Below are 576,716 nucleotides of genomic sequence, written 5' to 3' on the forward strand. Positions count from 1 at the left end.
GTCTATGCGTCTTTTAAACACCTCCAGGGATGGTGACTCCACCACTTCCCTGGGCAGCCTGTTCCCATGCCTGACAACCCTTTCCATGAAGAAATTTTTCCTGATATCCAATCTGAACCTTCCCTGGTGCATCTTGAGGCCATTTCCTCTCATCCTTATACTGGAGGTAACATACACATGAATATAATGAGTCAGCCTGAGTCCTTTATTACAGAAGAAATACGTAGTGGCTCTTCTAGGAACCACTGCTTACAGGTTTATTGACGATTAGTTACATCTCCTAGGGGAAAAAGAGACAGGTAGGGCTGCATATGGTGGAAAAACATTGTTCAACAATTACACAATTAAACTGTAGTGTGGACTCAGCAGTCCCTCAAAGCTATTTTATGCTTGTAGATCATTACCTGGAAGTGAACTTCCAGGACTCCTGGAGAACATCACAGAGAGAAGGCAAATTGCACAGTAGATTTACGACAAGAACAAATGTATGCATTTGTGCTGCACCCTGTGAAACCGATGGATTATGGCAGAACAGCAGGGCTGTAGGAGTCATTTGCTAGTGAAAAATGTGCAGAGCTGGTTTAAGCCTTTCAAAGTACAAAAGGGAACAAGAATTCAAGCTCAAGCATGACAGTTACCATATGCTGGGGGTTTTTGTATATTTTTTCTAAAAAATACAGGGCGGAGGTGGGGAGTTGGGGTGGGAAGAACATACCAATTAGGTATAGATCATTCTTATTTGCACTTATGGAAGTCTGCAAAGAACTTCTGCCTATCCTTTGAGCTCAAGTCACCTCCAGAACAACCCTGATACTCCAGAAACCATTGTTATCTCTGTCTGTCCTACTGCTCACCCAGGGAGGCTGCTAATGCTCAAATGATCGGTATAGTTGCCCTTCTATCTTTACCATCCTGCAGAATAGGGCAAGGGGAATATGCTGTAGATGGTCCAGTTCAGTGTTACCAAGTGCATTTGGTGAAAAACTTGAAGCCCCATCCCTGCATGGTATCGGACCTCCTTCTTATCAGGAGGTGGCACTGTATAAAAGATGGTGCTAATTCTCACAATCCAGCCTTGGTGAGCAATTCTTTTAGAGGTGACAGGGTCACTTTCCCAAGGAAACCTGAGGTATCCCTTTCTGTAGCCAAAACAATGTTCTGCATTTGCATAGCTTGCTGCATTTCACCATCCTATCTGACAATTTTTGCTCACTGTAAGGTGTATCTGCATATGATCTGTTCTTAGTTTACTTGTACTAATAGAATTCAATGGGAAAGGTCTGTTACTTCTCTGAAAAACCTACATTTACACAATTGGTCAATGGGCGAAAATTTCATTTAGAAGGAACAGAAACACATAGGACAGCAAAATAAGGACTAAGAGAGTAATCGCCCTTTTACATTACTACTATGGATTTGAGAAATGAAGAATAAGTTATTTGGTAGGGTAATGTAAAATGGAAATGAAAAATCATAATGAAAATTTTGTGTCTCGACTATAGTCACTCTGTTAGTGCATCTATCAAAAATTATTCACAACAAATGACAAAACAAGTGGAACTGTCCCTGCTTATGTATAACTATTATGTTTTATAGTTCATACACCTGATACATTGAAACACATACTGGGTTTTCAGATTCTTCAGTGACACTGATAAATATGTGTGTGTATATATATATACACACACACATATATATATCACAGAATCACAGGATGTCAGGGATTGGAAGGGACCTCAAAAGATCATCTAGTCCCATCCCTCTGATGGAGCAGAAACACCTAGATGAGGTTACACAGGAATGTGTCCAGGCAGGTTTTGAATGTCTTCAGAGAAGGAGATATATATATATCTATCTCATATATACACATGTATATATGTACACACATGTACATACATATAGATGTACATACTTAAGTATGTACACATATATAGATATAGAAAAACACAGACACAACATTGCACTTGTAATTTTTTTGCCTTTGTAAAGTATGGGTAAAAATATCAGTTAAACACGTCATACCAAGCATATACATTTTCACTTAAAAATTCCTATGAAGTCGCTTTACTCAAAACTGTTTTCATTATCATTTTTCTGTGAAATTCACTTTCTTCTGATTCTTGAAGTTAGTATTCAGGTTGAAATACAAAGCATTCTGAATGAAAGACAAAGCTTGGATCTCACCAAGAGCTTGCATGAATTCTGGGCCAGTGAAATCACACCTCTTGAATATTCATGTCCTCAGGGGCTGTGTGTGCCTTGGTATTGAATAGCATCCACAAGTACTTGATTTGCTACTCTCTTTAGAGTCCGTGACATGTTGAAGACACTTGGTCATTGAAACTTCCCTGACTCCCCGCTCCTTGTCAGAGGACCACTGATTAACAACCTAGAGGAAAGATTTATCTACAAAACTTCAGTTTTCATAATACTGACTCTCAACCCGTTCCTCAAGGCTTGGCAAGAAACATATTCCAGTCCAGAGACTATCAGATAAATTTAGGATTTGTGTACCACGACAAAAATTCATATTCTCATCATGATTTCTGCTGCTAAGAGCAAGTACTGGAGATGCTGAGAAGGATTTGCCTCGCTGATTGTCTGTATGAAATGAATTTAAAGATAGTAGTTCCAATTATAGTAGCTTATGAAACTGAGCAGCACCAGACTGTCAATGTCTCTAAAGAAAGCAGACGATGAAATACTTGCTGACATCCAGTAGACTGCCATGGTGGCAATCTAATGCCATAGTTTAATGGTTTAAATGGTGCAGTTTAGTGGTAACAGACAGCAATGGTGGCAGTCCAAGGTGGCCTTAAGGTTGTTTCTGTAAATGCCTGGCTTCAATGCATCCTGATCCAGGTATTCGAGTGAGTGTGAGTATGGTGGATAATCAATATGCTTCATTCCTGTCAAAGTCACCCAGATAACTTTTTAAGAGGAAAACGCATGTTGATTGTAGCTGCATGTGAACAGCCATTAAAATATTGAAAGCAAAGTTACAGAGGATAACTGTCTGATCCAACCATCAGACAAGGACCTCAACTCACATTGTCATGGTCAAGTACTCCATCCATAACTTAAACCACTGCACCCAGGGTCGTGATGATTCTCTGCATTACTACTATGGATAAGGACTGCTCTCTGCACATCACAAAATCACAAGCAAAACAATCAACTGGAAGGACATTAGCTACTTGTAGACAAAATAATTTGCTTACTATACTGCTAAGACAATAGTTCAGAAAGCTTCTTATCTCTTTCTGACTGCAGCCTGGCTATCTTATTCCAGAGCCAAAAACAGATGACACAAGTGTCTCCTTGTATTGTCTGCTGCCTGGCACATGCCTTTTACCAGACTTCAAAGTTCAGGGGCATCTTCTGTCTTATCTACAAGAGTGTCAATATGAAAAACTGTCAAGGGAGACATGTGATCTGGGCCACTGACCTTTGAAAGAATTATACTTTGAATTTGACCATTAGTCACACTGTGAGCTCGGACAAGCAATAAAGCAATGATTGGTTGATGCAGCAAGTGTTCATTTATTTGCACCACCATGAAAGAAACATCAGTTTGTGCAGAAACAAACCAGCATGTGAGCATGAAAGGAAATGATTTACCTTAAAGCTGCTGTGGTTCTTCTAGATGTCATCCATATGGAGTTCATGGTTCATCCTCTGTGCTCACTTTCTTGTCCCCTCCACCACCTTCAGATCAGAATCATGAAGGAACAAAGAACCGATGGATCTCACTGCTTTCTCCTTTGTGTGAAAGCACAAAGAGGCATGGAGCACACAGCCAGCACGTACTAGCTTAAAGGCTCCTCTGTCATGCACAGGACATGCACGGGCATCTACCATAGCATCATCCTGGACCTTGATGCTTGCTAGGTCAGTGCTGGCTTTTTCCAGGGGAAGAATAAGATTAAACAGTTGGGTATGGGAGTCACTCTGCGAGGGCAAAAGAAATTGGGAAAGAAAGAAAGAAAACACTGTCAAAAGAGTAAAGGATGAGGAGACAGGGGTTTTGCAATTTGATGGATGACTCATTTTATTTGGTCCTGCATCCTGCTGATACTCTCCCATTCAAAATTTATAGTGGAAGTTCTTCATCAGTACCTCTTTTCAACACTACCAACACTAGTTATAAAGTTCATAAAATCCTAATCTTTTAGTCAGTCTTCCTTGTTCACCACCATTTCTGCTTCCTGGAGGGCAAAAAACAAGCCTATGAGTCTGCCTTACACAATTTTCTTACTCTTTGGAGTTTGTGTACTCTAATTCTTCTTTTTTTTTCTTTTTTTTTGGTCTTTGAGCTGACATGAGGGTCAGTCGTATGATTCCTGTTTCTGTTTTCTTTTTCCAGCTGTTCCACACATGACAGAAATGACTCATATGAAGGACCATAAAGATGTACTTGTGGTTTGCTAAGAAGAAATCTGCAAATCACCTTTCCACTTCTTTTTTTTTTTTCAGCTTGCTGTTTTTAAAAGGAATTCATTGATTCTCCTGCCTCACTGGCACATTGGGAAACCAATGGGTCCAGTTTCTCCATGTGAGTAGAACACCAAACTACACCAAATCTTTCTAAAGTCTTATCCATATAATCCTGGTCATCATCTGTACCATGGAAGCATGCAGAGAACAGAATCAGTGAATTTTGAGGCTGTCATGGAAGAAACTGGGACTCAATTGCTAGCCCTTCAGTAAATGAAACAGTTAGGAAGTGTGATACTCTTTATCTGTCTCTGAATGTGCTGGACTCAAGCTTTCAGCTGGCATTAATTTCTTCTTGATATCGGGTGCTATTGTCAGTTACTGACGCATTTAGACAGCAAAGAATAAATATCTTTTTATTTGTTAATGAGCTTGCCAGCATGACATAAGGGCTCGTTTGTGAAAACTAAGATTTCTCTATTTGTCTCTAAAATGTGTTTTTGAGTTCTAGAGGACAGAACTGTAATTCTATAATCCTTTTATATTTTGTCATCTTAGGAGCTGCTGGTATATCTTATATTTATGGACATCTTATAGTGAATAAACTATACATTACATTGCAAAAAAACCCAAAAAACAACCCACAGTGTTCTGCCAGTGTCAGAGCCACAGTGAAAAAGAGACAAACTAGGGGAAAAGCAAACATCTGAGGATGGAAATGCTCCTGGTATACCATGGATGGTGACATAGGAAAAAATGTCTTTTTTTCCTCTATGATTACATACAACTTTATTTTCTTTAGTGTTACAGGTAAAGTTCACACTCCAACACAGAAATTATGGGCTGACTTTTTCAGGAAGAAGATTGTGTTCTAGGGCTATCAGCTTATTAGAATTACATTCCCTCGTGCTTCACTTTTTCTCTCTACTGAATGTCAGGGTCTGGTCTTTGGTGGACAAGTGACTTGCTAGACTATGGTTCCCTCTTCCCCCTCCCTCCTTTCTCTCCAGCCCTGCGATATGTGAATGGTACCAAGCTGCTTTTCAAAATCTGCTCTGCTTTGCGGTTACACATATAGGACATTTGCTGGAAGTCTTTAATCATAGAGGCCACAAGAAACAAGTTTTTGAAAAATAGGCACGTTATATTTGTTCATTAACATGTTTTATATGAGAACAATGTTCTTCACTTAAGAACTTTCAAGTTGCAAAGTAAATACTTTGGCATTGAATTAAGGCTGTTCAACCTTCTGCTTCTTTCCTTTTCCCTTCATACCATGCCTGTGGGAAATAATTTCCTTGCGTTCAAAATGGTACAATCCTAGTCCATGATGACAAATTATTTTTCTTATAGGAACATACCTCATTTGGTACATGGTCAGATAGAACTGAGTGATTGTGCAGCTATTCAACAGATTACTTTCTCCTTGCTTAGCATTAAGCCCCAAGGTCTATTAACACCTCCAGCCAAACCCTAGTAAAAGGACCATTATAATTTCTCCCAGGGGTTATCGCTGGCAGTCATTCCTACAGTGTCTTAGTGAATCATCAGCACATTCTGGCCTAATTTAAGATTACACGTTAATGTATTGTGACTACTTAATGTTACACAGTCCCATTGATTTGGAGTGCAGCTGTGAGTGCTGCAGCACTTTCACATGTCAGTCTCCTTAGATGAGGTCCTCAGAAAATTAAGAATACAAATTTGCAACTATCTATGAAAAATTGGCTTAAGTGACTTACACAACAGATTCCTGTGATATGAGGTAAGTAAGACTGAGTTACTTGGTGACATATTTATCTTTTACAAAAAATTAAAAAATAATGATCTTGAGATTAGTCAAACCCTTTCTCCATTCATCTATTCACCTGCCTGCCTCTCCACCCTGACAACATGTGAACCTGCTGGGCAGTTTCAGCCGAATTTCACCGAAGGTCGGGGATGTCAAATATAAATTAATGCTCTTAAGATTGTGCACACTCAGGCAGAAGCAAGGACCCAGAATGGTTTCAGACATAACATGCTTAGGCAAACAGAGAAGTTACAGATGATGAAGAAGTAGGGAAAGGGGTTTAAGGAATGGAAAATGGGAACTGGAAAATAGGTTTTATTAGCTCTGTAGTTCATGAAAAGATTTATTTTTCTACCAACTTATTTATTTTTCTATGGACTTATATACCTCCTCAGTTTTTTAGTCAGGGCCTCTCTTTTTTATTAATCTCCTTCACTACACAACTGTAATTGACTCCTAAGAAAGTGTAGGAAAAAAAAAAAGTAATTGATTATATGTTTAAAGACTACACCAGAACATATACACCTCAGCAGGAAAGGTTTGGATAGCAAATTAAACCTGCACAAGGCTGCCTTAATTCAGGAATTTCCTACCTTATACGTGTTTGATGCTTGAACCTTAAAAACCTTGCTTTTAATAAGGTGTTTTGCAAATCTAATCTTTACACATACACAGATGGGAGCTGCAGGACTAAGAGTGCGTGCAAAGAATTTCAGACTGCAATATTGTTCCTGTGACTGAGGGTTTGAAATAAAGAGTTCTTGACATTGTCTTATTAGTGAATTGCTCAATCTGACATATTTTATATTCATAGTTCAACTGCATTATTTGAAAGCAGGAAACAATTACTGAATTTGCTTTTAGAAATGCTTAAGTGATAGCAGGATGTGCAAAGTATGACAGCTTTTTCATGTTGATGCAGCTGGGTCCCAAGTTTAAAATATTATTTATTTTATGGATTTCAAAAAACACATTTAATGCCTTGCATCTTGAAAGAACTGAACAGACAGGCTTTCATTGATTTCAACACACTGACTTACAGATAGCAAAAGGGTAACAAAGTTCTATTTGTGCAGGTTTTTCTCTAGTATTCCTTGTTATTACAGGAAAAAAAATCAGACTTAAAATTATAATTTCCTCACATTCAGGAACTAGATTATAATCGACTGAAGAAAAAAAAAAAGCCCACAAGGTATCTGTAGTTAATTGGTGTTATAATATATAAGCTCAATGAGAAAGACACTACTGTAAGCAGGATGCCTAAGCTGCACATACCAAATACACTTGTACTAAGGCATGTTTTAATTACACATACATTTGTGCTTGTCTTTCTCTCCATATATGTGTATGTACACACCTAGTCATATATGGAGATTAATTAGGAAAAAAGCCATTCTGGGGGAAGAAGATTTCTAAGGTCCTAGATCAACGTTGAAGGCAAATACAGACACTCTCAGGCTCTCACAGACTGTGATGCTCTAGGCTCCCAGGGTCCAGGTCACCATGATGAATTTGGCATATGCTAATGTAGGTCTGGAAGCCTAAGGTAGAAATTTGCATCTGTGCATGACTAGGGCAGGAATTAAAAAGATACTGAGAGGATGATATAAAGAAAAGAAGAAATAAAATGGTGGTGCAGAAAGTACACAAATGGATCAGATGGAGCTTTTGCAAAGTAAATTACCTTGGATATATTGGAGATACTTTACTGAGTTAACATGTGTTAACGTGTTACAATTCAAGACCTAACTTGTGGCCGAGGTTTTGAGACAATCTGATGACACAGGGAATGAAAACATCATCATTCAGTGGCAATAAAATCGTGTGCGCCTGAGAGGTTTTCTCTCTCCTGTGATGCCTGCACTCCAGGATTTAGCTAGGAAAGGCTGGTTTGAAAAGCTTAGTAAGCATCACAGAGGAATTCATGCCCTAAATCTCCCAGCAGCTTTGGCCTTGCTTCCTGCAACCAGGAACCCTACTCAGAAGTGCTTTCCATCTCTTGAGAAATAAGGTTTTGCTGCTCTGTTTTCCCACTACCAGAAACCAACATAATATGGGAAGGAATACCACAGGAATTGCAGACAATATTTCCTTATTTGCTTAAAGGGAATAACTGACAAAGGAAAGGAAAAGTTGTGAATGGAAGTGACATATCAAGGCATTCACTTAAACATTTGATGGCTTTAACCTTCTGTGAAATTCCAGATGGGGTTTTGAAAGCAAGTGAGTCTGCTGCCTGCAGCCAGGTCAGTACTTCACCATTTCTAATGAGGTGGCATCACTCAACCAGACAAAAATAGACTGTTCCTCCACAGAATCTAACAGCTAAGCAAAATCTGCAGGAGTTCCTTATAGTTCATAAATACAGTCAGGCTACAAACCCATGACTTAAAGGCCTTTAAAATCACTGATTATTTGGGTATCTCCTGTGATAAACTGTCACACAATTTAATTATCTTCTGCAGTATCAATTTAGTGTGATCCCTTGAGACATGCCATTGAACTCTGTGTTCACACTGAGCAAAGGGTTCGATGATATCCTCTTTGGCTCTTTGGACACAGAGGGGAGGCATGTTCATCGGTCGCACACCCCATTGAAGTACCAGATACAAGTGGTCATCTTTGGCAACTTGTCCTTGATGCTGGTTTTTGGCATCTTTGCCAGCTAGAGGCCCTGTGCCCCACCAAAGAGCAGAAACCAAGTTGGGAGAGAGCAGAGGAAGCCCCCAGGCACTTGCAAGAGCCAAGCTTGCTTCAATCCCAGCAGGACACTTGCTCTGCCTGCTCTGTGCCTTCTTTCTTGATGCACCCCCATGTCCCTGCCCGGAAATCAGTTTCCAAAGGGCGAATGCTTCTACCTCATTGCATTGTATAACCCTCTGGGAGTTATGGAAAGAGGCTAGGAAAACATTCAGAGATACTTTCACTTAAGCAAGGCTTCGTTCCCATACATTCACAAAGACTGGGCTCCTCTTGTTTGATTCTGTGGCAAAGTTGCAACATTGGTACACAACAGCCTCTGTAAATTTTGTGATGATGGAAGCTCAGAAAAGTCTGTGCAAGACCGTAAGAATAGCACATGGTTTCACTGGAGATTAAAGAAAAGCTGAACAAAAAAAAAACCCACCCCCACATTAACCCTTAGTTCTATAACAGGTGGAGGGAAAACCATAAAGTGAGCATACTTAACAGCAGAACGCCTGGGACTGTTAATCCAGGACAGAAAAAGAGAAACCGCAAACTTTTCCTGTTGTGGAAGTGTTTACGAAGAAACTCTACATTAAGCAGGCCAAACTTTGCAACAGTTTGGCTCCAGACCTAGTGATGCAGCTCAGTTATCTCTGCTTATCACAGGGTATGTTGTTTTGAAAGAGGCATCCTGTTTTTCTGAGGTCCTCGCCTTGCCCAAGGTTGTCCTTTAATCCTGTAGTGCAGGTTAATTCTGCCTGGCTGAAGGGTAGCACACCAGCAGCACACAGGGTTTGGGCTGGGCACCCAGGCCCTGCACATGCCCTTGCTTTTGCCATAAATTACACAGACTCCTGCTGGGTTTTTTAAGAAGACCTGATTCTCCTCATAAGGGGAGCAAAGCAAACGCTCACATGCGGGAAAAGTCATTAAAGGCAACAAAGTCAGCAGGAGCCCAACAAAAAGGTTTTCACCTTTCCAAAATTCAAACACCAGATCCCTGGAAACAATCAAACAACACTCAAAGTAGTGATGCTGAGCAAGTTTCCAAACAGCTCTGGGACTCAAGAAAGCAGATGCATACAGGGAGATGTATATATGAGGTCTGCACAGTCAGCACCACCTTGCTCCCTTGCTTGAATTCCTGCAAAGGAAATTCTTTTTCCAGTACACTTTAAGAGAGCCAATGGTTTTGTGGATAATCCATTAAATTACTGTTATTAATATTACTAATATTATTATCTTTAAAGACCCTCTCATCCAAGCTTTATCTCATATCTTACCTGTCTTTTAGAAAATTATTTAAGTTTGCTGCATTCCATCTGTCTGAATTGCAGCTTGCTCAAGTGCATAAGGAATATGGCAAGGAGAAAAATCATTTATGTGAAGAAAGTAGTAAATTACTCCATTGATGTGTTCTGTTTTATAGACTTTTCACTGCCAATCAGTGTCACAGCTTTTGATCTCTTTTTCTGAACAAGTGCACATTATTTCATGCAGTTCAACTGATTTTTGGCCTGGCAGCACTCTGTAAATAAAGCTGTCCCTTGTCAAACAGTTAACTTCTTTCCCTTTGCACATCCCCTCTGAATATTGCCAGAGAAACAACGAGCCACCGTCAGTGGTTATTGGCCCAGACAGGCACCAGACGGCAATCTGACCATCTCCATTTCATGTCAATGCAAAACGCAGCTGGAGAATAAGAAGCGCATTTGTAGCCTGGGAGCCATCTCAATGCGGAGCAAGGTTCACAGTATCCTCCTCTGGAGCCTTTGGGCAGGAGGCAAACTCTGATTACTTGGTGCAAAGCTGAGTTATTTTGAAATATCAGGACTGAAGAAGGATTTGTCGTTGTGGGGTTTTTGTGTTAAAAAAAAAATAAAGTAGCTCAGTGCAGAACAATCTGATGTAAAAGCAGCAGCATCATCACACTGGCACTGATTTTATCTGCAGTGCCCTTTGAGCATTTTGTTGCAATTTTTCCTAGCTAGTCATTTCCACAAAGCTTCCTGTTCAGCTAATGAAGACATAACCATATATTAATAAGCTGTTGGAGACCCTTTCCACTTACAGACAGGGCTCTTGAATCTCTGAAGCAGCCCCTGTTGCACCCGAGACCTCTGTTTATGCAGACTGCCCTAGTCTGACAAAGGCTGTGCTGAAAACAGGAGATTGTTGTGTCCCTCCAGAGAGAAAGAGAAAAATAAAAGCAGCATTCAACCAGGACTTCCTCAAGAGGGTCTTGCTTGAGTGAAATCATGCTGGAAACTTGTAAAAGCTTTGCAGTGTCCTACCCAGCTGGGAAATGCTCTCACTGCACAAGGGACAACATAGTTCTTTCATGCTGCACAGCAACATTCACATTTTTCCAGCTCACTGATTCTGATATGCAGACATGGGTAAAGACAGAGTGGAGAAGAAAGACATTTCAGCCCTTCCCTCCAGGCTTTTAGCTCTAAGACAATATTATCCAGTGATTAAGTTACTGCTATCCAGACCCAGCTGTTATTTTTGGATATGCCCTTTTCCAGGTTTCTGACATCAGAGAGTTACTAAAATTCAATGTACCTCAGTTCCCTCATCCATAAAACAGGTGTGAAAAATGCTTTTAAATATGAGAGCAAAACATTTTTTAAATGCTGGGATATTTTCCTATGAATGACTCTGTGGAAAGGTAAATTATTTCTGTCTTACAAGCTACCATTATCTTGTTAAGTGGACCTGTTATCTCTTCAAATACATGACAGAATTTTGTTGTGACTGGCTAAACAGTTTTTACTGTGTCTGCCAGGAAACCTGGTATCAACAGCTATATTAGCTTCTTGGATCCAACTAAACCATCAAAAACCACTCTTATCATACATGTCCGCACATGGAATTACCCAGCAATGATAGATTATTTTTTTTCTCCTCAAAACAATTCCACATAGAAGCATGTCCTTAAGGTTCACATCTTCCACTGAAATCAATCCACAATATAAGATCAAGCCCTAGTAAACAGCTTAGAGGCACTTTGCAGATTGATTTGCTCAGCCAAGCTGTAATTTAATCTAATATAAAGAAATGTTCTGTCCCATCTCGATTCACACAGCTCCAGAGGGATGTCACAAGAAAACACTGTCCTCTTTGGAAGAAAAATGGAAAAGATAATCCATTTTATTACTTCCCAGTTTCTGTCTCTGACTCAAATTTCCCCCCAGTTCTACAGAGAGAATCAATTGGAGCGCAGACTCACCCCTGCAGTGGTGGATTAATAGTATCCCTGGAAAGGGAATAGGAACTTGGACAGTACCTGAAGGAACTGTCCCTATAATGCAAATACAACCCTGACCTGGAGGGATGAAGCCGGAAGATCTGCTGAACTCCGTCAGCTGATTAACACATGAAATATTCTCATGTTATTTTATGATTTATGATGGCTGATTTGAGTAAAAAACAAAACTGCACCAAGCATGAAGAAAATTCAAAGCTTCTGTAGAACATAGGAATGCAGGAATGATGGTGATAGTCACTAAAAGAAAAATAGCACCATTTAAATATGCCTTGCAAAGGTAGATGAACAAACAAATGCCCCTTCACTACATAAGCTATCAACATCTTTTTCCTCAAGAGTTTCTCCTTAAATTGGTCATGGTTAACAGTTCAAAGTACTATGAGAATTGTCTTTATTTCTCCTTATGATGAGTAAAACTTTGTACTTCTGCCCAGAGTGAGATAAAACCAGTCAAACTGGGGATTTCTGCATTTATTTCAGTCAATATTATTCCAAAAGCAGAGAAAAGGGATGAAAATTGCAAGCATCATTAGAGAAACTGAATGTTTCCATAGTTTGCAGACTATTTAAGACATACCTGGCTGAACTTTTGGACTATAGCACCAAGTTAAATCACACTCTTTATGTCTATATGACCAGTGGTTTCAGGTGAGGAAGGATGTAGAAGAATTTTATGAAGAAGTGTAGCAGATACATAAGAAATAAGACAATCCTAGGATGTAATAATATTGTAGGAATTGCTGTAGAATAATTTAGAAGTGTAATTGGCAGAGGTATTACCTTACCTGGTCAGCAAGGTGAAGTTACGTATTCAGTTATAAGCTAAAATCAATACATGCACAGAGAAATCATAAGGTATATCTTTAAAAAATACAAGGGTAACATACATGGCAAAAAAGATAAAGGAAGCATCTTGGAAACTGAGATTTAGGTGCACTTGCATCGGATGCATTATTTACCCATGAACCGTGTCACAACACTGCTTGATATTGTTGCTCCAGAATATTACTTGGTTCTGGCAAATTTATGCAGAAATTAATAAGCTTTATAAGTAAATATTTGCATTTTAAAAAATCCAATAGATAACCTTTTCTAATCCAGTCTGCCTCCATACCCATAATCTCTTTTCTGGTTTACCAGAAGCGAAGAGAAATGAGAGAGCCTGCCAAGGCTTAACTTGCATGGCAGAACCCTTGTAAGTCTGCCAGCATCAGCCTTGTAGGAAAAGGCTTGTTCTGGCCACATCTGGGGGAGGTCCGCTCCCATATGGACTGGATGGTAGCAGCTCCAGCGCTTACTAAATGCATTAGTTTGCAGTCCCTAGGGCTGCTCCACCAAACAAAGGAGTAAGCTCTGTTTAGAAGAAGCTGGCAAGCACCACAAGCTGATACATCCAAGGTTTCCTGGCCCTTGTGGTCAGGAGCACAGAGGTCAGCAAAGCAGGGTTTGGCTGCCAGCATTAGTCTCCTTCTCGTTTTCAGGAACTGTTTGAGTCTCCTTCATAATGAAACTTTAATTTCAGGTTCTTAGAAAAATACCAACGCCTTCACCACCAACAAGAAAGATATTCCAAAAAAGGACGCTGAAGGTATTTCAGCAGCACAGCAATATGTCTGTGGCATAGCTCAGCTCTGCCTCAGCCTGTGGCATCCAGAACGTGTCTGGTTTTATCTGTTATTTTTCCAAAGCTTGTTCCTTGGCTTCCTCAGCCATCACAGCCTTATATTTACACAGCTGCCTCTGAAGCTGTAAGTCAGCAGCAGCGATTGTTGCATAAACAAGTGGAACATGTGGATCTTGCCAAATATCACTTACCCCAGTTTTCTTCCTCCTTCTTAAGCAGTTTATGTTTTGGCACTAACAGGCTTCCTGAAAATTAAAAAGATAGTGCTTTCCACTGTGTTTCATGTATAATGCATATGTGTTTTGGCAGGGAAAAAAAATACTGAATAGTTTTAGGATGGGAGAAAATATAAATATGAGAAGTTTCAGTGTAATGCAAAAAAAGTTATTGCCACATCAAAACCAGCACTCAGGAGAAGCACATCCTGCTAGGTGAGGCTTATTAATGCAGACTAACACATTGGGGTCAGAATCAGCAGTCATGTTTGCTTTTCTCTCTCCTTCAATCATAACCCACCATGCTCAGGTTATCAGAATGGCAAAACAGCTTTTCACACCTTAAGAATGCATTTTGTTACTTTTTCAGTAGCATTTTGATTATCAATTGACTTTCAGCATAAGGGACAACTGACTAACCTCCAACATGTTTGGTTTTTATTTTTCTTCATAACACTAATTGTGATAAAATAATTTATGATGCTGATTCCTCTGAAGGTGGAATATAGTCCCTACATGCCAAATGAATGTTGTACAACAGGGAACATCACACTGAGTATGAGAGAGAGATCAGGATGAAGAGATACTTGTATTCTGAAAGTTAAAGGGTTTCAAAGTTACAGATGTTGCTATAAATAGATCAATATCCTGCATTACTAGAAACTTCAGAGGAGCCTGTTTCACAGTACTTCACTCCTCATAGATCAGGTTAGATAGAATTGTACTGAGTTCAATAACAGAAGAGGTGTGTTATTAAACACAAGAAATAGTAGATAATCATTTAGCAGCATTCAAACCATGGACTCCACAGAGTAATTTAGGCTGGGAGAGACCAGTTGAAGCCAGGTTGCCCAGGGCCAGGTCCTCTAATGCCCCCACAGAGGGGCAAACCTCTCTGGGCACCACTGCCAGTGCAGGATCACCCTCAGGGTGAAACATTTTTCTTTATATCTGACTGCAATGTCCTTTGTTATAACTTGTGCCTGCTGCCTCTCCTGTCACTGTGCACCTTCAAGAGAAGTCTGACTCCATCTTCTCTATGTCCTCATGTCCAGCATGGGTATACAACAGGAAGATCGCCCCATTGCTTTCTCTTCCTTAGGCTAAACAAACCCCATTTTCTGGGTAAACCCATTCAGCAGTTTCTAGTGTTGAAGGCATTAATTCTTTGACTGCAAAAGGTGTTGAGACAGACTATTTGCAAAGGTTGAGCATGAAGAAATAGTGTGCCAGGAGAAATGAGGCTCATAAGGAACCAACCCCACCTCAGTCTCACCACTTCATTTAGCAAATGATCATGGGCTTTGTCAGTTACAGTTTATGCCAACTGACCTGAGCCCATCCCAACAAAACCACTGCAGCTGGAAGCAGCCTTCCTGCAATCCCACTACCTTTTTATTACAGCCTCACTATGCCACACAATGCTGAATTTGGGTCAGGGTCAGTGTGTGGGTGGAAAAATTGAAGGACCAAGTAGCAGTACCTGCTGCAGGAAGAGATGTCAGCTCTGCAGCATTCTGTCTTGGGTGATGAGGTATTGAAAAAACCTGCTGTCACACCATGACCATGAAGTACTGCAGCATTGTCAGGAATGGAAACATTTAGGTCTTAGTCAGATCTGGCAGCCTGAAGCTGCTGGGAGGCCCAGCTGCATCCCACAGATCCTGCCTGCCCATTTGGCACCACTGCACACCTTGCCTGCAGCAGGAGGGGCTGATGGCTGCTGACACCTTGCTCCAAGGAAGTGCTTGGGTCAGGATGCTGTTGGATTCAGCACTTGCCACATACCTCTCCTCCATGTGTGCTTACAGATCCTGGAACAATAAGATCCCTCCCACGCCAGGCAGCACTGGGTCAGGTGCGGATGCCCCAAACCTCACATCTTCACATTCTGGGGCTCTGGGTGCAGCAGCAGACACTGCTGGGCAAGGGGGTGCCCTGGGACTGGAGTATTCAGCAGCAGCATCTCCTGCAGGTTGCCACAGGTCCAAGAGAAGATTGGTGACTTTCACAGGTTAGCAAACTGATTTGCAAAGCAATTTTTCACTTTATTTTTTACCATCTTCCCCATGAGTCCTAAAATAGTGTTTTTCTTTTGCTTCCACTGCAGACCAAGCAACAGTCTGCATGCAGGTGGCTTGCAAGAGCATCCCAGGTCTGGCTGCTGGGCTGATGCAGGAGCTCCACAGAGGCTGTTTGTGGATGTGAGGCAAAAACAAAAAAAAGAAAGTGCCTTAAAAATCCTTCACAATAGATTACAATCCAGGAGAGAGCCAGCATGTTCCTCAGACCCCACTGTGAATTTTGTTACAATGAGAGTGGTAACACACTGGCCCAGGTTGCCCAGAGAGCTGGTAGATGCCCCATCCCTGAAGACATTCCAGGCCAGGCTGGACGGGACTCTGAGCAACCTGATCTAGTTGAAGATGTCCCTGCTCATGGCAGGAGGGTTGGACTGGATGAACTTTGAAGGTCCCTTCCAGCCCAAACTATTCTATGATTCTAATTTGCAGAGCTGCTGTCAAGGAAAGTGTCATACTAGAAAGTACCCCTTCAGCACAAGGATCCAGATGGGTGCAGACTGAGCCATCATATGTATCAAACAGGGCAGCCACATTTCATTTTTCCTGCTAGCAATCATTCTGAGAAGAAAAGCAAAGCAATCTAACAGTAGGGAATCTCTCTAATTAAGGTCTCCCAGATTGCCCTGAAGGATTAAGCAGGAAGAGCTGTCACTGAGCTAGGAGAAGGTTGTGAAACATGAAGACAGACTTTCGGATGTCAGGGCCAGCAGGTTCAATAGGGATTGATAGAAGCCCACTCTCTGCAAAATACCTGTACAAAAAAACCCCCCAACCATTAGCAATGAAGAGCAATGACAGTGCTATTCTTTGAAGAACTAGAGTTTCATGTAAACCTTAGCAAATCTTGTTTTGCCTGATTAAAAAAACCCCAAACTTTTACTACTGGATTTTTATTTTAGATGCTTTCAGTTAACTACACTGCCACCATCTGTAGCCAGAATAATACCTTGGGTCTCTTTGCAGTTAGATCCTTTTCAGCCAAGGCCAAATGAAACTTCAGCCTTTGAATGCACCTGGAATGGTAAGAGGCTGTTGTAGCCAACAATAGTTGCTTCCTAGAGGTGCTGAAAGGATTTAGGAAGATGTTCCCTTGCTTTGAACTTAGACCAGGTGGTGATAACTGAATTAACATTATTTTAAAGAGTACCATCCTTATCACATCCTTAGGAACTAATTTTTCTGTAATCAGTCTCAAGTTCCAAATTAGAATATTCCTATAGTCAATTTATGCAGGTAATTTTCCATAATTATTATTATCAGTGACACAAAGTAAGTCTAGTGCATGCATTTTCAATTTTCATAAAGAGAAACTGCAAACCTAAGTTTTCTAATGCAGGTCAAGACTTGTGGTATTTCCTGAACTTCCTTTGACTTCTTACTTTTAACTCGAGCCAGAAAGTCCAGTACAATATATCCTGTGCTGCTGAAGAGTAATTATATCACTCACACTAACCCATAAGGGGGTCAGACTTCATTAATTCTAATCTATTTTACACAGATGTTAAAGCAAATTAATTTTCAAGTTTAAATAAGATACAGGTTTTAAATATATATTAGCAATATCTAAGAAACCAAGGAAGGTAGTACTACTCTTACTGAACCTATACCCATGGGACTTTGGCAGATGAAGAATCAGACCACTTCACTTCTTCTTGAGATATATGGCCCAGATTCAGTGGTGTCTTACATGACCGATATGTGAAACCCAGACATTTGTCATCCCTAAGTATGTTGTTTACAAAATTCACAACTTCATAAAGATAGTGATTATTTAATATTTTATTTCAGTGATGCTCTAAGTCCTTACAAATGGTACACTTCTACCACAGTAAAAATTGAAAGAGTTCTTAAAATGCTTGCTTTCCCTCATTTTTAGAAAACACTGGAATTTTTGGACAGTTATGGTAGGATTAAACAAGTTGACCAGAAATTATAGACAGCTGTTGTCATTGTAAGGAAACACACTTATTCTGGTGTCACTTACGAATATTTATACTGGAGGGAAAAAGATGGGCTTTTAAAAACATTGGAAGAACCATAGCTGGATGGAGGTTTCTGCATGACTCACCTTATTTGCCAGATCAACATGTGTTAATAATATATTACAGTGACACACCTGAACAGAATGTCTCTAGCTGAGCCACAATACCACAGGATTTCTCCCAAAAAATCAACTGAGAAAACCATGAAGAGTGCCCAGTCAGAGTGTACAAGGAGTAAGAATATGCTGCTTTGACAGGATTTATTTTATAGTTATGGCACTGCATTTTTCTTGCCTGAAGCAGATGGTATCCTTGAATGAGGTAGTGAAACTGCCCTGGCAGATATCCTTACCAATAAACAGTATTAATTAAATATTATTTAAAAGAAGTTTCATAGTGCTATTAAAAGTATTTTAAAGATGAATAAGCAAGAAGCTCAGTCCTGCAACTCATTGCACACTGGGATCTCAAACAAACAAATATCTAAATGTGAGCTATACAAGGCTATGTAGTACTTGAAGCTGTCTGGTAAATACAAAAGTGTTTTATTAGGCACAGTCCAGAGTACTTATCTTATTTGTAATCTTGAAATGTAAAGCAAACAGTGGAAATGAAATATATTGTTAGCAAAAAAATAATGAGAACAGAAGCATGCCATTTCTCAGTAAAAAAAAAAAATTATTTAAAAGGCATATTTATGTGTAATAAAGAAGCCAAAACCAACTGTCCAATGTGTGTCCCATATATTCCTACGTATTTTGTGTTTCATTTAGCATTCCATTTTTTTTTTTGCTTTTGTCTGCAAAACATGCTTCAATTAAAGGAACTTTTGCCTATATCATGTCTAAAGAACACCCTAGTGAAACATTCTTTTGAGGTATTATACTCATAGGAGAATCTGCATTTGCATCACATTTTGGAGCACAGTTAAGCTATTAGATTTCAAGTTATATTTCAATATATCTTGGAGATTTAAAGAGGTAAATCATACATAGGTTATCACAGGTAAATAATTACATAGGTTAGTCATGCTGGTTGAGAGTGAAAACCAATGACAGGACAAGTCCTAGTGTCAACACTTCCTAAGGAAATGCAGGTGTGCGTAAAGAGGGAAGACAGACATGCCCTTTTTTGCTCTCATTATTAACACTGAGCATTAAAAATATAATGCAATAGTAGCCACATAATCCAAATATTTATCCCATGAGGAAAAAGTAGATTTATCTACTAAACTCTCCATTACTAATAAAAACTTCAAACTACTCACGTAAGTAAATGTTTCTTGTAAACAGTGGACTTGAGTCCTTTTCAGCAGGAATGCAGTCATTTCAACTGTCTGCTGCTTTGAATAGAAAGAAAACCCAAAGAATTTAAAATGAGGATAAGTTAATATGCAGCATTTGTAAGATCTTGCCGATTCACTGTTTGCATCCTTATTGCCTCTAAAGCAAACAGGAAAAACTTCAGCTCAGGGGTAAAAAGCATGTACCTAACACTTTTTTTTTCAGCTATACAAAGCAAAGAATACCATTATTACATTGCCCAAATATTTCTCATTTTGAAGTGATGATGCTTTATTGTTCCTGGAAGACTTCTGCAATGCTGATTTTGAAGGATATAATAAGTTATTTCAGTGACAATTGGCAGCAGAGTTTTGAAAAAAGTCTATCCAGAGCAATTGAGTGAAACATGAGATTTCGGTGTTTTATAGCTTTGTTCTATTTTAGATCATGACACAATAGAACAAGAGAAAATACAGTGAGAGGTTCGGCTGTCCCAGCCTCATGGCCTAGGAACCAGCTGTTGCCTTTGAGGAGGGAAAGCCCCTTGCCTCCTTTGAAAAGTTAGTGCTTGGGAGTGCTGTTAACATACACAATGCCCATCTACCTCTTCAAATTCAAGGGCAATGAAACTATTTTGTAGTTGCAAGCTCTCAGGCTGGGCAAGAGCCTTACTCTTGGTGCCTGAATTCACCAGCTTCCATACTTCACCTTCTCCAGAAGTTGCATTTGCCTTATTACTGGGGGGAAGCACACTGCCAGCCTCTCCATTGCAGATGGGATTTGGGGCTCTCCAAGCTTCAGGGGAGATCCTGTCTATCTCCCTTCCCTCTTCTCTGATGCTGATGTCTTTCTCCACTTGGCAGCACAGCTCCTGAAGGACAGAGGGCCACCTTTCCTGGCTACTCCCTGCAGCCTGGGACACTTACAGGGCTATATGCACCATCAGATAAACTCACTCTGCATTGAAGCCTCTACCCCACCATCAACAGGTGCCAGAGGAACTACTCTATGGCATGCTACCACCATGTCTGAGACTGTCACAGCAGCACAAATTCACCAGAATCCACCTTCTTTGTACCCTTCTGTATAAACTGCTGATTGTGCTCTGGGAGCTTAGAATCATAGAATGTCCTGAGCTGGAAGGGACCCACAAGGATCATGGAATTCAACTCCTGTACCTGCACAGGACAACCCCACAGGTCACACCATGTGTCTGAGGGCGTTGTCTAGTCTCTTCTTGAACACTGTCAGGCTTGGGGCTGTGACACCTCCCTGGGGAGCCTGTTCCAGTGCTCCACCACCCTCTGGGGGGAGAACTTTTTCCTAATATCCAGCCTAAACCTCCCCTGGCACATCTTCCTGCCATTCCCTCAGATTCTGATATTGACCACTAAAGAGAAGAGATCAGCACCTGCCCCTCCTCCTCCCCTTGTGAGGAAGCTGTAGCCCCATGAGGTCTCCCCTCAGTCTGCTCTTCTCCAGGCTGAGCAAACCTAGTGATTTTAGCTGCTTCTCAATACAGCTTCCCCTCTAAACCCTTCACCAACTTCATGGCCCTCTTCTAGACCCTCTCCAGTAGCTTTATATCCTTTTTATCCTGTGGCGCCCAGAACTGCACACAGTGCTCCAGGTGAGGCCACACCAGTGCAGAGCAGGACAATCACCTTTCTCACCTGACTGGCAACGCTGTGCTTGATGCACCCCAGGACACACTGTTCGCTCATGTAAACTGCACCCATATAGGACCCACCTGAGCAACTGCTAAAAGGGTGCTTGACCCTCCCTAACTGGGTGCAGGTGTAGTAAAGGTTCTGTACACATGGGAGAAGGGCAGCTGATCACATTCATTAGAAGCTGTTGGAGCAGCTCCCCTTGCCTCGTTCATGTATGGTAGCAGCAGATATCCTTGAGTTTCTTAAAGAGTTCCCAGGCACTTCCTGATGATCTTGGACCTTGTCACCAGAAGGTCAAGAAGCTCCCAGAGCTGAACCTAAAGACTGCTTCACAAAATGCTGCATCTGTTGTCTGCTTCTGTTAGTGGTATTCTCACAATATCCATTTCATAATATTCTGCCCTAGTTTCTTTTAAAACCACATAGGGGACAATGGGTCCGTAAAATTATGTGATTTACAAAACATGAAAAATCATTGGGAGACATTTTTCACAGAAGGTCAAGCTCAGTCTGTAGCCGCCTCTCACTTTAGCCAGGTCTAGATGTTGCAGCACATCATGAAATACTTTCACTTCTTCTATTTCAACTTTAAAATACCACTTCAGATGCTGAAACTGGAAGATTAAACCTCCGTTTGGTATCATGATTTATGGTAACAGTGGATGTTTGGGTAAGCCAGCCCTCATCCAGTCTTTAATCCTACTAAATTCTTGATGTCCACACTGTGCTATGGCAATGAATTTTCTACAGAAAAAAAGACAACATTTGCTAGGACTCATTTCACTTACACCTGATGTTATCATGTGAGGATCTCTGCTACTGAAAATGCAAAATCTGGGTTTTATATTGACACTTCACTTAATACAGGCCTTAAAATGAAAATGACACTCAATCCCACAGGCCTTGAACACAGCCCTGCTTTTGTGGATCAGTATTGAGTCTCATTAAAGGGCAACTCTGACCCTTAGCTCAATAATGTAGCTTCCTTCTGCTGTTGTTCTGATTCAATGAGTATGAAAGGTGCCACTTCCTACTTCATCAACATTAGGCACAAGGAAATATGGTTTATAGTGCAATAGTCAAGTTAGTTATAAAAATTAATAGATACTTCTGCTCAAGTTCACTACTCTGTTCCACCCCGGCTGGAATGAAACTCATAAAACTTAAAATGCACTTGAGGGAAGGCTTTCACACCTTCATTGCTTGATGTTGTTTCATGAATCATTATGCTGTTATTTCAGCCAATCTGATGACCACTGGGGCATGACACAGTATTATTAAAACAGGAAATTTCAGGTCCAGCACTCAGTTTCCTGTTGACATCATTCACATGATGCAGGGACTTTTTCTGCGTTTTGCATATTTTCCAGTAGAATATTGATAATGAGAACCAATCAGTGGCTGACAGTGAATGCTAAGACCCCCATGATGCTAAAAAGATAGTAGCTTTTGAATAGGTAACCTGTTTCTGGAGGAGGGGAGCAAGGAGACTCAAGGTGTGATGTTTGGCAGAGAGCAGAAATGCTTCTGGCACTAGATAAAGCTACATCACATTTGCCAATTCATATTTTAGGATTCTCTCTGTATTTGCCTACAACCAGCAACACACTTCATGTTACTTTGTCTAACATCTTCACATCAAGACACTGTTTAATGATTGAAGTGGCACTGGGAAAGAAGCATCAGAAGACATTAGAAGATCACACATCACACCAATTTAATGCATTACAGGCCAAATCAATTGTGATGGATGGAACTTCAAATAATAATCTGATTACAGAGGGACAAAACCAAGAAGCACCCAGGGGATTCTACAATGTGGAAAAGTGGCAGATTCGATCTGAAATTAATCTTAACTAGATAATCAGTTTTGTATTCTGGATTTGCATGCAAAAAGATGACTGACAAAAATATATGTCATCCCAAGGGCTATTACAGGAGACAGGGATAGAAACCTTCTCTTCCCTGGTAAGCATCCATGTTGCCATTCATTTCCAAAGGGCTTGCACACACCAAGACTAAATTTGGCTTTATAGTTTTTCCATTCTCAAGGGCACATTCCTGCTGTAGTCCATGGGTTTTGACTGTTTCAGAAGGTTATTATGAGCTCTTTGCAGGGCAGCAGTCTAAATCCTCTGTCCTGTAGAGAAACCATACATGTTATTAAACTTTGGTTAGTTTGTTACTGATTGAGAAGTATACTGACCCTAGCAGTGCCTATTTTCCACTGTAATTTTTATTATTTGGATACATGCTATTATGTATGCATACAGTGATGTTATCTACACTAATATGTTTCAGATATTTTACTTTGAATGTCATAAGCACATAAAATCAGTTAATTCCTTCCATATTATGAATGCAGAATACTGATTGCTAAGCTATTAGTAATATGCACTCAGAGTACATACCACACTGATTCTGAAGGACCCACAATCGAATGTTGAATAATTCACAAAATTTGACAAAATGCAAATAAGGTGACTGACATGATATCGGAATGCTGGATTCCTGGAGGAATACAAAGGAGGTATTAGTATTTTGTTCCTCTTGTAGAAAAATTACTTGTGAGACTATGATTTAATTCATTTCAATTTTTATTAAAAGCCTTTTAAATACTCTGACCCATTGCATATGACAGCTAAAACTAATTTGCAAGTGCAGCTAGGCTTCCCTGACAGTGAGACAAAGTACAAAACATTGTTAAGAGAGAAATTAAGGGTGGAATTACATATATACTTAAATTTATAGTACATATGTTTCAGAATATTCTATTATAAATGTACCCCAGTGACATCAGTCCAAATTTTGCACCTATGGAAACTGCAGTTCCCTGCTTCTGACTTCGTATGCCCCAGATCTCTGCAGATGGGTTTGGGTCAGGTGTGCCTTGCATTACTATTATACTTGATATTAGGCAGCCTCCCCTTATCCCTCCCTGTTTACTCCTTCAGGGTTACAAACACTGTCATGCAGAGATGTAGACTTTCACAGAATCACAGACTGTCAGGGATTGGAAGGGACCTCGAAAGATCATCTAGTCCAATCCACCCGCTGGAGCATGAACACCTAGATGAGGTTACACAGGAATGTGCCCAGGCGGGTTTTGAATGTCTCCAGAGAAGTAGACTCCACAACTCCCCTGGGCAGCCTGTTCCAGTGCTCTGTCACCTTCACTGTGAAGAAGTTTCTTCTCATATTTAAGTGGAACCTTCCATGTTCCAGTTTGTACCCATTGCCCCTTGTCTTACCATTGGCTGTCACCGAGAAGAGCCTGGCTCCATCCTCGTGACACTCACCCTTTACAGATTTATAAACATGAATGAGGTCAACCCTTAGTCTCCTCTTTTCCAAGCTAAAGAGACCCAGCTCCCTCAGCCTTTCCTCATAAGGGAGATGCTCCACTCCCTTAATCATCTTTGTTGCCCTGCCCTGGACCCTCTCCAGCAGTTCCCTGTCCTTCTTGAACTGAGGGGCCCAGAACTGGACACAATATTCCAGATGGGGTCTCACCAGGGCAGAGCAGAGGGGAAGGAGAACCTCTCTCAACCTACTAACCACCCCCCTTCTAATACACCCCAGGATGCCATTGGCCTTCCTGGCCACAAGGGCATAGTGCTGGCTCATGGTCATCCTGCTGTCCACCAGGACCCCCAGGTCCCTTTCCCCTACACTGCTCTCCAACAGGTCATTCCCCAACTTATACTGGAACCTGGGGTTGTTCCTGCCCAGATGCCAGACTCTACATTTGTTATATTTCATTAAATTTTTCCCCGCCCAACCCTCCAGCCTGTCGACGTCTTGCTGGATGGCAGCACAGCCAGTTTGAGTTTAGGGAACTGGAAGACTGGTCTTCCCTTGGTGGAGGCAAGGTGGAGAGAGCAACAATTTGGGGAGGGAAAGCTTCTTGCAGACTATTGCAGAGCCAAACATCAGCACATCCCTCTCATTTTGCAATACTTAGTGTAGTGCAGCAAGCCAGGCCTAGACTCAGATGGATGCTTACTCATTAGCATGTGTTTATCCAAGGGTATTTCTTGAAGTTTAAGATTTTATTTGATGGACTAGGGCCTTAAAATGTTGTTGGAGCTCTCAGGGGTTTTCTTATGCTCTATGTTAAAAAAAATAGCAATAACTCAGCCAGCAGCTGAGATTTTGGAATGTCTAATATATATATATAAATTCTAAAATATTTAAGTTCCAATGTATATCAAATTCAGCTTTGGAAAGCTCTAGTACAGCAAATTTCAACCTGAAAGCTTTAAAAAGTACTTGTTATTTGCAAATTATCTAAAATCCACATGCAAAAACACACTGATGGAAATTAGCACAAACAGTAAAGTCAGGATTCAGACACCAGCTGTTGAAGGTTTCTTGCTGCTCACATATAACACTTATTTAGAGATGACGAATCAGGTTTTATGTGACCATTTCCAGAGCCCAGATCCTGCTCAGGGTTTGAGACTGTGCCATGCCTAGGTTATAGTTACCCAGATTTCTCACCTTCTCTCTCCTTCCCTCCTCTGGTCTATGCTCTCAGTCTTAGTTTGAGCTCATTTACTTTTCTAATGTTTCTTTCTGGGCACTGCTGGCAGCTTCTAGCAGTGACCTCTCTCATCCTGCATTTTCTACATTTCACTATAAGCTTTTTCTGTTAGCAAAATCTATTCTTGCCCCTTTAGCTCTCATGTCACACACGTACCAAGCTGGCGATCCAAGCCCAGTTCTTTGTGAGCTTGTCCTGTCCTTTTTGAAGGTGGTCAAAACATGCTGACAAAACGCAATGCAAGAAGGACTTCTGCCTGACCTCTTCAGTGACACACAGAGCTCTGTAGTCTCCCACAATGTCAAGTTAGTCCCTCTTATGTCACCTCTGTATACTGGGGTCAAATAAAGTAACGGCTTTGCATCAAGTTCATTGTAGGATATTAAACCTTCACAGCATCTTATTGGCTGTTACACAACATGATCTCTTCACACCCACTTACTTTGTGGCAGCGTTTGTCTGCAAGCAAGCCTATTCACAATAGCTGGCAGCATCACACCGCTTCCAAGACCTGAACCAATTCAACTCAGGACTGATCTGTGCACTCAACAAAGCACCCTGTCCTGACACGCACACAGAATCCACAACCCTTTTCAAGAAATGAGAGGAAGAATACAGACAGGCAACTCGGCAGCAGTACTGGCACTATGCTCATAAGCTACTTGATGTTCAGTATGCACTAGATTAAAACCTGCCTCGGTCATCACATTCTACCATGGGTATTAGTTTTAAATAAAAATAGAATTGATGGGAAATTTTTGCTCTTGATAAAATCAGGCATTCCTTTGCATTAAATTCTGCCTCACAAAGAGAGGTAGTCTCTCTATTATTTGTCTAATAAAATATATTATTTGTTTAATAAAAAGGAATGTTAAGATTTATCTGTTAGTGGTTTGCTAAACATCTCATTCATTTTGGTTTGCACATTGAAGCCTTGGGATGAGGGTGCTGATATTTTTTAATACCTGCCAGTCCCCAGGGAAGCTGGAAAAGGTTAAAAATTTATTGCAGGCACTCTGAATACACTAATGTCTTGCAGACAGAACTGGCATTGATCCTTTCCCCTCTCCCGGTAAATCTCCCACAGATGAGAGTAGCTATTTTATTTCCATTGTGCAAGCAGAGCTCCTTGAAGAGAAATAAAATCCTTCCAACTTGGAACATACTGCTCAGAGCAGAGTTAGATTTCAGTTACACAACGACTGATTATTTCTATCTTAGCAATATCTGGGGCAAAGAAATTGTGTCTTCAAGAGCATCAGCTCTAGGTGAGCAGAAAAAGAACTGACAACATGGAGATGTCAGCAGAAGCATGCAAGGCATTTATTTATCTGGGCACAGGGAGAGCTGGAGTAGCAGCAAAAAAGCAGGTTTTTTTTTTAGTCAGAGAAAAAAAAAGTGGAGAGTGTTCAACTAGGAAGCACTTTAATTTATATGAATATAAGGAACAACTCAGTATAAAGACAGGAATTTTATTATGATAGTGAAAATAAGTGAGGAGCCAAATATTCCAAAGTATTTCTGATGCTTCCTTTAGTAGAGCATGTATTGAAAAAGAAATGTGTTGATTCAATTTCAGGATTAGACAAATATTTCTTATGAGTGCACGGCACAACTCAGTTCTAGCTTGTGAAACACTAGATTAAAATGGCACATACTGCTATCAATATAGGTTTATAAAGATGCTACAAAATCTCTTGCACTGTAGTATCTGCCATTGAAAAGTATGGGATAGTTCCATTTAGTTTCAAATCTGGCCCTTAGAGATGTACACTCTCAGCTCTTGTGAAAATTAATGGAAAGACTGCACAAAATCTGGCTTCACAGCACACCCCTTTATGAACTCTGCTTCTGAAGCATTTCTATATTGCTTTGATTTACAGAAGTATGTGCTACAGTTGCACCTATAGGTCCCATCTAGTCTTGGGAGCCCTTTGAGCTGGGTGTCCTTCAGGTTTGCAACTGGAGAATCTTTGTCAAGTCCTACTCCAGTTTGTTGCTCTCCCTAGCCCACAGAGAGGGAGCCAGAAAGTCAAAAGATATCCTGTGACATTCTCCATTTCCATGTAAACAAACTTAATTAAGACATAAACAGCTTTGAGCTAAATGGTATATGAATTTACATTATAAGTATAGACTTGTAAGCAAATTCCTTTTGAAAGAATTTGGCTGGCTAGACTCCAGCAACATCCTTTTACAAGAAGATGGGGTAGAAACGCAAATGAAGACTAGTGTAACACAACCTACAAAGATGTGTGCCCCGGTCCCAGGAGTGGTGGTGTCTTCATACAACTGCTTGTTCTTCTGGGCAGCTAATAAAAGCCAGTGACTTGCTATTAGTATATCTTTACCAGAATTTTGTTATCAAATATTGAGCTGATCTTGTCAGTAGTCTTTTTATGCATAAATCACAAATCCTATTTTATGTGACCATTTTAAGGGGAACACACCCACTATCAGGTACATACATGACGAATTCAATCAGCACATGTACAAGCAGTAAAGCTCAACTTCAGCCCTGCATACCACAGTGCAGAAAGCAGCTGCATGAGGAAGGCAGAATGAAAGAATATGGACGGTGGTTGCATGAATTCTGCAATCCAGAAGCCTCAGAATGAAAATCTGCATGAGAGCGGTAGTCTGACTGGGCTGACCTAGGACAGTCTGGTTGCAGCCATGGCCTGGAGTTACCTTCCTGACTAATCGGCACTTTGCTTGCATAGGACTTGTTTGTGAAATGTCTCTGCATGTAAGGCCGAGCTCTCTCACCTACATTTCTTCCCCAAAGAACAATACTCCTTGCACTAAAGGTTGCGTAAATGAACATTTAAACACATTAAAAAGTGCACTGGAATCACATGGGAAATTCAGGAATTTTTTTCTTTCTTGTACTCCTTTTTCCTATGAAAAGGCTCTTTTTCTTTATGGTCAGATTTCTTGTTACCTTCAAACACTCTCCCAGTTCTCTGCACCTCACTGATTGCCACATCCGCAAAACTTTCACCATTTTTATTAATGGAAGTGATGATGAGGTTGGGAACTGACTTGCAGGCTGCAAGTGAACTTAAAAGTTCAGTTGCTTTTTTAAAGCAAGAACAGCTAAAGCACTAGAAAACCCTGGATAAGAGACAGCTCTGCTCTGTTTAAGGGAGGATTATTGTGGTTTAATTTAAACCGCTCCCTTAATCAAATTGACAGAAGCTTGCTTGATATCTATTTAAGTTTCCATATTATTTTCTCTCTTGTTTAATTAAATCCATTTTGAATTATGCTTTAAGGAAAACCTGCACAACTCAGTACGTACACAAGCTCTTGGATGGTATTACCAAGATCACATTTGGAAATGGTACAGCTCATTAGCTTTGCTGGCTCCCACACAGTTCAGGGCAGTTTGAATTTCCTGCCAATTCAATGGTATTATTTAGCTTGTATTTAAAAGCTCGTGTTTCCTTTTGACCCATAATGGTCAGCAAGCACAAGCACTGAAGGGCCTGGTCTTTCATCAGCGTCTGCGAGAGGAGAAGAGCTCTGAGACATTGGATGAGTGCAGTGCATTGCATTTTGCTTTCTTTTACTGCTGTTTTGCAGAACAGAGGGAAGAGACAATGTGAGCTTTTGTACAAAAGTGAGGTGACCTTTCCAAGTTACATGTGGGATCTGCTGCTGTTTCTATAGAGACCAAATGCATTAACCTGAGTCAAGTGGGAATGCCTGAGGCTCATTGAAAGGGATATCGTTTCTCAGAGAAAGCTGGAAGATTTAAGTAAAAGGGTTGATTCATGTGTTTTACTTTTTAAACAAAGGGAAGCTGCATTTAAACTTCCTCAATTGGATGTCTGAGCGAAGACACACTTTTTGTGCCTGGTTTCAGCTTCCATTTTCCAACTTGCGTTAGCCTTACCAAAAGCTGTCCTACTTCAGGGTCCCAAATGTTGCTTTGGCTGAGTAAGACTATGAGAATTGGTTTTGAACTGGCGAAAGATGCTTCTTGCTTGGTCAGCGAATCCACAAAAATACTCTAAGATGCTCTTTAGTTTGTCCATCCTGCATCCTTGAACTCATAAACCGAACCCAAATCTCCACTCAAGGCAGCTCCTATGACCTTCAGACCTAAACTCATTTCATTTCAATACTCAGAACTAGTGCACAGAATGAAATACTTTTGATGATGTGTAAGAAAGATTTTTTTAAACAGAAGTCTACAGAGATCAGTTACATTCCTTTTCCGGGAGCAGACAAGAAAAGAGAATGACAAATTTCTACACTAGCTAAAAAAAAATCAACTATTTTCACTTATTTAAGGTGGTAGGACTATTTAATTTGCAGGTGGGCGGACATGAATCATGTCACAAGTACTGCTTGCTGTCATCTGTGTAGATACATATTGTCTGATCACACAAGGAAATTCAGCTTCTCTCTATGCGACCGAGGAGTTCTCTTTTTTTGGTAGGGGAACAGAGGGTAAAGCTAGGATTTTCTCCAAATACACATTTCTACTTAGTCCAACATGTACATTTGGTAAAACAAAACTTGCTCTGTGGAAAATCATCCCCCATCCCTTCCAGTGGTTTCCACTCTGCATATTTGGGAGTCTGAAAACAGAGGGATTTGTTTAGAGATTTTTCTCTTTTAATCTCTTAGGCACGCACTCACCCTTGGCTTTGGGAAGAGGGGTATGTCTGCTGGGCTGTAGGAGTTAAATAAAGTAACAGTGAATACCAGCTCATTAAAAACAACCAACCAACCACAACAACCAATCAACAAACCAACCAAGCAAAAAACAACAAAAAACCCTACCATAGTTAGAAAATGGCAGTTTAGAAGCTGATTTAAAGGTTAATTTGACAAATGTTGCATAGGAGAAAACCATGTTACTTACAAATAGGAAAAATTCTAATTATCATCCATGAAAAATAAATACTGCGATTAGTTTGAACTGTGTTGAACCTTTGACTACTTTAAGGGAAATGTTATTCAAAAAGGCAGCCAATGCATAAACAGCTTTTCATCTTTTACCTAGCTTGGCTGGCTTTTAGATCAAACAAGTTGGATCAAAGTTTGTTTCTATAAAGTCCCCTTTAGATGCAAGAGTCCCAGAAGTACTTTATAAAATGGCCCTTTGAGAAATGTAATATCTATCAGGTAATAAGTTAGAAGTGCAGAATTTAGCAGAATAAAGAGAGATGCTGGATATCAGCAACAAAATAATTGGTTTTGTTATCTCAAATGCAAAATTAAATATTTCTAAATGGCTTTCATTTTTCATTCTGCTCACCAATCACATAACACATACAAAATGCTGCTGCAAGGGCCTGAACACTCTATTGATCTTAACAATTTCAATGGCACCGCTCACTGCTGTGTGTTTGCATTCCTGGAATGCTTAATGGCCAATTTTAGGATGCCCTTCAAGCGATCATCTAGTTGTACAGCCCAAGGGTGAAGGTTGTGTCTCAAAGACAACTCACTTAAAGTATCTTGCTCTTCATGCTTGCTGGCTTGTTGCAGATAGGAAACAGAGATTGTCTGCTGCCTCCTCTGATTGTAGTAGGTCATGGAGCAAGAGCATGGGGAGAGGAGGAGAGCACTGACAAGGAGCAGAAAAGCTTTCTAAATTGGAGCTGTTCTGATTCGACACTCTGTGGGTATGTGTTCTTTGATAAGGGTTAAACTTTTTATAAAAGGCATTCACGTGGGTTCTTGTGGGTGCTTTGTGTGCCTGAACAATACAATACCTCCAGATAAATAAAAGAGCATTAGTTTTGAACACAATCCTGGTTGATCCAGTGCAATAGCACATGCATATGAATAGACTGAAAATATTGACATAGAGAGATGGAAAAGGTTAAGTCAATGTTTGCTCGATGCTGCAATCCACAAGTCATTTTTAGTGCAGCAAATTCCGTGATTCCTGAGCAGGAAGTAAACAAAAAGGTCAAAGCAATTAACAGGTAAGTTAGGTGAGCTCAGTCCGTGCCCGAACAGGTACAGCACAGCACACTGCTTGTTCCAGGCTGTTGGTCGGTTGGCAACCTCTTACTGCCCATAGCTTTGCAGCTGTGTGTGTTTTCCTCCCTTGCAGAGGGTGCGAAGTCCATCCTTACTTAGGGGTGTGTGACAGCCAGCACGGGCATGAAGGCTCTGCTGGGAAGCAAGGAACAGAGGGATGTACATTTGTGGGGGTTGTGTTTTATCGAAATAAGGAGCCACTCCTGTTCATATTGGCAATGAATATATTGATTTCTATAGGAGCAGGACTGGGAGCTGCAGGAGTCATCAATCTTGTTAGAGAGTATTGAGCAGGAGTAAAATACATGCTCAGTTCGGTCTGTATATTTTTCATTTGCCATAGCAATGTATCACTGGATAACGTATATCTATAGGAATTGATCTGACTGCCAGAATCTGTAACTAAGGACAAGTAGTGCACTTCAGGAAGGTGGAATCAAGCAGGCAGAAGAGTGGCAGGTCTTTGAGTTTTCCTGGCTAACAGCAAGCAGAGACAGTTACCTGGCCGCACCCCAGTCTGTCTCGCTGCTGCAAACTGCACCATCTGTACCACCTCATGCTAGGCAGCAGCGAAGCAGTTAATGTGACTTTTATGGGAAAGATATGAGCTCCTTGCAAGCCTAGGTAAGTAAGTCAATATTGCAAAGCAAACTCCATAAAGAACCCCAGGTTCTCTGGCAGAGAACCTTCATTAAAGCAGTAAGCGAAGCAGTATGTTTATTTCCCAGGGGTCAACCACTTACACCTTAAACTTTCAAAAATGAAATTTATTCCCTGTATTCCAAAAGACATTCTACATAGCAGTGCGCTTTGGGGATTACAAAATCAAATTCTCTGACATTTTCCTGAAATTTCTGTGATAAAAAGGAGGGCGGAAGGATCCTGTTGTTAGAGCTAGTAAAAATCTCAAGGACAATAGACTGTCCCACAGTGCAAGAGCTCTCTTTTTGAACATCTGGGCTACGCTTGGCTGAGTTGGGATACCTGCAGGAAGAAATCAACACTCCAGCAATGTCTGGAAGTATAGATGGCTTCCAGAGAAAAAGAGCTAAAGCCTCAGATTGGAGCTCCTCAAAACTCTACATTCAGCTGCAGGTATTTTTCAGATGAGGCTTATTTCTATCAGAAGTCTCTACCACACGTTAATGTGAATTTGCAGACACAAATGTGGGCAGTTAAAGCAGCATGTGGCAACTGGAAGAAGTCTTGAGTGAATGAATACAGTTTAGGACTCATGGCAAAAAAAAATTGCTAACCTGAGGCTCTTCAACCTTGAGATAAGAAGATGGAAAGGGAGCATGATAAAATCAAAGTGCATAGCAGACTGCTGCAAAAGAAGTAGCATCTTTATTTTCTTGGCAGACAGGACAAGAAAGAATGTGTTTAAACTGTAGGAAGATTCAGGTCAGGCACTAGCAAAATAAACTTTCTAGAAGCAACACATGGAAGCACCGGAGTAGCTTCATTTGAGAGCTCTTGAGATCTTCTTAGCTGGAGGTACTGAGGTTCTAGACCAATTTGGTGACCCACATATAGCTGACATTATCTTGGGAGGAGGTCAGACCAGCCTGCTTCTTGAAGCCTCTTCACCACTGCTTCTTTTGCTCAGGGTCAGGAAAACGCTACCATAGAGCAGGCCAGTTCAGAGGAACTTCACAGAAGACGCAGGATGGACAATGTTTACTCTGGCAGAGCAGTCTGCCCAGTCATTTGCTTTACTTGTGCCACAAGAGGTGGCACTCAAGACCCCTTGCAGTGTGCTTTTTTTCTCGTGCACAATTTCTGTGATACTAAATAATATTGGAGAGGCTTTTATACATTTTGTCAACTACATTCTTAATCATAAAACATGACAGCATGAAGCACCACTTATATGAGGGTAGGAAATTTTAAAATTGAAAATAAATTTCCAAGTCGAGGCTCACGGAAGTCAAAGGAGAATTGTAGACCAAAACAAACACACAAAATGCATATTAATGTCTACCTATATAAATGACTCTTACAGAAAGCAACTTTGTTCATGCCACATATTTGAGGTGCTTCAGTAAATCTTAGAAATATGCCTCAGAACACTGAAAGTAATGCACAAAATGTACAAAGTTGTATTGTTTTCCCTGGCATGAGCTGCATTTGAGATTTTATTAACAGCTGGTGTTACCTCATTTATCAATCTTTTGTCATGTTCTGTTCTCATATTATTCTAACTTGAAGTACAAAAAAAATGTTGTGGTTTTGTTTGTTTGGGGTTTTTGTTTGGGTTTTTTTTTTTTGTTTTCTTTTTTCTGTCTGTTTGGTTTAATCACTTATATGTAACAGATATCAGACCACAAGGAAGGCAAGTAGAATGAAAGAGCTAAAGCAGTGCCTGTTAGATATGTGCAAGCCTATAAAATAGCTCACCTGGAGGTAAACCAAAATACTGGATACGAAAAGCATTTCTTTTTGTAGTTCCTCAAGAAACAGACTTAAGAAACTAAACATGTTAGACATTTCATAAAGTACTCTCTCTGTGCTCAGACTATTGAACTGACTGGCTAAGATGAAAAGGAGAATTAATTAGAATTAGTCCTAGTAGGAACAAGGAAACTGTTGGAAACTGATCAAATTCGTGCAGGAGAAAGGAAAAGGCTGTTTCATTACCCGCCTCCAAAAAAAAAAAAAAAAAGGAAGAATAAACATTTTTTGATCTTGAAATCAACTGATCCAAAGCAATTTGCACCTGACCAGATGCGGAGTATTTATTCAACAGCCTTGAATGTAATGTAATGTAGAAACACCTAAGCTAACTTGAGTCAAGCTGGGTAAAAGAGAGCAGTGCAAATTAGCTGGAACAGACTTCCATTTTGACATGATTAGACTGCTTTCAGCGCTTAAGATAAACTGTTTTAAGCTACCTCAAACCTTTTCACACTGTAGTAGCACAAACTTCTCGGTTCTGCTCTTTTGCTGCAGAAAGTTGTACTGTGGTTGAAGACAAAAGGCGGAAAATAACTGAATGTTAAGTTGGACTGAAGTATTTTTTTCATTTTTCAACTCCCCAGAAAAGTGTTTCGTGTTTAAAAACCTTATACTTGACTTTTAGTTTTATGTTTCCAATAGATTTGCGTTTTTTTCTCACCATTTTACATGTCTAAGTACAACATTCTTTTGAAACAAAATGAGGGGAGAGGTTTGCTGAAACAATTTGAGTTTGGTGGTGATTTGTGCAGACTTTTGATTGATCTAATTTTTCAGTAGTTAACATTTTAGTTTAAAATTATCTGCTCTGCCTCATCAGCATTTTCAGTGTATTTAACTAAAAACTCCCCTTAGTTACCCATGTGCATCTGCTTACCTGCATCACAGTGTAGTCTTCATATCAAAATGGCATTTGACCATCGTGTGGTCCTGCTAACATACTTCTGACCAAAGAGCATGAGAAAATTACACATCCCTGCCTTGCTCTTTTCCCACAGCACTGTGCTCAGGGAATGTCCCAAGTGATTGCAGACTGTAAGACATGCATCCACTTAAAAGATTTCCATCCTAAGCAGACATAAAACAAAATATAATCTCCCTCTGCACTATCAAGGGACATCTTACGTGTCCTACACTATCTAAGAAATAATCAGTTTGTCCGTTCTCTTTCTGAGAGGGAAGAAGTTAAAAAAAAAAAAAAATGAAAAAAGAAAGAATTCAAGATCTTGGAAATTTTTATAGAGAGGTAAACTTTGATAATAAGGGACACATGATACAAACTGACAGAACAGGTTCTACCTAAAGAAGAAGAAACAACCATGGGATTCAGGAAAGGTGAAAACTGGTGCCTTAGATCAGTGTCTTCAAACTAGCAACCACTGAAAAGGCTATGACCAAAAACCTTTCTGGGGTAACATGAAATATATACTACTAAATCCTATCCCAAGCAGTGCTTTGCAATGTTGAGATTTAGATGGCAGAATAGTTTGTTTAATTAATTAGAAAATAGGTATTATCCCTAGGAGTCATTGTAATTTCAGCCCCCTTTTTAAACTATTTTGACTTCCCCATACTTAGACAATTCAACATAGTCAAGATAGCTTTTTATGTCTAAAGATACATATTTGGTCTGGGTGCTATTTAATGTGCTCCAAAGAGCAAAGATATTCCTCTGAAGCTGCCCATCAGACAAAAGCACGTTACCACACGTGAATAGAGGAAAACAGTTTCAGGACTGTAAGCAGAGATTTTAAAACATAATTAAAGGGAAAGAGCTCAATAGCATGCACCTCTGATCATATCACAATTACCCTGGGGACATTTACAGTGCCTTGAAAAGCAGCACAGAGGTACATAAGAAAAACCAACACAGCTCAAGGAGAATAAGGCAGTTGGTCTTTTAAAAACAATTTGAACTGCTTTCAGGAACTGTGCAAGCATAGAAGGAGCCCACCAAGTTTGGTTAATAGAATACCCAGTTATTCCTTGAAGGTAATTCATGCTTACAGTAATAAACCATCCCTTCCTTCTCATATTAGCTAGGTTGCAAATGACTGTAAGAAATGAGCCAAGGGAATATTGCCGAAACAAATCAATGAGCAATACTTGTCACCAAGCAAGGCAGACAGTGCCATGTGAGGGCACAGGCTGCATTAAAATATTTGCCAGTTTTTTAGACAGGCTATTATCACCTCAGTCTTTTGTAGGCCTCTGATGTGTAATGTCATATTCACACCAAACACGTTCTCTCTCACTTCTGCATTTGCCATTTTAACCGCATTTCTCTAATTGAGTTATTTTGATGGGGTTAGCAAGCCACTTTAACACAGCAGCTACGGCAGTTCACCTGAAAGAGATGAGGGTCGGTGGGGTCAGAGAAGCAGCCAGACAAGTTAATCATCCTCTGAATATGAAAATGAGAGAGGAAGGAAGCAGTTTATTCTGTGCAAATAAAGACCTTTTGTGAGAGTAGCTGACTGAGCTCCACAGAGCTTGTTCACCATAGAAAGTGAACAGTAAAAGGATTTTGGGGAGCCAAAGGCACATGCCATACTGCTGATAGAAGTCAGAACTGGATAAGTATGTCTTACCAGAAATAAGTGCCCCAAAGAGAAAGAAGCCTGTTACGTATGGATATCCCTGGAGGTGAACACTCAATGTCTTTTTTCCCTTAACATGCCTAGCAGGCTCTGGAAGAAGCTTTTAGGACTCTTTTTAGCGAGTGAGGAACCTCTTTTTCACACCCTCAGGCTCACTTATTCACACCACAACTTCAATGGCACCACCTGAGCACAGCAACAGCATCACCCAAGTCACCACAAGTGTTTCATGAGTACATCTTAAAAGGAGAGGGAAGAGGCAGGATGAGGGAAGAAGGAAAAGCTTGGACTTCTCTGCCTGTTACCCCAGGAGTACCAGTTTGCAGCTTACCACAGACTTAGTGGATTTTTTCTTAATCATATAGTGTTATCTTGGCCATTACAATGCAGACCAGAGACCTTCAACCAGCTGATGAGAGAAGGAACTGCAGAGAGTTATGCTCTTTTGTGCTGGTTTGACTGAAAATGAGTTAATTTTCTTCATGCAGTTAGAAACCTTTCTTTTTTTTATAGCTGGCACAGTCATTATCTGGACTTAGTTTGAGAACAAAAGATACCACCCCAGCACAGAGTTAATGTTTTTAATTGCTCTGGTCTGAGAGCCAAGGACGTTCTGAGCTCTGCCCACAGGTGTGAGGCATCGAGGAGGCGGGGCATGGATGGGGCAGAGCTTGACTGACATCCAGACCGATCGGTAAGAGTATTCCATCCCATTAGCATCATGCTTGTATGTAAGGAGAGTGGGGCTTTCTGGTTTTCTCTTGCTCTCTGGGGTATTCTCGCTCTTGCTCTTAGGCGCTTTCTCTCAAGCCGGGGGAGTTCCGTTCAGGATATTTAGTTTGGCCTTTTGCTGTTTTGCAGAGGCCTCTCAGCCCTTCTGCCTTTTTCTACTCTTTTCTCTCTGGGATTGGTGTTGGGGCCATGTGCTGTTTCCTCGGACTGGTTGCTCAGCGTGTTCATGAGGAATTGCCTTGAATATCTTTTATTTCTATTTTTATATATATATATATATATATATATATATTTACTAGTAGTGTATTAGTATTTTGTTATTTTATTAAACTGTGTTTATCCAAGTTTCGCCCTTCCCTTTTGATTCTCTCCCCTGCTGTGGGGGAAGGAGGAGAGGGTGAGTGAGTGGTTATCGTGGTTGTATTGCTAGCTTGGGTTAAACCATAGCATCTTGTAAACACAGATTATTCCGTCTCTGGTGTGTTGCTTGAACTCCAAATAGTCTTCCAAGGTAAGGCAAAACACCAGTAACAAAAGTGCATTTTATATGGAAGACTAAAAGTCTTCCCATGAAAGATAAAATTGTACGTGTTCAATGCTAGCATTTATGTTACTGTTCCAAAAAGCACAAAGGCAGAAATGTTTAGACATTAAATTGTCAGTCTCTGGGGTAGGGCTGTACTTTCCATATATGTTTGTTGTGCCTAGTGTAATTAATACCTCTACTACTGAGGTACTTCTAATGCTTCACAATGTGTGACCAAACACCAAATAAAGCATTTTTTTAATATCTAAAAATAGAGGAATTATTTGCTTCTCCACCAGCAACTCTGAGAGTGGACACACAAATAGCCAAGCTAGTTATATGTAATTGCTGCCTAATGTTTAAAGATTAAAAATCAGATAAAATCTCATGCAGCTTTCCATTGCTGTAGTCTGCATACACCCACTGTACTTGTGAGCACAGAAAATCAGAACTATTCTCTTAAGATAGAGCAATTCCCTACCTGAACAGTACTCATCTGTCTGTGTTCATGTTGAAAAATCTCTGAAAATCTCTCTGACACATATTTTCCTGCAAGCACTGAAATATCCAAGTCACTCTGAAGCTAGTGGGTGTTAGGAACCTAAAAGGCTTGAGAGATTTGAGTCTTAATGTTCGGTGAATTCTTTCTACCTTCTTTAGCACCGAGGTCCTTCATGCAGAAGGCTGAATACTGGTTGCAAATACTCTGTGACAGTTACTGAAAATATGGGACCTTTGAAAGGCATCCTAAAATGAAGCTACGCTGCGCAATACTAATATACCAAATACATTACTCATCACCGCTTCCGGGCTGTTTAATTATGGGACTGAAGGAGGCTATTGCCTGAGTCCTTCATACAGATCTGCCAGCATCCTTTAAGGATGAGGCTCAACTGTACATGATAGGGTGGATAATACATCTTTTGTTGCTATGTGGGTAAGCATAATAACTGAAACTATTTAGAGAATAATTGGTGTACTCTATTTTAAAAGGAAATAATCTGGTTTCCAAGGGGACTAACTATGAGGCCTAAAGCCTGTAGTTTATCTCAGTGTAGGAATGGGATCATTATGGAGGAAAACAGAGCACCCATCCAATTCAATTACCCCAATTGTATTACGAATGTAAAAGAGGAAATTGTATGTATCCCAAAAAGGAACATTTCCCATTCTTTCCCTTCCACCCCACTTGGAACCTACCCTGGAAGCACTTGGTCTCCTGCAGACTACAATGGGGCTTTTGTGCTCAGAAAACTTGCAAGGTTTGTTCCTTGCAGATTACCCAGCTACCTCTTAAACCCTTCTTCTTCCTAAATGATCAACACGCTGGAGCTTGTCAGGTTGTATTCATCCACCAGGTAAAGTGCCGCACCTACAACTTCTTGCTGGTATTTATGCAATCAGCAAAAATGTAATTGAAAAAAACAGTGCTTGGAAGGGCCAAAACTTTTCCCAAGTATAGCTTTTCCCAGGTATAATTCAACTGTTGTAAGATTTCATCTCTTTTTTGGGAAAAATATTTCTTGGAACTTCTAACTAAAAAATGTTAGGGGTTAGGAAGAGGGCAGGAACCATGTTACCCACTCCAGAAGCTTTTATTTGATATTTTGATATTACTGTGTTGCTCTCTTGTTCTGACTGGACTGACATCCCCACATGACAAGGAGGTTATGCAATCTCAACAGCTGATCAGCATATAGATACTGAAAATACTGCAGTGGGAAATGAACTGCTGAGGTTCTGCTCATGAGGGAGCTTGCAAAAGGCTGGAATATTCTGCCTGACCCAGCAGAACTACCTGCCCTGCTGCTGAGCTGGTGTTTAACCACTGCAACCATCAGCTCTGTTACACTGATTTGAAGCATTTTATTGGGCCAGGTTGTCTGCTAGTAGAATCTATTGTAAAGGTGTATCTTTCTCCTCAGCAATATTTTTACCTTCTCCCACCTTGTTAACAAGTTTCCTTCCCTCTTCTTCAGTCATCTGGAGTCTTCAGTAACTTGGATCCTGTTTTAGTTCTGTGTGCTGGCTGCATGTGCCTGTGACCAAATCAAATTAATCAGATGCCATTAAAAATGAATGCATCTGAGCCTATTTTGCTATTCTTCTTGAAATAGGGTCCTATATCTGGGCCCAGTATGCTGGATTACTGAACTTTGATCAGTATGCCTTAGAAATACTTCAGCAGTCCTGTTGTCTCACCCAGAAAGCATGCTCAGAGGGCAGAACAAGCACATTTTAGGGTGATTTATTGCATGTAGAGAATAGCATGAAGTGTCAGACATCCATGATATTTGTACTGACCTAACTGTGTAAATGAACTTACTTTTTTTACAGAGGGTTGTGAAGATATGACCATAAGAAGAGAAAAAAATACATTCTAGGCTGTTTAGTACATTATTTGGTTCTAAATTATTCAGAGCTTCTAAGTAGTGACCTAGTAGCACAGGTTTGATGTTTGGCTCTTTTTTATTCTGAAAATTTTGAGTTCAGTGCAGTCTTAATAATCTGTGCTTGCTCACTGGGAAGGAATGGATGGACCAATTCATCAGAATAAGTCCATAAATCAGTATGGTAGCTGGAAAAGCTCTCTGCAAATCCTGTACATTACTGCAGATGGGACTGACAGCATGATGATCTACTGCCAGTGGCTCTGGTAGGTGATCAAAATGAGCATTCATCAAGAGGGCCACATCTAATTTTGAATGCACTTCCACTGCACTCTAGTGCCATCCCACCGAGGCCGGACAGCTGTTGCTGCCTGAGCCAGCCAAGGAAACCCTACTTTGCACTACAGTCACAGCAGTGACTTCAGTTTTCAGTTTGAAAATAGGTGGAATAAACGAGAGTCCACTGACCCTCCTGTTTTGCAACCCTTTGCAGGTACAGATTATTATGAAATAGATATTATAAAGATTCTTCTTTTACTTGCATTTTGAAAAACATGGATTGGGAGCTGATGGACAACCACTGCTTGAGCAGCCTTCCCCACAAACTGTTTCCTCTTCATGCTCTGCCAGTTGGGCCCATCCCTGTAGAAACATTCAGATCCTCATACATTATAGATTTTTAGCAGGAATTATGCATCGTGCAGCTGGGCCTCACTGTACATTTGTCTGGTGCAGAGTTCTTCCATAACACGGAGTTTGTTTTAGGAGTATGGGATTCCAGGATGCTCTGGATGCCATCGGAACCAGTTCAAAATGCAGATAACAGCCATTCAACAAACCTCCACACACCTCCATTTCTCTATGCCTTCCACAGAGACTTACCATGTGTGACTGAAAGGCAGTGAGCCCACTACAATGAGTGAGTGCACTATGAACAGTAAGCAACTGAGCTCCACATATGTACTTAGGTTAAACTATCAGCTTTCCCAGAGGGGGAAACAAAAGTCATAGAGCAAGTGAACAACAATGGCAGTGAGTCCAGTACAATGCTTGTTTTTTAGTCAGTGATGTCTGTGTCTCAGTTCCAGGGGAAATAAACTCAAATATGAATATAGATTCCCGGGAAAAGAGTTTTCTATTAGAAAGATTTCCAGTGCAGTTTTAACAGACCCCAACAAACACAAGGCTTGTTCTATTGCAGATGAAGCATTGCTTAAGAAAAAACAAGAGTTCTTAAACCACACAGTTCTTGACAGCACCACTTAGAATAGGAAATATCACAATGTAGCCGAACAACAGCTCAGTGAAAGTTGCCTTTTAAGCAGCAACTAGTAAATGCCAGGGGCAAGGGTACAAAGCAGCTCGTTAGCAGCTCAAGTGCACTCCAGCCACTTCTTTCTGTCTTTCTCACAACAGGAGGCAATTTTAGACTGCAGAGCACAGATGTGTCTGGCAGATACATCCTTCTTCCTGCATCTTAAATAAGTGTCTCAGAGATTGCGAGCCATTAATTTCATCAAAAACAGGCACTCAAATAGGATTAGAAAACACATAACAACAAAAATCACCTAAGAATTGTCGCTAGCTCTAAGAACAAATGGACACCTCCTGCAGTGAAAAAAACACCATCTACTACTGCTGTTATTACTTGGGCTCCTAGAACAAAGGCCAAAGGAATCCATTATCTACGTATTTCTAGCTCACCTTTTTTTTTTTTTTTTTTTTTGACCAAATGCCAACATCAGGTGCATTCCCTTAAATATTTTATTTATCGACACTACAATGTATGTTCAGGTATGCCATCATGGTGGTAACTAATGTAGTAATTTTGCACTTTTGTGATTATTTTTGATTGGTGAATGAAGTGAGCACAGCTTCTTCTCCCTCATTTCCCTGTGCTCAGGCTGGTATCCCATAGCCAAGTCCTTCCCATCTGCCAAAGCAAAAGCTAGGAAATATTTCACCCAGGAGTGAGTGGCCTGAACCTCACTGCTTCACAGGCAGGGATTTTCCTCCCATCTCTCCAGGTCACTTAAAATGGAGTCCAGCAGAAGCGATACGAAAACATTACATACCACAGAGTACACAAATCATCTAAATATTCCAATAAACAATCAGTTCAAATGTAATAGAGCTGCTGAGACTGGGAAAAATTATTACCTCTATCTGTTGTTTTTGGAGACTGGGGCATGGGTCAGTTTTAATGAGTCATTTGCACAAGGTTGCACATGAAGGCACTGCCCGGGTGGGAGCTTTCAAGTTCTGTGTCTAGGACTTGGAGTCCATTATAAATTACCCTCTGACTGTACTTTTTGTGCATCATACATAGTGGGTAGGCATCAGATAAACTTAAGATAAACAAATAGTGTTTCCCAATATGACTCCGGAAAACGAGATTAGCCTTTGACTGAATCTCTGCACAAGGATTAAAACCAGGGCTTGAAAATTATGAAACCCAAGTTTTGTTCCTGACTCTGTCACTGACTGATCGTACGATCCTGAGAAAGTTGTTCATTTGCTCTACGACTTTTGTTTCCCCCTCTGGGAAAGCTGATACTTTAACCTAAGTACATATGTGGAGCTCAGTTGCTTACTGTTCGTAGTCCACTTTGACATAAGCATACAAAAAGCACTTTGAAAGTGGACATTATAAGTGCTGACTGTAATATTTTCAATGTTTTCAAATTCAAGTGAAAAAAAGCATTTTTCAACTACCCTTCAATTTATCACTGTTATCAGAGCTGAGGAAAAGGTTTTCTCTGCACTCCATTTCTGAGAACACACTGAGTCTGTGCCAATCAGGAAAAGCCTTATTTTTCTTGAGCACAAATTTATTCTTCCATCTTCTTCCTGCCAAAACAACTTGTGTCCTGTTTTATGACACATAGCAGTCAAATCCCATTCTAAACACAGACCTGGATCCACCCACAACGTGAAATGTAGCACTCATACAGCAAAACCAAGTTAACCTCTTGCGCACACTTACTCAACACAACTCTGAATCATTTTGCATCCTGAAAACCACCTCTTTGAGGGGGAAAAAAAGAAGTTATGTGACCAAAATCTATGTTAATTCACTAACTTCTGTGCAGAACCTCTCACACAGATCTTATATCAAATCAGTCCTAGCTGGCTTTAATACTTGTGCTGCATCAAAGCTCATATGGTATTTGATATAATTTACTTACTGCTTTCAGTGTAAGCTGCTTTCCAACTTATTTCTTTTAAATGAACTGTTGCTTTAATGCTGTAAATATTCAGCAAACATCAATATTATGGCCAGCACAATGCGGTTCAGTGTAGCAGTGCCAGGTTTTCATTGACTGCTACTTGTATGTGCCAGTTTTAAGACAGGCTTTTAATAAGCTCAAAATATGTTCATGGGATTGGTCTCAAAATGTCTCTAGTGGAATAATCAAGCTTGTAAGAGGCTCCAAAGAAAAACAATTTTATTCAAAGAATTCAAGCTCAAACACTCAGTCAAAACAATTCCTGCCTTAGCCTCATTAAGCAGGTCTCAAGCTGAATGTCCAGATGACAAAGGCAGCTCTGAAGGGCTGCTTAGGGCTTCCCCCAGCCCTGCCATAGGGGCCTTGGCAGATATTGCATTGCCTCTCTGTGGGGAGACTTCAGGCTGCTGCCAAGTCCTGGTCCCCAAGGCCATCAGCATGTTGATTGCTCCCCAAGACTCCACTGCAATCAGGGATCCCTGTCTACTTCCAAGAACTCTGATCAGCCATGTCTCACAAGCTGAATGCAGTCCACCCTGCCCACCAGCTCCTGCTACTATCCCACATGTTAACTATAGATGGCATCTTCATCTTAGGCTTTGGCTGTCCAAAAACCTCAGCTACCCCCAAAACCCTGGGCAGCTACCACCCACTGATGCAGGGCTGAAAAGCATTGGTGCAAGGGAAGGTCACCAGATACTGGGTCCTGTGGGACACCAGCCTTCAGCCTGAAGGACCCAGGCAGCAGCAGAAGGCCATTGCCTGCAGGAATCATAAAGAGGAAGAAAAGGAGACACAGGTAAAGGCAGTATGAGCAAGAGCAGAATAAGGCACCCAATTTGGATGAAAAGTACTAAAGCAAAATAATGTGGCACTTAAGGAGAAGCAATTTGGGAGGTGGAATGCAAAGGTGAACATGGTTGAGGCTTTCCTTTGTCTCTTGATGTCAAACACAAAGAGCTGCTCTGTACTAGAAACCCATTGTTTTTGTTATAGTGCAGCAATTCTGCAAATGAGAATTGAGTCAAGCCTGGAGCTTTCTGGGAAGAAAAAAAAAGAACAGAAATAGAACAAAGAAAAGCAAAAGAACAAATGGAGGATACTGTTTTCAACTGGGAACTGTGATTGTTACAGTATACTAGGACCTTGGACACTGTGAGTGAAGCTTTAAAGCCAGTGCGATGATCTGACTGCCCTAATGGTGCATATACTAGAGGAGAATCTGAGAAAAATGTATTTTGCCAAAATAGAAAGGAAATAACAACACAGCAGTTGTCATTTTGCAGACTTACAAGTTGATTTTAAAGACTCTAGACTAAAACTAAATCTTTAAAGTTAATCTTTCCAGACCTTAAGTCAAGAAAACAGATCAGAACTAAGACCTGAACTCACCTAGGGAGAAATGCTATATTTTCCTTTACAACATTTTCCACACAGACCAGAATAAAGGCAACAACATGTTCTGGAAACCCCTCTTGCAAAATGTGAACCCTTGTCTGAAGTTCAAATATAAGCACATTTCCCTACCTCGTCTTCACCATCCAGCACATTTCAAGAGCAATGATTCTCACTTTAGAATTAGTGCTCTGCCTTCTCTTAGCAACTCAGACATGTTCCCAGGGGAACATTTATTTGGCCTGTGGCAAAGAGACATTCCTCAGTGCAGTTCAAGCTGGGATAACTCACATGTAAATGAATAGAACAAACTTAAGTCTTTCTTTTTTTAACAGAAAGGATGCAAACCCAGGAAAAAAAAAAAAAAAACAAACCTGCTATTTACGCAGCCTTTCTATGACGTGGTTAGGTTAATTTTAGATTCTGGAGGTGGTGCTGTTTTTGTTATGTATTTTTAAAGCCCCATCACCACACAAACATTGATTTTATCACATATCATACCATTATGTCATTTTGTCATTGCAAAGTTAAGAATGTGAGCTTGAGAGGGATGCGTACAAGTCCACACAGTCTACAGAAGGCTCTGGAAATGAATCCAGGTCTCCTGAGTCTCAATCAAATACTTTGTCATAAGATTACCTTTCATCTAGTTTAGATTTTTCGCTTTACTTGTACAGAGACACCAGCACCAAATTTGCACAGAAATAAGACAGAGTCTGAGGGAATGAAGCAAGTGTCAGACCATTTCCCAGAGTAGTCACTGTCCTTTTTGTCACAGGACAATTAATGTGTAACTTTGAAGTTCTGGAAGAAGACCCAGTCTGTTCCTCTTTGTTCCTCTCCCACTCTTCAAAAAACAAACTGTGTCCTTTAGCCTTGAATGTTTAAGACTAAACTCCCACTTTAAGCACATACACAGGAATAAGCTCTTGCTTCTGCATACATCAAAATCCTGATGCTCCTGCTGAAAAGGAGATAACCACTTTGGAGAATGAATCAATCAATTGAATGATCTTCTCTGGGACCTAAAATATGTAGTTAGAAATTGTTTGTTCAGGTGTTTGTTTTTCTCAAGTATTTCTGGCTTTGCTTGAGACTAAAACTCACAATGTCCAATATAGATCAGAGACAGCCTTTTTCTCTCTAAAGATAACATGAATTCTTTGAATGATTGACAGGCTATACAAAACTGATCATGATTTCTCCACAAGACTGACTGCTCAGTGAGCTGTCAGATATTATGCAGCTGTAGAACAAAAAAGTGTGTTATTTGCTGGAATCGAAATATCAATTAGATCCTGTAATAAGTTAATTCATATCTTTAATGAAGAATGATACTTTCCTTTGATGTGCAGGAAAGAAAGTGCCCTGAGTATCAAAAATGTTTGCTAAGTTTGCTGCAGAACGCAGTTGCTCTTTCTCTCCCCTTTTTGAAGTATTTTGCTTAAAGGGGGCTGAAGCTTTTGAACTGAAAAATGTTCACTGAGCTTAATGCCTCCTGTCAGACTATATGCATCTGCCTCCCTGAATAACACAAAATAGAAATCAAACTGGAAAATACAGAAGTTCTTGCATGGTCTTTGTTTTATTTATTAATCTCAGAGAAAAAGAATGGACCAAGAAAAAGGACATGAGGTCATTTCTCTCTGTTAAATGGATTTCAATTTAAATACAAGTCTGAGTTGAGGCTCAATTCCTTCTCCCACTTTCCCTGTCAACTTTCAGTGCACCTGTAGTCACAGCAGCTCCTTTGGTCTCAGAGCCAAAGGATGGCAGGCTATGGTTGAAACACACAGAGGCAGTGGATAAGCTGAAATGTTTCATGATTGAAAAGGACATTGTTTGGCTAAAATGCTGGCCATGCCTGACAAACAACTATGAACAAATAGTTATAATAATTAACTATGAGGGACTTACAGTCAAGGTGCAACTCTGGAATGTGCTCTGGTATTCTGCTGACAGGTGTAAAAGGAACTTGATATAACATCAGGTATATTAGACTAAGTAGGATTTTGATTGCTATATTTTCTTCATGATCAACTCAAGATCCTCAGCTGTGGATGAAAACCAAAGCCTAGAGTTAGTTTAACTGGACTGATGAAGACAAATTCCCAAGTCTGTATGCTGGAGATCTCCAAGATCTGATTTAAATTCACATATCTTGATTTAGATGCATCTAAAGAACAAAGCAGGCTTGGTTCACAAGGTCTGTGGAGCAGGTCTTCAGCACGACTAATCAATGCCCTTGCCAACAGAGAGCTTAACAAACAACCACTCCCAAAACACAAGAGGCCATTTGCTGTTCTTTCAAGCTTCTCTCTATTGTCTACTTCACATCTCAGTAGCCAGGAAAGAAAGGATGGAGCAGTGGTTAGGAGAATAACCTAGGACTCTTCAGACCTCTGTTCAGTTTGCTATTTTACTGCTCCATGAACTCAGGTAAAAAATGGAAGGAGAAACCTACTACGACTATTGGCTTTAGTCCCAGGCAACTAGGCGATCACATGTGCAATGCAAAGGGCAAACACCATCTCCTTCAAAACATAGTTTAAAACACCTTATAGGAAATGTAAGATTACTCACAGAAAAACGACCCAAAAGAAAGTGTGCTTCAGGAAGAAGGATCAGGTCTACCCTGGTACGTATCATAGAGAATAAAATCTACTTATTTCACAGAGGTGCATCCAGAAGAAGAGGCAAGACGTGACAGTGAAGTCTCAGCAAAAAGAAGTAGCTGAATTAGAGAGCAATGGTTATTCACCAAAAAGTTCTAGCTGAATGACCCCAGTTCTGTACTTAATGCAATTGGTATGTCACTAAAGTAATGAAACCATTCTAGGGATAATTTTGCTTTTAAAATTTAGCTTGTGTTCAGCTAAAAGAATTGTGGCACATAACTGGTTTGGTTCTTGGCTGTTATTTAGTACAGTGGTCTATGCTTTTTTAAGAATTCTTAGCATTAGATTTACAACTTGGGCTTAAAATTGGAAGGATCAAGCCAAGACGCTTTTTCTGGGGCCCTAAAATTCCCTACTCATTTTTTTGGAAGGGTAAGCCATTAACACAGAGCTACTAACAGTGATTAGTAAACCATCCTTGTAGAGAAATAAAAGTATCAATTATATCAGCCACTTTCCAGTTCTCTTTTAGCACATAAAAAATAATCTTTAATATGATGAAAACTACAGCCCATGCCTAAAGCTCTTTAAATGATTCAAAACAAATGTGTCATAATTTGCCTTCCATAATCTTTTTCTTTGCCTTTTTCTCATGCACAAAAGGCTAAAGCCATTTCCTTCTGTTTGAAGAATTTCGTTCTCTGAAACGCATTTTCCTGCAATGCAGTAGGCCTTTAATGAAACAAATAGGATTAGGCCACTGGAGGAACAGTTTATCCTGATTTTTTAAAATCTAAATCTAATATTGTTTGAATGATGATGGCCCTTTTTCATTAATCCTAGTCCAAGTCCTAGTTCTGAACTTTCTGTTGAAGTACATTGTATAACAATAGGGCAGTGCTATGGGTTACTAGAATATTTCTGCTACTTATAACAGAAAATTTAGTCAGGCTAACACTCCGTAATCCTTTCCATACAAATATGTACATTAGAGAAAGAATATTTTGGGCTGTCCCTCCCCAGCAATCTCCAGTTAGGCTAAAATGGCCTCTGCATCCAGACTTAAGAGCCACAGGCAAGTCTGGGTAGGCAGCCTGCAGCACAGCCACTGTGTAAAACCAGGGCATTAGAAACCTCACAACACAAACCAGGTCATCCCGGTAACTGTGTGATTCTGCCAAGAAAACTGTTTCTGAACTGGAGGCAGCTCCCAGCTCGGTTATGCTGGTCAAGGTTGCATCTCATCTTTTCCCCACTTCTGTAAGCAGATACAACCTGCCAGAATAGTTCTGCTAGCCTGAGCTGGAGCAGTTTGATGTGGAAAACCATCACAACTGACACTGAAGGGACAAACAAAGACGTAATCTCTGTGGCAGTGAGCACAGAAACCTGCCTTTGCTATGCCCAAATTCAGTGCTGCCAATTCTTCTTCTCAACTATGCTGGCTCTTCCTTCTCAACTAAAAAAATATTAAGCCAAAAATTTCCCCGTGTATCCTGTAAACAATACAGTGAAGAAAGGCTCACGTAACAATTTCCTTCCTGGTCTCTTCCAACCCGAATCATGCGGTAAATGAGGCTTCCAAACACGTTGTGCCCTTCGGCTGATGCCAGATCTTTGGTATAGTCATCACTCCCAATCTGCACAGGATACATTCTGTGCTGCAGTTCAGCAGTTGTCACGAACGATTCTGCTGCTCCCCCAGATATTTCCAAGCCACTACATGCAATCCTGGCTGTGCTTCTCCCTTCTGGCTCCCAAAGGGGCAGCATTTGAATAGCCAAAGTATCTGCTCTGCCTTTGGAAAAAAACTTTGAGAGTTCTTCAACAGTCTTTTTATGCCTTTCTCTATGGAGGAAAAAAAAAAAAAAAAAAAAAGGATCACCGCAATATAGCACAGAGAAGAGATAATGCAGGACTACAGTGATTTTCTCCAGCCCATCACAACATCCAGCTTCCCTGCTGTGCCCTATATATCATATGACAAGCATTTTCCCTTGCTAAGGGAGAGGCATTTAACTGGATGTGTACATGAGGGAAACTGCACAACTGTGAAGCCATCTCTCAGGGAATCATTTTGTTTAGTGGGTTAAATCCAGCTCTGTTACAGCTAAATTTGGATCCAATTCTGAACAGGTGTTGCACTTTCTTTTGAGAGGTCTTTATAGCCTAGTGGACATGAAGTGCACTCAGTGGTCTTTTTGGGGGCAGAGGGTGCAAGCTGCAGTGTGGGGGATGGATTCCTCATTACTCCCCTTAGCTATGGCCACAGGTATGCCCACACACAGCACTTCCCTCCTGCTCCGTGAACTCCACTCACCCCAAGCCAACCCACCCCAAGTGAGCAGTGCCAACCAGCTCGCATAGCTCTCATCATGCCAGACATCTACTGCACTGGTTGAATATCCTCCAAACACTTTTGTCTTTATCCCGCCTCTCTTTTTTGCTTATGTCTTTTGAAAAGATTGTATCCTAAGTCAGATTTTCTGCTTAACCAGCTGCATACTATACATGTGTATTACAGCCCATCAACCCTACAGCCCAGTTTCCTGTTTTCATCCAAGTTCACAGTCTTTGTGACTTCACATTCCAGAGACACACAGCTCTGCCACATCTCACTGTTCTTTCCATTCTACTCTCAGTCCTCACCCTTCCTTCCCTTACTTCACAGCACTTTGTCTCCACCTAGCAATCCTCTGCCTTTTCTCATGCCATTTTATGGCCCTGATCAGCATTTGCTTCTTTACCTGAGCTTTGTTTCCCACCTGATTCAGTGCTGCCCTTTCCCATGATTGCACCTTACAATTAATGATTGGCTTATGTCTGTCTCATTCTCAACACAAGACTCTCAGTTCGCACAGCTCATCCTCCTACAATACTGGTAGCACCTATGGCATTATATAAATAATCCAAATGGGCACGGTATCATGTAAGCTATGTCATACAGCCTGGACCATGGCCAGAGTACAGATGGAGATTTCTATTCGTGGCATCAGTCCTCTTCCTGTTTCCCTGTTTTTAGTGTATTCTTTTTCTGCAGATTCTGAGAATAATTGGTGTTCTTCTAGAGCCCAGCTCCTGCTTATTTTCCACAGTGACTCAAAAGACAGAGGCGTTTTCCTTGGCTTCCCATTTCCTCAATCTTTTGTGCATCAACAAAAAGACTGTAAGGAATACCTTGCAATTAGCCCTTCATCAGATGCACTCATCTGTTGAGAGCACTCAGCACCGAGCCAGTCTTCTGCAGGTGGATAACTTAATGCCTCCTCTTACCACTTTTATTTATCCCAAGTTAATTGCCAGAAGTGGCAAGCTTTTAGCATTCTGCATTGAATTCATGATCATACAAATACTTAAGATGATGGATTGTGTGGCTATGACAGCTACCAGTAAACTAGAGATGGAACAGCAATTCTCAGAGCCAAAAACAAGAGCACTTGAAAAAGCTGGTGCAAACAGGATGTAGAAAAATACCTGAAGTTGATACACATTCAGCAGCTGGTCACAGACGGTCTTGTTTAGACTTCTTAGATCCATCTTAATGCCATAAGGCCTTTGCAGAAATTTCTACCCACTCTCATTTTTACACCTAGTGGGAACAATGGCTCACATGTAAAGTGAAGTACATCCTGCTGTCACTAGCACGTTTTCATCACTGTAGTCACTGGGTCCTGAGAATAGCATTGTGCGGTGTCTGCATGACAGAGCAGAGTGTGACAGCTTTGCATACGAGTTGTTTTTCAGTCTAGCTCTAGAGCAAAACAGGGATGGAGACTTTTACCTTCTCCTAACAGAAGATCTAATCATAACCATACTGGCACTGTGAACCACAATGATAGGTGAGCATATCTTGTGCAAGTCACTGTGAAAACAAAAGCAATTCCACTTCCAAAGAGCCAACAGTCTGAAGCCTTCATCCAACAGTCACATTGCCCTTGAAGTCAAATGGTTGGCCCAGCCTTCCATAAGGCTCTATACTGTTGTAGATTAGCAGGATGGAGCCCAGAAAAAAACAGGTGGGTATTACTGATTAGCGCTCCTCACTAATCTGTTAATTCCTTATAGATACCAGCAGATGCATGTGTTGTGAGGAAAGACACAAGTGCTAGAGCAGTGCTGCTGGGAGGCACCGACCCGTTGGGCTTTGCGCAAGAGGAGCTTTACAGGAGGTGTCGCATCTATGCATAGACTGCGTTGACTTTCTCAGCAAGCTCTTCCTAACAATGTTTCTGGTGCATATACTGTTGTGAGAAGCCAGCTGGCTGCCATCTGAGAGCAGATGCCAAGTGGCTGTCAGATTGTCATCTTGAGTTTTAGTATTCAACTCGTCTTTCTGTGAATTGGCTTTTGGCCTTTTTCTCCCTGGGAAGAGTTGTGCTTGAGCCAAACAACCTCACATTTATCTCCTGTAAAATAAATGAAAGTATGAGTCACTATTGCTGCTGGTGAAACAATTTATAATTCAGAATTTCAGTGCTTTAAGTGCTTTTCCCACTTTTTTTTTTTCCCAGTTACATAACTTTCCCCCTGCAGTTCCTGAAAGAAATCTCAGAAAAACACGTAACAGCCACTTCAGACAGTTTACTCACTCAATCTGTCCATTATGTAATTAATTAGAAAAGCTGAGAGAAATATAGTTTTTCAGTTTCTGAGCTCCTGATGATCACATTTTAAGTTTTAATAAAAAGGCTGTTTGCATATGGTCTTCAGTATAGTGCTGGTCAGTCTTGGATAAATGTCACCAGTTTATCCAAAGATGTAAGACAAAAATAAATGAAAACTAACTGAAAAATTCTCAAAATTGTACAGCAAGAATCTCTGGAAAAATTTTTCCGTAAGTAGTGATCCAAAAGATGCAACTTCAAGTAGCCTTAAAGGATTCCTGCTTTTAACAGAAGCACTTCATAGGCATTCTTTAGGAATGAAATAATTTTCAGATGTGTCATGGCAAGCAATTTAACTCACTGACCTTGTGGGAAAATAATACGCCTAAGTGTTCTGGAGACCAGAAAAGAAAGAAGTTGTTATTGCCATTGAAGCAAGAAAGTATCTGCTGGGAAGGTACATAAGTAGAAGAAGCATGTTTTCCATAAAAAATACTGCCTAAAAAATGTGCAAGGGCCCAGCAAAGAGATAGTTCTAATGAACTTCTGCCATCATGCAAGATTTCCATTCTGTGTTATTATTTGACCACTTGAAACCAGTTATACTTGTGTGAAATCATCTCGTCAACACAGAAGTGCTATACAGGATGTATATTTGTTGTATCATTTCTAATTCTGCTAAAAAAGTAAAACAGGGTTTTTTTTTTGTACTTCAGGCATTCACGTTTAACTTCTGACAATAAATATTATTGATGCTTATCCAATGACACAAATATAAGCCTCTGCTTGTTCACTAATGGACTGAAATGGCACTAGGACTGTGACCAAAACCAAAGGGCTCTCAAATAGCTGCCCCAAAGGATGGGAATCAAACAGTGCATGTTCTTAAGCCCCAAATAAAGCACGAGCCGGAGCATTAACCAAATGGTAAAGAGCACAACCAGATGCATACATATCTGTACATTTTTGTTTAAGAGTTACCTGGGATTAGTTTCACAGGTACATTTTAGTTCTCATGGGTGTAATTGTCAGAACAAGAGTGAGATGTTATTTCACATTTCCTGGCTTAGGAATAGATGAGAACCTGTCTGCACCACTCCAGTCTGCAGGAAGGTCTCCAATAAATTGGAACGTTCTCCTTTTTTTTTTTTCTTTTCTTTTCTTTTTCCCCAGTGGAAAGAGGATAGGACCAAGGAAACTGAAAGAAGGAAAGATGTTTCATATATTCTGAATTTACAGAAACAGGTTTTAAGCACAAGAATCAGAGCAAAGTGAAATGCATCTTGCAACACCCAATCAAAAGATCACAAAAATGTTAAAGGACTTGAAAGGTCTAATACAGAAACATCACATTGGTCTGTGCTGCCAGCTCCCACAGAACTAAGCTGGTGATGAGGAAATGCATTTATTTTTAGGTCTTTTCAAGAAGAAGAGGGCTGATGTCCTGACACAGCAATAAACCTTGGGATGCTGCCAGCACTTGGCACAGTAATCCTTTCTGTATAGCTCACGTGGTGAGAAATGCTGGCTTGGGTGAAGAACTCTTGATGTCATTTTGGTAACAGCAGTAGGAAATTAAAATTTTAAAGCAGGGAAAGCATATGAAAGAAAAACACAACAACCAAAGCAGCAGCATGCTATTTCCTGGTATCACTGTCGGGGCTGTCAAATGTTGGAGGCCCCTAACATAGATATTGTTCAGTATTTGTTGCATGTCCTGAACTGTCACAGAATTTCTTGAGGTCTCTAAGTAATAATGTTCTCTCACTTGAAAGAACCACATTGCAGCAAAATCAGGCACCCTTTCCTTCACCACCAAGCTTCTAGTAAGTTTGCAGTTCCAGGAATTTGCAATAACACCAATGAAGAAATCAAAGCTTTTTAAACCACAGTTGGGATTAGAGGTATTGCTGCAGTGACACTGGAAAGCAGATGTCTAAATTACTGTGCTTGAGAGCATGAAAAGCCAGACAGGAGAAAGTGCAAGCAGCAGCGCCGCACCCCTTCCAGTACCCAGCCAAACTGGGTTTTAGGAGAAAGCAGAAGATGAGAACAAAGAAGACATCAGCTACTGCAATGGGAAGAAGAGATACAAGGGAGAGGGAGGGGAGCCCCAGGTACGCATCTCATTGGCTCTCAACGGCTCATCATCTTAATTTTGCATCTTATTACACACCTTTGGCAGGTTAATAAAATGAAAACAATATAATTATTAAGAACAGAAAGAGCCAGCACTGCCAGAAGTGGCAGCGGCTCCCCAGAGATCTCAGCAGGGCCCATCCCACCATCCGAACCCGGGAGGCAGGCAGGCCTGGGGGCACCAGTGGCAGCCACAGCCCGGGGCATCCAACACCTCACTGCGGGCAGGAATAGGCCAAGCCCAGGCTGGGATGTGGCCCATGGCCAGGTAGGGCAGGGCTGTGGGGAGCTGGAGACTGGCCCTGCTGCAGCAGTGCTGGGACAGGGACCGACAGCTCCAGGCAGCTGAGGTGGGGTCCTGGGCTGTGGCAGGGTAGAGGGAGCCCAATGGGGCTGGGGAGGGACATTGGGGCTGTTGGTGCCCTTGGCTCTCTCACAGTTAAATTTGTACTTCTACCAAGTTTCTAATTCATTGTTTCTAATCTTCTCGTGTTGTTTTCCTCCAGGTTTCTCTGTCTTATCTTAAAATCATTGTATTTGATGGGAAGCTTGTGTCATTTGACCAGGCTTGTTGAAATGAACATTCCTCATGAAAATTTTATTTTGGTGAGTATGTGAAATGATAAAGTGTTTTCAAAAGAAGGAATCTTTAAAAAAAAATAACACAGGGGGAAAAAAAAATCTGTTTTAAATAGCAATCTTTGAAATATCCTCAATTTTTAAAAATTCACTTTGGCCTGTAAGGAAGTACATAGAACAGTGGAAGAGAAAAATCTCCCCGTGGTTGGTCTCCAGAAGTTAGAGCAGTATTCCCATTAAACAGTGAAATGGGACATAAGAGACGTGAAGAGCTCTAAGACTGTTTTAGTTCTGGTCTGTCCAGATGTCTGAAGGTCTTGCAAAGAGGGAGAGGGAACTGGGCAGCTCTTTCCCACAGGGATGCTGAGCTGTGAGGTGAAGAAGGATTCTTCTGCCAGCAATGACCAAATGGTCCTCCAAGCGATGGAGGATGTGCCTGAGGCTGTGTCCAGGCTCTTTACCTCATCAATGGCTCTGGCACACAGTCAGGGCAAGCTCAGGGACCTCTGTTGGGCACTCCCTTGCTTGGGCCACTTTGTCCTTCACAGCTTCCCTTGTGTCACTGCTAACCCTGGCTGCTGTGGCCACAACCCATTTGCTTTCCCATGCCATGAGACTTGGTCCTCTGCTCCTCCTCTGCTGCCAAAGGCATGCACAAACACTGCTTCATTTTGAGGGATGTTGCAGCCACATGTGACTGTGATGACTGTGCTGACCAATGAAGTGCTAAGAGGAGATCTGGATCTCCCTGGATGCCCCCCAGGTAGAGCCCCTCTACCTCAGGAGGACTGTGGTACTACTGTCACCCCAGAGGTATGTTTATCCATGCTGCTGACACTCCTGTCCCTCTTTACAGCCTCCAGTGTGTGGTTGAAACCAGCCCACCCTGGCACCACCAACCAGGCAGCATCATACCAGAGCTCCTTGGCCACTGAGGGGAGATGCTGGTTAGGTCAGACTGGGACAGGAACTCCCCAGTAGGTCTCTGCACTGGAGAGATATCAGACCAACACTGGGGCTGACTGGAGACCAAGTCACTGACTGAAACTGTGTGTGTGGCTGGAGCACTTACTGGTGAAGACTGAGGCAAAAAAGTCGAGTACCTCAGCCTTCTCCATATCCCAGGTAACCAGCTCTCCTGTTTCCTTCCAGAGAGGGCTCACATTTTCCCTAGTCTTCCTTTTATCAATGATGTACCCATAGAAGCTTTTCTTGTTGCTCTTGATGTCCCTGGCCAGATATAATTCTATCAGGGCTTTAGCTTTCCTAACCTGACTCCTGGCTGCTCAGACAAGTTCTCTGTATTCCTCCCAGGCTACCTGTGCTTGTTTCCACCCTCTGTAGGTTTCCTTTTTGTGTTTGCATTTGTCCGGGAGCTCCTTGTTCATCCATGCAGGCCTCCAGGCATTTTTGTCTGAGTTCCTCTTTGTTGGGATTTATCATTCAGCTTGGAAGAGATGATCCTTGAATATTATTCTGCTTTCTTGTGCCCCTCTTCCCTCCAAGGCTTTGTCCCATGGTACTGTACCAAGTAGATCCCTGAAGAGGCTGAAGTCTGCTCTCCTGAAGTCTCCTGAAGTGTAGCGACCTTCTTGGGCACGCTCCTTGCTGCCCTAAGGATCTTGAACTCTACCATTCCATGGTCATTGTAGCCAAGGCTGCCCCTGAGCTTCACGTTCCCCACCAGCCCCTCCTTGTTGCTGAGAACAAGGTCCAGCATATCACCTCTCTTCATTGGCTCCTCTATCACCTGGAGAAGGAACCTTCTAGATTGCTTATACCCTACTGTGTTGTCCCTCCAGCAGATATCGGGGTGGTTGAATTTCCCCACGAGGACCAGGGCTTGTGAATATGAGGCTGCTCCTATTTGTCTATAGTGGATCTCATCCACTCATTCTTCCTGGTTGGGTGGCCTGTAGCTGTCCCCTCTGTAATGTCACTTGTCCCTGCTCTCCCTTAATCCTGACCTATAGGCTCTCAGTCGGCTCCTCATCCACCTACAGGCAGAGTTCCATGCACTCCAGCTGGTCATTGACATACAAGGTAACACCCCCTCTTCATCTGCCCTGCCTGTCCTTCCAAAAGAGCCTGCATCCTTCCATTCCAATGGTCCAGCCATAGGAGCCATCCCAACATGTCTCCGTGGTGCCAATAAGATCATAGGCCTGCAGGCGTGCCCATGTCTCTAACTCGTCTTATTTATTCCCCGTGCTACATGTATTTGCATAGAGGTATTTATGTTGGGCCCCCAATGAATGTACTTTGCAAGAAGGAAGAACAAATTATTTCCCCGTAATGGCTACTTGGGGATTATGAGAACAGCCTGAAAATATTCAGAGCGTGTAAAAAACCAAAGCTGCAAAAGATTTTTTTTTAATAAAATTAATGAGATGAAGCTGAGCAAAGAGAAAATATACATCGGATTAAACTGCAAAATAATCTCCTGGTGGAAGCAGTTGGAAGAATCATTAGCCGAAATCATTTAAAGTAAGACAAGGCAAAGCAATGAGTGGAGCGATGATCTTTGTGGCCACAGAGCACCTCGCTAAACAGTAAATGAAATATCCTTGTATTGTCATTTCAGTTGCTCTTTTGGAACTGGTGTCGTGGTCTATACTTCACTCGAACCACAAATGCCCATTATATGCTCATTTGGAAAGGAGGAGGCTGGGTTAGCTGGAATAAGAGTAGAAGGACCTGCAAATGCAGATCTTGCTTCATGCAGAACCATAGAGCAGCCATGAGGGGCACTTCAGAGGCTTTTCACAGACATGAAGTATTTCCTTGTCACTTAGTAGCTTCAAGGCACAAGGGCCTCTTTCAGGTGTCACAAAGTCCACTTTCCTCAGATGTGGCTGTCAAGCTTGCTGGAAAAGACAGATTCAGAGGATATCAAACAGAGACACCAGCTGTTAGATAAGATAATACTCCTGAACTGTCAATGGAAAATAACTTCCTACAACATTGCTCAACAGCCCTGTCTAGTCATTTCAGGTAATTGAAGTGATGAGGTTTCCACTGTTTCTCCAGTGAAACTTTTCTAGTGAATATATTCCCTGTAAAAATTGGTCCTAATACTGATCCCAAGTTCTCCTTTGCTCAAATTTACTAATCAACCCCCAATTAAAGTTCTTTATGTGACACAGTTGTCTGATTAACATCGCTGTTATGTAATTGGAGTAATTGAAACAACTGATGCAAAGTGGATAAGGACATTGTGTTATCCTGTTTCTGATAGTCATCTCCTGATGCACTGCAGTGTTTTCAGGCCCCTCCTGGAATGACCGTAGGCAAGAACTACCAGAAAGATTTTACGAGAACATCTCTCTGGCTACCACCTCAACAGCATCTAAGATGCAGATGCATCTCAACAAGTGCTTCGTGCTATCAGGTGACCAAGATATATGAGATAGATAGCAGGCAATTAAAATTCAAACAGTTTATGAGTGGGAATACTGGTACTGCTACATAAATCACTTTAGGGAAAAAAAAAAAAAAGTTATTATTGAAGGGAACAGCAACCCTGTATAGTTAAGCAAACCATAGACTCCAGGGTTACTCTGAGAAGACAGATTGCTGAAATCAGTGTTTTTCAACATTAACCTTTTCCTCCTAGAAAGGTCAGTTCATGCCTCTATTTCACTGAAAATGGGAGCTTAAGTGCTAAAATTAATGCATCTTATGAGCAATGACCCCAAGAGAGGGTCTGTCAAAGCTGTAACAGCATAAAACAAGTGGATTTGTGTGTTTTCTCAGTCTGCCACATGCAGCTTTTACAGTCACTAGTATAATGCCCTTTTGGAAATCCCTTGGTGATAGCACATTTCATTTGTTCTACATTTAGGTTACCACTTCTGAACAACTAATACAGGGGCAAAGGAGCTTTGGTTTTTTAGCTACGGAAGCAAGCAGAGATGTTATGGTACTACAGGGCAGCTCACAACGCATCTCCGCACCTGATTCTTACAGCAGCATCATAGGTTTCTGGAGATAAACAAAGACAGCAGATTGAAAACTTTTTATTCTGAGATGTTTGCTTAAGTCTTGAAACATATTTTCAACTTTTAATAAGCATTTCCCCATATAAGTGTCCTACTAGGCAGATAATCCCTTGTTACGTTACCTAGCAAGGGTCTTATTTTATGTCATTAGCGTACTGCTCCTATTAACAGCATTAAAATTCAACAAACATCACCAAGATTTGCCAACCACGATGTATTCAAATATTGTGCTCTATGGCCTTTGTGTTTTTGCACACATAAGAGGCTATGCTTTAAAATGTAGCCTTAGATTATGATGCTTGAAAACTACTCACCCTTTTATAAAATATTCCATCTCATGATATAAAGACCCTCTCAGAGAAATGTTCCCCTGTGAAGTGTAAGTTAATCTTACAGGTGTACTAGACACTGAAATCACCAGCTGTGAGGTTCTAAGCTTTCAATTATCCCACTCCATTGGACTTTTTTGGCTTTCTAAACTAAGCCCTCTCTCTGAGACACAAGGCAGCATAAAAAGTTGAAACGGCATGGGATGTGCAGGCTCAGGAGCACACTGATATCATCATGGTGCCATCCTCCCCCCTGCTGAAGCAAGTGCTTTCACTCTGTTCTCTCCAATATCTCAGAGGGGCCCATGAGATTTCTTGATAGTTTTTTTGACTCATCTAAAAGGTTACATCTTTGGAGTTAAAATTAGAAACCAAACCTTTTAGCAAGCACGTATTACCTTTGCCACTTGTGAGCTAGGTTACCCTTTGAAAAGTATGCTTAAGAAATAGGTATACTTTCAGTAAGCTACTCATCTCCTAGATTCTGTAAGGGTCCATGTAAATCTCAGCTCTTTCTACAAGTACCAGAAGACAGTAGGTGATAAAGAGAGAAGGACATTTCCAACAACAGCAAGCCTACACTTCAAAGTTCCTGTTATCTGCAGAAAAAAAATCCTGGGCTTATTAGAGCTACTGGAAAAATTTGAGGTGAAAGTGACAAAGGCTGCTCATCAGGAAGAGTGGGTAACCTGAAGTCCTTGGGATTTCTCCCCCAGTGAAAACATGGAAAGCAGTTTTCATCCATGGTGCCCTGCAGACAGACCAAAGAATCTCCACATACAAGAGGAAGCTGCTCTGTGAACTCTGACTGCTTCTCATGAGTGATGACAACAAGAACAAGAGCTGAACCTTCACCCGTATTTGAAATTACAGCAGCATATCCCTTTTGACATAACTTGTTTAAAGATAATGCCTTCTCAAAGAATCTGCCAACTGCACACAAGATAATTTTTTCGTGAAAAAAATTGTACATGCAGTAGCTGGCAAAAGTTTAATAATTCTGAGTTCTCACTGGACAAGTAAACTAAATAATTCAAGGCATTTTCACAACTACTAAACAGAATTTATGAGTCTAGATTGCTGATCTCACATATGGTTAAGGGAAATCTGCACCAGTCCATATCATTATCACCTTCAATTCTAACTGTCTTATAGTTACAGCAGTTTGGGAATGTTCAGTGTGAAAATTAAGTTCCTTACAAAAGCAGAGCTGGTGAGATTCCAGTTTTACACTTGATTCTTTGATTTTCAGTCATTGCTGCCTTTATTTCTAATAATCTCACATTAGAGAATCACCAAAGGAATCTAGAGGCAACTGGAAAACCACCATGCTGAGCACTGTAGATAGCTAGAGACAGTCGTTGCTCCAAGAAGCAAGAAAACACCAGGAAGCTTTTAAAAGGTAAGAAAACAGTCACTGTTTAAGAATATTTTTCAGAGCTGGAGTGTCGATAGATTATGTATTATATCTACTGGGGCTGCATGATCTTCAATTAACAAGGTTACAGTAAAATGAGTCCTAGTATCACCACTTTTGGGATAATGCAGCGTGAAATCATGGGGGGAAAAAGGCAACAATGCAATTGCTAACAAACAGCATGTAAGTATTGGAAAATACGCACAAAATATGAGTGATGATTATCAAAGACCTATAAAAATAACCTAGAGAAAACTCAGGGGGCAATAACTTCAATCTATAAATACCTTCAAAATATAAATATAAATGAAGTAAGGGAATTAATTCAATCTCAGTAAATGTTGAGACACAGAAGCAAGCTAACAAAGAGCTGAGATTAAGCTCAGAGTGTATTTCTGAATGCTAAAAGCAGCTGGAGTCTGAAAAAGACTATCAAAGTAATACTCAAAGATATATTAGGTGAGGCATTAGTAGGAGGAAATGCAGGCAGGGCACTATCTTGCAAAGAGCACAAAGAACAGCTGGCTGATCAAGCAACCTTTCTAGCTTTCACACCCATCTGGTGTCAGGCATGGCCTGAATGGATTTTCAGCCCTTGGGACAGGTGTTTACAGCACTCCGGCTCCTCCATGTGACAGTAATATAGCAACTGGAGGGCAAAGAAACACAGTGGTATCAAACTAGACATGAAACAAGACCCTTTGGAACTCAAAAGACAAACAAAATCCAAATTAACTTGGGGAGTTTATGAAAGCTTTTAGGTCAGCTTCACCCCAGAGCATTAAGGCTTTTGTCTTTTCTTGTGTTGAGGGGAAGCTTGTCAAGTACTGATGTGGCCCATTACTATTCTCATATGGAGATGCTGTCCTTGAAAACCTTGGCTCCTAGGATATGCAAATCAAAATGCAGCTCTGCATGTGGGACTGGCAGTCCCCTGGGCCTGCCTGCAGGTTTTTCCTGAAGGTACCTTATTCTGTGTATGTTACTCGGGGCTAAAGGACACTGGGGGTCCCAATGTAGCATTTGGTTGGGGGAAGAGTGTAACTATCCTCTGGGTTTCTGTAGAGGTTCCCTAGTAATGACAGTTACAGTCTGGTCAGAAGGAAGTTCAGCCTTTAACCTTGTATGGATAAAACGGCATGAAAGTGCTGTTAATGCAACAGCCCACATTAGGTAAGCACATAGTTGTGGTGTTCCATAGTATTTCAGCCTCATTCATTTGAATTTTAATTTCTTGTTTAGATGCAGGCCTAAAAATGCCTGTTAATATCTATGCAAAAATGGGCACATGACTACTACTATAGGACCATTAATTTGTTACTGATTTGTTCCTTTTTTTTACATCTATATTAGCAACTGCACCCTTGCAGGAAGAATTGTCACATGTAATGCATTTTATTGTCTTGGCTACTGAATCCTGACTAGTGACATTATTTTAGATGTGTTACTGATGAACAGTTTTTGTGCAGTGCAAAATGCCAGAGTTGATACAACAGTTGCTCTCAGTCCAGCCAATTGCTTCTAGCATCTTGAATTATTTCCTGAAGACTAAGTCTATTTTAAAGGCTTTGGATCTTTTAAAGCCCAACTAACTACAAACAGCGTAGAAGAAGGAATAATTCTCCCAGTTAAGCCTCCCACAGAGACTGTTCTCTGTGCCAGTGTACAGATGAATAGGCTTTGAATGCTAATTGTAACACTGTGTGTACTCTTCCTGAGCTAATCAGCTCACAGGGTACAGAAAAGCATCTTCTATTATCAATTCCATTCCACCACACAAACCATCCTGAAATGCTTTTCCAATAGCTAATTTAGAGACCTCCTGTTGGCTTAGTTCAGGCTGTGGAAGGTTTGTAAACAAGCTGTGCTATTCAAGAGGAATTTGCTCTCCCTCAGTGTCTGTCTCACTTTCTCTGTCTTGCCTAAAGTATTAGGAGCTAATGGAAATAGTTGCCCAAGAGTGGGAAGCAGAGCATGTTAATACCTACTGGCAAAAGCACAAGTTCAATGTCTCAAGAGGTTTCATGTGCCACAGACTGGAAAACTCTGGCAGATCTAAGTAACAGTGTATCATTTGCTTTACCAAGTAGAAAAAAACCCAAACAACAGTGCAAAAAAAATTTCTCCTTTTGATAGTGGAGTAGTTTTAACCATTATAAGTTAAATACAAATTCGGGGTTGTCCCTCACATTGGAATTAAATATTGTATATATGATCAAAGTGAGAAGTGATAACCTTCAGATATAAAACCTCTGCCGAGAACTTCTCCAACGTGAACTGCAGACAGCATTAATAAGCTGAATGCTAAGAGCTTCCCCACACCATGTATGGCTGCTTAGATCTGTGTTGAATGTGTAAAGAAGTACTGCTAAAACTGAGCATTTTCTATTGGTACAAGTGACTAGAACAGCAATGTGGTGAAGACATTTTCAGACTAGGTATTCTCTGCTTTTATATCCCCAGTGAATGTACTCTTAATCTGTTCAGAAGTCTGGTTTGTTTAAAAAAAAAAAAAGCCTTCTAATGTTTCTGGCACTGCTCTGTTTTAAATCTTTGGGAAAAGAGAATTCAGACTGACTGTGGAGAAACGGGCTTTCTTTGTAAGCTAAAATGTGTGGAATAGCTGGTAGCAGTCTTTGGGGGGAAAGAAATCCAACTACTCACTGCCTGGGAAAAAAAAACAAAAACAAAAACAAAAAACAAGCAAATCAACAAACAAAACACCCCAAAAAACCCCACACGAAACAACTAAACCAAAACACACCACACCAAAGCACCACAACCCAAAAGAGAACTCCTTATTTGAGATGAAGGGAGTTTTGTAATTCAATATTATTCTTACTAACTAATAAAGATTTTAGTGCAGCACAAATGGACTTTCAGAGACCCTTTGTAATTGTTCCTCCTTGCTGAAAGTTCATTTGATCCTATTGTGTTCATATTCCACTGTAACAGGTTGTGCACTATTCTGAACTGCACCAGGGAGCTGCTGCTGTTATTATACACACCACAATCTGGTGTGGGAAGCTATTTGTAAGCCATTAAAAATCCACATTGAGTTGAAGTGTAGGCATACATTTTCCTGCCACAGAATTAAGATGCAAAACAAGGGCTTTGTCTTCAGATAAACCATTCATGAAATCCCCAGTTTATGTGGAAAACTGAAAGAAGAAAATTACTTAATGATCTGGTCTCTCTTACAACTGAAAACACATTTATGAAAGTGACTTAATTCTTCAGCCACACTGTAACCTTTTTTGTTCAGCACTGGAACCACATTTTTTAAAGGGCTTAATATCGTTCATGACCAACTTTTGAAATGGGAAGTGCAGACCAAACTCCCCTTCTGCTGAACTTGGTAGCAGAATCCTATTTCTTCAGCCAGCATGCGAATAACTGTGGTTCCCACTGGCAGTAAGAGTACCTCAGGAAATACTATTCATGTCTCACATAAGTGACCCCTTTGTTTCTCATCCGCATTTACCATGTATGTCACAGCAGCTTCTTACACAATACAAGCAAAGAGTCTAAAGAGTGTTTTAGAACTGCATGAAAACAGCATCTTGTCTTCAATTCAGACAAGGATCTTTTACCTGTGTTTCCTTTGGCTTTTTCTCATTAGCTAGGAGATTAAAATCTCCAGCATCTCATAGCTCATTATTAATACATAGTCATCCTCTGCTGCTCAAAAGTGAGATGGAGAGACTGACAGCAGGACCTTGAGACAGAAGCCTGATTATACAAACCCTATACATAGACAATTCCTAGTGACTGCATAGAAGAAAGGACCAGTTACAGTTATTACCCATATTTGTTAGGGCCCAGCAGTGTGTGGTGCTCTACAAGGCAAACACTGCCCTAATTTATCCTGAAGAACAACAGATGTCAAAAGACTCCTTTGAAAATACAGAGAAAGTGACAACTTACAATGTTTTCATCCATTTTATTTTTTGTGTTCTACTTTTTCTCGTATCATTAAAGGGCCTGTAAATAATAATAGAATGATGAGGGCAGGCTAGTGACAACAGCTCTGACAAAAGACGCTTTGAGGAAGAATCTGAATGAGAAAAAGGAGATACCCAAAGACTGCAAGATAATGTAGCATCAAGCAAGAGTGTGGGAGAGCAAGTGAGCCGAGCACCAGAGTTGGCACTGATGACTACACAAAAGGAACCAAAGTCAGAGATTTGGCTTGCTGAAGTGTTGGGATGAAGCATTTGATCATGGAAGAGAGAGTGGGAAGATTCACTGAGATAAAAACGTTATTTGATTGTCAGGCCAGAGATGGTGGTTGCAGGAGCTGCGTTTCTGACAGGCCAGCAGGGAACAAAGAGGATATGTAGAGGGTGGGGAAAGGTTAAAGGTTATAATTGAAAGATATTCAAGATGAAAGACAATAGGATTATTATGGTATTACATTTAAGGACACGGAACATTAAAATGAATTTAAGAAGGAGCCACCAGACAGATGAAGGAGAGGAAGGAAGTAATTCAGTCATGATGGCACGCATCACTGGAGAAGAAAACAGATCAGGAAAAGGCCAGGAACAAAAGCTATTAGGAGAAAAGAGGGTAAGTTGATGGAAAAAATTTGTGACAGGGCCTTTCCATCCTCATATTCAAGTCAGTAGCAGTTGTGACATTTGGAGAAAGAATGGCAACAAGAAGGCTTAGGGAAGGAAATTGAAGTCTCAAAGAGGGATTTGATGGGCGCAGTGAGACTTCTGCTTAAGAAAGATTTGAAAAGACTCTTGGAAATAATTCAGTATAGACAGTCCCTCTGGCTCCTGAAATGCCCTTTCAAGACATTCAGCAGTCGAAGAAGCAGAAGCAAGATGTGACCTGTGGTTGGGTGTACATCACTCAAGTGCAAAGGAAATAATTACAAAGTAGAGCCTAAAGAATTAACTTGAGCACCTGTGAAAGCAAAAGAAGGAGCAGGTGATAAGGAGACCTGGAGCTGCAGAGACACTAGACATGTCAATAACTTAGGGGACACCGCAGAACGGACAAGGAATGTGGAAAGGCCCAAGGAGCACTAAAAGAACAAAGGGTGGTGACCACTGAAAATTTTGACAATGAACGGTTGGATAAGGCACAGTTAGGCATTTGTTTTCCATTCAGTTTTTTTGGCAAAGGAAGACACCTCTGGTGGTCAAACATGCTCAGTGTTCTTGGTAAGGAAGAAGATTCCACATTGACAACATCCACAACTCTGAATTACAAGAAAAAAAGGAAAGATTGTGGAGGTGAAGGCAGTCTACAAAGCTGTATTAAACCAGACATAAGGATGAATATAGACATAGATAAATATTCTGGTATTTTAGCTGAGAGGCTAAGTGGTTAATCTCTTCCTTTCCATTTTGCAGACTTTGACAAGAATCAGCACTTGCTCAAAGTAACTAAGCATCAGTATTATATGTAAACAAAATATAAGTTCATGCATTTGTTTAGATTCGTTCCTTATTTGATCACTTAAAATGCTTCCTTGATATAATCTACAGAGTAGTATTTAGCAGACGACATCTTGCCTGAAATCTGTAAGTGTGGGATCCAGTAATTATAATATCTCAGCTACTTCAACCTGTGGTTTCTGGACCTCTCAGGAGACTTGGATTACTTCTAAGAAGTCTGCAAAAGCAAGTCTAGAATGAGTACCTTCAGATTTCCTGTACAGGGTCTGTATCTCCAGTGAGAAATTTTAAGGAATCCGTAAATTATAAAAGAATGTCCAACTACATAGTAGTTTGAAGTTCCTTCTCTCCCCAGATCATGTGGTTGACCTTGAGAAATATTACAGAAAGGAAATCATGCATGCAATAGATTCCCCTCTTCTTGAATTTTACAAAGATTTTCCTTCTCTCCCTTCTGCCCCCAAGGGCATTCCATATTACACGGTGTTTCGAAAAGATGGACCCAATTTGAAATCACTGCATCTCTGCAATCACAAACTGCCCATGAATAATACACTGCTTCAAAGCTGAGTAGGTTGCATGGGACCCCAAGACTTGGCACAACACTCATTAACTCATTAAACCGTTTGCAAATTTTTGTGTAATTGTAATATATTGCCAACATGAAACATGTTGCTTTGAAACTGGGTCCATCTTTTTGAAACACGCTCTATTTAGAAAGTGCTTGTTCAAAGACAGATTAATCTTTATATAAAATCCTAAGGATGAGATGTATGTCTGAGGTCTGTCCATTATTCTACAAATAGACCACAGGCTGTACTTACATGTAGTCAACTGACTCAATTTTTAATAATGAGACTATCTCATAGGATAAAGGAAGGATTTACGTTTTACCAGCCAAAATAATGGGCAATTACTCCTTTTTCTTTCCAAAAGTTCCAGATTTATCAGCATTTATCCTAGTCCTTTATAGAATTCTCTCACTTCAGTAACTCCAAGGTTGGCTTTGACACAAAATGAACTGAAAGAGGACACTGGGATTTGCTTTCAGAAAAGAGGAAGGTTACCTTAACTATACCAATTAGTGATCTAGTACCTCCTTTATTTTAAAATTATTTGTTTGCTTAATAAGAAGGTTAGAGGAAGAAGGTATGCAGATACATTGTTTCACATCAAGGGATATATTTCAGATCACCCTGTAAGTTACCTTTCTCCACTTAGAGTAACTTTCCCTCTTGGTTCCCTGTTCCTCATGGTAACATCCTGCTAAAGACAGACAATACCCATTATTTCCTGCAGTCCTTAATCTGTATCTGTTACCTACAGAGACTTCAGTTGACTGTGTCTCAAAGGAGGGCTTTTTAACATGGGCTAATATTTGAGCATGTTTGCAGATGCAGGATGGGTCATACCACTTTTGTAGATCCTACCATTTATGTATATACCACTGTATATGTTTGCTGTCTAATGCAAGAGTGCAATGGAACTTCACTTACGCATGACAAACTTCTCCCTTGTTTGACCTTTCGCTCTTGTTCTCCAACGGCAGTGTTGGCAACCGACCTGCAATACCCAACCTCTGCAAAGGGAAAAAAATATATATATTGGTAGTCTGAGAACCATAATAAAACCTGGAGTTTTCACTTGACTGTTCATTTCTACATGGTATTCTACAAGCAAGCAGGAGCTCACTCTTGTTGCTTCAAGCCAAGCAGAAGCCATTAGTGTCTCAGCAGGACATACTCTGTGCTGACTGTCTCGCCATTGAATCTATACAACTGCTACAGGTGTTCCAGGCTGAGCAAAGGGAGTTGTTCCTGCCTTCAAAACACGAGAGAAGTACATTCCTTTTGTTCTTGGGCAGAATTACTGTATCCTTGTTTCTCTGATTATCAGAAAAGGATATATACTTAATTTTGAGAAATTTGAGAAAAAACTTCTTCTCAGTAAGGGTGACAGAGCACTGGAACAGGCTGCCCAGGGGGGTTGTGGAGTCTCCTTCTCTGGAGACATTCAAAACCCGCCTGGACATGTTCCTGTGCGACCCCACCTAGGCGTTCCTGCTCCAGCAGGGGGATTGGACTAGATGATCTTTTGAGGTCCCTTCCAATCCCAAACATACTGTGATACTGTGATACTGTGATATACTACTTTTCCTCAGAGTAGTTAGGAAAAACAAATACTGATAAGTTATTTTAAAAAATAATATGTATTTCAAGATAGAGCTAGATCTTTTTATTATGCCATGCAGTTTTCCTTTTTATTTCCATAGTTAATATTCTTACTTTATACTCCAAACTTAGGTCAGTCTTTGAGCATAAACTTATTGGTCTTTCTTCTTAAAATAAACAGCAATAGGGGTCAGCAAACACAGGTGTATAACCTTTGCTGAGGAACATACAACTTGCTGTACACTCTTAACAAACAAGAGGGATTTGCCCAAATGCCTATCAAGCAACACTGGGTCGTACAAAACAATTATATAGCCTCTAATCATAAAGAGCTCTCTGAATCTATGATTTTGACCTTAATAAACATTTATAGGAAATATGGATAAGTAGGAGCCAAGATGAAGTGGATGGATTGACATTAAAGGGAAGAAAGGGGTCATATTTAATGTAGTTCACGTAGTTGCTCCACTTATAACTTCAAATGGTATCACCTTTTTATCATCTAGTCACTTAGAGGTAAAAATAAAATTCCTGTTTTGATTTTGTATGATAGACTATACATCTATCATATCTTTGTCACACGGTACAAAACAGCTTCCCAGTGACACTCTGCAGTAACTTATTTCTGCTTTTATTTCCACTTGCAATAAAGTTTCTAATATCAGCAAAATTTATTCTAGATTATAAGACTATGCAAATATCTATATAAATAAAGTGTAGCACTTTGATTCCTGGCAGTTGGCCAGTATAGCCCTCCATGTAAATAAGTCTGGCTATTTCTATTTTAGTCACTCATGGTTATGCCTCTCTCCTGGACTATCAAGTTAGATCACCTTTCACTGCACGTTTCTTTGTGTGGGCCAAAGTCTAGAATGGAGCTGCACTTACAGACGATACAATATGTAAATGATATGCACTGCAATTAAATAAATGTCCATTCTTCTGAGAGAGGTCCATTTAGGAATGCCCTGCTGGCTTTAGAAAAGGATTGTAGTTCAGATTCCTGATAGAAACAATAAATTAACTGTGTGAGTGGTAAAGTTAGCTGGAGGAACTAACACAGAAGATTTGTTCAGTGACATAAATTAGGACTCAAAATTATCTCAACAGTTTACATAACATTTGCTGTGCATGAATCCATTGCCTGTGGTGTTTAATATTGCATGTACGATTTGGCAGATCCAGTGCAACTTTAGAGTGAAGCAAGGACACAGCAGATGACAACCCTCCATGAATAAAAAAGAAAAAGTGACAGCTGTGTTTGCCTATTACAGATGTAGTGAAATGGATCTGGGGTTTAGTAATTATTCATTTATCTGCATGGGGGATTGTTTTGTCTGTTTTGAAGATTTTGGTTTGGGGTTTTTATCTAGTTATGATTTTGCACATAGGTCACTTTTGCCTAAGTAAGAACCTAATATTTGTAATGTAATGAGTGCATCACTTCATGTTTTGGAGTCCAGTGCCAATTGCTTCTTGTAACACAGCTATAGTAGCAAGGAACAATTTGAGACATTGATACAGTTCAAATCAAAATAAGAACGGTTATAATCTTGCAGATAAAAGGGCACTCAAAAATATATGTGTGTTTTGTCCAGGTGATTGTAACTCTCTGCGTTCATTATGACAGATTTTAAATACTTGAACTGAAGAACCTAAATATGCCCCATCACCCTAGACAGAAATCTATGGTTAGAAAAGCACCTTGCCAGAGAACATTTCAGAGCTTCCATTCCACCCTGCTACACCCTTGCCAAGAGGACTCAAGGAAGCTCTTCAGCAAGTGAAAGACTTGCAAAGGGTGTCCTTTGATAATCAGCACATTACAGAGACTATTTTTGTTCTGTGCAGTCTTCAAAAAACATTTCAAACACTGAGATCTATAGTTCTGCTTCCTGCTATGTTTAGTGCCATCAGCAAAACCCGCCCCAAAATATTAGAAAATGAAACCTCAAACTAAGCAACCCTCCCCAAAGGATCTGGGTCAAGAACTTTCTTGTTCCCAAGTAGCAACTTTGTCCTGACTGCAGGGTAGCAGGCGGGAAAAAAGCTCTATATGCAATCCATCCATCTAACACAGCAATGGAAATATGATTTCTGGAAGTCCCAGAAGGTGCAGATATGGCATATGGCCATGCACTAGCCCCTTTGAGCACTTCTTACCATCAGTGAAAACAGGGTTAGTTAAACACACTCTGCCGAAGAAATAAACAGTATTTTCTATTCAAGTACCTGAGCAGCAAGCAGCCAGTTATATTAGTGCTGAAGGAGGAGTCTAAGGTTTAATTTCCAGGAAGGTTGCCTGTATAACAGCAGCTATGTCAGAGGAGTAATATCTAGTTTATACAATAAAATATCCTTGCACTATTAAGCACACAAAGACTGCAAATCAAAATTAATTACAAGTGTGTCTTGGCTGCATAGAGACAGAAATGCTGTATCCCAGTGCAGAAGCAAGAAAAGCCAACCAGGGCACTGATAAACATTTAATAGGAATTTATATTTTTAAATGCATGGAGTGCATCACTGGGAGGGGCAGCATCTAGCAGCTTTCCCCTCCATTTGCAGTACTTTTGTTACTGAGACCAAAATAAATGTTTCACTACTGTATTTTTTTAACAAAAAGCTATAGGGCATTTTCATAGGTGAGGATTACAACTACCTTTTGGCTTTCCCCATCTTATTCCAGGCTACAAATAGACTGACCTTGTCACTATGAGTGCCCTTTGCCCTCCTCCTACTCCTAACTGTTTATCTAACCATGACAACATTTTGGGATAGCATCATCAAACGGCTTGGATACATTTCACTGTGATTTAACTTGTCATAGTCTTTCAGTGAAAGCATTTGTTATTACAGACCCTGATAATGGCACCCTAGGTATAATACCCTATTGCAGAAGATCTGCGTTAAACATTATGAATTCCAAAATAGTTACCTCCTCTGGAACAAAATCATTAAGCTGAGTAGCCTGACTTAATTAGACTTAAATGTCATCAGTGATTCACTCTGTTTTAATAAACTCATCTGTTTTCATGTCACTTCTGTAATTTATGTCATAAAAAGCCAGTCATGTCATTCCAATGCCCTAGGAGCACAGTTAGAAACTATCTGAAAATCTTTCAGGGCTGCCTTATGGAAGGTTTCATGCCACTGTAACAGACACAAACAGTGTCTGTGAAGGTAAAGCCCTTTCAGGAAAAGGCATCACAGAAAACTTTGTGGCTACTGAAAAATTTAAAGCAACAACATTAAAAAAAAGAGCACAAGTGCATTGGAGGAGGAGCTCTGTTGAGAAATCTTCACTATAGAGCTCTGAAGGTGAGTAGAGTAAGAAGAAGAAAACATAAGGAAATGGGTGTTTATGGGAAAAATATTTCAAAATGGTAAGTCTCGAAATTTGCCTGGCAGCGTAGCAGGTTCACTGTCTTCCCCAGTTCTTTTGGAAAGAAGTGCTGGACCTGTATGTCAGAGCCAAAGAACAGGCTTTCTTCAACACATACACTTTATTCTCCCTGACCTTTCACTATACATGGACATTAAAGTTGCTGCGTAAAGGTACTACACGCATTCAGTTCACTGGCAATTTAAAAGCCAATAAATGACTTACTGATACATTCCAAGTACACTTTTACCTGTGAGAGGGCAAGAAAGAAGCTGTGGTAAGGATTTCACTTCTGTGCATTGAATTGAGTAGTGCACAGATAACCATCCTAAACGGAATTTAAATACTCTGGAACTGCATGTGATAACCTCCAGTGCTCCAGAAAGCATCATTTTTCTGAGAATACAGTACCATCCGTCCTACCCCTGCCTCCCCTCCACCCCACCCCCCCAAAAAAACCACAAAAAAACCCAAACAACTAAAGATATTCACCTTTGATGATGGACAGGGGCCAGAACATACATATACAACTATAGGTTACCTAAGTTTCATAACTGGACAGGAAGCCTGTCTCAATTTACTTCAAAGCACAGCTGAGAGTAAACAGGTATGCTAATGAAGAAATCAAATATGTTACTCATTTACCAGCTCCCAGAGGAGCCTTAATAGCAGAAGTTGATTACACATGCAGCAGCAAGAAGGTCCTACACGTGATTAAACACATTTGTGGGTACAGCACTCCTTTTTGTGCTTGAAGCAAACAGCTCAGGCAATATATAGCCAAAATGAATTGTAATGCATCTCCTGGTTAGATTAACAGGACCAAATGCTCACCCTGGTTGGTGGTATTTCTATAATAATTAAAGACTGAAATGCACTACTTGATATCATCTGCGATTAAAGAAAAGAGCATACAAATACACTAGGTATATTTTGTTTGTTTGTTCTTTTTCCTTTACAAATATTGAACAGATTTGTGTGCATGAGTTAGTGATGATTGGATATTGCTGAAACTGTGTTTGCTTTCCATTTTGTTTGAAGCAGCTCCACTGGAACCAGGTTTGTTTATTTACCTGGTGTTGGACAAATAATCTCTGACACGGAGTTATCAGGGATTCATGCTCACATCTCTTATTGGAAACTCCATTCTCATAATTGTTGCTGTAAGCAGGACAACACAAGAGGTGGTTTTGCCTCCAGGCTATTTAAGCTGAGCCTGGTATCAGCCATGTTTTATTACAACCTGGAAGACTGGGATCCCTTTGATTGTACATACTAAGACTTACAGTTTCTTTTCCTTTTTTTTTTTTTTTCCCCAGTTTCTCATACCCTCACACACACAGAGTACATTTAAAGGAATATGTTGATCTTAATGACCTCTCAAAATTTATCCTGGGGCTAATCAGAGGCTTGCTGTGTTATGCTGGCTAAATCTATCATGGTATTGAATAATTCACAGCCTGCCTTAAAGGCTTCAGACTGGGTGATTTACCCCATATTAATGTGATGCTTTTGCATTTTAATAGGCTTATGTTAATATTTTACAAAATGATAAAGCATGCTTCTGAACTCTCCAGTGACAAGGGATGATGGTATGAACCACATAATTCTAGCAAAGGACAGCCAATAACATCAGATTTATGAGTGTTGCTACAGCATCTGTCATAAGCTTGGGCCAGACCAAACCATTTCGTTGAGTCTTACCCCTATTCTGATTGCACAAGTGGCTTTTCCCAACCTGTCTGACACTTTAATGAAAGTAGTCAGGCATAAGACAAAAGGTAGGGTGCTCCAAAAGCAGAAGTAAGCTTTCCAAAACTGTTTCAGTGCAGAGGTTTTATGTCCCTTTGAGAAAAGACCTAGAAGAGAACAAAAAGCTTTTCATCGCTCTGAGGCTGGGATTTCAGAGAGCAGTGCTCATGAGCGGGGTCATATTTTTCCATTTGAAAGGGAGACAGCCTGTCAGCAGAGCTCAATGTGTTAGGCACATGTTGGGTGTTGAGAATTGTAAAATGCAGGCCGGGTGATGTGAAAACCCACACCCCTTCCCTCCAGCTGTACCGTACCTCTCCATCTCAGCTGCTCAACAGGTCATACATGTGCTTTTACTAGCCTCTCAAGAGAACAAATAAGTGGGATTTGTATCTTAAAATCTACTTATGTGCTTGCTGTGAGAAGGGAGTTGAACAGAGAGGGACGAAGCTACAAGGTCTCTTCAGTATCTGCTTTGTATACTTCACTGGTAATGGTAAATGGTGTCCTTGTAACTACATAGATTGGAAACAAAAGGGCAAATAGTTCAGTCCTGGACCTTCTGGTAGATGGCAAGGTGACCAATGAACTTCAGTTCTGCTAAATGCAGCCTAATACATATGGGAGGGAGAGGGCAGCTGAACTGCTCATCCATCTGACATTGGTCAACTCAGGCTTTTGAGAATGGGGCTTGCTGACAGCTTGCGTGCAGGACGGTGGATTTCCATCTTCACACAGGGAAAGGCAAGAGAAGAGACAAAGACATGGGAAGAAGGAATGGACAACAGTACAGAAACATAACATATACCAGAATGTGAGGCATTATCTGGATCACAGTCTGAAATACCATTTCTGGTCACTGATAGGCAAAAAAATGGAGCTTACTGAATTAAAAAGTATTTTTTTTGTTCCAAAAAGCAAAAAAAACCACCCATGCTTTCATTTTCCTTATGTGACCTTGTGTTTCTTAATTCTTCTGACAGGAAGAAGACGGCTGCATTTAACAGAGTACGCCATCTTTTAATAGAAATGTGAAGATCTTGGATGCTTATAAGCTCACCTAGCAAAAAGAAAATTCTTTTTTACCTTGTGTTTCCTGACTTGAAGTAGAGACCTAAGCCTGCACTTCACATACTCCAACCCAGTTCCTCAAATGCCAAGATAAAGAAGCCATCTCTAGCATAATGAATATGCAATGCACTATGGAACATCTGCTGTTGGTTTTTAAATGGACTGTGAGCAATTATGGAATTCACCTGGGATATAAGAAACCCAGGTTTTCATTCAGTGTTAATTTAGACAATAGTGATAGCCTCTGGCTTACTGGTTGTTCTGAGGTGGGTCTACTTGTTTCCAGAAAATTCATTCTGCACCTGAGAGATTTTCATGACAGTTAGAATGTTTTGTTAGGACATGTCAACATTAAAAGCAGCAGCAAAAATGTCCACCAGTTCTTCTGAACACCTCCAAAAAGATATTAGAGTTATTTTTTCACACCACATGCAAATTAACTGCAGAGACTGTGGATACAGTTCAAAAAACAATGACATAAAAAGTGACTGAACACTGGTAATACACAGGCTGGAAGAAACATGAACTGTATGCTTGGTAGTTTAAGCCAATCTTTGGTACCAGGTATTGTTATAGAAGGAGATGGAACAACTTATCCTTGACGCCATCTCAAGGCATATCAAGGATAAGAGTGTCATTAGGGGCAGTCAGCATGGCTTCCCCAAGGGGAAGTCATGCCTAACCAACCTCATAGCCTTTTATGAGGACATAACCAGGTGGATAGATGATGGCAAAGAAGTGGATGTGGTCTATCTTTATTTCAGTAAAGCCTCTGACATGGTCTCCCACAGCATCCTCACAGCTAAAATGAGGAAGTGTGGACTGGATGATCAGGTAGTGAGGTGAACTGTGAATGGCTGAAGGAAAGAATCCAGAGAGTTGCAGTCAATGGGGCGGAGTCTAGTTGGAGGTCTGTATCTAGTGGAGTCCCTCAAGGGTCAGTACTGGAACAAGTACTATTCAATATATTAATCAACAACTTGGATGAGGGAACAGAGTGACTGTCAGCAGGTTTGCTGATGACACAAAGCTGGGAGGAGTGGCTGACACACCAGAAGGCTGTGCTGCCATCCAGCAGGACCTGGACAGGCTGGAGAGTTGGGCGGGGAAAAATTTAATGAAATATAACAAGGGCAAGTGTAGAGTCCTGCATCTGGGCAGGAACAACCCCAGGTTCCAGTATTATTTGGGGAATGACCGGTTGGAGAGCAGTGTAGGGGAAAGGGACCTGGGGGTCCTGGTGGACAGTAGGATGACCATGAGCCAGCACTGTGCCCCTTGTGGCCAGGAAGGACAATGGCATCCTGGGGTGTATTAGAAAGGAGGGGGTTAGTAGATCGAGAGAGGTTCTCCTCCTCCTCTACTCTGCCCTGGTGAGACCATATCTGGAATATTGTGTCCAGTTCTGGGCCCCTCAGTTCAAGAAGGACAGGGAACTGCTGGAGAGAGTCCAGCGCAGAGCAACAAAGATGATGAAGGGAGTGGAACATCTCCCTTATGAGGAAAGGCTGAGGGAGCTGGGTCCCTTTAGCTTGGAAAAGAGGAGACTGGGGGATGACCTTATTCATGTTTATAAATATGTAAAGGATGAGTGTCACGAGGATGGAGCCAGGCTTTTCTCAGTGACAACTAGTGATAAGACAAGGGGCAATGGGTACAAACTGGAACACAGGAGGATCCACTTAAATATGAGAAGAAACTTCTTCTCAGTGAGGGTGACAGAGCACTGGAACAGGCTGCCCAGGGGGGCTGTGGAGTCTCCTTCTCTGGAGACATTCAAAACCCACCTGGACACATTCCTGTGTAAACTCATCTAGGTGTTCATGCTCCGGTGGCGGAATTGTTGAGGTCCCTTCCAATCCCTGACATTCTGTGATTCTGTGATTATCCTATTACTGCTTATTTAGGGTTTTGAGAATCTCCACGGGAGCATCTGGTGCAGTCATACAAGAAACTGAAGTATGAGGCTGTGTTGGTTTTTATGTTCTTCTATATTTACAGGGTGTGCAAAACTTAAATACAAGCTGTGAACATTCGGAACTTTAGAGAATTAAGTCACGCATGTGGTTGTGGGTGATTGAGAATGTTACATACATACCTGAGTTTAAATATCTAAATTTGAAGATGTTGGCTGTAATATACATCTATCACTGTACTCAAGTGCCCACAGGACCATTCAGGTTCAATGCCATGCTGATTCACAGAAAAGAACCAAAACCAGCCTCAGCAGAGGTGCTATTCCATCTCCCAAGCTCTGAGGAGGATCTGTGTATGACATTCTTGATGGATGTAATCTAACCAAGTCTTTAAAACTTCCAAAACAAGCAACTCCATAACAACATAAGGCAATTCATTTTCAGTGCTTCACAACTAAAATGATGGCAATTTTTAACCAAAGCCCAGTTTACATCTCTCTGACTGTAATTCAGGCCTACAAGTTATATTCACAAAAGATATGGAGAGTAGATGGCATCATCCTCTCCCTCTCCCTCCCCTCCCCTGCAGAGCCGTTCCTAACAAACAGATCTATACTGTGCTTATGTAGCCGATTCTTCTTGTGTAAGAGTAGAACCTTTCTTCAGCCTTACTCAACTGCATCCCACTTTTTCAAGTTACTCTATGGTTTGTCAAGATCTTTCCAAAATCTCATATTTTCTCCAGTTGTGCAGGCCCATGACAAAATCCTCTATAGCAACATGGACACCTCATAAATGCTAGGATGAAATAAAAGTCTTCAGAGTCAAGTCTGCACTTTTTTAGAAACTGCAGTCAAACGAGCACAAAATTGAAATCTAGAAACAGATTTTTTTCATTCTTTTGCTTGTTAAGTACTTGTTTATTACAGTTAACAATCTTAAAAAAAAAAAAAAGTCAAACATTCAAGCATTCATCTCACTCTCAAATCAAACTGAGTTAATATCAGGAGTAGATGACATTTATTTCTGTTTTAGCACCAGTCAATTTAAACATCAGTCATACAAGAACAGATTTACAGCTGAAATGAGTTGCCTTTTCAGAATAAATAAAGCAGGAAGCCTGTTATTTTCTCACTCAATCTTTTGCATATAGTCTATGTGTAAGTATAACCCCTATATTTCAAGGTCTGCAGAATATAAATGCATCCATATCTTGCAAAAGAAGCCATGAAACTTACTCTCAAGATACTGATTATTCTGGAGCATGAGTCATTTGGGAGTGTATCAGATAATAACCTGCAGTAGGGAGTAATTTTGGGGGAACAAATTTTATTCCATAGTCCAAAGTCTTTTTTAACTTTTCTAATATCAGTCTTTATGGAACTATCTCTTCTCCTCATGGTAAATACAGTTGTATGGTGTTACCTAACGAATCTGTTTGACTTTGGAAAAAACTCATCTATTTCTCTGCACTTAGACAGGAAATTACAGCAGAACCAGTTCTTTCCCTGAAAATTTACGTATTTCTGGAGTGCAGCCATTGCATATAATTGCTATAATTTGGTCACTCATGAATCCTCTCCACCAAGTTGCACAGAAAGTGTGTTATACATTTCAGATAGATTGTCATGTATTAGTGAATAGCAACCATATTTCTGAAAGAAAAATCAGAACAATGGGAATTCAGGAACATAAGTGAAAATGTTCCTACTGGATCTTGTGCTCCTCACTGATCAGAACATGAGCAAGAACTTCTGTGTGTCTTTACAAGTTCTCTTCAAGGCTAAGAATATATTTGGTGTCCCCATATTATGGAAGATTCTTAACACTCTTCTGTCTTGCAGGACTTTTCAGCTCTTCAAGACTTAAATTAGAGATGCTGTATAAGTGGAAAGCATGACGATTGCAGGTTTTTCTGTATCTCAACAATGATTGCTTATTACTACTCTTCACACAATTTCTTAGCCAAAGCACTTGATGGTCTCATTCAATCATCTATATAGTAAAATCCTTTATTTACAAAAATAAAAGACTTGTCCTGATTAAATTGTCTCTCTTTAAACGAAGACAAACAATTTTCACTGTGGGTCTTCAACACTTAGCTGAAATATAACCAAACAGATGTCAAGAAATGGTAAGAAGCATCTTAAGAAGCTGCTTAAATTATGAGTGGCTTTCTGTAGTTTTCAGATTTGCATCATTCCTCATTCTGAGTGGCAACAGAATGGAGACTTATTCTTGTTGCATGGACATGTTGTAACCGATCTATTTTTCACAGAGTTCTGCAAAGGAAAAATGACTAATTAATTAATTACAAGTTTTATGGAAGACAATTTCTAAAACAGAATCATCAATTATTGCAACTACATTGCTCCACATCATTGCCTGAGAATCTGAAGAGACCTTGTTCTACAAGAAGCCTTTCAGCTGTAACACCCTTGAATAGTTGGGATAGTCAGGTATGTATGCTCTGTCTTACACAGAGGAGTTGAAACCATGCCTGGCATTTTTAACTGATACCACAAAGCAAAAAAAAATAATGATAATGGTTTCTAACACCCTCTGAGTAGCCACTTCAGGGAAGGGATTGTTTTTGTGCTTATAGGACAGCTAATAAAACAGGCCCACAATTTAATTAAAATGTCAAAGACCTTTTAAAATTGAGATAACAAAAAAAATAACTGCTATAGTAATGCATTTAACAGAACCAGCCTGCAAACCCCGAAGAACCTGGCTAGAATGCCTGAGCCAGTACAGAGCATGTGATAATTAATTTCTTATGTATGCCAATGTCACTCTAGGACTTAGAGCAAATCTTCTTGCTGCAGCTTTAGCTCAGTATTTTTTTATCTATTCACCATGGTCAGAGAGAACAGATCATTCTTTTTTCTTTCTGAAGCAGCCTTTTATGTACTTGAAGACTGTTAATTCAACTCTGTTCAGTCTTCTGTTTTTCACTCTTAGTAATACCAATTTACTCAGTCTTTCTTTGAAGGTCATATGTTGTAGGCTTCTGCTCATTCTTATTGCTATCCCCCAATACACATCTAAAGTGTTAGGTTTTTTCTTGAAGTGCAATGCTATCTTCTTGACCTGTCAGGTCTGCAGCATACTGTTAAGTACAGAAGGTTTCCAGAACGCTGATAAAACACATCCTGTTAAAAAGCTGAGCAGCAAATAAGAAACTAGAGGAATAGTAGTCCATAGCAATGCCTAGAGCACTGTTTGCTAATGTTAAGATAATCGTAAGTGCATGCTTGTGTAAGAACTGGCAGGTAAACATCCTGTCAGCTATGAACAATTTCGAACCTTCTGGGGGAAGTGGAGATAAGAAACCAACACTCCTGTCCCAAAAGCTGACTTCAAATTCCGTTTAATGAGTAGATCACATGTCTCCAGTACTGCACCAATTCACTACCCAGTATAATGAAACGAGTCAGCCTGTCACATCTTCCTACTCCTAATGCTGTCAGAAAGTTGCAACAGCTTAAGTAGTTCAGGAAAAGGTCTCCTGCTGCTGCTGTATCCAAATCTTAACCCATTTAGAATCCATGTGTTACAGAATAAGAGTACAAACTGAAGGCTTCCTACCAGTATTTCAGTTAATAACAGAGAGAATGACTTATTTGCCAGACAAGAAATTGTGAAACAAGTTTAACAAGACAAAATGTGCCTGGAGAAGGTTAATAAAAGCCATTCCAGAGAGACTGCAAGTAATTTTGTAAAGAACATTGTTGATTGCATGCCTACTGGACGAGTTAGCAAAAGATGGCTGAGGAGAGGAAATGAACATAAGATTGAGAGTGGTTTCTACACATTTGAAAAAAAAAAGTCACACTGGAAAACCAGCACGCCAGTCTGCTTTCAAATATGTAATCAGTGCATTTTGGTTTGTTGACGATAGGGAGGTAAGTGGAAAGCCATGATCAAGTTAGCACAAGTGACTGTGAAGTGATTAATACTTAAGATACCTGAGGCAGCGTAACTAGAAGTGCAAGATGTAATTAAGAAAATAAGGAACATGAACAGCAGTACTCTTCGCACCTGGTGAGAAAGAGCACATTGTTGACATGGTGGGATAGCTACAGGTGGGAAGTGGGAAGTGCATGAGAGGTAGTGACAAAATATAAGAATTTGTAGGGCTCTTCTGCAGAAGACCTGATTTTCAAAGGTGCTTTCAAGTTATGAGTACATGACCCTATAAGTCAATTGGAGAAGGTGGGGGATGAAATTTTGTTCCTAATTACAAATGTTAATGGTAGCAAATGGGAACTCACTAGTTGTTCAGAGTGTGACTGCTCTATTATAAGGGTCTACTTTAAGACTATGTTAGGTAGTTCTCTTGTCTTAAAAATGAATTAGCAATAGACTTTAACTTCTCTCATACTTCACAACTTAGGCAGATGTTTATTGAAGTATATGTAAATAAATTAGAATAATGAGCACATTTAATTAGGAACCTAAATTGTCCAAGAAGTTATATCCTGATCTGCATAGAACATGAACCAAACACAAGGAACAGTTCATGTGTAACACTTATCTATGCATGAAATGATGCAATGTATATATCACTCCCAAGTAACATTTGGAGTTCCATACACACTGCATCTCTACAGTTCCGCTTCAGTTTTGCTTGCCTTGCAGTTAACAAGTTATTATTAAATAACAAATTCAATAACAAAAAATCCCACAAATGCCTGCTTAGATGTTTATTTTAGAAGAAAAGGCTGTCTTTTTTTTTTTTTTTTCCATTTATAAAGTATTAAGCAACAACCTCGATAGAGCAGTGGCCACTGCTTTCATGTCAGGGATTAGTGGCATTTAGTAAGGTCTCCAGACAGCAAACTGTCTGAGAAAATTGCTGGTATAATACAGTCACCTTCAGCAGTGCTTCCACTACCACCTCAATTAGCCACCATCTCAACTATCTCTCACATGTATTCTAGCGTCTGACAAGCAAGCAGCCCTGAAGCATGTATCACAGTTGACACTTTCTCTTTCATTTTCCAAATAACATTTAGACCTATGTGTGACAGAATAAGATGTTGTGGATGTTTCCTTCTCAGGAAAAGCATTACATGCTCAGAGGAACAAAAATATCCATGAGAAACCATGAAACCTTTATCCTTAATACCGATCTCTCAGCCTTGACCACACAGCAAATCGTGCTCCCATTTGCTGCAGAGCACATATCAGCTCGGGGGCAAGAAACATGTACTTCTTGGAAAAACATCTTCTGGGCATGCAATGGGTGCTCTATTCCCACAGCACTTCTAAGCACCTACGAGAAATGAAGCTTTTTTGTTTGTACCTATGGGAAGATCTTATCGACACTACATGCTCTACTGTGGAAGCAGAAACTAACCTGTATGGTCTAATCCTCTTCTGAGTAAATCAAAATAACAACATTCAGCTCTAATCCTTTTACAACTCAGAATGAAATAAGTTATATTGCAGCAAAACCAAGCAAAGATGTTGGAGTGAGGAAACTGCGTATGACTTTTTGATCTCGAGAGCTGCTATACTGTGTGACTGGGTAAAGAAGCAGGGAATTTCAGGAAACAAAGGCTAAGATAAAGGAAATCAGACAGCAAGTGAATGTCACTACTTTTTGTTTTATTTCAATGTGGAAATTTAAATCCATGACTTCCTGGGCTGCGGATTAAAAGGTTACAGAAGATGCAGATAATCTTTCACACAGAGCACGTTGGAGACTTGGTATTCACTCTTCAGTATTTGACATGGCAGTTTTAATCCTCATGTTAGCTCCTGGGAACTATCTAACCAAAGGCAAATAGCCAGCTTGTCTCTTAATGAGCACCTGGATAACAATTTACAGTAACCTTAGGTTCATGTGGAAGGGATGGGGCTTAAAGTGTGTATGCTGCTTTCTGGTTGGGATGCTGCTTTCAGTTTGGGACATAGAAGATTTAAATAAATTTTACTGAATGAAATTAAACAATTGTTTTTAGCCCTCTACAAAATCAGTTGAATAAGTTCAGCATAATCAGATAACTTCCCCAATCAATCATATAATAGAAATGATTTTTCTGCTTAGCTAAATCTGCATTTATATGTTCCAGGTACCAACCTCAGCAGTAAATAGGTATTATTTTCCTACAACAAAAATGACCATTTTCATTTTGTATGTATCAAAACATCTTTTTCAATATTTTTAGAATACACTAGTGTCAACTTCTCTTAACCGATAATTATTTCATACAAGAAATACTTTCACATGTCAATGTAACTTAGCCTATAACTCCTATAAACTAGTATGAACATCCTAAAAATAAAAATATTTAGTTCCCACTTCTTCAAAATCAGCTTTAAAAATCACTCTCCATAAAGATCTTCAATACTGGATTTGGGGCTCTATTCAGACTCAATAAATAAATCAAAACCTTATTCTCAGTCTACCACCATTGAAAGTAAAGAAACATAAACTGGATGGTAACTGAGTCTTTTTTATAGGAAATACAAAAACATACCTTGATTTTGCTAGATACAGTATGGCTGCAGATGTGTGGCTTGCACTACTAGAGAAATAAAAACTCTAGGTCTTGCCTAACAAGGTAATTTATCCAGCAGCTGTACATAGGTTAGAAAGGAGAGGCCTTGGTTTTCTACCTTTCTTTGAGGATATATCACACACACAGAATCACACAGAATCACAGAATGTTAGGGATTGGAAGGGACCTTGAAAGATCATCTAGTCTCATCCCCCTGCTGGAGCATGAACACCTAGATGAGGTTACACAGGAAGGCGTCCAGGCAGGTTTTGAATGTCTCCAGAGAAGGAGACTCCACAACCTCCCTGGGCAGCCTGTTCCAGTGCTCTGGCACCCTTACTGAGAAGAAGTTTCTTCTCAAATTTAAGTGGAACCTTTTGTGTTCCAGTTTTTACCCATTACCCCTTGTCCTGTCATTGGTTGTCACCGAGAAGAGCCTGGCTCCATCCTCCTGACGCTTACCCTTTATATATCTGTAAACATTAATGAGGTCACCCCTCAGTCTCCTCTTTTCCAAGCTAAAGAGACCCAGCTCCCTCAGCCTTTCCTCATAAGGGAGATGCTCCACTCCCTTAATCATCTTTGTTGCCCTGTGCTGGACCCTCTCCAGCAGTTCCCTGTCCTTCTTGAACTGAGGGGCCCAGAACTGGACACAATATTCCAGATGGGGTCTCACCAGGGCAGATTAGAGGAGGAGGAGAACCTCTCTCAACCTACTAACCACCCGCCTTGTAATACACCCCAGGATGCCATTGGCCTTCCTGGCCACAAGGGCACAGTGCTGGCTCATGGTCATCCTGTTGTCCACCAGGACCTCCAGGTCCCTTTCCCCTACACTGCTCTCCAACAGGTCATTCCCCAACTTATACTGGACCCTGGGGTTGTTCCTGCCCAGATGTAAGACTCTGCACTTGCCCTTGCTATACTTCATTAAATTTTTCCCTGCCCAACTCTCCAGCCTGTCCAGGTCCCGCTGGATGGCAGCACAGCCTTCTGGCGTGTCAGACACTCCTCCCAGCTTCGTGTCATCAGCAAACTTGCTGACAGTCACTCTATTCCCTCATCCAAGTAACTGATGAATGTATTGAATAATATAGGCCCCAGTACTGACCCTTGAGGGACTCCACTAGATACAGGCCTCCAACTAGACTCCGGCCCATTGACCACGACCTCACTACCCGATCATCCAGATCCTACCCCTGACACCGTCTGGTTGGTATGTGTTGGATTCTATGGGGTCTCCAATGCATTTTCTCTGGACAGCAGTGGCCCCAAGAACTAACATGCTCATAAACCCCTCTGTTATGAGCATATTTTACCACTAGATTTATAAGCAAGACTTGAAACTGATTTGTATGAAAAAAATGAAAGTACAGAGCAGCTACTAGTTAGCTGAAACCAGAAAGACTTTTCACCAAGCAACATTCATAGCGTAATCCCCACCCACTTCAGGAAGCTGAAATTCAGCAAGGAGATAGTAAGAGTTATCAGAAATCTGTATTTACATCCAAAGCCACTGAAATTACATTCTTGCTGCCTTTATAATAAGAATCAAGTAAGCCAAAAATGAAACTGTGTGCATAAAAGTTTTCCTATGAACCTCAGAGTTGGTGACTACAATTCATAATCACTAATCGCTTCTTTAGTGTATGCCTGTATCCTTTTAAGGACTAAGGGTAACAACAGTTTCTAAAATTTCTTGCATTCTATTTTTTTCACCAGATTAGCAAGTGCAAGACATCTCTCTCATTTTAATTGGTCAAACAGCAGAACATGAAGACTCATCACCAAATACTTTTTCCAGACTTCTGCTTACTTAAAGTAGGGTTAAGAAACAGAAGGAAAATTAAGTCAGAGGAGGGGGAATATGAAGCAATGTTTAATGCCTGTGGCATTATTTTAGTGGTGAATGTTAAGTGATGCTTCAAACAGATCATAGTTGAGCAGACAGAAAAGGAAAATACCATTTTGTCTGTGAAGTTCTCAGAAAGATGAACCTGTCAAGAGGTAGAGAAATAGGTCACATGAAAGTTAATGGAAAGTAATAAATGGCATACATTGTGCCACAATGCTTCATCTCAATTAAAAGTTCACATGCTGAATGCCATTTGAATTGACAGATACCCAGCTCTTATCAGCTTGCTTATTTATAGTCTTTGCATTTATAAAGGCTGTTGTTTATTCCACTGGGTAGCCTCTAGAATCCTCCTGTTGCATTTCTTAGTCAAAAATAATTGAAGTGTAATGTAGTAAAAGGCCAGGATTCACAGGAAAAGGTTTCATGGGAGGATGTTTCTCTATTACAGATGTTCAGGTGCTTCAGAATAAACTGATGTTAGAGAAAGACTGGATTTTTCCTTCTAGCAGTCTGGCACTTGACTGACATGAACTAACCATTGCTCTTTGACCATAGCAATGTCATCACTTCAAGAGGCAGCTCCAACACCCCTTTATAGCAGCTCAAGACCAAAAAAGACTGCTTTGGAAGGCAATATAGGGAACACATCATACCTGCACCCCAGCTTCCCACACAGAGGAGTGATGAGAATAATGAATTTGCTGAAAGGGCTATAATATGCTAATGGGTGGGTTACAGCTTTATCCTTGCATTACTGTGTTGCAAGAGGTGGAAAATAGTTTATAGAGATTACTTGAGCCACTTGTAGATGAGACAAAGCTTTGTAGCTTTTCTACCGGAGGAATGCCTTAAAGCTGAACATGAGACACAGATACCATAGGTGCTACTAAAATCAGGAATACGACTGCGGCATTCTGAGGAGGGAAAAAGTTAGGCATCAGAAGGGTGCACTTTCTGAGTTGTATGTGAACTCTCATTCTCTCTAGGTCAGATGTCTGACTTAGACCTCCACACTTCAGTACTTCACCTCCCTTAGGTTAAGTACTACACCACTCTTAGGTTAAGCACTTCACAAAACTCACTCATTTCAGGGTGACGGTGGGAGACATTGTCTAAATAATAGGTTGCTCAGGGAACAAGAGCTGTGGTGTGTAGCCTTCCTTCCATGCCAGGATCCCAGTCATGTTTCCTCCAACTCCACAGTAAATGCCTGCATTGTATGAGAGGTGGGGAGAGGAACTTTAACTTGCCATGTTACAGCTGCACCTCTGAGCTGCCTCAACTACCAGGGGCAGCCAGCAAGAGGGAGCACAACATTGCTGGAATGGTCCACCACCATATGGTGAGAGAGATGAATATGGATCTCTGTTTTGTGATGAATTAATGGATGGGTGCCAGAGTGCCACAAGCACACCAAATACAACAGAAACACACAGGGTGTTTGGTGGCTTTACTGACTGAGAGCAGAGCTGAGACAGGTATTAATAATTTCCTTGTTCAGACTGGGAGATGGGTGTGCATGTACAGGAGCCTAAACATGCGCACCAAACACTTCCACTGCCAAAATGTGTGCAGGTGTTCCAGGCATGGTGGGAGGTTGGACAACATGGGAGACATTCAGTGTAGCCTTATCTGGGGGGACATGGTGCAGCTCAGTGGCTAAGAGCAAAATGAAACCCAAGAGATTCATCAGTGAAAGAAAAATAAACTCATAGTGCCGTGGCTCCAGTTTACAATAGATCCAAGATCTGCCAGGAATAGGTTTTTTCCTCTATTTTCACCTCTTACGACTTGTACAATTGCACAAGTACACAGACTTTTTTTTCATCGTTCATCTACAAATGAAAAGGAGAACTGCTCATCTTTAGCTTACAAACACTTAAATGTGCACTGCTACCATGCAAAACAAAACATCAGTGTTTGTGATTTGAAAACTATCATACCTGTATCTGAAGGTCTGACATTGAATTAGCTGCTTACATTTAACTCTTCCAAGCTGTTTATGTTCTAAGGGCCTGAACACGAAGGATTTTGCCCCTAATTCTTTCTGTTTCTTGCTTGTTCAGCATAGTTGTGAAACTGAGCACTTTTGGTAGTTGTCTCCTCTCCTCACCCAAAGCTTTAAGCTTATTCTGCTGTCAAAAGCCTGAAAAAGAATGCATCGAGGGTTATTTTGAAAACACTTCTAAGTGGAATTTGTGTTCAGTTTAAGTACTGCCTACGATACACGTAATAAAATAGAAAAATGCTTTGGAAAGCCCTGATTGAATGTGCATGTCAGGTGCTGCTCTGCTAGCCTAATGCAATTTGGTTTTGATATAATGTAATGGAGCACAGTGATGAAAGACAGCAGTCCTAATAAGGCTTCTCTTTTCACAGATTATTTCTTTTTGGCTGCTGATGCAGGTGCCTCTCTATCCCTCTCTCTTTCAGAACAAGTAATCTCAAAATAATTAGCTAAGACAAATTTTCTTTGTGTCATAATTAAATGAAATCTAAGTAACAGACTATTACTTTTATATTGCAAAACCATAGAGGCAAATTTTCAACTAGTATATACTGGCAGCACAGATATAAGCTGAATAAAGGAAAAACTACAGCAGCAATAACTTTACTCACAGGAAAGCAATGGACTAATGGGACCCGACTGCCCTGTAGGTGCTCAGAATAGAGCTGGCTGCGTTCCACGCTGTTTTAGTCCTCTGCTCTTTAGCATCTATGCAAATCAGATTGTGCTGTGACTTGTATAAGGTGGATTAATGTTCAAAAGAGAACCATATGAAGCTACCAAATTCACTTCTGTGCGATTCTGGTTTTGAACACAGGGTTCTGGGGTGAAAGGCTAATGTATTAACTCATTGTGTCGAGCACGTCCTCATTATGAAGAAGTTAAAGTTAATACACTCAATTTCCTACATTTTTAGGGATCTGATGCTTTCAGGGACTTTTTTCTCCTCATGCTAATTGTACTATCTGCATCTTTTATCTAATTTAACATGTAGTTTGTGTCAAAAAATTCCTTTGAGCAAAACAACAATCAGGCTTTCATGAAATCACAGATCATCTAGGAAGCATGGAAAGTAAACTGTGGCAGAATAGAAGAGGATGCTATTCTTAGTCCCAGTGGGCAGCAAAGCTAAGCAAATGAGAGTTACCCGCTGAATTGAGTACATTCACTCTTGGGAGAAAAATGCTTTTTCAGTTCAGAAGTGTACGCAATTATCCTCTTTCTCTCCTACCACATGCATATACATCTGGCACTAATTCTGGCCTTTACAGGATGCTTTTTATGTCACTATGGAGGAAAAAAAAAAAAAATAATAAAAAGAAGAAGCTGTAAATGTCCTGAACAAACACTCCTGGCATAAAAGTACTAAGCTACCAGTATAGAGAATAGTTTGTTACGCTCCAGCCTCAATGATTTTAAAGGATGCATTGAAGGCCACATCTGCAGTATGTTGTACTGAATCAGTTAACATGGCTGGCAGCGATTAACGTCTTTTCCCATCCTGCACAGGGATGTAGGATGAAGTGTAGGGAACCTTGATGAAGTTTGTTGCTAACATTTAAATAAATTAATTATGTATTCTGTATACAAACAAGAGAAGCTGATGTTTCAGCAGTGATGGGCCTGATTAGTTTTTAATGATGATGAAGCCACACTTTAATGGTTTATGTTGAGCTTTTAAAGTCAAATTTTCATTGAGCTTGTTCATGTGGAAACAAAATGCTTTTACTGGTATATTCAACTATGTGAAGGTATATAGATACGGCTAACTCTAAACAGTGCATCAAATACGTGCTCCTAATTGTCCCAACAGCAGAATTCATTTAGAGAGCAAATGTGACTCCCTTCAATGCTCCACACCTGTTTCCTTCCCAATTAAACCACAAATCTGAAGGTGGAGAGGAAATGCCGTGCATCTGGGTCTCTCCCAGACATGCCACAAAATGTCCAGCAGCTTTATACATGGGAGCTGAGAAGTGCCTCTGGCTCAGTTCATTTAGACACAGCCACTGCCATTTTCCCGCTTGCTGCACTTCCAAAGAAGGGGAGTTTCTGTCCTCCTGCAATGGTAGCTAGGAGGCAGCTGCCACTTTATGAGAGCAATTCATACAACATGTTAAAAGAACGGCTTTAAGATGGATATATTGCTGTTACTCTTTCTTGATTGATTGCTTCTCTAAATCTAGATATTTTCAGTCTGAAAAAGATTGAATACTTTTTGTGTATAGAAAATAATTTCTACTTCCATATAGTGAAGAGAAAATGAGAGTGTTCAACTCTGCCTGGTAGCTTCAAGAAACTCATATTATTTTATGATGCTGTGAAGATGTGGTACTAGGAAAGCATTAGTGTAGACCAAGACTACAGAGGATCGATTCATGTGTCATTCTTAAAGCTTAAGTGACTATTAAAATGCAGATAATTTAGCTGAATTGGTGAAGCAATCTCAAGTCTTCGAAGGGGAGATGTTAAGCCAATTATGGGGACAGGTGTAAGTTGCTCAAAAGCTAACAAAAAGATAATCTTATCCTCTTCCCTCCCCACTCAAGTGTGACTTGCAGCCCCTCAGAAGAGGCAAAGACAAATAAATTAGATCATCTGTCATTAATATAATATTCATGCTTATTTTTATTAAATGGCAGGTAGTAATGTGAGATTTTATGTGTTTTTTCTTTATTACATCAAATAAAGGTTCTGCAATAAGAAAATTGCCAATTTATCTTCCTGTCCAGAGGCTGATGAGAAATAATTTTGCTCCTACTTGAATACAAAATGTCAAAATTTCTCCCACTCCCCCATATAAGACATCTAAAAAATCATAGTAAGACATTGTGATAGGGCAGAGGCATGTTACAAGTCCAGTGTGATCCACTTGAACTAAAAATACATTTTTCCTCTCAACATACAGGTTTTCCTAAACATAAAATCCATGAATGCTGACATAAGTTAAAGCTATTTAGTGTTGTACTTGGAGACCTCTCCTATAGGTGATTTTGGTTAGAAGCTGACGCAAAGCATATTTTGTAGGTAGTTAAATGTCTGCTGATCTTAAAGGCTATGATAAAACATGACACCTTTGGAATCAGAAACTTGTGCTTTGTTCAAGTCAGGTGAAGATAGCTGTATTTTATGAAATTCTAAAGTAAGAGGAGCAATGAAACCTGTTGTCCTAAGCATGTCTCATGTGACTGGATTCGTTGGCCCCTCACACAGTGTCAGTTCCAGCTGACACTCTTCCCATTTGGAGTGTTTGTAACATATAGACTCTCCCATATAGACTGCCCTGTGCTTCATAAGGGTAGAGTCCGTGCTATAGTGGGCAATCCCTCTACAAGGCCAATGAAGCTGCCTCTTCTCTGCCCACAGGAAATTGTGTAGAACATAATACATTTGAGACAAATTTTGAGTCATTCAGACAACTTCTGCTGAAGTTATAAAGCACAGATCAGACAGATACAGAGAGGGACACTGTGTAAGTCTTGCTTCCTTCTGAAACTAGTAAAAAGGAGCTGCCATGCAAGCCCCAGTAGGATTGTGACAGGACAGACCCAGGTCCCTGTCCCTCTGACCAGCTGCAGCACACCTCTCATCAGTTCCTGACTGAAGCCAGAGCAGTACCACAACACACTTAATTATACAGGATGCAAGGCAAAAATGAAAGAAAATAAGTATCCTTAGATTTGCTTAGTACCATTCCCCTTTTTCCCTCTCTCTAGCAGCAGAAGTGTTCGTTGCTAGCTGGCACTGACTCAGTCATGCGCTTGAACCCTGCGGGAGAAAACACTGAGGTTTCAAATGGTGTCAGCTCATCCTGTTCTTTCCGAGCATATCGTGTTACCTTCACAACTGAGAGAAGGATCCCTTTACTTTTCACATTGAGGCACTAGGACATACATGGCATTTAAGATGTAATATTAATTTGCATTGGTTGCAGATTGCAGTTCATTTAGTACACAAAGAGTACAATAGTACCTATGTGAGTAAATCACAAATGATGTGCGTAAATCACAAATAATTTTTAGAGTACCAAGCAACAGTGTGTCAAAGTATTCTTCTTTTCAGTGCATTAAAAGAAATCTTACACTTGAACTGCTGAGAAAATAATTTATCTTGATTTTTTTTAAAGCCTGACTCAGTCCTCTTAACATAACTTCCTGAGCTTTGAACTCATTGAGTCTTCTAATAATGTCCTTAAATGAGGGAAGGAGGTAATTTTCTCTCTCACTGCCTTTAGGGGATCATCAATCATGCATCACTTACAAGTGTTAGCATTGCACCATGGATGCTTTTTTTTTTAAAGAAGCCTAATCATGCAGGGAGACAGTGCTGTAGAGTAAAAGTTTCTGTTTATAAATTGCACAGTCTGTGTGCGGAATTGCCGTACCTCCTGCAAGGCAATTTTAGTATAAAGCCCCATAGTGATTCAGATCACTGGCTACTATGATTTTTTTTTTTACAACCTTTCCTTCACCCGGTGTCACAACACACTTCTGCAACAAGCAAATTCCATAGATGTTATAAAGACAGATTTATAAATGAGTTGTACTGTGATAGTGTCACAGAAGATGTGCTTATTAAGCCAAGAGACGATGCAAGTATTGAGTTATTTGAAAAGCCAAGCTACATTTATTTAAATCCCAAGAAACAGGCACTAAGATATTAAGAACTGGTTTGAGTGAGCACTTATTCTCAAACAGTCGCATATTCAGTTAATTTCAGTATTAAAAGACTGTCAAATTATTATACTAGTCTTTTCCACTTGAAAAGCAGATTAGACCACACAAAACATGATGGTCTTCGTCTGAGCCCTCAACTGATTTTTCCCACATTACAAAAATCAATATTTACTTTTCCAAAGAATTGCAATTGGCAGTAGGTGCTTAGGAGAAATGAAGTCTGAATACTAACTGTACCAAGTGGTAGTAAATGTACAGGAGGAAAGCATTGAAATTAGTTCTGAATCTCACTCTCTGTTGAAAATTAAAAACATTTCCATACAAGAGATTACCTCTTTCAGGAAAACAAATCAGAGATAGAACAAAATATCCCTGCTGCATTCTTGCTTATTTACAAAGTCCTGTTTCCTGAATGCACCAGTGTACAGCAAGAGGTAAGGCCTCTGCTCACCAAGCCAAAGCCCCATAGCACAAAATGGTTGTTCAGGATTATGCTCCCAAGGACTATTCCCTGCTTCTTTCACCCACTCTTTCCACTTCCTTCTTCTGTTGTTTTCACATACCTTTCAATTCAAACAACACTCTCAGAACTTTGTTCACTCTTGTAATACACATTTCTAAATGGCCTTATGCTAACCTTTGCTGTGGGCAGTTGCGTGCCCATGTTTTGGCACCAGAGAAACTATTGTTTCATAAAGATACTTATTTGTTTCTGAATGCTTGTGGAAAAGGAACACATCTTTTCCCACTATGGTTTCATTACACTTTAAACCAGGTATATATAGTAGCAGCAGCAGGGAGCAACCTATACTGGAGGCTAGCAATCTCACAGAAATACTGTGCAAATATGACTTACCGCTTTCTCTTCTTTCATCCAAGACTTGAATAACTGGCACTGCCTCACGCCTGTCAAAAGTCCATTCTGTAAATCCATTCTGAGCAAAAAGGAAAATAAAATACACATGTTCACCAGTTTTTTCAACTTTTGAACTCTAGAACAGGATTTTAAAGCAATCAGCTCTAAGTGCAAATGTTACCCTTTTGCCACTTAGCCTCCTTTCCCAAGAAACCCATTTGCAAAGTATTATTTGTTTATTCCTCTCAGGATAGAAATAAGCATTAAACATAGGAAAGTTAATACACTTCATATGACAGACCAGAGGTTTAAATGAGCACAAAAACTTGCTGAGGCAAAGCCTTTAAAATGATTTTAAATCTCTAATAGGAACCCTTGCATGCATTTGAAACATATATACGCACAAAGCACTGACCCGGGACATTGTCACTGCTGTTTCTATTATCATTATGACTTTGCAAGCTGTGTCTTATTAATGAGCATTCAGTGCAGAGCTTTACCTACTGTGGGAATCACCGTATCTTCAACATGCCCCTCCTTTTTCTGAGAACCATCCCCTAATTAATATGAAACTCGTGTGAAATAAGGTAATATTGCAAGTAACAGAAGCAGCCCAGAGTAGAAGATTTGCATATTGACAAAACAGTCTGGCATAACACAGAGACACCTGTGCTACCTGAATGACCGCCAGCAATCAGCATGGGGCAAGTGTGGTACCTCCCCATGCAGAGACAGAAGACATTGAATCACTCCTGACAGCATTATGTAAGAAGACTTACCTCAGAGAGACAGAAAAAAAAAGAAGTGAAGAATCATGGATTTTAACCATGCAGATATTTAGTGTCTTCCTCCTTTGCAGCCAGCCACCCAATCATGCACATGGAGAATACACACAAAATTTTTCCTCCTTGCAGAAGAGAATGGAGAAGATAGACCAGTGATTGTACCAGGCTAGTGCTAAGGAAGCCGGTCCAAGAGAGAAAGGTAAAGGACAGCCAGCAAACACAGTCTTGCTTCTGTAAACATGCCACAAAACTGTGCATACACAGGGTAAACTTCATTTAAAGGTTAGATGAAGAAGTACTGCAGCAGGTTTTGCCTCCTACTTAATATTTGATGATTCAACTTAATTCCTAGAGTCCCCAAGGACAGTACAGCTCCCATGGACTCTGTATTCTCCCGTCCCAGAGGCATGTTTAATGTCAAGCTGTATGCATGAACAGCCTGGGCTGGACTGTGCTTTCAGAGGCACAGGCCTTTTTATCTCCTGCAGCACTCTCAGTCTCCCACAAGACAACTGATGCCACTGGCACTATTAATGCAGGACCTTATCTGAATATGTGTAATTTCCATGTGAGAGGACAAGTTGGAGAGGTTTCCTGGAAGTACTAGTGTATCTGTGAAGAGACGCACATGCCTGGTCCCACGGAGAGAAGCCATCCACTGCAGTCCACAGACATGATGGGTTCCTTACCATGTGTGCTTTCTCAGATCTGGATCTTTTTTCATGTAGCTTTCTCAGCTCTTCAAATCTAGACTTCATAATCGACCCTGCCAGCCAGAACGGCAATACTTCAGGTTTCTTTCTTGTACCCTCATTTTGTTTGGCTTCAAATTTATGTCAGGCAAACAAAGATAAAAAGAAAAATAATGTGAGCTGCTTAGCAGGAAACTTTATCCATTTAAAGCAAATCTTCAAATAGTTATTAAAATGCAAGCTTAGCTTTTCTTCTGCTGCGCAGCAGCAGCCTTGGTGAGATGATCACTATTGCCTATTTACAGAGCAGATTTTTCCCATTCGAATATTTGTTTTAACAGCTGATGCAAATGCATCAAACAAGCAGTGAGCAGCTAAATTTTGTGCCTATGAGAGAGAGCTCTTATGTGTTGTAATAACCCATGTTCACTATGTTCAATGCTAAGCAGTCTTCAGTTTCTAGCCTCCACCCAAACTCTGATATTACTTGTTTTCCACGTGCACATTCTGGTATCCATCTGTCCTGGTTTTGTTAAAAACAAGTTTCTCTTTTAGTGAAGTGGCCTGTCAGCTAAAGCCTTCATATTAGCTGCATTTTCCTGGAGAACCAGACACATGTTTTGGTAAACCTAGCAATGGAATGCAAACTTATTGATAAGCACGGATGGACATCTCAAGAGAGGGTCAACGAGAAACCGGTGACCAAGAAACTGAACAACTATGTATAACATTCCATTCACGTGAATACTTCATATAAAAGTGGGAGATCACGAGGATCTTGGCCTTTTTCCCTTTTCCTTTTCCCTTTTCCTCATGGCTGACATTAGGAGAGGACCTTGCTAGTTGTTCCTGCGAACTGAGGCCTAGTGAGAGACTGAATCCAGCTCCGGTTGGCTGCAGAGTCCAATCCAGGACTTTGGGGGACCAGGTCTGCAGTTGCTGAGACTTTCAAGATTGGGTTTGTATATTTCGTATTATTTTCTCTATTATTATTAGTAGCATTAGTAAAACATCTTTAATTTTTCCAACTCTCTTCTCTCTGTCTTTCTTTCCCTCCTGATCGCTTGTCCTTAGTGGGAAGGGGGGAGAGGGAGGGGCAGAAGGGGGAAGTGGGGGCGAGAGAAGGTTAACGATACATCTGCCAGGGTTTTATTGTCACCCCGCAATCTAAACCCTCAACACCATGACACGTAACTCTTTCAAGTGGTCTGTACATATTAATGCTAATTGTCTACTGCCTAACCCAAAACTCATGCACGGTTTCAATGCAATGGCTTCCACTGACGTCGTGGATCAGAACTTTGATGAGCAAAAAAGTCTCATAATGGTGGACTCACCTGAAAAAAAACCCCTCAGGTAGTTTCTTTCTTCCTAAAGCAATTATCTCTGAGTTCAACAAAAAGAATGTTAGATATTTAAAAAACATTTCCAAAAAAAAAAACAAAACAAAAACCCCCTCATTTTTTTAAGAGTATTTCACCTATGTCAAGAAACATCCTTAAAGTATAACAATTCTGTTTGTAAGCATCAAATTAAACTTTTTTTCTCCTAAGACAATGTATTTTTTTTAATTAAATTGAGCCTTTAGAAGATGGTCAATATTGTTGGAAGATCTTCCTACTAACATGATAATCAGTGAGTCATCATGCTAGTCACTTTTACTGGAAGGCTCAAAATGCGCAGGATGATAGCTTTACAGATCTATTTGTTAGCCACCAGCTTAACAAGGTGTCAGGCTGATAGAAGCCCCAGCTACTCATCTGCCAATCTACAAACCACTTCTCCTAAGTAAAGGAAATAAATGAAAAAGGCTGACTGCATATCTAACCAGTTCTTGCAGATAAAAGCACGAAGATTATTTGCCTTTTTTTTTTTCTTCTAGGAGTTGTGAAAGTTTGCAAAAAGAAGTTGTTCTTCTACCTCCCTTGTTGACACAAGTACCTAATATAGAAACAGTTCTCAGAGAAAAACAGGTACAAATCATACATTTTGATTCTTCTGACTGTTACAGGTGAATCTTCTTTTACTGGAATCTGCAAGACCACTATTCACTGAAAAATATTCTAATTAATCTGTGTTACAATGACCCTCCTCATTTTTACATGTTCACTGCAGTTTAGGAAAAATTACCCGGAAATTCAGTAATAAACATTTTCTGAATTTAAAACTTAAATAATTGTTGAAAAAAAAATGTTTTATAAAGTGTAACAAATGAGAACTTAAGCAAAAAAGCCACAGTGGGATCAGACTAGGAGTTGTGCTTATGTAGAGCCTCATTTATAATGAGATTTTGACTTCCAGAGAGAACAAGGCATAAATGACCTTTTCTTATATGTCTACTTGTGTTTATTGGTAACTGATTGACTAACTGGTTATGCTTGACCTCCCCTACTCCATTAAAATTTTAACTGATTATTTCAGCTCATTTGTTTTTTTACCAGCTGTGTCTTTCTGGAAATGTGCATAAGTAGCATACCCATACAGTATTTCAACATGGTATTCAAAGACACGGTACTGACATCCACAAATAATGCACTTCTAAAGAAACCTGTTCCACTCTGTGTGGCTATGCTAGCAGGAGTTTTCTGTTTACGTGTTTGTTTTTGGTTTTGTTTTTTACACAGGTCAAATAATTCTTTTTAAAGGGAATCATCTTCTGTGCTGAAGTTTCATAAACACAAAGCTAGGTACAAAGAGAACATTTTCAGACAACATTAATTCTTCAGCTCCCTTGGAGAACAGGTGAACAAGCCTGAGTCTCGCAATCTACCACCTTCCTCTTCCAGGTATCCCACCTCTTAACTCTAGTCCTTTCCTGGATGATGTTTTCAGAGACAAAACAGACATCATCTCACCCACCCAGATGCTCATTCAATCACTTCACTGCACCAGCAGAGGAGCAGTGTTCCACTAAAGGCTACAGATGCGGCATCAAACTTGAGGAGGGAACAGCGTGACAGCAGCTGAGAGCAGGGTTCTGCCTACAGCACGGCCACTCACTGGCTATAGCCTGGTTACTCCTGACAGACAATTTCACCTTAGATTTGCAATGAGTAAGTTCTGTGCTCGTCAGTCTCCCCAGACCATGACATTTCCTGAGCAAGAAGAAAACACTCTATTCTGTTTCCTACGTGGTTAAAAAAGATATTTGAGAGGACAGGCTCTGCAGCCTTTTGCTGTTGGCATGCAATAGCACAGTGTGAGATAGGATTCAATCTCCAGTGCATAAATCTGTGTATCACTACCCCACAGACACACCTTTGAATGCCATCTCTTTCACAATAGCCCTTTTACAGTCTTATCTCCATCTTCTATTCATTTCTTCACAACTACTTTGATTCTTAAAGTCTTGCTCAGCTTTCCATGCAGTACATGATCCAGCTGGAAGCCTTCTCTTGTTCTTGCTTTCCAAACGCAGGGATTTTCTCTAGCTCAACACATTTCTCTTCTGTCTTCTGTTTCTCCTTTTGCAGTTTAGAGCCAGGTTTCTTTCTGTTCCTTCACACTTACTACTCTTGCTGTAAACACCTTCTCATCGTTAACCTGCCATCTGAGACAGATTGCCACTTTTTTCTGCCTCATCAATTCATCCTCTCCTTTCAAATCTCAGTCAAAAGCATACATTTTCTCCCATCCCTATATCTTTTCATTTTTTTTCTTTGTGTTATCGGCTTTATGCCTGACTGCCTTAATTAACTCACTGTAGAATGTCTTTACGTAACTACTTTGTCTAATTTATAGTCTTCTGTATCTGTGAGGGGCATTTCAGAGTATATTATTTATGACATTTTCTGTAAAACAGAACACAATTGTATTCCTGTGGTCTGCCAATAAATCAGTCTTACCTATAACGAAGTTACATCCTGAAAAGGAAGGCTGTCTACTATGTCTGTACAATGGAATTAATCAATTAACTGCTTTACGGTATATCAAATTAGCTTGGCTTTTAAAATTTTCAAGTAATATTTGGATCATCTGAAGGGCAGAACTCATTTCAGGTAAAAGCAACGTACTTCGACCAAGCTAAATTAGTAAAACTTGACTAAGTTATGACCAAGACTGTTTGCTGACTTTTATGAGTTATGGAAGTACATTGGCAGCTGTATACATCTGCCCCAGAATTTTAAATTTACTATGAGTACAACTCCTGACAACCTCTTAAGTGGTTTCTTTGCAGAGACAATGAAGGAACAAAAAGTAAATGACAATCCAGATCTAATGAGGGAAGGCATCAGATGTGTCTGACCCCACCCTCAGGGAGCTGCTGGTCCTTGCTGACAGTTTCATGGTCAATGCCATCATGTCAGTAAGTTCCATAGACAGTAAAACCATTGTCTCAGAAAAAGTATTGTCCACAGATGGGGAACACGGAGATGTCCACACTGCTCTAGCCCACACTCAAATTGACAGGGATAGAATTTCACTCGACAGTTTCTGCACTGATTAATCCAGTTTATTCTTTTTTTCATAGAAAGCTTAAGAATTACAATAATTTCTGACAACTGCATTTCTATTTTGCTGGATCTAATTATGCCTGTAGCTTAGTAACTGATAAACTAAGTACTATTCTAGGTCATACTCCCTGGCAGTAATCTTCCAAGAATACGTTCTCAGGAAGGGAAGCAGGAGACAGAAGATAAGAATATCAGCTCAGAAGAAAAAGAAACCAGGCCACAGCATACTTATCAGAGACAAAAAGGTCAGATGGCTGGGCAAAAAAAATCAGGGGAAAGAAGAAGACAATAATGTTTGTGCAGTGTGGAGAAAGGATATGCAGGAGAAGAAAACCTAATCAGCTCCTGAAGACTGCTGTCATTGTTTCTCAAATGAAAAAAAAACCAAAATCCCTCTACTCATCTTGTCTAGACAAATGAGATATATATGCTTCAGATAATGCTTTTAGATAGGCTTTTTAGAAAAGCTTTAGATAAGAGATAAATATATTTATTTGTCTTCTAGACTTAGTTTACCACATCACCCATTGCTGTAGTTGACCCATGGATGACATGCGTCTATTATGCAAAATATTAATGTGTGGTTGATAACCTGAAAATATGAGAAGCCCTACTTTATTAATATATTCCTATGTGAAAAGGACAAAGCTGTTTTTGCAGAGCATACTGATCAGAACTGAAACAGGTGCAGAGAAGAGTTTCCTGGAGCAGTGCTTTTACAGCCTAAGCAATTCATTGACTATGTCGCTGGGGCTGAGACTGACAGAGCTGGGCAGGGGTTTCCTTCAGGGCCTTCACAGAAATGACACAGTCAATCTAAAGAAGTAACTATACATCAAACTCTCTGTGCAAAATTTTCTTAGGTAAAAGGAAACATACATAGTTTGAGCTTCTATCAAATATATACCACACATCACCAGCATAAAAATTGTCATATGTTGTTTTCAGGTAGAAAATATCTAAATATTTAGTAGTGTTTTGTACTATGTAACTCTTAGCATACATGGGACTGATTATGGCAAAAATACTCCTCATAGGTGTGGGATGACAGAAAACAAGCCTGTGACTGTGAGAAATCCCTGTTTGGCAACTAAGAGAAGCTTGTCTTAACTTGTTTTGCTCATTTTATTTTAAAGACAATGTTTATCATCATAGAAATGCAGAAGAATTATGTTTCTACCCTCTGCTGGTGAACAAGCCTTGGGGAATGAGACAGAGGAGTCCAGCTCACACAGAATGAGAAGGCAGCTCCCCACCTTATGGAGCAACTTGAAGGAGAGCACAGCGAGTGTGATGGCTCCCGAAGAATAGGAGCCGTTCCAGCCAGTGCCTTGCAAGGCAACTGTCCTGCTGAGTTAGGAACCACAGCCCTGTCCTTCTCACTAAATTTGGGCACGCTTTTATTTTAAAGAACACTCCACTCATCAGAAAAAGGAAAATGTGCATGGTCAGTAATCACCAAGAAGTAGTAAACAGATAAATAAAAGCAGGAAACCCAAAATCCTGTTCTGCAAAAAGTGAAACTCTGTCTCTCCACTGTCCTCCTAAGCAGCCATTCCTCAGGATCCAATCCTATCTCTAAAAGGCCTTTTAATTCATAAATTTCACATCCCTAAAGGAGGTAGCCTTCTTGACCCGTTCCTCATAGCTTCCATGATGCATCTTTGCCATCAACCTACCTAAAATATGGACTTAAAAAACTGGTTTACCTGTAGCAATATGTACTCCATATTTTGTTTACTCTTATTTGAATAATTAATCTTCAAGGCCTAACAAACTTCCATTGCAAGGCATAAATATTTCTCCTGGTATTCCCAGCCTGCTTCAGTAAAGGTGAAGCTGTAATACACTCACTTAATGCTCAGGACAGATTTTTTGTGCTGGTTTATACATTAATACAGGTTCAAAGACAGCAAAGGGAATTCACATTTGTAGACTGACATTTCCTGAGCTGCAACAGAAACTCAGAGGCAAAGTTATGCAGCTTTGCCACAAAGTTCATATCAGAAATGTACTTAGAACCTAAATCCTATATTTCACTTTTGTTTTTCACTTCTATAGGAATTATGTGTATTCCTTGGGAATACCTTTACCTTGAGGCATTTTTATAGAAGAATGACTAAGAAACTGATAAGATGACTCTATTAGCACTTGTGAAATGTTCACACCATGTTTCTAGTGCTTGTGTTTGGTTCTAATTTAACGTTGTCTTAATTCAGTGGCACCAAGTACCGTTTCCAGTGGCATAATTTTTCACCAGTGTGTTCAAGATAAAAATTTTTGCTTGTCATTTCAGTTCTATGCCCCCATCTGCACCACAGCCCACCCCCGCCAGAGAGGCATGATTCAGCATCTCTGATGGGAGAGGTCTGGCTTACAGAGAGTCTCTATTGACATGACATTATGGACGCTCACAAACACGGACTGTCTGGTGGCTGCAAGAGCTCAACAGAGAGACAGACACACCACTATGCAGCATCATCTCTACTGAAGACCCAGCAGGCTCACATTTTATCATTCACACCATTGTGTGTCTTTTTTCCTCTGCTTGTAATTTTATCAAATACGTGATATGCCAGCAGGCATTTCAGGGTAGTTTGGTTTATTTGGATGAAATACATGTTTATGAACAGAGTTGGAACACTTTAGGAAGGCATTTGTTTTTCATGGCTTTGTTTCCAGAATGCAAAACAACTACGTGTTTGTTGACTTTTCTGCAGGCAACCAGTTATGCATTGTTGATTTGCCTGGCTTTGGGGACCTATAAAAATCCAGTGGCCACAGAGGTTGGAAAATGATGAGACACTTTTCTCCCAGTTTTCCCTCCACCCTTCAGAATGGTTTCAAATATATTTTAGATTAGGGAAAGCTGTTGGTTATGGACTACTTTTTTAAGCACTTTCTTCACCTTGCCTAATGACCTTATTTCTGATATCCATGTTGTGAATAGCGAGATGTAAGCTTTCTCTCCGCCTCCTTATGGTAGGGACTAGAGCAGGGTACAAGGATAGGAAAGCAAGCACACAAACAAAGATGGTAGGGATTTCCACACAGGAAAACAAAACTGATGCAGGAGGACATCAGCCTTTGGTCCTCCAACTAACCACCCATCAACACAAGCAGGAATTTGAAAACAGGGAATGCAAACACTCTCATAATATTTAGACCAGAAGGTACTTTTGAAATGTCATTGCACTTCCTCAGATCTTTTATTTGATGAGAATTTTCTACTTCACTATTTCTAGCCGTTCATATTTGGGTCATGAGAATAAACGAGTGAATGCAGAGGAGGCAGAGAATGCCACTGTCCCCAGGATGGATACATTAAAGCACATTCCTGACAGAACGGGGAAAGAAAGCGATGAAGCAACAGTAAAGAATAACATGATCCTAGTCCCATAGCAATGGGTCATACCAAGTGCATGTATCTATGCATGTTACACAATCTCAAGTTCCTAGTCACTGGAGAACACTATGGAGATCCTTGAATACTCTTCCAAAATGGTACAGTATCTCTTTCCCGTATTTTTAGTACAGACCTTCAGACTATCCATCTCAGCATGACAGTCTCTCAGAAACAGAGACAGGAGGGGTGGAAACAGTCTGCAGCACAAAAATGAAATTCTGGAAGTGCTACAATTACTGAGATAAAGGGATGGCAATATAATGTAAACAAACACTTTGTAAGAGTTTTGAAAGCTAGCTCCCATCTGTTCTGGATACATAAAAATGCTACAGAAGGGACTACAATTTACAGCAGAAATGGCAGTACTGTTAACCTCAGTTTAACAGGAGAGAGAAAACTGCTTTACATGTCAAACATCACATTATTATTATTATCACATTATTATTCTGTGAAGACACAGAAATAAGCCGGTATGAGTTATTCTGTGAGGAAGCTGGGGCCAGAAGCCCACATATACAGGTATGCCTAATACCTTTCGTCAAACCAGTGCTGAAACACACTCTATAGTGAATGAATGATAATAATTCCCCAGATTCTTCACATCTTTTAAAAAAAAAGACCTTTCAAATACCTGATATAGTAATGATTCTGTCAATAATCCATATTCACTCTGTAGCAGCTGCTGTGAATCATTGTGTTTCTTACTCACAAATCCAGAATAGCAAATCAGGCTGTTTGGGAACACAGGTCCTCTCCATCAGGCCTGTGTGAGTAGTGTGGCATTTGTAACACCACTTAGATGACTTGGAAGCACAAGTCCTCCTCAAAGTCATAGCACAGACAAAAGAATTTAATCCACCGTCACAGATGGAGGATTCCTTTTCTAAATGGATTGGCGATGAGAGCAGCTGGAATTATAGACATCAGAGAGAGTTATTTCATTCTGCTAGTTGAGAGGAAAGAACATTTGCCAGTTCTTCAGCAGAAATACATTTGCTCAGTTCATTAGGATGAAATAGGTCTTACCCTTAGGAAACTGGACTGACTACAGGGATGTGCACTTGGCCTGTTTCATAGAGATGGCTAATTTCCTGCAATTACCCGGAAAGGGGAAAGAAAGGGAGGGTTAATTAACTAGGTAGAAACACAAATATTATGGAATGATTTAAAGGATAAAGATTCATGTTAAACATTTAAAACAAAAATCTATTAAACCGTTATTTTCCTCTTAATGCAATTGTTGCAATTTTTCTGTTGATTTGTGTTACTACAGGGTAACTGTTTTTAAATTTAACAAGTTTGCTCAAAGGATATTCCTTGGGAGGCTATACAAAATCCTTCAAAAGGAGCAAAGGGCATTTGTATATTTGTACATTTGCACATGGGAAAAAAATGAAAACACACTGCTGCTGGAATACAAAGGCTACACTTGCCCATCAATGACAAGCAGAGGTTTTGCATCAATCTGGCTCATCTGGTAGGACAGAGGTTTAATTTGGTGCCTTCTCCACACTGCCAAAAGTTACAAGTCAAAGCTACAAAATCACAACTTTAAACAGATAAATTTCCTCATGTGCTTCAAGGAACAGACTTGGGGTTTTTTTGTAAGTATTGAAAAGATTTTTTTGTTAAATGCTACCCAGTGTTGTGACAGTCTCCACTATGTGACTATGTGTTAGAAACTGGCAATGCTGGTGAACTGCATCAGTATACAAGGCTCTTCAGCCTGTCTGAGACAGTGATTTTGTATTTATGCCTTGCCAGAAAAGGCTGGTACTATCTTTGTCTCCATAGGTGATTTCCACTCACTAGAATACTCTTATCTTTATTATGACAGTGCCATATATAAGATTTCCAACTCCAAAATTGTTTCAGTTTCCATGTTTACTGCCAGTACAGAAGAGCACATTTGACTCATTGGCTTCATCAGCAAATTGGTAATGTGCTTTCAGGACCTTACATATTTAAACACATGTTGATTTTAATCCTAATGTCCAAGAACTTGTTGAAAAACAAATACTGCTGGAGTTGCACTAGGTTACTATATTTAATCTTAAATTATGTTTCTGTAGGGAGACACTTAGCATCCCAATGAGCGATAATAGATGTGACCGTTTTGGTTAAGTGCCAGTCACCAAATAAATACAAATTCCTAGAAGATTCTTTCACTGTAACAAGCTTTTCATTGTTTAACAGTAAATTGTCACCAACAGGAATAGGAGGCTGCTAACTGCCCATTAAATCTTTTGACATATAGGATATACACATAAGTGCCAAGTGCCAAACAACTTCATGTATGACATCTAACACCTGGAAGTTACTGAAGGAGCATGTTTCTGCCACAACATAAACACACACATACTGTGTTGAGGATAGGAAGATGCCTGAGATTACTCATTGCATGAGACCAAACTTTAAGTCAGCCTTAGAAAGGTAATTGCGAAAGCTTACTGGATGTTTTGCTTCATGGTTAGAAGGGTCAGAGAAAAAAGGTAGGGAAACTGTGTTGTAAAGGGTGATACGTAGGGGAAAGCACAGAGAATGACTAAGAGGTGGTGGTGGCTGCGGAAGCTCCTTGACCCCTGCTCTGAGCAGAGAGGCTGGGGAAGACGTCAGGGGCAGACTGCATTCACAGGACAGGTACAGGACGCTGGGAAGAGGAGGTATGAGAGAACAGAGCAAGCATGTTTGCTACCCTGGACTTCAGGAGAACAAGCTTTGGCCTCTTCAGGGATCTGCTTGGTACAGTACCACGGGATAAAGCCCTGGAGGGAAGAGGGGCACAAGAAAGCTGGATATTATTCAAGGATCACTTCCTCCAAGCTCAGCAGCGGCACATCCCAATAAAGAAGAAGTCAAGCAAAAATGCCAGGAGGTCTGCATGGATGAACAAGGAGCTCCTGGAAAAATGCAAACACAAATAGGAAGCCTACAGAGGATGGAAGCAAGGACAGGTAGCCTGGGAAGAATACAGAGGAATTGTCTGAGCAGCCAGGGGTCAGGTTAGGAAAGCCTGATAGCCTGATAGAATTAGATCTGACCAGGGACATAAAGGGCAACAAGAAAAGCTTCTATGGATACATCATTGATAAAAGGAAGACTAGGGAAAAGGTTGGCCCTCTCTGGAAGGAAACCTGGTTACCTGGAATATGGAGAAGGCTGAGGTACTCAATGACTTTTTCATCTCGGTCTTCACCAGCAAGTGATCCAGCCACATGCCCATGTCGCAGAAGGCAAAGGAAGGGACTGTGAGAATGAAGAACCTCTCACTGCAGAAGAAGATCAGGTTTGAGACCATCTAAAGAACCTGAAGATGCACAAGTCCATGGGACCTGATGAGATGCATCTGTGGGTCCTGGCAGAACTGGCAGATAAGGCTGCTAAGGCACTATCCATCATACTTGAGAAGTTGTGGCAGTCCTGTAAAGTTCCTACTGACTAGAAAAGTAGAAACAACCCCTAGTTTTAGAAAGGGAAAAAAGGAAAACCCAAGGAACTACAGGCCAATCAGTCTCAACTCTGTGCCTGACAAGATCATGGAGCAGGTTCTGCTGGAAAGTATGCTAAGGCACATGGAAAATAAGGTGATAGGTGACAGGTAACATAGTTTCACTGAGGACAAACTGTGCCTGACAAATCTGATGGCCTTCTATGATGGGGTTACAGCGTTGGTACATAAGGGTAGAGCAATTGATATCATCTACCTGGACTTTTGTGCTTGCAGCCCAGAAAGCCAGACATATTCTGGGCTGCATCAAAAGAAGCATGACCAGCAGGTTGAAGGAGGTGATTCTGCGCCTCTACTCTGTTCTGGTGAGACCCCACCTGGAGTATTGCATCCAGCTTGGGGGCCCCCAACATAAGAAGGACATGGATCTGTTGGAGGGAGTCCAGAGGAGGGCCACGAAGATGACCAGAGGGCTGAAGCACCTCTCCTATGAGGACAGGCTGAGAGAGATGGGGTTGTTCAACCTGGAGAAGAGAAGAAAGCTAGAGGGGGACTTTTTACAAGGGCATGTAGTGAAAGGACAAGGGGTAATGGCTCTAAACTGAAAGATGCTATATTTAGATTAGATATAAGTAAGAAATTCTTCACTATGAGTGTAGCGAAGCACTAGAACAGGTTGGCAGAGAACTTGTGGATGCCCCAATCCTGGAAGTGTTCAAGGCCAGGTTGGATTGGGCTTTGAGCAACCTGGTCTAGTGGAAGGTGTCCCTCCTCATGGCAGGGGGGTTGGAACTAGATGATGTCTAAGGTCCCTTCCAACCAAAACCATGCTATGATTCTGTGATAGCTTCAAGCTCTGACAGAAGTGTGAGTATAGCAGCAAAAAGTAACCACTGGCAACCTTATAAATGGAAACTGGTCCATCCACAAGATGCAAGCATATTATTCTTAAAGACCACCACATATTATTAGAAACATAAGAGTTTATGAAAGACATATTTCTGTGCTGTAATAGCTGTATCAAGTAATTCAGACTAGATGCTCCTTTCAATACAAGATGCCATTTCCACCAGACACCTTGACAGTGGGAAATAAACACTTGACTGTGAAATGACTGGTGCAGTCCCAGTGCTTTCTTATCAGTACTAGAAAGTTCATATGCTAGACTAAGAAAACACTGATTCAGAGAAACAGTGATATAAGAATCAAAGCAGCAGTTCCATAAAAGACCAGTGAAAATTAAGCACAGATATTTCTCTGATGTTCTTTTATTTTAAGAATGAAACAAGCCAAATTCTTTAGCAGATGACATATAAGGCTTTCTTTTAATAGGTCACGATGATGACATCAACAAATTAGTACAGCTAATTTATGTGTCTAATAGTCACTACACCTGCACAAACCAAAATTTGAATACTCTAATATTTATATATTTGTTTAAACTATACTAAGACCCTTAACATTGGCACCTACATAAATAAAAGATAAGCCCACTATTTAATGAAATATAACAAGGGCAAGTGTAGAGTCTGGCATCTGGGCAGGAACAACCCCAGGTTCCAGTATAAGTTGGGGAATGACCTGTTGGAGAGCAGTGTAGGGGAAAGGGATCTGGGGGTCCTGGTGGACAGCAGGATGACCATGAGCCAACACTGGGCCCTTGTGGCCAGGAAGGCCGATGGCATCCTGGGCTGTATTAGAAGGGGGATGGTTAGTAGGTTGAGAGAGGTTCTCCATCCCCTCTACTCTGGCCTGGTGAGACCCCATCTGGAATATTGTGTCCAGTTCTGGGCCCCTCAGTTCAAGAAGGACAGGGAACTGCTGGAGAGGGTCCAGTGCAGAGCCACCAAGATGATTAAGGGAGTGGAGCATCTCCCTTATGAGGAAAGGCTGATGGAGCTGGGTCTCTTTAGCTTGGAAAAGAGGAGACTGAGGGTTGACCACACTCACGTTTATAAATATGTAAAGGGTGAGTGTCACGAGGATGGAGCCAGGCTCTTCTCGCTGACAACCAATGATAAGACAAGGGGCAAGGGTACAAATTGGAACACAGGATGTTCCACTTAAATTTGAGAAGAAACTTCTTCACAGTGAGGGTGACAGAGCACTGGAACAGGCTGCTCAGGGAGGTTGTGGAGTCTCCTTCTCTGGAGACATTCAAAACCTGCCTGGACACCTTCCTATGTAACCTCACCTAGGCGTTCCTGCTCCAGCAGGGAGATTGGACTAGATGATCTTTTGAGGTCCCTTCCAATCCCTAACATTCCATGATGCTGTGATTCTGTGATACGTAATCTGCTTATGCAAAGGAGATGGGCTCACAGATATTGTCAATGCAATTAAGAAAAGCAATACACATTTTGGTCAAGATAGAGATTTTTTAGATCATATTTACTGAAAATGAAACTATTGTTTTATCATAAACAAAAACTAGAGGTAAAATGAAAAACACATGGAATTATTTTGCAATTCTATCCTGAAACTTCAGCACTTTGGTGCAGTATTTACTATATGTCTTCTACGTGTAATGGAACAAAAAGTCATCGTATTTCGAAGCAGTCCTTAGCTTCAAGACCCGATTCTCTTCTCTGTGAAATTAGGAGTACCTTACAAGAAAGAAAAAACAGTCACATAAAATCTGAATCCAAATTTTCTTGAAACCTTGGGGCTATGCTCTTAACTGCCTGAAAGTGAACATAAAAGTTCATGCTCAGATTGCTGAAAGCACATCAGGAACATTATTTAGGTTACATGGCAAACAAATTACCCTGGAGACATGATCCACAAGATTCTGGAAATTTTATTGCTGCAGAGTTTAGTCTTGGGGAAAAAAAAGAGATAATTCTACTGACACATACTTAAATATAATAAATAAAAACAGTGATTTATGCCAGGTGTGTGGAAAAGGGAGTAAAGCTGATGGTGTAAAAAAACAAGGGCAGTATCTCATAACAAGGGACTTATTACAGTCAGCAGTACAGGCTATTATACATGGACATTTAGGATACAAGCAAGCACAGCATTAGAGGGAGCTCATATGGTAAGATTATTGTGATATTACCCTAAAATAACTTCACAACAGAATCTATGACCATAACAAAATGGTTCTATGAACTGCTTGATCACAGAAGGTAACAGAACAATGTACATTTGGACAAAATAATCCATTTCATAATTCACAAAACCAGCAGCTAAGAATAAACGGAACAAGCTGAAAAAAAAATGCAGTCCAGTTTTTGCATTCACTTCAATCAGTTCATGTTTTTTTTTATACAGTTGTACCAACAATGTAATACTGGGAAGCCATTATTACAACGCCTACCTTACAACACTATGCATGACTGCAGGTTTTCTGTTTCACTGCTTTTTCACAAGCCCTTTTCCTCCTGAAGCTGATATTAAGTGGCTAATACCCTGCACACTAGTCAGTACATTAGCAAATGGTGAGGTGCATTAGGAGCAGATCTAAACAGCCAAATAGTGGGTGCTGAGACCTGATACCCTGCAGTATACATATGTGGAGGCTACTATTGCAGTTTATCTGCAACCTGGTTCCAAGGATCAACGCTCATGGGTGGCTGGAAGGCCACCTTCCTAGAGTGTATCCTTGGGCATACTTACTTACAATTTACTTCTGGAGTATCCACATGTAACTGAATTCCTGAACTCCCTATGAAGATACTGTTTTTTCTAACAACTAGGGTATCTTCATAAAGTGCAATTTGCTGTTATCGATATTCGAGCTATTTCTCAATTAGCTAGCTCAGGTACCAATACTCAGGCCCTTGCTTGGATATACAACAACTAAATATGAACGTGTCTTTCATTCTCTGATTAATTCTTGCACAGACTCCAAGGGAATTCTCTGTCTCAAAGTGCTGGGAGGATGACAGCTGCTTCTCTAATGTATCACAAAAGCTATTTACCTTCTTGAATGGGAGAGAGAGTGGGGAGGGCATAGGTAAGATTAAGAAAAGTTTAGGACTCAGAAGACTTATGCTCCAGTGCAAAGCTGTCTCCAGTTCTGCTTGACTTTACTATAACTGTGAGGAATTATTTTCCTGCATTATTTTGTTGTAGGTTGTTAAAGCTATTTTTGACATTGGATAACTGTTAACACATTTCACTGTTCATTTGGAAACCTCAAGGAAATGTGACTCAGAAATGGATCCGATTGATGCTTTTGGGCAGGCTTCATGTACTCATGATTAGAATGTTTGGGTCTGGACAGTCTTCAATAATATGAATATGATGTTTTATTTGCATGATTATGCAGGCTCTTCAGAAAAAGCTGAGGTTGTTCAATTTGGTTCCATTCAATTTAATTTCATTAAAAATCTAATAAATAGATTTTAAAGATAAATAACGCCATGACTATGAGATCAGTCAGCTAGCAGGATCTACACTGCTCAGCACCTGAAAGTATAAGAACTGTAGGCATTCTGAGAACTTGTGATACCAGAGCATAATAGTGGTTAATAGAGAAATGTGTGCTGCTCTGCTACCACATAACCTCCACCTCTGCAGAAAAGCCCCCTATGCACCTACAAATGACTTGCAACCATTACATATGATCTCAAATTTGACCCAGAAAGCAAAGATTTGGGTTTCATCTCCATTAACCCCAGCCAATGGCAAATGTTTTGTCATTCTGCTCCTTCGTTGATAAGGCCAGAAAATGATCAGACCAAATGGAGTGTGCAAACCAGCACTGAGAAATAATGGAGCAGTTCTTGCACAGTGTGATACACCTTTGTTCGCAGAGTTTTTCCAACCTTTTTTCTTTACAGAAACAAACATAAACAACCATTGTGTAATATCTCTATAAAGCAGTCCACTTTAATGCCACTCTGTCCTCTCTGGAATGAGGAGTGTTTGGTTTAGAAAAATGTATGCCTAATATCCTTCAAGAAGACATACAATCATGTGGTGTTTGATCACAGTAACATGGTGATAGTTTGTGATGCTACAAAGATCATTAGTTATGTATTTATGATATCTTCCTATACCTGCAAGCAAGCAGATACCCAAAACCTGACTTAAAGTTCATGTTTTAATTGGTGAATGTGTCTCTACTATGCTTCACGCTGGCCTAGTTATCTTTAATTAATTATTGTTTTGGTTATGTTGTTGAAGAAAGTGGGTATTTGCAGAAACTTTACTTTGTGCTGATTTTAAGGAAAGAGAATAAAAACATTTGAAGATTTTAAAATAAGTTTTCCAGCGTAGGTAATTTATTTCTGGTTATTCTGGCAGTTCAGCTAACTGCATCTAACATTTGACATTTGACTAAGTAACAAAGATCTTGTTCAGTCTTCAGGCAAAACTCTACATTAGTCGTTGACACCTAATGAGAACTTCAGAATTAGGTCATTAATACAATTTCACAATTGTGAGGAAACATGTACATGTATTCCTCTGCAGCACAAAGCCAGACTTAGAAAAAGCTGCCCAGCAGGCACTTTGGTAAAGGCCTGTATGTGACACTTTGCTTTTGCTTAACTTTTTTGGTGACTCAGACTGCCTGAGACAGATGTATAGTGTCTGAAGATGATTATAGGTCAGGTGGGAAGCATTTTCTAGAACCCAAAGCAAAAAACAGCTTATTGGTTTAAATCTATAATTGTTGGATTGCTGAGATTTGTGTTTTCCAATTATGAGGGGCAGAATAAAGAATAATTGTATCTATAAAATATTAATGGTACTTAGGTTCTTCAGGCAAAAACACAGTAATAACTGGCATTTTCTTTTTTGTTGATCGTTACATTACTGATGCCCTCCAGTTATTTTGTTCTACATTGAGACCACCCCCCTGTTATTAACTCACAATCAGCATTCAGATTGTCATTTGCATAAACTTTGCCTGCCTCTGGAAAGAAGACATCAAACAAGCACTTTTCCAAAAATAAACTGAGGATTGCAGCCATTTTTTAGTTTCTGAAATGAATGCAGCTTTCAGTTAATGCATAAAATTAGTATATGTAGGGAAAAACTCAAAGAGAGCAAACTATATTATAAATGCAGTACTTGTTGAAGTGTTGTTAAAGGGCATTTGAGCTGGCATGTTAAACTGAATTAAAATGCAACAGCATCCGGACATAGGACTAACTCTTCTAAAGGTATTCTCTAAGGACTGATGTAGGAAGCGAGCCACCAGAACAAACCTGCTGATCATAATATTGCGTTTTATTCTGAGTCAATTTTTTGCTTCATGCTAAATATGCATTCTTGCCAGAGTGATCTCCCGTTCTAAAAATTATAGGTTTCAACAAGGGAAAATCAAGGTAAAATTACATTAAAACATTGCTTCAGTGTACATATACTGATAAAACAACTTTGAAAAAGAAATCTATAGCCGTGTTTTTCTCTGTGCCTTCCTTCCCATAGTAATCCTGTATAATACCTTGCACAGTATTTTAAACATCTAAAGAGCCAATGACATTTTTTCTCTATTCCTTTACTTGTTTGTCTTTTACTTCATAACAATAAGTGCCCTTCACACAATAATATTAGCATTAATAGTAAAAGCTCTTACATGGTCTGGACTAAAATCAAACATTACAGGGCTGCTAGATTATGGACCATTTTCATAGGCCAGAGTCTAAACTGAAAAACATACATTTCTCTGGATTTACACTGACATAATTGAGATGGGAATCAGATGCTGTTCTATAACTAAATGCCCAATTATGTCAATCCAATATATCTTCAGGAAGCTAGAAAGCTACATAAAACTTGATCATCCTGTTAATACTAATATATAATTAGCTAATAAGCCCCTACAGAGGGGAAGTTATTTAAAAAATTGTAGCGCTAGCTGGAGTGCATTTTAAAGACTAATGTCACAAAAAGGTGCACCTAACGGAAGTTTTTTGAATTGACATTGAGCTACCAGTTTACTTTGTAGCAAGCTTAACAGTTCATTTAGAAGCTGCGAAAAAACATAAGAGAGAAATCACAAGTACATTATGGATATGAAGTCATTTGTCATCATGGATATTTTATGACAATTTTATTAAGCTGTAACAGATAGTGAAACTTTTGCTTAGACTAAAAAGAAATTAAGTTTCAAAAAGCAGCTCTATTTTATTTTATTTTATCAAATACATTTTCCACACATGAAGAGAACACAAAACATCTTAGTCGGCTGACTTTTCGAAGCTCTTTGACATGTAATATTTTGTCTGAAAACTTTGACACAGAGTCAAAGCCAGCTCAGTAGAATCAGATTAGGCAGACAATGATGCACGGAATCTTAATCTATAAAGAAATCTGGAGGATTTTGTAAAATGTAATAAAATAAAACATGGAATAAAACCATGGAAATCAGGATTTGTATCTTATTATAAAAGAAATGTATTTTTCTTGTAAAGAGGAGAATAATCAGTTCTTAGTAAACACTTTCAGTCTTTGGATGTAGTACTCTATCCTAGTAATATGGATATTAACAAAATATGATTTAGCTCAATTATTGTAGCTGCTATTCAGCAGCAAATTCCATAAAGATGGCTCTGTGCATTCACGAACTTCCACCAATAGAAATTATCTTGCTTAAGAATCCTCTTAAAAGATTTGAACCATTTTTCCTGTGACGCTGTTTGTTTCAAAAACTTTTCCCTGACTTCCCTCAGCTCTAAGAGTTTATAGTACTGCTAGTGAAATAGAACTTAAATGGGAGACTTGGAAGTGGCAAAATAGTCCAACATCACTTCCCAAACTGGTTGTACGATGGGCAGCCTTCCTCATACCTACTCCTCTCTAAAAGATGTGCTATGATTTCCCTCAACCTTGTATGTCAAACATCTTGCAGTTTTGAAGACACACAGAATCTTTGGTGTTAAAGGCTTTAATAGTATGTTTAACAACAGCCTCTAGTGCCAAACCCTGGATAAATGAATGCATCCTCTAGAAAGAAATTAATTAAAACCAGGTCACAATAATTGAATAAAAAAATAGATTATAGATTGATGGCAGGGAAGAAGAGGTAGTTAAAAAAAAAAAAAAAAAAAAAAAAAAAGAAGAAGGAGGAAGGAATCCCTAACACACAGGCAATAGCAAATCCATCTCCTTTGATGCATCCATGGATAGCTACAATACTGCTTTGTGGCACAAATAGCCCGCTGGTGTGAAGCTACTTAATGGTAATTAGTGCACAAACCATGAAAAAGCAAAAACCTGACCTAACTCAAAATACTGTTAAATACACAAAGTAATCCTGAAAACTTTTGAACCTTGCAAGGGGGATAATAACTTTGTATCTGTGACTATCAACTTCTAGAAATTTCAGTGTGTGTGTTTTCACTAGAATGAGGAATAATCATTTTCTTGGTAAAACAAGATTTGTCCTACTATTTTAAGTTTTCTTAACCTAACTTTGCAGTTAAATTTCAACACAAGTATTAATTTTGCAAACACTGGAAGTAAAATCAACCTGATTGCACACGTTCTTACTATTTCCCCCAATAGAAATTGCAGTATAGAAAAACTACTCTCCTTAGGATTTGTGTACATGCAACACAATGGTATGGCAGAGAGAGATAAACAATTTAGAGGTGAAAGTAGCCACGTTACAGCCTTCTAAACTCCCAGCTCCACTTGGGCCAATGCACATTAGGAATATTCCCGTACTGCTCTTCTCTGCCTGAACTCTGAGGGAACACAGCAGCCACCCAGAGCCAGGTCAGGTAACTCCACCTCATGCTGTGTTTCACTATTTTAGCATTTTGCTTAAAGTTGTTCTTCCTGATTGTTACTGTCACGGCCTCTTTGTAACAGAGTTCAGCAGGACATCATCTTTCTAGTCCTTCTGCTTCACAGGGCTCAAAGATCCAAGGAATTATTTTCAGCTCAGCTCAGTTCTTTCATTGCCATGTAAACCTACACACCTCAGAATTCTGCACTGCAGCTGACACATCCAGTGAAGCACAAGTGCTGAATTATCTCCATGAGCTTGACACCCTGTTCTTTTTTAAAAATGAGTCTGTAAGAGATGATAAAATCTTGTAAAAGAAAGAAACCTGAATCTCATCGTGGCAAGTTAAAGTACATCCAGCTGTAATTATAAAACTTTCAAAATCACACTCATTTCAGGTCTTTTTTCTTTTTTTCTATTGATATTAAAATTAGTGTCCAGTTTACAACAGGCTTTTAGAACTTTTTGGCTTTACAATGGTTTTAGGATAGAGCAAAACATTAGTAGCTAAGATAAAACAAGTGGATGGAATCCATGTCTCCACAAATACTTGAAGTACCTCAGTTTAATGGGAAAATTGACTTAAAAATGCGTTAGAATAAACTCTGTATTAAAAGGCCAGTAACAAGGTGGGAAAGAAGGGGAGATGAGGAGAGTGAAGCATAATTCCCTTGTGTATTCTTACAAAAACAGACCCTCTGAACTTTCCAAAAGAGAATATTCACATGGGTAAAGTTATTCACCATTGAAAGTGCTCAGAGCTTATAGAACATTTTCTTTTATTAAATCTGTAGTGATAAGGATAAGGCTGCATTTTCTTTTTTCCCTTGGTAGACACTTTGCTCTCTTTCTTTGACTACAAAAAAGCAGAGAAAAATGCATGATGCAGAACATGTGAGTCTAAAGGTCACTATTCACAGTGAGACTTGAAGAAAGGTGTAGTAGCCAAACCTGCACACGTTCTTGCAATGCCTAAATTTCAAGTTGGTAAACTCCCTGTGAAAGTTACTCTCTAAATACATTGGCCAAGATTTTGAAACACTGCCATACCTGCCTTTAAATCATGCTTATCCATGGATTTGGGAAGGGTGTCTCCTACAAAGAAAAAGTTGGAATCTCTTTAGATGCTCTTCCAGTCCCTACATGAAGTTCTTTTTCAGATCTTATCCTACTGTATTGGAGTGTTTATTTTGCCAGTGCCTGATTTTCACTGTGCCGCTGTGAATTTTCAAGTGTGTAATCAGAGATGCAATCATACTGCAGCCTCTGCCTCTGGGTGAGACTAATAGAAAACCACTATAACAACCTTGCCAACTCTTGTTCCTCTAATTGTTTATAGGACTGAGCCTTTCCTTTTGTTTAATTTTATGAATGTATTTATACTTCTGGATCATGGTCACGTTCTTTTTTCTTATCCTATCCTCTCTTACACTTAGCTGTACAAGCTCCTCAGTTGGCAGAAACACCGTCAGGAGATGTTGCAGTAGGGAATTCTGAAAGTCATGTTCTCCACTAGACTTTCTGCTCACTCCTAATACTCTTCTCTCTCATCACTCTCTCATCTTCCTTCTTACAATCATCCTAGGATAATTTAACCTGAAAGATTAATTGCAAAATTCCTTCTGTATTGTAAAAAAATCGTGTTGTCTGCAGCAACATCTTGGCCTAAAATAAATTGTACTACTACCTTCTCATCCTTTCTTTTCATTTTCAGTTTAGAGTGTGAGATCATCAGCTAAAAAGTCTACTATACCAGCTTTGCACAATGTCTGGTACAATGTGTCCCTGCTCTGAACTGTTCCACAAGTCCCACACTAACTGATCCTCTGGTACCTATCTGCTAAACCCACAGGAATCAATAGCCCTATTGATAACACACTTGGGAGAGGAAAGCACTTTACCCTGTGCCTTTAGATTGGAGAGAGGCAATGTTCCAGGTATTCTCTTTTCTTTACCACCAGTTCCAGAGTGTGCTCACTTTGAGGCTGCTATCTTGAAGCTACCTGAGCAGTCACCTTTAACTTTAGCAGGTAGCGACAGCTAAAACCTGAAGAGTATATTGTATTCCTATTATCTTTGATCTGTTACCCTGAGACACAACCTTACTTACTGGGGTTTGATACTACTAACGTCTCCCCAACCTGGGGCTGACGTTCTTCCAAAATTCTGCTCATTTAGAAGTCCACTGATTGTGGCCCTGCAAGATGTGCTTGGCGCCTTCCACTAAGCAAGTTCAGCCATCTGTTTCAGTCCATAGTCACACCAGTCAGCTATTCAAAACATCATAGATGAGTTTTTTAACATTAAAATGCAGAGGCCGCCACATAGCAATAGGGAGAAAGTGAGAATAAATTACACAATACTTAGAATGGGAAAGACAGCAACCCTCAGATAAGCTATAGATACTACATTCTCATTTGAATGTTAGCACATTGCTAAGGAGATGGGCAGGAAGACAATTTGGAAGGGGGATCTGCCTTAAGGAGCAGGGTGAGAGAAGCTGGTTGCCAGCTTCCCATCAGCTAGACTTCAGTTCAGAACTGAGGGCAACGTCCAAAATCCAAGGTGTTGCTGTTTATCCCAGTCCTCAACTCAAAGCATCTGGGATACATTCTGGGAAATTTAAGTAAGAGAGACTGAAGATCTGTAATACAATCTCAGTTTTACACATAGGGAAATAAAGATAGAGAGAACTGAAAAATTTGCTTCATGTCACCCACCAGATCAGGAGATGTAGCAATGCCTTTGTTATCCAAATGAACCACCATGTTGAAACACATGTAAATAGCTGCATTATTAAATATTTGCAGGAATGGATCCACAGACTGCAGTCATAGAAGCAGAGCTATTCCATAAATACTCCCCACAGGGTCTCTGTTACTAGACTGTGGTCCTTCCGCTGGAAGCAGAAGTTAATATCAAAAAGAAAGCAAATAGCAGCTACAATAAAAGCTGCTGAGCATTTCAAACTAATAATATAATCTCCTGTAAACACAATTCCTTCAAAATAAATATATTTAGAAATAGCAGTCTAGTAGCCCTAAGCATGCTAGTGCCATCATCAGAGCGCTTCATCCTCTGGGGAATTAGAAGTAGTCATCTATGCTCCCCGCATTATAAGCTGATCTCGTTATGCCTTCTTCCTCCATAATTATAGATCTTACTAAGAGAGATGAATTTGATAAAAAATGGGCATTTCAAATTGCACAGTTTTCAAAGTAAGAGGAAATAATTTAGTTTTGGATGCTAACGAGAAGGTTTCTTCATTTGCCAAATCACCAACACCTCTGTTATTGTTAATATCATTAAATTAGATGATTGAATGAGAATGTCATTAGTGCAGGCCATTTTTGAGAATTTCCAGTGTAGAAAAAATCCAGCTAGCTAGAACTAATCAGTCAGATCTTAATCTTTTCTAGACAATGCTAACTTCAGTAGAGCTATAAAAGTTGAGTGTTAGACACAATCTAATATGCAACAACTTTGGGGTAAACTGGAAAATTGGAGCATTTTCCATTAAGTTTTTCATTCTGGCTAGTAATAGCAGGCTGTAACTTTCCATATTCATTATCTAGTAGTTTAGCTACTTTAAACAATTGTCACTTCTACTGAAAAGCTAAAGCTAGTGTGTAACTATGATAGCCAAAGTGTCATAAAACCTCTCCAAATTATTTCTCTGTAGTGTTTGCAATTTGTACCTTTTGGCTTTTTTTGAAAGTGCCTTAGAAGAAACAGAGAGAGAACATTCACAATTTCCAAACTCTTCACCGAAACTGTAGTTTAGTTAGAAAGCTTAGATTTGGTTAATCAGCACCTACTGAGCTTTTTCAACTTTCCTGTCTGTGTAAAGCAGGACAAGCAGGATGTTAATTATGACAGGAGGATGCCCAGGTGGCTAAAGCAGGTGGCCTGTCAGGTGCCACCACTGTAATGGTACATTGAACAGCCACAGTACTTGCCTTCCATCTGTAGTGAACTGGGAAGTTCAGAAGTACATACATAAGCTCACAGTGCATGTACAAAGCCAGGACATGATTAGTGTTCAAGAGGAAGGTGGATTGGGGGAACAGAGAATAGCTCAGAGCTATGAGTCTGATACCTATGACAAGCAGGCCGCCTTCTGCTGTTTTTTTGCTATCATAGTTATCCATGAAGAGAGTGAGAGTTATGACTGTGTCTGTGACAGTATAATCTCACTGAACTCCTCCAAGAATTCCACATATGAGGCTGCAGGATGGAAAGGGATCATTTATGTAACAACAAACTAGTTGGTTTTAAACCTGCTAAGGAAATTGACTGGTAGAGCTGGGAGCTGACCACAAGTTCTGGTTGGATCCCACTTTAGAAAAGGAGTATCATACAAAGTCTTCATCCACAGAGAAAGGGAGAACAGGCACCTGGAAGTCTCTTAATGTCAGTTCTGAGTGACTACATTTATTGTTACGAGGAGTACTGGCCATGCCATGTATAATATTGAGATTATTCTGATATGCAGTTATTCTTACACACAGGTATGATTACTGGTATTTTACTATTAAATGAAGGAAAATAATAAGAAACTGTATTTGCTGTAAATGAGAGGCTTTGGTAGCAGGGCGAGTTGCAGGGGTGGTCTCTGTGGGAAGAGCTGAGGGGCTCCCCTGTGCTGGAGGCAGCCTTTTCCAGCTGGCTCAACAACAGATTCACAACAGGTCAAAGTTGCACCTATCAGCAAAGTTGTATGTGGGGCCTCAGTGAAAACATACTTAAGAAAGCATTAAAAATGCTGGAGAGGCATAGGAAGAGGGAACAAAAAGAGTGAGAAACAGTGGAGGGGACACCATGGTCAGAGAAGGAGGAGGAAGAGGTATGCTCCATGGTGCTGGAGCTGATATTCCCTGTGGCCTATGGAAAAGCCCATGTCAGAGAAGATTTTACTGAAAGGAACTGCAGCCTGTAGAGAATTCATGCCAGATTAGAGAAAGAGGGGGAGAAGGAATGAATGACAAGGAGAAAATCACTGTATACGAACAGTAACATACACCACCATCCTCCCCTATGCCTCTCTAGGACAGAGCAGAGGAGTCTGGTATAAAGGAACAAAGTTGAGCACACAAAAAGGGCGAGAAAAGCTGTTGTAATATTTGTCTTTGTTTCTCTCTATCCAAATCCATTTTAATTGGCAATAAATCGATTTTCACGAAATTGAGTCTGTTTTGCCCACAACACCAACTGGTAAGCAATCCCCCTGTCTTTTATCTTGACCCACGAACCTTCTTGTGCCTGTTTTCTTCTTATTTTCTCTCCCTGTCCTCCTGAGGAGGGGGGAGTCAGTGAGTGACTGGGTAGGAGTTTGGTCCTTAGTTACAGTTAATCCACCACAGAAATACATTATTAAATCCCTTTAATCCCAGAAATTAGCAGGCATCTGTTACTTCAGCTCCCATAATTTTTGTATGCCTCTCTGAAAAGCTTTCATAATAGTTATTGTACCTTTAACTCAAGATCATTTTGATAAAAGCAGTCTTCTTTAGGTAAGAGGAAGAATAATCTTCCCGCGACGTACACAGAGGTCTGCTTCAATCACAGATAACTGCTACAGTTCACAGAAGGTAAAGTAGTATTGTTCAAGTGTTTGTAAACCCTGTTTCTCATGTCAAATATCTTGAACAGCTGACAACCAATGCTAGGACAAGGGGCAATAGGTACAAACTGGAACATAGGAGGTTCCACTTAAATATGAGAAGAAACTTCTTCACAGTGAGGGTGACAGAGCACTGGAACAGGCTGCCCAGGGAGGTTGTGGAGTCTCCTGCTCTGACACTGAAAACCCACCTGGGCACATTCCTGTGTAACCTCATCTAGGTGTTCCTGCTCTGGCAGGAGGGATTGGATTAGATGATCTTTTGAGGTCACTTCCAATCCCTAACATTCTGTGATTCTGTTATAAATGGAATGAACTCAACCAAGTTCTATGCTGTATGAAAACAAGAAAATAAAACATTCATTTCTTAAAAGAAGGTACCACAAGGAAAAAAGCAAACTAAGGAAAATTAATATTCAACTCCACTCTTTTTCACAAGAGCTGGCTAGAAAAATTCTTGAAAAACAGGTTTCAAATTAAAAATGCCAAACTTACAATATAATTGATGGAAGAAAGCATCTATTCACTGTAATTGCTCAGCAGGAACCTTTTTTACCTGTCAGACTCTGCAGGCTGATGAATTTCTGCTAGATGGCTCCCCTGCTCCAGGGAAGATGAGGAGGACTTCTGTGTCTGAAGCCTGCAGGCTTCAGACTTCCAGGTCACTGAGGCAGAGAGAATTATTTCTGCAACATCTGGAATGTAGTGCCTTGAAATCACTTAACACAGATACTGTAGTGGAAAAAAAATGGTAATGCCTTAGGTACACAAAGGCACTGTAGATGCAAGCTGACCTTAGACAAAAATGTGTTCTGCTTTGACATATCAGGTCTAAATGGGTTCCTTAAAAAGAAGAGTTTTGTTAAGAAAAATGTGAGGACCTGGTTTGTGCCTGTGTATCAGTGGATCTGACCATACACCACCTATGTTTTTAACCTCATGCAACTTCAAAAATCCTCAGAGAGATGCAGCTGGTATTTTATAATTTGAGTATTTTGCTTCACTGCATCAGGATTCAACTTTCACTAGTCAGGCATAAAAACTTCACAACGAAACTCAAAGTCATTCTGTTGCCCTGAGTAATTTTAGTTAGAATCAATTGTTCTGATAATTTTACTAACTTTGATGGACTTTCAGATTCTTTTTTTTCTGAGATGTGACAGTAACTTTGAACCTGATTTCCTAAAGAAGTGAGACTTACGCAACTGTACTGTGAGGCCTCCCCTTCCTAAACTTCTGAGCCCATCGAACATTTCAGACTTCAGAGAGATACACAGTTCTCAAAGACAGTAAATTCCTATACATTTTGTGAAAACTGATTACTGGAATAGATCAAAATTAGCACTACCAGTAAGGAAAAGCCAGTTGCAGTTCAGCCAGTTGGCCAATCACCATGGATATAATGAACAGGCAATCAGCACACGGTTATTTCAGCAACAGCATATGTTGCCACATTCTCAGCCAAACTGGCAAAAGACATGGGAAGGAGCTGGAAGAAGTACTTGAGCATTGGGGATGGGAAGGACTGAGGAACGTGGGAGAAAAAAAATAATATGAAAAACTAAATTAGTTTCACTGTTCACAGAACAACTTAGTTTGCTATCTCAAAACTGTAGATTTTGCCTTGGATAAATGAATGTATGAACCTCTTATGCAGAAGATGTATAAGTATTTTAACACAAGAGATTCCTGCGTTTTAGTCTATATTTCTCTAAGTGATGATTTATTTGTAATAAGATGCATTTTACTGGAGAGAAAAGAACCTATGTTACATTTGTGAAAGCAATGAAAAGCAAGTTGTTCTGCTTTACAGTACCAAGGAAATGTACAGTAAGAGCTGTTGAAAAAGATTTTCAAACACGAGAATGAATGGAAGTAGGTGATGCATTCTTATTCTGCTAATGACAGACTAAAGGTATAATTGATATGTGTATATAAACTCAATTAATATGAACTCAATAGAATCACTAAATTTTAGTATATAAACTTGGATCATTTTTCATCTCCCAGTGTCCGTTCTTCAGCCTATCTGACAATTCAAAGACACTGAATGGTCTATTTAAAATCAACTAACTTTTGTGAAAAATAAAATTCAGTGCCTGATATCAATTAGATAGCTAAGATATTCCTCTGCTACTGCAATAATGGAAGTATTATAGTCATGACATAAATTTTGACATGCACACACATATACCTACATACATAAAATATTATGTATGTTATATTATTCTTTTTTTCTTAGCCATATTTAGGCTCTTCATAGAAAAAAAAAAAGCTTAGAATCTTTGGACTAACATGAATATTTAAGGCTGAGAACCTTGACAAGACCTGATTTCTAGTTATACAACATTTCCATCAGTAATTGCTGAATATTTAAAATCTTATATGTTTGTATGTATTTCAGTCTTCATTTACTGACATTCAGAAAGCATTTTCAGAACCCTCAGTATCAAACGAGCTAATTAGAAATTACTAAATTACTACTAGAGACTGATGAGTTAGAGGAAGCAAAAAACATAGCACTGCCTGATTAAAGCAATACAGTAAAGGTATTACAGTCAAAGTGTTATTACAGTAAGAATCAAAGAATCGCCATTTTAGCTCAGTCTTCCCTATAAAATCTGGGACAACCTCTGCTTTCAAAGTTCTGTGTCTTCAGTGTACAGGCTACTTTCAAATGTTGTATGTATGAGTAAAAAGAAAGTACAAATGAAATCATAAATGGTCATAAACTGAAAACTTCATATGGTATTCCAAGCAAGTAAGATTATACAGACATCACTGAATCACAGAAGGGTTGAGGTTGGCAGGGACCTCTGGAAGTCATCCCGTCCAACTGCCCTGTTCAAGCAACACCACCTCGAGACACTTGCCTAGGACCATGTTCAGACGGCTTTTGAATATTTCCAGGGAGGAAGAGTCCACAACCTCCCTGGCAACCTGTGCCAGTGCTAGGTCATCCTCATTGTGAAAATGTGAGTTCTGATGTTCAGAGAGAACCTTCCATGTTCCAGTTTGTGCTTGTTTCCTCTGGTCCTGTCACTGGGAACCACTGAGAAGAGCCTGGGTCTGTCTTCTTTATACCCTCCTTTCAGGCACTTATTGATAAGATCTCCCAGGAACCTTCTCCAAGTGAAACAGCCCCAGCTCTCTGAGCCTTTCCCCACAGGAGATGCTCCAGCCCCTTAATCATTGTCGTGTCCCTTCACTAGACTCTCTCCAGTATGTCCATGTCTCTCTTGTACTGGGGGGCCCAGAACTGGACACAGCACTCCAGTTGTGGCTTTATCAGTGCTGAGCAGAGGGGAAGGACCTGCTGGCAACACTCCTCCTAGTGCAGCCCAGGATGCTGTTAGCCTCCTTTGCTATAAGGGCCCACTGCTTGCTCATGGTCAACTTGATGTCCACCAGGACCCATCATATGAAATTATATTCTTAAAATATACTTTCTTCCTGTTCATCGTATTGTTTAAATACACAGGGTGACTTTGCAACATCAAGGCAGATGCAAGCAATATCTTTAATATTACTGCCATGTACAGACAGCACTAATACAAACAGCACTGTTTAAGTCTGTTTATTACATAGTAAAAATAATGTCCTAGCTGAAGCTGCTTGTTGCAGGATATACCTAGGCAAAAAAATAAATTAAAAATTTGATATTTTATGAAACAAATAGAGATTCAGAGATGGAAAGGCAAAGGATTCTAAGCTAGACTTTTAAAGCCAAGCCTTGAATACATATCTTTGGGCTGAAACAAGTTTCTGTTTTGAAGACCTGAGAGCAGCTCATAGTCCTGTATCTTCCCATCATACTGCTGGAGTCCAGGATAAATCTAAACAATAAAAGTACACTGAGACTCTAAGTTTCTCACACAGTTATTGTAGGCACACTGCAAAAATGGCATGGAACTGCTCTTCGAGAAATGGATATTTGGCTGCTAGACATGGATATTACTGCTATGCAAACATACATGTGAGATTGGGGGTTTAAAAGTTAAATGCATGAATTATTGAAGCAATGTTTGACACAACGTGCTGAAAGAATTTGAATACTTTCTGAAAGAAGTAATCTTCCTTGTTGTAAGAGAATGCTGGAAACGCTTTGTCTAGATTTACTTTTATTGTCCATTCCCAGTAGAAAGGATGTACGATATTCTTAAAGCATTTGAAAGCCTAGGACTATATGACAAAAGTAGATGCACTAGGAATGTTTTCTAGTTACAAATAATATTTACAACTCTTCTGAGAACAAAAATAATATTTTCAAGCCTCACCTAGAGCCCTTACTCTGCCACAACTGTTGTTTATCTTCGCTACTGAGAAAAGGTTTCAGATGCATGTCTAAATGCAATGTATTTTCTTCTTCTCCGTTTAATGTGGACACTTCGCTGAAGGCTCTTTAAGCCTCCCATGCATTCCATGTCAGAGGTTTGGTCTGAACAACATTAACCTCACTCTCATTCCTGTAAAGTCCAGACCATGAACACTTCTTACAGAAGCCTATAAAGTATCTCACTGCAGTATATTGTCAACAAATGGGTCCAATCCAGTTTTTCCATTTTGTATAATGGGATATACAGGCCAGAATGAACAAACATGGTGTCTTAAATTTGGCACTGAAGCACTTTGATTTTCAGATGTGGTAGAATGGGCAAAAATTACCTCAAAAGCCAGTTCCATAACTGTAGGCACCTAAATCTAAGAAGCTGGCCTCTCTGTCTCAGTGTTTTTCATATGAACAGTATTTGTCTATGCAATGCACCTTGATATCCAGCAATGACAGCTACTTTCCATATGAAAAGCATACTAACCCTCCCTCCTTCCCCCCCAAAAAAACCCAAAACCTCAAACCACAAAACCCTCCTGCACAAAAGCAAATGGAGAGAGAGAGAACACAGACAACACTTTAAATCAAAACTTGCCTATGCAATTCTCCAGTCCACTCTGAAGCTATTTAATTTGAAATATGGTGTACTTTCCAGGAGGATGAGGTACTTTTGCTGTAGCTAGTAAAGCAACTCTGGTTGTCACAACAACTGTAAATAGATAAAATCAATCAAACTGACAAAATACACTGTTATAAAAAAGTTCTGCAACAGTACAAGAACCACTATGACTATTTCATTTCATTCAAACTAAATTATGCTCAATAAATTAAACATAATGTGATGATAAAAAAAGCTACTTACAGCTTAAGTGGATTAGATTCTATGCATAATGGACTAGTAAACAGCAGACCCATACAAACTGAGGAAAGAGAATTCCATTTTAAACACTGAAACAGTATGAAGTTGACAATTGCAGAGTTATTAGCCAAATGTTAGGCAGTCAGCCAGTAGGCTTCAAAAAAAATTTCCTTAAGCAAGAGCAGCAAACATGGGGAGGAGTTAACGGTAAAAAAAAAAAAAAAAAACACGAAAGAGGAGAGGGAGAAGGAGAGGGAGAGGAAGAGGGAGAAGGAGAGGGAGAGGAAGAGGGAGAGGGAGAGGGAGAGGGAGAGGGAGAGGGAGAGGGGGGAAAGGAAAGGAAAGGAAAGGGAAAGGGAAAGGAAAAGGGAAAGGGAAAGGGGGAATTAAATTAACTCATGGGATATCTGTCACCAGAAGGGCCAGAATGGCAGATGATTAAGATCGTGTTAATGGAAAAAAAATCCAAAAAACAAAAACTGATTTAACATAAGAGGAAATACTTGAAATTAGCAGTTTAGTACCAAATACAAATCTAGAAAACTTCTCCATTAACAGCAAAGAGACAGCCATTTTATTCTGTTAGTCTGTTGTAATTCCCTTTAGAGTTCACTTGGATAATGAGCGATTAATGTCTGTGTGTATAAAACTAAAACTGTGTCCTAATTGGGTTTGGCTCAGCTAATTGCCTCTGATCAATAAAACTGACACATAGTATGCCTGTCCTTCAAGAATCTCACTCTGGGCCTCATTCCACGTCTCTCAAACAATGCTTCTGACATCCAGGGGAGCAGAAATTGGTCATGCTAATAGAAAATTGAAAGTAATACAGACAAACTTAAATAGAGCAGTAAGCACTGGGGAAATGTGTATTTTATTCAACTAAACCCCCCTTGTGCTTCATGACACATCCCATCCACTTGCAGCAGTTTTCTTAGCATTTTTGCAGTCCCTTCTCTGCAAACAGCATTTCTGTTGCTTCACTCACGTCAGCACAGAGACACCAGCAGAGCCTCCTAGTGCTGACAAAGCACACAGCAATAGAAAGGGGGTCCCTCCTGGAACACCTCTAAAAGGCTGAGGCTTTGCTAAACTTCTATCCCCCACATATCCTCCCCGTAAGCATAGCTACTGTCACACTGGCATTTTCTGGCACTGCAATGACAAGGAAAACACATGACTTTTTCCTCAAACAAACCAGTTATGCTTTATAGCCTGGGAGAACATCTTATCATATGATACAATGCCTACTCTAGTAAAATTACACACAAAACCAAAAAAAACCAACAGATGCAGACACAACATAACTACTTAATACTACTCCAAATACTATAGTACAGCATCCATTCATACTTAATACATCTTTTTCATTTCCTTGACAACAGGGTCAAGATTAGTCATACAAGCTATGCAGTCTACACAAGTATGTCTTCTAATTAATAGGCTAAACTTGACTGGCAGAGGCAGTCGCTGCCTGTAAGAACATGGGATCATCTTCCCAAAGGCACAACAGTGTTGCTTCTTTTGAAATCAGCTGTTAGCAGTGCATCCCCTCAGATCATTGCAACAGTAGTGACAAGGTAAGAGTCATTGGGAAAAGTGTAACCTAGTATTCTGATAGGAGGCAGGACATGAGACTCGTTTCTGCTTTTTTTCTGATGACAGTCTGCACTGTCCATAAAAATATCAGAGAAACTGTAACACACGTGTTCCTAACCTGCTTAACCAGGAGAAAGTAGCTTAGGAAAGCAACTCTGTGTCTATGTCAAATACCAGTTTTTAAGGTGTCCTGAGATTAAATAAGTCATGAATTGGACTTATCAGTACATTATCAGTAACCTTTTGCTCATTTAAGACGCATGCACTTCCAAGGAAATGGACACTAGCATACTTCTATTTTGCTTTTTCTATACACAGCTGTGCCCTCTAGTGGAACTGGCTAATACACTATATATTTTATTCTTTTATCAAAATCAGCAAACTCTATATGAACTTTAATACAATCAGTAGCTGGAGTTATGATCCTTGCTTTCTTTCAGGAAGCTGTCGTATTAACTTTGCAGAATTTAATTGTATTAAAGTTTCAAGATACTGAGAGAATCCAAATTATATAGTTCTAAATAAAGTCCTAATTTCTGAAGTATCCTTCCTATTAGTTATTTTTTGATAGAAGAAAATCCTGTTTTGTGGTCTTTTAGCTAATGTCAGAAATAGAGCAAATTCAACTATGCTGGGAAGAGGTAAAACAAGTTGAAGTAGTCTGGAGCTACTGCCAATTTATTCCAATGCCAATCAGAAAGGTAACAATTCATCAATCACCAGATATGATCTAAGGAGAATGGTAGATGAGGATCACGGAATTTCACTATTACATATCTCTACGACTATGATGTGTCTCCCTCCAAAGTTTTTTTCATAAAAACAGTGAAACCGAAGTAACAAATGCTCTGATTATTTTGTGCTCCAGTTAAATCTCATTTACAACACACTTATCCAGGCTCATAAATTCCAACTCCATTCTATTTTTTTTAATCATTATCTTGGTGCAGGGTACCATACATGCAAACTATTAGTTTGGATTAAGCCAATCTTCGAATGTTCCATAGAAAGTATTAAGTATAGAAATACAAATCTCATGCTGTCAGAAAGGTGGTCTATTAAAAAGTTAACATCTAAAATAGGTATTTGAACTTGTACTAATCTCAAGATTAGGTCCCATACTTCTTGTTGTATGAATCAAATATTTTTACTTGTGGGACAGAAATTATTTTTCCAGTTCTCACTGGAACTGACAATGATTACTATCCATATCTTTTTGTGCTAGTCTCCAGGACAAGCAAAAAATAAAACCAAAACCAACTTGCTTTATTGAGATAAAAAGATACTCTCTATTAATATAACATAAAAGCTTTGTGTCAGCTTCAGAACTTTATTACATAGCTAAAGCCCCAAGAGTTAGTACAGGTAAGAGCACAAATTAACTCTGATTAGGAAGCTGTAAAGGTTAATTTGGAAAAGGGAGCCCTTAGAAGCTGCTAGAAATTGTAATGAGGCCTCATGACAAATGAGACTATGACACATAGTTCTTATGATGTAATGCTCTAATTTAGTTTCTCCTTATGTCATGTGACCCTCCTGAAGCTTTGGGCACATAAGAGTCTTTGACAGATACCAGCCTTTCTTTTCAGCATGCAGTAGAATTCCTGCAAGAAATGCTGAATCAGACCTTAATACACACTTTTACTTTAGCCTTAATCAATGGTAATAATCAAGCTTTAGAATTAAATTTTATCTAAGTTATTTCTAACAACACTTAAGTCTTTTATCAGTACAGAACTAGCTAGAAAAATAAACTGTATAGAGACCAAGAGCTATAGTGTACACTAGTCAACTTTTAATCATATTCAACAGATCTTTAAAAAAAAAAATTTGCACCCAAAAATAAAAAATAGAGACTGCTAACCATGCTTACGGTTTGACCATAAGCCATTCCTTCCATATTTTTAATTCTCTCCACCTATCCCACTGCATGTGTGATATTGACACGACAAGAAGATCAAGATAAACATGTGAGCCGATAATTTACGGAGCTTGCAGAATCTCCTTCATTTGAAGTTCTAAAGAACCAGTTAAAAAAAACTCTACATAGTCTATTTGTAATTCACCAAGGCCCTTGAGCATAGCAGGTGCTTTTAGAAGTGTCTTCTACTCCTGTACTTCTAGGATTACTGTGACTGTTAGCACTATCTCAACACATTCCTTTTCCCAAATTCTACATCAAGATGACAATGAAATTGTACAACAGTCTTTGAATAGTTTCTTTTTAACTATGAAAGAAAAAACGGAATCTAAAAGTGTTTACTCACTATGAATTATTAGAGCTACTGCTGACAAAAACATTCATGATGAAATTGAAATTACGTAACAGAATAAATTAAGGTCTTCTCAAAGGAAAGGTGAAAATTAAAGGTTAAAACTTTTCCTTTGTTTTCTGAAAACTTTAATTCCCATAATATATATATTACCTAAGGCCAGATTGCACAGCTTTTGTCAGCATTCGTGATGCATGTCTCTGAATACATCACAAAACCACCTGTTGATTCAAGCCCTTCCCCTCTTTAGTCTGGAGAGTGGAGGTGGAAAGTCTCTACTTCTTGATATTGTTGTTGGGCAAGCAAGAGAAAAATACTGTCTAAATGTTATATGCTCTTTTACAGAACTTCATATGCAGTCTGCCACATAAGAAACAACCTACAGGCCCCACATTCTTCTAAAAGCAGACAAGCAGAAAATGGATGGGATTATGGTCTCACTTTTCCAGTTGATTGAATGTACTGCGAACCACTCCGAGTATACATATGCAGTACTGAATGACACACCCAACAGCCCCCCTCTGCATACATTCTCCTTGTAATAAATTATTTCAGTGCTCTCCATTTAATTTTTTGGAACTTTTAACCAAAAGCAAATTCCTAATTTTTTGGCTTCGAAATCTCAGCTGCCTTATCTGAAAATGGAAGTCTCAATTAAATGGAAATTTACAATTTCCCAGATTCATCTAAATCCTGGGTCCATGTTCCTCAAGTATTAACTGAGAACACACGGGGTGAAAGACTGTCTTCCTTTTACTGTGATTGTAAATACAGACATCCGGAAAGAGCAGCCAGTTGTTCTGAAAAGGTCTGATTCCACTTAAACCATCTCAAGATCACTGGAATGACTCATAACAGCTTTATTTGAACCTAAAAGCTTAATTAAAACTTTTCACTGTGTTATTTACTATTTGTAACAACTAACAGTTCCTTTTTATTATTCTTTTTAAGAACTACTAATATCTATACAAGCCTGACAGTTGGCAGTCTCCAAAGAAAACAGTGGTGGGCCACACAAACTTACAGCTCAACTACCTGCTTCACAAGAACTGTAAAATGCTGTCATCTGTCTCTTATTCCAAGAACGCAGCAGGCCGCAGTAGTTTTGCTCTCGATACTTTTGGATTTTATTGCAAAGTTCAATAAAAAAAAATTTATTGAACACCTTGAGTTCACTCCTTCACTATTATCGCTGATGTCAAAACCATTAAGGGGAGGGTCCCAACCTGCCAAGGAGCTTGATGCTGTTTTTAAAAAGCCGCACGCTGCAACGCCAGCGATCCAAATGCTTCTCGAACAGCTACCCTTGTAAACGGCCCGGCCTTCAGGCGCACTTCCACCCGCCTCTACTCGGACACATAATACGGAGTCCCAACTCTCCGCTAAGACGCCACCTCAGAAACAACCCTGTGAGGCGACCTGTGCCCTTAAGCCCCGCCGGAAGAGGGGGGGCGGCCCTCAACCGTCGCATGCTCGCGCCGCGCCTGGCACCGCCCCCGCAGGCTGAGGTGGGAGGTGCGGGCTGAGCTCCACCCCGCGCCCCGCCCCGCCCCGCCCCGCCGGCCCGGCGCTGGCCTCCGCAGCCGGGGGGAAACGGGACGATGCTGGAGACGCTGCGGGAGCGTCTGCTGAGCGTCCAGCAGGACCTCAGCGCTGGGTGGGTAGCGCCCCGGACCCGCGGGGCTGGCGGGGGGAGCGGGTGAGGGACTCGCGCCCTGCGGCCGGGCGGGGAGGGGGAAGCAGGTGACTGGGGGGTGGGGGAGGGCGGGGACTGGCCTGGCGAGCGGGAGGGAGGGAAAGGAAGAGGAGGAGAGTGCGGGGCGGGATCCCTCTCACCGCGGTTGCTCGGCGGTGGTTGTGATGGTGTACCGCTCGATGTTGGGACGGGTTGGAAACCTGGCCCCTGGGTCTTACCCACCGCCTCCCGCCCGCTCCTTTGCCGTCATGGCGGGCGGGGGGGCCCTGGCAGCTGCAGTTGGGGCTTGAGGAGAAGAGCAGCCTCGGGGTTTGGGAAGCAGCTGCGGTCGAGTGAAGGAAGGAGGGAATGAAATGGCTGTTCCGCGAGCACCAGGAAGATGCGAACGGCGTCAATTAACGCACTTCAGTTTTCCACGAAGTAACTTGACCTTTCGAGGTTTTATGGGTTCGCATAATTGCTTAAAGAGCATCGCTGCGCTCTGTTAGGCACATGAAAAGCTTTTCTTTCATTAGAAGGTTAGTTACTGTCGCTTGGGGAAAAGAAGTGCAGGATATGCAGAAAGAGCAGCTCCTTGCTTACATTAAAATACAGAAGGGTATTCTTTCTACATTGCCTCACAAGGTTTTTGTTTTTAAGTAGGCCCTGTATCAATGCTATTTTTAGTAGAAGCAGGTGGTCCAAATGAGTGTTACTGGAGGTCAGTGGATGGCTGGAGAACAAGGTTGTGCCTTTGCTGCAAACCTATTGGTTTGTAATGAGCCACAGGAGAGTGTCATGTTGTAATCAATTACTTTTAAAAACTGCGTGGTCTTTGGCAACATTGAGGCTGACTTATAATAGCCCTATGGTAAATATTTATATATAGTGATGGATGTCTGTGTAGTCCAGAAACTTAAAATAAATATTTTATAATGACTGATTTGCACCAGTATATGATGTTCTGCAGAAACTGATAGAATAAGCTGCCAATCAACCAGATAAGTTGCTTATATGTTATCTGTCTCAACTTAGCGAACAGTAATTTAATATTAAAATATCTTAAGAATACAGACTAAGGCATTGCTTTGTTTCTGGCTGGCTTTCTGTTTTGCTGTTATTTTTAGAACTTCTCACAGGGTTTGATGGCTTGGTACAATGCAACATTATTTTGAAAAATATGTTTTTCACATGATGAAAGAGGACAACATGCTGGATCCAATGGTCACTTAACTCTCTATCCCTGTTGCTGCAGTGGACTCCATGTGTTTCCATGTGGTCTCTTAATTTGCCCTCTTCATTGTACTGCAATATTTTGTTTTGTTGTGAGAGCAGTCTCTGATGTCATCGTTTCCATCTTTGTGTTCTAGCAGCTCCATTAATGTGCACTTGGACTGTCCCATCTTTATTTTTTTTTTATCTGGAGTGTATTCTTTGTTGCCTTTGGAAACCTGTATCTTGGAGCCATAGTAGCTAAGCCTGTGGAAGGCATCGGGATTTTTCCTGTAGTGTCCCTGTGGATTCAGGCGAGACCATGACCTGTCCTGGTTTTCCCCCTTTCCCTTCCTAGACAATGCAACAGCAATGCCATAGTGTTCTGGATTACCCCATTCCCAGTCTCAACAAAGTGGTAATAGAAGTAATTTTATGCTGTTAAGACTTTAGCTCAAAACGGTCAAAACACAAATAAGGTATTTCTGGTGTCAAGGATATTGGGTCAGTTGTGGCCAACTTGTTAACTACACATGAATGCTTGCAAAGTAGAATAGTTGGATTTCTTTAAACACTGGAAAGGGGAAGCTTTTTCAGGTCTTCTAAGTGAAGAATATCACTCCCAAAGGAAGAAGGGAATGTTTATGTACAGCTGAAAAAGATTAAATCTGGGACTGTGTGATCTAAAGAAAGAGCAGTTTAGCGTTATTAGCAATTTTTGTGTACAAAAAAATGAACTCCCCTTTCCATTGCTCAACTATGCCTGCTGTCTACTTCTGTGCATTTTGTGTGATATTCAGATTTTGACATATTTACCTGCAAGCAATCTTTTGCAGGAGGAGAAAAAAATAAAACAGCACACAACCAACAACAAAACACCAAGAAAACAAAAACAAACAGAACAGTGAGTTGTGTTTGTGCTCAGGCAGTAATTTGTGTGCTTCTGCCAGCTTGAGTGATGTGGCTCATGCTACATCTACTTTGTGTAGAGAACACTGCTGATAGGAAGCCAATGTTGTGTAGTCAAGTGATAAATCCTTTAACCTTTTCTTCTGACTGTCTGGCAGGTATTCTAGTGAGACAACTGGTAGCTGTGACCCAGCATTTCCTTCAGTCCCTGTGTGCAGAGTGGTGCTGCTGATAGGGGCTTGGGTGCATGCTGGGGAACGTGCCAGAAAAGACAGAAAAACTGCAGAACCTTCTGCAACACTGGTGTTCTTTCTCAGTGGGCTGTGGTTGTTGCTACTTGGCTTGACTATTATGAACTGCTCTCTAATAGGGAGTAGAGACCTGTCTTAGCAGGTCTTTTCTTAAGTTGTCGACCACTTAGTTTACTGTGGAGCTTTGAGGTTTCTTCTTAGAGTTTCTGGAAATTAGTGGTTGTCAAGACTGGGGGAATAATTTGGCTCACCCCAGAAGCAGCCTGACTATATATACTGGGGTATTTCTCAGTCACTGGGTCACTCCGGATTACATATCTCTGTGTCTGGAGGATACCTTTGGAGCTCATAGCTCATCTTCATCTTGCTCATGTCTGTGCGTCCTTCATTTCTTCCTAATCCTTGCTGTCCTGGACAGCTGGGACTCCAAAAGCCATAGAGACTGAGGACACCCATCATCTTGGTGGTCAGAGAATAGCCAGAGGTTTTGGTTCTCACTCTACCATGCCAACTTGAACTAGCACATAGAGGTTGACTGAAAAAGTGTAGACTGGAAAAGAGTTGTGGGTGGGGAGGTGTTGTTGATTGGAGGTTTGGATGGCTGGTTTGTTTGTTTGTGGTAGTTTTTTGGGGAGCAAGATACCAGTCGGTTTGAAATCAGTTGTAGGTGAAGTAAGCCTCAGATATGCTCAGTAGCAGGGCACTGGTGATGCTGCTGGAGATGCTGATAGTTGGCAGTAGAGAAGTTGTGCTCATGTGAGCTTTATGTTGGCAGACATGGCAAGTGGGTACCAACGTCTCTATGTGACTGTCACATTTTCCCTTGGCACATGTGCCTTCTTGTAAAGGGTGTTCTTCAGGATTTTATTGGATATTTCTATGCAGATCTTTAATACTTGTCTGCTAAGGAAGCAATATTGAGAGCTGGATGACTTGGTCATACAGCTCCCATTAAACTTTTCATACACAATTGTTTGATGCCCTTGTAGAAAAATCTTAACATTTAGAAGCAGTGTCAGCGGAAATAATTTTGTATGAAGTTTCCACAAAGCTAAGTGAAATTGATTTATTTGTGAAATAAGATGAAACAAAACGAACTGTAATAGACTGGAATCAACACATTGTATGTTCAAACAAATTGTTATCTGGTTTTAGTGTTGGAAATGTCTGATGGTTTTGTGTTTTGATTTATAGGTTGAAGACTTTGGGCGACAAATCAAGAGAAGCAAAAAAAAGCAAGCAGAGGTACTTCTGAACATCTTAATGTATAGCATTGATCTAGGATGCTCTTGTTAAAGAAAAACTTGAAAGTGGCTCACATATATGAGCAAGTTATAAGTACATTTGCATATAATTTTACAGAGTATTCTTCTGACAACAGAAAAGCTTAACCCTAATGTTGAGGAAATAGTTTGCTTAATGGAACCTTCATTGATAGGCCTAAATAATTTATTATGGCCATCAATCAATTTATAAATGACACTTTATGTGAGAGCATTATGTGTTATTGTAGTACTTTATACAAGATTCAGGTTGCAGTACACTGAAATGTAATTTACAATCTCTGAATCTCATGTACTAAATTTGTAATTCAGTTTTATTAGTGCAAGAATGTAAATTTGAGCCTTTTTATTGTGGAAAATGTATGTATAATGGAGTATTTCAGTTATCTGTTTCAAGAAGATTTAAGAATTGTGATGTGTGATGGTTTGGGTTGTTTTTATCACCTCCATTTTGGTGTATTGTTCATTCCTTCTACCTGTGTGAACTATGGGGAAAGACTATTTAATGTCTGTGAATGTTGCTTCTTCAAATAAACTCAGGTATGCTTTGGTGTAAAGCATGTTCTTATTAAACACAGTGTAGACACAAATTAGTTTTCAAACAAGCTCTGAACAAAAAATAAGGCATCTGAAAAACACTATATTCAGTTCTGGAGCTTGATGGTTGGATGTAAAGGTGTTTTAACAGAAGACTGGTTGTATTGGCAAGACACAAAACCTAAATTAAGAATGGATGAAGATTTGAACAAAACTACATTAGGCAGCTGCCTTCTCTGTACATTTCCAGTCTATAATATTTTTATTCATCTGGTCTACTGTAAAATATCCATTACTTTGAGAAAAGCACTGGGTGAACCAGTTGGATCATCACAAATAGGGGAATGCCAGTGTGACTTCTGCTTTGCTGATAAAGTTCTGGGACAAGCATAGCTTAGCTTGATTATAAGGATGTCTAAGAAGTTGTGAGTGGGGAGCGGAGGAGAGGCTGCTAAGAGTGGCATTGTGATGAGAGTTTGTTACTGATCATGAGATCAGGGAGTGAGTGATGTCTTCTCTAACAACTCTATCATTCAACTCCCATTCTTGTGAGGGCCTTTAACTTCCTTGACATCTGCTGAAAGAACAGCACAGCAGGTTGCAGTCAATAAGAGTTCTGGAGGGTGTCAGGGATAATTTATTGATACCCTCTTTATAACTTTTTTACCATGCAGTAATAGCCTCAGGAAAGCCAAAACTCATTGAGAATTGACATTTACAAGAGATGGTAAGGACAAGAAAAAAAGCTTCTAGCCTTGCATTGGTAATAAAAGGCTGAACAAAGAAAATACAGGATTGTTGATGAATAGGGTGGATGATTTTGTGACAGCAAATGTAGATGCTTTTGAGGTACTCAGTGCCTTCATTGCTTCAGTCCTAACAGACAAGGTCTCCCAGTTCTCTGTGCTTAGTGAAAGGGTTGAAGGAAGAGACTGACCAGCAGTAGATGAAGATCAGTTTGGGAAACTCAACCCATAAAAGCCCATAGGAACATATGGGCCAAGAGGTACTTCATTAAATTTAAGAAGTACAAATCCAAAGTCTTTCCCTGGGGAGAAAGTATCCCCTGCAACAATGCAGGCTGGAGTTGACTGACTCTCTGGGAAGCAGCTTTGAGGGTCTTGGCACACAGCAAGCTGAACGTGAGCAGAAACATGCCTGGCAGCAAGGAAGGCCAACAGCTTTCTGGTCTGTATGAACAGGACCACAGGCAGAAGGATTGAGGGAGGTGATTATCCCCTGCACTCAGCACTCCATACACCACATGTAACTACTCCAGTTTGGGCCTCTAATGTGAGAAAGACACTGATAACCCGGAGCAAGTTCAGTGGAGGGGCCACCAAGATGTTTGGGGCTGGAACTCTGTGTTTGAGGAGAGACTGAGACAGGGGCTTGTTGAGCCTGGAGAAGAGATGACTTTAGGGAGACCTGACAGCAGCCTGTCTTTACCTATGAAGAGGTTATCAAAGAGATTGATATGTGGTGGGAACACAAAAGGTGATAGGCGTGAGTTGAAACGAGATGTTCCGACAGGAAAAGACTGTGAGGAAAAACTTTTTCCTTGTGAGGATGGCAAAGCAGTGGAACAAGTTTCTCACAGAACCTGTGAAATTTCTGTCCTCAGAGGTTTTCAACTTGCAGTTGGACAAAGCCCTGAGCAAGCTGGACTGATCCTGTAGCTGCTGCTGCTTGGGACAGGGTGTTACACTAGGTACCACCTGAGGTCCCTTTCCACCTCACTGATTCTATTGCTTTTCTCTTGATTTAAGGAAAAAATATTTCATTTATGGTATTTGGGTTTTTTCCATTCAAATTGTTTGGATGACAGTGCAAAACAGTCTGTTCTGGTCATCATCCGAGAGGCAAATCTTGCATAACATTGAGATCTTCATGTAAGACATCTGTAAAAGTGCTGCATTGTTAGTTTTCTTTAACTTTTATATTTCAAGCTGTTATTAATGAAAATGTATACATCCAATAGGAGATCATTAGACCATTAAACTGGCAAAGGTTCTTTAGCTTAATATTTATTTTTAAAGTAGAATATATTAAGTGCAGTTTGTATATTGAGAGACAAAGAACTTATGTAGTGGTCTTATTTTCAGAATGTTTCTGTCCTCTGTTTCAAATTAAAACAATGTTCACCTCGCATGTTTGTTAACTGTTACTAAAAAATTATCTCATAAAAGTTGTTTTTAATGGACATAGTCAAAAAGAGGTACGAGTGGCCTACCATAAAATAACAAGGGGAAAAAGCCCAACCCTAGCTTAGGGGTATTCTTGTAAGATACACTGTGTAATGCACTTTAAACTGGAATTGACAAAATGTTTGTGAAAGTTAACAGTAGGGCATATTTCTGTACTCAGCAGATCTGTCAAATGCAGATGTGTGTGCACACATTTTTTTATAACGGTCTTCTATTAACATTTGTATATTTACAATTTCTCTTACAGAACTGTTCAGTCTTTGCCAGAGTTTTCTGCTGGACTGGAATTACTTAGTAGGTATGACCTTCCATTTCTTAGCATCTGCTTCCTATAATTTCAGAAATAAATTTATTAGGTTAAGGAAATGAGAGAAAAATCAATGTGTTGCTAATAGGTTTTTTAATGTTCTACACTTATTAGAGTGGGGGTGAGTACTGAATGATAAATACGTTTAAAGCTTGCCCAATCCTTAATGCTGTCATGTTAATGAAACAGAAGTTCTGGACAAAAAGCAATATTTGAAAGATGACTTTAGTTCATGGTCTAATGCACGGAGATGAAGGAGACCAGCACTGAGGCCCAGCCTGTGGTTTTAATTTGATGTTTTATAACTTTTCCATATTTGTTATGATTTCATTCTGCTATAATAGAGACAGTGTGTCTGTCATTGCTGTGATAAGAAAGAGTGTTCCATGTGTATTTAGTCACATTTTTCTGAGTAACAGAAGCTACCTCTATTATAAATTTCCTTTGTATATTTATATTTTTTAAAAAATCTATTTCTTTGGTTGGGGGGAGTGTGATTGCAATTTTTTTCATTTTCTTAATGAAATTGGGTTCCAAGTAGTGCTTAAGGCTTTTACATGTAGTCTTCTAAATATTTGTGGGTCCATTTACCTCTTAATGTACACTAGCAGGTTAAAAAATATGAATCAGTTTTTCTTTGAAAGAAATTATTTCTTACTGTATATTTGTCTTGGTAGAACAGTCAATGCCAGAAAGAATTGTACTGAACTTTAAACTGTGATTTCTGCTAGTCTCCGTAAATGTAAGCACAGTGGTATCGATTAAATCCTCTTTCTTTGTAAGGGGAACAGTGTAAGAATAATCATTTATCTTTCTTCAGATATGAAGATGCTTGGGCTGCCCTTCACAAAGGAGCCAAAGATTGTGCAAAAGCTGGAGAGGTAAGAAGAGATAACAATGTCACACTTGAAATAACTTCAAATGTGTAAATAATTTTAAACTAAAATTTTTAGTACCAGCATGCTGGATTGACTCTGACCACTAGTTAAGCACCCACACAGCCTTGTTCACTCCTCCACCAGTGGGACAGAGGAGAGAACAGGAAGAACAAAAATGAGAAACCTCATGGTTCAAGATAAAGACAGTTGAAGGATAGAGGAAAAACAAGCAGTGCAAAAGCAGTCACTCACAACCTCCCACAAGCAGACCAATGCCCAGCCAGTCTCAGAGCACTGGTTACCTTGGAAGACCAAACTCTTAGTTTTTATTGTTGAGCATGATGCTACATGATATGAACTATCCCTTTGGCCAGTGGTCAACTGCTCCAGCTGTGTCACCTCTGAACTTCTTGCCCAGCCTACTTCCTGCAGTGAGAACAGGGATGAGTGGGGAAGAGAGAACAACTTGACACCATCCAAGCATTGTTCAGCAGTATCCAAAATACTGGTGTGTTATCAACACTCTTTTGGTCAGAAATCCAAGACGTAGCACCATATGGGCTGCTATGAAGAAGGTTAACTCCATCTCAGCTGGATCCAGTAGAACTAGTATAATGAAAAAGTGATGCTCTGTATTGCTGCTTGGGAAAAATGTGAAGTTGCATTGTTTTTTAGTCTTTCAAGAGGGTGATTGACAGGCAGCTGATAGAATGGATCAGTGTCCAGTTCCTCTTGTTTCTCGCAGCTCTTTCCGATTTGATGGCACTCAGTGTACAATTAATATTCTTAAAGTATTAATTATAGATATTGTAAAAAATAATACATTCTCTGTGATCACAAGGTATCGTCTAACAAGAAATATGTGAAGTTCATTATCCTGATATTTCAATTACCATAACAAACATCAAGCATGAGAGCATAGTGCTTTTGAAGTACTTTTCAACTGATATGCTGACACCCAGACTTGCTTGTTTTCTGTCCTGTGTTCAGGTAATTGCAATCAAGAAAGTGATGGTAAAAAATAAGACATATCCAGAAGTTCAGGTTGTTGGTTTTTGCACTCTTCTGCCATTATTTGAAAGATTTTAAGTTAGTTAGGATTATTATTTTGAGATTACTTAAGACATCTTAACATTACCAATAAATGGTAGTGTAAACAATAATGTAATTCAAGCACTAAATAATGTGATACAATGAGAACAACTGCAAAAATGATGTTGCATGTTATTGCTGTAGCTCTTTAAAAGTGAGGTTCTGGGAGAGTACAGAATATATTTGGGGTTCAGGCATGTTGGTGGTTAGTGTCAGGCTAGGGCTGTTGCACTGACGGTGTTTGCTGCCCTCTCCTAGTGGGCAGGAAACAGCAAGATTTGGCTGTCTGGCTGAAAAGATTCAGGAAATGTCTGTGCTTTCTCCTAACTTTGTTTAATTTTCTTGGCCTGAAAGTAAAGTGTCAAGTCATATGGTTTATTTCTGGAATGAAGGGAAAGAAAACTTGCAGTAAGTGCTAGCAATGCATTGGTCTGTGCAAGACTTTCCATTTCAAGCCCTGTTTAAGGGGCAGACAAAGGGGCAGCCAGGGTAAGCCGGGTGGCCAGGACACAGAACAGGACTGAGGTGTGCCGTTCTCTGGCCTGGCTGACACCTTCACTTTGGCCGCTTGCATTGTCCCTGACTCTTCTGGTTTCTGTAGCTGTCTTGTCCGTATCTTTTTGCAATGCTAAAAAGCTCACTGCTTCACGTGTTTTGAAGAGGTATATTTAGGGTAAAAAAGATATTATATTCTTCTTTCTCTTGCCTAATAGTATGAACCACCTTTTCCACATGTTCCAGTGAAAACCTTCAGTTATTAGAGATTAAGTTCTCTCTGCCAGATTAGTGTGTTTTACTGCTCATGATAATTTTTTCAGGAGATACCTGAAATGACTTGCTTATAATTTTGTAATACTTGCGATAGTTTGTTTTCAAAATTGTAGTTCTGAAAACTAGGTGAGGTTTCGTATATATGAAACCAATGTAACCTTAATCTCTTGTATTATGGCTGTTTGGGAAAATTAGAATGAAAAACTTCCCAAGACACTTTGAAATCTTCCATGAAATTTGGATGTTTACTTTTGGGAGAATAAAAAATACGTATTGCTTGTGCTTTTTTCTTTGTTTTTGTTTTGTTTTGTTTTTTTAATAAAAGTAGAAAATACAGCGTTCAGTAAAATAAGAATGACTGCAGTATATCTGACCTAAAGGTTCACTTCTCCAGTATCCTATTTCTGGTTCTGGCCAGTAGCAGATAAGCTGCTCCTGCTCTGTTGCTTATAAATGATGAATAGAGAAAGGAAAGTGAAAATTTTGAGCTATAATTACTATCTGCAGTCTTACCATGTTAAGTTATAGATGCTAACTACTGCTTCCATCTACAAAATCGTCCTAAAAATACTGCTTTTAGATGATTGTAATTTTAGCTGTATTCAATTATCTGTGGGATGAAATGTTTTTTATGATGTTTGCCTCCATCTCATGGTGTGGGTTTGTTTGTTTTACTGTTTAACTGATATAAATTCCATATCTCATTCTCAAAAAGAGACTTCATTAAAATAAGGATGTTGGTCTTCTGAAGTGTTTCATTATTCACTGGGCTTTGGAATAAGTTTTCAAACCTTGTCTGGTAAAATGGGATGACTTTTTGACAGGGACAGGTAGCTGGAGGAATTTGGAAGTGCGAGAACTTGTCATTCGTCTAAAAGAATCTGCCTGAAGTGAATATAATTGTAAATCTTTGACAGCTTCCTTTGCCTGTTTCTCAGACTTTCAGTTTCTGCAACTGAATTCTACCAAAACTGAGTAATTCCGAATGCAAGTACAGTCAAGGGCTGCATTTGTGTGCTAGAGGAAGAATGGGTAATGGAACTAAAAGCAGGGAAACTGTAATTGAATCATCTCAAGTATCATATATAAGGGAAACATTTGTTACCTAAGATCTCTTGATCTGGCTATTTTTATAGAATCTGACCTATGTAAATAAAATATTTAAGAAGCGTGTCCTGTTCTCATTATACCATTGTCTAATCAGTTAGGAAGAATCAAACAACAAAAATTGAACGAGTGTAGAAGTGTGTTCATAAAGACTGGCAATTACTGTGGTGAAGTTTATCACAAGAGCAGAAGAACAGGATCATTATAAAGGCAACTTTGAAAAAAATGGAATTCCCTTGATTTCATTATCTAGAGTATTTTGAATAAGATTAAATTGGTATGACTAGCAGCATTAGACTAAGTTACTGATCTAAGTAAGCCTTACATTGCAGCACTGCAATGCTACTATTGTGTACTAGTGTAACATTGCTGACAAAATTCCAGATGCATGTTATTTACAGTTAATAAAAATCCATAAAATATTTCCGGAATTGATTAGTATATTGAGAAATAACTTTCTTCTTGTTTTGATCAATGCTTTTTCATAGAAATATTTCATACTACAGCGGCTTTCTTGAGCATGTTGTATATTCACTTGAGAAGTACACAAGTGGCAATGCTATATGGTTGCTATACTCACCTTATGCTTGCAGGCACATCAGTCCTAAAACTTAGTCAAGATGCTTCCTATTTATATAGGTACATAAATTCGCAAGTAAATCAAATAACCTGTTTGTTTCAGCTGGTGGATAGTGAAGTGGTGATGCTTTCTGCACATTGGGAGAAGAAAAGGAACACTCTGGTTGAACTACAGGATCAGCTCCAACAAATACCTGGGTTTTTAGCAGATCTGGAATGCCTCACTGCAAGTCTAGGTAAGGTTTTACAGATATAACAAGTATTCAAGTCAGTACAGAGGATTAGACTGAAGTTCAGCTGTTGTGAAGTTTGCAATTATAAAATTTAATTTTGCTTTCCAAATGCATCCCTTCTATTGTAAATCAGTAGTTCTTAAACAAACAGTTTTTTTAAAAAGAGCAAAATTAGCAGTGGTCGCTCTCCCAGCAGTCAAAATTTTGTATGTGTTATTATTTGGAAAAAAACCCCAACCAAACAAAAAACCCCACAAACAAAAAACAAGAACCTGTGACAACTGCATATCTTGGTGTGAACAACTGAAAACTGGTATTCTTGTGGTCTTTTTAAATTTCTGAAGATTTGTAAGTAGTGTGAACATCCGTGTATATAGTTGCTTCTCTTTGCTTGAGTCTGCGTTATTTTAGATAATAATTCATTTTAAATCATGGTTTGTTGGGTGGGGGCAGAAATTTACCTGGTTTGGGACACTTTCAAGAGAGTAATTGTTGGTTCCAAAGCTAGCTTCCATAGTTTAAGTTAGTGTACAGGGTTAAGCTCTTCTGAAGTGATACCCGGCTTTTTCATAGGTGCAACTAGCAATGCTATATATTCAGGTTACCAAATGCCTCATGTTTTAGATGGATTCCAGTGTTTATAACTTTATCAAATGTTATCCTGTTGATTTAATTTACAAGATTAAAAGATGAACACTTTAGTGGACTACATCTGGAAACCTCTCATACAAAACAGCTGATCCACTGCTGAAAACAAAATTAGGAAAAAATATTCTGTCCTCATAGTCTCTGAAAAGCTCTGGTGCTCCTGAGACTTGAAATGGGGATGTAGCATTTGACAAGTAGAAAGCTCATTTGTCAACAGTAGGCCTCTTGCTGCCTCCATGAAAATCTGTTCATCAAATTAAAGGTTTGAAAAACTGCTGCCTGTGCATGGATTTTGGTAGCTAAGTTCCCCAGGGACTCTGCTTATACTATTCTTGCACCACCTGGGAAGTATGCAGGAATTCTTCATGTAATTGCAGCTCTTGTTTTTTGTGAGGTGGGCCGGATTTGTGTGCTGGCATCTGATGTGAAAAAAAGGAGGGTTCTTTTCTGTGTTCAAAGGCTACTTTCTCATTCTTCTGTGGTCAGTGGATATACACAAATAGGCTTTTGTTATTAGGTAGGCTGTAATAACTTTGCTATTTCTTTCTGAACCAAGGAATAGATTTCATTTTTTATTACAATTATCTTATACCACCTTGTTTAATAAGACTTTATCATGTGTTGTAACAATTTAATGTTGGCTCTTTGGAAAGTTTAATTATTTTCTAAAGAAAAATCAATTCAAATAATGATTTTTTAAAAAATACTGATTTTAATATCATCATGCACAAAGTGATGCAGTCCACTGGTAGACCAAAGATAAACAATATAATAAAAACCAAATGGAATTGTCTTTATAGTTCAGAGCTGCAAATGTTATAAATCCTGATGAATTTGGGTTACCTTCCCATTCCTAATGTTATAGTTTTATGAACCGGAATTAATCTCACCCTGATTGTAGAATTACTTGGAGAAGGCTCAGTGTCTCTGGAATTTTTTTATATTGCACAAGCAGGATTTAAGTAAGCATTAACCAGTCTGCTTAGGGAAGCTAATGAACTTTGAAGTCTACTGCTAAGGTTGTGAGATTTGAACCATATCTTCTAGCTTAATCTGAGGTGTCAGATTTCAAGTAGTTTACCTAAAAGTTTTTATTAGTTCTTCCTAACCACTCTGTGTTTTTTGGAGGTGGTTGTGGTGTTTCGTGTTTTCTGTGTTTGTTTTGGGTTTTTAATGTTTTCTTTGGGGTTTTTTGTTTGTTTTGGTTTTGTTTGTGGTTTTTGTTGTTGTTTTTGTTTTGTTTTTCCCTGATAAGTCTTACAGAGTCTATTTGAAGTGAAAAGTCTAATTTGTACCAAATTCAGTATCTACACTTCTGGAAGTGATTTAATAGAAATTTACCGTGACATTCTCTTCACTGTTTTTAGTTTTTATAACTCTGAACTATCTGCTTTTTGTAAATGTAACCTGTTTTCACTTCTCCACTGTGTCTGTGAATTTTAAATGAGTGAAACATTCTGTAAAAAAAAAAAAAAAAAGTGAATATAGAATTATGAACTACTGTGTCCCGAGTTGTACATCCAAGATCTAATTTGGCTAATCTTCATCATTTCAGAAAAGTAATAGTTCTGTGTTGTCACACGATATGCTTCTAATAAATTATCAGTTTTCATTTTGAAAGTAGGTAGGCAACCTGGCTGCTTTTGATAAAAGAAATTTCAGATAATGGAAATGAGCATTTTAAGTGACCTACTTAAAACTGGTATGAGTCACATACAGATTCTTCAGCTTTTGCAGTGCATCACAAGACACATTTTCGTTAGCACTTTAACTCGGGTACTCACATTGTCAGTCATCCCTCCCTTTGAGTAAAACGTCTGTCTTTATTTGATAAATTTATCGTATTATGCAATGTCTTGTAGCTGCTGTTGAAAACTTTGAAGAAAAAATTACTCTCATGTAAAAGTGAAAAGGGCATTTATTGCCCTTTCAAAGTCCAGAATTTGAAGCATCACTGAGCCAATTTTTATTTGAGATGTTGTAGAATATATCTGCTTGCTGATATCTGACATACTTGTCTTAGTATGAAATATGCTTCAGGTTTGAGGAGGGGCATTTTGCTCAAATATCCATTTTGATTTTGGCAAATCAATGTGCAGAAACCTTGATCCAGATCCAATTTTTCCTTTTTATTTTTCCTTTTTTTTTTTTTAAAGTTTTGAGAGCTGTAAAAACTTTTTACTTTAAGTAAGTAATGATTTGCACAGTTGGGAAAATGTTTAAAGAAAATAATATTATGAATAAGAACCATTTTTTCTAACTGGTTGACTGGTTGTCTAAAAACCGCTGTTACTTTTCTTGCTTTTGTGGTTTTCATTGCCTGAGATGAAACAACATTTACCTTTTACTGAGAAAATCAGGGAAAATATTGAGGAGGTGTAAGTAAAATCAAGGAATTTGAATAATTGAATGTAAAGATACCTATGTTCAATAGAGTTTTTGTCTTTCATAGGCTCTAGGGCAGAATGCTTCAGTGGAGAGAGTTGTACAAGGCAGAGAGATATATGTATAAAAGGCATGTAGTTTGGTGTTGTAAACTTGGAAACATCTGTGGCTTGAATACAGAAGGAAAGATATCCTGGTATACTTGCAATGTAGCTTCAGCAAAGAAGACGCTTCAGCTTCTTGTAGATGGTATGATAACTAGCTGGGTTTAAGGTCTTTTCTTTAAAAAAAATCAAAATTGAGAGCTAATAGAACTGTAATTATGTAAAGATATTTTTTTTCAAGTGTTGCAGCTGAATTGAGATTTTCCCATATATGTTTCTTTCATTTCTCATTTTAAGCTTTTAGTACTCTGTGTCACTGCCTGACATAGATTTTTTTTTTTTTAATCTAATTGTTTCCATCCTCTCTGTTTTCTGTCTTTTTGCCTTTTAGTCAGAAAATTAATCATCTCCGTAAAAATGTCTTTAATACTCCTTGGTGATTTCTGTTCTTTTGGTGACTGGGACAGTGCAGGAAAGCTGCATTTTAAGTTATTGTAGGAAAAATTGAAAACTATAATATTTTTTGACATACAGCTACGATTTAGGTTTTCTAATAATTTTTGTACTACTGCAGATCTACAGGTAAGCTAGGTTTCAGCTTACAAAAAAAAAAAAGTGGTAAATTTAATGTAGCTAAACTTTAAAATGAAAATGTTTTCAGGTACAAAATTGGTTTTTGTGATTGTTGAGTCCTACATAAATACTTTAATAGCTGAGTAGCTGGTAAACTAAGAAAAACAGTGTACACTGTTGGAAGATAATTAAATCTAGTTTCATCTGATCAAACATTAACACACTATAAAAAATTAATTCTAAGAACTAAAACTCGTAATAGTGCCATACCTGTCGTAGTGTAAGAAATACACGCCAAACTAATATAATTGGAATGAAGTGACCTAAAGAACAAGTTATTTTTTGAGCTATCCAATAAAAAATATGTTTTTTACCAAGTGTGCCATATTACTGTACAGGAAAATTTGTAATCTAAAGGTACAATAATGTTTTCCAGCCTCCTTAACAGGTTAAAAGGGGGAGTTGTTTTTCTCCTTCATAGCAATGCTGTTTTGGAGTGAGATGGTGATTGTTGCCTGACCACTTGCTTGTAGGATTTCTGGAGGAGCTGGAAAAGAAGTAGTGATCTTGCAGGTATTCTTTAGAATGTTCTCTGGCTTTCTGGGCATATCCGTTCATTGTGCCACTGTGGACTATAAACTGGAATTGAATTTCTAGATTTCATATTTTTGCTAAATACTTTTTTTAAAGTATGAGCTTATTTATCCGTGAATAGGGATAAGCCATAAATTTTTGATCAGCTCTTCAGTTTCACATTGATTAAATATATAGCTTTGTTTGGAACTTTTATTCGGTGCACAGTGCATACATTCTCATTTGGGTAGGAGATATGTTAATTCACAACTGTGCCTGATGCTATTGCTATGGAGCTAGTCTTCAACTTCTTTTTTGTAAAAAGCAAACTTTCCCTTCATCAGGAAAAATTCTGAAACCTGTGTTGCAGCAAAGCAGGATTGTTGTCTTCTGGAGAGATCCTGACTGTTCATTGCTGTTTTTCAGGAGCACAGTGTTTTCTGAAATTCCCACTAGAGGCTGCTCAAATACTAGTGCTAGGAATCAGTTGCTCTCTTGAATTCACTGCATTTTCTTCATCCTTATTTTCCTGTTCTTTGTTGTTGTCTTTTAATATTATTTCAATAGTAAGTATAGCAAAGCAGGCGGTGGGGTTTTTTTAAGTGAGAAAAAAACACTGGTTGATAGGTACCTTACTAAATTATCTTGAGCCCTGCTGTGTTTGTGAATTTTGCAAATGAATAAGTGAGCAATCATTCTGAAAAGCAAGTTAGCATAATACAGACATTTGGATTTTAACACACTCAGAAAAGTCCATTTTTTAAGCAACAAGGGACTGCCAGTCATAATTGTAGTCATGATATTGCCCTTTGAAAACATCTGGATTTTGTGAGAGGAAGTTGAGTGTGTGGTAAACAACGCATGTTCCACCTCACAATCTGTAGAACCAAAGACTTTTTTTTGTTTTTCCCCTTGAACTTGTTTCCACATTGTCAATGGCCTTTACCTCACTCTGCCCCCTCCCCCCCCCACTTCCCCCTCCATCCAGTGCTCTGTATACAGATAAATACTTTAAGAAAATCTTTGTTGATTATGTGATTCATGTTTCCCTTTCTGACTGTTGTGGAGCAGTACCTTAACTTCCTAGGGACCAAAAAAATCTTACTAAGTAACTGGAGCTGAATATATGACTATGCACGGTAGGAAACTTTTGGTTTGCTAGGGGGACCACTAGGATAACAATTTCTAATTGAGTGATAGCTAAGAAAGTTGAAATTTTATATACTTCAAGATAGGCTCCAAGTAGAATAGCCAAACTAGAATATAAGATCTGACTGATGCCTTCAGCTTGCTGTTTCCTTCTTTTGAGCATCCAAAACACATTAACTTTAAATCACTTTTTTCTACCTTGAATTCATTATTGTCTTGCTTTATGAGTTTGCTTCTGTCCGTTACAGGCAAAGATGAAATACAGCTGTTTGCCAAAACTCAGGACTGCTTTAGGTTTTCTGCTCTTTCATTCCATCATCTGTGTAGTTCTTTGCATCAACAATCAAGTTGATACACTGCAACAGATTAGTCTGTCTCTGAACTGCAAAATCCCTTCTATTCTTTGCTTGTTGTTGTCTCTAAAAATGTTATTTATCCTTCCTTCTGCTATTTACCTTCCCTCTGCTATAGGAAGAGTCCTGACAAAAGGGGAAATAGTAGCCCTATATTCATACAATTCCATCCCAGAGTGACTAGCTGGTTAGAATTTGGGAAAACTGTTTTTCCAGTTTGGGATCCTGAGGAGAGTAATTGAGTTAGGCATCAATCGCCCACAGAGAGGGTGATCTTTTGATACAAGATTCACATGGATAATTCAGGTCAGAAGACATCTCAGGAGTTCTCTAGTCCAAATTTTTACTCAAAACAGGGTAAGCTATGACAAAAGATCAGGTTTCTCAGGGCTTTTCATTGGCATCTCTTCTAACTTGAGACTCTGAACAATTACGGTTAAAGAGAAGATGAAGAGGTTTTGCATGTTTTTAAGTCCGTGGGTATGTATAGCTGTAACTAGAAATTTGTCTGTCAGTAAAGGGTCTGTCTTCAGAGTAAACTTTCAAAGTCTGTATTCTTTTATATCATCATGAGGTCATGTAAGAGTTAAAATTCTCCTGGTATTATTCACCTTCACTTCATTTGAATAATTTAAGATTAGTACTGCCATTGGTCAGCACAGTTTTTTTTCCTCAGATTGATATCAGGCAGGAAGGGGTAAAATGACAGTGTGCCCAAGAAGAAAAATTGAATTATGGGTTCTGGATGCTGCTTTTCCTGAAGTACAGACAACAAGCCTGTGAGACCAAGATGCTGGGACAAATATAGTGGTTCAGCATCTTAACTACAAAGGGAACTTCAGCTAGATCTCCCTTAATGTGGCTCTGCTGTCACTCTTTACTATGTGATATGGACTAGAGATTTGTTTATCTTTCTGAGCTGTTTATATATGTGTAATTATTACCATATTAATTATTTGCCATTATGAATTCCTGTTTCTGTTCAGGTGAGCTGTCCTTCTATTGATACAATTTGATATTCATGTAAGTATTTCTTACAGCCCAGCTAGAGGCAAACTTTGAAGAAATGGAGAATCATCTATTGTGTCTTGAGGACTTATGTGAACAGTGTGAGTTGGAAAGATACAAATGTATGCAGACATTACAGCTGGAAAACTACAAGAAGACAAAAAGGTATATAAAAAAACTGCTATAAATAAGCATAAAATATAAGCCTTTTGTGATCCCCACTCCTCACGTCCCATGTGTAATGTAATCCCTATTATTTTCGTCTTTTAAAGAAACAATAATCTTTGACAGGAATCTGCAAATTTGTAATAGATTCATGTAGTGTTGGTCTAACTATTGGTGATAACAAAGAGTGTGTGTATTTGGAAAATTATCTCTACATTGTTGTTAAGATGAAATCATGCTTATTATTCTTTTAAAAACAATTGGGGTAAGGGCTCTTGTTAATAAGCAGTGATAAGTCATTGTTTCTTTTAGTCACCCTTTTAAAAAAATTTCTCTGTTTCTCATGTGTTGTAAAGGGTAAAGTTAAGAACTCTATTTTTCTTCTATCTTTTTAGTTCTATCCTATCCTGTACTATGAGTACCTTTTGCTCTGTATGTTAGGTATTACTCTCCTGAGATTCTCTTGGTAGCAAAGACAAGTTTATCTAAAAGATAAAGTAGCAAGGGATAAATGTTTAGAGCTTAAATAAGTCTTGACTTTCTTGGTTTTGTTACTGATGGTGCCAAAAATAACCTTACTGAAGGAGATAAGAAAAGTGGTGTTAAGTCCATTAAATAAATGAGGAAATGAGGAGTTAAATTGAAGCAATTTGTCAAAGATGGTCTCTGACGGGCCTGCATTAGGGAATGGCTGACACGCCAGAAGGCTGTGCTGCCATCCAGCGGGACCTGGACAGGCTGGAGAGTTGGGCGGGGAATAACCTGATGAAATTTAACAAGGGAAAGTGTAGAGTCCTGCATCTGGGCAGGAACAACCCCAGGTTCCAGTATAGGTTGGGAAATTACATATTAGAGAGCAGTGTAGGGGAAAGGGACCTGGGGGTCCTGGTGGACAACAGGATGACCATGAGCCAGCACTGGGCCCTTGTGGCCAGGAAGGCCAATGGCATCCTGGGATGTATAAGAAGGGGGGTGGTTAGTAGATCGAGAGAAGTCCTCCTTCCCCTCTACTCCACCCTGGTGAGACGACATCTGGAATATTGTGTCCAGTTCTGGGCCTCTCAGTTCAAGAAGGACAGGAAACTGCTGGAGAGAGTCCAGTGTAGGGCAACAAAGATGATTAAGGGAGTGGAGCACCTCCCTTATGAAGAAAGGCTGAGGGAGCTGGGTCTCTTTAGCTTGGAAAAGAGGAGACTGGGGGATGACCTTATTCATGTTTATAAATATGTAAAGGGTGAGTGTCATGAGGATGGAACCAGGCTTTTCTCAGTGACAACCAGTGATAAGACAAGGGGCAATGGGTACAAACTGGAACACAGGAGGATCCACTTAAATATGAGAAGAAACTTCTCAGTGAGGGTGACAGAGCACTGGAACAGGCTGCCCAGTGAGGTTGTGGAGTCTCCTTCTCTGGAGACATTCAAAACCCACCTGGACATGTTCCTGTGTGACCTTACCTAGGCATTCCTGCTCCAGCAGGGGGATTGGACTAGCTGATCTTTTGAGGCCCCTGTGTGATACTGTGTGGTTAGGGAATGGTGGGTAGATGTGGATGCTGACAGACCTAGAGGCAGCACTGACATGGGACTAACCAGGTTACTTGATCTGTCAAACCAAGTGTCCTCCTTTTAGCCAGGGAAAGTGCCCTGGCACCTTCCCCACTTCTCTTGATTGTGGAATGAAGTTTGACTCATGTGGTATGGTCAAAACAACTGTTTTGGTTTACAGTCCTAATTAGGATGTGGTGATCAAGGGCAGGGCTGCACTAGACAGCCCTAGTCACATTTTGCATAGCTGGTCTGTTTTCTTCTTTCTTGACCTTCTTTTTGCCACCCTTGTACCTATTTTTTTTTTTTTTTTAATTCCAGTCTCCTCATACATAAGCAATCCACCCCTAGTTACTTTTTCCCTATTGGTCTTGGTACTCAAATTTGGTATTTCTGATACCATTTTCTAGGAAATCTTGTCCTTCTGTGGCATTATAGATACAGTTACCAAAGTACTTCTGGCATTGCAAGTTCTGCCTCCCAGAAGGTCCCTGATACCTTAAAGATCCCTCTTCAATTTTCTGTGAAGTTGGGCTGTTTCTAACTTAGCTCCCCTCTAACCACCTGTGAAATCCAACCATCCCTCACCGTGCTATCTGTAGCTTTTGTCAGCTTCTTACTGTGTTATCTGTCACATCCAGTGACTTGTCATGTCGTGTCCTTCAGTTTTTCCCATCCTGTTCAGTTAGGTTTAGCCTCAAGCCAGGGCCTCAGCAGCGCTCTTGTCATTACTCTGCAACCTGGATTTTCTCTTTCCCAAGCAGCACAACACTATTTTCTCTCTCTCTGGGAAGAGACAGGAGTCAGTATGGCTGAATATTCACTTGTTTGGACCTATTTAAGTAATTAAACACTTCATAGTAGTAATTTCAAAATTCTAAATATGTGCTATTTAGCCAAATGACACACAAATTTAGAATGCCCATAAAGCAACAGATTTGTATCCCCTAAAATACGGTAATCTCAAAAGTTTTCTGAGTTTTGTTCTCTCTAACATTCTCGCTCCCCCTCCCCTGACCTCTGCTTTCAACATCAACATAAAGTGTTAAACTGTTGCCTACTCTGCTTAGCAGCATCTAATCAGTTCTATAAATAGAGTGCTAAGCAAACTACTTAACATAATTATAAGCTGATTACACTTGGTCAGATCTAGACAAAACAGGAAAAATGCAGGTAATTTCTCGTTGATCATTACCACTGTATTTATTTAGGTAAGAAATTAACTGCTGGCTCATTACTAGGAGGACATTTGGCAATGTAGATACTTGGAGAACAAACAGCTGGTTAACTGAATGTGAGTGTGATTTGTTATGTCTATTTGGAACTCATTTTCTGTCATCCTCTCTTAGGGTTTTGGGGTCTTTACTCTGATGCCAGCTACTGAAAATATCAAATGGGGGCTCTGGGGTCTCTTTAACAGAAGTACTATTTCCAAGGAGTGAGTGGTTTTGTGTAAACACAGCAAAACAGTATTTCCTGTGTTTTGACAAAATACGGGTGAAAAAGATGAACACAAACTCTAGAAACTGTGGTTATTTTATGCACATAACAAAAAGTGATTTTATTATAGTCATTGTACAGCTTAGGCTAGAAGCTCATGTAGTTCAAGTCTCTTGAAAAGAAAGTGCTTTAGGTCAACATTAAATGTTTGAAATGCAGCGATGGTGACTATGGGAACTGATTTTCAGAAGTAGGTCTGCCTGTTAAATAGAGCAACTTTATGTCAGTTCAAACAGATCATTTTTTTGTCTTTTGTCATAGTGTTGAGTACTAGTTTCCAAGTAGATTCATCAGTCCAAGGTGTTTTCCACAATATATTTGAAAGCCTGGTGTTTTGGGGGGATTGTTTTTCTGTGTGCTTATCTCTGGATTTTCGGTATTCTCTTTGTTTGTTTTTAAATCCATTGAGCAGGGTACCAGCATTGTATGAAGTCTGGATTCCAGCCTTGTTTTCTCAAGTTAGTCCTGCTGCAATCGGTTGCATGTATGTGATCTTTAAACGATGCTGTTTTGTTTCTTGTCCTCTTCTCAATCAAGCACAATTCTTCTTCTCTTCACCCTACTACCCAGGATGTCCTGTTTCTGATTGCAGCAACCTCCTTATATCCCTCCCACCTCCTATGGAAATTCTTGCATTCCCAAGGCAGTGCACTATGTCCTTTAGGAAGCACTGTCAGAGCTCACTTTTATGCCAGTTTTTATTTGCACTGCATTGCGGGCTTATGGCGTAAGATAAAATTATTCTTTCCTGAAGCTGTACTTCCTATGAAGCTTTTAGAACCATTTGTATCCGTTTCAGACAGATCACCATTTTTTGAGAAATAGCAACTCCTGGTTATTTTATCAACTAAAAGGAGCTGCCCAACTGCAATGTTTTGTAGGAATACACTGGAGATAGCAAAGAGTCCTTGTCACTGGAAATATTACAAACCTTTATGAGACTACTTTTTTTTTTTTCCTTTCTGGTGAGATTTAGAGAAAGATTTTACCAAAATAGAAAATACATTCTTAAAAATGTATATTTTGGGATTTTAATGGTTTATTTGTTTTTAAATAATGTATTGGTAATTAGTGTAGCAGTTAAGGAGTTGGAAAGTTTGTCATAATTCTTATTAGATGCATTGCCATGCTGTCATGATGGTTTTATGCTTCTGGAGGAGAAGAATGTTTGATTCACTTTCTCATCCAGAAGGGTGTAAAATTTATGGCAATTGCATTGTGTACATTAGAGATGTGTATGTGAGAAAATGTCTTAATCAGTTGTTACTGTTGAGTTCATTTGTTCTGTATGTGCTTCTGTTGGTTTTATCTCTCTGATTGCTTTGGGAACAGAAGGGACAGTAAGGATTATTGCATTTAGATGCAGTGGCTTGTGTTAACATTTGAAAAGTAAATACAAAAAACTTCTTTAGACAATTCAGATTCGTCTGCTTTTTGAAAAAGTTCCTTCTAACTTGGGCCACTTAATGGTTATTTACTCACTAACATATAAAAATATTTTGGTTTATTATTCTGCTGCGTGTTGCTTTCAAGTTTTATCTTTACTCCTGCTGTATTTCTGTAAAAAGCTGTAATTTAGTTGTGATCTTGTTTGACCTAAATTAATTATTTTTACCAAGGTCAGAAGAGCGAAGATGGAATGTGTAATATACTGCCATACAAAATCGTGTTACCTAAAGGAAGACTTCTGTGTCTGTACATCTTATTTAGATCCCATGGCATTCCCCAAGTGATAAGCTAGAACAGTACTCTGTACAGTACATCATCTTCAGTGATGACTCCCCCCCATCTGGCACTGATACATTTAAATTGTACTTTCACAATTTTAAGGTTTTAAGCTTTACATGTTAATTTGGCAAATTAACTTTTTATATGTAAAAATATACCACTGGTGCAAACATTTCAAACAAGTATATTTTTTTTCCTTTCCAAATTAAATATACTGCAAGGTACTTGTAGGACTGTAGCTGCACATTTCATAGTTCTCGTGAAAATTTTCATCAAAGTAAGTTTTCATGCCACATTCTTCTTGAGTATTTGAAGACATAGGGCAAGACTCATTCAGATATATAGCAGATCAAAAGATTGTAGAGGTTTCGGCAGTTTTTTTATATTATCTGCAAAGTGTGAATGTACAGTGTAATTTCTGTCACTTTTAAGCTGCTTTAATTTTGCCTTTCTTTTGTGGTGGTCTTTGCTTGATGCAGAGAGGCAATGACATCATTAAGAGATTTGTTGTGTAGCTTCTCCTTATAGTTTAGTTTTCTTTTGAATAGGCATAGAAAAGATTTTTTCTTTGTTGGTGTTTGTGATCTGTGATTCAAGACTGAATGTTTGTGTTGGATCCTTTGCCTTTTAGAGCACTTTTTACTAGTGTTTTCTAGAAAATGCTAAACATGATGTCAATCCTGCATGACCTTTCTCTGCCTTTATGTAGTGCTGGTTACTGGGCATAATCTGCAAATCCTGTCAATCTGTCAGTACTGGGCATTCTTTTCCAGACTTACCGTACCAATAATAGAAACAAATTTAGGACTGCCTTAATCATAGTTTTGTATTCTCCGTCACCCCAAAATTGTGTCAAAGTAATTAATTTGTGGCTAGTGGCAGGAGACCAGGGCCAAGGTGCTTGTCATTACCATGCTAAAATATGTTCTCTGCCTCCTGATAAATTCTGTCTGTCTTCACCTTTTTCACTTTCGTCCAAACCCAATTTTTTAAAAAAATTGTTCACAAAAATATGTTAAATGCATTTATTGACAACACCTCTATGAGGGAGATTTTACATTCCTGTGTTAAAGGGCTGTGTTGAGGATGGTGGTAAAATGGTAGCTTCTGACTGTCCCAATTTCATTAATGTTGTCTGGGACCACAGCATGAATGGTAAAGAGTGCATATGGAGTTACAGGCTTTTTTTACTGCTTTGATTTTGTGGAATTGTGGCATATATGTCACTTAGTGTATAAAGTTTGGCTAGTTTTTTAACAATGTAATTATTTTTTTCTTCTAATGCTAAGGGGGAAATCGATAGCCAAGTTAAAGGAAGATCTGGATTTTGTTTTGTGGCTATTTACCAAAAGTTGGTTTACAGGAACCCTTTTTCTTTCTAGGAAAGATTAAAGATGGTGGAGTTGATGGTGGGGGTAGCCGTTGGTGGTGGTGTTTGTATTTTCTCTTAAACTTCAGCTTCTCAAATTTCTTTGTAGCTTGTAGTTGTTCGTAGCTTCTTTTAAATTTATTCTCTCAAACTTCAGCTTTGAACTTTGATTCCTAATGTTTTGGTTGTATGATAAAAATAAAAGTGCTGATACACGTATCTCTTAGTGATCCAATAACGTTGCATACCAACATAAAAAGTTAAAAACCCCTTATATTTCAAAGCTGTCCTTTTCTTTTGATAGCAACAGAATGAAAGCAAAACCATGTCGTGTGCAAAAGCTTACATCTGAAGGCATAAGCTTTCAGGGAAACCTGAGAATTTATTCCACATTTCGAATTCCAGTTTGGAATGGTTCCAGTCCTAAGCAACCTGTATCAGACTCTTAGCAGAAGACAGAAGTCTTTTTTGCTTTTAATCATTTCAATTCTACCATTTTCTTCCGATTTTCTTACCATCTCCCTGATCTTTACTGTTCTTTTGAATGCCAGCACCTGGAAGGTGAACCCCAATGTCCTTCATCAACAAATGTTGCTTCTTTTTTCGGAACATCCAAAGAGAAATGCTTTCACTGTACCTTGAAACTGCTGAGTACATGAGGGTTGAATTTGTTTTTATTATATTTATTAGCTTGATAACCAGTTGATGTTTGCAGTATTTGTTACGAAATTTTGCTTTGATCCATTCCATCTGGGGCAATGGAAGACATGGAAAGACTTCGGCTACTTTTGTAGCTCCATTTGAGTATGGAAGCAAAAAAATCTTCATTGCAATGTCATTTTAAATTCCTTAGTTCTTTGCTCTTTACTGGATAAGATTTCACATTTGATGGTGAAGAATCCTGACCTCTCTTCAGTGTTTCTTCAGAGAAGTAGAAAACCTTGCCTGCTGCTTAATTCCAACTGTATTTTAGTAATAGTTTTACTTTTCTGGATCTTTTTAATTACTTATATGCTTTTCATTGCTTCAGGCTTAAAGGTATTTAAAAGTAATAGTTGACCTAAGACATCTGAAAAAGGGTGCTCAAGCAATCTGGGGAATGAAAAACATTTTTGTGTCATTGTCATAAGTGCTAATCTTAAGTACATTAAAAAAATACTTAAATTATTTCTGTGTGCCACACAAGTGACATAAATTCACTTCTGATGGCATCCAGAGGAAAGTCACTCTCGTGGCTTTTTAGCAGACTAGAGCTTGAATCGGGCTATGGAAGGAAATTATTTTTATATAGTTTTGAAAATTTGAGTGCATCAGACAGGTGAAATGCAGTATCTTTCAGGTTTTATAACTTGTTAGATGCCAGAAATATTTTTAAATGAAATTGCAGATAAGCAGCTGTATGTTCTTTAAATGTTATTTTTAAATAATGTTTACAACTTGACATCTGTAAATACATCTTGTTGTAAAATTTTTTAAACTTCATACTCAATTTTTACCATCCATATACTGTCTTGAGATTGTATTTTGTTTACGCATAAGTCTAGTAGTTTGAATTTATTTGCCTTTACTTTCAGAACTAGTTTTATAAAGTTATTCCTGGCATTCATTTATGACTTTGTTACTTTCTTATCTGCCTACTCTTTCCTCTAGAAGATAAAACATGGAACTGTCACTTCTGTCTACTGGCATGATTGTAAAAAACTTCGTGTTTCTGTGGTCTCTTGGTACTTAACTGAATTCCCTAGTGTTTTGTTGTGTTTGGAAAATTGATCTTAGAGTTACAGCCCTTTGCAAGGTACAGTAAAACCTGAGAACCTTGTCTTATGTTGAACAAATGAAATTCCCATTGATTTTAGTAACTTAAAGCTTAACAATGTTGACTCCACCAAATTTGGTTTTTTTAATCTACATTCTTATTTGGCTAGGTATTTATGAGAGATTCTGTGGGTTGAGATCATACAGGCAATATATTGAGGTTACTGAAGACAATATTTGAGGTAATCAAAGGTGTTGTTTAAAGAAATGTAAATAAGGATTTGCAATGAACTGAGCAGCCAAGGAATGACTGATAATTCTTCACTATCTACAGGTGTAAGACAGGACGATGATCTGCTTTCAGAAGTGTTTGCAAAGCTTACAACTGTCTGCATTTAATACCCTACTTAAATCTTTGAGAATTTCCCTTATGGGTACCTACTTAAAACTGTAACTGCTGTGCAAATGTCCAGCAGGATGTGTGGTCTTGCAGTTACTGTCTGTTCCTCAACTGGGTAGTGAAGACATGAGGATGGTCACTACTAGATGGTCAATAAGCTGCTAAACAGAAGTTACTATCTTTCATACTTTGTCCTTCCGTTCTGTTTAAGTTTTATTAAAAACAAACAAGCAAAAACACACACAAAACCCAGAACAAAGAAACACCAAAAAACAACTCAAAACACACACAAAAAACCCCAAAAGCAACCAAAAGCAAAACAAAACCACAAAACACGCACACAAAAAACCCAAGCCAAACAAAAAAACCCAAAACACCAAACAAAACCGCTCCAGTGAATATCCTACTGCAGGCCTTATATTAAGTTCTGAGCAAGTTGAATCAGGGCATTGCTGCACAGTTGTGTTTGGAGTTCTAAGTGTTTGGGAGAGTTTGTTTTTTCTTTCGTAAAAAACATGCTTATCTGTGCAATTGTAAAGAAAGAAGTGAATTAATTGGGAAATAATGAAAACATGTTTGAGTTTGCAGGCAGCCCAAATTTTAAATGTGGTTTCAGGTGTATGAATTGGCCTGTTTTCATCAGCTGCTTTAATTCCTTAAATATAAAAGTGACAAGACAACACAGGTAATTCCATGCCATGTGCTTTAGCAGAAACATCAAATTTAAGTAATTATAAACCCAGTTGTTGTCTTACTGACAGCTGCATTTATTAGATTCATAGTGCATTTTTAGGTATGAAAATTGTTGGGATATAGAAAATCAGAAATATTTATTCAGTCTAAGATAGAATACTTGATTCAAGTATTGTCTGGATTTGGCTTTAGGTAAGTGTCCCCATTTCAATGCAAGATGGGGTTTTCTTGAAGTAGAAGTATTTTGTTGAGGCTAGATGTGTGTTTTATTTATCTTAACAGAAGCACAGAAAGGGTGGGACTGCTGCTGTCCTGCTTTCAGATCTCTATTATGGCCTGCATATGTGCAGGACACTTCCACAAATTACCTAGTTTTATTTCTATGCTCTCTCTAAAAGTGGCCACATATTAGTACTTATAAACTTGTCTAGTTGCTGTAGAGCAGGTGGAAGCCCTGTAGTAGGGCCTCTCTGTCTGTCTCTCCAGTCTGCGTTGGTTCAGGAACATCTCAGGCTGACCTTGAAGCTGCCTCATCCTGTAACCCAGTTGTGCAAACCAGGGGCAAGGCACTCTACATGGCTTCTGTGCTGGTGTATTACATGATTCACAAATCTGACTGAGTCAGAGGATGGAATTTAGGAGGAATGATGTGATGCTCATATAACTCCAATGTTCTTTATCCGTTTTGTTGTTGTTTATCAGTGATATCCAACAGAATTTTCTTCCTAGTTTTTATCTCTTTTGCCCAGTGACTAAAGCAGGGTTAATCCAACAGAGCAATGAAAAGCCTGATAGGCCTGGGAAGGTAATTGGGAATTTGTATTTGCCCTCTAAATATTTATCTAAGCTCTGGTTGTGTAGGTTACTCTGTGGGACTAGTTATAGATTGTAAACAGTGGTCTATGGTCTCCAAAATTATATATTCTCACCACAAACCTTGAAGCTCAACTTTCTTTTAATGAAGAATATGAGACTACTGACAACATGATCATCAGAACATTCCAAATACTTAAAAATAATAGTTCAAAAGACACATCCTGTCTCATCAGAACTTCAAGTCAAGACAGTTTTTACTCGCTTCAGAATTCATTATATGTCTCGCAAGTAAAAATTTGTATAAAAGGTATACTTCAGAATAAAATGGAGTATTGTATTTTTTCAGTCCTTTCTCTCTATACATACATCTCAGATCTTTTTTGATGAGATGTTTCAGAGAAGTTCACAACAATCTCTTGCATTAACAGGGTTTTGATTTAATTTCTTTAGGTTATTTTGAACCATGAGACATTATCAGCTAGGCTTTATTAGGCATGGTGCATAGAGGGGTTTATCGTCAGAATTACCTATGTACATCATGCTCAGAAGGGGCTTGAGAATCTGATTAGTGTGTCTGTTATGCTAGCATTAAAATATAACTAAATATTGTGTTTATCCTGACTTAATGAAGAAGTAGGCAACCAAGCTTATGCATTTGCCATTTTGCTGACAATTGGTGCCCTTTACTTGCTGCTATCCTGTAGGTCATTTTCAACCAAATTTGGTGGGTATAGAATTTCTCAGAATGATTAAGCCCTCCATCGATTTTATTAAAACAAGCAACTGAAAGGAAGAGATATGCCCATATGCATGACCAGATGTTGAGGGTTGACCTGCTGGAAAGCAGCACTACAGAGAAGGACTTTGGAGTTCTGGTTGGCAACAGGTTGATCATGAGCCAGCACTGTGCCCTTGTGGCCAGGAAGACCAATGGTATCCTGAGATGCATTAAGAAGAGTGTGACCAGTAGGTTGAGGGAGGTTCTCCTCCCCCTCTACTCTGCGCTGGTGAGGCCACATCTGGAGCACTGTGTCTAGTTCTGGGCTCCTCAGTTAAGAAGGACAAGGAATTACTGGAGGGAGTCCAGCAGAGGGCTACAAAGGTGATTAGGGGCCTGGAGCATCTTTCTTATGAGGAGAAGGCTGAGAGAGCTGGGTCTGTTCAGCCTGGAGAAGGCTGAGAGGGGATCTCTTCAATGTTTATAAATATCTCAAGGGTGGATGACAAGAAAATGGGATTAGTTTCCTTTCAGTGGTGTCCAATGGCAAGATGAAAGGCAGTGGGCACAGACTGAAGCACAGGAGTTTCCATCTGAATATGAGGAGAAACTTCTTTACTTTGAGGGTGCCAGAGCATTGGAACAGGCTGCCCAGAGAAGTTGTGGAGTCTCCTTCTCTGGGGACATTCAGAACCCTCCTAGACATATTCCTGTGTGATCTGCTCTGGGTGAACCTGCCTTAGTAGGTTGGTTGGACTAGATGATCTCCAGAGGTCCCTTCCAACCCAGTCATTCTGTGATCACGTGAATGGTTTTCATAGGCATGACTCGAGTGTAGATACAGCCTGTACAGTCTCTTGCCTCTCAGGAAAGAAGGTGGGCTTCCTAAATTGCACTGCATGCAGAATAAGATTACTTTTAAAGTGCCTCCTTCATGCCCTTATAGTCTGATTATTTTATCCTTTAGTTTATTATTTTAGTGTTGGGTTTTTTTCTTGCTCAGTGGTACTAAACTTCATCTTTCCCTGAGAGAGGAGGTATTTATATTATAATACAACTGCTAATTAATTCCTTTCTTCTTATTATTGTTAACTGTAAAAAAGTAAAGAATATTCTTATTTGTGTTAACTAGCCAGATTAGTTGGTACTAACCTAAAATTTAGTAGGTAAAGAGCATATAGTGAGGTGCCAGATAGTGGGTTTGATTGATGAGCAGTCAGAGCCTGCACAGGAGTTAGTCTTGTTAGTCCTTTAGTCCTGGAGAGATGGCGAGCAGCCCACACTGGGCTTCTTCTATAGGGAGGCTGGGGGCAAGGTGGGTGTGTGTATTTTCTTTCTAATAATAATGGAAAGGGTTATCTCATCCATCTGTGAAGTGCATGATTTTTTTTCTTTTTTTTTGACAAGAAGTCTGTAAAATCCAGGAGCATTTCTTTGTGGAAAGCTTTCAGTTGTCTTAAACGAGTTAGGCAAATGGGGTAGAGGAGAAGACTAACCTTTTCCTGGGGAAGACATGTACAAGCTAATACACTTGAGCTGAAGCAGTTGACAGAACTCTTCTGGTGAAATTATGCATTGTACTATAGTTTTATCTTCTAGGATGTGGTTGTTAGTAAGCTATCCATCAAAGCCTGAGCTCTGCTGCTGTAGCTTTTATATAAACCTAATGTGAAAAATTATGTCAAAGAATGAACAATTTAAAGTAAAAGAAGAACAAGTACAGAAGTGTGATATATACAGCATCAAAGCTGGTAATTTAATATGGCAAAATCTAAAATAATGAGAGACAACAGTCCTAGCTGCTCATCCAGGCCTACTTCCAATGCAGGTTTTTCCCTCCTGCTTGTCTTTCAAACCCGTTTGGAAGATGACTGTTTTCTAGAACTGTTTCCAGTTTAATATTTTTCCTTAAGCTAACTGCTTTTTCTTTTATAGAACGTCTGTGTTCTAAATACACTGTTTCCTTTTTAATGTAGCTTCAATGTATTTGCTTCTGTAGATGATTTTTTGTCTTTAGATTCATAGAGAAAGTGTAGGAGGTATCTTCTTCCTGACAGGTTATCAATAAATACAAAATTATTTATTTACTTACAAAGGGGAAGAGAAATGTAATACTTTGTAATATTTTTTTTTTCTGTACACGTGTCTAGAACTTTGTAATTACACATCTAGAAAATTTAGTAATTTAATCTTAAGTCATCTATTTTGTCAGTGTTTTTAGAGGTCATAGTCTCCTTTCCACTTTAAGTTTAGTGTCTGGTTCTTACCAAAGCTGCTGATAAATGAAATTTAGAATTAAAATTTAAAAGTTTCGAGGTTTTATTTGATTTAAAAAAAAAATCCTCTGTGTTGCTGATAAAGAGCATATTTTCAACAAGCATTTTTTTATTATTATGTATTTCTAAATGTAGGTTTTATGAGAGTGTTGTGAGAAACCACGAGATGCAATCGATTCACTGGTCTTTGCATCTAAATTGGTATGAGGATAATAGGAAATGCAGATCCTTAGATTCCATACCTGTATTTTTATTGTATGCTAATTGTCAGTATTTAAAACTTTTCAGAGATATGTGTTTTAAAAAAAAAACTTTTGTCAAATATTCATTTTCAACTTCTGTAAAGAATGCCAAATATATATATGGATGTAGTGATCGTATCTTAATGCATCAATTCTAACAATATTGATGGATTCTGAAAGTGAAAACTGGGGTTTTAGTCGAAAGCAATGAATATCACTGTCAGTTGGTTACTGTGTTACCATCTTGTTTGCTAATCTTTTTGAACACAATGACAGTAATTGTTTTGTGTTCCCTTTGGGAGGCAAGTGGCATAAGACATGATTTTAGGAACAACTAGCATCAGTTTTTTTTCCCCTCTTACTTTCACAAGATGTTTCCTCAGTATCATTTTGTTTCAGTCTGTGGAAAACAAGCATTTCCTGCGATTGTTGCCTTCTCAACTAGGATGTCATTATTAAAACATAAGGAGTGCAACTCGTGAGAATGTTTAAGAATTTTGTAATGAGAGTACACAGAGCAGTTAAAATTTATTAGAGTATGAACCTTCAAATCATAGATGCTGTGAAGTACCTTTTTTTCTCTGGTAAAAAAGGGAGAAACTAGTTTGGGAAAGGGATGGGAGAGAAGTAGGAAGGGAAACATACTCACAGGAAGCTACAGCTAATAGGCTTCTCTGAATCACACTACAGCTTATTTCCTGGTAAAGCACCCATTCTTTCAAAAACCTATATTTGACATTTGGTGACAAAAGTGGGATGTTTGCTGAAAATGTGGAGGTAAATGTATTCTCTTGTTTCTTTTAGATACTTAGAAAATAAGTTGCTTCAGGCTCAAAACAGTTTTGGCTGTTCTTCATGAAGAATAAATGCTGAATCACATTATTTGTTAGGGAGGAAAAGGAATTATTATAGTATAGCATGCATATTGTGAAATACTGTATATGTTAGCTGATTCAGTAATGAGGGAAGACATGTTTTAGTGTACAGATAATGAATAGAATAACTTATCTGGACAACTGTTAGTTCTGGGTTTTTTGTAAAAAATATTTTTCTTATAATCCCTTTTGCTTTTAAATTCAGAATTTAAATAATCAGTCTGCAAGGCACAAACTGAAAATATATTTATTATAAATAAGCATTTTGTAAGTAGAAGGCCAGCTTACTTTGATTCTTCCTTAGTGTCTACATTAATGATAAATCACTACTTTGCAGCAATAGCAAATGGAAGATTTTGCAATTTCTTGAAAACAGAGAAAATATTTCTCTTGGTTTTATACCCTTTGCATTCACAATTGCATCGCTACTAAAAGTGGATAGTGGCCTGTTATGAAAGAAAAAAGATACCATTGCTGCTGGCTTCATTTCTTAGCTTTCTGGTACATGAGTATTGTGGGTTATCTGTCACTGTCTGTACTCTAAAATCCTCTCCTCTGAGGAATGTCACTATAAGCCTCTGTTGCTTTTAAAGTGTGTTATAACTGAGTGAGTGATATTGTCAAATTTTTCTCCTTCCCTGTTGCCAAAAGGATTTTGAATAGCACTGATGAAAATGAAATACTAATTGTTATTCACTATGTTATAAATGGGCAAAGCTCTGCTAATCAATGGATGTTTTAGTACCTAAAGCCTTATGAAGCCTTGGTTATTTTTCTAGCAGTGTATCTAAAAATTATGTGCCTAGACATAGATATGCAATATTTGCATAATTGTTCATGTAAATAAATAGGTGGTAGCCTACTTTCTCGATAGGATGGTATTGTTTGCCTTTGATAAATGCACATGTTAGTATTACCTGACAAATGATAACTGAAATTCCTGTAATTTTAAATGTAATATTTATAATAATAATTTTTTTTAATTCTGCTTTTCTCCAACAGGAAGGAACTTGAGACCTTCAAAGGTAAATTCTATTTTTAATTTTCTGCTTGAATGTTTGCAAGAGTCACAGTAATTCTTGTATTAAGTGAAACTGGAAAGGAACTGTTCCAGTTCTTCATTTGATAATGTTAGTTTTATGTCGACTCAAGAGACTGTTTATTTTTCGGTTTACCTGTTCTTGCTACTGGTTCCTCTGGGAGAGTCATAAGTGTAGGAAGAACACAGATGGTTCTGTTGCCTGAGCTAGATTTCAGAAATTCTGTATCTAATTCAAGACTTTCCCTTGATGTTCAGTTTTGGAACTTAAGGGCTTTATCTTCAGCTAGTCCATGTCTTTTGTTGCATGAATGTGTTTTTGACATGTGTCACAGGCTGTTAGTTGTTAGACTTTTGTCTAGCTATTTCAGGGAAATTTTCACAGTATTTTGTTGCATCAGACAAATGCAATTTTTGTAGCTTAACTTGTTGGCTATACACAATGATATATACAAATATCTGTCCTAAATAATATGTAATGGCTAGAAACTCTGTAATGTATTATTGCTTTGTCTGTGTTGTGTAGATGGAACACATTACCGTTTTCAGTGCATCTTAAATTCAGGATTACTGCACCTACTAATCTTAATGTTTGATCAGCTTGACAATTGCTATTATCTTTTGGTTTGAATAAGGTGTGACTGTGCCTTTGTGACTAGTCTTTATTTGTGAGAATGAAGTCAAGTACATTGACTTATGTCAATTAATTGTCTCTCAAAATTGAAAAAAGGGATGGAAATTTCTTATCAGCTGCAATCCTCTGCCTTTTCAGTTCATGACTATCACATCTTTACATAATACTAAAAAAGCACAGTAATAAAGCTAATGTTAAGGGACAAGCAACACAGATTATGTAAAATGTCACTTTATCTGTAGCTTACCATAACAACCCTTTTTTGATTGATTTCACAGCTTTCAACACAGACTAGCTCAATATAAAACCAATGATGATGCTGAGCGCATTCTGTTCCAAAGCAAAGTAGCTACTTTATGATGCCTGATGCTTGTGAGGATAGTGAATCCTGGTTTTTTTTTCAGTTTATATTGATTCTGGTTGGGTTGTTGTTTTTTTTTTTTAGTTTGTATTGATTAGAGGTTTTAAGTGAGTTTCTGGAAGCCAAGATGATGGTTTCCAAAGTTATTTCTGTTTTGGCTTCTTGTTTTTCCAATAGACGTTCTAACTTTATTTGACAGTAAGTATTTTACAATTATTTTTGTGGAGGAGGAGGGTGTCAGCTGTGTGTTAACCTTGAAATTAATACCAAGCTAAGTAACCGGTTCTGTGAAAGGATACAGAGACATACAGTTTTCCAATACCAGTTATGAAAGGCTTGTCTTGATAGCCAAGAGAAGGTTTTTAGTTTGCTACAAGGAGGGAGAGTTGCAAACAGTTGCCAAGTCTTTGAATGTTTCTTTGCTGAAAAGCTCAGCTGCAATCTGTGGCTAATGCAGCCAGTATGAATAGGAAAGGCATAGGATCTCATGCTGTAACAAGGAGAGGCCAAGTTACAAGGTTTATATAGGTCTGTTGGACATTTTTGCACCATCTGATCAATTTACCCTACAGTACTCAAAAGAATTGGCATAAGCTATGGAAGGGTGGAAGTGACAGATCCTTAAAAACAGCTATTAAACATCAGTCAGCCAAATTCCTGTATTTTTTTTTTTACAATGAACTGATGGACAAGTTTGTACCTGACAGGAGGGAGAGGAGTAATAGCTAATAAACTTTCAAGAATAGTCACATCAAGGAAGTCTAATTTGTTTTCTTAAAGATGACAACAACATGCTGTAAAATAAATGGTAGATACCATATTTTGACTTTGATAACAACTTTCACTGTTTTGCCTGACATTTTTCCCGGGAATTGAAATGAAACTACTGAAAAGCAGGTGCATGGCTGATTGGAAGTAAATACTTGGAGGAAATGTTTTTATGGTTTCTTGCTTACTAAGTCGTTCATTCTCAGGTCTGATGTTACTTGAAATTTTTGTTGTTAACCTGGATTGTGAAATAGAGGTGTTCATTAGATTGGCTTCAGTCAGTTTTTTTCCAGCATTTTGGACTTTCAGCCAGTTTCTGAGTACCTAACATCTATTTCATCAGCTGACTAGAAACAGGGTGTCTCAGAGCTTTCTGATCACGAAGGATTCATGATTATGTAGTGGGAGATGTTTCGGTTCTACAGCAACTTTCCCCAGTCTAACTGATGGCTACTTCCAAGGCTCGCTAGATTGGTGCAGAAAATGATCTGTCACTTGGTTTTGTCTTAGTTTTGGTTGATGAAACATGCTGAAATAACTCAGTAGATAGCCCTAGAAATCCTGGCACAGAAGAGCAAAAGGCCGCAGTGGGGGCAGGCAGCATGTCTAAGTTAATAATGTAACATGGTCATCTAAAAGTCAAATACTTCTGGTGGTATGTTACCTAATACATTTTAAGGTTGAGGTGAGGAAGTATTAGTACCATCATGTAAAGCTTTTATGATAAAGTTCTTATCTTGCTTACAGCTCTGATTTCCTGTTTTCAAGGAAGATTGGTTCCAACTGAAATATGTTAAGTAGTTGGGTAGATGATTCTTTACATTTTTATATTGCAAGTATAGACTACATCCTCAACTAATTCATCCTTGTGTAACTGTCCAGAGTGGAATGTGTTCATAAACATTCAGTTCATAAAATACTCAGTACACAGACTAGGAAAGAACTGTTTTAAGTACCTTTATATAAATTTGCATCTTTCAATGCATGTGCAGTTGAAACCATTGTACATTAAATTGTATTTTAATGGAAAATAACAGAAATGCCAGTTTTCATAATAGTAACTTATTTGTGAATTTGAATACCCATATACTAAAAAGTATTGGCTTCCAGATTAAGGATGGTAAATCACAGAATCATTTTGGTTGGAATAGACCTTCAAGATCGTAGAGTCCAACCATAACTTCACTCTGGCACTAAACCATGTTCCTAAGAACCTCATCTACACATCTTTTAAACACCTCCAGGGATGGTGACTCAACCACTTCCCTGGGCAGCCTAATATACTTCATAAATGTAGAAGTTAATTCTATCTGAATCTGCAGAAACTGAAGTACCACAAAAACATTCCTTAAATATGTTTGCTAGCGAGGGTAAAAAGAGGATTGTATGCACATTTTTCATTGTCCAGCTGTAGCCTTCTCATTCACCAGTGCAGAGTTTTCATGCCTTGCTCAGGATAGAAAGTTTTACTAGAATTGAGACACTGAATGGTATAGTCTGTGTGTCAAAATAGTGTAGCACTGGAACTTGAATTTAGTGATGCATCCCATTAATTTCACAATGAATACAGAAAAAATACTGGTTGTATGTTGGCGCTGACCATGAGAATGCAGGTCTGGTTCATGAGGCAGGTGGGCACCTTCACAGGTCTCTCTGATCTGTCTTAAAACTTTACTTCCCTGGAGTGTTGCATATGTATAAATAGATATACATACATGGGCGTAGTCTCGAAGGGTTTTCTATTACAATGTAAGAATAACCTATTATTTAATAATCTCTGAAAGTTAGAAGCTTTCTTCTTTATATTAAGCATCTCTCTCTGAAGAAGGCAGGGGAAGTGTGGGGTGTCCCTGTTGATACTGCTACAGTGCTGGCATTTGTGTACCCAAAGTGTGAGTCTGCACTAGGACAAAACATCTCAAAGGTTGTCCGGTTCATTTTTTTCTTTTTAGTAATTTATCTTTCAGAGAGCTTTACTGTAGAAGATGATGGATTTATGAATGAAAACATTGGATATGCTATATGAAGGAGCCTGCAAGCTTCTTCCCAGTGTGTGTCAGTTCCAGTGTTGGGAGAACTGCTTGCAGGAACTGGCTTGTGCTCTCTGCTGTTCTATCCTGGCTGAGGTTTAGGAAACAGCTATTTAAAAAAAACAGAAGTTCTGTTGTGGTTCTTGGCAATTTCGTGCAATAGTGGAATTTATTTTAGTCAATATTTGTGTGTGTGTATTTGGTTTTAGCACTTGATGGATTGTACTCTTCCATGGTTTAGAAAGGGCATGTATAGTTTTTGTTTTTACAGCTGAGAAACTAGAAATTAGAAAGCAAATATGTGGTTACTTTCTTCTGATATGTGAAACCTAGTGCATTCATGACTGCATTGAGATTTGAAATCATTCCACCATACTTCTAGGCACATAGTGCTGGGTTTTTTTTAAGTTAACATTGCTTCTGTTCTGATGTAGCCAGGACTGTGTAGTATTTACAGAATACTGTTAATCTCTTTACATGATGGAAGAGTGAAACAGAGCAGTGAGGTAGATAATGGAAAAAAAATTAAAGTTATAAAAGTAGTAGAATTGTGCAATGGTAAAAACATATGCTACTGAATTTACTTCAGTTTTTATCCAAATGGGAACTGTATACATGATAGATTTAAAAATTGCTTCTAAAAGTCCTTTTTTATTAAAAAAAAAAGAAAAAAAAAGAAGAAAAAAAAAGGATGAGATGTTTTGAGTTTGTTTCTAGAAAGAAAGCTAAAGCAATAGAGGCCATTTACAAATCAGCAACACAGCCCTTTTGGACAATGAAAAGTGGCAGAAATGTTGTAAGGGCAGATACACACATGGCTCTGGCTACTGAGTCATGCATATTTCTAAGCTTTAATAGGATTAGTCTCATTCAAGCTCAGGGAAACAGGTCATATGACCATTTTCAGCCCTCCTATTTACAGTAAAACAAAATATGTTTTCAGTCCTTTCCATCAGAGATCTCTCTCAAACAGGTCCTGATAAGTTTTAAGAGCTTTATCAAAATACTCTTTCTGAGAAGGAAGCTGGTGAAGAAAACAGGTGTTTTTTCTTGCTTTTCTCTTCTAGATTAAGTCATTGGGTCACATTTGATATGCAGATCTTTTGTTATCCCTCTTCATGCATCTAAGATGCTTCTGTTGAAATGGCAGTTTTCCAGTCCTTTTATCAGTAGCTTAAATATGTTTGTATCTAAAATTTAATTTCCTGGCTTTCCCTGTTCCCTTTTCTAAGAGTACATGATATTTGGAGCAGTCTATTGACTCCATCCTTTTGTTCTCCTTTTTTTGAAATCTCCTTGCCTCAGGACATAGTGTCAAACTGATTTTTTTTTTTTTTCCAGTCTAGGGATCCCCTTTATCATGCTGTATTCTGATGGCTGTCAAAATAAACAACTTTTTCGTAGTCTCTGTATTGTCTTCCAGATGCATGGGTAGCATGCAATGGAGATCTTTGTAGCTCATGCTTGACAAAACTCATGCATTCAGCAATGTAGCTGCTCTAGAAGTTCTGCTGTAGTTCTGGGCATACAATCCTGTATGTTTCTTCTGAGCAAGAGTAGATGACGTTGTTGTAGAAAAATCATACCAGCCACATGCAGTTAATTTATTTCAGTGCTTCCAAATATACTACCCCAGAGCCTGTTACATTAGGAACATTCAAGGTGTTTCATTACTGTGAAAAATTTTATGTTGATGAATTGTGTCCTTAACCAAGCTGGTTACTAGTGAGAGTTCTAATTTATTGTTGTATTTTGTGATTTTGCACTTCAGTTACTCATTTGAAATAGGAGAAGGAGGATGTCTTGGTTGTTTGGATGCTTCTTCCAATACATGCTGTGTGAGATAGGCAGTGCTGCTGTTACAAGTGTTTCCTGATTGTTTTAGAATTTTATTAGGTGTTCGTGGTCAAAAACTTCAATATTTAAACCTTGTAGCACAGATGTGAAAGAAGACAACTCTTATTTTGGCATACCAGAAATCAGTTGGGAAACAATTGCTTAATTCTATTGTAATAAAGCCAAGACAGAATTAAATTTTCAAGGATACTCAGAGTTCAGGGGTTTTCCTCAGTATTTTGCTATAAACTGAAAATACGCTGATAGATTTCTAGTTAATAGTGCATGTTTACCAGCTTTTTTTCCCATCCAATCTATGGGAGGAGAACGATGCAACTTCAGATGTCCAGTATTGTCTGTGGCAAGAATTGACCGAGTCACCCATATATGATAACCGTTCTATTGAGAATGGGAAGATTTGAGACTTGGGCATTCCTAGTCAAACTTTGAGTAAAAGGCAAATAACTTAAGTAGTTAAGTCTTCCTTTATAGATCCATCTATAGGCAGATGGAGAAGAAAACCAAATGACAAATTGCTCTTACAGCTACCTTGCTTTTGATTTTGCTTTTTGTGTTTTCAGGTTTGCAGACTCTCATGTCTCTTTAACTCTCAGGACATGTTTTAAAAGTTCCTAGATCTGAATATAGCTACTTGTAACTTTATTCCTCTTTTTTTTTGCCTTCCTTGAAACAGGTATGGAATTCCAGTCAAGCCTTTTAAAAAAAATAAATAAAATTAATTTTAAAAATAATTTTAAATAGAGAAATTTATGGAAGCTTCACTCTTAGTCTTTCACTGATTTCAATCCTCCCCAGTAAATAATTGAATCTTTATACATTGGAGTGTATATCACTAGCTTTCAAATGTACCTTTCTGTAGTGCTGAGTTGCACACATCTGATTCTATTTGGCTGAGTTACCAGACTTAATGACATACTTTCGGAACTTGCTCTGTATATGAATACATACACAAGAACAGTGGAAACTTTAAATTGCCTCTTGTGACCCTCTAAACCTGACCTTTTTATCAATTAGCAACACTATTGTATTGAGCACTAGGTGTAGCTGAAAATGTATTAGCTGACTTTGACAAGATGGCAAAACATTTGCTGGAATAAGTATTATGACTGGGGTGAAACAAACTCCAATGGAGAGTATCATGTGTAGGCATTTATTTTGCAGATGACTGGAAATCCATTTATTACCTGGTAGGTTAATGTCTATAAATGCCAAGTCTTCAGGACAGACAGTATTTTCTGTACAAGAAATAGAATTTACATTTCAATAGAAGAGGGGAGAAAGGGTTTTCTTAGCATATTTAGTCTGTAGAAACAAAAATTATCTATAATTTTATCCTCAGTCTCTACATCAGAACACTATTTCCCGTTATTCTTTGCCAAAAGGTGGGCTGCACTATCAACTGGATTAGTAATCTGATATAATGGGAAATTATTTCCCCCCCTACTGTTTTTTATTAGTTTTCAACTGGTGAGGGAAAAATGGGGCTTCTTTCATGGTAGCAATATAGGCTTGGATGGATCTCAGTCAATCATAAAATGGCATCCATTTCTAAGGTGGTTGTATACATTGGAAATGCATCTGAATTTTCAAAGCTGCGAATAAGTAGTAGAGTTTCTAAAGGAAATCTGAAATTTAGAAAGGGATGCTGTAGAGATACCAGATTATTCATGGACAAAGTAGATAATTAGATTTCCTTAGAACAAATATTGTGTGCCCTTGCAACTCAGCTGATCAAAGATAGTTTTTGGTTTTGTCACTTCTTCCACCCCAAACGACATCTGGTTTCATGCTTCAAATGCTTTTAAAACTTTTTGTTTGCTGTGTATTTTGGCTGTATTGTACCTTCATATGTTAAAAAATAGCGCTGTTTGTAATCTCTTTCCTCAACTGGATTTCAGGATTTATATGGTGGATATCACCTGAAAGTACTATTCAGACAATGGGTTAACATAACCCACAGAACACTAATGTTACAGATACTTCTCAAACCTTGTGATTATCAGGTTTTTTAATGGAAGGTAGGAAGACTTTTTTTCCTTTTTTTAAAGTTCTGCTTCATCTACATGTATTTTTAATGTGGCACCCTTATGCTCTTTCATCTTACCTTGCTTTTTATTTTGAGGGAGCTAGTTTATTCTCCCAACAAACGCTAATATTGATACGTTTATGTAGGTTTCTCTTTTTCCTCGAGCCCTACTCTTTTTCTGTTCTAGTGTTTCATGACATCAAAAGCCCTTTCTGGGTTCAAATGTTTCCCAACAATTTTGACATCACTGCAGTTTAAAACAAGGTGGCTCCTGGATGTGCAGGTGTGGCTTCTGTTGGCTGCAGCAGAAGCTGGCCCTGTGCTGGACTCAGCCTTGCAGAGCCCTGGGTTTGTAGGGAGTGGAGGAGGCCAGTGTAACAACAGGGTTTTTCTCTGGCTATTACCAGGGTGAATAGCAAACTGTGTAGATAATAGGAAAAATTTCATGGGAACATAAGTCCTGTCATACTGAGTTTATGCAGAAAAGAAAACATGGGAAGGTGCGATATTCTAATTGTCTATAATGCTTAAATGACTGATGTGGGAAAAATAGAAGCCTATTTTGCCTGCAGCTCTAACTTGATTTCATCCTTTAATTACTGAAGTCCAGACTGAAGGTGGATTATCTCGTGATTATTATTATGTTTTTAATCTTTCCCATAGACATTTTGGTGTTATTTTCACCAGTGAAATAAACCCGAGCTTTACGTACCCATACATTCGTAGTAATTTTTCCTGTAATGATGACTATTGGAGAGGTATTTATTACATAATTCCCTTTTGTCTGTACTCTGTATTTTGATAATTGTCGCCCAAGAGGCTTTTCAAAATGTGATCTTTTTAAGTAAATGAAACTCATTGTTATGGCTATCATGGTTTCTGACAGCACTGCACACCCTACTGAACAGAAGAGGCAACGCGTGCCAGCGTTCCCAATTCTGAGCAACGCCTTTCAGTTTTTGAAACATAAATGCACCTTTGTGTAACTGCAGCATCACCATGACCAAAGATTTTCAGTCATGTGCTGTTTCTGTGATTTTTTTTTTTTTTAACTGCATATGCATTTTTTCAATTTTTTATGAAAATGTAGTCTGGATATGTAATATGAAAAATGCGGTTTTCGGTAGAGAAGACTGCTCCTAATTTATTTAAAAATCACATCCAAGATTTTTAATATTTTATGTGTGAAGTAAGAATAGAATGTAATCTGGTTTGTGGGGTATCAGAGCTAAGCCATGTTAAGAAAAATACTTCGAGGGGAGAGCCTTGTGAACATCTACTAATCCAAAAAAAAAAAAAAAAAAAAAAAAAATTGGACCCTTCCATACCTTTTCCTTTTTCCTAAATCATTTTCAAACACTTCCAGCTCCCTGCCAAACAAGCACATGCTGTAACTGCATGTCATCGGATTATAGCCCAGCAGGAAAATTTCTCTCTTTCTAGCACCCCTTTATTTAGCAGCATGTGGTACCTTCCCAAATCCATGCGTGCGTTCCCAGTATAGCCCAGCGGCTGGTAGCTCACGTTGGGGTTCTGGAAAGGCGCTGAATTGGAGCATCCATGTGTCTGCATCTGTGTGCAAGTGACCCATTGAAATCTGGCAGTTGCAGTCTTACTGCTTTGAAAAAGCAGCTTCCTGGCATCCGTCTTTGTTTGACATCGGTGAAGATGCTCATCAGCGGAGCTGCTTGGTAACTGGAGCTTTCGCTTGACCGGTGCTGTGTTTCTTTTTTACTTGCCTATTTCTTACTGCCATGTCATCTCCGGGAGCCCCTGACAATACTCAGAAGAATTTGTGTAGGTGGAACTTTATTATCATCTTTATTATTTGTCAGCTTAATTTGCCAAGCTAATGTAAAATTCAAAATGAAATTAAAGTTAGCTTAATTAATTTCCTCAGTTACCACCGTTGCCTGATTTGCAAAGGGCGTGCTAGAAATGAGAGGTTAATTATCAACTTGATTTAGCAAATTCGAAAGAAATAGTGACTTAGCGTAGATTTTTTGCAGAGCTTTTGTTTATTGCTTTGCTTTTGTCTGTTGCTTTGCATTACTGTCAAGATAATATTAATCAGAACTAGTAAAAGAATACAAATACACAGATACCTTGTTAACTAAAATTCAAGGAGACTTGGGTGGGGTGTAGAGGGTGAGGGGAGACAGAGAATTATAATTATATTGTTATAAAACTGAAAATAAAAAATTAAAACAGTGAATTCATTAGTATAGATGCAGTCATTCTAGTTCTTAGCTTCCTTCAGATAAATGAAATAAATGATAAAAACATATCTTTTAAAATTAAGCAATTAATACTTTTACATCAATATGAGCACTCTGTCATATGAAGCAATGCTCTTAATGATGCAATTAATAACATTTTTATGCTGTTAATTTTTAACTAATGGTGTTTAGAACTGAATTTGAATTGAAATAAGATGTAGGTTTCTACTCTGATTCTTTATATAACCACTAGAAGAGGGTTTTTTTTTTTCCTCTTACCTTTCATGTGGATTTTTTTCAGTTGATGTCCAGGACCAAAAGATCAGTAAATTGAACTATTACAGTATTTTAATAACCTGTTGAAGCATGCCTTTATCAAGGCTCTACCTATGAGCTATATTTCTGCCCACTGAATTTGGTATTCATGTTAAATAATAATGTAAAGGAAAGTTGAATATTTTGTTTTAAACAATTTGATAAGGGAGAACTCTTTACATTTGTATTGATTAGAAAGAAAGCTGTTTTCCAGAAATTTAGACAGAACAGTCGGCTGTTCACTTAAAGATGGCAAAATTTACCCTGTGTTCTGGTAAATGTGGTGTGACCACCTTGCACTCAAAATTCTCAGTTTGGAAGCAATATGTATACTACTGGCATAATGCATCTTGTATCCTTAACTACTTTGCATGTATTGACAGAAGTTGTCCTTTTTTTTCTTTCTTCTTGTTGTTGCTGAGATTGAAATGGAAGTACGGTGAATTGGGGGCACAGCTGTGAATCTTTTTTTTCCCTTATTTGCAACCATATCCTGGACAGTAGAATAGCTATTTTTTTTTGTGGGGGGAAGGGGCCCACGTTGAAATTATACTTCTGTAAGGGTGAGAATATTGAATTGGAGTATATTTCTGAAATGTGAGCTCTAGCAATATCAGTCCTCCAACTACTGCAAGCAGTAAGTAGAAGCTTTAGTATCAACATTAATTATGGGAAGGTGAGCCCATCTCTGGTCAGCAGGATTATTCTAAATTTTTTTTAATCGTATTTTCTTCTATAGCTTGGTGACAGAAAGGAGTAATGCAAAACTAAAGGTTGCCTGTTATAGTTTTATGGTAATCTGTTTTTTCCCACCATCTACGTAGGCTGAGGTTAATGAGAAATTAAGAAATTTTCATCTACCTGCTTTTAAAAAGATTGTTCCTCTCTAACAAGATCACATGTAATACTTTTTGGTGTGCTATGGGCTCTGGCAGCCTGTGACTGCATCTTGTTGTGAACGAATTTTTGAACAGTTTTATAATGGCAATGTTCTTTCTTTTGGCATGCTGCTTCTATTTGATTATATGCTAGAAATGTAAATGCAGACATTTCATCAGTTTGATTTGTAGCTAAATAAATGTACACTAATAGATTATATGCTTTTCATATTTCTCCACATGACACTATTTCTTTCTATAGTGGTACTATAAATATGACAATATTCTGGTCCTCTGGTTCAGAAATAGTAGAATTGTTTTAAAAGCTGCAGTAAAAATAATGTTTCTTCTTTGTAGCATGGCCTTACATAAATCTCAGTCCTGCCTTTCACAGCAGTGTATTATTAAACAACTTGTTCTGCTCAGGTTTTAATGATGACGATGGAAAGGGTGGATGGCTGAGGTGTGCACATGGGTGTGTAAGAATTCTGCATATTTCTCTACTCCTGGTTAGTAAATGGAACAAAACCAATTTTGCCCATTTTATTTATGAGTGTTATGTATGGCATGTTAAATTGCATCAAGGTATTGGAGCTGAAACTATACATAATTCTTCAATGTTATAGCTAATGTGGCATCCTGTTGCGATTTGTTTTAACCAAACAGATGAAATAAGATTCTTATGGAAAAATGGTATTGAATTATAAAAATGTGAGCTATTTAAAAAATCAGTAAAACATTTTTGTGTGTATCTAACATTTCTAAATTGTGTATTTCTAATAGAGTGTATGGGTTAAGCCTGAAAGAGGTTAAGAGGCAGTTTTGACCAACTGAACGCATTGTTGCATTTTTAATCACTTGGAGTACTCTGTGGATTAAGATGAAATAAAAATCTTGCGGAGATGTCACTCAGCCCTTTTTTCCTTTTATGTAGCTGCCAACTAATGCTATTTTGACATTACGTAAATGAGACTTGATCAAAATGTAGTTGGCTGCATCTCATTTTAAATCAGACAGAAATGGTGCCATTTATAGGAACTTGTTTCTGGCTTAATTAGATGATTATGTAATCACTCCAGCCCTGGCGCACCAACGTTTCTATTGGCTCCAGAGGGTTTTAACTTGGATCATAATCTTAAATCCTCACAGATTTATTATCTCTTCTCTGGTTATCGAACATTAAAGTGAAAAGCCCACGCTTCACAGAGAAGACAACTGAAAATACCTTGAGGGGTTTTCAGCATATCTTGTGCGTTCACATGGGTAGGAAATGGGGCTGGTGGGACTGGGTAAGCTTAGGTTTTGTGGCCCACTAGTAACGTGGGTATTGCAGTTTTGCAGACCCAACCATCCTAAGTCTTAATCGTAGGTGTAGTGTAATATTTTTTTAAAATCTGTTTAACCATACAGCAGAATTAGACAAGTGGGCTTTTTGCCTTTGTTTTAAAAAGCACTAGTTAGTTGCCCATGCCATTAGTCTCATGTGCAGGGTAGAGAAGAGGAGGGCCCTCAGGAAGGGCCTGCACCTTCAACTTCTGTCTCCACAAACCCCTGTGACAGGAGGAAGTCTGTCCGTGTGAGAGTTTTGGGTGACATGTATGTTTTCCCTTTTTGCTTGTTGGTACATGTTTAGAGTGTTGTACTGCCAGTACAACTCAGTATCTGGTTCTTATCACACCCAAACACATTTTGAACACAAAGCTGTAGGAAGACTGACAACCGAAAGCCAAATCCTTGGTTTTTGGCACATTTGGGGAACCGTGACTGGTATGAACACTTCCTCTAGTTCAGGGGTGTCCAACTCATTTTCACCAGGGGCTGCATTAGCCTCATGGTTGCCTTCAAAGGGCCAAATGTAATTTTAGGACTGTATAAATGTAGGAGTAGTTAGATTTCTACAGTCCTAAAGTTACCACAAGTCACAGAACTTCCCTCTCCCCTCCTCCCTGCCTTGGAGTTCTGGGTGCTTTTGTGCCACTGAAGATTTCTCCTGCATATTAGTGATTATTTAGTCTAGCGGTCTTAAAATTCATGAAGTGAAAATTCATTTGGTATGTGGAAGAATTGTGGTCTTAACTCTACAATAAAGGAGAGAACAGGAAAGTTTTATCTACCATAGACCAAAAGAAGGATGTATTTTAAGTCATATCTCATAGAAATTTGGAAACTTTGAGGATTTCTGAGACAAAAGAAATCCAGCTGTTTTGGAAGGAAAGTTGTAAAATGTAAGACTGTCTAAAGTTATTTTTAATCCATTATTAAAAACATGAATGAATTTCAGAAAAGCCAATATTCTTAATGTAGGGTTCTCTTTATGGTCCTTGACAGTTCAAGGTTTCAACTGAGGAGATAATAAGAACACATTTTCATTTTAAGATTCTCTAAAAAGAGAAACTTTTTGAATGGATGTTGTGAATACTATGGCAATTTTAAAATGTGTATTGTGGCTTTTTGAATGAAAGTTTTAATTCAGTATGGTTCTGCAAGCAAGATATTATTTACGTATGATTCTTACACTTTTAAGAGATACATATTTTATATATATGAAATATGTGTGTGTATATATAAAATGTGTGTCTTAAGATTCATACTTGTATATGTGTAAAATGTGTATCTTTTAAAAGTATAAGAATATATGTGTATATATATGTATATAAAACTTTAAGAAAGACTTACTAGATCTGCTTCTGTTTTGGCTTGGATATTCTATGTTTTGTTTGGGCAGCAGCACAAGTATGCAGGTTAAATTTTGAAAACAGGTGACTCTAACAGCAGTAAACCATCCAGAAACTAAAAATAATTGTATAGATTTTTTTGTCCTCTGGTAGTTAATAGCAGGCCAAAAGGTTCTGCAAGTGGCAGGTTATTGAGCGAAAAGTATTTAGGAAGAAAACAATCTCTGTCATGAAGTCACGCTTGAGAAATGAACTACTGAGATTAATTAAACTGTGAACAGGCTAAATAACAGCCAGGGATGGATCAGTCATGAGATTTCCAGTGGACAGCTGCAAATGAAAAGCGATGTTAGAGAAGCTATTGAGTTAAAAGAAAATTTATTTCACCAGATGCTAGGAGGAGTTGGCTTGTTTGGTGGAGGGAGGCGAAGAGACTTGCACATGTAAACATGTTGAAAGGATCAGCATCACAAAAAACAGACAAAACTCTTGAAAGGCTGGTGTGTGGTGGGGTGGTTTGGGGGTTGTGTTTTGTAGTAATTAGTATGCCTCCAGCTAATTGTTAATTGTGTTAAACTGTTCTAGTATTAATTCAGCAAAGAGGCTTTCTTAAATCCTATCAGCACTGAAAATACTGTCTGCCTATGTTGTGATACCATTCAGTCTTTTATTTTGTCCAGCGTCAGTTGTTTCCTGACTTAACCCACTCATCAGATTACTGAGAAGGAGGAACGTATGAGTATTTGAACAACTTTTATGGAAATGTGTGGGGCAGAAAAGTTTCTTTCATGAGCTGTTGGTTTTGTGAGCTACTTGGAAACTGCTGCTCTTCTGTCTACAAAGGGTGAGAATTAATAGCTCTGTAGTATAAATTTAGTCATTGATGACTAACCTGAAACTTTGTTATATAAATGTCAATTTTGCCATGTTCTGTTAATTGGATCTCTGTTCCAGTAATGTCCTTACCCATCATTCTTAGTTGCTATTTTGATATAGAAGCAATATGGCATCTGGCTGCTGGCAAAGGCTGCTGTAAAGAGTTCTGTATAAAGCCACAAGACTGTACATAATTTAAATTTGTTCAAAAGGACAAGTCTGAGTAAAATGTGGGAAAGCTCTTGGTTTTTATCATTGCCAGAAGACTTAACAACATCCCAAGTCCCAAACCCAGTTTTGGATTCCTTTGTAGATAGACAGAAGCTCCAAATATCACTTACTAGCTTTAAAATGCTCTGAACTCTAACTCAGTTTGGCCATTTCTTTGGTGAATATGACTTTTTGTATTCTGAGCATAGGTGACAGGATAAAATTTGATTAAAATAAAAGTTTGAAGTGTTCATTTCCTTGTTTAATTTTAAGCTTGCATTTAAAAACATCTCTGTTCACTAGAATAAAAATATGCTGGTTTACCCTTCGCTTTCAGTTCCTTTTAGTATGTGATATTTTCTCAGTTTTATGTTTTACTAAGCTCTGTGGAAACTGTTAGATAACTTGCCTAAACATGAAGTTTCTGGACAATGTAGCATTGTTTTCAGAAGTGTCTTCCTTTTTTCTGTAAGTACAAATTGCTGACTTCCCTCTGTGTTTGTAAATGGAGCATTAGTGGACATCAGAGTGATCTCTTATGTCATGACCTAAAAAAGAAAATTTTAAAAGCTGCCTGCCCTGCCTTCCAGAGTCTTGGCCAATTGCCAGGACTTTGCATTAAAGCCCACAAGCAGTGATACTAGGACAGTTTTTGCCTTAAAAGATAGGTGAAGTTATATGCGGATCACTGAGCTAGCATCTCTAGTGGGATGGAGACAGATTTGCTCTGACAATATAATGCGCTTTGCTAGCTTCTATTTTAAGAATTCTTTGTACTGTGACTTTTTTTTAAGACTATATTGGGCAAGTATTTTGTTTCTCTTAGGAGTCTTACACTTCAGGATCCTCCAAGTTTATACTGACATTGTTAAATTCTGCAAGTCAAAAAGTGTGTATACCTGGAGAAGTGTTTTTCATTACTACTTCTTAACATAGCTCTTATATAGTTCAGCTTCTTCATATTGTTCTTTTGTACTGTTACCTCTTGGCTAGGTGCAGGCCAGTCTGCCTAACACCTGAGAAGTGATTTTTCTGCAGGACCTCCTTTTTTATCTCGTTACAAAAATCTTGGGAGTGATCTGAAAAACATGAATTTTGCGTGCGTCTTCAGGATGAGTGCAACAGGGGCAGTGAAAGTGCAGATGGCACATTTGGGTGCCACCTTACTGGACAATCTTCAGCTCTGATGTCCAGATCTCTTCTTGAGTTAGAAGGTAGCTCAGTTTCTGACAGGTAGTCTTTTATCTATCTATCTATCTATCTATCTATCTATCTATCTATCTATTTATTTATTTATTTATTTTCCCCCAGTTAGAATTGAAATGGAGATATCGTTTGTAATGACTGAGTAGCTGAGTAGGTAGTATTTTGGGAGGCAGCAAAGGATTGGTATTAATTTGCTGTATCAGTTTACATAACCTCCGTGACTCTGGATGTATTAATATATTACGCTTCCAGTACTGCTGATTTGGCTAGTCATCTGCTGCCTTTCTCTCAGATCTGTTCCTATAGGTGAATAAGGTTGAAGGACAAAATATTTTCAGCTACCTAGGACTTCTGAAGAAAATTTAAAACCAAATTAAATGTGAAATGCCCTACATTAAAGTCTCACTTTAAATGTGAGCAGAACACTATGTCCCCAAGTCAGATCACGAGAGGTATTTCCAAATAGAGAATCATCAGATATGACCCATATTATTATTATAGGCTGGTTCACTGCAAATATATGTTCTTCATTTTACCTGTGGGTTTAAGAATAGCATTTTTTTTTTAAATTTCTAAATACATTGCCATATGTGTATGCTTATAAACTGCAATCTCTCAGGCTTTTTTCTGATTCCTGCCCCCCCCGCCCAGGCTGAGTATCATAATTCAATTTACTATTTAGAAAGCACTAAACTAGTGTTAGAAAAAGCAGGCCATCAGTCTTTAGTAGCTGCTGATATGATTACAGTTTTCACTTCAAAAATTGATTGTAATAGCAGTGTGCAAGCATATAATTTGTGTCCTATTTTGAATGGTAAGTGGAAACTGCTACCTTGCAAACTTCTTCAGCAAAATGCAGTTCATTCTAGCCCTGTAATATTTATGGTGTTCATATGTGAAATTATTTGTAATACGTGGAGTACAATGCATTTGTGCTTAAGTGGGCACTTATACATCTGTCTTTATTAAAATTGCCTTAGGGGTTTTACATCTGTATAGATATTTCAATATATAAATATAATTCATGAAAATAAATCAATGAAATATGTAAAAACATATTCTATTTTAAACAGTTTCATGTTTTAAAAAAATCCCTTGTTCTGAATATATACAGGCAAACTAGCATTTTACAGAGAACCTGATAATTTGGATTTTTGAGTGAAAGATGGGAACTAATTAATGCTTCATGAAAATCTACAATCTTGTATTTTATGATTGGTTGTGAACAACTTATTGCTTTTTTGCATGATGCACCAAATTTACCAGTTTTATTTTGAAAATATAGTTTTCATGTATTATCAAGCCTTGGCAGCTTTTTCCTTCCTTCTGGACCAAAATTTCAGCACTTTATGATTAGATTTGTGTCTGTGTGATGCAGCCACTGTTTGATGTTGATACTGTAGTTACTGCATATATATTGTCAAGGGAACTCGTTTAATAAGTAAGACATGCATGAAAAATAATTTAAAAGGAATAGTATCAGCAACATGTTTCAGAATAGGAGGCTTTTTACCAAACATCTACAGTTTTATAGAGCATGAAATAATAATAATGATGTTACTTTGATTCCTTTTGCATGCTTCAGTTCTCATTTGCTTTGGATAGTCACTATTATAAACAGATTTGATAGTTTGCAAGAGCATCACAGTAGGTTGAAGTTCAACATTTGCTGAACACCTTCTTGGTACATGATACTTTCAATCCTGAGGAAAAGATACTTCTATCAACAGAACAGGAATGCCCCGCAGTATTTCTGGGTTGATTCCCATGCCCACCTCAAGCCTTGTTTATAATGTCTAATGTATTCAGGAACTGATATTGAGGGTGGTTCTTGTACCAGATGCTGTCCCTGCAGTGTTTCTTGTGGCAGAACTTCATGGCCATGATGCTCATTGTGTTCCAGAGCTCTGTTGTTGGCCTGGCCCCAGGACAGATCAGATTCATTAAAGTCATGTGAAGAGTTTGTTCTTTAACTGCCCTTCATTGTCCCATCTTGCATGTCTCCTTTGTGTTTTAAAAGGCATTCCAAAGCCTGAACATCAAATGTGTAGATCCCATAATATGATTTGTAACCCACTTCCATCAAATTTAATCTTTTGTTCAACAAATAAATTTTGGTCTTCATGGCTATGAACTAAATTTTCCTGGCATGAAACTGGTGAAATCAAATGAGGTGTCATCTGTGGGAGTCTACAGCAGCAGCTAAGAGGTGAGAAACACTCTGCCTTAATCTCTGTTGAAAACTTAAATCCTAAAGTTCACAATTTCATTTCTGTGTTAATATCAAATAAAAATAGTTGCTCTGAAAAGGAAGGAACAATCTCTTTGCCCATGGAAATTGGATGCTGTTGGAGCTGACAAAGCAGATGTATGATGACGGGGAAAAAAGAGAAGGAAACAGGGCAGATATAATGGCGGCCCGAAGGCAATGATTTCCTGCTGTCATGCCGAATATGTTGTGAACAAATAATTCATATTTAATAAAGGCCATACTGTGTTCTAATGGTATCCTTCTCTAAAATTAGCGGATGTTTAGCTTTTGAGAGGCATGTTATACAATGTTAGATATGAAAGTGAGGAAGAATTTGCCATGGAGTAGGATCAGTACGTGTCTGCTTACTGTTTATCTTAACGCTTTAAAAATCAGCAGTTCTGTTTTCTTTTTCAGAACCAATGTGTGGTTCTGTTGGGACTCTTTGATTTTTTTACGAGTGGGGTGGCTGTACTTGTTGTAAAGACTTAGTATGTGATTTTCATCACTATAGAAAATGGCACCTAGTGTAGAGAAGTGCTGCTTAGAGAAATAGAGTAATAGTTAAGAAATGTTGCTTTTTCAGAAATCAGCTGCATGTTTACACTACACGGGAAAAGTGCATGCGTTTTGTGAGGTTTAAAGTACTTGTGACTAATTACTACTAAAATATTCTAAAGAATAAAATTAAAAATTAAATTAGGAGGGCTTTATACATATTCAGGAGATAGAGAGAAGAATATAAATTAAGTATTCTGTATTTTTAGTTGGCCTAAAGATTAATGTTTTTAAAGCACATACAAATGGCAGATGTTGATTAATACACTTGTCAGGGGAATTAATTCCTCATTTCATTCTGTAGTGCAGCACAGGCACAAATTAATGCCCATTGTCCCAGAATGTGGCAAGAGATATTGAAGACCTACCTAGCATCTGTGCACTGGAAAAAAAAAAAAAAAGGTGAGGGGGAGACAGTAAGAGACAAATTTTGTAAAGCTGCCTGTGTTGAAAGGGATGATCTCACAGGAAGCAAATTTTACAGGTTCCACAACCCTAATTACATTGACTTCCCTCTTCAGTCAGCCCCCTTCTTTCTTCCCTTCCCCCTTGTCCGTGCTTTTATCAGCTTCCTGAATTTCTGCTCTTATTCACTCCTCACTGTCACTTTGATGTCTAGGCATCCTTTAGGTGAATTTTCTTTATTTGCTTGAATAAGATACTGTATCCTTGGTGTCATCTGTCAGTTCATTCTTGCTGTAGGCATAGGGTTTAGTCATTGGTGGTCACACAGGATGCGCTTTCTCACTCGTAATTGTCCCTACACTCTCTAGGTTTTTGTCTGGCAGAGTAATGCGTATCTCTTTGGTAACAGCCAGTTTTATTGCAGTGGCTTTTTGTTCTTGGTGTTTGGTTTCAATATGTGCCTCCGTTTTAAATTTCTTTCTCTTGGTTAGTATCGTTTTTCTCCTCACAATTTATTTAATCTCTACCAGACTGGAGAAATCCAGAGTAAAAGATCATATCTTATTTATTAGCTCTGTTCAGCAATCCGAGTTGTCAGTTGCCCTTCCCCTCCACCCCTGCCCCATCTTCATTACTCTTTGTATCTCCTTTTCTTTCATATTTCTCCCTTGTTTAGCACTCTGCTGATGCATTAGTAACATCACGCATCTGCTCCATCCTCTCCCTGGTTTGCTATGTGGGTGTCTCTCTTTTCGTCATTTTATATATGTATATGTGTTGAGGTCTTGGGCTAAGCAACTGATCGACCTAAAGTCCTATACTGCTTTAGTGATAATGATTTCTCCTAATAAGAAACAGGTGTAAAACTGTGAACATCAAATAAGGAAAAAGTCTTAGCTGTTAAATACACTCTTTTTATGAGGATATGGATGACTTAGTTATGTTAACCAGTGAAGCGTGTCTAGCTGTGTTTAATCCCAATAAATTAATCCATTAATCTTAATTAAATTAATCTATTAATCTAAAGGTATTAAGATTTTAGATCTTGCACACATGAGAAAAGACCTGCTAGTTTTTGCACGATATTTTTAAACCAACCTAATACAGTACTTGCAAAATTGATGTTGCAGTCATTTAAATCAGTTTAATTTGAACAGGAAACTTTATAAATCAATTTATCTGTTACTGCAAACTAAGCCAATATGAGCACAAATTAAAATTACAATGTGTTGTGTAATGCCTTATGCTGCTACTGATAAATAATGGCAAAACTGCAAAAATAGTTTTGAGTGAACTCAGTTGCCATTATTGGTTTAGCTGAAGCTGACAATATGGTTTTACACATGATGTCAGTTCTATGCCAGCTGCAGGAGGGCAGATGAGGGCTGATCCTCTTAAAAAAACAAACCAAAACAAACAAACAAAACCAAACAAATAAACAAAACAAACAAAAAACCCCCACAAAACTAAAAAAAAACCCACCAAAACTGTTTGGCCCGCAAGAGTTATTTTTGTGTGCAACCACCAGTGCTCCTTTTGGTGCCAATTTGATCTAGTACCATGAAATCAGGTTTGTCTTTTGGGTGAGTGATGTTCCACCTTGATGTTACCAATGTTGATGCACTAGTTTATTCTGGTCGTCTTTCAAGTTTTTACCATGCTTATTCTTTAAAGTCAGAGTAAAAATTTGAAAGCTACCAATATGTTGTGTGACCTGGTAGCTTGCCTTACTGTTAGTAGCAAATATTAGCTACTATATGGAATACTAAAATCTTGGAAGATCTAAAGCATGAGACATTTCTCGGGGTTGAACAGAACAAAAAAGTAAACCCAGCCACACTCTTCTGCCGTGGTTTACAAACTGCAAGGAAGGTAGGGCTTTGGTTTGCTTCTCATCTGCTTGTATAGTATAGGTTGCTCTTAAAGGTTTTTCCTTCAATGCTTTTAAAAAAATAGACATGGCGAAGTCATGAGAACTGTAATGAGTTACCAGTAAAATTATGTAAGTGCTTTGACACTGTATATAAAGATGACCTTTATTTTACCTTCAGTATTTAAAGATGTAAGTTTGAAGAATTTAGAACAATTCTGCTAGAAGATGGACACAAATAAGTCAGCAAGCCAGTAAGTGCTGATCATCTTTCAGGACTCTGTTTTTTCTCCAAAAGAGATTAATCTTAAAGAAAAAAAAGAAAAAAAAATCTAGATCATCAAAATAATTTTATTCTTAAAACTGAGCAATTTGAAGACAGTATTTTTCAAGTTGGAACTGCTGGAGCAGTTCCAAGTCTGGGCTGCTTTTTGTGTTAAAATCTGTTATTATTGAGCTCTAGACCACTTATTATTCTGTAAAAAAATAGAATTAAGTAGCAAGTGGAATGGTTTTGAGTATATCAACGCTGGCTGCATGGAATAAAGCTTAAAGTGTTTAATTAAAAATTTTAAACACAATATCCTTTCTTTAGAACTGATATACTGAAAATTGCCTTACCTCTGAATCACAATCCGTATCCTAACTAAATTGTTTCTCTCTTTCACATAAACTATTTTGTTTTTAAAAATAAAAAATGTTCAGTGGAAAAAAAACACACTGATGTGTATTCCTGCACTTATCATAAGATGCCCTGTTTCCTCATTTTCACAGAAAATGAGGAATTTTAACTGTGAAAATATAGTAATATATTCTGAAAATGTATTTTTTTTTTTATATTCAGACACAATTTTCTCTTTGAAATGTAGTATGATTTTGTGGTGTTGTTGTCTTTTATTGTGCCTGTATAGTTGTTACTATCTGTTTGGCTGAATTTAAAAGCAACCCACTAATTGAACACTTTTGTAAGAGAATATTATCATGTACTTTGGAGAGATCTCTCTCACAGTAGTATGAAAAGTCTGAAAAACACAAGCTATTGCTAACATTCCAAATTAACTTACTAGTAAATAGCATTGTTACATGTTCAGTTTTAAGAAAAGTGATGGTATCTTTGGTTTGCATTTGAGAATAGAGATTTTTAAAATAAGCCAATCTGTCATAACTGATAGTTTGTGTGTCTGTTAGCCAGTTAAGTCCCCTCACGTGTTATTTTGTAGAATATTTTGTAGAAACTATTTGCGTGCTCCTGGATGCTGGTTTATTGGAGTGAATGGTACTTCAGGTCTGGTTTTGCTGATCATATCGAACATAATAAATGTTTAGTCACCACTAGGATTTCTAAAGGTGGTCTGTGCTGAGATTTGTTTGGGGACATTAAGTGAACAGTTTTGAGCTGGACTGGATTTGTAATCTAATGGTCCTTATTCTTGTCAACTTCTAAGAATGAAGAAGTAAAACCAGTAGTAATAGGACGAATTGATAGCATTTTTTTTGCTTGTATTGTAGAAGTTTTGACAGAAATGGAAGAGGAAATAGACTGAGTTGCCAAGAAAATATAAATACTTCAAATATTCTGTGTGTGGTACTGATATAATGATTTGCTTGTGGTCTTCTTAAAATATTAGTGCATGGGGAAATTTTGACATTGTAAGCATGTAGGCTTCTGCAGGAGGAAGAGAGCAGTTTCGCTGGTGGTCCTGCAGTTCTGACTACTTGAACATACAGGTTTAATTTGCAGAATCCTTCACCTGTTATACTTAGAAAGAAATTGTAAAAAAAAATCCCAATGCTTTCTCCTGTTTCATGCCTTTTGTAGTTAATCCCTGGCCCTTTCAGAATGATTGACCCCACTCCAAACATTTAGATGTGCATGTTTTAGCATAAGTACCTCATGTGTGTCTTTGGACAGAGAATCTAGTTTTGTGGAAATAAGGGATATATTTGCTGCGTGTTTAAATGTGACATTTAGGCTCTATTAAAAGCCATATTTAAATCTTAGTAACCAGGCCATAATGTTCTTAAGCATGAACAGAAGACCACAGTTGATAACCAAGAAATAGATCTTGCAGTTGATTGCAGTAACACTCGCAGGCTTTGTGCTTTCAGAACTTTAGTTTGATGACCAATTCAGATGAGAGAAGACTCATGATCTTGAATGGTTTCCAGCATCAAATGTTTCAAGCAAAATTTCAGTTTGCAAAATGGTTTCCTTCACTATTGGATAAAAATGTTTTAAGAGTTCTGATGGACGTAGAAGTTTCCTCAGAGTACAGTGTTATTTGTTGTGCATTTGTAAAGCATATCTGTTATTGAATGTGTTTTACATAATGCATACCAAATGCCTTACCATGTGGAAGAGATATGAAAATAAATTGCATTCTCTTTGCGTAATTTTTTGTGAAAGTTGGGGTTTTTCCTTTTCTGTTTCTGATTGAGCAATCATTGCTTATATTGGCCTAAGACTTTTTCCAAACTTTATCTTACAAAACAAACAAAACCAAAACACCACCAACAAAAAAACCCTCTTTTCAAGTCTAAAATATGTCACTGTCAATGTAAAGTAAGTCACACTGAACTATACAGAGACTATGAATGCGCAGCTCATTCCTTTTGGCTCTGAAGCCTGTAGGACTCTTTGGCAGCTCTATCTCTCCCTCTGGAGAGGGAGTAATACATTGCATGTTCCGATCAGAAAACTGGTTATTCTGAAAACAATATATGGAGTATTAACCCTCATTATGTTTTAGTAAGAAAGAACACACCTTCAGTTCACCTTCACATTTTTGAGGCAAGATTTAGTTAAGCCCTGAGTGGCATTGTTCTGCTTATAGTTTGGGTGAAAAATAGTTTCACCAAAGCAAGAGTTTAGGGCTTGGTCTTATTCTTAAGGACAAGTTGATACCTGCTGACTGATTTGCCATGTTGTGGAACCCATGTTTTCTACATGTGCACAATGTGTCATGACAGCAAAACAGCATCTCATCATTTATTTATGTATCTACAGATGCACATAATTTGATCTGGAAGGCAAATATCTCAGAGTTGTGCATACGTTAAGATTAGCACTGTTTTTGTAGTAGCAGAAGCCGTTTTCCTGTCTTTGAGAGCCTTCCAGTTGCAAAGCAAAGGCAGCTATCTTTTCAGAACGGAAAATAGTAATTAAAATGTTTGTACTTGGATGATGGGATGTTATTCATCTTATTTGGGACATTTTCATGGACTTGCACAAACCTGAATTAGAATACTGCAATGCTGTGGTTCCTATTTTAAGTACTTTGGGTTTAGGTTTGCTATTGATTAGTTTTTCCATTTGAAAATAAGTATTTTGAGTTGAGACAGAAAAAACAGTAATTGGAAAGTTCATGTATTAAATACAGATTTTCATGATGGTAGACTAGTGCTGAGTCATTTGAATTGTTTGCAAGTACAATTTCCGTAATAGTATTTTTCTATAGTGTATGGCTAGATTTTTAAAACCAGATTGTCTTCACAAATAAACCTGTATGTACTGAAGATACATGTGACATTGTCAGGTTTATTCATAGTGAAAATAAATACTTTCCATCTTACTAACAGAATCATTGTTCTTACAGTACTATACATGGTGGATTTATAGGGAGACAGGAAACAAGCACGTGAGCTCAGATGCTTGTCATTTTCTTTATTTTCGACTTAAGTTCCTTACTAGTGAGGTTCAGCTTAATGTTATCCTTCCCTTGTCACCTTTTCTTCTCTTTCACTTGGATAGAAATCTGACTAAAGGAGGAAATGGGGTGTTAGAAGACTCCCTTCCTAACAGGGGCTGTCCTGATGCAAGCTGAGAGTTTGTGGTATTCGCATCCCACTGAAGTCACGTTGCTGAATCCTGTCCTCTATAATAGAAAGACAGATATTGTTACTCAGTGGTCTTGGGACCATAAATGAAGTTGAACCAGGAAACTGGGCAATGGTGGATTATGGATTTCTTAACCCAGAAGCAGTCAAGTATGGGCCTGGAGGAGATCATTCCTCCCCTAAAGCTTTTGCTGTAGCATTACCATACTTTGCAAGACATGCATTTGCACATCTGAAGGTAGGAAAATACTGAAGCAAGTGTGGAAAAAAACCCTAATGTGCTGTAAAACAGTATATCCATGATGATTTTGACTGTAGTTAAAACCAATTAAAACAAGTCTAAAATTGTTCCTCATTAGCACATTTGCAGGCGTGAAGATTTGTCTGCTCTTAATTTAAAAAATTCAAGAAGTAGGCAAATATGCTCAGGTTTCAGGATGTTTTTTATGAGAAATAAAATGGCCAAAAGCATTCTTAATGCTTCTGAACCACGGTAGATCTAGTTCAAAACTGAGAGTCCATTATGCTGCTGTGGACCACCTTGCAGCCTGCTGTATTTTTAAGCTTGCAGAGAAAGGTAAAAGCAATTGAAAGAATTTAATGTGCAATATAGCTGCTATGTAAGGTGTTCTGTTTAGTTTGTTGCGAAAAAGTACAGTTGGGCAAGGAAGGATTTAGGCTTTTAGAAACATCCTTGGATGTTCTAGGCTTGTTTGAACCCCTAAATTAGTTACAGTGTGGACTGTATTAACTGTTTAAAAACTCTAACTGGGTGGAGTCTGTCTGTAGCTCGGATGTATTCTTATCTACAGTAGCAAGCCACTGGTCTGCTTTGTAAATTATGATATTTCTAAGGCTTTGAAAAAGCTGAAGGAAACTGTGGAAGTAAAATAAATGTAAATGCATTAACCTTTTATTTAGCTGACCTAAAAGATCCTGATTCTATCAAGCTCTAATATTCTTTTCACACACTGTGAGGCATACGATTATAAAGTTTGTGTGGTTCTTTTATTTTAATCCTAGATGTATTTACATTTTTAGAACCCAATCCATGCATTTGCTGTTTGGTGGAGCATATTTTTAGTATCTCCTAATTGCAAAGATTTCCTGGTACCAGATAACATTTGGAGTTACGTGGAAGCCTTGCTCCAAGCTGTGTTTCCTGTCATGTTGGTCGGAAGCTGCTTCTTCCTCCAGGTGCTGCTTTAGTAACTGGAATCTTGGCGTACATGGGCATATATTTTCAGTAGGTTATTCTGATATTTATTTAGGCTTATTCTGTATTTTTCAAGGATCTCAAGTAAACAATTTGCTTGTTTAAAGGGACTTTCCAAGATAAGCCAACTTGTTGAAACTGCCTATTGGGCACTGGTAAAACCTCTGCTTTTCCTCTTGACTAGATTATTTCTGGACTAATTGAAGTTTTCATATTGTGATGAAATCTATTAAAAAATAGTTAGAAATTATCAAGGAATACATACAGTAATTTTTAATGACTGGTTTTTATGGAATATTTTGAAAGAAATACTTTCAGTAATCTTAATTTTAGTAAAATATCTCTTCATGAAAATGCAGGCCTTAGAGAGTTGTCAGACAAATTTCATTTGGAATGAGGTATGTTTTTTTTCCAGCAGAGATGATTTTTCTGTCACAGAATCAGAATGTCCTGAGTTGGAAGGGCCCCACAAGGATCATCGAGTCCAGCTCCTGTCCCTGCACAGGACAACCCCACAGGTCACACCATGTGTCTGAGGGCTTGTCCAGTCTCTTCTTGAACACTGTCAGGCTTGGGGCCGTGACACCTCCCTGGGGAGCCTGTTCCAGTGCTCCACCACCCTCTTGGGGAAGAGCCTTTTCCTCATGTCCAACCTAAACCTCCCTGGCACATCTTCCTGACATTCCCTCGGGTTCTGTCACTGGTCACCAGAGAGAAGAGACCAGCACCTGCCCCTCCTCCTCCCCTTGTGAGGAAGCTGCAGCCCCATGAGGTCTCCCCTCAGTCTCCTCTTCTCCAGGCTGAACAAACCCAGTGACTTCAGCTGCTCCTCATATGGCTTCCCCTCCAAACCCTTCACCAACTTTGTGTCCCTCCTCTGGACACCCTTCAGTAGCTTTATATCCTTTTTATCCTGTCACACCCAGAGCTGCACACAGTGCTCCAGGTGAGGCCGCACCAGTGCAGAGCAGAGCGGGACAATCACCTCCCTGGCCCGGCTGGCAATGCTGTGCTTGATGCACCCCAGGACGTGGTTGCCCTCTTGTCTGCCAGGGCGCACTATTGGCTCATGTTCAACTTGCCGCCAACCAGAATCCCCAGACCCCTCTCTGTAGAGCTGCTCTCCAGCATCCCGCCCCCCAGTCTGTATGTACAGCCAGGGTTGCCGTGTCCCAGGTGCAAAATCCGACACTTGCCCTGTCACCAAAGTCCAGTGAAACCCTGAGTTTGTGTTCTAGTCAATCAGGACTTAAGTTTTTAAATTGTATTTATTTGAATATGCTTATTGATTTTTAATTATTTTATTTTTTTTACTTTGTAAAGAGTCTGTTAAGTCAGAGTTTTAAACCAATTAAATCTTGTAGTTTTCACTTGTTTTGTTTTCACTCCTATTTGGGGGAAAGACCTTGCATCTAATTCACATATAAGTTGTCTTCAAGTTTTGCCAAGCTTCCCTACTTCTCAGCAAAGTATAGTTCAAGAGTGCTCTGAACTTCCTCCTTCATATTCTCAAAGTGTATTCTAAATTCTGTCAAGAATAATTTAAACATTTTTGAGAAAAACTGCATTCTTTGAAGTGCTCCCTGGTGTCTTGTGTTGCTTTGATATTTTTACTTAAAAGGGTATATAATGAGACAGATGCAAGTATAAGTTACTAAGTTATAATGTGCTTGAAAAGTTACTTGGCTGTCTCTTTCTTCCGTTGTCTGTTTTTATGTTTTTATCATTCTGGGTTTTGAAGACTTTCAGTTGTTTAGTGAATAGGCAGTTTACTAATAGGTTTTAGCTGTCTCCCACATATTCTTGTGACCAGATTATGCTGTTACAGTCTGGATGGATGGGCAACAAGATGGATAAATAACTGGTTGGCTTCAAGGGTAGCGGTTAATGGGTCACACTCTGCCGGGGGGCTGGTCTTTCCCGGGGGAGGTGGTGGAAGGCATTCTCACAGAGTTTGCAGATGACACCAAATTGGGGGGATCTGTCAATACAGCAAGGGCAGAGCTGCCATCCAGAGGGATCTAGAGATGCTGGAGAAGTGGGCTGGCAGAAGAATTGCAAAACTCAACAGGTATGAATGCGAAACCCTGTGCCAGGCAGGAGGAGCCCCTGCAACAGGAGCAGCCCTGCAGAAAGGCCCTGAGGGTGCAAATGTGGCCAGGAGATCAAGGGAAGGAAGGGATTATCCTCCCTACTCCACACTCTTTGAACCATATTTAGATAGTGTGTCCACTTTTGGGACCCCAAGTGCAGGAGAAACATCAAAAAACCTGGAGTGAGTTCAGTGAAAGGCTGCTTGAGAATCTGATATCTTTAGTGAAAGCAAAAATCCCTGAGAAGAATACTTGCCTATGTTTTATGGTCTGGTTGAATGAGTCTACAAAAAACAGATGAACTATAGAAGGGGGGAAAAAAGAGCATTTAGTCTAACCTCTGGTTTTCATATTACTGTGTCCTTCCCTCTTCAGAACAGATACACTTATGGATTCCAGTTCACATGACAACTATAAAGTAACATGATAAATTAAAGGAAAATAAACTGATTGTATAACAGTATGAAAGCACCAAAACACCATCCATTTGGACAATTTGACATCTTTCACTTTCATGTTAGGTTTAAGGGATGCATTAGGCAATCTAAACAACAAATGTTTTCAGCTGCTGGTTATTTTTTTTTAGTCATTCTTCTAATTTGATTTATTTGTAGCCATACAAATCTGTTTTGTATAACTGGAAAATGTTTTAGATTGAAGTATGAAATGGTTCCTTAGTTTGTCGGTAGGATAGAAACTTGACTGTACACAATTTTAATTTGTAGGAAATGTCAGGCATATGAATTATATCAGAAAAAATGTCCTTTATACTTGAGGTATATGGTTATAAGCTATTGTAATTTGTTCCTTTGGAATTTGGATTCTTCTAGTGTCTAGTTCAAACACTTAAGATACTGGGGGAGGTTATCCTAGAAATAGGGTTCATTCGTAAGTAAAAATATTGTATAAAGTCATTAAGCAATCATCTGTCTTGTGGTCATAGCTTTAATTAATCTAGTAATAGGAATACAGTGTATCACAACTTCTGGCTACAGAAAGAGACCAGAAATGATAATTAAGATGTGAAAACATGGACATTGTACTAAATAATGATACTGTACTGCTACTCTTGTCTTGATTTCTAGGTCTTTGGCCTATTTGCACACTATATGGTGGGGATTTTTTGTTTGCTTTGTTTGTTTGTTTGTTTATTTGCTTTTAATTCTCTACCCACCCTCCTTTTTAAAAAATAGCTGAGGGATAGAACACCTATAGGAAAAATCAATGCATTAAGGACTGCACTCTGGGCACTGTGGTATGGTTTGGTTTTTTTTTCGTTTTTGTTTTTTTTGTTTTGTTTTGTTTTGTTGGTTTTTTTGTGGGTTTTTTTGTTTTTTTTTTTTTGTTTTGGGGTGTTTTTTGGTGTTTTTGGTTTTTTTTTCCCTTCTTTCTTTTTCATTGACCTTTAAGAGCACAGGGCAGTCCTTTTAATGAGTGGTATTAGCTGGCACAGCTTCCCAGTCACATTAACTGGCACAGGCAGGTTCCACAGGGGCAGAAGCAGATGATGCCTGTAGCTTTTTCTCCCACTGAGGTATTTGCAGAAGTAGAGGCATCCCCTGAAACCTCCTGCTAAACCCTCCCCTGGCCGGGGGAGGCAAGGGCAGCGTAGCATCTCGGTGGGGGTGCAAGTACCCAAGGGCTGGTTCAGCCTGGGGTGGCTGGTTCCAGGGCAGAGCCGACTTCTGTGCTCCAGCTCCTGTGTAGTGAGTGCAAGGCCAGGGAGAGTGTGTTTTTCTGCAGTGCTGGAGAAAATGAGGTTTGTAGCAAATGGGAAGTTTTGTGGACAAGCGCTGCCACTTGGGCTTGGGCAGAGGCCGCCTGGAGGTTGTGCTGTGGGTTGGCCGTGGGGCTGCCCCCAGGGATGGTGCAGAAGGCTGTGTAACAGTGCTTGAGTTTCCAGTTTTTTGAGAAATACTTGCCTACTTTTAGTTCTGTTCTCTTAGAAGTCATTGCTGGTGGAGAGTTGAAGTCGCCTTTTGTTTGGGTTATCATGGCAACTCCAGTACGTCTGCATCTAATTGTGAATTAGCATTTTCTGTGTAGTCTATCTGCCTTTTTTTTTGATGTGCACAGCAGTTCAATTGAGAAATAGGTGCAGTTACTAATTCAAAGGTACAATTTTACAGTGAAAGGGAAAATGCAATAGTAGTTTGTCAGGTCTCTTTGCATTCTGGGAAGAATTCATATGTGGACGTGCACAGTTATGATGGTATGTGGCTGATACTTTTGTCTTACAACTCTATTGGTGCTGGCTCTATTCATTGTTTTATAAACATGTAAAACTACACTCAGATGATGGAAAACGTAATTCTGAATAGCATTGTGAAAGAAACAATACTCCTGATTTCTGTGGTTTCATGTTTGACAGTTAGTTTCATCTAGGCATCCTTAGCATTTCTTGGCAACAAACAGAAACCCCAAAGGTAGCAGTTTGGTTTTGCTTAGCCAAGCAACTTTTATTATACCTGACAGAGCGTGAAATCGTGCAGCAAGGCTCCCGATGTTTATTCTCTCGAAGTGACTTTGGAGAACAAGCCTATGACAACTCTTCAGCTGGCATATTTGGAGTTTCTTTAGAACATGTCAGCACAGCAGGCGGTTGTTACTGTTTAGCTTTGGCCAGTGACCATTTCAATAGTTAGCAGAACATTTAGGCAAAAGGAAAAAACAGAGTGCAGTGTTAAGTAAAAAGTTGTATCAGTCTCAGATGTTACTTAGATGCTGTCTCTGACTTGGGGTTAAAAATATGCTGAACTGCCAATATAGAGTGCAAAACTGTCAGAATATATTCTGAGAAAGTCAGGAAATTTGTGTTGTCAGTGAGAGCCGCTGGCTTTTATTATTACAATTGAATAGCATTTCTGCATCATACATAATAATATTAATAATTGCTCATCATTCAAGACTGTAGTAAGGGACTTGCTCCAAGGAACACAGTCATCGTACCCCACAGTGGAACTGATAATAAAGACATGTTGACTTAAAGGAAAATGCTTTCCTTATTATACACGGATGTATACTTCTGAAATCTGCTTCAAGAAAAAAAATATTTCAGCTTATTTACTGACGTTTTAATGGGCATTTGGTGTGTCAGTCTATTTTCGTGGCTCCTTTCGGCAACTATCATGGCTCAGTTGCTTCTGTATATGATCCGTGACTTTGATGCCGGCAAGCAAGTGAATTACTGCTCTCTGATGTTTTTGCTTGGTTTAATAAGACATGTTCTGCATTAGGATAATAATCTCCATGATGGTAAACGCTTCTAATGAATTTCCTTTTTGTGAAATATCATTAATGTAACATTTTCCCTGGAAGACTGACATGAGGCTTGTCTTAGAAAACCATACGCTCTTTCAGCTTTTATCCGTATGGATGCCATATTCCAGCTGTGTCTGTCTGCAGGTTGAAAGCGCGGACAGTTTTTAACCCAGCAGTATGTGTTGGAGCTTCCCCTAATGGGTAGCACAGCCCAGAGCAGCAGCTTTTCCTGCCGCCCCCATCCTTTCCATCAGCAGCTCAGCTGGCAGATTCTTTTTTTTATTGTAAGCGGAGAGCTCGTGAGGCCAATTTAGAAAAATGAACAGAGAACTCTGAGAGGAAGGGTTGCAGTTGATATATTCCTCCTAAAAAGCATTTTCTTTTTTTTTCTAAAGCATATTCTAATAGTGGTCTGGCTAGAATTAGCATTTCAATAGCTACCATGTCTTTTTATTGTTCTGGAAGATGTTATTCTTCACTAAAGAGCATGATTCTTTTCTTTGTGCATCCTCTGGGCAGGCAGCGACTCCTGTAGAGCAAAATGGGAGGGAAGGAGTTCTTCTAATGCTATTCAATCTAATATTTCTTTTGCTGTAGGAGGAAAGAGGGAGTTCTAGAGACCCAACATAGATATGTATAAGCATATTTGGTTGTCGCTGTATGTCAGTACAAGCTGTATGACCTGGCCCTTTCTGCTTCGTGTCATGTTAGTAGCTCATGGCAGTTGGATCGGCTTTATTTATGTGTCGGTATCATCATCGTCTTCTGGCACATTCTTTGTTGCTGTATACAGAGAAGACCCTGTGTATTAGCATTAATGACTGTGTGGTGGTGTCACTGAAACCAGTGCTGTTTACCTACCTCCCGTCGGCTCAGGCTGCCTGCACAGCTCCTGTGGATATGTACCCGCGCTACGGGTAGGGCGTTCTTCAAAGGATTTTTCCAGTCACTCTGTAGGCGGACAAAACCAGAATCTCACACGCACGTGCACGCACACACGTATTTGTGTGCATTTGTATGTGTATATATATTTCCACTTGTGTTAGAAATGTGTTGCAGTATTCAAAGTAAAAGCATTACTTTCATGCCTGTTGGGTACATATGATAGCAGAAACCTGATAGCTTTTTTATTTGGCAGAATTCTGAAATTATGGTTATTGATGGACAGTGCTTTCAGGTGTTGCATTTCTGCACTTCAAGAAATCTGTATCTCGCCTTGAGATGAATGCTTATGACATCACTTTGATGCAAAGGTTATGCTGCTTAATATAGTATTCTCTGTTTTAAAGTATAATTGCAAAGTGCAGAAGCCTTCTTTTATAACAGCCTGTGTTAACCGTCTGTAGTAACAGTCTGTCAGTATTGAACTGATTCAGTAGCTTTTAAATTCTGAGTCAGGGGGATACACATGCCATGTTTTATTTGTTTGTTTGTTTCACGCTCAGCTGAGCTAGATGCTGAACATGCACAGAAGGTTTTGGATATGGAGCACACCCAGCAGATGAAGCTAAAGGAACGTCAGAAGTTCTTCGAAGAAGCCTTCCAGCAGGACATGGAGCAATACCTTTCTACAGGATACTTGCAGATAGCAGAGAGACGAGGCAAGTTTTAAAATACCTTCTGTGTAATCAACAAACTCACAACTTGCAGAACGTTGTTGAGGGGTCAGAGTCAACAGCAGTTTTAACACTCACAACTGATGCTTTGGATAAGCTTTTTAAACAAGCTTTGGGTTCCAGGGGACCTGGACAACTTTAGAAATGCAAAGCACTGAAGTACACCTGGAACACCACTTTCCTCTGCAGCTGAAGAATGCATCCATGTCTATAAAGATATGGATGGAGGTGGCTGCTTCTGTCCACTGGAGTTCCAAAGGTTGGGATTGTCACCTGGCAGGAAGGGCCTCAGAAAAATTCTAAAAGTCCAGATGAAAGCTCAGCATTGTATTTCAAAACAGTTGCCAGGCAGTAGCTGTTTCCATTTCTCTGCAACATGCAGAGTATGTGATTAGGACATGGGAGATTAGATTAAGCTCTCTCCTTTTTTATGACATGACTCAAGTCTGGCATCTCCTGACTAGTTAAAGCAGGAGGATGCCACAGACACAGACACTTCTGTGGGTGGTATCCATCTGTTGGGCCAAAATGCAGGGACTGTAGGACCAGTAAGAAAACAAGCAGGAGATTACATCACTCATGCGGCAGGAAAAAATAGAGGTTCTGTCCCTCTTCCAGGACCAGTTCTGCCATCATTTGTGATGTCGGAGCAGGGAATACAGTCCAGGGTTTCCATTTTTCTGCATGAAATGCTATAAATGCTTTTCTGCAAGAGGCTCTAGATTGATTGGTAGGACTTCTGAGCCTTCTGAGAAGTGGGAGAGGTCAGTTTTAAAATCCTTTGCTCTAGGAAGGAATTGAGTTTGCGTCCCCAGAACCACTTAGGCTATGAGTGGGCATTGTGACTGGCTGGTTAGTACTGGATATGTGTCCGTGTTAGAAGGTGAGCATGCCTGACTTTCTGAGCCTCAGCTTTGCAGTATAATATATGTCAAAGAAACTGTTTTAATGGAATATTTGATCCTGCAACTGTATTATATTTGGGGGAGAAACAAAACAAAACCAAAAAAATCAAATTATAGGATTTTGTCTCAGTTCACATGTAGAGGCTTTTAATAGTGTAATTATTAAATTTAGATAAACCACTGAACTCTTTATTGTAATATTTGATGATATACATGCAGTAACTGGACTTAAATCAGAGCACCCCTGAACTTGTTATGTTTGTATGCTTGGTTGTTCAAGGAAGAAGATGCTCTTCTAAGTGTTTAATTCCCCTGTGAATTGTTGATATAATATCGACAATAATAAGTAGTTTGCTTGAGTAATTAATAATGTGAAATCTCCATGCTGAGAGAAGATATTGGGCATCAGCCTAGGCTTTATATATGACTGCTGTTTATTAGGCTGATTGATTGAATGGGGAAGAAGAATGGCTGCTCTCTGTTAACATTAATCCTCATTTCTGAATGTTCATGTCCCTTTGTGTATTGACATTTCGTGGTTGTGTGTTTAAATGTCTTTGTTCTTCTCTAAAAAGACTTCTAGTTGAGAGAATTGGAGTGTTACAAAATGGAAAGTTTCAGTCTTTCCCCCTGAGCCCCATCCTAGCATATTTCAGACAATGCTATTGCTCTAAATATTGTTGCTAAAAATGTTTTGTTTTACAAGAATACTAATGCACATTAGTTTCAGGACAAAGATTGCCCAGAGCACTCTTGGATTTGGGCTGAGATTGCTGCTGAGCAGCTCCCGTGGGTGTGCTCCTTCCATACTCAGTTTAATTATTACTAATGCACACAATTACAGCAGCTATTGAAGCCTTTATAGGGTAATAACATCCTGTAGCTGATTGTCAGTTTGCTCATTGCCCTGTTTTTACTACAGAACCGATTGGGAGCATGTCTTCCATGGAGGTGAATGTGGACATGCTGGAGCAGATGGACCTAATGGACATGTCTGACCAAGAAGCACTTGATGTCTTTTTGGACTCGGGAGGCGAAGACAATAATATGCTTTCTCCTATGCTGGGTATGATGCTAGTAATGACAGTGTGCTTAGAGACAAAGTGATAAATCACCAGAATTGCTCTGATTTGTAATGGATGATATTATCTCATAAAATGCTACACTTTATGTAGATTGAATATTTTTCGTTAGTGGTTTTCAAAACATTAAGATTTGGTTGGAGTACAAGAGCGCTTGCTACAAAAGTACTTGATATTTCTGGACTTTCTCTTTTTTGAATCTAGTGGCTGCAGCTCCATGTTACGTTTGTCACAGTATGAATAGGTGTTACATACTGCTTTTAAGGTGCAGTTTTTTTCAATATGAAGTTAATAGAGGACGTTTTAACAAACATCAACAGAAAGTTTGCGGTAATTAGTTTTTTGGTTTTAAGACTGCTTTCTTAAAGTTTGTCCAGCATTTTGGTATTTTGAAGTAAACTTGGACTAATTGTATAGTGTAAGATCTTCAGCAAGAAGTATTCAAAGACACAGTTCAACCCAGCAGTTCATATACAGAACATGGTAAGGTTCTGGAAGCTTCTGAATAGTGATTCTGATACTGAAGCTCTTTCATGTAGCCTTCTTACAACTAGTAATATTAGTTAAATTGGATTAAATTAATCTTAATCCAAAGTTTTGCTTACGTGTTCTGAGGAACAAAACCAGATTTACATTTTGGAATGTTGCAGCATGATGAGGGATTGACTTAAAGCAGGGAATTAGTAATACAGGATACTTTATCCAGCAGGGAAGCATGCTTTCTTAATTAAAAACTTTAGTACTAAAATGCCTTATCCCAGAAGAGCCAAATGAGTTTTCTTGGGGGAGATGATGAAGCTCCTTTACATGTACATTTGATTTATTTTGAAAATAAAAGTTGAAATATTTTTATAAAAGTACTTACAGTGAAGAAATAGCATACTTTAAATCCAATTCTATATTTTAGGATACGTAAAGAAAAATGTTTATAATATCCTGGAGTAATTTTCTTCCTCCCTATGTAGAGGTGATTATTACCCACTGTGAACACTGAAAAGCTTAGGGTAAGTAGTCAAGGCACACTTGACTACTAAAGGTTTTTGTGGGGTTTTTTTGCAAAAACTAAATTCATATGGCTGGTTTTGGATACACATAAATTCCTGCATTATTAAAGTTGGTTGTTGTTTGAGCACACAATTAGTTACAGAATCTAGGACGGTTTTTCCCTTGCTGGGTCTTTGGCAGATGTCCGACCAAGCAGCTTTGTGTCTTAGCACAGACACTGTAACTGGATTATCTAAGGAAGTGTAGAAACTACGAAGTGTGGTTGTTTTTTCCTAAATAGATGTAAAACTTACAAGCCTTCAAAAAAAAAAAGTAAAATTTATTTTGTGCTGAAATGTAAGTATTACAGTGCCTGTGGATAGATAGCATATATGTAGTTATTATATATGTGCACCTACGCTGTCATATAATGTGCTGGTGCTGTAATGCTCCAGCACTGTAACCTTAACGCAGAGGCTGGATGGGCTTGCAGCAGGACTTACTCCTCTACAGTTACTACTACTACAATGCAACAGCCTTGTCAGTCTTACTGTTGTGGTGCCAAAGGATTAATTTCCCTCTGAATTAGAAGGGATTTTTGTGCTCGCTTTAAGGACCTTACACCCTAGTTTCAAGCCCAATATACAATAGTCTTCATTCTCAGAAAAAATGAGATGGTTTAAAGGTAACTCCTCATTTTGCCATCAGTGGAAAACTGGGGTGGTCAGGGCAAGATTTGTTTGGCAATTTTACTGAACACCACAGAATACAGGTAAGTTATTTTAGTAACTGGTAAAAATGAAAATTGACTCAAGACATTAAAATATTTTCAAATTTGTCTTGCTGTAAATTTTGCCAGCTTATGGGCATCAGTTTTCAAACATCTCGTAAGAGTCAATAACTCGAACTGAAATATTTACTCGCCTCTGCTACTCCGGAAAACTCCTCTCTGTGCATTGTGTAAATTAGTCTAATGCATGCTGGTGTGCACAATATAAAGACAGGTGTCTTTAAAAACATCTTCCCAGTATGGCTTGTGTTCAGTGCCCATTCATGTCCAGTTTGAAGAAGCAACTTGGTGGACCTGCTGGACATGCTGGCCTGACACCACTGGTCAGAGGGGCAGCGTGTTTTCAATCCAGGCAGGCTGGTCAGCTGTCAGAGTTGTGAATGTTGTACCAGATGTTTAACAAGTGGTGTTTAACCTGCTTGAGGGCACGTTTGCCACTGGAGTATCTGGGTCCCAGAGAGGCTAAAACAATGGGCTACATGCCGCCAAAGTTTAGGTCCAGAATTTAAGATTGCAGTTAGTCAGGGCAAGAAATGTGTCTGAGCAAGTGCCTTGTACAAGCAGCTTCTGCTGCCTGCAGATGCTGTTATGACTGATTCCTTGATAAAATTTAATTCGGATACTTGATGAGACTATGAGGACCGGGGAAACGTTGTGTGAACTGCTCTGCAAACAGCCCTAGCAGAGTTGAGGTGTAGTGATCAAGCTCATTTCCACCCAGCCCTCTTGAAATTTTTTTAGAATTAAAGTTGTTACAAAATCTCTTAGGATTTTTAAGAGTACTGTGTCACTAAGGTGCTGAATTTGGGTGCCCTAACCATGAGGAAACACTTGCTAGGTATAACAGAAAGAAAAAAGGGTTTTACTTGGCAGATCACATAGAAAGAGTGTTTGGATTTTTTGTTCTTATTTACTGCCAGAAAGTCTCGGGGAAGACGACCTAAGATAATTTTGAAATCTGAACACTCAAACTACAAGCAAACACCATTACACTGAACTTGCTTAGAAGACTTTTTACATAGGACATGGAGGAAGCGTAGTCTTAAAATGCCATCTGTGTGCACTTGAGCGATGATACAGCTTTACCAGAGGAATGCTTGCACGCTGCGTACAAGAACTTGTTTTTCTTCTGTGTCTTGATTTTTAGTCAAAACTAGAAATTACTTTATTACCTATCTCCCAGGTAATGTGTGGGTTCTTTTCATTTCACCCAGGTTTATTCATGTTGTTCTGTTGGACAGAGTTTGTCTGGAGGATTTTCCTGTTGGTGCTTATTCTCAGCACATGCTGAAGTCTGAATGGACTTTTATCAGAGTTAAGTTAGGAAACTGGACATCAGCTATGTCTCTTAGCAGGCAGGGACCTAGTACTCCGGCAGTCTTACCTTACTTGATCTCAAGCATTAGCATACTACAACAAATGAGGGACACACACCCCATCAGAAACCGATTAAAGCCAGCCTCTGGCTTATATTGGAGATCAAAGTCAGAAAAGCCAAAAGGAAGCTTTGCGTTCTGGGAGGGTTTTTACAGTATTTTGCAAAAGAAGCAAACCAGCCTGAATGCAGCTCATGAACCAGCACTGAGCCCGGTTAATATACTAACTTCTCAAACCACTTGCTGAGCCGCAGCTTGATTGTTGTTGTTGTTCTTTTCCCAACTCTAAGGGCCGGACTCCAGCACCTACGTGAATGAGATAAGCCTCCAGGTCCCGAGCCAGTCCGAATTACGACAGAAGCTGTCTTCTCTGTCATCAACCTGTACCGACTCTGCCAGCCAAGACGCAAGTGAAGGAGAGTCTCCGGTTGTTCAGTCCGATGAAGAGGAAGTTCAAGTGGACACTGCCCTTGCTGTGGTAGCTGAAAGGAAGGCTGCTTCAGATGTTAGTGATGAAAGTGACTCTCAAACTATTTGAATCTTAAAAACCATATCCTTTAAGAATGACGCCTGAATGAATGAACACGTGAATGAAGAGCTTGCCTGTGTAACAATTCGCTAATCAAGCGTAACAGCCAGACCTTTTTACTTAGTAATACAGCCTTTTTACAAAATTGCCAGTCATGTGGAGGTTTCTTTTTTAAAAAAAAAAAGCCTAAAGCACACACACTTTAAACAGTAATCTTGGGGCTCAGGGGAGCAGTAAAACTGTTGTATATACTATGTATAAGAGAATTCAAGGGCAAAGATAGAAGTTACTTTGACCACTAACCTTTAAACGGCTGATTGGAAATCTTGGTGTGTAATACTGAACCCAAATTGTTCCTTGCATGTTTTCGGCTGCTGCAACTGGAGATTTAGGATCCAAACCAAAATGAAAACTTATTTTCTACTTTACTACCTACTGTCTGCCTACGGCCTTTGTCTGCTCATGCAGCAGTGTCTACTCTCTCACACCTCTTATTCAGGACCAACTTAGTTATCATAGGTGTTAAGAAAAAGAAATGAAAAGGAGGAGAGATGCGTATTGAAATGTTACACTCCACATGGAGTAGATATCTTAGCATTGTATAAACTTACTCCTCTTTTGAGATAAAATAAAGTATTTCTATCCCAACCACGTCTTTTACTTGCTTGCCCAAATATTTTATCCGTGACAGTGAATAGAGGAGACTCAGCAATCAGAAAAAAACCCCACAAACGTTATTTATGCTGAGCACCAGTGTAATTTATTTTTCTGTGTTAACATCTGTTTGACTACACTGATGCAAGCCAGCAATTTAAGGGAAATAAACCTAAATGAATTATAAATTAAGTGCATACATGTTATAAACCTTATGATCTATAGTCATCATCATCTTACTGCCTTTTTTTGCTGCAGTCATTCTTCTCTCTACAGTTGAGGTCTGAACATGTCTAACACCTGTTTCTTGTCAAGTCTCACACTCTATTTGCAGGCATCTGCTCTCCTTTGAGAAGGCTCCTGGCTCCTGCTCTTCATGCACGGAGGGAAGGAATGTAATCAGAAACAGCGTGAGTAAAAGGATGAGCTGTGATGTAAATCCCTTCCACAGTCCTGTCCTGACACAGCCAGGGCTTGGGAAGGAGGCACCTCCTGCTGCCTTTCCTTCAGGATGCACCCTGTCTCCTCTTACCCAAGTGCTTCCTCACCCCTTGCTAGGAAATCAAAGCTGGAGGCTCCCCTGCCCTGCAATCAGATATTGACTATTTAACAAGGCATCTCTTGAAAGCAACTGTTCTTTAAGGGGCTCATTTTACTCACTTTCCAGAAGACAGACAAAATGTCCAAAAAAGTTTTGGTTTTTTATTAAACCTTGTAGTACAAACCTGGAAAGTAAACAAAACAACTGGCAATAAACAACATGAAGTCTTTCCTTACAAGGAAAGAGAGCAGAGCAGCGCTAATAAATTAAATGTCAAACTGTAAGCCATAGTCAGAAGTTTACTGTCAAGAGGGAAAAAGTACACAGCAAGGCCATAAAAACCAGACAACCACATTTGAAAACACTTGACTCTGTTTATGTTATTGTTAAATATTCCAAAACAGTTCAGTCTTCTGCAACAACAACCAACAAATTGTATTATAGGACTTTCCTGACAGTCACCACTGGCAAGCTCAGTGCAATATGGGTAGCTACGGTATTGTTGAATTCAATTACGAAACAAAACAGTTTGTGAAAACATTTTCCCTTTTTTATTCCACACATACTGTACACACAACCAGAAAAGGGCAACAGCTACTCCATTATTATTTTTTGTTGTTGTTCAGTGATGTAAGCAGCACTTATAAATGTTACAAGAAAAACCCTGTAAGCATCCAATCCAACCGATGAAGAAAGTGAAACGTAAGGCTTTTCTTCATCTCGTCTCTTCGCCGTCCCTCCCCCCACCCCAAGAAAAGGCTCAAGTATTTAAAAAAATTTACAGGCATATGTACAAAAGGTATGAAGGTTTTTTTTGTTACAACATGAAGAGAAAAAATAGACAAGGTGAAAGCAAATGCATTTTCACATTCAAAAGAAAGATGCAGACCTGCTAGTGGCTCTAAATGTGATCAAATAATGAAAGAAATTCAAAACAAAAATTAATGCTCGACTGTGTAAAGGTGTGAAAAACAGCAGTGGAATGGAAATGGAATGTTAGAAAGATTGCACGTCTATGACAAAAGAAGCACTTATGGCTTCAATCACTTTTTTCTTTTTTTTTCTTTTTTTCACTTTTTGTAAAGGATGCTATTGAAGGGTTTTTGATAAAGTAGCCAACAGCACCAAAAAAGAACAGAATGGATTTCCTAATGAAATCAGGCACAGTTTTCCCTCCCGTGACTCCTCAAGGCAGGCAGTCTTTTTTCCTCCTTTTTTTTTTCTTTTTTTTCTTTTTTTTTAAATTATTTTTCCCCCTCAAAACAGATGCATAGTGATGTGCTGGTAAAAGAGAACATACTCCAAATCTCCTCCGTTTGCCTACAGTTAAGAAACAAAGTCCATCTTCAGCTGCCATAACCTCCCAAAGAAAGTGTGTATTCTCCAATTTAAAAAATTACAAAACTCATCTTGCTGTGACAGAATAAAAGACAGCCAAAGGAAAGCAATTTCTTTCAAGTTTTTGTCTCCTATCCCTTTTCTCTCTAGAAAAATCTGCTCACATGACTGGAGAACAAATTAGAAAACACATCAAACTTTAACCTATTAAAAAAATGGGTTAAAAGCCTTTTTTCCTAGTTACCAAAAAGGCCTTTTTTTATTTTTTTCAGCCACAGGGACAATACAAATTAATCTTTTATCAGCCCCTTGCCGGTTTTCAAACAGTGAACATACGGCAGTTTAAAAAAAAATCAGACTGCTGTATCTATCTATCCTAAGTACAAAAAAAATTCAACAGTTTAATGCTAAAACAAAATTAGTTCTCTAAAACCAGAAGAAAATCTTCTTTAGAGCTAGTGCAAAGACAGCTTGTATTCTACAGCAAGTACTCCAAACTATGGTATAATAATTACAAAAAATATATATAAATTGACAAAATGAGAGTGTTGGCATCTTCAGGATTAACTTGAAGCACTTTTGGATGAACTGGAGGATGAAAGCCTAGATGATGGCACGTCAACTGTCGCTCTCTTACGAGGTCCTCTTTTTGGTGTAGGCTTGCTGATACAGTTCTCAATGCTGCCATTTTTACCAGATACTTTTCCACAGATTTGATTGACTAGACTGATTATTTGTTCCTGGTCAAGAAGCGGGGAAAAAAAGAAAACACAAATTAGCATCTGCTCTTTCTTCAGTCACTTCTGATGGACAGAGATGTACTGCTGCCTTTCTAACTGAAAGTACCTAACTGGAGGCGGGGGGGGGGAAGAATATATATTTGCAAACTATGCAGAACCTTGGCTCATATACTACTTATTCACAACCAGGAGTTTGGTAAAAAGTACTGTGTGGTATCCCAAATACTGCCCTGGCTGAAACTTCCCCCCCCGCAAACTTAAAGCCAGGAATCAGCAGAAGTAGAAAGGTCTGAGCTCTGGCCACCAAGCAAGAATAAAGAAGCTGGGCTGCAAGGTCACTTTAGTAATGTCAAAAGTGTCCTGCAGATACAACTTAAAACCCACTGCTAAACAAGGTTACAGATGCCATAAATTTACATCCACAGTTACATTGCTTATCATTTACTATTTGCTAAATTTGTCTTTGAAATTGAAGAAAAAGATTCCACTTCTTTGTGACATGGGTATCCTTGGTCACAGGATGCTACTTCTGTTTAATGCTCTTTAGGATCTCTTTTAATGCTCTGCGCCCACACTTAGAGTGCGTTGCTGTGCTGCCACTCAGGAAAAGGTCTGCAGGTCCCTGGCATGATGATGATGGGCCCAAGACAGGAGTCTCTGAACTGCACATCAAAGTGTCTTGGCTACAAGGCCACGCTAATTCCACTGCATTCGGGGACTCAATCAAGTTGGGGGGTTTGTGTGGAAGAGTTTTCTGAACTGGCTCTCTCATCCTAGTGAGAAGGTTAGGAAGTTATTTTTGTGCAAAGTTGAAAGAGGTTCTTAATTAAGCCTACCCTAACGGTTAAACAGATTTAACAAAAGGCATTTGACACACAAGTTTTCTCTCTCCCCATTCACAGCCCTCAAAAAAAAAATTCTGTAACAATAACCAGGCATGCAGTTTCAGAAATGTAGAAACTTCATCACAGTTTTTTTACATTTGGAAAAAATCATTCAGTACTGAAGCTGAGGTTTTCTTGCCTTACCCAGCACAGCCTATAACATCTACTTTGCAATCATAAAACCCAGGAGAAATAATTATTGTACGTCATGCTGCTGGAAAGAGTGGCTTTGAAAACCACAACAGTCAACAGATGTGTGAAAACACAGGATATAAGGGACTAAATAATCTCAAGAATAAGAGAAATACATTAAAATTTCTGAGTAACTCCCTTAAACTCTTTACTGTTTATCACATTATGGCGGCAGCGTCACTGTTGTCTTGGCTTCGCGGGTTGTACTTGTTTTTCATCTACAGCACCTGATACCACAAGAGAACCTACTACTAAAAATGAACAGGGCTGCAAGGGCGTGATCCTCCTCCTACTTCGACATTTTGGGGTTTTTCCCCCTACCTCTAAGCGCATACATAAGAAACTGCTGAAACACCCATCTCAAAAAGCTACTTGTATGAGCACTGATCCCAAGAGCTGATTTTGTTCGGGTTAACACTAAAATGCCCGGGGAGCGGGCCTCTATTCCCCAGCCATCCCCTCGTGCAGCGTGGAGAAGGGGGGCTCACAGGGCAGGGGACGAGGCGTGACAGGACTGTACCCCAGTGTGGCTTTAGCCCGGAGCCCAGGCACAGTCCTACAGCAACAACTTGAGTGCTGTGATTACTCACTGTCACATTTGCTTGAAGCCATTTCTGGGCCTCTCAGCTACAAGGACTCTACACATTTGCTTCAAAGAAGGTTCAGGCAGGACAGGAATAAGTCAGCGTGAACTTTCATTTATCAAGAGACAGAAGTTATCCCAAAGTACAGCAGTTACCATAACTGAACCAAAGCACAGACCCACGTTCTACAGCATCCCAAAGCACTAAATAGTTTCTCTGTTCCATAACACACATTGATGCAGTTTACGCTTCAGGTTCTATCTTTGTAATAATGTTTCCCTCCATTTCTTTTACTTAGATCTTAATAAAGTACTCTCTTCCCACACCAAAAAAAAAACCCCAAGCACAGTCTCCCGAGGTCTCGGTAGGACAAAAAGCAGAGTCAAGTCTACTCCCCAGTTTTTCAGTATCACAGCTGACCAGCATCACAAAGCTGTATGGTACAGACCTCATCGTAACGGTACATCATTTTCAGTCCCCGACAAGACTTCTGTTTTTCCACGTGCCGCAGGGCACACTCCAAGCAGAAGACAACGTTTTCATTCTCCTGTACAACCTATATAAAAATGCAGAGGCGGTGGGGGAAAGAAGTCAGTGAGCTCCAAATTGCAGCCATGGTTTACACAGAGTATTGAAATATTGTGTGAATTATTAATGCTGTATTTTATTTCAAGTTAGTGAAAAGAGGCATAAGCAAAAAGCCTTACACATTTTGACATGTTCCAGAATGTGTAAGAAGAAGAAAGGACATATCCCTTTTTGAGTGCTAATGTTGGCAAACACATAGAATTTAAAAAGAAAACAATAGTAATGAAGACCAAATCCAAATAATGATATATGCATAAAGCTTTAGTGGCATCTAATATGTAGCCTAAAGATTTCCTGAAAACAGCTGTTTCCCATTACTTTAAATGCTGTCGTGGATAAGGATAAGATCAGAAGTCTAGCCACAGGATTCCTCAGTGACTGTCACTTTCAGCAGAGGTCACATTTGCTCAGCTGGCCACCTGTCAAGCCTACACATTCCACTTGGAATTTGACAACCAAGTGGATTTCTTGTCCCTTACTACTGGTAAGAGCGACAAGAAAAAAAAATCCCTCCCTTGATTACACTTACTTGAGAGCAAATGGACCAGAATGAAGAGGTTTTTGGTTGGTTGGTTTTTTTTGGTTTTGCTCTTTTTGTGGTTTTGCTTTGGGTTTGTTGTTGTTGTTTGGTTGTTGTTTATTAAAAAAAAAAACACACCAAAAAACCCAAAGTCATTTTAAAGTTACTTCAAACTAGTGCCACTCAAACACTGGCCTGAAGATGTATAAACTGAGCATGTTCTGTCCTAGGGAAGGAAACAGCTACATCTGATCATTTAATCCTTACATTGTATTTCCATCAAAAACCTAACATTTATAAACAAAAAACCTGCAAGATGACAGGAAGACTGAATATGGACTCACGTGCAGTGTATTATGTTTACTTAAATATCTGATCTTGGAATTAAGTGGTACATAAGGTTGTGGGAGAGGCTTTTACTATTTTTAATGAAATTGCTGTATCCCTAGGTGTTCTGCATACAGCTGAAAACCTGACAGTGTCACCACACCTTCAAAAGCCAGCAGGCAATTATGTCTAAAAAGAGCAAGTTTATGGGCATGGTGTCTATTTTTGAACAGACAGCTGTCTGTTTTGAACAAACAGCATCTTGGCTTGATAGGTGGGCTACATCCACCCTGCCATTTGGCTTGCAGGGAAACTGTCGCAGCACAGGCTGTAGCTGCGTGCCTGAGACATGGGGCATGTATTTGAGTTGCCAGCTGACCCCCAGAACTGTTCTGCCAGACTTAGTATGAGCAGCAACCTGCAGGCATCTTTGTTACCCCTTCTAGTGCAAGGCAGACATGCTCATGGGCATCCAAGAGCAGCCGAATGACTAGTTTATCCCTTCCTTAACTAGCTGACACCAACCGATGTCTTCTGTCACCACTGCCCGAGGCGATAAATGTTCTGACATAAATCAACACCTCCGCATCCTGCGTGGGGTGAATGAGATGTGTCTCTAGTCACATGCTGTCTCCCTCAAATGCTTATAGCCTATTATGGTATGGGGACAGTACCCCAGCCCTGGCAAAGGATGTCACTCACCATGGAAAGATAGCACAGGTGCTGACAAATCTGGCATCTCCTCTCTGACGTTTCTAGCTGCAACCACTTTCGAGGCTTTTTCTTTCCATCCATCCCAGTGCTGCTGCTGTCATGGCTGCCGTAGCGCGCTGAAGAATGGAGACCTGCCTCGTAAAGCTGCCGCCGCTGCCTCAGCTCCGTGTCCCTGTGAACGTTTGATGCAATTAGATACCGGCACCGTCTCATAACCACCACAAAGCCACGTACAATCACCCCTTTACCACCATCTCTGAAACCTTAGCTCCACACAGCAAAGCCCTGAGTGTTGTTGGAGGTTGGTGCCCATTCCCTACGCGTGGTGAGAGACAGCCAAGCACCACAGAAACACTGCCTGATTGCAAAAGCTATCTCCGGATTTTAACAGCGACCACTGTATCAAGCCAGTGGTTCTCAAACTGCTCCACAGGGAACTGGGGACTGCCGAGTGCTTCCTGGAGGTCGATGGGTGCTTGGGGCCATGTGGAGAGTCGGGAGATGTGGCTAACGTGACTGTCATTCCTGAAGTTGCCAAAAGCCACCTTGAGGAGGAGGAGCCATTGCCGTCAGGAGTAACATAGCCACCTTCATCAGGAGGCACAGATGGACCACGGACCTGCTGCCACCAGGTGCTTCAGGCAGGGAAGGGGGAGCAGGGCAAGTGATTGTGCCAAAAGACGAAGATCTTGCTGTACACCCAGGGGAAAAAGAAGGAGATGTCAATCAAGAGCAAAGACTAAGCCCTCTAGCCGCCCTTCACCCACGGCTTCTGCAAGGTGGACAAGACTTCCCATGCTGAACTACGCAGCATTAGGAGAGCAGGTCAAGTTGGAGGTGCGTGGAAGAAGGCAAGTGTGGACTGAGCTGAGCAGATGGAAGGGAACAATAAAAAAGCTCACCACCAAACACAGCTGAAGATGGGTGGAGAGCCAAGCTAAGCAAATGGCATGGGCAAACTGAGCAACCAAGGCAGGCCAGGAGAAGAGGCAGCAAAAGACACAGAACAAACAAGCAAAATACAAGAAAGGAAAAAAAACTATGGCACAGTATTCCACTTTGGTTGGGTTTTTTTCAGGTTTTGTTGTGTGGGATTTTGTTTTACATGAGCAGCCTCAGGGAGGACTGATATCCTCCAGAGAATTCCAACCTAAGCATGAGAACAAGTTTGAGAACCACTCTGATAGAGGTCGATGTGATGGTCTAACAGCAAGTACCAACATTTCTGTTTCACCTTTCGCACTTGCAGAGTTTTCCTCTTCAAGGAAAAATAAAAAACAAAAAAGACCAAAAAACAAAACCAAAAACCAACAAACCACTTGGAAGTGATTATTCCCACAGGGGAACCAGCTGCAGGTAAAGCAGTCAGCACACCTCTTTGTATTTCTTTCTGAATATTAAAACAACATATGGGCTGTTTTCCCCTTCAGCATGTCACTGGAAATTTTCCAAATGAACATGCTAGTTAGTTAAATACAGTTTGTAGATTCCATTCATCAAAACTGTCTTGACATCTCGAGTACCAGTTGTCACAAACTTGAAAGATAGGTAGCAACTACATGGTAGGGAACAAAAGAGAAGATCATTACACAGGAAGCCAGGCAACATCATATTTTCTTTTTTTTTTTACCTATCTTAAGAGAAACCTTAAACATCTTTCCTTAATACTGGAGAGAAAAAGGAGTGCAAAGTTAATCTGCTTTAAAACATTTAAGTTCTAAGGCAAGATGCATTAGCACCCATGCATAAGCTGTTTGCTAACTCAGTGGTTTAAATCAAGACAACTTTCTGTATACAAAATACCTTCTGCAGCTGTGGTGAAACAATCCTGATGCTGAAGACAAGGGTTCCTGGTGCAAAACCCATTAGAGGCATGGATTGACAGGGGCTACTGATGCCAAGAGGCTGAAAAACTGAAGAAAGGTATTTAGCCGCTTGGCACCACGTAGCTCACCCAACACATCAGGAAATCTTGACTCTCGGCAACAAGAAGCAACAAAATCAAAACCAAACCGTAGTTTTAATCCTTTGATGGTGCCCAGAGTAGGGAATTCTTAGAGCAAGAGACTCTAAGATCAGGTACAGCCAAGGAAACTGCTTCTTCCACATGTGGCTGTCTTTACTGGGCTTTTGCTTGGTTAAGTAGGCGCAAGACATGCATCTGAAATGGTTACTTACGTCATCCACCTCTGGAGTCTGTCAATGAAAACAAAAGAGGTACAACAGGCCCCCAATTCGTTACCTGAGCTCTCCAAGAAGGGATGATATCGTACTCAGAGTTGGTCCGTTTTCCTTTTTTGCTTCTGCTGTTGCAATCTGATAAAGCAACTTTTCCATGGAAAATGGTTTGGCTATACGTCGTCTCTTCATTTCCTGGGACAGAAATCGCCAAATTAGTTCTTGAGCAAATCAGAAAATAAAAAGTTATGCAGAATGAATTCAGCGTAGCAAAACTCGGCCTTTTTAAAACAACCACAAGTAAAAGCTTTCCATAGTCCAAATGAAACTAAATAGCTATGCTCCAACTTACATCCAGCACGAACTTCACACTGAAAAAAACACTAATTAGAAACCAGTCCTTTTAGCGGAAAGTCAGGTGCCCACAGGCTTTGCTGAACTGGGTCTTCCTCTTGAGAGGACTATGAAGAAAGATCTTCTGCATGTGCTTTAGGCAAACTTCAAAAACCAAACGCATACTACCAGCCACAATCAACTGCTTTCTGGGAGAAACCCTGGTGCCTGTTATATCTAACATTTTGTTTGCATTCAGAATCACCAGCAGAGAGGAGAAAAGTATCTGTAATGCATGATGGCTTTTACGTGAAGAAATCAATCTGTACACTATCTTTTCCTAATATGTTTTGCTGTGGAGTTTAATGCAGAGAAAAGACAGGCAAAGTCTGCATACGCAAAGAGAGTGAAACCAAATGCAAGTACTCCAGTGTCACCATATTTTAGGTATACCCTTTTCTTCAAAACAGAAAACTATTGGTGGAAAAGGTGAGAATAGGAGAGATGTGAAGAAAATGAGAATAATAATTTTAAAAGGATGCCCAGGCACAGGTCAGCATGCAGTTCACTGAGGTAGAAGAACCAACAAACACCTCAAAATTCCCTCCCTAAAAATTCGCTTTTCCCGTGGAGGCCAAGAGGAGTAACTCAATGACTTAAGCTCAGTAATACACTCTCAGCCATCCTGTAAAATCTACTCTTCTGACTTGCTTCAAACCCAGGACTGCTGTCATTTTGCATCTCTTAAAATATCAAATAGGTGCTTAAGAATTAAAGACAACAACTAGCAGAACAGGCAGATGTCAGGGAAAAGAGACAACAGGAGAAAGAGGGAGGTTCAGTTCTGCTCAGTTTGCCCTTTCCTGGCTCCTTTCTGGGTAAGCTTTTAAAGACATAGAATATATTCCATTCTTGTCAATATGAACCAACTGACTTTGGGAGCTTAAACCCCTTCAGTATTTCTTTGTGTAGGCAAATTTCCTCGATTTATTCTGCAATTGGGAAAAGTCTCATTTCCCCAGTGTCTGAGGCACTTTTTGTTTTATACAGAGTCTGAGAAGTTTCCACTGATGCCAACACTGGAGGATAATGTGGAGGTGCCATTTAGGTTTGGAGTTAAGCCCACCAAATACCTACTCATCACAAAAAAGTAGATTTGTCTTTATTTTTTTTTCACCCTGTTTTGTAACTCTAATTACATGCTCTTGGTATTTCTTTTATCAGAACCAATATATCATAAACCTGATCATTTTTAACAGCACGCTGTATGCATGGAACTGACATATGTCATAAAACGGATTAGTAACCTTTGGTGACCAAAAACCATTGAAAAGAGGGTCACAGATAAGAAGAGTGTTTGTCAGAAGCTATTTGCTTGGAACAGCTGCACTTTTTGGAGCGGTATGAGAAGTTCGGTTGCACATTAGATTTGCTCAGCGTGTTGTCCGAGGCTGGGTAACAACAGCCACTCCCAGCCAGGCCAGAAGCCCACACAGGCAGGGGGATAAAAGGCCATGGTGGGTGGCCAGAGAAGAAAAGTGAGGTACGGTCCTGCTGGCTGGCAGCTCAGGGACCTCCCGAGACAGAGCCAGGCACATGTTTCTCTTCCATACAGCACTGAAATACACTAGAGAAGTATTTTAATACAGACTTCCATTTGCTTTTGACCTGCTGCCTAATAATTTCTTTTAATGACGCTTTCTTTTGGTGTTATGAAAGTCAGCAAACATTCGTATCGTCATCATCACCCTGCCACTTGCAATCTGGTCTTGCTATTACATACATCTCCTGGTCATTAATTTTCCAGGCAGAGTAGTCCTCTTATATTTAAAGCAGAAGCTAATTCATACCTTTGATCACCAATCTCTGCTGTGCTTTTGCTAGTTCCTCTATATTCCTTTTGCAATTAGGGGCTCAAAACTGAGCAAGTATTCAAGCCAAGGCCATACCAAGAGCCCGCACAGTGCCATAACCATGTTTCTCCTTTGTTCTTTATTCTCCCCTTGCAATTCTTAACATTCATTTTTTTAAAACCTCCCCAGAGTGCTCAGCTGGGAGCTCCACAGGAATCCAAAGACCTCTTTTCTCAGGAGCAACAGCTCATTCAGAGCCCATCGCTGTGTCTGCTAATTTGGATTATTTTTTTAAATTTATCAACACTGAACTTCATCTACCATTTTCTCACTCAATCAGTAGCATAAAATCTTTCTGTATCACCTCATAGCTGTAATTTTTGCAGTCATTACTATTAATATCCTCAGTATAATTGATTCATTTTGCTATTCACTTCCTTTCCTAGGTGATTTATGGATACGTTGAACTGTACGGGTCTTAGCAAATTCCTGAGGAGCACAGAAAGAGACCTCCCTCCAGGATAAAAACTGACCGTTTGTTCCCATCCTCTGCTTCTCTTTGAATCGGTTATTTTTTTGGTGCATGAACTTTCCCTCTCAACCTGTGACAGGTTAATTTCTTTAAGAGCCTTTCTGAGGAACCTCCCCAAAAGGCATCCAGAAACGCTTACAGACTCTGTCACAGCTGGTTCTCTTTCGTTCACTCACCCTTCCCAAAGTTTCACGGCGTAGGGGGCACGTCCTTGCTACAAAAGCCATGTTGACGGCCCTGGCGTCATTTTTTTTACATTTATTTCTAATTTGGGCCTTCGAGATGTTGTTCTTTGAAATCTCTTTTTGGTCTGCAATTTGTGTGTATTTATATGTTATCTTGCTGGAGTTACTTTTTTACTTGCATTTTCATCTTCTGGACACAAAAAGGATTGTTTGGTCTCATTTCAGACAGAGTCCTTTCTCCTGGTGTCCAGCCATGCCACATTCAGTTTAAGCATGCCTTCTGAAACTTTTGTATTGCTAGGCAATGTGCATGTGTTGTGAGCCTCTCACACAGCATCTTTAAACAATTTCTATGCTGCGCGCACACACTTCACCCTCCTTTCTGCGTTCTCAATTTCACAAGCTTCCTTGGTTTTACGCAAGGCTATCTTTCGAAATGAAACACCACGGTAGTGGATATTTTGCGTTTTACTGCTCTTTCAAGGTTCTTACATCTCTGCTCACCATCACAGTGCAGCTATTTGATAGCAATATGTTTTGACCTGGGCTCCACCATTGCTGAGAGGCGAGACGAGAGTTTCTTCCCCTCGCATGGGTTTCCCGAGCAGCTGCTCCCTGAAGCCATTTCGGTCCTGGCATCACACCCCAACACAACTGCTGTCCTAGCTGGGGGGAGCAGACCAGCACTTCCCAGAATCATTGTGTATTCTGTCTTCATGGGTTTTCTCATCTCCCTCGGTACAACACAGGCCATGCCCACACACCATGGAGTACGGCAACGCAGAAGGAGCGGCCGTGCAGCGCGATACAGCTGATGCTGGAGGACTCCAACACCCACGGGACACCCGTGTGAAAAGCCAAGGGCTTCACTTCAGAGCAGTCCAGCCTGGTCCTGCGGCCACTATCACTGCTTTGGTGTTTGGAGGACATAAGGTGCACTTCTAGAGCGCCTTCTCCTGTTTGGTTTCATCTGAAAGCAACCCAGTCTGCTCAGGCTAGCAGAGCGCTGTGCTTTTTACCATGGAGCCATAACTGTGTGGAGTTTTAAAAGCACGTTTCTCACCCAAACGAAAACTTGAGGGGGGATACATATAAAGCCCCTGCCAACATCTTGGTTGGACAGTCAGGAGCACAGTGCTAATACCGTGATTTTCCTATTTAGGACAGGAAGATCAGTGCACAGAGATTCCGCCACTGGTGACAAACTTAAACCTGGCTTATTTGGCCCATAACCTCTCTTCTGTGTGCAGCAGTGCTGCTCCAACAGGGTGACTAACTCCATCTTTCCTGTGTAATTCTTCCTCTTGTATCACAATACCAGTGAGTCTCTTCTTTCCACCAGGTTTCTGGTAGGCCCTATACCACCAAAGCTCTCCTTTAAGACCAGACTCTCCTCCTTATTTCCAAACCTCTAGACCAGTGTCATTTAGTCCAATTTTCTGTTTTCCTGTTTGCTAAAGGAGTTTTACTGATTTTGCCCAATATCTTATTTGAGGAATACGGAGCTACCCCTTTGCCATTCCAAACACAAATTCTTCCACACCTGTAAAACTTCTCCTCATCCTTTGTTTACAATTTCAAGGGCTCTTAGGGTGTTTTTTAAAAGCCAGCGATCTCGTTCTTCACATGGTTTAGGTGAAACCTGCCTGTTCCTTTACACAGGCCTTATACAAACTCCCTTTATCCCAACAATTATCCCAACTCCTTATAAACTGGAATCAATGCAATTTCAAAAGCAGAATTTCATTTTTCCATATATTAAAGAAGACTGAGCAGTCATTCAATACATGAAACAACATCGTTTAGTAATATAAAGAGAGTCACTATAAAAAAAATCAGGTCACAGTATCACAGAATGCAAACAAAGTTAATGTATCAAAGAGCTGAAAACTCTCAATATTGCTGTTGAGAAGGGACAGATAAGAAGGTACAGGTTAACAGTCCAAAAGGGGCATCTTGCTCATTACCCTGAACATCTCACGGCCTTTAAAAATGGCAAAGTGCCTCGTTAAAGTGAAGGAACCAAAGAAGAATTTCCAAAATTTAAGGGAGGTAGGAACATAGGATAGTCTGAGGAAAGAAGATGGGGAACGAATAAGAAAAAATTAAAAAAAGAAAAAAGAAAAAGGGGGAAGGAAAATCACAATACAATAGGTGTTTCCAGAGTTATTCTGATACAAACACATATCTGTGGTTTCTTGTAACATTTGTGAGAGCTGTGACTTCAATTTCCAAGGTAGGTTACCAGTGCAAAGCTCTTAAAAATGAAGCAAAAGAAACTGTTCTTCAGGATTTGAGGCACCAAGAAGAGCTTTTTAATTGCTGCATAGTGATTTTTGTCTCTTACAGGAGTGGCATTTTCACAATATCAAACAAATGTTCAGTAGAGCAATAAATACAGCATATGGAGTTAATATAATTGTGTACCTTCAGACAGAAAAGGTTAGTTCAGGATTCTCATTCCTTACCTACACACATATACAATTCCCACCTTCCCCCCAAATAAATCTGTAATAAAATAACCTTTTATTTCAAACTAAGTTAATATACAGTTAGTATAACCAGGCAGGAAGAATTTCGTTAACCCTAAAGAACCAAAACCTATCTGTGGACATATTACATTTAATTACTTACTATCCGCTTGATTTGAGGCTGTAAATGATAATATACTAGTGGCTTAGCTACAAAACACTACCAAAATATCATCTGTAACTCATAGTGTATTTGAAGAGGTTGAGAACACAACTGGTGACATATATTCTTTGTCCAAAACCACAGAAATGTAGCCAAAATCACGGTGTCTGGGCAATTCACCCGTTTGTTTCTGCAGACAACCTGCCTTAGTTAGTTGTGTGAAAAGGGAACAAGAAGGTTTTTTATTTACAGCTTAGTATTGGATGGGCTGGTCAGTGAACCGAAGGATTTTCAAGTCTATTAAAGTTGAAATTGCCCTGATCAACAACTTTTCCTGAATGAAAGGGCAGAGAAAGACAAGCGATACAGCTGTGAGTATTAACTGACTCTGCCTATCATAGGAGCTAACAAGCACAGTTATTCAGATATTTGCACCTGAGATTCTAATGGTTCTAGAAAACATCACTTAAAAAAAATTAGTAAGCATAATACAAGACACTATCATTAGCTCTGAAGGGATTTTTGAAAAGCTTCCTCGCAAACTGGTCTTCAGGCATAACAAATCTCCTGAATATTTCAAATATACAGAAATTTTTAGTTATCAATTATTAACTCGGTTGCTTTTCTGCAAACACTGGATCGTCTTATGTCTTGCTGAACTTTTTCGCCTCTTTTTTTTTCCATTTTTTTTTTAATTTAACAGTCCACAAAAATAGATGTAGTTGTACTAGTCTCACAACCCTATCAATCCTGGAATGTCTGGTTTGTTGTCGTTTTAGATGGCAGGGCCGTGAATCCATTTAAACTCCCTTTTTCTCAACTTACCTTGGCTGTTTTAAAACCCATACTTGTCCACTGGGTGGTAGCAAAGTGCACCGTTTCAGAAACACTATAGCCACAACACACTTTAGACACAAAGGATCCAGGAAAACAGACAACAAACTGCCCGCTCTGCTGTACAGTACGGTGCACCCTGATCCCCTCCTTGCACAAGATTTCTGGGGAGATCTAGAAAGACATAAAGCAAAACAAACAAACAAAATCAGGATTTTCTTTTACAGCTCGATCCCCTTCGTGGCAGAGTACAGCCACGTGCTGCTTAACAGCTCGGCTCTGCTCGCTTTCTCTCTTCCCTTCTGCTTAGTGTTTGGAGCGAGAATTACAGATTCAGCTCTCTTGAAACCACCACTTTAAACCTTCACGTGCCAAACAATCTCAAACACAAAGCCTCAAAACAATACTATCTACTACCACAGAAAGTAACACAGGCCATGCAGTTTTCCATCTAGATCTTCTCAGACAGACTTGGCACTGAATCCACCTTCCTACTACACTTCTGTTAAAGATGTTACCATGGATAGCTGAGGGAGCTGTTTTTGTTATGGTGTGCCAAATTTACACTTAAATGCATTAAACTGAAATTGTTATCCGTCAAATAAATACAGGAGACAAAAATACTCTGAAATCCTTTGAAGTGTTAGGCTTCTCATATCCATGCTGGATATGTCAATCATGGCTGATTAATTCATTACAAAACACTCTGTGAGGTTAAATACATTATGGACAATATTAAAAATAGACATTGATTGCATTACCACATTTATTTTTATTTCAACATTTGAGCATATGAGCCTTGTTAGAAAAACGCCATGTGGGTAAATGCTGCACGTAGAAAGCAGCCAGATCTCAACAACAGCCTCTGCATCATTGTAGTGTGAGAAATAACAAAAATAAATCCCAAACAACCAGCCTTCTGATTAGCCCTGGGTTCTCAAATGGGAATACCTCTCCCTATGTTAACCTACCATTACATTACTTTCAAGCATTTCCAGCCCTGGAGTGCCATTGGCTTGCAGCAGGGTATGTACCACATCATCAAGTTTGTTCTCCTCCGCAGCAGGAATGCAATACCTGTTGTTTTGTCAGAAGAAAAAAGAGAAAAATTTACTGTGGAGTAAATAAAGGTCCACAGCTACACAGTAACAGGCAATTCAGATCAGGACTTTGATTAAAAGAAAGAAATTAAACACAGGCTTTCCCACACCATTCTTGCTAAAACACTGAGGATTCATAGAAAGCTGTTTATTTAGACTCAGTCTGATGGTGTTCACTAGATGCTGAAAGACACAAAATCCCCAAAACAGAAACGTGACCGCTCCATGCCCTGTAGAATCGGAGGAGGCAAGTCAGCAATAGAATGATGCTCATTTTATCAGCACAAAAACAGCTAATCATGTGCAGGAGTTTGCACCTCATGAGCACCAATATATGTTCTGTTCTCTTTATCATAAATTGTTGTATTTATTACTGGTGCGTCGACAAAAGGATCTTTTTATTTAATAATGTTTTCTGTTTGTAACAATCAAGAAACCACAAATCACCTTTACTGTTAGTACACAAAGTAGCCTAAGACCTTCCTCCCTCGCTTATTAAACAAATCCCACATCCCTCCTCTTCCTCGCAACAGAACAAAGACCTGACCAAGAGCAGCCAAAGCAGCAAGAGAGATTCAAAACACGGCTGGGTTTATGCCCCGAGCTGCATATCCTCCTCTCCTCTAGAAGCCAAAGAAGCTGCTCTCTCCTCTCTGTGCTCACTGCCAGCAGAAATGACAAGAAATAACATAGAAATCTCAGGTTTTAGCTTCACACGCCCAGAGAACTGCTATTTTCCTGGATGCAGGGAGGCGATACGATGAGAATTCACCGCTAGTCTTGCTTGCACCCTGACAGAAGGGTAATGGTTTACGTCCACCCAGGAGACACCCATTCCTGAGATCTGGTAGTTGGTACCTGACGACTACAAACTGAGCAACAAAGCTTGGTGGGAAACAATGCAAATCTTGGTATTCCCACATCTGCTCTGAGTTGCTGCCACACTGGGCTTTATCTGCAGCATTACTTGATTTGCATTCATTATGCTCAGGCAAATAAACAGCATCTCCAGATTTACTCTTACTTATTTCCGTTCATTTTAAGCAGTCAGACCGCAGCCAGGCGCCCATCTGCCCCAACCCAAGACACGTACACACACACAGAGCCATTTTTCCAAACTTGGCAACAAGACAATGAATCTGGAAAGATTGTGGGTAAAGAGTGCAGTTTTCTTGTCATTCATCCGATCTCTCCACCAATTTCAGAAAGTGTTCTGCTGGCCTTACAGACTTTGTCAGGATATTTGCTTATAATGTGCACTAATATTAACTCCATATGCATTGAGAAGAAACTTCTTCTCAGTAAGGGTGACAGAGCACTGGAACAGGCTGCCCAGGGGGGTTGTGGAGTCTCCTTCTCTGGAGACATTCAAGACCCACCTGGACATGTTCCTGTGCAACCTCACTTAGGCGTTCCTGCTCCAGCAGGGGGATTGGACTAGATGATCTTTTGAGGTCCCTTCCAATCCAGAACATACTGTGATACTGTGATCATACAGACACTGTTTGCTGAGTCTGTAGGAGGCTGTATTTGCTGAGATTTGAAGATCTCCTTACTGCTCACTGTACTGATGATGATTTTGACTTGTCTTTTTTGATCTTCAAGCCAAGAACCAGAAGAGATGACATTATCTACTCATACAGCTCACTGTAGCCACAAGGGCTCTAATGAGCTGGCTGCTCAGGGGTACATAGACTGACTCCTGACATAGATATTGACAACGATTAAGACCTTGCTCACAAATCCTAAGGTTACAGAGAGGTGAAGTGGAAGAACCTCGTCTTGGTAAGGATCAAGTCACAACGGCAATTTTAAATGCATGCTGTGTATCGACTACCTTGCAGTACCTGTGTTGCTAACAGTGACAGCTGCAGAATAGCTGGAGTATTACTCTAGTTGCACTATAGTAACACGTTTTAAATGGTGATGACAATATTTTAAATTCAAATCCAGAATGCAACAGAGTCCACTCTAATTTTAGAGTCAGAAAGCAAAGTGGGAGCAGTCAAAAGATTCAAGCATGCAGAACCTCACAAGCTGGGCCCAGGAAAAGGCCCAGGAAGGAGGTGTGAAGAGGAGGGTCAGCACAGAAGCACCTGGGATCATGCAGCCACTGGCAGGACTGAGGGGAAGGGAGACCCTTTGCAACTGTGGATTATGCTGCAGTTTCACTCATTTGCAATTCTGGATGTACCTATAAAGATGGGAAGCGGGCAGCCACTATAGACTTCTGACTGTCTCGAGCAGAATAAGATTTTCTTCTCTCTTTTAATGGGCACTGAGGATCCCTCCAGAATAAAAAGGTTAGATCACTGACCTCTGCCCTGCATGAAAACTGATTTCTCCCCTGCTTACCCTTCAGGAGATAAAACCTGAGAGATGAGAGAGTGACCTGAGTGATCCACAGGTAAATGAAGCACTACTAATTTTAGTACCACAGGCATCTCTCCTTGGAAGAGAAGATTTCTGGATGCTGGGTGGACTTTGCAAGACAGAGGAGGGCTCCGGTGCCCAGTGGCCTGCTTTGCTTTCGCTGAAGCAGCCACTGAAAACAATGCTGTCAGAGCTACTCAAGATATTGTGCCAGACCTACAGTTATTAAATTAAATCTTCTCCTCAATAAAGTTGGGTACTTCATTGCAGTATTAGAAGGTGTAATAAGTTAATAATGAATGCTATAGGCCTGACACTGCAGCCTGGCAGCCCTGCCTAAGAACAGCTTTTACACACAAAGGAGTTTCACTTCTTCCTTCTTACGAGTTGTTCCTGTTTACTATCCATGTTCCATCAAGGCAATCATCACAAGTACACCTGAAGCTATGTACTTATGTGTATGAGTAAGCCCATCATGGAAGAGCAAATAGCTTCTTTGGCTTTATTCTTCTTGGCTTGGAAAAACAGAAATAGTACCCTTTCCTAAAACTTTGGCTGGCTGCATTCAAGCCTTTAAAATGTCAGAAGGCACATTTTGACACACACAGTATGAAGAGTGGCCTCAGAACTTAATTAGAGGATTCCTGAATGTCTTCTCTGTGGAATTTACTGTCATTGAAAACTAGGTGAATGTCAGAGAGAAACAACTCACCTAAGGTTGAGGACAATGTAACTTGCTCAGCAATTTGTCCTGATAGTATATTATTATAAAAGATTCTGATTCACAGAAGAGGGAAAAGGAGCCATGAAATGCCCATGACAGAAAGTGACAAACTCTCAGGTCTGCAGCATAATCCAACATTTACCTTTACCCCTTGGCATGATCACATACAGAAAATTTCTCTCAATATATTTAGAGAGAGGAGCTCCTGCTTTAACGTTTTCCTTCAAGATTTCAAATCATTTTTCTGGGTCATGTGCTTTCCCAGTTTCAGCCGGGTCAGCACCCTTGAAAACAGCTGAAAAATGCTGAAGTTTAAGGTAGAGGACAGAAGTACACACTCTGCATGTGAATCAAGAGCAGCTGCCACTGCCACCATGAGGACTCCTGGATGCAAAGGGGGACCTGCAGTCCTTCTCCTGGAGAGCCAAAGGCTCCTGCAGCTCAGAGTTCAAGAGGGGAACAGGTGGAACTGCTGAAAGGGAACCAGCTTCTCACCTTTGCAGGGGGACACCATTTAAATAACCTTTTCTTCTCCGTAAATCGCATTTTTTCTGCTCAAGAAATAAAGTCACATTGCTTATTATTCATTGTTCTCACTGATGATCCTCTTGGGTAATAACACCAATATCACAGGAAGGTGGCAGAAAGGCTCAAGACACGCCAGCAGCAACTGCTTCCTCTAATCCCTCCATCAGCTGTTGCATTTCCATTGCAATCTAACTCATCAGTAATACATATGCACTGAATTCAGGAAGGAATCACCATGTTCAAAACCATTTATAAGTCTATTTGCATGATGTGCCTACAAAATGTGAAATGTATATAGCAACTAACTGGTGATGTCCACATCAAGACACTAGAATGATGCGTGTAATCATATTAAAAATTATTACATATGATAATGAAAAATAATCTTTTGAGAGAAAATACTAGGTAGATACACAGTTCAAGGTATTTTGCGCAAAATAGGAGAGCAGTGCCCGTTTAGTCAGAGCATGGATTCAATCATTTTACAAGTGGCAATATGGAGCTGGCTTGACAAGTGTCTCTCTGTCAGCCTAAAAAAAGCCTACCTTGACTAGCTGTCAGCTGGCTTCCATGTCAGGCAGAAACAGTTTATTGCTAAATATCTCAGAATAGAGCGTGGAAGATGAAAGTGAAACTTTCCTTCCAGGAAAGGGAGTTTCATCACTTATGCTTGTACTACCTTTTCCTGTTAAAACTGTGATCACACACACTGGACCTTCTAGGTGAGATTCGTTCATCCAAAAGTTACTACACAATCTGCTGTCACCACCACCCTACACACAGGAACTGCAGTGAAGGCGAAGAAAACAAAACACAGGAATACCTACCAAATGCAATCAGCACCAGTGTGTAAGTAGTCAATGTATGGAAGGTGATTTTGGTCTCGAGACCAGCATGAGGTAGAAAAGACCATGCCAATATTTAGCCAAGGAATTGTCACTCCTAAAACAAAGAGATTGAAAATGAGTTTTCAGTAACTGCAGTTTCTAATTACTAGACAGTTTGAGGGCACTTCAGTGGAAAATCTTGTTCTACTTGCAAGTTGACTCTTAAGTTTTAAGTCTTCCTACCAAAGTGAATAATTCACAGAGGATAATTTAACAAATTCAGCTTTTTCCACTAACAAAATATCTACAGCTAATTACAGTGCCCTGGAACATATTTGTTTTCTAAATAGCGGTAAATTTTTTTTATTCTTTAGAAAATCCACAAATACCCATAATTTGAGCCCAATGCCATTGATCAGAGGAGGTTGCTTCATGTTGTCAGGTGCAGACATACTTCTTAACATGTATCCTGTTTCCCAGCTGCTTAATACCTGCACAGGTGACTGAATTTTGCTTTCAGCTAACATTTACAGCAATAAATTGAAAAGGTATATGTGCAGCTGGAGCACTCATGACAATTCATTTAGAAAACTCATGTGCTGTTTCCCCCAGCGCTAGAGCCTACATTTGCAAGTAAGGAGGCTACACGGCTCTGTCCTTCATCGCTCCAACACAAAGTAAGAACACAGATGTACTGGCAATACCAGAAAGGGGTACTGCAAGCACAACCGTTTCCTCCCAGGTATACGGTCTCAACTATTAATTAATTCTTAATTGCATGCCTGCTTTCGTTCCTTTAAATACCATCTGCTATGTACAAACGCGTGTCTACCCAGTCAGCTGGCAAACACAGGGGCCAGAAAGAGGGAGAATACTTTGGTGACTACACCACCACATTAAGCAGACACTTAGATCTGCTGGAAATATAGAAAAGAGACTTGCTTACCAGGCACAGCACCAAGATGTCGCAGGATGGATCCTGTATTATTAGGAAGGACTGTGAGGTTCCACCCATGCCTGTTCAAGGGGCGACACAGAGGCAGACACATGTCAGCACCGCATCCCCAGCACCACGCTGCCCTGTCAGCCTCGTGCTCCCACCTCCGCTCACCCCAACAGGGCAGCCGGCACAAGTCAACAAAAATGGGTAGATCTGGTGATCCTACCTTGAAAATGGTTCAGATTTTCCCACGGGAAAGCCGCTCCCGTGGGTGTTGGTATCTACTTTTCCACAATGCACTGCTACGTGGCAATCTTTCTGTTCCACTAACCGCCAGTATTCTTGCTATAGTGAGAGAAAGCAGAAACGCATTTTTAAGTCACCGAACAAGATTTCTGTCATTAAAATATAACCCCAGAAATTTACAAGGCTTTCGTGACTTCAGTGTAATCCAACACGAAACACTGCTTGAAAATAAGAATACAAATGCTTAGAAGTGACGATGAGTTGGAAAGACAGACCTTCTTGGCTCCTGTCCTTCAGCACAAGACAGATTGACTTCTTTCTCTCCCTCCATTGATCAACACTTTTATTAAAAATGTCAAAAAATTTTAAAAGGAAGAATCAGTAACCATGTCTACCTAACCATTTATTTTTCTTCCACACCAGACAGCCTTAAACTGCTCATAGTAATGCCCCCATGTCAACAATACTGAACCTCCGCACTTAATCCTCTGAAATAAAAACTTTTACCACCTCTTATGTTGGTCTCACCTCTACTTCGGCTACTGTAGGCTCCTTCGTGAAGCACATGTTCATGATGTTTCTTGCTGTTCGGTAGAAGGTTGTTAAAGAAACAGACCTACCCTGTGGAAAAAGAAAGTAAAATTAAAAGTGAAAATAGAAAAATGCACCTCTATTCCTCTTGGCTTCACTCTTTTCCTTACATACTGAATACTAGATCAAGACGAGGGAAAGAAGACAATGTCTCCAGAACACATGTGGGTCTAAAGCTCATTCCTTATCTGAGGGAAAATATCTCGAAAGATAAAAGAAATTCACAACGAATCACCAAATCAAACATCTAAAAGGCCAACTGTGTGTTCCCAGCAGGCCATGTACACTGCTTTGTCCAGCACGATGCTCTGTGTTTGATAAAGACAGAAGATGGACATGGCCCAGCTTTCTATGACAGTTGCAAGGGAAACAGTAGGCAACCCTACCTGGATTTTACAATCAAATCCCATATGTGATCAAAGGACCACACTCTATGCAGAGAAACAGGTGAAAAACTTGGGAAATTCACAGAAACATTCAGCATCAACCTAGTGTTGTATATGACCGAAGTGCATCACAAAAAGTAGAGTTTATCGAGATTTCTGTAGTTACCTGCTTACAAAAACTAGTTATGCTCAATTCAATAAAAGCAGTTCAAATGCAAGGAACCAGGCCCTGTTATTACAAGGCTCAGAAAAGTAAAACATGGTAAAATGGGCACATGAGTGCACCTTTCTCAGCACTGCTGCAGGAGCTGTATGACAAGATCATCTGACTTGGTTTTCTGCTTGAGCTCTACCTAAGTTTCTGCATACCTCCTTTCACACATAACCAGATGCTCTGGGAAGCAGAAGCCCCTGAAGGCTTTGAAGGCAGGAGCATGACAACACACTTGCTCCTTTCAGCCCAGACATATTGGTATGTCCAGACAGGGACCTACTCAACTCCAGGGCAGAAGAAGGATCCTGGGAAGCCGTGAGAGCTGGCAGGGCCACGCTGGCTGCCCTGGCTGGGCTGCTTTGTGGCCATTGCTGCAGGCGGAGACTTCAGCATCGCTCTGCAAGCGTGACGTTGAAAATATCTTTTCCCTCTCATCAGATCTATCGTTCCTTCCTCCAACTCCCACCGTGTCCACTGGTTGCCCATCTGAGTAACCACAGATTTAAAAACTCCACATAAATGAACATTTTACTACTCAGACTACTAGCATTCTAGTTTGCCAATTATGAAACAGATCTGCCAAACCACCTCAGTCTTTTCTTGTGCTTAATTTATATGAGAACTATGCCCAAGGGTAAACCAGAAACAACTCTATGAGCAGCTTTTCCCCTAGAGGCCAAGTCTATCACTTTGCCATGCTCTTATGGTTGTAACATTGTCACTTTTTTAATTGAATGCAGCGTAATTAGCTGCAGCAAAAAAGTTTGCGAAATGCCCAGGGCCTGGGGCCCTCTGATTCCCATAAAGTTCAGAGCTGGATGCTCCGCGATACAATAAGCAATTTCCATCATCTTTTAATGCCCTCATGAATCATTTATTGAGGCAGCCTTTTACAACAAAACCTCTCGTAAAACGCAGGGCCCGCACCAGCGGTCGGCACACGTGAACATGGACTTCACCGCTCGCAAACCAACACACGCTCTGCAGCAGCCTCCTCATTTCAGTTACTTGCCTCTTCCTCTCACCACAGAAAAATAAGACTAAGAACTCATCTTCCAAGACTGACCATGTCCTTTCCATTTTCTGATATGCAGCAAGCAAGAAAAAAGAAAGTAGATAACCTGAACAGCTTGGCCCTTTAAAACTGCATATATCCTTTTCTTCCTCTGTCAAGAATTTGGCATCTTTTTAGTCTCCTAAAACCTTTTGGTTGGTTTTCTTAATCTGAGGGATAATTTTCTGATGCCAACTCAGAAAATAATTTAAAATCCTGTAATGGAGCATTTTAATCAGAACACAAAATGAACTGCTGAAGAGTAAAACATCCTTTTCAATGCTTTCAAAAATATCTCAACAGTTCAACAACTGTCATGGGAGCTTCTAGCTACCGAGCAGAGTCTCTGTTGCTGCAACAATATGACACAGGAAGGTTTAAGGAATAAAATTGCTTATTTCCTCCGCTGATTCTTCTCCATGGCGTCTGTGTTGGTCATGAGAGCCCACTCCGAGCAACACCACCACCTCCAAGCCTGGAGGGAAGGCACAGAGGACACTGCAATGTGTTAAAGACATTAAAGCAACCATAAATAGGGGCAGAAAACAGAGATTAGGAGTAAAGAATCACAGAATCATAGATTCATTTTGGTTGGAAGAGACCCTCAAGATCATCAAGTCCACCCATCAACCTAACTCTGGCACTAAACCATGTCCCTAAGAACCTCGTCTATTAAACACCTCCAGGGTTGGTGACTCCACCACTTCCCTGGGCAGTCTGTTCCAGTGCCTGACAACCCTTTCCATGAATAATTTTTTCCTAATATCCAATCTGAACCTCCCCTGGCACAACTTGAGGCCTTTTCCTCTCCTTCTATCACTTTCTACTTGTGAGAAGCAAGCAAGTGCACCCTGCAGCACACACTTAAAAGCACAACAGGCCTTATGGCCTGGAAAGGAGTAACACTGAAAATAATTTGGGAGCCTTGTCAGAAAGTCAGCCAAACACAAAGGCGATTTACGCTAACCTTGACATGCGATATGGTGGGAACTGATCCAGGAAGACTGGATGTCTTTCTCTAAAACTGCGTTCCAGCTCAAGCACATGCTGACTGCAGAAATTACTGTCTGAAATCCCAAATATATGGTCTTTTTGTGGTCTGAAACACATACTTCATGGCCTAAACTGGACTACAGCCATATGATTATGGTGTTCTCCACCAGCCCTCAATCTATTGACCTGGGCATTTATCAGAGAGCTGTGTGGGGGTGTGTCTTATTTTTAATTAGAATTAGCAATGTCCTTTAGAAAGGAACCATTACAATCCCATCATCTGTGGAAACTGCAACATGAAGACATGTTCTGTTAAACTAATTTCAGATTTTCTCAGAAACACACTAATAGGTAAAGAACACTGTCCCCTCCACAGACACACACACACACAAGGGTACCCTCACTCAAGAAAAACAGAAAATGCAGGATTAAAAGGCTTGTTTCATAAAACGCCAGAAAGTACTCTCTGCTTAAATCCATAAGCCAGCACCACCTTACCTAAAGCCTACTGATTAACTGCAGTCATTTTAAAAGTCTTGTGGGTTACTCTGACACATCAGGATTGCTGCATAATTTCTTATTTCTACATTTTTAGGCTTGCTCTAAGTGACGTAACCAGTTCTCACACCTCAGTCCTTCTACAGGACTTTCCCCCCAGTGCCGTGAAAATGAAGCTACGCACCTCCCTCTGCACTCAAACTGACCAGGCGTCCCACAGAGCACCCCACAGCAGGGATCTCTCCAGAAACCCTCTGCAGCGTCGCTTCCACCTGTTTACTCCCCGCCACAGATGAGCGTGGGACAGGACTCGAATGAGCAAGCTCCGGTGGCCGGGAAGCCACTGGCACCAGGGTGGGCACCCAGAGGTGCTGCCTGAGCAGCTCCATGTGCTGCAGCTGCTTTGGAGGGTGGGGAGAGCACCAGCCTGCAGGCTCAGCCGTGCTCATCTCTAATCAGAACAGAAATATTAGGGTGGTGCAAAAGGAACTGCTGTTTTTGCATTGTTGAAATTTGCTGTTTGATACTGGAATCCATTCTTAAATAAATGTGGTTATGTTATACGCCATTGTCATGCGCTTTTCTCGCTTCATGTTTTTTTGCTACTGACATTACTTGCTGTTTATTTCACTATTACTGTATTCTACGGAAATGATGTTAGACAAAAAGCAAACTGGAATGATTTTCGTATTCGAGTTCAAAATGGGTCGTAAAGCAGCGGAGACAAGTCGCCACATCAACAACACACTTGGCCCAGGAACTGCTAATGAACCTACAGTGCCATGGTGGTTCAAGAAGTTTTGTGAAGGGGACAAGAGCCTTGAAGATGAGGAGGTGTAGTGGCCGGCCACTGGAACGTGACAATGACCAATGGAGAGCCATCATCGAAGCTGATCCTCTTACAGCTACATGAGAAGCTGGAGAAGAACTCAACATCAACCATCAAGTCATTCAGCATTTGAAGCAAACTGGAAAGGTGAAAAAGCTCAACAAGCCTCAGGAGCTGACTGAAAAACAAATCATCGTTTTGAAGTGTGATCTTCTCTTATTCTATGCAACAACAATGAACCATTTCTCATTCAGACTGTGACATGCAACAAAAAGATGATTTTATATGACAACCAGTGACGACCAGCTCAGTGGCTGGATCAAGAAGAACCTCCAAAGCACTTCTGAAAGCCAAACCTGGACGAAAAAAGGTCATAGGCATTGTTTGGTGGTCTGCTGCCAGTTTGATCCACTACAGCTTTCTGAATTCTGGCAAAACCATTGCAGCTGAGAAGGATGCTCAGCAAATCAGTGAGATGCACTGAAAACTGTAACACCTGAAGCCGGCATCAGTCAATAGAAAGGGCCCAATTCTTCTCCGCAATGACACCTGACTGCACATCGCACAACCAATGCTTCAAAAGTTGAAAGAATTGGGCTATGAAATTTTGCCTCATCCGCAATATTCACTGGACCTCTCGCCAACTAGCTACCACTTCTCAAGCATCTCAACAACTTTTTGCGGGGAAAACACCTCTACAAGCAGCAGGATGTAGAAAATGCTTTCCCAGAGTTTGTAGAATCCTGAAACACAGATTTTTATGCTGCAGGAATAAACAAACTTATTTCTCATTGGTAAAAATGTGTTGATCATAATGGTTCCTATTTTGACTAGTAATAGGAAATAATAGTGTTTGAGCATAGTTACAATGATTTAAAATTCATGGTCCAAATATTTCTACCAGGTATTGTTGGACTCATACAGGGTCTGAGGCTGTCAGTACTACCAGTGCTTCTTGGGCAGCAGCAGCAATTTGGGCACTCTCAGCCTTTTGGAGTAAGTCTCAGCAGACTCAGGCTGGTTACACTTGCTGTGCTTCGCTTGCTTGCCTTTTTTTATTTTCTAAGTGTGATCAGGATACTTCTCACAAATCTCAGTCTTACTTTTTGAGTTAATTGTATCTTCTAAACTTTAACTTGGGAGTTGCACTGGAAAAGAAGATGGAGGCATTTCCCCACCAAGTTTGAGATTGTTCATACAGCAGTCATAGAATCATAGAATCATTTTGGTTGGAGGAGACCCTTAGGATCACTGAGTCCAACCATAACCTAACTCTAGCACGAGACCATGTCCCTAAGAACCTCGTCTAAATGCCTTTTGAACACCTCCAGGGATGGTGACGCCACCACTTCCCTGGGCAGCCTGTTCCAATGCCTGACAACCCTTTCCGTGAAGAATTTTTTCCTAATATCCAATCTAAACCTTCCCTGGTGCAACTTGAGGCCATTTCCTCTTGTCCTATCACTTGCTGCTTGGGAGAAGAGACCAACACCCTCCATGCTACAACCTCCTTTCAGGTAGTTGTAGACAGTAATAAGGTCTCCCCTCAGGGGGTAAGTAGTATAAAATTTTTCATTTAACATCATTAAGCACAGGATATTAAGCACCAAAATGCCACTTCACCATTCACAGAAGCTGCTGTCATTAGATAAGCTTCTCTCCAACAGCAGCACTGCAAAGAGATTGCTTTTCATAGGTGGAATTGAGGCCGGAGACCCTGAGTAAAAGAATTTCTGTGCTGACAAATCGTAACAGGCTGCAAAAGAAACCTGAAGCAAGCTTTTAAAGCTGAAGTCATGAGCTCATGCAGTCCCTAAATAGCTTAACAATAAGCCACTTTAGGGTATCTGGCTTTATTTCCTGGTGATGCAAGTGAGATTGGAAGGGGAAGAACAGCGTATTCCTATACTGGGCACAGACACTCAACACTACATTTCTCTCAGAGCACAGCTACACAATTCAGCACAACTCAAAATTGCACTGTGAGTTGCAGTGCCAAGTCCTGCTCCAGAGGAGGAGACTGCCAAATAAAATACTGCGAAAGAGTCAGCATTCCTTTGTAAATGGATGTACTCGATATGTGGAAGACTAAGTGTCCATGTGACTGTTAATGCTGAGCAAAATCTGGCACCGTGGATGAAAATATTGTTTGCACTTCAATTTGCCGTTTCTAAAAGTAGTAGTATTTCTAGTGATGTTAGTTTTGATGTGGAGCACTACTTCACTCAACAACAGACTTGCAAGAATGAGAAAACAGAAAATTACTTTAAATGTCACTAGAAAATGAAAATAAAAACTGTGACTGCAAGTATAACTGCGCAGAGCTATTCAGGGAACCTCTTAAAAGGAGATGAAGCATGGCAGAGCCCAGTGAATCTCATTATGACAATAACACGTTCCAGTTTTTCCAGACATCCTGCAAGAGCCAGGCAGATGAGGATAAAGCCACCAGACCGCCCAGCTGCAATAGCTGCTGGCTGCGCTACTTTGCGGGTGGCACTGCAGCCCATCGGCTCCATCGATGCCAGCCAGATGACAGCACCATCAGTTCTGCAAAACAAAATCGTCAGAGCCCACCTCATTACCTTGTATATACACTTGTGTAAGTCGCTAAGGACTCCCTCTTCCTCCTCCTCATCCTCCTTTGTGGTCTCCTTTTCCTGAGCGAAGAGCCGCCGCCTGCCCGTCTTCAGTGGGACGTCGACCTCTTTTAACTTGTTGCGGAAGCCATTTTTGTGAACCACGCCGTTGATGAGTCCGTTTTTGGGCTCAAACCGGGGCAAGGAATGGAACCTGTAGGCATTCTCCGAATGTCCCTCCAAAGGTCCTTTCCTCTTCTCCAAGATTTCCTTTTCCAGCAAGACCTCCTTCTCCAGTTTCTTGTGCTCCTCGGGGGAGAGGGAGTCGTAGGAGAGCAAGTACTGGCAGTAGGCTTCTTGCAGCTTGGCCAGCCTGTCCTGTGCAGTTTTGGGGATGCGCAGCATGTCTGCCAGCTTGTTCCATTTCTTGAGGTCAGTCACTTGCTGCATTCCCCCCATCTCGTTGATCAGCTGGACGAAGCAGGCCAGGTCGAGCTCGCAGCCTCCTGGGGTCCGTGTGTGCCAGGCAGCAGAGGAGGGGAAAGGGAAACACAGGACAAGGTTAGGAAAGCTGCAGGCAGCTCGCGTCAAGCATGCTGCCAGGCTGGGCACATTTGGGACGTGCCACCCATGCAGCTCTGGCCACCTGGGCCCCAGAGCAGGATTGTCCCTATCTCATATCCCTCCTGCTAAAGACAGGCATGTGGCACCATTTTACTAGCTTAATTCCTTCAGTAGATCATATTTTGCTATTTGTGATAGTTTCCCCCATGGTTAAATTTGCTCTCCTCCTCAAGTTTCCTTCCCTTCTCTTCTCAGAGCACCCCCTGCTATCTCCTGACACTGGTCTTTCCCCAGTCATTACGGTCAGGGAGACAAGAGTTACCCAGCTATTTAAAATTCTACTACTCCCACCCTCCCATTGCCCATCACCAGTCCTGCATCTGGTTTATACCACACAGAAGCAAAATAAGTATCGAGATGAGTACTGGAAATTGAAAAGACAAAAATCTATCCTTTCTGAAGGTGAAACATGGGTTATCTAATGTCTGCATAACACTTTGAGTACAGTTAGTTTTTAAAAGGACAACAGTAATGTCATTAATTTCACTACAGGTAGACAAATCCTTAAAAAAAAATACAAGGGAGGAGGTGGGTAGTTTCGGGTTGGTGCCTGTAACTGCATAAAGAAGTTCCAGACACATTATTCTTTGGTTTGAGGCCATCCATATTTTATACTCCATTATGTTTTTGTATGTTTTAAGATGACTAGCACATTTCACACTCCAGTCAAAAAATAAAAATGGAGGATTATTCAAACTGCAGCATAAAAAGCAGCCAAATGGATGAGGAACAATAAAAGAAACATCATAAACACTCCCAAAGCACAGAAATAAATCATCAGTAGAAAGAGTGAAGAAATGGACCAAAGACCACCTACGATGCAATAGGGCACTGCTGAAGGAAAAAAGAGAATTAATACAAAACTCGTGTCAATGTCGCTGCCACCGCATTGTCTCTCCTTCCCCTTTTTCCTTGAGAAAAGCAAAAAACCATTACGCCATAGCCATTTCAGAACACTTAGAAATGCTATTGTACAACAGAGGAGTGCAAGAAGCAACGTTATGGTAAATATTTCCTGTCAGACACACAGCTACAGTACATTAAGGGCCAGTTGTATCATCTTGCTTGCTAGTGCAAGCAGTATTGCTTTCTTCAAACTACGCCATGCTGCACCTCAAAAGCTCCACAGCTGATCCTAGTTTTCCTTCTTCATCTGCTTTCCCCTCTGCCCAGCACTCGTGCCAGTGTGGTGCGGAGCGGGGCTCAGCGTGCAGTGTTTGGGGATGACAAGGGCTGCGCTGGGGGCAGAGCAGTGGCAGAGGCCGCTCACCAACGCTGCCCGCACAGTGCCGGGCAAAGGGGTGAAAAGAGGGGAAAGGTTTTTTGGATGCTGCAAAAAACAATGGTAAGGTTTTGAAGAGCTAAAGGCAAAGCCATGAGGTAACAGATTTGTCCAATTTAGTAATTTTTTTGGAAATGAAATAACTTTCAAGCTGGCCTCTATTACAGGCTGATACTTTTTTTGGTCTCCTGTTTTATATGCGCAGTTCACAAATAAGCTGAAGGCATAATTTAAGATGGCTTTCCATCCCTATAGATTCAGCAACCTGCATAAAGTTGCCTAACATACTCCTAACCTCAAAAAAAGCGTGGTCCAGCTTTAATGTTATACATGTTCTCCAGCGGGACAAATAGTGCACACCCAGCTCAAGGTCCAAGTTTCAACACCATTTATGAGCTATTCAAGAAATGTGATTTTCTCCTACGTTATGGAATGATCACTCATAATCACTCCACAATATTAGAGCTCGAGTAGCACATCATTCAGCCAGAGCCTCACATGTCTGGCAGTTCCTCCACAGGGCCAGCTACAGCTAAAGTTTACAAAATGGTCTCAATTATAATTCCATTTCACACAGCCACGGCTTTTGGAAGCATTTATATCTCAGGCTGATGTTTTCCAGGATTGGACTAAACGTGTTGCTTAAACTTTCCTTGAAAGGCTGAAGAAAAATGGAGGGGAAAATGTAAAAAAGAAAAAAGGAGTTTTAATCCCATTAATAAGGTGCTTTTAGCAAAATGGCTTAAATATTAGACCTGATGTTATGCAGAAACAGTAGTATCTGACTTTTTTTTTTATTGTCTTAAGTTTACTAAGTTAGAAGCATTTTAAAATTGCCTAGTGAGCAAGCTTGTTTAAAAAAAAAAAAATAAATCTTAAAATCTTCAGGTATGCATTTAATATCAAACGCTGGCACTACACAAGTTGTTGGCAAAACTCCCACTTACTTCAATGGAAATCTGATTTGGCCCTGAAAGAAGGGATAAGTATGCATGTCTACTTAAATAAATTGGCATTTATCACCGCGGAGTATTTTGTATCTGTCCTGCTGAACCAACAGATTTCTCATCTTTGTACATCGATGATCTCCAGCTTTTCTACATTTCGTTTTTAAAAACAAGATGATAGGTAAGAAATTAGCAGCAGAAAGGATACAAATTTTGTAAGAGACCACTGTTTGCTCCAAGTATATAGCACCCAGCAGAATAAAATCGTTGCCTATTAATTAGGCTCTTAGGTGCTTAAATAAAACAAATAATTAACAGTAATGCCATCTTAATGCCAAGGTAAGGTATTTCATTAAAAAGTAGACATTGCTCCAGGAGCGTTAATAGAGCCATCTTGCACATTTTCTTCTCTCTCTTGCCAATGTAAATGTAATTCATTATTCTTCTCTATTAGAACACTACCATTGCAGGCATACAAAATGTTCACTTATTGCTGCTTGAGTAATTGTAATTTTCAGATTTACTTGAACGTTTTTGCACAGCTATTGCGAGAGAGCGCTAACCCTCATTCCTTCTCCTTAAATTCTGTCACTTCTCTGTTGTGCCCTGCATCAGTTCACTCTAAACTCTGCAATCTTTTCTGTGCTCTAATGCCTTTTCGCTCACCATATGTGATATAAAATAAAGTTTGAAAATGGGGCGGGGGGAGAAGTCTTGTGAAGTTTAAACACAAAAGTGTGTCCTTCAATCCAACTAGAGCTGATCGCTGCCTCTGATCCGGTAACACCTCAAAGGCAAAACTCCAGCCTCAAGCTGCAACATGCAGGTCCCGTGAGCTCTGACTCAAACCACTTCAAAAAACAAAGGGAAAGGCTAAGAAAAATTAGAAACATAAGTCTGCTACTATGTCACGGCTGCAAAGGCAGTAGAGATGGAGGCAGCTCATTCAATACTTCATTTGTATGCTGCTGTTGTCATGTTTTTACAAACTATTGTCACATTTTTGTCACGTGTCATATTTGACAGCAGACCATAAACCAAGAATTCTGTTAAATAAGTGATTCGCACTCAGGCATTAGTCCTGGCAGACACCTGGTGGGAGAAATAATGAAACCTCCATTTTGCAATCAACCACATTTTACTGCCTATTCTTGACACTTAACGGTTGTTAAATGTCAGCAGGTCACTGCAAATTTGTGATTTTAAGTGTCTGAGTACCCAAATAGAAGTCAGTTTTGAGATATTTTCTTTTCTCCTTAGTTAAATGCTTTTAAAGGAAGCGAGAAAAAAATATATTTGTATTCAAGCTTGGCAGCAATTGGTTTGGAAAACATCTTTGGAAAGGTCCAAAAAATACTCTGATGCAACACTTAAAGCAAGGCTATCAAGATCCGTAGTGGTACTACCTACAAAAAGAAGCAGCAGGGAAAGCAGAAGATCCTGAAATCTGGAAACTGAGAGCCCACACGACATTTTTTTCCCTGGGTGAAATAAAGAGCTGGCAGAAGGAAGGTAGCCATAGAAAGTCTCCCAGGAAAGCTCTCCGTCCAACAACCTACCCGCACCATGCCTGGGAGATGGATAAAGAGAGAGATACCATGCTCTGCAGTGTTAATTGAACAGGGTTCAGTTAGGCATAAAGGCAAACGGAGCATAAAATTGCATACGGACGCTAACAAGCAGTGACAAAAGGCCAAGGAAACCACAGCCCTTACCTATGAGTGGGAGTTCGTCCATGGTAATGCCCTGAGATTTGAGGTGCTTCTTGATACAGGCCAGTCGCTGCACGTTGGGTCCCCAGCGCCTGCCTAGCTTGTGTATGTGCTGAATCTGTGTCACAAACCGCATTTCATCGTTTAGCTTGCACTCAGGTCTCCAGTCTGGAGGAGGAATCACCCTGCACATCCCATACTTCTCTACCTGAGCTCGGACTGACTCAATGTATATCAGCGGGTCATGAAATTCCTTGGTGGAGGGCCTAAGGATGGGAATCTCCCCCAGCATCCCCCACCCAGACTTACTACTGCCCTTTTCGTGCTTTCCCATTGAGTCTTGTGGCTTGTGCAAGGACTCCGCTTGAGAGGTAGAACGATTTTCACAGGAGGCATTTTCAGTTTTGCCATGTGCTTGTTTCCCTGGCGTACTCTTTCCAGCAGTGGCTCTTTTCGGCCTATTTCTTTCCAAATTCTTCTCTGGCACTTCCTTTTTAAGGTGTCCATTCAGCAACGGCTTTTCTATGGCTGCCTTTTTGCTGGCAGCTTCTGCCAAGTTGACGGCTCCTTTCATTCTCTTGGTGGGCGACTGTATTTTGTCTATGTGACTCGTCTCTTCCAGCCTCCTCTTCGAATTGCGCAGCCCCTCCCTTAACTGTCTCCCCACCTCCTTAGTGCATGTCTTTTGGTTCAACTTGCCATTGACTTTTACACCATTAACAGCGGTATTGTTAGACTTGGATGCTCCAAGGGATAGCACCTGTTTGCGGGTTTTTGCATTGCTACTTTCTAGTTTCCCTGAGATTGTGTGGTTGACAGGTGAACTGGGTTTGTGGTGATTTAGTTTGGTTTCCTTGACCAGTTCTTTCTTGGCTTTGGTGTATGTGACAGTTCCCTTTGTCACTGTTGCAGTGTACTTCACAGTTTTGGACGGTGAAGGTCTGACTTCTCTCATCTTTTTGGCACTGGCTGCATTTGCACTCGGAGATGACATTCGAGTGATCCCGTTGACTTTAGAAACCTGCAGTGCCAGGAGTGTTGCAGGGGAAGCAGAAGGAAGGAAACAGAAAACAGAGAAGTAAATTAATAATGTTACCACTCAGCCATGGCCTCCCAGCTGCTGGACAATCATATTCTGCAGTCCTGACTCCTGGCCCCTTCATACATACAATCTTCGTATAACTGTTTTCACCCAGGCAAAAGGAGCGACTGGGCGTTTATAACAGATAAAATAGATTTTAAAAGAACCAAAGAGTCCCCAGAAAGCCTGTCTTGCTTTCGGAGGGTACAAAGCCTCTGACATTAAGAAGGGTGAGGTTCCTTGCTTGCACTTCCCCCTACCCTGTCTACCAGAAAACCTGTTACGGTATCACAAAACACAGGCAATCTCATTTACAAAAACTAATACTTTCACTAGCTCCTTTTCTGGCCCTCAGACACTACCTCATTCCCACCCAACTTCCCTTAAATGCATACACAGTTTACTACTTCTTAGCAGATAAACTAGCCAGTGTATACTATCTAACTGAACTGGGTATGTTTTCCACAAAACACGCACTGGGATTCAAACCAACTTCCTGTCTATACATACATAAGTATAAAACGAGATATTGAACACATTATGCACCCAACAGATCAGGACGGCCATGAAGGATCCAGTCTGTCACACATATTAAATCTTGGGAGGCACCTTGTTGCTGAAGTCATTATTTGAAAATAAAATGTATACAATAGTTCAATGCATTTTTTTAAAGTTTGATATCTGGGCAGTTTTGCTGACACATATTTTATTATTATATCATATTCATCACTAATGTGTCATTGCAACTGAGAATTGCTGGACTCCACTGCTTTCTGTTGGACACTGAAACCCAGCTGTGAATCTAAAATTTATATTTTAACTATAAGGTGTGCTAAGCACCAAAAGCAACCCTCAGCTTCAAAGGCAATTGTGATGGCTCACCACTGCCAAAACTAAGCCCCACTACAAAGAAAATGAAGTTCAAGTTTAAACCTGAAACACATTTCAGAGTTTAAATGTTGTCTTCTCACCTCCTTAAACTATTGTGAGTGCAGAAAAACACATACAAAAATCAGGAACACTGATAAAAGTGCTCAAAGTGAAAGCATACAGTAAAATCCCCCCTTACCAGCACTCAGGTGAGTAATCCCATTCCTGCAAAGTTATAATACTTCCCTGTGGGATTTCAAAATACCTGTCAAATTAGTAAGCATGGCAGCTTCTCTCAAATAAATGCAAAAATGGTAGCCACTTATAAAGTAGAGAAAAATGTTATAAAATTGAGATCAAATAGAGACTGAAGAGATCATGCCATGGTCTTGCATTAAGTGACTCACAGATGAGAAACTGGAAACTGGGGATTCTGCATAGACACACACACATATATGTGTATACATGCATTCACTGTGTGCATTCTCCCCTCTGTACTCCAGAAGCTGGAGCAGGAATTATGCCCTTTTAAACTCCATCCATATTCTCGCCCCTTCTTTGCTTCCCAGGTAGAAACACTTCAGGAAAATCCAGTTAACTGATGACACAACGTTTTACCTTGAGCCTTCCAAAGACATATGAGATATCATCTGGAAAGCAAACGCTTGCTAACAGAAATGCATTTAGCCACCTCCCTTGAAATTTAGGCAGTACTCTCCATGTGAAATGGAGGCCTGGGTTTTACAGTGCTTTTTGATGCCCCAGAGCAGACCTGGGCAGAGAGCTGCTGACACACTGCCTCCTGCCTACAGCAGCCAAAACAAGAGCTGAACATCGCTGGCTTTACAAATAGCCAGAAACATCGATCACAGATTTCACCTGGACTAATAGAGAAGAATTGACTGAGAACTGGGAGAGGAAGGTAATCTGGGTGAGGGTGATCATGGAATGAGTTTTCAATTCTAAGATGTGACAACAGCAGAGAAAGGGCAACAGACTTCAAACCAAACAAACAAATAAAAAAAAAACCTGCAAAAAACCCAAACCAAAGCAATTCCCACTCAGAGGAAGGGCATAAAGCACAAGCCATTATGCCTGGCCTGTTCACAGAGTTCTCTAATAACTGGAAAAATAGAAAAGAAATCACAGTAAAAACTGGAAACACAATTATGTGAGTTAAGGGCAACTATATAGGAACAGAAAAAGCATGCATGGATAAAATCAGAAAGGCCAAGGAGCTAAAAAGAAACTTCAGCTAGTAAGGAACATAAAATAAAACAGAAAGAAGAATAAATAACTTAAAAATACATACAACAACAACAACAAAGAAGAGAGGAGATGAACCACCACAGGAAAACAAATGCAACAGTTTGGCTAAAGTGTTTGTGGTTTTTTGCATTAGCTTTCACCAAAGTGCCACTGACTGAATACTTACCAGATATATAACATAACCAATTTCAGCAAAAGAGCTAGGAAGGTAACCCCAGCAAGACAGTGTATCTAGATGACTTAAGGCATAGCTCCTGGAAACAAGGTGAGGTGAGGCAGAGTCTACCTAATTTCAAACCCTAAAATCATTCTGGAATAAACCATTAAACAGTTAATTTTCAAACACAAAAACTATAATAAGATAATGTTAAAAGCAGATAAATAATAAAAACAAAACAAACAAACCTCTCACACCCCTAGTTTTGCCAAAATAGCACATCGAGCTAATGTAATGATCTTCTGGCAGACACCTGGATGAGCTGGTAAAGAAGCACCTCCACTTCAGTGGGGCTCCAGTCACTGTCCCACAGGACATTCCATCAAACAAGTTCCCTAGACACGTCCTAGACATAATTATTCTAATGCAGCTTCACGGGGGATTTAATAAAGTAATCCTCAAGAGAAGTTATTATTGTCATAGTTCACTGCCATCATGAGACAGTGTTTCAGGTGACTTTTTGCAGGGACTTGCCTTGGTCTTGGTTCTACCAAGTACTTCCATCATTGACGTGGATTGTTGTAAAATTTGCTAGTGACACACACCTGGAAGGGGCTGTAAGCACTCTGTAGACAAGGTGAAAATCAAAGGCAATCTTGAAGAACTTATTTCAGAACATTTTTACAATAAGAGGAAGTGCTATTTTTAGGAAGGACAAATCAAATACATGTAGTTGCAGAAGAACATTTGGGGACCACACTGAGCTGCAAAACACGATAGCACAAAGCACGCAAATCACTTTCTGAGGCCTATTATTAAGAATGTTGAAAGCAAGGGATGGGAACACAGGCTCTCCTATGTGGGGCTGGACCCAGTATTGGGCCCACGCTGCATGAAAAATCAAGACATTGGAACAAGTCCAAAAGAGCACAAAGTGCTCAGGTATTTGGAAAACAAGTTCTTTACTAAAAGCCAAGGGAGTTGGGCTTATTTAGTCTGAAAGAGATGAGTATGGCACAAGTCTGTAAGAGACTCCCGATGCATAAGCAGCTCTGAAAAGAGACAGTAAATGCTCTTTCCATGTTCACTGGGAAAAGCGGGAGATAAAAACCCTTTAATTGTCTACAGCGATGGGCTCAGGCACTACTAGGAAAGCTTTCTTGTTAGTAGAAAAGAAAAACACTGGAAGAAGCTGTCAATGGATGATGTGGAGTCTCCTCTAGGGGAGGTTTTCCAGAAGGTCTCAAGGAGGCCATAGCTATATTACTGTTCTGTCAGGTACAGTCAAGACACCACATCAGAGCAAGCAGTCAAGCTGTGTGGAGGCACCTTGTCACTCCAGCCTTCCTATGATTTTTTGAAGAAGTTGTGACCAGACGTCTGAAGGGCCACTCAAGGCACTCCTTCAGCAAGGGGTGGTGACACAGGGTATGAGAACAAAACACAGGCATGGAGAAAGTGCTCATGAAGGAAGGCAAGATCCCCACAGCTACTCCTCCGCAAAGAAAAACATGCCATTAGCACCACCAGCTTTAGGCCAGTATTAAAACTGCCAAGATACAAAACTCTGGAAAACTGAATTCATTAAGAAAAGAGCAACTTATCACAACTCTTTAGAGTTGTTGGAATACCTCCACACAATGAAAGCTTAGATCTCTCAGGGCCAAATCTTGAACTGAGCAGGTACATAAGCTTCAGCTATCTAACCTCCAATCCTAGATTATAAGAATACTATTTTGAGTTTTTATTCAAACATTGTGAAGCTATTCCAATGATGAACAGGTCCTGAAGTAGAGAACACTTGTCTTTGAGTGTAACATAAGTAATTTGCCTTTTCCCTTCTGGTTGCTAAAGAGACCCCACAAGAAAGAAACACTGCTAAAAACTTTCTCAGGACCATCATCTTTCCTAGAAAGACGCAACATGGTGGTTTTCAAATGGTTCTCCCTCTCCCCTCCCCAAATGCCCACAGGTATTATGAGTGTTTTCAGAGAGGATAGCCTAATGTTTAAGATACAGCAGTACTATATAGACCAGAACAGACCACGCTCCAAATGGGAATAAGCTGCAACAGATGTCTTCCAGCTAGAAACAAGTGGAACAAACAACGTGGTCACAGCCCACCATCAAAACGGCTGGTGGATTCAGGATTTCACATCGACAAATGTGAAATTCTGGCTGGTCAGTCATCACCTACATGTTCCTGGTCTGTACTTGTCTCTGAGGACCCATCAGACGATTGGAACCAAAAGAAACAAGAAATTGTGGTAGGCATTTTCTTACCTTTCCACTGTTGATATGTCTCCCCCCAAACCAAACATACACACACAGAGTCAGCCTAAAAAATTGGCCACACTGCCAGGTGCGCAGGTTCACCAAATGGGAGTCTATGCCACAGCTCCATCCCGAGGCAGTGCTTACACTAAGCGCATAAGAAAGAAGTCAATTTAATTCAAATAGCAATAGTGATTGACATTAGCCTTACATGACTCAAAAGTCTTGAGCTAAGGTGAAACTAGGGATACGAATAATCTTATCTGTGCTTTTCAGCTATCTTCTCAGTTTTGCTGACATATATTTGTCTTCGGACCACTCTTTTCTCCACTTTACTGAACACTTGCCTTGCAGGAAAAGACAGTATGATAGATTTTAAATTTTATTGTCTTTTAAAAAGCAAATGGGACCAGCACATTGTCTTGCAGCAATTTGTTTGTTGGATTTGAACTGGTCTACATACACACCTCTGCATAGCACCTAGGATCCATCCTCCAGACACATACACACATACAAAATAAAGCCAACAAACAACTTGTTAGATAACAACCACAGTAATAACAGCAACATTAGCAACACCAGTAACAGTTTTGGTCCCAAACAAATTCAAGGTATGCAACTGATCTGGAATTCATTCATAAAAATACTCCTCTGTTGACAGTTTTGCAGAGCTAAATTACCATATTAGGCCGAGAGAGGGCCCCATTGAACTACATTTCCTTTGCCCACAACCCCTTTGAAGGAGGGGATTTGGGAAGATAGCAAGGGAGGAAGAAAGAGAGAGAGGGAAAACGTGCCAAGTGCAAGTGCACACCAGAAAGCAAAGGAAGAATGAGAGGAAAAAAGAAAATCTCAGGTAATTTCTAGTGTTCTGCCTCCATTTTCTGTAAGACTGAAAAAAACAACACACACATAAATAAACCACATATATGCACGTGCACAAGGAGCAAAAACACACTGGAAGGAGGAGGAACATGTGGCTAGCACCCTGGGAAAACTACTCTCCTCTTGGAAAATACTGAAAATGTCAACAAGGACCCAGGACAAGGGAAATTTAGCAATGTCACATAATTGGTGAATCTAAGGTTTTGTACAAAGCTAAATCTTTCTGTCAGTCAAAATGCATAATCCACCTTTACATAGTTACAGCCACATTTTCATTAGAATTGGTAAGAAAGTACTCATGTTACTGTGGATTGCAGAAGAAAATCTAAACGCTTCTTTTTTCTTTGTAATCGTAATCTCAATTTACAGCCCTCTCATTTTCTGAAGTCTGAGGACACCACTTTGTGAGGTCTGTGTGGTGTGACTGTTGGTTGTACTGTGTAGCTTTAGAATTTCTCTTCATTTTGCGTAGCACAACTGAAAACACCTAATATTCTACAAAGCAAAATCCACTTGGGTTGTGGACAAAATTCTTTGACACCTGACTTTTCCCTTCTCATAACTAGCTTCAAAAGTGACAGCAGTTGACTTTCCTAAGAAACGTAACCACTCGTACTTCGATGATACAACTTTAAAGCATTCCACGTAAGTGTTCCAGTGAGTTAAAATAATTAAGTATGAAGTGCATCCTTACATTGTGGGAAACCTGTTCAATGTGAAGAGCTCATGGCAGAGCACGTCACAGCAAGGACTACAGGATGCTGATAGTCAGAAAAAAAGAAAGCAGAAGTATGCAAAAGAAGGTAGCCATTCAACCTGGTGACTAGATAAGCAAAAACTGACACAGGGAAACAAAGAGTGGAAGTCCTACAGAATTACAGAGAAATATACTGTACATAGCCTTCAGGATCTTAAATTTTATTTTGAAGGTAATACAAATCCAGTAGAAACATTTCAGAAGAAGCTAAATATCACTGAACCACAGGGCAAAGAAGATTTCTTCAGCAAGAGCATCACTGTGTTACTTTTTGCTGGTTTTAATTTCCAAGCCTGTGGCTGAGAGGTACCATTTAAAGCCTTCATAGCCCTACAAGATGGCAATTCCAGCTCCACTGAAGTCCAGGCCAGCCTACTTAGAAGAAAAACCTTTAGATGCCAGCAAATAAAGACTATCTGTAATTGGCTTGTTGAGAATTAACCACTACAAAAAAAAAGGCGTAAGCTCAGCAAGCTTTCTGTACTGCACTGCCCTAGCTCACGTACCTTGCTAACCCAAACCCAGACTGAATAAGGACGCTGACCAGGGATTTTGGAAGTCTTTTATAAAAACCTAATTGACAGTTGCTATTTTAGGAGGCCTTTGATCCAACCATCAAAAATAGATGGAGATGCATCCTGTTCAAACACCAGTCAGAAGCACTGAATGACTGGTCAGCTAAACTTACACACCCAAATCCAAGTCAGCCTGAGACAAAACTCTTGCTGGATTTTTATTGCTGGTTTTCAACAAGGTAACATGACAGTCTGAATTTCTCCCCATCTGGTAAAACCACTGTGAAGGAGGCAATACCCTGGAGCTCCTAAAGATTATGCATTGGGCAAACACTTCTTCTCAGACTCTGAGGTTTGTCTTGCCCACATGCAACACAAGATACTAAGCATAATGTCAGCTTCTCTGCAACACCAACAAGCCTCTAGGGTAACCCAAGCAGACCAGCCTTACATAAAAAGAATTTGTTTTTCCATGTGCTGCCAGCCTTGGCACGGTCAACAAAGAGGCCCAAAAGACTGCCAGGCAGAAAGGTTTAATAAATAGCATGTGAACTTTACTCTTTCATATGTATACACTGGGTAATATAACAGGGTTGTAAAGCATGCTTTGGCATACACTGCCTTTCTATGGATGTACCACTTTTCTTTTTTCCTTCTTTCTTTCTCTCTTTCTCTTTCACTGAAAATAAACTCCCCGCTGTCTCCACGCTTTTAAGGACTGCCATGTTCCCTCTGTGCCAGGGACTGGAAAACAGAGCTAGCACCTTAAAAGTCTGTGTTTCCCATGTGTCCACAGTAGAGTACAATTCATTACCTGTTTCCTTAAGTCCTGAGCCGACCTATGAAGAGTGTGGTGGTTGTTAGCAGTGAGCCCTTTCGTAGAGGAGCCAGTGTTTGTAGTAGGATGGTGATTAGCAGCAGCCTGGTCTTTTCGGCTCTCAGCCTTATGTTCGCTGTTCCTCTCCTTCCCTGGTGTGGCCTCTTTGCTTTTGTGTTTCTGAGCAGGTTCTTTCTCCTTCGATGATTTGCTGGACCCATTGAAAACTAAGAAGAGAGAAATCACAGTATTAAGGAAAAAAAAAAGGAAAAAAAATACATAAAGGACAAAACTCTTTGTTCAAATCAATTCAACTCTCTCTGCTGTCACTGTTTGATATCTAGTGAGCATCTTCTTATATCTAAAGTAAAACTAGCACAAAAATAGAAACACTATTTTGCATATTTCTTTGTATGAACAGATTTACTAAAGTATTTCCTTTGCTTGTTAACACGCATTATTTTCAACATCCAAATTAAAACATACAAGGGTATATTACTGTTTTGATTGACCTAAATTTAGGCTTATCAGTTTGATTTTTATTTATGACAGTTTTAATTAACTTTATGCTGTTGCAGCAAGGGAATTCTAAACATAACCTAAATAGAAAAAAGATTTATTTTTACATTAACGTAAAAGAAACGTTCCATGAAAAAGCATGTTTTGTTTTCATCAATAGCCAAACTGCTGAACCAAACCGACAGCAATTTCCCCATAGCAGAAAAGCTGCAAATAGAAAAAGGTACTTCTGCAAGGAAATGTAAATACGACAATCATTTTGGAACACGTCATATAAAGTAGTGCTGGGACCTATGCTGAAAGGCGTGGACTTCTGCTGAAGTGAAGGGTTAAGAAAGTACAGAACAGAATCTGTATTTTTTTGTACAACAAATATTACGCAAACATAGACAAGTCTATCTCCACAAGTTTTGTTCCTCTCCCCCTGCTGAATTTATTTAAGAATAGCCACTGCTCTTTTGTTGTCAGGGAACATGAAAAGCTGAAATTAAAAAAAAAAAAGATGTCACATTTCTCTTTTTGTTTTGTTTATTTGTTAATCAAAAATGCAGCGAATTTCTGTCAGTGCTGCTCCCACTTCAGTGAAGCACTTGACAGAGTTCTGTGAGGCTTGTGATACAACACCCACAATGGCAAGTGCTCTCCTGCCTTCTCTACTCACCTTCTCTTGTTTTTTACCCCTGCTTTTATTGCCACGGTTTAGGAAAGGACATAAATAAGAAAATTCACAAATACTTAATAGTACAAGTATCTAAAAATTGTATTTATTACATGACACACACCATCTGTTTGGGAATATTAACTAAATGACTTAAGTTACTGTTTTCTTGTGAAATGTAAGACTTCTTTTGTCATGAAACATGATATACCTACAATACCCACCTTTTTATCTAAATTGTAAAGCTTAGCTGTCTTTACAGATGTCCTGTAGTATTACAGTAGTCGTAGCAGTAATAATAACAATAATAAACAACTAACAACCCTGCTGCACAGAAGAAGGGCACGCAAGCTGCTTTTGAGCAAACACCTACCTCCAAACCTTCTCAACCAGCTTTCTACCTTTCTGACGCACCTCCAAAAGCTGAAACTCCAGCAGGCTATTGACAAATTTGTTATTCGGGTCACTTATCCTATTCAGTTGGTCATAAATGTTAAAGCAGATTATGTAAAAAATTAAAAATTGCAATTGCTCTTCCTCCTGTCTTCCTTCTGCCTTCCATAAATTGAGTAAGAATGAGAGAAAAGCCATCGGCAGCAAAGTCACCACAAATTCCCCTGTGGCTCCATCACTCCTGAGCTCAGGACCAACTGGCGCTGCCCCGGCCAGCCACAGATTTCTCAGCGATTTTGGTTAAAGTCGCGTAACCTCTGTGTCTCATTTCCAGTGATGGAACTGATAATAATTGCCAACCCCTCTCAGAGAGTTCACGACAATACATTCATCCTCCCTTGTAAGGAGTTCTCATATCAGATGGAAAACGCTACAGAAGCACGAAGAACGGATATTTATTTTTAATAACACATAGCACAAGCAACCAATGGCAGCTTCGCTAATGTGTGGTTTATCACCACAACTGGTATTTTCCTTCAGAGGGAACGAATTCTATATACTGATCTGCTCATACAGAAACGTTAAGTCAGAGAGATCAGTTTTCTGTATGCAGTTGCCACTTTATAAACTGAAAATTACTAAAACAGAAAACACAGCCAAAAAGCCAAATTGTGCACTTTTATGGTTCACCAAAAAAAACCCCAGTGAACATGAGACAAGGTATATTTTATATGCAACAGCTCATTAATTTTAAGTGTCGTGGGAACCCTGCCAGTTTTGCCCTCCGAGTAATTATCTTTTGTCTTAATTTGTAAGATTCTTGGAAGGGGGAAGAGAGAAATGGGAGAGAAAAAATGTTCAGTCTCACAGGAAAAGCTTAAAAAGCTTAAAGCCTGAAAACACAATAAAAAGGGAGAGACGTAGGTACAAAACAGTCCTAGTCAAGCTCTCTCTAGTTAGATGGTATCAATTTCTGTAAGAATCAGTGTCTGTTTCTTCCAATACCTAGTATATTGTTATCTCCAGCTAGATAGGTATAAAAGCCTTCCTGCAATAATAAGTTCTGCAAAATTCACAAATATATATTATGTGAACAAGTATCATAATGTTAACTTGACTATTACAAAACACTATCACAAGCCAAGCGTTTAAGGGAAGAAAGAAAATCCCCCGGACCATGATTTTGCTCCTATCTCAGTAAAAATGTAGAAGTTAGTTATTCAGACTTACAGAATACAATACAGGATTAAACTCTGGCCCTAACAGTAAGACACTTCAATGAAAAGATGAAATCACTGGGAGAGACCAAATATCCCCCCAAGTAATCTTGTTGTTAAAGAATAACTGATAATGAGACAGAAACACTCACTTCCCAAAGGAAAGGAAAACAATAAAACTCTCCCAAAACCAAAACTCTACATTAAGTATTACTGAGACCAAATCTGATATAACAATAAAAAGATAACTAATTATTTTGTGTCTTCTTACGCAGCAAACTGCATTCTCCTTTATGCCTGCCAGCTCTTCAGTATTCCTGAGGCATTCAGAAAAGCAGAAATTGTGTAACTTATGCTTTACTAAGCCCAGATATAGGTATGCTCCAGCTACAATCTCCCATCCTAGAGATAACTCTGATATGCACAATATCTAATGTTCAGCTCCCCATGACTTTTTTCCTCATGAAAGAGCAGTCAATAAAGGCTTCATTTTTGAAGTAATAATTTCATTAAAAAACCAGAAAGATGGAAAAAAAGCCTAACACACAAGTGGTGAAACTCATGTAATTAAAGCAGAAATCTTTTGTAATCTTGAATTATTATTGTTTTACGCTACCTTAACCAGCTTTGTATTTCCAGAACAGCCTTTAGCTAAAGGTAAGAGCAATACCAACAAATAATTAAAACTGCAAGTAAATCATGAGTGTCTAGACACTTCAAATAGAATAAATGGATATCCTCTTATCCATATCTGCTTGAATGCTTGTTCTCAAAACGCCACGTCCTCCAAAGCAATTATTATTATTATTATTAAGCTGAAACAATACGAGTCCCAGAGTGAAATACTTGTGGGTCTTTTGGTTAGCAGCGATGATCAAATGCAAAGAAACTGAACCACTACATTCAAAACTCACAAGCACTGGGGGTTTTTAAACCACTGATATAATTTACGGCAGCAGAGCAAAACCTTATGGCAGGCGTGATCCCCATGGATGCATCACAGCACTCTCTGCATCAGGGGAACTGGACCCTGGGCACCAATATTGACCCAGGATCCCATACAGGGACTTAGGGGTATCTCATTTGAAAATGTGATAAAGAATCCCTACGCAAACCAAAGCAAACTGTGCAAACTGTGCCAGGTACTAGGTGCAGCTGCAGCAATAGCTAAAAAAGATTTTGATCAATTAAAGCCATAGATGTGCCCAATTACTACAGATCAACTAAGCCTTTATTACAGGAATGGACACTGTAGTGAGCTATAAACATTTATTGTGTTTTCAGCAATTTTCTGAAGTATTCCTACAAATGAATTTGCACGCAAATATTTTATAGGATATACCCAAGACAGCCATTCAGAAGCCAACTTATAATACATACAATAATTAGGCTTTCCCTGTGTAATCAGCGCAATTACTGGACTGGGTTCAGCCAACAGTTGACTCCATGGACAAAGCCTTCTCTCCCAAGCCCTCCTGGAGTTTATTCCTGTACCAGATATGCTTTATACTTGAGATAATGGGGGAGTCCCTTGCAGGGACAGCAGAGTACTGGTGTATGAACCCTCTTGCTTTTTGTCAGCAGCTACGAGATAAATGCACGGACCGTACACATACGCCGCACGTTGCAGAGCTTGTGCAGAGTAAAGCAAGTGATTGCACATTCATAAAGCTACCCAAACAAAGAGGGAAGATAAGAGTGAAAGGGAGAAGTTTTGGTTTTAGAAGAAGAATAGGGAGCCTTGCCAATGTTGTGAACCCGAGCCAGCTACTCCAATGCAAACCTCATGTTGTTACATAGATCATGTTTGGGAAGAGATGTAATATTAATCAACTTTCTGGCATTAAGTATCTGTTACTGTACAAAAACATTCTTGCTCTGGCTTTAATTCAGTTTTAAGTCACTGTGAAAACATTTATGTGGCTCTCAGACTGCCTTAAAGGACCCGGGCAATAATTCTTTTCCCCTCCTGGAGGAACTAAAACAATGATCTATTTCCATAAAACAGAGTATTTTAATACTAACGATTGTTTTTCTTAAGTGTTGGGTATGTTCGGACTTCTATAAACCACTTCCAGAGATAGAAGCTGTCTTCTGGAGTCCCCCAACATGATCTACCTACTCAGGATCAGCAACAAAGGCGTACTTCAGGAGGAAAGGACACCACACCATCATACAAAAACCTGGGGTACCACTGCATCTGCACTTCTCCAGCCCTAACCCAACACTATGCAGCTTGTCAATGGCCAACTCCACAACAACGTTTTCATAGCCACATGCTAAGAGAAATCAAACAGGAGAACCGTGGTAGATAACACTGAATTTCTTTTTAGTGCTATCAGTAACACAACTCAAAACTCTATGCACACAAAAATATATTGGGCCATCGAGAGGAGTGCTATTGGTATGAGACACCATGCCACCGTTTGCAAAAATTCAATACCAAGTGTCTCGTCTTAGCACAAATTCATTACTCTCACCTAACCATTATTACACAAACAACATCAAAAGGGTCACTCGCTAAGCAACAAGTCCATACAAGAAGTGTCTATCTGTTATCACGAGTCTCTCACCAGGATAACAATTCAATTTTTTTGAGCAACTTCCAGTTCCCTGATTCTTCTCTACAGGTCATACATCTAACTACTGAAAATCCACAAATCCTAAATGTGTTGTGCCTTATTTGCATATTTAAATATGTAAATTAGTGTGAAACGGGTAATTTTCATGTTACATATTTTTGCAGAAAAATTAAATGTGCAAAAATGTTTATTGCAACAATTACTGGTTCCATGGTATTTCAACAAAAGGCTGTAAATCATCAAAATAATTGCCTACCCATTAACTATTGTAGCACTCTGTCTGAAATTTTCTCATTCTGCATTTTAGCTGGATGCAGAAAATATTCTTCTTCTAAATGTTTACCTCTTCAGGATTAATTTCACTGAGAAACATGCATGAGCCTAAGACTCCATCTTAGATACCCACCCACAAATATCAAATTTAGTTAAAGCCAAAACTAAATTAGGAATTACAATCGCAAATCAGAATTTTCTCACAACACTCTCAAATGGCTATGTATGTAAAAGACATGCCATTTAAGTCCAAGATGTACAAACACTGCATTGAACTATATCCTGAAATAAGAAAAAAATATCTACAGTCTTTACCTGAATCATTTTTGTTACTACACATGTAAGGAAATCATCCTGCTAAATTACCCATTGCAAACTGAGAAGCAAAACCTTCTTTATTTCTGGTAAGAGAAGAAGGCAGCACTAACGCAGAGTATAGGATTTCTAGCAATGCCTGCTTACTACGGCCAGATCTGTTTTGAAATTTGAGCCCCGAGAAAAAAGGTGTCTACACAATTTTCTCCCCTGCTCATTTCAGGCAAAAGGCACGCAGAGCAGTTTTTATCTGACCATGTTAACAGAACACAGGACAGACCAGTAACCATTTCTGACCCAGTAGGTTCTCTGACACACTGGAGTCATTTTGCTCCAGCTAAGGAAACAAGATCCTCCTTCATGAAGAAGTCTGGTTACAAATAGCGATGCCTAAGTGCGTTTTCCTAAATGTAAATTAGAACTTAATTGTCCATCTCGGGTGTCCGAAGACAAACATGACATTCCCAGGTATGCTGGCCCAGATGTGCACTTCTCTCCACCTTTGAACCGCTCTGCTGATGTGAGAAATACCTAATCCTGCAACCATCCTTCTTGAGGAAATCAGCCAGCCATTATTAGAGTAACTGTAGCCTGCTGCTTCAGTTGTCTACGCAACCGTGTCTGTGTATGCTGCTCCTCCTGAGGCCCTTTTCAAGCCCACAAGCCCTTTCAAGCCCCTTTAGCTCTCGTGATGGGACCGATAACCCAACAACTCCCTAATTGCATCTTCCCGCTCCCTAGCTCAGCCCGCCTAACAAAACCCTTGGCACCTGCAAACATTTTCCTTCAGGAGCCTGCAGAGAAAACCTCCCGTTGTGCCACAGAATGAAATCAAAGCAGGATTTATTTAGTCATGAGGAATTCAAAGAATTAGTTTTAAAGAAACAGAGACCTAAGCCTACCCTCTTACCTACAACTCGGAATTTCCTCTGAGCAGTGGGGAGATGTAATTTAGCCTCGGCACCTCCCTGTCCCCCAGGGAAGGGGGCTACAGCTCACTTGCAGAGAACCTGCTTTCCCTGCACGTCAGCCTGCAGCAGCTGATGACTGACACCCTCCTCCCTTTCCAGAAGGTCAGTTTGCTAATAGATCAATGTTTGTCTCTCCAACTCCTCCTCCATGTTGGCAAGACGCCCTGTCATCCAGGCTGTGGTGGTGAAGTTTATCCCCACACCTGGCAGCTATACTGAAAAAAACCCCACATTGTTTAAGCCAATGCTACTGCCTGGCTTCTTCCAGTGAATTCCTTGTGTTCAAAGCCGTGTAATAGTCTCAGATAGACTGATGGTCATTTGAGATGCGTACAAAATGCAGGCTGGAAAATAAGCGTATCCATCTGAGCAGCATGCAGGCATCCTGTGGCTGAGCATTCTGGATCTAAACAGCGAGAATTATGGGGTTCCTACACCCACACTCAAAAGGGTCAGCAACAAGGCTGCAATTACAACAATCATCCAAACCTCTGTTCTATCTGCTGCAATACGCAGCACCACATCATCCCTAATTTTCTGTATGTTAATTTTGAAATACACCACAAGTCCCGAAGTTAAAAAAGGATCTAGGTGCTTTAAAAAGATGAAATCCTTTCCTGAAACAGCAAGAGTGATTTCTCTATTTCAACTAAATGTTCATATGGTTTCTTAGCAGGGAAAACATCCTTTTGAAGTCAGCAGCTATATGGAAACCAAGTGATTCAGTTAATTAGTTTCTGGCCTTTCACCATTTTAACCCTGCTATAAATCCTAACCCAATGAAAATCATTCTGATTAGGCCAAAATTACACATCAAGGTTTGGAAAGCTTTTAAAATTTCCCCATCCTCAAAAGACATACATAATTAAAAGCACAACCCTCTGCCAATGTTATTGCTGAATTTGTCAGAAAAGTTATCAATGGTATTTTGCAGCAGAGATCAGACTAGATGACCTCCTGGGGTCTTCTCTGACCTGAATTAATCATGACATATACTTTGAGATCATACCTTAATCCATAAGCATGTAAGAACCACTCAGATATTTTAGTCTACATTACAAGAGAACAGTTCTCTTGCAAACAAAAACCCTAAGTCTTTAGACAGCATCTTCTCTTTGTGAGAATTGGTCATTGCAAGTTTAAGCAGGCTGAAAGACAGTAATGGGAAGAGTTACACGCAGAACATCCCACATGACATGAGAGATATCTACCCAGAACTAATACTAGTTTCTAACCAAGGCACAAAGCACCACCAATGACATCCAAGCCTTCACCTGCTGGTAACTTATCTTAACATATGTCAGACCCGGCCTAATCAGCTGAAGCTTGGCAATGACATGAAACCAATTTTTAAGAGCACCGATCTACCATTTTCCCTTGCGGTAACCACAGCAATACCTTAGAAAATGGTTTAACTGCAAGATTGTCACTGCCTTTACAAAGATACTGCACAAAGGAGAAGACTTGCACATTGCTAAATTTCACCCTTCCACACTCCCATGCATGTGGGGGATAAATACCTCTCCTGCCAAACATTTTACTTTACTCTAACAGTTGGGTATGTGTGAAGCACATCAGAAGCAGTAAGAAAAGAGGATGGAAAGGCACAGGTAACAATCTGACGCTTTAAATATAACTATGTAAGCAGTAAGATTGGAAGGCAACAAGTCAGTTGAGCTAATTACAATAGTTCAATTAATGCAGCAAGCTATGCCATGTGTTATATGTGCTTCTTATTCATACTTTTTTGATTGAGCTAGCTGTCCAAAAAGGTGACTCAACAGGCTAGATTATAACAAATAGTTTGGTGTGCAACCCTAATAATGCCCCATATTGGCGTCAGAAGAAGATATTGACAAATGACTTCACCCAGGAAAGTTGTTTAGTAGAAAGCAATCATTTGACACTGTCTAATGACATTAATCAAGCTCTGAACCTTTGTTGTTGTATGTCATAGCAAATGCTTAGCATTTTCAGGTCCAAAGTGCTTGACTACACATTGTATATTAAAAACAAAAGACTTTAATTCATTAAAAATAGACTCTCACGCTAGATTAAGTTCATTTGCTGCACCCGTCCCTGTTTTGCCTTTGTGTGTGGTCTCATTTAAAACAGACACACATGAACCAGAATCTACTTTATTCACAGGAAACAAAAATACTATTGGCTGTCAACCAAAATAACAGACACTGAAAAATGGGAATACCCCTGGGTAAGGAAATTTTAATTAAAAAAAGGAAAAAAAAAAAAAAAGGAAGAAGAAGAAAAAAAGAAATTACAATGATGAAGAGAAGCTGCCTTCTGTGGGAATTCCTGTTTCATCACCTTTGTCAAAACATCTCACATTGTCTCCTATGTATTTTATAAAGGTCTTCTGCAGATCTATTAAAGCAGCAGCTTCATTTATGCTCACTCTGATCTATATTGATAAAGATTATGAAGCCATTAGATGGCTCATTAAGTTTGACTTTACTTACCCTCAATTAAGATTTCAGGTGTCTCTGGTTTTGAGCTAATTTCAAAGTGGCTGCCATCTGGGACATCCTCAAGGAACACAATTGGCTCCTTTTGTAATGATATATCACATTTAAAACTCTAAGGCAGTGGCTCTGTCACATGCAATCTCATTTTCCAGATCTAGAGTTTTGTGCCTGTTATTTTTTTGGGGGGTTATTTAGCAATCAATCCAAAGTGCCAAGTTTTGATCCATGGCTTTTATAGCATTAAAGCTCCTGCTCACTGCAGACAGCTGAAATGCTATTAGGCATAACATCCCCTTGCACTTCTCCAGAAACAGCTTACAAAAAGAGAGCTTGGGTGTGCAATAAAAAGCAGATTCGGACATATTCATTAAAACTAATTTGGGTATATGTAACAATGGCATCCTTTATAGAAAGCTCCCTTTTGAAAACCAGAGATGAGGACCAGAACAGTGAAGTAACTGGGATCCACTAATCTCTTCTTCAGAATAGAGAGCAGCAGGAAAGAATAACAAAATAAAGCAGGCACAGGTCACAACCACCTCTCAAAAAGTGTGCTGTAGAGAGACCTTCCTCTCAATCCTCCTACTAAGAGGGGGAGAGATGAATGGGCAGTCACCAGAAAGAAAGATTCTCATGGTAAACTAATACTGAGGAAGGGAGCAGAGAGCACAGGCTCCATTTTGGAATTATGTCAGGCACAGAGGGCCCAGAGTTGTTATGATACAAGAGCTTTTGTTGGAGAGAGAACCACATCACACAGGACTTTAGCAGTGGAGCATTATAGCAGGCTCAGAAAGTTTTAAGCATGCCTTTTAGGTCTTCCATTTTACACTAGGCGATGTTGCAACATCCACAGACCCATTGATCAAGATACAGCACAAGGACATCATGACAGACATATTGTGTCATGAACACAGCTTTTGTTGATTTCCAAAGAAATAAATTACTTGAAAAAGCTTTGTCCATAAAATCTTTCAAACGACAACATTAATGCAGTTTCTTAACCTATTGTGGTGTCAATATTGCATGTGAGAAATTAAATCCTGCCCCTGTCACATGTTTTGATAACATTACAATGCTCATATTTAACTTTGATAAAGTAAATCTATTCTAGATTAAACATCAGTCTCATAAAGCCAGAGTGACTTTGTGTGTGTATACATATATGTTACATATATGTGTGTGTGTCTGTACAACTCCAGTATTTGTGTGTGTGTGTGTGTGTATGTGTATGTGTATATATATAATTGCAGCCCTGTAGTTCTAGTTCTGCCACAGACAGAGTTCAGGTTGCTAGGAGAAACAGGTCAAAGCAGAAGATGCCAACACTACATCTCACTCCACCTTCCTATTATGGTCTATATCCTTTTCACTCAGATGCAGAAGGATGGACAAGGATTAAGCACATTGAGCTCATAAATTTATTCACTACGCAGTGCAGGAAAACCAGCACCATTTAGGACCTACCTTGCCCATTTGGTACATGTTTATGCATTTTTCCTTTCCTGGGGGTTGACTGGCATGATGATGAAGCATTGTTTGTGGCTGATTTTGTGTCCTCTGTCTCCTCCTCCTCCTCTTCTTCATCCTCGTCATCCTGAGAGCTTCCAAAATATACCATGTTGCTGGGCAGGGCTGGAGAACCTGATCATTATAAAGAAATGGCTCATTAGCATCATTACATTCACTTACTGCACTAACCACATTGATCATAAGCTACTTCAGTGTCATGCATGGCAAGGGAAGAGGGGGACTCAGAGATGGAAGGTCACACTAGTGCATGACTAACTAGAGGTTTTTTATTTATTATTTTTTACGAACAGGACACATATATGCTTGAAAAGCAGGATTTTGCCCCCCCCTACACATTCTATTCATACTTTAGACAAGCAAACAGTCTTGCTACAAGCCCTAATTAATAGCTTTGTGTATTCAGAAAAGGACTAATGCACATGCTTAATTTCAAATGTGTGCTTAAGTGCCTTACTGCAGTCTTAAAGCACAAACTAGAAGCTTACAGCTTTTCCAAACAGAACAAAAAAGAGGGTTTACAAACCAATCTGTGCTCCGGTAATATTTTTAGGTTATTATTACAACAAAATATTCGTATTTAAACTTCACAATGCTTTGCAGATCTCTACAGCATTGTACACAATGCTTTGCAGTATTCTGGTTCAGTTTTAAACAAAGACAAAAACTGAGACATTGAGATGCTTAAATTTGCCTAACAGGTCCCCAGCGATGGACAGAAAAGAGCAAAGGTCTCTCAATTCCCCATGTGCTCCTCTTGAGAATGTTGCTTCTCATCTCTTGCTTGCTTCCCATGATGCTCCCCCTAACCTGCCTCACTTGCACAAGGGGAAAATATAACATGCAGTTCAGTGAGATAGAAGTGAGGATTCACGAGCCAAACAACAACACAGGGCTGTAATTTAAACCTAACTCTTGCACAAAATTTCTTTTATATGTGTCATACAACAGTATACAGGTTTCTCTGTATTGAACCAAGACACACGACATGACTGTAGCCATCTAATAATTATTTTTAAATGTGCAAATACTGCTGACACATAATCGACATGTTCCCTTATGCCTAGTGTTAGTTTCCACTTCAAAATGAGTCTTCTGTCTATCCTCTGGAAGGACAGGTGCCCCAGGAACCTTCTACTCATTCACAAAGAGATTTCTTGGGTCAAGAAGGGGAAAAAATAGAAAATCAGTAGAAGTGAATGGGGAGTCATCGGTTCAACTGTCTCTCTCTGGCTAAATAAGACAACGGACAGAGAGAGCTGGTCTACAGACCAACAACACAAGGTAGTGCCAGTTTGTCTGATGCTTCCTTAGGAAACACTTCCGGCTTCAACCTCTTCAGAACAGCAATTCTGCATTTTGTTTGGTTTTAGAGCTATTGGTGTTGCCGCTGCCAACAACCAACTAAAGCTTATTACTGGGTTGCATATCTTCTTCTTCCACTAGGTTTGCACAAAATACTGTTAACTACAAAAATTACATTTTAACGAATGAATACCTAAATACGGCACAAAAACCGGTACAGACTAATAGACTATTTTAGCTATGAACCATCCTTTCCTAAGTGTACTGGTTTTGGTTGTGATAGAGTTCATTTTCTTCCTAGTAGTTTGTATGGTGCTATGTTTTAGATTTGTCATTAAAACAGTGTTGCTAACACAGGGATATTTTAGCGGGGCAGAGGCGTGTAGGCAGAAGAAGTTGGGAGGGGACACACCTAGGACAGCTGACCCAAATGGACCAAAGGGATCACAGAATGTTGGGGTTGGAAGGGACCTCTGGAGATCATCTGCTCTGTCACCCTCAAAGTTAAAAGTTTCTCCTCATATTCAGGTGGAACCACCTGTGCTTCATGTCACCCCTCATCCTATCACTGGGCACCACTGAAAGGAATCTGGTCCCATCCTCTTGACATCCACCCTTGAGATATTTCCTTGAGAATATCCCAGACCACAGGACATTATGCTCAGCAATAAAAGCTAGGGGAAGAAGGAGGAAGCGGGGTGGGGGGGAATGTTTGTCTTCTGAAGTCACTGTTACATGCCAAGGAGCCCGGCTTTCCTGGAGATGGCCGACCACCAGCCTGCCCATGGGAAGCGGTGAATGAATCCCTTGTTTTGCTTTGCTTGCGCTCACAACTTTTTAATTGCCTATTAAACTGTCTTTATCTCGACCCATGAGTTTTTGCACTTTTACCCTTCCAAGTCTCTCCCCAGTCCCATTGTGGGGGAACAAGTGAGCAGCTGTGTGGGGCTCGGCCCCCAGCTGTAAAGACCTTTGCTCTTGGTCTCTGTAATGGCCCCTTTGGCACTGGGGCTGCCTTGGGAAGAAGCGGAGAGGAACTCCCCGCCAGCACCCTGTGCTGTGCATCAGTGGTGGCCCTGGGACAGCTAGGGGAGATGCTCCAGCAGCATCTAAGGCATGCTGATTCTTCTCCCTTGAAATAACTTATATGTTAATCTATCCCACCTAGACATAAACATATGGACACATATCGTTATCCTAGGGGGAAAGCCTTTTGCATGACACAACTTTCATATTTATATAGACTAATGACCAAATTAAGATCACTGACATCTTTCAAGGCATGGGAGCTCTAACGATTTATGGAAACAAAAAACTTTGCATTTTTATGCAAGCACAGAACTTTTTGGCACCCTCTAAGCAATCAGCCATAGCAGGTAAGAGGCACATTAATTCTTCTGCAGGGGGGGGGAAGTTTCTTTAACTCTCAACAGCAACTATCTAGAAGATCCCAAAACAGATAACCTAGGACGGTTCTGCTTGAAAAGTAAATTGTCTTTTTTCTTCCCCCTAGGTATCCAAGTCTGTGGTATGGGTTCAGAAATTATTAGCTCTCCAAGTCTGTGCTGTGCATCAGTTCTAATCAAGACCTAAAGTCTGGCACCATCAGTGCATTAAAGCATCGACAAATGATGGCAGTAAAAGAATATTACTGTTAGGAACCCTCAAAATTAGTTTCAAACACAGACTGAAATCTATTATAATCAGAGAAATAGTCAGCAATCTTATCCTTCTGAGACACTAAAATAGGAGACCAGATATTGTGTCTGTTCTCTAAGCCTCATCTTCTCCAGAGTTCCACATCCCCGAGCTTTTTTGTCAGCTGCTTGCAACAGCAACCAGCAAAAAAAATACCATCTGCAACACAAATGCTGCTACTACAATAGCAAATTTTTTTTCCCCTCTTTTTTTTTAAAAAAAAGTACAGAATAAAATAGAGTACCGTGTGATTCCACTTGGAAAAGAGGAATAGTCTAACCCAAATTATAGAGCAGATACAAACCTCACCTAACTCCTGGTATTCCATCACTGTAATCTCCATGCATAAATCTTTGGTCCAAATGACATTTTTTAATTCTTTCCAATTGAGTACTATGAACAACAATGGTTAAACTGCATTCCTGGGACAGCTGGGACTGTTTGGGAAGTACATTTCCAGAAAAATTAGACCAGCAATGTCCAATAACACGGTAGAGTCCTGCTAGCCCTCACTTCACTGACCTAAGTGCTCTGCAATATGAGACCTCAGAGGAAAGCTGGTGTTCAGTCTGGGTCACCTCCTCCCCTCCTTCTCCCCCCAGCTTTTCCTACACATTTATTCAAGTTGCAAAACAGAAAGAAAAAGGCTGGACTGACACTTTTTTGTTCTATTTAAGCATTGTTATGGATGGAAGACACTGAAATAAATTGAGTTTCCTTGTTTATTTTTTATATTAGAAATACTTTTTATATAAGATCTCAGTTCTGGAATAGCCTCAAATACTGAGAATTTGTGCACACCTGTGGGTTGAGCTGGTTAAAAGTACTTTCACTTTAAGTCTATTTAGCTAAACATGTCCAAAAGGCTAAGAAAACCCTAGTTTAAAATACTGAAATAGGCTTCTCAAGCTCAAGACACTGCAAGTTCCCTTTATGGGCAAACTGAAGGAAAGGCAAGCCTGTGTAAGTGCGCTGTGATTTCATTGAAGCTAAAAGAATGACAGTTACGTTGATTAGGTAAAGTGTGAGCAGTACACATGCCACTGGTGGTTTACGCCAAGCAAAGTGCTAAGAGCACCCCTCAAAACTCCTCTTAGGGAAATAAAACCTCAGAATTCTCACGACTGAAGAACTAATCAAGCTCTTATGGGCAAAGCTGCACCATGAAGAGTAGAAGCTAGGTGATCGCTCACCTTTTTATTATAATAAAGTATTCCTGTCCTAAATACCTCTCATTATCTCCAAGATCAACACAGGACGGGGGCATGATGCCACAGCCCACCTCTGCAGGGGACTCCGCTTGTTACTTAAAGCTGCTAATTTATATAAACAATACTAAGTAGCGTTATGGTAGCCGCAAATGTCTAAGACCATTGGTGATGTGGAGAAGAATGCACGCTCAAGAGCTGGCATGTTTTTTCCAGCTAAATCAGTTGGTCTAACAAAATACGTTACCCATCCACATAAATCTGGCCTGTCTTCATCTCAAGTTAAGAACACGGTGTTTTTCCTTACAGACAGACATCGTTGAGAGTTGTTGCTCTCAAGTTTCTCCATGTATAACAGATACTTATCATGAAAATGATGTATGACAGCATGATAAAACCCCTCCAAAATGGCATGAGAATAAAGAAAACTGCAGGTTCACCAGACACATACATACACACACATTTACGGAACATACGGTTGTAGGTGCTTCATTTTTTTTAATTTACAACACACTATTCTGCACATTTTTGTCTCTAGCTGGACACACTCAGCAACAGAAACATACGAGGCAGCTCTGCCAGTTTATTCTTGCACACATTTTGTCAGGCAGACAGCAAAGGCAAAGGCAAACAATCATCCCTCCTCTTGCTCATGCCATCCCCACCACCAAGGCGTGATTCTCAGAGCCTATCCTGGGCAATTTAAAGTGCAACATTAGAATTTAATTAAATAACCAACAGCAAAAGAGTTGCAATGCTCCAGATAGATGGTAATATCTGTGCCCGGGAGGTGGTGCGTGCCAGGTCTTGGCACTCCAGGTATTTAGTTCCCCAATTCCTCGTTTTCCATACCCAGGAAAACAGCAGAAATATCTGCAAGGGAGTTACGAGAGCCTGTGGCTGTATTGAATTTTACAAGTCTCCTCCTGTGCTGGGAGCCCCCAAGTTGTGCAGGCAGCTGCTACCACGGGCACTGCAGCGGACAAAGGGGGAGCACGGGGGAGCAGCCTTCCATATTGAGGAACCCACCCGGCCACACATGCAAAAAACACGCTTGCTCAGTAAATCTGATGGTAGTCTAGAAAACAAACAAACAAACAAAATTACTTTCCACCTCTTAATTAGAAGACATTTCATACAAGGAAACATCTAGACTGTCTGTGCCTGTGTAGACATTTTTCTTGGCATCAAAAATGGTCTAGAGACCATCTACCCCCATCTGGTCTCTTGTTCTTACCGTTCTTACTCCTGTGCCACCACCTCAACTGTGGCAGTATAATTTTTGGGGTTTTTTTTTTGGTGGGGCCATGTGGTGAATCGGATCAGGGAACTGATTCAGATTAAAATCCCAGGGTAAGGAAATGAAAGTCCATTAATAAATGTTGTAACTGTAATGTAATGTTACAAGCTCTTAAGTAAAGATTTGGAAAATTTCTATGCACACTTTCTCTTATTGAATGTATAGGTTAATATATCAATTCATGTTATTAAACGAAACATAAAATGTAGTATGCTCCCAATCTCATGCAGGAGCTGTATGTTTTACATTCTGTCCTGATGATGTCTAGCCACACACTTCCTAACTGCGTTTCCCCCCTCCCCAAGACAGTTGATTTGTTTTGCATCGGTATTTGCATAAAAGCACGTGCCACCACCAAATAACAGGACAAGGCAATCAAAACAATATGGGCAGGAAGGAGAAGCCACGGCAGGAGAAGTCGGCTGAAAGAAAGGGGATGCAGCAGCCACAGAGCAGAAGAGATGCGCTAGGACTGGAGCAGATGGACACAGGATGCATGAACAACAGGATCAGGAAAATGCTGAAAGAATTACTGGCATTAAATACAGTAAAGAGGAGCTTTAACAGGAGTATGTGTCTGATAGTGCTGTTGACCTGCAGCTCTGATTTGGACACGTGTCACTCACCTTAACAAGTTACTGTTATTTCCCAGTCAAAAGCAGAAAAGTCACAGCCAAGGCCAGGCAGCAGCCTGGAAGAAACTTCCCAGCCCTCTCCCAAATCACTTAGGAACGGCCAAATAGCCAAAGCTGGCCCTCATCACACAATTTTGGAAGTGTGCCAACTTGCTGTGACTGACTAAGGGGGCTGTGAGCCCCTCGAGAAAGCTCAGACAGCTAACAAAAGCCCAGGTACCCGCTCCTCCCCAGCAGTGGAGCAGGGCTTACTGCTCCTCTGATGGGAAACCGCTGTGCGTGACAAATTTTGAGAGAATCATTAATGGTGATTTTTCTTTTTTAAATGCACTCATCATGGTTACAATGAGCTATGAGTTATTATGAAAAGGGAGGTTATCCAGTTCTTTAAAAAATGAGGTTTGAAGTATGTTTGGCAACTGTTTCCATCAGTATCCGCACTGTCATTATTGAAATTCTCTCTTGAATATTTTTGTCTTCCCTCCTATTGTGAGAGCAACACAAAAGAAAACCTAACTATATAGGAAAAACAATTACCACAACTATACACAAAGTGCTGCCTAATGCATATGAAAGGATGACAAATGTATTTTATGTCCTCTATTATAATAATTTGATGCTTATACAACAATAAGTACAAAGTAAGTTATGTTTTTTTAAGTCATGGTGGTGCTTTTAGTTTTCTCGGCAAGACATTACCCTTTGCACGTGCAAAATTCCAGTGTGCTACTAACAGTGGGTAGAATTGATGCTTAATGCAACCTGTACTCACTGAGGCATCGACCTCAGCAGCAAGTGCCTGATTAATAGAATAAACTGTACTCTTTTGCAGCCATTTTATTTGACTAATGAGGTTATTAAATTTTTTTTATTTGACAAATGTGTAATTTTCCCTCCTAAATTATGGTATGTTTTGTTTCTCATTACATTAACTTTTGTCTTGGACTAGCTAAACATATTAAAAAAACCTCTGAATTTGGATCTGAAAAGTGGAATCAGAAGTATGGAAAGTGCATGCACTTTGCCAAAAGCACTATTTCATTACTCTTCAGAATTAGCTGGCAGTGTTTCTGCAATATTTACTGAAGTACAAACCAAATGTTTTCATCTGGACAGAATTCAAACCCTGGTATGTTACAACCACAACAAAAATCATCTCAATCCAAGAGCCTTCTCTGTAATTTGGGCTGTGGTTTCTGCAAAATTGGAGGATTCTTCTCCATGAATTATTTACACCAACTCCCCCTCTAGCTCCTCTCTCTTTTTCCTGCTAACAATTAAACATAACCCAGATGTGCTTTGGAAAAATCTTAAAACAATTTAAGACATCAGAATGATTTAAGTATGGGGCAGGTCAAGGTATGCAGGACTTAAGCCTGCCCCAGTGAAAACACAGCGTGCCAAGCTCTACAATGAGCCGCGTCCAGAGATTTGGCATCTCCTCTGACACACGGCCCCATTTTGGGGCTGTATGCAGGTGGAAAAACCTTGCCTCTCAAATGCTCCCAATGTACTGGCATCTCAATGCTTAAAATTTAGGGCCTGCTTCTCATTTATTATGTGTCCTATTTCTTACGTTTTGGCAGGACAGCGCCAAGTCCCTGAAGTGCAAATAAATGTAATTTATGTCCGTGCTTTATGGACATTTAACAGAGCAAGGCTAAAAGAGAGGGAACTGCATAGGAAAGAGCTATTGTCTCTCACTTGTCCGACTCCACCTGCGGGAACAGTCCCAGGGGGAGCTCCTTGGGTGCCTGAGCAAGAGGGAGGAAAAGGCCGTCCCAAGGCCCCAAGAACAGAAATAAAACAGAACTCAAACACACCAGCGCTCAAACTCCCTCTTCCTCTGCCGTTGTATGAATCACAAGCTGCTTAATGTTATGGCTAACTTATTGGCTTGTGTAGTGACATAAACCCCACGTTCTTCTCTGTCCATTCTTCAAAGCAGTAGAGCTAAAACCAGAAAGCCAAAGGAAATTGATCCTTTTCTAGGGAAATGGAGTAAGGTTAGGGAAATGTGTGAATCTGCAGGAAAAAAAAAGAAAGGTTCACTTGCCAAAGTTAACAAAGCACATGCCAGAGTACTGAATACTACTGAATATTTAAAAAAAAAAAAGTGCTTCTCACATCTACAATTCATATCTGACCATCTCAGAGCAATTTACCTCCACTAACCCACCTAGATTTGGTAGTGAACCCCAAAACCAACCCTTTGCACATACACTTCGACCCCAACTTTATTTTCCCCTCCATCATCAACGAGACAAGTCTGCAAGTCCCAAACCGTCACACTGCCATTCCCCAAAGGCTACAAAGGCCATGTTTCATACCCAAGAGATCCCGAGCACCATCCCTAGCAAAAATAAGCCTTTTGGGGAGCACTGAATCCATGGGAGGATCACAGGCTACAGAAGCAGGCTCACAGGTTTCTGGCTGGGAGGATGGGCAGAAATTGCCTTTGCCAGAACACTTTACATTGCCCACCCGGGCACTGAAAACCATGGGCAGCGGGCTTTTGAAGTGCTGCTGCTGCTGCCATCACAGCACTCAGATTTTGTGCCAGTGGCTCATCCATAATCAAAAATCCAGACCTGCCAATACCTATATAGAGAGCTAAATATTTACCCTCATTTGGTAGAAAAACTAAGCAGCTCACCAAGGTACTCGGAGCGAGTCTGTGGCAAATACAAAGGCTGAACAAGATTAGTCTCCTGTTGCAACAATTTCATCCTGTGGCCTTTTGCAGGGGTAGATATTGGAATCATTAACATCACAAAGGGGCCCCAAAACAGGAAGAGCAGGGCAAAAAACCTTTGATCCAGCTGTAGTACTCCATACAGGCTACTCTATCTTGCACTCAGCAGCTCTGCCCACCTCCTAAATCTCCCTGTAGGCACACACTCATGGGAAGGTACAAACCCCGCTGCATGTCTGGAAGGAGGGGTGGCCTTCCAGCAGCACTCCTCTTCCCTGGGAAGGAGCAATGGCCTGGTGTTGGTGGCCAGGTTCTCTCTGTGTAACTCATCCATGTGCTGTTCACTGTGAGTCTGCATATTCACTCCTCCCTGTCCCCACTGATTAAATTACTCCTGTCCTAAATCACAGCAAGAGTTACTTAGCAGCCCAGAGCAGCATATTCCACAGGCGGACTCAATGACTGCACATGAGGAATATCTCATGTTTTACATTTCAATGTTACACCTAACTTTAAAAAAGAACTTCAAAATTGTGAGATTAGTTGCTAAATGCAAACTTATTTTTATTGAATGGTTTGTGCAATTAAGATTCAACAGCCCAAAATTTATTCTCGTGTTTTCAATCCATCCTGAAATTTCAGTCTCAAACACCACATGATTTAACAACAAAATTGATGGTCTTCTTCCAGTACTTTAAACAAATTATTGTATGTCAGCATGTTTTAATATTATTTTGGAATTATAAAAACTACCCAGACTGCAAGCAGCTGACATTTTTGGACAGTGCCGGCATTTCACAGTCACAGAAGGATGAGGGTTGGAAAGGACCTGTGGAGATCATTTAGTCCAACCCACCTGCTAAAGCAGGTTCACCCAGAGCAGATCACACAGAAATGTATTCAAGTGGGTTTTGAATGTCTCCAGAGAAGGAGACTCCACAGCCTCTCTGGGCAGCCTGTTCCAGTGCTCTGGCACCCTCAAAGTAAAGGAGTTTCTCCTCATATTCAGATGGAACCTCCTGTGCTTCAGTCTGTGCCCATTGCCCCTCATCCTATCGTTGGGCACCACTGAAAGGAGTCTGGTCCCATCCTCCTGACACCCATTCTTGGTAAGATCCCCTCTCAGCCTTCTCTTCTCCAGGCTGAACAGACCCAGTCTCTCCTCAAAGCATTTCAAGTTGCTGTGCTATTTATTTAATGTGCTTACTCTGATCTGGTGAGTATGCCTCCACAGTGGTAACATGCTCCTTTGGAAGGCTGGTGCTTCAAGAACGTGACTGATGCAGTCACCGGCTCTCCAGTTGAGACTGTACCTATTGATACCAAACAACCAGGCAAATGCACCTTCCACCTTGTTAAAAATTAGGCAAATTAACAGTTGGTTTTTAACATGCCCAAAATTAAGAACTCCCAAGGTTTGATTCTGGAGGCTCTCCTGTTGTAATGGAAAACTTCTGCAGGTACCTACAGGCACAGGCAACTCCTACTAAGGCTCAAAAGAGAAGCCTGGGATCCAAGGCCCCCAAGTCTTCCATCCAAACCAGGTGCTTAAAAAATAAAAAGCCTGTTTAAAAGTAAACTGCAAGAGGACATGGGCACTGATACTTCAAAGTTACTGAAGTTTGGACAAACGTGCTATAGTGAGATTTTCTGTTTTGGTTTTGCTCAATTGTAATAAATAATCAGATTGTTAAATCATTGCAATACTCAAAGAAAACGAACAGTCACACGTTTTGCAGTACAGTTGTTAGTCAGAAGAGCCTGAAAACTCAATCTGTGAGATCTCAATTAAAACACCTTTATTTAGGAAACCCTGAAATACTCTAGCAAGTAACTCCCAGAGGCCCGGCTTAATTAGAAAACTGATCATGGGAAAACTGCTTAAAATGTAGACACCTAATCACAGCCTTCCTGTTAGCACCTTTTGCCAAAGATCTGTTGCACACAGGGAGTTGTTTCTCCTTCCTCCTTTAGCCCTATGTTATTCCACTCACAATATTTTTAACCTGTAAATAATTATGGAGAGTAAAGGTAACTCAAATGCGCCAAAACAGAAGCTATTAAAAATTTTATCAGAAGCAGAAAATACAGTAAAAGTGAAAGGGGTTGTACAATCGCACAGAGATGACACACTCAGATCTACGTGCACTGCTGAAAGATGCTAATTATGCCTCTGGCAAAGGGCATACGGGCTCCTTCAAAGAGCACCAGAATGGGAGTAGGTAGCCTTTAAAGTAACAGAAAATACATATTTTGCTTCTCCACCAGTGGCATCTCAAGAAGGTTCTGTTCTCTTTAAGATAAGAACACTGCAGACAAACACTTCAGAGATACCAGTGCTATTCCCTTCCTTCTTGTGCTGGAAATTCTAGGTCAAAATAAGTTTAAAAAAAAAAAAAAGTGAAAAAATTATTGTAAAGTAATAGAAAGGAGGGTAGCCTTGCCAAGTCTGGTCAGTTAGATGTACTCCAGGGTGCTCAGATATTCATCAATTGTTACAGCTTTTTCATTGTGCTTCACTTACCTTTTAAGAAGTAATTATTACATTGTATTATCAAATCAAGGGTTCAAAAAAACAAACTAATTAAAAATATGTCTAAAGCCCCTGGTATTCTGGATAATGAAACCAAGCAGGTCATCTTGGTTAAATTATCTCTCTTTGAAACTAAGGGATGCTAAAAAAAAAAAAAAAAATATATATATATAGATATATATATATATATAAGTAATGTGAATCATTAGATTTTCTGACACAGAGCAGAAGGCCCAGTAAATGGGACTTATATTCCTACTTATGCACATCAAGAAGGGCCTTTCTTCCACATTGTCACATTGTCACATGGTACTACTCCTCCATCACTCACAGAATTCAGCTGCTGCTGCTGCTTAAAATAAACCCAGCAGGGTACTGAAGAGTGAACTTGTACTGGTGACGGCATTTTTAAATTTCACTGTTTAAAAATAGAAAATGAAAGTACACACTGACATGGTGTGACAAATCTACACTGTGCTTCTGACACTGCTGCTGGATATGGTGGGACAAGGACACAGAAATGACCACAGAGCTGTTTTCCCACCAGTCCTGGAGAAGACTCCCCTGCCGAAGAAAAGCTTTGATCATCAATGCAGAGACTATATCATCAGAGCATATTAAAGGACTAGGAGCTAAGAGAGTCACAACTTAAAAAACAAACAAACAAACAAATAACACAATCATGGGGATTTACTGTCCAGGATCTTATCACTAAACAATTTTTAAAGTGCTGAACTTACACCCTGTGAGCGTTGCAACAGCCAGGGCTGGACAGATATATCTGGACAGAAGTCAGAACAACCACATGTCCCAACACGCACACAGTTTTGAATCCCTCAACACTTCAATAAATAATTGCACAGAGGTCCAAAACCAAACCAAACACCTTCCAAAAAAATTGCAAGACGTCCCCACGCAGGGTTTAAGTAAGCTGCTGGCTCTTCCTTCTCCAGGCTCACTAGGTATCACCAGAAGAGCTATACCAAGCTAAGCCTACCAGTACCAACTTGAGGGTAGGAAGGCCATACAGAGGGATTTGGACCAGCTGGATCGTTGGGCTGAGGCCAATTGTATGAGGTTCAACAAGGCCAAGTGCCGGGTCCTGCACTTGGGTCACAACAACCCCAGGCAGTGCTACAGGCTTGGGGAAGAGTGGCTGGAAAGCTGCCTGACAGAGACAGATCTGGGGGTGTTGACTGACAGCAGCTGAATATGAGCCAGCAGTGTGCCCAGCTGGGCAAAAAGGCCAACAGCATCCTGGCTTGTATCAGGAATAGTGTGGCCAGCAGGACCAGAGAAGTCTTTGTCCCCCTGTACTAAGCACTGGTGAGGCTGCACCTCAAATCCTGTGTTCAGTTTTGGGCCCCTCACCTCAGGAAAGACATTGAGGTGCTGGAGAGAGTTCAGAGAAGAGCAATGAAGCTGGTGAGGGGTCTGGAGCACAAGTCTTGTGAGGAACAGCTGAGGGAACTGGGGCTGTTCAGCCTGGAGAAAAGGAGGCTGAGGGGAGACCTTATCAGCCTCTACAACTACCTGAAAGGAGGTTGTAGCATGGAGGGTGTTGGTCTCTTCTCCCTAGTAGCAAGTGATAGGACAAGAGAAAATGGCCTCAAGTTGCACCAGGGAATGTTTAGACTGGATATTGGGAAAAACTTCACCAAAAGGGTTGTCAGGGATTGGAACAGGCTGCCCAGGAAAGTGGTGGAGTCACCACCCTGGAGGTGTTTAAAAGACATGTAAGATGAGGTTCTTAGTGCTAGAGTTAGGCTATGGCTGGACTCTGTAATCTTAAAGGTCTTTTCCAATCAAAACGGTTCTGTGATTCAATGACCTTTCTGGAGCTAGATGTACCAGTGGGCTGCTACATGAACTCCCTGCAAGCATACTAAGAACCATCTTCCACCTCCTTTTTTCCAAAGGGCACATCAAAAGAGATTACTACCTGAAGCTAAACCACCCATGGAACTGAACAAGTACAATCACAGGCAGCCAGGGCATCCTGAAATATACAGCAGTTCAGACACTGAAGCCAGAACCATGCTAATAGTGACCTCAACAAGCCCACTCCCTCTCCTTCCTAGCCACAGCCACTCTCCTGCTCCTCCACAGAAATGCATCCAGTGAGTAGATGTCCATGGTTTCCAGCTCTTTTTTTACTGTCTCATTTCAGGCTTTATATAGGGGTGATGGAGTAATAAGCTTGTGGAGGTGCTGAAACGGAGACTGGACAGCTTTCCCTTTCTGTTTTTCTTCAGTCTGTTTAAGCAGACCAAGAACATGCCATGTGTGGCACTCAGTGCAGATTCTCCCTCGTGGTTTTTAATATAATTGTAATTGGGATCTTGAACGCATGTGTTGTCTGAAATATATGAGTACTCCTGCACACTGAAGAAATTAGGAATGAATTGCAAGTTCTTAATTGACAATACAAAACATCAATTATTCTACAGATGAATAACAAAGAAGAAAATTACAGGTGCAAGAGCTAAACAGCCACTGATTAAAATTAAAAAAAAAACCCTTCTGAATGAAGCACTGGCATAGGACAAAAGTACCCCTGATTCCTATTTGCATTGTTAAAGCAGAATGATAAGAGATATTAGGAAATAAAAATGAAGATAAATCACATCCCCACGCAGGTTGCCTTTTTTTTAAGTGCAAGTGCCTTCAAAGCTATAAATAACACATGCTTAGTTAGCAAGCAGTGGAAACAAGTGTGTGAATGCAGCCATGTGTGCTCACACACATACACACACACCCCCCCACCATCTGAATTTTCCCACCAACAACTGTGGCGGTTGGCCCAGATCACAGCAGTGACATGCTGCCAACAGACTGATCAGCCTCGCAGCAGACTAAATTAGAAATACATTTCCACAGATTAAATTTCAGAGGACTGTGATGCCACTTTAAACTCCATTAGATTCTGCTCCTCGCAATCCTTTAAACAAACACAAAAGCTCGCAAACCACCCTTCTCCATCCCCCCTCCACCCACCCACTTTACCAGAAGTTCCAACAGGACGGAGGCTCCATATTGGACCCAAGGCAAGAGAGAAATTAGCAACCAGTCTAAAGCTACCACTAGCCTAATATCTCACAGAAGAAAAAGAGACATCAAACCCCACTGCATTAAGGTGAGAAAGCCCCAGCTGGAAGCCATGGGTGATGCTGACCAGTACTGTCAGCAGATGCAACAGAGACCTCAGAATTGGAAAGGGGAACTTAAGCACAAGCTTTGAAAGATTCAATCGACTAGGTAAGACTTATGCAGAAAGGCCCTATCTGTAACAAATGTACACTCTTTCAGCAGGCAATGGGACAAGACAACAGCAAGAGGCATCGTTCTGGAACATCAAGGATGGAGCAGTGACTAGCTAAAGGGACAGGGGGGACGTCTGCCAAGAGAAAAAACAATTTTAAGAGCTAATATGGCAATTGGAGATTAAACTGAAAGACGTCATCTTCGCTACATGACCTGGGACAGAAGACCATGGAAAGTCCCAAGAAAAATCTTTAGCTTAATCTGGACCACCGGCTATATCTCAGGCTAAGTGCCCAGGTCTGACACGTAGGCTCACAGACACACACCATACAGCTCCCACCAGGCTCAGGCACCTGTTACTGTGAGATAATTCAGGCATCTCACTGTATAACTTCAGATGCCTCATCTGCACTTGGGATGCCCAGTGGAGCTCACCTGTTTCAGTTATCAACACGGGAACAATCCACCTCCTGGGGCAGCTAAGAACAACGACAACCCCTTCACCCATTGTCAGATGAAAAGCCTCGCTCAGATTGAACAATAAAGGACAGCGAGTAGGTAGAGAAGGGGAATTTCCAACCAGATTTCTCCTCTTGCAGGAACAAGTACTCAGGCAAGTTAAGCACTTCTTCAGTGTGCTTCTGACTTCTGACTATAAACGTCAGACAAAACAAAGGAGGATGGGGAGGACTTACAAGAGCTAGACAAAAACCCATTCAGGATAACAGAGTGCTAAGCATAAAAGAAACCTCCTTTTGCGCTATTACCGGCCTCATTTTATGGTCTTTATAACCCTGAACTTGAACGCTTCTGTTGCAGATGCAGTCAAATTGCTGAGAATTGAAATGTGCACAATATATTCAAGTGCAGCACCAGCACACTTGTCTAGCTGCTAGCCAGTGTGCAGTGCTAAAGCTTGTTCTTTGAATGAGACTGTCCCCCCCCGGGCTGCTGTGAGACTCCTACCTCGAAGACAGAGGAAAGTGAGAAAATCTTCTGTCTTGGGCTTCCTTTTGGAGAGGTCAGAAATCTGAGTGGCGGGAGGGGGTAACAACGGCTCCACTATCTTTATTGGAGTTGTGCTGGGACTGTTTGGCTGGGACTGAGCAAACTTCCTTTGTGCTTGCAGCCTTGGCCTGTGGAAACAAGAGCATATCAGAAGCATGTTAGGCAGAATTTGCAGGAAAGACGTCAGAACATAAAAATCCACTGTTTAAAAAAGAAAGCAAGAGCTCAATCCATCTCCCACCAATACAATATCCCAATCTGGGTCAATTGCAAAGACGGTATTTTATTTGCTTCACCCTTTGGTATTTTTTGCAACAATTTGGAAAACCAGAAAGAGAACATCTTGACTATAAAATCTGTGACTACTGTTTCATATGTTCCAAGTATTTCCTTGCACATCATACAATTACAGTTTACCATTCACTTATTTGGAAATTAAATCTGTATTTTGCACCATGATAATATCTCTTTTTTTTAAGTGTTAGTGTTCTTTGCTTCTTGTTTTTAATTAATTTACAAATGAGTCTTATTTTAGCCCCATTAAGGTTTTAATTTATTCCAATCTGCTCAAATCTGATTTACATGGTAAAATTCATATTAATAGATAAAGTATCTATGTTAGTGCCCAGTTCTACAAAAAGAAACCAAAACCTTCAAGGAAAGATATTTTTGACATGGAAAATATCAGGTAAAATCCATTAGATATTTGTTCCCTTGACCACATCCTAGAAGATGGTAAGCAAGGAGGTCTGGAGTGGGGTTAAGTAGTATTTGTGAGAAATTTGTAAGAATGAATGACACGCATGGAGTGAATTTGTCTCAGTCCTGGTACTGGGTGATGGACTGACACTGGTAAGTTTTAAAGCATGCCCAGGTACGGCTATGGGCAAGGAACAGATGCAGGTGGTTTTGGCAGTCAGGCTGCAAATTATTTCAAGCCTATCTGAAGGCTGTGATTAACTGCTAGGTGGCAATGAATATGATTTTCTTTAATATGTCTAGAAAGCCATTTGGTAATAGGGAAAGCACTTTGGGGCAGGACAGATACCCAGAGGGGGTGTCGCTGGGAATCTGGCTCGGCTCAGCATTTAAGAACATGCTAATTTCTCACTTAAGCAACTGGGATTCTAATTATGATCTTTATTACAGCTTCAAAAAGGAGAGAAGCTACTGAAAGAACTTAAAACCTCATTGAGAAAGGATGCAATTTTATGTCATTTTCTTCCCTAATAGCAGAGTATTTACATAATGTCAAACTGAAACACATATCAAATAACATTGAAGGAAAAGCCAGGTCTTGTCACTCTGCAGTAGGCTTGACTGTTATGACTCAAGGAAAGCACAGTTATCGCTCAGTGAGAATGAAACACCTAACGGGCAAACCTTTTCTTTTTCATTGATGTTTAAAACAGTGCATAAGAAGAGGTTCATTACTGTATTTTAAAATTCTGCTATTTTTGTGGCTAGAATAGAAAAAAAACATATTGAAAATCCCGGCAGTGTTTGTATATGTATATACGCATCCCCCAATGACAAAAGAACAAAAGTAGTATCAGCAATTTTCTCCCTGAACTCCACATAAAATTGTGCATGTCCTCACTGTCCAACCCTCAATCCCAAATAACAAAAAGCACCAGCCATTCTTCCTGCTTATTTTCATCTTCTTAATGGCAAATATAGCATACTGTGTGCATTTTTTTTTTATCATGGTGCTTATAGTTTGTGAACTGGAACTAAAAGACTGTTTCCTCATATCTGTGAACAATTATCTTTCCAAAATGAAAGTCTTGTCTAGATCTGCCTGTATATCCCCCAAATTACTCAAATTGCCTTGCAAAGCTCTATTCCTTCAAGCAGACGGAGGACTCTCGTGCAGGATGAATAGGATTTCAATTTCAACCCACTGCATTTCTATCACCAAAAACCACACATGCAGCCAGAGAATAAAATGCTTTGTGTTGGCTTCTGTTCCACACATAACGCACGCTCCCTCGCCAAAAAACAGACTATAAAGGTTAGCAAGCAACCTTGCCTGCTGCTCTCATCTGCAGAGTGATTTTTCCCCATCGATGTGCTTCCCCAGCTGGGCTGTTGAAAACATACGCTATCCACTCACTGCATCTCTGAAATTACCTGCTCAAATCTCATGTGATCAAAGATAAATAGCAGGGAGGATTCCACAACCACGACCACTGAAAGGGGGATTAGGGAATGACTTGCAGGTTCGGCACAGGCATGAAATGAAATGAAATAGTGAATTGAAAACACTTTTGGTTTGTTCTGTCTTTGAAAAGGCATTCTGCTAGCTCCCCTTCCCCGGGACAAACAATTCCCCACTGATTTTGATTCCCCATTTCGCATGGGACTTGCAGCCTGGTCTGGAAGCACTGCTGGCTCTTTGCTACGCAGCACACTGCTGCCCAGGGGCCCTTCATCTCAGCAAGGACAGTGAAAACAGCCGACCTTCCCTCCACCCAGCTTCAGGCAACGACCGTGAACTTTGCCGCTTCCCAGAGAGGCTGCTGAGACCTCTTGTTATCTGGTCAAACGTCTCTGAGATGCTTCCTCTCCTGCATACAAATTTGAAGCACCTCTGCTGATATTTGCCGTGCCTCCTTTCCTCCTGCCTGGCTTGCACTCACCACTGCCACAAAAACAGCCCTGTTCCTTACAAAATATCCTTTTTTTTTTATTAAAACCCTGAGCAGTTACAGGGCGTGAGAATCACTCATTTCATTTATGAATGCTAGTGAAAGATTATACCCTTTTATGACTGCAGCATCCTTGAGGTTTCTGCAAGGACTACTGTTTTGTACAATGATCAACAACTGCTCCACGGGCTCCTGCCTCAATGCCTGGGGGTGTACAGTGAGCCATGAGCAAGAAACCAGCTATTCCATAGCTACAACGCATTGAGATGAGGCATCGAGGCTAGGAAAGAAAAGGCAAACTTTTAAGCAGCCTTTGCTCCAACTTCATATAAAGGTAACAAGATTCAAAGGTGGGCCAGCAAGGGAAAAACATATGCATTTCAAAACACAGGCAACAGTTTCCTTGTGAAGCGGTGTATGCATCTTAACAACCTCGGATGCCCCCATGAAAACCTCTCGAAGCATAAAACCAATTATTTCGGGTACGGTTTAATGTTTCACTTAATCCAATCTAAGCATGAAGCTGCTGCCAAAAAAGGAGGTACCCCCTTCCACTATGGTTACATCAGATCAAGCGTAGCAGCCCGTCATACTCACACACCACTTCTGAGCAAGACAGAATAGGTAAGGAAGTGATAAAAGTGCTCAGGAAGACATTTTGCATGTGATAGACACATAACACCATCAGTGTGGCTTTGCTCTTTGCAAAAAAATGTTGTTTGCATCCTCAAAATAAATTGCTTGCTTGGTCCTCATTGAACGGGTAGAGGGAAGAACTCAAAATAGTAGCACATCTAAGCATCACGCAAACACCCAACACGCAGCCAGAAATACCCAGACTATTTAAAAATAAATAGTAATTCACGTTCTCTCAACAGAATGTTATTTTCTTTCTACCTCTGACACAAAGTTCAAAAAAGCCTCAGCCCAAGGAAGCCTCAGCTCCTGTTGGTACACTTCTCTTCTGCTGAACTGACTGTTTAGGTCCAAGACAGCAAATAACATCCAGAGACTAAAACTCCACAACAAAAATATCCTGAGTGTACAAACTCAGGCTAGGCTACAAAACATTTCTCTCCAACACAAAATATACTTTTTGAAGTTTTTTTACACTGGAATTTATTTTTAGTTGAATGTTTTAAGCAAATTGCATTCTTTCTAATCAAAGCATTGGTTTGTGCTAGCTAAAAATACTTCAGAAATGTCTTTTTAAATAGATATCCTAGCACCATTCCTTTAGCTTGTAGAAAATAATACATTTAGGAAGAAAACACCTACTACACAAAGGCGGTCTTATCTTTGCCATGAGAAGCTCAGGATAGTAATACCAGTCTGTGTTAAATTTAGTAAATAGATACAGTGCATGCTGTATTCTCTACAAACCAGTTATTAAATTATCAATATGCAAGATTTAGTTGTACATCGGTACAAAAATACCACTATTTTCAGTTTAGCACTCCATAACTCCTAAGTGAAAGCAAAGCAGAAGTTTTATAAAATATACACAAAGAACAATATGCACAATTGCATTGATAATATATATGCATTTGTACTAATCTATTTATAGTGAATTCTGGGGTCGAGAGGTTGTGCTCACCCCTAAGCTTCTTAATTAGGAAGAGATTCGCAAAACAAACTATGTTTTTCAAACATTCTCTAATCTCCAGCAATCTGCAGGTTTTCACAAAACTTCTTGCTTGTTATGTACTACAAAATTTGCTTGCTGATTGGTCTCACAACCTTTCACTTACTCCTTGAACTTCACTTTCACCTCTGTTGTTTCCTGCTTTTCTGTTGCCTGATGTTTATGCTCTTTGTAATGGCACCACTGGAGTCAGATTTCCAAACTCCATAGGAACCGTAGCCTAAGTACCTGCTTGAGTGTCACAGTTTCTCGATTAATTCCCATTTCCCACTTCAACGCAGTGTGTTTTTCACTTTCTAAGCTGCAAGCGAGCAGCCTACAAGCTAAAGCGGAGAAATCTATGCCTCTGTCTTTCTGAAAAGCAGTGTTGGTATTTGGTTACTTCGACTTTGCAATGTATTTGTAGATATTAACTTTAATCACATTAAAATTACTACCACTAACTAGCAGTGATTCAGCTGGCATTAGTTTTCACCGAACACTGCTTAGATAGTTAGGAATACAGATTCAGCGCCTGATCTAAGGCTAGCTGTTGAGGACCATCCTCTGTCAAAACATACCTTTAAATAGGGAGAGTTTGGCTTTCATGTTATTGCTGTGTTCAGCTTTGCAGTTCCCGGATCTCTTTCATTATTATGCCTCTCAAACTGGGCAGCAGATTCCATGCAATATGTATTTACTTTTTTCCATTTGGGGGTTTGTCCTTGCACAGATACAGCTCAGGTAAGTTCTGTGACACCCTTCCCATGTTGTTGTCTCAACCTGACTGTCCCATACAGCTACAGTCACAGTTGAGCATCATGGCTGTCCTTCCACCAGCCACTAGCACCCATGACAAGGAGAGCTCTGGCACAGATGGGCGCTCTACCCCACAGGTCTTTGCTTCTCTGCTGATCACTCTGCTAATATCACCATAAACTCCTCTCTGCTGTGTACCTGGGCTATTTATTTCCTTACTATGACATTTTGCTGACGTGGCAAAATAGTTCTCTCTGAGTTTTACCTGTCCCTACTACTGATCTGGATCAGGTCTGAAGTGCAGTGTCTTTTGTTCTCATCAGAGCTGATACACAACTTACGTGTTCAGTTTAAGTGCATGACACTCAGTCTAGTACACAACATGCCTGTATGCAAAGATTCATTTGTGTGTGCAGTTCTGTTTATTAAAAGGTAAACATATCTGAAAGTGATAGGCTGTAGATAAATTCTGCCCTCATTAAAATATATATATATATTTATATATAATTTAAGGTTTAATAACCAGGCGTCTGCTACAGATCAGATGATTATCAAGTGTGTAATTTCTAGTTCAAACAAAATCAACCTTGTGACAGGCACTTCTAGGCAAGCCCAGGTGAGCATGCAAAACTTGGTGCTGAAGGTATTATTCATGGGACAACCAGGAAATTCTTATTGCTGGTGCATTTGCTAGCGGGAAGCATGGGTGAGTTACATTTCACCCTTTCACTCCTGAGAACAAGCACAAGACATTCGCTCCAAGTAGTAACCTTCTCTAGAGGATCACACATTCACAAGAACAGGGCTCCAGAATTCAAACCAACAAGTTAGCTACCTCAACACTGCCAAAACTCAACCATTTTTCTTTCCCCAAGTAACATTACTTGGATAAGCAAAGAAATGGGGGGGCATGAAAACGCCCTTAGAATACACAGAGGTACTCTCGGCTCTCCTTGGAGCACACTCAAGTGCATGTGTTAGCTTGGGTAGTACTAAGCAGCATTTCTATGTGTATGTATTCACCGACCTCTGCAACCACTGTGTCCCAAGCTACAACGTCAGGTGAATAAACAGCATCACACCAGGAGCAGAAAGCAGGCCTACAAAGGAGCTCTTGGAACTGTATTTCCTCTCCCACATCCCCCTAAGCTTCTGGGGTAGTATCTTCCGCCTGTATCGGTGGTATCTGCAGCCCACTTCAACTCAGTCGCTACTGTCAGCAAGTTCGCAGTAGTAGAAATTGAGATTCAGTCATCAATTGTGTCTCTACAACTGTTTGTACCAGAAAGGATCTAGAGGGTAAGAGGCCTGGTCACCCCCATTCACACAGACGCCAAGTGCAGGTAACCAGAGCAAAGCATGTGGTCGCTCTGAGGCACAACTCCTTCAAAAGGATTTAAAAGATCGTGTAACTCAAGACACAACACAGACCTGTATTATCAGGTAGGAGTATAATTATTTAATCCTGTCATCTGATTAGAAGAATCTGGGTTCATTTTCAGTAAATAAAATCTTCCAGTAAGGCTGAATGCAAGAATTCACAGAAGTTATTTTTACTGAGCCCTTTATTCACTCAATCTTTTTTTTACTTTTTGTGATCCAAAAGTTTAAAATTGGGCCCAAATTAATAAGATGATTTTAAACCAGCCTTAAATTCTCAAGCAAGCACAAAGAAAAATACTAAGTCCATCTCCATTCAGTCCTTGATTCTTGAGCTTAACAGGGCATGTTTCCATAAATAACACTTCTTCCTCTAAAATTTTAGCCACAATGAATGGATGAACATTTTCCTTTGTTGGCTTCTGAGAACCTCCTCTCCTGCAACAATGGAAAGGTGCTTGGGAATGACATGTAGTGAATGATACTTGAGATAACCCATGTGCTTAATCACTAGTTCAATCTCAAGCTGGCAAGTTAAACCTGCTAAAAACCTGCTGAAATTATCGTTAATTTTGGAATCCCCTATTTTTCCTGACCATGCACACTGATCACAAAAAGGTATTTGCAGTCTCCAAAACCGCCTCAATTCATGCAGTTTAGCAGAGATACTTATACCCACTAAGTGGAATAGCTGGCTTTTAAAACAACATATAATACAGCCTTGGGCAAAGTGGGAGCTTTAAAAAGCTGCTGGACACTGTTTAACCACCACCTACCATATTAACTGTGGAGAAACTGGAGAACTACAGCCACCATATATGGGCCTTGTATACACTCCAGCTCACATATATTGTGGCCACAGTGATATGCAGATGTGGACCTTGCCTGCTAGACTGTGACCCATACTAGATGGGATAGAAGAAGCTGCAGAAAATTAACACTGCATTCAGATTTCAGCTATGGATCCAGGCAGTTCAGGTGTTTCAGTGGTCTAGATAACCTTGAGGGGAATGAATCACACTGGATACTAAATGCCTTAAGTTTTTGTCCTGAAACATCGATGCTGGCCAGGGAATTTTGATGTTACTCCAATGTAGCAGCAGGATTTCCCAGTGTGAACTTGAGTTCCCTCCATAGACCTCAGGATACACAGAAGCAAAGATAAACAAGAAACAACCCCAAAAACCAGAAAGCATAATTAGTCAAGCTTGCAGCCCTTCTTTCTCCAGGAGCGTGGGTCTCCTCTCATCCTGCTGCTGCAACTGGTTTTAGTTGGACATGATGCAAGAACAGCCCATGCTTATCGCATGCCGTTGGCATCACAGCAGCCCTGTTCACAGGGTTGCAAACTCTCTTGTCATGCTCAAATCAAAACAGGACCCTGAGTTACCACGGCACAATCCCAGCATAATATAATTACGAAACCACACATCTGCCTTCAAGCATCTCCAGCAGCTGGAGAAAGGTCGCTTTAGATTTAAGTACATTCATTACCATGAAATACTCAAACACTTCTACCCATCTCATGTGCCAGTGTCCATTGCAAGGGTTTATCCATGGAGGGTTTATCAGCTGCTGCCCAGGATACGAGCAGTGGGAGGATAATAAATGATGGCAGACGAAAGAAGCCCCCAATAAGCTGTTTTCCTACAATTAGCTGCTTCTGTCATCAGAACACGCTACAGCAACTGTCCTGCAGACTGTCCAGAAATCCTGATTCAAGGACTTATTCCTCTACAAGTGGATGAGTTGGACAATCTATTTCAGCAAGTCAATGGCTCTTTTAAATCCACTTTCTCCAGGGTTGTCCCACCTGAGATCAGACAGGAATTCTTCCTCCTCCACACAGGCATGTGGTGAGCTGTACGTGGCAATAGATGGCAGAAGAGATCCTTGTGAATACTGGAGACAGGTGGTGCCACCCTTCCTTTGTCCTGCAATAGTTCTTAAAAATTCCCATTTTGGAGTAGCTTCATTTCTACTCTAAGAACACGGGCACAGGTACTTTAACCTTTGACTGCTACGGGTTGTACTCCCGCTGTGTCTACACTGCAACCACGTAGCAGGTTGCATAAAGCCACCCAGGCGAAGCCTTTGCATTCATCAGTCCACATGGGAATCCAGCAACAACACTGCAAACACTTCACTGTGGGTCCAGCACACGCACCTCCTAAAGATCTTGGTTATTGCTGACACCCTCACCACCACAGCCAACAGCATTCAGCTGGTCCAGGTCAGATACGCTCACACAAGCTACAAATGTGCACAGTAATGCAAAAGAATCCCCACTGAGAAGGGACAAGAAACAGGAATGTACTCCAGCAGTCCATTTTGGAGGGGGCTGTATCTTGGATATATCTCTTTCCTCACTGTTCTTTGGGCTGTGCACGCTATAGAGACTGTTCACTAGAGACAGCTTATGATAGTATAAAAGACAAGTTGACTCTGTGACTAAGCTACAGCAGGAGTCACGGTGTTAGTGCGGATCAGTACTGAGTGCCATATGACAAGCATTTATTTTAGCAGCACCGTTGGCTTTGGTAGCTTCTGGCTCCTCCCTGCGCTCCCTCCTGTGCACAGCTTGCTTCTGCTCCCGCGCCCTGCTCTGGAGCCATTCTTCTTTCACAGCCTCTCTCATCCCTGACTGTTGCTTGGTTCTCTTCACCAGAGTGCCCCGCAAGCTGCTTACCAAGCATAGACGAGCACGGACACCTACAGACGCCCTCGGCAAATGGAGACTTGAGTTACTTCTTGCTGCATCCAGAAATGGGGGCTCCCCCTCTTCTCTAGTAGCGTGACCCAAGACTCCCTGCTGCTCAGCTTGAGCCAAACCCACCACCCCATACCAGCAAGTTTCGCAGGAAGAGCGTCACCAAGGAGTGATGTTAGGCTAGGCCTGTCATTTTATGCCATGCTGTTGCACAGAGAAGAGCATCACCACATGCCAGAAAATTAAAAGGCAAAACCACAGCAGCAGAAAAAGACTTAAGGAACTCGTTCAACATTTGCTTGTTTTTTAATAATCACTAGCAGATGCCTGAGTGAGTATTATGTCCTGACAAACTTCTCTTCAAGGAGAAAACCACAAAAATAAAATTATTTTTTCACATTAAACCGTGTACTGGAGGCAAATAAGGCCACACTAACAAACACCTCCCACACTGGAAGAAGGATGCAATTACCAGTTCCCTTGCACGCTCTCCACCTACTGGCAAAGAACCAGCAGCGTCCTGTGCCTGGACTCACTGCAGGTGAAAAAGCAAATTAATCTTCCTATCTTCCTGATATTCTGTAAAGCCAGTGTGAGGAAGCCTAGTGGTGTAAAATGATCTCCCCTTTCACTTCACCCACTCTGCAACATCAGCCTTCTGTCTGCACTGGATTACATGTAACAGGGACCTTGTTATCTACCATAGATGTTTTTTTCAGGTCCTACAAAAAGACTTCCCACCCTACAGAACAGAGTTTACAGAATGTTAAAATATGCCCATTTTCATAAAACGTGAGCATTTCCCCTCACCTTAATTACACAGAAGTCAAAACTACTTTTAGCACCACACACCTTGCAAGTTCAGTATTCTTCTAGTATCATTTTCAGCGTTCTCAGACATCTGAGGGACATCAGCAAAACCTGTTTGCTTCGCAGTTCCCAACCAGGAGACATTAAACAAAACCAGGACAGTTCAGATGACAGAGCTTCCCCACTCACGCAACACCCTCTGGCACTGCCCAAAACCCCGGTTCCTGATAAATTCAGTTCTGTTCTTTGTTCCATATCCCTCCTCAAAACGGTTGTAGATTCAGCCTGAATGGTGAATGATATGCCAAATAATACCAAACATATCAGCAGCTCCCTCCCTAGTAATTTGACCAACTGCTAAAACTCCAGAGGATTCTATATCAAAGCTGTGTGATTGAAGGAGAGCTTTGAGAAGCCTTTTCTCGACAATTGTTGTGGTTTTTTTAAAAAAAAAAAAAGTTATTTTACAGATAATTTCATTCTTGTTTTCCAATCTTAGAAAAACATGCATACCTCAACTCTTGCAACCTTTTGCCTTCGTCCTAAAAGCAACTTGCACTAGCCAGAAAGCCAGAGATTACATCTGGCAGAGATGTCAGAAGTAACAGCGTATGGATTATTTTAGCCATCATCTGAGTGGCTGAAAAACTTCCTGTTCAATTAAGTCCTCCATTAATCCCTACCATTTGAATAAAATTTTCCATCTGCTGCCAGGAAGTGATAAAAGTCACATGGTCAGTAGGTTGCAGGCATTTTAACCTCTTGCAGAGGTTGCAGCTTGCAATTCAACCACACCTGAAACCAGATATCTGCACTTCCCATGAGGCCAGCCCTTCCAAGGCTCCTCTACGATCTGGCTATTACCAGGGACTCAACATTTCTCTTGTAAAACTACAATGTTTAGACACACAGTGAGAAAAAAAAAATAAAGACACAAGACGTCCTATATCAGACTTTGTTCTGATAAGCGAAGCAATTACTTTTTTACAAAACACCCATCAATCACATCCTGCCATAATGATTACTAAACAGAAACACATAAATGAACTCCTGAGGGGGGGGGAGAGAAATCCATTATGTTAAACCTATGCTATCCTTATGTAATTCTGAAGATGAAAGACAAACTTTAGCAGGTGCTATCTCCAATATTTGGCCTCTTTTCCTGTACCACTGTGATTTTTTGTATTAAGTTCCTCTTGGGAGCAAACTCCCCAGGAGTCAAACAGCCCATTCTTGCGAGTCAATCAGGCAGATGCAGTCGATTGTCCTGGTAACTCTGTTCACGCCTTCTTTCAAGCCATGCCACATCCTGCTACCAGTCAAACTGGCCTGAAAAGGAAAGGGGCCGTTCACCCCGCACCTCTTCTTTGAGGCTTGCTAAATCCCATGAGAGGGGGCTGGCTGGGCTGCCAGAGCACGCTGCCTTTCTCTTCTTCCTGAATGTCAGATAAAGTAGTTGGGAACTAATGATATGGATGGAAACTATGGTAACAATTCCTGTGCCACCACAATCTATAGCCTTCCCCGCAGACTTTCTTTCTTTACCTGCAGTAGTAAGTATTCAATACTCTCTTGTTTCTTGCGGCATGTCACACGCCCCTGCCTTGGGAAACTCTAGTAAAAAGATCGTAAGGTGCATATTGAACTCATTTTGCTACCAGGTAACTATAATAAAAACACATACACACACCAACTGTGTGTACATACCACAGATTTTTCTAGAAGCAACAAAAATACAGTCCCTCTTTTTTCACGGAAGAGTGAGATTTATCAACGCTTTATCTTCCCTATCACCCTCCTTACTTTTAGGATATGGTTGTATGTGAGCAGCAGGATGCCTGACATTCAATAGTACAACCCAGACAAACTAAGAACTTGCTGATGGTGGAGGGGAAAAGTCATACTCCTTCTAGTCCTGCATTCCACTGTGGACTCAGACCAGGAAGGGATGGGAACTCACCATCCAGATGGGAGCAGGAGGGCGGAAGTGGGAACATACTTTTCTGGAGCAGTAAAACCACTGCATTGCCTCACCTGCATCTTTGCGCCCTAAATGAGGGGCTCAGTTTCATTTAAGCAGATTTCAGCAAGGGCTGCTGCAGAAAAAAGTCATGGTGTATGTTCCTCCCTTCATCTTCAGCCACATGTTTCAGCTTGTGCCAGCACTAGATCTCCTCAGACCCCATGATCAGCTGGTTGAGGAAGTCGATCTAGCTGCAAATTAATCTAGAGGTTGATGTTTTTTCTTTGTTGGATTGGGTTTCATAAGGACAGAAGTGCTGGTGTTGGCACAAAAAAGGCATCAAGAACTAACGGAAAGGAAGAACAGGTCTGTCTTTTCCAGTAGCAGCTTGCATTAAGATCACCCTAAGCTCACTGAGAAACACATTAGTTACTGAACTGTAAAATCTGAATGGAAAATGTGTAGTGTGCAGTCCACTTCACTGACAATCCTTTTGCAACGAGGAGCCTAGTCTCAATGAAGATTTTGTAACAAGGAAGACAAATCTGGGTTTCTTTTTTTTCCCTCCACATGATAACCTTTAGTGTTTAGTTTTGTTTGTTTTTTAAGTAATGACAAGATCTGACTTCCTGCACTTCTGCCCCCATGCGCAGATCACCCCCTACTCTTCCCTGTGCAGTCACAAGCAAAGCCCTACCTTACAGGAAAGGAGAGCATGGCGTCCTAGATGCCATCTACACTGATTGTGGCAAATGCAGCCGAGCCACAGGAACCCTGAGCACTTGCTGATCTAAGTGTTCCAAGGCCAAAGCATCCAGCTCAGCAGCGGCTGATGCTCTGGCTCCTCTGGAAGTGTCCCTGAGGGGTCAGTGCCCTGCCCTGGCCTGCCACTCATCAGCTGTGCCCGGCCAGTACCTTATGCCAGGGCTCAGCCTGAGGGGACACCTGATAGCACGAGTCAAGGAACAGCCCCAAGAGCAGATCATGTGTAATTTCCAGGAACATACGCTTGCAACAACCTCAGGGTCACGTTCAGTAGGTGTCTCTGTCAGTCTAACCGCACTCTAATACTTAGAGAGGAGACCATCTTCAGGTATTCTAATCTGCTGGCAACATGCACTTGTGACAGGCAGCGAAATGCCTTCCTCCTATAGCATTGAATTACAAACCTACCCTGGCACTTCCCACTGTATAGATATGTACGCACACACACACATCAGCCCGCCCCACACCAGTGACACCTCATCTCAAACACGAACTGCAACACCGAGCCTCAAACATGATAGCCCCAGTGTACATCTTGCTCCTTGCTGCATCCTAGCGCTTTTATTTGCAACCTGATCCTCTGTAACAGATTGCATACGTAAGCTTCAACTTCCCAGATCTGCATTTGTCACGGTCTCCTGGCAAGAGAGATTCCCGCCCATTGCTCCAGCTGGCCATGCCCATCTCTCAGACCTCACTGAGTCAAAACTGCCTCTGCCACAGCCCATAGGCAGCATCCACTCAGCCCCGGCCCCCACAGCCAGAGATGACAGCAGGCCCCTCAGCAAGGAAAACCCAACCTCACTAAGCAGAGTCTGGTAAAACTGCCCAAAAAGGTCCAAAAGTCTGCAGTGCTTCCCAGCATTGCCTCTCCTCCCTGGCAGCACTGAGCCAACGTTTAGTCACTGATTTACTAGGAGTCCTCAGGCAAATTACTTTGCTTTTCTGTCCCTTTTCCTGGCTGAAATTAAATGTTGACCAAAGGAGGGCAGGCAGAAAGATTAAAATCCTATGAAAAAGGGCGCATGCGTGCACCCATGCCTGTTTAAATCTAATAAGGACTTGAGCCCAGCTTGCGACATGAGTGTGCAATAAATAGGTCATGGCAGAGCGCTCCCGCACAGGAGTGGCAAAAAATTGGCAATTGCTTCAGCTGTGGCCACTGGTGAACATTTGATGAACTCTTGGCACCAGTTCATTTAGCTCTCAAAAGCCATGCATCTGGAAGGCAATCGGTGAAAACGCCACCCAAAACCCCACCAAAGAACGAAAGAAGTGAAATTGGAAAGAGCACTTGAGCAATACGAGAAAGCAGGCAATAAAGAAAGTAAAATTGCAGGAGCAATAAAGAAAGTAAAAAATGGCAAGAGACTGCAAAGAGCCGTCAGCACGTTCAGGAAAGTGGAAGTTACCTGAAAATAAAATGGAAATCCTGTGAGGAACAGGTGACTGAGGAGAGAACGGCAACACGGCCGACAATATGCCTCATTAGAAAACTGCAGAAATCTGACAAAATATGCAATCTTTTTTATACCCAGCCAACCACTGAGCCACAGGTAAACAAATATAGGGAGGATTTCATAAAACCCTTGAGTATTTTTCTGTATTTTAAATTATATTAATTACGGGTTCAGTAGCTAGGGATACTGTTGAAAATACCAAACAAATGTAACCACAATGGCTTGCGTTAAGCGACTGCCCTTAGCACTAAAGGAAACCTTAATAGCTTGAAGGTGAGAATTAAGTCAACAAAGTCAACAAATAAAATAAATGCATCTTTTATCACACCATTACCAAGGGAAGAAAATGCCAAAAGGCAGAACTAGAGATGCTTCTCCTGAGGCCTTGCTGGCAACACAAGATTGCCCCAACTTAATTAAGTTTTGTTAAATCAGTCCAAATCCACATGGACTGTTATGGGTTAAGAGTAGGTTAAACCAGTGCCTTGTTGACAAATAAATCAAAAAGACAGCCTGTCCATACAGCCTCTTGCATCAGTTTAACTTCATTAATTTAAAAGCTACATCTCATGTTAAATTAACATAAGTCATCTAGAAATCCCAGCAAAGCACCACCACTAAGTCTTGAATGATTCTGTATCAGTAAATAAAAAAATCACTTCTAAAGCTATCCTAGATTCCAGCCCACCTAACTCCATGACCTGCTGTCTTTCTGTTAATGACTTTCCAACGCAGAAGGAGGCAGATTTTGTCTTAAGTAGAAATTTAAGCTAAAATTTCATATCTAAATATTCAAGTTCTGTACTTCAGTAAAGGTACTGACTCAAACTTCATATTTTGAATACGTACATGGGCAATATTAAAAACACACCAGACATCCCTGGTCTCATATGGGGTTCAAAGTACAGGTATGAGTTTTGCTGAACGTGCTAATCTATACTTTTGTGCATTCACCAAGGCTCTCCCCAGCCACCAGGGACTCCTTGCAGCCAGGCAGCTTTAAAAGTGTTCCAGCTCTTCCGTGCATCACTGTTACATAAATCTGCAAGATCAGAAGCTATACCAGAAATAACTGGCTCACTAACAATATCCCTCTTCATAGCCATTCCATGACCTTGACAACATGACACAACCAATCTGGTTCACAAAGCTTTAAGCTGAATCAAATTAAACTATATTGGTAAGTTTTACTTTATTCAATGTTTTATACGTGCATCTACGCACACACGCACACATACGTATATGTGTAATCTGCAATAAAAAGTGAGGATTGGAGACAATGATCAGAAATATGAATAGCCAATTTTTAGATTACTATAATAAGCCTTACAGGAGGTATTTCATAATTTAATAAGATAATAAACCATCGTAATTAACTGCATTTTACATACCTCTCCCTTTCCCTGAGGGGAAAGAAAAGCTTTAAAAACAATCAAAAAACAAAACTCAACACTCCTCCAGACTTAATAAGGAACCTATCCTACCAAATTGGTGAACCAGACACCATAATACCTACAAAACATGCCTCTGAGGGAACTGAAAGTTTAAGCAAGTTTCCAGCTGTAGCCCTTTAAAGAAGGTTTTCTAAACTCAAATGAAAACCATGGAGTGCCATCACCCTCCAAGTTGAGATACAAAGCAAAGCAGCTGTCGTCACATCTTCAGCCAGCACTAGGAGTGTCAAAAACTACTCAGTTTTACTGAGCAGTTCCTTTAGAAGGATTTAGCAGCCGATTACTACATACAATTATTTCCCTGAAGAAACGAGGTTTTAAGGTAGAACCCAGTCAGGGGAAAGAAAAAAAAAAAAAGATAGTGAGCTCTGTCTTCTTCAACAAGACAAGAGAAGTGGAGGAGATCTGTGCTGTCAATCCCCACCACAGTTGGTCGTAGAGGACAAGCAACAAGTCAGGACAGCTCTTACTCTTCATCTCCCTCTCAGCAGATACCAGGGAACACTCTACAAGTATTTCTTGGCAATATTTCCATGCTCTCCATTCCATTTAGTGCAGGAAAATCATGCAGAGGGAACAGTCTTTAGATCAGCTATAGCTGACCCAGAACATCATTCTTCCTGATCTAGACAGCTTCAATGGAGAGTGAGACATACCAGAAGCCAGGGTTCCTCATTACTTAAATGAATCATTGAACACCACTATAAAGCCAAGTGCTACTCTCCCCTTCCTCAAATTGCCATGCTTCTAGGCAAGAAATAAAAACTATGGCACCTGAATTTATAGAATCTCAGGGAAAAAAAAAAAAAGGGGGTGATGGGGGAGATATCTGTCTACAAATGCCATGCACGTAGTGGTATAAATAGGGCAGATGATGTGCATGGCCTGGGGAAACGAGTCATTTCTGCGTCAAGTGGTGGGATGCAGTAGAGTGCAGGAGCTCTTCAGGAGAAGCAGATGGGGTTTACAGTACACAAAATGCTATTTCAGAGCAGCGCAGGTGGACCGTAAGTGTTATCAAAGGGGACTTCAGATGGCTAAAATAATCAGCTATCCAAAAGAAATAGCTATTGCTTTTAATACCATCTCCAATAAAAGAACAGCTATTCCCTTATTTCCTATAAGAACGATAAATCTTTGAGAAAAAAGAAAAGTACTTTAAGGAGGGGGAACAAAAACAAACACACACACCCCTTCAAAAACTGCAACTTTCAAAAAGGGAATTTCAGCATTTCTGCCTAACACATGGCACGGGAGGGCTTCGGGATGCCACTAGTCAGGGGCTGGTTGCTGCAGATGTCGTTAAACAGTTTGTTTTCATCAATAACACAAGATGCCTGTAGCATCACCAGTTTTACTGTGTTAATTGTTTACCAGAAAATACAACTGTCTTATCTTTTATTAGCTGGCATATCTCAAGGTTCCCTGCCTTTATTTTTCTCTCTCTAGTATAAATGAGCACATTTACAAATAATACAAATAATATATGTTAAGGAGAAAATGAAGCTCACACTGCGGGACATTCATTGTGTGGAGGCTGGAAAATTTAAAGCAATGATAAATGCATTAAGTTACGTTTCACGTATCATTAAGTGATGCAGAATTCTATCTTTAAAATATCCGACTCGATAGCGCAGCCCTCTTAACAGAGGGGCGACCCCCCTGCAGACACAGCAAAGTGCCGCACTGCATTGTATAATAACATTTTCCAGAGGAATGAGCAGAGCGCTTTCTGTGATGCACGGGGAGCATACAAGCTGTCACTGTGCACTTGGCAGCATCTTCTATGGGGCCTGCGTAGCGGAATCAAGTAACTTGTGGGTGTATTAAAGGAAAAATAAATTACATTCAAGTAACATCCATGTTTTGAAATGCAGGTAGTACCTAGCATCACTGCATCACCTAATTAAAATTCACATGAACTCAAGGTGCCACCCATCCAGAGGCAAACAACTCTCATGTTTGCACCTCAGATATCACCTTTTCATACCTATCCAGCTGTTAGAGTGCAGCCCTGTAGTGTGACACCCCCTTTCTGCACCAGCTACACATCTCTGATTTATATGTGCTGGCATACATCGGAGGACGGGAAGCGGGGGGGAGGAAGGGTGGCATGGGGGAGAAGAAACACAAAAGGCCATCTCATCTCATTCCACTGAAGAACCCTCAAGGGCCTGTCAGCTGATGAACTGTGCTGCTGGCAATGGGTATTGCCAGTGCTCAGACCTTCTTGCTCCGTGTTTCATCCACCCCAGCAGTGCAGCTGAAAAATCTTCATAAATCCTCCCTCTGATATTCAATCTGGAAAATAACCATTGCAACACAATGCTTTGGAGCTTTTCATTTCTACACTCATTAAAATAATTAAGGAACTGAGACTGACATTAGTTTTTCTGTGGGGTTTTCCACGTCCTCGTTAAAAGGTTCCATGGCCGACATGACTCAGAAATTTAGAGCTCATTATACAGAACCACCTAAATTAGTATTCTGTTCAGGGGCTTAATAGGTATTTAAGCAATGTAAGAGACAGGTTTTCTTTTGTTCTATTTTAATTGATAGAATAAACTGTATTCAAATGCTCAGAAAATCTCACTTGTCTGCAAAGCAGAGAGAGCTCAATGAGCTGAGCACAAACAGTCCTAGGACCCTTTGTTGCCAATAAGGCAAATGAGACCAGTGGATTTCCTCCTCCATCTCCAAACCCTTCGTAATTAAAGATAGCAGCTCACCTAATGTTCAGGAAACGCCGTAAACATTTGTTTTCATTAAGGCTCATATTGGGAAACCACGCAGATGCTGTTGAATAAAACCTAGCAGAAAAACACTTCAGTAGAAAAGGTTGGGATATTCCAAAGAAACAGCAGATTAAGGAACAAACAAAGAAGAAAACAAAGTCGGCAACCAATTCACGCATCCTGGACTGTCTAACAATCACTAAAGAAGTACAGAGAGGAACACAAACAGAAAATGGATTTCTGTTTAAGAACTAAAGGGTTTGGTGCTTTTCATATAAAATTACAGCAAATTGTCAGAAGATGTTACCTCAGAAGAGCAAAACACTCTTCATGCTATGTTAAGAACAAGAACCTGAGTGGAAAAAGCAAAAGAGAATTTGCTACCCTTATTAATTATTATTTGGGGAAAAAAATCTAGGAAGGAAAGAAAATATGTTATTCTTCCTACATTTTATCTGGGCCCATGCCATGAGTAACACTGCCCTACATCTTCAACACATGCCCTCCAAGTCCTGCCTTCTTGATATCTAAAGTAAACTCTAAAATATTGAAGGGGCAAGTGGAGAAGCAAATCTCTGCATACACACTACCCTGGCACTACTACTCACTGGTGGCAAAATTAATTTTTCTTCTGGAATCGCATTGCTAGAAAGCTTCCCATAATTTTCCACCCAAAAAGGTGCCTGACTCAAAAGCTATTTAGTAGTAGAAAAAAAGATTCCTGAATGTGTGTGTCAGCCCCAGCCTCCACATGAAGTTTCTGTCAATTTGTTTTTTACATTGAGAACATCAAGTTCTAAAATATGTGTTTCTGAGCAGCGAGAAGAGTCTTGGAGAAAAAAGCACATTCAGAGGACAGGAGAGATCAGAAATAGTGCAACAGTATCAGGGCCTGGAAATCTGCCCAGATGCTAAAATACTGTTGCCTGTCCTCATGTCAAATCTTACTTCAGCCCAAAGGGCCTTTAAGAATTGCTATATGAAGATACAGTATGTATGAAGATTAAATTCACACTTCCTTTTAGAAGACAGAGCAACAAGAACTTCTAATGAATTCCCTTTCAACTTGCCTTTTTCATGTACAAAATTAGAAATAATGATGTGACAGAGCTGCATTTCTAACAACATCAGAGCCCTGTCTCAGGAAAAGGATCTTCCTCTCCAAGAGCTGAGGAAAACAAAGAACAGCAACAGGCCCAGACCCTGACTTTCTCACCCATCCCAGCCCAGAAACGTCCTTTCCCCACAGCAAGTGGACTGAGTACTTCAGCGGCGACCTGTCAGTGTTTTGTAGAAACTGGGATATTAGAGCTGCAAAGATGATGAAGGGAGTGGAACATCTCCCTTATGAGGAAAGGCTGAGGGAGCTGGGTCTCTTTAGCTTGGAGAAGAGGAGACTGAGGGGTGACCTCATTAATGTTTATAAATATGTAAAGAGTGAGTGTCACGAGGATGGAGCCAGGCTCTTCTCGGTGACAACCAATGATAGGACAAGGGGCAATGGGTACAAACTGGAACACAGGAGGTTCCACTTAAATATGAGAGGAAACTTCTTCTCAGTAAGGGTGACAGAGCATTGGCACAGGCTGCCCAGGGAGGTTGTGGAGTCTCCTTCTCTGGAGACATTCAAAACCCACCCAGACGCCTTCCTGTGTAACCTCATCTAGGCGTTCCTGCTCCAGCAGGGGGATTGGACTAGATGATCTTCCTAGGTCCCTTCCAATCCCTAGCATTCTATGATTCTGTGATTAGCATACAGCTGCTTCCCAGGCTCACAGAGGCCTGTGAACAGGACATAAAAACCTGACAGAGAAGCAAAGCAATCTTAAGATAGAATATAACGCCAAAGAATGAGAGACATACATGTATAACAAACAGCTAAAGCAGTTAAATTTCCTGAAACTAGATGGTTTCAGAGTTGGGGGTGGGGAACTATCATGCAAGAAGAAGCAACTCAGAACCTGAAAATAATGACTGTAATTTGGACTAACGTTCCATACTGGGAAGTTTCTATGACTGAAAGAAGTGGAAACACAGCGTGGTTTAGGAAACGTGGGGAACTTTTGTTATCTGAGCGACTTTCATTGAATTACCCTGTAACAGCAAATAAAAATGTGTAGAAGAGATTATTCCTTTTTTACTATGAATGACACATACTCTTTGTACTTCCACTGTATTAGTAACCCTGTGCATAAATCACAGCTCCAGAGGAAACAATGCGATGCGGGACCTCCAGCACCAACACGCACTCGGCACAAAAGGCTCAGAATGCACAACCCCGTGGGTGAAGAGGACGTCTCTCTCTACAACTAAAATAATCGAGTACCCACCAAGCATGAGACCCAGATCAGCAGCCTTTCGCTCAATAAACACTTAATTCCTCAGAGTTCACACTGACCAACCTCAACAGAGGCAGCAAACCGACACAAGCCCAGTAAAATCCCGGGGAAATACACGGCAGAGAGTACGTGGCATCACTTTCTGATGGCTCATTGTGTGCTGTAAAATTCCAGCATATGTAGAAGAACATAATTGAAAAGGAAAATAAACAAGACTCTTTGCTGAAGAATCTGGAAAAACAGAAGGATATTAAGCAGGGCTACTCCAAGTGCAGTCAAAAGCAGAGGCACTTAATTTACAGCATTCTTCAGCCTGCAGACATCTTAGGAAAATGCCACTGAAATCAATAACATATAAGCACCGTCTCTCAGTGGATCCAGGAGTTAACTCTTGTTATTTAAAAATGGATTTGAATGCAGTTGTGCTGATAAAGCATTCTCAAAATCCTCCTTCGGGGAGATAATTTCTTTTTTGTTTATTTATGAATGTCTGTGTTAATTTAATATCAGAACAAGGAAGTGGAGACATAAATGCGTAAATCCCAAAATAGAGACACATATATAAATAAAACAGATATAAATACATACTATGGCATATTTTTACTCTTCAAAACAATAAACAAATATTACTCTGATCTTAAATTCCTCAAAACTCTGCCAATTAATTTTGAAGATGGAAGAGAGATACAGTTATTAAGTTATGTGCAAGAATTTGAATATGCATGTTCCGTACCCTGTGCCTACAGCACTTGGCTACTAGGAGATACTGTGATTTTACTGCACAAAGAAGAAAAAATGTTGGAATTCATGTTTGAGTAGGGTCCTGCGAATGTAAGCTTCAAGGAAGAAACAGCCTTTTTTTTCATGTGTTCTTTTTCTGAATTACTCCAGTTAATTCTCCTGATAAGAAAAGCGTGGCCTTTACTCAAATGCTATCTCCCTTGTTTTTCCATTTCTCATCTGATTCACCTTTAAAGTTTATTTTGCAGTCCACGTGGCAATTGGAAGCAATTAAATACTCTTAAACTGATATGGCCCATAGCACATGTATCAAAAGTAAATTTGACTATGAAATTTCTATATAACAGAAATAAATTAAACCAATAAAAACTCAACCTTGATTGCATGGTAACATTTGCCCAGGTATGACTCAATACTTACAATCTAATTTTCAGGTAAGGAGAGGATTTCATAGGCCTAGAGACATAAAAGCAAGGTTCTCGGAAACTGTGCCACACCTGCTTTGTCTTCTTGTTATCTTATGAATCAACCGTGTGGGATGAACTAGATTTCAAGAAAAATCAACAGTGGTCAATTTTTCTAGCATAAGACATACATAAAAAGTCCAAGTACACTGAGTTACTGCAACTAGCAGGCCCGACTGGTTTTAGGCTTCTGACCTAAGAGTCAGGCAGTTTGAAAGACTCCTCAATTCCTGTTAAGAAAACTTCATGATTTTCAATGTGCAGGTGTAAAGAAGATGACACTAAAAATAGAAGTAATCAAGAAAGTCCCAGCTGCTCACTTTCACAGCAAACTAGACGTATGCAAAAGAAAAACATGAGACTCCCTTCTAAAAAAAGAGTTGATTAAAATTTTAGAGTAATTTATTTTTAAATACACATTTTGCTTGACAACTTGCAGAACAAATTGTCACAGGGCCAGGAATAATCTACAGCATAATAAAAGAGCACAGAATACAGAAAGTGAAGGGCTTCAGAGTCTTTCCCTCACCTCACCAGGAAAGAGGAACAACAAAAAGAGAGGAGGTGTTTGCTCACTTAGAAGAAACTCAAGAGCAATATCACTCTGGAGGGCCAAGCCAGTTGTGGCAGCCTGCCACCTTCCAGAGGGGGAAGCGCTGATGCTCCTCTTCTTCATCTTTCTCCCCATGGCCACGTCCACTGCACTTCATGAGGTGCCAAAGGGGTCTGTCCCCAGGACCAGTCCCACTAACCGAGCAGAAAACCATCTGCCTTGGCTTTTGCTAGATGGCAAACCATGCCAGAGCCACCCCAAATCAGGTCGGGGGAAGTACATGCCTCCTTATCACTTATCCCCTTGCTTTGTAGCAAGCTGTTGGGCTGTAATTTCAACCCAATGCTCTCAAAAGAAGGCAAAGTGATTTGCATTATCTGACCAACAGCCCAAGGTAGGGTATTTATCCAGTCGTAAAACATAGGGACCTCTCAGTAAGCTTCTGACTGTGGAAAGTCACAGATGGGAAGTGGTGGAGTCACCCTTGCTGGAGGTGTTTAAAAGGCTTTTAGACGAGGTTCTTAGGGACATGGTTTAGTGCTAGTTAGGTTATGGTTGGACTTGATGGTCCTGAGAGTCGCTTCCAACTGAAATGATTCCATGATTCTGTGACAATGCTCAGCAGGCCAAAGGAAAACAGTGCAACATCACAGTACATAATTACCTAGGGCAAGAGCTCCATGAGGAAAATGGAAAACCTCTGAAGATGCTGCTACTTTAAGAAACCAACATTTATCAAAACAGCAGTGCAGCTACACCGGCTTTCTAGTTGGGATTCCCCCTCGGCCAGGTAGTTGAAATAAAACTTCTTGGAGAGCACACTTCCAACCTCTAAGTCACTCAACAACCACTGCCACCAAACCACTGCCACCAAGTGAAACAACACTTCTCCAAGAAAAGGGATTCAGAAACAAAACAGCACACGTGCAAAGGAAAAATATCCTGTCTGTGGCAGAACAGTTGACAACTCAAACATCCACATTTCTCTGTTAAAGCTGGAACATATAAAGCTGTCTAAAGAGCAATCAAAATTATGATGAGGTGCAAAGAAAAGCCTCTCAGACTTAAAAGGCTAACGATGTGTTGTCTCGGTTTTCACTTCTTCATCAGACAAATTTTAACTAGCACCAGAATATGTTTACATTGAATTCCAAAAGCTGCCATTTTAAAATAAATAAATTCTAAAAGTCATCCTAGACACTCAGCATACATATACACACACACATTACCAGTTAATTCATTTTGCAGGATTATGACTCCAATGAACAGCTCTTCAACTGTGAAGAAAGATCAAATCAGATAATAGCTCCAGGAGTGACCCTGTTAACTAGGCATCTCCTGGCACTCTGATTCATACCTCAGATTTTTCATTCATATAAACAAGTATCTACAGGATTTCATGAAACTGAAAGCATTGCAGGCAAATTACTTGTTGCAATAGAGGAGATATTAGAAACGAGGCCTGCACAAAATCTACTTACTTTATTGAAAAGATAAATAACAGCTGCAGGAGCTCCAGAAAAGGAGCAGGACAAGGGAGAACAAGAGGAAGAGTGGACAGTCATCTCCATAGTAACTACCCACTATGAAACTCAGGGGAGAACTTGTTTGAAAGCTGAAAGAAGGAAATAGACTGTAATACAACTGAGGAGGGGTGGGAAAAGTTGCAGATAATTTGCCACATGGTAAATGATCCCTTAAGCTTTAGTTTATTTAATCAGAGCCAAGAACAAACAACAAGAGAGAAAAGCAAAGAAGGAAAGCATAAAAACAAAACATAATGATGACATGGACATTACTGTACAAATTATTTAACAATAAACATACCATTAAAATAGTAAAAATACAGATGTTCAGGTTAAGAAGAAGAAAAAATTAGCTTCCCTCAGGAAATCCTGTGCTACTTGATGCAGCAAATGGAGGAAAAGAAAGGAAAAGCAATACACCAGTACAAACTAGACCATATATGTAAAATGCCTGTGATTTTTATATCAACACAAGAGATGTGAGAGGATTCCAGATAAGAGATTTGCAGTAATAAGGATCGATGCTTTTCAGATTCAGTGCAGAGCTAGAAAACACACTCTTAAGCAACAATGCTGATGACAAAGACTATCCTGTTTCTGACCCTAGACCTCTCGCATCCACCCGGGAGACTTGAGGCCCACTCCCTACTTGGGATGACATCTGCTTTGATCAGACTCCTAACAACACTAACACCCAGACGACCAGTTTCACTGAATGAGCAGAAGTCCACGCTCGTGCTGCCATTTGCGAGGAACATGCCAAGAATATATTCCTACCACTCACACTTTGTCCAGATCAGCCACAGGAATAAACACAGAATAAGATTTCCTATAGTTTTGCATATGCCAAACCAACATACAGTATAAATATAACCTCCAAATACTTATAAAAGAACACCAAAAACCCCCAGTTATACTTAAAACTCAATGTTAGAAGATACTTTCACTTTAATGTATCGCAACGGTGCTCTGTTTGTTTTTTTAATATCATCATCTTTGAAAGGCGCATAGAACAGCATTGTTCTAATCCAGGCTGGCTTTTAACTCCGCGCATACACAAAACACTTGGGTCAGAATTACAGCAGAAATTATGCTGTATGGAAGCAGCCCATGGTAAATCTCCTCTAAATGTCCACATAAAAGAAACTAAATGTTTCCATCACCAATTTGCTTAAATATTAGCAAAAACACAAAGTAGGTCTTACAGCGCTTAGCAGCAAGATCTTGTTTGGAGATGCTATAGTAATGCTGCCTACTAAATCATGTCCAGCCTACCACAACAAAATGAAAAATTTCTTCTGGCAAACCAGCCTTACATTCCAAATATTTGACTGAATGAAAAGAATAGGAGCCTGCTATTAATATAAAGAAGAAAATACCAAGAATCTTCAGACTATACTTCCCTCCTCCTATCCCTTGTTTCCCAGTCCTTCAAAAGACCACTAAAAAGGGGCATTACTTTATTAAATTGTTACTAAGTTTAGTCTCAGAAAACTACTTACTGCCAAATATTATAGTATTTTACATCTTTATTTCAGGAACAGTTTACTGCTTTTCCATTCTTGGCCTTTTATTCTTGCTACAATTATTTTAATCTGTTGACATCTTTTTAAGCTCAAATTTTAATTTTATGCAAGAAATTGAATCTGTTTCATTTAATTCTGAAATCTTACCCATACTTGACGGTGCTGAATGTATTCTCATTAAGTAAGCCCTTCTTTTCCAAATGAATAAGACCATTGCAAATGCTAGGATGGCTGATTTCTAGGAATAAAATTTTAAAATAGAATCTCACTCTTTACAACAACCTAACAGAAAAAAAATGTGGCATTGTCATGATATCCAAAATGCAATTATGTGTCTTTTTTTTTTTTCTTTCTGTCTTTGATTTTAAATGCATTGGGGGGAATTATGGATGGAGGAATAAGTGGAAAGACATGCACAACACATGCAAATGTTTTGGTGGTGCTTTTTTTTCACCCCCCATTCATGCTGCAGGATCATGGAAACTGGTTCATGGAGTGAGCAAAGTTGTAGGAGATCTCATGGGCCTCAGTGTTTGCTTGGTGAGGATCCAACATTTTACCTAGGAGGGTAACACGACCCAAAGCAAAACACATAAATATTTCACTTCCACTACTTAGGATGAGGCAGCCCGGCTTTGAAACAGCAGCACCAGTCAGGAACAGCTGAGGATATGGCAACGAGCCCATCTTTGCTGACATGACAAAATCCCTGGGAATGTCCACCACATGTAATATTTCTTCTGAAGTAGCATGGGGCTTTGGGAAGAAAAAAAAACACCCACTGGCCATCCAGAGAGAGGCCTCGATGGAAAATGGTTTTAATACCAGCCTGTCTTCTTATATGCCACCTTAGTAGACTGTTCATAAATGCCTTATTCTCTGGACAGGAGAGTAATAGAAAGATAAGGAACAAAGTCAAGAAGGTTCTAAAAAGGATCAAATTGGAAAGGTGGCTCCTCTCCCCCAGATCTCAGAAGCAGTAGTCTGGGCACTGGGATGGGCCATCAGTCAGTAGCTAAACTGGAATATCAAGGTAATAGCACAGATGCAGGTGGAAAATGACAGAAGAAACTAGATCTAAGAGTTATGTTAACCTGAACATCAGGCTAGAATCTTTTACAAACAGTGACTTACGTGCATTAAAAACCCCTCACATTGACACACAAATTTGCTTGGAAAAAGTCTCTTTCAGTAGAGAATCAATTATTTCCTACACTGATTCATGGCAATATCTCCCTAGTATTTAAGCAGTCAACATCTGGCCTGTCATACACAGGGGTGAGACACATGAGTAAGGTGAACAACAGTAGGGACACTGGGTTACCAAGCAGCTGAAAGAGCATTTGCCATACACCGAACTACAGAAACACCCGTCCAGTCTGACTTTGGAAATTCCCTTGGTCCCTCGGGGGACAAGCCCAAGCTTGAGGTCATTAAGACATTCTCCTGCAACTCCATCTTCTAAAGAGAAGGTGGCAGGTGAGGACAGGAGAGTTTGAATTGGACGTTGCTTAACACTTCTCAGCTGCTATAAATCATACCTTCATAATTCTTAAATTACTACTCGGATAAGTTGTTTAGATAGCTGTCTACCCACAAAGTTAAAGTGTTCCCAGATTCTTGTACCTTTGTTACATCTTTGCCTGGTGGATAGAAGAATCCACGTCAACAACTTCTCTTTGTTCTTTATGAAAATACTGAAAGAAAATAATCACCTGGCTTTTTTCTGTTTCAAACTACATAGAATGATCTCCTTGACATAAGGCAAGTAAACTGTCTTCTTATTATTCCTGTGCAAATCCACTCCAATGGACTATTATTGTTTTGTTTATAAGGCTTGTTATTTAAATATAAATGTGCTGCACTAAAATATATATTTCACTCAGACCTGAATTTCCAGAGGGAGATAAAAAAAAATAATCTAAATTATTATACATAAATCTTACTGCTATTATGGTTTTTCTGTGGATTAATGTGGTTTTTCACAAACAAACAACTAGTGCAGATTTGCATAGCCTACTGAAATTAGAAAAAAAATAATAGAAGCACCTGGTTGTAAAGTGGGATTATATTATGTGGTAGCTGGCAACAGTTGAACACAAATACATTATATAGTGTTTCAATTAGTTAAAAGATTATTCACTAAAAAGGTCCTGGAAAAACACTTTGATATTATGAGCAGTCTCCTGCTTTCACACCTGAGTCATAATACACTGCTCTCTCCATCACCTACAATACCGAGTAGAAATCCCTCACAAACTCAAGTATGTGGGAACAGGATTTACCTTGTTTTACATCTTCCATGGAAGGTGCTATGTCTAGTGCTGAAGAGACTGTTCATTATCAACCACAGAAACAATTTGACAAAAAGAAAAAGAAAAAAGAAACCAACCCTGAGTCCCCTCAATCTTTTGACAGCTCTGCTGTAAGAAAGTCTTTTGCAGCTCAAGTTGAAAAGGATTTATCACTAAAACAAACCACTTAAATTAGCAGCTTGCCTAATATGCAGAAGCTTGTCTGCCCTTAACCGGGTTTTTTTGTGCTGAGAGTGCATCAAGGCTCTGCCAGCCTGGCAGCTGTGCAGCCACCAGCCAAAGGAGACCAACGTATTTGCCTACTTGACCACATATTTCCAATTTTTTAATTGAAAAACCTTGACACTCATCTTGCCCCACAGTGAGCCTGTTCAGGGAGTTAAACTGGCATCTAAAAATAAAAATTAAAACCCAGGAAGATGGAGCAGGCCACAGGGAGCCAGCACGAGGTGAGGGGCAGGAGCACATCCCATGGTTTGGCTTTGCTGCAGCACACAACCATGCTTCTGATTGCCACATGCTTGAGACCGTTAGCAGAAAGCTGCTGTATTAATTACAGGCCTCAGAAGATCTCTAATAAGCAATTTCTGGCCAATCTAGCTGCCGCAGCTTAAAATACTACTGCTCCCCAGGGGGTTGGGCCCTTTTGTCCTGCAGCCGGCAACCTTCCCTTTAGCAGAACTGGACAAAGTGTCTTCTCCCAGGAGCTGCACACACCCTCAGCCCAGGGGAGCAAATTTCTTCAACATTATTTTCCTTCTAAACTAAACAAACCTCTTTGTCCTCATTAATGAAGAAAAATATTCTAACATTAATTAAAAAACAAACAAACAAAAAACAACAACAACAAAAAAAACACCTACCAACCAAACAAAAAAGCTTAACAACAATTAAAATCAACCAACTGCATCCCACTTCTCACAGCCTTCTATTAATGGAACATTATGATAAAAGATAAATTTATTTGTGCATTTGGCAATTCCCTGAGTGTATTTCTGGGAAGGGGGCCATGTAGATGTGTAGCCACCTGATTAGTAACAGGAAGCAAGCAATAGCCTACTATCACCAAAGATTAACATACTGTCACATCAAGTCTGCTCTGCACATGTCTTTTCTTGGGTAAGGTGAGCAACTGTTGCTAGAAAACATATAGCTGTCTCTGCACACTGTTATTAATTGCCAATGGTTGTAGTATTTAAGAGTTGCCCATAAAAATGTACGAGCAACCAGCATAGTGACCAAACACCTTTGGCCTATTACTTACTGACCTTCTCAACCAAGAATCATAGCTGGAAATTGGAGATTCATAACAAGAACATGCAGCTACCCTGACCTTCGGCAATTACCTTTTTAATGGGTTTTGAAAATGCATGATCTTTACTCAGTGAAGACCATCCAACTTGACAGCTTATCAAGCCGGTGTACCAATGCTTTTGTTCATCTCTTCCACAACCACTAAACAAACTAGCAACTGCTCTCACATGGCAATTAGGCACCAACTGCTTACACAACAAATTCAGTGTAACATTTGAATGCTTAGCTTTTGCCAAATGTTAGAATAATGCTGACACCTCTTTACTGGGTGAAAGTAGTATTTACTACTCAGGATTAACTCCCTGCTTCTGCCAGACCTGGCCACTAGTAATACATGCAGCTCAGATCAAAGCAAGTATTTTCAATTTTTTGAAGTATTTTGAAGTCCTGAGCTTGCCACTATTGCTACTGCCAATCCTCCCCAAGCCCCATTTATTCTGTAAGGAGGGCTTAAAATTTTTTGAATTATCTGAAAACTTTGCCAAAGCCGTACACATACTAGTTGTTGCCCTTACCACTACCAAGCTAGGACAGCTGAAACCTGCAGCATCACAAAAGGCAGGTTGTGTTCTTTTAGTACTGTTCCATGATTTGTGTTGCAATAGAAAATGCTACACTTAAAAAGAAACGGAGATGGGACTGTCCCCATTGACTGCAAACCTGGCTGCGTAGGAAGCTTCCTCTAGTCCCCAGAGAGCAAAGGTGTCAATTACTGACAAAATACCCACAGACTAGTTGGAACCATTTGAAGCCTGACAGCGCTAGGTCACTGTGTTCAAAAGCCTGGTCCATCAAACAAAGTATCTAAGTGAGTTTCTGAATAAAATCTGCAGCATTATACTACATCAGCATACTTTCACCAGAACCACAAACTCTTTTGTCCCATCACAATGCTCTCTTGATGGCACATGTGGCTCTCCAATCAAGTTATGTTACTAGGAAAGGGGTTGCAACTGAAAAAGAAATAATGGGATAAACCTGAAGGAGTACTTGGTTGGGAGTTCTACTGTTGCATTACACAGCTTGGCACATATGTGTGAAATAAGGAATACTCCGCAGTAACCTCTTCACTGGTCAGCAAGAAGGCTGGTGGGGGATTTACCTCCCCACAGACGCTTGTCAGCAGCTATGTATCTGCAAATAAGTCCTCTGACCAATAACTCTCTGGGAGCATCTACTGCCTAGTTTTGACCAAGGAAAATCTACCCTAGAGATGGCTGGCACAGTGAGACCACAAGGCAATACCAACTGCCAGCAAATTCACCCTCTGCTCAGCTTGCTACGAGAACTGGCACTTGCAATTCATCCAGGCTTTTGTGCAGATTGCCTCTGCAACTGGAAGAGTTTGGATCAACTATAAATGTAAATTTAAAAACACACACATGCTGCACACATGCATGAATCCATCTCCCAATTCCACGTACATAATGTGACCTGTTCTAGAAGAGGGGGAAATGCTGCCAGACTGGTCCACTGAACTAACCAGCCTGGGGGCCAGAAGACTGCCAGACACAAGGGCTGGGAAGAGGAGGGAAGAAGAAACTGAAAAGGGGCTGTTTGCCCCACAGTACAAGCCTGCCATTACACTGAAGAACTGTGAGGTCAAACCAGAGCCTCTAACTGTTGAACAAACTGGAGCCCCTTACAACACCCTCCCTTATTCACCATGCTTGCTTGCTTAGCACTCTTTATGTTTCCATCACTGGTTTTAAATACAGGTGACCTCTAAAAGATGACAGGTTCATGTTTCCCAAAGAAAAATTCCTGTCATACACACACACAAAAAAACCCTCACCAAACCCCCACAAGCCATAAAAAACTTAATAGTAACTTACATATAATGCACAGTTCAAACACCACAGGAAACCTGGTATTCAAAACTCATCATATAATATAGAGCAAGTTTCAAACACATACGCTTCACTAAGTGCACCAATCCCCAAAATCATTTCACTGCATATACCACCACCTATATACCACAGTATTTTGAGAAGACAAATACTCCTTTTGCAGAGGGGAAAAAACTGCATGAAGTACATGCTAAAGCTACAGTGTTTGAACATGTATTTTAGTGCAAGAGTGCCATTAGTTGTACACACAGCTGAACAGACAATTGAAAAGTTTGATTTTGAGGAAGCCCAAGGGAAAGCAAAGGAGGGCACAATTTCTCAAAACTTGACAAGCTGAGGCACTGAATCCACAAATGCCATTTCAGTCCCATTCCCCCTCCTTATCCTCCTGCATATCCTTTGCCCACCCAGTACTCCTGAGATAACACTTCGTGAGATCCCAAAATTATCTGGATTGAAGAAACATTAGATATTCAGTAAAACAGAAGAAAAAAACTAAAAGGAAACAAGAACATGACATCAAAAAACTCAACATGCTGCAGTACAGCTTAAGGAGCCCAGAAGAGGTCTGTCTGCAAAGAGGAAGCTGGGGGAGGAAAAAAGTAGATAAAAGCCTGTTGAGTGTAAGTGGAAACAAAACAGGACCGTTCTCCTTCACAGCAACTGCAGCAACAAACAATATTATTTCAACCAATTACAATGCATGAAGAAGAACTGAAATTGTGCCTTGCCTTCCACAAAAGCCAGAAAAATATTTTTCATCTTGGCTTCTGTTTTTGGGGTTGTGTGCTGGTTTTGTTGTTGTTGTTTTAAACCCAAACAGTACCAAAGGTGCTGAGTTCTCTATTATTAGGCCTGAACCACACAGCTGCTTCTCAAGCATCTGAATTCCCACAGCCAAAAACTAGCAAGTATTCCTCCAAAAAATTTCACCCGCAATAGTCAAATACAGTATCTTGGGATCAGTGATGTAGCAATCCCACTCATTTCTGAAGCTGGACTATGGAAGGCATCAGAAACTGGGACAGCATAAGGGACAAGCCCTCCTGCTCCTTGCCAGGCCCATGACCTTTAATCCATCTTCCTCTTGCTATTACTTTCAATCCTAACTAGCTCCTTGAACTTAGGTGTGATCCTGTAAGAGGTTTTGTCAGCATGGCTGACGAACGAGGGGATAAAGCAAGTACACATGGCAGCAAAAATTCCTTAAGAAAACGCGCAAGCAACAGTGGCAACGTGAAACAATGACCGCTGTCTCCCGTGATCACACCTAGAGTGGATGTCACCTACATTTCTAAGTAGAAATATTTTTCAAGCCTCCATTGTATCTCATAAAGAAAGAAATAAACACACACAATACTTTTCCCCTGACCAGCAGCAGGATGCAATAAATTTCTGCCAGTATAGAAGACAACACAAATTTTATTCTGATACACCGGAGGAGCTAAGGGGGCATATCAACTATACTTTGAGTTTGTTGCCTGAGGTGTAGAAAAAGTTGTTGAGGTCTGGGGTGGGGGGCATGGGTACAAGAACAGGAGGTGTCCAGGAAAGCATCACTCTTCTCACTCCATTGGGCTTCTCAGGCGAATTATAAGGTCACGCAGAAAACAGGAATACTTTTTTGTTTGAAAGAGAACTTTATTTTACAGTTCATTTTGGTTTGGGACTACAATGTGAGGAGTGTGGAGGAAAAAAGGTTGAGAAAGCATTTTCCATTTCTCTCTTTTAAAATGTATTTTTCAGAGAGCATGTTTTGGTTCTTACTTCATACAGAGGAGAACTCTCAACCTCCTGCATTCTCAGCATATTTTCTATAATAGATTGGCTTGAGTCCTACAATTTTAACCCACATTTTGCACATTCGGGCTAAGAACTTGTAAGAGTTCAACAAGGATCTCAAAACTAATTTCTAGAAAAAAGGAGGCAGCTTGCTACAGCAGTGTCTCAAAGTAGATCCTTGCAACCAACACCCACCACACTGCCTTACTATACACTTTCTCTTCTCAGAAGCGTCTGTTTTATTATTTATTAATTTTTTTAACTTCATGTGGTTTCATTCACAGAAAATTAAGAACAACAGTTAACACTAACTACTTTAGCGATGCTTTCCTTGAAATTACACTCACATACGTATTGACACATTTCTGAGAGCCAAAGCTGGAGGAGGGGGAGGGCGGGGAGGGGAGCAAGAGGATATAGAGTCTTAAGGCATTTATTTTAGCAATCACCTACTGCAAAAGAACAACTGTTTTTCCATGGCTTCCAAAACAAGAACCATCTATACCAATGAATGAAGCAGAACTTACTATATCCTCACTGTTACCAGAAGGACTCCACATCAGAAAGTCTGCTTATGGTAGGGCAGTATTTGCAACCATACACTACTGACAACATAATCACAATAGAGCACCAAAGAGACATAGCAGAAAGGCTATACTTTAACCATAATGCACTACTGACCTTTTCCTTGAGGGCCCTTCTTCAAAATCTGAAGAACTAACATCGTTGCTCGTTGAGGACACTTGCGATGCATCGTCCTTCTCATTCTCCAGCTGTTCTGATCCCGGTCCTAATCCTTTAGATTGGCCATTAGTGAGAAGTCCTGCAAACATGACAAAGAAGTACACAGTATTAAAAACCTGCATTACCAGTGCCAAATGGATTTTATAAAAACTCATGTATGACACTAACAATAGATAGCTGATGCTCAAAGCAACCATCTTGCAAACAGAAAAACTGATAACATTGATTTTGCACAGAGGTACTCCAATAAAAACCTGCCTGTGTGTTTCTGATTTGATTAACTGTAAGGCCCCAACCCCAAATAACCACACTGTGAGTGTTTGCAATAGTATTTATAATCTTGTCACATCCCTCATTTGAAAAGGGACACAGCTTAGTCAACCTCATCCCCGTTTCACAGAACTCGTGTTGACTGGCATAGATGACAGCCTTTTGCATTTATCTGTAGATCAATATGAAATTAAGCTGCCATTTGGTCCAATCTGTCATCATCTTGCTGTTCATTCTGCTTCTTCCAACTACTGCAATTCATGATCCTTTAAAAAAAATCCCAAAGGGGTGAACATCAAACACCTGTTTCTCGACTCTGATTCTTCTGGTCAAATGTCACTTATCTACAGAAACTTCAGATTGCCAGCAAAGCTACACAGGGCAGGGGAAATGTCTGTCATAGCTGCCTTCCCTTCTGTGCCTTTTCTCTCCTGGAGGAATGCTACAGCAAAGCAGAATCACATAGATGGAAGGACAGCATTGGGCCCTATACAAGTATAATGTTTAACAAATGTTGTGTGTTCTACTCAAACAAGTAACTACGATATAATATGACACAAACAAGAGCAGACAGTGAAACCACTCATACTTAAGAATTAAAATAATAACATATTCTTCAGTAGGCTTTGGGTTGCGAGGGAAGAAAATTACTAACAATTTTATCAGCTCAGTATTTACTTGGTGTTTCAAGAGCTTATTACCAGAGAAGCTGCAGTTTTATCACGGAGAATGATTTCCCATCTCTCCACTGAAATACCTTCGCAAATGGCATAACAAAGCTTTGTTTCACAGCTTTATTTCCTCAGAGAAGCGCTGGTAGGACTTCCATCCCTCAGCCATTTCTGTCCCCTTTTCTATAATTGCACCTGAGAAAAGGAGATAGAGAGGAGGCCAATCCCTTCCAAGATAAGCCAGGCAGCAAGGCTGGTAAGAGTACTAAACCAAACATGCTTACTAGTAACAACAGTTCAAAATTTTCCACCAGTGTTACGACAGCGCTACATCAACTCTGACCTCTGTTTGAAGGGAAATGGCTGTTTAGAACCATCAACAGACTTACTCGTCACATAACCAAGCATTCAACTGAGCTCAGCTTCAAAGAGACACTGAAGTGTAACCAGAGCAAGACCAAGGCACCTCCTCTGGCAAGCTGCCTGCTCAACGTACTGGTGCCTCAGCCACAGCCACGGCCAAGCACTTCTTCCCTGCAAGGACATTTATTCGCTGCTCTCTTGGGCACGATGACTTCATACAATACATTGTCTGTTATCAGGCTCTGAACCTTTCAGCACTTACGATTCCAATCTAATCACAGAATCACAGAATAGTTTGGGTTGGAAGAGACCTTCAAAGGTCATCTAGTCCAACATCCTGCCATGAGCAGGGGCATCTTCAACTAGATCAGGTTGTTCAGAGCCCCATCCAGCCTGGCCTTTAATGTCTCCAGGGATGAGGCATCTACCACCTCTCAGGGCAAGCTGGGCCAGAGTTTCACCACCCTCGTTGTAAAAAATTTCTTACTGATGTCTAGCCTGAATCTCCCCTCCTTTAGTTGAAAACCATTATCCCTTGTCCTGTTGTAACAGGCCCTGCTAAAAAGTCTGTCCCCATCTTTCTTACAGGCCCCTCTGAAATACCAAAAGGCCACAGTAAGATCTCCTTGGAACCTTCTCTTCTCCAGGCTGAACAACCCCAACTCTCTCAGCATGTCCTCATAGCAGAGGTATTCCAGCCCTCTGATCATCTTGGTGGCCTCCTCTGGCCCCTCTCCAACAGGTCCATGTCTTTCCTGTGCTCAGGGCTCCATAGATGGGCATAGGACTCCAGGTGGGGTCTCACCAGAGCAGAGCAGAGGGGCAGAATCACCTCCCTTGACCTGCTGACCACGCTGCTTTTGATGCAGCCCTGGGTACAGTTGGCTTTCTGCGCTGCAAGCGCGTATTGCCAGCTCATGTCCAGTCTTTCATCCACCAGTACCCCCAAGTCCTTCTCCGCAGGGCTGCTCTCAAGCCCTTCATCCCCCAGCCTGTATTGATACTGGGGGCTGCCCTGACCCAGGTGCAGGACCTTGTACTTGGCCTTGTTGAACCTCACGAGGTTCGCATGGGCCCACTTCTCGAGCTTGTTCAGACAGCCTCACTCTTATTTTTCCAGTCAAAATTTGCTCTTATTAATTCTGAGCTACACCAAATTTCTCTTTGAGTCAGAAGTGGCTAAATGGTGACCACATGCTGTAGTTTTTGTACACAGTTTTGAAAACACTACCTACAAAGCAGAAGCCTGGATGTTTATTTTTTTAAGAGGAGGATGCAGGGAACTCGTAGCTCATTTTTTTTTCTTCCTTATATGGAGCCCACAAAGCAAATGTTGAAACTAAGCACCAATTTTTGCATTAAAATGTCTCTTCTAGCCAGCCTGAGACTGGCAGGGAGAAGTTAAACGACCCAATTTACATTTTTACTCCCTTTTTGTTCAATGCCTTTTGATACTTCCTTTCCATTAAAGAGATCTCAAACTGTGACCCAACCAATAATACAAATTTCAGTATCAGCACATGATACTACAACATGGTTTGTAATGTAACACAATGATACAACGCAGGGTGACAGCATCCCTTCATTCCCGAGAAAATGAAGGCGACCTTTTTAAAAAACATTAAATAGATTATATTTCTATGCTGAATTCACCCTCCCCAGAAGGCCTAGTGCTCAAGTTTAGTCTTAAAAAAGTTTCAACGCTTGCTCTGCATTTTTCCATGAAATCACTGCTGATAAAATTTACAATTTTTGAACTCCAGAGAAGTCTAAATCAAGCATATCATTTGAGGCCTGATACTCAGTGATTTAACTGTTATGGCAGAATTTGATTAGGTTTTCCAAAAGCAATATTTGTTCTGGAGACTTGCCGTATGTAAAACCCAGCAATCTGAAATATATGAGTCAAGAAAATCACCTTTCAGGCTGTCAACTTGCACACACTTGGAAGGCAATTTTTATTCATCCTTTCACCCTGCCAAACCATCAGTGCACTTGGGAGACAAGCATGATTTGCGTCCCTTAAGGAAAAATATTGTTTTGTCTGATATTATTCATCATAACCAGCACTAACCCAAAATGTAATAATATTGCTGATAACTGAAATTAGCTATTGTCAGCTGAAACCAATTAAAACAAATGCCCTAAAACAGAGGCATAAAACTACAAATGAGATATACTGATAAATAATGGGAGCGGGTGTCATGTTCTAGAGGTTTTCAGGGCCAGCATAATTGCAAAATCCACTCTGCAGTGATGAAATGCACAGACAGTCCCAGTCCACAGCCTCCTTCCAAGCATGCTGAAGCAGGCTGTTATAAAGTTTATTGCCACTCAATGATTTTTATATCAAATGCATTCAGTTAGCCCCCAGATACCTTTTCCTTCAAACGCCATTCCTGCTGTCTCTAACTGTGATAAACCACGTTCTTTTCTGCTGCACATTGATCAGGAGCTATAAAAGGTCTGGTGGCCGCAGGATGGGGTGGGGACCCTGCAGTTGTGCCAAGTGACACTTGGGCTTCTCCATCAGCATTAATGAGTTGGCACCAGTGCAGCTGATGGGACACACGGGTCTGGCTGGTGCACTGCAGGAGCAGAGGCCGGCACACGTCCAGACATGTCGGTTTTACTCTCCAAAGTCAACCAAGCTACAGGAAGCTGCAAGCATTCATGTTTCTTAAAAGCCAAGTACTGCAATTGCGTATGTATATAAAGAGAGAAAAGCAACCAAGTGAGAAAATACTCTTTTGCATAGTCTGAAGAGCAGGGCCACTTGCTAATCCTGGCTACTTCAGAGCACCCAGCAACAGTAAAGGAACCAAGCAAGACATCGAGAGCCAAATAAAATCAAAGGGACACATAGCTCCCCTTCTGCTTTTCCACGGCTTTGGCCTTCAACCTCTAAATCATGGCTCATGGCAAAGCCCGTGACCAGTTGCATTCTCAGCCTCCGGAGAGCTGGCAGCAGCTGCCGGCCCCTTACCCACTGGGCTCATCTCAGCCCCAGCTCTCACAGCCTCCTCCCCTGGCAGCTGGGCTGGTGACTGACCACAGGGCCTGAATAACCATGCAGAATAAATCTGGGTTGATAAAAAAAGATTTTACTCCTGTAGCGCAAAGTGTTTGTTTTAAAAGTCAAATCAGATTTTTTTTTTTTCCATATGTAAAAAAAACCTAAACATCAAAATTGATTTGAAAGCACAGCAACTTGGATTATAAATCAGTGTAGGATTTCATATATTAAAATGACTTACGTGAAATAATAATTTATGTATAGAGTGAAGCAGTGCATATTTGCTGCCAAAGTTTAAAAGGAACTGAAACACTGAATGGCTCAAAGGCCCTAAATAAACACTGCTTTAACTAAGTCACTAATAAAGAATTATTTAATTAAGTCAGAAATACAGGAACTCACATACCAAGTGATGTCTTGGGTCCCTTCAATACACTGTTCTGGCTATAACTGATCAAGACTAGATACTTTAAGAGAAAGGTCAATTACTAATTCATGGTAATTAAAAAGGGCAGCTTAAAACTGAACCATGGAGATCTTAACATCCTTTCTTAAATGTATCTTAGCTACATAAATGTCAGCTTCACAGTTTTGCTGAATTCTTTTTAAAACTTCCATGTACGCTGTGATAGAAAACTGCAACTTTAGTTACATGCTGCCTAAAAAGGGAAAAAAAAAATTCATTTATCCACTTCTCGGTTTCTAACTGCATTGAGAAAAAGCAGCAAATGTGAATATTATGTCCCTCTGTTACAAGCTGGGGAAAGCAGAAAAGCTCTTTCTGTCTTCTGTCACCCAACCATTATTAAAGAGACTTCTATCACCTCCTTTTTATTTGCCTTCCACACTGTCAGTATTTTCAAATCTGTCTGTGGCTTCAAGTTTGTTTGTTTTTTCACATGCAGAAGGAGCTCTGAATGAGCTGAAGCACACCATTTAGGGTGACCCAGACTGAACACGGGTATCACGGCTTTACAACCTTTGTGAGCATGCTCCTCCTTGTTGCCACTGCATCACACTGTCCCCTTTGCTTCTTGACTGTAGTAGGTAGCTGAGCAGGGGTCTTGCTGAGTTTTCTCCAGCAATGGCCACGTTCCTTTTGCCAAAAACAGTGTATGTAAAAAACAGTTAAAGTTGCTTAATCGTAGAATCATTTCAGTTGGAAGAGATCCTCAGGATCATCGAGTCCAACCATAACCTAACTCAACTAACTCAACCATAACCTAACTTAAATGAGCTTACTTCAGGGGACTGTCCCAAGTGGATTGCTTGTCATTATAGCCTAGCAAGTAAGACTTAATATTCCGGTGCAGGCAGGACTTAATTTATATTGTATGGATTTGCTAACCTTACCATTTTTGGTGATAGACACACACTTTTGGCAGCAACCTACAACTCTATTACCAAGCCATAACCTATTCCATCTCAGGTCATCTGAAGAGACAGCATGTGCAGGGCAGGCCTTGGGTGCACCTGAACGTATGATGCAAAATCACAGTACCTGGGAATGCACCATACAATGAAACACCATGTAAGTATAAATACATAGGATAAAAACAGAGGAGGAGAAGAGAAGCAGAAAGTAGCAATATAAGGCAGGATGGAAAAGAAACAAACAAACAAACGCATGCAAGGGAGGGTATGGGGTTAGTTATTTGGGTTTAAGAATAGACAAGCTTATGATTACTGGTATGTTTTTCATTATTAAAGTTACTGAATAATCAGGAACCCAAAAGGGAGCATCTGAACAAATCTCAGTATCATGTGGTTAGCTGAACACAGTGGTTGGATGAAGGGACTTTCACAATGTTTCCAAAACACTATTTCTACATCACTCTAATACCAACAAGACATCTGAGCATGAACATTTCCATGTTCTTACAAGGACACAGCAATACCTATTTTAGTTTGCTATTTCCCAGTCCTAAGGCGGCTTAGGAAAAGAAATACATTCAATTGTATTTCCAGTCAGTTCTCACAGTCAGAGGCAAACCACAAATCCATCACACAGATAAAAAGCCATCACAGAGAGAAAACAGCAGTCAACACCACAGAAACACAAGCCAAAGATATCAAAAGCATAAACTGACCTAAATAAGGGGGATTTCAACAAGACCATATTTACAGCTTCCTATATGGGATGAACACCTAACATCAGCCAGTCTGCACTGCTTGGGGCAGGGCAGCGATACAGCAGTTCTAAGCTATACGTGAAATACATAACTCTGCTCCCTGGTGCCTCCTGACCACACAGGGACACCCACTTTCCATTGCCAGGAGATACGGGGTTTGCCTCCCCGCAGCACGCCGTCCTTGCATTCCTCCCTGATCCCTGCAGACTGAGCAGCTCTGGGCTGGTACAAAGGCCCAGTTTCCAGGGCAATTGGCAAAACAAACACAAGTTACAAGAAGTTAAAGAAGTGGATTTACTCGAAGTGGCATTCTCACCACACTGGGATGACAGTGTTATTTATGGGAGCATGCAACAGCATGGACTGTAGTTATGCAGGCACAGGGCTAAAGTTTTTCACTTATGGAGTAACATGCCCATCCGAAGTTCAGCTGTGCAATCATAGGAGTTGCCCAGAAAAGCTTTGTTGGAAAAAAATAATAAAAAATTAGTTATTTTCTTCTTTTTGCACTGTCTCTTTTAGGAAACCTGCCACAAATGTAATTGCAAAGTAAGAAAGCCATGGGGTTAACCATCGTGCACCATGGTCTAAGAAGTCTGTGCCACCTGAATGTGGACAAACTCTTCAGTATAACCGCACCATGGAAGACAACCAACATGAGTTCTACACTTAAAATACAGAGGGGAAAAGTTACTGCTTTTAGCTCTTTGAATACTTACTCTGGCCCTTAGTTTCAAGCAGCTAATATTCTGTGTGGAAATCTACATATAATGAACAGATGGCTCACCTACACCTTGTTTTCCTTCAACCTAAGAACTACAGGACTTAACAGTATATTATGAGCTATAACTTTATACAGAAGTTTACTTGCAAAGTATCTTTAATAAATAGTCCTCATCAATTTTGCAAAAATAATAGACAAACAGCTGCTATACAATACAAATTCACATCCCATTATCTGTAAACCTAGATTTATCTTCTACCAAAAATGTCCTTACTTGCCAGAGTACATGCTGAAATGCTACCAAATCTTGGTAGGCATGCTAAATAAAACCATTAATCATTTGATGCCAAGTTAAAACATTCCAGTATCTCTAAAACATCTACAGCAATCTGCATTAATCAGCATACTGTACAGAGTTTACTGTATTTAGCTGTTGTATAGCTATGCACAAAAGATAATTCGGTTTTATAGTGCAAATACCATCTGTCACATTGTCACAGCATGACAAAGTATCACATTACATATTAAACAGCCAACACGCCTCGAAAATAAGGCCTATTTTCATGCTATGGTTGTCTTAGAGACTAAAGTAGTAACATAATTTAAAAACAAAACAAGCCAAAAGTCTTTCTCTGGGATAAGAGATACCTATTCCCTGTCGATTTTTTAAGGATAGTTGTCATAAAGAAAATGTTATTTTGATCTCATTTGATAATGCAAAACCACAACAGTTTTCTGTCTCTAAATATAAAAAGCACAGCATGAAACAGTCGTCATTTATACCACACGATGCTCTGTGTTGCCACCATGATGGTAATTAACAGTATGTGGGCTTTTCAGATGACAAGCCACTGGACATTAGGTTGATTGTGGTACATAACAGAGCATATGCATAAAGCACTACTGTTATGCCAAAAACTGTTAGCAAATAGCTTGTTCAGTCTTCATAAATGACGAGAAGAGTGCTTTTATATGTAGATATACATCATTACTATGGAAGCCAAGCATGAATGACATTACAGCACAAGATGTGTTTGTCAGCCTGTCAAAAGGCAAGATCACCAAAGAGAACTGATTAAATAATACAGGTTGAAGGAAGCTCCTTATTCCCATTACATCTCCATCCAAAATTGCTATTAAGCAACCGAAGACGTTTATGTTTCTTTCTTTCCTGCATATGAGCCCATTATCAAGTACCTGTTTGCACCATTAATTGCAATTATATTGTTGTGGTCTTTAAGCATAACACTTTTAAGGGTGTTTTGTTTTTCTTTGGGGGAGCTTGTGGGGAGGGAAGAGTGAGCAGTGGTAATGGTATTAGACCGTAGAAATAAGAATGTAACAGTTAAAAATTAATGTAATTTAATGATTCCATGAAACTACACCAGGCCATAGGACATACTTCAAGCCTCAGCTGTGTTTATGAAAAATGCAACTGGAAGAAATAAAAAATAAAATTATAAAAAAAAATAATAAAAAACCCTGCAACACACTACCAATGCCTGCAAGATGTGATATACAAAGAAAAACCTCACCTGAAGCCTATATTTCTGTTACGATAGGTTTATTTAAAAAAAAAATAATAATATATTAAAAAGGACACAACTCTCTGAATAAAGACATTTGTCTGCTTTTAAGAACATAATGAAAGCTTTGAAACCCCAATTCCCCCAGGGAATCACTCCGATGGCCCCTTCTGGCACCTTACTCTTCATGAAGCTCCATGGTGATGTGGCCTGGATAAGGGAGGGAACAGAAGTGCCCAACAGGCTGAGTGGCAGGATAGGTGTTCATACACAGGTGAAGGAGACAGCAGCAGTAATTCCAACTCCCAAAAAAGCTGGGGAAACAAACAGATCTCTGCTAAATCTGCTTCTTACAAATGCAGAGAGCTGACTAAGGCAGATCATAAAACCACAAACACACAGAGGCGGGGGGTGGAGGGGAAGAAACTCAATGAACGGTTGTCCCACTACCTAAAAGCTAAGGCTGTCCTGAATGAAGCAGAACAGAGAGGAGAAAAGAGAGCTGATGGCCAGCACCCTACCAGCTGCTCCCTATCTGTTATATCAGTACCATTGTGCTATCAAGCTCCTACCCATTGCCCCTGGAGCTGGATGATAAGGGCAGAGCAGCAGCTTTTTTAATAAGTAGGTACCAGGCCGTCTGAAGGTCATTAGGTTTTGACAAACAGAAAACACAGTGAATTTTACAGTACTGCAAGCACTCCCTGTTAGCACTGGGGAGACGAGCACCACATACTCTTCCCATGTGTTGCCAAGGAATCGCAGCATTTGATGCATGCAGCTTGCATCCACCTCTGTCCCCCCACTCCCCTTGACCACAGTCAGAAAGCTTTGGAGGCACAAGAGGACTCCAAATGCAAGCTCTAGACCTTTGCTGTTCAGAGGGACATGGGCAGAGAAGGCATGAAGCCTTTTGCAGAAGCAAGGGAACACCATCACCGGGACAAGGTGGGGACCCGGACTCTCTCCCATCAAGTGGCTGCCCCGGGAGAGGTCACCTCCCCATCACACACCTCAGCTCACCCACCTGTAAAATAAAGGTAGTGAGATCGGCCTCCACGGTGGAGTGCAGGGAGGGGAACAGGCAGTAAGCACGACATGAGACGTGGGATTTTAATGAAAATCTCTCAGTGGTGTGTGCCTCATGTTGATCTTGGCATTGGACAGACTGGTTTTATTTCTCTCTGAGGAGAACAAGTGCCCTTTGATTTGCAGCTATGCCAGGGACATCTGTCCTACAGGACATCTTCTCTCGTTTGGTAATAACATATGCAATCTGGAACAGAGCTAAACGTGCATTTTGTTTGAAATTACAGGCACAAGCAGGCCCACAAGTGTAATTTATCTCTCTCTAGATCAAGGATACAAGTGACAGAAAAATCAGCATAGCCACGGAGAGACAGAGAAGTCTAATTTCTCAGGTATTAACAAAATTATCAGTGGCATACGAATTAATTATTCTTTGGTTTTTTATGCCAAAACAATAATGTCTTCTTCATCCTGCCTTTTCTGCGGAATTTTATGGCTGAATGGAGAAGCAGTGAGCTAACATCCCATGAGAGAGAGTAAAGAAAATCCGTGACGTGCCTGTGAAAGCAAGCATTTCATTTTAAAATGTTTTGTTCCTTCCACTTTTATTTGGGTTGTTTCTATTTGACAGTTATTTGGAGAGAAGTTACTGACTCAGTTTCCAAAGTATTTTTGCTTATTCTTCACAAATATCACCTTGTGAGAGAGAGAGCATGGATTATTCTGGTAAGTAAGAATTAAGTGAAGCAAGCTAGTCAGCACTTTAGGTCTTTGTCACCTATAAATGAGCACCAAGTGAGGGCAATTCCTTCTCCTTCTGAAGCACTTTTGCAGATCCACCTTAACTGTACTACATCACTAGCAGTCCCATTTTTAAGTCGGTTATTTCCCCCCACCTCAATATCACAGGGATATGCTTTTAGATTCAGTGACATACCTCACCCTGTTTCAGAATTAAGCCTCCATTAGGACTGGATGGACAAAAGAACAATAAATCCACACTTCAAAAATACCCATACCTCGGCACCAAGGGACTAGCCAGATTAGTAAAAATGGAATAAATGAAGAAAAAAAAAAATCTGGTATTTTAAGTAACATGAGAAGCAAAGCTATGCCAAGAGCATGTCTCCAGACAACAGCTCTTCTACACTAGAAAGTAAAAATTAGCAACTGTGTCTCCACAGGGTATAAACGAAGGAGGTAGAAAGAAGGTGAAGGCAAACACAGTGAAGCAAGGAAGAGCCTGCTAATTGGAAGAAAATACAACATATGCATGTGCAAATAAGACAACAAGGGAAATAAAAAGGCATGCGATGTCTCACTGATAGCAGTGACTACTTGGGAGCCTGAAAGGGGAGAGATGTGCAGCTAAAGCCCAGAGGCTTAGTGAGGCCTGGCTATATTTGTTAAGATTTCTAGGAAACCCTTACAGGCTGTATAATTCAAACCCAGCATATCTGCATGAAACCAGATACAACAGCAAAGCAGCATCCTGACAAACATTTGCTACACACTTTAACGAAGCACAGTTCCTTCAGCTCTGTGGTGAGGGATCGATCACACAAGCAGGTTGGGTCTACAGTCTTAGCAGACAGAAGTGACAAAAGGCCCAGTTCTGGAATCGGTGTCACGGACAGTCAGATCTTTCCCCCTGTGAAGGCAGCAGGCAAGGACGGGGCCAGCCCTCCTCCATTCGCAAATGGGAGGCAGCAGGAACAGGCACCCTGAGTTAATTCTTTCTCAAGTAAACCAAATTAAACTATTAAATTGAATTATCAGAGGAATAAATGTGAGGCTTGACTTCTACATACACCTCAAAAGTGAGCAAAACACCAGATTCTGGAATGGAAGGAGGGTTCTAACACAGCAGCATGCCACAGGATGGGGAAAGGATGAGAGAAGCGCCAGAAAGCACTTTTGGAGTGGTTATCCTCTGCTCAGTTGTCTCTAATTTTGCCTCTCTGTAACAAAAGCTGTGTAAGGCAAACATTAAATGACATACTTCTAATTGCACAGTCCCATTTGATAATTTAATGCATGTCACTGAGGATTTGCCTTTCATGACTTTTGCCAGGAGCACAGGCAGCCCTCCAGACAGATAGAAGAAATATTTTTTCCCTTGATGTGACATGAGCTATGAAGGTCTTGTCTGCTGCAAGAAGACACAGCCTGGCGATGCAGCAGCAGTGACCCTCCCACACAGCCAGCAGACGTGGGTATGGATTCAGCCCTCTCTTCACTGGAAATGCTCCGAGCTTTCAGCCTAAGAAAAGGAGGGGAAAATTCCTCTTCCTGTCCTGGGAAAAAATAACTGAAGTTCTACAAGAACTCAAGACAGATATTTGAATTAAACCATTTTATTTACTTTCACTCCACATTTTCAATAACTTTTTAGTGAACATGCCCTCCTTAACTCTGAGATCATCCATCAGCCAGCTCCAGGAGTCAAGCTGACAACCTCTTTCACTGACAAGGATTTTTCTTATTTCTTTTCCCCTGGCATGCCACCTCCTTCTACTAAGTGCTTGAATTACGATATCCTAGTTTAGAGCAATTACACAGAAAAATAGGCCACAGTCGCCTGAGGGAATGGCAGGAAGATGTGCCGGGGAGGTTTAGGTTGGACATTAGGAAGAGGTTCTGCCCCCAGAGGGTGTTGGAGCACTGGAACAGCCTCCCCAGGGAGGTGTCACGGCCCCAAGCCTGACAGTGTGCAAGAAGAGACTGGACAACACCCTCAGACACATGGTGTGAACTGTATGGTTGTCCTGTGCAGGGACAGGAGTTGGACTCCATGATCCTTGCGGATCCCTTCCAACTCAGGACATTCTATGATTCTGTGATCCTTTGGAGTGGTGATGCCTACAAAGGCAAAAGGGGGCACACTGTTGGTGAATTTTACTGCCCACTGTGGACCATCATAGCTTACATGTCATTTTCTGTTATATATTATCATTACAAATCAACCTAACTTAATGCCCTAGCCTCTTCATCAACATGCCAGACCACCCTCCTCTGCCGCAGGAGGTCAGGGTAGCTGGGATGGACCATGGGCAGTGCAGGCAGCGCCGCATGGCAGGGATGCAGGCAGGGAAGCAGCGTCCTGCAACATCGGGGATGCGCCCGCACCATCTGCAGCCGAATTTCCAATACCCTACTAGCCTCAGCGCTCACATATCTGTTGAGAGCCTTAACGTAAGCTTGACAACCACGCCAGCTCAAAGCCCTGTGACACCCCATGAGGAAGAGAGGGAAGAGAGCTGCCTGACCAATGCTCCTTTTCTTTTTTAAGCCATTGGTTTCCCAGGCTTTTGTCTGTAACCCTAAATTTCAACCACAATGCTCGACAACTTGTGGTTATCTTTGAGGCAAAACCAGCAGCTCCTTTTCCTGGGAGTGAACCCATCCCTTTGACACCACCTAACCCAGGGTACCATTTATTTCATCTTCTTCACAGAAAGCAGCTACAAGGCACTACACAAGGTACCATGAAACAACGCAAAAACTTTAACATGTGGAAAGTCCCCAAAACCTGGCCTTTGAACTTCTGGGACTGTTTTCTCCTTGTTACCCATTTTACAACTAGCTTGCTAAATTGATTTTATATATATATATATATATCTATATATAAAATACTTGGCATAATTTTAACATATGAAACAACAATGTGGCCACAAAAAGGTGTTTGTGTTTTTTTCACCATACAGTAAGCAAACATATTTCAAACATATTTTCAAAACCAGGTTGCTTAAAAAAATATCAAAAACAGCCCCTACCCTATCCCCCCCACCTGTCTTTCTGTGAAATCTGTACTTGTAGAACCATATTCAGCTCTTAGCAGGGGGAAGGCATTTTAAAAAATTCATTTATTTTAGTGGGGGTGGGCAAGTGAGTATCGTTCCCTCGCTTTCTTAAATTAAAGGTTGGAGGAGTACGCTTCAAGCTCGGGATGAAGAGCTGCTTTGCTGTTTTGACTCAGCTCCCTATAATCTGTTTGCAGAGTTATTGTCAGGGGAGAGGAGGCTCGTGACAGTGACATGTTTAGACCAACCGCCACAAACCAAAATCACAAGTGCAATACGAAACCCCAATGCGAATGAACAAATTGTTCTGCCTTACACCTGCATGGGAGCAATGACATTTCACTTCTCCTCAAGCACTAAGCCTTTGCCCAAGGTGAGGATCCTGGCCCATCTCCCACACGACACTGACCGTGGTGGCAGGGGTTGGCAGACATCTCTGATGCCCAGCAGCTAGCCACCTACTAGGCATGTGCAATGGAAAAACAAAACAAAACAAAACATGCTGGGAAAATATATCTGTAGCTGGAAGATGCTTAGGAGAAACCCCTGCTCTCCCAGACTGGCTGCAGTCACTGAAGAGCAGATGAGGGGACAAAGCAGGAGGAGCCCACGCTTAGCCGTCAGCTGAGCTCAGAGGATCTTGCCACAGGAACAATGCACAGGCGACAGCCAGAGTGACAAAAGCTTAAAGGCATCAGATGAAATAAGCTCCAGCCGCCTGCCAGAGAGTGTGCGAAGACCATTCTCATTTTATTTGGGGGGACAACTGATTCTCGCCAGTGTTAACACCATTCTCCGAAGCATCGGCACATGAAACGCCAGCGCTGTAACAGCCTTTAAGGAAACGCTCCTCGTATGCCAAGCAATTTCCATCTCTATTTCTAGCTCTTGAGACCAGCAGCTTAACCTTACTTTCACCTCCCCTTTGTGAGCTCTACAGGCGAACCACGGGGGGAAGAGATAAAAGCTGGGGTAGGGGGCCAGCCACTTGAAAACCTGATGCTGGAGAAAGGGCTTCTGAAATGTTAAGGAGACTTCCCGCCACACCACCACCCAGAGGAGTAAAAGAAATTCCACTGCCATGAAATACTCTGCTGCTATTAAATAGCTTTCTTAGCTCATGTTTCAGGGAATTAGAAGGGGAAGTGAAACAACATTAGCTGCTTCCTGACTTAATAGAAACCTTGGAATGACCATCATCACACACTTATACCATCAAGACTATACAGTGATGTGTACTTAATGATTCTATCTTTGCGAATAAGCAAAGGAGATTAAGTACTATCTTGCAGTTTGTAAAGAATACGGATTCCCCATCCCTCCAAAACAAGGCTTCATTGCACTGAATTTTGCTTCCATCCATTCATGTAACTGAAGGCTGATACCCCTTAGCACATTGCTTGTTTTAAGTACAGCATTGAAGAAATGAGGGCAAGGGGGTGGGAGGTACATGCAATGAAACAGCATAGAAATGTAGGATTAGAACAGTAAGTGAGCTTTCAAAATATACCCGCAAGAGGCTGTGTGTATTCTGAAGTGCGCCATTGTATTACTACAATTAAAACAACAAAACCAAACAAAACCAAAACAGAACAAAAACTGGTTTAGGATGAAAGGTACATTATTGATATTAAAAAAACCACTGTGTAGTTCTATTTTAAGATAACATGACAATACTGAAGAATAAAAAAGATACAGAAGTGATGACTGTAATCCCTCTGTACATTCATGGTAGCCTATAAAAAGCTAAAGAGAGATACTACACTGAAACAGTTCAGACAACCTAAGTCTTCCTGGAGTTAGAACATTCCCTTTCTATGCTGTTTCAAAGCATCTCTACCAAGCCCAAATCAAGCTACAAAGACTATTAAATAGTGTTAATGCTTAGCATGCATTTAGCACTCTGTGTGTTCAAAGTGCTGTCACACACCCCCAGCCCCACAGAAAACACCGAACAAAACCATACTGAACAAATCAGAGAAGAATTTTGCCTGTGCCCACCTGAACAGATCTCCTGCTTTATAACCACAGCCCCACGTGTTGGGACGAGGCAGAAAGGACAGTGTCAACCACGCTGCAGGTATTTGAGCCACCGTCCCAACGGGGCAGGAGGGCCCAGTCTCATGAGGAAGAAATGTTTCGCAATGAGGGTGGCAAAACACTGGCCCAGGTTGCCCAGAGAGGTGGTAGATGCCCCATCCCTGGAGACATTCCAGGCCAGGCTGGACGAGGCTCTGAGCAACCTGATCTAGTTGGAGATGTCCCAGCTCATTGCAGGGGGATTAGACCAGATGATCTTTGAAGGTCCCTTCCAACCCAAACTATTCTGTGATTCTATGAATGGGAAAGCAGTAGCACAGGTACAACATGCTGCGTTTTGGAAGAGGCGCAGGATATGGAGCAGGAATCATCGTCAGCTTCAAAGCTGGGACCCCAATTAGCCTGTAACCTGCACCAAGCACTTGATGCACTGACAGCCTTTGCTACTTCACACGCTCAGGTCAAGATTTAACTCCCATGTATAACTGTTTATTACTAACACCAAACAGCAACACAATATGGGTAAGAATAAATGTGAACAAAAACATAATTTTAAAGATCTAACTCTCCACCCCCCCAAAAAAAGGCCCTTGATCCCATTTAATGGCAAAAGAAAATGTATGACTGGATCCCAAGTGGCAAGCAAGATGTGGGACGGAAGGAGAGTCCAATTTTTTTCTCTACTGGTGTGTAAAATCAGGAAAAGCTTTGGCAGAAGCTAGATAGATAAAAGTGGACAACTTGTAAAGGAATGGGGTGGACTTTTAAAATTAAATTTCTTTCTGAACTTAAAGACTGCCTCAGAGATATTATGGAAAACACTTTCAAGTTTAAAAAAAAAGTCCTCGGAGACATGAAGGCCTCATTGTTTTCCTCAAACTTTATATGTCAACACACACACACGCATAAAAAAAAAATCCTCACCTCCCTTCTGAGACATTAAATCCACACAATATTTCTTGGAGAGGGTAAAAAGAAAATGTAGGTCAAGATGTTAAGATAGGGATTGCTTCTGAAAGATGAAAGCATAAGAGGACTAAGCTTTCATTCCTTATGTTTCTTTGAGATTTCAAACAGAGCGTTATTTGATAATGGTTCCTTTCAGAAAATTGGAATTTAATATAGCTAATTATAAGTTAGAGAATTAATGTACAGTCAGTACTCCAACTGAGTTGGTATGCCATGCTGATGCTTTTTACCAGCATGTCCCCAGTGCTTATTATAGATCTTTTCTCCAAATACTAAGGCAAATCTGCTTTCACATTAGGCTGGATGGCCCAGAAGTTGTGGGGGGAGGAGGAGGGAAAAGAAAAAAAGAGAAATTTATGATCTCCATGGCTGTAACACTAAGCTTCCTGCAAGCAGCCCAGAGTTGTCCTCATGGCACGGCACCGTGCAGGAACAGACCCTCCTGCTTCAAAGGGAGCACAGAAAATAAGAGGACAAAGACAGAATGAAAAACAGAAGTAGCTGAAGAAGAAAAGTAGAAGGAGAAACAGGAAAACACATTTTCCTCCTTCCAATTAAAAGGGAAGTAAAAGGACTATGATAAAGGATGAAGAGCATAGGCAAACAGAAAGAGAGGGAGTGCTCCTAATTGTCCAATATTAACAATGATGTATCTGAGAATTATTTGTCCTATGAGCAATCATAAGTTAAAAAACCTGACCTATATTTCACAGAGAGCAAGTGATATATAAATAAGAATATCCCTCATGACAGGCATAAGCAGCAGAAGCAGCTGGATTTGGAGCAGAAGCAGTTTCTCTGCAAGTCGGAAGGAAGCCACACGTCAGTGTTCCAAGGACCTACGCAGGTTTGACACGCTCTGTTTCTAGAGATGGCACCAAATATGTTCAGCAACATCTGCTGCACATCACTGGTTAGTACGTAAAGTAAAACTGTAGCTTGTGTAGCCTTAAACATAGATGGCATTTAAGTGAATTTTGAGGGAGAAAATGTATCACAGGAAACTCTGCAATCTGCGAGGTTCCAGCAGCTTTGCCTTTGTTTTCCACTGTAGTTTCCAACTAAACACTAAGCCAGCATATTTAAGTTATCCAATGGATGTGTGAGCTCCTGCAATGAAATCCTGTCATTGACCAAGGCACAAGTTCTGTAGTAAGGTCTCAATGAGAAGAGCCATACCTAGTTTCTTCCTCAAAACAGTATTTACGTTCAGTCGAGCTGTAAGCTTCTGGGGAAAAAAGGGGCACATTTTTTTACATAATCAGCAGAAGCTTCTTACATGTTAGCAGATTAACTCCTCTGAAGTCATATTTTCATTTGGCACGTCTCCACCTGAGTTAGAGAAGGATGTTCCCTATGAAAGTAGCTGTTGCCTTTCAAAATATTCTTCTGCTCCCAATAGGCCATATTGGGAAAAAATCTGCCCCCTATAGAGGGCACCTTCCCCCCCTTCATACTGGAAGAATTCCCCAGACCCTGCTGAACTTGGCACTACTATGCGCTCCCAAACCTTGGAGCTGAGGAGTGGTCATCCTTCCTTCTTCCTTCAAGATGCAGAATAGCATTCATTTTTAGGGGAAGGGAAAAAACAAAAAAACAAAGCCACTTTCCTTGTAGAGAACTGAATTTTTCTCATGACAAGGGGACATCAAATCAGTACTTTTAATTGCTTTCAACCTGAGTGAAGGGAAATAGAGCTGGCATGGAAAACACCATCTCCTTTAGTCTACTCTCTGGTTCCTTTAGCCTGAAGAAGAAGCTGGTCAACTTAGGTGAGGAGGGAAAGCAGACACTGGAGAAAAGCTGAAGGCTATTTTCCCAAAACCTTAGTAAAGTTTTGGAGTCCTTCATCTGTACTGGCAGAATTTCTCCTGGAAGTAGGAAAGCACAAACTGTCTTTCTCAGCAGAGTCATTTCCTTTCTAAGTTTCCCTGTAAATTTAGTTTTCACGAGACTACCCCCACTGAGTCCAAGATGATCCGAGAAGCTTTAAATAGAAATTTACTTAGCAGTTACAATTTTGATCCAGTCAGATGGTAATGCAGCACTATCTTGACATCCAACTATGCCACGGAAATTGAAGGACTGCAAAACATCTTCCCTATAATCTCTAATATTCAAGTTTGCAGACAGTATCTTAAACTTTTTTTTCCAGTAAGTCAATTATTCTAAAGAAAGTCTGCTTTCTAGGCTGTTAATGGTAGACGCCTAGATCCATTTCAGAAATAAAGGTGGTTTTCTGCACTAAGCAATGCCTTAACTAACGGGCCATTTATTCTATTTTATGAGCAGAGTACTTGTATATAACCCTGTGTTATGCTCTGGATGTTAATCAACCTTCAAGACTTTGCACGCCAGTTTTATTAGAGCGCCTTCCATGCTGGCATAAAGGCGACTTTGTACCAAACAGTCTTCCTCCAGCCTAGTAGAGATCAACATCGGTTTATGGCTCAAAAACCTCTCTTTCACAAAGAACTTTTACTCGTCAGTTCTGGTCTCTTGTTAATGAGATTTTAAATATTCAAGGACACTGCTATACTGTGCAAAGGTAATCTATGAAAGAGTGCATTTAAATCTACAATTGCATGTGGGCCGTGTTTACCTACTTAGCTAAGACAGCCTTGTCCATTCCAATTAGAGAAGGTCATTTTTGGGCAAATGTAAAGTGGCATTTGAAGTTCATCCCTGCAGGACAATGAGATGAGGTAAAGCTTCTGGGACAGGCTTCCATCTAAATCAAACTTGACAAGCAGTCCCTAACCACAGATCTCATTGCTCCACAAAAGGCCATTTTTAATTGATTTTGGGGAGGGGGCAGAAGAGCAGCAACAACTATGCTTCAAGAATATTTGGAATTCAAGCCACATTCTGGTAACTTCTATCCCTTATTCATGGCTTCCACCTGGAGGTAATTGTTGCTGACCTCCCGAGATGTAAAGAGGCAGATAAACTACTGTAGAAAGCACCTAGTTTACTGTCCTGTTGAGTAGATAGTCACATTAACGAACCATTGGGACTCTTCTCTTTGGAAGAGAAACAGCATGCTCCTGGACAAACGCACCACAGGAACCAACAGGAGGGAAGGGGAAATGAAGTCCTCCATGCAGAACTGCATAACAGGAATATGTGTCTCCTCAACCTCAGCCCACTCCTGTATGACGCCTCAAGTTTTGAGGCTCTGCACAACTCCACCTTCTGGCATCTGGAACAAGGGAATGAGGAGAGCCTGAGACTCCAAAACTAGATCCCAACATCACAGCAAATGAGCCAGGGCCAGGAAGAAACAGAAGGGGATTAAATTCTTCTTACACCCTCTCCACGCAGTACACCTGCATCTGTGTGCTTCAGTACAACCCAGCTGCCTTTTCTCAGTGGTTGCTATGAGAGGACATGCTGCTACCATTGCTCTAGCACCCTCTTGCTGACATGGTGACAACATTACCGCGCTGAACCAGAATGAAAATTCATATGCTGCGAAGAAAGGGAACAACTGTACTAATCACTCTGTGCCATCTTCATAACTTTTAAGTTTCTTTCAATCTCTCCACATACACAGCAGGCATGACACAGAAACACTGGGGTGCTTTACAGCCACAGTAAACATAGCATCTTTAAAAACAATTGGCCATTTAATGGTTTAAACTTTCAAAGCACCAGGAGATAACCACTGTCTGAGGGAGGTGTTTTAGGAAGAACCTGGTTTTAAGGTAACCTAGCTGAAACAGAGCAAGCGTGTCAAGGTGTAATTTACCTCCAATATGTCTGTTAACACACACACACACACACACACACACACACACACACACACACACGCAAAGACTAGAAGAGGCTGAACTGAAATATTTTTAAGGTTGGCCACTACAGAAGCTAAGTGAGGGATGACTGAAGGAGGAGGAAAATGCAATTAAATTCTGGTGCGGTATTTTGGCATTACTCAGAATGGTTGGCTGAAGCCAAATCTTTTGCAGGAAAAATGGCTTATCTCCTGGCTTCCCAAATTGCACCAGAGGTCAGCTGAAGAGGTTTCAGAAGTTTGCCAGCTCTGTCCCTCTGTGGAATCCTTGGCAGATTGCTCCAGCTGGGCTCCTTCCAGCTCTTCCCTTTTTCCATTTGAGCATATAGCTTCAATAAAGAAAACAAGATGAAGGCTTTCAAAGATAACACAGTCCTTCACAAGCAGATGCAGAACAAAGCACAGGAAATTCTGAGCAAAGTAAAAAATGAATGTTGTCTGTTCAAGGCTTATCTGGAAAGAGTTAGCCTCTTAGTGGACAGATCTGAAACATCACACAGTCCCAACTGCAACTGCAATGCTCATTAACAGACTTGTGAGGGGAGGAAACAGGATGGGTAAGGGTGGAAATTCAGCTGCCTTTCTCTCTTGGAGCTGGAAACTCCTTCAGATGAACCAGAAGCAACACTTGTGAATCAGGCTTGTCACTGTCATCCTGTCGCCCTAAGCACAAGACTTCTACATCTACACCTTTGACTGGACACCCCCTTCACAGTATTAAATTCATTTAAATTGGGAAATAAAGGACATCAAAGGCAGGTTATTGAAAATATGTATTCATCTAATTTTGAATACAACATCACATTAACTGTATGTAATAAATCTGTGCCAGTCAGACACACAAAAAAGATATAAAAATGCATGCGCATTTATTACGATGTAGAGCAATCTGCTATGACTTAACAGTATATGTGCTAAGCTATATTTATTTTCCGGAAAACATTCACCCACAAGCTCTGGGAAGTATCTGCTGTGTGATGAACCTCTCATCATCATCAGTTATCGAGAGACAGAAGTTATTTCAGAACAGTTTCTTGGAGATTTTAAATCAAAAAGATCCCAGTAAAAAACAAACCAAAATGTGGGGGAGGCGTGAGCTCAGAGCGCAGACCCAGGCTGTTATGGGCTGTGAAATCAACGTGACTAATTCCTGAAGAGTTTTGTTGCTCAAAAAGGCGACTGATTTTCTTGCTTTCCACAGAAGAAATTCTACTTTCAAACATGAGCTGATGACACCTAAAAATAACGCAATATCAATCTGCTTATGTTTTCAGTTTACTCCACGTCACTACAAGGATCCCCAAATACATTTTGATTGCCAACCCGTATACTTAACAAGTCAAAGCCTGGGAACACCAGTAATGGAGGATGTTTGAGGTGAAGATTAGGGTGCATTAGCAGCTATGTGAGGCAACTTGCAAAAGTGGCTGGTGTGGCCATCAGCAGTTACAGCCATCTATCACTCATCTCTACTTTTTCTTTTAAAATCACTTTACTGCCAGGGTTGACACGAGAAGGTTTACAGCACACAAGACATCTGCTCTGATTAAACACAGCCTAATGGCCTTAATAATGTCCTCCTGGACCAAATATTAACAGTTCTCAAACTCTTTCCACTCTTTCAGACAGCAAGCCATTTCTAAAATGCCCCCTGCCCATGTAAAGGAAAAACTGCTGCAAAGGTTGTAAGACAAAAGACAGGCCCTTGAAGACTGAAAATATGTTCTGATACTCTGAAAGTCCTCCCTAAAATGTAGTCTTGCACTAAGAGCTCAAAGGTATAGTGTGAAAATAATCAGCAAAAGCCTTATTCAAAGCTAAGCACAGATACAGTTTCAGAAAATACAGTTCCCCAGGACTGACTACAGCAACCTGCATTTCTGAGTCTGTGTGCACAACTGGAATTTCTCTCTGCTTTTACTTGTGACACTGGTTTTTTTTTCCTGTTACATTCCTATTTTCTTAATAAAATATAGTATGCTATTTCAATGACTTTTTCTTTCCCTGCTATTTTTCTGGTTAGATCACTTATTGTTTGTCCTTCAAATTAAAAACACTAGTTATTCAATGCACAGTTTCCTTCTGCCAATCATGGGCAATAGGGGAACAACAGGAATACTGAAATTTAAACCGTCATTAGAACAGCAGCTACATATTTGAACCTGCAGACCTTTGGTTTCCACTAGAACATTTTATTAAAACACTAAAATAATAATAATGATAAGCATTTGGCATCAGACAGAAAGAGGTAAAGTACCTTTCTTCCCCCTCCCACACTTTCTGAGAACTATTGCTCTTAAAACAGAAAAGCACTGTGCTCACTTTTTCTGAGCATACTGCAGGATTGCTGCCTTCAGCTCCACTTTGTGCCCGCACTTTGCACAAAGTTTTCCATCCCTTTCAATAGCATAATCCACCAGACAGAAATCATGCTGTGGAACTCCATCATTTAGACCACCTTCAACAGCTGTTTAAATTTGTTTTGATTTCTATGTAAGCCTCAAGTTATCTCTTTAACTCCTCCTTTACACAACTCAACAGCTGGAGAATGTGACCCGCACCGACCACCAGCTCTCATCTCAGCAAGTCACCAGCATAAACTTCACCCACTCCAGCCTGTCTGGTCTAAGCAGATCTCTCTGTTTTTTAACATCCCAATAAAAATCTAATCATTAAAAAAAAAAAAAGTAACAAACTTAAAACTTCGTTGTCTGCCAGCTAAAGAAATAGCTGCATTAGATGCACTGCTTTGGATTCTCATTTAATATTACAGTCAAAAAAGCAGCTTTGCATGAGTTATGTCTTGCTCTCATTTCTAAAATAAGCAAACCAGAATTGGCAAAAGGTACCATTTTTAACAGAGCTGGCAATCCTACAAGGTAAAACCACAACCATCCTTTTGGCTGTATATGCCAGGGTGCAAATTTAGGCTGGTTGGCAATCTTATGGCTGCCAAAGACAGCAGGAAGCAGTTTGCTTGTCTGCAGTCAAGGGTGCTCTCTGGACTGCAGACACAAACAATAAATCTGAATGACCCAGAGTCAAGGAAAACAAAGTTGTTGTCCCCTGTTGGGGTTAAGGCAAAGATCTGTTTCACAGACAGTCTATGCAATGAATTTCACCACTACAGCAGCACGGGTTTTCTTGGTTTTGTTTGTTCATTTGGTTTTGTGTTTGTTTTGGTGGATTGTTGGGTTTTTTTTAAATAAATAAATCTAACACCTACACTTGTGAAGCACTTTTCAACAAATTTTTAAGCCGTTTTTTCTCCTATTTCTGGCAACCGTTGTCCCTTCCAGCATCTGAGGCTGTGGTTAGACAAGACGACTGTGCCAGTCCTAAGGCTGTGGTTAGACACGATGACTGTGCCAACCAGGCAGCTTGCTACCGTAGGAAGTGACAAGTCCAGTTTCCTCCTCTCCAGCTTTCTGTCAAGGTACCCTGGCCCCTCATTTCCGCCAAATGCACACTCGGTGCTCATCTGACCTCTTCATGAACCTCTCTATTTCACTAAACTGAATAAAATGATGTATTTTTTAACATCATTTTTCTGGGCTAGTTTTCTGCCACTTTAGTAGGCTGAATTGGCTGCACTGCACGGGTAGACAAATGGCAGAGCCAGCACAAGACAGGAGGTGAAAGGAGGGGGACCAGACCCATCAGCTGCTGCTGAACTCTTTCTTACCTTTCCTCATCTTATTTATTTTAGACCTACAATAACTCAGTCTCTTACAGATTATGCATGTGCCTCTGCAGATTCTTCACTGCCATTTTCATTTTCCATTACCTACAATTAGCAATACATAGGGAGGCGAGATTATTTTTAGAATTACTTTCCCTAGAAATGCACTCGGGGCAACAGCAACTCTTTTTAGATGGCCATGAAATGAAGTTTTAAGAAAATTAATTACACAATTCCTCTGTTTCTCTGGTTAAAAAAATAGCCACCTCTGTTACGTTTGAGAGAAGAAGGATGATGGGTATCCTGCAAGAGAAAATTTTCTGGCAGTCTTGCCAAGCACTGAAATTGTATTAAGACAGGAGCACAATTTGGACATAATCGAATTGGATAGAGATCACTGAGGGCGCAATTTGGCCTGCAGAATTTTTATACGTGGTAATAATGGAAGAGGCAAACAAAGCCTGTGTCATGTGCTGGGTTTGGCTGGGATAGAGTTAATTTTCCTCATAGTAGCTAGTAGGGGGCTATATTTTGGATTTGTGCTGGAAACAGTGTTGATAACACAGGGATGTTTTAGTTACCACGGAGCAGGGCTTACACAGAGCCAAGGCCTTTTCTGCTCTTCACCCCAGCCCACCGGTGAGGAGGCTGGGGGTGCACAGGAGGTTGGGAGGGGACACAACTGGGACAGCTGACCTCAACTAACCAAAGGGATATTCCAGACCATATGTTGTCATGCTCAGCAATAAAAGCTGGGGAAAGAAGAAAAAAAGGGGGAAGATTCAGTGTTAATGGAGTTTGTCTTCCCAAGTCACCATTACATGTGATGGAGCCTGGCTGTCCTGGAGATGGCTGAACACCTGCCTGCCCATGGGAAGTGGTGAATTAATTCCTTGTTCTGTTTTGCTTGCATGCGTGGCTTTTGCTTTTCATATTAAACTGTTTTTATCTCAACACACGAGTTTTTTCACTTTTACTCTTCTGATTCTCCCCCATATCCCACCGCGGGAAAGTTAGCAAGTGGCTCTGTGGTGCTTAGTTGCCAGCTGGGGTTAAACCATGACACAGCCGATGAACAAGCAAGTCCCTGGCAGGCTCGAAAACGAATTCTGTTCTAAAAAACAAAGAAAGGAAAGGAGATTTGGAAATTTTCAATGGAGCCCAACCCAAACATCCTGTTATTTATTTGTTAATCTTTAAATTCACTTGACAGCAAGTACCAAAGTGAAAGTGATGTTGAGTACCATGACAAATCTGTTCAAATGCTTATTTTCTGAACCTTTTAGTTGAAAACATTTATATTTAATCACAGTTTACAACTAGCCAAAAAGGCTGTTTACTCTGAATGTAAAGAGAAAATATTGCAAAGTTGAAAGAGGTATTTCTTTTTCTGTAAATGCATTTTAAAAATCCACTTACACAGACAAGGGTCCTTGGCACACTTACAATCTTCTACTAAAGCTTAGGAGACAGATAGACATTACCCACTGTCAACAAACGCAATTTCACATCACTGATGGAGTGAAAAGCTCCCTAGACAAACATTAGCATAAAACCTTCTTCCAGTATTTAATTGCAGCCTTCAGAAATAAGAGAGATGAAGTTACCAGTATATTTGAACCATCACAGTGAATGAAGAGCAATACCTCCTTCTTCCAAACTAAAGGCTGAGTGGTGGTCCAGCCTCTGTATCCACATTAGGGAGGAAGGAGGTGGGTGCTGCTCTGGGCATGCAGGGGTGCAGCCAAAACAGCAGCACTTCCCTGAGGGCTGCTGTGCTGTCATCTGTGCAAGCGGGAAGAGAAGAGACGTGGCCTCAGCCCAGAGAAGATGTGGTGGCCCTGCTGGCAGCTGCTGCCAACCCTGCATAGCTGGCTTTTGGTTAATAATGCACGGCACTGAATTGAATCACACGGCTTAGCTGTGTTTGGGCATTTCTACCACGCTTATAACAATGTTTACGCCAAGCCTGGGGTGCCATCTACACAGCCAGGGAAAAGAGGTTTCACCAACAAGCTGAATTCGGATGAACACAGCCCCATGCCACCATACCACTGGGCACCCTCATTTCGATACAGCCTTCTGGGGATCGTCAGCAGAAAACCCCCGCGCAGCGAGCAGGGAAAACTTGAAAATCTGTGCAGCAACGACAAAATAGCTATTTCCAGATAGCACTGCTGCCTACCCCAGCCGGCCTGGCCAGCCAAGGGACAGGCAGACTGTGGTGTCAGAGCAAGCTGCTGCCGCTGGGCCCAGCACCGCAGTCCCGCCACAGGCTGCCTCACAGGCTCCTGCATCTCTGTGCGGAGACATTTTATTTCTGGAGAAAGCAAACCTCCACCAAAAGTCATGTTAGCGTTTGTGTGGGAACGGCTGAGGGCAGGAGCAGACCAGCACAAGGAAGGAAGGGGCACCACAGGCACGCATAGACCAACCACCACCTCCATCAAAATGCTGACACAGTTCCTACTCTGTTTAAGGAACACACATAAAATGGATAAATACATTTAACAACCCTAAATATAAGGTGAAATCTCTCAGAATAGCAAAATTACATATTTTTACTCATCTCTATTTACTAGATGAGAAAGACTTTCAGCTTCTGCCATGAACTAAAGCATTCCCTCGGATACATTCAACTTCCCAATTAGATCATGTTTGCCACAAGCTTAAGTTATCTGGCACGTGTGGAAATTGCTATGACACCTTTCTAGGAAAAAGTATAGCTGGTGAAAACACACTATCTGCTTGAATAATTCTCATGTCTGGTTTCTTATCTCTGTAGATTAACTAACCACCTTAAACAAACAAACAAACAAAATTTGGCACTTTTTCCATTTACAAAACACTAAGACTTCTTTAACACAAATTTATTATTTATCACAAGTTTTGAAAAATAGAATTTAAAATCTTATCTCATTAAAATTTTCTTTATGACATACTCTTATAAGGGTACTGGATTTATTATCATAATCAGAACACGAGCAATAATTACATCTTTCATTGCCTTTTTTACAGCCTTATCTCACATTCTAAGCTACACAAGAAGAAAACCATTTCCCAAGGGAATTAGTTTTCCTTTTAGACGAGGATCTCTGAAAATTGGTATCACTATTCCAAACACCAATCCCTATTCTTAAAATCCTAACGCAAATGACAGGCAGCAGTAATCAAAATCACTAAAGAGGTCCCTCTGGGATTTCGAGCGCACGACCTTGTTTCCATAATCAGAGTTCCAGTATCCCATTTAGGGCTGCAGAGGGTTTCTTGACAAGCGGCAGAAGCACCTCCTTCAGATTTTATATTCCCACGTGCTGGAGAGGAACATGTAGCAAACAAAGGCATACTGTAGAGTGTCATTCCATACTCTGCAAATACCTAGAGTCAACATAAGCACTCATGCAATATATCCAACTATACAATGGCCATAATACACCCACTCACCCTTCTCCGAAATCCTTCTAGCTGGTGGTGGGGAGAATAAGAGTAAAGAAAGTAGAAAAACAAGATTAAAAAATAACTGGCAGCACAAATATGTAAGCAAAAATTTTCAAGTGAGAAGGAGATATAAAAAAGGTTGGAGTAAAGAAACCTGCAGAAACACCAGCACTCCCAAACAAAACCCCACTACTTTAATCAGAACCACCTAAGTAACTGAGTTTTGGCCACAGACCTGAAATCGCAGGATTGTTTTCAGGATAACAAATATCTTTAATAGGCAGAGACAGTCAAGATATTACAGTACATAGAGTCTCCAGAATTAGTTTGAATTTTTATTTATTTAAAATTTTATTTTTTATTATTCAGAGAGGCATGGAAGTTAATTGTCTCTGCATCATCATGAGCACATTTTAGAACCTGCAGAAACCTTAGCACAGAAAAGACTCCTGTTAATGAGTTCATCTCTCACATTTAAAATGAACTTGCTTTTTGCACTGTCAATCAAAGAGGCATCATCATTTCAGCTACCAAATCATTAACAATACTACTGTACTCACCAGCCAGCTGAAATACTACTTACAATCTATTTCATACGAGTTTAGTTATAGCTTGGTAAATGCTGGCAAAGCAACTATTGTAGCATGTTTATGCAACTTCAGCCACTTCAAATCCATAAAAACTTCTTAAAGATGCCAGTTGCAAGGGGCTGGTGGGTATTTTACTTGCCTCTATTGCTAAAGGTAAGTACTCCCTACTGAACCAAATTACAGGTTGCAAGTCTATAAATAAATAAATTTAAGGGATGAGAGTTATAAAACCAGAACAAAAAAACTCTCTCTGCACTACAGATGGTGGCACCGAGATAAAATCGTGCTACCTAATTGTTTGCAGTCCCCTGAGCTCTCAGAACTACGTGAGACCAATCCACATTTCCACTTTCAGCAGACAGCTCAGAAAGCTTGAACCTCACTCAGACCCCACCTTTCCACTCCTGGAAATGGTTAAACGTGCCAGGCTTTGGAAGGTAGAACTATTCCATTTTCAACAGCTGAAGAAGCAACACCCTTTAGAGTTTACTAGGGACAGTGTTGTGCAGCACAAACCCTGCACTTCACGTTTGCAAGGCAAAGCACCCTAACCAGAATTCAAGACAGAGGAGGAGCCCAGCTTTACAGAGGCCCTGAACACATTTAATCTCACATTATTTCAGCTAGATTCCCCTTGTCCCCCTCCCCAAGAGCTAGGGGTGCAGAATATTAATAAACAAAGGACATACGCAAGGAAATGTTTTTATTCCAACTGTATGAAATCCTGGATCTAAGGCTCACCCCCTTAAAGTATTACATTTCCCTAAATTCAGAATAGCTTGGTAACTTCTTAGGATGACCTGCTTTTTCCTCAGTCCACAGGGAGCTGTCGATTTCAAAATATAGGGCTACGGGTTTTTTTAAGATGTAATGAATAAATTGTATGTTTAAACAGATTTTCTTAATGTCATCACCCAATATCAATCCTCCTCCCTTTTGCAAGTCTCTTTTCTCTGGATAATGAAACATTTTTCCAAATATCAGTGCATAAAAAAGCTTTTGGACAGTGATGTTGAAACAGAGCAGTGTTGAGACAGGACATTTAAAGAATCATTTAGCAAACAAAAAGAGTAATACAGAATATCATTCTGGCTCAAAAAAACCCCACCAAACCCAAAACCAAACAAAAAACAACAAACCACAAACCCCCAAAGAACTGATCACCTACTTCTGTGAGGGAGCAAAAGCACCAAACGCTACGTTCTCAATGGAAGAGGCAAGCTCTGGAGCTGTGAGCTGTGCCACTGCCAGAGGAAGCTGATGGCGTATTCCACGTCTGGTACCTGCACCGACACAGCATTCCCAGCCAACTCACTTTTCATCTAAGCCGCCTTTGGAGAAACTAGACACCATAAAAACCTCAGTCATCCTGTAACCTGGCACACCATCAAAGCCTCCTAACACACAATTACTGTGCTTCACGCCTTTAGACTTTTTTCCTTTGACTAAACAAAACCCCCACAACGAAATAAGAAACTTTCCAAGAGAAATTGTGTTTGACAGAAGATCAATGATGCAGAGGTGTTGGAGGGGAAAAAAGCCAGCGCTGTTTTGTGTACACCTCCAAGCTCATTAATGGCTTGCTGCTAAAGCTAGATGCCCCTTCCCATCAGATCAGTATTTGATATTATTACTGAACTCAGAAGTCTGAGGTCTTCTTCAATCACATTAAGGACTTTGCAATTGCTTACGCAATATAGTAACTTGATCACGCTGCCTGTAGTTATGCAGCCATTCCCCTAGGTTTTTGCCTTGTCGGCAATACCACTCCGTGAAAACACGGTGAAATATGACTCACCGTGTCAAAAACACAAGCTACGTATAAATATGAATAACCTACCAAGTAAGCACCCAGCTGCTGCTTTAATGCATTAGCACATGTATAGTTATGCACATGCCTAAAAGGAGCTGCCATAAACCTCCATAGAGAAACAAATAAGCTCTTGTGAGTGAAGAGAAAACCATAAGCCTGCCCAGAAATCTGAATCCTGCTAGTCATCACTTTCAAGGCTCAAGTCAGCATGACAAAGCCTTTTCAAGAACGGCTCCTGTGTCAGGGAGTGAATCTGAAAGAGACACACTTTATATTCACCACTCAGGACGCCATGGCTTTTTTAAGCAAGTTCTGAGGGAAGGGGGAGCAACAGATAATAATTCACCAAAGGATTAAATAAATAAAATTAAACTCCTTTCCGGTCTCTGCCATCTCAGTTTGACTGCATGCCCTTTTAAAACCTTTAAATGACTGTTCTGTGAATTGCTAAACTAGGTGACTCCACTGTCCCAGTGTTTGTGTCCTCTCAGTCCTTTAAATCTTTTTATGTAGGTCCTATGCTATTTCACCTCTGGACAACAGACAGCATTGACTGAGATCACTTCAGAGATACAGAAGCTGGTCAGCCAGTTTCTTGCAGCTAAATGACAGAGTAGTTAAATTCTGTCTGAATGTCTTCCCCAAGATAACTGAAGCCAATCACCTTTAAATGGATATCTTCTCTACCGACTTACTCAGGACATCAGGGAGTAGGACTGACCAGAGAAACCTCCTTTTCTACCAACAGCAGCCTGTCCTTGTCCTCCCACCTGACAACCACCCTCCACCCCATCCCCATCTCAATGGCTTTGCCAGAAACCAAAACATATGGATTGTTCAAACCGGGCATTTTAAGCACTTCAGAATTCTTCTGTGCAGATCAAAAGGGTGCAGTGCATGCCACGTGGTGCACTGGTCTCCTTCCTCGACACAGCAAAAGAATCGCACTGAAAAGCACCGAGTCCTTCCAACAGTACCACAGGGGCAGCTCACCATTCACTGCCTTGAGGCTCCCGCTGATGCCATCGCCGTGCTGCCGCTTCTGTGCGTTCTTGAACTCCTTCAGAGATAAATAAAGGACCTTCCGCACCACCCTCTCCTCTGACCAGGGAATCCCATCGCTGTCATCCTAAACATGGAAAGGGAAAGGAGAGGTCAGTTACATGCATCTGAAACAAAAGCAAAACACACAAAACCCAAAAGCCAAGTATTATTTTTAATTAAAGATTATTTTTAATGTAAAAAAAAATAAAGCTGAGGAAAAATACTGTCGCTCTAATCCTTTATCCTGCAAACGGCAGTAGCCATGTACAAGGTGTTAGACAGGAGGTGAAACCTATTTGTTAAAACCCTCATAATGAATTTCTGCCAGAGAAATTTATCACAGGGGGGGTGGAGAGGGTGGCGCTGGAAACCACTAAATTGAGTGTTGTAGAAATTCAAGTGGTAAGTTTTGTGTACCAACTTCTCTCATTGCCATTTTGGCCCTGGTTTGTGCCTCTTGGCACAGGACTTTTTTTCCACTGGCTTACTGATTTGCATCTATTGCAGCATTACAATGAAGCTGTACATCAATAACAATCAAGTTATTCTGAATTTATCTCACTGTAAAGCCAAGTGCCATTTGGCCCACAGGGCATATGTTTTCTACTTTATTTTTAGGAGAAAAATGTTATATTGTCAAAAGGAATACTAGTGTATGTCATATTTAATACTGGCTTGTGTTAAAAGATTAATTCCCTGAAAAAGCATTTCCCTAAAGCCTTTAGCATTCACATAAATTAAGCCAGCAAACTGATATAAAGACATAAGCGAGATCAGGTAAGTCATCATATTTTCATAAGCCCTGTAATTATCTCAGGGTCTTTAAAAATCACTGTTTGAGCAGTCTTGCCCTCAAATTCCTCAAGGACTACATCATTGCCAAGCAAAAAGATGGACATTTATAGGCAGGTCTTGTTTAGGTAAGCATACCACAGCATACTGCCACACTGCCCCGGAAACCCAAAAAGCCCCATCAGCAATCCCCATCAGAAGGCAAGAAGAGTTTATACCACCCCACCTGTCAAAGTATTGATTGACACGATAGAATCACAGAATGGTCTGGGTTGGAAGGGACCTTAGAAATCATCTAGTTCCACCCCCCGACTCCCATGGGCATGGACACCTTCCACTAGACCAGGTTGCTCAAAGCCCTGTCCAACCTGACCTGAAATACTTCCAGTGATGGGGCATCCACAGCTTCTCCGGGTGACCTGTTCCTATGTCTCACCACCCTAATCATAAACATTTCTTCCTTATATTTGCTTCAGTTTAAAGCCATTACCCTTGTCCTACCATCAACTTAAAAGAAAAAATATGCACAGTTCAATGTGCCCACTGACAGCTTTTTTTTCCTCCTCTACTGAGATACTGGCATTCAGCTGCTGAATTGTGATCAACATTCCCCACCACCACAAAAAAAAAAATTACTTGAGGGGCTAGAACGGGAAGAAAAAGGGGCAACACAATGAGTGCAGTGAAAGCAGCCAACATTTCTGGCAGCGGGATGTGTGCTCTGCTCAAGAGACAAACGACTATACTTTGAAGAAGGCTGAGCAATGCCCAGGGAACTTCAGAGGACAGGCAGCTTTGGGCCAAGAAAGCAAACTCAGTAATCCAACCCCTGCCTGTCCCCCCCAAAAAATCTCCAGGCAAACGTTTTAAAAGGACTAGTACATCCAGTTATTTTGTCAACAGATGTTTACATGAACAACTCCGGCTTACCATTTTGCTGCCAGCACAACTTCAGCCCTCACCAGAAGTGACACTAAATGCGAGTGGCCTGCAGCCTGCTCGATTTTAACACAGCCTGCTCAAAGACACACCCCACTCACATTCCCACCGACAAGGGCCTAGTGGGACATCACACATTTCTGTTTCCAGAGAAACTACTTGTTAAATCCTGGAGGGAATCGCGCTCAGTTGCAAAACATTCATAAGCACCTCCAGCTCCCACCCGTGTCACGGACACAGACCTGCAGACACCGCTTGCTTCCTTCATTGGCATTTGTTCAAATCTCCAATATGACGGCCAGCAAACATAAGGAAGAGGATGAAGAGCCCTCTGGCCAGGCACCCTTCTCCTGACTTCAAAGCCCAGATGAGTTACACAGAAACCCTAACACGAGGTAACAAAACTTCCACCCTGTATTTTTATATACTTTAAAAGCCAGGCATACACAAGACACATGTAAGGATTGAGCCCAGCTAACGTAAGGTGTGCTCAGAGACATGCTGCTGTCCTTAGCGCCCATCAGCTGGACATCTCTCTTCTGTGAAACACCAGATGCCTCCTGAAGCCACAAACAAACCCCTTCCTCCACCAGACCCTACAGTCCTCAAGAAGCTGGAATTGCATTAAAGCACCAATCAGTTCCTGATCCCAGTGGCCCTTTTATCTCTGCTAAAAATGCAGAAGAAAAAAAAATAATAATAATAATCCCACTTAAATCCACTTTGCCACAACACCTCACTGCAAGGAGCACGTGGCAGTGATTACTGTTTCAGCAGCAACAGGGTGAAACCCACTGACGGGATTGATCTTTAAACTGGCCAGCCAACAGCAACAGGTAAGGGACCACTGGCAGGGACAACCCGTGCCCTGGGACACGCCACTTACTGTCCCTGCTGCAGGTGGGACAGAGATAATCACCGCATGTCAGAGGCCTCTGGTCTAGGCCACCTTCTCCAAGTATTGCTGTAAACGGCCTGAAGTCATCTCCCTATCCCCAGGCAACGTGCTGGACATGCAAAAAGGATGGTGTGCAAAGCAGAACCCTATTTTGTGAGGGACAGCGCTGCCAAGATGTCTTTCTGGTACCAGCTAGAGGCTGCAGCCCTGCTGCAGGAGATGCTCCTGCTTTCCCACCAGCTTGGGGCCCATGGGGGCCACAGCGCCACCAGCAAAGAGATGGGAGACAGGAACAAGGACCTCCCTCAGCAGCCCCTGAATCAATGCAGCAACATTGCACACCACGCTCAATTCATGGAGCTGTAAAACTCAAGGTAACCCGTATTGGATTCACTCCTGCCTCTATAACAGCAGCACCCTGTACAGAAACACCCACAGGTGTGTCTCTCCACACCAGAGCTTCCACCAGCCCCGTTGTGCCGACATTGCAGCCACTGTCCTGCTGACGCTGCTCTGTTGTGGGCTTTCCCCACACCCGTCACTCAGCTTGTAAAAAGGTCCTCGAGTTCCCCAACATTGTGTTATCCAAGGTCAGCAAAATAAGGGGCTGAGCCACCGCCAGCACCCGCATTCCCGCGGCTCCATACGCAGGAGCAATGAAAAGGTTTCACAATTGTCGACAGCATCTTCCCCCCAGCCTGCGGCACAAAAGCAGCCGCAAGCCGGAGAAGCAGCTGAGTCGGAGCCCAGCTGAGCTGCTGCTCCTCGGGCGACGCAGCTCCAGCTCCCGACACGTTTAACCATAATTACATGGGTCAGATTGTCTCTGCCTCGTCACGCCAGTGCAGGAAGAGCCGCTCTACGCTCACGCTGCCAACAACTGGAAGAGTTACCTCACTTCAGCAAAACAACATACACACACACACCCAGAACCGTTTAGAAATATCCTCAAGTGAAAGCCTTGAGGAACTTAATCTCTGTAACTTCTCAAAAGCAAACAAACAAAACCCTCAAAGGGACTGATTCAATCTCTGCCTTTAAATATTTCCACAGGGAGCAGAAATTTGATAATAGATGGCTCCCGAGGCTGGTAGAAAGGGCTATAATATAATCCAACAGCTGGAACTCAAATTCAGAAAAATGTAAGAGAGAATTAAAGAACAATTTCTGCAACTCTGCAAGTAATTAACCATTGAAACGACTTATGGGGTACTAATGGATTGTCCATTATTGACTTAGAGCCAAAAAATTACTGAATAACATCCTGAACTGTAGGTTCATCACTGCAAGCCCATAGCCTTCACTGTGCAGGTCAGCTGAGATGGTTTCTGCCTCCCAATCTGACAATGAGTTTATAAACTTTGTAAAACAGACACAAACACATCAGAAGCCCTGGGGCAAAGTTAAGAAACTCAACTGCATCAATTCCTTTAAACCACTAAAAAAATTAATCACGCCACCCTCTTTGTTATTCCATTTTGGGGAACCACACATTGTGCATTTTATCTGAACCTCAGCTACCAAGGTAGCCAAGCGACAGTTCAGCAAGTGGAGCCCGAGGGGACAAGGAAGAGGATCACAGAATCATAGAAATCATTTCAGTTGGAGACCCTCAGGAGCACAACCTCCCTTTACCCACAGGGTATGTTCCTGCAGAAGATGCTGCCTCATGCACCACAGAGCAGCTCTCTGCCAATCTCCCTGGCTGGCAGCTTGCTTTCAGCTCTACAGTCATAGAGGTGATGTTTGTAAAAAAGTTCAACAGCTACTGCCATATACTGCTAATTTGGGAAGAAATGTATGTATATACACACACGTGTGTGGGTTTTTTGCTATGTGCATATTAAATGTATATAATACATTAAATATACAATACATACATATTAATGTGTGCAAACTAACATACATACATATTAATATATAATGCATACATAAATATAACTACATATACATACCTACAAACAATCCACATCAATATATAATGTGTACATATTTGCAAGAAAATCAGAGTGCGCACCACTTGTACCTTTCACCATTCACCTACAGCTTAGAGGCTTGTTCACCATGGTTCAGCTGTCTAGCTTGCACGTGGGGCCTGCATGCAGCCTTCCTACTTCTTAAGTTATACTCAAATCTTTAAAGAAATTAAAAAAAAAAAAAAAGGAAAAGCAAAGCAGGCAGAAGCAACAGGCAGGCTACACACCATCTCCTGGGTAAGTGAAATGTCAGCCCAAAGGAGCAGGCACTGGTGCTTGCTGCTTTGCTCTACAAGAAGCAACAGAAGCATACGCGTACGCACAACTCGAGCTGCTCCCTTCATTCACCACCAGATAACAGCATTCTTCAGCCTGGCCCAGCCTTGCCTTAAGCAAACAGGAGTCACAGTCCACGGGATAAAACAGAGCTGGAACAAGGGAGAATGCATGCAGCACTCCATGCTATTTGTTTTACTTTTATGTAAATACTTTAACAGCAGCGATGGTTTTATTTGAAAAGCCAGGACTTTGTAAGGTACAAAGATACTTATAAGCATGTGTGTTATGACTCAGCGTGGCTGGCGTGTTTCCAGCTCTCTCTTTGGGTCTTTCCCAAGCACGCATCTCCTGACCCCATTCTTCATGCCAGGTTGCAGAAAGCAAAACAACAAAACACAAACCCCCTCTTTTTTCTTTTTCCAGTGCTGAAGCCAATGCTCGGCTAAAATCACTGTGGCACCCAATGCCCTAAATGAATATGCTTTCATGGTTCAACAGCCCCCAGAGAGTCTTTCCCGCAGATGTAAGAAGGTCATTTTGAAGCAATGGGAAAAATAAACCACAAGCTTCTACTCTTTCCTCAAGGATATTTTTGACGGAAAACTATTTCAAAGGGTGTTTTTTTCTGTGTTTAGTTAGCAACAAAACAAAAATCTGTCTTTTGCATGAAAAACAGACAACACATTTTTAGAGATCATATAAATTTTTCAGCAGAAGGACCAAAATGGAAATGCTTGTTTACTAGATTCAAGACCTGCAACAGATTTTTGCCTTTTGGCTGTATATTATCAATGGAAAACAGTTATACCTGTTTTTCTTTAAAAGTCAGACCTAAGAGAAATTGGTGGAAAACCTAGATACGTCTTCCGAGGCTGAAAGAGATCTTCTGTGCAGTCTTGGGGGAGTTACCGCTGCTCAGTGTGATTAGTACGCTTATTCATTTACAAAACCCACTTCCTCGGTGTACGTATGGCACAGCGTGAACCTCGTGAGAGAGTGCAAAGTCTTACTACTATATCACCACACGTACTTCCCCTGTTGCGTTAGCAGAGGTCTCCATTGTATCTCAAAGTCCCATCGACCTTCTCACCACCCCAGATGCACATCCTGCGCACAGAGGAAAACCCCAGTGATGGCCCATTGATGCAAACTCCCTCTCTATATAAGGTGCCGGAACAAGTGGGCCATTCGATGACAAGACCGGAGAAGCTGTTCTCGGCAGAAACTCCTAGCAAAAGTCTGAACTTCCAGGGTAATGACTTGAAACTAGACTCTAACGTATGTAACTGAAGCTATATAAATAAAGATTTTTCTGCTTCTTCTGATAGCTATCATGCTGCTTGGACTTCTTACAGCCAAGCACAGCATCGTGCAAACGGGATATACCCATATATTTCCACAGTAGTGCCTTTTGCTTACCATCAAGGTCCCTCCACTCCTTCCTCCTTCTCTCAGAATAAAGTTCACACTTATTTAATATTTAACCTTTTAATCGAGTTTAACTATCCAGAGAGGATGTAGCAGTTTCTCATTTAAAACAAACTGCTTATATTCAGTGAGAAAAAATAAAACCTCATGAATGGCTTAAGTTGATGAAGATTGATACAGCTTGGAGACTTTATAGTACAGTGACTCATGCCTTCTGGAAAATGTAATCTGTTCTGTCTAGTTTAGGAAAATAGGTCATGTTTTAGAAATGTGCTAAGTAACATGAAGAAAGGGTAAATTTTTGTTATTAATGGTTCTGCATTTAAGTGCATCTGGTAATTATAGCTATTTTTTCCCTAGCACTTCCAGAAAACTTCCCCAAAAAACTCACATTACATTACAGCTCTTGACTAGCAGAACTGAAGTTAACATGGCAAAGAAACGATGAAGGAAAATAAAAACCTCTTTTCTTCCTGCTTTAGCACTTCTCCTACAGCTTTCATCCCCTGCAATCTCCTGTTGGTTTGTGCTCATTCGCCGCCTCCTGCTGCACCAGGGATTGTGTTTCCTCCTTTCAAACCCAATTCTTGAAAGAGCAGCATGCGAGAGAAACACGCTGGTTTTTGGGTCACTAAAGGCCTCAGGCACTTGGAGCCCAGTGAGCTTCAACCTGCTCTTGTGAGGATACATTAGGGTAGAAGAGTTACAGTCGAAATTTCCAAACAGAAGTCACTGGTGTCTTCATACAGGCTCCCAGAATTGAGTCATAAAAATATATTCCTTTATTTTAGCCCTAATAACAAAATATTTTAAAATAATGGGGTTTTGTGTTAATTGCTTCTTTCACCTAAGCTCAGAGGCCTCAGTGATGTTTCTGCACCTCTAGAAAACTACTACTCAATATGAAACTAGTGAAAGCTTACAAGACATGAACTGCTTCCCGTGTTGGTCTGCCAAGACAAACACTTTAAAAAAAGGCTAAACCCAAACAAATTCAGAGCAAAGCCAGGTCTAAGGTTTCCTAATTTATCAACTTACAGCGGGACTTGAACTCGAACCATCTCACCCACAGCAGTGACTCCACAGCTATGACTTTCTTAGGCCAGACTAGGAATCTAATCAACCATTTTGCAACCAGAGAGTTAGAGTTTTGGTCTCTAATGAGAGCCAGCAGCACGCAGAAGCAAGCCACAAAAAGCCAAGGGTGACAGAGTGCTGGAAGAAAGAGGTATGAAGGTACAGGATAATTATTCAGACTGGGAGAGTGGTTTTCATGACTGGCTTAAGCAAATCCACCTGCCATCACATGGGATGCACCTGCCACGAGCCCCATGCCAGCACTAGCCCTTATGCGGCCATTTGACCAGCTTGACTGGGGAAAAGAGTCAAAATCTCACCCCAAGACAAGAAAAACTATCATTTTCAGCCAGATCAGCTCCCCTGTGGCCATATGAAAACTACTGCTAGGGCTGAGAGAAAGGCAGGATTGCCCCTTTTAGCAGCAATCCACATTCGGAGGGATGTAGGCCCATCACGACACCAAACTGTGACTGTCACTGGAAGGAAGGGAGGGCATCACAGACAGTATTCAGGAAATTAAAATCACCTTCTTGTAATGCAATTATTATAAACCTCAAATATGTCATTGCATTCAGATAAACCATATTCCCTTTGTCCATGAAGAATAATTTACTTCAGGGGAGTGAAAGGGAAATTTGGGGGGGCGCTGTTAGAGGGACAGGGCCTGCAACATTTCAAGCAGGTTCACAGCCTGACAAGGCTAGATCTTCTGTTTGACTACTTGTAGCAAAGCTATGCCCAGGCAAAAGCTCTGACTTGATAAATGGGTCCGTTATTTGGTGCTCTCTCCAAAAAAAAGGGAATGACTCCTAAAATGCACGTTGAATTCTCTTTGAAAGGGTATGCTGCATACAGATACATGCCTCCTGGGCAGAAACCAAAATAAAGTAAGCATCATTTTGCCACACAGGTGAACAGGTCTAAATCCCTCCTGAAAGAAAAACAAACTGACCTGATGGGGGACACTCATGCCACACATCTTCACTTCTCTGAAACACCATGAAATAATGTACATTTATCTTTGATTACACACTACTAAAAAACTACAGCTGAAATTGGATTAGAAACTTCTGCCGAAAAACAATTTATTGCATAACACAACTCTGCCAGCCTGAGTTTCTGGCCACCAACTGAGCCTTTTAAAAAATCTGCTGGGCAGCTGCCAAATCAGCTCTTTGGAGTCTTGGCATGTCCGACATCTGAGACAGTAGTCAAGGCAGCCGCATGTCCTGTGCCATCCACAGCCCTGCACTTTCATGGTTAAATGGTACCGTCAAAGAACAGAGTAGTATGAGCCATTAAACACACAAAGGTAAAAATCTCCTGCAGCTGTGGATCTGACAACTCTGATCATGCTGCAAAAGACCAAGAGCCACAGCAGGATTTTTTTCTTTTTCAGGATCTGGTATTAATTTGAACATAAAAGTAGCTTATTAAGAAGAGGGGAAAAGAGAAGCGAAAAGTGGTAGCGAGCTCCAAAGAAACTCTGCAATCCTAGCTGAAAATCTCTGCCATTTATGAATTTCACATTCCAAATATTCTTACTCTGTCTCCAGTTTTAATTAAAACTCTCCACCAAGTACACTTCAGACAGACACATAAAACCCAGTATGCAAAAAGAGTATTCAGCAGCTCAAGATAATGAAATTCAAATATATTCTAATTAATTTCATTTTGATTCAGTTCATATTTTTATAAGGTGTTCAAGCTCCAGTATGCAATCATATGAATATGGTCCCATAAAAAGTGATTTCTGCAGTTTAAATGTCTTCTAATAAGACCCACAGATGTGAAGTTTAATATGGCTAATCCAGTCCTGCTGCATATTACTAATTATCTTAAGACCTTTTTCCACTCTCAAACAGAAAGCCTGATCCTTTACTTGAAAAATACCAACCACTATTGCCAAAATAGTGTCAAGGCAGTAGGGAAGAGAGAAAGACACAAGTGGTGTGTTATAAATTTGCCTTCACTATTTCTACAGGAATTAAAGAGATCTAACTTTTAGCATCTCACGGCATCTGAAAGGTCACTGGTATCAATATTTTAGAGAAGCTGGAGAACTGTTGATATCTTTAGCATCTATCCTCACAAGCACAACAGGAGATCAGTGCCTACGTTATTTCTTTGGTAGGACTTTAGTACCCGGATGATGAAGCTTTGCCTATAATAGGAAAAGATCTGCTCATCTATTTGCTTTCTAGGAATATACTAGTATATACCAGCAAAAACCTGTGTTTACTAATATTTAACTTATGGCTCCCTCACTGAAATAAATGAACTAGCTCAAAGCCTATATAGCTTAGCTACATTATGAAATATAACTGCTCCCATCAGGGACCTGACATATTCACAGGCTTGAGGCTGGGGACAGAGGTCCCCTTGCAGGCTTGGGAAGGTCACCACAGGCCTGTGGGATGGATGACCCCTGTGCCAAGTGGAACAGCTCACTCACTCCCATTTAAACCCTTCCAGTACAAATGGGTTGGGCTGCTTTACAGAGATGAAACAGGAGGTCTTGGCTCATCTGACTCACTTGGATGGCACTGCGGCAGAGTGCACTTGCAGAAAAACCTCCAAACCCCTGCAAGAAGACCACGGCCAGCAGAGGTGCAAGCAGTGCTGCTGAAGTCGGGGCATGGCGAACTCTACCCGTGGGGTAACTTGAAGAATGACAGACCTGCGAGTTTGCATAAATCTGACCCAAAGCAGTTATGGTTGATGCACAGAGTCCCTTGCCTTAGCCTGGAAACATTTAACTTGGTTTTCTCCTCTTTCATATCAGTCTTCAGCACGCTGCTCATTCAGGAAATCACCAGGTTTAAAATATTAAAAAACAAACAAAACAAAAAACCCTACACCAAACAAACACACACCACTGAAAACCACACCAAAACAAAAAACAAATAACCAAGTCATCCTGTCAAACTTTAAACCCAGGAGGTGTAATGACAGAGTCAAATGTGCCGAACTTATTGCTGGGAAATCTGAGGATAGCGAGGCCTGAATCAATTTTACTGAACTAGATGGGGAGCTAAATCAGTTATATTGACCCAGGCTTCTAGGATGGACACGCTGATACTGCACTAAGAGCATGACATGTTGATTTTGCTTGATGTACCACCTAAAAAAGGAGATTTCTATCAGACACTTTTTGTCCTTGTTTACATTCCTGACTGGCAGCATATCCTTTAAAGCTGGGGGAAGAGTATCCATTGAAGCCGCAAGAAGTAAACTAAACCTGTACTCTTCACTCATAAGCCAATTAAAGAAGACATATGAGGACACTCTAAAGCTACTCTGAATGTATTTTCAGGTCAGTTTAGTTACATCAGCAAATTTTCTGCACGAAGATAAGCTATATAATCAGTGGAAACCTACGATTTAAAGCTTTACCAAGCTCACCCTTCAGTATTAAATGTATTTGACTTCCAAAATACTACCCAGTGAAAAAACGATGGTATTTTAGTAGCACAGGGAAGCAAATAATAAAATTGGCTTTTGCTCAGTGAGGCAATGCCTCAATGACACATCAGATGCATGCACCCCAGTAACTTTCCAGACGGCCCTCAAAACATTTTTGCAAATAGCCATTGCCAGAGGAGGGTGAAGGCCATTACCTGGAACTGAAGCTGCAGCAGATTGCTCAGGGTACTGAAGTCAAGAATTTCTGCCTAGAGCTATGCTGAAGCGCTGCTCTGCCATGCACTAACTCCAGTTCTTGCTACAACTTAAAACGTGATGGAAGAGGAAGAGCTCATGGCTACTCCTAACTCTAATGATCTGACCTGACTTGTGAAGCCACAACTACATCTCCCCTGATAAGAGGCTTTGTGGAGAGGGGAAATTAAAAAAAGTTCTTTCTTATGGAGATAGCAGACTTTCCTAATTGCACAGAATGGTTTTTACCACACAGGTGTATCACAACAACTAGATCTGTGTTAAACTGATAAGGAAAAAACATAATCAAGTTTCGACCTTTCCATGATCTTTTCCCTTTCCTTTTTTTTGTTTTTTTAAACCAACACGGCTGCATGAGACCTTTCAAAATAAGGGCACAGTCATTTTTCCTTCTCTTTTGCAGGTTTCTGGGTGGGGGTGATGCGGAGGCAGGGTGCTCAGTGTCTGCGCTGGCACAGCTCATGCAACGGGGGTCTGCAAAGAACAAGCCCCCCGACTCCACAAAGAACTGTTTGGGTTAGCGTTCAATTCCCTCATCCCTCTTCCGCTCCCTGATCAATGGCAACATTCAAACTTTACTGAAGATATTAGAAGCACATCAAAGACAAACATTAAGCTTTTAAGTGCACTAATTGACATTTTAGCACTTACAAATCCATCTATGTGTTCTATCCATCTATTTAAGAGACTTGCTTCCCTGCCTGTGAGAGTTCCCATGTTTTTAGCAGGCAGAAGGGGATTTTCAAAGCTATCTTTTTTCACAGACAGGATTTTAGAGAATTCAAATTACAAATATAATGCACTTCAAAAAGTAACGCGTTTCACAAATTTAAGAGCTCTTCCATAAAAGCTGTAAATGGCATCACAGCTATAACTCACAGGCTTCTAAGCTCCAATGAATTCTGCAGCTGTTACGGTACGTCAAAGCCAAATCATTGTTACCTTCACACCACCACAACTGAAAACCCCAGCTATGATATCACAAGCTGCATGGTGCTACATCAAAAAGAATGAAAAAAAAAGAAAAAAAAAAAAGAAAAAAAGAAAAAAAAGAAAAAAAATAAGAAAGAAAAGAAAGAAGAGAACCCACGGGTGATTTTGCAGCACCTTCTTTCTTCCTTTGCAAAGTGAGTATAAAACAGATGCTAAAACTGCAAGCAACTGCTTTAGAGTGACTATCCCACAACAGGATCCAGGGAAGCATTTCAGAACAATCCCCCCCCCCATGGATGCTGTAAAATCTGAGGATACAGCACTCCCCTCCCCAGGTAAGGTGAGGTACAGCAGCCAAGCCCCTACCCAGCAGCCCAGCCCAGCCTCAGATTGCGGAAGAGCATCTCAATGACAGCAGGTCTGGACCCTTCTTCTATTACTGTCACATACCAACATGTTCACCTTCTGTTCTGTTAGAGAAATCCTCATTCATTCCCAATATTTAAAGCAACAAGAAAGATCAAATTAAATTCTCAGGGTTTAAAGCCATTCAGTTCATTGCTAGATCTATTTTAGGGTCTGAGGCTGCCAGCCACCCCCACAGAATCTGTGTGCTAAACAAGGCTTTTGACAGGCTTGTTTATGCCTTCTGCAGCAATCAAAGGCAAAACATTACAAGTCGAAGAACCAGGAGACAAATACAGCACTGTGCATAACAGAAATCTCAAAAAGCTAGCCAGCAGCAAACCTGCTGCTCACTGAGCCCCGCAGAGCAATGTGAGATAACGCAGGAAAACAGAAATGGATGGTTCAAGTGAGAGCAGGCTTGTGCTGTACATACGCAAACATCTGCAGGCAGGACCTCTGATGTGTACACCCATCAAAAGAAGGGGATGCAGAATCGCAAGACAAGGAGCAGACAAAATTTTCTTTTTCTCCAAAAGTACCATAGGGGAAAGGTCATGATTTAAGAATGCCAATTTAAAGACTGCAAGGAATTTTAGATTTTTACTGGTATGAGAAAAACACCCAAGACAACAAGCAGGCATGGACAACATACAACATTCCTGTGGCTGGAGTTGTAATGAAAATGGAAAGACTGCATCTTGTGACCTAGGCTGTGACACTATGGAAGGCAGTTACCTCCAGTCCATGCTTTCCTCAGAGAAGGCAAAATCACATTTACTGTGCAATTCTTCCCTATGTTGAACATGTGATAGGCATGGAGTCAGTTCTGCTCTGTGACACACATTGTGAACTGCATCACCCATACTTTAGCAAAGCCACCACATCAAGGAAGCATCTAAGATGTACGATAAAATTACACCCTGAAGAAGTTTAGTGGTATGCCTTTGCTACTGTGTTCCTTTAAACCTTTCACCTCTTAAACTGTGAGTTCAATGTCAGATTATAAACATCATAAAAGCTCATAAAACCCTCATAAACCTGCCAGCTCATTTCAAGATTATTTGCTCTTAGCCTTGCAAAAACATCATGAGCAGTATGAGAGTTGCATCATCTCTCTGCAAATCCCGACCCCTCTTCGTTTGCATCAAGATAAGGTCACTACAATCATCCTTTTTGGGTCACTGGGACAGGCAGGCATCACAGCCTTACCTTGAAGGCGGACCTTCACAGGTGAGCTTCACAGCACATCCATCCTGAGGAACATTCCCTACATCAGCTTTCTGATGAAATCATCTGCTGCTTCACCCTCCTTCTGCAAAACCTAGCTCTGTGTGTTACCAGCACAACTGACAGAGACAGAAAAACCTCCTGCAACAGCAACAGGACCAAACAACAAGTCAGGATTTTGAGGCATCTCTATAGGCCATAGGCTGACCCAGGCAGCACCACAGCTGCCCAAAGAGTGGGCAGAAGGACAGGCTGATATATACACACCCACATAACATCAGCATCAGGTGCTGGTTGGTCGCCTGAGCCTGGAGTAGGAAAAGAGGCAGCATTTCATTATTCGGGTTGGGTTTCCTGCATGACCAGCCACATCATTTCACCCCTCTCTAGGGAAAAGACTGTGGGCTGGATGGAAGTTGCCTGTTAGCTTTTCTGTGGAAAAGGATGGTTTAGTGAAATGAAATCGTTATGAGGGTGTATGTAGGCAGAACAGAGCTTAACAACAACAGGTTTACACCACAACATTCCAGGAACAGGCTAAATCATATTTAGCACAACGTCGAGCAATGTCACAGTGAAGTGATGGTTTTGAAGGCAGACTGTGATCAAGCCTGTGACTTGTAGAACAGACCATACCCATTCCACCTACAATAAAGTCAACCCGATCCTCACACTTCAAGCATGCATCAAACCACTCTGTTTTTTGGCTTTGCTGTGCGCTTGCAGAAGACAAAACAGGGTAGGCAGAAAAGGGGAGAGGGTATAAAAAAGGACAAAATTAAAGACTGGATTAGAGAGCAGAAGTACATTTTTAGGCATGGATCAGCTCCTGCAGTCTCTTGGCAAATGAGGTGGCAGCAGAGAATCATCCAGGCAAGTTTAGGAGCTGTGTTTCTTTTTATTTTAATTTGCAGTCTATTGATTTTACTGTTTTGTGAGCTCACTCATGAGTGATATTGGAACTGGAGGCTGAATGCAGTGATGGACTGGGCAAGGCAGAGACACTCACCCGAAGCGAGCGTCTCCTCTGCTGCCAGCTTCTGCTCCCAGCAAAACATGCGGAGCAGCTGGAGCCCAGCACCACTCCTGTGATGCTGCATGCAGTCAAAAGATTAACCATCCTTCATCACGGCCCACTGCAATTCCTTATCAGATCGCCCTGATAGATAAGGAGGAGGGACAGACAGCAATGGTTACGCTCCCCATTCTGGACAGGCACGAACTTAGGAGCTCGATTATGCTGCTGGAGCAGTCTTAGATGTGCCGGGCACGTGATTACATCCAGTCACGTTACATGAATGCAACAGCCTCTGAGAGCAGAGGCTCCAAAAGGACGCAGGGATGGAGCCGTGCATGCCTTGGATTGTAGACTGTGCCGAATCCTAATTAAATATTAAAAACAACAAAAAAAAAAACCAATGGTGTAACTTGTTTAAATGCCTTTGCATTTCTAGGTGACCTAATCTTCCCTGTGACTCCTGTGTCCTAGCCATCACAAGTTGCTGCATACAGATGTAGCAGCAATGGTATGGCTTAATCAGTCAATGTTTTCACAACACATATTTCAAATATTAAGCACTTATTGAAGACTTAGAAGTTACTGTGTAAATATTTGTATTATATTATACTGCTAATGCTTCCTCGCCAACTGTGGAATTTTAAATCTATCTTGTCTGATAAAGCTTTATTTACATATCACACTGCTCTCAATACTCAACAAAGTGAACTGACTAAATTTACACCAACTCCATTCAAGGAGTACATGTCAGGAAAGAGCAATTCAATGATTTTTTGTCTCTGGTATGTGACTAAACTAAACTACAGGCAGTCACGAGGCTTGTTTTGGGTTGATGTTAACTGTTTTCACTAGGTGCCAGTGTTCACGGGGAAAGCACTGGAGAAATGCACCTTGCTCATATAATATCCCACAATCAGCATGGTCTATGCTGAGAGCCATATTCTCCCAGCACGGAGTCTTACAGTAAGTCTCTGCTCACAATGTGGGAAACTGGTGCTGCCCACAAACCCCACACCTATGGCGCTGCTGCAGGCTGCTTGAGCCTTCTCAAGTGCTCCCAGAATCACAGAATCACAGACTGGTTGGGGTTGGAAGGAACCTCTGAAGATCATCTAGTCCAACCCACCTGCTAAAGCAGGTTCACCCAGAGCAGATCACACAGGAATGTGTCCAGGTTGGCTGGAATGTCTCCAGAGAAGATGACTCCACGACTCTCTGGGCAGCCTGTTCCAGTGCTCTGGCACCCTCAAAGCAAATAAGTTTTTCCTCACATTCAGATGGAACCTCCTGTGCTTCAGTCTGTGCGTGTTGCCCCTCAATCTATTGTTGGGCATCACTGAAAGAAGTCTGGTCCCATCCTCTTGACACCCACCATTAAGATATTTAGAAACACTGATGAGATCCCCTCTCAGCCTTCTCTTCTCCAGTCTGAAATGCTATGATGCCCCAGGGCAGTGCAATAGCCCCAGCGGTACCAGAGCTTGTTCCAGAGGGGAGAGGCAGGACTTCATCCATGCATTCAACGCAGTGGCGAGCAGAGTTTGTCACTCGTTTATTTGGGTCAGATTATCACCTCCCACTATTTTACAAGAGGAATGCCGTGAGAAGCTGCTAATGCTCAGACAAGCAGCTAATGCTTGGGAAAACATGACCAAGACGCAACCAGCAGCAAATGCAAACACCATTATTAGTCCCAGACAAAGTATCTTATGTGGAAAAATAACAGCCACCAAAATGTGGTGAAGTTTTTCATTATTTATGAAGTGAAGCCCATTTCAGGGTTGCTTTTCCATGCTTGCAGTAGGGTCATGATACCACACAACCCCCTTTTCTGACTCCCCCCGGCCTCAAATCCCTAAAAAGCAAAAAGGAGACTTACGGCACTCCATATCAACTCAACAATTGATACCAAATTGATCATCACATCAGCTTTGAAAAATCTGTGCATCCAAAGCACCCACTGTATTGAAGAAAACCTTGTAGTGCGATAATCTATTTACTCACTGAATCCAACTCACAGAATTATTCTTTATTTTGCATTCTGAATGAATATTTACTCTCTGATGAATCTAGTTAGACTTGCACAATCATATGTTGAAAAGGAAAAAAAAATGGAGTTGAAGTCGCATGCTACCTTTCGACAGCTCTGCCAGCTGGAAATATGCCATCAATTGTCTGTTCAGTACGTGACACGAAAGCAGAAGAGCCTGCTTAATAGAAATTCACTCAATTTCACCATGTTTACTTCAGGTTTAAGAAAATGGCCATGAAGAAGATAGATTAAATATTTTTCCTTTTACGAATATCCTCCTGTCTTATTTTGTAACGAGCTTTTAGCCTCATACCAAGTTTATGACATTTCTAATTTAAAATTTTATGGAAATTGGAAGAACAAAGTAGAAATGGAAATACTAGCAGAATTTTCCTTCGTTTCAAAATCTGAACAGTATCACACTAAGGAAAAAAAGAACGTCCAAGCTTTCTGTATGTGTTACTATCAAGCTAAGCTACGCATTCCTTAATTTTATGTGCATTTCTGTTCTGGAGAAATATGTCCCACTTCCAAAGAAAGTCAAAGACATACATAAACAAATAGCGGAAATCAATAATTTTTTCAAGCAGTTTATTAAAGAAAACCCAGATTCAGTACATGGCACTTTTGTAGAGCCTTTCCCCTACCTTTCGCTGTGCACAGGAAAGGACAGACAGACGTACATGCGAGGAAATATATGTGACACGCATCGGCCACGAGTTGCAGCATCTCAAGCTGCAGGCTGCGGAGCTCCAGCTCGCTATCGTTCACAGCCCCATGACAGTGGGCCAATTTACTAGCCCAGCCTACTACAGATAAATAAACAAGCAGCACATTGTTCACAGACATCTGTCTTATTTTTTCTCCTCCTTACCACTCAAGAAATGCTACTAATACAACAATTACTTAACCATATAAATCTGAGGTTAATAAAAAGACCGTGCTTTGAGTGACAATATCTACTTTGCCATCGCAGAACTAACTCTTTATTCCCTATAAATAAATGTTATTATCTGGGAATTGAACTCTGAGTGAACTAGTAGCTTGCTTTCTTAGATGCTTCAATACATTAAGTGCTTTGCATTATGGGCAGATCAACTGCCCATTCACTAAGAAAGGTTACCAAAGTGATGCTGTAATCTCATTTAGCTCCCCCAGTGTTTAGCTTCTATGGCCAGTCTTGGATAGCAGGGAAAAAAAAAAATGCAAGAATAAAGCTGGGACATTCAAACGTGGAAAGGGAAGAGAAAATATTTACCTCCTAGGTTAGAGATCCTTTTACTCCAGCTACCTCACCAAAAAGGTATGGTGCCAAAAGTATGAAGAGGCAGAAAGTGATTTACAGATTGGAAACATATGAACATATTTACATTTTGAAACATATGAAAAAGAAGAAAAATCAAAACACTGTAAAGTAACTTAATTGTTAAACAATCTATTACATTTCACAGCAAATCTCACTGGTTAAAAACTCAGATCCATGACCAAAAATACACACATAAGATCAAGGCAATGAACAGAAGGACAAAAAGGTACTAACCACAAAGTTTGAAATTAATCGTTCCCCTTGCTTTCTTTTTCTCTGTTTCTACCCTGTACCTCTAACCATGCATGGCAATCAATCATGGAAGATCCTCACCAAAAAAGCCTGCTTCCTCATTCCTGTTGCAGAATGGGTTTCTGACCTGCAAACTGCCGTCACTTGGAAAACGGGGAGGGAAAAGACAAAGCTCAAAATTAACCTCCAGAAGGACTGAGACGGGAAGTGCAGTAAAAAAAATAAACAAGCAAGGTTACTGATGTGAAAAGAATATATCTTGCCTCAGTCAGCTAAGAAACACAAAACACTAAAAAAAAAATCACCAACCCCATTAAGACAAATATTATAGGACAACCCAAAGCACACCTCTGAGTGTGCAGAGCTAAGTCTAAAAAAAAAGCACTCACAGACATTGAAGTATTCAGTATTACGATGTTGCATACAGTAAGCCACTGCCAAACGCCATGTCCAGTTTCACTCACAAATGGATCATTTTTACATGAGCTTTCTGGAAACCACCATGCTCTTGCCTACCTCTGCTGATATCAGCCCTTTGCAGACAGATGTAACTAGAATCATATTTAGTCCAGGATAGGCGGTCAAGGACACAGCACCATCCATGATGCAGATGTCACCACAATCAGGTTCCATAATAATTCTTATTTTAATTTGGAAAACAGTTTTAAGATTCCAGACATTAATTACCTGGGATTACGTGGTGCTCAGAGAGAGGGACTTGTCTACTGCAGCTGCAGGTGTTGGTATCTGTAGGAGAACATCCTGCAACACTGGGTGGGGGCACTGAGAATGGGCCAAGACTCAGGAGAGGACCAGTGGTCACCCAGGTGCTGGGAAGAGTTTATGACAGTGACTGGCACAGCCAGAGGTAGCTGGTGTGGGTGATCATGCTCACCTCACATTGTAGAGTTGCCATGGCCAGGGAAGGAGGGAAGGACAGACATTGAAACAGGTATTCAGAAAAGTGGGGTTGCAAACTGTCTCCAGGACTGCAGATGGAGGATACTGAGGGTTACAGCCAAAAGAGTGGTCCTGGACCAGGACAGAGAACCCTTGAGCACAGACGGATATTGGGAAGAAGGAGACCCATGTGGCTGTAGAAAAGGTTCCCACCAGTTTTCCCCATAGTGCATCTCAAACAATTCAAACAGGTTCATCCCCTCAACTTTATGCTACGATGTTTCTCTAATCACTTGAAAAAGACAAAGCGTATTTTTGCTTGAGCTGAAAATCAAGTTGCTAAACCACCTCATGAGCAGGTCGACAAAATTTCACTCCTCAGGAACAGAGACTTGCTCATCCCCACGTGCCTTCACGCAAATTCCCCAGCAAGCCACAAGCTCCAAGGGCCACTGTGTCCAAAAGGCCACCATGCCCAAGCACCAGAAATTCATCCCACTACCCAACCCCAGTGCTGCTCCACTCCCAAGGCCAGTTCTGTGGGGCGAGGAGGAGGTGCGATGCAGAGCACCCATCCCACCCAAGCACCCACAGCTGGGGAGGGAAGTGCACCCAGACCTGCCCTGTGCACAGATGAATCCACCCGCCCACAGGGATGTCCAAGCCGGAACAGAGGGAGCCAGCCCAGAAAGGCAGAGACAAAACAGCTTCACTTGCTTTTTTGCTTTCTTCCCCCCACCCCGCTTATCTCTATTGCTACATGTAGCTGAAAAAAAAAATACAATTACGGAAGTCTGAAAGCTAAATCAATTAGTAAATGGAACGAGCATCTCTCCATTTTAGCCAAGCATCTTACAGGACCCAGCTGCTGCATATGATCAATAAAAGCAGGACTGTTTGTTTAATTACTCGTTTATCAGAATCAGTCTTGGGTGCTGCTCTGGAAACATGGGCACTCCCCCATCTGCTGCTGGGGAATGGGCAGGGTGATGCTCTCCAAGCAGCTTCCTCGGCTGCTACACTATGCAAAACACAAGTAAAAATTTATCTTGCACACCGTGTTCACAGATATAAATTTGACTTAATTAAAACAAGTTGCTCGGTAAGCAGGTGAATTAATGAGACCAGACTGCGTGTGGACCCATGTGCTCAGCTCCCCTGGCATTACCATCCTCACACCAGCCAGCATGTAGCACCCCACGGCCAGCTGCTCCCCACTGCCCCTCCAGGAAGGACCACCAGCTTCCCTCCCGCTCCTCAGTTCAGCCACACCACTTGCAGGAATTGTATTTGAGACTCCTACCCCTCTTCCCAATTTCCTTGAGATCACCCAATGGATTATGAACCTGCTAGCGAAGGGCAGAAGGATGACAGGAGTCACCTCGCGTGCCTGGTGTCCTCTTCCCCACATCCCTGCTTTGCTCCTCCTCACACCAGGTAGCACAAGCACGGCCCAACCCCTCATGCTGGCCCATCAGCTCCCGGGGGCCTCCACCAGCTTTCCTCCTCTCTAACAGAGCACGCTGGATTTCTGCTCATATACTTCCAGTCTCCACCAAGAAGAGTGTTCAAGATAGCTGTGAAGCAACTTACACTTTTCCGTACTTTCCCCAGATTTTCTTGCAACAGCTTGGCAGGCATCTACTAGCATTACAGACAGACAGCCGTATTGGTCAACTCTCTGATTTGGAACTTGGACTAATTACTGCTATAATTAAAAACAATGAGCTAATAGCTAAATAAGGTTATTGGGAACTTTCCCCAAATACTTATTTGGTATAAAATTTATTTACAAAATATCATTTACAGCCTTGTAATGTCTGAAAGACATAGTGTGAGTATTTATAAATCCACAGAGATCCGTAGCAGAGGAATACAATACAAGATGAGATAGGAAGCACAATAAACAACTGAATTATACATTAACAATTAAACAGTTTTCCTGGAGAACTGACCATCTTGTCTCACCCAAGAACCTGACACAGGATCAGCAGTATATGAGAATGTAAATAGCATGGCTTAGGCATTAATAGCCCTGGAAAAAGAGCCATGTTAATAACTGGATAGCAAGATCAGGAATCAACTGGGTAGTGTCACTGGAGAGATAAGTCAAACATCAGTTAGATTTAAAGAGGAAAGGAGGGCATCTGTCAAGGCCAGAGAGAAGATGACATTAACTATTACCTCTTTCAAAGTCTCACTCCTTTACTTCTGTCCCCAATTCCCAACACTTTGCTTCAGCTGGTCCCAAACAGCAACTGTTTTGAACAAAAACTACTAAAGCTGATTCCAGGCTGCTACTCCTGATGGAGCTCAGATAAATTAAGGGCAAATCTCTTTTTTTCCTTCCAGGTGGGAAATATACTTGACTCCTAAGAGAATGCAGAACATAATTCTGGTCTACCTGAGGACTGAGTCCTACATCCACACAGAAGCCAAGGCAGCCAGGGGGCTGAGGGGGGATTTATCATTCAAACGCAGGCTGAGCTCCCTCCAGACCGAGCTGTATGGAAAACCTGGTCTCTTACTCACAGTGAGAAACCACCAACTTGCTTCTCACATTCCTAGCTGAAGGAACCTTTGAGGCAGATCTTCACATATGTCACTCTAATTTTGTAAAGGTTTTGTAAACCCATTTAAGTAAAAGCAGCAGTAAGAATGAAACACAGGCTTCAGCCTCAGCTGAAACCACCACCCCCTATTTTGGAGATCCGTAGAGGTCTCGTATTCCAGTTGCTTGCCTGGGCTGAAACCTACGCTGCTGCACCCTTGCACATTTTATTTTCTTTCACGTATTAACACCTCTGCTGCTAGGTTAAAGCCAGAGCAGGCAACATCTCTCACTGTTGAAATCGCACCTACATGTTATTACACATCATTACAAATGCAAGCAAGTCAGGAAATGCAGGTACAACAGCCCAGCCTCTCATGTAAATAGGACTGTAAATCAACTCCTGTAATCAACCTTGCATTTAGGAAAATACTTTTTAAGATCCCATCTAGGCCTGCCTGGAACCGTGGTTCCATGCAGAGCAGAGAATCTCCAGCCCTAGCACCCAGGCTGGAGTTCAGAGGTTGCCTCTTGCAGGTGGATGAAAACCAGATGGGTTACAGAGCTGCTCGGGATGGGCCAAGGTACGTGCAAGAAGAGCTGGAATGGCAAGAGAAACCATGCACATCTGCAAATCTGATTAATGTCCCTGTCCCCACTAAGAGTAATGCAAAGAGACTTCTTACTGTGGAAACAACATGGTTAGACTCAAAGGAGGAGCTGGGGAAGAACCAATTTAGGAATTTTGCAGTGCAGTTTCAATGATCCACTAGTACCTTATTGCCAGTGATCACTGGCACTGCTAGAATAAGACAGACAGACAGACAAGACCAGAAATCCACAGGCATGGTGCAACAATTCTGTGTTGTTGCACTTTAATTCACCTGCAGGTCCTTACACATGGTATGAAAATAAAAAACGCCACAGACACACCAGCTACCACACACACACTAATCAACAGCTGGGGGGTGGAATTCAGCCTTTTAAAATCAGAAGGCATATACATCCAAAAAGACGCACGGTATAAAATTATAGACTCTTTGGAAATCAAAGGCAGAATTCAAATTCAGGGAGATTTTCATCAGTGGAGGCTTTCACTGAGAAGCATATAGAATACTCCCACGATGTTAGGGAAGGTGGATATGGTGGGTATACGTAAGTAATTCAGCAGAAAGTCAGGCTGAAGGGAAGGAAATTACATTTAAAAACTATACTTCTTTGAATATATACTTGCTACACAGTAGTAATAGAGCTGAGTGTTTTGTTTTTTAAAAGGCAGTAATTAATTAAAAGGATACAGAATACATTTTATCTGACTCTTTCCTGCCCCAGAAACCAAGGTGGGCAGGAGATGGCCTGTTACCAACTCTGTGCTCCAAAGAAGGCATTGCTGGAGCCAGCCAGCCTCTGCAGCATGGAGGGAGCCGCACACCCACGTCACTGCGTGCGCATCCAGGAAGGCCCACGGATTGCAACACGCTGGATCTTAATTACCCCTGACGATGTCTATCACACAGCTGTACGTGTTCACATCCAAGAGCAGCATTTCCTTTAGGTCTGCATGGGAAGCGAGAGGGGCAGAGAGGAGTTCAGCTCCGGCAAAGATGTTAAATGTTTGGTTTTGTCTTGGCAACTATGACTTTATCAAGCAAACTTCGTTACATATGATTTCCACCACTGGAAACCCCATGTGCTTTGGCACTTGCAAGACCTCTAGGTGTTGGCAAGGAGACACAGAAGGATGCACAAGATTAAAATCAGAGCTGGAAGCTGAAAATTGCTTTTTGAGTCCCTTGCACTTTTTTTTTTCCTTTGTTTAGCTGATCCAGAACAGCAGCCCATAGGGGAAAGAAAAAAAAAAGTGTTGGCATTTCTTCACAGGCTTAATTTCCCTTTATGGTATCCTTCCTTTCATTCAGCTGTTCCACAGGAGTTACTCTTATGTCTGGCAAGCCAAGACCTATAAACTTTGCCCAAAACTACACTTCTAACGCCAACTGGTGCCGGAATCCAGCTTTATTTCTATGACAACTTCACTCCTCTTACTTTTTTTATTTCAAACCTAGCCTTTACATTGAACTACTTGCTGGAAAAAGAAAAGTATTTCCAAAGAGGATACATTTCATCTCAAGGCCTTTCTTCACCAATCCACCAAACTAGGTAACTTATTACGGGGAATTAACCAGAAAAACATGGTCAGCTAGAGGGCTGGGTTAAAAGGAAAGACATCTGGAATCCGTCTGGTTCTTCCAGGAGTATTCTGAACTCTGCCCCCCCCCCGCCACTGCTTCAATACCTCCAGACACTGTTTTATTTAAAATAGTACAAATCAATCCTTACATTTCTTTACCTTCCATCTAGCCTTTTCTGCAATGGCATAACGCCACAATAATGTCCCCCAGGAAGTGCCACTCGAAATGTTTCTGTCAGCAAGTCAGGGGGGCCACTAGCCCTGTGGGACGTGGACATCAGAGGTCCCACCAGGTAGGCTGGGAGATGGTGGCACAGCTACATGGTACAGCAACGAGGCTGAAAATCGTAAGCTGACGTGTGACTGTCCCCCAAGCCAGACTACAACATGTAATGGGGAAAATCCCATGAAATATCGTATTTCTTCTGGAAACACTGGTTTGTCTTGATTTTCACAAATACTATCATAACTGATCTGTGAAACAGAAAACACAGAAAAAGGATGGGTTTTTTTGTAAAAGAAATCTAGCTTTGAATGGTGGGAGCATTTAAAAAAAACCTGCAGTATTTGCAACTGACACACTGTATTTTTTACACTAGAAAGAACAAGATAATCTACCTAATGCTACTGCCTAAATTAGTTGGAAATAGAAAAGGTGATAAATAGATTTTAATTTCAATCTAACGATTCACAGCTTATGGCCCCCAGCCAGACCCAGCCACCCAGAAAGGTTACTCATTTGGGCACCATAGTAGGTACCCTCTGTGACAGGGTTAGTTTTACTTAGCAGTCCATTAAACAAGCAGGACAAATACATTTGGCTTATTACTAGAAAAACCTTGGGGAGCCATTGTTTAAGATCACAAAAGCTTTCCAAGTTTTAGGAGCTTTTTTTGTTTGTTTTCTACAAAAACTTGGTTCGAACATTCACATCATTGTATCTGTCTGTGACGCACACACTTGAGGTTATTTTTCCATTCCCAAAGAGACGTAGATGACTACTTCCCACTCAACCTGAAAGTGATGGTCTGTGTCTTTAAGCCCCCGAAAAAACCTTCCACCCCAAATATTGAAGCTAAACCTTTCCATTCAAATCTCCTTTCACCACAGCTGCCTCCCTTATCACTCCAGCTGTACTTTCCTCAGAGCTGCAACATGATGCTCAGGTCTGCAAGAGCTCAGAAACATTCTTTTTTAACAAAGGATTGGTGGTTGTTGTGGGTTTTTTTCCAGTACATGTAAAATGACCAGGCTGGAATGATCCTTTACATCTTTATTTCCAAAACACTAGTTGTAGATGAAACACTGATTGCTGAATAGCATTTTGTATTTAATAAATTTTCAAGACCAAAATCTCTGCCCAAGGAGGCTAAAAGACTGCAGAACATTATCATGCAATTTTAATGCTCACCAAAAACTACTGAGGCACATTTTTTTAAATTATTATTTTTAAACAATGTTATCCATTCTCAGTAAGTAAAAACTTCACTGCAGGCCTAACATTGTTAAAATGTACTTTAGAGTAAATAAAGACAAAAAAAACCACTGCAGCTAAAGAAGTGCCTGAAAAAGTTGGGAAACTAGTCACAATTTCTAGTAGGCTTCAGATGCTATGGGGCACTTAGCATTTAAGTTGAGACAAATGTTTCAAGAATCCCAAGGAATACAGAACATAATGGCAGCAATTTACATTTTGGAGTTAAAAGAAAGAAGGCATGCATGTTACGCAGAGGGAAAACACAAAGAAAGAATTACTTCAACAGCTATGAAAATCCCTTGGGAAACTAGTATTTCGGTTTGAATGTGTTTCTTCCTATTTCTTTCCCCTTCTGGAAAGAATTACTACTTTTTTTTTTTCTTTTAACAAGTATACACACATAATATACACGTATGAACTGCATTTAAAATTGTTCAATAAAATTACTACATTAAAGAAACCACACACATTTCCAAAAGAATCAAGAAAGACAGACCCTGTTCTCACAAACCAGAAATACTGCCAGATACACAGGATTGCCCAAAGTCACAGAACAAAGAAAACTCACGCAGATGAGCAACATGTGGCAAACCTTTAATCAGACATTTTTTCTGTGCGTGCTAACACCAGCAAAAGCCAGCTCCAGGACTGTCAATATTTCAAGGAGCAGAACAAAACCAGCCCTGACAGCATGGAGACACCTCATGGTGCCAGCACACTGCAGCACTGCGCAGGCCACAGAATAAACACCTTCGAAAAATCAAAGATATGAAGCGGCTTGGAAGGTGTGTTTTGATTACTTGAGACCTGAAAGTTAAATTATATTCAGCCCTATTGTAATTCAAACAAACTAATGGCAGGCAGTCACCCTATACATAGCAGAGTGCCTAGAGAAGACACTTACTGAGACACAGAGATAGACCTGGCTTGCCAGTATAACTTGTTTGGCTTTCCTCCCAAAGGAGGACACCAGGAGTCCCTCAAGCACCAAGAACTGACAGGCTGCGGGTAACTCATCCTCTTTCCCAATGGTCTTGCCGTCGCTCACCTGTGCGGTGATGGGACACACACCCACCATATGTGGGCACTGCTGAGGAAGCCTCCATTTCCAGCACAAGATCTGGAGAGATGCAGGGGACTGATGTCTTGTCTTTGTCTGTTTGATGGCTATCTGTCCTGCCATCTGGCTGGATCTGCCTACACAAATGCAAAAATTCAGCCCCTCACCTTCCTTCTTCCCACTAGACAGACACTCATTATACAATGGAGCACCTACATCTACATTTGAACTGGAGAGATGGAAACCTACCACAAATTGAAAGGCAGGGCTGGTGAGGGATGATGGCCACACATATCCTCCTGTGGCACACAGTGGCCAGAAGAATCTCACGAATCCCTGATTCAAGTCCCCTGGTCTAGGCTTGACGTGAATGCTGTGGCTTACCGAAACCACCTCAGAAGAACCAGCTTTGTTTCACCAGGCTGAGCAGAGAACAAATCCGCAAGTAGGTTTGCAGCCACGTTTGTCACCGCTTCACATCGCAGACCCTCCCCACGAGCTTTGGGAAGGCAAGAGCTGCTCACAGACCACCAGTGTAATGGTCTTCCTCACTGGGAGCTCTCTGTGTACCTCCTCGGCACCTCGGTCACCTACACAATGGGGAGCTGCTTCGGGTTACACAGAGAGGTGCCTTTAGAAAGGACAAATTTTCCTGCCACCCCCAAGCCCACAGAAAAGTCGGGGGGGAAGTACTTCACAGATTTTAAAAATGAATAAATAAGGGAGGGAAGTATCTGTACCCAAACATGCATCAAATTGGCCATGATGATGGAGAGAAATATTTCATAAAGCCACTGCTGGGACTTTTGCTGTACTTTTAAAAATTCTCCTACGGGCAAGGGCTTTGTTCAAGTTTCTGCTCATCATATTTCTGTAGTTTCTATCCTATATTGAGCTATTTGATATTGCAGGTTGCTCTTAGCCACACAGATGCATCAGCCCTGCATCAGAAACCTGAAAGGAGCTGCAAGATCAACAGTCTAAATCGTTTCTTGCGCTGTGGCTTTGTTCTCTCCTTTTACCTCTGATCTGGCAAATTAAATTCTGTTTAACCTAAGAGCCGATATTGCTACTGATCTGTATGTACATATTACAGTCCTATATGTGGATTGTCTGAGAGTGAACATTTTTCAGAGTGATCTAATGAAGATTAAGGTAATTTACTTCATAAATGTATAAACATAAACTTAAAAAAAAAAATTAAAAGCACATTCCACTATCAAAACCTTCATATTCTTTAGATTCTAATCTGTGTATTTAAACATTAAGTAGAACTGCATTTTTGGGCTCGTAATGTTTTTCTCTTCCTCCTTCCCACCGCACACTCTCAGCCATACCAAATTTCCCGGTGAGAGCTTCTGCTACCCATTAACAGCTCAGAGCAGAAGATCAGAGTTACCACAGCCATTTTAGATGGCCCAAAATCCAAAACCAGAGCTTACAAACAAAACCAGGGAACCTGATTAAGAAAAAAAAAAAAGCTTAATGTGCAGTTTGAGCTTTTGTTTGTCTATTTTAATGAACAGTGCATGAACAGTGCATTGCAGGGGATGAAAACTATTTATAAAGAGCCATGGATATTCCTGCACAGAAGGCAATCAGTTCGCAGTTTAATTATTCACTATGAAAATAAAAATTCCTTTAACCATTTCAAACACTGCCTTTTAGTTTGGCTTAAATGCCTCCTTGCACTGCATTTGCCCCTGCCCTTGTTAAAAGATTGTGTCAGAAGTCTTACTGGAGCCACAAGAGGAGCAGGACGACCTATTGTACAGCAAGGTTAAATACATCAGTGCTCCGTTTACTCCTCCTGTATGGCTTATTATGTTACACACTTCTGCCATTAAATTTCTACCCATATGTAAGTGGCTTACGCATTCCTTCGTTAAACCCACCTGCCTACACCATGCAAGCATTTTACCTTTTCATCTCAATCTCTTCAATTCCACCCCCCCAACTACTTAAAAGAAAAAAAAAAGCTCTCTATTAATTTCATGATTTATTTCTGGCCAGCTTTTTACTCTGTCAGTATTCTGAGACGAAGAAAATTAAACAGTTTCAGAGTTGATGTCAGACCACCAAATTATATAAAAACAAGAGAGAAGTTGGGTTATATTTCATTCTGTTCTGCACCATTTTATTTTATTTCTGCTTCACTATCGATGCACGTTGTAACAGAACATGAAAAGGTTTGCGAGGAGCTGGGCTGGGTGATGCCCGTATCTTTTTCCCTCAGTAGTTACAGTTAATTTATAACCCAGTAACGTGCATGTCTCGTTCAGATTATTCCTTCCAACGTGCATTACTCAAAAATTAATTTTATCTTCCAGCAAGCTGCCCATTGAGCCTTCCGGGGCTGTATATCACATAAGAGAAGGAGGAAGACACTTATTTGGTCTCTAGGCTGTGGCTTGTAACTCCACAACCAAGGAACACGGCAACGGCACAGGCTGCCCCCAGATAAAAAGAAGAGCAGGGCAAGCTCCGAAGCCGCTCTGGAGCACCCCTGCTTCACAGCAAGAGGGTCCAGAGGGTCTCTTGGCTCCTTTTTGGCACAGGCAGGGATGGAAGAAGGCAGCCTGTGTGGATGGGGCTGCAGGCTGGCAGGGAATGCAGAGTCCTGGCTCAAAGGGGACACAGGCTGTCGGGGGCTTGTCAATTTTATGGGGTCCGAGCCCCATTTATAACCTTAACCTCGCACAACGTTAAAGCGGGCAGGTTTGGTGTGTTGTGGTTCGGCTTTTTTTGTTTTTCCTTTAAGCAAATCTTTGTGTAAACTCGCGCAGCTCTATAAATAAAAAACGCGTGCATTTACCACCAACTAAACTCCTATGCAAATTTATATGCAAATTAAGTGCAACCCTCAAGGTTCACGGCGAGGTGCCAGTTCAGCCCCTGGTACCGCTGAAGTTCCACACCACCAACGTGAGACCTGCCACGTTCCACTTCAGCCAGGAGAAACCACAGACGGTCCCATCCCAGGGGAAAACTAAACCGGGGGGGACTGCGGGTTACAAAATCTCCCAACCCGTTGCATCCACACCATCAGAGAAAGCACGCATGTCACTCAAACGCAAAGGGAAACGGGGATGAATGTGTCATTTTGTGAAGAGCAGATTTCTTTCAAGCTTGTCTCCTCCCCTCCCCCTGGCTCTTCAACACTTCACCCAAGGCTGCATAGCAGGAGCCAAAACCTTTTCATAGGCTCTGTATACAGGTGCAGTAACAACACCCTCCCAAAAAACATCCCCTGGAAGGCAAACAGGAGGCTATGGGAGGAAAAAAAAAACAACCACACAACATAAAAAACCAACAACAAAAAACACCACCAGATTTCAAAAGCACATTAATCTGCTTGACAAGCCATGAACCACATCGCCGCTCTAATTAGAAGCAGAATCTGGGGAAGCTGAGGGAACACGGAGGTGCAAGCATTTATAACAAAAAAGGGACTTGTGATTTAATGACCTTCTCTGCTAGTTTAAAAATTAATGGGGCCAAATCAGATTAAAGCATTTTTAATACAAAGCAGTCCGACATTTATCACTGGTGTTAACTGTAAGGTGGCTCCCCCATTATTTCAGCAGAATAAGAAATTCTGCTCCTTTTCCATCCAGGCCGGCTCTGAAATTAATTCTTAAAGCCGCCTTGTATTTAAGGTGTTTCTACTGTGATTCAAAGCATACTGCTGACTTTTGCTCTCAAAGTCCAGTTGTTTTTAGGGTGACTCTTCCCTGCCTCACTGTTGCAGGCACGACCTGGGAAGGGAGATGGGGAAACCGCAGCCTCCCTTCAGACAGTGATACCATTGCAGCTTACTCTCGTGCCAGATAGCTCTCCGCACACCAGCAGGTCAGAAGGGTTTCTCTTTTTTCCCTCTTTTACATACTTATTTTTAATCCAATGCAATGCTCCGTTTCACAGAGTGGCCCAAGAAAAATGGAACGGAGGACAGACGGCTGGATGCCGTCTCCCCAGCCTCGGGGCGACACCAAACCCCTTCGCAGGCCGCTGGGCCCTTCCTTGCATCAAAATCCACCTGTGATTTATAGTTTGTGATTTCCCACCACCGAGAAAGTGAGGAAGCGCGGCAAAGCAATAACCTCCCGACGTAAAAAAAAAATAATCAACTGAACTCACTCATCTTTGCAAAAAATTATACTCAACTTATTCCTTAGAAAAGTATCGGGAGCACAAAATTCTTGGATAGTCAATTAAAATACAGAAAAAGTCAGCCAACTGCAAACAAAAGCTAATTTCCTTTGGACAGGTACAGAAAAAACCTATGATTTAAAGGCTAATGTCACAACTTTAAATAATTATTTCAAACCAAGTTAATAAGACTGTAGAAAGGAACCTAGTTTATAAACTCTGGTGATTTATTTCTCGAGTGCATGAGATTTATATTTCCTTGCTTACCACTGAGGGTCAAATTTTCCTGAGGCATGTAAGTAATTTACAAAGAAATATTCTTAATTCAAACTGTATCACGACTTGTGCTTTACTTCTTACAGATGTACAGTGCCCATCAAAAAATGAGTTACACAAAGGACCTTTGAGCCACTGAATGAAAAACACATTACATCAATGCAACACATTCCTGGGGTGCACAAAGACACTGATGAGAAACAAAAATAAACGCAACCCCAAATCTGGTATTTCAGTCTCTCCTGTCCAGGCATCGCTACATCTCAAGTCATAAGAGAAACCCCTCTCCCTGTCCCAGCTGTGCACAGGAGGGACTCAGCTTCCTCAAAGGTGATGGACATAAACCCACTCACCGCTCCCAGAACATCTGGACACCTCTGTGCAACTGCCTGCGCTCCAGCTGTAAAGCACCAAAATTAAACCTGCAAAAGCTTGTTAAACAGCAGCAAGTAGTTAAGGTGTCGAGAAACAGCCCATTATGCCACTCCACTTAGCAGGTAAACGGTCTCATCTCTTCCACCATTTCCTTGGGAAAAATATGCAAAGCTGGGAGAGAAGTAAAGCGCAGGGAGACCAATTTTGGCAGTGACAACAGCCAGAAGGGTCTTGGTCTCTGAAGCTTGGTGAAAAGCTTCTCCTTGCTTGGACGTTAACTGCATGGAGGGTGCTTCATGTTATATATTAAAGCAACATTTATTTTTAAAAACCTAAGAATATAGTATCAGCACATACTGCCTCGGGGGCTACATCAATTTCCTGCTTATTAATTAATTGGCTTGTTAATACAACAATTTGCAGGCCTGTACTGCCTAGCGAGCTCAAGGAGCCTGTGTTCTCCCTGCCAAGATCAATGTGCATTAGTCTAAACCCTCTGATGTTGAGCAGACTCTGCTTCTGTCAAAGATAACTGAGAAGCGACATTAACTCTTAGAAACATCTGCTCAATATTGGAGGGACAAACGAATGATAAAGCATAAAGTGTAACTCCAAAATGCCATCATTTAGAGGGTTGGATGAAACATCACTTGCAAGACCAGTACAAACACTAAAACAAAAAGAAAAAAAACCCTTACTTTTTCTGCCAGCAATGCTATCAGTGAAATATTAAAAGGAGAGATCTGTAACAATCTCATGGGTCAGACATAAAAAGCCCTACCACTCTTGCACCCGCCATAGTCTGGACCTCTAGATAACAGGAACCTCATGTTATTGAAGCGTATCAGTAGAAAACACTCACTTGGCTGCAATCTGAATACCAGTAAGCCATCTTCGAGGACTTTCCCTAACACACCAGCTTTGTTCTTTGGGTCGCGTTAACATTAACCAAATTTCACCGAGCACGTATAAATTCTCAAATACTCACTGATAAATTTAAGAGGCGTCAGGATGCAGTATATTTACGCACTGCTTGCCTCTCTGTTTTACAAGGGCTCACATAATGAAGACTAAAGGGAAAGATTTCACTCCGAAACCTCATCTAGTGTAAAACGGGACTGCCTGCTAACTCAGCAGTCATCTGCTTTGGAAGCATGTGGACCACATGCTCTGTGCCGGCCGCTACTTAATCCCTCTCTTCAAACCCCAGTGTTCGGCCAACACTGAGGCTTCACGCTTCAAGCCCTGAACAGACGTGGGAGATTCTTCATCACTTCGCTTCACGCCAAGAAAACCCCCCAGATGGGCACTCGCAAGCACGGTGCCTAGCATCCTCAGCAGCCTTGTCTCTGCCACACAACCGAGGCGTTTCCAGGGGAAGGCTTCTCTTTTCCAAGCATTTCCCAGATTAAATGAGTGGGCTGAGGAGACACAGATCTGAATATGACCTTCCTACATATACAGAGGCATGCTCACTGTTAACAGGAGTAATGAGCAGAGTATCAACGCTGCCCCACTTGCACCGTTTTTCCAGCTCATTCCAGTAATGTACATTAATGTAACTTTCACGATGTTGTCATGATTTTATTATTTATATAATGTCTCAGAATAAAACTATTATCACTTTCCTACGTCTTTCAAAACATATGAACCTTTAAACAGTGTTTATGCCACTTAAATGAAAAAAGAGAAATATGTTACTAGAGTGAAGCAGGATGCTAACAAAAAGGTCTGTGTTTAATACAAGCAGCATGCAGTCCACTGTCATGCTAAAACCACTTTTCCTGTGTGTTTACGCCTTGGAATCTGAGCTCCAGAGATGGCTCCCCCACGGCATGGCTAAAGTCAAGTGTCCTTAAGCTTTTACCAACTCCTTTCTATGGATTCAAACTAACCTCCCCCCCACTGATGAACACAACAAAATACCCAACAGCCTTCTAGAAATAAACATGTTTAAATTCTACTTGTTTTCAATTGTTGCTTGTAGCTGGGCTTTTTCCCATTAATTCATTCATTTACATAAATACCTTTGGAAGGAAAGCTTCCAGCGATGATAAAACTTATGGGTATGGTTTCATGCTTGGCTTAAGCTGATCTAAAACCAGGCTGTTGCTGACAGCGGCATTCCTGCTCTCCACTGAATTATTCCTACATTTATTTGTAGCCAAACACCGAATATAAAAACACAGGAAAGAGGGGTAAGCTGCCAGCCACGAGGGGAGAAGTGGGTCTCAGGCTGCCTGCTGTCAAGTGGGAAATCACATCCCAAATTCTACGTTGCGAGCTTTGCACCTTTTCACACCATTTAGTACCTTTTCACACCATTTATAGTCTGTCCCTTCGGTCCCTGCACCCAGTCAATGACTAGCATGGAACTCCAAATAACTCAGACAGCACCTTCATGCTGCCTCTACTCATTTTATTTTCAGCAGCAGCCAGATGTTTTCTAGGTCAAATCCCCAGTATCAAACCACTGGAAGGGCAACAGTGTTTTTCTCATGGCCTTGGCTTTAATAAACTTCAATTGCACAGGGAAAGCAGCACATGAGAAAATGCAGAGCTGGAGTACATGAGGACAGGACAGCCTTCCTCCATCTTACTCATCCTGAAAAGACACCCTGTCCAAAGGAAGAAACTCAGGAGGCTGGATATGGGTGGCACAACCATGTAGCTGTTGGGAGAAACCTAAATAAACCTGAAACAAATAAATGTGTGCATATATGTGTTAAAACATCTTTCTATGGATGCCTGTACAAACATGCAGTTCCATATTCAATGACACATTTTCACACTACAAGGAAAAAATAACAGCTGCAGCCTGCTATCAATGTTTTCACCAATAGCATAGCGGAAATTACAGTATTAATCACGTATTAGTCATCCAGATTTTAATCCCAAACTTCTCAAACCCTGAAGACAAAAAAACAAAAAACCAAACTTCTTTGCCATGAGAATCAAACCTATAACCCACCATTTAATAATGACTCACTGGTGAATAAATTCCTTCTAACTACGCATCAAACTTCAGTCTCCAAAAGGTAATTTTACGGATGAAGCCAAAACCCACTTCTAGAAAGAATTTCAAAGGGCATCACTGCAAAAATTAATTATGAATCTAATACACAGAAGCAGACAGGTTTGTTTTCAAAATATTTCTGTTATCTCCCTCCATATCAGAATGCGTAACATTTTAAAAACTGTGTAGATTGTCCTGTCTCTCATACTCTCTGGGCCAGTGCTCCACCAGGCAGCATAGAGACCAAACACAGTCCTTTTACTTTCACAACACCAGAAGACGACAAGATGCAGGAGCTGCTCTTCAGTACCTAACTGCTGAGGAGGTTTTAATACTTCATCACAGCTGGCCCTGACCAGGTAACACGGCTGCTGGTTAAGTAAAGAGAACAGAAAGCATGAAACAACTGTTATTTTCAGATCCCACATCTCTATCAACATCACACATTTCCTTAAACCCGTCCCCAAAATGCAAACAATGACCTGAACCCCATTACACCAGGTTGCCGTGGAACAAGAGTCTTCATGGTAGGACAGGACAGAGTAAAACCAGGTATGCAGAGCCACAAGGGAGTGCAACAACGACCACCACCGCCAGGTGGGAAGGAAAGAGAGCTAGTGCAAGGCATCACATCGTAAGACCAACCACCTATATAAGCATTTTCCTTGGCTTGGTTTGACAAAAATGTCCTTCGTATGTATGTATTTATGTATTTTTGTATATCTTTATGTATGAGACCTATATAAAATTATAATATGATATATTTATTACCAGTAAGTCCCTAGGATACAACGCTGCAATGATGACAGCAGTGTATGATGGCCAGCTGAAGAAAAGGCCTGAGGAGGTTGTGGCATGGAGGGTGTTGGTCTCTTCTCCCAAGTAGCAAGTGATAAGACAAGAGGAAATGGCCTCAAGTTGCACCAGGGGAGGTTTAGATTGGATAATAGGAAAATATACCTCACGGAAAGGGTTGTCAGGCATTGGAACAGGCTGCCCAGGGAAATGGTGCAGTCACCATCCCTGGAGGTGTTTAGAGGAGATTCTTAGGGACACAGTTTAGTGCTAGAGTTAGGTTAGGTTATGGTTGGACTCAATGATCCTGAGGGTCTCTTCCAACTGAAATGATTCTGTGATCTGGAGGAGGAAAAGGTTGTGGTCTTAGACACTCACCCAAGGATGATGGTCCATGCACACAGAACGAGGCAGGTACAGGGTGAACACACCTGTGCGACGTGCAAGCTGAGAGAATGGTGACCAGCACAGTCAGCAGGGCATGGGAAAGCATTAATACCCTGCTGCCTTCCCATAAAAATTCGGGGGAGGGGAGGAAGAGAGGAGGCACCAACCACCTGCCCTGCAGCACAAACTTTACATCACGGTTCCTTGGGGAAGAACAACAAAATGGAGCGGCGTTGCAGCCTGTCTGAAATACAACATACTTGAGTGAGACTGAGCTGTATGAACTGGGTACTGACCCCAAGGCCAGGGCTCTTCAGCATCATGCTGCGCTCTGAGGAACGAAGCTCCAGAGTTTCACCCTCAGGAGTTTACCCAGTGGGTGAGGAAAGAACCATCCCCTGGGCTGCCTCCTCCCTGGCCAGTCACCACCTCTGATCAGAGCAGTTAACATGACCACTTATTAGCCCATAAAAGCCCAGGCGTCTAATACAAAGATTAGTATCCTGAAGAAAACACATTAATCCAACTGGAGACCAAGTGCTAAGTCTCCAAGTCACAACAAAGAAGAAAAACCACACTGGCAGATACTGCAGCCGTAGACGAGAGAAGGACAGAAGAAAGAAGCTAAACTGTTTATTAGTCAGAGGGAATATATTTACAAGTAGATTTGCTCTGTCACCAGCATGTGAACTGTTGCAGGGATTGCTTCAAGCATGTAAAACCCGACCAAAAGTCATCTGAGTCTCTACAGTAAGCATTACTATGCATAAACTGCTTGGCTAAGTAAGAAGGCAAAATAAAGAAAAGCAAAAGACAGGAAACACTGACAACGTCTTTAACAGTGGATATTACCAAAAGCTCTGCCAAAATTATTTTTTGCAATCAGCTGGAGTCAGTTCTTGCGTGACTTGCCCTCTCCAGTACGTATGTTGCAATCCCCCTTCCCCTGCACCATAAACTAGAAGGGAAAAAAAACCCCACAGCACTCTAGTAGATTGTTGTATCTCAAACGAGCAATCCCAGTGGATTTGTGACGCCAGCCAAGCTGTCCTTCAAGCATGAAGTGAGGGTTTAATCAAATACAAGGTGCGCCAGCTTAGCGGAAGCCTCTCTCTCAGAGATTACGTAAACTTTTTAAAACACTCATAGGAAAACACCTCAGAAAGACTTAGAGGATTTGTAAGTTGAATGCCTGATGATACCCTGAAGGGAAGGAGGACTTAAAGATAAGACGCAGCCTTGACCTTATACCGAAGGCGTCCTCCAACAGAACAGAAAGCACTGTATTTGAGGGAGAGCAAAGGCAACAGGATCCCCAGTATTTTGCAACCAACTGCAGTGAGCATCACTGAGAACTCAATTTCCTTGTGTCCTTATAACACAGAGAAATACAGACATTTTAATTCAATCACGTCCAATAAAGAGCAAAAAACATTGCATCAGCTGCCCTTGGAATGAGCTCTTGTTAAATTTGCCACCCGATGCCTCTGCACCTTGGGATGCAGGAGCTGCCAGGAGAGGTACTGGGAGCCTTTCAGTGGAGCCCATCACGGCCAAACCACCTCCGAACCTGCCTCCCAGACGGTATTTGTAACTAGAAAATGGCATCTATCTTAATGAAACATTTTACCTTTCAAAATATGTAATGTTTTCTCAACAGAGATGAACTGAAGTGTCAGGTGCTTCATTGCCTACTCTCCTGCCAAGACTGATTTGCAATCGCTCTACTTATTGAAGAGGCTCCAAAAAAAAAAGCTCTTTAAGGGTTGTCTTACTAAATATCACAGTTCTCTTTAGAGAATCAAAACAATGCAGGCAAAACCACTGTTCCTTATCTCACATCTTAGTCAATGCCTCCCATGTTTTCCTTAAGAGAAAAAAAACCCAGTAAAAGTAGAAGCATGCTTAAATCCAAAAGTCATAAAGGGTCAGTCTTCAAGCAAACGAAGCAAAGCTGTATTTACGAAGTAACATGGAAACTAGGGGTTTTAAACATTACAGCACACTGACCACAAGTATTAATAAAGTTTGTGTTGTGCCAACATTCCCCTTGTAAAACTCGTATTTTCAGGGCTCTGTTCCATGCTGAGCATGTCATTCAAGATCTCAGACCACAGTGCATCTAGAGATAGCATACTCAACTCCTAGGAATCAAAGAATAACAATAAATCTTTCTCAGCTTGAAAAATTTAAAAATAATCATCAATTACTTCGCCTGAATGCCTAAATTTTCACAAGTTAATTTACGCTACAGTTGTTAGCGATTTTAAGAGCAGGTTCAGGGCAAGTTTGACCTCCAAATTTAGGCTTAAGCAATGATTTTTACTTTTGAAATGTAAGGATTTTAACTGGAGGTTATACCTGCAGATCAGCTGTTGTGACACTACATTACTGGGCCAATAGAGAACTGCTGAAAAGGCAAAAAAGTAATTTTAGTTCATTTGGAAAGATATGTGAGAAGAAACCAGCAACATTAGAAAAAATGAAAACGTCTTCCGGTATAATACTATAATTATTGTTGTTTTCATAATTTCTTTTTAATATACCTTAAAAGGGAAAACATCTGCCAGGTTCAGACAAACTTACACAGAGGATTTCAACTGTCAGATACATCAAATACATTCATTTTTAAAGAGGTACTTACTGAGGACACAAAATCTTCCCATTTAATGTTTAATACTTTATCTAGCACCATACATAAGGGCATTTCTGAAATACTCAAATATATTATTTCCAAGTAGTTTTCCTTTCAGCCAGCATTCACCTAGACCAGCTATTTAACTCAGAGAGCCAGAACCTACACACCAAGATATTAACAAGTTATATCAGTCCCTTTGAAATATGCTGTATCAAGCCAGGATGCCCTAGTACTTTTAGACCTGGCCTGCGCTTCTTCTGAATAACTTACATATTTTGTAGCCTTTTGCAAAGAAAAAAAAAAAAAAGGAAAAGTTAAAAACTAAACTGGAGAAAGAATGGTTGATTATAAAACAGCATCAAAGAGAAATGGCTGGAGGTAGCTTCTGCTGAATTCAGTGAAAAATATCAGAACTGGAAGCACTCACGCAAGATGTAATATTAAAAAACAAACAAACAAACAAAACAAAAACCTCCCCAAAACCCCAAACAACCAAAAACCAAAACCAGGTGGGGTTCCTTAATGTGAGCATACACACACGGCCTATACCAACTCAAGAAATGCCATGATAACTCCCTTTCAATCCCAAACCACGCCTGAATTATTCCGTGGGAAGTAACTTATTCATAAACCCATCAATCCAACTTCCATTCCCGTACTTCCCGCACACACACCCTCCCTTTTCCCCAGCCATGCCCCGTTTATGAGCGAGGTGGTGCACACATGGACAGAAAGAAGATTAATTCACTGAAACCTGGTTTGCATCACACGGATCTGAAGAGGCGGCGTGTGGGAATCCAGAAACCACAAACACTTTTTGTTGGGAGGGGTGGTTTTGGTTTTGGTGCTTTTTGTTTTTTAAATGCATGGTGAAGCCTACACTAAACCTCCCCATTGATTTACTGAGAACATGTTTTGGAGTTTCCTTGTAACACAAGTTTGCATGTTAAGCCATTCACGCCATTCTCGCAGAAGTGGCTCTGTATTAGCACGCTGCATAACTCAAACGAAAACTGGATTTCCTTCATGTCCCACCATGAAAACCACATGTCCCAACCACAAAATGTCTAAGGGCTCTGCAACATCCTGATGATATGGAGTTCATTTTTTTTTCATACAAAGATTTTGCATTCTTTTCACTTTTTTTCCTCCTTCCACATTTCTGAGTATTTGAGCACATGAACAGCTTGAGAGAAACTCTGCTATTAAATAAAAAATTGAAATAAATATAAAAAATTAAGGTCTCTTCATTAAAGTCCTAGGAATCCAAACTATTTTGCTTCCTCAGAGATAAAAGACATCTCCACAGTTTCAAATAGCAATCAGCACCCAGCCACGACAATACCAAACTCTCGCAGACGTATTCAGAGGATTTATTCCTTTTGAAAAGGCTGTTGCTGAAACACTGACACTCAGAAGCCCTGCGGTGACTTGGAGGCCTGTCAGCTTAATCCTGTGCCAGGGTGAGCGGCTATTCTTGTTCTTGAGGTGCAACAAGTCATTTCTTGATCCCCACCATGAACACTCTTGCAGGCACCTTGCAGGTCCCTGGTAGGACTTTGCTTCTGCTGCAGCTCTGTAAGTGAGGAAGAAGGAGCTGCCACCACTGTGGCAGCAACAGCTTCTAAAGTCCCAGCCAAATTCGGAGCATGGTGCCCCTAATTACCACTCGTCTCTCCTCCAGCCATATCCCCTTAGGGTTTGTTTTTCTGAAATCGAGAAGGCTGACAGAAACCAGTCTGAAACAAAACCCTGTCCTGCCCGTGCTTTTGTACTGTACGGAGCTGCTGCAGCGAACCATGTATCGATAATTAGACGATGACGGTATTTTTGAAGCTGCCACTTATCTGTTTAGATTTGGAGGAGCAGGAGTTCGCCTGCCTGAGACTGTCTGATACGTCGCCTTTATCACCAGTCTCCAGGAAGGATGCACAAAAAAAACCTTAAAAGTCATGCAGAATGTCTTGCAGAGGCATTTCCAGCTTCGATGTTTCAGCTACGAGCATTTGCTTTGTCTGTTCAAGTGAAAAATGACCCTTTGTCCCACAAGCTGACAAAATTATTTTTCTTATTTGTAGCTCTTGCTCCCATCTCCTGTCAAGTCTTGCACCTTTTCTTAAGCCCATGGGGTTTTGCAGCCAAATACTTCTGCACAATTCCTCCAAAGCAGAAAAAGAGGCTCTTTAATAAATACCATTTATGAACTTAAAGGACCAAAATTTACTTCTGGATAATGGAATTTTTATGTGTATATTTTTAGTGAGACTTCAGTCCTAGGATTAAGTTGAAATTTATGTAGGTAATTACCATCACTGGAGAAAAATACAGGATAATCCACATATAACAGCTTCCTCTTGTAACTGTAAATACTGGCCACTGTGTCGTATCAAGAGCCGGCCACACAAGTGGATAACTTAACCATTTCAGTACTTGGGCAGGATGTGCACAAGGTGGTATTAATGAGAGAAAGGGCCTGAAGTAGAGCTCACCAGACCAAATAACCTCCTGACCACACAAGTAGAAAATAATTAAAACAACGCACCGCTCTAATTTGGTTTTGGGACCAGATGGCGGATGCTCAGGCAGCCAGTGGGTGAGGCAGCAGCGATGCTGTGACAGGGGAGGGAAGAGGAAAAGCTGCCTGTGCCAGGCTTGATGTATTTAAATACCTGAAAGGTTGAAGGTAGCAGTGTCCTCCCGAGCAGGAGGCTCTTTAGGGCAACCCCTTTCACCCAGGTGTGCCAGGTGGGAAGCCGGCTGCCTGTTAAAAGTCAAGCCACGACATCTTAAGTGGGGAAAGAAATACATGTCCTACTTCCAAATCACTGCCTTCAGAGCTGAGGTTTTAATAACACGCATGTAAGCACAAGGAAGGGGTGCTTTTGAGAAAAAACAACCCTTCTTCAGAAAGGCTGCTTGGAGCAAAAGAGCATCTCTCGAGTAGAGCCGGGGGGAGCGGGGTCAGGCTCAGCCTCTGCGCTGGGGCTGCATCGCCCTCCCGTACCTGCTCCTGCAAGAGCTCGTAAGGCAGAGGGAGGAAATCAAAATGGTAGCGTGACCTTCACAGGCTACAGACAGCTTGAATGCAGTTTAACCCCGGCATTAAGGATGAAAGCCTCTGCTCATGAAAGGCAGGCATTAACTAATCTGCTTACCCGTACGAAAAAAAAAAAAAAGCCACGTACACACCAAAAAACACACTGTGGTTTACAGTGAGTCTGCCAAGAATGTAGCAGCATAATCATAACAGAGTTTATTTCAACACATCATCGCAATCATGCTTAAACATTGTTCTTTGTGCTGGAGCAGGCAGGCTGTCAGTTATCCCTGCGATGCCGATCGGCAGCGGCACGGAGGCTCCGACAGCTCCCACGCTCCGTCCTTTGCCGCATCCATTGTGCCCGGTCAGTGCCCGCCGATGGCTCCCGGAGCCGGCCCTGGCCCCCCTGCCGCAGTAATTGCAGGCAGCCATGCAGGATAAATCAGAGGTTGGAGCCACGTATGACAGGAATTACCAAAACAAAAATTAAAGAGCATTTGCTTGCACACGTCTGCCAACCTAGTCAACTGAAGGAGAAGGAGGAAAAGAGGGCATGACAGGAGGGGAGACATTTATTCTTCTTCCCTTCGCGAGCATTTTCCTTCCTGCACCGAGCGTGTTCCTTCCCTGCCTTCTGCTCCCCTTGCATCCTACATCCCTGACAGGTACACCCCAATCGAAACACAGTTCTTACTGAAAGATTTCAGCATATAAACGTTTTTACTGCGGACATGACATAAACATATTAAATAATGTTCCCTTATCTTCCTCACATAGAAATCCTTTGCCCTCAATCTCTTCAGTCTCTAAATGAATTTGCTTTCGTCTCGTCAGCAATGCTTTTTGGCTCGAGTTTAATTAAAATTTCAACCAGCCTATATAAGAGAGATGGTATCTTCCCTTTCAAAGACAGAAGACAATATCCTCTAAGTATTTCATATCCTCATTTCTTAAAATCAGCTCATCAGAGAACCACACTCCTCAGCAACAAGTGTTAGATTATCTTGAGCCACCAGCATCAGCGTACCAAAAGACTGAAGCCATTTTATTGCCTTACTGAGATTTGACTGTACATTTTTCTGGAGGATTTCTCTGCCTTTCTTTTTTCAATGTTATTTTATTACACCAGCTCTATTTGTTCAAAGGATTCCTTAGTTAAAAGCAAGGTTCCCAAACTAATACTGTATCTTCAGATTCCATAAAGACTGAGAATATTCTGGGCTGTGCTTTGGTGGGATTTTGTGTTGTCGAGCTTTTTTTTTTTAACCTTTTGGTTCAGCCACACAGTGGACATTTTTCAGACTTCCTTCTACAACCATGAGAGCTAGAAATATTGATTTCAAAATGAAATCTCATTTTCTCACACAGGTGAAAAATGTTGAGATCCAAAACGCCTCCAAAAGTCTCCCGAAATACCACACAAGTAGTTGAAAATGGATTTCCACAAACTGATTTAGCTTCTTTCCTCAACTCTGCCCTGAAATACTTTTTTATGGTGTACCAAGGTGCATGGGTGGGTGCCAGGCCTGAGGAACTCTCTTAGTTAAGCCCGTAGCTACATTTCTGCTCCCTTGCTCCCTTCTCCTGCATCCCAGGGCACATCTCTCACACAAGAAAAAGAAATTCCAGGATCCTCTCTCAAGCCACTGCAGTGGGGTGCACCCCTCTTTTGGAAGGGAAGGAATAAAGGCAAATAAAAGCACTGGCACGATCCAGCTGGACCTCTAATGGGAACGTACCAACTTACAGGATATGCTGGGGCCCAAATAAAAATGCCCGTTTCCAAGTGCAATTTGAGAAGAGTCCCCCAGTCAAGGGCTTGGGTGAGCACAGAGCTCTGATGAATACATCCCAGCTCCAGAACGAACCACCCAAATAAAAATAAACCCTCTTTTAAAGGAAAAAATAATCAAATCTCTCAAATCTCTTTTCTCATTAAATGCACTCAAACATTGAGGTAAGGTGGACATGAGAAGGACATGACAGATGGACTCACTCAAGTTCAATCAGGGTTTTCTACATAAAAAAAAAAAAACCTCAACAAACCAAATTATTTGTAGCAATATTCATGAAATTCACTGTTTACCAGCACAAAGTATTTGCATATTTGCATATTATTTTTTAAAACTATTTCTTGATAGGACTATTTCCTCACTCGATGTGGCAACTTAATTATACTGCATAGCAGAAATTGCACGATAGGTCATAGGGTTAGAGCTGCCACATCAATAGATCATTATCAAATATACAATTTTCTCATTTTTACTGTTTATTCTGGAGAGCTGAGAGTCAATGGATAATGCCACTGTTAAAACTGAACACATAACATTTGCCAAAGATGACAAGAGCCTATTCATGTGCCCAGGATCCCTCATCAGGCCACAGGCTGGTGCTAAGGGAAGTCCCAAGGATGCTCCAAGAGAATATTCTACACATAATTTCACGATTATGATTACAGCCCTAAACAATTTTGTTTTGATTAACAGATTTAATGTAGTGGAAATTCATTGTAAGGTAGAGGAAAAAAGCCTTATATTTATATATTTGCATTTGTTTTTTTAATCATCACTGAAGCAATTTTCTTTTTCTTAAAATGACCCAGTAAAAATTACGCCAAATTTCAGATGGTTGGTACTCTCATCACTTCGAAGGGAAGAGGCCTCCCACTTACACGGGTCTTGTTCTTTTACCACCAACATCACCACCTCCTGAAAGCCATTAATATTTATCTCAATGCAAAGCAATACGGTCAAACTGCTGTTTCCCTTCAGAAGCCCCAAAGCCATTCATCTGCTTTTCCTACCCCTCCCTCAGAGGTTCTAGACTTCACTCCCTGGCCGCCGTCAGGACAGAGACTTACGGGATGGAGATGTTCGCAATTACCATCTGCTGCCGCTGCTGAGAAAGACCTCATGCAGGAAGCTGATGCCATTGACCTCATTTGATCCAGGCGAAAAGTAATAATGGAGCTCCTGTGGCTAATTGCCAAGAGAGAAACACTTAAAGGACTTGTTTCCGACATCCTCCTCTCCTCTGATGAAGATCTAAACCAGCAGCTCCAGACAGGCTTCTGATTAGATCAAAGTAGGAAACATTTCATGTTATTAGCCACATAGTTTCATCTTGTTTATGAACCGCACCATAATGGACCCCAGACGAGTTAAAATACAGTAGCTCACAAAAAAACATGATTATCAGAAACTCATTATTCGCATCCAATATGTATCTTTCCACTAAATGCTTGAAAATATTCTCTGTCCCCAACTTCACTGGCATTTAGCATAGATTAGCATCAGGTTTTCTAGTTTATGATGTCACCGATATTTGAAAAGATTGCTTCTGTAAATAATCAGGAATGTTTAAGAAACCAGTTTACTATATTTGCTATAAAGACATGATATTATCTCAACAGGAAACAATTCTTTTTAATAAACTAATTTCCCCCATATCCAGTTGTCTAAATAATGCAGAAACCTCTTGTATACAAAAAAAACCATCCAAAACACAGTTGCAAAACTAATTCCCCAACTGCTGGTGGTCTGACCATGCTGTATACAGCAACACAGAAGGATTAAAGGTGTCTTTGACCAACAGCAGTAATGCGTTTTCAGAAGCCACTTGCCCCCAGGCTGATGCTGGTTTAAGAAAACCCGGTTGCGTTTGCACCACAGAGGAGGCACAGTCGGTCAGTTCTGTTTTTAAACCACTGTAGTGTAGCGGCAAAGTACAGTGAAGGCTGCAAGTCCTTCAATTTCTGAGTGGTGTAACCCAAATCTCTCTTCCCCAGCAGGACAGGAGGCCAGAGAAGCAAGTGCTTGCCCATGGGAGTGGGGAAGGCGCAGTTTTTCTATGCTGGGTATGACCACGGACGTGAGTGGCATTAAAAAGCCCCTTCTGCCTCCCTGATGCACAACGGGCAGCGCTGCACTGAGACAGGGTGCTCTCTGTTCACCTCTGAATTTCCTCAACAAAAGCCAGAGGTGACTCCCTCATGGGGTTCAGACTAATTCACATGCTTGAAATATTAGCACCAAGTTTTTTGGAGGGGAAAAAAAAAAAGACACAAAGAGGAACTGAAATACCTATATCTAAAAATATACATGTTACATTTTGTTATCATTTATGTATAAATACGTACATGTATACACACATACACAGAGTCCCCTGCTTCAGCTGCACAAAGACTTTATGCAAGTTATTTTCTTTCCCCTGCACGACACATGGGCAATCTCTCAGTATTAACTTTTCATTCAGGCTCTCCAGTTCTGCACAAGCTTTCATCTCTCCTTTCCTTCCTAAGCAATGGCCTGACGTTACACCTAATGAGAGCCAGTAGCCAGCCTAAGCAGGCGGTACGCAACAACGGGCTGCCATAAAACATCTGAACAGACCAGAAACAAACATGCTTTCTAATTCTCCAGCGGCAACAAGACCCTAAAGGGAAGCCTTGTCTGGGCTGCTTCCTTACATCTCCTTAATAACACCAGCCCTAAGCCAAGTAATGGCAGTGGAAAACAGGATGGAAGGTGGCTGATTTCTTGCCACTTGCCTCCAACATCCTTTGGTCAAAGCGACGGCATCTCCACGACCCTTCACAAGATCAAAAGGCAGCGGCCCTATTTACAACATCCTGAGCAATTTCGGCATCCCACTCGGCATTGTTTCCTACCTCCCGCCCAGTTCCCTTTTAAATTGGATGGTTTCTAATGAAACCCCTACCCTTTATGAGTTTATGACCGTGGCGAGGCAAGGAGTGCTGCACAGACAATTTTAAGAGACATAAAGAAAAAAATTCTCCCTCTCAACTTTGTTGAATGCAAAATGGTAGTGCATGAAAGGGAAAAAAAAATTGCTTGGTATTTTTAATTACTAGCTTGAAGAATTTATGCTGCTGTGCTTTTTATGGTCTGCCTTCATCTCCCTGTAACGTGTATGGTACTGTGCAGTTCCTACGGCAGTTGCTCTCGCTCTAAGGCAGCTTAGCATTTTAAGGGTAGGAAAAAAAAACATTAAATGAAAGCATTTGCTAAATGCACAGGATGTTGCAAGCATCTGCTCTCTTTGCATCTTATTTTCTCCCTTTTGTGTGTTTTTTTGCTTTCTTTTTACACAACCCATATTTACAAATTTAGGGCCGCTGTCATACCCAGCAGACATGACCTGTAACTGAAACAAGAATGTCACGCGCACTCTAAGGTGAAGAAACCCCATAAGAAATTCCCCGGAATACAGTCTGCAGGGTTTAACAAGCTGCACACACCACCCTCCTCTCCCAGCAAAAGCCCCAGGACCCAAACCAGCCCAGCCCCGGCTCCTGGCCAAGGGCTGGGACAGAGGGAACAGGGCCCAAAGCCTCTGCTGCTCCCCCGGGCCTGTGCCCTCCTGCACGGGACACATTGAAGAGGCTCATCTGCCCCCTTTCCATAGGAATGCGTCGGGTAGGGGGAAAAAGCAACATCCCCCTGGTCCTTCAGAAACATATTTTCCTTATCTTAAGCCACGTCCACTGCGAGCACTGAATGCTTTTTAAAGACAATCCTATTTTTCAGGCGTATAATTTCTTTGTCTCGTCTCCCTTTCTAGCCAAACTACCAGTTTAATGTGCTTCATATAGTCAAGATGTGTGTGTGTGTAAAAGCAAAGAAAATTTAAAATCACAAAATATTTTAATTTGCGTAAGAAAAAGTTGCTATTACAGTGTCTTCTAAAACTTCTAATTTCATCAACTCATTATATGCTATTCTTCAATAATTCTTCAATACTGAGAGAGCACTCTCAGTATGAAGAGTTCTTAAATCAAAAACACACTGCTGGGGAAAAAAAAAAATCTTCATTATAATAATGCTCAATAACAGTGATTAAAATATTTTATGAGTCACAGTTTCCATTAAAAAAAAAAGGCAAAACAAAAAAAGGAGAATGGTGATTGTTTTGTTCAAATTGTGAGACCTGTTCATTAAATACCAAAAAAAAAAACCAAACCCCAAAGTGTGGGGAAGAAGGGAATAGGCATCCGAAAGTGCATATATTGCACTGTACTTTAAAGCACTACTTTTGCCTTAATTGGCTTCCCCAGCTCCCAAAGAATCTGCAAACCCATCAGAGCTGCACAGCACAAGCAGGCGCTGTCCCGGCTGCTCCAGACGGGACGAAAGAGCCCTTCAATCTACAGATCTATTTATATTCCCTCATGCGGCGACTATAAAAAGGTTTCTTTTCAGGCTGAGGCTTCTCGGCATTAGAAGTTAGCAACTGTTTGAATGTGAAAAACCCTACATATGCCAATTTTTAAAACAGGGGAGACGCCTTTGTGTTTGGGTAAATTTGATTTGAAGCAGCAGTAAGGGAATCTTGCACATATTTAAGCTTCCCGTGTGGTGCCTTTGCAAAAAGAAACAGGACCCAAACCCCCACAAAATAACACATTAAATAAATGACATCACTGATTCTTAGCGATAAAACATTTTGAGCAAATGCTCTCTACCCCCATCACCTTTGCATCCTCTAATCTGCCTGTCGAGACAGCCTGCACACCGTGCCATTCCCAAGGGCCGGAGAGGGGCACCAGAGTTTCTGATCCCAGGCTGGCCCGGCTTTCCTGGCTGGCCTCACACAGACTGGCTCTGTGCTTCCACTTCCTCCTATGTAAACACCAATAATTATATTTCCATACCTCACAGCGCGCAGAAAGGAATGACAGCTCATACCTTTCCACACACATACAAAAAGTCTCCCACTCTGCTATGCAAGTTGCTCCAGAAAGAGACTTGTGGTAAAAAACAAATTGCTTAAAAATTAAAAAGCATACAATGGAAATTTAGTGCCAATTGCTACAAATCCAGCTCTACCATGGGAAAGTGCTGCTTTTCAAGTCAGCAGAGAAAGAAGTACTGTGTCTGGCTAACATGCACGGTCCTAGTCTTTTTAATTTGCTTTAACAATTTATGCTTTCTATTAGCTCAAGAATAACAAGCATAGAAGACTAAATATTAAGCATGAGTATTCTAAATTTAAAAGTTTTAATACTGAGAATGCAGGCCAACTGCAGCTCTCAAACCCACATGCTCCCTCCTCCACTCCAGCTTCACCAGCAAGAGCCCAGGCTCCCTAAAAGCAAATGAAATCAGAGCTCTGCCTTGGGAAGATCATGACAACATCTTGGGATGACAATTACAATATTTTAATTTATTTATTTATTTTTAATTTTTAATTCACAAGACAGTGAAAAGCGACCGGTGTGCACAGGTCCACGACTTTGGCATACAAAGCTCCTGGAGACAACACAGCGTGACAGCACTCTTGCTCTGCCCATCACCCAGCACCACCACCTTCACGGCCACCGCGCACCATGCCCTGCATCTCCCTGACTTTTAATTAACATCACTACAGCGGAACAGACTTGCTCGTGGCAGTTGCTCCCACCCCAGGCACTAGACCTGCCCTGGTAGCTGCCTGAGCAAATGTCAAAGCTGATGTATGTAGCCTTCCCAAAAGATAAGCATTTTCCAGTTTGGGTGGTACATGGGAAAACAGGTTGGCTGGTCAGACAGACAGCCAAGCAACAGCTAAAATATCTCCTCCAGGGCTCTCGACTTTAGTACTGAACTTAGCAAAACCACTGCTGCCCCTGGTTAAAGCAGTGGAAATGCCAAATATTGATCTTTAAGACTTATTCCTGAGGTACAGAAGCGTAAGAGATTGCAAATTGATTTTTTTAAAGGAATATATAACCAGCTTGGGTTGGCACAACTATAAGAAAAAAAAAACAGACAAGACTGTCCTAATCTCATTACTATTATTCACCCCAGAGGAAAGACAGGTAATTCCTTAATGGTCCACGCAGTTCTCCTAACAGCAAAAATGGTTTCTGTATTAGCAGCACATTCGTTAACAGAAATTCAGAAGCATACAGAAACTGGTAGAAATATTTGTACACCGCCAAGCCTTCTGTAATCATGCTACAGTATTAGAGCAGCCTCCCTTTGCAAGCTGTGTTACTGTAAGAAATTGGGACTCGCAAGACAGAATTTACAACCTTTTCCACCTCTGCCATAGTGGTTCCCTGCCCAGTGCTGCAGCGATGTCTCTAATGGGAGCAGCCAGTAACAAGGAGCCATGATAAACAGGCCAGGTGCCTCCCGTACCAACCAGAAACATGCATTATTACAGGGTTTTAAATAAATACCCTGTTCCAAGAGCTCTTTTATTAGTTATGCATATTTAAAATCAAATTATATGGAAAGTAGCTTAAAGGACATTGCAACCGAGAGCTGTGGCCCAATAGAGCACATCAGTCTTGCAGATTCAGCAAATGAACGGCAGGTAACGGCTGTTATGCTATACAAAACTCTCTTCTGACCTAGGCCAAACATCCATTTGATCAAATAGTCTCCAATAATGCCAGGAGCACCGCTAACCAAAAGATTAAATATTCTGATTTAATTAAAAAACAAAACAAAACAAAACCCAAGATGCAATAAATATTTTTAGCACCAAAGCAGAGGAAAGAACACACTGTTTTTCACATTCTTTGAAGTTACATTAAAAAAAATTTACATCCATTCTGATATCCAGATTATGTAAATCCTGCCCTGTAAAGACACAGCACTTGCCCGGAACTGAAGAAATAAAAAAGGAAGAAATGTTCTGGGTCAGGATGAACCATCACAAGATCTACAGGGACAAACTAAAGAAGTTTTGCATTTTATCCTAAAGTAAAAGAAAACAAAATTCTTCCTCCCAGCGGGTTCTTGTAATGACAGAGATGGCCGGGCAGAAAGAAATCCACTTTACCAGAACCGTGGTGTGCATCAAAAGCAGTGTCTGAAAAGCAGGTTTTGTCAGAACTTGTAAATTGATTGAAAGGTTCGCTGACTCACATCGACTGATGCCAGAAATGCCTTCCCTGTAAATGTGCCTTAAAGGTAGGATGCACAGAGAACTGGCAGCATATATAGAAAAGTGATATTATGTACTTTGTTTCTTTACAATACACAAAGAAACCTTGTCAAGAAAATTTGGAGGGTGGATTGGTTGGTTTTTGCTTTGTGTACAAAATGTGAGGTCTCATTCTCCCTGAAAAGCTGCTAGAGCTTATAGGAGTGCAGAACGTCAGCCTATCTGGTGGGATGAAAGCTGTAGGAAATAGCTTATTCACACTGTACAGCTGTGTGGTGTTTTTCCCCTCTCCATCGGTGGCTGATAAAGATGTAGGAGCGTGAATGTCTTCGCTCAAGGCTCCACATCCCTCTCGCTATCATAAAAGGTTTGAGAGGTTTCAATACACATCAAGTTCCTTCCACAATTTTCTGAAGCAAAACTGATGAAGAATCAGTTTGACTTGATGTTTTGGGAACTATTTTTTGTTGTTTCTCATTTACTTTTTTCACCAAGGGAAAATCCAAATATGACTCCCCTAACATCAGACATCAGGAAGAACACCATGCAAATCAAAGTATAATCTTCCTACTCACCACAGCATAAAGGACAAGTTTTAGTAGCCTAAGACTACTACACAGATTTAAACTCCACGTGTGCAGACCAGAAGCTCCAGCCTTTCTGAGCTCTTCAGAGCATTCTTAAAAGAAAAGCGTTCCTGGACTTCGAAGGGAAGTCTTTGAAAGTTCACAAGCAACAGGGGACAACCACAGAGGGGAACTACAGATACTGGAATAACTGGTGTTACAGATGAATTCCCTTATCAGGCAACAGGACAGGTGTCATAAAAGACAGGGGGGGTGGGGGAGAAGAATGGCAAATTACCAATGCTTGGTAAACTCTGAATCTCTCAGCTACCTTAGATAGCAAGATGAGGAGAAATCATATACACATCTCCAGCAGGAAAGTGGAATCAGTCATTCAAGCTGACTGATGCCTGAAAACTGACAGCAGAAAATATCAGCTTCTGAGGTATTAAGTAATGATGTGATTCATCTACTGTTGAAACTTCCTCAGAGACAAAAAAGTTTAGTACCTCCTGGATGGGAGCCTGGGAAAGGTAGGACCATGCACGTGCTCACTTCCCACCCTCCACTCCCAGGCTCCAACCTGAGGTGGTTTACAGAGGAGATGAAATAGGTAGAGCCCTTCCAGAAACAGTATCTCCAACAGCACGTTTGCCTAATACTCACAAAACAGGTACTGCGAAGACACAGCCGGGATGTGGGGAACAGCCTTAGGGGCTTAATGGGAAAGAGCAGAGGGTTAGTTGCAACCTCTTGGAAGGCAGGATGAAACTGGAAGAAAAAATGTAGCCCAACACCCAGCAACTTCTGAGGAGCCAGAGTGAGTATTTTTCCCTGTTTCCCTGGCAACACCCGCTTCATTCAGGCATACCGTCCCTCTTTATAAACCAGGCTAGGGTTACACCTCTGGTGAGGAGAAGGGTAGAACAGACCACGGAGGTGCTGCAGGAGCCAGGGCTGTCCGGCCGGGAGGGCAATCAGGTTCCCCAGCTCCTCACAGGGCACCTTGAAAAAACCCCACGCTCAGCTGCACAGCTGGCTGCCAAGCAGCCCCACAGTCACTTCTGAGCAGAGAAAATCACAGGGTTCGAGCCCAAATCTGAAAACTGGCATGGATGGAGCATCAGAGCGACCCACAAGTGGCATGTTCCTTGCTCTCACTGAGCACAACATCCTTCCAACAGCACACCAAAAGTCTTTTCTACACACCATCGATGACACCATGCTGTGAGGTGGCTGGTCTTCGTAGAAAAGGAACAGAGGAGGGGGATGGATTTGAATTAACAGAAGCGTCTTCAGACAGATTCAGCAGGATTGTCCAAGCTGTACACAAACAATTTAAACTCCTAATATACCCGAGATATTGGATTGATGGTCCCATTTAAGAAAAAGGCGCGTGCTACGCTGAACAAGAGTTATCTTGTTTGTTCTCTTCCATATTAAACCACCCAGTTTTGCACATTCTTAACACGATTATCTAATAACAGTCCCTGCCTCTATGTCTGGCTACATATTTTACATACAGCACTGCAGAACAGAGAGGTACTGAGCAAAAAGAGGTATAAATGTGTGAAGCTAAATTACACATATTTAAGCAATCACACGCCTACCTGAAAATCTTGCACCGCGTTCACATTCGTGTTTTGTAGGAGAGGCCTCACGATATTTGGTCTGCTTAAATAAATATTTATTAATCTCAGTATAAAAGATCAGACACCAAATTTATATGAGCTGAGCACAGTTCGGGCAGAAGCCAATAATAGCTGCTTTCAGACTTTGCAGCGTTGGAGTTTGCCAAATGGAAGTGACAAGTCTGGACCACTAAGAAAAATGAAGCCATTTGGTAAGTTATATGCTGCGTAATAAACAGTCTGTCAGTTTGCTTCTAATCCCCCCCTCTTCCACAAGGGTGTTGGTTTTTTTTTTTCCTCCTCCTTCTCCGTGATGCACTCTGCAGAGCATGTGCATATTGTATATTAAATAGAAGCTGCTTTAGCTCTGTGGACCACACACCACAGACAACTTAGACAGGTCATTGTTACCTAAACAGAATTTGTTTTTTTGTTGGCATTGTATATTTCCTTTCTGTTTTGACAGCAGGTTTTAAAGAGAGGATGTTACCCTCCTTAGAGCTTTGAATCATTTACGAAGAAAAAAGAAGTTCTGCAACAATAGCACAAAAGTAAAGCCTCACAATTTTTCGCTTCTTCCCATGACATCTGTGGGCAGTCCTGTTCGTAACGCCTTTATTTGGGGCTGATTTACCGCAGTTTGAGTCAAGACACCCTTCAGAGTCTATTCCAGGAACTATGGAGGAAGTAGAAGGAGGATGCGTCTAATTTGTTAGCTATCGTGACATCGTCGCTTATGATTAATACAAGGCATTGAAAAAGCAGAATGTATTTCCTCCAAGCGTCCTCCATCTCTGCCCCTTTTTAAACACGCTGAAGAGGGTGGGGAGGGCTGCCACAACAGATTTGCTACTTGCAACATGGCTTGCCAGCTGTGCAAGGAAGGAAAACACCTGAGATTTCAAAACCAACACACCCTGGCTTTGCACAGCCAGCCAGCTGGCTCTGCCCAACTCCAGCTCCCCAGAAGAGGACTCTGCTGACGGGACAACCAAGAGGCAGTGCTGGAGGAGAAGGTCCTGCGGTAAGAACCCAACAGCAAGGAGCAGATCCAGGGAAGGGCCTTGAGTTGTTTGCATATGACTCCAAGCATGTCTCTGTAGAACGGACTCATTATTTACAGAAGGATGGTCATACTCCCTCCTGCCTGACAAGATTTGTAGGAGGAGGAAGTGATGCCTGCAAAATCCTTCAAGATCTTCTCATGACAGACGCCAAAAAAATACACAGTATAGTATTAAACACATTGAACGGAGAGCAGGCAGAAACCACACAGTCCAAAAGGCTAAACAAAAGAAGAAGTCTCTAGCTAATCCTTACCTCCACCCAATCCTCCCACTGGCAGGCTATGAGAACTTACTCTGGTGGTGGGGGAGGCCACACAGCAAACCCTGCCCACCCACCCCACCAAACCTACATGCATGGATTTGCTGGGAGCACAGACTTAGGTGGCCACAGGAGCTTTGCTTGCAGCACTCAACACAGGTACCAGAATAAGTTCCCACCTAACTGATAGATCCCTTGGGGTACCAGGCAGCTAAGTGGAGGGTCACGCTGCCAAAATAACTGCCATTTCCCATGTTTTGGCTGCTCTGTTGCCACAGGGTAACTCTTACAAAGGGCTGGGAGCAGCTGCAGGCCAGGTGATTTGCTGTGGTGGTGGGAGCCTGTTCCTAGCACCCAACTTTCCCACACACCCCCCAGCCTGGCCTGCTACGTGACCACATTCACAACATGGCACAGGCCTCCCAAGACAGCTGGTAGCTGGAGTGAACTGCTGTCTCCATACATCTTGTATCACGAGGTCTCCTCCTGCTTGGCCCTCAGCACCAAAGCACAGGTGCCTCATCCCACACACCCAGGCTCACATGAGTTATTCTGCAACATCCATCTACTGCTGCCAACCCTCCCCAGTGAGCAATGTCCCAATGTACTGACCTCGGGCTGCCTGGCCAAGTGGTTCTGCCCCTGTAAAATGGGCACCAAAGCACTTACAGTGGGTTAACATCATGTCTCAAAAATCAATGCAGTCTTTGTAAAGTAACAAAAAAAACAAAACTGCAGAATAAAGTTTCTAGAAGTTCCACAGCATCATGTGAATGGAGTAAAACTTTCTTATTTTCTATTAATTTTTCCTTTTATTTTTCTCTCTTTTGTGCAGTTACTGCTTCCCAGACCTTATCAACAAAATGAGCCTGCTCACATTGGCAAAATCCCAGTTCACTCATTTTCTTAAGCAGTGTGTTATCAAAACGTACGGACACAAGCTGTACTTTCTGGATACAAAGGAAGCCCTTACAACAACTACAGTACCACCACATTTGCAACCGTTTAGGTCAGTCCTGCAGCCTTCCCTCAGCCTCTTCCCTAGTCTGCACTTCAGTCAACCAATTCTTGCCACGGAGAGGCTGTCAAAGACTCAACAGCACCTTCTCAGGCTCGCAACACATCAGCTCAATGGACAACCCCATCTACGCCCACTTGCTGTCTCTGAACATAACCCTTGTCAAAAAATCCTCCAGGCAACAACAGGAAATGTTGGTGTTTTTTATGGGGTGAACCTACATTTTTATTCAGATTTTGGCCAGGCATTCTTTCCATAATATAAAACACTCCAGTTTTGATGGGAAATATACAACTACTTTTCCAATTCTATAAGAAGTTACATTCCCTGTAACGTTATGTTGGTATATTCTCCACTATAGACTTCCCACCTTTGTAACATTTACAGAGCAATTACCAATAGAAGCCCTAGATTTTGCCTTCACTGCTCTAGCTCATCCAGGATGCTGGGTATGACTCCCAGTTCCTAAAGCTGCAACGCAGCTGTGGCTCCTGGAAAAGGGGCTGGAAAGGAGAACCAGTGTTAAAATCATGCCTGCCCACGCTGCCGCACAGCAGCGTCACAGGGAGGCGGAGGTTTCGCTTTGGCATTCCCCGCCGTGAGTCAGCCAGCGTGCCCACTGCTTCCCCAGAGGGTTCTGCCACCTTTCAAATTAAATGCCAAGGGATGATTTATGCCATTCAGAGAGCCTGTATTTGCCCAAGGCTGTGGTTAGACAATGTAACTGAGCAAGCTCACTGCCCTCACAAGGCCTGACCCGCTCCCTCCTCTCCATCCCCACTCCTCCCTCTTTGCTATTTTTTGGGTTGGGTTTCTAACAAATCAGCAAATTGATGATGCTTACTGTGCAAATAGACAGAGGGCTGAACTAATAGAAGGGGTAGAGCTGACACCTCCAAACAGAAGCTGATGAGGAAGAAAAAGGGAGCAAGACTCGACCCTTTAGGCAGAAGTAAGCCACCAGTTTGACTCAGACCATACCATTTACCTTTAAAAAGTGTATCTCATATTGTAGTTAACATCTTAACACATGGATTTTATCTCATTTCCATCTGCAGTTCCGATTACTAACCCTTTGGAGTTAATAATACAGTATTTACCCCAAAAGACTGAACTGCTTTTAGGTATGTATTTTATTTCCTGATCTAGGCTACAAGGTGGTGGACACAGGTTCACAATGATCGCGAACTGCTACTGCAGAAGTGGTTGCTATGCATGATAGGCACTATAGGACCTTTTTACAACACATCAGGAAAACCAGTGTCCCCCACAAAAACACCCCAAGGTTCTTCCGGCATATGCTCCCCTGGCATACAGGGAAGGGTTGCACCTGGGATTACTTTTTTCCTGCACGTTGCAATGTCAAAGCATTTCCTGGCACAACCAGGCTGATGCTGAAGGCATGGGAGATTAGCATTCCCTACTAGGGCACAGACCAAACATGGAAAGCATGAACTGGCTCCCATTACATGATTATAAAATACGCCTGTTGTAGCCACCTTCTTAACATGCACACAACCACAACCTGCAAGCAAAACCACCTTTGGCCGAAGCGCTTCCTTCCCCCTCACCAACAATGCGTGACAGGAGCAAGACCAGGGCCCTTTCTCCCACCACCCTCTTTCCCCCAGGGCTGTACCCCAGCCGATCCTCCGCGACGTAACCAGCCCTCTTTTACACAGCTGGCACCTTTGACGATTTCCAAGATATCAGCGTTTTCCTAAAAGAGCCTTAATCTTACATCAAATGACTAGCATTGCAACCATGCTGTACATTTTCAATCCCACTGACTACCACATCCGAATAAAGTCGAGGCCAAACTTAATGGGGGGGATACAGGAAGGGCGTCATGAGCTGGAGCTGCTGGGTGGGAGGAGCGAGGTTCTCCCCTGGCTGCATGGACTTTGCTCCCAAAGCTCTTCTGCTCTTCTGGTTGCAGCAATGTCATCTCCCTCCACCCCTGCTAGCATTCCTGGCCACTGGGCAGGAGGGACGGACACATCCCAATATGGACACAGCTGCTGAGCTTTGCCTGCCTTTCTGCTCGCAGATATCTCCAGGTTACTTCCATCACAAAAAAATCACAGAGAAACAGTGAATTATTCGAAGGACTTCTAATCTGTTTCTGGTTAGAACTGGAATACAAGTTCAAAAGCTGTCTGGAGCAGGATGACACAGACAAAGCCACCACGCAGACCCCACTTCCCCAAGAAATTAGGCTTCTCCATCCTCAGTGCATCAGCCTGGACTGCTGGACACCTACAGCTTGTGGGGGGGCTTTACTGTACTAGACACCGACTGTACTAATGGCATGCAGAAAAAAGGTCCAAGGGGAGCCCTTGTCAAATGCGAAAGTAAACAAGCTTTAATGTTTAGAAGTCATTCCAGATCACCAGCACAGCCCCAAGTAGTGACTCCGCTGCTCTGCTCATCCCTGCCAAGAAAGTTCATCTATTTGGATAGAGTATGTACTCCAATTCAACAGGAAAGAAAAAAAAAAAGAAAGAAACACAGTCACATTTGGGAGTACAAGAGGTGGAAATTAATGTGAAACAAAAGATCCTAAACCAGGCAGCAAGTTATAAACACCAAATATTGAAATTCCAAAGCTGACCTGCAAATTTCACGGTTAATATGATGCAGATCCCTTTTCTGCAGTTGGGTTAAAAGTGCACAGCCCTCTCCCTAGGCAAATCTCCAAGGAATTTTAAAGCTTGAATGAAAATACTAATTACAACGCACTAAAAACAGAGCGAGGAAGTGTGCGAGATGACTTTCGAGCACCGCAAGGAAGAGAGGAAGAGACAGTCCAGCCACTGTCGAAGCGCGCAGCAAGAGCAGCTTGCGACGACTTTTAACTCCTTCCTAATGAGACCTGGCAACTCATAAAGGATCCAGGTGCTCCCAAAGCCTTGTGTCGTACCCATTACGGTGATGCCTCTCTAAACCACTTTAATATGGGGGCATCTTTAAGAAGAACGGCTATAAATCCTCAGTATATGGCAAAACCAGCAGCATCATCCTTTTTTATAATTACAGGAAGACTGTATCTTAGCAGCTGTTTTTGCAGAAAAAAAAAAAAGAAGGCAGATATTTAGTTTTTAACCAACAAAATCCCTCACGAGGTTAACTAAAAGTGTAAACTGAAATCCATGTTAAATTATCCTCTGTATGCCAAAGCCACAACATCTAGTACTTGTTATTACTCTTTCAAAAGAAACAGTCCACAGTTTACACACACATGTATGTTCTGAGGAGAATATTTTATGAACCCCACAAAAACATTTACACAAAATAACTCAACTTAGCCCAGCAGAGTAAATCTCTCACATACAAAATGTCAGCCAATTAAGCTTTTAGCAGAGCACCAGGGAGACTGATTTTAGAAAGCTAAGCAGGTTTCCTCGGTCTAGGAATGCCTGAAATCTGTTTATTCTCAGTCAACAATGACTTTCTGCCTTCTGCCAATTACTAAAGTAGTGGGGGGAAAATGGATTTACTCTCTGCTTTTACAGATCAGTTGGCTTAGCAAAATCTAAACTCGTACACAGGCGCCTCGCAACTCCTCTCATTAATGCAAGCAGGCGACAACAAAAAGATTTCCTCTGCTTTCCTCCCCCTGTCCTCAATCTGCTTATCCTTTTCCTGCTGACAACTGGAAATGGCTGGTGCTCCCAGGGCGTCCTTCCCCCTCCTGCCCACCAGCTGCAGGATACAGCAGGGCCTGCAGGAAGAGCGTTGGGTGCCAGGACACAGCGATGGTCTGGCCACCAGGTCCAGTGAGTGCCCTCAAAGTAACAAACCTGACGAGCCACACGGCTGGCTTCAGGCCTGGCAAAAGCTGTGAGATGAAGCGTCTCAAGGCCGTAACGCTCTGCTGCCAAATGGGGAGGTTCGCTCCTCTGCTCGCCCTTACACTCTTCTCCTCTCTTTGTTTTCCCCCTTCCAGTCCAAGGGTCACCCTGCACATCCCACTTCCCCTTCTCCATCCCACCTTCTCTACTGGCTCTAGTCTCACCAGATGCCTCCGTGGGCCAAGCAATTGATTAATATGACCCACGCCACTCATTTCTGCAGCAGCAAAAATGTCAAACCATCACATCTTTTCCAACAGCAGCCAAACCCTCCGTCTCACCCATGCAACCTTCCATGTCTCCGGCCCTCAGCTCCTTCAGCACACTCATCCAGCACAAAACTATCCGTCCGCCGGTGGGGTTTGTCTCCTGCTGACCCCACGCTGGGCCCTGCAACAGGGCCAAAAACACCAAATACGGCTGTCGGGGCTGGGACACTTCATTTGCTGATGAACTGGGAGCAGCACTTTGCAGGCATCTTGTACTCATTAAAATTATATTCTTCTTGCCCATGTTTCTTCCCAGACTGAAGAAAAGGTTTGAACATAACCGTACCTTGGAATGAGTCCCAAACAAATTTCCATTTCCCAAAGGAAAGGTTTTCTCCAAGGCAAGTAGTGGAAATTTGCAACAGTTTATTAAAAAGAGGTAGCCTTACCTCTGGCCAATATCATGTATTATCTGGATGTCATCAGAGGTCCTGGAAAGTAGCTTATTCCTAAAATGCCTGGAGGCTCTAAAGCACATACGATGTTTAACAAATATTCCCAAACATGCTAACTTATTTAACTTTCACTCAATAACATCAACTTTCCAAGTATATTAAAAAAAAAAAAAAACCAAAACAAATAAAAACAAAACCAAACAAAAACAGACACCACACAGAACGAAAAACTTAAAATAATTTACATTTTCATAATTACGTTCAGAAAAGCAAACAAATACACGTGCACAATTCTTACCTTAGCAAAATAATTCAGATATGATGCTCTAACAGCTACAACCGTGTCTTGTGTTTTGTTTCCCACCTTCAGTTACTATAGATATCCTTCCCTAGGAGCGTTTTTTGACTGACAACATCCCCTAAGACTAGCTAGACCCACAGGAGAACATCACTGCCTACAAAAGTTATCTAGCAAAATGCAGCGAGGAAAATCTGGCTGTTATTCCCCCCAGCCAAGCGCCGGCAGAGGAGAAAAATGAAAGTTTCCCTGCATGTCCTCCATACAAAACACAGAGCAGTACACTGTGCCACTGCAACACTGCAGCTGAAACAACAAAATGCCCCGCTGGTGAAGATCACAAGCACTGGTGGAGCATCTGTAACTGGGATCCACATTGTTAGACAAAAAAAACTAATTCTCTCCCATTGTGAGCCCAGTTTAGTTGGCTTATGAGATGCAATCAAGACACTTCTACACAGGTTATATATCATGAATGTGCAAAATAACAATTCATTGAAGAACACACCAAAGATCTTCAGCAAAACTGAAAAATAATCTAAAATTCATATAGATTCCTACACTTTTTTTTTTTTTTTTTTAAACCAAGGAAGAAGAGATTTATTTCATACTGAGGAGCTGGGGAACTAAAACTCACCAGCACAGTTGGAGGAAGGATACTGTAACCCTGGGTTTGAAGGGGACAGCTCGTTCTCTGAGCACCTTGGAGTAAGGTCAGGATAAACAAGGTGCTTTGTACCTCCAGCTCCATGTCCAGGACATGTGAGGTTGTGGGAATTAAGAGACAGCTTGCAGGTATTTACATGGCAGAAGGAACTGCCCAAGGGACAGCCAAGACTGACAAGAAGATGACTGGCCTACAGTATTTATATTAAATAGAACTGACGAGATTACGAGGCACTGTGTGTACTGGGTACAGTTCTCGATACCAGGCATTTTTCCAGTTGAACTGCTCAGCAGCATGAAAACAATTCATCCTATGGAAATTATTCAGCATTTATGAAATGCTGTAAAAAGTGAAGGGAAAATCCAGTTAGTCATCTGTCAATCCTCCTGTTGTGAAAAAAATCACAGATGTACAGACTCTGAGGTTGCTTTAAAACAAAAACAAAAAACAACAACGAAAAAAAAGAGGCATATCATAAACCCCATATCAGGGAGAATACTAGATTTTCTTATAAATGGCTCAAGATGAAGGAAACGATCTCATGAAGAAACAACAGTATTATTCTATACAAGGGCTTGCTATCTGGATATGATAATTTTTTGAAACCTCAAAAATACCACAGCATATTAATCTGCTCTTTCACAGCAGGTAACCTCAGACATCCTATAACTCTATGGCGTGTTCAGTCTTGCCTTATTTAAAGGCTCTGAGGAGAGCAGGGATCAGCCCAAGCCCTTCCTCCTGCTTACCAACCCCGTGTCTTAGCATCAACTTTAGTTCATGCTCCGAATTTCAGAAGTTACTCCATTTCTTCCAGGAGCACAGGGGCATGTGCAGCATTCCTTCATCTGCCTCAGGTATTATTTACTTTCCAAATGAAAAATACCATTAAAAAAAAAAAAAAAAAGGTTGTTTAGAGAGGCGTTTTAAATTGCACTGGAATCAAGAAATTAAAAGTAAGTGTTCCCCAAGCAACTCGGCTCTGCCTGGTCACTGTCACAGCCGGCAGTACGGTTGCTCCTTTGAATGACATCATGCAGCTCAGCTTCATGCTGCAGCCCATTCCTTGCCCTGCCAAACACAGGCTTACCCAGGACCAGCCCAATTTGGGACTGCTGGCCTTCCCCATCCTTCCACAAATGAAGGTTTGGCTCTTACTGCTGCGCTAGCTGGTGCTTACCAATTCCCCTCTCCTTTCTGCAGATGAACCTTTGTCTTCCAACACAGCAGGAAGAAGAAGAAGAGGGAGACTGCAGCCATGCAGTCACTGCTGTAAATCATGGACACATTACAGAAGCAAAGCAGATCCAACTGATGTTCATCGTTTCAGAGCAGGATTCTCAGTATTTCAAAACACTAAGTAGTCGCTTGTTTAAATCCTTCGCTATGGTTGAGTTAGAAGCCCCAGATTTCAATGGAGGAAACTGAAAAAATACGCCTCTTTAAGGGACTGATAAAAGGACTTTATCGGAATGATGTTATTCTGACTCTCGCTGCCCAGAAACAAAGCCCATGCTTTCTAAAAAACAGAAGCCTGAGCACTGCTTTGGACGGGGGCAGGGGAGCCAGAGTTTATGTTTAAAGACTCTAATCTGATTTCACGCCTTCCTCTTACTCTCACTACCCTGTCTTAAAAATTCATGTTTTATGAGACTCATGAAGCAGCAATAGCTCATAATGAGATAAGTCAGCTGATACTGTTGATAGGGTGTTTTGTACCAAACATTAATGCTAATTATACAAGCCTTCCACCACACTTTGTTTGCTGAACCCACGCGCTTAAGCTGCTTCTTGTATTACTGCAAACAGTTCATTAGCAATAACTTTACAGGCCTGGGCAGTATTAACCTTTCCTCAAAATTGTCCCAAGCTGAGAATGTGGACCTTGTATTGTTAATTACAGGACTCCAGGGTGGTGACATGTTGCTGGAACAGCATTTCCATCAACAAGAGCTTAGGAGAGCCCCACAACCCCAGTGCCACCACCCTCCCCAAGCCCCAGCAGGGGACAGGGACAGGCAGGCTCCTCCATGCCATAATAGGCTCACAAATTCAATTTGTAACTGGAAATGGACAGGGGTCTAACCAAGCTGTTTTTTTAAATGCTGTCATTACTCTCCTGCCTGCACGCAGTTTAGAGGACCCTCGTGTTGGGTCTGAGCGACTGGGACAGTTGATGGCTCCACGCAGCCAGAACCACTTCAAACAGGGTTCTTAAATACGGGATTCCTGCATCCGTCCCTAATCAATCAAAAATGATGCAAGGTGTACACAGCCCTCAGTTTCAATATGCTACACTGTAGCCCCTCTTTGCACACACACTCTCTGTTCACCAGATTCGGAATAAACTTACACCATAGGCAGCGAGTATGCTAAAATAATTTGAAAAGTAACACCAGGTCCATTTTTTGTCTTGAAACGGCCTTGCACGTGCAAAAAAAGGATGGTAGATAGGAAATAAGTGTGTAGTGGCGCACTGATAAAACATATTCACTTACTGTCCAACAACACACACACACACACACACAAAGTTTGTTTAAAAAAAAAAATTTAAAAAAATCAAAAGAGACCTAAATACAAAACAGTAGGCATTCCTGACCACAGAGTTCCTTCAGAGAGTAAACTGGAGAAACACATTAACAACAACAAAGTCCATAAACTGCATTTCAGAACAAGGTTTCACTGATATGCTCTGTGGTTTCACTAATGTGAAGAACACACCCAAAATTTATTCTTAAGCTCTCCAGACAATTACAGCAAGTCTGGAAGAAGAAAGCAATCTGCAAATTTAAACCCACCACAAAGATACTGAATTCCAACAAGATTTTGCCACACAATACACACCAGGCTGAGCAGGAATAAGGATGGGGGGAACAGCAGGCAAAGGCCAGGGCACGGCAGAGCCATGCCAGGGGCACTGTACTAGAGATGGGCAGTAGGGAAATCCACTTTGCTGATAATAGAAGTATTTTAATCTCTTTCACAATCACCAGCAGGGAAACAACTGAAAACTATGATGGACCAACTGATGGCTTATTACCGGGAACAATGCTTTTTGTTTTCTAAAGCTTGCCTTTTCAGATCTTCTAAGAGAAACACCACACAACACTGATTTGGGAAGCAAGGGAGCTGTTTAAAATGAGTTTCAGTTCCAGTTGTTGCAGCAAAGGAAGAAAACACAGCTTTTCACATTCAGCCATCTGCTTCAAGGGCTGCCTTGCAGAAGGCCACCTTGGGTCCATAGGAGCTTGGCCAGTGTCTGCCTTGCCCGTGTTGAGAGTAGTTTCATTATTGACGTGCTTTAAACCCAGGAAAGACTTCAGGAAGACAGATATATTACTCTCTAAGCACACGTTTTGAGAAACCATATCCAGCTATTTTACTGTGCACAAACAGCTATTTTGTCTTTCAAGATCAAAACACAAGCAAACAAATAAACAGAAGGCGATCCAACTGGGAAGATATTTTTGATGGGAGGAAAAGACTTTGCTAACCAACTATTAAAGAATGCCAGACTGTCTAACACTCAGTTCTAGTATAATATAACAAAATGGCAACTTAATATGAATATACACTTTACTCCCTGATTTTAAATGGTTCAGCACATCTATGCTGCAAAGGTTTACCCAATACCATCTGAACAACATTCGTTCTCCTGGCAGGGCTGTCAAACACATCCTATATATCCTCAAGGGACACATATATAACCAAAAATGCATGTGTGAGAGACGTGCTAGTTCAGCAAACACCAGCCCCACTGGGCAGTGCTGTACGAACACTCATAGGGTCAAACAACTCCCACAGTCCTGTCCCACAAGATATGGGGCACCTCCCCAGCCCCACTGAGTCCAGGAACAACCTTGAGGACTGCAGGCTACTTATTAAGAAGGCAGCACTAAGGCAACACTAACCAAGCCTCCATCTCTGCAGAATAAATCAGCAGAGGGCAAACGCTCTCAGTCACACTTTAAACAAATCACAGATCACCCATTTCAACTTTTGGTGCAAGGCGATCAATACGAACCTCCTAAAATAATCCTCCTGAAATGCACTGGTGTTTTTGCGTTTCCCTATTTAGCATTTTACAATTCCTTTACAAAAATATTTGCTTGTGGTTTGCTGGACAAATAACAACATAGTCATAAATTGCAAGATTATAACATAGTTTATGGACTGAGACCTGCCAGGACATTTATTGCGCTGCTGCGCAGCAGAGGTGGTTTCCTTTTTCTACATGCCCTTGGGGGAACTAAGTCAAAAGCGCTCCCCTGTGCTAAGGTGAGGACAGTCCATCCAATGGAGAGCAGCAGGAACAATGCAAGGGCACTACCAAAAACGCATTACTTAATTCTGCAGAATTAGGGTGCCATGACTCACCCCCACTGATGTCAACAGGCTGAGGCTGCTGCCTTGCTCACGTTGTAAAAGGAATTTGCTAGCCCATGACACTAAACTAATATTTTTTCAGAGCACTTTAAGGCACCTCACTGTTGTTGAGAACATTTTGTCAGGCTCCAAACTTACAAGGTGCATTCTGAACTAAAGACAATGGGAAAGTAGTCCTTCACAAAATTTAAAGCTCCATGTACACTTTTCTAGTTGACCTTCTGAACTCAAATCCACCACTTCTTGCTTGCCCCCCTCCCCCCCCTTTTTCTCTTTTTAAAAATAAAATAAATAAATTCCCGTAAGTCTCAGAGAAATTTCGCATGTCCAGATGACAATCTTGTTTATTTGGTTTCCATTTTCTCTTTCCCCCAGCAATAGGTTTGCAAAGCCTATTGCCAAAAACTTGAGAAACCAGAAGCATGACCAACATTTGACCCCAGACACCCTTCACTCCAGACAGAGCTGGGCTACCCAGACTTCAAGGTTCACTTACAGGGTTATTTAGCTCAAGCATTTGGTATCAGTAGCTTTCACACAAGCATTTGTACCGTGCTCCCCTTTCACATGTATCCGATGGCTCAGTCTTTCTGAAATAATCCCACCAAAGAGAAAAAAAAATCCAGAATCAGAATGACGTGGCTCTAGCGAGAGAGGCATTTATTGCAAAGAACAAATTAAAAACTGCAAAGATCACAGAGACCCAATACATTTTAGCACAGAAAAAAAGACACAATAATGGGTAGGTAGCTGGCTACCTTCTGTTTCTCTGCCATGCCCATTATCAAACCATAGAACAAAACCTTTTATAGAGGAAAACCTAATGATCACTAAATATAGCTTTAGTCTTTAATTTAAGCAAGAAGTCTGACTAGGTGCACAGAATTAGCTGAAAATAGCAATACAGTTGGCCACCTTTGGCAGATTCACAACCAATATGCTTCATCTTTTTGTAGCCACTTCCTTTTGACTGCACCACCTTCATTTAGCTGCCAAGTTGGAAAGAAGAGCAAATGTGTTTCTTTTTAGAGAGTGAGAGGAATTAATTCTTTGTATTCTAAGATTAAAAGGCCCTCGTTCAAAAGTGTATAGGGTTTTAGTCCCTTAAATCTACCCATTATTTGCTTACAGAACTCTAGACTGAATTTATAGGATATGAAACCAAACAAAATTTCCTTCAAGACGGGTTTGCACTCACAATTAGTCTACATTTCATTGTATGGGGGAGAAGCAAAAAGTAAATGAACAGCATGCAATATTACAATTAAGCACATTTGCCTTCTAAACATTCTTTCTTTAAATCAAAGTGAGGGTGTTAGTGATGCCATTGTAACACAGCTTCTTTTACCCAAATCTGATTTTACAAATGCAACATCCATGAACTGCCAGGCTCTAAGATATTCTAAGTATAACAGGAGCCCTGCAAGGACGGTACCTACTGTTCTGTCAGTAAGACAACAGATACACGGCATCACCAGGTGACAATCCCACAACTCCAGTTGACTAGTTTCGGCAAATTTTTGTGTTTTGTTGTTGTTGTTGGGTTTTGCTTGTTTGTTTTTAATTTCTGCCCTCTCTCTCAGCACTTCCAGAAATGAAAAGTTGCATATAACGCATGTAGTACAAATTAAGGAAACTGCCATCTTTACCCTCTACCAGCTGGTAATGCCCATGATTCAATAGCAAAACCTTTTCCAAAGGAATCTGCAACCAATTTTAAGACATCCATCAGGTCCATCAAGTGAAATGTAAGCAGTCATCTCCTTTCATAGAGAGGAGAAAGGACAGAACAACATAATGAATATTTTGCAAGACATCATTAAAAGAAAAACACTATGGCTGATGGCCCAGCTCAGTCTGTTCATCAACCAAAGAGCCTGGTCGTAACCGAGAAAGAGGGGTGAAGTCAGAGTGGTTCAGGTATCACTGTGGCTGCATCTTTCTTTTATTATTTCTGGCAGTTGTGGCCAGGGGAAATTACAGATGCAGTCACACTTCCCTGCAAGACTCACAAAGGACAAGCAGATCAAATGCTGCTCCAAATTCACAGTGGGTTAAAAAATAGAATCAAATCCTTGTTCCTCTAAATGGCACAAAATCAGGTAAACAAGTTTTGCCAACCCACGACACTCAGTATGTCTCACTGCACGGGCTGTGGTTGCATCCTTCTTAAAGCCTCTGTTTTTTCTGTTGCAGAGTCAGGAACAGTCTCAAGGCCCAGCTGTTTGGAAATATTCACAGCTGTTACTTTTCCAAGGCAGAGGCTTACACCTTAGACACGGGTCAGGACCAACCTTAACTCCATCTGCTGCTGTAAGCAACATGAAGTTCAGCATCCCTACCATAGAAAATCACAGATATATAACATACCCTCTCAAATCCTCTATTTCATGATACATTAATCGATAACATACTACCAACTATGTACACATCATTTCTTACTGGTGGTAGAAACAACACTGATGTGATTCTGCCTAAACGACCTGCCATTTTGTAGAAAGAACAGGCCAGTCCTCAGCCCCACTGTACCATTCATCCTCAAGATGCACAACCTCAAATTTAAAAAGTTTAAAAGTGACATTTCCTGATGAATTGGATCTACATGAAGTCATGACTTTGGTAAACATATTTTCCATAATTATCAGAAGACAGAGGAAAGGGAAAGGAGCGCTACACATTTTTGCTGCAGTCATCAAAAAAAGTGCTGTTTGCATTTGGAGTATTGTGGAATTGTTTTACCACGCAAAACATATAGAAAGAAAAATGATAAAATGTATTAGAACAATTTTTCTCCTCCTCTGGCCTGAGAAAGCAAATCTGAGAAAGGAAGTAGCATAAAAGGAAGGAAATAAAATCAAATTTAAATTTATTTTTTAAATACCCAATTCATTCAGTCTCTTCCTTACAACACAGCAATGTATTTTCTGGCCACAGTCATGTCCAGCCTCACTCCATGATCCAACATTGCCTGAAACTGCTTCTGGCTCCAGAATGCATTGATTATAAAGCTGCATGTGACTTGCACCACATAATACACAGGCATCTCTTTCAGGCTACACAGCTCTTCTTGTACCCTGTCCAACAGGAGAACCACTGTAACCAAGAACCAGACTGTACCTGCTCGTCCTGAGGTCACCAACATTTTTTTGGTTTTGGAGCTGTAAGAAACCCAGTGGAGAAAACTAGAAAACCAGAGTTTAAACTAAAAAGCTGGACAACAGGAGAGGATTTAATGTTATTATACAGCTGAAGAAAGCAATTCACTCAAGTCTTTAATATCTACCTACCTATCTATCCATCAGGGAAGAAACACAGGCAAGCAACAAGGCTATGCAAACATTTCCAGGTTCTAAAAAGATCGAGCCAGTCAAGCTTCCCCCTTGTGGTTTGCATGTCGTCATCAGCATTGCTTCATGTTTGTATAGCCTTATAGCTCAAATATGTTTTATATGTCTTTGGAGGACAAGTGCACATATTTATGAGTTACAGTGATTGCTTCTTCGTGAGCAGTGCAGAGACATGTGCAAAACAGAGGTTCCCAAGGCTGTAATCCTGTCTCGAACTAGAATGCTGTAAGAGAAAGAGAGGGAGGCAACCGAACTAACATACAATGGTACTGACACTTTTTATTAGGAAGGAGCATATATAAATTAAACAATATGGCAACAGCACAAACCCAATGAATCCTCCCTGCTACAACTGATTCCTAAACAGCAATATTTTACGATGCTAAGGTAAATTATTTAATAGCGTATATTTATTTAGTATCCTTCATCTTAAAATATCCCACAATATCTTTTTTTTTTTTTTTTGGTATGCATATCTATCTCTCAGCTGCCATTTCCGTACTCATTCTTCCTTTCCTCACCCCTCAAAATTATGTTACAGCATTGGGTATACTAGGTGGCACAGGGGACTGAAAGTAAAGAATCCCATGAGGAACAATTTACTCAGTAGAGATCCATTAAAAGTTAATTGCCAGTTTCCACCAGATGAAGATCTTGCCTCACAATTAACTGAAATCTGAGTGGGATTAAGACAGAAAGGTGCACCAAAAGTACAATGGAGTGGGAATATCACAATGATTGTGGTTCCTGCTGCTTTCCTATGATTACATACCAGGAAACCACAGCCAACATTTTCAAATATAGACACAAAGATTCAAGAACAAGGGCATCTTTGGCATTTGTATTGACATCTTGTTTTCTAGCCAGGACAAGGTCAAGCTCATGCAACGACTGTGGCTCTATCCATAGAAGTCCTTCTACAATTTTGTTTGTTTCTAATAAAAAGCTTGGGTTTGTAACGGGTTGATTACTAGGTGTCTTTTGGTTGCTCAGGCAACAAGAGCATTTGCTATAACAATCACAATATTTAACCCAAAGTCAAGCTGCCTCCCCTTTACTTTCATGTCCGAGAGGAAAGTTTCTCCATTAAAACTACACCCTCCTCTCCTACTTAATACCTATGACCTAGAAAACCTAGTGCTAAAAATTTTCAAGACTAGCCCTGCACATCTTATTCAGCCACCAGTTTAAAGCAACTGAAAAGTATCAGCAAACCTCCCACCCGCTGAGGGTAAAACAATCTCCACCACCACAGCCACCAGCAGCAGGAACATCTTTCCACAGGCTCTCAAACCCTGTCTTCGTTGCAGACGTTTTTCTCCCTCCAATTCCAAAGGAGACTAAATAAATAAGATTTTAAGTCACATCTACATGTGTTTGAAATTAAAATTCTAAAAACAGTCGCTTCTCCACGTATTTCAGAAGCCGTCTATAAACAGCTCCTCTATTTATATAGTCCTAAAAGCAGGATAGCGCCTTAGATGTAAGAGCAGACAAAAGCTGAACTCATGCCCACAAACTCAGAAGTAAAGCCAGATGTCAGATACCTAAGAATCAGACAGCCATGCCAGCCCGCATTCTTCACACCATATATTTTAATTGTTGTTTTACCATGCTATTAATAAGGACCACATTTAAGTGCCTGCTCAGACACTACTCTTTCCTCCAGTATCAAGCACAACTTAAACTCTGTTCCTGCTGGTGGGTTTGATAGAGCCTCTGACCTGACCTGTTCAGCTCTGCCAAGACCTGAGGAGGGACGGAAAGGACAGGGGAACTGCAGAACCCAGAGAGCCCTGGAAGCAGCAGAGACAGCACTACACAGAAACTAATTTCTCAGCTTGGCCCCGCTCTCGTTTAACTCAGATTTAGCGAGAAAGCTGCATTACCGCAGTTGCTTCTGAGCCAACATTTACTCTGGCAGGCTATCATCAGAGCTATTGAAGTTCTTCTCTCTCTTTTTATCCTACTGAAGTGTTACAATAGGAGCAATGATAAATTTAGGTTTGCTTTATACTTCCTTAGCACACAGTTCAAAATTCTATAAATGACACTGAAGTAGGTAGCAGAGGTGTTTTGTCTGTACCGCTTACATCCTCCAAACACTGAACCTCAAGGCTATGGCAAGGACCAATCCTGCCACTTCACACCAGCTACCGACATTTTGATTAAACATAGGTTCCTACAGAATGGAAAGGATTTCCCCAAAAGTATTTACAGTGTAAATTTTACATGAATGTGATGCACATAAATGGCTTCAGGATCTCTGAAAGATCATTATTTATGCTGTGAAATGAGCGCAATTTCATACTGATTCAATATGTTGGCCATAGCAACCAGCTTGGAATTGATGGGCGGTCCAGGAGAGCTTCAGGAGTTCTGGCAGCTGGTGTAAAATAAACAGCACTACTGCACCGAAATGCGTCAGATAGAGGGATAAGAATTCCCCAAGTCTTTTCCAAAAGTCTGGAGACTCATTTTTACACTGAAACTGTGGAAGAGAATTTATGTGGAAAGGTGAGGGCAGAAAATGGAAAGGAGAAGAAAGAGCAGAGAGGCTGAAAGAAAGATACAGCTTATTATTTTGAAGAATCAAATGTTTAATGTGTTTGTTTATACAGTCTTCAACTAAGATTTGCAATAAGTCATGCAAGCACTGGTTACAATCTCTTCTTGTCCTACGTATGAGACGACTAGTGAACGTAAAGCCTAACAATCTAATCCAGCTGGGGCACCATAATACCACACTCTCGCCACACCATTTGAAGTACAAACATATGGCAGAAGGATAACAAGAATATGAGGGACAGAGAAAGAAGGGTAAAAGCCATCTACAGTAACATGGATGAAGGAAAAAGAGAGGCAGGAGAAACCTTACAGTGGCTGCCTTCAAAAAGAGCCTCTCTTGTAACAACCTGTAGGAGCTTTCCCACCAGAATCTCAAACTATAAGAAACCTCACACCACCTCACTCGGGTCACATATATAATTACACATAGAAACAGATATATATACACACACATCCCTATATGCATACTCCATTAGTAACATAAACAAGGAAGAGGCTGACCAGAGAAAATGCATTCTTTCCTGCACAGCTAACTCCAAATTTATGCTGCTCAACTGAAAGAAGCTGTACAATCATCTTGACCAACACGTGGCAATTACACAAGTGGCTGACGAGTGGCGTTAACCAAGAGCACTTGACTGTGCGCTGGCGAGCCAGTCAACGACAGCATCCACCACATGTCAGCCACTGGCTCGCATATAAATGAATGTCAGATAAAAACCAACGTGGAAATGATTGCTGAGATGTGGAGCAAATCGACTGCTTACCGCAATAAACATGCCATTTTCTAGTGTCCCTGAAGATGTTACCTGTTTCATTTCCAAACATTTTTTTGTAGTCAAAATGAAGGCAGATTATTTCAGAGTTGACAATCTTTTCCCCTTACTGTTGGGAGAGTCATAACAGAACCAGCCCCCACCTTTCTGCACACAGCTGCAGGAACAGTTTTGTAAAACCCTGCAACTTGCCACTCAAAATACAATGTGGCTATCAAGTGTTTCAAAACCCCTCAGCAGGCATCAGTATTCATAGCAGGGACAAATCTTGCCAATTCTTCCTGCAAAATGTCGCAGAGATGCAAATCTTCCTCAGAGCTAAAATGCCTTGTGAAAGACACTCACTCTTTTCTTTTCACATTATTGCAATATTCTTTCACTTCGCATTGATGAATTCCATCAGAATATTTCACAGAAATCATTTTTATAACTGCTGTGTTGGCTCGGTCACTTCCATCTCTGCATTTCTTGAATGATTCTCTTTTCTCTGCTGTTTCACACTTAAAGCCGTCTACAACCTTTTTCCACCTTCCCTGTCATCTTTGTGTGAATGGTCCAGATGTTGAATTGTACCTCTGATTAATCTATCACCTATTTTTCAAACCATAAAACAAGCAAATAGGCCCAATTATATATTTTTTTTTTCTTTTTTAAGCTACATCAACTCTGCTCCTACATTTTCATCTGTACCAAAAAGGTAAGAGGGTTAAGGCAGCAGATGTTCTTAAGGTACGCTTATACTCTGAAGGCAGCTTTGGCAGCAATGAGGAGTCCAGGTTTACCAGCTCTCCATGGCCATTCATTTCAAAACATACTAATGCAAAAAGAGTAAAATCATTTTTCTGTAGTTCTGAGATTGCAAATCAAACTGTTTTTCCTGTAACAACAGTTCTAAGACTGAGGCTTATTCAACATTTAAATGAGCATGAATTTAAAATGAATCCTGCTCCTTTGCCTCTCATCCATATGGGAAAATTATATATTAGCACATTTAAAAAAAATGGACAAGGAACTGTATCCAAAACTAGGTACAGAACTATACTTCAGCTTTCTAATGTCACACATTCTCTTGATACCGATACAGTCTTACTCATACCGGTACAAAGCAGTAGCTACATGTAATTTCTGCAGAAGGTAGAAGTAGCACAATGTTAAGAATAAAACAGCTAATAAAAATTAGCTTTGTCAATGCATTAAGAGATGTGATACACATAGATTTAGTGAAGTGATATATTTCACAGAGGTTTAACTGTTGAGTAGTACAGTGCTATTTTTACATAGGCACTCTTTTAACTAAGGCTACTTTTTTGCTGAAATTGAGAGTCCCAGCTGTACCAGCTAATGAGGCGTACATGTGCAAAGCACTGTTCTCATTACAATTAAATCACTATAGGACCACCACAGTAAAAAATGTTCAAATCCAAAAGCAGACTAAGGACACTTCAGAAATCACAAAGACGAAGCATTTTCCTGCCACTTACTAATTCACCCGACAAGGGAAAAAGCTTTTACGTGCAAGGAAAAAGGCTGTATTTAAGACCTGTTTTGAGATGAGTACTACTGAATTCTGGGCTGGGCATTCTGCATTTCCCCACATCCATCATGGCAACAAAAACCAGCTCCAGGGCAGCTGCCCTGAAAAAGTGTTTTTGGAGAACGGCATCTAAGATGTGCTGTTGGCACCGGGATACCACACAAGGCTGGCAATCCATAAGTAAAGCCTTTTCTATGAAGTGTATAGATAAAGAGTTCAGAAGAAAAAGTTTTCCTCTGTCCACATGTAGTAGCATGTGGTTTTTTATTGCTGAAAACATTTTTTTTCCCCATCAGAAGACAGAATGATTAAGTGGGGAAAAAAAGGGGTGGGGAGGGGGCAAAGGAGGGGGGAAGGAAAATTTTAATTAAAACTGTGACAGACATACTAAACTGACCAAAGTGGAACTGTAAGAACCACAAAGTGAATAAAACTAGTAATCTATATAATTAATTTTCCCCTGTGGTTAACTATACTCTGTCATAGTTCCTATGGAAAAAAAAAGGGGGGGGGGGGGGGGGTGGAACCAAACAAACACAAAAACCTTCTGTTCCCTCAGCTCTTTACTTTGCAGCTCCTGTACCCCAATGCTCTAAAATTGCATTTTGTTTCAAAATAACTTTCCCAGACTTACAGGAGGGTGCTTCCCTTCTGAAGAATCCTCTTATTCACAAAAGAAAAACATTAATCTCAACAGAATACTTTAGTCTGATCAGAAAGACGGTTACTGAAAAGCCTATATCATAATGCACAGAAGTGCATTAGCTTGTACTTACGATGAGAGAGAAAACTAGATAGATAAAAGGGGGCGGAAAAAAAATAAGGAAATTTCTATTCTCTTCTTACATATTTGTCAAACCCCCTCATACCTATTTGCCAAAACTCCAAACTAGTCTCAGTTGCTGATGAAATTTTTCTGTATGATCTCATCTTCACTGCATCTGGTTTTGGAAGAGGCTCATTAAAAAAAAAAAAAAAAATCAGATTTGTCAGTCAACAGACAAACTCTAGTCATTAGACTTTTTTATTTCCCTTTTTAAATATCGACCTGGGACAGTTTTTCCCTTGCCTGCACGTGCAACACAGACTGAGGGCTGACGAGACAAGCTCCCACACCTGTAGGAAGCAGAGAATTTAGGCTAAAAATTCTGACTGTCATTTAACTTAACACAGTAATACTTCTCTGGGGGAGGGGAGTTTCCTATAGCTGCATTAATTCAGGCTAAAAATACCCATGCTGACATGCTGTCATGCAAGAATCTCTTTGATTCCAAGAGTTTATTCAGAGCCTTCGTGTTACTTTGAACTTTTTTGTTGTTTAATATGATCATCGCTCCATTTGTCATCATATGACAAGAGCAGACAATTACACAAGCTGAAGATATGTCTGCCAGTCATAGCATGCCATCCTGCTGCTGTCAAGCAAAGAGATGTGCCTCTACACACCTCTAGATTGAGTTCATTAAACCAGCCTGCAGGATATCCCTCGGTAATGACACAGATGAAAGACCGAATTAAAATTGCTTAATTCAGATACACAATCTCTAGCATTTTTCCACCTTGCAGTCTAACTGGTTAAGCTGCATGTTTGAATAAGCCGTCCTAGCACAGAAGCGGCTCTAATTCTCCACTTCCATCACTTTTAATTACAACATCTGAAGGACTTTCAGAGTTTGTTTTGTACTTTCCTCAGCCTTGAATGTCAGCTAAGCTATTTAAAAGAAAAGCAGACTGGTCAGCCACACATTAGCGTGCCTTCTGTTGACTGAAGCAGGGAGAGCAGCTCTCTCCCACCTTAAAATTGCCACAGGAAGAGGTGAGCACGGTGGGTATCAAGCAAAAAGCCATGTATCACCTCAGAGAGCATGCATCGGTGTTTTCAGTGCTCACTGTGGCTTTCCCAAGGCAAATTTGTTGCCTCCAGAAGCCTCAGTGCTTCGTTAGTGAACACATTACCTCCACGTTCCCCGTTCAAAATCCAAGCAGAGCGTTTCGACATACTATTTTTAAGTATGTGCTGCTTGAAGTTTTTTTCATTTCCTAATATAAAATACAAGTTCTTGCCATACAATTGTCTTTTTTCATACAAGTAGGACAGAAGACGTAGTATGCTTAAAAAGCAAATATCCAGCAATTTTGCATTAACACCGTGAGAAGTCCACAGGGAAGTAGCACCTACCTCAATTAGTAGATTGAGCCATGTTTTCAAACAAAGCCTAATTAAAATAAGCTCTTCTGAATCTCCATCAAGAGCCAATTCACCAGCAAGGGGACAATTGCTTAACACAGCCTCCTATGATGAAATACATTCCCCACACTGGCACAGTAAACATCCGCATTAACACTGACAAGAATATTTCCAAAGCAAATGCATTTACAAGTCTAAATATAAAGCTGGAATCCCAATTTCCATTACTTCCTCATTAGTGGCTTAACATATCAGACTGTGTGTGTGGGGAATCTTAGTAATAAAAATGTGTTATACCCTAAACGCTACTACTGCATTTTTCAGGACAGCTACATGTATCCAAGACTATATGTAACTACTAAAGTGCTTTCTTTACCAATATTATTTGGCATGGTACCAGCAACCCAAAAGGCAACAGGAAACCACAAAGCTGATTCGGCTCAAAATGTGAGTTTTTCAAAAGCCTGGTTATACAACAATGCGTGGAGTTTTTTTTAAAGGAAATTATACTGTAGATAATTTGGTTTCATTTTTCAAATATTCCCATGAAGCAGCTCTAAGCTCAAACCCAATGCTCAGCCAAATTCACAGCATAAGCAAGGATGCTGCTGCGGGCAGGGATGCAGCAGCAGCTGCCCCCAAAACAGGCAGTGCATGCAGAGAACCAGCCTGCCCTGTGAGAAGGGGAAAAAAAAGAGACATCCCTTTCTGCTCCTTCCACCTCCTGGATTTAATAGCTGTTCCTTTTTTTCTGCCACCCAACCTAAGGAAGAGCAGAGAGCCACAGCATAAAAATAGAGTTGGGGGAGACCTCAGGAGGTGGGCTCACCTGTGCTGCCCCATCCCCTCAGGGAGCACTCGTGGCTTCAGGACAGAATTTGGCCTCTTATTATGAGGCAGCACAGAGGCCTCACTCCCACTTGACTTTCGGCCACTTCATGCGAGGACAGGGTGTGGGGGCAGCCTGCACGGGGGCGGGGAACAGCCACAGCACAGGCACAAACCTCATCTCCTGGTGGTCCAGCACCAGTTTTCTGCCTGAGAGGATTCCCTGTGTCGTGCACAAGCGTGCTTCCACCGCTGGAGGATTAGCACAACAAGCCATCCACCACACTGCGTGCACACCAAAAGGAGCAGCTTCCCAGCTCAGCCTCACATGTGCAGCCACCACCAAAGGCTGCTCCTAACTGCACCGAGCCCCAAAACACAAATGCCCCAAAAAAGCACATCCTCAGACACTCGAATTCCATCAGTGCAAAGCCAAATGCCTGCACCGTGGCACAGAGCAGGGCCCTACCATTATAAAATGGACAGAGCTTTTGACAAGGAGGTTTTGATTTTTTCTTAAACCCACCTTCCTCAAAAGCACTCAAACCATTTCCACCTCTGTCAAGATAAAACTGCAGTTTCAACAGCTGCAGTTTCCAGCCTGCTGTCTTTCTTCCCACAATTTATAGACCGGACAGACAGACCTAGCACTGATGGCTCAGCTTCTCCACCTTCTGCCTAAGTGCTTGCTGCCACTATACCCCACTTAGCACCCTCAAAGCTGCCCTCCCACACCATTTCCAGCCCTGCAGCAAACAGCAAATAATGAAATAGCAACAGAGACTCCAAGGGAAATAAATGGTAGTGCTTACAGTGACTGTAAATGCAGTGTGGAGAATGGAGGGCACTGCCTGTAGGTGGGGATTTCTTTCGGCTGCTGCTGCTTTTCTAGCTACAAAGCGCTCGCAAAGGGAGCCCTGCAAGCAACTTGCTCCCTGTAACAGCACAAGAAGAGGAGGTTGGTTGCATTTTGAGCCTGAGCCTACAGAGAACAGAAGCCATGAGAGCAGCAACAAGCACAGAGTGGAAGCAAATCCTTCCCTCACATCTGCTGGGTTACAGCAAATCATGTGCCTTGGTGAAACAGCAATGCTGGAAATGAAGCTGAATTCCCTGCCTTCCCACTTCACCCGGCAGCACTCAAGAGAACTCTCTTCACACACCACGCCTGGAAAAAATCACTGTTTTAGCGACAGGCCAACGGTTTAGCCAACAAACACAGATACTACCAGTCGTGCATGCAGCTTAAACATCGTTTGCTCCAGCATAGGAATCTGCCTGCATTGTGGCAGAAGAGCTTAAGTGAGAACACAGCTTTGCCGACCCGTAACGACCAGCCAGAATAAATCTCATAGTCTAAAACATATACGACTGTGCCTAAACTATCCTACACTCACGTTGTTCAGCTCGCACCACAGATGCCCAGCACATACCAGCAGCAAGCAGGATTCCACACAGGCATGCCTTCCTACAAACCAAACTTGTCCTCCCTGGTGACAATATTATTTCCCAACCAGGAGAGCCAAGGCTGCCTGAACATTTCAGCAGCAGCCTACACTGACACCATTTAGCTCATTTCATTTCCGAAATGAAAAAAAGACAGGTCTCCAAAATACAGACAAACCCCCACTAGCCCTTTCTTACATTCAGTTTGCATAACAGATCACTCTACAGCATTAGTGAAATTCCACACTGCAAGCACATTTAATAAAATCACAGTGACAACGGTTTAAACAGCACATTAGTTAAAATTCTTGCAATGCCTGTTATCAGTGGAGTTACACGATGCGGAGTAGGGTGACGTGCGCTGATGAAACCTCACGCACGCAGCCAACAGACTGCAACAAAGACTGGAAGCTCACATGAACGCTCCCACGGAAAAAAAACCACACAACAACAGACACGACAATTTCAGAGCTGAACCCCCTGCTTCTGCCTTCCCAAAAGCCAGTCTGGTGTCACGTAAGCAAAAGCCCTACTCCATGTTACATTCCTGGAGCCCCAAGAAAAGGAAAGGAGGATTGGTATAGGAACCGTTTGCTCAGCCCCACCACAGAGGCATGCTTTGCATTCTTAAGCAGCACCCTCTGAAACCAATCATCGTCACTCTCTAATTGGCTGGAAGGAACCTCCTTCAAGCCTTGACAGCCAAAAGAAGTACCCTGACTCCTGGTGACCATAGGAGACTGTTAGCACAACTCCTCCAGTTGAGTGGTTAAGGGGGGGCAGGAGGGGCCGGGGGAGGAAATCTGCATTAAAGCTGTGCCATTATTTAATTGTGACGGCTTAGGATAATCAAAGTACTAGCAAAAAAGATGCACGAGACAGGAGGAGCACTAAATTACTCACAACCGAGGCAGGTACAGTGCAGTAATTCAGACACACACATTTACATGAGTCAGGGCAAACACTGCTAGAAGAGAGGACTAAATTGAAGAGGATTCTTAAACTGTATTACTCCTAAAATATTTTGCTCTAAGGCAAAACACGCACCATGTATTTTAAAGCATTAAGACACTAATTCTGTAAACAATAATGCCTCCAGCATGCACACCGCGCGCTGGAATGGATTCCTCAACTTGGCCTCATCACTTATGCATCTGATGAAACAAACACTGACAGCTTTTTTGCATTTGTAAAGGCCCCACAGCAGCTGTGGTGATCCCACCATAGAGCAATGAATTAAGCCTGAAACCCAGCTGGGTCTGCACAGAAGCCTTTTTTGCACAATACAGCAAGACTATCATTGTTAACCTAGGCATTATTGTAGAATATTCTGCATTACATTAAGATGGAGATAGAGATGCCCTGGAAAATTAGCTCTAATAGGCAATCTATAACATTTAAAAAATACGTATCCCACATTCATTGCTAACTGACAATAGATTTCATAGTTCCATTTACACAAAACTAGTGAATCAGGTAATTACAGAACATTGCTGAAGTAGGAAATGAGACAAAATTAAGAAATAATCCACATTAAAGTTCTAAAACATACAACAAGATTCTATAAAATGAATGTACAAACAGCTAAAATTTAAAATAACTATAAAAATTATCGATCTTGCAATCAGAAGGAATTTGAGACAGACTCTTAGAGGAAAGGGAAGCATGCATGCTTTCATCTAATACGACTATTAAGAGTTTCTTCTGGGACTAAAGAAAGCAGTTTAATGCATTAAATAGTAATATTTAGTCAGATATTGATTATATTATTTTTCCACTTTTCAAGTGCACAAATGCGTACTGAAAAAAAGAGTCAGGAATTACTTGGGAAAAGTAATTTAAAAGTACTTAACTGGAAAACAGTTCTCATGTACAGAATACGTTGGTTTAGAACAGAAACTCCATTATTCCACTGCATTTAACATATTTGAGAGAGGCTGAAGAAATCAAAATAAAAGTGTAATAAAGTCTAATTTACAAAATAAACTATTCAGTTCATCTTGCTTTAGTTATTAAGAACAATTATTTAAGACTTAACCACAAAAACATGTATTTTTCCAGGAATGCTCCCAGACATGTGAAAAGATCAGCTAAGTTGTGTAAAACACCTAGAAGAATCCAAGGTGTTACCCCACTGACACGAAAACATTTTAAGCCTGTCCTCACAACTTCTCAATGTGAAGAAACCATTTCTCTGGGTACCGCAACAGAAATATGCTTTCTGGTTTCAAGTAGTACATAGGCAGATATTGTGCATGGTTTGCCTTGCCCATGTCTCAGCAGAGAGCACTGATGAAGCAAGAGGAGGAAAAAAAAGTCACAAGGAGCAACGTGGAAATAAGCAGCTAACTTGGAGGGAGGAGTATGACTAGCAAGAAATAGTAAGATGAACAATATCTTCCATTTACAGTTTTTGAAACCCATGCATTTCTCCACAATGAAGAACTGATCTAGCCAGAGAAACTTAGGTCTTATTACGAGAAACCAAAATTACAGGCGGAAACAACAAAAAACCCCTAATTCCTATTTTTTTGGTGGCATTGCCCCTGTTCACAGGCCTTTTCATTTTCAGTAGGAGGAACTGAGGGGAAGGGAAGGGGAAGTAGGGGAAAGAGAGCGGAAGGTAAAAAGGGGGGGGAAAAAGGCAGCGGGGTATTAGAGAGCAAATTAACTTCAGACTCTGTGCCACACTGGGCGAAAATGAAATTAAGATCAAACTGGCAGCTTTTGAATATATGGCCCTCCAAAGAAAAGCTCTCAGCTCCATGACAGTTGAAGGAAATAAATGGACAACTTTGTACTGTTCTGAAAATCTTGTGTAATGAAGTTACAGTTTCATCCTGGAAGACGACCAAAAAGCATAAATCAATGAGCAACCAACCTCGTATCATTTTTATCACAACAGTAATAGTCATCCAAAGGTAGGTTGTTTATTAAACCCTAGTAATATTTGTGCTAGTCCTCCACACCAGAAAATTAAGCTGAAAATAACAAGGAGACTCTCTGTGCCGAGAAAAAACGTGAGCAAAGATACTTTTCAGAAGTGACAAAAAAGCAGCTCTACAATGTAGCCCAGGAAGAGCCAGACAAATGAATCTTCTATACAAAGAACAGCAAGATTGCTGACCTTGCCAACACAGAAGAGCTAAGAAAGTTTACTTAAGATAGGCATTAGACAAGCCAGGCACTGGAAAATATCATTACACTTTGCTCCAGAGAACTGTCTCATGCTGCGGCATGAACCAAGTATGAAATACATAAATGCAAGAACAACTACTAAAGTTTTGTTACAGGTAACCCTGAGAGCTGATACTTGCACGTTCGAGAACCTAAAGGTTGTGTCATTGTGGAAATACATTCATTCTCTCTAGGGACTTCCTGCATGAACAACCAACCAAACCAATTTGGGAAAAAAAAAAAGACAAACAAGGCAAGCCATGCAAATGACAGCAACCCGGGAGATTGAGATTTAAAACCCCATTTCTGACAGTTTTATACTCTCTTATCTATTACAGGATTAGGAGCCCTGATAACCTGTCCACTATAACCAAGATTTCCCTTACTAGATCTTTTCCTGGTTTCTAGGCTGAACAGTAGGTCAGTCAGCCAGTCTTAAAATTGTTCTTACAGTTTTTTGTCACAAATAATGCCAGCAATTCAATCTTCTTTCTTACACGCTTAAAAATGTATAAGATATTACTTCTTGTTTAAAGAGTTGCCTCAAGAGATCACCTATTATTTTGTTATTTTCCTTAACTAGATGATTTTATGCATGGGCTTAACATTATTCATCCATGTTGAAATTAAACTATGTTTAAACTCCATCATATCAACTGCAGATCTTTGCTTTTATTGCAGAAGGTGATCTAATCACTGAGATAGTGGATTGGAAATTTGGAAACCAGCTGGCACTATCTCAGTGGCATTCTTCCACTGGGTAACGTGTTTTCAAAGCTGAAATATTATACGTTATGTTGCTCTAGCTTTGTAACACATGGGTTCCTGATTAAAATACTGGGTGGGAAAAAAAAATACCTGGAGATTTGGAGAGCATGGAACAAAGGAAGAAGTGGTGCAAAAGTATGAAGCCTTTTAAGGAAAAAGGATAACCTTTCAGCCCAGATGTGATTTACTGCTCCATGGGAATAGAATGGTGATAAATCATCTATACAGAGGATAGTTGAGAGCAAATTTCAGAACACCTTCAAAAGCACGCCTGAACAGACACCTTCGAAGTCTTCTTCCAAAGACAACAGCACAGTGTGCTGATGTATATTCTTCCATTGTAAAAGATGAAGCCACACTTCCCTCCTACACTATCATGCCCATTGGCCAAGCTGTAGCTGACTTTCTGAGGGCACGACCACGACACTCTGCTGGGGGAGAACATTAAAGTAAAAGCAGCAAAAAGTACTGCTGAGATGGCTAACAACATGGACAGTGGTAGGCCCTAACTGGGAACTCAGGGCAAGCCATCCTCCACACGAGCAGGATTCCAAGCACGGATACATCTCCTGGCCATTTTTCTCACATAATCCTAACCTTGGTTTCACAAACGGTGCCGGAGGGCAGGTTAGCTCTCCGGAGCTGAGCACACTCCCGCTTCCCTGACAAAGTCCCAGATGCGGCTGCAGTCACTACTGGAGCGTGCAGGCGATAAAATGACAATGCGCCAAAGCACCTCTGAAAAGAGCTTGTGTGAAGCAGATGGATTCTGCAGAGCTGAGAACCAGGTAATACCCCAGTCAGCACCACACATCTACTTGTCACTACACACAGTAAATAGGGACACAAAAAGGATAGAAAGAGAGAAGGAAAGGCATATCCAGAAAAAAAATCTCCCCAAAAGCTAAAAAGCTTCTGATCACTCTGCCAGGGTTGAGTTGTGGTCCACTCAAAACTATTCCCAAAGGGAAAGCAGGACACACATGGACAGGTGTGCGTGCAGGAATGCTGCTCCTGCTCCCATTTGGGCCAGGAGGACGAGCTCAGCACATCTGGGATCAACAGCCATCAGATATGGGGTTATAATGCAATATGGGCTGTCTGCAAGGGGAGAAAACAGACACCTCCCTGGCAAGATCTGAGGAAAATTGGTAGAGGGAAAAAAAAAAAAAAAAAGGAAAAAAAAAAAAAAGAAGAAAAAAAAAAGAAAAATAGTTTATCCCTTCCCTCTCCTCCATCCAAATTAGTGAACCAGTAATTTCCAGAATGCCCACAGGGAATTAATTTTGCTGCATCCTTGACTGCAAAAGTAACAGACATATAATGACACCACTAAAGGAAAAGGAATCAACAAGAACATAAGAAAAGATGCTTGTGAGGGGAAAATACATGATTAACAACATCGTAAACACATTTCCTTCCTCTGCATGATACACTACCAGCTTTCATAGGAGCCAGATGAAGCAGTATTATAATGAAATACTAAGTATGATATAAAGAAAGTATGTTATCCAAAAGACTTTGAGAGACCACACTTTTCTTAAGATATTTATGCTGAAAATTGTGTTAATGTTGTGCAAAGCAACAGGGCGCAGGTATCATCTGACCACCTTTAGTTATTTTGAAAGGTCATACTCAAATGGAGACTGCAAAGCTCCTTGTAATAATGGAAGCTATGCCCTGTTTTTTATGACTGGTCAGTCATGTCATATAATGCTGCTCTTGACTGAAAAAGCATGAATATTCATGGTTTATAAATAAAAGCCTTTAATGTATGTGAATTACGAAATTAGCTATTCCTGAATGCTCACATCAGCACAATTCAATCTCCCAAAAGTTCTTAAAAGGCCTGTAAAAAGGGATGAGTAGGGCCATGTTCTACTTTTCCTCCACAGTATTTGCACATTAACAGTTTGCTGAGCCTTGCATAAGTACACAATCGGTATTTTCTATAACCAACACTCCATTCTGCATGAGATACAAGCAGCAACAGTGCAATCCCTCCCCTTTTAAAGTATTTCCTGTGGATCTGCCCCCAAAATGAGCAGCAGGAACCTTTCCGCATCTATCTCCCTTTGGCCTTCAGAAAAAGATAAAAATACTGTGACAATAATTTGTTTTCTTGCAAAGAGATGCCAATAGCTTTGTAAGAGCTAATTTCCTCAGACAGAGATGACGTGGATAGAGGTCCCCAACTGGAGAAATACACTCAAATGAAAGATAAAAGCAGGGGACTAGGAGACAAGAGGGTGGGGGAGGGAAAGCAAACCATAAAAAATGCCAGTACTATGCACACATGCACAGTATAATGAAGACAAGAGTACGGGGGAAAAAAAGAGTAGTTATTAGATTTAAATAAAATATTAAGACACTGGAAAAGCAAAAGGAAAAACAAACAGGTTAGAAAAGAAAACAGGCAGGACTACATCTCGTAAAGCCATTAAATCCATTAAATGGCTATCAGCCTCTTAGAAAACTAACATTCCTGCCTGCAAATACTTGCGCACACTCTTAGACAGGAATGGGAAAATCTCGAGCCGTGAAAAGCACTTCGCCATGTGCTTAACTCGCAAGCTCCAAGTGCTTCAACTGACGTCAGCAAGAGTGTTCATACATTCCAGATAGGCACATGGTCCTTGCTGGGTTGAAACTGAGGGTGCTGTTCCACGTGCCTTTTAAATCCACAGACGTCCTTGTGCCACTAAAAAGTCCTTGCAGGCCCTCAACGAAAACAGATGATGAAGTAGAATAAAGGAGAGCACTGGTATATCAACTTTTTAAGCCATATAATTTCTGTGATCCTATTTCATACACAGCTCTACAGTTGTACTGATATGGCCAAAGCAGTTTACCACAACGAAAAGATCAGTAGGGTGACCAGTGTCAGCTCAAATGGTGAAAAAAAGGCATGTGACATCACATCCTGATGTTCCTATAATTAAAGGAAACCTTGGGGTTTTTTTGCAGCTTCTTGATTTGACATGGTTTGGCCTTCTCACAGTACTTGGAACCTGGGGCAAAAATACATCAGCACTTCAGTTCGCCTGCACATTCAACAGACGCGGTTGGTTTTAACAAGAGAAGCTATCTGAACTTAATCTTCAGCAGGACAAGATAAACCAAATAAAGCCATGGGAAATTTCTGCAGGAGTTCCCTTCTGTAAGCAGGTACTTGTAGAAAGGGGAATGTTACACTGGCTTCACTTCCATGGTGGAGCTCTTGTATGACAGGGTTTAGCAGTGGAACTCAGCTTCCAGTAGCAAGCTATCTTATTTTCTTCTTGTTTTCTTCACTTAAGTTTAAAATTGTTCAAGTCCTGTCTAAGGAAACATAACACATAACAACAGTAATACGTTTTTAATCCTACCATATTTTAGCACTTTGGAAATTATTATAGCAGTGCCACGACCACAGGCACAAACTTCTGCAGCTTCATTTTCATCTGCATGGCCTAACTTTGTTTCAACCTTACTTAATATTCACTATGTTTCCAGCAGTAGGACAGTACAGCAAAATCCATGCCCGAACAATCCTTAGAACAGACAAAGACAGCTAATTTTGTTTACTAGGAAATAAAACATACATCTTGTCTCCTATTTAGTCATAATTTCACAGCCCATTTAACCTCACGCTATTGCTACCCCTTCCCTTGCCACTTCATTTTGTGTCCCTGCAACACCTTTACCAGAACAAGTACTTTTACAGCTACATCACAAGCTGCAATATTAAACAAATCCAAATTAAAAATCAAGCATATTTTGCCAGCTCAGTTTTAACCTGGAAAGTCCCCAATCTACAGCGGGAACTATCACCTGGCACACATGTTGGCCAGCAGAAGAGAGGAGGAACAGGCAGCCAGAGGCAAGCTAAATCACTTCCTTCAGTGCACTGCAAGTTTAAAGTGGCCAGAAAAAGATGGCATGAGGCAGTTTACTGGTCTCCACATTCAAAAACTTCTTACCAAAGGCAAAATGCAAAAGCTACACACAGGACATTTCCATCACAGATAGGAAGAAGGGGACAGCAAAACAGGACAGGACAGCGTCTCTCAACAGCTACTTCTTACTTTTGTAGCTTTTATTGGTTCAAGGCACCACAGACAGACTTGAAAAAACAATAAGCCGGCTTCAAAATTATTTGCCATTAGAACAGCCATTGATTCTTCCAAGTTATAATTAATTCACAAGTTACAGTTACTGTAACATGCTGTAACTCCAGCTTATAAGTAACACGAAGCCTCTTGTCTTACAAAGTGATATTACCATGTCCCCTTTACATGCTGGATAACTAGAACAAAAAAATTAACATTGGTAAAAGCTTTTCAAACTTAATGACCTCAGTAGCAGGATGACTATCTCCTAACTATCTTGCTTGAGGTAGTACAGCTTTTAATAAATGATTAGAGGAAATACTGCTCCAACACATTAACTTCTGCTTTATATCCAAAACCAAAAGGGATGTTCCCTGGTCTCAGAAAGCCAATCTGCATGATGGCAATAGACCATGAGAATTTTCATCATTATTACTATGCTTCAGAGGCGGGGAGGGGAAAGTGACTATTAATCAGAAAATCACACCTTGGGCATCCACCTATGTCATCCTTCTATGAAAAACACATCGAGGCCGGTCACTCAGAAAATCACCCAAAAGGGAACCACATACAACACCAGCTTAGTTATCAGTCAACTTTACAAACAATAACAGAAAACTTTCTTTTTGCTTGGCTTTGAGTTTTGTAAACTCAAAGTCTGGACCAAGTTTGATAGGGCTGACACCAAAGCAGAAGCTGTTCTATTTTTTTTCAGCTCGAGTTAAGAAGTTAATTGATCTGGCATACGTGGAGGGTTGGAAATTTGTATTATGGGGTTTTTAGCATGCACGCTGCAGCTGAGAGATTTGGCTTACAGCTTTGATGTACTAAAAAGAACTCTGTGGGACAAACTGCCGAAAATAATATCCATGAAATAAAAAAGGCGAGAAAGAAGGAAACATATTCCTTCTCTAAGTCACTCTTGGTCTGCATAATAGGCACCTTATAAAAAGAAAAAAACTATAAACATATGGTGGTAGCCTGCAGCAACTTAGAACTCTAAATGCCATTTCTAGACTATGTACTTTTGGGGCATAAAGATTCCCAGATTTAAAACAGCATAGCAAATTATATGCTAAATATAACAACTAATAAAAATAATGATAGGCATCTCAAACCGTGAGCCACTGGACAGACCTTTGTCCAAGACTTACGGTTCTGTCCTCAAAAAACATCTGTACATCGCAATTTGCTTGACTTGCATGTTTCATCTTCAAATTTCTCTTTGTATTTCTTAAAGATGTAGGCCATTCTCAAACATAGCTAGAAAATTGTTATTCGCTGTTTGAATGGAGGTGTCAGGGTACAGGGGAAACTGAATTCCTGTCACTGAGCAGCCTCAAAGGCTTGCTGACTTGGTTGGACTCCCCAAAATGCAGCATGACTAGCAGGATGCCTAGCGTGAGGCTCAAGTTTACCCAAAGCAGTAGCAGATTTTTAATGCAGAATAAAGCACAATCCCCAAAGTCTTTCCCTTAACATACAAATGTGGGAAAGGGCAGAGAATACTGTTCTTGTGGGCAGTGAAGGAAAAGCACAGTGAGTCAAAATGCCAGTACACAACATTGTCCAGAAACATTGGGGAACATCCATCTCTACTCACTCACATAAATCTGTTTTAAAAATAGGCACATAGCTGATTTCCATATGTATGTAGTTGAAAGAGCCAATAATTTCTCAAAATTCATTCCCATCGTTCTTAATTTAAAAGCACGCATTACTTCAACACTAATTTGCAAGCAAAGCTAAAAATGAATTGCTTGTAATATATAGTTATCCTAACTTGGCTCAGACAACACAGTACCAAAGTGCAAAACAAAGATTAGTAGATTAAGTCAGAATGAGCTCCCATGGTTTATTTTTGAACTTTATAAATATCGTTAGCCAGTCATCATAGTGTGCATGTGCCAAAACACGCTAATCTCCTGCAACCATCACTCCATCCAAAAGATGTCAGGCCAGCAAGGCAAGCTCAAAGAACTGAAAGCATAACACATGGACATGAATGCCACAAACCCTCCTGGAGCAGGGCAGCAGGCCACAATTTTTAAACTATTATTTGCATTTCTTCTAGCCTTTAGGAAGTGACAACAATATAGTAACAGCCACAGATCCAAAGCCTTTTTTTTGCAGAACAAATCAAGGGAAAAACCTTTCAGAAAAGACTGCAAGAACCCAAGTCAGATAGACCAAGCAGATCACACATGACAGAAGACAGACATTTAGAAAGAATTAAGTCATGCCTCTCAAGTGATGCAATTATAAAAACTCTTCTAGGGGCATCATCACATTTTTGCTAAACAGATTTTAGCAGTGTCAAAATGTCTGACTGCAACTGTAGAAATCCTACAGGCAACAAACCAAACCTGACCAGAAACAACTCTTGTTCCACAGGTCTGACCAAGATGCAGAAAGCATAAGGAGACCTTAGTACAGGTTTCTCGCTTTGCTTTCAATGCATTTTTTAAATCACACAATCAAATTTTTATACCAGATTAAAGGAGGCTTTGTTCCCATAGGTAAAAATACAGGATATGCTTTATGACACTTCAGTCCAGGATGAGACATTTGTTGCAGAAATGCTGAAGCGGTTTCGGGCGCTGTCCTACATGAACCTGTGGAACGATGATTCCCACCTGAGCATTTTTTCCCTTGCTTCAGTGCTCAGCCAAGCTGGTCACTCCGAACAGCTTCCTGCAGCAGCATAAATTAAGCCGATAAATTCTGCACGGGAGCAGATGGGGTACACTCACACCATCCGTCTGCTCGCAGTGCCAGGAGCCGTCATCTCTAGCTGAGAGCCTGGAGACACGGTGCGACACGAGGAGATGCTCTCAGCCACCCCTCGGCTTTGCCACCGATGGTGGCCACACTTGCGGGGCAAGTTGATGAGCAGCACATTACAGCTTTGGACCCTTAATCTGCGTAAGGAAGTGACAGACAAACAGCAGTGTGGAGGGGAAGAGGGCTAGCGAATTTTCAAACAAGCCCTCGCTGCTATAATTAAAGGGTTTATTCCTTTCTCATAACCCACCACTGGAAATACTAGGCCACTGCCAGATTACTGCAGGAACAACATCAGAACAGGATGTCATTACACGAGGGAAAGTGTGAAACCCGAGCGAGTGAAACGGCAAATGGCTTTAAACCTTTTACCTGCTGATTCATTGAGAAAACGTTTTTGTGACCAACTGAAATAAACTCACGCCTACAAATGAAAACCAAGAGTTCCCAAATAAAACTTGCCCATTAAAAACCAAGAAGGATCACATCCAATATTCCCAGTAGTAATGAGCCAGCAAAACAACCCATCAAAGATCTAAGAGAACACCAAATACATTTTGGCAAGTATATTATTTCCTGTATCTGAATTGCTGCGCCAAGTACTCCTCACACACTAGACCTGAATTTTACAAGCGATTTGCAGCTTTTAAGTTTCCTGGTGGCTTCCTACCACTTAAAAATGCTTTAAATAAAAAATGGTAGTAAATATAAAAAGTATATGCATACCATACCCCATCATTTACGTGGACATTAAACTCCCAGGCATGTTTTACCCTTTTCTCTGAAGTCGTAAGAGGTTAAGGGGCTCTGTATTGCAGGTGAAGAGCTAGATCATAAAAAGTGTCAACTGAAGTTCTGGCCCATCGCATAGAGACATTTAGGGCCATGAGCATCAGGAAACATTTAAGGGAAGTTCAGGTTTGGCAACACTGAAGTTTGCATTATTAGACTTGAAAGTTAATGTCTCGTTAATCTTACACAGAGGCAGTCAAATCCATCAGCGCTATTGTTTTCAGACTGTCTGCCCACTAAGGCAAACAATGCATCATTTACACTTGGTTTACATTTATAGTTGGGAAGAAAGCCATGCAAAGGACTAGGGGGAAAAAACAATGTTTTACATGCAAATTTGGATTTCGCAGCAATGCATGTATTCCTCTGCAAATTCCACATCTGCTAAATCACACAAAAGCTAGGTGCTTATAATAAAAAAAATAATAAACGTGTCTCTGGTTTTCCTTTCACTACTTTAAAATCACCTTTAAGACTCCCTTTCACTTGAGTGCTGCAAACTGGAAACTTTAGAAATGAAAGCAGCTGGTGTTTCCCCTCCCTCCTGAAATTCAAGTTGATTGAATTCAGTCCTTATACAATATAAGTGGCCAAAACCAACCCTCAAAAACACTTCCCTGCTCCTCAAGAACCTTCAGTTATGTTCAAACCAGGAAATATCTGTAATGTGTATAAACAAAATATAAATTTGAAACCTGGAGTCTCTCTAGCTTCAGGCTCTGAGATTTAAAAATTGACCTACTTTACGTAATACTCCCACAGCTGAGTCATCACACTATCAACTGGTCTCTATCAGCTGGAGGGTATGATCATCACTCAAAAAAAACCCCTGAGTATCCATAATGAAATGCATATTTTATTTTTATTTTATTATTATTATGTTAAAAATATACTGTAAATCTAACAGTCCAGACCATATGGGGGAGGGGAAAAAAATCTTGAAGTTGAAACCACATAAAGTAATTCCTGTATAGCAGATGCTGTGCATCGTAGCAAGAGCCTGTAAACTACAGGACAGAGTACTGGACAAGGCTGCAGAAACACAGATTAGTTCCATCTCTGCACTGTTACAGTATGTAGCTTCAGGCAAGTAATTTAGACTTCTTTCTCTTTCATCAAATAATATAATGGAGGGAATGCTACTGCCTTACAGAATCAGCTGACGTTTATACCACATTTTAGCATATGCATAACATTAGCTGTTATTTTACATCTACAGAAAAGAAAGAGGTAATATATTTTTAATACCGGCTTGGTAGGCCTCATAAGAGAAGGTGAAAGTGCTTAATGAACACTAGAAACTCTTCACAGAGGCCTTGATTTCTCACAATTCACTCTGGGCAGCATCTTACACAGACTTGTGGCTCACAGTCCATCAGAGCAAGTTGGAGTCTCAGGGCAAAGCATTTGTTGAAAACAAAAAGTACTATTTTTTTTTTTTTAAAAGGCTTTTAATTAGTAGTTTCTAGTTAGGCACCATCCTCTAACTACTTAACATAATGTTGTAGTCTCAACAGACCAGAAGGTTAAAAGGAACCCAAACTTGGATCTCAAGTGCAGCTAGCATCCTTACACGATTAGCTGAAATTACACGCATGGGGGGGTGGGGGAGGAGTTGAGCTATGAGTCCATCTATGATGCTGGAATTTTTACTGCAAGTGTGAAAAAGACGCAGCACAAGGAAACTCCAGAAGGTTATTTGAAATAAGACACAAGGTACACTGAATACTACCTCTGCAGCCATCAGTGTATTTGGATTATTTCTTGTAGGAAGTGCTCAAACTTAAAAGACGCTGTCAATCATGGGGCTGGGAAATGAGGGAACTCCTGCATAACACAAAGCAGGGCAAGGGGGGTCAGGCTGAAGCTCCAGGGTGCCCAGGGCCAGGCCCCTGTACGTGAACATCCCTTACATAGGAGGTGTTGGTGCTGCGTGGTCACCATCCCCCAAAAAAACTCCCTGAGCCCGCTTGAAGCATGCCCAAGTATAGAGTATTGTTTCAAAGGCTGCAGCGCTCACAGGAGCTCTTCCTCAGATGCCTGCAACATGCTAATCCTGGACAGGCTGCGTCGGCCGTCTGTCTGAGGGGCTTAACAGGCCGTCCGTAGGTGAAGCGTGTCACCTCATGGCAGACTACAGCACTTTTACCTCTGCAAGGGCAAGGAAACAAATCACATGAGGCGACAGCAGTGACATTACTCCTTAATTATATTTTGCCATCTGCTACGGTGTCAGAACTGTGCAGGTATTTAAAGGGAGTAATCCAGGTCTGATACTCCGAGAACTAAACCAGCAAGAACAGAGGACTTGCTATTCGGCATCACAAAAACAGACAGAAAAATGCACCTGTGAAATTACACTTAAGACTTCAAAGCTTTTAATTTAAGAACCTTTAATTCCAAGCGCATACTGAATACAGTCTGGCTTCTCGGCTGATGCTTTACAAAGCTGTCAGTTTTCTGAGGCTTGAGCCAAAAGGCAATATTTGATATGTAAAGATGTTTGAGAAGGAGGAGGGTAAAGTGAGAAGAAAGATTTGAATGAGTCAGCCATAGTTCTTTTAAAAATAAAGTGATAGCATTTTCAAAGCACAGAAAAAGAGATACATACACAGATTTCCTCATTCCTGGGTTATCAGTCGCAAAAAAGATAACACTCTCAAAAGTTTAAGAGAACTTTTAATTATGACCACAATGGTAGTCTGCACCACACAGGCTTTACTCCATTGTTCTCACCACCTTTTTGTTTCCAGAATTCACTTCACCATTGCCGAAAAGCAGCAGCAGCCGCAGCCTAAAAATGCTCTGCTCCCGATGCAACCCGCAGCGATGTGAGGAGCGGGGTCCCTGAAGCAGAGCTCCGTGCCTGTGCAGGAGGGGTGCACTCGGCCGGACCCTCGCTCCTCACGGCGCGGACATCACCCCAGGGGCTGGGAGCACAGGGCCCCGAGGCCCGGGCAGCAGGGCCCGACACTGAGGGCGGGCAATGGTTCCGCTGTGGCCGGGCAGCGGGGCAGGGAGGCCAGCGGCCGACCCGCCGCGCCACGGCCCGAGGAGGTGAGGCCTGCCTCAGACAGCCTTCCGCGCCGCCCCTCTTGGGCCACCTGCGGCGGTGCCCGGGCCGGGGACCTGCCCCAGGGCCGCGAGGTGTCACCCGCGGGGCCGAGCCTGACAGGACGAGGGGGAGTTAAACATCCCCCTACACGGGACGAGCAGCCGCCGTGGAGGCTGGGACTCGGTCACGGCCCCGAACCGGGGGTGGGTGGTCACACCTGCAGCCGCACAGGCGGACAACAAAAGGCCCGGCTGGCACCGGCGAGGAGGAGGCAGCGGCGGGCGCCGCGGCCCGGCGTGCTCTGCCTGCTCTGCCGCAGCGCCCGGAGGTCGCGAGCAGGAGGAAACGTGCCACGCGTGTCACCACGCTGCGTCCCCACGCCGCCGCCGCCCCCGCGGGAAGACGTGACCGGCTCCCCCTCCTCTACGCTGGGCGGGGGTTGACCAGCTTCCCACCCCAAAACCGGCAGGGCCGGGCGGACGGCCCCGCACCTGCTCACCTGGCCCAGGGCCGGGCAGGGCCGCCCCCTCCCCCGCAGCGCCGCCGAACCGCTGCCTCGGGGCCTCCCCCCGCCCCGCCTCGCTCTGACGTCACGCCAGGGACGCCGGGGGGGCGCGAGGCGTGCGGGGGGAGGGGGGGGACGGGACCGAGGCGACGAAGATTCCACGGCGCGCAGGCCCTTCCCTTTGTGACGTCACGGGAGCAGGGCGAACCTGGCCGGGCGGCGGCGTGGCCGGCGGCCCGCGGGCTCCCGTCACAGCCCCGGCAACCTGTTGCTGCCGCCAGCGCGCCCCGCCGCCGCCTGCGCCCCCGCCCCCTGCCAAAAATAAAAATGGGAGGGGGGGGAAGGGGTGGAGGGTATTAAAAAAAAAAAAGGCGCCGCCGCGAAGTTGCAACCGGGGAGCACCACGGCACATCCTCCGCCACGCTCCCCCGTGCCTCATACCTTCCCCCGGGGCGCTGGGCCGGCGGCAGCCGCGCTCACCCCCTGCCCGGCGGTGCGGGAGCGCCGCCGCATTGTTCACCCCCGCCAGCCTGGGGCGGCCGCGGGACCAGCGGTTTGGGGCGATCTCTCCCTCCCCCCCTAACTTCCCCCCCCTTAATTATTAACACCGCGGTTTCCTCCCCCCCGCCCCGCTTTTGTCTGCCTGCCTGGGAAACGTGGACGCCTCGCGTGTTTCGCCAGACTTTCCACCCGCCGTTCCCGTTTCGATCCAATACTTTAAACTCGCCGGCCCCGGGCTCCCAGCTCCTCTGCAATGCGGATGTATTTTAATTCGGAAATTTCATGGCGGGGGGGAAGAGGGGGGCCTTAGCTCCGAAATACCGCGCAGCACCCCCCTACCCCCTGGCCCCGAGCTGCCTTTCAGCGGGGCGGGCAATCGATAGCGGCAGTCAGCTGGAGTCAACTGCAGTTTTTACCGAATCTATAGAACAGCGAGGGAAAGTGTCCCGAAGGTCACCCTCCCTGCCAAGAAACACTCTCCGCTGAAAAAAAAAAAATCGGCACGAACGACAGGCGCGACATAAACTACAACTTTTAAAGCCTCGCATCAAACCCACCCCAAAGCAAGGATTTATATCCCCCACCCAATGAAGAATTTTTTTTTTAATGTGCAGATAAAAATGATATTTCGCTCTGCTGCGTATTTGGCTAATCCCCTCAATTTTTCCAAACGTAAAGAAAAACTCCCCTATGGCAATCAAAACGTAACTGGAGCACGAACAAAAATCCAACTATCCATCCACATTTATATGTTTAAAGGATTAGACAATTACAAGGGATTGGTTAAGCGGCTGAATAAAGAGAGGCAGACATACAGCCCGAGCTTCACTGGGTTAGCCCAAATTTTCGAGCCATGATTATGAATTATTCTCAAACTGAACAGAGCCATTTTTACCCGTTAAAAGTCAACCCCCAGGAAAGCGTTCCCCCGTATCGCTGGCTGGGTTTCTATCGCAAGGCAGGGAAGCAAAGGATCAGAGAGGGGAGCTGGGATGTGGTAGTGCGAGAAACGAGCTCGCCATAACCAGACACTCGGTTTCAACTTAAAGGGCTTTCAACAACCACCGCCGCCGCTTCACCAGACGGGAATACACACACGCAGATCGTTTAAAAAAAACAAAAAACAACACCGACCACATCTTTTCGCATGCAAAAGCGCAATATTAATAAAACCGCCTGAAAATGCAGTTTAGTGACATTACCGTGGCAGCCCCCCGAGCTCCCCGCCTTTCATCTAAAACTAGATTATGATTGTGTCATTTGAGGTCAATACATTTATTCACTGGAGGAATCGCTACACAAATCTGGTTTTATAACCAAACTGGATAGAAGGTTCCCCCGTTAAAAGGGGCCTCTGGAACTCCCCCACCACACCACAGAAAAATAAAATTCAGTATCACATTTGTTTCGAAAGCTTTATAGCTGCAGGATTAGCTATAAACTTGACATTCACTGCCATTTCCTAAAACTGGGAGTCAAACGATATATGTTATGACCACTTACGTATTTCTTTTGAATTATATTCCTCTTGGGTCTTTCTTTGCTCATTCTGGTATCCAAATTCTGATTGCAAAAGGGGACAATTGCTTCATGAATTAAAGCCGCGACAATTTAAAAAAAAAAAAATACTGAAAAAATCCTTGGGGGAGGGGGTTGTTTGTAGTGGTTATCTTGTAATCCGACTTTCTTTCCTCACAATGTGATTCTCCTAGCAATAAATCCGAGAAATGGGGGACGAAAAAAAAAAAAAAGACGAATGCGAAGGCAACAGCAACAAAAATATCACTTTAGCGAAAACATGATAATGGAAAAAATCCCCTTAAACACAAAAAACGACGCCCTTGATATCCCCTTTTCTCTTTCTCAAGCCACCTAAGCGATCTGCAGGTCCTTAGCGTCAGAGCTGTAGTTACATCTTGGAGAAGGAAAAAGGGGCCGAAAGCAGAAGATAAATAATCAAGACGCTGGAAGTCACGTTTGTGCCGCTGCAGCAGGGAAAGCGGCAGAGACTACTCCGGCAGCGGCGGCGGCTCCGGCGGCAGCAGCGGCGGCGGCAGCGAGGGCTGCACGCACCGTGTGTGTCTCCGCTCCTCCGGCTCCCCCCTCTAACCAATGAGAACAGCTCTCCGGCAGCAACTTTAAATGGACCTGGCTCCTTTTTTTTTTTTTTTTTTTTAATATATATGTCTGCGTGCGTGTGTGCGCGCGTGTCTGTATATATATATACACACGCGGGCACACGCACGCACACACATACATACATACACCGCTTAGGGCCTGGCTTGAACTCCCAACCGGGACAGCAGCCGCAACGCCCGGCCCCCCTTGCTGCGTTCAACGCATGCAACAGGCCTCCCTGAACACTTCATGCGGGTCAAGCGTCACACGCTTCCCTTTGCCAGCGCCCACCTCTCCTCCCCCTTCTCTTTTTTTTTGGCATTTAAGTGTGGCCACCCTGCAGCCGACGTCGCCGCTCTCTGCGCCACAACCTGAGTGGGGAGTTTGGCGACGGTCCCTCACCGCGCAGCACGCTCGGCCACCCTGCCCTGCCCCCCTCCCCGCCCCGCGGCAGCCTCTCTCCTCCCGGCTGCCCAGGGCTCTCCTTGCGCTCCCTCCCCGTGCCCGCCGCGCCTTCTCCCGGCGCGGGCGTGCACCGTGGCCCGCCGCGCTCGCAGCACCTGGCCTCGCCGGCGGGGCTCCGCGCAGGGCCCGAGAATTGTCCTTGTTCGTGGGAAAAGTTGTAGTTCTCTTGCCACAAAATGGCGACAGCGGGGAACTACAACTCCCGGCGCACCGCGCGCGCCCAGCGCCCATTGGCTACTGCCCGGGGCCCCCCCATTCCTCGGCGGCGCCAGTCCTTTCCTTACTCCCCCCGCATCCGCGTTGGTTTCCCCCTCCTTGTCTCCCCCCCAGTTCCGGGGCTCTTGGTGGTAGGGGCGGGGGGGCTGTGTGAGGGGCGGGTGGTCTTGCTGGGTACCGGTGCGGAGGTGGCGGCGCCGAGGCGGCCGCCGCTGCCGCCCGGGGGAGGGAACGGCACGACACGGCAGGCAGGGCGGGCGGAGGAGGAGGGAGAGGGGGAAGTTTATTGGGAACCGCTGACAGGGAGCGGGGAGGCAGGCAGGCGCCGCGGGAGGCTGCTGGGAGAGAGCGGGGATTAATGTGTCTGGATTGGGCTGGAGAAGCGGGCGGCAGGAAAACTTCGCCCCTGTGAGCTGCGCCGCCGAGGCTGCGCCGGTCCGCGGGGCCGCCCGCTCTGCCCGGTGTCAGCTCAGGACAGGCTGCCGGGCTGCGCTGTGCGGGGCCCGCTCCGTGTGTCTCAGAGGTATCCTGAGGTCGCGCCTCCGCCCCCATCCGAAAAGCCGCTGCCGCCGCGCCGGGGCTGCCCCGCGGGGCCGGGCCGGTGGTCCGGCGCGACGGAGAATAAGCTTTTTGTGTGGACTTGGGCTTTTAAACCCCGGGCTGTGCCGGAGCGGGGGCACGCCGCGGGGAGCGGGGTCCCGGGGCTGGGGCAGCGCCGTCCTGCTGCACCCCCGCCGGCTGCCCCTCTGAACCGGCGGGGACTGTGGGGGGTCAGAGCAAGATCCCGAAGTTCAAATAAGTAAAAAAAAAAAAAAAAGTAGGAAACTGTGTGCGAAGTGGAAGGTGCATCTTCAGAGAAAACATAACAGTTCAATTGTGGAGAAGATTATTCTGGGGGTTAATGAAAAACACCTGAATGACAACGCAGTCATTGGTCCCAGTCCGCACAGGATAAAAAGGATCTAAAGCTACTGGAGAGTGTCCAGAGGAGGGACACGAAGTTGGTGAAATGTCTGGAGAAGGAGCCATATGAGGAGCAGCTAAAGTCACTGGGTTTGCTCAGCCTGGAGGAGACTGAGGGGAGACCTCATGGGGGTACAGCTTCCTCACAAGGGGAGCAGGAGGGGCAGGTGCTGATCTCTCTGGTGACCAGTGACAGAACCCAAGGGAATGTCAGGAAGATGTGCCAGGGGAGGTTCAGGTTGGACATGAGGAAAAGGCTCTTCCCCCAGAGGGTGGTGGAGCACTGGAACAGGCTTCCCAGGGAGGTGTCACGGCCCCAAGCCTGACAGTGTTCAAGAGGAGACTGGACAATGTCCTCAGACACATGGTGTGAACTGTGGGGTTGTCCTGTGCAGGGACAGGAGTTGGACTTGATGATCCTTGTGGGTCCCTTCCAACTCAGGACATTCTATGATTCTATGAGGTGACCTACCTCTGTGATAATGCATACTTCTATATAACACTTTAGGGACTTTACCCTGTTTTCCAGATGCAGTTTGTATGTTTGCAACTCTTCTGGAGAACTTTACCTCTGCTCTGTAGGTGAGAAAGCTTTTGTGTAAGGATGTTGAGTGGCTGTACTCAAAGTGAGGAGAGCAGAAGACTCAGGACTCCCCAGAACCTCGTTTACTGGTTCCTAGTCTTAACCATGAGGCCATCCTCACTTACATAGATAAGTGAGCATAGTATTCTCTGTTTACCTTAGAAATAGCATGCAAATTGTATGTAAGACACTAAATTGAAAAAAATAAGTTATAATTTCTTAATTCTCCCTTCACTTATTCATGCTTACTACTGATTATTTTAGTGCTTGTTTTCCCTAGTCTAAATAAAAAAAAAAGTGATCTGTGCTTGGCCTTGGACATTAAACTTTTATGGTGATACTACTTGTGATCAAGTTAATCTTTTGAAGCCTTTTCTTTAGGCCTCTTGTAGGAAAAATATGCATTATTTCTAAGTGTAAGTCTGAAGAGGGGTTTTTGTTCCTTTAAATTGGAAATACACCCATTTCTTGTAGGACTGTTTTAACTTGCTACCCTCATTTTTTCTTAAGGTGTTTATGTACCTTGAAGGTCTAGGACATAACTTGGAAGAAAATACTTGTCTCGGGTTTTCTTCCGTTAATAATGATGAGTCTGTGACTCTCTCTCCAGGAGACATTTTGGAAAACCAGAAAAGACAAAGATAGTCATTCATGTACTTCTAAGTCAACAATTGAGCAAAAGGTTCTTGTAGGATACCTACCTGGCTTTTCTCAAATAACAGAAGGTAGCAAAACCAACTATCCCACACACACACCTTGGATATTACTTCCTGAGTGTTCTTAAGTCTCAGTGTTGCAATGTTTGCCACTGGCTTTTGTGCCATGTGTTGAACAAGAGCTTACTGTCAGTGTAAACTAATGAATTTTCTTCTCAAGACTGGGTGGCAGAAACCTTTTCCATGGATCCATGGCTCTATTTACATTTGTGTTCTGTTATACAGAGCATCGTATTATGTACATCGTAAGTATCGTGTAACTGCGGTGGATCCTGCCTTTCAGTTTCAGCTTGTGTGCGTTTTGTGGACTGACCTTTTAAATACTGAAGCTAAACTGGTTTACAAAATTAATTAAATGCTGATACAATAGCAGTTGTTAGTATAACAGGTTAACCGCTACTGGTGTCAGTGTTTGCCATGGCATTTGATCCCATTTTTTTCACATTTGAGAATGAGTTTCATCCTGACCTCTTTCAACTATATTGTGCCTTGAAAATGTTTGAGAAGTGACTAGTGTTGACATGGTAGAGTTTCCTTGCTTGAGTCTCATCTGTTTCTTCATTGTACGTAGTACTTTTACAAGGAACTGTATAGATTTATAAAGGAGCCCCCGAACTGGATTTATGTGTTTTACAGTTAGTTTTTATCACTGTCCAGAGTCCACCTTCCTAAGAACTCACAAAGGCCAGAACAGGCTCAGTGGTCTGACATATGATACTATTGTTCAAAAAGCTTTGGTGATTTGTTTTGGTTTTTTTTTGGTTGGTTGGTTTTTGTTTGCTTGGGTTTGTTTTGTTTTGTTGTTGTTGTGTTTGGTTTGGGGGTTGATTATATTGTAGTTTTTTGGAATAACACATTTTATGCATTGTACATTTGGACTTGTGCATACCTAGTATCCTAGGTGCACTTATCTCTGAGCAAGAAGTGAAATATGGTCACTTTCTAGTACATAAGATAATCTAGTACACAATTCCAGTGAAAAGTGAGAGGATGCTTTGTTAAGAAGGAACTTGGGTGATACGTCTCCAGCTACTAGAGCTTTGATAATACTTACCTACTTCACATCTCCATGCAGATAAAATCTCTTTGTGGTTATAGGAAAAGAACATTCATCAGAACTGACTTATGTATGACTGCACTTCTTTTTAATCAGGTACTACCGCTTTTGACACTTTCAAACTTGGAAGGCAGATGCACATGCAAAATGGTTTGTGATGTCCTCAGAGTTATGGGGCAAGATTTTCAGTAAGCTAGTGGGGAAGGTCCTGCTATGGTTGCTAGTCAAAACAAATAAATAAAAAAGAATATATAGTTCATAAGGAACATGAGGATCTACTATAAGCCAAAGCACAACCATTTCTTGTTGGTCAAACAGATGAAACAATAGGCACAAGCGGTACAGGGAAGGCAGAAAGAACATGGGGTGAATTTGTGAGCCATAATTCACCAGTCAGCAAACAAAGGGCATGATGCCAGACAAGTTCAGCCATAAAGGAGCCTTGTCTTGGGCGCAGGCTGTGGTTGTTTGTGGACAGATGGCTGCTTACCAGTTCATAAAAATAACTTCTGGATACCTTTTCCTCAGTCATGGTGTATTTACCTGAATTATACCTGCCTCAAAAAAAGACAAGATTAAGTTCTGTAGTGTCCAACAGGTTTTCTGCATCTGAAAAGGATGCAAGTTTGAATCTTGAGATCTAATCACTTGTGTGGATAAAAGCAAAATGTTGTGTACACTGAAAGGGACGAGGGTGGGAGAGGGTTGGTAGCATTGCACTGCAGGACACAGAACTTGCTTCTAGCCCTAGAATCAGGCTGGCAAGCTGTGAAGATGCAGTAACGCATGGGGAATTCACATTTTTTGAGGTCTGAGTGGCTATATCAAGCTGAGAAGCTTGATAAGGTAGGTAAAGAGACTATAAAAGTAACCCCCCCAGGTTTTTAAAATCTGGACATGTTCCTACAGAGCAGCTTTTTGTGCCACAGATGTTGACACCATTTATGTACAGTGCATTTTGTTTCGTGTTTGAGAAGACAGAACTTTACCACAAGCTGACTGACTCTCGTAGCAGGTTGGAAGGATGTGGAGACCGTTGGAGAGGGGCCTCTGCCTTACAGGTACTTTGCCACTGACTTGAGTTGATGTCTAGACCTGGCATTCTGGTTTTCACATGCCCTAATCTGAGTTTTTCTCCTATTCCTGTCACATTTTGCATCCTGTCTTTCCTGTATTCATATTCTGCCTTGTTGTTTGGTGTTGGTCTTAAAAATGCCCTGGAATGTTACTATAATATTGGAGTAGAATATTGAATATAGAGTAAAAATACATATCTAAGAGAAAAACGGCTACTGCTGTGAATGAAACCCGTGCAGAAGAGGGAAGTAGAACTTCCTTTTACTTGTTGCCTTGGGGAAATAGAGGTATGAGTAGCCAGTTGCTGGCAGTCAGCTTGGCCACATCTCCACAACTTTTTTTACTTGTTAAATATGTCCGTAAATGTACACATAAAATGTGAACACAATGACCGTGCAACATAGTAAACTGGTTTACATGCAAGGTGGTGTCTGAGCATCTGGGCCTCAGAGTTTCCCAAGAGGCAGCTGCCATCACGTTCAGCTCAATGTGTGTAGTGGATTCTGTATCATGTGCACGAAGAGGCTGGATTTGTGCAACATAGATCTATGCCTGCAATTTAAAGTCTTCTGGGCAACTGAGACATGGTGCCTCGCATCTCCAGGATCCTGGAGACAGCCTTACGTACGCGTGCAGACAGACTCCACACAGATGGTCGGAATGGAAGGATATTAAAGGGGCTAAGTTAAGCGCTCCAAAGTTACAAAATTCCAGAATTAGGAAATGCTTATGCAATCTTAATTCTATCCATACATCTACATGTTCCTTTGTAATAATCTAAAAATAGATTGCATACCTTTCCCCCATCGCTCCATAGGATGATTGGTTTTTATTCAGCATATTAAACGAGTCTGCTCTGGGGATGAATTAAGAGTGCATGCTGAAGGAGAGTGTTGTCTGTTGAACTCTTACCCTCCTGTGTTCCTATGAATGCAAAAAGGGAAGACATAATCTCATTGTTAAGGCAGCTGAATGTTGCTTTGTAGAAGCTGATTCTCTGCCAAGGAGTGCGGTGCTGGGTAAGCCATTTACATCAATCTTTTAATAGTGGCCAGGTCAGCACTACTAATTTGTACAGAAATAGCTACAGTTGTCAGGTGGGTGATGAGTTGTGACTTGTGACCATCATAGCTCTTTGATCCAAATCTCCTAGTGTGAAGGCTACTTTGTCCCCCCACTTGAAAATGTAGAAGAGGAGATGGGGAAATAAATATGTCTGTGGTTGCTAAAGTGTTCCTGTTGTAGCTCTTGCATTGTGTTCCTCATTTTATGGGTTCTGTTAGGACTACACATGTGCATCTGCACCAAAGGCTGCTGGAAGCTGGATCCTTTGAATGCTCGAAGAATGTGCAGTGATTATTACTGGCAAGGATCGTGGTGTAGGTAGTTTGAGAATCTTCAGATCTTAATTTCCGATTGGCTTAGTTTACAATCTGTAAAATGGGGCTCCAGCTCACAGAACTGATGAAAACGCAGCACTTGTGGAGAGTCATGATGTCCCTGGTGCGAGCATTGCAGAAAAAGCAGTGTCTCTTCATTTGGCTCTTTGTCTGCCTTTTTTTCTGTTGAATTTAGTACTACGTCAGCTTTTCTTTTCTTCGCATTTTATTTCACTGCATTTTACAGCTGGCAATGTAGTGGTGTTTGTCCTCCCCTCATTGTTCTGCATTTACTGCAGTTTGCTTAGTTTCCCTGCATCTGTTGAGAAATAGGACCGTGGGACAGTAACCCTTGAGACACATAAGCTGGAGCAAAAATTATCAAATTGGTATGAACTACTGTTTTTTGTTTCAGTGCAAGTTGCTGCACAAACGGTTGTTTTGCATAAATGTGAACTATTTTAGTTGAGCTGGTAATTTTAACCAGTTCATTAAATTGAAGTAAAATGCTTTTACACTTAAATAAGAGCTCTACATGGAATAAAGAGAACAAGAGTGTGTCTTAGTGGGTGGAAGAGGGGACTGAGATAAATATTTCATCCCACCTTTTTTTCCTCCTCTTTTTCCTTCTCTTTGCTGATTTGAAAGCTAATTTTTCCCCCTCCCTCTCCCATTTCTCCTCCACCATTATGAAGAGTATAATGCTTACTTTGAGCCATGGGGAAGACCAAGCTCATGGGACCAGTGCAACCGAGGTTGTGATCAGAAGATGATGTTGGCTAGATAGGCAAGGGAAGGATCTCTTCATGGCCACCTCTATCCTTCCCTTTTTGCAATTGTAGGCTTGTCCAAACTGGCATGACATGCTGGACATGGTACCCAAGGGAGCCCAGCATTGTCGAAACAGGCATGGGGCAGCGCTGGAGCAGGGAAGGAAAAGATGATTGCCTTGGTGGCATTTTGTTGTTGGCAAGGGTGCCCAACAATAGGATGACAGACAGTGGGCACAGACTGAAGCATGGGAGGTTCCATCTGAATATGAGGAAAAACTTATTTACTTTGAGGATGCCAGAGCACTGGAACAGGCTGCCCAGAGAGGCTGTGGAGTCTCCTCCTCTGGAGACGTTCAGAACCTGCCTGGACATATTCCCGTGCAATCTGCTCTGGGTCAACCTGCTTTAGCACGTGGGTTGGACTAGATGATCTTCAAAGGTCCCTTCCAACCCCAATCATTCTGTGATTCTGTGAAGGGGCACAGGAAAGGGGGCAGAATCAATAGGGAAGGTGGAGGGTGGGACTAGAGTGCTAATGAGGTTGTGAGAAGAGAGAAGGACTGGGGAAAGTTGCAGGGAATAGGTAACCAGAAAGGAGCAAGGCAATCAGAACTTGTCTGGTGATTCTGGAAGAGGAAGGGAAGAAGTAAATTAGCACAGGTTCTGTTATGCTCCAGGGTGGACCAGAGGCTCTAGAGACTCAGTTCAGCCAGTGCCACCCCACAAACCTGCCATTTGGATGTCTGCCTCCTGTCTGCTCATCAGCTTAGTCTGGGCAGAGCCTCTTTCCCAGGGCCATTTGCTTCAGCAGTAGGTGACATCAAGGCCTTTCTAGGAAAGAAATAGGGTTGTCTTATTTGAGGTGGCTTGATTTTCAAAGAGGGAGCACGTATGGCTCTGAGATGAGATGAGATGTAGCACACTGGAGCCCATCTTTATAGGCAGCAATGATGTTCCTCTCTAGCATAGAACACACTTGTTTTTCCTGTTGGAAAAAGACCCAGTTCAGTTGCCCAGAGCTGGTTACAGTTGATGAGTAGTGTGGAAAACTGGTGAATCAGGCCTCAAGCTCAGCTCCAACACTGGCAGAGTCATCGCTGCTGGTGGCCAATTTACCAGCCAAAGTTTGACCACCGTTTTGCCTTGCAACTGACCATAAATTTCACACGTTTGAAGCATCATTTGTGTTACAGTCAAGTAGAATTAAATTAGAGCACAGTGGAGGCTGTGTTTTTAATAAAAGGCCATGTTTATAAATAATCAAGTAACACACACATAGTGGGGGCTCCTACTGAAAGGACAGAAACAGCAAATTATTGATGTAGTCATAAGGAAGGTTATCAGACAATTCAGTGTTTAAAAACAGCATAGAAAAGGCCTGATCCTGTAGGGTGCTGGATGTTCTTAGTTTGTTTGGATTTTTTTTTTTGAGCAGTTTTTGAGTTACCCCAGCACCACACAGGGTTGAGACCTTGGAATCATTAAGCAAAGAGCAGAGCGTAGGAAACAAAGTAGGAGAACAACTTGCTTGTTCTTAGCAATAGCTTTTGTTGCCCAAAAACTTGGGTATGTTTATTTCTTGTTTGTGATAGCTGATTGTAATAATTTCAGTGGTGATCTCTGTTGTTTGTATTGAATCCATAACATGTGCTGGCTTTGGACTCACAGTTTCAAAGTCTTTGGCCAATATGAGCCAGAATTTGTGCTCCAATTCCTGTTCGGTTCATGCTATGTCTTCTTTCACTGCAGTGCCTATATAAACACAGTTGATGGTATGTAGTAGCTTGATGTGAGAGGCTATGATAAAACCCCAGCTGTTTCTGAAGATATCGCCTGCTGCTATCAAGAGGTTCAGGTTAGCAATTCTAAGTGTTACAAGGACCTGGAGGACCTGTGTTTTTGAACTGCTTCCCTGATGAGAGGGTGGAAATGTACATGCCTGGCTATTTTAGGAATCATTCTTTCTTGAGTGTGCTTATGCTTTATGAAATGCGAGCTCAGGGAATATGGATAATAAAGCTGAGTTATTGTCCTTGAGTATTTGTAGATTAAGGATACTAGGCGTCAGTGAGTGGTGGCAAAAGCTGAATTAGGTTTAAAATAGCAACAACAACAACAACAAAGAGTGGCCCAACCAAGTATTGGTCGTGTCATTATAATCCTTCAGGAATTCGGGTACAGCTTAAAATTTGCTTTCTTCCCTGTCATGGACAAAGACATCAGGAAGGCAGTGGGCTTGCTCAAGTCACCAACCAGCCAGCTTCCACCATATCTCCTGCTGGCCAGCCCACGAAGAAATAGCTGTTTGCCAAAGCAGCTGTTTGTTTTATTTCAAACCCCCAGTGGGCTCAACCCCTTCCTACCCAGCTGCCACATTGGGCTCCATTCCTGCTTGATGCCCGGCCTGGGAAGAAATTGCCCTCTGGCCCACGAGAGCAGATCTCCATAACTGGTTTGTGAGGAATGCTGTGCGAGAGAATCTGGCGCTTTGTTTTGTTTTGTTTTGTTTAAATTGCTTGGTTTATTAAGGTTTGTTTACTAAAGTGAATATCTGGTCGCAATGGAAACATGTTTTGTTTTTTTTTTTTAACCCTATGTATTGCCAACAGAGCAGCGTAGAGCACTGATGGGGTTATTGCTTCTCCAGGATGAGAAGTGCATAGACAGCTCTGCACACCCCGTGAGCAGGGTCCTGGCATCTCCTCTCTTTCCTCTCCTGGTTGAGCTCTACTGGATCTGCTGTTGTGATGGCTCCCCACAGCTCTACAGGTGGGACCACGAGGTGGGAGCTGCTCCGCCTGTGGTATTTCCAAAAAACAAAGATTAGATCTATATTGCAGGTTGCAGAAGCACCCAAGCTAGCTTTGAATGAGCCGGTTTGAGTACCTGTGACAGCCTAGCTGATGAAGTAAAGCGGTCTGGATGTGCTCATTTATCCCACTGAAAAGTATGATTGTTTGCCCTTAGATTACTTCTCTGTGATGGTAAATAAGTGCAGCAAGCCAAGTCTGCCTCTAGTACCCAAGGTGGTTTAGCCAGCTTTGCAGCATACATGTAGCCAGTCGGTTCATTAATAAAGTTTTCAAACTGCCAGTGTTGCTTGTAAATTAAAAATATGCTTGTCATATTGAGTTCCTATACCGTTCTCCTGTTAGTTGACATGAGAACATGATGCCTGCAGGTGTCGTGAGAAGTGTGGGCAACAGCCCTGGTAGCCCACTCCAGTAAGTGTGTGCCTGGTGATTTATGTAATCATAACATAAACCCTAATATGCCCTCTTGCCTATCTGGGCTGTGAGATGGCTCGTCTTGTGAACCAGGGAAGATGGATTTTAAAAACAAGATAATCTTGTTTAGCATTTATGGCTTTTAGAACTAGAGCATCTCATCACTATATAATTATATGTTTGTATGTTCTAGTTTCTCTGCATGCAGTGTAACGCAAATAATCTCAGGCTTTCTTAGCAAACAGTTCAGGACAAGGGAATAGTGTGAATGAGGAAACAGCGTGGGAACACACTTACTTACCAGTGAGTCAAGGACTGGAATTCCCTCTATAACCAGTAAAACTGTCTGGCAAGTTACATACTCAGAGCTGCAGTGGTTTGGGTTTGTTGAAATACTTTTTCAGCGAGATTGGTGTTCTTCCATCTCATGACTAGGGCTGGCTTGGTCAGCTGGGTGAGACAAATGTTCCTAGGGAGAAGCATGAACTGAAGCTGTGAGGTTAAACAAAATATCTTTTGCTGGCCCGGGGAGAGAGAAGCAGAGTGATTTTTAAATCCTATCTGTGAGATCAGTGTTATAAACCTTGAGCAATGTGTGGTTACGTCTGTGTCTACAGGGACGAGTGTGTGTAGGTGTCAGTGTCCTTGTAGCCATAACAGGGATTTCGGGTTGGTTTGTGACTTGGCTCAGGCTTGAAGTGGACTCCCTTGAACTGCCCTTTCTTCTGTAGATATCTGTATTCCACCCTTACTGGAGACCCAGGCTTGGCACCTTGCTGTGAGACAGAAACCCAGCTGGATGAACTCAAGTTTCTGAAGGAAGGATTCAGTATGAACTTGTCCACTTAGGAGAACTTCTCAGCGGCCGTGGAGAGAGAGTTCCTCACCCCTTCTGTGGCGGGCATGTTTTGGGGCACTAGGATGTGCAAGATGGGTTGGGTGATTGTCACCAGGTTGACTGACTCAACATGGGCAGTAGCTGCTGTCTGTCACCACTTGCCCTCTGCCACCCATGTGTTCCTGGCTTGCCTTCATCTATCTTGCTTCCAGTCCGCACCCTTAAAATAAAAAAAAGCTAGCCAAAGAGACCTGTACTACTGATTATTTGATGCAGATTTTGTTAAAATACACTGGCACATACACATAGTTCTGGCTCGTGGTAGCTGTGCATGAATAAACATAGCTACCCGTGGCTGTGATGTCGTATCAAGCTACTGTAGACACAAAGCATGCTTTTAAATAACTGTGTATGGTGAAATGGTTATAAATGCATGACTATGAGGTGTAGACAGGGTCTGATATATCACTCATTTGTACATTTGTAATTAATTGCAAGAACAAGATTGTTCTTCGCATGTGTTCTTTCTTTGCTGCCAAGCATGACAGAGAGCTATAACGATCCTATACCTTAAGCTTATAATAAAATATTGTTGGTAACCTAGCAAAGAAATTTCTTAATTAAGTTTGCTACACAAAATCCCATCATGCTTTCTAAGATTTATTTTTTTTTTTACTAGGACTTCTTAGTGACTTTTACCACTGAATATAATACAAAACAAAATTTCTGATGTTTAAGGAACATTTCTGCATGTTTTTTTCCATCTGAATACAATGGAGCATAATTTAAGACTATGGGCAGAGGAGGGGGTAAATGATGCATGTAATGGTTGTTTTAACATTTACAAGAAAATAATTTATTTAAATTGGATTAAGTCTTAATATTATCACAGTTTTCTACCTGATTTAACATGGTGGGGGGAGGGTGGTACCAGGAGAGAAGGCGATTTCATGGTAAAGTGTTTTAAGTAGTTAATATTTTCATTCCTTTTTGATCATCCAGGCATCCTGCCCCACAGCCATGTAAATTTTTGTACATACAAATGTTCATTGCCTGTCTTTTACATTTCTCTACTGACAGTGAAGAGGTCATGCTAAACTGAACTAATGCAGAAACAGGACATCATCTTTACCCAGGATGCCCCAATCAATTCTACTAAAACAAGAGGTAGAGGAACTGCAAAGAATAATTTGCTTTTGTGTATCACTGCTTTTAAGTACTCCATTAATCACATTGGTGTCTCTGGTATACATATTCCGAGTGAGATAGAGAAAGAAGTACCTGCTTATGACATGATACCTCGAGGGCTTGTGGCTTTTTTCTGTCCCCAACAGTTTTCATACCAACCTAATTATTTCTGCTGAGAATGGGTCTCCAAGTCCAAGTCCAAACTTTTTTGTCTTCATTTATTTCTTTGTCCTGCTCCAGGAGAGGAATCAAGTGAGATAAATCCTGTACCCATATGCTCTTCCAGCTTTTAGTCTACTGGTTGAAGTGTTTTGTTCATAATAGATTCTGCTTTCATGAGAAAAAAACCACCAAACTACTACAGCCAAAGGAACTCCATTAGTGGCAGAATCAGCAAAGCCTGGTTTTCCATGGGTCAGTGTCTACTGTTTTCATAGTGAATTACAATTGTCTCTTTTTTCCTACAGGGGAGTAATTTATTTGGTCTCTCATGTAGATTCTTTAATGTTTCATAAGGATTAAATTCATGTTACAAACTTCCTCTTTCTTTTTTTTTCCCCCCCTGTTAGAACACTTTTAGTATCTCTTGCTTCTCCTAGCTATTTATTTTTTTGCAAAGACTGTGAGAATTTTGAGACCTCTGTATCTCGACTGTATTTGGTTGAAATATGAAAAATCAACTGGAAACCCATTGTGCGACTACACAAACTTCAATATCCTAGCAAACGAAGCAAAAACTGTAGTATCTTGCTAAGTACATTGCCTAGTTCTGGTCTGTGTTTAAGTTCATACCTCCTGAGAGGAAGAAGTTTGGATTACCATTTGGTCCTGTTCATCCAGTAGAGCTGTTGTCGTCAAGGGGAGATGTTCTGGCTTTATGAAGCGTCAAAGAATTATTATGTAAATTTCTATTAAAATGACACATTTCCTTCTAGTCCCATTTCCATTAAAGTCAACTGTAAGTCACTCATTGCCTTAAAGAGGAGCTGGATTTGCTTTTACAACTGTAATCAGAGGTTGAGGCAGGCTTATTGTCACCAACATACTGTTGCTGGCTGCTATGTAAACCAGAAGAGATTTATTCCCAGTTCCAATTTCTGTTCACAATGCTGTGTGTGTGCGTGAAATCTCATATTTGTAAGTTGAGCAAATCACCCCTATATATAATGGTGATATAATACACAGGGAATTCCATGATACCTTTTTTTCTGTAATGGATTCACTTTTTAAACTTAAAATACACTTCAGATCAATGAAAGGTTAAATTCCAAACATGCTCTTAGTGTGTGCATAAGCTTCTGTTTACTTGGGAAGTACAATATCAGTAGAGTACTTCTCACTTTAAAGTTTATGAATTTCTTTCTTCTCCCTAATTCTTTGAGGTGTCAGTACTGAGAAAGATGAATCATTTATTAGTAGGAGGCCTGACACATGATGAAATCACTATCTGACACTTCAATGACTTCTAATGTTGTTCTGTGAACATTCAGAAAAGCACAGATGATGTGATGTTGCACTTCTGTGGGTAGCATTTTCTTCTTTTTTTTTTATTTTTGCAAATGGATGAAATGCTTTATCATCATAGTGTGTGAGAACTTCCCCATTTGGTATGAATAGTCTTTGCCTCTTATTAAGAGTGATTCAGAATCTCTGATGTAGGGAAAAAATAGAACACATCTGCAACTGGCAGAAAAGATCTTTATATTTCTCCTGAGAATCAGTGAAAAAGCAGAATTCAATCCACTTTTTTTTTTGTGTGTGTGGGGAAAACAGATAGCATTCTTGGCCTAAATGTTAATACAGTTTGAAACATTCCCCTTATGACAGAGCATACAAATCACCATTATGTTACAAACGAAGTGCACCTAAGGGGCAGTTCTGTGCTGGCCAGTGGATTACCCTTGAACAGGGCAGTGGTTTAAACTCAAAGGCATTTGGGGTGTAAATTGGCATCTGACAATAAAACGATTGGCAATAAGCAACTGGCTGCTTGACAACAAGATGAACAGTTATATATATGTATATGTGTGTGTGTGTGTGTGTGTTTGGGTTTTTTTAAAGGTAATTTTAATTCTTGTGCCTTCACTTCGGTAAACAGTTCTGCAAGCATATAGGTTAGACTTTTTGCTTTACTGAATTTACCTCTGACTACAACATTCTTCTTCCTCCTCCCTTTCCCACAATAAATGTTTTCTATTTGCTTCCCCCACCCTCCAGCAAACATTGCAGTAGTTTCAGGCTATTAAGATATTTGCCTGCCTCACACAATTTGAAATCTGAGCTGTGTTACTCCTGCTCCTTTCCCAAGCTACATCAATCAACCGTTCAGATGTGCTGCTGTGAGTGAAATGTCACAGGCTGGGAACCTGGAGGTACAGACTTGTCTCCCAGTACCAGGTCTGGCATCTAAAAGGTGGCTTCAGGGTTTTCTTTTAATCTAACTGGTTACTCCCTTTGTTCCCTCAGAAGCTCAAGTGCTTTTCCCAGTGAATCCAGTCTTTCTTCTCTCATTCCTTGAACTTGATTTTTTTTTTCTCTCTTAATTGCTTTATATAGTCTTCATCACTCTGCTGAGCATCTCCAGTTTCTTTTGTGTCTATCATCATGGTACTTTGCAGAATATACTCTTCACAGATGTATGTGGGTCCAGCAGAACTAAGTACTTGTGAAACTAAGGTGATGATGGAAGACTTTGGAAGAGCTGGCAATTAAATCCACCTTTCAAGTAAAGACACAGATATATCTCTATTCTATATTCTTCCTCTCTAGTGGCTTATTTGGATATCCTTGATTTTGCCCTCCAGAATTTTGGCTCTATACTATTGCACTGCTATTACTGGAAAAAAGCAGTTGACCTTTGGAGGTAGTAAAACTGTCTTAATTACAGATTTGACATTGGATGTTGTGTGTTCTTCCTCATCTCTGAATGTGCCAGCATGGACACATCCGATGGGATGAGGTGTGTAAACAAGTCAGCAAGTACCAAACCACTTTGCTTACTGCCTTACTACTTGGTATCTGATGAAAAGCCTGATAAACCTCAGAAGGGGAGAGAAAATATATTAATTTCCAGTCCAGATAGACTTTGATGTGGCTCTTTTACCAGCTTTCATAGAATCATAGAATGTCCTGAGTTGGAAGGGACCCACAAGGATCATCAAGTCCAACTCCTGTCCCTGCACAGGACAACCCCACAGGTCACACCATGTGTCTGAGGACATTGTCCAGTCTCTTCTTGAACACTGTCAGGCTTGGGGCTGTGACACCTCCCTGGGAAGCCTGTTCCAGTGCTCCACCACCGTCTTGGGAAAGAACTTTTTCCTCATGTCCAACCTGAACCTCCCCTGGCACATCTTCCTGACATTCCCTCGGGTTCTGTCACTGGTCACCAGAGAGAAGAGACCAGCACCTGCCCCTCCTCCTCCCCTTGTGAGGAAGCTGCAGCCCCATGAGGTCTCCCCTCAGTCTCCTCTTCTCCAGGCTGAACAAACCCAGTGACTTTAGCTGCTCCTCATATGGCTTCCCCTCCAAACCCTTCACCAACTTTGTGTCCCTCCTCTGGACACCCTTCAGTAGCTTTATATCCTTTTTATCCTGTGTTGCCCAGAACTGCACACAGTGCTCCAGGTGAGGCCGCACCAGTGCAGAGCAGAGCGGGACAGTCACCTCCCTGGCCCGGCTGGCAATGCTGTGCTGGATGCACCCCAGGACCTGTTTTTTCTTTTGCATCTCCCTTTACATGACTTGGATCCCAGTGGTTCATCACAACTTCCTAGAGTGCCCTGGCTGTTGTGGGATGCCTGGGAGCCTGGCTTTGCCCCTGGGAGGAATATTCCCCCAGCTCAACACAGAGGACTGCTCATCAATGCCTGTCCTGCCACAAGAACACAGAAGCTTCCTGTAGGCTTCATGAATCCCACAAGGCCATTTCCACAAAATCCTGTGCACAGGCGTGTCTGAGGAAATGGCCATTGATTGCAAAGGGAGGCTGCCCACCCCTTCTCAGCTGATGAGGAAGCTCCTTTTAGGACTACTCCCAAATTTGAGCCAGACAGAAAGAACTCCATCAGCACAAACAGTTTAAATAGCAGGCGTTGTCTAGCCCAGCCTGGAGTGCGGTTCCAAGATGGTTTAAGCTGATCCAAACCAGAGCTGTTGCTATTACAGCCTGGCTTTGCACCACATATGTCCCCACCCCATCTCTTGCACCAGAGCTGGTGCTTCTTTGACTCCACAGGGAGCTGAACTGGCAGAAGAGAGTTATGATTTTTCATGTTAGTTCTGTTTTCTGAGCTGGTTTGCTGTGGAACCAGGCAAGCATCCTTGCTGGCATGGGAAAGGACAGCAGCTGGGGATGAAGGGACTGCGGCAGCCCCAGTTTAGATTGGATTAGGCTGTCATGGAACCACGGCCTCATTTGGAGAATGCACATGAGCATCTCTAGGAGATTTGAGGGGACAATACCCCCAGGCAGGAGGAGGGGCGTTGCGGTAGTAATCTCTCCCAGTAGAACAGCCAATCCAGAGAGAATATTTGTCAACAGTCTAAAATAAATTATAGCAGAACTTTTTGAACACTTTTTAAAGACCTTAAAGTTTGCTATCAATATTCTGCAAAATTAGTTGATTCAACAGAAGCTTAAAGGAGGTTTCTTTTGCTTCAATTCCTCCTACCCTCTTTTTGCAAGCCATGAGATATCCTCCTGCCCTGGCTCTGTTAGGTCATGGTATGATGGGCACCCTGCCAAATGAAGCTGATCTTATAAGCTCCTACTGCCCTGGTTGCTGCTGGGACTGTTTGCATGATTTTTAATTCACTTCTGTGGTGCCCTCATTTTTTTTCTTCTGCCCAAGCTTGAAGTGGGGGGGTGTTTAGCTGTGAACTACACTGCTGCAAATTCATGGTCTATTAGCACCTTTTCAAAGCTCCCCTCTCTGTTATCTGAAGCATTAGAACACAGCTATAAAAAAATCACTCAAGGCTATTGCATGGTGTCATTATTTCGGGCTTTGTTTTTAAAATTATTGCTAAGATGGGTTAGTTTGTGTGCTTGCTTGTTTTCCCCATACTGTATTTAGATTTGAAAACAACAGCATCAGTAATGAGATACTGATGAACCTACGGTACATGTGACAGCGTAATGTGGATAGTGCATATACAGTTTGTCAAGGCAGACGAAATAACCCCACCTTGGGCAATTTTCAAAAGAAATACACTACAGTACTTGTCAGGTCTGGGTGACTACTCCATAAACATATTACCTGCTGGCATACAAATATCACTTTGTATAAGGCAGTGGCACAGTAAAAGAAAAGGGAGAGGCAGGGCAAAAACACTGATCTTGCAGAGTCCTACAAAACCCCAAGATCTTAGCTAGAAAAATGCTAAAATAAAAATCATTCTGATTCAGGGGTAACTACATTTATGAGTAAACTATCCACAGGTCTGGATTAGTATTTCTCTTCTGATAAAATAAGTAGTGGTGTAATTTTTATCAGTATATTTTGGGGAGTATATATACTGTTATCACTAGGGACACAAATTAAGCTAGAAATAACCTCCTTTTCATTAACACATTACTAAAAATGTCAGATTTACTGCCACAGTTTGGATGCACACTTTGGCAGGAATAGTCTGCAGTATGAAATAACTGAGAACTTAAGAATCAAAATCAAAAGCCCAAGTTATGACACACCATCCTTGTAGGTACAATTTTTATATTAAATATTTCTATTAAATATTTTTTGTCAAGATATCTCCATGGATCTCTTAAATTATTTTTCATTGAAACAAGTAATGAAAGAATGATAGAGGGTAGGTGAATTGTGCTGACTCCACAATGCTTACCCATATATAAATATATAGATATATATTTATATATCTATATATATCTTTGTTGTTTTGTTTTGTTTTGTTTTGTTTTCCTAGGATGTGAAAAAGAAAACAATGGCTATCATGATATAGTCTTACAAAAACAATGTGACAGCTTTCAACACAACTTCTGTGTGTTTGTAATACCAATCTGCACACATTTGCACACACAATTGTATACAGAGCTATGAAAATCACATATTGGAAATCAAGGGGATAGATAGAATGGAAATCGGTAAAATCATAGCCGAAACATGCAGTTAGCTCTGGACCACACAGTTTACTTCTGTGATCTTGAGTAGTTTTCTTTCTTTGCTGTTTCAGTGGTAGTTCCCCAAGAGCATGGATGTGCTTAGATCATGAATCTACCACCTCCACCATTTACACTGGTAGCAGCCTGTTTTTTGACTACAGAAAGCAGATTCATCTACTGAAGTGTGGGAATAATGTAGCAACACCTTATGTTGCCCTAGATTTTGTATGTTAATTCTAGGAATATGTTGATTTAACTTGGTTGAGGCAGCCTGGAAGAGGACCCAGCCAGCCAAGCTCCCAAAAAAAAAGAAGGCATAGGAAAGGGTGACTTAAGATAAGGCATTCATGTGTCACCTGAGAATTGTTAACAGAATGGCAGCACTCTGGACCATGAGCACCTTCCCTTTGCCTCCTGCTGAGCCTTTGGGACTCCCTTAGCCAGGGGGATAGAAGTCCAGGAACTCCCAGAAAACTATTTAATTTGGCAGGATGGGAAATGTTCCTATTCACCACACAAAGGAACAAAGCTCCGGAGTATGCTCTGGGTATATAAGGATGTTCAGCAACACTAGATAGCCATCAAAGGATTTTTTAGAGAGAGGGCTTTGTGTAGGCTATAATTTAAAATGTTATTTGTGTAATTTTAATTTGTTGCAGTCAATGAGGCTTTTCTTTTAAGAAGACTGCACCAGTGTCTACTATAACTGAGTAAGAAAAAGGAAAAGCTTGACTTTGGGAAAGGTTTTCATTTTGAGATGGGTAAAAACACTCTGAAACTGGAGTATCCTTATAGTATATTCTGTAACACTGCACCACTAAATATGGAACTGTTTGCACATCTGGAATGCCTCATAGTTTTAAAAAATTAAACACAGCCTCCAGCTGCCCAGCTGGCAAGATGATGTGGAGCCAGAAGAACCAGGAAGCCTGGCATCCCTAGTCACTGACCAGAGTGTTTTGATGGGAAATGGTTCTGTTAGAAAATTTCTACCAGTGGTTCTGGTTACAGAGTCCAGAAACGGGACTAAACTGACCAGTCAATTTGGTTTGCAGGACAAGAATGGCTAATGCACTGGACCTCACTGTATGTTACTCTTTGATGGGTAAAAGTTGAGAATTGGATGGAAAGCAGACGAGTCATCCAGCACTTCTAATCCAAGTATTTTTCTTTTAATAAATAAAATAACTTCCAGGTATATTCCAGAAGACTCTTCTCCTCGTTTTCATGGATATACCTGCTTCTGAAAAGATGTATACCTTTTTTTTCTGCTTCTAATTGATTTCTGGGGTGTCATTACATACATATATTCCATAAGTACTACATTTACACAGTCCTAAAATTACATTCGGCCCTTTGCAGGGAACTGTGAGGCTGATTTGGCCCGGTTGAAAATGAGTTTGACACCCATGCTCTAGGGAATGTTAGAAATTAACAGGAGAGATTCCCATCACTTTTGATCAGACTTATAAAGAAACTTCTTTTCTTTCTCAATAGCTTCTTATGTTTGTAATCTGAAAGTTGTGGTTTAGGGAAAGGTGTAGAGGCTCATGTTACAATGCATCTCCTTTTTGCTGAGCAGCGTTAGCAGATGTTCTTGCTACCCAGTGCAGACTGACTACAGGAATTCTCCAGGGTGTTCCTATCTTCCCACATTCTGGTCTCTGCCTTCTCTACTGCCAATGCATGTAGAAATTTCTAACAGGTCAATAATCCCTGAAAGAGAATATATATTAGGGTAAAATTAGGACTCACTGCCATAAAACACTGGCTTTCCTTTATTATACAAAAGCAAATACCTTTATTTCTAAACAAAGTAACTTCCAGTTGCCAAATAAGTTGTTCTTCCATCTTCACTGCAATGTTGAAACATGCCATTAAAACAAAGGTTGATATCCCAGAAAATATTGATATTGACAGAGACAGGTGAGATTGAAAACAGTCAAAATCTTTTGGTCTTGCTTCTGCAAGCTGGTTTTGGCCATAAATACAGTATTTATTCCAGAAGGGTACAGAGAAAATCTGCCCTGTCAGACATCCACTATAAGAACCCTATAGAAAGCTTGGGATTAATAGTATACAACCTAAGGATGATGTGCGACAGGAAGGCAACAAGGAAGGTCAGGGCTTGACTAAATTGCTTCAGTACTGCAAGTTTGATAAAATTCTCTAGCTGGTCTCAGACAACAGACTGTTCTGTGCCACAGAGAAAGGAAAAATGGAGTTGTGGCCGTCTAAGGTGAGGGACGGTTCATTGGTGATCTCAAGAGTGTGCAAATACTCCCTTAAACCAAGTCCTTTTTTATTTGCCTGCATCTCATTGGCCTGGACAATGCTGCAGCCCTTTATTGATGGGGGTGGCAGGGCAGATATATTTCTGGAAAAAGTTCATCTGTGATCAGATTTGTTGATGCCAGTGTCTGTGCTGAGGATGGCAGTGCATGTAATAGCAGAACCATTCTGGAAAATGACAAGGAGATATCAGGAAGATTTTTGTTGTAGGAGAAAAAGTTGTATAGAGAGGAAGTAAATAAATGACTGGTTTCAAAGCATAAGCACAAAGCCACCCATGTCACATTAAATTAAGTTGATTTTCATTTAATGTCTTCGATCTGTCTATTGCTCGGCTCCATACAGAATGCAGGCAGGATCTGGAATGTTGATCAAGTCCAAGGACAAAGCAACAAAGAAAATGGCCACCAGTTCAAACACCATAGTTCAAATAATTGTCAATGAAATGCCCTATGTCTAAGACGTTCTGCCATGGTGATTAGCAGTTGTCTGTTCTTTGCTATTTGAAATGTTTCTGTCCAAATTCATGAGAGAGAATTTTTTGTGATCACATGATTATAGTCATGATTTACCAGCATTGTGATGGTATCAAGAAAAAGTGATTTGACTGTGTTTCAATGAAAGTACTCTGGAAAATTTGGATGCTTTTAAAGTTTTTTGATACTATTTTCTTTTTAATGAATGACAACAGCATTTCTTACAGAAGTTCACTTCCAGAAGGCATGAACACTTGCATGACCTTATTGATAAATACAAGGATTCTGATAATTTTCAGTGTCAGTGGCTTCAATGCATTTTCCCTGGGAAAAAAAAATCAACTCCAGGATGAAATAGATTTGCCTCCCAAACAATAAAATAGCTCAATCCATGGCCTGGCTAACATAATTCTATGTAGCAATTTACAGTCTATTGAATGTTAGGCTATAAATTTACCAAGAACCAGAAAGTGATTGGCTTGTAAACCTTAATAAAACAGTAAAGCCTCGCCTTCTGCTAATGGGAGTTGAAAATTCTGCCCAACTAAGCTTACTGCATACCTAAATGGTGAAGCTAACTGACACAGCTATTATGGGACGAACTACTTTACAAAAAAAGTCTCCTGTACAGATGCTTTATTTGAGAATAAAGATGAGGTTTAAATCCGATAGCAGTTATTCTGTTTTATAAACTGAGTAGTGATTTCAGAATAAATGCATTTTCAAAGAAACTGTAGAAGCCTGTACGGTGAAGAACTTGGTCCTAATGTGAGTCAGAAAACAGATTATATCCTGTGAGAAAGCTTAACCAGAGCTCAGACTAACTTTAAGTAGTGCATAATGTAAGTCAGGTTAAAAACCAAATAACCCAAACCAACATCAAAACACCTGTAGGAAAAACATGTCTTTATTTTGCATGATGTTTAGCAAGATAATTCCTTGTATACTTCGTCCCATTATTTTTTGAATGGGAGTTTCCTATGTGCATCAAAGGAAGAATATCCCTTTAAATGCTCGCTTTTGATTTGCATTCAGGAGTCAAATTAACTATTTTGGTGGGAGTTCCCTATGCTGATCAATGAGAGTATCAAGTTAATAAATAATTCACTTAACCAGACTGCATTAAGATAATCTAAAGGTTTGAAAAATCCTATAAAGGCAAGTTTTCTCACACTTACCTCTTAACTTCACAGTGAAGTAGGTAAGTAGGTGTTAATAGTTGGAATATCACCTTGCTGGTTTTTTGTTTGTTTGGTTTGGTTTTGTTTGTGGTTTGGGTTTTTTGTTTCTTCGTTTTTCTTTTCAGGGCTGGAAAATTGAGGTTGGAAGTGATCTCTAAGTCATCTTGTCTAACCCACCTGTTCAAGCAAGGTCACCTAAAGGAGGTTGCTCAGGACTATGTCCAGATGGTTTTTAATCTTCATTATCCTGGAAATAGATATACATAACTGGCACTGACCTTCTGGCAAGAAAACTTTAATATTTCAGTCTTTGAATCTTGTGTCCACTGCTCCCGTTTTACCAGAAGAGTGCTGGAGTGTTCCACAGATTTCTGGAGTGTGCTTTTTGATAACACTCTTTTGTCTTCCCAGGTTCTCACTCATACAGCTCTTGGCAGGAGGGTCTATGTTATCCCATCTGAGTACAAATTTGGGGCCTATATTCAGATTGTTAATAACTTCACATTTTGCTAGCTCATTTTATCTGTATTCACAGACTCCAGAGGGAAATAAAGTTGGAATTTAACCTGGATGCACTTTACCTCTTGACCAAAACATCCTTGCAGATTCGTTTGAGTACTGAAGTGTTTATGTTGTGTCTTTTTCCCGTATTCCTTTTAGTATATTAGGACCTTTAGAGAGTCAAATACTTCCCTGAAAACCAAACACTTCTGAAGAATAAGCCATCATTTGTGAGTAATATCTTAACTAAGACTTTCCTGCTGAACTACTTAGAATTTCATGCCTGAAATCTGTATGCAGGGTTTTAGAATTTACCCCTTTATATCCTGATAAATGTATATGTAAAATTTATCCAAACTCTCCAGAGATAAGAAGAGAAAAAAAGATAAAAACCTGCTGACCTATCTGGAAAACTTAACTATGCTGTTTCACTTAAACCACTTTAGTCTTGGACAGTAATCTAAATGGCAGGTAAATAACTGTCACATCAGGAGCTTTAGCAAGGCTCAATGCTTTTTATTGGTTTTTGACTTATTAGAAGCTTTTAATGACTAGTATGAAGTCACAGATCTATATAGATTCAGAAGACTCCATTAAAGGCCTTTTTAGCTTTGCTGTGAATTTACAATTTGAGAATTTCCAAGAGATTATATTTTCTGAGACAAATTTCATTGCCTTAGGGTAATTTTTTTTTCTTTAATGCGATTTGTCATGGTAGAACCTAGACATTTTCCGTGTGGGTTTACTCTATGCTTTCTGTGGCCTGCAAGGAATTAGTTTTAATTAATATGACTGGCAAATGCATTGTTGAAATAGTCGTTGTGGCAAGCATGCCTTTGTGTTACAGTTGGGTTAAACAGCCCCTTTATCAGAGCTATTAGCACCTAATATTACTGTCTGATTAAAGATCATTCAACAGATTACCCAGTCTCCACAGACCCCCAGACAGGTGCTCAGATAAGAAATTATGTTAAGTAAATTAGCACTAGTATCTCCTCGATCATGGCTTTGTCTTGGCTGCAGAAATGGAAGAAGTTTTTGGGCTGTTTGGATGGGGTTTTTTGTCCCTCTTAAGCAGCAGGTTAACTTGTACAATCCCCGTAGATTTACATTGCAAAAAAGGCAAGATCAGCACTAAGGTCTTTGTCCCATGGTTGACCTGACCTTCCTGTCTCATCAAAGAGTACCCTGCATTTCCTCCACCCAGGTTGGTTAGGAGGATAGGAGTGCTTTTACACTAAAAAAATTGTATTTTTGTTGTCGTTGTTGTTTCTTTGGTTTTTGCTTGTTTGCTTGTTTGTTTTTTTGACAGTGGAAGCAGCAAGTGATGTCGACAGTCTATCCCTTGTCTCTTGAAATGCATTTTATTTTAAATTCGTGCATTTAGGCTGGGATGGTAGGTAAACTGGAAATGTGTAACTTAAGAAGGCAGGAAATCCCACAAGAGTTCACAGAGCATAGCTTAGCTGACAGTTCACTTTTTAATGGGTGAAATTAAGCCTTGACATTAATGAGCACAGGCCCCCTGACTTCAGTGGAATTTTGCATCCTTATACCAGTCAGATTTCTGGCTCAATTGTGTTGGATGGCAATTTATAGTAGCTTTCATGTCCCCCTGAAAAGCTCTGTGTGCTGTGTAGCCTGAGGACTGTTTCTGACAACAAGGCTGCAGAGCAGAAAATAGTGAGCTGATGACAGACAAGAACCCAAAGTTTTTGTGTGCCTCGAAACAGGAACACTGTTGTCTTGTCCCTGTTGATTTCTGTTAGCTTTGAAAGGGCCAAGAGTTTAATATAAGTCACTGGAATGAGAATTAGCCCACAGGTAGGGCTAGCATTACTGTAAGAACTATCTGAGCAGTGCCCATTGTAGGATAAGGGATTTTTTTTGGTGTCTAAGAAAGAAACAAAATAAGCACTGTTTATTGTTGAAACATTATCCTTTGCTGCTGTCTTTGGAGAAGGTGTCAAAAGGACATGCTGGCGTCAAGTGGATTTGGATGTGTGCTACCTCATGTTGCTCAAAAACATGCACTAAAAAGGCGTCTCTGACTGTGTCTGGTTAGATGGAGGCAAGTGTCTAAGATGCCTAGGGACAGTGGCAACAAAAATGAGCTAGCTTGGAGCCTCTCATTCAGTGTTGATCTAAACAGACCGCCTCTCAGGTTAGAAAGTGGTGACATGTAAAGGGAGCTTTAGAGATGCTGCACAACGAGACAAACCCCTTCTCCCCCCACCACCAAACCCCTGAAGCATCAGACTCTGTAAAAGATGCATTAGATTTATCAATAGACCTTTCTTTATTCAACTGTGCTGAAGATCCTTTGGGGAAAAATTGGATTTTCATCAAAGACACAGAGGACTATAAAATTGGAAGCAGATGTGAGGTTGGATTGGATAGCTCGATGGCTGTTTCTTTTGTGGAAGCACTTTTGAACAAACCCAGCCTTATGTGCTCCTTGCTGTCTTGCCCCATGTAATTCTCCTGCCTGCTTTTTACATTTAGCAGGGAACTAAGGAGATGCAGTGTGACTGATGTAAATGTAAACTTCTTCCCTATCACGTCGTCTATCTCTTGCTTTTCCAACTGTTCCTGTATTCTTTGCAAGATACGTTTAAACAATAACCTCAATTTTTTGCATTGTCAACAAAATAAAAAAAAAAATACAGACAGTGTTTTGCATGTAGAGGCTGAATTTAGTCGTGGTTACTAGTACTTTTTCTGGCTTGGATCAAGTTTATACCTGGCCTGTATATGATAACTTAATGTGTTGGCCTATTTTAATTTGTTGAAAACAAGTTTAGATCTAATTTACTTAGATAAAGGTCTGTCTTCTGGCATATTGATGGTGTTATTAATGTAACTGATAAACTGTGAGGAGTACGATTGTAAAGATTATTAAATTTTTTTTGATGCATTTTTATTCAGTGTCTTTGGTGCCACATGCAGTGTGCTGCAATGAAAAGAGGAGCCAAACAGCAGGATTTACGATGGTTTTTTATCTATTGGTGATGTTTCCTCAGTTCTGATTTACAGCAAAACTGAGCATGGGCCCAGTGAAGTACAGTTTCAAATCCACCTTAATCCAAGATTTCAGAATGCTTAGCTCTGCTGTTTGTACCTGCTGTATAGAATCATTTTGGTTGGAAAAGATGCTTAAGGTCATCAAGTCCAGCTGTTAACCTAACACTGTCACTAAAACATGTCCCTAAGAACCTCATCTATGTGTTTTTTAAACACCTTCAGGGATGGTCATTCCACCACTTCCCTGGGCAGCCTGTTCCAGTGCCTGACAACCTTTTCCATTAAGAATCTTTTTCTAATATCCAATCTAAACCTCCCCTGGCACAACTTGAGGCCATTTCCTCTCGTCCTGTCATTTGCTACTTGGGAGAAGAGACAAGACCCTCCATGCTACAACCTCCTTTCAGGTAGTTGTAGACAGTGATCAGGTCTCCCCTCAGCCTCCTCTTCTCCCGGCTGAACAGCCCCAGTTCCCTCAGCTGCTCCTCATCAGACTTGGGCTCCAGACCCCTCACCAGCTTCCTTGCCCTTCTCTGCACTCTCTCCAGCACCTCAATGTCTTTCTTGTAGTGAGGGGCCCAAAACTGACACACAGTCTCTTAGGAGGTAATTTTTTCCCAGCAGAGGGCTAGTGCCTTATGAAGCGAGTCCCTGGTGCTATTGCATTCACTCCCCAGGGAAGTGTGGTGGCTGCTCTGTTGGTGTGGATTTGGAATCTTTGATGCACTGGTAAATTGGCGCAGAAACGCTGTGCTCTTGCAGGACAGAGGGAATAGCCACGAGCACGAAGGACTACTGTGTGACTCAAGGGTTAGCACAGGGCAGGTTCTCTGCTCCAAGAATTTACATTTTGGCTCATCCTTTCACTCTAGTCTCCCATTACACAGCTATGCATGCTTTTACTTCCTAGGGCTTCTCCCCATAGTGCCCACTACATGCTCCATCCAAACCATCCCCCAACTCATCAAAGACCTGCTTAACCCCCTCCTCAATCCACATATCCTCTTCTGTGTCTTTCATGAGCTCCACTTCTTCCACAGGTTCAGCCTCACTTTGGTGGGCTTGTCTTCTTGGTTTCCTCACTCCTGGTGCTAATCAGAGTTGATGAGACAGGGAGAAAGAAAGTGGCAAGGACTGCTAAATCTGAATCTCTCCTGTGAAGCCTGGAGGAGCACTGAAGTTATTTTAAACAAGGTAAGTACTTAGCATGCCTTTTTTAATGGTAAAATGGCCTGTTGGAGATGTGAAAGTGTGGAATTCAGACCCTGAGATTTAACTATGTTAAATCACAGGTGGGGGAGTGAAATGGCAAGTTTTTGATTAAAAAAAAAGTTACTTAAAATGTTCCTTATGTAAATCAATACTCTTCTGGAATAGGCACACATGAAATGTGATTGTTGTGTGAAAAGTAGTTGTGTCAAACCAGGGGATCAGAACTCAACCATTACAATGCAAAAGATAAGAGATCAAATTCAACCCATGGATGAAGCTACTTGGTCAAGGCTGAGCCCACCATTGAAAACCATCTAGCTCATGCCACACAATCTTCCTGACTCTGTGGTCACATATTCAATCTCCATAGCTCACCATATGTAATACTGCACAGATTAACTGTGGATTTAAGTGACACTCCCCAAAAATTTGTAGAACAGATCAGGATCCAGATTCTGTTCTTAACCTCACTTGCAGTTTCTGTCTCGTAAAACATAAAAATTGGGCTGTAGATATATTTCTCCAGAAATATAGGGTGGCTGTGAATCTCTGACTCTCTTCTGAACAATTAACAATGAATCACTGTTTTTTTACAAGTCTCAATGCATTCACCATATGCCAGGTGTCGCAAGAACATGAGAACACGTACCAATTTGAAACTGGCTAGACAGCTTCACATTGGCACCTCCACTTGGTAGTAGGAGACTTGAGAAGGAACTACTTGGGTTTAACCTTCCTAGAATGGATCAGAAAGTGGCATCATTTTGAGCATAATTGTCTTTCCACCCAGGCCATCTCATCCTTTCTATTTTTCCCAGTAGGAGGATCAAAAGAAAGTTAGTTATCTGTGCCATTCATCAGATAATCCAAAGGAGACGTTAATCTCAAAGACAGTATTCCCAAATAATTAATTAATGGGTTAATTCTATCCTTATTTATCTGATTTTCTTATGATTGTAGGTTTCTCAGCCTAAATCCTCTGCTTGAGGAGAGTAGGCCTGGAGGGAAATGAAGAGGGAGGAAGAAAATGTGTGTCTTCTTCAGGAGAATTGCTAGCTGCTCGTAAATTTTAAGGGAAGTTATTATTTTCAGCATGAACACTTGGTGAGTTGTTGAAAAAAAAACAGTAAGCAGAAAACTATCCTAATTTTGTATGTACATGCATAATTACTTAGGAAAGATTTGCAGTGAGGCTTCTTCCTTACTCTGGAATTATTAATTTGCTTTCTATTTCTTATGTCACCTCCATCTTTTGGTTGTTCCAGGTGACTACAGATAGGTCACTAGCAAAGCAAATCCTTTTTTTCACCACCACCTTTCTCCCCTTTGCTGCTCTGACAGTACCAGTGCTGTCGGTGGGTGCTCATCCAATGCAAACAGACCATGTAGGGGAGAGTCACCACTGAAATAAGTCAGTGAGCAGTGAGGCTAATAAAACGTGCTTTCCTTTGGCTTGGTGTCCTTTGTCCCTTCACAGCATACTACGCTGACCTTTCTCCTTGTGCTTTATGGCACGCTGTTCTGTGCAGAGCAGCGTGTGTGTTGTCTAACCCAGGACTTGCTGGGCAATTGGCTGCTGCCAACTGCAGCAGCTGAGCTCTACCTGCTTTTCCTGCAAAGCAATCGCTAATTTGGGTCGGCCAACAGCTCGGAAAGTTTTCCGAGAGGGAGGTTGGGGGAGAAGGGAGGGAGTGGGAAGAGGTAAACAGATGGAAAGAGGCAGATAGCACAATCATTTAAGCCTCATTACGTGCAAAACTAAGCTGAAAGTGGCTGCTGGTGATTACCATTAATGAAAGTTTATCCAGAATGCGGCAAAGGTGTGACAGCACCAGTGATGCGTTGGGGCTGTGTGGCGGTGGCCTCTCCCTCCCACCTTCATGCTTTAATTACAGTTCCAGTAACTTTCAGGATCTTTTTGTCAACAATTGTAATTGCCAGCAGAGCTGGGCTCACCATCCAAAGTCCATTTAATTCCTCGCAAGAGATGGAGTTTGATGTGTCTAGAATGCTCTTTCTCTTCCTGCAGCTTTACAATGGGCATCATATGTTTGCACTGGAAATGCTTCTTTTGTGCAGACTTCCACAGGCTATTCACCCTTTCTGGGAGATTACATGCGGTTACATTAAGAGATGACATAATAGTTGTACTCTGGCACCTGGTTTCCAAACGTTTTGCAACTGATGGTTTTATCTTAAAAATACACTTTTTTTTTTTTTTTTTTTTAAAATTAGAAATTATATGGATATGACTTAGTTTGTAGGTGGTATCTATATGCTCTAGATAGGTTGCTGTTGTGGTTTAACCCAAGCTAGCAATACAACCATGATAGCGACTCACTCTTCTACTTCCACCCCCCAATAGGGGAGAGAATTGAAAAGGAGAAACTTGGATTGAGATAAGCACAGTTTAATAAAATAACAAAATACTAATACACTACTAGTAAATATGTATATAAAATAGAAATAGAATATAAAATAAAAGATACTCAATGCAATTCCTCATGATCTCTGACCACACTGAGCAGCCAGTCCCAGGAAAGAGCAGCTGGTCCTGAACAGCTGGTCCTGGAGAGAGAAAAAAGGAGAAAAGGCAGAAAGGGCAAGAGGCCCCTGCAAAATGGCAAAAAGCCAAAGAGAACTCCCCTGGCTCTGACAAAGAGAGCGAAGAAGCAAGAGAGAGCCCAAGAGAGATTGGGAGATTCCTACTCTCCTTACATATGAAGCATGACACTAATGGGATGGAATACTCTTATTGATCAGTCTAGATGTCAGTCAAGCGCTGCCCCATCCATGCCCCCATTCCTCGATACCTCACACCTGTGGGCAGAGCTCAGAATGTCCTTGGCTCCTGGACCAGAGCAGTTAAAAACATTAACTCTGTGCTGGGATGTTATCTCTTGTTCTCAAACTAAGTCCAAATAGTGGCCATGCTAGGTATGAAAAAGAAAGGTTTCCAACTGCATGAAGAAAATTAACTCATTTTCAGTCAAACCAGCACAGCTGGAGATACACACACCTGAATTTGTGGCCATTCAAGTAGCTATATGCTTTACATTGTGGTATGGATTAGGTGTCTAGAAAGGAAATGGTGACTTATCATCCCTGAGGACCTCAGCCTAGAATTACATTTTATTTGTGTTTTGTTGTGATCTATGTTGAAATCTAAGTCGTCATACACCATGCAGTGCAATGGAGGGTGCGGAGTAAACAAATAAGGAGAAATTTCATTCAGAAAAATGGCAACATTTTAAAATCTGTCAACAATTTAAAATTCTTTTGCCTAAGATAAGGGCCATAAATCATACTCTTCTGGGCAGCTGAGCACTGACCAGTCACTTCAAGTCAATTGGACCCGCAGATGCTGCTTCTGGAAGAAAGTTGGCAAACAGTGGTTACTGGTGTGAAACTAACCTTAAACATCCAAGTTCGAAAATGTTTATTAACATTTTTATCCTTTAGTTAGGAGCTATTTTGATTCCGTATGTTGATCACAGATTCAAGATTTTGCAAACGTGCTTGAAGAAGCCTATTTAAATATTTAGGTTCAAAGAAGCGGATTCCAAATGGTGTGATGATTTCTGTGTAGAGGCATGTCAGATGAAATACTGGATGTTTGCAAGTGTTTGTCAAATCTCTAGTGACCTTTAGCTGGCATAATAAGGTTGCTATCCAAGTGTCTCTGCTTAAGAGAACTCAGCATTTAACTGTCCATTTAAAAAATGATTTGGTTGAATGATACTGTTCATCTTGTCTGAGGCCCAACATGTCCTAGAGGAGAGTAAAAGGAGTGTTTTCCTTCCAAGTGTTGTCAAAGGAGAAAGAATGATTGTTTCTCAGTTTTGCATATGTCAGCATAATAGAAGCTTAGTCATGCAAATCCTTATTACTTGGCAGTTCTGCAGCAGGGAAAACAGAGCGTTACCATATTTTATCAGTGTTTGTAGTTTAAAGTACGCCTTTTATTGTCTTGACATCTGTTCTTAAAAAGAACAATCTTGAAAGCATAAATAAGTGCTAAAATATTTTTCTGATTTAAAAAAGGGTGAAACCACCCCCTAGCTAGTTGAACGTGGTAGCCTTCATTTCTATAAAGAGATGTGAACTGTTTATGTGCTTCCTTCTACTATTTCCCCCCCATGGGGGGAAAAATAAAACAATTATTCAGTTAACGACAGATTTTATTTTACTACTGTTTAGTGATTCAGCTAAGTGCAGTAGTATACTATGGAGTTTCAAATCATCAAGGATTTCTTAGCCCTTTGTGAGACTACAATATGTTGTAGTATGTTGAGTAAATGAGCTGTGATAGAGCAACGATTTACTCACGTAGTCCATAGACACACATAAGAAACAAGCTGGAAAAAAGCTGGCTTTAGAAACATGAGCAGGGTAAGACAAAGGGGAATGCATATGTCACATTTTAGGGTGCTCTTTTCAATGACACAGAGCCACGTTTGTTAGGCACAAGGCCTTTTCCTTCATGGAATACTGTCAACCATGAGAAGATGTCTGGTAATTGCTGTTGGCTGTACCAGGACAGATCTAGCTGTAACTCACCAGGGCAAAAGCTGTCTGGGTCAAAGTCACGTATTTCTTCTGAGCTAGCTAGAAGCTTTTTTTTTTTAAATTTTGAAAGTGAAGTTATCCCTTCTGGCTTCCTTATGTGGTAATAATTCACCAGCTTACTGGCTCATATGTAGGAATGTCAAGAACGGGGTTTAGGAGGTAGTTTGTACTTCTGTGCTGTATTCAGGTACTCTGCTGAAGTTGTGAATGCTGATTACATGCTATAAATAATGCCTGTTTGTTTCAGATCGTCAGAAGAATGAATGAGACCTCTTAACAAACCCTCGCTCTTTTGTGTAGGTATACAGAGTCCTTGTACTGCCTGCCCCATCTAGATTACCGTCAGACTCCTCATAGGAGATATTAATTATAGGCGAGGCTGTGAAAGCCACCTATAGTTAAGCTTGCTTGACACTTTTCATCACAAAGCCCCTGTTTTCAATTACTTATAAATTTGTCAAGTGTATATTTTTGGACCAAAAATGTGCAGACTAGGAGACTACATCTGGCTGAATATCTAAAGCTTCAGAAAAAAATGGCTGTGCTTTTTTTTTTTTTCGCTGAGAAAAAGTTTAAGAGAAATGTGTTGCTTTTTCATTTGTCTTAAAAATAAATGTTTCTATCTGTTTTATTGAGGACTTCCAGTGATTTGGAGCAATAATTCAACAATTGGGAGGCAGAAGCTGTGTGTCCCAGTGTTGCTAGAGTCCAGCCTTTATACATGTCCTAGTGCACATAAAAGAACTCAAGAATTGTTAAAACATAGAAGGGATGTGGTGGAAAGCAAATTAATTGTGGAGATTTAAGTGAACCTACTTAGTAATTACTATTTTCCACGTTATCAGTATATGATCTCTTCATTTGTGGGAATGGGGAGAAGCTTATGCCACTGACAGGTTCACATGGGTTCTGTGAGGATTCATTTCTTGTTTGCTAAGCACTTGAGTAGTACAAGGGTGGCATGACAGAAAAGTCAACAGACATTCATAATTCTGTCTTCGTAGCAAGTCTTGAGTACAGGTCAGTAAATAAGATGGTGCCTCACAGAGAGCAATAGGAATTAAACAAAACGCTGAAGATCCATGCATGTAATAATTAGCATCTTGTCTGTCCACTGAACGAGGAAATGGGTTTAGGAAAAAATAGTTGTCATCCATAGTCTTGCACGCAATGTGTACGCCAAGGGCCCTGAAATGTAATTGTCTGGGAAATCTTGGAAGGTTGTAAGTTTTGAGCGATTGACTTTGTATCTGTAATGTTCTTTTAATATGATTTTTGGCATATAATTGGCTACTTGATCTTATCTGTACCTCAAGCATTAGAGGAAGTAGACAAATACATGAAAATAATGTAATTCTACTCAGAAGCTTTCCTTCAGCAAATTCTTTTCTTAAACCCTTGGATAACTTCCTGTTTTGTCTGCAAAATAATATTTTTCCTTGGAGAGGAAAAAGGTGTTAGACACAGCAATTTCACTTGGATAGAAACGTCATCACATAAATAAGCTGCTGTGAATGACATTTTAGGCAGCTCAATCAATATCCTGCCAGGACCAAAAATCAGGAAAAAAAATCCCACAAACCTAGTTGTAAATTTAATGTATCCCTGAATTTGAGATATATTGGAATTTACTCATAGATACATATTACCTAGAGAAGAATGAGAAAATAAACCTCACATTATTCTAAAGTCATAGCCACTCATATACCAGTCCTAATTATTTGTTGATGGAATATTTGTAGGATTTTTTTTTTTAACTTGTCAAGGAATGGTGGATCTATATTCTTAATAACAATTACTGTGCACAAATACGTAGCACTTTTCACTCAGATTTCAAAGAACTGTGCAAAAGTTTCACTATTTTGGAGGTGGGAAAACAGCAGAGAAAGGTGAAGAGCTTGTCTAGAGCATCGCAACAGGTCCGAAGTACCGTATTCTGTACCCTCCCCATAGCCTGGTGCCTCCCAACATCACTGCGTTGGAGCTGTATTTTATGCATGTTGTATCCTTCAACATGTCACAGAGGTCTGCAGGATGCCCTTGCACAGTGAGAAATAACATTGATTGATTGTTGTTTCTAGGACCACAAGCTTGGCGGAAAAGAGATTTGAAAGCTCATCAAAGTGGAAAGTTGGGGTTGGAACAGGACTGTAGCTGCTAGCATCAGTGTTTAACTAGGAGGCATTTAAGGCTAAATATTCAAGGGTGGCATTTGGGATTTGATCTTTGGCACTACACAAAAAGGTGAGAAAAGCCTCTGTCCTGACAAGAAGTTGTGAAAACTTGCAGTCTTGTAAACAGGGGAAGTTTAAAGGTGCAGACAGGCACGAACACTCGCAGCAGCTGCGCTGGTGAGCTGGAGCTGTCTAGTAACGCTACTCGCTTCCACTTCAAGTGGCTTCGAGAGTGTTTCTGTAAGCAAGCTCTGCCAACGAATGTAAGGGAGCAGTAACCTCTGCAAAGAAGTGATGATCAACAGCTGGGTCTACAACCTTTCCCTGGTATGTCTGCATCCAGCAGGGAACATCTGTCTAAAGCCCAACTTCCAAAATTTACGGAACAAAGGTATAGTTTGTTTAACAAAACTGCTCGTATTAGCTAAATAATGGAACGTGCTTTGATTCCGCTGATGCCAGAACCACCCAACTTTTACTTTCCTTACTTAATTAGGATTAATTTATTAAAAAAGCTCAAGGTTTGGGGTTTCAGTTTGTTTGTTTTGTTTAAGTAAATAGAGCTTAGGTCATGTAAGTCTCTCTTAGCTCAGAAAAATCTTCTATGTTATGTTACTCAGATTTTTTTTTTTTTTTAATCAAGCTGCATAAGGATCAAGATGATGTGTGAAAATATTTAATGATAAAATTCTCCCAAAGCATGTCATGACTTACTTGGCATCATTTAGATACGCCAAGCAGATGGGAGTATACATGCTCCCATGTTCAAGGTTTAAACACAGGGTCTTGGAAAATGAGCAGTGATACAGAAAGTTGGTTCCTACATTTCAAGTCTTATAGGGTACTGGTATCCATTAGTTTTTTTATTGCCAAAACGGTATCATGAACTCCAGGTACACAGACAGCTCTTTTGATTTAAGAATGACCAAAACAGCACTCAGAACATGCACAGCAGCATGTGAAACTTCAGTGTATCAAGGTGTTTTATGTCAGTAATTTGAATTCAAATACTGTTTTGTACTTCTTTTCATAAATAAATAGGAACCAAGTTTGGAAATTTAGGATAAATGATACATGGAACTAATTTCCTTTTTTTTTTTCTTCTTCCTTTAATTGTTTTCTCCCGAGGGTTGTTCTAGCCACATTTGTGTCTGTGAAAGTACAGCACCTGCTGAAGGAGTATAAGGTCAAGTTGAGTTTTGATTCCTACTCTTGCTACTTCTAGGCATTCCTTGATGAAATCGTGCATTGTTAGCCATAGAATAAACCAGTGTTGAATAATCCTTGAAATTGCCTGAACCTAGAGTAAGAGCTTTCGTTATACAAAAAGAGACAGGCAGAAGAGCCTTGTAAATATATCATCTACCACCAGAACACAAATATGTAATTTGACAGTATGTTTTTGTTGACAAGAGGAATGAAAGTTATTTTAAACTCTTCTCTCATTTCCTCCTACTTTTGCGTTTATAGCTGTAATGAAATACCCCAAATGTCATTTGTTCCTCTCTGTGCTTCTTTCAATATGAGTCTCCAATGCAACAAGCAACATTTCTTGTGGAAAAAAAGGTACCTGAAAACTGCTTGGATTACTGCAGATGGTGAAATAAGAATGAAAGTAAAAGAAATGAGATAAACAGTGTCTACCAAGAAAGCTCCCGTGGAACTGCTGAGTGAGTATCGCTGATGCTTGGAGTCGCGTCATTGTGAAACTTAGTGAAGATGAGCTTTGTGGAGATCTCTAATTAGATAGTGCAGCCAACCCCGACAGATAATGTTTCCTACGTGCCCACTATGGGCTGTTACGTCAGAGAAACTGGTGTGTTGTGCTGCCAGTGAAACGGCCGAAAATATATGAACTGGTAAAAATACATGGAAAGTTTTTTTGGAGTGGGTCTTTTTGTGTGTGATCTACCCAATTCTAGGTTGTTCAGCAAAGACATGGAGGAAAAAGGTTTGGTGTTATCTGGAAAGCTGAGAGGTGGGTAGATACCCCGTAAACAGGGGTTTCATCACAGTTCCAATTTGCCTTGCTTCTGCCCTTTAGAAGATGATGAAATTAACATCTCATCCTAACTGCTCTGCTGTGCGCACATCGCAGAAACTAGAGTGAAAAAATATTGTTAATTATTTGTAATGTACCGTTTTTGAAAAATCTCCTTTTGCACTTGAGGCAGCTAATTGTGTTGTTTTATGGAAGAATTCTCTATTTACTTTGCATGTAGCTGTTCTTTTACAAATGTATTTTTTTATACAGGAAGGTGTTAGTGGCTGCCATCAGAGGGTTCCTACATCTGCAGAAAGTCTCAGATCTGGGTAAAGATGTTAAATGTGCTAAAGAGTTTTCCTTCGGGCTAAGTGATAGGAATACTTAAACATGTTTTTAGCTGCCTGTAGGAAGGCAGCAATCAAGCAAAGAAAAGGCTGAGCAGAATTAGGCCATGCAGTCTGGAGACTGATTCCAAACGCAGCAGAAGAAATAAGTTAGGTAAGAAGCTGTGAGCATGACCTAGGAGTAAGCAGAGAGTCGAGGCCCTTTGGGGCTTATGACTCACTGGCCAGGGAAGCTTGGGCATGCTGAGCAAAGAAAGTGGCTGTTATTGTTTGATTGTTTTTACTTCAATTATATGCTTTGCAAACAGCATTGCACAAAATACAACCACAGTGAACACCTGTTCATGTCGTCAGCTTTGTCTTTCTCAGGGGTTTAGCCCATGGCTAGTGCTGCACGTACAGCTGTGCAGGGTACGTATCTGGACATCAGGTCATGGCAATAAACAGTAATGAAATATTCTGCTTCTGAAGGAATATGTGACACAATGGCCAGAGGAGAAACACTAACAACTTTCTTATCCTTGGCACAGAAATGAAAATTATATAGACCATTTTTCACTCTGAAGAAATAGTTGAGCACTGCTTTAAAGAAAGCACATCTGTTACTTAGCAAAAGTGCCAGACAGCTTGAAGATAAGGTACATAGAGCAGTATTTACAGTTCTAAAAACTGTCCAACTAGGCAAGATATCCCTTCTTATTGGTGCAATTTTTTTCCAGATATTTACCTGCAAAGTGATTTGTGCAGTAATAAAGTCCAATGACTTGCCTGCAAACAGGGTATGTTGAAATTGTGTCATCTGGCAAAACTCTGGGTGGGGGCACTCAAAAGTTGATAGCTGCTTGTAAACTTGGACCAGTAATTAATCATAAGGAAGTTAAGAAGGAAAAAAACTGAGCAGAACATGAGTGCCAAGAACATTATCAAAACACACCTAGAGAAAAAATTAATAATAATACTGATTTTTTTTATTACAGCTGGGGTAATAGCTAGGGTTTCCGGATAAGTCAGTGGGAGCTGTGTGTGATTCTGCGGTCTGATGGTAGTATCTAAAATGAAAAATGCACTGCATTGTAACAACAGTGAGCATCGTGGATACAAGAATGAAAAACGGCTGCAAGCTGTAACCTGTCTGTATCAGAGTCAGCAAGGAAAAGGCATGTTGTACCCTGTGTAGCATTTGTAAAGTAGAACATGATTGTACAATTAAAGACTTGTGTCATAGTGGGTAAGCATAGGGAAAGCACTGCAACCTTGACATTCTCTTGACATACTAGGCACAACAAACTACTTTTTTATGGTGTGTCTTGCAGTGCTAGCAGCCCCATTGAAATAATGGAATAAAATGGGTAGGTATGGTATGATCTGCTCTTTAATAGCTGCAAGATGCTGTAGGATCTTCAGAAGAAGGATGCTGGAAAACTGTGAAATAGCTTTTATTAGACTCGGGCGGGGTGGTGGTGAGGGGATGGAGAATGACATCATGGGCTCCGGTTTAGACAACGCTGGTGTAAATCTATCACATTTGAGCAATGCACTTAAAGACATGTTTTATGGTGAGTGCGTGAAACCTTGTTGAATAAGTTAAGCATCAGCTGAGTCAGGTATATGCTTGTGTGCAGCTTGCCCTTGTCTTGGCTCTATTAGTCTGCAGCCTGGGAGACTAACTGCGAACAGAGAAAACTTGGCAACGGAGCTGGTTTCTTACCCTGATAAGTTGTAACAGACACATGGATGATGTTGCCTGTTAATTTAGAAGGCATTTAACACTTAATCATGCTTGTCTAGTACAAGCCAGGAAGGACACTGCTTTCTGCAACCTCTAATTGGGTGCCATCAGGAATATAAGCCTAAGATTGTCCCAGTCAGCAACTGTATTGCCTAATCAGCAGGAGTGTGTGCCCATTGGGGATCAGACATAGATAAGCGGGAGAGAGGGAGAGAGAGATCTGAACATATCTATGAGGCAAGCAGCATGTCAGGAGCATAGAAGAAGTCTAGATTTATGTGCTTTTTGGCAGCACTAGTGAGCTATTAATCATTTCTCATGAATAGGGCTCTTGTAAATCAGAGGTAGGAAACATTCCGTGGATAATCATGGCAAAAATGTCAGCTTTGCTATTTGGTCATATGCTGATAGGATGCTTAGCACTGGAGTGGATGCAATCACACACATAAAATCAAAATAGTATTCCCCTTACATGATGAGTGGAAAGCAGGGAGGCAGTAGAGAAGTGAACTTTTCATCAGCATTTGAAAAATAGGGAGCTAACATGTAATAATAGAAAGAGAGACCTAGCAGTTTTTTAAAGTGAAGCTTTACCGAGGGAGTCAGGGCTGAGTTCTAGTCAGCATCTGGATATAACATAACACATTTAATAAGACACACTTTGCATCATTTTAACAGCTGACTGATCGGTTCATGGTTTTCCGTTACTTTTATTGCCCTGCATTTTACTGTATTATGGCCCTTACGTGCAAATACCTCATTAGTCACAGGGTTGCATATTTTATGAAGCATACTGAATGCACTGTCAGAATTAAATATTGTCAGGATAACAAGCAAGGGTGGGGGTTTTTAGCTTTGTCACTGAAGGCGATGTTCAGGGTGAACAGAAGAGTAGAAGTAGCTGGAAAGCAAAACACGGAAGGTCTCCTTTCACATTGGGCAAGGCAACCCGCTCTTGTTGTATGAAACCCATTGCTCAAGGCCTGACATTTAAAGAGCTCTTGGAAGTGAGTCTTAGTTGAGGGAAAAAGCTCACCCACGGCTTTCCTGTGCCTTACTTACTGTAACCAGTCGGAGCTGAAAATCTCAGTGGCTAAATTGGGATCAAGGTAAAATTGTTCTTAAGTTCAATGTAATGGTGTCCTCAGTGCACTTTTGCCTTATGGAATTTCCTAATGTTCATTTCCTGAAAAGAGCATCCCCTCCGCCCCCCCAATTTCTCCCACTGGCCTCCAGTGCTATGCTGTTTCTCTATAAATTAGCAACGTATAGAAATAGGAATGACACATAACTGTTGTCCAAGTTAGTGCTGGTTGAGTCTACTCTAGGGGATGGTTTTCACACTGCATTTTTGCATGAGACGCCCAGTTTTGGGTGCAGCCTTGGGTAGCATCCGTAGGGGTCCTGCCCCAGGCAGGTGGTGGGATGGAGGCTGCCAGGTGACTGTCCCACACCACCCACCGGTCTGAACATGTCGAAGTAACAACCTGTGGGAGACTTTTAACTGCATTTCCTGGGAGTTGTGGGAAGAAAGTCCAGGCTTTTGAAACTCCCTGGGAAACAGCCATAAATCCCCATGAATCACAAATGCTTTTAAATCCCCTTTAAAATTAGAAGTCATGGCTTTTGCTCAGGGAAAAAAAAAAATAGAAACAGTACTTTGAAAAAGCCTCATGAGTTAGCTTGTAAACAGAAGTATCCTGACAGTGACCAGTAACAGTATTTTTCTGTATTTGAGTTGGCCCAAAACACGTTGGGTCAGAACCAGGCTTGAGGCAAGGATGTGCTGGCTCCATGGACAATGCTGCATTTGGTGCCATCGGTGTGTTGAATGCTGCAGACTCACCCCAAAATTCCTCAACTCTCCCCTTAATGACACTGACTAAATTATACTGGAGTATTTCCTTCCACAGGGCTAGAATACTGGCTTGTGTTTTTAGGGGGATTATTACGTTATTTCTGGCCATTTTCAGGGTTGTGAAGCTATGGGAATGAATTTGTCCTCGGATAACTTTTATCCACCAGAAGGGGTGATTTCAGTGTGCTTGGTTTCTCAAGCAGTCTCAATTTGCTGTGGCCTGGCAGTGGGGAATCAGAGGAGAAAGAGGAATTCCCTTCTCCTTCTTGAAATGCAATGTGTTCTGTCTATACTTTTTTCAGATTTATGGTCTTCTTGTCATGGATGCAATTCAGGACAACTAAACAATCAAACCAGAGAACATACTTCTTCATACTTCATACTTGTGTCCCTCCTCTGGACACTCTCCAGTAGCTTTATATCCTTTTTATCCTGTGTTGCCCAGAACTGCACCCAGTGCTCCAGGTGAGGCCGCACCAGTGCAGAGCAGAGCAGGACAATCACCTCCCTTGCCTGGCTGGCAATGCTGTGCTTGGTGCACCCAGGACGTGGTTGCCCTCTTGTCTGCCAGGGCACACTGTTGGCTGTTTCATTGCAATAATCTAAACTGTACCCTCGCCACTGTTTTTTTTTTTTTATGAAACCCACTGAAAGGATTTGCTGTGTTTACCACAGGGGAATACGAAGGAGGCAAAGCCTGTGCCTTGGTCACGATGGTTTGGTTCGGTGTCCCAGTGCCCTGACAGACCCACAGTGGTGCTGCAAAGTCTGTCAGCAGATAGTAATACTCTCCTCCCTCTGCATCCCAGGGATGTTTCCCCACTATGGCAAAGACAGCGGATCTGCAAACAAATCAACTGCTGAGCCCCTGTGTCTTGGAGCAGTGCTCAGCATGGTCCTGGTTATTCACGAAGGACACCTGCTAATTTTTGTTTCAATTTCATGTGCCACTCAGACCCATTATCTTTACAAAATATTACTCCACAGCACTTTTAAAAACGATTCAGATATTTTTAATGACTTGTTACTTGGGTGCCAAATAGAATAGGTAGACCAGGATATTTTTCATTAAGTTCTTATTAGAAAGAATGTAAAAAACATTAATTGACACAAAATCATAAAGATCTGGAACTCCAGTTATTCTCAGAGCCCTTAGGGTGAAATTAACCCTCAAGTAGAGGCTTTTTTTAAGGCTTTTACAGCATGCCATTCCCATGGGGAGTCTGAATAAAGATGTATTATGGAACAATTTTACTGTATAATTTTCAAGTTTAGTGTCTGCCTGTATCTTTTCAGTGTTCAGTTGACTTATGATGTTACAGCACATATATTGATCTCTAATCTTAGACAAAAAAAAAAGCCAAATTAAAAAAAAAGTCAACTTGATACAAACCTGACCCACAGTAAAGTGATAATTAATGTTAAGTATATATAGTATGTGTTTATTATCTGCTTATTAAATAAGAACCTAAGATTAGTCTGGTAGCTATATGTGATATAATTATAAATATATTCACAGCATATTATGTGTATATGTGTAAATATAGGTTATTTTTAGCTGTTGTGGGGAGTCAGAGGAGAGAATGGGGTGATGAATGCCATCAGTTTTACTTTGTCAGACAGTGAATAAAGCATGCTTCCAGTCCTGACTGAAGAAAATCTTGCCAGGACTTAATATAACATTTCTAACTGCAGAATGTAACTTCAGAACAAGAGTAACTGATTGTACTTTCTTCTAATGCTCCCTGTGATTTGATGAAACTTTTTCTCTGTATGTTTTCTTTAATTTTTATGTTTTATGTGAAAGCTGAACAGACTGAATTTGTTTGTAATTTGGAATTTAAAACAAGGCTTTGTTAAAAGCCCAGAGGAAGTTTCCATATGACTTATGGGCCATTTGGGCTCAATTGAATTTAATGGGTTTCAGCTGCACCTCCACAATGGCTTTGAAGGAAGTGAAGGGAGATCTATACATCTTAATTGCTCAAGACTGGCTTGTTTCTCTTGAAAAGGCTGTTTTCAAGAAGCAGGTTGGGAGTATTAAAGTGTATATCCTGAAGGAGATGAAGGAACTGCCGATTAAGGAAGGGGCTAGGATGAAAATACCTTTAAGACGTTACTCAGCAGCTGAACTAGTCACCCTGAACTGGTCTATCCTAAGAGCTAGCACTGCAGTTCTTGTTTGTTTTCTTGCTTGAAAATAGTTAAGTAATTGGAGGGCATGGCTAAGCCAAACTCCCTTTATCCTCCTTTCAAGAAAGGAGTGGAGATCTTGGAACTGACAAGATAAATTAGACTGAGACCAAAAGAGAAACCCAAACAGATAGTCCCCTTGGCCTCTCTCATGCTGGCTGACAGACATGAGTTTTCGAGTCAGCAGGTGAACCATGACTTCTAAGAGCACTGGTTTGTTTATTCTTCCACTGTACAAAGGGTTTCAGTGGAACAGAACAAATCTAACTGGGCAAATTTCCATTTCTATTTCATATTTCCTTCTGTATGTGCATCGCCAACTGGCCTTATAGATTGTTATTACTACGTTTGCAAGCATTATCCCTGGCTTCACATTAGGAGGTGTCTGACCCATAAGAATCTTTCATGACCCTGTTTTCCAGGCAAGCAGGAGAACATGTGAAATGCAAAGCTGGGAATATAAAGGGACTATTGTCTTATTCAAGATAAGCCAAGAGACCGTATTACAGGAAGTTAACCTTTGGTGTACTCTATCATTTTGGCCGGCATCATATAGGCAAGTAGGAAGGGGACATTCTCCTGAGGTACCTGGCAGATGAATGCCAGATGGCACTGTCATAATACACCAAAAATAGCTAAATACCTACTGGTTGTGTTCAATACAAAAGGAACATTTTTCTTTTTTGAATCCTGCAGGGCAGAACTCAGACAAGCATCTTAATGAAAACATTGCAGTAACTGAAATGTGAAGCTGGAACTCCAAAGAATTCTCCGAAAGCTTTGAGTAGCTTTTTAGGCTCTATTCGCATCGGGCCTAATGGATCTTCGAAAGGGAGAACGGTTTACCGAAGACAAGCATTTTAAGTACAGCATGTTTACGTGGTAGTCAAATAAGAGTTTGGAGGGAGGCTTGATGAAGAACAAAATGATAAAGCTTTACTGATGAGGCCAGTGCTGCCTAAATTGTCTGGTGAAGTAGATGCAGTTGCCAGCCTAGCGCCTAGGTCAAACTGAGGGATTCAGTTTTCTGTGGGGAACATTCTTCCTTGGTGGTTGCTGAATCTCTGTCAGGAATGTGTGAAGAAAAATCTCAGGCCCCCGTCATCAGCAGCACTGTGATGCAGCAGCGCCTAGCTGAGGGTAAACCTGTTTACTTTTCCCATGTTAAAATATGTCCGTTTCAATTTCCATACAAGATTATAAGAACAAAAATATGCTGCCCTTTAGGGGAATGGCATTTGGCTAAATACCATGCATTGCTACAAACCTTGGATGTGAAGGGCTGCATGCAAACATTTACATAGAACATTATGGATGTGGAGCTGGGTCTTGGTCCTGTAGGAAAAATATTTCTGACTGCCTGGCTCTTTCAGGCTATGAAATGTAATGCCTGCTGAAAACGGCCGAGTAGGTAGGTGTGGTGCTGTGACAGAAACTGAACGGTTAGCTCTGCCTTTCGACTCATGTCCTTAAATCCTCTTCACCAGGTTTTATACAGCCTGTTTTGCTGATAGCTGAGCTTACCTAGTTCACTAAAGCAATACACTTACATATGCATGCCTCAGTCTTTATTGTTCTGTATTCTGGCCTATTGAAGATTGGAGAAGTCTTCCTCAAAGCTTCCCAGAAACACTGCTAACGTTCGTCTGTTCATTGTCTTTGGTGGTTGCATCTTCTTTCATTAACCAGGCTAGCTGGTGTTGAAAACCAAACAGAAGGTAATGACAGACCACAGCAAGCTGTCTGTTGCTGCAGATGGATGATACCTCTAGGATTTGGGTCAGAAAACACTTGGCAAGCCTCCCTCTCAATTCTTCTTGTCACATGTTGAGGAAGCCTGCTTAGTGGCAGGGGTGAAGAAGGAAGCTGAAATCTTAAAATGGCTGCAATATAATTTTTTTTGTTGTTTAATTTTTCTTTAGCATTGAAGCTATTTACAGCGTATCTTGCCAATTTATTCATACTGTTGCTGTCATGTTTTTTTTCCCGATTCTTTGCTTTCAGAACAAGGAAAAAAAAAAACAAACATGCAATCCCATTTAATTTTGCAATGGCAGGAAAAACAAGGTTTACTTATTCCCCCTTTGGAACCGAACCTTGCAGAGGTACTATAAGAAGCCATTTGTTTTCTTTAAACACAGTTCAACTTCACGCAGGCGCGCACACATGTTCAGATGGTTTCCACTCGAAGTTCCTCATCTAATCCAAATAGTTCTCAGCCTTGACTGCCGAGCCGTGAAGGGGCTCCCCAACCCCGTGCCTCCCCTAGCCCCCAGTGCTCTGGGCTGCGGAAGGCAGCGTGCACATAGAGTTTGCACACTTCTGCTCACTTGCAGAAACATGCCTTCAAAAGCTTTGGCCCCTGCCTTTTCACTGCTGCTTGTGAAAAGGAGAGGGATATTTGAGGGAGTCCATCATTTATCTGGAGACTCTCTTTATCACGTACCCTGCTATCTTGGGCAGAGTGAGTTTGAGCTTTGCAAGCCTGCAGAATGAGTCGCTGTGTGTAAAGCTGACAGTCAGGCGGATCCTCAGGGTTTGGAGGGAAACAGAAGTGAACTGCACCATTATGCTGTCTGTACCCTCGCTGCTCTGTGTAAACTAACATTCCGTGTTGTTTATAGTTCTTCAGTACAGTCTGTTAAACAAATGCCTTTTTTTTTTTTTCTTCTTCTAGAGCACGAAAGGGTGACATAAGATGGCAGAATTGTGGCAGAGCTCTTGGACACTACTGCCCTACTCTAACCATTGGCTCTACAGACTCTTCTGTCCAGGTAGTCTCTTTTTCCCTGGGAAAGGTTAGAAACTGCCAATGCTCCAACACCTTCCTTTGCCAAGAAATGGTCCCTTCATGGAACTGAAGCTGCTGTGGCTGCAGGCAGGGGAAGACAATTCTGCAGGCATGAGGCTGGCCTGGAAAGCAGAACTTTGGAGATGGGAGAATGCCTGTGTTTCGGTCCAGGCTCTGGAGATGCTGAGAATGTGTTGTCCTGACTTTGTCACGTTCCTTTATCTTTATGAGGACTTGCAAAGCCAATTTATTCATCACAGAGCAGTATACCAGCAGCTGGTTTCATATTTAACCAGTAGGAATTATTTTGCAGACATATCTCCTTTGTCTGCCTATCATCTGGAGAAACAATTGGTGCATATATACCAAAGTTGACCAGACTTCTTTCTTTATATTGTGATACCAGTTGTATTGCTCATTGACCCATAGAGTTACATTAGGTGCTATGGAAATACATAATCAAAATAATAACATTTCAAGATGCACATTTAAATATATCATATATACTTTTTCATAGAGAGGGAAGGAAGTTATTTTGTTTCATGCTTTCAAGGATGTATATTACTTTTTGTGGCTCAAACCCATGCAAAATGAATAAAACAGAACGAATGAAAAGGCACAAAGACTTTTGTCCAAGAAGGTCACAAACTAAATTTAGACTGAGGTGATGAGTTAGGTTAACAGCCAGAGGTGGGGCAGTAGGTTAGGGAAGAACAAGGGTAATTATAGAAGTAAGATTACATGCAGTCCATGCAGTACACCCTAATACACTTACTTATGCCCTGCTCTAGCTGGATTCTGTGGAGAAATGGCCAAAGATTAGCCCTCAGGGGCAGAGAACTGTCTTTGTGGTGTTCCTTTTTGCAGTGCTTAGTTCAGTGGGACACTAATCCCCGTTTGAAGTCCCTGAGCACTATAGCAATATAAATAATACACATGAAATAGTAGCAATAAGATCCCTTCACCCAGCTCTTTTCTGAATACTGTGCCCCTTTTTTTTTTTGGCTGAGCCTAACCTAAGAAAAAGGAAGGACTGTGCAGCCATTATTTTGGGTGTTTGTTTTTTACCTTTTGGAAGGTAAGAACAAAGGTAAAGTACCCTTTCAGAAAGGATGTTTTAAGGTGTGGCTAAATTTGATATTAGCCCTGTCTTTCTGTTTGATACTTAGCGATACCCAAAATGTTTGGATCTGATTATGTAGAGGTAGGAATACCAGAAAAAAGGACCAAATAATATCTGGTCATAGTTTGCAACCCAACTTCTGGTAAGGAAGTGGGAAGAGGACAGATTATATATATATTTTTTTTAAAAGACAGAAGTTCTCAAGAATAATTTCCCAGAAGCACAGATGCTTGCAAAAAAGACATCGAACACTTGTGCCTGACGAAAGGTCTTTGCTTCTGATGGCAGAAGTGAAGCCCAGGCTTGAAATTGTTGTCCCCTGACCTGCTGAGCCCTGGTAGGTCCCGGTCTGTCACTGCCCAGCAAAGCTTGCCAGAGTCAGGAAGGTCAGTAGCTTTGTGGGCTAAGAAACATACGATCTGCTCCATCAGGATTAGCATGTGCAGTTTGCTCCAATATGCTGGTCTTTGGAATTTAAGAATAACCTGGAAAAGTCAAAGTGTGTTTAGGGCTTAGTTTTACATGTGGTCTGAGCCCCGCATTTGGGCCACAGATAGGTTTCTGACATATTTTGGCCACATTGTGAGGTGTTACAGTTTAGCTGGAAAAGAGTTTAAACACTGCTGCTTTACTGGTTTGGGCCCTGCAGTGGCCACTGTTCTCTGCTCCTTTACCTGTTATTTCATCCTTTAAGTCCAACTCCCTCCAGAAGCACAAGCTCTCATGCAGCTGGTAATTCTTATGCGTCCAAGTAATGTGGTTTTGGTCCAGAAGACACGGTCAGAGTTTGCCTAATTAGTTTCCTGTCACTATAGCCAAGGCAAAAATTTAAGGTACAGTAACTCATTTTATAGTCACTCTATCTGGCACTGAATATAGATTGGAAAAATTCTTTGCTTGAGCAAGATGTGTGGTAATATTGTTATGCTATATTAAAGCACTCTTTAAAAATAAATTAGATTCTCATGAGTGCAAGAGACTAGTAGACCCTACCACAGCCAGACCCAACACAGGCAAGTCTCCTCCTTACCCAGGAGTGCTAAATTTTTCTGTGAAGAGGAAAGCCAGTCAAAATGGTGTACCTTTGTTTTTTTTTTTTCCCTCTCTTTTGGTGACCACTAAAGAATTTCCTCTTGGGTCTTCAGAAAGACTAGATAAAGTATTATCTGTAGACAGAGCACCTTAGGAACCACAGTATCACAGTATGTTTGGAATTGGAAGGGACCTCAAAAGATCATCTAGTCCAATCCCCCCGCTGGAGCAGGAACGCCTAGGTGAGGTCGCACAGGAACATGTCCAGGTGGGTTTTGAATGTCTTCAGAGAAGGAGACTCCACAACCCCCCGGGCAGCCTGTTCCAGTGCTCTGTCACCCTCACTGAGAAGAAGTTTTTTCTCAAATTTAAGTGGAACCTCTTGTGTTCCAGCTTGATCCCATTACCCCTTGTCCTATAATTGTTCGCCACCGAGAAGAGCCTGGCTCCATCCTCGTAGCACTCACCCTTTATACATTTATAAACATTAATAAGGTCACTCCTCAGTCTCCTCCAAACCAGCTCCCAGCTCCCTCATAAAGACACAGACAAAAAACCCCACATAAAAACCACAGACAACTGTTCATCAGGGCTGTACATGCACATCTCCCCACACCAAACCAAGCAGTTGTATCATAAAAGGGTCTCAAATATTTAGGGGAGAAATACTTGCTCTGCTTGTAAGTGCTGTTTTCCTTCTGCTGGTTCCTCTCAGCCTCCAAGAGCTGCCCCTTAAATGCTGCTTGCGAATGGAAAAAATCATGTACTTTCAAATTCTCTCCTGGGGAATAAGGGCTCATATCTCTCCTTCTCACACTGATACTGTAATTTCACACTTTTTTTTTTTTTTTTTTCCAGCAGTTGGGCCTCTTCTCATTATATATGACATGCATGTTTCATTTTCAGCAGGGCTGTTATAGTTGGAGAGACCTGATGGGCAAGGGAAAGGGAAGTGGCTGGGTGGAAGGCCTGTCCCCCAAAGGGAAGTGGCCACAGGAGGCAGTGGGCTCTCCTGTGTCCCAAATAGTCCCACTTTTGTCCTCTGCACTGCTGTCCTCCCTCAGATGATGCAGGGTTTTGCTGACACCAAAGTCTCCAGTGAGACCAGAGCCTTTACAGCTGCTATTGTAAAGCAATATGTACACACAGGGGGAAGATATAGGGCTGGAATGTATCAATTAAGAAATACTGTCCTTTGCCTTGCCATTGGCATGACATTAGGGCATAGAAAGCCTATGGGTGACTAGCTGAGCTTTTGCTTAAACAAAAAAAGTCCAATGTGGTATTTGTTGGATGGAAACTAAACTAAACTAGATAGGGGTCAGGCTCTCCAATGACTTATGATTTACAGTAGCTAGGAGCTAGTCCATTGTATCTGAATAATGTCATGTCCTGACTGTGGTTAATTGTCACCCAATTATCAAAACTTTCTGGGCTGATTATCATCTCAGAATAGCTCACACATTACAAGTCTTGCCTCTCACCAGGAGAGAGGGAAGACTTGGAACCCTTTGTGGAAGAGAAGACGGGAATGCTACTCTCTGCATTTCGTAACTTGACTTAACATGGCTCAACATTTAACGCATTAAAGAATAGTTTGACAATTAGATGGAGGCTACTTCTTTCCATGTCTGCGGATGGAGTGATCTCTTGGGCACTTGTAGAATTGCTGCTGTCGCTACACTGTTTGCTTGAAGAGGGTTGTGCAATCTGAATCTGATGTCTGGGCACTACTACGGGTCTTCAGTTTTTCTACTTTAGTTGCTTATGGAACTTGCCATACATAGGAAGAGAACTGAATTAAAATAATTTAGCTGTAAAGAAAATATTTTTGTATTAATAGCCACCCCAGACCTATAAGGCTGTTATGTAGCAAAATTAAGCTAGGTATATCTGTGTATAAGTATATGCAGCTCAGGTTTTGAATACCCAAAGAATACTTTCATCTGGATGTCTGTTACTGATAAAGGTGCAGCATCAGAAGTATTAGATGGGTTCTCTGAGCATGACAAGAACTGATAGCTGTAAGTAATGGCCTATAAACTCTGCATTTCCTTAAATGCAGCCCACACTGTGGAAATGCATTCCATCCAACAAATACCACATTGGACTTTCTTTGTTTAAGCAAAAGCTCAGCTAGTCACCCATAGGCTTTCTATGCCCTAATGTCATGCCAATGGCAAGGCAAAGGACAGTATTTCTTAATTGATACATCCCAGCCCTGTATCTTCCCCCTGTGTGTACATATTGCTTTACAATAGCAGCTGTAAAGGCTCTGGTCTCACTGGAGGCTTTGGTGTCAGCAAACTTCCTTTATATGAAACCTTCATGTACTCTGACAATTCTTTTCCTTCTGCATTCCCACCTTCCTGCCCCTTGGCACTCATTCAGGCTGACATGTTATTCAAGTTGTCTCTGAAGGTGGCCCAAGGAGTCATACATATTATTTACATCACAACAGAGCCTGGGGACACCAGACAGGGCTGGGGGTCTGTTGTGCCAGCTGCTATTCAGCCTTTAAGTACAAAGATAGCCAGTCCCAAAGAGGTTTCTGTCTTGAATTCCTATCTATCTTGAATTTTTACAGGTAGATAGAGGGAAATGATTGTTTTGCTGATGCTTCAGACTCTTCATTCAAGCTGCTGTGAGTAACAGTCTTAAGGAAGACCTCCTTCTCTGTTGCAGAGGTATCTGGCAGCAAGTCTGCCAAATAGAGATATCCGAAGTTCATCTGCTGGTGGTGCAGAACCCACAGCAGTCAACCAGGGGCAGGTAACACAGATCACTTAGAATTAAAGTGAACACTAAGATTTCAGAAATTCATTTTGAGGCCAATCTGATGCTCGTATTCAGGGCATGTGTGTATTTCCACCTCAAAAGGAGAGAAAACAATCCCCCCAAGTCTGTCAGAATCAGCTAGATTTTTTAAAGCTTTTTACTGGAAAAAACCCTTTAAACCATTTAAAGCCGTGTTAGAAAGTCAGTCTGTAAGTATACAAAACACTGGAGACCATCATATGTTAATCTGAGCTTAACAAAACACATAGCATTACCAAGTATAATTATGCAGTCCAGCTATTAGTAGCTTTACCTCTGGCTGTTCTCCATCCTGCTTTCAAGTTACATCCTTTCCTTTCATCTTATTCTACACCACATGAAACAGGTGAGCTGTACCCTTTATATAGCTCAGGGCTCCAGTCACATGGCTCTCAAAGCTTGGTATCTTCATTTAATCAGATAAAAGAATCGAAATAATCAGAGATCTTTCATGAACTCCATGCCAAAATTTAATTCTGTTAAGCATTCAAAGCTTACCAAGTTCAAAAAAAAAAAGAAGAAAAAAATTAATTATTTTTTCCTCGGAATATCTACTTTGAAAAGCTGCCCTGGGGGGTACATTTGTAGTTTGGGAGAATATCTCTCACAAATCAGCCACACATGACTGCTAGCAAGTTCCACAAAAAGAGAACTCCAATGCTTTTTATTGTCAAGGCAACACTGTGGTTTCTGCATCCCATTTATTCATGAATAGATAGTAACAGCATCCACTTATTATCTGATTCCATTTGAATTTTTATCTTGACTTAACTGCCAGTGATTTCTTACAGGAAAATACAACTTGTTTAGGGTTATCTTCACCAGTAACAACTTTTGACAGCACAGGGATGGTGATAACTTCCCCTAAAGTCAGCATTTGGAACCTCACCACTGGATTAGATGGCAGTGCCAGTAAGTTAAACTGGAGAGAGCAGTCATTTTCAGTTTTGCCATCTTTGAATCCATGGGTAGAACTAGTGAATTATTTTTAAGGGGTCTGTGAAAGGTAACTTAGATAAGGCAGACTCATGACAACAGGCTTAAATTTACTTGAAAGGAGCCTGAAGTGCCCCTGGAAAATGCTGTGAGGTCCATGGACTGGAAAAGATTAGGGCCCTGAGGCTATGCTATCTACCCTGATTTAGGAGCTTGAGACCATGTTATCTGTTGTGCCATTCTTTCTCCAGCACAAGATTAACCACACATTCTCCCATATTGGTATCTCAAGGACCTCCTCCAACCAAGACCATCTGACCCCAGGGAGTGCAGATATTGCCCTGACAGCATGCAGCCGTTCTGTTTATCTCCATTGTATGTTTTTCTTCACAGCATCAGCTGACTTGATAGTCATCAGTGTGTACATGAATGTCATGGCGTATCACATGCTCCAGGACTAGGCCTCAGAGAAGCTGCAACAGTACCTTGTAGATAGGTCAAATTTTGCCTGACCTTCCTATTTTCCCACGAACATAAACAGTGAGACATCTTATTAAGTTTCTATCAAGATCTGTGTTGCTTTTAGCAGCACAGAGAAGGCTTAAGATATCTGTTAGTAAGGAAAGGAATAAAATGTGCATGTGTGAGTTTGACTGTGAGACAGAAAGCTGTGTTTTCCAGAGAAGTACTTTTTGATAGTTTTGCTGTGAGCCTTCCTGACATGAGAGTCACTTTTATGTATGTTTGGTAAAGACGTCTGGAGATCCTCTTGTCCAACCTCTTGCTTCAGACAGGGCAGACTATAAAGTTAGGTCAGGTTCTCAGGGCTTTGTCCAGTCAAGCTTTGAGTATCTCCACAGGTGGACATTCCACCCTCTGGTCAGCCTTTACAATGGTGAAAATTTTTACTCTCATGGTATTTTTCTCCCTTTATATTAATAAAAACTTTTCTGGTGGCACCTTGTGCCTGTCGCCTCCCACCCTCTCACTGTGCACGTCCAAGCAGAGCCTGGCCCTGCCTTCCCCGTGCCCTCCTGTGTGGTAGTTGCAGACTGAAGTACCATCCCCTTTATCCATTAAAGCTGAATAAGCCCGGCTCCCTCTGCCTCCTGTCCTACACCCTGTGCTCCAGCCCCCTGGCCATCCTGGTGGCCCTGCCCTGGACTCAGTCTGCTATGTCCACACCTGTCTGGCACCAGGGAGCCGAGGCAGGAGAAAGCAACCTCATGCAAGCTCCTAGGTGCTGCGTATGGAGGAATAATCACTTCCTGCAATCTGCTGGCTACACACTTGCTGAAACAGCCCAGCCTTTGGGGTTGAGTCACAAGAAGGAGGTGGATGTAAGCATGGGTTAAGGATGGATATGCTGTAGGGCACTGAGGTAATACTGCTACCCACACTCCCATTGCAAGTAGGATGGCATGGTTTCGGCAAACAGGGTGTTTGCTTGCAGCTTTCTGCCCCACCCTGCTGCTCAGACAGCTGAGATGCTCATGAATCACTGTAATTCAAAAAGAGTGTAGTTTGCTGTCAATTGCCACAGCTGTGAGCTGCAGCATTCAAACAGATGATTCACAAACGGCTCAACTTCCCAGGCCCAGGGGCTGGGGAGGCCACCAGTTGCAATGCCAGACATTGCAACCTCATCTGTGTATGAAGGACCTCACCTGCACCATGGGAGTTAGTGGGATTTGAATTAAAACTTCAATGGTTATTCCTTTACGTCCTTTTCCTCTGTTCCTCTGCATTTGCTATCAAAGCTGTTGGGGAGTGTGTTAAGGGTTTTGTTTGCTATTTTGTTATTGGATTTGGCTGGAGAACTGTTGTGGGGAATTACATGGAGGGGAGTTCTCCCTCTTCTCCTAGCTCAACTGTGGAAATGTGACAAGGTCACCAAAGAGCGGTCAAATTTCTTTATCAAGCAATAGACAGATTTCATATGGGTCATCACAGGAACTCCAACCTTAATGCTGCCACCACCAACAGTCTTACAAGAACTGTGAACTATTTGGCAGAAAACTGGCAGTTTTGTAACCAAAATCCAGTTTTGCAGGGAAGTTAGCTTTGTGCCTTTTCTTTTTTTTTTTTTTTTTTTTTTTTTTGATACTGTTTTGCTGTTGTGAAAAGCAATACATATGGAAGCCCATTAGAGCCTAAGGCTATTGTTGATATAATCTTGACTCATTCTTGGCATTTATTCTTCATCTTCCTTCGATAGCTCAGCTGGTAGAGCGGAGGACTGTAGGCTGTCTATGCAAAGGAATCCTTAGGTCGCTGGTTCAATTCCGGCTCGAAGGAAAGGTTTTGAGGTTTTGGCTCTATGTATTTCACTTATTTCTGGAATTTACAGCTTTGCAGAACTGCCCTTACCAACCATATGCCACTCTAGGCTCTCTGAGAAATTTAGTGTACTTAAAACATATCAGTTTCAAGGATTTCATTTTTACTACCCACCTTGTCTGCTTCAGCTGATTCTTATGACTCTGGTGCTTTGATCATTGCTACCTCTCTACCTCACCAGTCGATGCGGAATGTATGGGCTTGTCAAGGTTTAATTGCAAGGCAACAATAAACTGTGAGCAGATGCTCTCTGTTACCCCCTCACTCACCCTCCGTGCATATGAAAGACGATAAGGAGGAAGAGAGACTTTGCAAGTTGGAAAAAAGTTTTAAAATGTTTTACTAATGCTACTAGTAAATAGAGAAAATATACAAAATATACAAAACCAATCTTGAGTATCCCGGATAGCAGCGTTCCCCGATATGGAGTTGCCCTGGCTCCAGCAGCTGCAGGGCAGGCACCTAGAAGTCCTGGGCAGGACTTCACAGCAAACTGGAACTGGATTCAGGGATGCAGGGTCTCAGGCCTTGGATCACAGGCATAGGTGGCAGGGTCCTCCCTAGATGCTGGCCATGCTCGAAGAGAGTGAGACCCCTGTGATCTCCCACTTTTATAGGTTGTATGACATGGATGGGATGGAATACTCAGTCAGTTTTAGTCACCTGTTCTGCCCGTCCTTCCTTGCAAATACGCCCCTGTCGCGGTGGAGCTGGTAGAATTTTATTGGTTCTCAGTTGTTATAGCAATAAATCTAAACATGAACTCTTTCTGTGTTCCATTGCTCACTCTTACCGGTTTTGGAGCACAGTGTCCGATAAATGTGTAGCTAAATTCAGAAAAGTGCAGTTACTTAGAAGGTACTTCAAAGAACTTAGCTGGAAGGAAAAGTCCCTAAAAGAGAACTAGTCTTGTTTTTAACAAAACCAGGACAGGGCTTCTCTTCTGCAGGACACCTTCCACAGACACATGTTGGCTACAGGACACCCACAGTGCAGAGGTTGCAGAGCCTCTTTTAACTGAGTTGGATGTGGAAAATGGGGGCAGGTCCAGTTCTTGGGCCTCCTTGTTGCTGGTTTCAATCCTTTTCCTATCCTGTTCTTGCATTTTGAAATTCTGAGGTTTTGAGGGTAGGATGGCTAAGATAAATGAGGAAGAAAAATGTTTTTATGATGACAGGAACACCATGATCATTCACGTCCATATATTTGTTGAGACAACCACTAAAAGCAGCTATAATAGTTGGCCTTCTGAAAAGGCCGTGAATACCCCTGTGCACACTGCCCTGAGGTGTATCATTTCCACACACTGTCCGCTTCAATGAAGAATTGTAAAGGTTGGGGCTGCTTACAAAGGAAGTGGGTAAGAGACAGGCAATAGAGCCTAATGAAAGGACACCACAGGCCAGGTTAACAAGGCATTCTGAAGACTCATTTATATGGAAACCAACATCAGAAACTTTCAGAGAATAGAAAACAGGGCACTGCAATCTGTTAAAGAAAATTTTGTTTCACACAGGAAGGTGATTCACTTTCGCAAGACACAATCAGTTCTGAGAGGTCTGTAAGCAGCTTTGTAAAAGAAAATATTAGAGGTTTTTAGATGTTTACATTAGATGAGATGACATTAGGGATCCAAATCCCAAAGCACATGTAAAGCTTCTCATGCAAAATGCAGTGCTAAGATGGACAAAGATAGGAGGAGGAGGTGGCAATTTTGTTCAGTTGCCTACCTTTCATTGTTTTATAAATATACTTAGTATTGTTTAATAAGAAATATTTGCTAGGAATTGGAGTCAAATGCATCAAGGAACTAGTACTAAGCTAGAATGAGTAATCAAGCAATCATATATAATCCTAGTATTTTAAAAGATTTTTTTTTAACTAATTAGTGTCAGATCAATGACCATTGATCATAGTAGAACACCAGTTTTCTTTGTCCTTCCAAATCCAGCCACATTAATTCTTCTTCAGCCTGTATAGCAGTAGAAACAACCTCATAAGCATAATGGGTTTTCAGCACAGGGAGGCACAGGACATGAGAGAGGCAGTTCTACCTCTCCTCTCAACAACACGACCATCTCTTGAGGCCCTGAGAGGTGATGAGGCTGTGCATTTGTTGGTCCACAGGTCCTCCCACAGAAGGATGGTTTTGTAGAAGCAAGGGTGGGAGAGGCAAGCAGCCTCCTTCGCAGTCATGCTAGGACTCCCAGGGAGGAGGATCCACAGCAGCAGCATCATAGAATGAGAGAATAGTTTGGGTTGGAAGGGACCTTCAAAGCTCATCTAGTCCAACCCCCCTGCCATGAGCAGGAACATCTACAACTAGACCAGGTTGCTCACAGCCCCATCCAGCCTGGCCTGGAATGTCTCCAGGGATGGGACATCTACCACCTCTCTGGGCAACCTGTTCAGTGTTTCACCACCCTTATTGTAAAACATTCCTTCCTCATGCCCAGCCTGAATCTTCTCTCCTTTAGTTTAAAACCGTTGTCCCTCATCCTATCACAACAGGCCCTGCTAAAAAGTCTATCCCCATCTTTCTTATAGGCCCTTTTAAAGTACTGAAAGGCCACAATAATATCTCCCTGGAGCCTTCTCTTCTCCAGGCTAATCATCTCCGCTGGGAGCTGGCAGTTGCTTTAGACAGGAGGAGAGGGCTATGAGCCTGGGTGATGCCGAAGGAGGAACTCAGGTGTATTTGTAAGCAGCCTGGGTTACAATTGTGTCCCATGGGGCCTGGGACAGATTTTCTCCTTGCAGTGTGCCTTTTATGGTCTTGGTGAGCAATAAGACAAAGTAGAAACCTTTCCAAATGAGTGAATACATGACTCATGCATTTAATTGCTGCAATAAGCCTGAAGCTTTTTATTTAAAATCTGCCAATAATAATGAAAAGCAAATCCTAGTGCTTATATCAGAGAAGGGACCAATATTTCCCCTGAGACTGGGGAATGGTGGTGACTGATGAACGAACTGACTACCTCACAGGTATTTTGTTGATGTGCAAATCTTTGCTGACCTAATATTTAAGTCTGTATTGCAGAAGGTATGACTGAAACAAGAATGGAGGGAGAAAGGATTAATTAAAGGTAGGTTCTCATCCCAAGTGATGCTCCTTCTCTGGTTGAAAAGGGCGAGTTGTTGCAGCACAAGTTCACCCTCATATTACTGTACATCAATGGTTAACTGGATCTTGGTGGAGAATACCACCTGATGTGATTAGCTTGTTATCCCCTGATTGTTTCATGTCATGCTATTTCAGCTACAGGACTGTCCCATATGCAGACAGTGGTGACACTGACTCCATGATTTTATCTGCAATTATGTCTGCACAAGGTAATTTTATAAAAGTTACAGTGAATGTAGCCATCAAGCCAGAAATATGAGTTTAAATAAAGTTCTGGTATTTTTTGCACGCGTGTGAATTGAACTTCAGATTGCAAAGGTAGGAATTATTTAAAATTTTTATTGTCTTCTCTGTTTAGGAGCTTTGGCCTTCTCTTTAATGTTGAATAAGCTATCTTCCACAGCCAAACTTCCCTGGCTCATGTGACATGGTGGATGTCGTCATGTCCTTGTCTGAGCAGTAGCACCCCATGGACCAAATCTCTGAAATAAAGATGTAACCAGCTGGGGACACAATGGACCAGCAGTAGTAAGCTCGTACTAGACAAGATAATGTTTGTTATCAGTGGGATGAGTAGGGTGCCCTTCTCTTTCTAAAATACTTTTTTCCTCTTGTGTCATCTCTTATCCCAAAACAAAGTTTTAATCTATCCTCTAGCTTCGAAGGAGTATACTGTGTGGTGAAGAAATTGAAGCTCATACAGTTGGCGTAAACATATTGCAAAATATCTGTACTTTCTCCCTAAAGGAAAGAGCAGTGCTTGTATTCCCGTAGGACAGCTTGGTGAGTCAGATCCAGTCACCCATGGCTGCAGCACTTCTTACATGGTTATTTTGCACCTTCGCTAAGCAGCAGGTGTTACGTGGTTTCTGACTGGTCTCGTCTGTGCTCATTCTTTCGTTAAAAATCAAAAGCGCAATTTTGGCACTGGCGTAACTCCAAGTTCTCAGTTGTACCTACTTTGAATGACTTTGTATATCTTAAGCTTTGTTTTGATTTTCCAATATAAATGAATCCCAGGCTTGCTCTGGAGGCCTGATTTCACCTAGTTCCACCAAAGCCATATTGCAGGGAATGCTGCTTCTGACACATAAGACAACTGGGCAATGAAGGGCGTGCCTAAGGAAATTTGTTTAACCTTAAAGAAACTTCAGTAAAGCTGGATAATCTTCAAATTTTGAATGATGTGAGCTGCGTGCTCTGGTATCGGGTTTCAGCCCAGAAATGTAGTGCTGCAGCAGCGATAAGACCAAAGTCCTAACTTTGTACAGACCCCCAGATTGTCTTTAAGCTCTGTAAATTTTTAATGCTGTCATTGTTTTCTTGTAGCCCACCTATATTGCCTCTGGTCATGGAGATTTGGATAAGGGACATATCTTTTTGAAGTTTTTCATGATGGCAAGAAAAACATGGTTGCGATTCCCATCTGGAGTAATAATACAAATAAATAGTAACAACTGCACTGTTCCCTTACAGTTCTAGAAGTAGAATCATGGCCATTAAAATAACATGCAATTAAGGAGAGCTTGAAAAGGCTTTTAAAACCAGGAAGCAAGTCAAGATGCTTTGCTGATGATTTGCTAGTTTGTAGAAATTGCAGGTGGTTGCAAATTGGTTTGCTTTTACCATGAAGCAAAACTATTCTCCAGCATGTGTTTGGCTAAATCTATGAAAAGCATTTCAGCATGGCTGGAAATGACCAGCAGCAGTTGCTGCCTTTACTTGCAACCAGCAGATCAGGTAGATTTACACCAAACTGAGTAACTGTTTGCCCATTTCTTCAGGCCTTCTTAACTACCCTCTACCAACCAATTTTTATTCTTCCTATTGTAGTTGTTATAATCATGCCTTGATAAGAATTGCTGCCAGAGACATCCAATCAGTCCCATGTTATCATCTGGAAATGATTAGAGTCCTCAGGACAGATTGAAGCCATTTTGATAACATCGATTAGTTCCTTATTTCAAGTTGTGCCATTTCACCATTCACTGTTTTAAAATTCTTGCCTCATTTATGAGGATATGTTTTTTTACATTGTAAACAACAAAATGTATTTTGTTGTGTGAATCCAAATAAGCTTTGAAGTTTGTGGCTTTGTAATTTGAAAGTCATCTGGCCGAGTGTATGCTCTCTTGCCAGCTTTAATCAATGCACAATAATCAATTATCATATCAAAGTGTTCAATTACTTCTTGGTGATGAGGTGCTGTAGCTGTTTGGCTTAATTTCTCAGAAGATTCTCAGTGCTCTCACTGCAGCACTGGGGTTCCTCAGCTGACTGCTTAAACATGTCTGCTGTGAAAATGAAGCTGGTACTATTTGAACACCAGCCTCCTCACAGAAAGTGATGTCAATGCTTCTTTGATGCTACAAACCATTTATTTCTATCTAGTTTGTCAGTTAGATATACTGTGTTGTTTCCATTTCCTAAGAACGGAGTCTTTGTCTGTCTGTCTGTGCTTTTAGGCTTAGGAGGGATGCTAAGACTCCTGGCTCCTTTGTGGAGTCTGGAGGGGTTTCAACATTCCTTTTTCCTGCAGTACACTACCCTTCCATTTTCCAGGGATTATGGAAGGAAAGTTATTGCTGACTCTTGAGTCAGTAGGTTTCGTGTTTATTTGAAGGCTGAAGAAAAGTGAACAAGTGAAACCTGATTGCTGCTTAAGTTCCCCAAACCCTATAGACGCCTGAGAAGATCTGTATTTGTGAATTAAGGGTCTCTTCAAATTCAGAGTTGAGGTGTTGGTACTCCATATTGCACTTTTTGGAGTATGTGGAGCTAAAAATACCCCTAATAATTTTAATGTCAATATAAGGCTTTTCTGGGATTGCTGGTTTGAATGCCACACTATATTTAGTGTATCCATCGTCACAACCCTGTGATATGGAGAGGTACTAATGTCCCTATTTCATGTAACATTGTTAGTCCCTTAGGCTGCTGCTGTTGAGTGATGGGTCTTAAGAGGCTGCAGCAGAGCTGGAAAAATCACGAGAGCCTTCAGAGGCTCCGACTGCTATGTGTCCTGACCACACTTGATCACTTCTGGAGTTCCTCACTTTTGGTAAACCATTGACTTAACCCTCCAAGAAACCAGCAACGAGTTTTCCCTTTATTTCAGTTTGCAGCAGCTCTGCAGCCTGAACGATCTCCTTGGTTCCTTCTCCCAGAAAGATATCAAACTACCAGTGCATAAAGCTCTAGGAGCATACAGCTGTATCAAATCTTGGAGCGTTCCCACAACCAGTTTTCCAGCACTGACTCCATGTTAGGAGAGCCAAATGGTGTGTGCTGGAAGGGAGAGCTCCTCCTGCTCTGGTCAAATTGAGAAGAAGGAGGGTGGTGGCAATAAAGCAGGGCTGCTGGTGCAGTAGCCCTTCTTGGAGGTGTGTCCACTCCCCAGCTCCAGTGTGCTGTTGCTTTCCTGCAGGAAGCCACATGCATGTGAAGGGGACAGGACTCAGTCCTTTATGAGAAATGAAACAGTACATGTGTCTAGGAGAGGACAGTGGAAAAATGGAGACAATGTGAATCACAAAATGGTTGGGGTTGGAAGGGACCCCCGGAGATCATCTAGTCCAACCCACCTGCTAAAGTAGGTTCACCTGGAGTAGATTGCACAGGAACATGTCCAGGCAGGTCTTAAATGTCTCCAGAGAAGGAGATTCCACAACCTCTCTGGGCAGTCTGTTCCAGTGCTCTGACACCCCATAGTAAAGAAGTTTTCCCTCATATTTAGATGGAACCTCCTCTGCTTCAGTCTGTGCCTGCTGCCCCTCATCCTATCATTGGGCACCACTGACAGGAGTCTGGACCCATCCTCTTGACACCCACCCTTGATATATTTATAGACATCAATGAGATCCCCTCAGCCTTCTCTTCTCCAGGCTGAACAGACCCAGCTGTCTCAGTCTCTCCTCATAAAAAAGGTTCTCTAGGCCCTTAATCATATTTTCAGCCCACTGCTGGACTCACTCCAGTAATTGCTTGTCCTTCTTAGACTGGGGAGCCAGAACTGGATGCAGTACTCCAGCTGGGGCCTCACCAGGGCAGAGTAAAGGGAGAGGATCACCTCCCCTGACCTGCTGGTCACACTCTTCTTATTGCACCCCAGGTTACCATTGGCCTTCTTGGCCACAAGGGCACAGTGCTAGCTCATGGTCAACCTGTTGTCGATCAGGACTCCCAGGTCCTTCTCTGCAGTGCTGTTTTCAGGCAGGTCCACCCCTAGCCTGTACTGGTGCCTGAGGTTATTCCTCCGCAGGTGCAAGACCCTACACTTACCCTTGTTGAGTTTCATCAGGTTCTTCTCTGCCCAGTCCTCCAGCCTGTCCAGGTCTCGCTGAATGTGAGAATGTGAAGCTGTGTTTGAGCCATGTTTCATCAGGCTGAAGGAAGGAGAGCATGAGGGGCTCTGCCATCAAAAGGTCTGTGAAAACATAGCAATTATACTCATTCAGCTTGCTTGTTGAGAAATGACCAAACTTGTGATGAGTCCTGTGACCCGTCAGACCTCTTAACTGAACTGCGGCTGAAGAGATTCAATATAAAAGGGTATAGGCTGCTTCTTGTTGTTGATTTTTAACCAGGGGAGTTCCTAAGGGAAATGGCATATAGTAATAACATTTAGTAGTCTTCTGATGAGCATCTGGTGTTGGGTGTTTTTTTCTTTTAGATTGCATTAAAACTAAAACTGCAGTATTGCACTGAGTCCTCATTTCCTGTTAAGAGAGGAATTATGATGCTCTATTGATTGGCAAAGCTGTTTCCCATCCTTCATGAGTGTGGTTAGTGGACAGAACTTCTTCTGCAGACACAGATATGCCCTACCACCCCCTTCAGTTCTGAAAGTTTTTCTCTCTAAATTATTCATGGTGAAACCACTGATCCTCAGAATTTAAAACAGAGGAGAGAAGGTATAAAATACTCTCATGTATGCCTTTACACTAATTTATGTGCTATCACATTGAATAAAAGGAAATAGCAAGTTAAGCATGTTCAAGAAGCCGCATGATGAGTATAATTGATGCATTCAGCCTATAGAACATACATATAATAGTCCATTGTAGTTATGGGATTGGCCAGCCAATATTTTTGCCTTGGAGATCATTACTTAAGCAGATGACTTTTGACCCTTTTCTTTTAGTGCTTCGAGAAGTTTGCCAGAAAGTACCCTTTTGTGCTAGTCAGCCTTAAACATCTCCCTCTGAGCAGCCTCAGTTTTTCATTTAACTTACTTCTAAACATTAATCTGCTTTTTATCCCAAGGATCTTTATGAGAAATAAATGGGAGAATTTTCAGAAATGCAATTGTAGGAGCTTCTTCCTTATTAGTTAAAAGCTTGTCACAATGCAGCAACAATGTACATGTTGTAAAATGGTGTATTTAACAAAAAATCAAAACTAAAAAGGCAATGGAGCAATGCTGAAGCAACATGCTGGGTATTTCTGTGTGGAAACTCACCTGCGCAGTCCTTGGAAGTGTAGGAAATGTGATTCATATCAGTGAATCAGAGAGCAAAAAAAAACTACTCTCAGAAAGACAAAGATCTGCTTTGAGTTAACTCTGCAGTTACTATTGGTCCTCATCCTCCCAAGGTGGCCAGGGTGGGCAGAATGAAGAGAAAGGCTCACAGCCCAAATGGAAAATCTCTTTAGAGCATCTGGATGACTCAGGAAAGGCAGAGTGCTGGTTGAGACCCTGCAGACTGAAGTCGTGCATAAAACTGGGAGGTTCCTTTTCAATGTTGTTGAGAAAAAAGTGAAGGGGATACCAGTGAAGACTGTGGGCTCCACTGGGAAGAGCCTGAGCTGACTGAATCAAGCTTGCCCTAGGGGCAGTCGGAACTGTTGGACAGGACAAGGAGTAATGGCTATAAACGAAAGGAGGGGAGATTCAGGCTAGACGTGAGGAAGAAATGTTTTACAATGAGGGGGGTGAAACACTGGCCTAGATTGCCCAGAGAGGTGGTAGATGCCCCATTCCTGGAGACATTCCAGGCCAGGCTGGACGGGGCTCTGAGCAACCTGATCTAGTTGAAGAGATCCTGCTCATTGCAATTTGGACTAGTTTGGACTAGATGATCTTTGAAGGTCCCTTCCAACCCAAACCGTTCTGTGATTCTATCATCCGAATGTTTGCTGGTACTCGGATTTTCCCCACGAGAGCTACTGGTGTATGTGGGAACAAGGAAAGAAAATCCAGGTCTTAATCTTGGATTGCTCTTTTAGGACTCCAGGTACAGCAATTTTGGTGTAGCTGAGTGAAGATGTATTGTTCTCTTCAACTACCCCTTATAAGGGAAGTGCAGGTAGACTTCTGGAATGAATTATAAATAAATCCCATATCCTCCTATAAAACAGAATACAAAAGCCTCATGTGAAGATGCATGAAAAAAGATCATCAGCAATTTGAGAATGAGTCTGACTTGAAGCCCCTCTCCCCCACCCCAGTAATGACTGGTAAGAAGCACTCTGAAGTATGGCTTCACTGAAGCCAAGGTGCCAACAGGTTCCTTTCAATTTGTTTTCTTTCTGATGAGGCCTTTCTCTGCTCAGTGCACATGACAATGCTCACTTTACTAAAAAAACCTAAACAAGTGATGGCTGCTTTTTTTTTTAGCTAGGAAAGACAGACCTTGGCAAATAATTACTTCTCATTCTTACTCCTAACATATGTATGACTTATTATTTATAGAGACTTGTAATAAAAATAGGAATGATTTCCTTGACCCAGTGAGTTACAGTTTAAACCAATAAAAGAACAAAGGAGGGGTACATAAGAAGAGGACATAGGAAAGGGTTTTGTTTAAAGGGCTACATGCACAGCTAATAGATGTATCCAGAGAAAATAGATAAAATACCCCAGATTAATAACTGTGATATTCTGCTGGCTTATTTATTTCTAAAGGCTTTACCCTCTGTGGTGGCAGAGCTGTATAAAAGATAAAGTAGTTGCACTCCACATTTTAGTCATCCCAGTAGTGCTGGCAACATCTCTGTTACAAACTCATGTCCTCCAAGGAAAACAATCCTCTCTCTAGTATTTCCAAGGGAAAAATTAATTGGGTTCACTTTTCTGTGTTGCCTCTGTACTTGCTCCTCCATTCTTGGCTTCTCACTGCTTGACCTTTGTTGAATTAGTCATGTAAAGCAACAAAATGCTGCTTTAAGTTCATAAATCTTGTTCCTCCTATTTCCTGTGAACAGGTCCAGCTGAGAAAGTGAAGAAGAAACCTGTCAGGATGCCATAACAAGCACTGTATATCAGAAACCCACTGGACAGAAAACCTAACTCAAACACTAACTTTGTTTTTGCAAAGCAGGAAACGTTGCTTAAATTCATATAGTAAATATTTCTTTGTGTATCATGGGGAGCTTTCATGTACGCTCAGATTAGCTGGAAATCGGGACAAGGCCTGAACTTTGCTCACTCATCACTATAAAAGCAATTGTTCAGGATATTTTTCAAGGAAGCCCCTCAGTTTTGTGCTAGGCAGAAATGCATTGCAGTTGATCTTGATACTGTGTTCTACAGAGACTAGAAAGACTTTTAGGCTGATATTTAAAAATAAGGAAATTACTCAGAAGGAAAGAGAGAAATGGGCAAAGATCCCCAAGTGGAGAGAACCAGTAAAAGGAAAAGGTCCGTTACACATATGGGAAAGAAGAGGGACAAGGGTGACAGTGGTGTTTATTTCAAAGAAGTGAAATCACAGTCAGGTTAAAATAAACCCACTAAAGTTTTTTTAATAGTACAGAAGTTTGAAATTGGTGTAAAATTAGTTGATTCTCTGTTTTTTTCTTGCTTTATACTGGTGCTCTTCCAGAAGACACCATTACATAGAGGATCAACAGAAAGATGAGATTCCAGGGAGTCACAGAGACATCCTTAGTGCTGACGGCACTGAAGGATAGGGCCTGGGCGGCTCGAGGAGGGTAAGGGGTAGTTTGGGCATTAGCCACTTGGGTAAGTTAGAGGGCAATGTTCCAGCATTCACCCGTGTCTTTTTTCCAGAGCCCTGCATCACAACACTCCCTCCCAAATATTTTGCATGTGTACAGAAGATTTCCTGGCAATAACCCGGTGTGGGGTTATGTTGTTCCCCCTCTTCACCCTGCCACTTACCTGGCAGCTCTGCCTTAACTGTGGAGGACCTAGAGCCTAGGGAAGAAATATGGTGGGTTGCTTCAGCCAACAAGCCTGGCAATCTTGTACTTTTATGAACAGTGAGCTCACCTTTGATATTAAAAGAAAAAATGCACTAGCTGGTAAGTGTGTTGGGTCTCTTCCAAGGCACACTAGTGTGCTGCTCTGCGCACCAGCATGGAAACAATTTGCAGGCAGGAGAGCTGGTAAGCACCCTCTCAAGGAGCTGGGCCACATGCTTTTCCCTCCCTTTGCCTTCAGAGTTATTCTTTATTGAACCTCTTTTGCTCCGGTTTCACCATCTGAGCTTAAATGTGGCCTTCTGACACGGAGAATCTGGGTGAGCAGAGCCACACTAGCTGTAAAATCCCTGGCCAATCTTATGTTTTGGCATGGAGGTGACTGTTACGGCATTGTTTTTATTATTCATCAAAAGGAAACTTTTCAAAGTAAATACGTCAAATACCACATAACATAAGCTCTTCCCAACCACTGCTTCCTCTCCCTTTTTCTTTTCCCCTACCTCCTATTTTTATAAGTAATCAAGTTGTTACTCCAGAGTCAATTCCAGGTCATCTTTCATTTGCTCAAAGTATATCCTTATTGGCAAGCTATTTTCCCATTATTCAGGAACACACATATTGTTTCACTTACAGCTGTGTGCTGTATTTTATGTTCTCATATAAATGTTATGCCTGGATTATCATAACTAGAGCAAACTGGTTTTAGGGTTTGTTGTTGTTATTTTTAGATTCTTCCCCCACCCATCCCCAAAACAGGAGAGAAATATTACTATATCTGGTTTTTGGTATCTTTTCTAGTTCTTAATGTGACTTAACTTTTCACATTTCCCTCTAGTAACACAGATTTCCCTTCTGCTGTGTGAGTTTCCCTGGTTTGGGGAATGATGATAGCTGAGGTTTGGGAAAGATTAAGGGGTAAGCAGCATTGCTTCCATCCCACGAGGGGCAGGAAAGAAGACAAGGCGGGGACAGATTCCAGAAATTCATTACCTGCTGTGTAAAAAAAAAGTAGTTTTTCTTATCTGTTTTAAACTGTTACTAGTTTCAATGAGTGTACCTGTTTCTGGTGTTGCAGGATCTGGCAAAAATCTGGAGAGTTCTGCATTGACTTACTATTTTCTTGATTTTGGGAGCTGATCAAATAGAGTCTCGTATTTACATATTGAGGGCTCAGTGAGGGAAAACACCTAAGTATCATTGGCTTCAGCATGTTCTTAAATATTTACTGAAATGATTAGCTTACTTGAGGTCTCGATGCAAAAGAATGCATTTGTAGTGAAAAATACGTATTATTATTATTATTATTAATCTTATCACTGTATTTCATGCCTGTGCATGCTAATGCTTGATGCACTACAGAGACATAAGGCATGCAGAAGAAATGGATTTTCTTCTGCACAAATGACAAAAGACAAAACAGAATTTCCCCCTTATTTATAGGGTGTCTGTGACAGTGGAAGACCATTGAAGGAAAGTGTGCTGCTGAGTTCCCTGCAGCCTATTTTTTTGTTTGTTTGTTTGTTTTGGTATGGTCTTCTAATGCAGAAGAGCACTGTTCTGCCCCTCCCCGCCCCACAAGCCCTCATGAGAGTAAGACCACATGCACATCTTAAGCTACTCAGTTTATTAATACTCTGTGCTTGTTAATTTGTGAATGACTTGAAGGCACTCAGAGCATTAAAGGAAGTCTCCTCCTGGAGGTTTTTAAAAGAGACTCTCCTGGATTTTTTTGAAGTTGAGATATTCGTAATTTGCATGGGCTTGTTTCTTCTGAGTAAATGTGTGCTAAATGCTAATGCTTGAATTATAACTGGGTGAGTAGGTATGATGTTTAACCAGCACCCAGGATTCAAGAACAGAGATGATACATGAACATTTGGGCCACATTAGGTGAATTGTTCAAAAAAATCTAGTCTCTTTCATTATTTTAACCTCCAAAGAAGAAAACCCCTGTAGGATAAATGTTCAATCATTAAAGCAAACAGACATACAAACCAACCTTTTATCATTGTTGGTGGGAAAAGTATGCCTTACATGCTGCAAGACTCACAGGGAACGGCAGGCATACTTCTGTTTATGAGTTATATTCTGGTCATTTGATGTTTTCGGGTGGAGAGAGAAGAGCTTGTAGCTGAATGGTTTCTCTGGCAGCTTCCTGGCTTGAACTTCAGGATCATTGTCAAGCAAAATGCCAGAGTGAATGACACTGACCAGGACATGTTTGCGTGACCCTTCTCTTCCCGAGGCTAATTTCGTTATACCATGCTCTACAACAGTTCGCAAGTTGTTCTTGAAACAGGAGGGGATCCCAGAGAGACAAGTTTTGCTCTCTGCCCACCTTGCCCTATTCACCTTCCACATGGCCCCAGGAACATTTACTGCCGTGGCAATTCCAGCCGTGATCAGGGCTGTCTTTGGTGGATGTTGATATCCGAACAAACAAACTGAGAGTCTGGTCTTGATTGCTGATGTCTTTACAATTTGGTTTCCTGTGGCGTGTTTGTACAAATGTAATGGTTGGTATTACCCTGCTTTTAAATAATCACAACCATATTGAGGGGTGGGAGAACAGGACTAATTTGCAGGAGGACCCCCCTGCTCCCGACTCCTGTGGCTTAGCTTCTGTTCAAGCCTCCCTGCCTAACCCACTGCTGGGGGTTGTGACTCCTGTTTCCATCTGTCCCCCTTCAGAAAATGCTTGTGATCATTCACTCCTTCCAGGCAAGGAAAACACTGTCATTAAAACAACTATCTAATCTAATCTAATCACATCTTGTCTGCAGATTGAACGAATGCTGAACGGCACACAGAAAACACCTCCAAGGACAAGGGCAGTGTGGAGAGCATGAATAAATGACCACTGTCTCAGCAGATCCTTTGTACAGGAAGCTACATGTCCTGGGTATTTCTCACTTCCTGCAGCCAAAGAAATGTTCTTTTTTCCTTCTTTATATTCTGCTGACCACCTGCTGCTGTGTTTGTCCAGAGCTGTTGTAGCACAGCTCAGCCATTGCCTTCCTTCGAGACATGCAGTGAACAAGCAGCTCCGAGTCAAAGCAGCTGGAAGGACAGATTTGGGCTCTTCTGCTCACCCTGCTGTGAACTTGGTCATAGTGATATGGATCATGCCTTGACCAAGCTGTGTGAGCTGTGTAAAACAAACTGCTTTACAGTCAAATGATACCAGGAATTCCTCTATCACACCATGCTTTCTACTCCAGGCACTGCCCTCGCTCTTATATCAAACCCTTTCCCCCTACACGTGTTTGATGTGTTTAGGAGGGGAGTTGGGAGTTTAAATCCTTCGATGTTACGTGGACAGCAGAATTGGAGGAGCAGTCTGCTTTGAGCAGAGCTCACTCTCAGACTACTTGCAGTCACATCCAAATGACGGTGGGAGAAAGAGAAAAAAATAAAAAGACTAATTGTATGCTATCCGATTTTCTCTATTAGGAAGATCAAAAGAATTGCTGCCTTTACTGGCAAATCTCAAGGATGAATTGTGGCAGCCAGACCAGTACTGATCTGTGTTGAACTGTAGTCACCCAGAATAAATCAGCACTAATTGCAGGATAGGGCTGTGATTCCAGAGGGGCTGCTTAAGCACCACACAGTGACCCCGACTGCCCGACTGGTAAACCCAGTGGCAAAACTCCCAGGGATTTCAGGAGGCACAGGGCTGAGGCTGCACCCTTGACTACTTTAAAGCCAAATATCTAGTTACATCTCTGAGGAAACCAAACAGACACAGTGATTTGGTGAGCACTGTCACCCCACCGTTGGCGATGTGTAGCTGTCCCTGTGTTGTGGGATCTGGAGGGAAGACAATACCTTGGATTTCTGGACACAGGAGACCTGAACAAAATTGCTCTGGTGGCCTTGGAGAAGGTGGGGTGGCTGCCAGTTCAGGTTCTCAGCCTTTCCCAGCTTTACCCATGACAGTATCTGCCACTCACCATGACAGGGGCCATCTCCTGGCCCCATGGCTCGCTGTGGCACCAGACAGACAGACCATTTCCACCATGGCCAAGCAAATCATTCTTCCATTGCTTCCACCTGAAACAATTTCTCTTCTTCTGTGCCTCTCTCCGGAAGCACTGGGTGCTGCCATATGGGCAGAATGATCAGCAAAACATGGTGTTCAAAATGTGAAAAGATTTCTATTAGATCAAATTTCATTTTAGTTTCATTCTCACTGAAACTATCTTTGAAACTAATACACCTTTAAATATAAAAAAAATATATATGTATACATTTCAGATTTTCCTTATAGAAGACAGGCAGTGAAAGGAATTCAAGTCAGTTTGAAACCTGACTAGTCTGAAGACTTGAGTGCTGGTCAATTTTCAAGAAAGTTTCTTTACTGCTATAAAGGGAATCACTTTTTCTTCAGAAATAAGAAGGCAATGGTGGGTAAAAACGTTGGTACAGAGGTATAAATGTGGTCTGTAGGAAAGCAAAGGGGACAGGCCACCTTGAAATGCTGACAAGAACTGTGGGCACGAGTTGGATCAAAATGTTTGTGGTAGGTATGTGGTTCGAGCCCTGGGAGGTGGTGAGAACTTGAGAGCAAGAACCAGCTGCTCCTTCTCCTGCACACAGGAATCCCCCCAGGTTCAAGGGAGGAAGATGTGCCCCTGCATTAAAATAAGCATCTGGAAAGGTGAGCAAGCAGGGTGCCTGGGCAGGAGGTGACATGAGGGCAGTGGGGCTGTGCTGGAAGTGGGTGCTCTCTGCTGGAGCGGCAAGGAGGGTGGCTGGGGCTATGGTACCTCTTCCCAGGACCTGTGTGAGGACCAGGTGATGCCTCCTGCACCACAGGGGACAGCAGCACGGGACCAAGCTTTGCCCTCACCAAGCTTGGCTGGATGGTGGGTGCCATTTGGTCTGTTATTAAGAGAAATTAAAAGCAACCCTTGGTCGGCTGTTGAGAATGATGCTGAGAAGCCGATACCAATCACTTTCGCACTTGACCACTTCAGAGCAATTAAAAACCACTGGCTATCTAATCCTCCCGACACAGCTGGGGGAAGGAGCAGGCAGGGGTTTCCCCTCCTCCTCCTCCCTCCATTTTGTAAGAGGAGATGGGAGGTGGGATCCTGAGCTTGTTTTCTCCAGGTGACAGCATCAAGGAGTGGTCTTGGCTGTGTCTGTCTGATGCCTTGGGAGATGGCATGGGGCAACATGGCCAAGCAGGGCACAGGTGAGGGCCACAGCCTTGGCTTGGGAGAGAGATTTATAAGTAGTACACCACGTTGCTGTTCTTTTTATACACAATCGGAAATGTCTTGAAGCCAGATGCTCAGCTGGTGTAAATCAGTGGAGCACCGCAGATTTATACCAGCTGGAGAGCTGGCCCCTGCACCCCAGTGGGAAGGGGATGGGGGAAAGGGAGAGAGGCTGTTTCTGGTAACCTCTGCACCAACCTTCCTTCTGGGTAAATATCTCCATATGTTAACAAATGCTAATTAAAACCAAAAGCACAGAGGAGCTCTCAGGATGTGTGTGTAACAGGAGCACCCCAGGATCCTGCACTGCTGTAATCTTTCTCCTCCCCCTGGATCTCACCTTTTATTTGGTGTTGCACCTCACTGACTGATATTTTACCTTGCTCCTGGTGCTCTTGCTGGAGTTTTGCCATGCATGCAATATTGCTCTGATGGGTGTAACACTGGTGTCTGCAGACAGCTGGGGGCAACCCCAGATATTTCACTGGTCAAGGGGGAAAATGTGTTTTGTTGCAGCATTCCTTGCAGTCATGTAAGTGACTGTGCTCATCAATCAGGTACATTATGGGAAGGGACTCTGGAAATGCCATTTCTATTTTAGCCTCCAAATGACCACCACCTTCTCTGTGGACTGGGATAGCCCTGAGGGTGATTATTTCTGGGGACAAAGGCATTATGCTCAAAAACAAAGGCATGAATGCCCGTGATGCTCTATAGATAATAATAAATAAGCTCAAGTTTGCCCTTGAGGTGAAGAGAAAGTTTCAGAAGTGGATGTTCAAAATATCTGTACAAGGGCTAGAGTATCTCCAGGGAAGGCTGTGCATTGGAGCTGTCAGGATGGTATTAAAGATTGACGTTTTCAAAGTGATGGATAGGATTTAGAATACCTGCACTGCCAATAATGGCAGTTGCACTGTTGTGAAGACGTAGGGATAAACATATTACATATTCTCAATGCATCGTTTCATACCCAAAACTTTCTGGGGAAAATTCAAGTATACATGATGTGTTTCCACAGAGACACTAGCACTTCACAAAAGGGTCCATACATTGATTAGTGAGTCACTGATGTGCTCTCCTTTACTCAAAAGCCTAAGGATTTATTATTTTTTTAAAGTTGTCATTATTTGCATTTGATAGAGCTGGCTTGTGTGTTTTTATTAGAAATAGACTCAAGAGAATTGCAGCAAATTATGATAGCAGTGTAACAGAGGCACCTGTGTTCAAATATAACAAACAACCTCTTGTTATTTCTCGATAAGAATGTATTCCCGCTTTCTTTAAGTCAGTGGCAAAAATCCTGTTGACTTCTTGTGGGTCAGAGGTGGGTACAAAATACTATTTCCCCCACCCCATCGAGTCAGCACAATATTTTTGCAATAGTGGAAAGGTGATACATGCAAGAAAATTAAGATGAGTCCTAAAGCACCAGTCTAGCATTTGGGCTGTACACAAAATGAATGTAGTGTTGGTACCCCAAAGAATAGGAAGAGGGAAGGTCATGCATATACCTCAGCTTGCCCAGAAATGCCCCAAAGATTATACTGCTTTAACTGCTGCATGTTTTCTCATTAGTTTTTGCAGCCTTCATGTCACTGAAGTATTTGGCTTGGATATGTTTATGGAGATTGCTGTCTATTACTCCAGGTCTAGCTTTTGCCTCAAGTGACACTTATGGCGAGCAAATTACCACTGAAGCCAAATTTATTTTGTTGTGATGGCTCTGCAGCCAGTAGAGCTTTTGTAAACAGATGCTGCAAGAGGGGTAGGCTTTTTGCATCACTCCAGATCTCTTGAGAACTACAGTGTTCAGGTAGATAGCTGTTTGAGACACAAAAGAAATACTGCTAACTGAGAAGTATTCTCAGACTGTTTCTTCTTAGAAATTCATTACCTATAATCTCTGTACCTTTTCTAGAATTTTTGACTGAAAGTACACCACAGTAATTCCTTTTCTTTATGCTTAGCTGAAATCCATTTCATCTACACCACATGTAGCTCAAGTGGCTAAAAAATACTGCATGACCAACTTTTGAATTTTCATATTAATAGACAAGTGTCAGCCAAATCTTCAAAACAGATTTATTTATTTGTTTTTACTGCACTTCTTCCAACATTTCCAGAATGTATATTTCATTTTTGAAAATGCTATGAGCCTGACCTACAGCCCTGGCAAACTCCTTAGTATTATATGGCTCTTCCAGGAGCTGAAAGACCTGCCAAAGACACAGGCTGGCTGGAGCTTCCAGACCCTCCTGCGTGAGTAGCACTGCCCTGTTTTTTTGTCTCACTAACATTTCCTCTGTCACTGAAGGGCTGCCCAATCCCTTTCTTCACCTCCCGGTAGGTGATTAGTAATACTGATGTTCATTTTCAAATCCCCATGAAATATAATGATGTATAGATGCTGTATCCTCCTAAAAGGTATATGTGAGCTGTTTTCAGCTGGGAAATGGCAGCAGTATATGCAGTGAATGCCCAACTTTTTTGGCCTGTTTGTCACCTCTCTCCTGTTGTCTGCCGCATGGTTCAGTAGCACACATACATATTATTTCCCTGGCTTGGTCAAAGCTCCCAGAAGTGTGTTTCACTCTACAGCATCTGACTTCGGCACAGGCACTAATTTTTCCCATCATTTTTTTTTGCTGGGGTGGGTCACAGGGCTGTGGTGCAGCCCTGTGCCAGGAATCGATGAAATCTGAGGGTACATTATTCTGTGGGCCAACTGTACTGTTTCCACCTGGTCCTTGATGAGCGGCACACGGAGCAGCTTCGCTGGAAGTTCAGCTGAAGTTTGACACTAGGCATATTGCACCTAGTTTTCAGTTCTGTCCAGTTTTGTTGGCCTCGTGTTTCCCAAGGTGCAGGAGCCTATGTTACCAATCCATCCGAAACACACATTAGTGGTTTTTAGCTGTAGTTGCTCTGAAGGCCTGGAAAGTGCTGGTGTTGGCAAAAGGGAAGTGCTCGCATCACAGTCACTGTTAGACACTACAAACCTAAGCAGCTAGGAATTAAAAGCACACCTAAAGCCGCAATGGAAGTGATGCTGAAGTCAAACCAGTCACGGGTACTATGCAGCTCTGGGATGGCTCCAACTGCACTACCACACAAAACACTGCGATCTCTGGTACAGAGGAAGAAACCACCACCAAACTGAGTGCTCTGTATTACTACAAGGCGTGATGCTTGTAGGAGATCCATAATCTCCAAAGATGTACCATGTACCATGAGCACCATTGTTAGACCTCATCTCAGCATTGATACTGCATCTATGTCGAGCAAACATGCGTTCTTTCCATTTGGTGTCTCTCCAGGGTGTGTGAAAGGTCCCTGTTTTTAGGATCCTACCCACTCCTGATCACTTTGGTGGCTACAGTGCTGGCACAAGTGATGAAGAAAGGGGAATATTTGGAGCAAATCACCTGAACCTCATCTATGGCCGAAATCTTCTTACTGCATTGAGCTGTGTCTGAAGGAAATAGGCAACAAACACTGCCCTAGTGTTTGTCAGCACAATTTTGGTGGACAAGTGGTAATGGACTTCACCCTAGGCTTGCATCTTAAGCCAATTGCTGCGCAGATAAAAGCAGCCCTTTCAAGCTGTTCTATTAGGTTTTAAAAGCAAAACTGAGAAGGCTTCACTAGGGAACTTGATCTCTTGCAGTGTTTATTCTCACCAACCAAGAGCAGCAATTAATATCTCTTTCAGATGGTGAGAATCTCTTTCAGATGGTGAGAATAAACAGTCTTGTAGACATGCAGAGGAAATGGAAATGACATATGAATTTTAATTAACTTAATTCTCCTCAACTTTGTTGCATAGTGCCAAAATATAGTGATACAGACCCTTCAGTTACAGACCCTGGCATCTTCCTGGGCTGCTGGCTTTAGTTGAAAGCAAGGGAGTTTCATGTGAGTACCTGGGATCCATGTGTTCCTTCTGGGCTGATTATAAAAAAAGGTGCCTGAACACCTGGTGCTTTTGCTATATTGAGATACATCTTCCTGTTACTGTCCTAACGATCTGAGTATATCCCTATTTTTAAACAGAACCATATGATTGAGAAAGCTCTAAATACTATCACTTTGTGATACCTCTGACCATCATCCTCATTATTGTCTCAAGCAGTGCTTGGTCTTCCCCAGATGCTTTGTGTGTGTTGATATTAAACAGTATGGCGGAAAGTTTGATGTGATTTGCAGCTGCCATGCTTCTCATGTCATAATACCTTCTCAAAGAAGAACCCTTTCTAGCAAAATCTCTTCTGCAAAGGACAAACGTCGTCTTGTCTGAACAGCATACTCAGCCTAATTATTTATGTCTGTACCCGCTTGCCAGCCCCAGTTCTCACTGGGGTAAACTGGCCCTGCTCCATGGAAGACAGACAAGCTGTAATTCTCACTACTGGCAGCAGATAATTTTGACTCTTTTCCTTGGACTATGCTCTATTTTATCAACTTCATATCCTCTGACATCTGGTACCATAAATGTGCTCAGCCACAGAGATGGGGTTTCTATAAATATATTTCTCCCATAAGGAGATTGACAGCATTCAAATCACAAAGTGTTTCGGAGCTGTGTGGGAGGAGGGAGGAACAAGGTGACGGGGGATGGCAAGGTGTCTTATTTCCCCTCTCACCTCCTTCATCTCAAGTCCTGATGTCCTCCAGGATGTGTTTTTAGTGTTAATGGCAAAGGTGCTCCAAAGCGAGGTAAATGTGCACCCCAGATGTGCTAATTCAGCCTGGGCCAGGCAAGGAATGCATGTGTTATCTCTTTCACTGGGGCGTAGCTCTGACAGCTTCGGTTTAGGCTAAATCTCTGCTCTAGTACTTCTGCCCTCACACCCATCCACTTGGCCCTGGCTGGGCATCCCACCCCCCTAGTGCTGTGGCAGGGGCACAGCTGGCCCCTTGCAGCTCTAAGCTGGGGGAGCATCAGTGGTTTTTGGAACGGCTCATCTGCCCCCTGAGTGCTCCAAGCAGCCTCCTGCCACATCTGACCATTGCTGCGGCAAGGGAAGGAGGTCAAGTGAGCTGTAAAATAGAACAAGACACTGCACTTGTGCAGGCAGCCATTCAGCAGTGATAGGTCTTGCCTTTGACCTGCTTTGAAGGTTGTGTAAGTTGAAGAAAAAAAAAATCACTAGTCCTTTCCATGTACCCTTTGCAACATAGACAGATGGCCTCATGGGTGACTATAGGTACCAAAAATGTCATTATGTGAAAGGTGTAGGTGTATATAACATGTATCATTCTCATAAAAGACGAGGAGGTTGCCCTTTCTTTTGTTCCTCAAAATACAGCGCTTGCGATCTCCAGTGTGTACTACTGTACTATTGATTTACTACTTGATTATAATGACATTTCATAACACAAGTGTTATTAAAGACTTGTTAATCTTGCTTAAGGACCATATTCCTCAAAATGTTTGAGTAAAATGCTTTGTGTTTATCTTTAAGTATGTATTTAAATAAACTCAAATGGCTTTCTATATTGAGGTTTTAATTGCCAGTTGCTCTCCTTAGTGCAGCGCCTGTGGCTTCTTTCACGTTTTTGCAGGATTTCTGAAGTTTTCTAAAGTACTGCTACACTTCAGTATTTCACTCTCACCCCTTTTCTCTCTCTGTCTCTCTCAATCCCAATTGAAAGAGGACAAATACTTTCTGAAGTATGCCTGACTCAAGGCTAAGTGGATTTTGCTGAGGTTTGTAAGGGAGCTATTCTATGGCAGATTAACAGCCGTCCCTGCCAATTAGCACAGAAAATATTTTTCAGCATACGGGACATTGACGGCTGAGGACTGTGTGCACTGGGCATGTGGTCCTTGTTTTTTAAACATCTATGTTGTGCCCGTGTCCAGAGATGACAAGAAGCTTAGAGTCCTATTGTCCAGGGGACTTTGCAAGCACAGAGAACGTCCCCAGTCTAGAGCAGGCATTACATGGTATTTTCAATTATTTGTACAACAGCAATATCATCAGCAGTATTATCTACTTAATTTTTCATGTTGTTATTTACTCAACATGTATAACATTAGGGGGGTTGTTTTTAAATGACAATACACTTTGAGATACTTCATCAGGGTATTGTTGATATACATACATATACCCTAACAATATAACCCCGGTAGCCACTCACACACCCCCCTCCCTATCCCTCAGGTAGGGGAGAGAATCAAAGGTGAAGGGAGAAACTTCGATTGAGATAAACAGAGTTTAATAAAATAACAAAATACTAATACACTACTAGTAAATATATATAAAATAGGAATAGAATATAAAATAAAAGATACTCAATGCAATTCTTCACAATCTCCATCCACACTGAGCAGCCAGTCGCAGTAAAGAGCACCTGGTCCCAACAGCCGATCCCAGAGAGAGAAGAGAGGAAAAAGGCAGAAAGGCCCAGAGGCCTCTGCAAAATGGCAGGATGGCCTAAGGCTGAACTAATGAAAGTCTCAAACAGCACTCCCCTGAACAGGTCTCCGAGAGCAAAGAGAACACAAGAGAGAGAGACCAGAGGATCCCAACTCTCCTTAAATATGAAACATGACTCTAACAGGATGGAATACTCTTATTGATCAGCCTGGATGTCAGTCAAGCTCTGCCCCATCCATGCCCCGCTTCCTCGATGCCTCACACCTGTGGGCAGAGCTCAGAACCTCCTTGGCTCTCAGACCAGAGCAATTAAAAACATTAACTCTGTCCCGGGATGTTATCTGTTGTTCTCAAACTAAGTCAAAAAAATGACCATTCTAGCTATGAAAAAGAAAGGTTTCTAAATGCATGAAGAAAATTAACTCATTTTCAGTCAAACCAGCACAGCTGGAGGTGCACACACCTGAATTTATGGCCATTCAAGTAGATATATGCTTTACATTGCGGTATGGATTAGGTGTCTAGAAAGGAAACGGTGTGTAATTATTTCTGCTGTTACCATCTCTGAATGCTTATGTGCAGAAGGAGGTGCTGAACTTGAGTTTTCTACTTGTTGTGCCCTAACTGTGAGCAAAAGTGTGTCCTAACAGCCTCATTCAAAACTCTTTAATCTGAATGGAAAGATTCCTACAATGTAGTACCAGAGACTTCCCATGAAATACTTGCACTGAGGCCCGGACTGTGTATTGAATCTTTACAGTTTAACTTAGTTCAAAATCTGATTTGAGCTCAACAAGTGTAAATAGCCTTGTAGCTGACCTTTTATGTTAAATCTAGTCTTATGTTTAGCCTAGGTTTGCAGTGGTCCAGACCCAGAGCACGTATCCTTTAACTGAGACTGTGCCATTTTTAAGAACAACAGAAAATTGTATTAAAAACTCTGAAAGTGTCTGAAACCCTTCCTCCCCCTGCGATGTTTGAAATGGGCTTTCTGTCTTTCTTGCAATGTTTGAAGTCTTTTCCTGCTGGGATGGCATACTTCTTACAGAATATTAGGAAATGTTAAGGAAAAGCAGTTGAGGAAAAGCATCCAAGCATCTCTTACTTTTGCATAGCTCTCTCTGTCTTATGATGGTTAAAGAGAAAGTAATTGGCTTTTCAGAGTCCTTATACAGCTTTTGTGTCTGTTTTCCCGAGAGGTGAGAGGTTGGGAGGGACTGGTTCTGTTAAACCAGAACAAATCAGTTATCTGTACATACACAGGATTGCCTGCAACCTGATGTTGGACCGATTTACCCTTCAGCATAGGATTTCTCAGGCTTAGTTAGGCTGGAGCAACTTTACAAACAGACACCATATCCTACCTTAAACCTGCCATAGGCAAGATGGGTTTTGTAAAAGGTGTGGTGATTGTCTTGACACCATAGAATTGTAGAATGATGGAATAATTTTGGTTGGAAGAGACCCTCAAGATCATCGAGTCCAACCATTAACCTAACACTGCCAATAAACCATATCTTTAAGAACCTCATCTATACATCTTTTAAACATCTCCAGGGATGGTGACTCAATCACTTCCCTGGGCAGCCTGTTCCAATGCCTGACAACACTTTCCAAGAAGAAATTTTTCCTGATATCCAATCTGAACCTCCCCTGGCACCACTTGAGGCCATTTCCTCTTGTCCTGTCACTTGCTACTTGGGAGAAGAGACCAACCCCCTCCATGCTACAACCTCCTTTCAGGTAGTTGTAGACAGCGATCAGATCTCCCCTCAGCCTCCTTTTCTCCAGGCTGAACAGCCCCAGTTCCCTCAGCTGCTCCTCATCGTATTTGTGCTCCAGACCCTTTACCAGCTTTGTTGCCTTAACAGTGTCCTCTCAGTGGCTTTCAACGACAGCAAAACAGCCCAATAAAACTGGGACCAGTTGTGAATAGAAAACGCATGGGAAGGATGGGAAGCACACGGATGGCAAGAGATTATTAATGGCGCTAAAATGAAGTTGAAGGTGTTTGTGTTTGGCTGTAAGTTGTGAAGACAGTGGTGGATATCAGAGAACATGCAGGTGTGGGCAGCGGCGACTCGTGCCACTATGTTTCATTAGTACTCTAACTCACCATCCATTTAGCAGGTCAGTCAGAGTAACCACGGGTGCTTTTTACTGCTTCTGGGTAGCAGAGGTATGATCATCTGTCATATCTAAGCTAGGGAATTCCTCCTGTTAGTTTACTGCTGGTGGAAACTGCCTGATGAGCGAATTCCCCCTTTGCACGCTAGACCTCCAGGGTCTGGAAACCAAACACTCTCTTTTCTCTGAGTTTTTTTTCTCTCTCACAGTGTCAACATTGAAATAGTTTTTTCCCACCACAGGGTGTTTTTTGATGTTGTTGTTAATGATTGTTTTCATTTTTGGTGTTTTCTTTTATGGCTTTGAGTCAGCTGTCTTAAAAGAGGAAGGTTTGACCATCTGGTTCCAGGAACAATCAGCATCTAAGAGGCATGGCTGGTTTGCACATCATTCCAGGCCTGGTTAAAATAAACAGAACCATCATCTTTAGAAAATAAGATGCACCAGATGTAAACCAGCCTCAAGCTCCATGAAGAGAGGGTGAAATTTATGCAGCACTAAAGAGAGATCTAGGGATTAACGGAGGGGTGTTATAAAATGAAATTCCAGTTTCAGTTACTCCCGATGCCTTATTTTGAAAGGAGAAGGGTGGAGGAAATAAAACCCAGCTAAGAACCCAAAGGAAAACAGTACCCTGAAAATGGAAAGCTCCTTATCAGAGGATTTTTGGAATATTTTAAAAATATATATAGTTTTTCCCCAATACGTTGACTCTGTACTACAAATCACCCCTCTGACAGGGAACACGTACATTCTCTGAGCTAGCTATGAATTGCCATACACAAGGAAGTGTAATTAGAGGGAGCCATCAGAAAGACCTGCACAGCCCCTTTCTGTGGGGACGCGGGGGCAGGAATGTCATGCTTTCAGCCAGCTTTGTTCCCCTCCCCATTCAGCTGGAGAGGGAGACTGTTAAAATTTCCCCCAATCCCCAGCCTGCTGGTGCTGCTCATTCCTGCTCTATGTGGGGAGGCAGTTTTGTTTCTGCTTTCTTCTTTCTCTCTTTTTTAAATTATTTTTTTAAAATTTTTTTTTAAGGTCAACCTATCTCTGAGAGTCTCCTGTGAACCTGTGGGCTTGTGTGCTCATCATCTTTTTTTCTTCCTTTCTTTCTTTTTTTCTGCAACAAACTTTAACTCCTCTTTTTACCCTCTTTCTTTCCTTCCAAGTAGCCTTTACCCTGCTTGTGTGAGCAGCTGACAAAGAGAATAAGTAATTTCTTAGCCTTTCAGTGTTGAACTGCTTCTGTTTTTGTGAGTGGCCTTTGCACCTGTTGTGATAAGCAGAGCTCCCTTCACAGCAGCACTGAAAGGGTGGCAATCTCTCTCGTTTTTTTTTTTTTCTTTAAACTTACCCTTTCTTTCAGTGAATACCAATAATTAAGGAAAAGGCTTGAGTCTGCATTGGATTCTTTAGCCTGACAAAACCTAGTATTTATATAGATTAAAATGAACAGGGAGACTGAGGCACCCTTCTCATCGGTTTGGTGAGAACTGTCTGGAGCAGGCTTGTTGTGTGAACAAAACAGGATGGCCAGTTCACTTAACTAAATTTGGCTTAACCCCACCCAGTCTTGTCTGTCCTGTTTATACCTCTGAAGTGTGTTCTCCTTGTGCGAACTTGCCTCATCGTGTGTGACAAAGCGTACAAAATAATGTGCGCCATCGAGAAAAAAAAAGTCACTGCTATTTAGTGTTTTTTAAAAATGTGCATGTTGATGTGCTTTTTAATATGCCCCTTCCCTCTCTAATTTGTGGAATATTTGTAGCTGTGGAGCTTTATTTGCTGAGGATTGGTTTGCTGGGGGCTGCACTCAGGTGCTTCAGTGGGGAGGTTCCCCCTTCACCTGTAGTTGATGTGCCAGCTTGAGGTCAAGGGGACCCTGAGCACTTGTGGATGGGTGACAACCACCTTCAGTGCCCAACCAGCAGCACAGGTCTGAAAAAAGGCACCGCGGACCAGAGGGCAAAAAAAAATAGAGTAGAAAGGCTACCCAGCTGCTCACACAATGCAAAAGAAGACCTTGGCTGCTGTTCAAAGCCGCTCTGAGTGTTTCAATTTAATTCTAAATTAAAAGCAGCCAGTGTTGTATAGCACAGGGAAAAGATTATGTATTAATGCTTTTTCCCCCTGACATAATCCTAATGATCGCACTAAAATAAATAAAAGTTAAGCCTTCTTCCTCTCTTTTCCCCATTGCTATATTATGCTATGGCGAGCAGCCAGGTTTTTGTAGGTGAAAAGAAGACGAAAGAGGTCCCAAAACTGCCAGACAGAGAGGAGGATCATGCACTGCTGAGCTCCGCTTCGACCTTCTCCCTCTTCCTTTGCTGTCGATGTGCTTTGCTGCTGAACGATAAGTAAGAGAAGAAGCCCTTTAGCAAAAAAATCTGAGTAAAATTGGAGTTGTCAGCCAAAGGAAGTGGAGTGCTGTGAGTTGGTGACTTACTGACACATGTGGCATGTCTGACCGCTCCTTCAGAAACACTGGTGTTCGCTTCTGTGGGAGCAGGTGAGTGATGCTACGCTGCGCTCTCTTGCTGGAAAATGTCTGTCTTCACAAGAGCCAGTGGTGATAAATGATACCTCTCAGGGAGCCCTGTGGTTGTGTTTCAGTGAGCTGAGGGGGAATTGCCCTCTTTGCCGGAGGGGTAATAAGATCTGGGGGCAGCAGGCTGTGGCTGCAGAGCTGGGCGCAGTTCCTGCGAGGCTGGTGGGAGGGCAGGCAGCCTTCGGTCAGCCCGCCTCCTACCCATGCGGTGCAAAATCACACTCCAGGTGCAACGTCATTTAGGATGTGGAAGGTGAGAGAGGCAAAGTCGGGGAGCAGTTACCACAGTGTTGTGTTTTAGTGCTTGCCAAGCGTTCGACTATGCTCGCTTGGAGTGTGCCTGCAGTATTCCAAATTCCCATGGCTCCCACCCAATGCCCCGAGTCCCTCTCCTGATGTCCAGGTAGGAATAGCTCAGCACGGGAGACCTGCTCAGCCTGGGAGGTCCCCGTTGACAGGACAGAGTGCCTGCTGGTGTGCCTCAGGAGGGATGCTCCTCTCTGTTCTGGCAACCCTGCTGAGGGCTCCTCACCTGCTGTGGGGCTAGGACACCCCAATGTCAATGCACAGGTTGAGAACACCTGAGCAAGCTGGGAAATGGAAAACATAATGTTCAAGCCAGTGCTTGGCTTGTGTCCCCCCTGCTCGTCTTGCAGAGCTATAAATGGGGAGAAGAATTTAACTTTGGCTGTTTCACAGATTTCTGTTTTCCCCGCTCTTCCCGCTTTCCTGATTTGATGTGGAAGGGCTTGACATCACATCCTTGTCCATCTGTGCCTGCCTTGCGCTTTCCTCAGGATGCAGGAGAACTGCTTGAATTATTTTAATTGGCAAATGCTTTGTTCAAATAGCCAGACCCAGTCTCTCCTTGGTGCCCAGCCCCTGTGCCAAACTGCAATCCCGTGTAGCTCCTGCTATAACTCCTGCTGCCTACCAGCCTGGCTGGCAGTATTCTTCTGGTATAACTGAAATACACTGAAATATGTATCATGCTGGGAAATCACATAGAAAGCTTATGGCAGAAACAGAAAATTGTATTTCTTAGCTTCTGATACTACCCCATAAGTGACAAGCTTTCACTTTTTAAATGTATGTCAATAGCTATCTCAATAGCTATCTTCGTGAATTGCTCATGCATTTTCTGCCTGCTGGTCAAGGAGGAATAAGTATTAGTTACCAGCCCTGGAGACATCAGCATCTAGATACAATTTTACATCTGGTTAGAGAAACTTTCTTTGGGAGAGACTGCCTGCCAGGCCTAACACTAGGTCAAATTCCTCAGAGAAACCCACGTGTACGGCTATCCTTGGCCAACAGTATGGGAAGGGGTGTCCAACTGTGCAGTTCTCTTTGGAGGATTTGGTCCTTAAAATAGAAACTCTACCCTAGAAAACTTAATGAAGATTCATAAAACCTGGGTATATATTTAGAAAATCTAGTGAACTTGCCTTCAGCTTTAAACAAAGAGATATCATATAAAACTCAGAATATTTCTGTAGCTTGTCCTAGAATGAGAACGCAAGGGCCAAAATGATACAAAAGAGGAAAAATGCTTGTATCACAGATGAGGCTGTTCTTGGCAGGTCTGCAGATTGGCGGCTCTGCTTTCTGTCATGCAGGACTATCTGTGATGTGCATTTGATTAAAGTTCAGTGAGCATTTATGGACGGAGTCCTATGAGCACATTTCTGAGGCTGTTGAGCCTCAGTTGCTGTTGAGTGAAATATGGCACAGAACCAGCACAAACAGGACCCTAAATTCCTGGGGCGCCACCCAAAAAGATGCTGGCATGGAGAGGCATGGGAAGGTGACTGCTTCGGTTGAGAAGGGGGAGATGGCAGATGCTAATTCTGACGACAGAAATGGACACAAGCACACAGATTTAGTTTGATGGTGGGGGAGGGAATAAACCATGTCCCTTCCTTCCTGCCCACCTTATCTTTAATTTAAGGCTGATGGATTGATTACCATTTGTTATGGTAAGTCCATATGTGTACAGATCCAATGGTAGGATTAGGTTCCTCCTCCTTTGTTATTCGGAGTCAATCGCAGTTCATTAAATCTCCCTCATCAGTTCCACCACCTGCTCCTCTTCCTTCCCTGACCTGAAGTCGCATGCCCATTTACCCTCTTCCCTTTGTTTTCTATTTGTTTCTCTTTTAATTACATCTCTTGATCTTTTCCCCATCAATTATTTTGAGGAGAGAATTGGTCAGGAAACATCAATGCAAATGAAATTGTGGTTATGAATAGAAACAAAGAAATGTTCGGGGTTCTTTGTTTTTCATTTTCTGAACAGCTCTGGACTTGTGCTTGAGGTCCCAGCATACCTTTTTCCCAGGACGTGAAGCAGCACTGGAACAAGGCCCCATCTTTCCTTATTCGCCTCTGCAAATGGTCAGTGAAAGGTTTAACAGGCTCTTTCAGAGCTCAGTGGAAGTTTTCAGCTCCTTTTGGAACTGTGACAGATCTCACACTTGGCAATGTCAGACCTTGGCTGCACGCATGTAGAAAACCCAGGACCTGCATCAAACTCAATGTAGATGAAGACCTAGTTCTCCCCTTGACTTTGTGTGCACAGCCAGGCAGCTGGATCGCGAGAAAGAGCTATTTACAGGACAGCCTTCACCCCTGGTTGTAGCTGAGTGAAAGAGCTAGATGGATTTAATCAACAGGGCTTATGATTAATAGGTATTGCAGCCTCTTCTCGGGACCCCGGCCAAGATGAAGGCAGTGGTGGCTTGGCGCTTTGCCGAGATGGGCTCAACAACCCCGCGGCAGGTTGCACTGCCATGGGTTCGCAGTGTGTACAGGCTCTGCTCTCCAGCCCCAGGGGGATGGGAGTAGCCGGCAACAGCTGAAGGAAGGAGTGGTAACACATTAAAAGCATTGGAGCACTCATCTGACCAGAGCCCTGTACCTCTCTCAGAAAACTATGCTTAAAAACATGTGGCTTTTTCACTCAGGTGAGGGGACAAGTCCTGATCTTGCTGTATGGAGCACCCTCCAGCATGTTGGGGTTGCAGGAGCGGCACAAAAGGAAAGGGAGGCAGGGGAGAAGGTGCTTTTTCTGCTGTCAGTAGACAAGCCTCAGAACAACACTAGACTGAGCTCTGAAGTTTAACCAGCTGTTTGGCAGGCCTGGACTCATCCCTTTATTTTTTTTCCCCTAGGTCAGTAGAAATCCTCATTCTCACACCCATCTCCTTGCTTTGCAATTGTCTGTGCTGCCTGTTTGCAATAGAAAAACATGCACACATGGGTTTAGATGTTGTTTAATCCCTAAATGGAAAAATAACTGCAGAAACCAGGTGGCAATTTTCAAGTTTTATGCCCATTTTCTGGGGTCAAGATGTAAAGAAATCCATATGTTCATGTCCATAGGTGCATATGGGCAAGTAAACCTTGTGCCTTGCTTGACAACCCACTTCTGCTCTCCTTAAGTGCCGCCCTTGACTCATCAAAGGGCTTTAACACATCCATGTGCTGGGATCACTGTGTTGTCTTGATCTGTGTTTTTATCATGTTTTTAAAAGCTTTTTGAAAAGTTCCTCCTACATTGCAGTGCCAACAGAAGGGTTAATATTATTTGAGGTGTTGCAGATACTGACAGGGCTTAACCTAGGCAGCGTGGGGCACATTCAGGTGACTCTTAAATGGACAAAAGTCCAGGGATTGAGTTCATTTTGGATAAGCAATCATTGGCATCAGCTGAATCATCAGCAGTCATCAGCTGAATTTCATTCAAACCTCATAAATTTGCACATGGCTGGGAAGCCAGAAGAGAGTCTGTTTTCCAGAGGCCTTGGTGTGTGCTGTCTTTCCCCCATGCGTCATGTGGGATCAGCTTTCTCCTGCCATTTCAGTGCTCTTGATTTTTGTCCCTGACAGAACTTGGTAGCAGCGTGGCAGGCCAAGGGAAGCCAGCTTGAAGCCCAAGTGTGAGCTCCATCCAGAGGGGAGCCTGTTTCCCCACACTGACCAAAATATAAAGATGGGCAAACTAGAAGGTGACTGGTAGACTTGTTTGGCTTCTTCTGAATTGATTTTGGAAAAACACTTGACTACGGGGAAAGAGAGCCCAGCTGATGAATCTCAACATAAGCATCCCCTTCCTGGGCTTAAGTGCTGGGGCAGGGCAATGCTCCCTTACTGCATGGCCAGCAGGTCAGGACTGCGGGATCAGATCATTGATAGGCAACTTTTTGTTCTTTTCCTTTCAGTTTGGGTCTCAAAACAAATTTGCAGTCATTGTCATGAGCTGAGTTCAGGTTTGGGTGGGGCTTGTTTCCAAAGCACCCCTCTGGGGTGCAACAGTAAATCACTGCAAAGGGTGCATCAGCTGAAAGGGAATGGGGTTAGCCCATGGTGTGACCTCTGCTGAGTAAACAGGACCCAGAGAGGGCTTTGTATCCCTGCCCCAGCACCAAAGGTCTTCCGCACTTCATGTGCTGAAAGGGCTTCACCTAATGTTGTGGCTTACGATTTAGTGACACTCAAAGTTACTGGTCCGATGGAGTCCCTAAAGGCAGAAGGCTGCCTGCCTACCCTCCTCCTGCTTGGGCACTGCTGTCATCAGGCTCAATGCTTCCCAGGCGCACATTTAGGTGCGACTATGCAATATTTTGGTTCTCGTACTAGGCCAATAACTCAGTAGGATTTAATTTAAAAGGCCTGATTGTTTCCAGAAACTCGTATTCAGTTCCCTTTTTGCCCAAAAATGGGAGAGAGGCTTTCTCAGGAGTCCAAGAAGAAGAAAATAATAAGACAGTGTGAGTAAAAATGACCATAAAGTCGCTAGCTGTGTTCAGAGCCTTCTTGCATTCCCTGCTGGGGGAAAACCAGAAAAATACCTTTGTTCAGCTGTAGAGGCATTGCAAAGTGACACAAGTTTTTATTTAGGGATTCACAGAGGCCCAGATGCCTGTTTGTCTGTGCTTTTTTTCTGGAAAAAGGATGGCTGTGATCATTTAAAAATATTTCTTTTAAATGAACCAAAATCTAAAATTCAGATCCAAAGATCCACCTGTGCATTTTCCCTCCTGCCCAGTGTTTTGGGATATTCTGGGTGAGCAGTAATGAGTTTCACCAGACGCCAGGATGGCAAAGCACCTGGGACAAGTCTGCCTGTAGGCTCAGATCTCAGTCATAACTTGAAAAGCTGGTTTTACGATGGGTCAACCCTGAACCACGCTTTGTAAGGGAGATCCTGATCTAGCTTTGGGTCAGGGAGTTAAACATCCCTGTGAACGTGTAGATGTGTTGGGTGAGTGGGGAACAGGATGTGCACAGCCCATGAGACACGTAAGCATTTTGCATGTATATCAGTTGTGATATATTTTGCAGGTAATATTTAAAATAATTTTTAAAAAAGATAGGGCAACATCCCCATGCTTGAAATATACTCCTTTTCAAAGTGAGTCTTGAAAAAATTTCCCCCCTTCAAGCCCTTAATCGGTCTAAGGAAACCACACTAACATATAGACTGGCAAAAAAAGCAATGTCTTGCAGTCCGTGACAAAACATAAACTCTTACTTCTTTCCATCCCTGGCCAAACATAACTGCCACAACGGAGTTCTTGTCATTTCTTCAAATCCTAGATGAAGGTTTCAATGCACAACATAAATGTGAAAGGGTTTTAAGGGTCTTTTATTTTTATTTTTTCATTATTAATTCCATCAAAATACCAAAAGAAGAAGACAGAAGGGGAAAAATTTACTTTTGTAGCAGTAGGATCCCAGTCTTGCCTTCTTTGGGTACATGAGTAGAGGCATTGAACATAATGAGATTATTCATGTGCATAAGGGTTGTCAGATCAGACCCAATCTTTGTAAAATATATAATTACATACCATGAGAATCATGTCAGCTATGAAAAAGCAATAAAAATAGTAGAGTGTGTCAGTGAGCAGTAGTAGTAACTGTAGTGATATAAATCCATTAAGCTTTTATTTATATCTCACGTACACAGAAGGCAGCAAGCCTATGCTGGGTAATAATTTGCAAACAGTACATGAGCATCATAGTGCACATTAAGCAGGTTATTACGCCTGTTTTGCCAATTAGTACTCAAATTATGCTGTGTGATGCCTTACTCCATGCTTTGGTGGGGAAAGGGAGTCACAGGCCTGTCAGCCGCTACTCGATTCTCTAGTTGATGCTCAGGCATTGTCTTCCTTGCTATGAAGGTGAAGGTTTTATTGCTTTACTTTCATTGATGAGTAAGAAGCAGAAGTGATCCCAGTGCTAGAAACACAAGCCAGGCATTGCACTTCAGTTTGACCATGAAGTCACACGCGTGATGAAGGAAAAGCACATTGTCTGTGTAATGCTCCTGCCCAGAAATAGTTAGTGAGAGGGTGATACCCAAACTGCAGGCTGGGAACATGTGGGTTTTGTCAGTTTTTTGTGCTGGCAGGCAAAGGCAGAAGCGTGTCAAGCTAAAAGCAAGCTGGGCATCCTCGTCCCACGTGCTCCGGGGGAGTACTTGTGCCTCTCAGGGGCGTTGCATCAGTGTTTGGTATGGCACTTTCCAGAGTTGCATCAGCTTGTACCTACTTTGTTTGCGTTGTGGGTAGAGACTGGAGTATTAATAACTAGCTCCACGGGGAAGGTCAGGCAACCCACAGTGGAAAGCAGAAACTCAGATAGGAAATACCCAGAACATCTTGAAGCAGATGTAAATCACGGGGAGAGAAGGTGACAACAAGTGCGGTTACTCGCCCGGCTGTAGCTGCCTGTGCCTGCGTGGGTGGGGAGGAGTGGGTGTGGAGCAGGTTGTGATTTTACTCGAGGTCTGTAAATATAGAGTCAATAGGAACAGGTAGCTAGAATAGTACTTCCTGCATCTGAATAGAGATATTGCACACATGTGGAGCTGGCGATCAGACAATGTATTTCCATAGCAGATCTGTCTTGTGTTGCTCTTCTTTATAACCTGTGTTTAGGCTCTGTGCAATTGGTTAAAAGCAAAATATGATTTTCTATGCATGTGTGCACAAACGTGTTGCACTTCAAGTTCTTTATTTGAATCTTTGTTCAGCACACCATGCTGGCCTTCAACTGCTTTGCTAATGTTTTTTTTTTTTCCTTTTTATTACTTCTTGTGCCGCCCCTCACTCCCCTGCCCCCCTTTTTTTTTCCTCTTCAGATGAGTGACTGTAATCTGTACCTAGTACATGCTGTAAATAACATAGATTATATTTGGTGGACAGCAGGGTGCAAGACTCAGGAGGCATTTCAAGAACCAGCAAAAGTACCGTGGTTGGCCTCATAGCTCTTAGGTTGAATCATCCATCTCCTTCTTCTCCCCCTACCCCTCCCCCATGATTTCCTGATGGCTGCTTTTAGATGGATTTTTATCAGGGGGGAAAAGCACTGATGCAAAGTGGATGACAGCAGATGTGTTCCCTTAACAGAGCCTTTCACTGAATGGCTCTGCTAATCATTATGTTTTACTCCGTAGGACTTTTTATTCATTTAACAGGTTTATTTCCAGATTACATATTTGTTTTTATAATGTTTCCTCATAAATACAGGCACTGTAGAAAGAGCAGGCCCCACCATATTTCATGCAGTATTTGTTTATAGTAAGTGGGCCTCACTGAACCTGCATATACAATAAATACCCTTTCAGGATTCCTAGGCAGGAGTGGAGGGAACAGATGGCAAAACAGACCCAGGATTCCCATTTACAAGGGGATCTTCAAATAACACAGGAGGGATGATAGCCATTAAAAAGCCTGCCTTCCAGTGCCTTTATTTTTGGCCATAAAAATTGGATGCATTAGTTGCTTTTTATTACTGTTTTAGTTTTTTATTCCTCTTTTACATTCAATAACAGGCTTTCAAAGACTTGAAGTAAACGAAGTTGCAGGCACCTCCTTTTTCAACGTCATCTGTTTGATCCGTCTCTTCCCCGAGAGCGAGTCCATGGTAAGAGCCAACTAGACAAGAATCAAACACATGTCTCAGACCCACAGCTTATGAGAGATGATTGAAATGCAAACCTGGATCCAGGGGCAAATTTTGCAAATGACTGTTAAAGCTCAGGCCCAGGTTGCAGGGCTGTGCCTTGTGGATACCAGCGCGTTGGGAGAAACACTTTGCACTAGGGATCTCTCTCTCTCATCCTTTGGTTAGGGAGACTAATTTGAAAACCGTTTTGTTTTCAAGCATCGGGAATGAGAATAAGAGGAGGTTGGTCCATTGTTGTTCTTCTGTGCTGTGAGAAGTCTGTGTCTGTGTGTAGCAAGTGGAGAAAGAAGTACAAGAAAGTTGTAAATTAGGATATTTCTGTAGTACAGGACTCCTAATGGTCCTAGGGCTTAAACTCTGCCTGATTATTTGGTAGTTCCTCTGCTTATACCTGCCACAACACATATCTGCCTGCTTGGCTAAGTGCTCCGTCTGGGTGAGATTTGACCTCCTCTCTTTGCAGAAAAGGTACCTCAGAGGTGAAGGTCCTGAGTGGGTGTTTTGAGTGACTTCCAGGACACCCCACAGCTCTCCCCATCCAGGGCCTCCTGCCTTCCCCCTGCTCTTGGTCAGGGAAAGACACACCTACTTGGTCTGGCCGAACAGTCATAGGAGATACCAGCTCTGTGTCCTGCTCTCCAGCCAAATCCACCATTTGTGCAGCGTCTTTGCAGACTATCTTCAGCTGTGAGCAGAGCAAGGACCACCATGTTAGGAAAAGTATTTGCAGTCTGCAATTGGTATTTAAAAAAAAAAAAAGCTTTGAAGAAGCCAACAGACATTGGATAAGGTGGACAGCTGTCAGGTTAATGCAGTGCATTGGAAACTAATTAGGGTATTTCCAGTAACAAAAGATGGCAACCACAAGCCTGGAAACCTTTCAGCTGCTTGGAGCCCACAGGCTGCCTTGCAGGCTCCCACTGCCAGTGGTCAGGTTGTCCTGAAAGTCATGGGCAAAAAAGCTGAGGGTGTTAGAAGAGACTGCAATGGTTGGAAGAGGAACGAGCTCCCATGTACACAAGAGCACTGGCATGAAGCCTCACAAAAGCCCCTGAGCCAGGTGGCTGAGGAAATGTTGTCTTCATGTGTCAAACTGGGTTGGAGTAGCTTGGGTGAGCAGCTTGGGCTTGGACCTGGAAACACAGCAGGAGCCAAGAAATGTGTGGCTAAATGGTGGATGTCATCTTCTTGTTATGGGAAAATCATAGCTTAAGTGGGCTAGGACCTATTCAGGAATTATTTTGTAGGCTCATGCAGGGAGATGGCCATGAGGGCCACTGTATGGCTATGGGCTGAGTGCAGCTTGGCAATATGGAAGCCACCAAGAAGGCACGCCCTGTGACATGGGCACACTTTGCAGTATATTCTCCTGTTGTACACCTTGGTTTGTGGGTCCTGTGATCCTCTCCTTCTCAATAACTGAACAGCCACAGGCCCACTAATGTCAGGATCCCTCTTCTGACAGAGGAAAACCTATTTCTCCCTCAGATTACATCATCCAGGTGCTTCACAGCCAGGGGTTTTCCCTCAAAATCTCAAATCCCGTTCCAGCTAAACATAGCCACCAGCCTCTTAGCTCCTGCCTTTTTTTTTTTTTTAATATATATTTTAGTTTGAGGTAGGAGGTGGGAGAGGTGATGATAAAGTGAACTCTCCATATTAAACTATTAAATTCCCAGATTCTGACTAGCCCAGGTGTAGCTGTGGTCTTGAGTTTTTACCACAGCACAGAAATTTTGCTGATCTGATTTGCTGGGACGTAATACATGCTGCTTTGGAAGGGCAGAGACCTATGCAAAGAAAGAAAATCCAACAACTTAAGAAGTTGTGATGCACGGCTAGAGCCACCGAAGCCAATCTAAGCAGTGCTGCTAAGGCAGTACCGAAGGTGAGCAGGAGGGCTCTGCCCATCAGGGTCCCTGCTGGGGATGCGGAGCTCCCTCTCCCCCATCCTGCCAGGCTGTGCCTTGGCAGCATCTTGGGAAACACAGATTCACAGACCCCCCTCCCTGTTTCTGTATACTGGCAACAGAGCACTTGCTATTTTGTTCCCAAAGCAAATGGCTTCAATTAAGGTCCTGTCACCAGGGCAGAAAATGCTCCAAGGGCAGAGGCCACAGCTTTCCTTAGCCATCTCCTTTATGTTCTTCTGGCAAGGTGCTAATTCTGAAGTGGGAAATAATGGGCCTACTGGGGCTGGAGTGGGAAGAAAACCAAGGAGAAAATTGAGATATGTCCTTATGCCTAAACAAATCTGATGCCTTCCCCTCCCCCCTCACCTCCAAGCAATATTCAAGCTCAATTCACAGTGAGTGTGCATTCTGCATCGTCAGATGATGCCAAGTGTTATCCTTCCCTGCCTCCTGCCTGGGGCACAGCAGTTGGCTGGGTGAATCCTGCAAGATTGCACAGGATGCTTGAGTGCTGAATTTTGCTCTGTAGGTCCCCGTCTGGTGAATGCACCTAAATGCACGCAAATATTGTTATATCAGCCAAGTTCTCCCAGAGCAAACCGGCGTGATTTTCACTTACCGGATCATCTGAATTCATTGCAGGGAGGTGCCAGCCTACTCTGGCTGCTGTGGCCACAGTTCACAACAGTGGGGTTTATAAAGGTGGTTACACCAGTCTGCCAAGTGGGCAAGGTATGAATAGATTCATGAAAGTCTCTGCAGGATAAGGAAAGGTTTTGCAGCCTCCTGTTACCTGATCTAGTTAATCTGACATGGCCCCTCGTCATGGCAGATCTGAGCAATGCTCTGTATTTGAAAATAGAAATAGCAACAAACCTCTTCCTTTTCTTCCTTCTCAGTTCACAGGAAAAATATTTTGACTAGTTTGAAGGCTAGGATTTTTTTTACTGTGTCTGTTTGGATAAGTGAATGAATGAGTGTGTGTGTATGAGAGAAGCAGAACTTGCTGAAAGTCGATTTGAAGAAATCAGCCTTGCATTTGATTAATTAATTTGAAGCTAAATTCTATGATCAGTTCCATGAGCTTAATGTTCAACATTTCCACTGGCTTCAATGAAACATGTACTTTCAACCTGGAAGCCCAAGACTGCAGCCGCTACTTTTAATGAAAACTATTTTTAACGTAAAAATCTTACATTGGAAATTCAATGTAAGCCACTCCAGTTGCCAGGCTTTGCTTCACTGGCCAACAGCTGAAGTGGCCATGTGCTGTGGTTTGCTTCGATAGCCAGGATCCACCTGCAGCAGGCTGCCCTCCTGCCAAACCCTTCTGCATGGTTTCTGCTCCATGGAAATTGAGAGTTTGCATCATGAGCACTGGTGTGCGCTGGCTGTTTTCATGTAGTCTGGTTATTATGAAGGCTTAAAGCCATACATATGAAGCAAGTTAGTACTAAATTGACTACCGTACCTTTCATTAGATCTATTATCCTCCTAGAGGTTATTTTCACTTTGAAGTGGCATTTGCTCCATAATAAGTAACGTCTCAAAATGCTGTTAATTAAAGTTTCATCTGTTTAGAGAATTTTCCTTTGCTCCCTCTCCCCCTCCTTTTTTCTTTTCTTTTCAGAAGCTAGTAATTAGACCAATAATGTGGAGACATTGTTACTGCAACTCATTAAATTTGGCAATGCTCACTTGGACCTTTGAGTGCTGGTGATGTCAAGTTGACCTGAAATGCAAGGATTCCATCTGTCGGGAATTACTGATGAAATGGAAATTAAATATAAATAGAAATATATATATATATATTTAACTCATTACTTGTGCTGGATTGACAGTACTGCAAGCACTCTCATTTTCTGTTCATCGACAGACTAATAAACCTTCCCCTGGGCTCCCTTCTGCATGTGGAGGGACCGGCAGCAGGGATGAGAGGAGAATCAGATGCCGCAGGGATTTAATTTTTGTTCTGTCTGTAGGGTACACTGATGAGAGTGTCAGTTTGGGCTGGGGTGAAGTGAATAGCTGGGCTAACAGAGACAACTGACACTGTGTGGATAACCAGACAGCTCTGAGTTGATGCTGGCCCTTGGCTGTTATTGCCTCTTGTTGAACTGGTGGCTGAGAAATGGATCTCTGTCCTATTTCCCAGCAGTATCCAATCGCAAACAGGAGAATTCATGGGAATTTGTTCAACACGGCTTAAAATTGTCTTCTTTTCTAGCAGAAAGTGGAGAGAGGCCAGAAGCCCTGTACTGTGCCAGATGGAGGCAGAGGTAACTACCCCTGATGTTCAATGGGGGTCGATGGGGAAGCGGCACCTGCGAAGCCATGAAGAGGAGGTGAGGAGCACAGGATCTCTCAGTCCTGGATTACTCTGCCAGAGTAACACTGTGGTGCCAAAACATCATTCACTGGTGATGCCTCACATAGGCATGCTGTTGGGATGTGCCATCCCATTTCTGTCTGGGTGAGTTGTTGTTGCAACAGGGAAGGCGTAACAGGGAAACTTTAGTACATGTGGACTCCCACAGATGTCAGGTTAATTTGGGATCTCAGTATTAAGTCCCCCACCTGCATTCTCAGCAAGTGCTGGGCCTCAGGGATGTGGAGCATGAACCCTATGTGTTGGCATGTGTTGGCCTGAGGCCTTCTCCCTTCTCCTCCTGACAGCTCAAAATTAAAAGGTTCAGCCTGTACCAGCAGCTTCCATTCTAGCACCACCAGTAACTTGTTATGGCAAGAGGATTCTGAGGAAAACAAAGGAAAAAAAACCCAAAACTCTGAAAGGAAAGAGAAATGGCTGAAAGCTGAGGTCCAAGGCTGTACAATCTGCCCCTGAACCAGCTGGCAGCAGATGGGCTGCTGGGAGACAATGTGAGCACAAAGCCACCAAATTCTAGGGTTCCTCTAAAACATCTTATTTTCAGACAGCGTCCTCTTGCCATGTCTTTTGCAGACTTGGTCATTTTGCCCATCAGCCAAATTGGGTCTTTCTCTCCCACAAAGAGAGCTCTCTGGACAGTTCGCCCCTTAAATACAGAGTTGCAAGGTTTGCCAAAATCTGTCTTTAAATCCTGTGTCTTCAGACACTTGCTGTTACATCAAAGCCCTGCTGACTATCTGGGCCTAGATCCACCTTTAGGAACAGGAATTACTGGATCCATGCATAGGGAGGCACAAGAGAGCAGATGAAATGGCTAAATATTTAATAATAAAGATTGTTCACACATATCCAGCTTAATGTTACTGGCCAAGGAAAGCTGGATGTTTCACATCAGGTTAGCAGGATATTGCAATATTTTGGCTGCTTATCTGAAGTGGAATGAATGGAACTGCCAAAGCTTTTGAAGTTCACTCATGAGATAATATTTTATTAATTTTCTGAGCTGAGGGCACTTTAGCATCTCCTGTGAGTCTTCTGAATATTAAATGCATGTAGCTCTATAGGCAGGACTCTTTCAACATTCGCTCATTCACTGTTTAAAAGCGTCCACTTCCCATAAATTGAGAGCGGTCTCCTTGGTTTTCAGAGAATTATCTTCACTCCAATAAATTAGCAAGTATATCAATTTCCTACTTATGTCCAATTCAAAGCAGGAGCTACTTAAGCACAAGGGAAGATGCAGTCTGTGTTTGTCTTGTTTGTCTGTCTGGTTCACAGAAAATGCAGTTTAAGTCAGAATGAGCTACTGTGCTGCAACTCCAGCTGCGAAAATAATTTTATTTTATGAAAGCACCCAGTCTTTTAGTGCTGCTCCGAGCTCCCCTGGCCTTCAGCTGGAGTGGCACCAGCAGGACCAGCCAGCCTAGTCACCCGCCAGCTCTCAGGTCTGCTAAGCCAAGACTTGGCTCCTCCAGCTCAGACAGCTGCCCACCTAGCTGCATCTCCCTGGGAAGAGCAGGCTTGCTCCCAATGTGACAACAGGTACCTAGGGGATGATTTCGATCTTTGGGTGCATCTTTTTAATGTTGAAAAGCATTAACTCAGATAGTGGAGACAGTGAGTTCTCATCAGCCATGGCTTCCTACCTCCAGCCACAGCTGGGTGAGAGCAAGGGACCTTGGGAGACCGTGTGCCAGCCAGAAAAGTGCTTGCTGTGCTAGACTCAGAAAACCCTCTCAAGTGTGCAGGGCAAGGCAGAGCTTCCAGCATGGACTTCTACATCAAAAAGGACAGGCAGTTCCTAGATCTAACGTCTGGCGCTTTATAAATAGGATTAGATGACAGGGAAAACTAAAAAGCATACCAAAAAAAGAAATCAAATGACAGCCTTTGTCCAAAAATATGCTAGTTACATTGTTTCTTTTCCTAAAAAAGGAAAAAAAAAAGAAAAAGATGCTTTTTCTGCATTAAGCTTGTCATAACCGGATGATTATAGTAACACCATGAAAAGAGCCAGCCAGGATGTGACACTTTAGCTTTCAAAATAGCTCTTCCTAAAATAAACCCTTCCCTCACAGACTGCTACTGTGATACTTATGGGAAAATGTGAACAGACCGCTCGTTCTCCCATCTTTCCTTGGAGACTGAAGAACTTTCTGTCAGTTTATCTGCTCCAAAGTCCTGTCCCTCAGACAGGGAGGCCAAAACCGCAGGAAAATGATGGGAGTATAATTTAATATGTTTCACAAATTTGCCTTAATGGCACTTTGGAAGCCTTCTGATTTAATTAGATTTACTCTGTACCCACAGAGAATAAACACATATACCTTGCCATTTACATAAAGATCGTGCTATTTGCAGAGAATCTGCAACGCAAAGCAGGGCTGAAGCGAACCCTGTGGCAGCAAGGCAGTACACCAGCCCCGTGGCCTCGAACACTTGCCGTCTGTGAGTACTCGCATCCTGAAGTGGAAAATGGGATTGCATGTGCTGTGGCTGTCTGTCCTGTTTGGGTGCCACAGAGGCTGTGTTGCCCACCTGTGCTGCTCATTCTTCCTCCAGTGCAGAGCTTATTCCTTCTTTTTTCAGCATGCCCTAAACACACACCAAGCAAAATCAGCTGGGCTGTTAAAATATTCCCCCTAGAGAAGGAGCCGTAGCTTCTCGGGCCAGCACGGCTGTACCAGGAGGAAGTTGTGGTTTGCACAGCCTCAGATGCGTAGAGCTCGTGCTGACTTTCCACGCTGAGGGGAACACCAGGCAAATGACTGATCTGCTGGGCCACATGCATGTGACACCTTACGCAGCATGCCTGGTATCGCTGAAACCTTTATTTCCATAATTTAATCTTTTTTACAAATTTTCAGATGCTTTCCCCCCATCTCAGCAGTAAAGGGGAAGTAGCAATAGCTGCATTCCCACGTGTGCTGTGTGGGAGCTCAGCTTAAGCAAGAAGGATGTGTGTCCCCATGTGGTGGGGACATTCCAGTTCAGATCAGAAAAACGTGCCTTCTGCACAGTTGTTTTCCAGTGCTGTGAGTTCCTCAAATGAAGCCAGCAAAGAGCATAGGTTGGTCAGGTTCTAACAATGTTTACTTGATCTTCCACTAATAAAGTTTATTGACTTGAGTAAATTATTACACCAGCTACTTCCCTCATGGTATCACTTTCAGGGAGCTCAAGGGCCAGTTCCCAGTTCTCTCCTATTGTCTCAGTAGGCGGTTTCTCACTCCAATATCCATCACATCCTTGCAAAATGAAATGTATCACCACTGCAGGTTTGTCACGTTTGCCTTCTCCTAGCAGATTTTGGACAGGTTCATTGTTAGCTACAGATTTAACACTCAAACCAAGTAGCTGGGCATGTTGTAACACGGAGCTTCTTGAAAGGAGGGGTAAAACAAAGCTGGTAATAGACTAAAATAACAGAGAGAAGGTTTCTACTTGGGTTGGACTGGCTTTCTGCTCACTGATTCAAGTAGTAGGTTTTTTTTTTTTTGTTTTATTTTTAATCAGGAAATAAATCTAGTGATCTCTAAACAAGGGAAGTTCAGGTTTCAAGTGACTCCCTACAGACTGACCCATCACGAGTTATGTTGTAAAATCCATAGAAGCAGAGTGCACTTGTGCCAGGCAGCAGAGCAGAACATCCTGAACGGGACACTTGCAGTTTGGGGTAAGCTTCCATATCTGATGAGATGATATGGCTTTATGTTCCCAAGAGTGCTTTGTCTTACCAGGGCAGGAGAGGAGATTCCTCTGTTCTCTTCCACATACCAGGAATAAAAAAAAAAAAGGAGCCTCATTTTCCAGTGGTTTAGCATGGTAGGTGTCCTGAATGTATGATTACATTTATTACAAAAGCGAGTGTTCACCTACACAAGGGTTTTGGCTAGCTCTTTTAGCCTGCACCAGTCTTCCCTCCTCAACCCTCTGCTGTGCAGCTGTGGCTGCAGCATTCAGCTTGGCATTTGGAAACCAGGCTCAGTTGGCCATTTGCTCCCCTGCCACGTGCCTGGATTCTCCAGAGTCCTCTGGGTCCTTGTCCTTCTCAAAAGATGGTGGGACACTCCTCTGCTGCTCTGCATGTCAAAGCTGGCCTAGAGGGTAAATGTCAGGTTGATCCTGGGCTAAGGGGTGTCAGGCATGGCATGTGATCTGTGGCAGGGAGACAGTTAACATCCTCCCCCTCTGCAGGGAGAGGTTGCAGCTGCATATCCAGCCTGCCAAACTGAAAGGGGATCCAGCCCTTGGGGAAATGTGTCTGGAGTTATTTAATCCCAAAAGGATTATAAAGAGAGTACGCTCTAGGGAATCTCTCAAGCCCTATCCCTGTTAAAGAAAAACAAAACCAAACCCCAAAACCAACAACCCCTTCCTCCCTGCTGATTTGCAGCAGTTGATACCCCTGAACTTTCACCCAAAAACATTGAAAAGGACAGTGGGGATGTGGTCAAACCATTTTCACTGTGCTCTCCTCTTGGTTCACCAGCCCCTGTTGAGGCAGTTGTTGCTGGTCCTCTGGAAACCTTCTTCTGCTTTGGCTTCCATGGTGCTATCATTTCCTGCCTCTCCTCTTACCGCTTTAATCTCCTTCAGCATGTCCTCTGGAGGACCTTCTTATCTCCCTCCAGCTTTTGTATGGGTTTCATCGGGTTGAGTCTTTTATCCCCATCTCTTCCTTCTCTTTATCTTATCCCTGGTTAATCTCAGCCATGCTCCCTACTTTGCCTGTTCATCTGTTCTCTCTTTGACTTGTGTTTAGACTGTAAAGTACTTCAGATAGGGCCTGTCTTTTCATTTTATACTTTTACAGTACCTCCAGGAGCATGAAATCACAGACTGGATTTAAGTCATTGAACAGAATAAAAACATTAAAAGAAAGCTAGTCTGAAAGGTTGCATGGAAATATCTTTCTCATTTTTGGCAGCAATCAAAGGCAGTGAAGCTTTCATTCGTATAAACACGCGAGCACCATTCTCCCGCGCAGCACAGCAGGATTGAGCAAAACCACCGGTTCACACCTAAGCAAATCAGCCATTGCCTCGCCAATAGCAGACATCAGTTTATTGATGAGGAGGAAGAAGAGGTTCTGTTCCTTTCATGAGTAGCACCAAGAAGTCCTGGTTACCCTGGCTACATGGGATATCAGCGTGGTGATGATGACGTCCAACTGCTGCCATGCACAGCACAGTTAGCTCACATGACGGCAGGGATGTTTCTTAAGGAGCTGTGACAGTAGAGGTTTTGTCCATTTTTTTCTCTACTTTCCTCTTTGTAGGTTCCTAAGAAGTACTAAGTGTTCTGTGAAAGAAGAACAATCTGGGTGTCTTAACTTGCACACATTTTATATACCAATGTGTTCTGGGCAGCACTTTTTTCCATTGAGACCTTCAGTGATTTTGATTGTTGTTCCCAGGCCAATATCTATTCCTGCCTGCTTAACTAGATCCCCTTCAGAAGACAAAAACTGTTTTAATTCATTTTGGATTTTTTGGAGGAGTTTCTCTCCTTTTCCACAACCTCTTCTAAAAAGAGCTATAGAAGCTAAAAACTGCCTTGTTAATTTTTAACAGGCATGTTCACTTAACCACTCATCTCTGATGGCCACAATTAACCTCCAGTCAGTGCACACTTGTTTGGGCATTTGGCTCCTTGATTCCTGTAGTGTTCCCGATGATGTGGGAGGGCACCAGGACCTTCTTGGAGCCCAGTCAAGCCATGGAGATGTTTACTTCACCTCCCCCCAACAACCTGAAGCACCCACACAGCAGGTGCCGTCCCATGCTCTCCTGAGTTTTGAGTGCAGCTGACCATAGGTGGTAACCTGACCTTACCATTTCCTCCTCTGCTTCCCAGGCCTCCAACTCTAAGTAGTTTTCTTTGTGGTCTTTGCCACCGATGAGGGAATCTGGCCCTATATACATCTTTGAAGCTTTTCCCATGACATACATGAGGAAGTAGCAGATGATTTATTAAGATTTCGTAAACCATTAATTCACTCATTCAGGACCCAATTAATTTCTTTTGCTGAATCTTTTATCGAGCCACCTCTGCTCTATTGACAGGAAGATTACCTGTTTCAAAAGTAGGTGCAAATTACCCAGCCACTTGGGTAAGAAAGACTATGATCAATGGAAGAAAAGTACTTTTAGGGTGAATGACATATGACTGTACTTGTACAGAAAATATCTAAAGAAATGCAAGAAGCTGAATGAGAGATACTAGACCAGAATCTCTGGTCTGGTGTGAAGATGTGGCTCTACTCATTTGAAGCTCTTAGCAAATTTGTCTTACTGCCTCTTGATATTACACTCAGGGCCACTGCTGTTACTTAACCCGTGGCAGTAAAAGAGTTTCCATAATAGTGAAAATGATAGTGACCATTTGTTAAAATTCTGAAATAATTCATATGGACAATTTTTATAAGCCTTGTGTCCTTTAGGACTGGAAATGTTCCTTCTGTTCTTTGCAGTGCAATCTTGGAGGTTGGGCAAGGCTCTTTTTTCTTTCCTTTGTCTTTCTAAACCTCAATTTCTCCTCCTGCAATAAAATGAAAATAATTTTGTAGCAAAATAAGAGCTAGAGTGTTAGCCAGAGTATGGGTTAATTGGCATATATTAGACGTGTTCTGGAGGAATGTATGGAGACTTACATATGGACTACTGAGAATTAGCAAATGGAGCTCCACCTTGTCCTTTATTTCTTTTTTGTTCTGTGTGAGTTTTTCCTCACTCCGTTAGTGACGCCGTTAAATGAAGCTTGCAATGCTATGAGTAGGGACTTGGTTTTTATGTACTTGAGCATGCTGACTTTGAAAAAGATAGTGATACCTGCCTGTGAAGTGAAATGAGGAACTCTGACTGTTCATGGAGCTGTGATGCTCTGTTACAATATGGGAAGCATATCAGATGATTAGTTTTACCATTGAAGTCCTATATAGGCATTATTTATCCCATGCACATGCTACTTTCAAGCAAGCAAAGATATATTTCAGGAACAGTAGATGTATTTGCATTTGTACTGTAGAAATCCACACAGTCCTGGCCTTTGAGTGTGGGGTTATAGTTTTTAGTTCCTGGGAATTATCTTGTGCATTTTAGACATGGTAGCTGGCCTGAGGAACTTGCCATCTGGAGAACTGCTCTTGCAGCTGGAGGGGCACAGGTAGATGCCTGTGCTGCCACAGACCCAGCACTTACAGGTTTGCTTATGTAGGTACAGAGATAGTACTGGGCCTCAGAAAAGACATGCGGGGATACGGCAGTGTAGAAGGTCACTGCTCCTAGGGTGCCAGAAGGTAGGTTATAGGAAGATGAAAATATTTTATACAATATTCATTATGGCACTGGGGCATTTTGTGGATCCAGCTTCAGACATTGCATGAGCTATCATGACTCCGTTGAAATCCACCATCTCTTAAAATAGCAGGAGTGTTTCTTCACAGCACAGACCATTCCTCCTGGAGTCTTTTTTAAGCTTTGCATGTGTTGTATACCCTCCTTAAGCTACCCACCTTTATGCCTTTGCTATTTAAATTTGAAAGATGACTTTATACATCTCACATGTTTAGCAGCAGATCAAACCCTGAGCCTGGCACGCCTTGTTCAGTTTAGAAGTAATGATAATATTAGCAATTGTTAGAAGAGATAGCAGTCTATTTAACTAGTTTACTCTGTAACAGCTGAAGGAAACCTCTACGTGAGTTCAGTATAGACTGATATATGCCCCATTTAAAATGAGTCAGCAAATATTTGTGGTGAAAATTTCAGTGTTAATTTAAACTGATTTGGGTAAAATAAAAATACAGGCTGCCTATACTTTCCATTTACCTCTCTGGGGAAAGAGTGATTTAAAGCTGATTTTCCTTAACCAAGGAAACAGAGCTAATGTAATAAGCCTCTTAAGATTTCTGTAAACCAGAAACATTAACTGGGATATCTCAAACGCTAAGACTATCACAGCACACTGGTCTTCATTGCCATTATCATAATTGCATTTGCGTTTTAACAGGATGCATTTTGAAATGTTGTGGCTGCACAGTGTCAGGGTAGTGGAGGAGAAAGCACCCCTTTTTCTGTGGGACACCCCTCTGACCTGCATGTCATCCCATGGGCTGCAGCCCCGATCCGATGTGCCCAGCGTTCCTGACTGCCACCAGCCCTTGCACTGGGAAAGGAGCTGGGCTGTAAGTCACCCTCACATATTAGCAGGGAGTGTTCAACAATTATGGTTGTGCCTTTAGTTGAGGAGGTTGTTTTGGAGCAGTAAATTGTGCTGTGGGTTCTTTCTGTCTCACTCCCTCTCCGGTTCTCTTTTTCTTGCTGGATAGGAAATGGCTGCTCTGAACAGTCGAGCCCTGGTGGCCTCTCAGGCTTGAGAACATCTTTTGTTCCCATTTTTGCAAGAGGGGCATCCAAAGGGGGAATTGTGAGGAGCTGGCTCTTCATATTAGAATTATGTAGATTACTACGTCCCAGGTTGTCATCAGAGCTCTGTATCTCACAGACGAAGCTAAAGCAGCAGCCGCCGTAGCAGGGATGGGATCGCTGACAGTCACCCCATATAGCACTGGGCGGCACCGCTCCATCTCCCAGTGCATGTGAAGAGCATTTGTGCTCCAAAAATGGGAACCAGCATCAAATGAGGGATTTTGGGAGACCACTGATTTGGGACAGTTTTGCTCAAGATTCTACAGACGATTGAAAAAAAAAAAATTGTTGACAGATTATTTGCTTCTGCTGCTGTAGCCTTTATACAGTACACTAAGTTGGACAATGTGAGAACTACAAGCCTTGTGACCTGGTGGTGCATAAATTGGGCCCCTGCTCCAATTCCTTTTGCATCTATTGTCTACCCCAGTGCTGTGCCCTGCCTGAGGTGAGAAGAGGTATGAACACCTCCTGGTATCGCACTTGGTGTCTCATCCAGGACACATTGCCTCAGATGGTGACAAAGCTTTTGTGGAGGCTGGCCTCCGCATTTGAAATGTCACCCTGGGCACTGGTGCAAAGCGGCTCTCACGTAAATTGTCATGCTTTATGTGAAGGGTAGGCTTTATCAGCAGACTAAGCTGGACCCATGGTTAATACAGGATAAAAAGATGGTTTAGTACATGGTTAATTGATTACTACAGAGGACAGGAGGTCGATTGGCTTCCCTCAATTTCTGCAACACTTGTATGCTTATGAGCATTTGTAACACAAAATACTAATGCCTGCAGCAAGTCCATAGTCTTTGTTGGTCATTTATTAACTTTTTATAAATGTTCCCGTAATGCAAGTTGTGAGCTCCTAGATGGTGGTTAGAACTACTCAAAACCTTCCATTTTTTCTGTATCAGAGAATGAAAAATCAAGGAATTCTGAATTTCAGTTACAAAAAAAGGCCAGAGTGAAATTTTGGAGTGTGGTCCAGACCTTCCTTACAGACCTTGTCAGGCTGGACCATTCTCGTGTCTCATATAACTAAAATATCACTGAAATAAATTTTTTTTTGCATGCTCTATGACAAAACATAATCTCTTATGAAGCAGATATCCAAACCAAACAAACATGTTTTGATGTTACTGAAAAACATGTTTTTTGTTGATGCAAACTGAGCTTTGTAGTTTTTGGAATTTCATTTTGTAGAAGATTAGAAAAAGATCTTGGTTTTCATCCTTCTTCTGCTTAGGAACACAATTAACTGGAAAAAAATGGAATTCCCTTAGCAGCTAGCAAGACTAGTGTTTCTGCATGCTTCTGTGAAAAATAAATAGGATTACTTTGCTTAAAAACTGCTTTTAGCAACCTCCGTTAGAGCCCTAAAATGCACAGGAGGGCATGATCCTTCTTCCTTTGAAGTCTCTGGCACAGTATCCATTGACTTCACAGAGAGTGGGATTGACTGAATAATTGTATTGCAGTATGAATGTCTATCCTGACACTGCACAAAGTCACGCTGAAAGCCACTTGATGTCATTCTAATCCTGTCTCCTCACAGTGGTGTTCTGGAGAATAGGGTTGGTTGTGTGTTGTTTCCCTGCTCCCACGCCCTTGCCCCCCCCCTAATTATTATTTGCAGAACGAACTAGTTAACAAATAGAAAGGACAAAGCTGAATGACTGTGTCATTAATCTCCAAAGTAACTTGGTCTGCTGCTGAAGTGATCAACTACTCCATGCAGCAAGCGTGAACAAGGGGGTTTTAGCCAGTGGTGCTTTAATGTGCTAACGAGAAACCCTTCAGCTGGAGGTATCACGGATGTGTACGGCTGAGCCTTAGAATGCCAGTCCTGTGAGGCTGGCAGAAGCCCCTGCAGTCACCAGGGTTTGGGATAGAAAAACCCCCAGTGCCGCTGAGCAATCAGAAGTGCGAAGACCTGCTGGGGTGAGAAGAAGGGGCTGCAGAATGCAGGCACCAGTATTGGCGATGCAAGTGACTTCAGCAGCGTCAGACCCTGCACACAGGGTTGCCAAATGCAGCATTCACCCCACAGCTTGTCCCTTGCCGGATAAACTGCGGAGGTGTGAGTGATGTTTTGGCGTGACTGTGTCTGTCTGCGCTGGAAGACCTCTGTCACTAGTGAGGTCATGGCTGGCTGCGACTGGGGCGGATTCCTGGGTTAGACAAGGCCTCCACGGATTGTCTCCAGGGAATAATTACAGCTAAACCGTGACACTTAGCCACAGCCTTTTGTGCTTGTGGTACGCGCGGGAACGCCTGGGAAACACAGCTGCCCCAAGCGCAGGGGTAGCGTGCTCCTCCGTGGCTTGGCAAGCAGAGACAAGGGATGGAATGAAAGAACATGGCCAGCACAAATAGGGAAGTGATTGTCCCCTGTACTAAGCACTGGTGAGGCCACACCTTGAATACTGTGTTCATTTTTGGGCCCCTTGCTACAAAAAAGACATTGAGGTGCTGGAGAGAATTCAGAGAAGGGCAAGGAAGCTTGTGAAAGGTCTGGAGCCCAAGTCTGATGAGGAGCGGCTGAGGGAACTGGGGCTGTTCAGCCTGGAGAAAAGGAGGCTGAGGGGAGACCTGATCGCTGTCTACAACTACCTGAAAGGAGGTTGTAGCATGGAGGGTGTTGGTCTCTTCTCCCAAGTAGCAAGTGATAGCACAAGAGGAAATGGCCTCAAGTGGTGCCAGGGGAGGTTCAGATTGGATATTAGGAAAAAAACTTCTTCACCTAAATGGTTGTCAGGCATTGGAACAGGCTGCCCAGGGAAGTGGTAGAGTCACCATCCCTGGAGGTGTTTAAAAGACACATAGACGAAGTTCTTAGGGACACAGTTTATTGACAGTGTTAGTTTAATGGTTGAACTCGACAATCTTGAGGGTCTCTTCCAGCCAAAATGATTCTCTGATTCTATGTCATCTCCCCTCTGCCAGGCCCCATGAGGGAGAGCAACACTGGCCACAGCCATGCTTGTGAGTGCAGGCCCAGAGGGTGTAAGTATGGCAAGATGGAAGGTGGGCCTCTGACGGTGCCAGGTTGTCCTAGGGTTGCTGGCTCTACTCCACCCGAGGTATCATGGAGGCATTTTGCCCTTCGCTGGACCACTTGCGTGAACTCAAACATACCAGATAACAAGCTTTAGAAAGATAACACTGCTGCAGTGGAAAACATAGGAATAATTTCATACTGACTACAGAAAATGTGGCCTTTGTCTATACCTCGGCTTGGAGCAGAAGAAATCCTGCACAAATCCTTTTTAATGCACACTGGCAACCCTGTCGCAGGCTGGGAGAGGACTGAAAAACAGAGGGATAAGCTGCCTATGATAGATATCTTGCTAGATCACAGAGACAGAAGGACTGGCGACTGATTTGAGGTCAAATTGTAGTATAGCCTGTGAAGAACACAAAGGCTAAAGTGGCTTTGAAGTTTTCCCTGTTTCCCACATCAAGATGTGTCCTTCTTCTGCAGTCCACCGGAGCACCTCAGAAATGCAGATGTCTGCCCAGGATGGGTGGCAAACAGCCTCTCTACCCCCCTCACTCCCACAAGGCAACCCCCATGCAAGGACTGTGCTGATAGGGCTCACAGGCTGTCCACACAAGGACTGTGCTGGTATTGCTTGTAGCTTGTTCTTTCCAAGCTGCTCATGACACCCATGTCCTCTAGAAAGTATGTGGAGATGGTGGGGAAGACTTCTCACTCTGAACTTCTGGGTGCTTTTCCACAGCAGTCCAGATCTCTCCACCTTACTACGCTCTTATATAACTAAGTAAACCAGGGGATGCCACATTTTCTCCTGTCTTATATGCCTAAAACTGAAAGACGTCAAAGTAACAAAATATGTCTTGGTGGCAATGGGATGAAGCCAAGTGTCACTCTGGCACTGTTTTTATGTTCAGCTATCCCAGAACACAGGAATGTTCAGGCAGTTATTTCTTTGATAGTTAACTTGACTTGGCTAGGGCAAGCTTATCAGATGTGCAAAATATCCTGTTTGACCAGCTAAAGCTTTCACCGGGTGCCCGGTGAAAATGAGTATGACACCCCTGAGCCAAAGGGTAAAGTTTCAAGCAATCAGTTATAAAAAAAAATACCAAGCATATAGTTCAGTGATGTGTGTTAAATAGGACTTTGTTTTGCCCTAAAACACACTGGAAGGTTGCAGCACATCACATTTCACTTTCAGTTGGCTCAGAGTAAGCTTTGAAAAACCCAAACCCCCTGATGTACTCCTGTTAATCATTGATATGGTCTTTGATCTCTTTTCAGTTCTGTGTAGCTGATTGACTCTTCCCCACTTCTTTACCAGCTTTCCACTTTTGCCTTTCTTCTCAATGTTTCTGTTCTCTATGAGAGTTAGAGCAAGCAGGAGAAGCCGTAACAGCAAGAAAATGTGTATTTTTATAGTATTTCTGATCAAACAGTAAATGTTGTGGATTGTCTTTGTGCACAATTTCTAGTACCATTCTGAAGGACAAAAAGGATTTGGGATAATATCTGAACCACCCAAACTCTCCTTCTCTGTAGTTATTGCCAGCTCCTCTGTGTCATGGGTAACTTTTTGCAGGAGAAGCCTCTTACAGTTACCCAATAAGGGGTTCATCAAACGCATTTCTCCAATGGCTGCCAGAAAAGCATTGTGGTGGTAGGGCTGAATTGTGTGAACACACTTTGGGCACAAATGCATCCATCTCTTTTTCACCATGCAGCTCTTAGCTGAGCCTGCTTGGATTGCCCTGCAGACTCTCAATTGATGGTGCAATAAGATGGGGCAGCTGCAGTTGCCCCAGGAGCGAGTGTCTCTAAGAGAGACACCTGAAGATTATGTGACTCTTCCACTCTGACAGATTTGGGGTGGATGGAGAGGTTTGCTGCCATGGTCAATAGTGTCTAAGGACAGTAGCAAGGGTGTCAGCTCCTGTGAAACCCAGTTAGTGGAAATGTGCAAAAATGCACCAAATCCTGGTTTTACTGGTGATTTTGGTGATGGTCTCAAATGACCATTGTAGGTACAATTTCTCTGACTTTTTCATTAAACTCAGAAATAGCTTTTGGTTTGTGCTGAATGGGTACTAACTGGCTGGTCATGATGCATTGCTCAGTGCCCCTATGTACTCTGCTGTATCCCTCAGCTCTGATGCTCCAGAGGAATGACATGACCCTGTCCCACTTGTTTGACTGCAGGGGTGTATACACTTCAGTCCTGTACACTGCTCTCACATGTGCTTTCCACAAGCTTGGTGAAACACACTTAAGTGCAAGTGATGGTGAATGAAAATAAAAGATGGTACAGAGAGATTTGAAGTAAATAACTGGGCAAAATGCTCCCTACTGGGCTGTGCTTCTTGCTAATTTCTGACACACTGGCACAAAGAAGAGTGATGAGTAAAGTTGACCCACGTGGCTTTTTTCTCTGCAGGAATTAGCTGTGTTTTGCTGTTTGCCATATAAGCAAACTGGAGAATAAGTTAGTGGTTCAGGTTCATCATTGTTTATGCAGAGGGCAGTCAAAACACTAAACAAACCTCAGCAAGGAAAAAGCATCAGAGAGACTGAGCAGTCAGTTGATTTAAATACCCTAAATCTACCTCAAAATCTCTGTGGCTGCAGTTAAAGTGAGAAAGGGCTGTTAGAAGCACTCTTACATTCCCTGATAAAGCAAATGTTTACCAGATACAGGAACCAGTCTTCCTCCTGTCCTCTTTAGATTAAATTGCCTGATAGAGCAGGAGACAGAGTTAACTCTTTGCTCTACATCCAGGACAGAAAGCCCACGACAAAATAAAATTACCGAATTGACTCCTGAGAAAACTGCTTGATCATTTTGTGTGTATGGGAGGCACAAACCTCAAATTGCATGTTTGGCAACACATGAGGGCTATATACATATATAATCAGTTGATGTTGTTATTTCCGTTAAATGAGGTCTCTTCTTTTTCTCTATTTTCGATGCAGTTCTCCAGGGAGATTAATTTGTATGAAAGTAGAGCGCTAATTGCACAAAACAAGCTGGGGTACTGCAGAAGCATAATTAAATTTTAAAAAAAGTGGTGTTAATACGATTGTGGTGCTAATTAAATAAAATTGGTGACAAGTGTCTAAGGCAGAGCAAGTGTAAGGAGAAAAACTGACAAAATGATCCATTTAAAAATTCTCGCAGATATTATAGTTCGCTGGTAACTGAGCCGAATTAAAAGTAATTGTACGTGAAGTGCTGGGTGAGCGCCTGATCTTGCTGTCAGTAAAGTGGGACTTTTGCCAATTCAGGCTCTAATGTTCCATAAATCGCTGATAGGAAAGTGAAAGGCTGATTTTATTTCTGCTTGTGTTTGAGTGGGGACAAATTCAGGACCAGCCAAAGAGAGTTGGGCAGCAGCCCCTCAGCATCATTCACAGCCACACCTGGGGCGGACTGGTTCCCGCTTGGATAGGAATTGCTGGTGGTCTGTGTGTCGAGGGAACCTGGAGGTGGCATGGAGCTGACTGTGCCAGTGGTACACCATGGCTTTGACCTCAGCAGCAGATGGCTTTCTAGACCTGTGCAGACCAAGGGTGTATCACCAGAGGCCCTCCCCCATCCTGTGCAGACCTGTGCGCACTTATCAGCATCCTGGCTCAACTCTCTTCCTCTTTGGCATTTATTAGTGGTTCACAGGAATCGCACAACGCCTACTGCAGCCACTACTTCCTCTTCCAGCTTGGCTGCCCCCAGCGTTTTCCTGCGCGGCAGCCTCTGATCTGGCTCCCACCTTCTCCAGAAGATCACTCCCACTGCCTGGCTGCTCTGGGGACACTGTCCCAGCTGCATTGTCTGCCCTGGCATCACTATTTCCATCATCAGCTTCTGTGGGGAGCCCTGGTGAGACCTCTGCCAGTGTCAACCATCCCTGGGCATCAGAAAGCTGCTTCTCATCAACCTGAGTTTCCTCAGAATTTGTGTTGATGAAGGAAACCTCCCACCACCCCCACTTCAACCCACAAACTGACAACCCCAAGCTGTTTCTAGCCTGTGTGGTCCTGAAATAAATAAAAAAGCCCTTTCAAATGTGAAGCAGGGCAGTCCTGTCTTCCTGAGTCAGCAGCCTAAGACAATAGCTAGGAGGACTCACCTCACAGCAATTTTTACCCTCTCAGGGGTCACGTTATCATGCAGTAGACCCCCAGCTGTTGTTTTAAAAATGCATTGGCTTGTTTTGGGAAGCTGGCTCGAACAGCTCAACCAAGCTTGCAGGAAATTAGTTGTGATCCTTGACACAATGGGAATTTTGCCTTTGACTTTGCTGGGAGCAAGACGGGGACCTTAATGCCTACAGAAGAATTACCAGGTCTGTCGCTTTCTGGAGCAGGGGAACAGAGGGGATAAAAGGTTTCTCTGTGTAGGTGGCTCAGCTGAGAAAAAAGCAGAAAAGAAAAAGTTCCCTTTTGGGTTAGCTCATATTTTATGGCCCGAGTTGCCTGTCACTGCCCTACAATATTGCTGGCCAGCATAAATATCTGAATACACAAATCCTTGTCCTTGTTTTTATTCTTTTTATATTTTACAGATGGTAAGCCTTGGGGAGAGCTTTCCACCTGGGACATGATGCCTCTGCGCTTTCATGAGGGGGTTTGCCATGAACAGGGTCTGCGGGGTTCTACCACCCATTGCAGCTCCTCATCTCACTGGTTCTCCCTGCTGCTTGGCTGCAGGGGGCGTGTCATTTATTATAAACACATTTTTAATCCCAATTTCAGTTTTAGAAGGTAGCTGCTATAATAAAATTGCTGTTGTGTTCTAGCCTGATGCTTCTATTCCCTTTCCTGAGTCTGAGTTCACCATCCTTCCTGTCTTCATTAGTGTGACTCTTACTTTGTCTCTGTGGTCTCTACATAATAGCAAACGTGTTTCCTCACCTCCTTCTCAAAAGCAGAGCTCTATGCTGTGTGTTAATTACCACTGGGTTCTGCTCAGTTCAGTCCTTCTTCATAAGGAAAGGCAAGATATGACTGAAGGAAAAAGAAAACATAAGAACTCAGAAAAACAGGAATTGGCACAAAGTTGTCATCTTCCTAAGAGTGCTTTTCTCAATGGTAATATCAACCACAAGGGCATGTGTTTCTCCTTCACAAGAACGGTGATGGCCTTGTGTGGTTTAGTTTACAGAAAGACTAAAGTCTTTTCTTTGCTATTTTCTTGCCTTAGGATGTATCATGCCCATTAATTGCCCTGAGGTAGAACATGCCACTAATATTGGACCTGAGAGTTAATAACTAGCCTCAACTCAGTGTTGGGGACAGATGCTCTCTAAACATGACTTTGGGCCTTGTCCCTGTATCATGAGAACACATTCAAAGTGTATACCTAGGCTTAGCTTGTTCCTGTGTGCACATCATATGTAGACAAATGCAGCCCTAAAAAACCCTCTGTAGCTGGTGTTATTTAAGTCAGAAGCAATATCCACTAATATTCTTTTCTACTGTCTCCATGCAGAACAACCATAAAAACATGGGATGCAGGTTTTGCCTTAGCCTACAGGTGCAAATTTAGCAGAAGGAGAAGCTTTTCCCCATGGCCCTGGTCTGTATGTTACACCTGATGTGGCCCTTGGCTGTGCTGTGTGATGGGTATGTGGCTACTTGGTCTCTGCCCAAGTTTTGGCCTTGAAGAGAATCATAGAATAGTTTGGGTTGGAAGAGACCTTCAAAGTTCAGATAGTACAACCCCCTGCAATGGACAGGGACATCTTCAACTAGATCAGGTTGCTAAGAGCGCTGTCCAGCCTGGCCTTGAATGTTTCCAGGGATGGGGCATCTACCACCTTTCTGGGCACCCTGTTCCTGTGTTTCACCACTCTCATTGTAAAAAAATTTCTTTTTCATGTCTTGATTTAGTTGAAAACCATTACCCCTTGTCCTATCGCAACAGGCCCTGCTAAAAAGTGTGTCCCCATCTTTCTTGTAGGTCCCTTTCAAGTACTGAAAGGCCGCAATAAGGTCTTCCTGGAGCTTTTTCTTCTCCAGGCTGAATAACCCAAACTCTCTCAGCCTGTCCTCATAGCAGAGGGGTTCCAGCCCTCTGATCATCTTGGTGGCCTCCTCTGGACCCTCTCCAACAGGTCAATGTCTTTCCTGTACTGAAGACTCTAGAGCTGGACAGAGGACTCCAGGTGGGGTCTCACCAGAGCAGAGCAGAGGAGAGGGGCAGAATCACCTCCCTCGATCTGCTGGTCTCGCTCCTTTTGATGCAGCCTGAGATATGATTTGCCTTCTGGGCTGCAAGCACACATTGCTGGGTGGTGGGAAGCACTGGTGCCCTGGGACATGCTTTGCAGCCCGGTATAAGCAAGGAAGAAGGGAGGGAGTCATGGGGCGATGGATGCTGGTGAAGGAGGTAGGTGACCAAGGGTGAGGGCCAAGGTGGCTGGAGAAGCCTCTAGTGTGGCAGATGGGGCATCCCAGATGAGGATGTCTTAGTCCTGCATCGTTTCTACTGCTTTCCTAAGGTAGCCTTCAGGCTCAGCCAGTGTCCTGGGCACTATGAGCTGCTATTGTAGAGTGAAAAAATGCCAGACCTTCTGTTCAGATCCTTGACCACTTAAGTTCTGAGCATTCAAGGCAAGAGCAAGCATAAGAGAAGTCTACATATACAGCAGCAACTTTGTGAATTCACACTAACAGCTGAGGATGCTTCACAGACTTTCTGATACTGAGTTACTGGATAAACAGGAAAAAATAAGTGATGACACATAAAATGGACTTTTATTCCTCTTATTTTTACAGCTGCAGTTCAGTCTGCTCTCTTACGACAGAAGCAGCAAAGCAATGTAGTATCTTTATATGCTACATTTCAAAGGAAGCCAACATTTATGTATAGTATGTGAATATAGATAGTAAATACATACATGGTATAATATAGACACACTAGATACATATCTTTCATTATAATATATATATATGACTGTAATATATTTATATGGCGAAGAAAGTAATGCATGTGTAGCTAAGTGAGACAGGACTGCAGGATGGCTGTTGTTCTAAAACTTTGAGGAAAGATAAAGAGGTTCTGGCACAACAACATTTCTGGTATGGCTGTGATATTTATGGCCAGATTCTGTCTGCTGAACTTAAGCAGTAATAAGCATTGAGTCCCTATTATTATGGCTATAAATTATGCAAATTGTACTATTCTATAGATTAATTATTTGAAGTAAAATTCTAGATACTTCCTTGCTATGGGGACTTTTCCAGGACTCAGAGATGATTTGCTGTTTTGGGATTAATGTGGTAATTTCAGTCTGGTACATGGGGGGAGAAAAGGAGACAAAAGCCCTGGAAATGACATACATAACTAATTCCCCAATTCTTTATTTTCAGTTTATTTTCTGAAAGTGAAGGCTTGCCCCAGATGATAGAAATCTTGGTAGGGGACATCACAAGATAAGGTGATCTGAGTCTGAAGCTTACTTCACTTGCCTGTCTACTGAGAAAATATATTAACTCCCACTGTTACCAGAGCAAGGCTCCTTTGAGGAGTAGCCTTCCAGTATTGTTTGCAAAGGGGCTGCAGAAAAACTAGCTTGCTTAATTATAAAAAAAGCCATTAGCTGTCCTCCTCTGTAGCAAGAATTTGCTGCTCAAAGTCCTCAATTTGAATATTTTCACATATCAACTCTCATATGACCTATTTTCTTAAATATATGTTTTTCTAAATATTGATATAAATCAAGCTGCCGGCAGTTTGGCAGACAGTAGTTAATTGTTTTCTGGGGATTATTTACCACTTAAACAAATATTTCCCTGAGACTGATCACTGATGCATTGTTTTCACTACTCTGGTGACTAAACTCACTAAATGCAGAGCCAGCCAGCAGCAGCTTTTCTATCAATATGCCTTAGATCTGGCTGAGGTGGATCATCTAGATTGACAAAAAGAGAGTATTTATGGTGTACTTTCCAATCAAGTCCTCAGTGTCTCTGCTAAAATGGCCAGTGTTGCTGGTGGTATTTTTAATGATGTGAACAGCTGCTACCTAAGAAGCCTAATGATCAACTCATGGCCATGAAATAGGTGATATGTAGTAACAATGCTTGGTAAGGTCCATCGACTGGGCCAGATTCAGAGCAATAACCTTGCAGTGAAAGGCTCTCCAAGCTATTTTTCCCTCACCCCTGTAGACGTCATGCTGCTACCGCTCCTGCTCCTCCCCTGGGGAGGATGCAGTGTCTTTCAGAACAAGTTGTCTGATAAATGATGTTTGCTACCCGCCTGCTTCTTCCCTTCAGGGCAGGAGGGGAAGCAGGAGCCTTCGCTCATGTTGCTCATGTTCCTGGGCCACCCAGCCTGCAATTTGCTTTCATCTGCAGCATAGGAAACGCACATCTGTGCAAAATGCTGCCAGGTCCCTTTGGTCGGGGCTTCGGTGAGTGTGTGACCGGGAAGGCTCCTTGTTGTCCTGATGAGCGCTGGGTGGGCTGGTCTGTGTGTGCTGGCGAGGTGGAGCTGCTGGGGCAGCTGCAGGGAGTGTTGTCTCTCTGTTGTTGGTGTGATGTCATGGTCAGTCTCCAGTGTGGGAACACGCCGCTTCCTGCCTTTCAGGGTTATTGCAAATGACTAGTCAGAAGATCCTGTTCAGAAGTGGGACAGGCAATTAAATAAGTAGCCAAACTTCAAAAAAATCCAAACTTTATATATAAAAGCACTGGCACTGTGCCTGCTGCCAGGTCAGAAAACTGCTGTATAAGTTTCTAGCATAGCCTATATGTGCCAAATGGGTTCTTTCCAAACACTGCAGTGTTAAATGTGCTCAGCAATGACTCGAGAGAAAGCTATCTGGCAGGGATGAATGAGTCTATTCTCCATGGTCCTTTCCATCCCTGCTCTGCCTCTCTGCTCAGCCTGCCAGCCCCCATGTCAGCGGTAAGGAGGCTGTGCTGGCAGGCCAGGGCTGCCTCCTGGATTGGGCTGACTCTGCTTCGTAAAACATCCCAACAGCTGGTGTGAATCTGTAAGGCCCCAAACGTGCCTTGTCCTGCTGGGCAGTGAGATGCCCTGTGAGAGTCAGTGATCTGAAGTGAAAGGAGGTCGTCTGGATCACACACATGCACGTACTCACAGAGTTGTGTCATTCCCTTGCTTTTCTCTCTCAGATGAAGCTTTATTTCAAAGTTCGGGTCAGGTCCTAAATTCAGTGATCTAATGTCTTGCATCTCTCTTTTGTCTTCACAGGGCACGAGCTGCCACAAAAGAACTTTAATAAATTGCTCTGGCCTGTCATTAGTGTTACATGTCTACATTATCCTCCCAGCAGTGGGGTCCCAGGAGCTGCATCCCGGCCCACCCCAGGGGAGCTGGTGGCACAGAGCAGTGGGAATGGATGTGCAGAGGCAAGCTCTTCCCCGTCTGATGCTGGCAATACATCCTCTGGCTAGACTACAAAGCTACCCTGCTTCCCAGGGCCCCAGGGGATAAGACACCTGCATGGAACAAGAAGAGACTGGGAAAATGCTGGCTTCACTCCCTACTTCCTTACTGAGAGTAGTAGTCCACCTAGCTTGGTGTCTGGCCACACAGCTGGCACAGGTGCAGCAGAAGGACTGGGCAAACAGATCATGTCACTTGTGCACGACTTTTGTCCAGTCCCTGGCGATTTGTGACTCAGGAACTGCCTGACCTAGGATCAACATCCTTGTAGTTACTATCCTGCCCATGTGTGTCTCTGCTATGAATTTCTCTGGCTGCCTTTTAAACCCATGCCAACCCCCAGTGCCCACAGCGTCCCATGACAAGGAGTTCTCCTGCTCTGACATTAACAGATAATCTGTGTGCCCTGTACTGCCCAATGTGCATTAGTGCCACATCCACCCCCTGCAGAGAAGGACCCAAGCATCCAAAATGATGCTACACAGGAGACAGCAAGCTCCTTCCCAAGACTCCCCTTCCTCAGCTGTGATGCCACACACAACAGCTCATTATTGTGCACCTGCGGGAGAACCCATGGTACATTTTAGGTACAGAAGAGCTCTGTAACAATTAAAATCAGACTATTGTGTATAACAGTGAGACAGCAGAAAGTGGGCCAGTCCATGGGATGCATTTCTGTCCAGAAGATGTGAAGGCATCTCAGCCAGGGGAACTCTGGGAGGCATTGAATTGTGTTGGGAGTGACTTGACTCCTGCCTGGCCTGATGGAGTGACTGTTCTCTGAGGGTATCTATAGCATCTCCTTTGGGTGTCCAACTTGGTTACCTGTATTCAGAACAGAAAAGAGTAGACTGCTGACTTAAGCACAGTAAAAATACCCTTCATATGCCTCTGTGGGTCTAATGTGCCCCCATAATGCACAGCCACTGGGCTGCTATGTTGAGATCTTCTCCCTCCTGCAACCCCCTCCTGCTGTGGCAGCTGCCAGAGGGGAGACAGTGGCTGCCCAGCCTCCTACTGCTGCCAGCCCAAGGACCACGCTCATGCCTTTGCCTACCCAGCCATCCTGAGGGCCCTGATATTTTCTTGTGCACTTTTGCAAGGGCCTGGTTAGTAATTTCAGCTTGCAGCTGCAGATGGCTAGTGTTATTGGAGGCTCTGCCCTGGCTGCAATGCTGCATTGGGTGGATTTCCTTGGCTGCCCACCTGCACCCTTGCCCCAGCCCTTTGCTTATCATCTGGGAGCCTTCTGGAGGGAGCCGCGGGGACATGCCTCACCACCCCCAGAAGCCCCATGCAAACAGCTCCCCTTTGTGAGGTTTAGGAACCATGTGAAGCAGCAAAGAGGTTTTTTTCCTCACGTCCTGGCCAAAAGGAGAGTATCATGTTGCTCTGCATACATGTGTGTGTGTGTGTGTGTATGTACACAGGATCAGGGAGAAGCAAAGTTTTGGCCTGATGAGTCGCAGATGGTGTGAGGAAGCACATGGGCTCATGTGAGGCAGTTTGTGAGCGCAAGCAGTGCCCCTCAGGTTTGTTGGCTGGGAGGTGGGTGAGGTGGGCAGAATACTTCATGCAATGTGTCATTAAGTCCTCTTACAAAAAAAATTAAAAAGAAAGAAAAATAAGGAAAGAATAATGAGTCAAATGGTTGCAAAAGAGAGCTCTGGGCTGATGAGTGCCCCTTTGATGTTGACATGCTTTTTGCTGCTTCCAAACAACGCTGCAGTCAGCATTGCACATTGCATCCCAGTGAAAGAAGGGGTCCGCTTCCCAGAGGGGCTTGCTCAGCCACTCCAGCCCTGCTGTGTTTCCCTTTGTGCTTGCCGTGAGCCTGCTGCTGCGTGCTGCTTGTGCTGAGTGACAGACAGCACTGATGGCAGCAGCTTCTGCAGCAGCAGGATGTGCGGAGCACACCGTTCTGGCACAGAGGGTTTTGCAAGGCAGCAGATAAAAAGGGCACAGGCCCTGCTGAGCAGAGATACTGCATTTTTGCAAGCCAGGGCCCTTTCTCACAATAAAAATGAGAGGAAGCAAGCTAAGGAAAAGCATGCTCTGGCCACAAAGGCTGTTTTGTGTAGGGATGAGGAGAGGGGACTCAAAACCAGGAGACTTGCGTCTCTTCCATCATGTTAATCCTGGGTCCTTCTTCAGATACCCAACTGTGTCGCTAACTTGCCATGTGTCCTTGGCCAAGCTGCCTGACCCTTGCACTCCAGCCTCCTTGCTTATGTCCGTCTGTCCTCAAGCAAGCATTGTGCGGGCAGGCGCGGATTTAACTGGCTCAGCGACCGCCGTTCATCCCTGTCTCTTGCTTTCCCACTGTGGTGCTGACAACTCATATATTTCCAGCACTGCGCTGTGGTTTCTCTCTGGCTTTGGGAGCCCATGTGCCAAATGCTGCTGATCAGCCTGCTGCTCAGCTGCATCTGGTGCATATGAAGTCAGCCAGGAGCTGTGGAGTGTATGCTCCTCCGTGATGGCTGCCCAGAGCTGGTTGTGGTATGTGGGTCAGGGCTGTCAGTGCAGGGGCAGAGCAGAGACCCACTACAAACTGATATCCCTCATCCCATCCCCTGATGCAGATGCGGGGATCAGCCCTGAAACTGAAGGGTTTATGCTGCTCTCTGTTCACACCCAACACAGCAAAGTCTCCCTAAAATGTGAGGGAGGGTATGTCTATACCCTCCTGAGCAGACTTCAGGTCTGTCCTGAACGTGGCATGGCAGACTGAGGAATTGCTCTGGGGAGTTTCATATTGAACTCAATGTGTCCATGTCAGACTACAAATCCTGGGTTAAGCATGGGACTTCTTTGCCTACGCTTCTTTTTTTGGCCTCTGTGTGGATCTAAACCCCATAGCAAACAGCAGGAGAAATTCCTGCACCTGGTCTGGAGCCCACAGTGTTGGTAATGAGGTTTGGATGATCATACAGCAGGGTAGAGCGTGCTTAGGCAAAGAGATGGCCTCCTAACCTGTTTTCCAAGTCTGAGCTGGAGGTAATTAGGCAACAGATGATGTGCCTGGGACTTGGATCACCTGTTAATGTGAATCAGGTGGGTCAGCTGAAAGAAAGGTTGTGAGGTTTTAAAAGAGGCTCCCCAGGACTTCCTTTAGGATAGAGGTTGCAGTGACTGTAAGGGTTGGAGTCACACTGGGTGATCTATTAGGAGGACTAGACTTCCTGGTGGTAAAGAAATAGTCTTCAGTGTTGTGGAAGACTGATGTTATTCACAGTCTTGAAGAAATGGCAGCAGGTAAATAGGTATTTGTATTTTGTTGCTGTTTAGACTGGTACCTTGCTTGATCTGCTGGAAGTTCAATTTTCCTATGTTTCTGAGACCAGCTGTAATCCTGTGTGTGTGTGTGTAACATCTAAATTCTGGGGAAAAGCCTGTTGAAGCAAATGGAGAGTAGGCCCTTGCCCTGGGAGCCCATGGCAGGTGAGTTGGGCAGTTCCCTTTCTGTGAGAGAGTCTGCAGGCAGAGAACCTGCCCCTTGGGCATATTTGAGAGGGTCCCAAGAGGGACACCATGCTGGAGCTTATTCTAGGAAGCTGGAGATACATGGGTATGTCTGAATGCAGCAGTAGCTCTACTGGTCCTCTGGTGCATGTAAATCACTTCAGCAGCAGTAATGCTGTCCCTGCTCAAGTGCATACTGTGCCTTATGTATGTAGGTATTATACTTGGCTCACATCTGAATGAATGTTTGTTGTTGTTGTTTTAAAAGTGTGTTGACTCCCTGGAGAGTTGTACCTTGACTTTAGTAGAGGAAAATCTGAGGAAATGGCATATCCCTCCTCATACCTCAGGGCCCTGCACTCCTTAGCTGGGCAACCCACACATTTGCCAGGTTGAGTTACTTGTGGAGAAAGCAGGGCAGATGTGGTGAATTAATTAGTAACTTCCAGAGCTGTTGCAGCCTCTGGAGCTGGGTTATTACTTGTAGAGTCTTAAGATAGTCAAATGTAGCTCTGTGAGCACAAGGGCACCTATGTTATCTGTTGCAAAGGGGGAAAGCCAGCATGGATACTGTTCCTGCTGCCCTTGGGAGAGAAGGTGACAAACAAGGGACGTGTCTGGAGGGAATGGCTCCTACTGCTGCCTTGGGATCCTGCAAGGATTGGCAGTGTTCTGGCATGGGCAGTGGGATGCAAGTGCCCTGGGCTGGAGTTGCTTGAAGCCATGCCTTGCCTTGGAGGGCTGCAGTCACTTGCATGCTCTGCAAATTCTTATTGTTGTTGATTTTTGCTTGTGGTGTCAGCCCAGTTTGAAGCCTCTGACTGTGGTGCATTAGAAGTGCAGTAGGAGCACAGGCTAAAAAAAAAAAGACAAAACCAAGACAAGCAAAACAAAAAACCCTCAACCACACAAAACCAAACCAAATCAAAACAAAAAAAACCCCCAAACTTTAGGGTCTTTTGGTCCAAGTCTTCTTAATTGTTAAACTTCTCATTGGTCTTACGCAGCTAGAGTGATAGCTGAAGATCATTCCCTTTCCTCCTTTCCTGTGTTATGTAGGAGTGTGGAACTTTTGAATGTAGATGTACTAGCTATTCATGTGTCAGTAATATTGAGCAAGCCTGGGAAGAAGGAGAGTAAGTGATGTACATGATAAACTTCCCTGAAAATCATAATGTGTTTCTTTAAACATGCAAATACAAGGATTTAACCTTGCTGTTAAAAGTGTCTGACAGTCTACAGGACCCTTATCAGTCAATGAGAGTTGGGAACTTAAAACCCCTTAAGCTTTGTTGATGGCTTCTCATATTTTTCTCAGAAGCTGCTACCACGAAAATAGTTTTGGAAGGCTTTGGAGGCTCCTACAAATGTTCTTTGGTTTCATTTTTTGGAGCCACAATTACTTCTCTGGCCTGCATTGCTACTTACTCAGTTTTCTGTGTGAAGTCACAACCTAGCTCTGAAACGGGCTGGAACTCATTAAATCTGAGCAGGATGTTTGGTTCGGTAGATCTCATTTGAAAGTCAGTTGGTGATTCTGATATATTATTACAAATTTACAGTTGTACTTGGTTGATAATTATGTTCTAAGTCTGTCCTTCAAATTAATCTGAGTGCATACTCTAAACAGCTCTGCCATGGCTTTGGTTTAAGTAAATTACTTACAGGAATGACACATTTGTTACTAATCTTCCAGCCTCTTATAGCCAAATTCTGTAATTCTTTCTTATGCAAGCAGACCTACTGACTTCACATTTATTCACCCAGTTCAGACCACCACTTAAGCACATGGTTAATTGTAAACATGTGTTTAGGTCCTATTGACTTCCGTGAGGCTTAAGTCCTGTCTTGAATAGACATTCTTTTCCAAATCGGAGCCAGAAAATTAAATTTGTCCCCCTGCCTAAAAGATCAATTCAACTGTTATGCCTCCAAAAGAAAGCTGAGATTTCTGTTGGATTAAGGCAGGGTATACACCTAAAGTGTTATAACTGTTGCTGAATACCTTGTCAAGTAAACCCTTATTCTGTAAGGAGCACCCGTGTTCAGATATGTTAAGAGAGAGCGATTTTTGACATTGTCTGTATGTAGATACAAAATGCATCTCAACTATTTCTGGAATATAGTAATTTTTATTTATGTTATTATTTAGTGGAAAACCTGAAGTGGCATATAATCAGGAGCACACCAAGGAATTTATAAAATTTGAAGTTAATGCTGAGCAGAAGCAAAACTTCTTATATTAAGTAAAATTAAAGGATTGCGTGTGTTTCCATTTGGAGTGAGACATGGTTACACATTCTCTGTTCCTGATGCAAGCAACCCTAATAGAGACACAGGCCTGTCAACTCTTATTAAAAGAAGGAATCGAAATAGGGCCAGGTTCTGGCTGTGCATGGACATGTGCCACAGATCCTGGAGGAGCAGCAAGCTTTGGCCCTTGTTTTGGTTCTGTTGAGGTCTGATACAGGAGGGAGAGGTGGGCAAAGCTGGATGTGGGTGAGATCACTTCAAACCTGCCTTTGCCATCTCTACCTCTGTGTGTGTCTTGTGCAAGATAAGTGGGTTGCAAGCAACATCAGAATGTAACCAGGTGGAGGTCAGTCCCAAAGTGTGTCCTGTCTGTCTTTTGCTGATGTGTTGCTGTGTTCAGGCTACGGGATAGACTGCTGCAGGTACAAGCTTTATATCAATGTATAAAATGGGCCTGAGAAATTTTAAGTGGGAAAACAGGCTCACTGCAAGCAATAAGCCTAAGGAATCACACTTCTGGCACAAAACAAGCAGGGAAGATATATTATCAAGTATCTTTACAGTTCTTCTATAGCAGTAGAAGAAAGAGTTTAACTTTAAAAACATTTTCACCAATTACTTGGCTTTCCCATGATATTAGTCCTCTCCATTTCTATAGCCCTTTGAAGAATAACGTTACTAATAACTAACTTCATGTCTTTCATATAATCCTGAATTTTCTTTTGAGCCTTCAAGGAAAATCACGATTTCCCCTGTGCTTAGCTTCACTTTGAATTTGGAGTCTGAAATTTTATATGTAGGACGTTGAGAAGTAGTCCTGGGAGAGGAAGATGATATTTCACTTTTCATGTTTGCAAAACACTTGGCATTAGTGGTATGATAGAATTTTAGTTTTTTACCAGCACTACAGATCTGTGTGTGCGCTACATATCATGTGAACAATGTATGTGATGTACCTAAATATTCAGGTGCATTATTTTTAATGCACAAGCCACATGCATACATGTAGGCTGTATGGCCAATTGACATAGTTTGAAGGTGCTGGGAAATATGATGTTTATACACACGTTTGCTCCTCTTCCAGAAGCATCCTTTCTTATGTCAGTTGTATTGCCACATTTTTCAAACATTCAGAGGTTTAAGAACACTTCTATGAGTAACTGCAAAATATTGTTTTGCTGCATGGAAAAAACCTTGGTAAGAGAAGGGCCATGTCTGTGTAATGATAGCACATTCCTTATATACAAATAGGCTTGAATTCAGTGGTATTGCCCCCAGAGCACAGGTCCCTTTTTATGGTGCTGGGTAAATGCCAAGATGTAGATGGGGACTAGACTAGAGCACCCCATAGTGCTCCAGATGTTCTTGAAGAAGGGCCTAATCATGTAAACACTGGGTGTAGTGCTTCTAGCAGGGCCATAATGGCTGGCTTGTCACAGCAGTGGCCTTGAAAGGGTGTAAGGAGAGGCTGGCAGTTTCTGTAGGTCAGCCACTCTCTTCCTTGTCAGTGTATTGGGATACTCTATGCACCCTGAACACAGGAGAGAAGATGAACAAACATGGTTACAAACCCCTCATATCCATGCTTCTGCTTTATAAATATATATATATATATATATTTTAATCCTAACATTTTGTCTTTTTTCTTGCATGTGTGTTTGTTTTTTTTCTCCTGTGTGGCTTTTTTTTTTTTTTTAATTTTTCCTGTGTGCACTTAGAGGCTTCTGTTTAACTCTCTCAAAGAGCAAACAAGAGTTGAATAAACTTGCTGATGTTACCCATTTCATGGCCTGTTGACAACTACAGATAACCCCCTCCATTGGATTCTTTATTAAAAAAAAAAAGTAAGAGGAGGGGGAAAAAAAGAGGCTTTGTCAGCCTTGATAGCACTATTCACTGTTTTACCAACAAGTTACGGTGAGAACATTGGCTTCCTGTCCTTTCATTGAAACCCATTGATCTTTCTCCCCAGTAAACAGAGTGGCTGTAGCTTTTGTTTGACTTGTGCTCCCCATTTGCGCGGTGCATTTCAGGGCTGAAAAGTGCTGTTGTAGCTGTTCTGCACAAGGAGAACTGGGAAAATGGCAACAGGACAATGAGTGGGAAACGTGTGGTGGCTATCAGAGTGGGACACTGAGAGGTCGAGCCACCACCATAAACATGGTGGCCTTTGGGGAAGTGGCTCGGAAAAGCTGTGGCAGAGCAGCAATGGCATTTCAGGTTGAGCATTGTTTACCTCTATGTTTAAATCACCCCTGTGCAGGGCCTTGCAGGTCGGAGGTTGGATGGCAGTGTCTCCTAAGGAGAAACAAAACCCCTCAGTGGTGGCCAGGAGGTAGTAGGGATGTGGCAGCAGATCTGAGATCTCACTCTGGCTTTGTTGCTCATTCACTTACCAGTTAATTACAGCAAAAGTGAGTGTGATTAAATGTAGGTTTCTGAGCTGGGGAAATGTCCTGGAACTGCAGGGCAAGTTGTGGTCCTTTAGGAGAACCTTAACTAGTGATGTCCCCCTGCTGTAAGAAGCTGAGTATGGGGGGAGAATTTCCTGGGTAGGTAAGGTACCAACTATGGGGCAGGACTGAAGCTGAACTGGCAGAGATTTTACCAGGTGAGTATGCATCTGGGGAAGTGGGGTGGGAGCCCTGCAAAGAAATAAGACTACCCCCCACCCCAGTCACTGAAGTGAGTGATTCTTTAAAAAACAGAGCAGAGATCTGGGGTTTCCTTTGGAGATATTAAGATTCCCCAAAAAGGTGTGACTGCTGGCAGAAAGCAAAGGTATGCTTTGTCTGATCTGAAGTAGTAAGAAAAAAGGAGTTTACTTGCCCTCTCCTGCCTTTCAAGCTTCATTTAACTAAAGAAACTTTTCCTTGCTGATTTTCATTGCATGCAGCTATTTTTCTTGGCCTTGCTGTCCCTAGGATTTGGTAAGCTTAAGTAAAAGAGAAATAATATACCAAGTCTCAGGGAAATACTTCCTGTGACAATCAAATCCACTGAAATAGAGATTTGATTTTTCTTTTGTAGTTTTTTTTCAATTGCAAAACTTGATTTCGGTGGGATTCTGGCCTTTCTTAATTGCTATCTTGCAGTGATGTCCAGGAGGCTTGGCTACCAACTGCAACTTTATCATGCCAGGCACTTGGCACCTAGAGAAGAAAAATATGAGTCTTTCCACTGAAAGCTTGCAGTTATGGCTATTCACATTAAGATTTCCTGGTTTGCTGTCCTATACTAATAACCAAAGAGAAACACTATTTAGCAACTGAGCTCTGATTGTGGGTTGTGCTACTCTTTTTCCAAAAGAACGTGGAAAGAACTAAAGCAAGTAGATGCAATTGTGTGTCTTTTCTGATATTGGTGCCTCTGCAGATAGTGCTAAGCTCCACTCATGGATTTGGGTCATTCTTGCTACCATAGAGAGGCTTTAGTACGCTTTTGCAGTGCTGTGAGTTTGAACAACTTCTTCTTTTTCTTCTTCCTCTTTTATGACTGTTGATGAACTTCTTCATCATAAGACTTTGCTTCTCAGGGGTAGTCCTTGCATGTGATTAGCCAAAATATTCTCCCTCAAACTTGTAGCAGAAAACTTTTGCATCATAATTTGGCTAACCTGTTTCAGAGTCCCATAACTTGTTTTACTGTAGAGCATGCAAAATGTGGGAAATTTCAGAACAGGTTAGAATAAAAATGGATTATCCCTCAGCTATAATGTCAAACAGAGTTAAAAGGTGGTGGTGACTAAAATCTCGTTTCAAACCAATTTTTAAAAAGGAAAATCTAAAATGCAGAAGCTTTCAGAGATTTGACACAGTTCTGTCACAGGTTAACCTCTTTACTTTTATTGTAAGTCTGCAGAGAAATGCAACTTTCATAATGGGCAGTGTACAGTTGAGCAAGATAGCTTTTGTGAGAAGGTTGTGTGATGAGGCTTGGGCTCTTTTAAAGTGTTGTATTACAGCAGAAAATCAATTTTAAAAACAGACAGACACCTGCCTGTATAATCTGTGAAATAATTGTCCAAACATTTTAAATTTGAAGATATTTTGTAGTCTTTCAAAAATATACATAATGCACACATGTTACTAAGGGGAAAAAAAAAAGTAGAATTTTGTATGGAGCATTTAAGTGTCTGTACCACTAAGGTAATCTGATTGGTCATGTAATGGAATATGCATCCCCTGCCATTGTGGAGGATGTGAACCTAAAGCATGCTTTAGACATGATTCTGCTTGTTTTCAGTTCATCCACCAGTGCTGCATGGCTGAAATTTCTGGACCTGTGTGTACTTTGCCTTGATGTGTATGAGTTGCCCCACTGATCTCACAGGGCAAATCAATACTGAAAATTTATACATGAGCAAAAACCTCTGAGCCAGGGCATAGGGTAAGGGGAGACCTAGGACAATATTGATAATTTATTTCACCACCTTTTGGGTGTTGATCTTAGTGTTTTGCTTGCATTTTGTAAGTCCAGGCTCAAGTTATGCTGACAGAATAACAATTTAGGTACGGTATACTTCCAAGTAGGGACGCTCACTACCACAGGGTAAGTTAAGCTTAAAAAATATCAGCAAAGCTGTTGAGCTAGTCAAGTGGCATATGACATTTTTATGGCTAAAAAGACACTTTTCCACTTCACCGTGTTATGGAAAAAGCCAGAGACTTATGGTGTCAAGCTCCAAACCCATAGGGCAACCAAGATGATTAAGGGAGTGGAGCACCTCCCTTATGAAGAAAGGCTGAGGGAGCTGGGTCTCTTTAGTTTGGAGAAGAGGAGACTGAGGGGTGACCTTATTAATGTTTATAAATATATAAAGGGTGAGTGCCATGAGGATGGAGCCAGGCTCTTCTTGGTGGCAAACAATGATAGGACAAGGGGTAATGGGATCAAACTGGAACATAAGAGGTTCCACTTAAATTTGAGAAAAAACTTCTTCTCAGTAAGGGTGACAGAGCACTGGAACAGGCTGCCCAGGGGAGTTGTGGGGTCTCCTTCTCTGAAGACATTCAAAACCCACCTGGATACGTTCCTGTGCGACTTCACCTAGGCGTTCCTGCTCCAGCGGGGGGATTGGACTAGATGATCTTTTGAGGTCCCTTCCAATCCCAAACATACTGTGATATAGCCAAGCAGCCTCCTAACCTTTGAGGATTTTGTAAGGCATGTAGAAGAATTGTGAAGCACACAATCAGAAAATGCTCTCTTTTCCCCAGCAACCACAGGACAGGCCCTGCCCTGGGAGGCAGTGTGGGTTGATGCTGACACCTGGATGGGACTGTCTTGCTCAGCTGTCACCCACTTGCCTTTCACCCCTAGGATCCTTCCCTTGCTTAACTGATAGCTCTCAGGTGCACTGATAATTTCAAGAATAGCCACAAAGCTGTTTGGCAGTTAGAGATGCTTCCTCTGCTGCATCTGAGGTGCTGGGGAGGTGGTGCTGGTGCTGGCGACCGCTGTCCCCAGGGCCAGGCAGGGTGGTGGGTGGCATCTACTGGTACAGTCAGGGAGGGGAGGCTGCCTGCAGTGGGGGTGCCAGGAGCACTTAGGCTGCTGGGTACAATTAATCAAAGGAGATTTTGTCCATGGTAAAGGGTGAACACCCTTTGTACTGTCCTTCAGCACATGCAGCCAGCAGAAAGTCAAGCTCTCAGCTCTGTTTTCTCTGTGAAAGCCAGGGAGGCCCTGCAGCTCAAGACCCCACTCCTGAGCAACAAAGCATTGTTCACCAAGCCAAAATCAGGAAGGGGAGAAAGAGAAGGGACTGCCTACATGCACCACAAATCCTCTGGTAGTTCTCTCCTCTTGACCTCCAAAGCTTTGCACCACCTTGTGTCCTGGCAAGTGATGGGAAATGATGGGTGTCTGCTGGGGAGCTTCTTCCTGAGCTACACCCCATCCCTGCAACCAGGGTTTCCTTCTCCTGCCTGTCCCTCTCTTCTTGATTTTATTTGCAAATCCCAGGCTAGGGCCTAGTGGTGGGCACCACAAGCTGATTTTGGTGTGAATAGATAGCCTCATTTTACAATGGCACTGTGTTCCTCTTTTGATAACTTGTGTTTAGCCCTTTTTCCTCTTCTTCCTCTCTCCAGTTTTATTTTTTTAAATTAATTTTTCTAATTGTGTGATTAAAAATGGGCCTGCTTTGCCAAGGCTTATTAAAATAATGCTCACTGTTAGGAGGCTTGCATTAGCATTAGGGAAGGAGGGTTTTTTTTTTCTCCCTGGTGTAAATAAAATGAGGCTGAGGGATGGGGTAGAGATTAAGTAAAGGAAAAGGATGACAGGTCATCTAAATCCAGCCAGGAGCTCTCCTCTTCAAAGGCAGGCTATTTCCTAGGTGCTTACATTCTCCCACAGAATTTGGGGGATTAGCACAAATTGTGGCCTAATGATGCAATGAAGCTTTTCATGTTGCTGCTCTCCTTGTGGGCAGTTTGTGCTGTAGCCCTTGGGTATGCTCCAGGCTAAAACACTGTCAGGTGGAGCAGAGGGCTGGGGTTGTGAAGAGAAGCAGGAGCTTTCCTGGCTGTCCTGCCATCCAGCACACACAGTGTGTGCTCACAAGCAATTTGATTGCATTGGAATTTGCCTTTGCCTTTTTTCTTTTTTTTTTTTCTTTTTTTTTTTCCCCTTGCCTGTGTTGTTAAAAACTCTGGGAACAAAGTGGCTGCTGTTGCTAATGCATGTTCACATGCCTTGGTGTGTTGAGAGGCCACATCTAAAGGGCTTTCTGCTTTGAGTTGATACATATCTTCTAGCAAGGGGGTGTCAAACTCATTTTCACCAGGGGCCAGATCAGCCTCACAGTTGCCTTCAAAGGGCCCAGTGTGATTTTTGGACTGTATAAATATAATTTGTCCTACATTTATACATTCCAAAAATCACATTTGGCCCTTTGAAGGCAACTGCGAGGCTGATGTGGTGCCTGGTGAAAATGAGTTTGTCACCCCTGTTCTAGCACCTTGCTCTTAAAAATATCCATTGCATATTTTTGCTGGAAAGACAATACTGGCTGCAGGGCTGGATTGCAGGGAAGTGGGATGGACTTCAGGAGGGTTGGTGGGAGGAAAGGTGTCAGAGAGGTGATGGAGTTAGGAGAGGATGATGAAATATTCAGTGGCTTTTTGCCACTGCATGCATATTAGGGTTGCAGCCTTCATTCTACAGAAGGCCAAGCCTGTCCTGTAAGGAAAAAATCACACAAAAATTTCCTGCAAATACTACAAATGGAGGATGGTAAGGCCCTTGTTTTAAACAACTTCTGTAGTAGTGAACGGATTCTCCACTTAGTTAACCTGGCCGTGTGCTTATGGTGATGCAAATGCATAGTTTGACCCAATAACTAAATACCTCTGTGTGTATAAATCCATTAATAAAATGCAAGATTTTCAGTTTTCCATTTTTTGCATGGGAATCTAGTTCAGGAGTGCTCTGGTCCAACATACTTTATTTGCAGTAGCCTGTACCTCTGTAATGAAACTAATTGGTATGCAAGGACTTGCACTGGTGCATAGAAGTGCATGCAACTTACTGCACTATGTTAAATTGTTTTGATTAGACTTTAAAATCAATTCCATGTTTGTTTGTTTTTTCCTTGAGGGGCTTACTTCAGTCACTAGAACAATTCTGAATCTATTTAAAAATACTAGTCAAGGCCTCTGTTCAAAATGCTGTCTTGGGAAAGATGTAGAGGCTGAAGCTGGTTACAGATTTCTAAAAAGCATGACTTTTAAAAATATTTTTTTTTTAATGGAAACTTTTCATTCAGAACCAGGCTTGTGTTTCTTGAATTGTGCGTCTTTCCTTCCAACTCTGTTTTGTTCCTTTCCTTTTTTCCCCCTCTGTGAGGAAGATATATTGCAAGGAAGATAATTTTATACCAAAAGCAGAAACTGCAGAAATTGTCATGATGCTTGAGACACACTATTTGCTTTTCACTAAGCTAACTTTGCTGCTTTGTTGAGCTCTGCTGTTGACACTGCACTAGCAGAGAGAGTCACTTCTGCTGAAAGGTTTAGGAAAAGTGTCCTGCTATATGTAGAGCTAGATAACACAGAGATTAAAATGCTAGTGGGTAGTCTATCTTAGTGCAAGGGAATGGCAAAAGACTTCCTAGTACTGGTGCTGGAGAAAAGGCTTTGAAGTGGCATAGGAAGAGGTGTTCCTTAGACAAAGATGTTTTATTATTATCTTCAAGATTTTTCAAAGGGAACTGATGCTTCCTGAGTAAACACAGGTCTGAGTTCAGGTGGCTTCGGGTTGTCAGGGTTTTGAAGTATATAAACTTGAGACCTTAGAAGAAAGTAGGCTTATATGTAACATATACAGATATACCTCTTAATTTGACATCTTCACCGTTGAACTGGTCCTGTGATGCTAGTGGTGGAACGAAGCGCAGACACTGATAAGGCTGTGGTTATTGCAGTGGGAAGGAGCGGCCGCTCGGACACGGTGACAGAGCGGGAGCCAGCTGTAGTGGCGAGTCTCACAGGGTTAACCACAAATCTGCCTGCAGCTGCTGCAGCTCAATACCCAGCATTCACATGCGGCCTCACCAAAACTGCCTTGTGACATTTTTGATTCATGTCAGGGACAGAGTACCATTGTTGAGGAGAAAAATAACTGTTTTATAGAAGGTTCTGCAGGCTTTCAGTCGTTTCAGTCTTTATCCTTTCTCCTCTGTGCCGCTCTCTAGGTCAGAAAAAAAGTGGTTCTTGCTTTGCTTTTCTACTTGCTGATTAAAAAAAGAGGTTTTTCTGGCTTGATTTTTTTTAATTAAAGACTGCAAGCTTCTTCTTAAAGCTCAGGGAGAGTTTAACAGTTGGCCCTATTCTGCCTTTGTCATTTCGCTGTGACCCTTAGGGTGTGACGGAGCTGTGCCTCTTGATGGTGCGACCAGCAGAAGTGTCAGCTTGCTTTTACCAGCGGGTAGGATACTGGGGTTCAGGGGGAGGGGTCTCCCCTTCTGTAGTAGGTAACTGGGAAGGATTTCTGGAGCGATTTCTCTGTGCTATAAGAACAGGGTTGCCTACTGCAGGTCTGCTGTCAGACCATCAGCTTGACTGCACTGATCAGGCTGGTACAGCGGGCTCTGGGGATGGAGGCTCTGCTGGTTTATTCTTTTCAGTGCAGAGATAAAAAGCCTCTTTGTTTTTCAGATTTATGGAAAAGTTTTAAATTGTTTGTTGCTCATTGCCTTGGGTAACCTCATACTGTGCTGCTAGTTGGAGCTCCAGGGCTGAACACCTAGTGACTGGCCAGGACAATGGGACAGTATGAAAAGGACCTTTTCCATTCTCATTCTGCTGAAGGAAGTGCTGCTGAAGGGCCTCAATGCATTTTCTCAGCTTTAATGCCTCATTTGCTTCAAGCATGTATGAGGGCTTGCAGTTTGAGAAAACAAATTAAATCAGTGCTATTTCTTTTTTTTGGTTCAGCTTGTTTCTAAAGGAGTCATTCCCTTACATCCATGTTACAGCAGATGCTCAGATGGGGACAGCTAGAAAAAATGTCTTAGTGAAAGGAGATTATTTTTATTTAAATGGTTGGCACTGGAATGATCCTGAGTACAATCTCCCCGAAGCTGAGGTGTATTGTAACAGGGGAGTCATTTGAACCCTTGCATCTGCCCATTCAGGACTTTGGGTAGAAATATCTCCAAGTTTGCTGTAATATGTTACAGGAGCCTTGCTGACTCTCCACAAAGCAGAGCCAGCCTGGACTGTGATGCTAGGTCCAGGTTCTCCAGACACAGCGACTGCAGCTCTGTTTCATCTGCAACTCTGTTTTGAGTGTCAAGTCCAGACTCTCCATCAGCACAGATCTTATTTCTGTCACTCAGTTGATTATAATACAGAGTGCAGCACAAACTGCTCAGGGTGGAGTTGATGGTCAGCTCAGCAGCTGTAGCTATTTCATTTCTGTTCTGAACCCCACAGGTGGTGGGGAAGTTACTGGTCACTTTGCCACACGCAGATGGACGCAGCACTGTGGGTGGGGTGTGAGGGTCTGCGCTTGGTGGGTTGTGCTCCTCCATGCCTTCTGCCCAAATAATGAGCCCTCCTGGGACAAACAGCCCTGGGGAAGTCATGGCTTTGGTCCCTGGGTTTGCTCACTGCATTTGGGGGCATGAGGTGGTGGTGGGTGCCCATGTGCTGTGCTTTCCTGCAGTTCCTGCTTGTGCAGCAGAGCAGCAGTATCCAGGCCAGCTCCTCAGAGAGCCAGTTCAAGCCCGGCAAAGCTTATAAACTCAAATTCTGTGCTGTTTGAAACAGGCTAAACCACTCCAGGACTAGGAGGAACAGGGTAGCAGCGTACGTGCAGCCTTGCACCCATACAGAGCTGGCCTGGGAGTCTTTGCATCATGCCAAGCAGCATCCACAACCTGGATAAAGCACCTGCAGGCAATTTGGAGGTGGCTGTGCCTGACTGGAGGGCAGTGTCAGGTTAATTAGACATCTGCAGGCTATTCTTAACCCCTCCCCCCTTTTTTTTTGGTCCAAAAAAGGGAAATTGTTTAAAATAAAATTTAAAATGAAGGCCTTCTTCCCAGATTGGAATAGAACACAATTTTTCCTCAATTGAAGACTGATGTGGACTGTTTTAATCTCTTAATAATTTCCCTTTCTCAGATCCTAAAACTTGTGGCTCAGCATGACTTTTCTGATTTTCCTGTTCTTTGATTTACTTTCCATATTTTGCATTCATGTATTTTCTTCCCTGATTCTTAATGTGCTTAGCTTGCTAAGATGACTATAAGATCTTTATAGTAGCATCTGAGATCATAATCTGTCTATATCAAAGGCCAGAATTATTCCCTGTTGTTTGTAAAGGAATTATTTAATAAGTAATCCTTGTAAGTGTCAACATTACACATGAGATGACATAACACTTGGGGAAAGTAAGGACTAAGCCAATATTCCCACACCAGCTTCAAAGCTAAATATGCTTTCACATACAGATGCTTCCTATTTCTCATCTGTGGCTTCTGTTTCCCCCTAATTGGAGTTGACACTGGAAGTACCAGTTCTCCTTTTCCTCCTCCTGGATGTTTTGATTGGAATATTAATACTGTCCTCCTTCATTACTGGGCTCTGTGGAGTGGTGTGCCACGTGGCTTAAGGTAGAAGATCAGTTTTCCCGTAGAAGCTTGGCTTGCCCAAAAGTCAGAGGAGTGTTAATTCACAACTGAGTCCTCATGTGTCCACACTTGTGGGAGCAATTGAAATCTGGACTCAGATTTTGTGTTTTCTGATTTTGTGTTTCAGCCTACCTGAAAACAAACTTCTTGTTGAATAAGCACAGAGAAAATGAGTCTGTTCTGCAAATAAAATAGTGAAATCTTGGGATGCTGAACACATAGTAGCACACAAAATATTTTTCCCTTGGAGTGTTTCTATATGTTGAAAACATCAGTCTCTGGAAAAATCAGAAAATGTTGGCCCCTGGGTGGCAAATAACTCCTCCAAGGCTAGAGAAAACCTCTGTTTCCTGCAAAATCCATCCCCATCCCTGCCCTGTGCATCCCTTCCAGACAAATTCAACCCCCAAGAAACATTAATAAATTTTTGTGGTGTGAATTCAAGACATCAAAATGTCATGGAGTCTTTACCCTTTCTGTTAACAAGGCAAGTCTGATCAAAATGTTCCTAATCATTGCCTTCCCAAAGCAGCCTCTGTGGTGGGGCAGTATGGAAAAGGGATAAAAACCAGGTGTATGTGTTGTGCCAGTGTAGGTGTCCTCAGCTGAGGGTCTGCAGGTCCCAGAGTACCTACATTCTTCTTGGGAGCTGTGTAGCTGCCACCAAGTTGTAGCAATTTCTTGGGAGCTTACAAGCATACATTTACCTCTGCTTGGAAATCACTGTGAAGGGATCTTAAACCACTGGCTTCCAAGCACATATTTATCCCAATGGAAGATATTTGGGATGTCCCTGCAGTGATGTATCTTGTAGTCCATGAGGGCTGGGTGTGAAGCCACCCATCACACTGCTGAGGCCCAGGTCCCATGCAGGCATCCCTGCACCCAGGGTCCTGCTGAGCCTGACTGCCCCATGTCCAGCTCGGACCTGACTCCTGGCCCACCCTGTGTGGGTGGAGGCACCTTTCATCTGTTTGCAGAAGTGATGCCCAAAGGCAATTCCTCAGAACTGATTGTTGCACCCAGCTCAAAAAACTAGTGTCCTCTACTAGAGGGGCTGTTGGAGTATTTGCAAGTCTTTGGAGGCAAGGTTTCCTTGTGCTGTGTGTGCACAGCTGAGGTTCTGCTGTGGCACTGCAAATAAAGCTAATAAAGTAACAATGTCTGAATCCAGGGGGGCTTCAAGCACCTTTTTCCTTACAAGAGTATGTGATATTACAATAACATGTGGATCTCTGCTTCCCTGGTGCTGTCTTGCCAAGTACAAAACCCTGCCTCATTCCTTGTGCTTATTTTCCAGATGCCTTTGGCTATGCTGTCTGCATCTGTCCCTAGATATATCTAGGTGCCATAAAGCCTTGACTGTAATGGGGCTGTTTTGCATTGTTGCTGAGTGAGTAATAACTCTATGAAATCTTAACACTTGCACAAAAGTGAAGGTTTATTGTTACTGCTCTTTGCAGACAAACTGGTGGAAAACAGTGTTGCAGTATGGATCACCAGGGCGGATCCTGAGGATCTGTTGCATGGTGTCTGTCCCGTTTTCTGTGCAAGAGCTGTGGAGGTGCCTCAGGGTGCCTCATGACCGGGAGGAGTGGGAAACATGCTTTTCTTTACCCGACACTAGGCAAGGCAGGTGCCTTCAACACTGGTTCACCTGGAAGCCCTGGCTTTGCCCTGGGCCCTCCATGTCCATACAGTTGCCCTGCATGTAACCTTCCCATCTCCTGCCAGGTGCTGGTCAGGTATAAAAGGACAATGTGTCACAGGGCTGGGACTGTATCTTGAGATAAAGCTGTTCTTCAGCCATTTTTCTTTTGTGACTAGGTTCATAGGCTCTCCGTCTCTTTTTAGACATAACTAGCCTGTGATCCTTTGATGCAAGTAATATCAAGGCAAAATGGTTGCTCTAAGTGTTCTTTTTAGCTGGAGTGGATGACACAGGGCTAATTTTCAGTTTTATTATTTAGGCTGCAGACTTGTAAAATGGCTATTTTTAGAAAGTATTGAGGAATCCTATATACATTGCAGTGCCTTCTCTCAATTTCTTGTTAAAGTTGAGTGAATGTTACTTTGGTGGAAATAAGGGTGAGACAGCCAGCACAGGTGGCTTTATGAAGCTTTCTTCTCATCCCCAAGCTTAATCTGAAACTGTGTGAGGTCTCCTGTGGTCCAGATCAGTGTTTTCCTTTAACAGACACTGCGGTGCTAATTGTGTTACAACTTTGCATGAAGGACAAGTAGTCACCAGGGACTGTGATTGCTCCATCAAAATAATTTCCATCATTGATCTAAATGGCATTTGATCTAAAAGAATTTTTAGAGGCAAAATACAATTACATCAGCCCAGAAAGCTGGGGATGGGCACAATCTTCTAATGTGTATGCTGCCTTGTCCCTATGGCACTGCTGCAATATAAATATGCCAGCTACTTCCTCTAAGTTTCACCTCTGTTTCTGTTATCACAATGTTCTTTCTGGAAATCCATGCAAAATATTATGAAGATATACCAAATACCTCTTCTTGTCGTCAGTTCCTGAGTCCTCAACAGCAGTTTCCTGGAAAAGTGATATCCTCCTTATCTATTCGTTAACTCCTACCATGGATCACAAGGCATTCCTGCTAATTCCCATCAGCTGTGACAAACTTACGTAGTGATTTTAATGGCTGTACAGACCTGTTTTATTCTGAACTAAATTAATAACACCTATTCTAGCACTGAACTTCTAAAACTCTCCTAATATACTAATCAACATGTCAGTGGAATATTCTTTCTGGATAGAAACAAGCCTGGTGAAACAGATTAGACATTCACATGGCATTGCATAATTCAGAGAGCAGACATGGTGCATATGATTTGCATTAATAGCCTCCACTGCAGCAGCTTCTCACAGGTCTTTCTCATTAGATCGTATGTGGAAGCTTCCAGACTGTCAATCAATTACAGTAATTTCCTTTTCCATATTTATTCCATCACGATCATTGACAGTCACCATTAAGTGACATTAATACAATACAATACCATACCACCTTGCATTTTCCAGTGCTCCTCTTACAGGGTGCTTAATCCATATAAGGCTGAGAGGCTCCATTGTACAGGAAAAAAGGTGTTTACTCTCCCTAGCTCAGCATAGTGTGCCTCATCCATGGTGGGAAGGAGGACAGAGCACTTTGTGTCACAGTGTCTAGCAAGCCCTCTGGGTTGTTCAAGGAGCAGGGTCTGCTGGATCAAGATGGAGGTGGCTCCTGCCCAATGGTGATCATGGGTTCCCGTGAGAGGTCGGCAGAGTCATCAGGAGAAAAGATGCTTTTATTTACTGCAACAGCTCAGTGCATCTTGTGTGGCATATTTCAAGTACATCAGCCTGGGCTTTTTAGTATGGCTGTGTTTAGAGATGCCTTATCTTGTTTGATGCTCATGGACCTTCCTGGTAGAGTAATATGAGCCAAGTTTTCAGGTGTAATAGCTAACACTTTGGCATTCTTATTAGAGAAACCAGATGTCTTTTCTTCCCTCCACCCTGCCCTTCCTGGTTTCCTGACTGTGCTTAAAACTTCCTGCCCTGCCCCAGGTAAACAAGGCTCAGAACTGCTGAATCCCAGTAAGTGTAGCATCCCCTATTGAATAGGCACAGGCCCACCAGCACCACTGCTACAGAGCGTGGCAGTTTTCGTGCACATTAAAAATAACAAGGTGTTGGTCTGATGGCAGCTGAAGGGGTCCTCCTGGCTCTTCCTCTGCAAAGTATGTTGCAGTACTTGCAGTGAAAACTGAGAATAGTGGCCTTAGCCCTTCTATTTGAGATCCGTCTTCTGAAGGTCACTTTGAAATCAGTCTGAGGGGACAGACAGAGTGGGTGTGAAACCTGTTAGCAAATGTTATCTGAGAAATATGTATGCGTTACTTCAGCAAATGCTACATAGTGGGTCAACTAGAACACTGTGTATGCTTCTGGCTATTGCTAGCCATCACTTGTCCTTCGTTAGCTGATGTTTGCTGAGACCTTTCCTGAGGAGTTAGAAAAGATTTTAGCCACAGCTCACAAGTTTTCATAGGTTCTCTAATCTGTTACATCCCTGATGTCCTCCTCAAATATCTAGAGGATTAATTTTAAACTCGGAAGGTGATCTTGTTCTTTGGGGTGGGTGGGAGAAGAAACATCTTTTGCAGACCAGGAAAAGAGGAATTGGTTCTGTATATCCCATGGATTCTGCTGCAACATTCACCATCATGCTGTACTAAAAATGCTGTCTTAAGAATGCATTGAGCTCCCTTTGCATCTCTGCTGCTTTTGTTATAGGGACTGTTTCTGCCCCTTTTTAGTCTTGAGGTGCTTTTCCTGGCTTGCTGAGCTGACATGAGATTCCTTCACCACTCATCAGTAAACACTTCCTCAGCAATTCTGCACATGCCCAAGGGCTTTTCCTATCTTGTCTTTGCTGAATTTTTCTGGTGCTTCTTTCTTCTTTATCTCTCTTCCTAGGTTGGACACTTTTCCACTTATCCCTATCTCCCTCTTCTTTGATACATGTCAGAGTCTGAGCAAGATCAGTTGCCACTGTGTCCCTGTTCAAGACCCTCCTAAAACTATTGCTGCCAAATATGCTGGATGTCTTCCTTCTTACAGTGTTCCACTTCCATCCTTGTCATTCATGGGTAACAGTTCAATGATCTTTCCCCTTCTCTGTCCACTGAGCTCATTTAAAATCCAAGCAGTTTCTGTCTGTCAGCTCTCCTGTTTCTGAATTCCACTCTCTTTACTTCTCTCTTCAAAATCTTTCCTGTCACTACTTATCTTCAGAATTGTCAGAGCCTCTCTAAGACATTCATTTCCCCATCCTTCTTTTGTTCTCATTTGTGGCTTCTCACTCCTGTTCACGAGTCTGTACTTGGGATGGTCCCAGCAGCTTGTTATACTGCCACCACATTGTTTTAGGTATGCTTGTTGGTTAAGCTTTCCTCGGGGCAGGAGTGGTCTTTGACTTCTGGTTTTCACTGCTCAGGCTGTGCCTCAAAGTTCTGCTTTGTTGCTCTATAATCAGTTCTGTAGCTGCATGAAGTTCACAAAGCACCTTTTCACTGCTTTCAGATCCTGAGTTTAGCTGACAATTTTAAACAAGTTTCCCTTTAAAAAGGGATGGTCTGAAATTTGAATTTGAATTCCCCTTACTTTTCAGTTGCCACATCTACATTTTAGGCTTGGACTTTGGATGCACTGTCAGACTTTCCCTAGGGGTTTGGGTGGCAATCACGTCGCAGTTCTTGCTTTAGCCCAAGCTGCTTTTCCTGCAAAGTAGTATAATATTCTCAGCTTGAGTGCTGGCTAAATAATATCTAGGCATCTAAGTAAACGTGATTTGATTTTTACAGCTAGCAGATGATTTATTTTGCAGTTTTGAGCACTTTCCATTAAGCTTTATTGAGTTATCTTTGTTAAGTAGTTATAGTTAATGGTGTGCCTTTTTTCTGGTCATGCAATCATTTGAGAATTTGGCAGTATGCATTCAAAACGCAACCAGCATTGTATGTATTCTTCTGTATAGAATGGATAATATTGTTTTCTGATATTAGTTGTTTCAAGAAATGTTTCAGTGAATTTCAGTATTTGAACCAGAATTGTGTACTTGTCTACTCAAGAGATAAAACAGCATTTCATGTAATTGTAATAGCTTGATCTAGATATTAATAAGTCAAGCTCAGTGTTTTAATAGTGATTTTGGAATAAAAACATATGAAACATGAAAGGCTAAACTAAATCTGGGAATAATGACTGTGATGCTACATATTCAATGAGTTGAAAAAGACTCAAGTAAACTGTGTTCTGTGAATTATTCCCTCCCTTTCACCAAAATTGTACAATGAATTTTTGTCTATTGGTGACTTCAAAATGATATTCACAGGATTCACTACATCTCCATTTGCACAGGACTGGTATGCATTGCTTTAGGGAATAAGTCTCCATGGTCCAGCCATATGAAAGATGATAGGGAAGAGCCACAGAAGAACATTGCATCCCTCTGTACTGTGCTAGTGGCCTTCTCTAAGACCTGCTCATGAAAAGTACTAAACCACTATATTAAAGTTGGATGTTGTTATTATTGTTGCTATTATCTGTTTTTGCCAAGCTTGATATAATGATGCCATAGCTTGGAGTGGATTTGTGTTGATTGACAGCAGAGATACAGGAAACAAGGCCCCAGCAGTTGTTAACTGGTGTGCCACCCTCTAAAGGCAGAATTTATACTGAAGACCTTTAAATGGAGTGAGGAACATGTGCACTGAGTGAAGTCCCATAGGATAACAACAGGGAGTGGGATGTGTGGAGCAGTCGGGTGAGAGCTTTCACATCCTCTTGGAGAAATTGTGTAATGAGATAAACGGAGGGCTCAGCGATTTGTTAATGACTTGAGTGCTGCTCCAGGAGAACATTTGTGTAAGCTGTGGAACAACACGTAGTATTTCCGTGTGATTAATGAGAATTTGTCATCTGAAATACAGTCAGGGCTGCGCTTTCGTAGCTGTGTGCCTCAAACTCTCAGAGCCAACCCACGGTGGAATATTAGAGGAATTACTCAGCAGATTACTTCTGTGTTGTTTTTGTCAGCTTATTCATCCTAACGCCCATTTGATAAAAGGAAGGGGGTGTGAGAGTTTGTGTTATGCTTTTTTGTTAGTGTCGAACTTGTGGCTCTTCAAAAGGTCATGGGTACTTGAAGCTGTTTCAGACTGGTCAGACCACGGCTATTAGTCACGGAGCATTATTCACCCAGTCCCTTTCTTTCTTTCTTTCCTCTTCCCGATCCTTTTAGCTGAAGAAGTGATCTTTGGAGAGGAAACAATAGCTGAAGGAAACTTTTTTTTTTTTCCCCCGGATGCTGGGTTTTTCCACTGGAATTTAATAGAAATTATTGGCACACTGTCAGCTACAGGATGACCTGACCTCCCCTGTGACAGTTCATCAGAGCTGGATGCAGGAGACGTCTTAGTTTTGTCTGCTTGTTTTCCTGTTGTGTCAAGTGCAGTGGTTTTGCTGTACTCCCAGTACTTACTAGGAGACCTTCCAGGGTTTAACTTGTTTTCTGTTACAGGCTGCTTATTCTGTGAGAATTATTTAACATAATTCCTCAAAATTTCTCTTTCAGTTACTTCTTAGATAAAATAGCTGGTTAAAATCTGGCAACTCTTCCCCGGGTGAGGACACTGATTGATGCTTGTTGGTATAACATATCTCCTTTTTGCAAGTGAAAATTGGTAGACACTTATGCTGTTAGTTGTTCTTATTGCTGTAGAGCCTAATGTATCCACTCACCCTGAGCCTGTTTGTCTTGGTTCTGAATGAGTACAAAAAGGTGTTCCTTGCCCCAAAAGTAAGTCTGTGTGGCAGACAACTGAGTGGAAATGAGAAGTGTCAAAACCACAAGATATTTTATGAAGCTAGTTGCAGTGCATAATTTTTAGTCCATCAGCAGCTGTAAATCATTTGATATGTGAGTGTGAACACTGGCCAAAAAAAGAGGATACTTTCTCCAGTGAAAACAAATGGAAACTAATTTGATCTATATACTGTTATGGTCCAAGATGTCATGATAGAACTGTGACCTGTATACTTTCAGAATATGCCTCTGTTTTGAAACAAAAGGCATGTTTATGTTCAGGTGACAAACAGGCCATTCAGACAATAGATTAGATATAAATTCATGCTAGATTAATGTTTTATTTAGGTTGGCATCTGAATTTTAAATATCTAGAAGCCAAAGATTATTTGAGTAAAGTCTAAGCATTTATTTTTATGTGCCCCTGAACAGTAATGTGTAAATTGCAGACTATCCAGCAGCAGATAGTTACTGTGGTCTGATCAGACCTTGATGTACTGAATGGCTTCAACAGCATATTGTGCATATGTAAACTGAAATTTAATACATTTTCTAACCCAATTCATGGCTTTGTGGAGAGAACTAGTTTTGTCGGTTTCACAGGAGGGCCACAGCAATCTATTGTTGAAATGTTACTGAGGGGGGAAAACCCAGTGCTTTGAGTATCTGTATAAGTGACAGTGCAAAACACTTGCTTTCCGCATACAGTTTCATTGTACTGTCAAAATATCGGCTGCCTGAATATTAGAGCTGTCCTTGGGGGTGCAGGGCTGTGGGGAGAGATGTGGCTGGAGCCCTGTGTACCCCAAGTCTCATCTGAGGTCTGGGTCCTGGCCAGGTGACACCTCCAATGTGCACTCCAGCCACCTGCAGCAGAGAGGATCTTGGCTGGGGATGTAGCCCTTGAGGGAAATCTGAGAGATGTGAAAGGCTGTTGCTGATGGATCCTTAATGAACATTTTTATTCCTTAGGTATCTTCTTGTGTATTTGCTCTTCCTGGTGGTATTTTTGCCTTGATGTGGCAGTGAAGGTCTGCAGAAGGGCCTGAGACTTGAACTTTCCTAGAGTTTAAGGTACTCATGTTTCAGGATTTTTGTTACTGTATTTCCCTAAGTGCAATCTTAACTGGTTTGGCAATTGAGCCTCATAGTAATAGCATTGTTGCTGGGAGGGATGTAAGGCCATAAATGAGTGAGTTTTGTATGCAGGTAGAGGTGTGTTCTTGCAGGAGGAGGCTATGTAGCTCTGCCGATAAGTGGGTGTGCATGGATCCTATGGGTACTTCTATTGGCCTGGAAGAGACAGAGCAAACTTCAGGGAATGCTGCAGCTCATCTCTGGGATGAGTGTGTGAAGCCTCCTGCAGCTTTCTCTATCACAGCTCTCATTTTTCTGTTCAGAGAGGTGGTTAAATGTTGTTAGCTATGGCTTTCTGACATGTTTCCCCACCTCTGGAGATGTTTTTCACCCTACTTTACCAGTGACTGACTCTGGTACCTGGGGTATCTACTGCCCCTAAATACCTCTATGGTCAGGTGGGTGATTTGGGGGTGTCACAAAAGCGTGCATAAGCCCGGGGCCAAGCAGGGCTCACTGCCCCGTGTGCCATAGGTGCCCAGGCAGGCAGCTTCTCTGCGTGATGAGGTGTGAATGGCAGTTAGAGGCCAAGTGCCCACAAGGGACGGGGTCCTCACTTGAAATCTGCGCCTGGCCACAGCCTCCCCTATGGCAAATAAATGATAGTAATAAAAAAGGAAAGCATGGGTGTTTTAAAGCAGGTCTTCTGTCCAGGAGAAGGGAACAAGCGTGCTGCTGCCCAGCTTGGATGGCTGCAGCACCCAGGGCTGTCCCTTGCCAGACTTGCCTCTTTGCCAATCCCCCACATCCCTGTTCCTCTCTCCTTTCCAAGTCCTGCATGGTGGGTTGGCTGAGCTCTGGTCACTGGCCTCAAGGAAAAGGCATCTCATGAGGTGCCCACTGCCTCTCTGCTGGAAGAGAGGGACAAAGGCTGATAGCCCAGGTGCCCTCCATGGCTGGTTTTTGGCCTGAAGTCACTGCAGGCCGTGCTTTCTCAATGGAAGCTTTGCCTCGATAAAGGCACAGCCAGAAATGCAGGGAGTGCCTCTGAGAGCCGGCCCCAAATCCTCCTTCTAGGTCTGCATCGTGATTACTTGCTCTGCTTCAGGAGCTATTACCTCGCAGGGTCTTGTATCCTTGAAAATAAGTTTGTCTTTTGTTTTTGGCCAGGTAAGTTGCCCTTATGCTGGCTGGTCTCTGAATTGCCGGTTTTGGTCATATTATCCTTGCTGTGTTTCATACTGCTTGTGCTCCGTGCCATCAGCTAGTTTAGATGCAGGTCCCAAAATAACCTTGAGGCTCACTGGCTTGGTGGGGAGCAGATGTGCTGGCAGCATGATGCACTTGGCTGCGTAGAAGGGGGATGTTCTGGCTCCGTTTTCCTTGGAGCGTGTCTTTTCCAGCTAGTCTCTTATGTGACATTAATGGCAGCCTAAACATATGTGCAGGGGCATCAGGATCAAGCAGCGGCTTGTGTGTGTCAGTCCACAGGGAACAGACATAAAACAGAAAGACCAGGTGGAATAAGGGCAACCTGAGATGCATCAGACCTTGTGTGATTGAAAGGAATTACTATTTTTTTTTTTTTCTAATCATCTTTGGTTTAGGGAGTTTCCATGCTTCTCTTGGCTACAGATTTGCAGTTGAATAATGCCAGCTTTGTACATAATCACAAATATATGCATAATTTTGATAGTGTCTCCAGAAGTTTTAGAACCTCTGATAGAAAAATTGCCAAGGGGAATTACATAGCTAAACCTCAAAAGGACACACAAATCACATGACTGTTTAAAGAAAAATCCTGAAAACCTGATATGTTTCATTCAGCAAAGACTATTAAAATAGTTGATAGGAAAACCAGGTTATCCAAGAGCAAGAGAAAGGAGGCAACACAAGCTAAGTAAACCAATCACCTCCACCACACCATGACACTTGGTTGCATCAGTTATTCCTACAAGGTTTCAAGACCTTCTTCTGTAGCTTCTGTAAATCTGCTGCATGCTTCTTGCCTAGGTGTCTGCATTTTTGCTTCCCTTGAACTTACAGCAGATAGAGAATCACCATTGTAGCCACAGGCACGACAATACAGCCAGGTGTTATCTGAACTTTGAATACAGATACCTGCCAAACACCTGAGTCCTGATTTGTAGCAACTCGTATTGCTCCTCTATGGAGAATCTTCCCACTGTGCCAAACTGGAAAGGATGGATTTGGGAGTGGAAACTCAAATTAACTGTTTCAAAGGGTGTGCCAAGCTCCTTTCACTTGGAGGTTTAAGCAGATAGAAGTTTATCTCATAAGAGGTGAAGGGTAAATTGCTGCTCGTTTTAGCTTACCTCTACTCTCTCAGCATGTTAATAATTGATGGGTCCTGGCAGAAAATATTTTTCCTTGTCTTGTGGATAGTATCCATAAAATACTCACAGATGTAGCAAGCAGCTGCATTGTGATGCTGTTCTTAGAAGATGATGTAATGTGGCAATAATAACTTTTGAATAATTACTGATTCATGAATTGAGAATGTTTGCAAATTATGGGTAAATTTAGCTTGTCCTAGTGAAAACCATGTCAGCTTGGTCAGGTGGTAATTCTGGGACTATTGGCCAGTTCTCCAGTGGGGACTTCTGCGCCATTGGCATGGTCTCTTAGATTGTCTTTCCAGAAATGCTTCTCATTTTGTTGGGCTACTGTGGAGGGAGTTGGGAAGGAGAGACAAAGTGCTGAGATCTCTGGCATGTTGCACTGGCAGTACTTGGAGCTGGTGGTGGAAGAATGACTTGACTCTATCCATCCCTCCTTCTAGACAGGTTTCAGATGTTCGGGCTTCTGAAGAATGAGGCGACAGTTTGAGAGATGAAACACTTGGGATCAGCAAAACCAGGATGCTGGTTCTGAAAGGGGCCCTTTCTTCTCTGCATTAATTGTCACCACGTGGTCAGAGAATCCTCCCTTGTTTCCCATTTCCTCAGGCTCCAGTTAATTTCCTGATGTCTCTGGCAGGCAATGAGCAACTTGGAGAGGAAGTTGGTAGAACCCAGTTTTAAATTCATGCTTTCAGTGAGGAGCCATTAGTAGATGGACACCTAATTAAAGTAATAATAACATATCTAACATTTACCTTGCACCTTTTCTTAATCCTCAAAGACCTCAGCTGCCTTCAAGATGAAGAACAATGTGCTGATTGTGCGTAATTACATCTCAGAATGGTTTGAGAGGAGGAGAGGAATATCTGGTTCATGAAAACTGTGAGAGGGCATAGCAGAATTATAGTTGTTTCAATGAGACGGAATAATGTTCCAGAAAGGAGAAACTGCCCCACAGACAAGGTGCCTGAAGAGAGGTGTACAGAAGATGACCGCTATACAGGACCTGGTCTTTGTAATTGCAGGAATGTTTTGCCGTGTAAACCCAAACGAAACCTCTTTAGCCTTGATTGAGCAGATGTCTGCTGAATGTGTTTAAAACAAAATAAATGTGAGATATAATACATTTTTCTTTCTATTTTTAACTAGTCTTGTTTGTTTATAAAGAGGCAATTGGGTCCTGGATTATTTTCAGACTGGATCACCCTGATATTTCTGGGAAAAATGACCTTTTGTCAAAGAGGCTGTGGAAAAAGTAGAAAATGTCCAGACTCATGCCAGGTTAAAGCAGTCTAGTAGATGGTGCTATAGAAGTATCGACTGTGATCAACAGCAGTAGAGGGAAGCCAACTGATTATGAAGACCAGCTGAAAAAAGAAACTGCAGAAGGAAGATAACCACTTTCCCAGAATGTACGTGGTAAAGGATTTCTGGAACTTAGCAGTGAGTGAGCAAACATGTGCCTTCGTGCAGATGAGACTAGTTTGTGTGAGTGGGTGGGGATCCAAGTTTTGAGAAGTGGGGTGTTGCACCCTTGGAGCCCTCTTGCTGATTGGTTTATTACAGAATAATCTAGAGTCTGGAAGGATTAGCTAAAATCAAGAACAAACCATCCTGAAGGAGTTGGCTTCTCTGCATCTGGAATCATGCCACGATCATTTAATATGAGAGAATCAGCCCTACAGTCATGGAGGGAAATTTTCAAGATCTTTTGTTCCCAGTATAGCTGTAGTGCTCAGTTGATGGCCATTAAACCAGAGGTTTATTTCATTTTTATAAGAATTTTCTTGCTTGAATAAAAAAATAAAGTTATGAGCTGAGTGCCCTATATTTGCTACTCCCTAAGTGGAAGACAGAGATGAAGGAGGGAATTTTGGTGATAGCCAACTGCTGATCGAGTGAATTGCTTTTAGCAGCATGGAAAAATAAAAGTGTGAGAACACCATGAGCTATTATTTTACAATTATCCTATTTTTGCCACTGTGGGCCTCTTCAAGAATCAGACTATGGGTAAAATACCTTTTTGTTGTTATTGTTGTTGTAACTGCTGGATATAAATATGCACCCTCTCTCATTCTTTTCTAATATGTGGCTTTCCCCTTAAAGCAAATTAAGAGAAGCGTGTTAATCTCCGTTTTTTGTTGCACCTTTGTCAGACTTTTTTTTGGGGAATATCCCACTGTTTTGGCTTCCTTGGCTGGTGAGACTGAGACTATATCCTTTATTACTTTAAACTGGCCCTGAAATTTAGAGATGCCAGTCCTGCTTTGACAGTATGTTGGTTCCCACCACCCCTTGCTAGAGCTATCTTCTCAATGGTGTAACAGGCAGAGGATTTCTTGTTGTAGAAACGTCAGAGTCCCACTGCTACTTTTCTGTGGAGCAGTGATCTGCCATTGGACTGGGCTAACTTTTTGGAAGGAAGGAAAAGAGAGTTTTGCACTTACTTTTGAAACAAGGGAAAATTCAATGCCTAGAAGCTAGGCTTAAAGCCTGTATTAAAGTTCAACCATCACAGAGACTGAGATTACTGGGTCCGTGCCCAAAAACATGAGAGGGTTTGCCATCAGAAAAAAAATAATTCATATGTCTAATAAATTCATATAATATATTGAAATCTATTTCTCACTCTGATTTTTTGGCTGTGTTTGGAATCAGAAATACCAAAACACCATGAGGGAATCTGCTCTTGTGTTATTTCTTGCCAAGCCAGAGTTGGAAAGACTAAAAATTCCATGAGAAAGGGCTTTCTCTAGGGAGTTCAGTCCATTTGTGCAGACTTGTGTGGTGGTTTGAATCATTCAGATAAGGATCAAATCTTTCAGATGTTTGGCTGTCTCTCAAATCCAAATCTGTTTGAAGGGTGGATCCTCCATTTGTGGTCTTCCTAAAATTGTGTACCAAGTTTATCAATGCTGCTCTGTACTTTGAACCCAGTGCTGCTCATAGTGGAGACAAGTGAAAGCAATTTTCGTCTGGAAGGCAGTGGGAGAGGACCCCCACGCCCTGCAGACTGTGGTGGGACTTTGAGGATGTGTAGCCATCCTGGTTGTAGCCACTGTGCTGACTCTTCAATTTATGCTTGACCAGCAGCATGTTTGCGTTCATCTGGGCTGATGTGGATCTGAAAGTGTATGTGATGGCTGCTACTTAGTGGAGTATTTGAGTCAGGCCAGCACACACCTGTTGTGGGAACAAATGAAAAGCAAGCACAAAATATTTTCTCAGTTTGTGTCACGCTCTGTGGTATATTCTGCCACTTATGCCAACCCAGCCTGAGAACACATGCTTTGCCCCTGTCCTCTAAACTTCTTTCTAGAGTACTCTTCTATTCCTCCTCTTCCTGCACTGAAATAATGCACAAAACCAAAAATCAGGAAGGAAAAGAGAAAGTTGTCTTGGTTGGCAGGAAAAGGAAGCAGCACCATAATATTTCTAGATGTGTCAAGCATATGTTATGTTGTGCTGGCACAGAAATGTGCAAATGCAATGCTCAGTTTCTGAGTCTTTCAGATTTTAGGAAGTACTTCATTTAAGTGGAAATGAAGGATTCTGAGATTTGGGGTCCTGGTTGCTCTGTTAGGGCCTGATCCTTATAGCAGATGTCCATGCAAGCTCCAACAAAAGGAGTCCTGCATGACTGCTTCCTGGCATAAAGCCCAAAGCTGCTGTAGATGCAATCTTCACAGTCCACTTCCATTTTAGACTACATGGTGCATGGGAAACAAAATGATTTTATTTTAATGAGGACTTATCAGGGTCTTCATAGTGTCACCAGAGACTAAAATGAGTACCTTCCCACAAGTTCCTCTGATTTCAGAGGTCACGTGGTTTTAATGATTGCTTCCTTTTTTGAGAAACAATCAGGTATTGACACTTTCCAAGCTGGTGTGATATTTCCACCGGGTCTGTGCAGCATGGGATTTCTCCAGCTGTCTTTTACAGCCGCTTGCTTTCCACAGGCCTGGTACCAAGCAGATCAACAACACAAGAGATTTAGCTGATAGGGTAAGGCCAGTCACCTTTGCCATGCATGGTCAGTCACCTGGATCCAAGGTATCTGTGAGAACAGATGGGTGGCTCAGAGCCTCCTTCCCCCATTTCCAAAATCTTGGTCTTCAAAGCCTTGAAATTGGAACTCAATAAAAGTTATGTGAAGCAAAAAACCTGAATGGCATACAGCGTACAATGGGAGCATAAAGACTTTCTATCTCCCTTGTAGACCTTTAACATGTTGATGTGTCTGTCTGAACAAAGCAGAGAGCAAATCCCCCAAAAGTGAACTCCCTGCACTTGGGATCACACTTCTGTTGTGGTTTACTCTTTTTTTTGCAGTTTAATTTTGCCTTTGGTTATGTGCTCTGATTTAGGGGAACACTTAAAAGATAAATTAAGTGCTTGC

The 576,716-nt window shown here is 41.4% G+C and overlaps 2 protein-coding genes across 5 annotated transcripts; one reads left to right on the forward strand and one right to left on the reverse strand.

Moving 5' to 3' along the window:
- Positions 1-129,970: 129,970 nt before the first annotated feature.
- Positions 129,971-202,837, forward strand: DTNBP1 (dystrobrevin binding protein 1). 2 transcript variants are annotated; one of them, XM_080340361.1, is made up of 10 exons: positions 129,971-130,061; positions 133,646-133,696; positions 136,726-136,776; positions 137,606-137,666; positions 141,316-141,448; positions 148,271-148,403; positions 163,325-163,347; positions 196,353-196,508; positions 198,351-198,494; positions 201,951-202,837. In XM_080340361.1, exons 1-10 carry the CDS (start codon positions 130,006-130,008, stop codon positions 202,196-202,198), a joined length of 1,056 nt encoding a protein of 351 aa, XP_080196487.1. In that variant the 5' UTR covers positions 129,971-130,005; the 3' UTR covers positions 202,199-202,837. The 2 variants fall into 2 exon arrangements, with proteins under 2 accessions (XP_080196487.1, XP_080196488.1); XM_080340362.1 differs by lacking the exon at positions 129,971-130,061 and adding an exon at positions 130,398-130,618.
- A 688-nt stretch (positions 202,838-203,525) lies between these two features.
- On the reverse strand, positions 203,526-431,132 carry JARID2 (jumonji and AT-rich interaction domain containing 2). 3 transcript variants are annotated; one of them, XM_080338858.1, is made up of 18 exons: positions 430,126-431,132; positions 335,797-335,932; positions 304,882-305,023; positions 271,438-271,607; positions 255,771-255,947; positions 244,890-245,119; positions 236,271-237,288; positions 231,709-232,208; positions 225,087-225,179; positions 224,539-224,657; positions 224,319-224,389; positions 223,373-223,487; positions 218,792-218,897; positions 217,812-217,994; positions 211,514-211,644; positions 209,260-209,443; positions 207,571-207,678; positions 203,526-205,462 (listed from the first exon to the last, which is right to left on the reverse strand). In XM_080338858.1, the coding sequence occupies exons 1-18, from the start codon at positions 430,168-430,170 to the stop codon at positions 205,286-205,288; spliced, it is 3,705 nt and encodes a 1,234-aa protein (XP_080194984.1). In that variant the 5' UTR covers positions 430,171-431,132; the 3' UTR covers positions 203,526-205,285. The 3 variants fall into 3 exon arrangements, with proteins under 3 accessions (XP_080194984.1, XP_080194986.1, XP_080194985.1); XM_080338860.1 differs by lacking the exon at positions 430,126-431,132 and adding an exon at positions 429,825-429,832; XM_080338859.1 differs by lacking the exons at positions 203,526-205,462; positions 207,571-207,678 and having other exon boundaries at positions 209,311-211,184.
- Between the last annotated feature and the right edge of the window lie 145,584 nt (positions 431,133-576,716).

This window comes from Nesoenas mayeri (assembly GCF_963082525.1).
Source record: "Nesoenas mayeri genome assembly, chromosome: 2".
Taxonomy (NCBI): Eukaryota; Metazoa; Chordata; class Aves; order Columbiformes; family Columbidae; genus Nesoenas; species Nesoenas mayeri.

Bases quoted from the DNA above. Each gene is read 5' to 3' on its own strand.
- DTNBP1 (XM_080340361.1), top strand. From the start codon at position 130,006: ATGCTGGAGACGCTGCGGGAGCGTCTGCTGAGCGTCCAGCAGGACCTC. The intron at 133,697-136,725 runs GTACTTCTGAAC...TTTCTCTTACAG, and splicing joins GCAAAAAAAAGCAAGCAGAG to AACTGTTCAGTCTTTGCCAG. The intron at 148,404-163,324 runs GTATATAAAAAA...TTTCTCCAACAG, and splicing joins AACTACAAGAAGACAAAAAG to GAAGGAACTTGAGACCTTCA.
- JARID2 (XM_080338858.1), bottom strand. From the start codon at position 430,170: ATGAGCAAAGAAAGACCCAAGAGGAATATAATTCAAAAGAAATAC. The intron at 232,209-236,270 runs GTAAGGGCTGTG...CACGGACCCCAG, and splicing joins GGACGAACTCCCACTCATAG to GAGGCTGCGAGCTCGACCTG. The intron at 209,444-211,513 runs GTAACGAATTGG...AAACGTTCACAG, and splicing joins TCCCTTCTTGGAGAGCTCAG to GGACACGGAGCTGAGGCAGC.